Genomic DNA, 556,208 nt, shown 5'->3' on the forward strand with positions numbered 1-556,208 from the left:
CACAAATATTAGATAGAAATAAATTTTGGTTTGAGCATTAGCTTTTTTGCTTAACGGCTGGTGTCCTAACACCCCACGTCAAACACCTTTTTAAGCGACTTCTGTAGATCTAGATGAACATGCGCGCGGAAATTTTCAAGCGCGCGGAAACGCGACGGCTAAAAATGAATGCCGGGAAAACTCCGCGTGATGTCGTTCTGATTCCCGCTGCCGCAAGTGAGGTGACCTTGGGACGAGACTCTGAGCGCTGATACGATGCAGGATGCTAGCAGGTAGCTGAATACCCTTCTAGCTGGTAGCGCCTTGCTTAATTAAGGATTATTAATACCTTATCAAACGAGGAAAACTTTCCGACCCTATCCAGTTTTAAGTTATTTATACTTTAGAATATTTGAGACTAGAAAATTAAGATCACCAAGATCTTGTTTCGTTCGGAAAAAATTAAATGATACTCCAGGGACCCCCACTGCCCCACGTGATATTCAGCTTGACCCCCCCCCCCCTCCCCCTCGAAAAACGACTGACGTGATTACCGAATACCCTCCTTAGCTACAGCCGAACAATTGTGAAGGCCTGAACATCCATATATGTGGGTGTGCTTATAACTATCCTAATTGCTCCTTTAAGAGTGAAACATAAAAAAATTACTTTTAGTGAGTCAGGAAACCACCTTAATTCCAATAAATTAATCCCAGCAGACACTTAGTAGTAATTGCTTGAAATGCTTTTCCTCCGTCTGTGTTTGTCTTTTAAGGAATTCCTCCAAATCCTTCAAAAGGGTAAATGTTAACTTATTCGCCGCCTTACGGGATAAGTGGGAAATAAGAGAAGGAGGACACGAAGAAAATAAGAGATAAACGCGATGGAGATAAGCAGTTCGGTGGGCCGAATAAAAAGTTTATTCCCTGATCAAAGTTTCCCTTTGCGGGAAAGCTGCAAAATGATATCAGGATCTCACACTCAAATTTAAAAAAAAATCGGACTACATAAAAAAAAAAAAATTCAGAATCAAACGGTTATGAAGACTATTTTAAGGAAAATTCGGGACAGTGGATAATATTGAAGACAAGGATACACGTTTACAGCTTACAAAAGTGAAATTTGAAGTTTAGGGGACAAAATCTATGGCTCAAAAAATTCCTTTGAATAAACAATAAAATTATAGTATAGACCACCCGCAAAGCACAACACATAACTACCTACGTTGAGCATCGTTTCAAATATTCAAAATTGATGATCAAATGATATTTATTTTGATTTAATTCCTTTTGTTATTGAATAAGTCATCACTTTGTATGAATTTTTCCACAAAATTTAATAATGAGGTCAATTATTTTAAATTAATATCAATTGTAAAAACAAATTACATATACCAGTGGAGCTCTTTTCACCAATAAATTCAGCCAAGGGTGAGAAAGAACAGAACCTGAAAACCAGAAAATTCACTAAAAATAAGTTTCTCTCTCTCTCTCTCTGCTAGTTTCGTGAAGAAACTACCCAGAAATCATTAGTCAAATGTCTTAAAACACGATTCGTTGTTCGACGGAAAAAGGGATGCCCTTGAAATTTATTCTTCCACTATCACTCAGGGGATATATACATTTGTAAAACGATTTCTCGTTATGCATTTCTCCAGGAGAAAAATTTGAACATGACAAGGCAAACCACCTCATTTTTATAAAAATATCTTCGTCCAAACTAAGCGACGGTTTATCGGGTGTCCATCTGCAAGAGCTGGTTCCGTGACGGCCGATATTTTGTGGCCCGGATGGTTAACTAGATAAGGCGATAATTAATTGCCCTTGAATCTAATTTTGGTTTTTTCCCGGCGAACAATTGCAGTGAAGTTTTCTTGGGTTTCGCACCTGGTCAGGTCCTCCATTTCTCCTTCCAAAGTTTCGATGGTCAACTCGCCAATCGTCATAAGGGATTCAGGAATCCGATGGATTGTGTATTCCTGAATACCTGATGGCGATGGGCGAATTGTCCATCGAAACGTAGGAAGGAGAAAGGGAAGACCTGACCCGGTGCGAAACCCGAGAAAACTTCACTGCTTTGGAATCGTTCCTAGAATTTTACTTCAGATTTCCCCACGAATTGACAACAACAAAACGGATTTATTTTTAAAAATACCCTAGGCAATACAAAAGGTTTTATTCTGTGAGAAAAAAACAGCCAATTTTCAGTTTGGATGGGTAACTCAGAAGGAAACCGTTGAGTTGGAAGAAGTTATATCTTTAGGAGTGCAGTGCTCACCTTCAGTACATGTTATTTGCATTGAAAATTATGTGAGTCCTTATATTGATGTGCCATTGAATGCAGACAAGAAAGGTAAAGTTGTCGCCTTTATCGTCACAGGATTGGCTGTGGTTGAAATTTTTGGGAAAATGAATTACGAGAGAAGCACTCCCAGCAGAAAGTGGTTAGAATATAAGAGAAGAGTAATTAGACTATTAAAGACGCAGAAATAATGTGTCAACGAGTTTAATTTGAACAATTAAATGATTCACAGTGGCATCGGGAGAGAAATTGCATTAATAATTTTCCTGTTTAAATTTGTTCTGCTTCGCACAATTATTTTTACTTTATAACCGTATTTGAAGACTTCATCACGTTCTATCATGCTAAAAATAACTATTTCTCATCAACTTGGAGAGAAATTCCAATTTTGTGAAGGATTAACGGGAAAAATATCATTTGATCGTAATCAAGCGGTAGTAGCTTTAGGCAAATTTTTCGTAGAAATAATTTGACTGATTAGGTAGTGTTTTCAGTAGTTTATAGTGAAACTACAAAACTGTTATCCATATTTGTGATCTTAAATTTTGACTATTTTTATATCAATCTAATGTGAGTTAGTTCAAGCTTACAGGCATGCAGAAAAGCCATTAAATAATCTTAATGGAAACTTAGCGTGAGATTAGCCGTAGACCATCGTTCATGGGAAAAATTACCATGAATGCGGGTTTAAGAAACGGAAAAAATTACCTCATGATTTCGCCAATTTTGAAATACACGGAAAATTTTCGAGCATGAATGTCCGTAAAAATTTTACCCATGAGGCGATCAAGCGTGTTTTTATTCGAACCATGGGTGATGGGAGAATTCTTTTGCTGCGTTGCAATTAAAAGAGTAGAAAATACACTCTTCTGCAATCAGGTCTTGACTATATTTGAGACCATGAATGCACGCATCTCTAACGCAAACAGGATATACTTTTCGAATTTCCTGTTTCATTTTTGGACGGTATAAAGTCATTCAAGTCATTGAGGATGTTATATTCTAGCCCATCTTCCAAGTTCTCAACGCACTGCAACTATTTCAACTCTCGTGGCTAAACTCAGCGTCCAAAGATAAATGGAGAAGCGTTGAGGTCGTGAATGCGGATATCTCTCCATTCCCGACATCTTATCTCCCCACCACATTCACTCTGCCGTCACCTGTCTTTTGTCACTTTAGAGGAAATAACTGTCAACATATCTCTTCGCAAAGGCCGCTTTCAGGAAATGATGGGAAAAATATCCTTTGCAAGTTGAGGCCCTGAGGTATATCACCTTGAAACCGAGCGTCATCAATAGATGGCTGCCGACTGCGCTCGGCAGCGTCAACCTTGTAATCTCCGTTCTTCGCTTTTCCTTTGCTTGGCGGTCTCGAACCTTCACTAACGTCGGAAGCAGATCTTCAGGCATTTGAATTTTGCGTCAGTTCTGGTTTCAAGCTTTCTTCTGTCACCAAGGATGCCGACACACAAAAAATATAGGGGGAGTCCAATCCGGGGATCTTGCCCCAGGAAATTTTACAAATAGTGAGTTTTAAGTTTTTTTTAAGCATTGTGGAAGAGTCGTACGATCAACATTAGAACCCTGATAACTACAACCTCGATATCTGGACACTCCGGGGAAAATCGACAAGCATGACACATTTTTTCCTCACATCCATTACGACCTTTTGAGAGGGCTTGGGCCACCTCAGGTCCCATGGAGTCGGCGCCACTGTCTGCCACCGGCGTCCTCCAAAAGTTCTTACACTTTTTACGAGGTAATTTTTTCTTTATATTGTTGGTGGTTTATTAATAATTTTTATATTTCATTTTCTCAACATTTCTCCACTAATTCATTGCTAATAGTCCTCTCTTTAAAAACATATGGAAAAAATTATCAATGATATTTTTGTTTTCCTAGGGTCTCTCGGAGGGGATATTTTTGTATTGTTTACGAGATGATTATTAGTTAAAAATGTCCCTAAAGATAACTCCTTACCTCGTGAAATTAAACCTCAGGTTACTTTGATTTAAGAATGAAGTTCTCCACCCATGGCGGCAGTCTTTCATCTGCAGGCGAAAGAAGGGCATACTCAGCATACTTCGGGAATACTTTTTGATCGAAAGATTTAATATGCTCTACATATTTACTCATGTGGAGCATATAAAATCGAAAAAAAGATCGCAAGGATTGACAATTTCCCTAGAATGCTTATTTTTCAAGACGGCAAGAACCTTTATCGTCATTTAATAGATTTCGTGACTACCAACTCATGTCGCACTATCCCTAAGATCATTAAACTTTAAAAAGGTTCAGGAGATTAGGGACTCAAGTAACGCATCTACTGCTTTTGAATTTCTATCTTCTGGCACGTAGAAACTAAGCTTAAACTCATTCAGGTTTACAATAAGAGATGCCCTTACCGAAGCCCAAACAAGATGAAATTTGCCTTAATCACGGGGTTCTTCCTTATTATCAATGAATTCATGTTTTCCGAAGAATTTCGAAAGAAGGAATAAGACAGCATCGCAGACAATACTCAAAAATTTGAAAGGAGACCATTGTCACCAACTTATGCCCTGAATAACCCAGCCACTAATGGGATACTTGCGTCCAAGATAATCACTAGAGATCCCTTTCCTCCGTCATCGTAAAATTGTATCATATCGTAAAATAATTTTATTTCTATTTTTAATATATTAGAATTGAAATTGTTCTTATTTGAACTTTTTAATTATGCAGAATAATTTGGAATCCACTGTTAATAAACCTTTTATATCGTTTTACATTTCAATTTCAGGTAGTTACTAATTTTACATACGCATATTGTAAATTATTACTCCATGCTAGTATTAATCTTGCTTGAGCATTTGCTATTTATATGTAATAATATATAAGAATTACTGGGAATACTGTGAATAAGAAGGTGGAGTAGGGAGAGCAAGTGGGTGGAGCGAGTCCGTAATCTGAAATTCAACACAGAGAGGAGTTCAGGACAGTCAGAAGTCGAATTTTGGCGGCCTTAGTGGCTTTCTCACAGGCCGCAACAGTTCGGTATACAAAATTTCACCTGCAGTCTCTAAGTCTTTTCATTGTTTGGATGTGAGCACGGAATTGATGGTAAGTGTAACTTTGCCTCCTCTCAAAATCGCGACTCTTTCCCCGCATATAATGCTGGTAAAGTCTTATCGGGTTCCCCACCAGGTGAGTTCATTATAGGCCGATGTTTGAATGGCTGCCTCTGCCATCGAAACGTCGACATAAAATCATCTCACCAGGTGTAAAACCCATGAAAACCTCACCAGAAATTCTACTATCATTGAATATGTTGCACTCACCTTTATCTTCTCTCATTATGTCTACCTAATTTGTAGTTTCTTAAAACTGTCTTATGTTACCGTTATTTTACGCGTGATATTACGGTAATTTTCATAAATATTGTCTGACACATTGACCCATGGTCCTTGTATGAAGGGACTGTACGTTAAACTTCGTACAGGCAAGCCTGATATTTTTACATGGCCGGGCACTTGGCGTACTTTGACCGCGATCTATATATTTAATAAGATAAGACTCGATTTTTGTTAAAATTTATCTTTCTTTGTGGAAATTAGTTCAAGCTTGTACGTTCATAGTTGAGGCAGATATATCGGTACCGATTTGATACATGGCCGGTTACGCGCCATAATTTATAAGCCATGGGTGTTGGGTTCCTATTGTCGATCGAAAAATACCTGCTACAATACTTCCAGCTTTGAAAAATCACACTGTAGACAGTTAAAGTACAATATGTGAATATGCGAGGCCAATTTAGACCATAATGTAAAGACAATGTTTAAATCTTTGGTTTTCGAAGACTGGCGAACTTTATTCGCCAACAAGCTACATAGCTCGAGTGTTAATAGTTTGTATTTGCATCCTGCCGTATATGCAACACACAAATACCATGTTGTATCGCCGCGAAGTCTGGCGCACAGGAAAATAAAAAGTCAAAGCAGCGACCACTTTGGTTTGGTGCAGGTCGGCCAAATCTTTGATTGAATCTTTGATCTAATTGAAGAAAAATGAAAAATACTCGTTAATCCGAGCGAAAATTTCGCACTTTCAAGGTATGAATCAAGGAATTAGTAAGTTAAGGAAACGGTACAGTTGGGTTTCGAAGAGAGAAGACATTGCATCTATAAGTACTACTCTTTACTTGTTCTCTTGCAAAAATACACAATATGTATGAAAACATTGCAGACATGAGAGTTTGGTACCGTTATAATTATTAATGGCATTTCTTAATGGATAATGGCATGCAATTCACAAGTCTTCTTTAAAGATAATACTAGAAGTAACATTGTTTAACATTTTTCATACTTCTTAGGTTTTATTTTTCATATTTTTGCGTGCTTATGTTAAGTTTCTTTGGTTTAGTTATGGGTTTCTAAACTTTATTTTGAAGTTTAGAATAGAAAAATGTGTGGAGTCGATATACTTCCATATGAAGAAATCGAAACTTTCATGCTAAATTAAAAGGTAAGTAGTGCAATTTTATGATTAAGATTGCGTTTTTCAGTATGTACAGTATTAACGGAACACATGCAGAGTGACAGAAAAGACCTTTTTATAATAATACATAGAATAAGGGATTTATTTTTTGACTTAACTTAGAAAGAGACGTGAAACAACATAAATGATACTGATGGTCGTCAAGGGGATATTAAGCAAGAAGAAACGCTAAAGTTTATGCATTTATATGTTCTTTTTTCGAAACTCGCTTTGCTCGTTGGGGGGGCTCTGCCCCCGCCCAGATCCCCCGTAAAAGGCCTTCGGCCTTGTTTTGATCACTACGGAAGGTCTTATACTTTTTGCATGCCGCTTGTTACTTACGGATCTTTTACTTTTCAATATGCTAGATAAGATATAAGTAATATTTACACTTTCAAGTAAAACGAGCGTATGGTAAGTCGCTAACAATATGAAAATAAAATATTAAAGAAGAGGAACGTTTTTCTGAGGGACAAAAAAATAAAATGGATTTCCATGAGTCTGATAGAGTTTCTAAATTATTCAATTCAAATACAAAATAGCTTCGAGACTTCAACTTCGAGAGCATGTTCCCTTGTAACACTCAATTTATACCTACTTAATATCATAACATAACGAATTTACGAAATGCAATGAACTACTGTAAACTACATTTTAATTGATAAGTGGAAATCCTTAGCATGGATTGGGCCTAGTATGACGAATTTATTGAAAGATTATTCGTCATGATTGCGAATGATACCACTCCAGGAAAACCTCTATAATTTTTTTAATGAGTCGGTATACACAAACATCTCCTTACAACTTTAATATCCAATATAATTCGAAATTAAATCATCTGGTGAGTAGAAAATGACAACTTTTAATGAACGAGGCATCGTAAATGTCATGATTTAGAATATATTTAAGCTAAATAACTTTGTCACTCAATGAAACGTGATTAAAAGAACGTAAAGAAAAATAAAACGCTAAAAATAATTTTTACCTACCTATCTTTTAAGGAAAGGTTGTTTAGACATCTTTCTACTGCAATCGTGTATTGGCAACAAGAGAGGAACTATGTTATGTGCACTTGTTATCTATGGAATTAATAGCAACCAAACTTTCGATTCTATAATCGCACTTATTCTCCATATTCTATTATTCACTGCCATTGATGCACCAGCTCACGGATAACATTGCACATTAAAAAGGTTAGTAACAGAAAAAGGACGTAAAGAAAAATAATACGTTATCGCAATCACAAAGAATGAAAATAAAATCATTTTTACCTACCTATCTTTTAAGGAAGGTTTGTTTACCTTGCAGTTCTCCTCTTTTCCTTTGAATACGCTTGATGTGATCAAATTTTTGTTCATACGTAAAGAAGCCATTAAAAGATTGACTTTTCAAAAAGTACTAAGTAAATATCCTACCTCATCTTTATCATCCTTTCGTTTTAATTCCTTTATCTTCTTTCCCAGTTTAGCTCCTCTTGTTTGCATAAACAAATATGTTGCTATGATGTTTTATTTGTATCTGATCGCCGCGCCGCCATTGGAATTTGGTGGCCTTTTTTGAACTAATCCCCGTACTCAATTTTAATTGAATAGACGGATAAATAATTGGAAATTTATAGTTTTCATAATTTTTCCTGGGGTTTCAGACAATTTAAGAGGGGGTCTTCATAAGACTTTTTGTCGTATCTCGTTTCGTTTACCCCAAATATTTGTATGAGTGAGTGAATGAATGAATGAGTGGTCGTAAGTGGGGTTTATGGTATAAAGATTTCAAAATTCACCGTTATTCACTTGGGAAACGAACCTCGAACGCAAGAATAAGAACTTGTATTTATTTTTCTTTCCAATGATATACGTTTCAACTACATGCTCTCATTATCACCAATATAAATATGCAAAAGAAAGAAAGGTCTGCAGGCTTTGGTAATAAACTCTTCATGAATTTTTTATCAAAACTTTTAACTCAAATTATTAGGTAAATTGTGAAATTCAATGCTGAGTTTGTATTTCACGTTAGAAGCTGGTGAGACAAAGTTTAAAATGATACCTCGTTTTCCATTATAGGTGCAGTATTAATGGAGCACACGCGGAATTTCTGAAAAAGACCTTTTTTATACAATACATATGATTGGATGATTTACATTGACACCTAATAATCAATCTCTTAATGTAGCTCACCACTTTCGACCCATTACTGACTTCCTCATATTCCAATCCTACTTAAGACCTCAAACTCAATCCTACATTAGCTACATTAAGTTGCAAAGAGATGAATTCCCTTTCAGGTAAAAAAAAGTAGGCAAAAAGAGAAGTGAGTACAATACACATCAGAAACTATACTTGGAACAATTTCTGTTTGCAACTACTAATACTGCCAACCTATGCAAATTCCATGGGTTGACCACGAAATCTCCATGTGTTAGTCCACCAATTGCACGCTTTATTCTCATTGAGGTTGATTTTTATCAAACTTGAGGACTTGCTCCACTTCAGGGATATCATCAGTTGTGAGGGTCAGATCCAGGATTTTCTCTAGGGGTCACAGGGGTCTGACAGATCATCTCATCTATGACATTAAAAACGAAATACAACAATTACTTTAGAAAATATTCCCTTTTTTAAATGAAATTTATTAATATTAGATTAAAATGATTGAGGCTCCGTAATACACAAAAGAAAACAAACCTAAGAACTGTATTAAAAATCTAGTCTATTTCATAAGCATCTGGGAGGGGCGGCTCTCCTAAGTCCACCTATGCCAGTGGTAATGGGAAAATCTGTCTGATGACATTGAAAATTGATTGCTGATATTGTAAAAATGGAAAAAAATATTTAGGTCGCCATTCTTGGTCGATTATTTCTTCTCCAACATTGTCGGCTAATTCAACATTATCTCAAACATTTTAAATTTTCAATAATTTAATCTCCACATGCACCTTTTCAGCCGTGGAAATCCTTGGTTTTACTTGATAGCCACAATAACAGCCAGTTTTAACTTAACCTTGCATTATAAAATCCAATTTTGGGACTAAACCATTGCTATACTTTATAAATATCTAGTTTAATCAGACGTTATAGAACAGCTCTTTACCTGAAAACGCTTACGTCCCATGAAAACGCCGTAATCATGCTGATGATACATTGAAACACAATCGTTCTGTTTGATACCTGTCTCTTTCAGATGAGGCCTACATTCATAATGCACCATACTTTTCAGTCATCCATGCACAAGGAAAAATTAGTCTTTCAAATCCAAGGAACTGCAGACAAAAATGTGGAAATGATTGGAAGCCTTCCATCATGTAGAATAGCAATTGACTTTCCAGGCTAAAAACAAAGCATGTTAAGGCGAAAGGTGATTGCCCGGTAAATGCGTTTTCTAATTCAAGCTGTGATAATGAAAATATCGGAGTGAAATTTTCGCCATTGTATAAAAGTTACTGTATATGTTCTCCCTAGCTTACCCAAATTTACATAAAGTGGAAATTGCAATTTTAACACGTTGTAATTAAGTGAACGCATTGTTTTAAGCAAAAACCAATCACAACGGAAAATCCTCAGCTACGTTAATAGTAGATTTCGAGTTTTAAAACCAAGAAATACGCATGCATTAAGTCATAAATTACCGAATAATAATGACTAAAACAGGAGCCGTCATAGGGCGTCGCCTGCGGCGAGGTGAGGGTACTAGAAGAACTCGATCGCTCGGCAAGAGGAAGGGGAGGCAGCGGAAGCACGGCAGGGGGAGGGGTCGGGTAGGGGAAGGAGCGCCCTCCCTCTTTCTTCGAAGCTTTGAGGTGCTTGATGGACTTGAGGGGAGGTAACGAACGACTCAGGAGCGCACAGGATAAGAAGTAGCATCCTGCAGTCGTGTGATTTTGTCACTTCTAGACAACTCCGAGAGAGTTATCGAGTTTCGATTTCTTCGGCTGGGGATTCTGGTCGCACTTTCTTCGATCGTGCCCATGCGACGCTAATTTTTTTCATTGCTGAATTTTGGTTTTGCCTGAGTCAAAAAAGAAAGCTTATCGATTGAAACTACTAATTCTAAGAGAGACTATCGACGCAGCAAAAAGGGAGCCTTATTCCTGTCGGCAAAGAGAAAGAAGAGGTCAGCATAAAGTATCAGGAAGTGGCGAGTGAAGTGAGTATTCAGATATGGTAATACAATGCATATATTATTATCTATTTGTAGCCAATTTTTAATATTTATTAACGTTTATCCACCGACTTTTCAGGAAATTAAATACCACTGTAGATGATCAAGAATATTTAGACCCAACTCATCATTTGAATTCTGAAGGCTTAATGTAAGTGTACAACTGTTATTTCATATTTTTTCTTTTTAGTAATTGTTGAAATACGAATTTTTCTATTATTTATGAAATCATACTCCATTACAAAATCACATACCCCAATCAAAGTAAATCGACTTTGTTGCTGTAGAATGAGTACCATATCTAAGTTCCAAAGGATGTTCTTAGAATTATTCTTAGAATTCCACTTCTTTACGGTAAGCAGGCTCATATTCCGTAAAGTTCTTTAGAAATAATTTCCGTAAAATAAATTTATGTCCTGAGTAATACTTAATTTTCTATATCGCATGGTAATCGTATTCGGACTTCCTTTTGTGAAGCTTTGGAATAGACGGGATTTGGGAGGTGTATAGGGCGGACAAAAATAGATTGGTTGATAATTCTCTCTATGTTCTACGCTTCCGATATTATTGAAGGAAAAACTTAATTTTTCGCGTACCAAGTTGAAAGTAGCCTGCGCTGAGGTCTGATATTCTTCATTTAAAGTCTCATATGTATTTGGTCTTGAGACAAATTTAACTGCGCAGACGACAATTTAGCGAAAATCTATGTTTTTCCGTGGGTTGGCCTGTCAAATAAGAAGATAAAGATAAAATTTCTTTACACTCGAATTAAGTATCTTTTATTTTCATTTTAGTCCATCCCGCTGTTGTATGCTTCAAATTATAGAGACAAAGACAAATCTTCCTAACACACACACACACCGCACTTCGCACGAGCCTTGCGCGACCACACGGACCACACATCCTCCCATTTATCCGGCATGCGAGTCTCACTGCGCACATGGGCTGGCAACGGCAGCGGCCGCTCGAACTGAGAGGGGAAATAGCGAGGGCAGGGGGACTGGCGTCAGGCAGTCGACACACCTGATCCAACCTCCAGCTCATATTCCGGAGTGTGGGATCATGTTACATGAATGGCTCAGAGCGTCTTGTCATGAGGATTCGTAATACGTAATGGCTAGTCCAACTAGACAACACGATCAGAGTTAGGTTGAAATGCAAAGAGGGAAATAATTTTAACAATACACTTTACACGCTCGATGAAATACATGAATACATTTTTTTTGGGATGAATAAATTACATCGTATGCTTTTGCTAGCAAGTTTGATGCAAGTGAAACGCAATGAAGAATCCTTATTTTCTGTGTGATTAAGACTTCGTTTTTAGCGGACACAATCATGCACAAGGGACACTGCTAGAAAATAATATTTTAGCCTTGTTAATTATGGCTAAAAATTTGGCAATTAAGTACAATTCACTACTAGTTCAAACCCATCGAAGACGCCTTTACGAAGTATTGTCTTGCGCCAGATTCAATGAAAGCTTTTCCCTAGATGTTATTTGAGACGAAAATTCGTATAGTTTTGCTGCACGATGGGCAGAATACTCTCGGGATACATCACCTTCTGAAAATGAATACTTTTACCCCAGGTTAATAAATACCTTGAATCCATTCACGTTCGCTGTAGCTTTGAGCATTTGGCGTGCTGAACTCAAAGTTAATTAATTACGTTATTTCAATGATATAATTCCATCTGGGAATTGCAGCACACCCTTAGTTTATAATTTTCTAAGCTGCTTAATACGATATAATTGCTGCATATAGTACTTACTATTGCTTTAATACATATGGATTTGTTTTGTATTTCAGGGACTCATTGGACTTAAGTACAGAAGAAGTGCATAATCCGGGTCTTGATTCAGCAATCAGCCTGATTAATGGGAGATTTATCGTTGACGGACAGCATTTCTTGAGAGAAATTCGATCTCTTGAATTCCATCGAACGACGTGCCTACCAGGCAGTAATGGATATTTTAGACTATTGTCTACGTCCACAAAATCTCTTGTTTGGCGCTTGGATTTTCAGTGTCCTTTTTGTAAATTGAAAAGGACAGTATTTAGCGAACCCAGCCACCAAGATGTGGAAAATGAGGAGAAAATTGGGGAAAATGTAAATACTTACTTAAAAATTGCAGACATTGCAGTTTGGGGGTTTATGTCAACAGGAGGAGGGCATGCCAACTTAGAGGAGGCATTCTCTACCATAGGAATACATAGTATAGACAAGGCAACCTTCGGAAAATGCGAAGAAAAATTAGGATAGGTAAGGCTGATAAATGTGTGATTGGGCATCGCACTAAAAAGTTGCTTCACTTGGATGTCAGAAATAAATATTGTTCCATATGCGCCTATTTAGAAAAAAAATAGGGGAATCGACTACACGTGAGAAATGCTATTAAAATTGGAATTCCTCCTCGGGGGCTATGGAAGCCGATAAGGTTGTCAATGCATTTAGATCTAGCATGCAGCTGCATGGTTTGGAGTATCATTACCTTATTGGAGATGGCGACTCCAGTGTAATGAAAAAAGTGAGGAAATTAGTTCCATACGGTAGATATGTAAAAAAATTGGAATACGCTAATCATGCTGTGAAGTGCTACACCAAAGCATTATTTAAAATTGTTGACGAAAGGCCCGATTTAAAAGCCATTTTAACGAGACAAAAAATTCTGCGATTAAAAAAAGCAGCTCGCGGAGCCATTGCGCATAATTCTACAACAGGAAATAGCGTTGAATCCTTAATTAATGACTTGAAAAATGGACCTAAGCATGTGTTTGGGAGTCACGCACAATGCCGGGATTACTTTTGCGAAGCTGCTGACAGGCACCTGAAGACTTTCAGTGCCGAAGAAAATGCTGGCCTAGAAAAAATTGAGTTGGCTTTGAAGCCGCTTGTGCGCAAATCAGGGCAGTTAATTACCAACGACACTAGTAATCATGCGGAAAATTTTATGTCACTCGTGGCCAAATTTTCCGGTGGTAAACAAGTGAACAGGAGAAAAAGGGGGTCATACCAACACAGGGCTTATGGTTCTGGTCTCGATTTCCAGGTCGGGCCTATGTGGAGGTATTCAGCTTGGTAAGCTCTCACTGGAAAAAGTCCCCACAAGGTGTTTAAATTTACTTACCAGCGAAGATTTCGGCGTGTACAAGCAGTTCGGAGGTTTTCAGCCAAGAAAGGCGTTTATAAAAAAAAAAACTCTCAAAGAAGAATGATGGAGCTGATTATTGCGAAATGTGCCAGAAACTGGACATGGACAACGAAGAATTGCAGAGAGAAGCGGCCGCACTAATGAAATCATTGGAAGTTAATCCAGCTTCAAGAAATAGACTGGAGAAAGAAACTCAGAGTCAATCGGAGCAGGATAGATGGTGGGAAGAGAGGAAGAATCGCCTAACGTCGTCCAACTTCGGTATTATCTGCAAAAGGCGGACGACAAGTAAATGGGCCCCGATTGTGAAACGCCTTCTGTACAGCACTAAGTTCACCAATGAAGCGACTCAGTATGGGCAGATGCACGAAAAGGAAGCGATAAGGAAGTACGAGCAAATCTCAGGACGTCGAGTATCGCCTTCGGGATTATTCATTGACGTAAATCAATGCTTCCTCTCCGCTTCTCCGGATGGCATAACCGATGCCGGTGGCATTATTGAAGTGAAATGTCCCAAGTCGGCGGAAAATTTAACATTGGAAGATGCAGCAAAAACTATTAAGTGCTTTCGTCTTGACAAAAACTCTCAGTTAAAAAAAATCATAACTACCATTATCAGGTGCAAGGTCAATTGCATGTCACAGGTACGCCATTCTGTGACTTCGTGGTATGGACGAGGCAAGATTGCCGCTTTACCAGAATTTTACGGGATGACGAATTTTGGTCGGAGAAAATGGAACAAAAATTGTTTTATTTTCTACAAGGAGGCTCTTCTGCCAGAGATAATCGATCCTAGAGCTTGTAGATCAATGGATATTAGAGAACCGTTTTGGTCCCCCGCAAATGAATGAAATTTATCATGTAATTTGAGGCGAGACGTTGTTGGTGTGTCATTGATAATTGAAAATTTTTGAAGAAAATAATTAAGTGGAATATTTCAGCTTCTTTTCAATAGCTTACGTGTCCAATATATTGTATTCTAATGTTTATGCTTTACTTTGTTTTCCTGAAGCGCTTTTTGCATCACGATTTATATTTCTGTTTTTCGCTGTGCTACTGGCTTTTTCTCATTATTTCGGGATATACTAATTATAGGTACCTCAAACAACCGTACATGAATTACATCCGTCCATATTTTCTCAAGGAAAATTATTTTATTTTGTATCAGTCTGTACTTCTCTGTTTTTTTCCGTCACAATTTCAATCTGCTTTAAGTTTTCCATATGTTGGGCTAATTAAAAATTATTCCTGGCAAAAGTTTCTTGAAACTGAGCACACTGAAACAGGTATTCTAGACTTACATTAGTAGAACCTCCATTGCCATTTTATGCTTAATCTGAGCCAACCATTTGTCCATTTTCGTCGACAAATTATCTCCCTTGGCACGAGCATCACCTAGTATTGCGTGGCAACCACTCCCTTGACAAAAATATTTTCCTCCTCCTGTCCCAGCATCACGAATGCGCTCAACATTGAAAACCATTTTTTTATTGCTCCATATGGTATTTTTGGGCAGTAATAAAATAGAAAATAATATATAAAATGAAAATTCTTTTTTTGTAATCCTCGTCAATGAAATGAAGACACATTTTACCGTGAGCCTAGACTAAGCTGATACTCGCGCGTTGACACTCACACGTGCGGCAGATAGGCACAAAATGGTTGTTATTCGGATCCTTGCAAAACCTTGCAGCTGATTTTTTTTACTATCATCTTAATAATACCTTACTCTCTTGTCACCGATTTACATTTCCGCGTAAATTGACGCCAAATTGTTTATAACTCGACATTCATGAGAATTTTTGCGAAAAAAATGACGGCTATATTATTATTTTACTGAGTAACTTTTCCGGTTCAATGCGTGTGGTCCATGGGGTCGACTCCGGTTAGGGTTAGCGGCGGCGGAGAGTACGGCGACGGAGGTGTGGATGCGATATGACCACACTCACTTTTATATCTGGATAATTGATTTAATCGTGATAGAAAACAATCACCAAAAAGTAAAATTAATAAATATTGCTACGAATGACTCTTATAATGCAATCGCTGGGCACTGAAAGAGGTACACTGAGAGATTTCTTTCTTTTGAGTGCATTTCATATACTACTGCGGAGAACTGACTAACGTCGTGTGCTTTAAGTATAGTAACGGTCTCTTTTATTAACAAACAAACTCTCTATCTAGGCAAGAGCCATCTATGATCCATGGCCTCCACTTCCTAGCCTCCCATACCTATCTAAAGGTCTACCGAGTGTTCATGGGAGTGGTTTTTGGCTTAGATATTCGCAGGAATATTTTCCATTTCCTATTGAAATGAATTTTAACATTTGGTTGTTCTTATGCTACGATGCCGAACGGTTCCATTTGTTGTGTTCCTGTTGCTTTTCTTGAAAACCGAATACTTCGATTTTTTTCTGTGTTGGTTAGATCCATACATCCAACTGTAAAAGCATCTATTTTAGTCTAAGTAACGTTGATATTCTATTTTGACTGCATTGCAAATAATGGTTTCTTATTTTATTTTTGCTAACGGTCATTTTGTTCTTTTGATTGAAAACTTTAATTCACTTCACGTAATTTCGGATTTTATTAGTAACTTGACTTCTTTTCTCATTTACATTTCCTTCTTGGAACACCATCTTTTCCATTTTATTTCGTTTATATTTTTCGAAATTTCTCTCTTTAACTCCATCTAATTAAGTTACGTAAAACTTTAGGTATAAATATCTCCCAAAGAAATTTCACACTTGCAGCTGCATGATATCCTATTGAAATGTAGGAAGCAAAAATCTTATGTAAAAGCATTTATGTGGCGAAATATATTGCTACAAAATTGCATTTTGCAAAGGATAGCATTGTATCTTCATAGTGAATTCTTGAATGGATTTATTTGGAAATACGTGAGGAAGTGGAATAAACGTTCAAGAGTGAGCAATAGATTCCATAAAACGTGATGGAAAATGGCTCAAGACAGTAATTGATTTTCCGAAAAACTTTCTTGAATGCTTGCAGGTTCTCCTTATCCAGTAAGTTTATTAGGTTCATATTCTTGATTTTAAGTAATCTATAACTATTCCTTATGCAGCATAATGTACATGCTGCTCTAGTTTAGCCAGTGCAGGTGGACGTCCAGTCGTATGTTTTCAGGGAGGAAAACGAAAGGCTTTATCCTCCCATTCCGTTGAAGTTCTTTCATTTTCAGCAGATATTAATGTAAGGGATGAAGGCAATGAGGCCACCTCCAAGCTAATAAAGGAAGCTACAATGACCACACCACGGAGGCAAGAGGGACCCTTGCCAAGTTTAGAAAATGCAACCCCGAGTCTTATATGATGTCAGATGAAGAGGCCCTCTCACTAAGTAATTGCGTCCATGCAGCTCTCAAAATTTCAGTACAAGGGTATTCGAAAATCTGTGAAATGCCATGGACATAATCTTTACCTCAGTTATGAGAGAGTGAGGTGAACATAGGCGGATACAGGGGTACGGGGGCACGTGCCCCCCCCCCAGACCCTCAAAAATATGCATGATATTTAATACGGTCCCATTATCATTGCATTCGTTTTGTATTACGAGGTATCCTTGTGCCCCACCCAGAACAAAATCCTGGATACGGCCTTGCTTGTGCCCCTCCCAGAAAAAAATCCTGGATCCGCCCCTGGAGGTGAACTTAGGATTCAATTTTCCCGAGTGATATTATTGTAGGAAAGGGTATATATGAAGTTACCAAAAGTCGTCTGGAAATTGCATCTCGAATCATAACTTGCATTTTTACAGACCCAAGTCCCTCGTCGCATATAAAGTGCATTTTAATTTGCAAATACGGCTTTGACAGCAGTTAGGACATGCGCAATATAACCATATGTGGGAACGAGAGCATATGTCTCATGAATTCTTGTTCGTAAGCTCTCTTGCGCCTCTTTGTTTGGTAAAGGATAAAACAGGTACCTAAAATTCAAAAGTCATCACAATTATTCTAGATATCCTCTCAAGATAGCCATATCTGGCCCTTTAAAAACTATTATTGTATGCCACCGTCCGTACATGAAGTCTTCTTTAACGGATCTGATATTGCAAATGAGTCCTTTTTGCCCTTGGGACAACTGTCAGAGAAAGCAATGGAGGCGCGAAATGAGGACGTGGACTATTCATGAAACCACTGCACGAGGGTAAATTTGGCAATTTTCAGGAAAAATCGAGGGTGGTAGTTTCTCGCTAAATTTGTTCAACTTTGTATTTTCAGCGTTTTTCGCTTTCAGCCCAATATGCGCCTCCACGATAGGAGCCCGAGGACGCGTTCAAGGGGGGTAGCGACAGAATGGAAACATCCCGCGCCGTCATTTCGGTGACGTGTGCTACCGCTAGCGAAGCCGAATTCACAGTTCTCAAAGAAATGGCCGATCATCCAATGCACACAATAATATACAGATATGTCTATAGAATCTGTTTTCGGGCAGACACATCGTGCGGCCCGCACACCACCTTACGTATCTGAAACGACGAGAGCAGTGGGGGTTTGAGGGAGAGAACCGAGAGACCAAGAGAGAACCGGCACGGCGGCAGACCGAGTCGGGAGTTCGGGTCTTTGAGAGGGGAGGGTCGTTGTGATGGGAAGTTGTCCTGGGATGAGGGGAATAAACTTGGAGGGGGTGATCTATGATTGCACGAAGTTCCTACAGTGGTCATAGTGGGTCGCTCATGCCATTCGACGGTAGCCCCATCTCTACCTCGAGAATCTCACCACGTGCCTGTCGTGTTTAGCCTTAAGCCAGTCTATAATTCATTTTTTTTTTTTGAGGAATGAAATAACATCGACGATTTTTTTAAATAATGACGAATCCTCTGGAATAGCAAAACCTTTATGTGACGAAAACCATTGGTGTAATTTTGAACCCAGGATTTTACATTGTATTGACAAGGGGAGAAAAATGGACTTTTTAGAACAGTTTGAAATTGTGAATTGCCCCGCTCAACTTTGTAATGACCATAAGTTCCCCTCCCAGTCACCATTACTTAACGTCACTCTACTATCCCCCTACGACCCGCAGCCTTGATTCCCTCATGTCTTTTAAAACTTTTGAGAACCCCTCCTCCCTTTATCTTTTTTCCTTGTCGTTTATCCCATGCAAGCCAACCCAAGGTCCCCCCCACTCCTTTCTTCAAGAAACAGCTTTACCCGTCATCAATGTTCCTTCCCAGCCGCCCCTTTTTTTCGGTTCCCCCCCCTTTCCACCCACGAATACCTATTTAAGAGCATGCCACCCATCCAATTGTACCTGATGATAACACTAGATGTTGAAACCCGGGTCGTGCTATTTAAAATAAAGTGTGGAAGAAAAAAAGTTATCTTATGTCATTCAATGAGGTTTAAGATTTCTAAAGGATGATATCTATTTTTTGATATTAAATGAGAAGTGAAAATTTTCAAGCGTGCGATGGCTAAGTATGAATTCTGGGAAAAGCCCGTTTGACATCATTCTGGTTCCTGCTGCCGCTGTGTGAGGCCACCTTGGTGCGAGGCTATAAGCCCTGCTATGATGAAGGCTGCTAGCAGAGTCCCCTTCTGGCAGGTAGTGCTTGGCTTAAATAAACATCAATGGCTTCAATAACTATTATATTATTTTTATTATTATGAAATATTAGTTAGAAATAAATATTGGTTTGAGCATTAGCTTTTCTTAGTTAGGCTGGTGTCCTAATACCCCCTGCCAAACACCTTTTTATGCGGCTTCCAGGGGGAAGTAGATCTAGATGTAGATGTTTGCGGTGCCGACAGTAGATGTCATTTAAACATGAATTATTAGAAGATTATTGCTTTTAAATCTGCAGTTTATTCTATGATAGACTTATTTTATATATAGTTATAAAAAGTGTTTATTTCTGACGCATGCGTTCACTGAACTCAAAATCTTAATTTTCTCGACCTCTTGGCAATGCGTTAAATAATAGTATCATTCGAAATTGAGCCATGGCATTCCTAACGCGAAAAACCTATAACGCATATTTCCCTCGAAGCCATATTTATAAACTGTACTATAGGATGCTACTCACTAAAACGACTTCTTTTAACCTTAAAAGTGTTGTATTTCTTCCTTATTTTCAGTGGCTTCTGCACAGGGGGCCTTTGCTGCACCGGCTGGAAGCTAAAATCGTTAACTCCCGCATCCTAAGGGATAAGCCGTTACACTCATATGACTCAAATTAACAATGATGTTATGCATTGGATGCACTTCGGTATGATTGCACTTGCGGTTGGACACAGTCAAAGGTGGTCACGCACTAAAGATTCAACCAGGAGGAGGCGACAGAAAATATCCAGGAAAGATTATGAAGGGATGAGAGGGAGGAGGAGGATACAATGAAGATAAGTGATTAACACACGATGGAGATATGCAGAACATCGACACAGCCACGAATGATGGAATCTTCTCAAATGGGAGTCTCCAACGTCGTTATCATATTCAAAGGTGACGTTTTCGAGTCGGCAGTCTGACTGTATTGCATTTGCAGAAGTCGACTGAGAGAGTATAGTGAATTTGCATTTCTTAGAGGAAAGAGGGAAGGGAGTGTGGAAGGAAACCCGGCTTCATCATTCATACGAAAGGCACGGTTGGTATCAAGGCTTAAAGTTCCATCCGAGGGACGGAATATTATAACTGAATTGCTCCCTGGAAAGTAACCAAGTAGAGAAGTAGGAATTTCCTGATCTACTTCCGCCAGCGTTTTCTTTTGATACAGAATCTGCTGGCACGACTTCTTCATGTTTTCTACCGAAGTAACTTTTCAATTATTTTCGTATTTTCACCACGAATTTTTTCACCATCTTATTTATAAACATAGATTTTCATATACAACTTAACGAGTTTCATATTTGTCAGGCGTGGATAGGATGACAAACCAATGGTAGATTTTAGTTTTCAATGTAGACATGTTAGTCTTTCAATCCTTCAGTTACTGGTGCGATACTAATTGGTAAGTGGTACCTAGTACACTTCAGCTGATGGAATATTTATGTCTTCTTTTATTACTAAAAATATACATCACTACGATGTAGGCTGCCTATAGGGTAATGACGGCCTGAAAAACATATTTGGAAGTAGAAAGTGCGGACAAATTAAGTTTCATTTACATTAAAAAGACATGGAACCCTTAATTTTCAGCTTGATAGCATGAAAATTTATAATGCCGAATCATGCTTTAAAATTTGGACGGTATATTTACGACGATAGGGTATTTCCTATTATTTTTTTATTGCCTAAATCGAAAGATTTTTACTCCTGGAGTCCATATTTCACGCTTTTAGATTTTTAAATGACGATATCTATTTTTCGCCAATAAATGAAAAGTGAAAAATTTCAAGCGCGCGAAAACGCGACGGCTAAGTATGAATGCCGGGAAAACTCCCAGTGACGTCGTTCTGATACACGTTGCTGCAAGTGAAGTGACCTTGGGCGAGGCTTTGAGCGCTGATATGACGCAGGCTGCTAGCAGGTAGCCGAGTACCCTGCTAGCTGGTAGCACCTGGCTTAAATAAGGATTATTAATACCTTACTAAACGAAGAAAGCTTTCCGACCTTAGCCAGCTTTAATAAGTGATTGTTAAGAATGTTTCCCTGAGCTCTGTGCCTCATGCATGCATTAATAATCTCAGACGATGTATAACTCCGGTATACTCGCATAGACACTAGGTCCCCGTGACGTCAAGTGGAGTGGAATCGCATGGGCGCCAATCTGACCTTTTTCAAATGAGGATAAAAATTGACCATTGCCATTCGTCTAAACCGGTATTTCTAAAACCAAATAATTTGTATATTATGAGTACACTAATGGTGTGTAACGAATCGCAATAAATGCCTTTCGTTTTCTTTGATGACGGAAACTACCCTATTATCCCTACTACCACATTACCTTTGGATATAGGTTACATTAACTAGTCGTGGTGATGAGTTTTAAGTTAAAGTGAGATTCTAAAATTTCAATTCGCTAAAAATGGTTTGCAGTGACACTCTCTTAAGCTAACCCATAATATTTGCGCAGTTAAAATAAATTTCAAATTCCGATACTGCAAATTAAAATATTAAACCATTGAGGCTATATATCTTGGTTGTTTGCTTTCTAACGAAGAAATGCCGATTGAAACTAAAAGCTAAGATGCAATTGGATACTTTATTTAATTATTATTTGGACTAATCTAATCCCTGTCGCAGAATAATGAATGATCACCCCAAGCCAAACACCCTAGTGGTTGCTTTCTGGAACCTATGTATGCATAGAAAAAATAAGTCTTAAATCAATCGGAGGGAACACTTAACGTGTGGAAAATTAGAATGGAAACTTGTTGAAGTAATGGAAAAAGTATTCGTGGTTTTTGTAGACTATGGAATACCGGGAAAAAAATTTCAAATGCGTTAGGGTCGTGATAATTCGTTCTATCATCTGCTGTACATTAGGCCGGCCCTTTTTTTTCAGAATTGCGAAAAGTTATGTTTTCCAAGTCTCAAAATGAGGTTTACATTCACGTGTTAAAATTTGGTTACTTTAAAATAACGGCAACCCGTCCCCAAGGGCCCTAAGTACTGAGGACCCTTAATTGAGTTTTTTGGAGCAAAAAAGTGCTATTTCTATGTAAAGCGTGAAAGTAAAGACCTTCGGTGCCGATTTTCTGTTTGGTTTGACCTATCTCTAAGCGTTTAGGAGATATCGTCCGTCGTAATGCAATCCACCCCCCACGGCGCCACCCCGCACCGCCGCTGAAGTACGGCCCGCAGCACTTACTAAACTCAATTAAGGGTCCACAGTACTTAGGGCCCTTGGGGCACAGGTTGCCGTTATTTTAAAGTAACCAAATTTTAACATGTGAATATAAACCTCATTTCGATCATTTTGAGACTAGGAAAACATAACTTTTCGCAATTCCGAAAAATAAGGGCCGGCCTACTGTTCATCATTGCTGTTTTTCCATTCAAACCGCGCATCACCAAAGAGTTCTCCCAATCCTCGAATACTGTTCCATTATCTACTCCTATGCCTGTCCCTCAAACCTTAAAATTTTTGAACATAAATTCCGTCTCTCTCTCCCTCGCTCTCCCAGAGATCACTCTCTCGCAGACCCCCTACCTTTTTCAACACACTTTCGACAACTCACCCTTCCCTGGATATTTCAGTTCCCATCAGATGATTCAAGAGCCAGCTTCGAAAAGCCATCTTCTGAATCTTTGTTTTATTCTACTTGTAATTTATATTTGTGAAAGCTGAAGATTTTAAGTGTTCTATGCAATGTAAAAGCTCCGTTGGCTGTTTTTTAATAATATAATAATATAAAAAATAAAAAATTCTTTTTGATAATCGAATTTACTACAGTAAAAAAGATAGACATTGTCTTTCATGTAAGCTGAACTTATTTACTCTCATGCAAACTGAAAGTTCAACTAGAAGTCTCTATTATGTTTCTGGGCGATATGAATTGTTTGCAATGGTGTGCTTGTTATAAAATGACATGATAATTAAGTTACACTTTTATCAATTTCGGTGCCTCAAAACGTCTAAAATTCAAGTCTACCAAGAAATATTCGTGACCAAAAAAATATTTATGTAAAAATATGCAGACATCACTTGGAACAAAAAATATAGAGTGATATTTCACTTGTCAATTAAGCCAGGTGTCAAGGAAAAAGTGTTCCTTCACTGCTAAATTTGCCATGATGTCACTGAGTTTTTGTGCCATTCAATAAAAGTTTGGTGAGTCCATTGATCCGTTTCTCATTGCTCTCAAATACTTAAACATTCGCGATAAGCATCAGCATTCAAAGAAGAAATGGAGAAGCATTGAGTCCATAAAGGTGGACAGTCCGCGATATCTTATCTCCTCCTCACATTGACTCTGCCTTCACCTGCCTTTTATCACTTATGAGGAAATCATTCACAACATAACTGCATAGACCTTTTTATAGAATTGACGAAAAAATATCATCACTATTGGAATTAATATGGAAAATTGGCTCAGCTAATGGATATAAGATGACGTGTTTTCTTGGGATTCCACCATTACTATCGGCGATAATTTAAGAAACAAACCCAATGGTCACTAACATACTCATAGTACTACGGGGAGTGAAGGACCCAAAAATAATACTAGGGTCGTTCAATAGTTCCTTATAATCTCTGATAAACTGCTCTCTTAGTATCAAAATCTATGTTAAACAGAAATATGCACTCATGAATAGTCAGCTGCAAAATTTTCAGATTCCTCCATCCCATAAGAATTACAGACATAAACTAAATGATCTTAGATCATGTTGCTTTTTTATTCACTTACTTTTACATTTCTTAAACATTAAGATGAAATCCTTCTTTTGTCCCAGCAAAAATTTCTCACACAAAGACTTCAAATACATTCCAACCTGTGATAACATGAATTTTTGCTCTAGCTCTTCATTTCTCTTCTTTATGCAGTGGATTTTCACTGTTTCTTTATATTCTTCAACCTGTGTATTGTGTTCAGATTCATTGGAGCCATTAAGTGTTTCCGAGCCTTGGAATACTTCTGGGTCCATTTGGGCAACAACATTTCCAGGGACTGAGAGCTGGCCTAGAACTGCAAGGCACAAAAAGAAAGAATGTATTGGTATTAAGAATATGTAAGAATAACCCGATGATTGTTTGTTATGGATAAAATTAGCCATAAACTGTAGGAAAACGATATGTAGGTATGGTGACAGCAGTAAGCATACTTACGTCAATCTTCCAAGTCTTAAGTTATTCTATTGGTATTTTGCTCTCTGATGAGTGAGGATGGCTCTTTTCAACGAGTGGTCATCCATATTTTGAGAGACAGTTCTCGTGCCCACTGCCTGCTCACCTTCCATAGTGAACAGAGCCACCCAACACAAATTCTCCAGGACATTCTCTTCTTGCAAGGAAACCGTTTTTCACAATGCATCTCTTTCGACCCCAAAGAGAAGACCATGTCCACGACCACCCAATGCATCAGGAGTCCACGTATCCATCTGCATCTCTCGAGTCTGCATACATCTGTTAGCCTCTTCTCATATGCACATGTTTCCTTCAATTTATTGACCAAGGATGTCATACTGATCTGTTTCCGTGAGAGTGCATGATCACTCAGCTTTTCAAGCGGAAACACCGCCTCACCATGCCACAGTAATCCGTCGTTAGTCTGCCAGATATGCCACGGAAAATTTTTCACGAACATATCCATGTTATTTTTGAAAGCGACATTGCTGTCCCAGGAAAGAAGTAGTATTTCTTTATTAAACCATTTTTATACATTTCCACAGGTGAAATATGCTCTTTGAATGTATCATATAAAGCATTACATTGATTCCCTTCACTTGGGACTTATATTGCCTGTGACTGGCCTATTATTTGTTCATATCCCCGTATCTTCTTTCCTCGACCTCCTGCCTCAGCCCTTACGATGCGGAGATTGGAATCCCTCCTTACCTTACTTCCCCGAAATACCGTGCAGACAAAATATCCCATAGGGGACCATTTCATTAGTGCTACGTGAAAAATGTCTCCTGAACTACCCTCCTAGTAAACATAACAAAAGACTTAAGGAGAGCAATAACAGCAGCTTTTTTCTCATGTTAATTGCGTTTGTAAGTGGCCTACTTGTATTCATGCAGGAAGGGCTTCAGAAGATAATGGGAAGCGGTTGCATTATTATTCTGCCTAGGCTTGCCGCAGTTAAAATTCATTAGTTACAAGCACCAAATGAACAAAATGAAGACACAGAAATACACCATAGTGATAGAGCCCTGGAAGACTATTCTCTAACTTGAAACGTGGTAGCTTTCTGGCAATGAGCTGCTTAATTAAGCTACTAGCTCCCACTTGTATTTCCTAATGCAGAAGCACCGGCGAAAGAGCTAGCAGAAGCTACTCGTAGCTTATGAGGCTCCAACCCGTATTCTCTATGGGATGTGGAGCTACTACTTCCGTGGCTTCAAACTAGATACTGTAGAAGAAATTCCACGAAGGGTAGCTTCACAAAGCACACCCTTGGGATTCCGCGCTTCAGCTAGCTTCCATCAAATTACATGGAAATTCCTAGGAAACCACCGTGAGCCAAGTGGTGCATGTTGCTAATCTTATGTTCTATCCCATCAGTATTTTTCTTGGAATAACTTGCGATGGATTGGTAAACAAGAAAGTTGTTTATTATTTTTGCTGTTGTCCGTAAATATTTTCTTTGATAAGGTCACGAATGCTGCATAAATTATTTTTTAGCCTTTAACTACTGTATTCTTAACAAAGTAGAGGGAATGAGTGATAAATTCCTTGACTAAACATGTATGTTTTGGAGTGAACTATGAATCACGTTAACTAGTTGATTTCATCACTTGGAGAAGTAAAATGCTGCTTCTAATCATTTTATTTCACGTGAAGTCTTATTTTGCATGAAGTCATTACTGAAGTGGAGACAAAACTCGCATTCAGTGATTATTATATATGTTGCGATAAACAGTTTTCTAGTGGCGGTACAAATTGATGCATTGAAGTGATTACCAATGCCAATACATCCTCTGCTAAGAGATGGATGACTAATTTTTGCAAGTGTCAATGCATTTATGGTAAACTTTCCCGTAGATTTTCAGCAATGATCTTTGTTTTGAAGTGATTTTGTGAAGAGAGTTTAGAGCTGCATAGATGCAGACCATCTAAGAGAAGGCAATTATTATTTTGTATAGCAATGTAAGGTGTTTTATGATAGATATTAATACATTTCATGCTCCTCCAATGAATGAATGCATTCATGATCTCATTCTGCTCCCATTTGAGTGTCTTAGGCCTTATATACCCATTTAATTTCAGTGCTGGTTGTCAGGGTGGTGTATTTGTTTTGAATTTTGAAAAAGTGTAATCATGGGCATTCATTAAGACCACGCAGGAAGTCATCACAAGAATAATAATGGTACATGACATTAATATTGAGAGAAGGAACAATGTAGGTTGGTTCATCATTGTGATGGTCAAGTTATAATGAAATGTCCTCACTTGCAGTAGTGCAGGGTTGGCTGTTGGCATGTAATACTGATTCATAAAACCTTTTAAAAATTAAATTAGCCATTGTGAGAATGGCACGACAGAGTTTTGTGTCAATATTGTTTGAAGTATATTGTGAGTCTAAAATGAAAAAATAAAAACATTATATACATGATAAGTGATAAAAATAAAATAAAATGAAATTTAAAAAATAATACTACTTATCGTATACACCTGTAATTGCGATATTCTTTCGCAGTGCAAGAAGGAACAATCTCTGCTCAGAAACAGATGGTAATCAAAATTATTGTAGCAAAGTGTGACACATTAGTGAAAAATTCTCAGGAATTAGAACGACAATGTCCTTGCTTTGGTTTTATGTGTTTGTAGTTAACTTGTATTTTCTCTTCACGATAATTACATGATCTAGTGGTTATAATAAACATTAGTGACATTTGCTCCATTGATCGACACTATTGAATTGATATATATGCCACAGCCTAATACAATTATTTCTACATATTTCTGTAACAATGAAGATAAAGGCACTCAGCATTTCGTAATTTTCTAGTATGTTGATTTCAACTACAAGAAATGGTCAGCCGAGAACGACATTATGATTTTCCTGCAGGTAACACAATGAAACGAATGATTGCATTGTGTTACCAGATTTCATCTAAAATTAAAAACTAAGTTCACAAGAAATATTTCTCATATTCCATATCCCGTTTGAGAAAACTACCAGCAATTTTTGGTCTGAGGTAGCTACCCCCACTTAGGGTGCGATTCATAGACGACACTGAAATTGCTCACTTAACAAAGTCTCTCTTTACGGTAAAGTGAGACTTTAGCTAAAGTTCGATGCAGAGTCGTTTCAAGGATCTCACTTTATAAAGTGGCACTTTAGCTCCTAAAGTCTCGATCGTGCATTGAAATTTTGAGTGTTGGCAATGAACGCTGCGAAAAAGTGAAGAAAAAGATGACACACGATTTTAAATGCGTACTTGTTTACAATTGTTTCTAGCGACTGGGTTTTCGTGTTGTATTTTGCTAAGATTTTATTAAGCTGCATTTTCTCGTTTTCTCATATTATGTGCGAATGTAAATGAATACTGCATCATTGAAAGCTTTTCCCCACTACCTTTTTTGTACGTTAATGACTGAGTTAGCTGAATAAAAGCTCACTTTTAATTAGCTTCGTGCATTGCCCTTCGATGTTTCCAGCGATGTAAATATTCAAATGATGATATTTTCACGACATTTTCTATGATTAACTGCAAACGGTTGTTAGGACTACATGCTAGGCGAAGTTTGATGGTGTACTTTCATTGAAGGTGGGTGAAATAGTGAAATTCTCTCGCGTTAACTTGAAACAGTACCAATTATTTGAAGATATACCGATCAGTGGTTGTCTCAGTTGGACGCATATTTTGAATGAGGTATGGGTGTTTGCTGAATTCTTTTCTGCTTACCAATATTTTAATTCTTAGAATGTTGAGCTAAGGCGTTACATACTATACTAGAGAAATGGACATTCAAGAATACCCACATCATCAAAACCAATGAATGAATGGCCACACAATGAAACATTTTGAATGTGAGAATGGATTTATATCAATATATATCTCTTTGTCTGCTTCAAATGATGCCTCGACATATGTGAATACCTAACCCGAGTATCCATTCACGAATTTTATAGTAAAAAATGTCAATGAAGTCTGTGATGCTGTGTAAATGAAATTTCATAATAATCCTACATCCTCGAGAAAACATTGCTTTGCTGCAGATAATATGATTATGTAGGAAAGTATGTTTTAATTTTTTTGCTGCCTTTCATGACGAGATCTTATATCATCATTATAAATATTCAAATGCATAGTCGAAAAAGGAAACAGAAACTCGACTCAATATATTTTCAAAATCACAGAAACATGTTAAACGTGATATGGAGGCATACGGCAAGAGTACATTAAGCTAAATTTGAATAAAAACGCTTAAAATGCAATGCAAGGTATAGAAAGCTAGCATTTGGCTGACCAAACGACATGAAAATCAAGTCTTCGCGTACGAAGGCTATTGACGCCAATGTAAACAGAATTTTGCTATCATATTCAAGTATCTTAGGAAAATCATGGAACATAAACGCATAAATAACAGAAGTACTTAACAATTAGCTTGTGTACAAATGCAACATAAATTATGCCAATATGTCCAACCACTTACTGTGTTGTAATTATCACACGACCGATAGTTTAACTTCGAAACATAAGAAATGGGTCATCTCCATCAATACCGACACGATATATTTTCAGGGAAAAGACATATATTACGTGTCTGGTTATTCCTTGAAACACGCCACTCTGCTGCTGTGTTCTCACCAAAAAATTAGTTCCTATTCATTTCCGTAACCCAAATATCTTCATATTTCAACTTCAATAACAGCCGGTGCCGCCATATTTATTTATCCGTAAAGGACACTTTAGCTCTAAAGTGAGCTCCGGTTGGGCACTTTACGGTAAAGTGACGATTCGGCCATTTTTCTTCTAAAGTGGCGTTTATGAAACGGAAAAAGCAGACTTTAGCCCGGCTAAAGTATACTTTAGCCTAAAGTGCCGTCTATGAATCGCACCCTTAGGGAATACGGTAGGTAGCCAATTGTGGTAGCTAGTTCGAAGCTACCAGAACGGGAGCTTCGAGCTAGTGAATAGACCCCCTGAACCCTGCAGGGCCATTCTGTTAAATGAGGCCGTTCTATACACTGGGGCCATACATGAGGCTGGCCGTAAGTTTCTTATGGCCTGACCCAAAATTTTGGCGTACACCGATTCCACTCTCAAGAGGCCATTTCGTATGGCCCGGCAAAAGTTCTTAACGCCCTTTCTGCAGGCGAGTATGAAAACTATAATTAGTACAATAAGTTCTTTTAACTTTTTTTGAGCACTAGCCATTTTCTGAGAAGGATGTTTATTCCAACCTGGAGAAAGAATTAATGGGTTGTACGCTGACTGCGGGAAAAACATTTTTCAACGTTTGACCATTGCTCAACTACCAACACCAGTCGCTCAAATTTTTTATTGCTATCTGGGTAGAGCCCAAGAGACTTTCCCTCGATGAAGGGATTGCTAAAGTGGCTTAAGTATCCCTGGCCTTCCCTCACGGCCTCCCGCAATTTTCTTTCCTACTGCCCATTTCGTTTTGTTTCCTTCCCACTCCACGCTGTGAACGCATTTGGGCACCATGACAAGTGCCCCAATGTCGGCCCATCCTTTGGTTAAGAAAGACAGAAGGGTTTGACTGGATTTTAAGGGTCCATTCCTTATGAGACACTTGGCCATTCTAAAGGTAAGAGTATTTCTTGGTTCTATCCCGCACAGGGTGTTAGCTTAAATCAAGTAATCCCACAGCTAAGGGGTTAAACACCAGTCATTTTTTTGAGATGGAAATTTGTTCCAACCTGGAGAAACTATTATTTTTATGGTTCTTAACTGAAATGGGCTCTTATTAAAGGGTAAATTTGGCCTTTCTTTAAACACTGTTCTGGTGGCAGATGCTGGAGAACTTCAAAAAAGTGAGGAGCGAAAGTCACTTACCAGAAGAAATTTGCACCGTACAACAATTACAATATTCGTGAGTCGTACATGTAATGAATCGACTTAGAATGTGAGATCCCCTTGTAGTTCTAACCCCCTTCCTCTCCTTCCAGCGGTGTAACTATTGCCTCATGGGTGCAATCCAGCCAATGCACTAAATCTCAAGATGAAATTTAAACTAAAAGTTTGATTTATCAATTTTATTATCGGAGGCTTAAGTTAAGGTAACTGTAAAATTATAATATCAATATGAAATTATCATTTCTTTCATTGATTTGTGGACGGCATTTGTCCTTTATGCATCAACTCATGGCAGCTATTTTAGAATGATATAAGGCAAGTAAAAGTATATGTAAAGATATCTAACAATTGTTGACCATGGGTAATGGCCACGTTCATATCAACAAACAACCAGATTCATTTATTTCCTCGGAATTTATGCAAATTCATGTCATGAGGATCTCATCAACAAAGTGTTCCTAAATGCGATGAATAACCACGAAAAATCATAAGTATAGAGTGAGCGATCAATAATGGCAAAGACGTGGATGATGTAAGCTTCCTAATTCATAATCAAACCGCTGGTGCTCTGCATTCACTTAAATCTATTGACTGTCAACAAGTTAACAAACAAATGCCCTTTGAATGTAAACGAATTCCATTTCCAATTTGTGTTTCATTTGGGTTGATGATTCACAAATCACAAGTTAAGTGTTTGTGGCCTGAATCAAGAAAACTCACGTTCTTATCACGGTCAGCTTACCAATTTTTTTCTGAGAAAGAAAAGCAAGGTACAACAGAAATAAAAGGGAGTGAATTAAATATCCTTACCATATTTTTTGAAATTGGCTCATTTTAACCTCTTTTGAAATAGAAAAAGCTCAAAGAGGTCTAATAAAATTTTTTCATTGTGCCATCCTGCAATGTTTTATTTTGTCTCAGTCCCACTTTCTTCAGCAAACCATGTACTAATGATTCTAAAGTATTTATTTTTTTATTTTAATGGGCTCCTGGTTCCGCAAGTGTTCTCATTACTGAAGTGAGTCCTAGTACCTAAAACATAGGTTAAATAAATAAATTAGTGGCTCTCACAAATAAAAATACTAAATATTCAATTTAAATATGTGCTCTTGACCAGGGAACCATGCTAATCACGGAATGAACCACTAAATACTTTTTTCAAAGAAAGGGAATAAAATAATTTTAAATTGCTCAACATAATGACCTATGAGACAAAATTTAATTTCATTGTACACAAAACCCCTGAAACAGACATTAACTTGAATTATATGTACTTAGTTGACAGTCCACAGTCTCATAGCCATACTGGCCTTCATTGCAGCACCACCTTATCATTTCTCTGATGCCCCAATTCTAATCCCACACATCTAATCAAGATGGCCAATTAAAATATTGATAGAACGTATTAGCCTCTGTGGTATCTTACTGTCAAGGAATGTTCCCTCACTTTCTCGTGCATGGTGCTCATTGGCAGAAGATGCAGGTATTGGGGGCAAAGTCCTCCTCCTCTGGATCTTCTTACTGTCAGTTTCGGCTGGCATAATTCTCTTACAAAAAGGTTAATGCATTGCTTTTGATGGCTAACTTTGTTGAAAAATGAAGAAAATTCATTGCTAAAGAATGAGAACTCATCTCTGGAAGCTAAGGAGGAAAGTTTGGAGGCTAAAATAAAGGAACAAGAAGAAACTATTCAGGATGGAATGGATGGATGTGGAATTTTCTTCTCTAACTGATACCCTGACCAATTTAGAAGGAGAACTGAATGATAAAAACCAAATTATTGCTAGAATGGAGATTGAAAATCTACAAGATGAAGTCTTTGATGGCACAAACCTCTCTTCATTATCTGTCTCTTCACTGTAAGGGATATATCTTTGTGCCCTTAACTCATCTCCCCTTTCTCCCTGACTCAGCCACTGCATTTGAACAGAGTACTCTGCTTTCTTTAATTTTGTTTTCCCCTGTTGAAGCAATCTGGAATGAAGAATAGAGAGATACCATTCACTTTATAGATACTTAAGAAATTTTTCTGGTCATGAAAGCTTTCATGGGTATGTGCTCCAACAGCCTTTAGAGATAGGAATGATTGTGACCAAGGAGACGAGTAGGCTTGCAAATTTTGCAGCGAGTGGTATTCGAGTTCCAAGAATAAAGTGGATTGGATACAATGTTTGAACTGCAAAGAGTGGGCTCAGAGTCGTGTTCTAATTGTGAAGAAGATGACAATTTCTCTGTGATTGCTGTACATAAGTTAATATCCAGCCTCACATATTGTTAATTTACTATTTCATGTTTAGAAATATCACACGTTTTTAAAGTGTGTTTATAAAATTAATCTTTCAAAATTGTACAATAAAGGTTTTGTAAATGCAATTTCAATCTTTGAGGCAAAATCTACATTTTGTCAATATTTGAAAAGAATCATAAATATATGGAATCACTTTCATAAAATGCATTTCCATTAATATGCTACACCCTATATGCATAAATATTACTGTTAACCACATTTAAAAGAATATTAGCCACAGCGGGTCAAGTTTTAAATGAAAAAATGTTTACCTGTCGGTTTTGACCCACTGTCCCCTGCTTAATAGGAACACACAACAAAAAATGGACAGAGGAAACAGTAATGTAGCTGGTTCGAGAGTATTAAATAATTCCACTGAAAAATTCTACGCCGGAAAAAATCAATTTCATGTTATCATATCCAAGATGAATCAACTGATATTCTCTATCGAATTTCAATTTGATAACTAATGGAACACTTTTGAAGTTCCTACCGGTTATGTTCTCAAACATCATATTCTACTACTCACAGCAACTGATTTATTTAGTTTGGAAAAGTATATCACTACATGAATCCCTATTGGAAAAAATCAGCCGATTCCATTGAAAATTCCAATTGAAATCAATTAAAAATGCCAATTTTCAATGGAATTTCCTTGTTTTCAATGGAATATCCAAAAATTCCATTGGATTTTCAAATTTACAACTGAAAATACGAATATTCCATTGAATATTAGGAAATTCAATGGAATTCGAAGAAAAGATTGAATTTTCAAGTATTCCATTGGATTCTCAAATTTTCAATGGAATTCCCAAATATCCTATTGAAATCTCAAATACTCCATTGAAATCTCAAATACTCCATTGAAATCAAAAATACCGTTATACCGTTATTCATATGTTTACGTGCACATGGTTGACTGGGTTGTGGTCAGTTGTGGTTAATTTTTTGCTTGTGGAGAAAAGACTATTTAGTATCGTTGTTATTTAACCTGTGCGTGATCCCCACAGCGTTGTTTTAGGTCATTCGTGTGTTTCTTCCGTGATATATAGTGGAAGTCTTGATGTGATTGTTGTGCTGTAGTGTGTTCATTTAGTAATGTATCGTTTGCCTTCAGTTTTTTGACTGGTTAACCAGTCTGGTTAGTATAATTATACTAACGTTTGTGTTTAAAATGTAAGCATATTTATATAACTTAATTATGCGTACGTGCGTTACGTCGCCGACAAAAAACTACTAGCATTGTCGGAATAGTGTGTATTACGCAGGTTTGTTTGTGTGAAGTGAAATTCCCGTGTTCTTGTATAAACATGATAGTGACATGTTTCTGTTGTGAAAAACAAGTTATGTTGGCTTCATGTCAAACCAGAAGTATATTTATCAGTATTTTAAAGAAGCCTTTCTTAGATAAAGACGTGTGAGATATTTGTTGGTGAAGTTGTTATCGCTAATCGCGGAAAAACGTCTTCTTTTCGACAACTATTCAACGCGTTGTTTGAACTGGTAAAAGATGTGGCTCTCATGGTATAGTTGTTGTTCTGATAATCATAGCAAAAGTATATAGATTTTCGATAACTATTCATAATTGTGAGAAGTGATGTAAGATGTGGAAAAGCCCAATTAAAGTTTTCATGACACTGCTTCTAAAAATATTTCAACTTTAATTTTTGTTCACATGTTTTATTTATTCAGAATTCGGGATTCGTGAAATTTAGATGTTAAGTATATTCTACCTAATAATAAGTTTACCATATTGGATGCATTAATGTATTTGTAATTTTTTCAATTGAACTGTTCCATTGAAAAGTGACAAATTTCAATGGATTTTTTTTTCAATTGTAAAAATTTTCATTTGAACTGTTCCATTGAAAATTTTTCAATTGAACTGTTCCATTGAAATTTGTCACTTTTCAATGGAACATTTCAATTGAATTTTTTCCCATTGATTTTTTCCAATAGGGAATGTAATCACCTTTTTTCTTATAACTATCACAATTGATCTCACAAATTAGTTGGCATTCGTTGAGGCTTTCCAGAGGCTGGCAGAGAATTATAAGATGACGAATTAATTTACCATATCTAAATGATAATATCACCAAATTGGTATTGGATTGTTAAGTCTGGCATTTTATGTTCCAGGAAAGTATACGATTTATAGGATACTAGTTCACTGATAGAAAAGGATACTAACATAGTGAACACACGAAAACAATTATACTTCAGGTCGTAATCAATTTGCATGATGTGCAAAACAGTTTACGGATCATGTATGATTTGCTATGCACACGACGAAGGAAATCGAAATAGTTGAAAAACTGTTTGGATGGCTTAGATCGAGTAGTTGTGATGAAAATGAATTCCTTCAAAACTCAAGGGAAGTAGCAATTAGCACTCAATCCTCCGTCATCATGTGGATACGTCACAAACATCGATTCCACAATGATAAATCAATGAAGTTCATGAAATTAGTATTCTCAAATTCAGGCAACCTACGTTGCATTAAAGAGTGACCATTCTTCTTACCAAGTTTACGAAAAAGGTCCAGTCTCAACTATAAAAACATCTCTTTAAAATTCCAGACAAAAAATTGTTTCTAATGGATCCGATACACCCTTCTTTTGAAGGCTCGAGGAATTTCTATGTTCCAAAAACAACGCTAACGCCTTTAATACACCAGAATTAAACAATAACATAAGAAACCACGTACCTCAATAGGGAAATTGCATACTTTTTATAAACAGTATGTTGATATACTACAGTAAACACTTAGTACCGCGATATACTTTTTTCCGCTTAAAATTCAGTTTATACACTAGAAAATGACTCCCAAAAGTCTCCCGAGTTTCGCGGGCTAAAAAATACCGCCCCCACTAATCTTAAGCGTGACGTCATAGTTCAGTACGAGTCCAAGATCCAAGCCCAGTAACTGCAGGTTTGGAAGAGCCACGTTGCGTTTAAGGAGAACATGGCTGAAATAAGGAAAAATTACAAGTGGTGCATTGTTCCTCTGTGCAATAACACCCCAGAAAAAAATTTTCGTCTGCATTCCCACGGAGGAAATTAGAATAAAAACCTCGATGCATGCCGTCTGTCGGGATGAGCGTTACGGAAAAATAAGAGTATAATACACTGAATGATAAACCCGTGTGCTATTTGAGCGAAGATAACTTTAATATAAATAATATTTCCATATTTCATCGACTGAATTACTTGAAACTGAGATTTTTCGATAATTCGGCAGCCGTAGAATAAAAACTCAACTTCTCAACAAAAATCGAGATAGGTGTTTCTCGATGGTTACGATCACAGTCTAAACATGTTTAGACTGTGGTTACGATGGACTCAAATTATTTATGGCATTTGTTCAATTTCAGTTACGGAAGGACATAAAAAATTCCATGATGTTTAAAATCAAGGGAGGAAATATGAAAATACAGAGCAACGTTGACCCTCATGCATTCGAGTGCCAGCCAAGAAGACAGCGTTTTCTTCTACTGTCGGCGTCAAAATGATGTGCCGCTGTACTTTTCAAATTTATATCCTGGCTTCACTGCATGCTATAATAATGAAATATACGTCATTTAAAGGAAATTTTATCCTAAATTCTGATTTATTTTATTACAAAAAAATTCAAAATGTAGACACGGCCAGTGCAATAAATGACTCCGCGCACCGAAAAATTAGCCGTTTTGTCAACTTCATGAACTTTGCAACTCAACCTAAGGAAAACTACTACGTCTACAGCATTCATCTTCCACATTAATCTACACTCATCAGTGCGGATTAATAAAATGGCTTTTGGGTATTTCTAGAACTTATATTTTGTTATAAATTAATGAAAATATTCAAACATTATCTTGTCCCATAGTTTACCCCGAAAGATAAAGGAAGTTGTAGATGGAAAAAGAATGGAATCCAGAGGTGGTCTCAAAAAATGAATCGCAGCATTCTTTGATTTTATTCTACGCCGTTACTTGCTTTTCAGAAAAAGTTGAGTCACAAGAGGAATGTTCCTCGGCCCTTGATTTGGAAACTGTGGAGATAGAGGAAGACGTGTGGATCAGCAATTCCCATTTAGTTGGTTGTCAGGATAAACCAAGGATCCATTCAAAGGTTGTCAGGCCATCGTATAAATATAGGACTGATGCGCACCACAGGGGAAATGGGGTGTTTGAGGGAAAGTCAAACCCAAAGTTGCCCAAAGAATGGCCAGTTCTATGTTGCTCTATCCCCAGTTAAAACCAAATAGAAAAATGATTGGGATGATATTTTCACCACGGGTTCCAGTGATAGTGAGAGTGCAGGTGATCACGGTCATCGTCGAAGGTCATCCCTCTAGGATTTCCGATACGGAATTTTTAAGTGACAACCGATCGCAATGACGATGAGCTCGCATTTAGAGTAGGTTTCAGATATATCGTGAGAACAGCTCCCAAAATGTATTAAAGATTGTTTGGAAAATATTCACATTTTAATGCTGCTTTAGGAAGGCTTTCATTACAAAAGTAACTTCTTAACACCTGAAAACGTTGTGTTTATTATGTTGATCGAAGTGCGATTGGCCGATTCTTTCTGCAGAATAGGAAGTGGCTTCAGGGTTTTTGAGTCACAAGATGGTAGATTGTGTTGAAAGTTCGTCTATATTATCGCTACTAATTTGAAACATTAATAGTCTGGCTTCCTCAGAGCTTCCTGTCACCCTCCATGCAAGGTATTTTTAAGTTGAAAGTATCATCGACAGCTTCAATGTGGAAATAAGTTCACCATAAGACTCTCTACCGGACTGCCTAAAGAATACACATTTCACATGAGTATACGCTTTCGCCAATATTATACGCAAGTCTCACTTTGTTATGAACTATAAAACATTTCAGATGCACATCAGCTACCTTTCCATTTCTCGGCATCGACTTTCGGCGCCGACGAAGTCTACAGTTTCACTAAAATACCCTGTTATCATGATGGAATCAGTAACAGGAAGCTTGCTAAAATCAGCCTAGGAATAACCATATTCCTTCATCTTTACGCAATCTATCGCTGTCAATGGAGGAGAAATAGATCAAATAATAGCCCTGAAGTCACAATGAACAACTCCGATACGTCTGCACTTCAATAAATGAATCATAACCACGCCGTCGCTTGTATTCAAGTATGCAACCTCTACTATGACCGTGCCGCCGTGCCTCGTACTGAACTATGACGTCACTTTTCTACCAGCCAATCATCGGGCGTTTTCGATTCTCACTTGCATTTGAAAATTCTCGTGAACTTTGATGCATTAAATATCGCAAACCACGTCATAAAATAATAAAAAAACTTTCACCGAGGTATGCAAACATATATTTCTATATAATTTTGGGGCAATTTGTTATATCTGAAATGTATGCAAGTTCCCTATTCGAACCAAGCCCGAAATCATTTGTCCAAGCAAATATTCATGCCTTTCGCTCACATCAAAAATTTCGACGGGGTCATCACATTTGTGCAATCAAAGCCTACGTAGAGAATGAAATAAACAATTTGACAAATTGACTAATACTTGACCTTGACCATGAACTTGTCACGAAGCAGTTCCCTCCTCCGATCTTTAGTGACCATACATAGATCTGGCCGACTTCCGGGACGATAATGCATGATCACTCGGCTTGTGACGTCACTTTTGGGAATCCAGGTGTTTCCCAAGTTTTAATCCCTGAAAAAAAAAACTAATCAATTTCCCGATCAGCAAACTCATACATAATTACTGAAATGGCTTCTAAGATACTATGACTTTAGCATCTTGCCTCTTAGTTTTAGCGAAAGGTGAACAAAATTACTATTGTTTTCAAACCGAAGGTAACGCTATTTGAAGGCTTGATATAATATGAGTTCCTTATAGTACATTTATTGACGTCATTATAAAATGAAATATGGCTCTTGAAATCCAGTATTATTTCTTATTTCTTGCATCATGTTCTTATTTCCTGGCGCAAGGGAAAATTAAGGTGACGTAAAATATATTTTGGTCTCCTATTAAACGACATCCTTTTTAATAACAAATTGTAGCTTTTAAAAATTATTTTAATACTTTTCCGAAACTGAAGAGTATATTTCCTTCGAAAAAATATTTCAGTGTATATCACCATGTTAGCTAAATACTGCAATGTTTTATTTTACGAAATTAATTTCATTGGTGTCATCGTATTCAGTGGAACTTATAGGCTTACTTTAAGGTTGGCTATAAATTTCTCGGAATATAAAATATATTTCTTTTTAATTTAACAGCAAACTTAATTTAAAATGTATTTTAAAAACGTGATATATCATATGTAGTCGTCGCAATAGCCGCATACATGCCAGCTTAGAAACAAACTGCCGCGCGAACTGCGATTGTTTCCAATCATCATGGTAATGCGGTAATGCCGTCTCTATGCTTTGAGTCTTGACTTGCGTGGTATTATGGGTATTTTGCCACGATTGCAATGATAGCTCGTTACCTGCTGAGAGAACGGTAACGAGGAAGTAAAAGTGGTCTGGTACGTTGTTTTTAGGATTCTCTGCATTCTTTGTCGCTTTTGAGTTCATTTATCGTCCCTTAGTCCTAGGTGTTTGTAATCTGGATCCCACATTCGTGAGTTTTAATTATCAATGCCATGTAACAAGGCGTAGTGACTTGTGTTTTCAGACTTGGTACTATTCATTTCTAACGTGTTTTCTCTTACATAACCTACTTATTTGCTATTGTTTGCAGTTAGTGTTTCATTTATATGTGACTACTTTGTTAAAGCTTGCGTCACTACAGGTTATATTATGATTGCAATGCGGCCCTCGAATACATTCTGGATTTAGGTCACGTATACTACGTGTTGGCGAGTTGATATTCGTTGTCTCAATGTAACTTTGTTGTGTTCTACTAATTGGATTTTATACCACACGGTTGATTGTCCTTTGTCCATCATTTATAATCTTATGATTTTTAGGATGTGCTTGAGAGTATAACGGATAAATTAGGGTTTATATTATTGGTAATAATATGGGTAGCAGTTTACTTTAAATTATGAGCCATTCCCACATGAAAATAAGTAGAGTGTATTGTGTTAATTCGATTGCAGTCGCTGCGCTTTCTCCCGCCCGTAATATTGTTAAGAATGCGACATAAGTTTTGAATCCATAACATGGTGAAGATCTGTTGAAAATTAGTATTCGATAAAAGTATACTGTGAACGCCTTAGGCATATTAAAACTTTTGCCATTGCTGCTGTATTGTCGTGTGATCATTGTGTCTACGAATTTCTACCATTTCTATCGATATTTGCCGGTGTTGTGTCAGTATTATTGTGTAAATGTAATATGTTAAATATTGATTTGGTACCGGGATAAATGTGTTGTCACCAATGAAATTCCAGGTGGAGTGGGTAGATAGTAGGATGTGCTATGATTGGGCTATTTTTTTTCTTTTGGTCTTTTCATCTATTCTCTGATAATCGGGTAATATTTCTATTTTATTCACTGAGATAGGGCTGTAATCAGTAGGTTTCTGCATATATTATTTTTTTTGCTATTTCCTCTGGCCCTCGATATGAAAAGATGCCCATTATAGACCATAGCTATGTCATTATTTCTATTTCGTTACTTGCTAATTGTACCTTTTAATGTATTGAATGAATATTATTTCGCCCTGGTTGTATTGAAGTTGTAAGGGCCTTATTTCACCCTTTCAATGGCTTTTTCCGCCTTAAAATTACGTATCTGTAGCTGTAGCATTTGTTCATGGAATGACGAAAAAGTATTCAGCTGCCAATTTGTTAATCTTCATCTGTCCAATTTCCTTTCCAGGATTCCGGTCGGAAAACGTTCCTTCCAGAACCTCCTGAGTCTCAAAGTGAGTATTATGATCAATTTCTTATAATTCTGTCTTCTGCATTAACAGTGTATGAAACTGCTTAATTCCATTTTATGTTATGCCGTTGTTTGTTTTTAAATAAGTCGTGTCACCCAATTGGTGTCTCAGTTGTGCTTGTCTTGAAAGTTTGTGACGTCATTTTGATGGACAAGTTAACAAAAACGGTGATGATGAAATATTTTGCCTTGAAGCTTTTTTTTCGGTCGATCGTGCCAGCTATGCGTAGTATTTGTTTTGAAACTGGTTAAGGTGGTAGTTTGTCGTGTAGAGCATGTAGGTAATTATTATCAAGTTGTCTAAAGGGCAAGTCTCAATTGCGACTTTTATTGTTGTGAGTGAATTATTGTTTTGTATGTGTTTCCTCGGGTTTAGGCATTTTTTATAGCCTTAAATAGCACCATTTGATCTTAAAGTTTTAAAGTAAAATCTCTAACAGTTGCATACAGGGTTGTAACCGTGTGAATATAAAATGTGTTTATAACGCTTGAGGTGAATCATACTATTGAAAAGTTCATATTCACTGACTAAATGGCTTAGAAAATCTAAAGATTAAGATTATTCACATTTAAAGCACTAAATATTTTATTATTTTCATTAGAAAATCACCATCTCCTGAGTGGTAATAAACTTGTGTAAGATTGTATTCCAGTACACGCTCCCGAGTGCTCACGCTTCAGACGCTACAGATTCGTGGTCCACTTTCATTCCTATCACTACCTACTGGATCACGGTTTGAGCGATTGTGGCATTTTATTAGTAATTCGTTTTGCTAGTACAGTCTACATAAAGGAATAGTGTAGCCCCCTGTACTTTACTGGTCAGTAATATATATGACAGAAAGAATATGTCCCAATATTTATCCATGGGGTACACCTCAATAAACCTTAGTTATCCATGAATGCCCAGAAGATTTTTTTTTTATATTTTACTTTCCTTGCTTAAATTATGATTAGCCATCATATCTGATGAAGGAAAAAAATGTTTTGTTTTTATTAATCTCTAACATTTGCATTGTTTAATCCTATATGTATCTTAAGATACATATTGGCACTTGAGGGATCAACAATGTACAATATCATGTAATTGGGTTGATGCACGTTACCGCTAAATAATTCATTGCTTAAGTCTTCAAGTGGTTTTGTATACTTGAATTTTAATGCATAATATAACATAATTTTAAGCATTCAGTATTATAGTATTATGGTGAAAAGTATTATTACATGAACAATAGACATTAGGATTTTGAAATTTTTAGCAGTATGTCCCTGTATCTCAGTTTTCTATACCCAAGCCATCCCTGCACAATTTATACATTCAAGTCCCATCTAAAATAGGTGAACTGCCATTTTGTATTCCTCATCGTTGTCCGTGAATTTGCCAGTAATTGATGGCATAGGTCTACTCCACCATTGTGAGAATTCTGCGATCGCCACTGGCATTGCATCGTCATTTTTTCTTTTCGGTGACAGAATAATGAGCATCAGTTTTCATTTTATTATGCATACAATTAGTAATCATGGTAACTGCGTTATTACCATTCTACCTCATAATTTTTTGGAAACTGTTTCATTTAACCTGAGCAGACCTTTCTTTTGATTTTTGAAATGCAGTTTTTTTCATGAAGGTTAAACTCTTGATTCTATTTACACAAAGGGTTCCATGGCCACGCAAGTTTCTTCCTGTCAACTCTTTTAGCAGCTTTTCTGATGTGAATAAGTTGTCAACAAATATTGTTGTGTCTGGTGGTAATTTAATCTCATCCACTAGTCCTAAAACTACATCTCTTCCTTGACCTAGATCTGTTCTCTCAAGCTTGGTGTTATCTCCAGCATACGGCTCAGCATGATCAAAGTAGCCACTTGATTCGGCAATGCACCATAATTTAAACCCAATTGTTACTGGTTTCCCTCTAATACATTGCTTGCAGCCATGTATACCATAGTAGGGGTTGATTGATTAATCTACCAAACAGTATTCTTCTGCACTAAGCATGTCGAAAGTCTTGTTCAAAATCTCAAAAATGGTTGCACTTTATAAAGCCTAACATTGCCATCATTCTTCCCATTATCTGCCAGATGCTTCAATTTATATAATGTTGACCTTGAAATTTCTTCAATCCTATTCCTTCTCATTGACTGAGACCCTACTCCGATGGCGCAATCTGGAGATGAGTTCAAATAAAGCCATCGACTAGGTAGAGGGTGATTTGTTGAGAGTAGTAATATTCCAAACTATAAATATATTACTATTTGTACGTTAAAAGAGGTTATCAAATCTTTAGCAATAGGGTAGTTTCTTCATCAAAGAAAATGAAAGGCATTGATTGCAACTCGCTACCCCCCATTAGTGATTCATAATACAAAAATTATTTCGTTTTTGAAATACCGGTTTAGACGAATGGCAAGGGTCAAATTTTAACCTCATTTGAAAAAGGCCAGATTGACGCCCATGCGATTCCATTCGACATGACGTCACAGGGACCTAGTTTCTACACGAGAGGATAGGAGTTATACATCGTATGAGATTACCAATGCATGCATAAGGCACAGAGCTCAGGGAAACATGTCTTAATAATAACCTATTGAAACTGGCTAAGGTCAAAAATTTTTCTTCGTTTGATAAGGTATTAATAAACCTTTTTAAAGCCAAGAGCTACCAGCCAGCAAGGTACTCAGCTACCCGCTAGCATCCTGCGTTCTATCAGCGCTCATAGCCTCGATCAAGGTCACCTCACATGGCGGGAGGGGGAACCAGGAATACGTCACAAAGACTTTTTCCCATCATTCCTCCTTACCCGTCGCGTTTTCGCATGCTTGAAATTTTTCACTTTTCATTTAATCGCGAAAAATAGATATCGTCATTTAAAAATCTAAAAGCGTGAAATACGTACTCCAAGAGTAATAATCTTTCGATTTAGGCAATAAAAAATAAAAGGAAAAATAATAGATATTGTTCTGAAAACTTGTCTTAGTCCTTTTGAGATGGCAGAGTTTTCGTCTTAGCATGACTGTTTACTGAGCCCTGAGAGACTTCTTTCTCGTGGTATGGAGTATTTTTGGGAGACGTTCGTTAAGAAGGGTCTTGCGGAGCCTTTTTCGACCCCTCCCCGCCGGGACTCCGCATTATCTCAAACTCCGAGAGTAGTTGTGCTTCCTCCTTTCCGGGCTTAAGACCATACCTGCAGCATTGGTTCGCGGTCAACTTATGTATTGCTTACATGTAATTAGCCGTGGGTAACTGATGCTTGCACGTAAATTGCAGACTTTGAATTGAATTCCTCATTTTTTCTGACCATTTTCAAATTTTAAGCTAAAATCTAAGGTCAATATTGATGCATTTAATGCAGCAACAATTTCCATTTTGATGTTTGTACAGAACTCGAGATATAAGTTAATAATTATCATAGAATTTCGTTTAAAAATTGTATACGCAGCTCAAAAGACCAAGAATTCAATTTTTAGTTTATATTTCTTGATAGAAGAACAAATATTTATTTCGAAAACTGGCTAGATAAGCGATTGCATGGCCGCTAAGAGGGGTAGTAAATAACGAGGGGTCAGGATACCTGCTCCTGGATTCCGAGGGTAAATCCTAAACCCCGCAGTTTTGGGACCTGAAACAAAGACATCGTACACCTGCAACCGTCATAAAAGGGGGAGAGGTAGAAAACATATATGTATGGCTTTCATGCTCTTGTTCAGGAAAATCTCAGATGGAAATATACCGCTTTCATTTCCCTGGTCAAGAAATGTCCACACATATATTTATGTCTTAAGTAGGGAAAAGGTTAAATATTTGTGCTGACAGCATTGATGGTAGAGCTATTTCAGATATGTTTCACCTCTGCTCCATCACTAATGTACGCCTTTTCTTCTCAGTGTAGCTCCTTTGCTGTTTTCTTGACATGCATAGCAAGGGATGTGTCACAAAATTAACCAAAACATTACTTTCAAAAGAGACAGTTGAGAAGTTTTTAGAGCACTGATTCCTCCTAGTAAACTCTAGGTTGAATACATAGTACAAAGTTTTGGGCAACGTAGCGTAGTAGTTTTTTTTATCAATGCTCACCAAATTTTTATTTCCTACACTGATTTCTGGCTTGTAATCTGGATATCATTTCCAGCTGTAAGTTTAACTAGAAGTAAAGTAATCAATTCTGAGACAATTCCTGTTCTGCTGTATTTTCGTAATTTTTCAGTATTGTACTTCATGAAATGGCAGAAATATAAAATTGTCTTTGAATTATCACAAAATTAGGTTTACGAAATAATAGGGTGGTTTCCTACTATTTTCTTATCGTCTAAATCGAAAGATTATTACTCCTAGAGTGGGCATTTCACGCTCTTAGATTTTCAAAAAGCGATATCTATTTTTGGCAATCAAATAAAAAGTGAAAAATTTCAAGCACCCAAAAACGTGCCAGCAAAGTGGGAATGATGGGAAAAGTCTGCGTGACGTATTTCTGGTTCAAGCTGTCGGCATATGTGGTGACCTTGGGGAGAGGCTTGACTGCTGATACGACGCAGGCTGCTAGCAGGTAGCTGAGTACCCTGCTAGCAGGTGGCGCTTGGCTTAAATTAGGATTATTATTCCCCTATCAAACGAAGGAAACTTTTCGAACTTAGGTATTCTTAATGACATGATTATTATGAGATTTTTCCCTGTCCTCTGTGCCTCATGAGTGCATTGGTGATCTCAGACCATGTAAAACTCCTATCTACCGGTATAGAAACTAGGTACCTTTGACATCACGTGGAGTGGCATCGCATGGGCACCAATCTGGCCTTTTTTAAATGAGGTTAAAATTGACCGTGGCCATTCGTCTAAACTGGGATTTCTAAAACCAAATAATTTTTATATTATAAATGCACTAATTGTTGGTAAGGAATCGCAATCAATGCATTTCGTTTTCTTTGATGAAGGAAACTACCCTATTACCTATTTATTTATTAAATCAATAAGTAGAATGAAATAGCTTTGAGTTAAAAATTGAATTCTTAGTGCTACTTTTGCCCAGACATATCTTGAGATACGTCAAAACTTTACTGATTAGTTTAGCTATGAGATTGAAAGAGAAATGAATGTCTTTTAAATGATAATATTCCTCATTCTTGAAAAATAAAAAAGGGAAAAACTGAATTCAGAAAATCAATACTGAATAAGAAAATTTAAATTTCACATGACCTTACGGTGGTGATTTCTGAGTAGGTTGTAACCAGACATCTGTAAGTGAGCATAACAATTGCAAATAAAGGCTAAAATTATCTAAATTGTTTACCTTGTTATCATTAAACTTGTTTACCATTTCAAGGCTTCCTTTTGTCATAAAATGCAAAGAAATTGCGTAATCAACATACTAGAGAGCATTTGGGAATATTTAAAGTATGAGGTATCCATAGGTATGTCTGGGCTGTAATAGGTTAATGCTAGATCTGCATTGGACACCATGATGGGAATACACAACAGACCGATGCTTGTCCTGTAGAATTTACCTTCTGATTTGCAAATCTTGTAACACGAAAGGGATAATCTGTAACTATAACAGCAGATCATGATACATATAAAAGAAGATAATCCCAATCAACAACACTGCTTAAATACCTTACTAGAAAATTTTCAATGAAATCAAAAGTAAGCCTTATTCATGGCACTGGACTACTATAAAGACCTGTGTGATATATTTGGTGATATTATTTTTTTGAAATAATTAATTGTTCATAGTATAATTCTCTGCCAGCGTCTCAAATGCCTCAATGAATAGCAACTTTTTGTAGGCTCCTATGTGATACTTATAAAAAAAGTGATTACATATAGTGGTATACTATTTCAAACTATAGATATCAGCTTATGTGAGTGTTAAAATTTAATGTTTGAGAACATCACCAGCAGGAAGTTTAAAAATTGTTCCAATGGTCAGTGGTGGCTGGTGGTAATTTCTCCAGGGTGTTCAGTGGTTTAGTTGTTTCAGTGAATGTGTTTTGAATGTTATTGTCAATGATGAATCCTAGTAGGGCAACGACACTAGGGACTTTCCAGAAGTCCTTGCACATGTTAATTATTTCAAGCTCAATTTTCTGTGATCCATTGGTTGCGAAGTTTCGAAGTAATTTATTTTACATTTCAGGATTGCCACTTCCGTGCTGGGAATAGGAAAGTCAAGGAAGGAGCGATTATCTATTCCAACCAGATTGTGTAACCTGTGAGGTAAGTAGGTAGTTGCAAATACATTTAATCTATGGTTTTCCATGAATTATTCATTATTGTGTGACTACTTTGCTTGAAAGATGCATCCCTGCCAAGAACAAGATTTTATCTAATAAAATAAACAAACTGAGTTTGAATGTAATTTATGGTAAGAATTTATAGCAAAGATTTCTTGTGTTACATTCATAAAAAAATTTCCCATGGTATAGTTTGTTCTTATTCCCAAGTTTACATACTTTCTGAAAGCTTTACCGAAACTAATTAAAACGAAGTCTCCATTTTTCTATTCATCAAGAAATAGTCATATCGCAATGTTGGTATGTACAAAATAGCTTTTGGTCACTTGAGACAGTGTCAGAGGCCAGCATTTGTCAGTTCTAATGAGCTGGTTATTGTTTGCTTTTGTTTAAGATGGAGTTTTGACCCATAACCTTTGGCGTGTGGTCTGAGAGACCACTGAGTTTTTTAAATTATGAATGCTTTCAAAGTGACTTTTGTGTATGCCAATAATTCCTGTTATCTACATATTTTTTATGCTACAGATATCACAGTCTCGAAAACTAATGCTTTTATTATTTATTTCTGTAAATATCGGACTGAATTCGATTATTGGTGTGTGAGACCACACGCCACTCCTGGGAAATGCATCAAGGAAAGGAATAAACGAAATATGTTCAAATTTTTTCAATTAATTACCCATTTCAGTTTAATATATATGGCTATATTTTTAAGCCTCATATGGATTTGCTGCGCCTTAGCGGCGCTCGTGGTTTTAAAAATGGTGTAAAAATTTTCCATTCCAATGAATCATTTTGAAATTTTCAGTAGTCTACTTTTTCTGCTTTCTTCGTCTACGCATAAAATTTTGTTAGCATAGTGTTGATAGGTTACATTTTATTGGCCTCTAATGGAAAAAGTTACGTCGTTGGATTTTCGGCACAGCTGCGGCGCTCAGTATTTCCTCGTCGCTACGTCGTTCACTGCACTCTCAATGTTAATGTCAAAGCATTTATGTTTTGTATGAAATGCTATAGTATATTTATAATAATATTATTTAGATTTCTAAACATTATAAACAAAATGAAATTGTTAAACAAAAGGAAAATATTACCATACCAATTTTGCTTTGTATTTTAGCTAAGAATCAAAATATTTGCCTCGTTATGTTCATTGATAAAACTTCATCTTTTTACAAGAATTATTCATAAAAACTCATGGCTAGTCGAAGTTGTTTTTTCATGGGCCTGATTTAGTTTTGCTTGGGCCGGGAATTTCCTCGTCGCTATGTCAGGGTCTGCACTCTCAAGGCTAATGTCAAAGCAATTATGTTTCATATGAAATGCTATAATCTATCTATAAGCATATTATTTTTTTTTTAACTTATAAACCAAGTGAAATTATTTAACAAAAGAAAATATTACAATACCAATTGTGCCTCCTCTTTTAGCTAAGAATCATAATGTTTGCTTCGTTATAATGTTCATTGACAAAACTTCATCTTTTCGCAAGAATTATTCATATATACTCATGGCTAGCCAAGTTTTCCTGGTTTTTTCCGTGGCTTCCGACTTAGTTTTGCTTGGGCACCTTCTCCGCTCCGCATCCACGTACCTGCCGTGGTGATAGTCACCTTTAGGTAAATCCTAGGGTGACTCTATTTAGAATTACTCCAAGCAGCAATTCTAAGAAAAATTTAACACAATGCATAATCCAAATTTGTAGAATAATGCTTCCTCACCGTTTCGTGAATATTTCTTGCTGAATGAGCAACTGTAACTTGCCAGGAGATTCAGAAGTTTCACCTACTACATCTACATCTACATAATACCCTGCGAGCCACCTCTAGGGTGTTTGGCAGGGGGTGATCAATCACCAGCATGCAGCATGCATTTGGACTCCCACGGACTACCGTGAAGAACACATCACACAGTTATTGTTAAATGTCTTGCACCTTTCATTCGAAAAGCCCTTTGCGGCTATGATAGTCTATAAAAAATTGCAGGCGTTTATATAGTTACGGATGACGTGACAGTTTACAATTGGGGGTGAAATTAAGATAACTACCCAACTAATTGTGTGATAAAAAATAATTTCTCTTCCCTGACCATGAGTTTGGACTTTACATGGTAAAAATCGTTCCATTATGAATAGGTGAAGAGAAAGTTAACCGTGAGGTGAAAATTTGTGAATATATTTCTCGTTTCTTTGTGTACTGAAATGCACAGATGTTTTATGCATTGGGGGTGTTACCAACATAAAGGGGTGAGTGAGGAGGAGAAAGGAAAAGGAATGCCTAGAGGTTGTTTTGAGGTAAAGGAGTGGTAGTGTGTCAACTGCCAAGGATCGGGGAATACCCAGATCCTTAGGGCAGGTAGGAGTAGAAAATCCTTACGGCGAAAAAGGTTGGGAGGGCAAGGAAGCAATTAGATGCAAAAGCCTGCTTTTTCTTTATCCTTCCAAAGCTGCATGAAGGACAGGGAACAAAAGCCTTGTCAAAACGCCCCACGGTGGCCCTCCCTTCATTCCAAGAAGGTCCAGCTCGGGTGGGTCATTAGGGTGGAGAGAAGTTCAATCAAGTTTTGTGGGAGGGGGAAGAAGGTGGTGAATGACGAATAAGGGAGCTTAGTGGGAAGGTATGGACAGTCTCAATTTTTGGGTCAGTGAAACGCTAAGAAAGGAAATGTAAAGAAAATGTAAGGGAAGTCCTTCCAAAGTGAGGGTATTTTTTTCACCCCAGAGCATTCTTTCATCAGTTTCTCATGCAAGGCTGGACGAAAAAAAAGGCAGCTGCTCCTTCTCCCCTACCACCAATAACCCATACTTCTAAGAATTTTTTTTTTTTTTTATTTCCCACCAATCCAGGAGTAAAACCTAACCTTATGCACTCCCACGCAAAACATTTACCCGTCCATATCTAAGGAAACCTTTCCCTTGGGCTACACGACCCCAGTGGGGGAATAGGGCTCCGTGGTAGGAAAAGAGTATTGACTTTTCTAGCTCCAACTCCAAAGAAGCGTTGGGTTCTTTGACACTTCGCTTATCATCCCATATTATTTATATTTCAAAAGCTATAGGACTTTATTTTTTTAATGTCAGGTTATGAGCTCCCAGAATATTCGTAAGATTTGTCTTGATCGCCAGAATCATGTAAAAATCACGAAAGTAACACCCGTCTCTTCTCACTAAACCTACAGCTGTTCCATTATTAACGTTTAATAAGTTATCCTTCATACACACTGCAAAGATATAACATATGGGTGGACGCAGTAAAGCAAAATTATGTCATATGGGCATAAACGAATTTTATTCGTCATAATTTTTAGTATTTAGATACATAAAATTATAAACAATAAAAACATTAAAAAGCTGAGTTTGTTGAGCTCTGCATATCAAAAAAATATTTCAAACAACAATAACAAACGAAATTAAAACTCACTCAAAAATAACAAACAAAGGGAACTGAAATAAAGAGCATTGCGGCAAGAAATAGAAAAGAATGCAGCGTTCAAGATTTTTTGTTATAACTTCAACAATAAGGGTTTAAATCTAGCAAAACACGGTAAGAAATAAAGATAATAGATGTATTTACCATTATCAATCGGGAAACTGGTAAATTCTGGCTAACTTTGAAAGATAATCGCAAAAAATGACGCGGCGCCACTGCGGCGCCGAAAATCCAACGAAGTAACTAATTTTGTAAATCTATATGAGGGTTAGAATCTTGTCTATTTTCAAAGAATCAGGGGGGGGACCATGACCCTGTACCCCTCCCCAATATCTGCATCTGTTCTGTATAGTCTGAGCATTGTGCAACTAATGAATTTTACTCTTCAATTGATGACAGAATAGTCCTTTCTTATTTTCTGGGAAAAATGTTCAATGTCTACCGAGTTAAAGATAGGAAAGTGGTAGTCCAATATAATACATAGAATATGAGGCTGCCTCTAATATCTGTGTAGACTTCTTTTTTACTGAAGAAACTGAATGAGATCGTGCACGTGAGTAGGGTCATTATCGAGAAGAATTTAAAATACAATTTATGCCATAAAAATCAGATAAGGAGCCCTACCTTGGAATTGACAATTGGGAAGAGAATTGGGAAGACAATTGAGAACTAAGGTAATTTGCATTTATTAGAGGAGATAAGGAAGTGAGGAGGAAAACCTGTTGTAGGCATGCTTTAAATGAATGGCACCTAGGGGAAGGATACTGCGTTTCATTTGACAGACAAATTATTACATTTGAATTGACCTCCAGAAAGTAATATTTATAATTTTTTGATGTATTTCCACCCATGCCGGCATCTGCTATTATGTTGTTACTCAGGAACATTTTTTCTATTTGAATACAAGAGGGTAGCACTTTTCCACAACATTTTAATGCGTATGACACATTTCAGCTCACAGAGTCATCATCTTGCACAATAATTGTACATTAATCCATTAAAGCCCAGACGTATCTTCAGATACGTAATACCTAAAAAATTCCTAAATACTCTCTGGTTTGTTGTTTATGCAATTTCTTTACTTTATAAAACAGAAGAAAGCCTTCAAATGGTATACAAGTTATGTAGATCATTTTAGTCTATAGTTGAAATAGTTATGCTTACTTACAGATGTCTGGTCATGAGCCTCTCAAACATCGCCGTGCTATGGTCATGTGAAAATTAAATGTTCTTATTAAGCAGTGAGTTCTCTGAATCCAGTTTTTCCCTGTTTTATTTTTAATGCATGAGGAATATTATCCTTTTAAAGACATTCCTTTTTCTTTCAATCTCATAACAAAAGTAATCAGTAAAGTTTTGGCGCATCTAAAGATACATCTGGGCACTTGTGGCACTAAAAATTCAATTTTTTAACTTAAAGGTATTTCATTCTATTTATTGATTGAATAAATAAATAATTATTTTATAAACCTAATTTTGTGATAATTCAAAGATAATTTTATATCTTTTCCACTTCATGAAGTATAATAATGAACAATTAGATAAATACAGCCAAAACATATTTTCTCAGAATTGTGCTTTATGTTTCCATTTGGATTAAGTACTTTCATTGGGATCATAAAATGAATCAGTGTTGGATTTCTGGGAGCATAGGGTTTGAGATGCTCGTGATATCAAATTGCCTATCCTGGCATCAATTGTATTCTGTATCGCTGATGGTAGAATGGATTGATTACTTTCTTTCTTGATAAACTTACATCTGGCAATTCAATCCAGACTACATGCCAGAAATCAGTGCAGGAAATAAAACTTTGGTTAGCATTGATAAAAAACTAATACGCTACGTTGCTCAACACATTGTACTTTGTATTCAAGCTCAAGTCTTTGAAGGGTATACATGTCGCAAGGAGGAATCAGCACTCTAAAAACTTCTCAGCTGTCTCTTTCGTAAATGATTTTTAGTTCCTTTTGTTGCACATTCCTTTCTATGTAAGTCAAGAAAAAAAGCATAGGGGCTCCCATTTACCGCTGAGAAGATAAGACGTACCTAAGTGATGGACCATAGGTGAAATATATCTGAAATAGCTCCAGCATGAACGTTGTCAGCACAAAAATTCAAGACAAGTTTTCAGAAAAATTTTTAAAATGTAAGTACATTCTTTTAATGCACAAATCGAAGAGATTTATAAATCGCTTAGATTATTTCTACTCTCAGGTTATCACCCTTTACCGAGTCAATGGATTTATTAGAGCTCATATCCAGATTGCACCATCGAAATAGCTTCTCAGTCAATGCGAAGGAACAGGTTTGAAGAAAGTTTAAGGTTTCAGCACCTGGCAGATAATGGAAAGAATGATGGCAAGTATTGTAGGGTTCTTTTAATTATAAAACACCAACTCAGGGTTCAACAATTTATTGTCACTCCGTTACATCGAGGCTTGGCGTCGAGTTGTATACTGCCCCCGTCATGCCGGGCCACGGCCTTTTATGCCAACGGCAGGTGATGACGCACCGGCTCCGCCGCCTCCGTTAGTCAGCCGCCTCAGTTGACTCTCTCGGCCGGCACCTGGATCCCAACACCCTCCCTTCTCTGCAAGAAAGAAAAGTGTTAGCCTCTTATCTCTCACACATGCATATTGGTTTTCTCACCACCCGCCCGCTTCTTGTCATTATTTCACCCCGATGGAATTCCCCCGCTCCGGACCCGCTGCTCTGCGCCACCGATTTGGCCGCTACGAGGAATGCTCGATTTCTCCGAACAACGCCGCCGTCAACTTCCACATCGTATGACCTCGGCTCGTTGCGTCTATTGACGATTTTCCCGTAGTGTTTCCTATCAGTCACCCAAACTGGGTCTCGTGGTTTCAGCTTGGGCAGCCGTTGAGCTCGATGTCTTCTATTGTACTTCTCGGCAGCCTTTGCTTTCTTTATTCCCATCTTTTCCCGGTGCTCCCTCAGGTTCGGCCACGATGGCTGCAATGAGTATGAAGAAATGGGAAGGTTTGTGCGTAATTTTCTTCCCATTAACAGCTCTGCTGGGCAATATCCGGTTTCCAGGGGTGTTGACCTGTAGACAAGTAATCCTAAATTTGGGTCTTTCTCCTTCAGTAAAATGTTTTTAACTATTTTTACTGCTGACTCTGCTTGGCCATTGCTTCTCGCTAATAATGGACTGCTCGTTATTAGCCGGAATCCGTATTCTTTGGCGAATTCCAACATTTCTCCTCTAAACTGTGGCCCATTATCGGATCTAACAACTTCTGGGATCCCAAACCTAGCGAAAATCGCTTTGATTTTTCCGATGACTGCTGCTGCGGTAGTGCTTGTTAACCTCGCCACCTCCGGATATCTGGAAAAATAATCTACAACAACTAAAAAGCTCTGATTGCGGACGGTTAAGATATCCATTCCTACCATCATCCAGGGTCTTTCCGGAACTGCAGTTGGCATCAGGGGTTCAACGGGCTGTGGACGCCTCTCCAGACATTCTTCGCATTTTTCAACTGCATTTTGTATGTCTGCCGATATTCCTGGCCACCAAATTGCATCTCGTGCTCTTTCCCTACATTTCCCTATTCCTAGATGACCTTTATGTAACCTATCGAGCATCTCCTTCCTTAACTCCTTCGGAATAACAACTCTGTGTCCATGCATAAGCAATCCTTCTCCCTCATTGAGATATCCTCTTTCTTCATAATATCTCCGCAGCGGCAGCTCAAGGTCTTCTTTGTGTGCAGGCCAGCCATTACGAACGTATTGCTTTATCTCTTTTAAGACGTCGTCTCTTTCTTGCTTTTCTCTGACTTCTTCCAGCCTGGTGTCTGACATTGGTAGAGCCTTTATTACTTCTTTCACCATCGCTTCATCCTTTTCGGCCATAATTATGTCCTCATCCCGTGGTCTCCTGGCCAGTGGTGCTCTGGAAAGCATATCTGGGGTATAAAACAATTTACCAGGAACGTGCTCAATAGTGTACTGGTAGCCCAGAAGTCTCATGCGAAATCTTTGCAATCTCGCGGATAAATCACTTAATGGTTTGGTACTCAATAAGGGCACTAATGGTTTATGATTCGTCCTTAAAATGAAATGGGATCCTTGGATGCATGAGGTGAATTTCTCACACGCCCAAGTCAAAGCCAACGCTTCTTTTTCTATCTGCGCGTACCTTTGTTCCGTGTCCGTTAGGGATCGGGACGCAAAACTTACGGCTTTCCACACCCCGTTTTGGTTCTGCTCTAGAACGGCCCCCAAACCATACGATGACGAATCTGCCGACACTCTGCATTTTCTGTTTGGATCATAAATCCCCAATGCGGGCGCTTCAGTGAGCCTCTTCTTGATCGCTGCAAATGCCTTATCGTGAACTTCAGTCCAAGGAAGTTTCCCCTTGCAAGATAATAATTCTCGTAATGGTTGTGTCATGTCTGCTAGGTGATCCAAAAATTTTAAGTGGTAATGAACCATACCCAGAAAACGCCGCACCGCTTCTGTTGTCTTGGGTCTTTCCATCTCGCGGATAGCTTCTATCTTCTCCGGGTCAGGAAGTAATCCTTCTTCTGCCGAGATTACATGTCCTAAAAATCGACATTTGTTTACTCTCCATTTGCATTTATTATAATTCAGGGTGATTCCTGCTTCCTGAAGCCTTCTCAACACGGCTTCCAGGCGCTCGTCGTGCTGCTCCCTCGTTTCACCAAACACTAGGACATCATCGAGCAAATTGGCAACACCTTCTAAACCTGCTAATGTTTCCGACATTCGTTTCTGAAAATGTTCTCCCGATGACGCCAACCCCATTGGGACGCGGTTGAAGAAATATCTTCCGAATGGCGTGATGAATGTCGTCATTTTCTTGCTCTTTTCTTCTAACGGTATTTGAAAATACCCTCTGCAGGCGTCGAGTTTACTCATTACTTTAGCTTGACCTAGACGGGCTAAAATTTCATCCACTGCTGGTAGCATGTGTCGTTCTCGGCGTACTCCTTCATTTAACTTCGTGTAATCGACACATATCCTTACTTTTCCATCTGACTTGGGAACGACGACCATCGGTGCACACCACTCTGTTGGTTCGTCAACCGGGGATATGACGCCTTCTTCTTCCATTTGTTTCAGCTCTTCCTTTACCTTTTCCCATAGCTGAATTGGCACTCTTCTCGGAGTAGTCACTGCAAATGGTCTTGCATTATCTTCCAATCGAATTTCATACCGCTTCTCCATTTTTCCTAGTCCATTAAATAACGCAGGGAATGTTTTCTCCGGTGCCCCGTTACGTAAGGAAGTCACCCCGACCCATTTTAATATTCCTAACTTCTGAATAGCTGGCCTCCCTAGCAATACCTCTCTGCCCCCGGGAGTTACGTAAATTGTTTCATCACACAATTTTTCCTTCCACTGCAGCTTAGCCTCGAAACTTCCCTTCGCACAAAAGTTCGTCCCACCTATGCCTGCCAGTCGTTTAGACGTAGGGGTTAATTTAATTCCTTGCAATTTATCTTCAACCACGAGGGACCCTATCACTGTTACGTCTGCCCCCGTGTCTATTTTGAATTTAATATCGACACCATTCAGCGTGACTGTGACCCACCATGGCTCTACATTAGTATCTACAATTCCCAAGTAATAAATATCTTCTTCGTCGTCTTCTTCCCGGACTACGACGGTCCCCACGGATTTCCGCGATCTACACATTTTTCTCCAATGACCCTTCTTACTGCACGCGTGGCACGTTGACTGTCTCGCGGGGCAAGTTGCGAACGCGTGTTGAGGACTACGCCCGCATCTGCCGCATCTCTGGTGCTGGCTCTGTCCGCTGCATCCCCCTGGTGATGCTCGCTTGCCGCTAATTGGTTTAGTCCTCTTCTTTACTTCACTAACCTCATAGTCTGATGCCACTCCGCGTTGCGTTGACCCTTGGGTGCCTCTCAGCAGCCCCTGTTGGCGCTGCACCTCTTCCGCCTGACGTGCCTTCCGTAGAGCCACTTCCAGTGTTAGGCCCGGATCCATCTGCAACGCTTGCGACAGCTTCGCGTCGTAGACTCCGACCACAATTCGATCTCGGAGAAGATCGTCCTGGAGTGACCCATATTCGCAATATTGTATGAGGCGATACAGGTCTGAGATGAATTCATCCACAGCTTCTCCCTCCTTCTGGCAGCGTTGGTTAAATTTCGCCCTCATGTATACGACGTTTACCCGTTCCATGTAGTGATTCTTGAATTCTTCGTATACCTTCTTGTATTTCTTCTTATCCGCTGCTGACAGCTGTAGGCTAAGCAGTACGTCTTCCGCCTTTTCGCCCATCACGTACACCAGCATGTTGAGTTGCTCCTCGTCGTTCTGCTTCTTCAGCCCAGACGCAACCCAGTATCTCTCCCAACGTTGCGCCCATCGCGGCCAATCCTCCGCCACGAAAGAAAATTGGGAGGGCGCCGTCACGCCTGCTGTTAGCACGAACGTGCTGTTGCCTTCCGCCATGTGGATCTCGCCGCTGCGTTCCTGGCACCGCTGCCACCATGTAGGGTTCTTTTAATTATAAAACACCAACTCAGGGTTCAACAATTTATTGTCACTCCGTTACATCGAGGCTTGGCGTCGAGTTGTATACTGCCCCCGTCATGCCGGGCCACGGCCTTTTATGCCAACGGCAGGTGATGACGCACCGGCTCCGCCGCCTCCGTTAGTCAGCCGCCTCAGTTGACTCTCTCGGCCGGCACCTGGATCCCAACAAGTATAGACAACATAAAGTGCGACCTATGTTTGAGATTCTCAACAGGACTTTCAAAAGTTTCAGAGCTGTAAAATACTTTGCGGTGGATGACTAAATAAACCTCAACTATGGTAGATAAGTTTGCAGGCAATGTATTAGAGGGAAACCAGTAACATTTGGGTTTAAATTATGGTGCATTGCCGAATCGAATGGCTACCTTTACCATGCTGAGCCATAGACGAGCTGACACCAACCTTGAGTGAACGGATCTAGTTCCAGAAGGAGATGTAGTTTTAGGACTTGTGGATGAGTCTAAATTACCACCAGATACAAAAATATTTGTTGACAGCTTATTCACATCTTAAAAGCTGCTTAGAGAGTTGACAGGAATACGCTTGCGTAGCACTGAAACCCTTCGCGAAAATAGAATATAGAGTATAACCTTCCAAAAATAACAGCCTTTCAAAAATCAAAACGGGACTGCTCAGTTTAAATCAAATAATAGTTTCTAACACATTACGAGGTAGAATGATAATAACGTAGTTTCCATGAATACTAATTTTATGCGTAATAAAATGAAAACTACTGCTCTTTGTTCTTCCTCCGAAAAGAAAAAAAATTATGTTCCAACGCCAATGGTGATCGCAGAATTCTCACATGGTTGGAGTTGACCTGTGCTATCGATTCCTGGCAAATTACCGGATAAAGATGAGGAATAGAAAATGGTAGTTCACCTATTTTCGATGGGAGTTGGATGCACCGATTATACAGGGATAGCTATGGTATAGAAAACTAGTTTTGGGATACTGGGTCATACTGCTGTAAAATTTCAGAATGCAAATGTATATTGTTCATGTAATAATACATTATATTATTTTACTATAATAGTACTAAAAAAATATTGTATAATGCATAAAAATTCAAGTATTAAAAGCCACCTTAAGACTAAAGCAATAACTTGCATCAACACAATTAAATGATATTCTACATTTTAGACCCCTCAAGTAATCCTATACATATAGGATTTGCATAGTACTTAATCCTATACGTATCTTAAGATACGTATAGGATTGAGTACTATGCAAATGTTAGATATTTCTTGGAACATTTTTTCCTCCATAATATCTGATGTCTAATCATAATTTATGCGAGGAAAGTAAAATATTTAGAAAGAAAAATCTTCTGGGCATTAATGGGTTAAATATCGTGGAAAAGTGCTATCATCTTAAATTTTAATATTTCGAGCTTCCACTATGTAGCGCCTGCATCTATTGATTTTCTTCTATTGTTCTAACTTCTTTTTTTTTCTGTATTCTTCATTCAGCAGCCTATTTTCCCGTCTAATCATGGCACATCTGTGGCATCCCACCCCTGGCTTGCGGGATACCAAAATAGAACCGGGGTGAGATGTCGCACAAAAACAAAAGAAAATATAGAAATATGCGTGGATCCCTCCCGCATGGGACCTACGGGACAAAACTATGCCACTCTTCGTGCAATTCACATAAATTAAAAATATTCCTTCTTTGGAAATAATTGCGGGTGGGGGGTTCCCGATGCAACCTGATGGGGGACGTTCGGGCACTTATGCACTCTTCCACAACGCATTCACTGAAAGAAAAACGAATGGGGCGAAAGGAATGGCAAGAGATATTTTTCCTTAAGATGACCCGTGAAGGAATTAAAACAAAACACTTACTCAACACTTTCAGCGAAACAAAATATAATTCAAACAATAAGGTTGCATATGACAAAACAAAAGAAACCCTCTTATACACAAGTGAAGTATGAATTGGCGAGAGCAATTTATAAAACATCCGTGATAAAAAAAAACACAACAATATAACTTGATTTTCAAGATGAAAATCGGAGTAGAAAATGATAACAACAAAATATAGTTCGGTTGTGAACACGTAAATAATGATACTTTCAATTTATTTCTTGACGGGGTAGGTAAATGAAAGTCCATCCCAACGAATGTTAATTTTACTTTGATGATTAATTTCCCTTTCACTGACTAACCAGTGCGTTTTGTGACTGTCCTAACACTTCGCAGGAGACAAGAGGGGGCTTTTGGGGGGGGGATAGTTGCGATCTTACTTTATCGTTGTATGATATTAGACCAGGTTGGATCCAAAAAACTCTCATTCCATTTACTGCACTCCTTTCCCCCTTGTTGGAGGAAGCTGCATCCGGAACGGAGGTAATGCGTCCTCTTCAGCTGGTCCTTGCTCCTTCGAACAGGGGGGGGGGTCTCTTATTTCAGACCAATCAGTCTCATGATCTGTTAGGCCCCTCGTCTTCTCTGCCGTGTGTCGCACCCAAAATTCGGGCATGGGCTCCGCCCGACATTCACTTCAAAATTATCTGCTTCTTCTACGCGCACCACCTTTTTATTATCCCCCAACTTGGGGTGGGGTAACGCACAAGGAAAAGGGAGGAGGAACACACCATTCATGGGAAAATCCCCAGTTCCCCTCCTCCCACACACACACACTCTCAACCTTTCATAATCAGCATAACCACATTCACCCCCACTTACTCATTCACGCTTTCCTCCACGGGCCGTGGTCTGGGGGGGGGGGGGGGGTTTGGGAAAGTTCTGTGGAATGGAGCGGGTAAAATGGTAGAGAATAAATGCGCCGAGTAAAATGCACTTCGTAATGGGGTCTGAATCATTACACATCATAGATTTTTGTGCATATCATCTCTTATTTCATTCTACTCTCACTTCCCTCATTAATATAGGTTCCGTAATAAACGATCGGTGCTCCTGCTTGGTAGAATACTGTCCCGACATTTTTAGCATAGCTATATCTATTTTGGTCTCCAGCGGAATTGTTATTTCCTCATTATAACGATGGTTGTGAGTGAATGCATTTCAAAAATTCCATTCCAAAGCATTTTACTTATAATTTGCATTGCATAGTAAGCGAGATATTTTTTCTCTAGCCACGCTTGTGCTAGTTGTTACATTCGCACACTGTTTTTGACGTCTTTTAAGGTAATAATTTCATATCCATTCTGTTTCTTTGCAGTCAATATTTCATCCTGTCGCACCAATGCTGAGATCGTGTGATATTCCTCGCTGACCAACGTCACCACGCCTGGTTCCCATTGGAAACTCCCTGTCTGCTGAATCCAATATTTTTAAAGTAATTATTTCATTCTTTCGAAATAATGGCAAGCAACATTTCTGCTAGTGGCGCTGAGAAATTTGTTGAGGAGAGGATTCTTGCTGGATTGGTGACTGGATCATTGCTTCAGCATAAAGAGCTACTAGACACGTTGCAAGATGTGGATGTACGGCACGCGCGGCAAAGAACACTCTTGCATGTTGTAGTGGGACTTGGAAAAACTGACTGGGTGGAGGAGTTACTGGCGAGAGGGGCTGACACAGACATAACAGATGACAGTCAACAGAATGCATTGTCTTCAGCTGAGGAGATGGTGAGGCAGTTCCCTGAAGATGTGGAATGCTTAAAAGTTCTGAATTTGGTGACGTTGGTTCACAGGAGAGACCAAGTTATTTTGCATCGTCTGAAAGCATCTTCGAGTAGGAGCACTGATCATGTAACACCCGTGGCTAGACCAGAATGTGATATTGCGTCTCTCAAGTCCTCTGTGGACTCATTGAGGCGAGAGATGAAATCTCTTGTGCGACGGCTAAGCTCATCCTTGGAGGAATTCAAATCACTGGCGTGTGGACGTGACACACTGTTGCGTTGTCTGGAAGAGGTGGTGACGTCAACAGCGGAGGATGTGACATTAATCAAGCGTGGGCTTTGTGGGGAGTCATGTTTAAGTCAACCTGCATCCGATCCATCAAGAGCAAGGCGGGAGTGTGTGGATGCCATGATGCGAAAGACACGGATAGTGTATGGAAGTGGAGCTGATGGAATGCGTAGATTGTATGAGAGACTGTATGATGGAGATGAATGTACTGCTTGCATTATTAAGTTTTTAAGTGGGGATGATTGGGTGAGAGTGATGGTGGACTTTAAATCTGAGAAAATTGGAAGGATGAAGGAGAAGGTTGTGAATTTGGATGGGGCTCAGATGAATGGGACTCAGTGGTATTCATTTTGTGATTTTGAGAGAGAGACTGTATATTTGGGTGCAAAGGATTGTTCTGGTAATAGTGAGAAAGAAGTATGCTCAAAGTTAGCTTGGGCCCTCTCGCAATTATCTCTGAAACTAGTTTTTGGAAATGAGGGGAGGCCTTATAGCGAGGGAGATGTGGAATGTGAACGTGAGTGGATAAGGGCTCTAGAGGAGTTGGAGAAGAGGAAAAAGAGGGGAGAGAGATTGGATGAATGGATCAGTTTTGCATTGAAACAGAGTACCTGGTTGGCGAGGATTAATTACCTCACTGCTGCTGTCCCTTGTATTATGGCTTTTGATGGATCCACAGAAGGAAGAGCTAGACTGCAGCAGAATGCCCCTCTCCCCCTCTCTCTCTATTCTAACAATGTGATGGGAACTCTGCTATCCAAGGCAAAGGTGGGTCTTACATCTATTTCTCACGCTTTTTTCATTACATCATGGTCTTCATTAAAGCATTCAAATCATTAAATGAAGCTTTGTAAGCAAACAAATCAGTAATTAATAAATTTAAATATCCAAAGAGTTTTGAATAATTCAAAGATTTGTTCGTAATTTAATTTTCCAAGATTTCCCGAAAGTGGGACTATCATTGGAGATAAGTTTCACATGTAGAGATGAAATGAAACAAAATTGTCCCTCCCAAGTGTTCTTGATGAGTATTTTGATGTAATGATAGAGAGGTGTTGTAATTTTAACATGTGTATTTAATAGCAATTAATTTTAGTTGAAAATTCTACCTGTCCATATTCGGAATTGAAGATTTCTTTTGAAAAGATAGTGTATTTTTTAGCTGTAATATGCTCATAGATTTCATAAGTTTAAGATGGTGACTATTCAAAACCATCAAATTCTAATCTAATCTTTTGACGTTTAAAGTTAATATAATGCAAGGAAGTTGAAGATTTTCTATATTCAAATCCATTATTTATCAATCTAGTGATGCACAAGTAAACTCCAAACAGTAGTGAAAGTCTACCGATATTTTTCACTTATAAAATAAAATATGGTTATAATTATTGCCATTGCATTTTTTTAAATGGGGGTAATACTTTATCTCACTATGAATATTTACCTAATGATAACTTTGAATTTTGGTTGTGATTGCATAATTTTTTCATGGAGGCCTCCATTAATTTATATTTTTTGTTTCAGAGATGAATGTGGCCTGACATACTTCGGAGATTGTGGTGGAGCCGGTCGTAGAGAGGAATATTCTGTTTAAATTCATTTATTTTCATAGAGCCTCATATGTTTTTGTTGGGTTAACATGCACAGTCTTGTTTCGCGCAATCATTACAGTGTTTACACGCAGTCATTTTCGTTGATTTCATGTTAGGTACATGGCACTTTTTTAATTAGGTTGGCAATGAAATTTTGAGGTACATGTTGTTATAATTTTGTGGACACATAATTTAATCAGTCTTTTCTTAGTTAATCTGTGGGGATATTTGAATTTTTGATAATATTTCACTTTAGATTTAACTTACGCTAGAAATCTTAGGAAGCAACGTACCATTTTGGCTTAGCAATGTAATCTCACACTTTCTTTAGCTGAAAGCCATTGTACACATATATCTATTTGCAATATTTGCTGCTTTCTTCTCATTGTTAGAATTATATTTTTCCGGATGCACTCATGTTTGTGTTGCCCTTTAATGAACATTGGTTTGTTTTGGTTCATTGCTCTGGCCTTGTTTGACCCGTGCACTAGAAAGACCTTTCCCTGTAGTTTGCAACTATAATGATGTGGTCATAATATTTTGCAGTGCAGTATATTCGTCAAGGATTACTTATTTTAAAGATATGGTGTATAATTCAAATGAGGTGTAGAATTTAATTTTGCAATCTTTAGTCATACTTAGTGTAGATGAGATTTTTGTTCCAATTTTTTATATGTTGGAAGACATTTAAGAATAGTCGTAATTAAGTAATGTAAAATAGTTCTTAAATTCATTTTCCTATATGTTTGTGGCCTTAGTACATTTTTATTCTATTTGGTCATTCTCAAATTTTCAATGGTGAAAGAGGAGATCATTGCCTTCATTGATGCAAATATATATTTTAACATTCACTTATCCTTGGAATAGTATTCAGTTGACTGGAAATAGGCATTTGCTTATTTATTAGCAACAGTAAATATATCCTAATCCACCCAATTGCTGACTTGGTTTGCAAGGAGTAAAGCGAGTATAATGCTTAAAGATTTTACCTGTTCACTTTAGCTATTATTGTTTCATGCCTTTGTGATGCCAATCATTCTTTGGGATTCCTTGTAATCATAGGGCCTATTGTTTATTATGGCTGTTTATTCATCAAGTCTTTCATTGGACTGAACCCTTAATCCAAGGAGGATTTGGGTTTTTTTAAATTATTTATTGTTTTTTAGTTTTACAGCATCTTTTTATTTTCGGCATTATTAATTGATACATATTCATTTCTGTAATTATATTTTTTGATAAACAATATCTTTTGTCTCTCTGCTACCTGGGGGCAACAAAAATTTGGTTCTAATGATGTATAGTTTTTTTTCCGAAGGAATATATATTTATGCTGGTAATATCACACTAAGGAATATTTACTTGGTGTTCTTAGTAATTTATTTTTTAGGGTATTTCCTGAGGGATAATAATTATGCCTTACCTACACCATGTCAGTTGGTACAGCCCGATTAGCCATCCAGATTTTGTAGCTTTGTTCCATTACGTTTGAATAGAATATAATTATTTCATTATCTCATATGAAATAGTCTTATTATATCTGGATTAAAACAAAATATTTTATGATAATGTCTGGAGGTACAAATATAACATGTTAATTACTTACTGATTATAACATGTAAATAATAATATAGGATAATGAAAGCATATTTATGAGAAAAAATATTCATCTCTGAATTATTCCCATTCATATCTGTTGGTTTATCTCTGTAGTTGAATGGCAATATACCCTCACTTGAGGTATTTCTTGTTTTTTTTTTTGCATTAAATTGTCTTTGCAATTATTTGTATTTTTTTAATATGTCGATGCATGATACAATAAGGAATCAATATATTTGTTTTTTCAATAATCATGTAGTTATAAATGAATACCTATTTTTTGTATAATTCACTAGTTTTATTGAGTGGCACATGTACTCATACTGAGTGGTTCATACTATATTCTGCTACAAAGCAATTCAAGGCAAATTTGGTGAAATAGCATTTCATTGAATGTGATATGATTAAACTAGGAATGTTTTATTTGTGCAGCAAACTGTTTTGAAGCTTTATACAACATTGCATATTGTGCTCCATCAAGATCAAATTTAATTCGTTTGGCTTAAATTTCAGTGATTTTTATTGGTTTGAAATACCATATGGAGCATCAGATTCTTTTACGTATTATAATTTTCACTATCAAAGTGCAGGAGGACCTCCTGGTGTTCCCTTCCCATTTGCCATGATGCTTTTTAGTGCTGTGCTCCATAGTCCATTCCATCCTTAAAATTTGTTATCTAATCGCTTATCAAAGCCTGTGCTATATTTTTCAATTCTGTATGCATAAGATTTAAATCCATTTTAAGGGTAAAAATTAAAATAATCGAGCATAACACAATATTATTTTAATTAAAAGGCTTGTAATCCAAGGAGGATTAAACTCATTTTTAATGGCAGCGTTTAATACGCAGGACAGTATATTACATTTAGTTGTGATAGTGCATGTAAGTCTGATATGGGGAGACGACTGGCCTTATGTATTTATTTTTAAATGTTGTTACATACTGTGGTGATATACGAACCAGAAGTGAAGGAGAATCATCTTACCATTTTTTCAGCATTCCGCAGATGGGGGAGAGTGGTATTTATAGCCATTTATGGTGGCTATTAGCTTCAATAATGGAATTATAGGTCAGAAACTGAAGATGAGTGAAGCCCCAGCTATGTTTCATTGATGTCTTAATTGAATGGAAGGCAAAGGTTGGAAACAAGAGCATTCAAAGAGTAGCAACAATAAAATGGTGGGGTCTCCCCATATTGAAATAGTGTCAGTCTATGATAATGGCAAATAAGAGCCACATCTTAATGAATTTTCCCTTAAAAATCCAGAGTACGAAATGAAATGTGGAAAAGGCTAGATACCTAAGAAAGTTAATTATCACTTATTAACTGTAGCTGTGACTTCCTGAAGTAATGAATGCGTATTCCCATTTTTTATTTTTAGCAATATTTGAAATGGGTACTTTGCCATGTCAGTATTAATTTTTTAAATTAATCAACCACTGCAACTTGTAAACATGAGTTCAGCATGTATAGGGAGAATATAGCGAGACACATATCCACAGCAAATCCTGCTATTTACACCTATAAAAATAATAGGAAATTTACAAAACTGTATTTTAAAAAGTCTGACTTGGATGTAAAAAATTTTTAGCATCACTTCCAAAAGACTCTGCACTTATTGCATGTGGAAAGTATGCAATCCTGATCTTTTAAGACCGTAGATTTCATTTCCTTGGTATAAATAAGAATCTATAACACTGCAGATGAAAAAATATGTTCTATCCAAAATTCTGCTATAGACAAAGTGCTTCCTCTGCATAAGCATATATGATATACATAATGATAGAATGGTTCAGCATACTTACTTTATGGAAAACAGGGGAATTATGCTGGTCAGGGAAAAATCTAGTAACAAAGATCGGATATGACCTAGAAAATATTTCACATGAATAAGAGGTAATAGTATTCAAGTAATAAATCTGGAAAATGTGTCGGTCGATGAGAAGAACCAAATTTAAGGCAGGAAAAAATTGATTATATTTTGAAAAGCAAGGAAAAAATTCTAGATATAAAACTAATACCCACTTGGATCTGAGATTTCCTTGGCATTTATCCACATTAGTAAAATGTTACAGGTGCTCCTCCAGCTAGTGTCTAAAGGCAACGAAAATTTTCCTGCCATCCACCTATCGTCTTCATGTCAGAAGTATTTGTCTCGACTTTCTTATGAGCTGAATATCCCAGCAGGATGACTGGAGAAACCATAGATATTATGTACAGATCTATGGGAGAAACTGCCTTCGCCTTTAGATACGGCTACGAGGTGGAATGACCGAAAGCCGTTACTATGCTAATGCTCTCTTCTTTACTCTATCATGAATTTTTTCAGTGAAGTTTCTAGCCTACTAATTTAATGTCAGCAATTTAGAGATTTTCTAAAGATTTTTAAGATTCGACGATTTAAGAAGCAATGCTGCCGACGCACAGTGGGATGAAATCGAAAAAAGCTGGACAAAACCTCGAAAATGGTTTTTTTGAGTATGGAAGTTGAAACTTTGCACAGTTGTTGCCAACACATTAAAGCATTTTTTGACGGAAATTTTTTTTCATAGGTTAATTTTTTATTTAAAATACATAGCCTCAATGTTGAACAAATTTGGCGCAAATTGCCCGCTTTGAATTTTTGTCGAAATTCAGCATGTTTAAACTAATGTCACACCTTTAGTAGTGATTCAATAGCAACAAAAATTTCTTAAATTGTTAAACCGTTTGTTAGCATTGATTACAATCAACTTTCACGACTCAATTGTTTTATTTGTGACCAATACGATACAAAATGACGGACCCTGTTTTTCGTCAAATTTTTGTGTTTATGTAGGGTTTTAAAAAAAAATCACCTTGTTACCTCGAGATATTTACACCACATATAAAACAAAGTATATAGATTATGATGACCAGAAGGACAGCAGCGACCACCTGCAATGCCGAAATTAAGATCGATTTTTCGAATGTGCGGCACGGCCCGGAGCTGGCTGTTGGCCACGGGAATTGCCGTACCCCACAGATGTTGGATAGTGAATCATTTTAACCCTGGAACCGTACACCGGGGCACTCAATGCCCCTGAGAATTTTAACTTTGCCGTAAATTTTATTTGGCAACACTGGCTGCAGCCGGCTCCCGTGACTTTTACTTGACCATTACGACCTGTCAGTTACTTTGTTTGCTGTGACCGTGGCACATCGCATTCCTTTTCTGGAACGTTTTTGGGGCACTGAGTACCCCAGTGTACGGTTAGTGTGAGTTTTTATTCAAGTTTGTATATTTCGTTTTCGTAGATTTTTTGTAATTTTACCGAAGTATTTTTACACTGTATTAATAATAATAATAATAATAATAATATCGTTTATTTTCGTAGGCACTGGGGCCCATAAGAAAATATAAGTACATCTTTCTACATTTCACATTGAGATAGATAAATAAAATAAAAAGTAAATAAATATATATACATATACAGTCAAATTTGAACAGTGCATATCGCCTAGTACATGAAAGAAACAATACAATATTTTCGACAAAAAAAATAATAATAAATAATCGCACTTCGATGTAACACACTAATTAAAAAATTAAAGGTGACAAACAAAAGAGATATGAACATAAGAAAGTGAATATAAACAAGAAATATGAAAATAAGAAAGTGAATATAAACAAGAAATATGAGCATAAGAAAGTGAATGTAAACAAGAAATATGAACATAAGAAAGTGAATATAAACAAAAGAAATTTAACTTGGGGATAAGGAGGCATTCTTCAGAAACCCATATGTGCTGTGTTTGAACCTATTGACATTTGTACTGCTTCTTATTTGGGCTGGGAGAGAGTTCCATATTTGTGAGGCGGTTACTATGAATGATTTGTTCATATGTAGCGTGTGATGTTTTGGAATATGGAGGTCAATGTTATGATTTCGGGTAGGTATATCATGAACCTCAGATTTTCTAATGAATTTCTCATACAAGTATGGCGGATAACCGGTCGTTAAGATACTGAAGGCTAGAGTTATTATGTGAAGGGTGCGACGCTCTTTATACTTAAGCCAGTTGAGGTGATTGTAATAGTTACTGATATGGTCCCATTTTTTTAAATCGTAAATAAACCTTACAGCTGAATTCATGGCCAATTGGAGTTTATTATTGTTTGCGTCGTCTTGGTTAGTGAATAAGGCTGCGCAATAATCCAAGTGAGGGAAGACTAGTGTTTTAACTACCCTGTCGATTTCTGAAACAACAATGCCTGTTCGTTGTCCGTTTGAAGTCTGTTGATAGCCTGTTGGAGATTAGTGAACAGAGTATAAACAGCCAACGAACAATCTCGGGTCACTCACAAGTAGGAACAACTTACGAACAGCCTACCAACAGTTTGTACTCTGTTTGCAGCTTGTTCCTTAACAGGCAGGCAACAAGCATTTCGGGAACAATAGTGAACAAGCTTTAAACAGGCAGGGGCCGGTTGGTAGTATGTTTCACCGAACAGGGAATGAACAGACAACAGTGAACAAACACTAAACACCCTATCGATTTACGTAAAAATGATGCCTGTTCGCTGTCAGTTTGGAACCTTTTGGAGATTTTGAGAACAGATTATGAACAACGTACGAACATAATTGTTTTAAGTTTCGGAATTTGGACAACAATTTGGATTAATCCAAATTTAATTGAGTACAAGGAAGTTTGATTGAATCCAAAGAAAATATCATCTACTTAAACAGTAATTATATACGGTTGAATTCATTATCACGATTACCATCAACCACGGATGACGGTTATCATAGGCGGATCCAGGGGGGGGGCACGGGGGCACGTGCCCCCCCCAGACCCTTAAAAATATGCTAGATTTTTAATACGGTCCCATTATCATTTCGTTCGTTTTGTATGACGAAGTATCCTTGTGCCCCCCCCTGAACAAAATCCTGGATACGACCTTGCTTGTGCCCCTCCCAGAAAGAAATCCTGGATCCGCCCCTGACGGTTATTGAAGTGAGCACGCAAATTATATTAGCTATCTGCTCGGCTTACGCACGTTAAATACTTTACTTCGCCAATTACAGGCAGGGGCCGTATGTTTCAGCCAAAGAGTATGTACTCTACCCTATTGAAAATTTTCTATAGGAATTTTTTTTCCTATAGTAATTTGACAATGGGAACTCGACCATTTTCCTATAGGAAAAAAATTTCCTATGGGAAAAAAATTTCCCTATAGGAAAAATATTTTCCTATAGGAAATAAATTCCTATATGAAAGCAAAAATGTTGAACTATTAAGGATTAAGAGGGTCATCCTTGAGCAGAGAGATTGCGCAGCAACTCAGTAATGTGCTAATATCAGTATTCCAACTTCAGTTCCAGTACCACTTAAGCTAATACAATTTCTCATGCTATAGCACCAATATTTATAATTGCAAAACCGGGATTTAAGTGTCATCGAGAGCTAACTTTGGTCGATTGGTTGGAGAGAAAATAAATATTTTATACTATATATTATGTAGCCATTTCAAGGATAAAATTAATAATTACTTATGGCATTTATTATAAACACTTCTTTCTCTTATTTTGGTGATTACCTGAGGTTTTGCATTATTAGTTGTATTCAAGACGCGATACTATAGTTAGTCGAAAGCCATCCGACTAGAAAGTTACCTGCAAATGCGAGTATATAGTTTCTAAAGGAATACTGCCTCACATGTACATATAATGAATTCCCACACCTCTAGATCTCATGTATATGATCTTATCTGATCCCATTTCCTATAAACAGTGAATGGAGTCACTTTTTCCTATCACTTGGTCGTTTGTCCTATACTGCTCGAGTTGAAATGCCAAATGATTTCGCTCCCTATGAGACATGCGGTGCGCCCATTCGACCTCGAGCAAATAATTTCTTCCGCTCTGATACTCGCCGCCTGCATTTCGTATTTGTCCACCATCAATGACAGCGAGCGGGAACGCTCCCTCCGAGGTCCCTAGGAGAATAGGGAAAATTTCTCATTCCTATTGTAAACTTTCTTAGGACATACCTATAGGAAATTTATTATTCATATAGGATCAATATAGGTTCCTATAGGCTCAATATAGGTTCCTATAGGCCCAATATAGGTTCCTATAGGGACCTTAATTGTTCCTATAGGAACTGTTGTGATTCCTATAGGAAATTCTATTTCCTATACGTATTTACATAATTCCTATAGTATTTCTTAAAGCCCTATAGGAAATAGAATTTCCTATAGGAATCGCAACGGTTCCTATAGGAACAATCAAGGTTCCTATAGGAACAATCAAGGTTCCTATAGGACCAATACAGGTTCCTATAGGAACCATTGTGATTCCTATAGGAAATTCTATTTCCTATAGGAATTTACGTAGTTCCTATAGTATTTCTTAAATCCCTATAGGAAATCAATGGGACATTTTCAATAGGGTAGCTGTGGTTTCAGCGGACTGGGAACGAACATACAACAGTGAACGAACACAACAGTGAACGAACACAACAGTGAACGGACAGTCAACAGGCAAGGGCCGGTTCATAGTCCGTTTCACGGTACAGGGTACGAACAGAAAACAGTGAACAGCTAGTGAACAGGTTCTCAACAAGGACGGAAAGATAGCGTGGTGCTGCTACCTACCTATAGAAGATAGCAAACGCAAACAATGACGCCAATAACCGATACCGTTATCCGGACAGTTTACGAGCACATGGTCGACTGTGTTATGGTGAAGTTGTTGGTTGCGGAGAAAACAGTTATTTATTTGATTATTATTTAACCTGTGCTAAATGCCCGCAGTGACGAATTAAGTAATTCGTGCATCCATTCAGTGATAGTGAAAGTCGTGAAGTGATATTTGTTCTTGAGTGTGTTTATTTAATAATTTATTGTGTCTCTTAAGTTTTTGAGCAAGTACTGAGATTTGTATTGTATTTGTATCAAGAACCCTATATAGGGTTCTTGATTTGTATTATGCGTATGTGCGTTACGTCGCCAATAAGAACCAACAAACATTGTCAGAGTGTCTTTCTTGTAGGTTTGTTTGTGAGAAGTGAAATCATCGTGTTCATAAATATTCTTTAAAGGCGTGTTTCTCTTTTAAAATCACACGTATTATATTGACATAGTGCAGAATCCGAGTTGTATTAATTTAAGGAAGTACATATTTCTTTGATGAAGGCATGTGAAATATTTGTTGATGTAGTGGTTGTTCTGTTAATGATGACAAAGCTTGCTTTTCTGCAACTATTCAAGATTTTTATAACTAATGGAATATGTGGAAAAGCACAATAAAAGTTTTTCTTACAATCATTCAAATGAATTTCAACTTTTAATTCTATTTTAACATAAATTATCTCTTGTCTATTATGTCCAACTTAGCAACAGCGAACAGTTAAGGAACAAAGTATGCGCATAGGGAGAGAACAGACAAATAACCATCTTCCCACATTGTCACAGACAAGGAACAGACAAGGCGTTCCAATTTACATTCTACGAACAGTCGCCTGCCTGTTCTCTCTTGGTCAAGGAACAGGGAACAAACAACCTAAGAAAACAGGCAATGAACTGACAGCGCACAGTCCCCTGCCTGTTCATTGTCTGTGGTCCAACAGGTAAGGAACAGAGAATGCCGCTTTCTTAACAGGGAGGGAACAGACAAGTAACCCTTTTCTCACAGACAAGGAACAGACAAGGCGTTCCAATTTACATTCTACGAACAGTCGCCTGCCTGTTCTCTCTTGGTCAGGGAACAGGGAACGAACAGCCAACTGACAGACAATGAACAGACTTTATTGTTACAGAAATCGACAGGGTAATGAAATTCGTATGTCGGGTGTAAGTATTTCTCTGGCTCTGACAAGTTGATGTAGTGATCCCAAAATTTTACGCCTCGCATAGTTTGTTTGAGGCTTCCAACTAAGGGTTCGATCGAATATGACTCCAAGGTTTTTTACTGTTTCCTCATAAGGTATATTGTGGCTACCGAGTCTTATTTTAGGTAGATTTTCATGGTCTAATTGAGAAAAGAAATAATTGCTCCCTATAATTATTGCTGTTGTTTTCTTGTCATTGAGAACCAAATGATTAGCCTGCGCCCAACTGTTAATTCTCTCGATGTCCTCATTGATAAGTGCGATTGAATTAATAATATTGGACGGCGATGAATGACGATTAATTTGAAAATCGTCGGCGTAAAGGTGGTAGTCACAATGCATGAGGACATCAGGGAGGTCGTTTATAAAGAGAGAAAAAAGAAGTGGGCTAAGAACTGAGCCTTGTACCATCCCCACGGGATTAGGGATCCAGTTTGACTGTAGGTTACTACTGACCACCACTGCTTGAGTGCGACCGCTGAGGTAAGATCTAAACCAGTCAACAGCACTCTTTGAGAAATTTAGGGTACTCAGCTTGCGGAGGAGCAATTCATGGCAAACGGAGTCGAAAGCCTTGGTGAAATCGAATAATACTAAGATCGTCACCTGGCGTTTGTCCATTGCCTCACGAATGTCCTCGGTAATTTTTAAGAGTGCAGTTTGAGTGCTATGTCGACCACGGAAGCCAGACTGCAAGGGGTTTAGTAAGTTAGCAGTGGATGTATATGAGCTTAATTGCTGAAATACAATCCGCTCAAATATCTTGGCAAAAGCACATAAAATTCCTATCGGTCTGAAGTCATCAGGTGTAGAGGGCTGGGGGCATTTAGCAATTGGGTGTATAAGGGAGTGCTTCCAGGTCGCAGGATAGTGTGCCGTTTGAAGTGAGGCATCTATTATATTTAGGAGCGAGGGCAAAATGACAGGTAGAGCCTTCTTGATGCAAGAAATGGGAATTTTATCATGTCCTTTGGCATTGGAGGTGATTTTTTTGCACGCGCTAAAAACTGAGGACGATGAGACATGTGAGAAGAAGAACTGATTATGATTCGCTGGAGGTGGGATATGAGGTTCGAGGGAGATTTGCGGTTCACTTTTGACAAAGTGATTATTGAGAACATCTGGATGGATATTTAAGATATTGCTATTGGTTTTAGGTGGTAAAATTCCAAGATTACGAATGGATTTCCACATAGATTTAGGATCGCCCTTTTTTCCTAGAGTGCGTTTGAAATAATTTTTTTTTGCATTGCGTATCATACTCTTCACTTGGTTACGTATGGTTTTGTATCTAGTGAGAGTAGCCGGAACTTTATATCGCCGGAACATTGCTCGAGTAATATTTCTTTCCTTTATCTTCAGTTTAATTTCTGGTGTGAGCCATGGTGTCGGGGGATGGGTGACATGTACACTTCGGATTGGAGCATGCGAGTCCAGTGTGTTGAGTAGGAGGGAGTTTAACTCGTTAACTTTGTCGTCCACAGAAATCAGTCTACTGATGGAAGACCAGTTAATCTGGCATAGATCGGTGATGAACTTTTCCTCGTCAAAATTTTTGAAGTCTCTGAAGGTTACAATTTTTGGCGTAAATGATGGAATTAACATTTTGTAGGTAACAAAGACTTGGTCGTGGCATGAGAGTGGCGGATCCGGTGTTTGACCAGAGGACGTAATTTTATTAAGGTCATCAACACAGATAATATCTAGGAGAGAGCTGCAGCTCTTCGTATGACAGGTTGGCATAGTTGGCACAATATTCAAACCACACACTTGTAATAGGTTAAGGAAGGCATCTTTATCAGCTGTTTCTTTTAAAAGATTGATGTTGAAGTCACCCATGACAACTCGATTTACATAACTAGGAACAGTATTAACAAGAAAACTTTCGAGTTCGGGCAACCCATTTGTCTTTGGTGGTCTGTATACAACAGTCGCTAATAATTTAGAATATGGACCGCTAATTTCAAGAGAGATATACTCCAGTTGATTATCAATTACATTAGCAGATCGACCCAAATCTTTGACTTTTAATGATGAGTGTACATATATGCCGACCCCTCCTCCTCGTTTTCCTTCACGATCATTTCGGTATAGTACAAACCCAGGTAAGGAAACCATTACAGAGTCAATTGATTCGTTTAACCACGTTTCACTCACACCGATTACATGAAAAGTGTTTGTACAATAGTAATGTCTGAAATCATCGATGTGAGCAATCAATGACTGGGCGTTGACATGAGAAATTCTCATTTCCTCATGCGAGGTGGATGTTACTGGTAATTGTACTGGTACCCTTATTTGAGTATCTATAAAAAATGATCAAGATCTTCCTCTTTACAAATAACTTTTGCGGGGGATCCCGTCTCTTTCCTTGCCAGAATATTCCCACCCCTAACCCAGGCAAACTTGATTTTTCCAGCTTTCTTCAAATCTCTCGTCAACGCAAACAGCTTTTTGTTGACCATTGTGAGTGACTCATCTACGTATATTGGGCTGGAGGAGTCCATGCCAAGGTCTCGGGTATTGAGATCCCTGCGTGTTCGTCGCTTGTTTATTAACTCATCTCTAATAAGTTGTCTTGTGAAACGAACAACAATAGGAGGGATTCTGGTGAGACCTTCCGGATTGTGAGAGGGGCGCGGTCTGAAAACTTGGTCGATATCTTCAGGTTTCATTTGGACACCTAATACCGATCCTAGCTTTAGGATTGTACCGGTTAAACTGTCACCGGTGTTAACCGGGACGCCACGAATTTCAAGAACGTTTCTTTTACAGTCTTGTTCGTTTTTGTTAATTTTAACTTCAAGGTCACATATTTTCTTTTGAAGACGTCTATTCTCGGCTTCCACTGTTTCTAGTTTATTACACATCACTGATAGTTCCTTCTGAAGCGACTCTAGGCGCTTCGACTGGTCGCTTAAGGAGGCACTGTTAGCACTCACCAGATTAATTAATTCCTCTTGCTTGCCCTGCAGAGCGTTCATGCGATCGAGGACTTCTTGCAGCATCGTGCGCACAAGTTGACTATCGGAAGAGGTGCCCTCAGAAGACTCAGGTCTCGGTGCAGCTACCACAGGATGACCCGGCGTTTTGGCACGACACGCGTCGCAGAACCATTGTCGGCACTTCTCACTAAGTAACTTGAAGTCATCATCGGATATTGAGAGACAAACCGGATGATAGAAGTCACCACATTTGCCGCAAGTGAGCGATTTTTGGTCTCGCTTAATGGGTTTCACGCAAGCACTACAGTTAGGCATTTCGCAATAATGGCTCAGAGGGCGTCATACGGGAAAACAAAGTGAAAAGTACTTGCACGATTAAAAGTCCCGGGAAACGTGCCAGTTCAAGGAAAAAATCTTTTCATTGCTTTAACTGCAGAGATGCATTCGATGCCAAACATGATCTCATTAAGCACCTGAAGATTCATTTCAGTTCTGGTAATTTGGATATTGATTCAAATTTATCAATCGGAAAAGATATGTCCCGCAAAGCCTTTGTGTCCACAGGAGAAACTAATACTTATCGTCAGCCCATTTCATCCAAAAGTTTAAATAAGCTGATGTGTAAAAGCCAAGGGGTGAGACAAAAAGGGAATGGGCTTCTTAAGGATAACTTCGAAGGAACAAGGGAGAATAAAAATATGAGGGAAGTGAGGAGAAGCTTCATTGCGGATGGGAAATTGTGCGCAGATAGTCCACGCACAGCAAAGAAGTCCTATTTCTGCCGTGAATGTGAAAAGTCTTTCTCTCATAAGGGTAACATTGTCCGTCATATTCGTACTCATACAAAAGAGAAACCCTACTCTTGCAATGAATGTGATAAGTCTTTCTGTCATAAGAGTAACCTCGTTCGTCACAATCTGACTCATACGAAGGAGAAACCATATTCTTGCAATGAATGTGATAAGTCTTTCTCTCATAAGAATTCCCTTGTCAGTCATATTCGGACTCACACGAAGGAGAAACCTTATTCTTGCAGTGAATGTCTAAAGTCTTTCTCTCAAAAGAGCAACCTTGTCTGTCACATGCGGACTCATACGAAGGAGAAACCTTATTCTTGCTACGAATGTGATAAGTCTTTCTCTCAAAAGAATACTCTTGTCAGTCACGTTCGGACTCATACGAAGGAAAAACTTTATTTATGCAATGAATGTGATAAGTCTTTCTCTCAAAAGGGTACACTTGTCAGTCACATGCGAACTCATACGAAGGAGAAACCTTACTCTTGCAATGTATGTGATAAGTCTTTCTCTCACAAGAATACCCTTGTCATTCACATTCGGACTCATACAAAGGAAAAACCATATTCTTGCAGTGAATGTGATAAGTCTTTTTCTCAACAGAGTCACCTTGTCCGTCACATACCGACTCATACGAAGGAGAAACCTTATTCGTGCAATGAATGTGAAAAGTCTTATGCTACCAAACAAAACCTTGTCTTACACATGCGGGTACACCAGAAAGAAGACTTAATCTTGCAATGAATGTGAATACTCTCTCCCTGATAGATCCACCTTTTCTTTCATTTGCAAAAACTCAGGGTTAGGTCTTACTGGTCTAATTAATTGGTATTCATTAGCAATCATGGTAATTAGTTCTTAATATTACCAGTACTATTTTTTATTAAAAGATGAAATGTTCCATAATGTTGAAAATGATAAAATAATATTCAATTAGGTCTGTGACCTAATTTTATTAATGGTCAAGTAAATTTACTCTACCATATTTTCAAGGACTGAATAAATTATTCCTGTAACCTAACTGCTAATTTTTTGCCTGTTGTAAATTATTTACATTTAAATGGAACCATGCATTGCAACAATTTCAAAGAAAACTTAACGCACTTTGTCTCAAGAATAATTTTCAATGTAATGTCAATGTTATATGTGTGATTAATCAATATTTAATTGTCTGATCGATATTAGTTGATGTAATGCTTCTATGTAATTTATATGCAAATATCAAGTTCACAATAATATATGATTGATGAAGAGAGTGCTGAAGTGAATGACTGGTCTGTTTTAATTGTTGATGGACCCACATGCCTTTTAATGGTTACATCAGTATTGGGTTGTAGTTTGAATGCCTGCACCACAATCACCATGCAATTATTTGTTCAAATGACAATAATATCTCCTCTGGAAAACATTGCTAGCCATGGCTAAGGCTTAAATGATCAATGCAAGGAATTTCTTTCTCAAGTGAATGGCAATACATTTCCTCGTAACTGTGTCCCGTAGATAGGCGTGAAACAAATAACTTCCCTGCTGTGTATAAATAGATCTTTGAGGTTTTTGGTCGTAACACATACGTGGTTTTGCGTGTCGAGATGTACCAATTGAGAATTTTTTTTTCATGGACAAAATTTTTCTAGTAAAAAATGTGGTCAATATGCATGTTTTTGTCGTAGGGAATGAAACACCGGTTTTCTTAGTCCGCATAGATATTGCTATCGTGTAGATATTTTGGAAGCTAAGTCATAGAAATTTAATCATACAACCTCTCTGTCTTACATTTTGGTGTTACTCTTTTAAAATGTATGTCAACTTCATCAACAAAAATATTGAAGTGGAAGGAATTCCTTTGGCATTTACAATTGCATTTTATAATTTCAAATTCTAGAGCTCTGTTCACTTTACTTATTTAGTCACTGCAGTTTATAATTCAGTTTTCACCATACTGAAGTTTTATTTAGTATTTATAATTTGTTTTCAGTGAATTATTTAGATTAATTATTAAATCAACGCTGCATAAATAATTCTATGCACTTAAAGGGCTGTTGGTCTTTGCCCATGCAGTGTATGAAATAAATAAGGCTGCCGTGGATTTTCGTGACAAATGACGAGATTTCATGCTGACTCGATTTTTAGTGAATTTTTGTCGTGTGAAGGATCAATTGAAATAAAGTTACTAAACGCAAAGATAGCTCGGATCTTCCGCTGTTGTTGACACCAATTTTAAAAAATCCTGACAAAAAGCAAAATAATGCTTATATATACGACTTAGCAACAGCGTTGGGCAGATAACCTTTTCTTCTCCAGTCCACATATTAACCGGGAGCACTTGAGTATCGGCTGGACCTTAACCATTTCAAAAATTAGTCAGTGTTATTGCTGGTGATGCACTTTACCCCTTTTTTATTGGTGGTGTGTAGTTTACGCTCCGAATCATGTTTTCATCCACACTACCTCCTAGAAATGTCGTTGTGTTTTCCTTCGATTGATTCTATAGGTGCCATAGTAAATCAGGATTCATGTGGAGCGTTTATTGTTCCCTATGAACAGTATCACCTCATTCCTTAGGGTTAAGTTGAAGCTTCGTGGTGGTAATCCTGTTTTCGAATTAGTCTAGGTGTTCCGGGATGCAGTCCACATCCGAGGTTTGGTTGAAGGACGTGCCAGAATGGAGAAGTATTCAGTGTGGAGGCTGAATGTTCATCCGAGTGGATAGGTCATAAATGAAGACGTTTGAATTAGTTTTCCGCATATGTACATTGGGGACCGGATTTATCGCTGTGGAGCATTGCATGTGATAGGGTATACGTAAAAACATAAATGGTTTACGAGGAAGAATGGCGTTCGATCTGAAATTTAACATTGGGTGAATCTGATGAAATGAATCGGATTAGGAGAGGCGTTCACAAATTAATCCCTTTTAACCCCTCAAGCGCGGCGGGCATTTAATTAAATCCCATCTCAGCGGCCGGATGAGATATAAATGACTTCGCCTTTTTGGCATACTATCATTCAATAATTTATATTTTTCATAATATACGATCAGTATCATTGAAATTTTTTTAAACTTGCGTAATATAATGCGCTACTATATAATAATTTTTCGAGCGATTTGAAAAAATATTTATTGTTTTATGTATCTCCTTTTATGAACTAATGAATAAATTTTCAATTTCGAAAGATTTTAATTTTGTTTCGAACAAGCTACGATATCTCTAACATTCCATGCATTAAAAAATACAATTACATGATGTAATTTAGTTATTTGGGGTTGAAAATGTCATAACAGATTGGATACTTTCGATAGGATTACTCGTTTCGCCAACTTGAAAATTTAACACTCCGCTCACTTCTCTGACTTTGTTCCATTATTACCGTATCATTTCATCACATTAGGTAATCACGTGCTAATGTTTCAAACATCAATATGTGAATATTCAAATGACTTACCTTGCATAATCTGCATTTTGTGACATGATTTGAAGCAATCCAAACATTATCCCACTGCACATTTTTCACACAGTACACGCAGTCTCTTCATTTCCCATACTAGGCACAAACTGCGCACCTCCTTTGAGACTATGATTTCTTCTCAGCAGCAGGAATTGTCCTTAGCAAATGTAAATTGTGAGTCTTGATACCAAATTGTGTAAGGAATGACGGCTATGTCCAAACAGTCCGTATGAAGCTGGATATTTCAAAAATATTACCTCGACCAATGGCACGCGAAACGATAAGTCAATTTTTTATACGTGTTTTTCCTGTGAAAAACATATGAATTTAGGACTGCGGCATTCAATAGTCTCCTAAATAACTTCATACCCCACTTGCAATGGCGTTTTCTTTCCATTAGGTTTGAATGCAATAACAGATCCTTGAAATTCACCCCACCTATGAATTTATTATAACCTAACACACAAACAGACTTCCGAGTCTCTATTTTGCCTTTCAATACTATTCCCATTTCGTAGGATCCCCAATTGTAAAAATATACCACTCACAGGAAGTACACCCGATGAGAATTTCAACACACTGCCTAAAAGAACACCACGCAGCATGAATGACTGTAGTGGACTGAAGCTCGTGGTTTAGAAGCTCCCTCAAGAGACGAGAAATTATCTCGAAGGGGCCCTGGTATATGCTGACTGTTTAGATGGAATCTTATCTTCGTTGATTACTGTCCAGAAAAAAATTAATAAATGCAGAGCGAAGCACATGGCCCCTTCGCCTAGGACGCTAAGGACTAACGAGGCGGGCCAAACACACTTGGGGCTCGAGGTGACGACAAACAAGGAGAAGACGGAGAGATGGCATTGAGCTTAGAAGATACCGTATCTAAAGCTAAAGTAGCTGACCCTTCTAGACGTCTCTCAAGCAGAATAGGCGGATTTTTTCATGATAGAACAGTTGAAGGAAGGCGTTGAGTTTTTGGACCGAAGTCGTCAATGTGCTGGTTTAAAACTGAATTTTATCGAAGCATTTTAAAAACATCTTGATGGCATAAAGCCGTTATGAATATTTTATTGGAGAGGAAAAACATTTCTAAAAATGATAGAGTAATTAATTTTAATTTAACATGCAATATCTGGTGGAGAAAAAATATTATATACAGTAGGTCAGGAAGCCTGCTAGGTACGCATGACTGCGGCATACGAAATTTAAAGGGCGCGTACTGGGTACGCATGACGGCGTTGAGGGGTTAATATGATCAAACTGAATATTAGTTGAAAATTAGGCGTTTTATTCCAAAATACATGTTAGGGGTCAAATAACCCCTAGCCGTCCTTCTAGGTAGCGCGAAACTCCCGTCCTCCTAGTGTTAAGACGTGGTTATTATCCTACGACGCTGAGATTCCCCTGATGATTGCTCACCCTCTTGGGAAGAGTCACTCAATGTGAGTCGTATTTTGCCTTTCTCATTTTCCACGGTTGAAATTCTGCTATATAACCTCTGCGAGAGCTTTCAAACAAAACCGTTGATAACTAGCACAAGAATCACATGCGACAGTTCATTTGAAGAGAGAATCGGAACTCTTTCCATCTTATTCACTGGAGCAAATACTTAAAATTTTGGACCCAGGAGGGTGTTTCAGAGTATCATAGGATTAAAGGCGTCAGAAACGGATTCAGTCAGAGTCCATCAGGAACCTATCCTATGCTCTTCTTCCATGCGATTCACACATACTATCAGAAAGCGTACTGCTTTTGGTATGATGAAAACAGTCTTCCTAAACGGGAAATGATAAAACAACAGTTTTCAAGAGACTAGTGAGCAGCAAAAATAACCTTCCCCCAGGTTTGACACTTCACAAGGGAGGCGAGAGGTATATAAGGGCATACATAAGTGCTAATTGATACATTGTCACATAATTGACATTGTTGCGGGGTACAGTTATTTTAGAATTGTCTGCCTGTAATTTTTTTAATTGTAATACACTGCCGTTTTGAGAAAATTACAAAATGAAGGTGAATTTTAAACGAGTTTCTTCTTTCATTCTCATGAGAGTATAGTTGATTGTTACGTTCGTGTATCGTAAGGACTAAACTAAAGGTTGTCGCGAAACCCATCACTTTTTTCCAAAAAAAAATTGGTTTACTTAATTGTCTAACCAAATTGTCACATTTTCATTCAGTATCTCATTTATATATGAATATTGACCATCATAAAATGTTATGGCCTTCATGATATGGCATAAATATCTTATTTAATTATGTTACGGTATGTCTAAATGCTATTTAATGTAACAATTTTTCTGTACATTGGGTTAACACCCATAAGAATAAACAATTATTATTATTATCTCACAAATTTCTGTAAAATTTGAGATACACTGAATGCAGTGATTAAATTAGGTTGAATGGCATCCATTATTATTAATGGCTCAAGTTGTGTAGGTTAAAATAACGCTAAGTAATGTGGTTAGTTAGTTTCTTATTTGCTTTGCTCGCCCTCGGTTATTTTTATAACACCATTTTATTAGGCATGAAAATGACAGTTACTATTGTTGCACTTTCTAAATTATATTTCAGTGTGTGATAATTCAACAGGGGAAAAAAATAATCACTGTGATTGAGAATTGAACCCTTAAGCTTTCCTTCATGGCCTAGTGCTTCAACCTAATATGCCACCTCTGGCAAGCATGCAGAAATTTGTGAAGTATGCATGACAAGATGGAGCGAGGGTGACGCTGTATATGTAGTTGTTACTGTGGCTATTCCTGTTATACCTGAACTAATATTTCATATTAAAACAAATATTTAGAATGTACACCATGGAATCAACTCAATTACCTTCATAACCAAGTCTAATTCCTATGTAACTATGTATGATGCCGAGTCAAGCACACAATCATTTCAAACTAAACAAATTGTTATGCTTCCAAACCCATTGACACGTATTCAATGTATTATGCTACCAACATATTTGTAAGTCATTACACCATGCAATCCAACTTGTTTCACATTCTTTTTGAAAAATCACCCGTCCAACTAAAATGCAAACAAACTTGCACTGAGAATGATAGTCTGAGCATTTATTGTCAAATTTACAAGAGAATTAAAGTCACTTACACCTATATCACTCTGTCAGAACATTAACATATATCAGCACTTGGGAAATAAAGCTGTATTATTTTATTAAGAGCCAAACAATTAATAAAAAGCAGCATTATAACATATCACCATTTGTAAATGGAATGACTTTCCTGAACCTCTTCTATCCTATCCTAAAGCCATCTTTGCGTCAATAGGAATGAAGTCTGAAACTCATGGATTGCCTCGCCGATAGTAAGTGACGTAGAATCTGTGTAAAGTCTCCCGATCCGCTAGGAAAGACTCTGAAACACCCCCCAGATCCACTGTTTTCCACAACTGTGGATCGATGCATCCAATGAAGAGAAATATCCGTGGATATTTGGATCTGAGGTACCCGATCCTAGTTTTATAATAGTCGTTAGACATAATAAGTGAATAAACTACAAGTTAATAAATGGTAGAGTACCCACTTTTCACTTTAGTTAGGTAACGAGTTCATTAAAGAAGAGGCATGCGGGGAGAGGTGTGAGAAATGTAGTCCCAAGTTTCTTGCATTACTTTGTGGAACCACTATCTTCTAAATGAATTTTATTATAATTATATTCGACCATAACCATAAATATTAAATGACATTGATTGCCTCTATTCGTAATGAAAACCATCTCCTCGATCCAATAATAAAGCCAGCCCACCCTTGTTCAATCCGCTGTTTTGACTTCACTCTTGACCGCTCCGAAAAGCACTCTCGTAGCGAACGTATTGCCTGTGGACCAGTGCTCCGGAGCACTTCCATCGAGAGCACAATGTAGCGAATGTAGTGTTCTTAGACATCACCCCATGGCAATGGAGATGTCTAAATAGTCTTTATCCCTTCTCAGAATTATACTCTCAATCACCTCACCATGATGAGTAGCTCACTTAAAAAAAAATCTTTAACGTTAAAACTCAATGCAATGTTTTCAGGGTATTTGAGATTGTGCTTATTGCACTTTATGAAAGAAGACTTTGGGTGTCACACTTGCAAGCCTTCGTAATATTCAGCCAGACTTTGGAATACACCCTAATCCATTTTTGAGATAAAATTATTTCAGTTGGTATTGTTTCATTTCAGGTGTTATGAAAACTTTATTTTTCTGCTTCTCTAAAGAAACGAAATATCTCAACTAAGGCCTCGGCGGCACAGTCCAGGGCGCTAGTCCTCTAACTTGTAAATCGAGTAATCTGGGTTCGAGTCCCAGTGTTGGTAATATTTTTCTCTCTTCTAATTTTTGAAATTGCTGTTAGATTTTATCCCCATTGCTTTTATTAAGTTACATCACTATTCTCAAATTTGATATTAATTTATGTATTTTAAACGAAACTCCAAAATGTGCCTAGTACCACACAAATGCAAGTTCATTTAACACATTATTTATATCATACAAATTTTATGATTTTCCATATTGATATAAAATAATATGATTTATTTTCAGGTCTCCGAAGTCTCTGACTTTAAATAAATAATAAATAAACTAGAGGAAGAGGATGAAGAACACTGGTCAAAAACAATACATAATTATAACTGGAGCGGAGGAAGGTGCTGAGGCTATTATGGATGAAGATACTGATGAATCAGATGCTGAAGTGACTGGGGATCCAAGGCATCTACCACGACGTGTTTTCGATGCAGAGGGACAGCTTCATTCGAGGGAAACGCAGCCTAAAGAATCACAGTCAGAGCAACTGTCAACATCCAAAGGATGCAAGAGGATGGCCAAAGAATGCAAGTTAAGAGATTCGACCTAAAAATAGTCGCACGATTAGTTATATTTTAAATTACCTGAGTCTATCCCCCCTCTAACTCCAAGTAGTTTCTCAATCAATCCACCCCCCTTTGATTCCTTTAGGGTTTTCTTTTCTGAGGATTTTGTGTTGCACATAGTGGAACAAATAAATATGCATGCGAACTTGAGAGAAAATCATGGATTCAGCATAGTTAGTGAGGAGATATATGCATTTCTTGGCATATTGCTATTCTCTGAAAAATATTTCTTACCCAGAAAAGGCCTCTTTTGAAACATGATGACTGCAATGTCACTATAGTCAGAGGCACAATGAGATGGAATAGATTTGATGATTTTCTCTGCTACTTACACTTAGTAGACAGCATAAATCTTGAAACTTCTGATAGACTATATAAAATACGGCCAATATTTTAATTTTTAAACATAAATTTTAAGCAATTACCTCACAGGATGAACTGCTGTGTTATGGAAAACATGGCAAGAAGCTGTTTATAAAAGGAAAACTAATTAGGTTTGGGTTCAAGCTATGGTGCCTTGACAGAATCAAATGGCGATATAATTCTCGCAGAGCCCTGTGGTGGATTGTGAACTCAAATCCCTAAGTCTGATTTTGGGCAAGGAGGTGATGTAGTTGTGGGCATATTGGAAAAAAGTCGACTAGAAAAAGGTTGAAGGCTGTCCTTCAATAACCTTTTCACATCTGAAAAGTTACTGCACACTTTAAATCAAATTGGAGGGATGGGCACACTACGTGAAAATCGAGTGAAGCATGCGGATTATGGATTCACGGTAAAAAATATATTGAAAAAAAAAAGCTAGAGGAACTATGGAGGAATGAACCAATGGTGACATACTAGTTACTTGCTGGAACAAAAATGCAGTGGTAACAATGACGACAAATTGTATCCAGGGAAGAAATAAGGTTGTAAACCGTTACACAGGGAAAGGGAAAAAAAATGTTACATACTATGCCCATTCCTCTCACCATTACAAAATACAAAAAATTCATGGGAGGAGTAGATTTAAGCGACCATCTATTGGTCATATTCAGGGTGAACATCAGGACATAAAAGTGGTTATGGCTTTTTTTTGCCTGGGCAGAATTTGTGTCGTGTGTTCTGGGTTGGTAGTTACTGACATGTGGGGAGTACAATGGACCATTTGCAGTTTCAATGAGAATGCGCTCTTGATCTTGAAGCACTCATGAGGCATATTGGATCTCCATCAGCTGGACATGGTTCCAGACAATCACATACAGGGGCTGAGTAAATCAGGACTGATCACTAAGAACATTTGATAACTAAAGACTCATCAAAGTATTAAGTATTTGCTCAGTGTAAAAAAATACAAAGTTTATATTTGCAAAATAAGACGTACTTCTTTGCACCCAAAATGTTTTTTGCACTTCATGAGAAATGATGAAATATTTTGTCTATGGTGGAAACACCCAGTAAAAACTCTTTAAAAAAAATGTAACCCATTACATCCATGATGCATCCTAATTGAATACCGTATATCTCCGAATATAGTCCTCCCTTTTTTTCCAAAAATGTCCACGGAAAAGTAAGGGGGGGACTATAATAGAGTGTAATCCAGTTTAGCATACTAAAGGTGACCATAAAGTTATAAATAACGGCATAATGGCTAATGTTCTCATAGTCTTTCTGTTTGAGTATATTTATGAGGATTATAATCGGAAATATTAGTAGATACTGCCACGTTTTACCAGAAATTAAGACAATTTTTACCACAAATGTTGTAAAGATACGATTCTTCCGATTCAAATAGCACATCGAATATGCGTTTTCATGGAATCCATTGGGTAGCCGTTAATTTTTCTTGGAAAAGTATTGTTAGAATAATTCAATCGACACTGATCACTTAATGACACAAAACAGTAAATAATTAAAATGAAAACTAAACGCACACTATCATTACATTAATCGAGCACTAGAATTGAATCAATAATATATGTACCCGCCGCTCATTTAATAGTTACACGATTTAAATAATTGCGAAAAATAATCAGATAAAGTGAACCTTTCGTGACGATTTAGCATTTCATTGCGTCCGTAGCTACTATACATCCATGTGCACGTGCGGTTCGTGTTTACAACCACTGCCTTTACCGCCTTCATAGAACAAGAATGCGCAATAGGTGATGCATTTGTTTCTGAAAAGGTGCCATCGACGACTTTAAACCAGAAGCGCCGGCATTACTGCATTTGATCGAAATCCAGAGACTCAGAATCGAAAGTGTGATCAATTTATTGAGGAATCCATTCAATTCGCCAGGGTAAGTAGGATCGATAAATTACATCACATAACGTTTCGCAATTATTTCTGCGATATTTTCTTTATTAAAAATAATTTTACGTTCAACAGTGAGGTGATGGATCAAGTAGAAAGATGAGGATCAATCCTGCAGCAGATTAGAGGCCATCAAAGACGGAGTTTCGATGCCAATTTCAAAATAGCCGTTGCAGAATACGCTGTAAATCATAGTATTCACAGCGCTTGCAAAGCGCTAATACATCGCGGAAGTCATTTCGGGGGTCTCGATGCGGCAGATTCAAAGAATTTGAGGAAAATATCATTGAATTTGTGCGCAAATGCAGAGCAGAAGCTCTTTGTGTAACTTATGCAAGGATTTGCGACGAGGCATTGAATATTGATATCATATTTTTTTCAGTTTTAATGTTTGTTAGAAAAAGTTTATTTCTTAATTTTATTACTTTGATATTTGTAAGTCCTATAGTTTAATTATTTTGCTAAGCAGGCATTTGATGGCAATATTTTTATAATATTTATAATTTATTTAACACAATTTTATTTAGATTTCCTAAATTCTTCAGGTCACTTGGATTTGTGATGACTTGATGGGTGTGTTACACTGGATCTATGGAAGTTTCAGGGCCAAATGCAATACTGTTTATGGGCTTTAAGTTAAAGCTTATATATTGGCATTGTCTGTAGTCATTTGGAAATCAAAAATATTAATAATTTGTGAATGTTTAAAAAATACAATAGCCTTGGATGCTAAAAACGTTTTCTCATTTCTTCATTACATCTGGTTAAGGAACTATAAATTACTGATACATGCAATGGATCACAACATGTTTTACGTATAGTTATTTTGTTGTGACAGAAAATATGTGGACAGATTTGTTCTTCATCTTCACAGAAAATAATAGTTTTTATCGACTCCAGAATCTTAACTTGCTAACCACAGAAAAATTGCCTTCCTTTCCATTTTAAAATTTTTCCCAAAACTGAGGTCTCAAAATTGGGGGCGGGCTATATTCAGACGGGGACTATATTCAGAGATATATGGTATATAACAAACATAAAATGACTAACATGCAACATTCAAAAAAAGTATCTTTATCATTCCAATACTAATGAAGACCATGAATTTAGTTCACTCAAGCATCCACGAACAACTTCAGTTTCATGTAAATATCTATGGTATGAATAATGCAAAAATTTTTAAAAACGATTTTTTTGGTTCAATGAGATCATATAAAGTAATTCAGGTTAAAAAATTAAAATACTTGTAAAAAATCACTTGAGCACTAAGGGGTTAATGCCAAATTCGAACATGAAATCTCAACATTTACTTTCAGCCACATTTTACACACTCTAATAAGAAGAATATCCTCTTCAAATTGACATTTAGCACGCACTGGGTACTGCTATTAATTTTTACAGATTTACAGAAATACATAGTTCTTATCTCTGAAATGTGTCAGATCTTAATGTGTTCTTCCTCTCACTGATTACTGTTTGCAAACGTGGTCCTCAGATATTCCCTCACATATCAAATATCTTAAAAGAAACTAAATATTTCTTCATTAAAATAGTGAAACATCGTTAACCCCTCCTTAGTAACTACACCTCCAATGATCTACTCTCTCAACTTGTGACAGTTACAACTCTTACAAACAATGATGCACACTGACAAGGAGACTTTGCCTAAGTGATGTCAAGAAAGAAGATGAAATATCTTTCATTTGAAAGTAGACACCATGATAGAAATACTGTAGGGTTTTGTCCACATATGCCTGGGTTTAAGAGAAAAAAAAAAAACATTTAATAATTTAAAAATACTCACATGGAATTCAATTAAAAACTTTTGCCTATTGATTCACGGTTGATTTGGCCTAGTGGTAACGTAACGCATTTTTGTTTTGAAAGACAAGGGTTCATGCCCCCGAGTAAATTTTTTCTAGTCTTCCATTTTCTACATTCTTTTAAATTTGTTCTATCTTCTTCAGATTTCTTGATTTCCGATGTTTTACATTTATTAAACTAAATCAACATTTATGTCACTGGCTAACCCTTGCTTCGAATTTTTTTTCCTATTGATTCATCCAAGCAGGAGTGGTGAAACTGTGATGCTGTCATCAAAGTAACGGCAACTCATTTCCTAAGCAAATGATTTTAAACATACTGTCTTCCAAGAGTATTCCAGGTTCTATATGGGAGATAGATGTAAAAACAGGAGGCACAAAACTCTACAAGCTAGGAATGAGTGAACCGGTGATGACCTGGACTTTAATAGAATAGGCTATTTCAGCACATAACTCCAGGATTTGAATTCCCTGCCAGTGCTTCATGGGTTGCATGTTTCAAGAGGAGACACCTAATCATAGAATTTAAAATAATAAAATACGTGTCAGTGAGCAATCAAGTGTCAGTTGAAGAAATATTGTAATAAGCAATGACGTTTCACGAGCAAACAAAAAGCCGTATCTCCAAATATAATAGGGATTTCATAATTAAAATTGATCAGACCGGGTGTCCGTAGAGGGGGATATTAAGGGAACGCTCTCCAGAAAAAATTGTTTGGGAGGCTCTTGGGAGAGTGACCAAAGTAACACACTCATATACAGTGCAGTATGCTATTGCAGGCTCAGGACTGCAACTGCTTCCTTAAATTTTTATTGTCCATGCCAGAACCTGGAGGTGATTTTAGTCTGTTAGTGGGCAAAGAAACTGAAGGGTGAATTTTTCAGCCTATGTTGTGTACTCTAAATCAGGAAAACTAACGACAAGGCTGTATTTCAAGTTTTTAAAATATGTACTCAAGCCATATGTTTACAACAATACATTTTATTGTATATTGATTCCTGGGGTACAAACGAAAAGTTTTATTTATGATGAACTATTGATAGATGAGCAATGAGAACAAATAAGCAGCACAAAAATTATAACACCGAAGTGCACTTCTGTATGCCAGCCGTGGGATGTATATTTTTACTTGCAAGTAAGGCAGTTTATTGAACTACTCCAGAACTACATCTTCCTCCTTCAAGGGAAAAGAGACATTTCCTCACATTATGGAAGGAATAAAAATCCATTCAATCGTGCATCTCCTATTGTCCACATTAGCATCCAATGGTATGCATCAAACTTCGAAGAGAACACAATTATTCTTAAAAACTGGAGGGAAATAGGTTTCCCTAAATAAAGAAATGCAAGTATGAATGCTGAGGTAGCAATTATATAGAATGTAGCTCTTCAATTTTCTGCTTTCCTTCTTATGAAAACTTTCATTCAAATTCCTGTGAAGGGGCTAAATAATTCTACAAAAGACTTTAAAAAACAAATGCTAGTGCTAAGGTGGCATTTTTATATATGCAATGACCACGTTGCTTTACAATTTTATATAATGACCAAGTCGCTTTTCAATTTTGTGTTTTTTGCATTTTCTGACAATCTCATTCCTGTTAAGGGGCTAAATAATAAATAGAGAATGAAAAATTGTAGAAGGCAGAACCTCTTTCAGTATTATTAAATTTTATACTTTGGTGCATTATATTATGGAGGCATTTCCTCCAATCAATGATCTTTAATGCGACAACAATTTCATAAGGTCTGATGAAAGGAAGAGAAAACCGAATAATGCTGCAGCACGAAAAAGCAAAGGAAGTGGAGGAGAGTAGGAGTCTGAAGAGGCCATGGAAAAGAAAAGGGAGAAGCCGACAAACCACAGGAAAAACAGGACCATCAAACGGGCAAAGGCCTCAACCAGTGCAGGCTATGAATCAATTTAAGTTGGCCAAGTAGCATAGTACGAGTAATTGAAAGTTCACATGCATCGCCAATTAGTTCCATAGCGTATACAGCTTGTTTGAAAGCTCTTGGAACCTAGCTACGTGGAAAGAAGGAATCGCACAAAGAGAGAAGAGTAAGTTTGAGGGAGGAAAGCGTACCTCGCCTATTAGTTGGAAGAGGGAATAATGGTTGTCAGGGTAGCCGAAAATAGCTTTTTGGAGACTAAAAATTCCAACCAAGCATAAAGAAAGAACTCCAACCTCCCATCCAGGTTGTTACATTTTAAAAGAACCTCAATCTATTTGTCTAGCTCTTTAACTATTCAAGCATTGAGAACAACATTTCTTTCTTCCTTTCCAAAATCCTATTACACACAAAATCTTAGCCTTTTAACTTCGGACTCAATATCTCCGTTCTATCCAATCCACTTGAATAGGTTCTTGGCAACAACATACATGGGGTAAAACTTATTAAGCTACATAAATAAAGTTAAAGCATTTCAGAACAATTGCCAAGTTAAATAGACTACTAGACAGAAACAAATGCAAGAAGAGCAATAGCAACGTTTAGCACTTGGAATACTCAACTTGATTTCACAGGTAGATGGGTAAAAATCTTCCCTCAGGAGGAACCGGAGTAACTTTTCTAACACAGTATGTATGCTTAAAATATTTGCTTTGAAAATGAGTTCCCTATACTTTGGTGCCAGCTACACAACGTTATCACTCCGCTCGGATAAATCTTGGCAACGGGGTGAGCAATTCGAAGCAAGGGTTAACAAGAGAATGAATATTAATTTATTAAAAAAATGTAAACGGTCTGAAATCAACACATCTGAAGATGGAACAGATTACAAAAAATTGGAGAAAATGGCAGACTAGAAAAACATTACTGTCTCAAAGTCTCAAACACTGGCCTTTCAAAACAAAATTGTGATACGCTACCATGTGGGCAAATCGAACTTGAAAGCAAAATTTTTTATTGAAATGCAACATGACCATATTTTTCATTTTTTAATGCTTTTTTTCTCTCAAACCCGGGCATATATGGACAAAATCCTTCAACATATTCCTATCTAGGTGTCTACTTTCAACTAAAAAGGTTTCATCTTCTGTCTTGACATCATTTACGAAAAGTATCCCTGTCACCTACTTAACAGCCTGACACAAGCCCCATTATCCTTATGAACAAATCGCAACTATGCATCAGACTTCAAACCTCTCTCTATGGTAAAGAAGAGAAATAATATAACATTTAAACAAAGTACGATGCATTTTTTTCCATTAATAATTCAATGAACTTGGCAAAGAGATACAACGGAAGCCATTAGCATACCAAAACATACATCTGGCAACATCAGTGCACTCTAGAATTTCCATTGCCAAAAATTAAAGCAAACACGAAGCTATAAGACTTGATATTTAACCCTCCAGCGGGCGCGCTGTGGCACAAAGTGCAACATTGTGCCGTTTCGGTCTCACGTTATTAATAGTAGTTGGTCAGTGAACCAAACGCACCAATTATTCCTTCTTTGTATCACTATGAAGATTTCTGTTATTGATTCAAGCGCCTAGCTTCCCGAATTTCGAAATAAAACTAATAAGTAGATGAACTGGTCGTCTTTGTTGCACTCTGTGCAACGCGCGCCTGGTGATGTAATACTATCCCGTAGTGGCAATTATTGATCAACATTGTCTATTTCGGTACAATGTAGCGTGAGGTGAGTTGGTGGGAACACAAGAGTTTTCACCATTCCTTCTCTGAATCAGGTTGAGCTAACAGCTAAGTGAATGGTGTGTACAAGCAGCTGTTTGTGGAGAGAAATTGACCTGTGGCATTTTCTCCAACGTGAGCCCTATGATGTGAATACATTTTAGGAATAATTTCCATAGGATATTTTGCTGTCCTTTTATGGGATTTCGATGTAGAAAAATTCAAAAGCTAATTATCACACTGCTTAGGGCACGAAGATTCATTACTGAAGAAGACTATCTGAATGTACTACAAGAGCTGTCGGACGAGGAACAGGAAGTAGGCATTGAGGAAAGCGATGACACATATGAGGAGGAAAATATTTCCCCTCGTGATAACGGCAGAGACTGATGAAGCTGATTGTGGCGTGAAAGAACCTACAACTGCTGAAGATTGTGATATTGATGGTGAGAATAATCATTTTTTTGGAAAAGTTTATAAATCTTGCAAGTGAAAAAAAACTTCTTTTTGCGGTGCTACAAAGATCAAGCGCCAAAACATTATGAAAACCCTACCAAGGACAAAACTGTGCAAGAAATACTCCTGATAAGGCTGCGGCTTTTCGAAAATGTATAGAGATAGACATGATTGATGAAATTGTGATGCAAATAAACGAGTACATTCAAAATAAAATTGCTCTTGTCCACTATTCAAGGGAAAGGGATTGTAAGGAAACGACAAGAATAGAATTTATGGCTGTGCTGAAAATACTTTTTCTAATTGGCATGAAAAAAGGTTTTCATGCTAATTCTTTAGACTTGTGTATTGAAGATGGATCAGGAATGCAAATTCTAAGGGCAGCTTTGAGTTACAAGCGATTTTTGTTTATTTTATGATCAGTAAGATTTGACGACAGAGCAAGTAGGGATTTCCGAAAACAAACAGATAAATTAGCTGCAATCCGAACAATAATAAACTCATTCATAGGAAATTGTCAAAAAACATATAAAATGAGTGAATTTGTGACAATTGACGAAATGCTGCAAACATACAGATGCCGTTGAAGTTTCATTCTATATATATTGAGCAAACCCGCAAAATACGGGATAAAGTTTTATTCTATGTGTGATGCCAAAATATTCTTCACCAGTAATCTCGAAGTGTATTGCGGGAAGCAGATGAACGGTCCATATTTAGTGTCAAACACACCAGTAGACGTTGTCAAGAGGCTTGTAAGATCAATTGAGGCAACTAATCGTAATCTTACCACAGATAACTGGTATGCTAGTTACCCGCTTGCCAAGCATCTCCTCAGAAAAAACATTACTACCATTGGCACGCTGAAAAAAAATAAAAGAGATCTTCTGCCTGAATTTTTGCCAAACAAGACGCGCGCTGTAGGGTCATCTCTCTACGGGTTTCAGAAAGACATTACCCTACTGTCATATGTTACAAAGAAGAACAAGGCGGTGTTTTTGCTTTCAACAATGCATGATGAGGGGATCACAGATGAAGGTTCAAATAAACCATGTCTTATAATAGATTACGATGCAACGAAAACAGGTGTCGACACGGTTGACCACGGTTGTATGTATTCTGTGTCCAGATTTACGAAAAGGTGGCCATTAGTTTTATTTTATAGATTTTTGGACATCGCAGGAATCAATGCTCACATATTATAAAGGGCAAACAATCCTACAAATGAACATTGCAGGAGGACATTCCTGAAAACTTTATCGTACATATTGATGAACGCACACTTGAAAAACATGTCATACATATTATCTCTACCAGCTGACATTAAAATATTCTTGTCAAGTTATCAAAATGAAGACTTGCAAGTTGAGGTGAGCGAGACAGCAAGTAAGAAACGCGGAAAGTGCGTATTGTGTGGCCGTGCAAAGAACATATCAACAACAATCAAATGTGGGAGGTGTAATAATTTTTCTTTCCGAAAGCACTGTTAAACAGTTACTACCTGAAAAAAGTGTGCATAAATGACGTTAAAAACCTTAAGACATAAAAACTGAGTTTTTGGCATTGCTAAAAAAAAATGTGATAAAATTTTTTTTATTATAAAAGTGCTTAAAAATCTGTACTGTATGTCTTAACTATGTAAAGTTCTATTAGAAAACAAGGTATTGAATATACGCTTCTTAATTCGATTTTTTGTAATTAATATCAGCGGAAAACCAAGTGTTGCACTGAGTGCCACGCGCGCCCGCTAGTGTCAGAGAATATGGCGCGCCTGCTGGAGGGTTAAAAAAAACACAGCAAAACAGTGAGTGCAACAAACCAGTGCCATACACTGAAACACACAAAAAGTAATTCATAAGATATTGATAATGATATCTACTTGGACATTGTAATTGTGCAGGTAAAATAATCAATAGTCAACTATTTACACGGAACCACTTTCAAATGTAGAACTAATTTTTGCTACTTTCAAGCCCCAAATGAGTTCAAAACTAGCTACATTGGAGGACACAAAAAATCCACATCACACTTGTCACAAGGGCTTCCATTAGTCCATCAAACTTCTGAATGAACAGTATAAAGATGGGAAAAATTTACCACATTCCCACTAATTTACTGCCTGCCACAAGCACCATGATTCTTATAAACAGAATCGCAACATTGCATTGGACTTCCAACCTGCTTCTGTGATAAATTAAATCTCCGATGCGATTATGGTATTTTGATATTCTAGATTTTGGATGAATTTTTTTCCCATTATTATTGCAATGAATTTGGCAAAGAGAGAGAGAATAGAAGCCATACACAATTACACAATAACAATTAAAACAAATATTATCATTCTCTAACATTTACCCCACCGATCATAATGAATACCACACAGAAAAGACTTACTATTTAAATAAAAACCAAGACAAATAATGAGTGGTAATAAACAGTTCCATACACTATAACACAAAAACCATATTCATAATAAATTGATGATGATACTCACTTGGAGATTGTAGAGGTTCAGTCCAGGGAAGCTAAGTTAAAGCAGAATGGGATGGCTAGATAACAGCAGCTCAATCACACACGACAGAATCCTGAAAAGGAAAGAAAGCAACCATGTATTAATACAACAGAGTATATCAAAACTAACGCATTGGCAGTACCTTTCCTCACCATACAAAAACAGTGTATAGCTACAACTGTGTAACATGTTGTCATCCTATGGTGAGACAAATTGGAAAGTTAAGATGATATCTAGACAAAAATGTCATCAAGGCAGACAAATAGTCATTGCAGTAATAATTCAAAGCAAAAATGTTTGGATTATTGAGTAACAAATTTGATCTCAGCAATTCCACCCTAATCAAAAACGGGTGACACCACAGCAACAGATAATACCTAATTTTGAATCTATACAGAACACTTATAGCAAATCACTGACCAATATTGGCAAATATATTTAAAACATTTTCATATTATCACAGAAGAGTCTAATATGACCACAGAAAATCACAGCTGATTAATGCTACACATGACAACCTACTGGTGACTCCTAATATTTAATTGTGATTTGAAAACTTTTACCCCATCAAGAAGTCATCATAGCACATGGTACATTAAACTTAAGAACTGACATAAAACCAGCCAAAATCATTAAAATCCTCAATAAAAAAACTAACTGAAATGAAGGCATGACTATATAGCACAACGGCAAAGTATAATATACGATATTTGCATGAATGTAGTCCCACCTTTTTCTCCAAAAATACCCATGGTAAAAGTAAAGGGGGGACTATATTCAAACCCATCTTTTTCATTTTTCCCTTTAACTCAAGCCTCAAAATTACAGGCTGAAATTATTCAGAGAAATACGGTAAGTAGGAATATTAAATATTATGTATTATTACCTTCCAATGTTAACTATGCTGAAGTTCTGCATACCACAAGATAATACATTACAGGAAAACATGATGACCATGGTATATATAAAATATAAATCTCAGCACAGGACGAAGATCAAAGTAGACATAAAAGGAATCACTTCCCAAAAAATGCTTTTTATAAAACCGCAAGCACACAGGAACGGCTGATAATAAATTTCCATGGATCAAACTTCATAGGCTATCCTATTGTACGAAACAAACAGTTGTCTGTGCATGCAGAAGATCACATTAATTCCACTACAAAAGAGTTAAATACTCACCTTAGTATTTTCCAAAAGAAAGCTGAGAAAATATTTTTTTATACTTTTAAAAACAGATTTTTAACTCACATATAACACTAAATGACATACTTAGACTTTGTACACGCTTCCTTACACACAAATAAAACCACAAGCTCCTGAAAATCTAACATGTATTCTGATATATTAAATGTCATATCTCAATATTGAAAATTGCAGAACAGCACTTACATTTAAGTATTTAAGGAACAGAATTTTATAGCACTAATAATCCATTAGTAATGGAATTTTAATATGAACCCTTGTAGAGTATGGAATGACTGATTTCTTTGGCTTCAATAATACTGAAATTTCTGCTTTCTACATTACTAACCAAAAAATATAAGAAATGAGAGATATCTCTTAAATCAAAATAATAGGATTAAAGACTAAATATTGACAATCATATAAAACTTAGTTAATTCAATAACATCTAATTGATGTAAATTGCGATATTGCACTACAATGATCACAAACATAAATTAAATCTGTTCAAACTAAGTACATATACAGTTCTTGCCTCAACTTTAGCATTGATGAACAATAGAATTATTTTCATATTTTTCATGTCCCTACCATAAAAGACTTTGTAGCAATCTCTCTTGCCTCCGTGCATGCATTTATTTTAACCATTTTTATCCATAGCCATTATTACAATATAAAAATTAAATCAAAATGTTAGCAAACAATTTGGCATATGAACTCCAAGCCAGAATTCCAACCATCATTTAAAAGTGAGGTAAAGAATACCTATCTATTCAATTACTTACAAACTAAATAACAACTGATGTAAATCATTTATCCTCAACCACTGTAAGCATTTTAATAAACGTCTACCACTTTCACATCCAACAAATGAATTTAATTGTAACTGGTTCGATTGTGACAAAATATCTACATCAAACTTCTTCTAGGTGGCTTCGAATGGCTGATATACAGATGAGAAAAATTTCCAATGAGATCCTCAACTGTCTGTCACAAGCCACATAATACAAGAGAACACAATTGAAACTATATACTAACTTCCAACCTGCCACTCTGATAAGTGACAGCAATAATATGCTTTTTACATGTGTATAATAAAATTAGATTTTGGCTGCATTTATTCTCATTAATATATCAGTTAATATCACCAAGAGAGAGAAAAAAGAAGCAATTGACACCAAAACATTCACAAGGCAACATCAACATTTCCCCCATCAAACGTTAAGGGCACCAAGTAGGTAAGACGTTCTACTTCTACATAGAAACTAAGGCGGAAAAATCAACCTATTGCATACACCGTGACACAAAAAAAACAAATACATAAGAAATTGATAAGGATACTCACTTGGAGATTGTGGAGGTTCAGTTCAGGGAAGCTAAGTTAAAGCAGAATGGGATGGCTAGATAGCCGCAGCTCAATCACCAGGACAGAATCCTTAAAAGGAAGGAAGGCCAACGTATATTTATGAAATGGTGTATCAAAAAACATTCACAAAGGCAGTATCTCGCCTCATATCAATTTCAGATACGTCTGAGTAATGTGCTCTCGTCCAATGGTAGGACAAATTGTAACGTTGAATTAAACCATAAAGTACAATTTCATCAAGGCACAAAAAGGTTTGGATCATTATGGAACGAATTTAACTTGTGTGCAGCTATAATCAAAAATTGATTATACTCACGCCGTTGGAAAGAGATAATGCCATTTTTCGAATCTAAGTTAATTATGGCCCAATATGGAAGACAAAATTTATAGCGTTTCCATATTATCACAGAGGAGACAAAATTGCCAACATGAAATAATAGCAGATTGATGATACACACGATTGCCTACTTATAAAGTCCTATAATTTCATTATGATACTAAAACTTTTACCCCATCAATAAATCATTGTAGCACACGGTACGTTAAAACTATATTACTGTCTTAATACTGGAGGAAATCAATTGAAATAGTTGGCAAAAACAGGCGGAAAACACCTAGGTGTTGAAAACCAAAAGATTATATATTATGGAGGAAATATGGTTCACCAAGAGTTACAATGTACCGAGGGAAACAGTAACAATCATAAAAGCACTTCCTTCCCAAATACTAACATAAAATATCCACAATCCATTTTTTGGAAACCATAAAGTTGAACAATTGTCAAATATTAACTAGACAGAACTTAGAATCATCAACTGAATACGTTGGAACTACAGCAGACATCTCCTTACCACATCAAAACAACCCACCAAATACGATCATATTAGTCATTGAAGTCCAATAACAGTAGCCCACAGGGAGAAGATTGATGACTCAACACAAAATATCTAATCAATGGCAAGAATATGTTTGTTCACCACTCCTGGAAGCCTTTAAGTTCATGCACAAGCAAATAACAGAAACACTCCTTACATGGGTTACACAAACGAGCAATCTAAAAGGAATTCCTTGTCCCATTACTTATGTCACATGCCTCGAACTTACTTTGTGACTACTTACCGGCAGCTACACACAAAAAACAGATTAAAATTTAGTAACTATTCCCAGCGAGACATTTAACAAACATTTAATAAACTCCTGTATGAGTTATGGTTGATTAACACATTGAATTACGCACGACCAATTTTAAGAATTATTCATTACTAACATTAACCCGTGCGTGATAATGCACCGTATAAAGAGCCCTTATAAGACGTCGACAAATTTTAAATGCAACAATCCTTTGATGTCGCAGGAAAAGTAGTACATATAGAATCATCAGGACGTTTATCCTGCTAAATATTATATCAAACTTCTTAGATACTATGAGACTAACGTAAACAATTTTCATTATTTCGTGATTGAAATACGAATGAATAGCTGATAATACATCATCACGAACAAAAATTTAAGGGTTATACTAGCGTACGAAACAAACAGTTGTCTTGAGTATGCTAGAGATCACAATAATTGCACTAGATAAGAGCAAATTACGCACCTCGGTATTAACGCCATACCCACCCTGTTAAAAATTCCCCATTGAAAATACCCATTAAAATTCCTTATAGGGAATTGGCAATGGGGACTACCATTCCCTATAGGGACACCCATCCCCTATAGGGACAGTTATTCCCTATAGGGACTGTAATTCCCCATTGAAAATACCCATTAAAATTCCTTATAGGGAATTGGCAATGGGGACTACCATTCCCTATAGGGACACCCATTCCCTATAGGGACACCTATTCCCTATAGGGATAGATATTCCCTATAGGGACTGTAATGCCCTAATAAAACAGAATGAATAAAAACAATTGTTCCATTGATATGAATTTAATGCTAAATTAAACATTTTTACATTGTATAACATAAATTTGTTGACAGGCTTGCTACTCTTTAACAATACAAAAGGTTAAAGAGGGCAAGATTTGGGGTAAAACTGTACAAATTATGCAATTCCAGCTATGGTTATACACATAACTTTAAAATGTATGTTGGAAATGATGAAGCAAACAATATTCCTGTTAATACAAAGGTAGTATTGGATTTGATGGCCACGTATACTCTTCTAAACAAAGGATATTAATTGTATGTTGATAATTGGTATAATTCGCCAGATTTGTTTCACAAGTTACACACCTTAGGAACTAATGTACTGTACTTTGTGATCTAAATGCAAAAATATGCCTAAAGATAGAGACGAATTAAAACTCCAAAAAGGTGAAGCCATATCATATTGCAGTAATAACATTACTGCATATGGAAGGACAAGAAGGATATGTTACAATAATGAACACCAGGCATTCCTTGGAGTGTACAGATACCAAAAAAGTAAAGGTAAAAGGATGGCAAAACATGTAGTGTGCTTGGAGAAAAAGATAAGAAGAGAATCCACATGGTAGTATGATGTGTGCAAAAAGCCACTATGTTTGGAACATTTCAAACCCTAAAGAATTATCTCCAATTATGTAAAGTATTTAATTTAATTTTGAATGCTTTTATTTTTGCACACAGTAAACCATAGTTGGTAGCATATACTTCAAGCAAATGAAAGAGCAAGTAACTATTAACAAAATGTCAAAATTTGGACCGAATTGGTTAACAAATACCACTTCAAATGTCTCATACAAACCAATATTACAATTGTGTTCAAATTCTTTCAAAGTTCGTGGTGTTTGGGGTCGATCAGGGGATTGATGTGAATGGTATGCCAGTATTACAAAGGCTGACAGGGAATGAACTATCAATATCTTAGCTGGTAGCATTTGCATCCATCATCAGTCTGGATAGACATGTGAAGTATTATTTGCTACTTTTCAGTAGCTTCTTCCTTTGGTATTTAACCATGTCACAACTTTTGGTGGCAAATGCCTTTGTGATAACTTGCTTTATTCTAGTTGGTATATCCCTTTTCAGGTTGTCATCCTGACTCCAGACTCTCTCCATTGTCCCTGCAAATAAATATAGAATATTAGTAATAAAAACAAGGTTATATCATTTACTATGAACCTATCCTGCAGGAAATCTACCTATTTATTACATTTACACATGGCATCTTGTAAGCATATTTATGCACTCCCACTCTAACGCATTCATATTTATGTGCATGCATCAACGTGGCGAACAAAATGCTAGGCTCAACTTCCTAACAAGTATCTGTTCTGTGCTCAACAAACAGGTTATTTTTTTATAAATATTTATATATACCCGTTAACTGCGTAAGGAACACCGGGGTAAGTAGAACCCCTAACATAAATAGTTGACATTTCAATAGAATTGAATTGACATTCAATTTTAGTAACATTCTATAGCAATATACCTAACTCTTTAAGACTTTCATTGCAATTTAGGCATTTGTGAAAAATGTACTCAAGTACAAATCAATACCTAAATGATAATGATCGGAGAGATTTAAATTGCGATGGCAATGTTTTGAACAGCTTATTAATTACTATAATTCTTCGACATAATATCTTCCCGATGGTTATTCATTTTTCAAGAAAATACCCTTCGTATACGAGCTAATTGAGATTGATAATTTAATGCCATAACGAACTGGATGCCATAATGGACTGCTAACAAAATGGATTCTTCTGCGAGAACCCTGATATTTCAACTTAATCGGTCTTAATAGATTGTATACTATGATATACTATGGCCGAGAAAGGAAAGATCATGCTAAATTGTAATTACACTGTGAACATAGTAATTAATAATCTTAAATACTTATTGAAATGAAATTAGCGGTCCATTAATCGTATCAATACATACAAATGTTCGGTGATTTACTAACGAATAGAAAAAATGTTTCATTTACTTACATTTAGGTACATGGTCAGCTCAGCGGAGATGTGTTGATGCCTTTTTGCCAGTCTTCACTGCGAAACACGGATTATTTTCCTCTTCCATTGCGTACTTCAACGTAAATTTGCTTGTAAAAGAGGATTCTACAGCACAACTAAATTTGCAAAGTCACAAAACGGTCACAAAATACAGTAACTACGAATGTAAACAATTCATTTGCTCTTGGGTCACTGGTATGCAAGATGGCCGCCGGTCGTTGTGGCGCTAGTCTCCAAATACGATATTTAATCCGTTATATTAAAAAATAATTTCGTAATATAATGGGCAAAATATGTAACTAAGGTATTTTAAACGCCAAATATATATTTCCCATAGTTACTAAAAGTTGTGAAAATACTTGGCATTCCCCATTGAAAACACATGAGAGATTATCATTCCCCATTGAAAACCCATAAGAGATATTCATTCCCCATTGAGTACCCATAGGGACAATATATTCCCCATTAAGTACCCATAGGGACAATATATTCCCCATTGAGTACCCATAGGGACAATATATTCCCCATTGAAATTTAATGGGGAATATCATTCCCTATAGGTTTTTTCAATGGGGACTAATGGGTAATTTTTAACAGGGCAAATGACCAAATCTTATGACAATGTCGTACACTTGGAACATGGCACACAGTATTAAGGAAGGTTCCCAAGACTCCGGTAAAGTGTTACTTAGTACTCTAGCAAAAACATCGCAATCATCGCTCTCGCTGAAGAGTAGAAACAAGCTCGATTGACAAAATAAGGTGACGCCGTGTTGATAAACAAATGCAACTACATATATAGACACGGATGTTTTCCTTCAGTGGTACAGCGCACTACATAGAAATTAAATCGAGGCATTTAAGTATTACAGAAAAGCCGGCAAATAGCTAACACCAACATAAATCGACACTGAAAAGTAATAGCGACATGCGTTATTCATTTCGAGCCTTTGAATTCTATTTAAGCACCATATCCATCATTAAGTACTTACGGCTACCCACTATTGAAAATTAACCATATCACTTCTGATATTCACTAACGCAGAATTCAGGCCTTCGCCATTACTATGTACAACTAAATATCACATGAATCATGAACATTCAAATAATTAGTAAAATAATTGTGGCGTATTTCCAATGATTAGAAAACTACAAAAGGAATGATCTAGCCGAAGAAATTGTGAGTTATGTATCAAACGACAGTACCTGATCCATCTGGCTTTAAAAAAACAGAAGCACACGTTATACATTTCGTAGACTCAGGCCGTTGCAATGTAAGTGTGCATGCACAAGTTAGAATTCAAAGGTGAAATCAAGTACTCAGATAATGCACACGAAGCCATAACACAATCAAACATAAATAAAAAAAGAGATAAATTAGCAAACAAAAAGGAACTTCTCCCGTTGCGGACAAAAAATCATTGGGTGCAAGTACCCGGGCAGAGCACAATCATTCTAAATTTCCTGGAGCAGAGTAGTGGCGCCAAAAACTTAGTTCTATGACCTCTGATTAAAACTTCACTCCATCAAAACAGTAACATACATATGATTACTTGAACTTACTCAGGTTGGAATGCGCACTCCAACAAGCCCTGATTGCGGTGTGAGATGAAGAATATGGAGCACAGCGATAAGAATGCTATTAAAACTTCAGAAGAAGACGGCTCTTTCGAAGATAACAACGCGAGCGATGAGCAGGAAATGAGCTAATTTCGGCGCGCAGGGCGCTAGTCAGGACGAGTTTCCAGAAGATTCCACTAGATGGCGGGCGAATTCAAATTTCCCCCACCTCGGCTTAGCTCACCCTCCCACACTCACAGGTAGTGATGGGCAAAGTCGATCATTTTAGTGTTTCAATCATTTTGACTCGAGTCACATAAGTGATTCAATCAATTGATTCAATCATTGTGATCGAAAAGACTCAAAGGAATCAAGATCGAAAAGACTCAAAGGAGTCATGATTGAAAAGACTCAAAAGGAATCATGATCGATTAGACTCAATCAATGGATGTAATAAATCACTTTGAATCATCGAATAAATGCTGCTTCATCTGCGAAAAGCATTGGTAACGCTGATTGCTATCCATATTATCATTTCATATATTATTTTGATTGTGAATTCCTATATGAGTAAATTAGATTGCAAAAATGAAGGAAGTAGTGTCATGAAAATATTTGGGAAGGCTAAACTGCCACAGTTTCTTAACGCCAATAAAATAATTTCTAACTACATATCTTAAAAAATAACACAAAATACACACTTTATGCATGAATCTGATCTGCAGGATAATTTTATGAACGGCACAATAAAATGTAACCAGCTTTAACTTCTACTTCTTAACGTTCTTCTACAGGAGTCATCTTAATATTTTCCTTTTACGTGTATTGGTGTTATTAATACTGATAACTGCTGGAAAAAAATTTAAGAAAAAGATTACACAAGTATTCAGTTCTTCATAGCATAGTATTTAATTTTCTCACAACTATTTTTGCCCTGACGAAAAGAGATCAAGCATCTTTCGTTCCAAATTTTGAAACAAACCGGAAACCGAGATGATTGATATGAAACCGGAAGTCGGAGCGATTGATGATTGATGATCGACTTGTTTAACGAAATGAATCATGAGTCATTTGATTCACCTAGTGATTCAATCTTTTTGATCGAATCGTTCATGATCGACCCATCACTACTCACAGGCCTACGACCTCGCTTCTGCCCCCCCTCAGAAAGAAATCTTGGATCCGCCCCTGGCCATGGACGTCACCATTAATTCAGATGAGAGTTCATTCAATTTATGTTCGAAGTCCACACACAGCCAAAAACAGAGCAGTAGTTAGTGGCATCACAATATTAACGAAAGGAATTTTTTTAGACAGAATATTTTCATACAATTCCCAGCGCCATATACGTGAACTAATTCACCAAATTCGAAGCCTATTCCCACCCCTTCTTCATGAATACCTCCCCCCTCCACTCCCACAACCAAGTCCCTCTCCGTCCTCCTGGGGATGACTCAGTCAGGGTCACGATCACCTCCCCACCCCAACCCCTTCCACGCCATCCCCACTCCATTGGATAGGAGCGTGGGAACGGCGACGACGCAGTTTCTCACAAAAGCGGTCTCTTTGCTGCAAGCGGGGCCAGCAAACGCGAACCACACTTTCTCCTTACATTCTTGCCTCCCCTCTCACGAGCGTCTTCCCACCCCAACCCCCTTCATCGCCATCCCCACTCCATCCGAACTGAGCGTGGGAACTGCGACGGACACAGTTTCTCACAAAAGCGGCCTGTTTACTGCGAGCGGGGCCAGCAAATTCGAACCACTGGGAGGTGGGATTTTCGGTTCATTTCCGTGATTCGATTGTTTTGAAAATTGCACCAAAAATGTTTTTTTGACATACTCACTCCATTTCTGCAGTTATTTTTACAATAACAACATTATTTTAGAATATCTTGAGGAATTATAATTCATAATTATAATCCTCCCTGGGATACCTGGAATTAGGGTGGTGACAGTTTCCATTGGAACATATGCACCTCATTTGTTTAGGGGTGATGAGGAAGATGATGGTGTTATGGACAAGTGCTGTTCATAGAGTGCGGCTTCCATCCAGAATATTTTCGGAGTCCAAAAGTGTGTGCCCACTGATTTTCAACGAAGCCTAGGGCAATAAGTGAGTGAGTTATGATTGGGAAGAAGAATTTAATTTTTTGGATTTTTTTATGAAGGGCCTCTTGTAATCGAATTTTTGGATGATTCAAAGTTTTTAACTGGTCCCTTGCTGTTCGATTTATCCAATTTTCAAGGTTCGGTTTGGAAACAATAACATATTAAATCCAAAGATGATTTCTGTATGCGAGGTGTGGCAATGTAAATAAAACTATTTGGCTTGAAACCTTAGCCGAAAAAAAACTTCGTGTGGATTCGAAACTTCTCATCATAGGCAGATCTAGGGGGAGGCATGATCAGTTACAGCAAACCCTCCATCGTAAGAATTATCAGCTAATCCTAAAGAGAACTCGCCTGCTGCTTCCACTACTGCACTATCATGCAAATGGTTCTACATATAATTTTTATGCTGAAATAGGGTAGGGTTTGAAAACAATAACATTTGAATAATCAATGCTTTTGGACAAGACAAGGTTAGTGGTCAACAGTGGGAAAAAATAATCTTTTTTGAGGGTCCCTCGCCTTTATTTTCTAGGACACAAAATTTCTTCAGCATCTTTCTGTTGTAGATTTATTTGTCGAACTAATTAATTTTTCTGTGTTAAAATATGGTATTAATAAAAAACTGCCAACATTACACTTGGACAATGTCTGGATGGATTGCACATTACACCCAGGTACTATGTTTTTCACTAAAAATATACCAATACTCTGAATATTCTCAGGAACTTCTCCATACACTGTCTCAAAATGATAAATCCAAGTTTTCAATAGAGGCACTATCACAAACAGGCAGGGATGGGCAGAGCAACAGACTTATTTTAAACTTTGATTAGAGGAGTTGCAATCGCTCGAGAACAGCCATTTTTTTCATGTTTGCTTTTGCACTTCATTCAAGTTTTCCCTCTTTTCTGTCGAAGTGGAGGTCTCATTTGTGTTGGAAAGAATGCGCTCCTCTTGCATCAATCCATTCGAATTATGTATCTTCATCAGCCTCCTCGTTCCTGTTTCCGGGGATAGCATGCTCCATTTGCACTTCCTCAGGCTACATTCTTCATTCTCCTGCAGGAGCTCGAGAATTTTCCTCTTCCTAATCACGGGGCGATCTGGAGATAATGTAATGTCCTGATCCGTGTATTCTATTACCATTATTCTCAAAGGGTCGTGCATCATTTTCCAGCTCATGTACTGTCTGTAAAAAAGCAAGATACCCGAGTTTGAGGAGCTCTAGCGTCTAAACGAAGCAGTCAACTTCAATGTAACAAAGAGCATACGAAAGAAAATTAATTTCTGTGTCGGCGTGTCACAAAAAATTTTCGGCGTCATAGTATTTCCAGTTCTTAATATTTTTTCCCCAAAAGTATCCGTTTTATGCGCGTAAAATCAAGTTTCCCTAATTTGAGCGCTTGACATTACCGTAGTTTTCGTTCTTATAACTACAATCTTGATATAAGGAAGCCACATCTATCACTAGTAGTTAGCCGAAAACAAGCTGTTTTTACCACTAAAATTAACGGATGTGTTGTATACAACGCACACCTCTGCTAACTTCCAAACCGGGGGGTCAATTGAAAATTGATATGTACAGTTTTCTTCCGTAGAATGTTAGTAATACATATACTTATATCATACACGTTAAATATCAGCGGTAAAACAAAAGTAATAAACAGGCAGCGAACTGACAGCGCAGTCCCCCACCTTTTTACTGGCTGTGGTCCAACAAGTAAGGAGCAGAAAAAGCCGCTTCCGTAACAGGGAGAGAACAGTCCAAGTAATATTAGCCTCTTGGTGCAGCTTGGCTTCCGACTTGCCCTCAGCGCCGATTCCTCGTTCAACGATAGTTTCGCCAGCGTTGCTGCAGGCGTCTTCAGGTTTGAAATGTCGGATGCAGATGTTTTGCATTCTTATATAAGGCTTGATTATGGTAAGATGCGGCAATCTATGGCAATTGGCTGGTTTGGGGAAGAGTTTCTTCGAGGCGTTGGAGAGCGAGTAGCTGTCCTCCCTGTTGAAGCTTGGTGTTTTGGCTATTTCGATAGCATCTTTAATCAGCCGGGGAAATTATTGCTTCTGTTTGGTGGTGAGTTATCGAAGTACACGATGTGCATTGGCCTTCCCCGTACATGCTCGGCGATGGAAGATAAACGAAATTATCTATTCTTGGCAGCTCTTTGGTGTTCTTTTATTCTTCATTTCATTCAGAGGCTCGTGATGTTTGGCACATGCACGAGTCTTCGCAAGAGCACTTGACTCCGGAATGTTTCGACTTAGGGAATTCCATCGTGAGTGATAATTTAACGTTGGAGAGACGGCGACTCCTCGGGATAATAATGTGGTTGTTTCTCCTTGCCTCCCTCATCGCAGTACTACAGCCGTTTACGTAAATGTTCTCACGCCTGCAGTGAACTGAGTGTCGCTGTACTGACCACCGTGGCCCCTGCCTTTGCTCATATGAAGATGAGCCGCTGCCTTCTCCTCCAGATGATGCGAGGCATACTTAGAAGCCTCCCATCGCCAAATCACGGCATTTCCAAAGGCTTTGTGTATTATTTACTAGGCCTACCTTGCCCAGGGATAGGCTCATATCTACTCGAATCACTGCCGCATTTTCTCCATGACTGCTTATTCGACATATAAACTTGCTTTAATCGCTGCTAAATTTTATGACTAAATGTCAACACAACATCTGCATCCCCGGCGGACGCAGTCGGTGGCTGTAAACCTTTACCTGGGGGAGCGTCAAAATTTTTCCGCCACTGTGTGCGGGACATGAGCGGGGAAGATATTTTTCCATCGACCCCGGGCGTGTCTAGCAGGTGGTGGACTCTCGTAATCCGGGACGGACCACCCTACCCCCTCACGACAGACCATTAATATATTATGTCCTTGGTAATTACGCAGAGACGGAAGACCCACCACCGATAGTACAAGAAGGAGAGACCAATGCATTCAAATAAGTTTCCCCGGCTAATGTACAACAGCAAGATAAATAAATTCCTAGGAAATGCAAGGATTCGTTGGAATTATTTCGTCTTGAATGCACCTCGCAGAAATGGGAGCTCTTTCTCTCTCGGAGAAGGGATAATCCGGGCAGCGCTCCCCGTGGTGAGGGTGTCCATTCCTCGAAATACGCCTTTGTGCTCTCTGCCACTATACCCTTTTTCCCAACTGATGGCGGCTGGGTGGAAAATAGCAAGTAGCCAATCAGAAGCGCTGACCCTTCCACTTCTCCTTTCTCCTCCATCCGGCCGGCCGGCGTTGCCAGCCTTGGGAATAACGGTACTTTCGGGAGCGGTGGAAGGTTCTAGGACGAACGCTGTGCGGTTCCAACAGATTAGATTTGGCAACATTGCGAGCTGGAGAGGGATCAGCACTGCACGGAGTTCGGAGAGAGACTGCGGGCTCCTACACACTTTCTTCTGTCGCACTTCTGTAATTGGCTAGAAGAGTGGGTGGGTATCGAGCAAGCTCACGGTCAGCCGCCGTCAGTTCAGAAAAAAGGGTACACGTTCTCCCCGCTATCACAATGCAGACCATTTAAAAACGTTTCCGCGGCCTAAAGTATAACTTATTAGTGCATAGCGTCCGATTCGTCGAACCTCCGTATATAATTTCTTTCTCGGCCCCAATTGACATGCGCTAAATAGTGATACTATATTAAGTTGACATGGATGTCAGTCTTAACTGCGCAGCTAACATTTCAGCTGACTACTTGAATGTATCGACTTAAGAAGGATTTATGTAAAATATGGCATTCAAAGAACTTTCAGTCGCCCCACAGGGTAATTAAATTATTTTTTTATTGAATTTTTTCTCAATATGTTAATAACTTTTATCTTATCCGATATATCGGACGCCATGCACGGGGGTCAATTCTCGTTACTTATCTACATATGGCTGATCTAATATTTTGGCCACAAACTTTTATGTAAGTATAGTACATTTAATTTTAAAATTGCGTTAATTTTATTTTAAAGTGGAATGTAAGCATAATGTAAGTAACTTCCCATAAAAAGATTGTTGGCCTTGGCAATAAATAAATATAAACACCCAATAGCATCTGTGGAGGTGACAAATTATGCAAGGTAGCCCTCTAATGTAACATCATGTAATCTTTGTGAGTGGAGAAAGGGGAATCCTCTAGTTAACCTAAAATGCATATCTTCATTCTGAAAAGGTATTGAAATTTGAAAGTAGAATGGACGTTTTCTTTATTTGCCTCAGATAAATTGTTTAACCACATTTGTGTACAAAGTAGCAAAAATTCTAATTATAATAATGTGGACCTAGCTTCTGAGAAGAAGGAACGTGTGGCATTCCTCGGCGATGTGATAATGCCAGGATGCTCTTCATCTTTTTTGCACGTAAAAGAGGATGTCTGTTTGCTGCCTGCTATGCGTTTCCATACGGCTGAACGGATTGCGGCCAAAGTTTGTACATTGGTGAATCCCTTGCTCGCTCACTCCGTAGTACTACTTTAGGCTGCGTCCGACGTGTCATCTGAATCATTTTCTCACTAACAAACACTGCAAGTGCGCTCAGCGTCACCTAGCATCCACCTTCTGTCCTCTGCTTACTCTCCCACCCTCCGTTAACATCCCCATTTACTCTGCCAATGTTTGTACACCTTCCACCTCCATTGCTGCCTTTTCTCGCAACTTCACCGTTCTAAGGTTAATGGCCCACGATTATCCTTGCTGTCCTATTGACAATGCATTCCGACAAATCGTGACGAATCGCTCAGCCGCGAGTGAAAACAGAGAAATAGGAATAAAATTGCATATATTTTAACAATGAAAATAAATAACATGCTGAATTCATTAAATCAACATACTCGGCCATAAGCCTTTTATTGTGCACTGATATCACATTATTTACAAAATGTGGAAAAGAATAATTATTTATACAAAGAATATTCAAAAAACACATGATTAATTCTAAGAAAATTCGGAACCAATTAGAAGATGCCAATTAAGACTGGACTTAAGGCCAGAAACATTGGAGTGAATACTGTGGACGTGTTTAAACAAAAATGTGTAGTCTAGGCTGCTTCATCCTAATCTTATAGCCTGGGTGTGCCCTATTCTGCAACTACTCTCTTTCAATATTCATTATGAAAATCCAGAAACACATTACTGGGCACGCATTCATGGAAACATGTAGAGGGCTCATCATCCCTACTGGACAATACCATCATTCATTTCCCGTTGTGCAGGCGAAAATTAACGATTAAACTCCTCCGTGCAGCTTTGCATGAGGTTTAATTGGAACTTTTGTTACATTTATTTAAATTATCCTGTCCGCAAGAAAATGTTGCATGCGTAAACGTGACTTATCAGAGTGCAACCACGCAACATACACAACATGAATAGTCTCTCCATTTGGAGAGCGTGTCGAGGTTGGGATTAGAAATAACAGCGAGATACTTGGTGCAAAATACGAAATAATAATAATACATCACAATTGTACGTTTACACATGTGGTGGTCAGGGCCGCTCCTTGTAGTGATGGACTTGATGCGGACTATGCATAAACAAGGCTGTTCACACGTGTGAGCATGTATGTATTTCTGTCAAGGTACCCACTCACTGTAAAAAACTTCTAACAAATGTTACATTGACAAGGTTTATCTACTGTGTGTGTATGAATGGGTTACTAGGTCGCATCATGGCGTGACAGACTTGCTGCGGATGTTGCAGAAATAAAGCAACTCTCGGTTTTTTTGTACACATGTCTATACTAAGAGGCTGTTTCGAGATGGAAATTTAAATTCGCCGCAAGAGTAAGGTTTCTCCTACGTGTTGTTTTGCATGTGACTCTTAAGTGAACGACTCTGAGTGAAAGATTATTTTTGTGGATTCGGCGTGAAAAAAATCTCTCTTCTGCGTGCGTTTGCATGTGTCCCACCACATAGCTTCTTCTGTAAAAAGAATTATAGCAAATTCTGCACGACTAAGGCTTCTCTCTTGAGTGCATACGAAAATGTGTCACTAAGTGGTTCTCATTCGAGAGAGAATTTTCACACTCGTGTCATGACTTAAGGCCTCTCTCCCGTGTGCAAACGCATGTGAGTGTCGAGAGAACATCTCTTTGTGAAATGCTTGCAGCAAATGCTACAAGAATAAGGTTTCTCTCACGTGTGTGTTCGAATGTGTGAGGTGAGCTGACTTTTCCTAGTGAAGGACTTGCTGCACAGGTTGCAGATAAAAGGCTTCTCTCCCGAGTGTTTTCGCATGTGACTCTTAAGATGATCACTCTGAGTGAAACACATGCGGCAAATGCTACAAGAATACGGTTTATCCCCCGTATGCGTACGAATATGTCTAACTAAGTTGCTCTTATCGGAGAAAGACTTTTCACACTCATTGCATGAAAAAGGTTTCTCTCCCGTATGTGTTCGAATGTGTGAGGTGAGGTGACTTTTCCTAGCAAAAGACTTGCTGCACAGGTTGCATATAAAAGGCTTCTCTCCGGTATGTGTTCGCAAGTGATTGTCGAGAGTACTCTTCTGAGTGAAACACTTGCGGCAAATGCTACAAGAATACGGTTTATCCCCCGTGTGAGTACGAATGTGTATAACTAAGTGGCTCTTCTCCGAGAAAGACTTTTTACACAAGTTGCATGAAAAAGGCTTCTCTCCCGTATGTGTTCGAATGTGACTTTTGAGATTACTCTTCTGAGTGAAAGATTTCTTGCAGATTCTGCATGAAAAAGTTTTCTCACCCGTGTGCGTACGAATATGTCTAACTAAGTTGCTCTTATCCGAGAAAGACTTTTCACACTCATTGCAAGGAAACAGTTTCTCTCCCGTGTGCATGCACACATGTCTAACTAAGTTACTCTTATCCGAGAAAGACTTTTCACACACTTTGCATGAATAAGGCCTTTCTCCTGTGTGTTTACGTACGTGTGCGTAGAGAACGTCTTTCGTAGAGAAGGACTTGCTGCACACCTTACATATAAAAGGCTTCTCTCCCGTGTGTGTTCGGGAGTGAATATTGAGATGACCTCTACGAGTGAAAGACTTGCTGCAAGTGCTACAGGAATACGTTTTCCCTCCTGTGTGTGTAATTTTGTGTACGGTGAGATCCCTTTTCTGAGTGAAGGACTCAGTGCACTCGCTGCATGAATATAGCCTCTTTTCCTTTCTCGGACCCACGTGATTGCGTAGATTTCTAATGCTAGATGACTCTGAAGATAAACGCTGTGAAGTTGATTTCTCTTCCAGAGTGAAACTTCTCGTCAATCGTCTTATATTTTTCTCGTCCCCTTTTCCTCCACTGATTTCCTTGATGAGCACATTTTCTTTTGGCATAGGCTCTTGTCTTTTCCTATCCAGCCCACTTAAAGCCTTTGAGATGGTAGGCTTGCAAGAAATGCTGTGTCCGCTTGATGGAAGTGCTTCCAGAGACACATCTACGATTGATGATTCTGCTGCAGCATCAAAATTACGAGCAACAAAATGAATTTTCATGTGTTTGATTAGCTCCTTTTTGTTGTTGAACACATCTCTGCAGTTGAAGCAATTATATGAATCTTCGTTTGAACTGTAACTGTTCCCTGGATTTTCGATCAAGCAATTAAGTACCTCGTTGTTGCCTCCCATGATGGTCTCACAGCCACTTCTGTCATTTCTACTTATTCTGATAAACCTAAGGTTATGCGAGGTATTTGGTGCATCACAACCACTTTTCTCCCCTACAACAGCTATTGCGGCTCCACCTCTGCTGTTTTTAAGTGATTCAATATCTTTGCTAATTAATTGCCTATCATGTGAAATCGAGCAACTTGATATCTCATCAGTTTCAGAAGCACCACATTTATCCAAGTCTTTATCCATAAGATTTCTTCCTATCCCTACATGGGATACACCAGCCTTGTTTGCTTGTGTCACCAAATATGTCGGACCAATGCATTCATCGATTGAATGATTCAATACATTTCCTTTCGCAAGCAGATATGAAGTTGATGTTGTTTGAATGGGCATTTCTTCAGGAGCAAGGAGCCCTGGAAAATAATTAAAACTATCTCAGTCAAATATGAAATTTTCGACTCCTAAACCTACCATTTAAATCGATTGAATGGATTGAAGAAGCCAGAAATCAGGTGGATAAAATGCTAAATGACATGAAGTTGAACCCAGAAACTCTCGGTATAAGTTAATAGAAGGGAAAAGAGAGGGAAAGGATCACATAACATAAATACGATGAGGATAACAGGGTTGTGGTGGAATGAAAAAGACACAAATCACAAGGTAAAATGATGTATATATTACTACGTAAACACACATATATACCCTTCACACATCTGGCTTAAAATCGAAGCAGAAAGAAATCAGGTCCTTTTTATAATTGGTCCTTTGCATGACAGTTTGTGATTTAATCAATTTTGTTTTATATTAGTTCGTCCAAAAGAAGATATTTAAAAATTGGCAAATAATTTTTTTGCCATTGAATATATTATGATTGTCCAATATTTAGTTAATTAAAAATGTTCCTAACAATGACAATTTAAAATTTTGTGGCAATACCTATGAGTACATACAAAAAATATCTTGATATTTTCCTGAATTATTTCTATTTTAACCCTTGAAAGCAATTACCCACAGTTTCCATTGTGGATTCATTGGCTACTGTCAAATTCTCAATCAGTGATCTAGTCAAAAGTAAAAGTTGCTTCTAAGGGCCGTATCCAGAAACCATGCTTCAGCTTGTAGCGGCGCGCACCGCTGAATGCTGTATCCAGAAACCTCACTACTCCAAAACGCTCCAAATGGGTGGGGGCAGTGTTGCCACATTTATTTTGGGCTGGATTGATGACGTAGACGAATTTAGCAACATTTTGAGGCCCTACTACGCGGGCTTTGAGAGGAACTAAGGGCGACAATTGAATAACGAATATCGCAACGCGACTTTGTTTGTAAGCAAAATGGAAACGGGTTGGAAGAAGAATCTCGGCGTAGAAGAAGAGTTTGATTTTAAAACTAATTATTGATAGGAAAGTTGTATTGGAGTGCAAGAAAACCAATGCTGTGAGTCTTTCTTTAAAGTCTATGGCATGGAAGAAGGTGGAGGTTGAATTTTAATCGGCACGATGGCGTAACGAAGGTAAGCACATTATTAGGCCGTGATTTGTGAAATTTCAGCGGAGAATCTTTTGTCTTGTTCTTAAAATCTGAATGGAAATTATTGATATAATTTCTCTTTTTTAGTGGTGTTCGTGGAAATAAGATGTCTTAGGAGATGCGGTATCTCACACGGAATTTATTCTCGGTTCCATGGGATTTTCTTGGTTCTTCAAGTTTCTTCTGTGAATCTGGTTCCGTTCATTATGTGAAAAGTGTCCCTTTAAATCGGCAAAGTTATCATTGAGAACCAGCTGGTACATGCTGATAAATCTTCGTGTTCAGAAATCTCGCGACGTGTACCAAGTGTCTCGACTAGTGTCGATCGCCGGTGATTGCCAGCTGGCCTCGGCGGCTCTGCCGCCGGGGAAAGCCGGCCGATGCCCCAGACCCCGCACCCCGAAAATGCACCAATCTGGGCGGAAAAGAGTAACCTCATCAAGTTTTGTTCAGGACACCCTAGTTTCGGTGCTGACTTTATTGATGATTTTTTAAATAAAATGTTTCATCTGTTACAATTATTGTTGACAATGCGAAATGAAAGGAAAGTGAGCATTTTTTAAAAATAGTGCCGTTATTAAGTTGTACGGGTCGTCGCTGCCGATGTTTCGCTCTAATTACCGACTTCTTGTGTCCGCAATGTATGTGTAATTTGATTTGTGAAGTTACAGTTAGTGTATTCGCTCCCGATTTTCTTCGTGTGAACATTTCCTGGACAATTTTATTTGCAATTTGTGTTAATTAGATTTGTGAAGTAACAGTACGTGTCGTGTTGATGTTGATTTTCTTCGTGAGTACTTTTTTTTGGACAAGTGTTCTTGTAAAGTGTGATCATTTTATTTGTTGAATTGAAAGTGAGTTTTACGACGTTAATAAATACAAGTTTGTGAACTCAGTAATTCTTGTGGTGGTATTTATTGCTGAATAATCCTTGGTGTCACTTGCGCAATTCGTCATTGTGGTTGACAAATGTACTCGTACAACTGTCGATTGCATTGGTATAGTTGGATATTTTAGACTTTGAGGTAATATAATAGATATGTACATGTATTGTATTGCAACGTCCAAAGATTTACGTGACATTCATTATGAGATGAATATCATGTGCTATTGTAAACGGACTGAGAAGCAATATGCCATTTCCATCGACCCTTCCCTTAAACTTTAACTCATCATTTTTGTGACGGCATAAATCATTATAGGTAAGTTTTCACGTAATTGAACATGGTTTTCAATGGCTCGGAACTGAAATTATTCAAACTAGCAGTAACTGAGAATGGACGTAGCTGACTGGAAGACGACTTTGTCGCTTTGAGTATTTTACGCAAATTTTGGATATCAGAGAGACAAAGCTGGTGATTGCAACTTTATTTGGGCACTTATATATATATATATAATATTAATGGTTTTCAAGGAAAGCCACGGTCTATACCAAAGTTAATAGCTATTAGAATGGCAAAGTCGACGAGGTTTCAGCATAGTTGCGTTGACAATGGTTATTTTTCGTAAAAAAGTATTTCAAAAGCATCAAGGCGAGACATTCTTGTGTCCCTAATTTATTTGTATTTAATTATAAATGGTTTTCAAGGCATGACAGGGCCCGTTTAGAAGTTAATTGCAAATAAAACGGTGAATCCTAAGAGGTTTCATCACGGTATTGTTGACAGTATTTATTGGTAGTTAAATTAGGTAAAATATTTACTCATTAGGATAAAATATGGTTATTGAAGCATTCTTACTATCTTTTTAAGTAATAATAAATAATTATCATGAGCTTATAGCCCTTTAAACATCAATAATTATTAATAATAAATACGAGACGATAAGCAGACGAAACCCGGCGGCCATATTACTTGTAGCGAGTAGTGTGCCATGGGCCTCACTAGACTTTTGCAGCGGTGCCCGTAGCGGTGCTCGGCCGCTACAGCGGCTACGTCATCATCTGATGACGTATCTAGCAGTAGTGAGGTTTCTGGATACGGGCCTAATAAAGCATCAACAAATACATCATCCACAATTAGTAACATCAAGTCCTCCATATATACAGTAATTTTCAAGCCTTTTAGAGTACTCACAAAATGCCTCTGTTGTAGTCTTCTGGGGCATAGTCAAACTCTCAATTGGCTCCCTATCCTCAGGTGCAGTAGGCTAAAAGTAAGCATCCAAATAAGAATAATGTATTAACTGCAGATTTAGAACTTTTATGGATAGGATTTACTAAAACTTATTTTACACATTCATTTCCTATGGGTATGTTCTTCAGGCTATCCTGTAAGCTACCTCAAGGAAATTATGGTCTGGAATTTAAATTGCTTCAAGTTAGATTTTTTAAATTACCACTTAACTATACACTAACTATAGTGGAACCCCGATTTATCGTTCCCGCATTGATCGTTTTCCCGCATTCATCGTTCGCCGCTCCTGGTCCCAAATTAAGTTCCATAAAGACAATGTAATTTTATCCCGCATCTATCGTTCCCCGAAGTATCGTTATCCCGCATTGATCGTTTGAAGATCGCGGTCCCGTCTATTAATTTTCCCGCATTCATCGTTTGATAAAAATGAGACGAAGTATTAACAACGTGTTATTTATGGCTAATAAGGACATACACATAGTTTGAATCTTCCCCAGGAGATTGAAATACCATAGGGAGAAGCAGAGTGCCGTGGGACAGTTACATTAGCGCATTTCCAAAGATCCGGTTTCCCCCTCCATTCAGCAATCGCCCTCCCCCGGTTGAAGCTTTCCTCTTCTCCAAAATAAAAAAAGGTCCCAGCTCGAGCAGGAATCGTATTACGACGACCTTAGCTTCAAAATAAAATATCAAGTTACTCGAGAACAGAAGAAACCTTTTTCACGCCTCTCCCTTTCTCGACCGCTTTTTTTTTAGCCGACTCGCTTCAAAGATCTGGAGACTTCCTTCTTCCCTCCCTTGCTGCATGAATCACCAATTAGCCCAAAAGATGTCTAAAAATGAATTTCGGTAATTGGTATTACACTTTTATTAGACTGAGATATTAGTGATGTGCACGTAATTCAGTAAAGAATGATACCAAACACGACATGTTTCTAACATTATTTAACATTTTAAGCAAGGAAAAAGTTGGAATAATACGATGGTGATTTCTGGCAAATATCGATATCCTCGCAGCTGATAGTGAGCTTCACGGCAGTTGTTTCGATTTTTTTTTTCAAAAACAGGGCATCTGGCTACAATTTATGAGCTATGCTACAAGTCTCACTTATCTGAGTTGCTAACGAAGCGATGTCTTCTCAGGATATCTTGTTTCTCTCTACTAGTAATCTGAATTCATCTGCTCATCTAGAGCTACGCTACTTATAGTTACAAATGAGTGGGTACGTTGCCTTCTCTATAGGATAAAAAAATTTCATTGCGCAGTCATATGGTCATGCTTCACCCTCTGCAGTAAGCTCTGCTTATGCCGTACGCGATAGCATTAGTGCCGAACTTCACCTCGTACGAGTGGTTCCATACTTTCCGGGGTGGGTTGACTTAAAACTAGCGAGTGTTTTCCTTGTGGGTTCAATGGATTCCAGTTTCATTTTTATTAGTTTTATTCTTATTCGTCTTCGGACCGTGACCCTTCCGAAGACACAAGTGAGAACTCTAAAAGATGGACTGAAAATAATTGATGATGAAGAAAAGAATCTGGGCTAGAAATACGTGAATATTGCAGAACGCCTCGGTATGTCCGGTAGCACATGACGGCAGGGGTTGCGGTAGAGCGAGATCCCTGGTTAAAACAAGAAGTGGGATGAAGCCGAGGAACAGGTGTGCGTGCCGCTGACGATTAACGCCACGTTGCCTCAATCATATTAAAAATTTAATTGCACGAAAGGAGCATTTCAAATAATAAACTATTTTTGGCCTTGATTCATCTCATAACCAATCACTGTGACGGCGAAATCAGTTGTTTGAGGCATAACACGCACATTTCTCTCGTAAATACGTGTACTTGAAATGGCATTTGATGGATAAGAATTTTTACATCAGACAGAAATGCATAATAGCAGTGAAAATTCCGAGTGGAGTGCAAACATTTTTTAGCAAGGTGGCTTGTTCCTTTAGGATATTTGAAAGAGAGAAGTCGAATCAACAATATGACCTTAGTGTTTCGATAAATTAATAACATTCCCGTAATCAGCAAAAATCTTGTTTGAATCCATTAATGAATATCATAATTCGCAAAAATCCAGCGTTTCTCGGGACATAGGCAACCCGGACAAACATTCCGCATCGATCGTTTTCCCGCATTCATCGTTTTTTTCATCCATCCCCCTGAGAAACGACAGATCGAGGTTCCACTGTACCTCTTTTTTACATAGCAAAATCCATGTAATGATCCTCAGAGCATAAGCATATGGAGATGTAAAATGTCTTATTTCATCTTATTCATGATGATTTAACTCCAGATTTTATCTTCGTGACATACACTCATGGAAAATAAATAGGGTTAACAGCGGAGAATAAACTTAAGCATATTTTGGATTACTATTCAGTTTAATAACACCAAACATTTTGACAAGTATGCATAAATTAAGCAGACAAGATATAATGGAAGGCCATTCTGAGTTAGGTAATGAAAATCAGAAATATGTAGACGACCTCCTTATGGGACAAAAGGTGTATAACTCCAATGGGGAAATATGATGGTTCAATTTACTCTGCAATGACATTTGATATTTGGTGCTTTTTTTAGGTGCTGTTGCATCTATGGACTGAATACAAATTCTTTTATGTATATTTCAGTAAAACGTCATTAGTTTAGTGCTTACTTTAGGTGCTGTTATATCTATGGATTGAATACAAATTTTATTATGTTTATTTTAGTAGGACATCATCAGCTTTTCTGGTACTAGATCAACCATTCACAATTTATTTGCTAAAATGGTATAAGACACTGCTTTCTTGTATATGACATTGTTTCACGAGTAATTGCAATATACCCGTGATAAAATATAAACAACAAATGAATATTTCCACACTTAAAATATGTAACTCCACCACTGACCAAGGTTACAAAAAACTACGTCATTTTCAAGGTCTCATATTCTCACAGTCAGTTGGATATGTTAAGCAATGGGAAGCCAAGTTACAACTGATGGATCAAACAAGCAAAAATATAGTGAGTTGACTAGTACAGGCACAGAGTGCATTCCACAAAAAAAAGAATCTGATCACAAGAGAGAATAATGATACTAAAATAAGGAAACAATGCATCTGAAATTATATTTGAAGCATATTTAAAAATGGTAGCAAAGTTTCAAAATGGAAACATGCAGAAAAGTCAAAGCATTGATTGCATTGCTCCCGAAGAATGTTAAGGATAAAAGGGATTGAACGAGGAAGTACAGAGAGGAGCAGGAAATAAGAAGAGTCTTTGGTAAATCTTAACTTAAAGGTCAGGTGGAATGTGAGAGGGGAATGTGATGCTTTTGAATGTGTTTCAGAGGTCATATTATTAAGGGTTAAAAAGAGATAAATACCATATATATTAATAGGTACGCAGATAGGAGAGAGGAATGGGAGGGCTGAATGAAACCAATTCTAGGGTTGACGACTTATAATGGCAATACAGTTAATAAGCTAATCAAGGTCAACATTCAATAAATAGTTCATAAATAGTATTACCTGATTAGAAGAGTCTTGATGCATCAGGTTGCTTGTGGTGATATCAGTGCAATCATTAAGCACACATCCTTCGTCATCATTGCTACTCTGATCTTCTTTCACAGAAGAGCACTTGTATGTTACTGGATCACTCTATTGGAAAGAGGAAAACCCATTGATACACTTCCTAATGAATTGATACAAGAAGCAAAAGTGATCATAAACAAAGCTTGAATTACAGGGTTTCCATAAAAAAATAGAAGTTCCCTGATGAAAGACTATGGCTTCTCGATCAATGGGCATAAAAACAATTGATAAGGAAAATCACGTGAAAAAGTATGATTGAAATCTTCAATCATAGTATACGACTGTGATGATACAATTAAAGTTCTGGAATTAACAATATACACACAGAGCTTACAAAAATTGCGAAGGAAAAGATAGTAGCTCCACTCTTGTCTAGCAGCTCTTTTAGAGTCGACGCAATGCAGAGCAGAGAAGGCACTCTTTCTCTCATTATTTCTTCAGGTTATCAACAAGAATTTTTGCAAAGAATTAGTTTATTTCAATTAACCTAATATTAAAAGTTAGTCACAGGAATAAATTTGGAGTTCATTTTTTCATCATGCATCTACATACTACACCACAAGCTGCCTTCGCCTTTTCCTGCCTATGAGAGGAAAACGTTTTCTTTTTGGGTACTCTCCTTTCCCTTGATGAGGGTCCCTACTTAACGGGGCACCCGGCAACGGGTTTCATCAGGTGATCCCACATTTTCAAGGAAGTCGAGAATAACCGCTTGGAAACCGGTGACAGAACAAGAGATATACATAACACTGGGATTATTCATGCTCATGGGAATTGTGCAGAAGCCAACATCACGGACATACTTTTCAAGAAAGAGAGTTATATCTACCCCAGCTTTCGGAAATATAATTTCAATGGACCGATTAGAGATCATTTGTACATTTCTTCATTTCCACAATAATGAAGATAACCATCAACAGATTCCTCCACATCTAAAAAAATCTTTCCCGTTATTTCACACCTAAATGAAAAATTTCAGACATATTTTTTACCAAACTGCAACATTTCAATTGACGAATCGTTGACTCTATGGAAGGGCAGGCTAAACTTCAAGCAATACATTCCTCTGAAGGCATCAAAGTTTGGGATCAAGACCTATGAGCTTTGTGATGCAAATACCGGCTACCTGTGGTCATTTCTTGTGTATACTGGTAAAGACACAATATTTCACTCGAAAATTACTCCAGATAACTCAAACAAGACCACAGAAATAGTTTTAAACCTGGTTGAACCACTGCTAAATCAAGGACGTTGTGTTTCGATGAACAATTTTTATAATTCTCCTTCCCTTGCAAAACTGCTGAAACGTAAATACAGGACTGACTGTGTTGGAACGTTGAGGTTGACTCGAAAGGATGTCCCAAAATATGTAAAGGAGAAGAAACTGCAGAGGGACTAAATATGTGGACGCCACTCTGGGCCTGTTGTTGTTTTCAAATGGAGGGACAAAAAAATTGTGTCAATGATCTCCACATTCCACAATGATGAAATGGGAACGGTATTGAAAGGCAAAAAAGAGATTCAGAAGCCTGTTTGTGTGATAGATTACAATACATGCATGGGTGGGGTGGATCTCAAGGACCAGTTGCTGCATTCCTACCTAATAGAAAGAAAACGCCACAACAAGTGGTATATGAAGTTATTTAGGAGACAATTGAATGCCGCAGTCCTAAATTCATATATCATTCACAGGGAAAATACGGATAAAAAATTGGACCACCTATCATTTCGTGTGCACTTGGTCGAGGGATTATTTTGAAATATGCAACCCCATATGGACAGTTTGTACAAGGCTGTCACTCCTTAGACAATTAAGTGCCAAGACTCACCGAGATACATTTCCTGAGGAGAATTCCTGCAACTGGGAAGAAATCAAAGCCTCAAAAGAGGTGTGCAGTTTGTGCCAGGCATGGGAAAAGGAGAGACACCGTTTACTGGTGTGAACAATGTGCAGTGGGATTATGCTTGGATTGCTTCGAACCATATCACACTAAGCAGAAATACTAAGGTAGTCATTTAAATATTTCCACATAGTAGTTTGAAACATCAAAATGTAATTGCTTATATAAAATGACTCGGTAATGATAGAACTCAGTCGAAGAAATGCGTGAACGCATGAATTTTCATGATGGTTATCATTTTGTAAACATCCAGTCAATCGATTAGGAAATGTTTATCCCCAAATTACTTAACTAGATACTGTGATCATTTAAAATATGCATAGTATGCTAGAGATCTCGGACCTTAAACAAAACAAAATGCAAAGCGTTAAAAGCCTTAAAAAATATTCATTGTGTTTAGATTACGAGATAAAAACGACTATAAATAACTATTCAAATCATTAGAAAAATTGGCGTATGGTAACGTATTTCTTCACAAAGGTTTGCAAAAAATTTCATTGATATCGATACGGTTAGAAGAAAGCTATAAATTATTTAATGGCAGCATGCCAAAAAGACGAAATCGTTTAAATCTAATCCGGCCGCTGGGTTGGGATTTAATTAAATGCCCGCCGCGCTTGAGGGGTTAATGAGCCCAGTTGTCACGCCTAGGACCCGGGGACAAGCCACATGTTAAAATAAGATTTTCAGTAAACTAAACGCGAATATTGACTAAAAACAAGCTTTTCTAATATAAGAGTGCATTAAGAAAGTTAAAATAAATCAAATTAAAAATTTTATTCAATTCTAAGATCCAGCTTTTGGACATTCGCCTAGTCAGAATTAGTTAAAAATCTTTTCTCTGAAGAGCAATTTTCAAAACACTCACCCTCTTTCTCTATCATAGACTCCATGGCCATTGTAGGATTTTGAATCAGCTCCCTATTCTCCATAACGGTAGGCTGGAAGTAAGCAGATATAAGATTTAAAAATTACATTTCTAAAAAAAATGAAACATGAATCTTCATTTTTTGTGAATCTTATGCTTAATACAAAAACAAATTAAGTGACAACACCAACACTAACCCTAAACACTCTCCAACAATATGCTGCCCTTAATAATAAAATATAAACTCCTTTCCGGGGAAAAGGTGTGGGCCAAAAGAATAAGCAAAATGCAAGGTACAAATATTGTGGGGCAACATGTCTTCATCAGAGTTAGTTCTTCTATTCTTGACTATATAGGGGAATTTCTTCATGAATCTTCTGAACTAGAGGGGGGAGAAGTCATATGGGATAACAGTTTTACTTATCCACTCTCTGTCATGGATGGGGATGACCCCCTCGACTGTCTCCAGCAGGGGGCATTCACCATGGGCTGAGAGAATATTTAATTCAAGGTGTCGTGGGTTGACCTTATTTCTCTTGGCACGGTAAATCTACTGTTCAGTTCTCCTATTTCCTCTTCTTCACCACTCTTCACCTCACAGTCTAACCTCCACGTTTCTCTTCTCTTTCTACCTCTCCTCCACCTGACAGGCAACACACCATCAGCTGTCGGGCATAGCCTTCGGCTGCAACATGTAGCCGTGTTTGATGAGTCTCTTCCAGCTGAAATTCGTCCGTATTTTATTAAACAGTGTTAGTTTCCTGAGGTTGGGGCACCTGGAGGAAACTTAGGAAGAAGCGGGTTTTCACAGAATACTCACCACGGGGCAGGGGGATTGCCAAAGCATGTTCTCATTTTTTAGAAGGAAGGGGTGCAGGTTCTGTCACCCTCCATTCGCTGCACACGGGTGTTGTTTGCAGGGAGGGGATTGGGAAAAATGTGAACCTTTCACTGGTCGCGTACACATCACGGAAAAACCACAAAATTGGGAAAGCGGGGAATCATAGGGGGAGGGGGAAACACTCAGTAGTCCATTCAATTTTTGCTGTACACACACAACCACATAATCACGCACGATATTGAAGCAGTTCTCCTTATCTTGTGAATGTGGATTTAAAGTTACTCATGAAAAATACCAAGTGGTAACGGTTACAATATATTTGGCCCATTTTTGAAAATAATGATAAAGTTCTCACAATTTGGGCTCAAGTGCCCGTGTTTACAGTACTATAAATTCAGGATTTCCCCATACATCACTTTAATCCATTAATTTAACCCATTAATCCCAAGCGTTGCATAAACACAACATTATTGAATGGTAATTATTAGAAAAATTCTTTCTGCAGGATAATTTTTTCTCAGGTTTTCTGAATTTCTGATATATCTTTCAGCTATTTTTGTAAAAAATTTCACTCAAATAATAATTTTCATTTTACTTCAAAATTGGCCCATTTTAAAGCTTTGAAATGCTAAAAATTGTAAATGATATTTTACTAATATTTAATGAATAATTCTATTAGAGGTAATTTTTCTCTACGTTCTGTTCTTTTATTCATCATGTTTATTTTTGTCACGAACATTCGCCATTCCTGGTATAAATATGGTTGTTGTAAAAAGTGTTGCGATTCCACAACAATGGGAATTCTCTGGTAGACCAGAGGGCTGTTCTTAAAGCATAACAAAACTTATCAGTATGGCTTTTAATCGACAATGTAGTCTCTCGGAGGCAGTTCAGCTGCATTTTAAGCATTCACAGGTTGTGAGTTTATAAAGTAAAGCGAGAATAGCATTTCCAATTCCAAGATGGCCATCTGTATGAATTTCACATCAAAACCTCTGGTACTTTGTCGAGTCAAACTGTTACATGCACACATGGAACCTACACAGGGCAATGTCATTCCCATGTCATAAAGTGGAAGTATTTCTTTGTAGATTTTAAATTCAGCTTCAGATTCATTCAGTTTCAAAATGAGAGGGTGAGCACCGTGTTAGTCGAAGCAGGATTGTGATGGAAGGTGGAGCCTCTAGTAACTCTTTGGAGTTTCGTCCGTGCAATCCTCAGTTACCTCTCTTTTCTTCTAACTAACGGGGATTTCTACTATTTGTTTGACAGGTCAAAACATATTTTCTTAGTGCAATGGCATGATAACTCTGTCACCGCTGTTGCTTCAAATTACTTCAATATGGAACCCATAGTAAAGATGAGAAGGTATTCACAAAGATTCCTGAAGAAAATCGAAATGTCATCAACGATTACAATCAGGGAATGCGAGGGGTAGATTTACTCGATAATTATGTTCCATGTTATCATATCCACATTAAGGGAAAAAACATCTATTCTAAACAGGGATTGATAGTGCAGTGGTGCACCCATGGTGATTTTACACTTAAGTTATGGGAAAAGAAATTCCTTTGTTAGAATTTCGTCCAAGATCGAACAATTTTACTGAGGTAAGAAATCATTTCCAATACAATTGCTGATGACATTTAATATAAAAATCCGTGCCCAATGGCAGGACACCTTGGGAAAAATGACACACCCCAGCATGGTCATCAAGGGAGAATAGGGCATTTCATCCTCAGGCATACTCACATTTACCAGCAAAGATGTTGAGTGAGCAAATCAAAGATAAGTTATGTTGTGAAAAGATCTATGTTTAATTCCAGGAGAATGTTATTGAATGTTACATAAAAAAAGACAGTGAAAAATAAAATATGCAATCTAAATTTTGAAAAGTTCTTTTTTGTTTTCATTTTCCGGAGTTTTCCCAGCATTGTGTAAATGCAACATTATGCAAATCATATATTATGATGAATATAATCATTTTTACTGAACATTAATCTTAATTAGGTTAAAATAAACAGTAAAATACCAAGTAACCTAAGGTAATAGCCCTACATACAGTCTGGGGAATAATGGCTGAATTGAATGTGAATTTCATGCATACCTCAGTGGTATCGGTCTCCTTGGGAGATAGTTCTTCTTTGGCCAAAACCAGCATAGAGTTAAGGTCCATCTCGATGGCTCCAGTGCCTTCAGCATCCACCTCCTCACCATCGGAAGATATTGAGGTCTGTGCCTGCATATGAGTCCAAAATCAGCATCATTAACGACAGAGATGCAGATATACATACAGAAATAGCTTCATTAATTTGTCAAAAAATAATGACTCCCATATACAGCATTGATAACAATCTAGACACCACCTCAAAAAATTCACCTGTTAATATTCACATGTACACCTTGTATGTTACATTTATTTTCACTAAATTGTACTATAATTATAATGTACCACAATGCTCAAAAAAGGAAATAACTCATCTTCTCAAGAAAATGTAGGATTAGTATCCAGTAAAAAAACACAACTCATGTGTGAATAATCATTTTTCTAACGCTTGAAAGTGTGACTGAGATTTTGGTTTAATTTTAAATGCTTCAAAATTTTGTTGCCCTCATCACTTTTCACTTTGAGTTACCTTACACACATGCAAAATGCATTTTTATTCCGTGGATTCTGCTAGATGTTTTACATCATGATGAAAATTCTTAATAGTCTTTTAAAATACAGGATCACATAAAATTCAATGATGGGCAAATAGCTCAAAAGAGTACAGAAAAAAATACAAAGCATGCTTTGCTGAGAGATGGGTGAGATGTGTTCACTCACATGCCAAGAGTCCATCATGTTGTTAGCTCATCCTACTGCAATGCCTGGACTTATTACCAACCTTGAATTCCCATGGTAGCCTTTTAAAATTCTTCTGCGTTTTGTGGATGATAATCATAGTCCCTGCTTTATATGACTATTTCCCTAGCATTATTTCATCTATCAAGGTTATTATGATGATCCAAGGAGTTGTAACTCTACATGTCAGGATAAAATAGTTTGGTATTCTGTAGTGAGCCAGGCAATAAATAGCTTTGGAGTATAAAGGAGCAATTCATAGCTTGCAAACAATAACGGCAAGTTTTACTCATTCCACTGCCTATCTAAGCTTAAGTACAGTGGGTATCATACCTCCCACTTAACATACAAAAAGTAAGCCTAAAACGATCATAAACATACTATATTCATAACATTTTGATATTTGGTGCTTTTTTAAGAGTGCTTCACAGGTAGTAACTGTATTAAATGTGTATTAGTTTAAGCAAACGAATACAACTTTTAAAGGTACTTATATAATTATGTAATTTAAAAAAATTTAAGGTTTACCATTGCATGTGACTCAACAGTGTATGCAACCAGCTCCACACCAACGTATCAAAGCGATTTAACACAAGGAATATATCACTTGACACACTATATTTTAATCTTTTCTTAATATACATTCACTTTAAGATGGCTTTCTCACTAACAATCACTCATTTATCTCTCATCACCATAGCGTCCAATCAGCAAAAAAAAAAAAAAAAAAAAACCAACACGCTTACAGACAAATAAAACACAACAAATTAACTCAAAAACATAAAACAAACCAAGCACACACAAAGGTGATTTCAGCCATAAATACACATACATCAACACTAACTGATCTCTGTAAAAAATTATGTGTATTCCACAAAGTCTTAGTTCTCCATACCTGGGTGTTAAACTTGATAATAAAGTCTCCTTGGAGGAACATATTCAAAAGCTCTGCAGAAATATGATCTCTACTCGTGTTCTGATTCTATCAGATAAACTGTACACATTGATGTATTATTGTCAATTTATTATGAAAAATTCTATCTGAATGTGATGTTTAATAACCTCATCTGGGGCCCTAGACCCAATTCTAAAATAATCTTCACAATTCAAAAAAGGATACTGGAGCCCTTAGGTAAAATGTCTCCTTACACAGCATGCCACCCTCCACTTCAAAAATTAACTTTGTTTCATCACCACTTTGTGTTCATGTATACTGTGACTGTTTGTGCAAAAACCTATATTCATAATTATGACGATTTCTTCATACAAAAATTTTTTTCTTTCTTCATTAGTATTGTTTTTGTATCTTATATACTCCTTGACAGTCTTATCTTTGGCCGTGTCCCAATCCACGGTTATGCGCCCTTCGTGCCCTTGCTGACGTCACGTTCAGGAAAAGACGTCAGGTAAGGGGCGTCCCAAAACACGCAGTGCAAGGGTTTGAAGGGTGTATGGAGTGAAGGGCACGAAGGGTACGAGAAAGGTACCTACGTGCCCTTCGGCAGTCGACGCGACGGAAGGGTAGGAGATAACCACGCCGGCGGAATGGATTAACCACTTACGATTGTTCATACCTGTTTAAGTGAATGTTGTTTAAACAAATGAACGGAAGTTTTCGTGATAATTATTTGGATGAAAGCGTAATATTTGGACAAGTGTCAGTTCCACAAAGGTTGGCGTCAAGGGAATGGTTTGTTCATTCATGTCATCTTAACTATATAATGCTGTTGCATAATTTAAAGGGATAATTATAATTCGTTGCATGAGTTGCACAAATAATAAATGAAGCTATAATCCTTAAATGTGTCTTACGTCCCATGTGCTCTCGCTTTCGTACAATTGAAGGTTAGATTGATGTTTTATTTCTTCAAAGCATAGGTTAACGCCGCTGTACATAAGGTACGTATTTGGCAAAAATAAGCATTATTTATCGGCATGATGTGAAGTGCAACCACAGCATCATATTATTCACCGTTACTTATATCCCCATCTCCGAACCATGGGCTATTATATTGTAATTGTTTGTCCGACTCAATTTTGCATCAACTTCGGTATTGACATTAGGATTCTTGCATAATGGTTGCTTAGGTTACTTACGTAGGTGCAGGTAATGTTAGTTCTTCCGTATCATATGCATCCATTTTGTGTCCATCATATGCATTCACCTAATCCCTCCGTAGTGTGTATTCTCATTTTGTTCCATAACACATCAGCATGTGTCGATGCAGGGTGTGTGGTACGAGGTATTGGCATGGTGTTAGTAGGTACTTGAGTATGCCTAACTAACGATCAAGTTTTTTTTTTTTTTCAAGATTACTTTCAGCTGATCATACTATTAAAACTATTTCAATCAAGTGGAGTGGTTTCTGGAGGTAGTGGTACAACGACTGTGGTACTGGTTCATGAAAAGTTATATCATTATATCACCGAATTCCCGTCTAGCCGTAATTAAGTGGCAGTACCTGTACTCTTTACCTTCACCATGGTCCGAAAAATCATATGTATATAACCTTAACGATACCTAAACAATCTTTTTATTACACTGAGGAATTCTTTTCACGTGATAAACATAGTAAATATTTTATACATACCACTTAATCTTAAAACTAATGAAGCAGGAAATGCAGGCTTCTTGCTATTTTTATTTAATCATTATCTTCTTACTTTGATAAGAACCATTTTGTAACAGTTATTACAATAAAAACCTTTTATTATGGTTGTGTTAGCATAAAATCAGAATTTTTGGAAACCATAGCTCATTTGTTTATGATGCGCAAAATGACCAATTCCATCTTTGGCGCTGGCGTCGGTTCGAAGTGAGCAAAGGGCGCAAGATACCCCAAGGGCGGGTAGGGCATAGGGCGCAGGGTGCACCCTTCTGGATTGGGACACGGCCTTTGTCCAAACAAATCACTGGACCAATTAAAATATTGTAATTATTATTATTGTTACTATTATTATGATTACCTGATCAGAGGCTTGGGACACGAGGTCATTTGTGGCCCCATTAGTGCTTGTATTGAGTGCATATCCTCCTCCATCATCACTGAACTGATCTGCTTTTACAGAAGGAGACCCACATGTTCCCATGCCACTCTAAGAAAAAGAGAGAATTAACAATTCATCGATACAGGTTTGCACCAATTGCTATTAGAAGCAAAAAGATCACAACCAAAACAACAAATATAGGGTGTATGCATAATTGAAAAATTCCCTGAAAAGCTATTCTGACCTCAGATAGGAAGATGGGAGAAATTCATCGACTAACAAAATATGGCCCATTAAGTTACTCTGCCTTTTCAATTAGCCATAGGAAACCCTTCCTAAAAAGGAACAACAAATTTATCAGCAATCGTTTGTGAAATCATGGTCTCATGACATATTCATTGGCAAACAAGAATTTTTGTCTCCTTTTGCAGACGAAGTACGAAAAAGTTGATTTCATCCATTAAAGGTGAATTTATTTCAATCAAAGGTGAATAGATAGCAAGCTCCATTAACATCAGCTCACGGAAAAAAATTGATGCCTCTCAACAACCACCCTGGTTTGCAAACATCAAATACCCTTTCCAAAGATGGTGAAGGACAAATCCTGAGTCCCCCTTACCATTTACTCCATACAGTTCTTACTACATCCACATCTGCTACAAATAGAATATGCCTTATATAAATTCTTCTTTGGGAGCAATTCAGGTTTGGTAGGTTTGGCTAGAAACTGCATCACCTGATTATGTGGCAATACAGACAGCCAGAATAAACACTACAGGATTTATCATTCACCATAAGTAGTGTTTCTCATTTGGAACGACTTCACCAGTAGTTGACCACATAATGAGCCATGACGGCCTGATAAAAACAGCAGTAGAAGGACTGCTGGAAGAATAGTAAAAGTTATAAAAGATGTAAAAGAGAAGAAATACGTCCCGATGAAAAGGTAAGCGGACAGGAGAGTTGCTTCAAAAATATCTTAGGACTTATGATGATGATCTGTCCTTCTGTTTTGTGGTGATTGGTAGAGAGCATGGTGTTTCTATGCTGACAAAAATGGGAAATGCCATGATGTCAGAGCCCTCACTTGCTCAATGAGCAAAAATGAGTGATCAGAGCATCTGTATGCCCCCATTCTGTTAACAACAATGAACCATTCATTTCGAGTGATTTCTTCAAGAATGACACATGTCTCTGTCAGTTGAAAAAACTTTTGGGCAAATGGGACAAAACTTTTCGGAATTTTGATTCCCATGATCTCCCTTGAAAAAGAAACCAGAATCGGCCAGGAAACGATGGGGCCATCCAAAAATTTGCAAGGCAACATAGCCTAGAAGAATATCTTAAACTAACATGACTAACTGTGAAAGTTCTAATGAAGACTTATGACACAACTCAAGTTAACTTATTCACATTTCACAAAGTTAGGGTAAAAGTTATGCTTTTCTGGCAACTGCTACAGGAATATTCCGTGGAGGAAATATTCCTGTGATTATATTCCTATTCCAAATTTGATAAAGGGAGGGAAAAGGTATTGTTATTACAGTAAATTATATTGGAATAATACATAGCTGAATATGTGTAGCAGCAAAAATGTGCTTATTAAAACAAACATGAACTTACCAAGTCATCAGTTGCCAATGGGTCTAAAGCATTGCTTGAGATTCCAGCTGCATCCGGTGTGTACATCAAAGGATAATTACCTTCACTGAGAGGATCTTCTTTCTCCTCTTTCACAGTTATCTAGAAGATAATGCTGGGTGCCAATCAATTGAGGCAAAATAAAAATGTAAACAATTATAAATGATAACAATAAAACCTCTACTTTCACCTGAGACCACTCAAGCTGGCAGAAATCATGTTTACACATAATTTTAGTGAAAACCTAAAATGAAATATAATATAGCCTTACATCCTGAAGCTGCCTGTGGCCTGCCAATAGGTGGAAAGGCACAACGTAGCAAGCGGTGTGCAGCAGCCCTAGTGACTGCAGCGTTTGAAGACGTCGGCCAGGTCACACCTGAAAATGCATCTATGACTGTCGACCGGAAGAAAATCGCGCGCCAATGGAAGAAATACAGAGAGATTGCAACTGCAGAGGATATGGAATAAAACTCAGAGACTAACCGAGGGTAGCATTGTTCTTCGAGGGAAGAAAAGACAAGACAAAAATCAGGGAATTTTGCAGCAACAATTAAGTGCACATCACGACTCAACCGAAGAGCATGTAGTTATTCTTGAAGAACCTGTAGGGGTTTATTTTGGTTTAAAAATATACTTTGTAGAAATTGGGTACAAATTTGAGTGTGAACCTATTTAGAAGGTGTGCACAAATTTTTCATACAAGATATTATTTTCAGTAATAATTCAATAATTTTTTTACTCCCGTTCCCAAAGCGGTCCCAAAGCAAAATTTACACCAAAACAGGGTTCCTTTAACTGTTTAACATATTTTTTCCCAATAAATTTTAAGATACATTTTTTTAGATACCCAAGGTCAAAGGTCACATGGTGTGACCTCGGAATAAAAAAAATCGGTATCTTAAAATTTAACATTTTTTACTTAAACTGTTCCTTTAGCTTTAAAATGAGACCAACAGGCAGTTTCTATCACAATTATTAGCTAAGTCATGATTTATTTTTGTAGAGCATGTGAGGGAAAATTTTGCATTTTTTTGTCATGTTTGCATCCCTGCTGTATGAATACCGTGTATAGCCAAGGGTTAAAAAATTTTGTGTATGAGTCCAATTTCATGTGCTTTAACTTCCTACCAAATTTCAAGCAAATCTGAGTCGGTCGGGTTGGGAGCTGCGATGATTTGGCATGGAATGACCCTATAACTGTCTTGAAGAGGATTTTGTGTGCTACGTACTTGTTTAATTACGCCTGTAATGATTGTACTCTCGTGATTAGTGGTGACAAAATTATTTTTATTGGTATTGTATCAATGTACGTTCATTTTCAGCCAAGGCTTGTTTACATCATTTGCCACATTGTTCGCTGTAAGTCCACGACTTCCATAAGGGTAATTATTTAATTAGGAAACCTTTATCTCGATTAAATTCACATTTTGGGCCATTTAAAATACATTCGTTGACAAAAGCATAGATATTGTGGATGTCATAGAAGTAATCATCGCTAGTGTTGTGATCATGAACTCATGTGACATACTTTACGGGTTCTTATATCAATTTCTTGTGTGATGTTCACGGAGGTGTTAATGTTTGCATTTTGTTACCATATGCATGATACTTCAAACAACTTAGCTTTGATATGACTCGGATTAAATATACTGGATTGGTGTAAATTTGTGATATACTGCTGAGAAAATGAAGGTTTACCAGTGCTGAAATGAAATGTGAGTAGTTTTACAATGAATAATTCATTAAATGTTTCCCTGGTTCGAGCATCATTCTGCTAATTTGCTCCTTTCTTCCCTTCAAATACACGGTACGTACTCAGTGGTCTTATAACTAATAACTCTATTTTTCAGTACCATAAAGTGTTTGGTTAGTATGGTGAAGTAAATTCAGCTTTGCTTGAAACGATATTCGTGAGCACAGGTACCGGGGTCAATGAGTGAGAGGATCTTTGTGATGCCAATTGAATTCTATTTAAATGTGGTAGTAAGATGCATTCTCCATTGCAGCGGTGCTGTCTGTGCCCATGAACGAATGCTCGCAAGGGTATTTACGAATGTAGGATAGCTACTTTCATTATAAATCCTATTTTCCGCTGCTAACAAATGGCATTGAAGTTAGGTAGAGAGTGAACAAAATGTCCATGAAAATATTTCAGTAACAGTGCATCAATCCCACTTAGCAGCCCATTCGCTTTTGTTGAAAATTTGATTATATTATAATTTGATTTCGGAACCAAAGTTCAAGAGTCAATATGGACACCTATCGCCTTTGTAATAATTTAAAAGCGAAGCAATGTTACATTCGTAAAAATGACGGAATATAGATAATGTAAAATACCTAACACTATTGGGGCGCTTATTGTAATATTTGCAAAGTTAATTACTGCTCCCACTACGTAAGTTTTAAGTTTCGAGAAAGATTCGTGAACATACTCCTTAAAGGCATTAATTTATAGACCTTTGCTTCGCTGAATGAAATTCCCTCTGTCCTTTACTGTAATTGAATTGAGATCAACTATTACTCCATTTAAATGTAATCACTTAACTCGGCCATAGAAATGCCTTAAATCATAGACTCAGGTTGAAAGTGACCCACCGGACCCAACATTACATTGGGTATTTTCGTGTAAGCATCACAAATATACATGAAGATAAATATGCATTAAAATCAACACCATCAATAATCATTACATGAACCGGACCCTAAAATACGAGTTTATGGCATGAGTCACTTCGGAAATGCATCTGCCAGCCGTAGATTGATACATAGCAGTGTACTCATCCTGCACAACGAATGACTGGTAAGGTCCTTCAGCATAAAAGCAAAGTGACGTAAAATCCTTAGGCGTTAAAATGATATGGAATTATGATGACCAAAACTCTGGAATAGTGTTATATCAATTAAATTCCTCGTCGGAGAATAAAATTATCACATCGAAGTCATAGATAATGGTACGTAGACAATCTTCTACAATATATTTCGAGCACTCCTTTAGTTTCCTACGTCAATGCCGAAGATCTTGGCGATTCCCGCACAAAACCGCGTAAGCTGTCGATTAAGTCCACTGTAAGTTATTCATTCAGCCGGTATAAATGCAGGAATTACCTGTGTTTTAATAGAGATTAATTTTTCCAAAACGGAAATCTAACCTCGTGGAATCCTAAGCATCTCATATTGTCAATTCTAGCTCTCTAATTGCGAGCGCATGCAGCAACCATGCATTCATTATGATGAGCACTAAGCACTCTGCTGGCACTCGAAGGGTAATTCGAGGGGTCTCGGCCACTCGACTGTCCGCGCTCGGCTGCAGCCGTGCACGGGACAGTCGCATTCGTCTCCAAGGAGCTCGAGCATACCAAATGGTCAGAGCGCTCGGCTCCGTACCACGTGACCTGCACACGACAATGAATTTGTGCACGACTAAAATTTCGAGCATAGCCCCCCAGGTCTCCCTAGTCACACAAGCAAGGGTGACTTCCCGTAGAAATGCTTTCAGTTACACTCGGCTAAGGCAATTTTGTCTAGCAACATAGTAAATATCTATAAATTAAGGTTGTATAACAAGGGTTTCACTTTGGATGAGAATAAAACTTACCAACATACTATCTCTGAATTGATGGGAGTCTGGCACAGGAATGTATATTTCAGTCCTTTGGACTGATTGAGTGAGATGTGAGGTGCCTTGTATCTCATCTTGAATGAAGTCTTTTGTGTCAGCAGAAAACCCCAGTTCGTCATCAGTTGCCTCATCCCCTTGGATACTCTGTGGAGAAAGTAACTGTGATAAAGTCACCTCTTTCAATGTTAACAAATGAAGATTACTCGTAATATTGATGAAATAGGATTTTCAATCTGATATCCAAGCATTTGCATAAAAATTGACATGTGTCTCTTAATCAATAACTCAAAAGCTAAATAGCTGCTAATCCAAATTAGACTAGAAGATACTTCATATTCTCATTTTACATAGTGCCTGTATCACATCCTTGGGGCAACGGGAGCAGAAAATAAATGCTTTCAACAATGGTGTCTTAAAATGTGAACCTATCAAGTAGCATATGTTTTTGATTAATTTCTATTGTGATTGACCTCTTGTTTGTGTGTGATCAAAAATGAACTCTGTGATAAAAGAGGTACATCTCATATGTTGGCCACTTTCTGAGGGGGAAAAGTATGAGATCATATGTCTGATCCTGGATGGGAGTGTTATAGGAAAGTGCTAAAGAGGAGAAGAAAATGTTCAAAGTCACAAAACATCAAAGATGGGACATCAGTTAGAGATATTTGGGACCACTTTCAATGGGCAAGAGAGCAATGCCTGAACAGCCAATGTACTGAATAGTGTAGGGCACATCAAAGAACATAAAGAGGAATCTAAGAAATTCTGACAGCTCCACATGAATAGTCTGGTGGATGAAACGTTTAATAATTTAGGAGATTTTTAATTTTCAAATCACATCCCTTATAAAAGTATGTACAGTTAACATGCTATTTGAGTTCTACATATATGTGCAAAGTTCTTGGCCAAAGTAATCTGCATAAATTTGAAAGTAAAAAAAAAAAAATTACAAAACATCAAATTCATTCCATTCTGTGCTCAAGAGTTAATTTTTGACTATATAATAATAATTCATTAAACAAAATTTACTTACAAAGTGGAATAACAATCCATTCCCTGTTCAAAGAAACACTTACAAAAGGATTTTCCTGGAAAGGTAAACATCTAACAAAATTACCTATCTATAAAAATATTTGGGTTAAAAAAAACTGTCCGCAAAATTTATCATAATTACCAAAATACTCAGTGCCAATTTTACACAAAAAAACTTTCCTGAACAACCCCTAAAAATGAAGGATATGATATTGCAAGCCACCATTGGGAAGACTGTTACAAAGGTTAACCACATCAATTAATAAAATATGGTATTTCACCAAATAAGCCATCTTTAAAATCAAATAAACAGAGCACATCACATTCAGTGTATGCCGTGGTTGGTATTCATAGAAATAGAAGTTAAGAATTTGATGACACGAAAATTTGAAACAGAGAATACAATTTTAACTAATGGATTATCCAAATAACCTTTATTTTTATTCATAAAGAATATTAGTTGTAATAGCTGAAGTTACATACATCGTTCTGGCTCAACATACTGATATTAATAAAATGTTAATGCAAAAATAAAAATCTACATACCATCTTGTATCAAAGTAACTAATAAACATACTAAACATATTGATACTTAAAAGATACGTCACATCTACCTTCTGATCGTTTTTTTTTATTTTACGTCGATTGCTTACATCGTTTGTAGTGACATTTTTGCAACAGAAGCTCAAACGTAATTTTAAACACTTATGCATTCATTTTAGCTCTCCTCTTTTTCGCATTGTAAGCCGTGTAAATTGAGAAAAGTTTTTGGCCATCAGCAGGTATATATCACATTTTGTGCGTGTGCATTTGAGCCTATGATTGGACACCAACTCACAGATCCATTTCAGTTCACCCTTACAATTAGCAGGAAATGGTAAGAGATCTTTTGTTCATTTTAACATGCTTCGGTTACCCAAGTGAGTAAATATATTAAAAGGTATTGTTTCATAGCGAAGTGGGTTCATTGCCTTTTGTGAGTTGGCGAACTTGAATGCCCCACTTTGTTAGCAATGCTTGTTTTACAAACACATATTTGAATGAGACAAGAAAACCTCTTTGCATATCACCACAGAAAACATCAAGAATTCACATTTTGTGTGTGTGTAGTTGAGCCTATGATTGGACACTAACTTTAAGCTCAATTTAGGTTCACAATTACGATTAGCAGGAACCAGTACGAGATTTTTTCGTTCGTTTTAACATGCTTCGGTTACCCAAGTGAGCACATTTATTTAAAGGGATTGTTTCATTGCGTTGTGGGTGTATTCCCTTTTATGAGTTGACGAATTTGAATGCCCCACTTTGTTAGCCATAATTATTTTACGAGCACATAGCTGAATCAGACAACAAAACGTCTTTACTTATCATCACCAAAAACACCAACTGCAAGGTAAAAATCACTTTGCATGGAGATTGAGAAACAAAGCTTGCAGGACACTGGGCTAGTTTCACTACTCCGTCAACCATATACGACGGCCTTGAAAGTAGTCCAGTATTATCAATTAACAAAAATAATGATCTATTTATTTTTAATCTCTACTCAAAGCACTTTTTAAAATAAAGTTGGATTTACCACCTTCAAAAAGTCATACATCATTCTATTTCCTAAGTTGTGGCATCAAGTGAATAATCAATCACAATTTTGAGTTAATCCACAACTAATGATTCAACTGGATTTCTCACTGCTGTCGACACAAAACAAAGACTCTCACTTAACATTTTCCGAAACATTCCATGCACCAGTCTCTTAATCGACGATTTAACATATTTAAAGATTGAATGAGTGATTGAAGTTGAAACATGAATCGTACCGCCGGGATTTTCAGCACTTCATCAGGAAGGAATTCTGAGGATACCTTGTGCAGACTATGCATGAAGAATAATGATTATTTTTACAACATATTCACTTCCAACGTAGCTTGCAGAATGACTGTGAAGGATGCTTTAAATGGTTTACTCGGGTTAGAAGTAAGTGGTTCGATATCTACAACTTATTTACTTTTCTTTGTCATATTGCTTCAGTTATTCCATGTGATCAGCATCATTTCGCACTTCTCCAATGTATAGCGTGTTGATTTCTATCTTAGGTTGCTGTGGGAGATGGCCTGCCCACCACCTTGTGTCCACTATGTTTGAAAAAGCTCACGGAATTCAGTGTTTTCAAAATGACTTGTTTACAATCGGACGCAAAGCTGAGAAAACTTTCTGGGAGGAATTGCATTAGGGTGAGTACTTTCGTTTATTCTCTTTTGAAGACTGGTGCATGGAATGTTTCGGAAAATGTTAAGTGAGAGTCTTTGTTTTGTGTCGACAGCAGTGAGAAATCCAGTTGAATCATTAGTTGTGGATTAACTCAAAATTGTGATTGATTATTCACTTGATGCCACAACTTAGGAAATAGAATGATGTATGACTTTTTGAAGGTGGTAAATCCAACTTTATTTTAAAAAGTGCTTTGAGTAGAGATTAAAAATAAATAGATCATTATTTTTGTTAATTGATAATACTGGACTACTTTCAAGGCCGTCGTATATGGTTGACGGAGTAGTGAAACTAGCCCAGTGTCCTGCAAGCTTTGTTTCTCAATCTCCATGCAAAGTGATTTTTACCATGCAGTTGGTGTTTTTGGTGATGATAAGTAAAGACGTTTTGTTGTCTGATTCAGCTATGTGCTCGTAAAATAATTATGGCTAACAAAGTGGGGCATTCCAATTCGTCAACTCATAAAAGGCTATGCACCCACAACGCAATGAAACCATCTCTTTAAATATTTGTGCTAACTTGGGTAACCGAAGCATGTTAAAACGAACGAAAAAATCTCGTACTGGTTCCTGCTAATCGTAATTGTGAACTTAAATTCAGCTGAAAATTAGTGTCCAATCATAGGCTCAACTACACACACACAAAATGTGAATTCTTGAGGTTTTCTTTATTTTTTTTATAAAACGTACGTGCTGACAGTTCAAAAACTTCTCTCGATTTTTACGGCTTGTTATGCGAAAATATTAGAGGTGCAATGTATATAGAAGTGGCCCAGTATTTGAAATTAAGTTTCAGCATTGAACTTGATAGTTGCAAAAAATGTCATTACTAACGTTTTAAACTATATACATAAAATTAAACACAATGAGAAAATGGATGTGATGTATCTTTTGAGTAGCAGTTTGTTTGGTTTGTTGGACAGTTACTTTGTTACAGGGCAATGTTAACATTTTTATTTTAGCAAAAATGTATGTTGATATGAGAACATTATATTTGCTTAAACAATCTATGTCACTTCAGCTATTACAAATAATTTCGTTTTTGCATAAAAATAAAGTTGCTTTAAATAATATATTAGTTAAAATTGCATTATGCGTTTGAAATTTTGGTGTTTAAAATCCCTAGTTTTTTTCTTTGAATACCAACTAAGATGACCACTGAATCTGATATTCTGCACATGTTTGGGGTTGTTGAGGAAAAATGTTTTGTGCTAAATTTACACTGGGTATTTTGATAATTATGATAAATTTTGAGGTCTGTTTTTTTTAACTTCAATATTCTATTCAGATAAGTAATGTTGTTAGAAATTTAACTTCTTTAGTGATTCTCTGTACAGGGAATGGATTGGTGTTCCACTTTGTAAGTAAATTTTGTTTAATGAACTAGTTGTTTTAGAATTTTTTCTGATAAAATTTCAACTCAATACAGGTTTCTTTGACGAAGAAATTTTTCACCTAAATCTAGAGCTGAAAAAGCATGTAAGCTGTATTTACTTTTTACCTTACTAAGCAATGAGATTTAAAAATATAAAAATCACCTAAATTAGTAAGGTTTCGTCCACCTGATGATTGAAGTGGACTTGTCAGAATTTCCTAGATTCTCATTTGTCTTCTTCACTATGCCGTACACTACTCAGTGCATTGGCTGTTCAGGCATTGCTCTCTTGTCCGTTGAAATTGGTCCCATATATCTCTAATTGCTGTCTCTTCTATAATGTTTTGAGTCCTAGAACAATTTTTTCTCCTGTTTACCGCTTTTCTTAAGTCTCCCATCCAATATCAGGCTGATGATTTCATACCCTTCTGCCTAAGATAGAGGCCAAAATATGAGATATATCTCTTCTCTCCCTGGGTTGGTATTTGAGTACATAGAAACAGGAGTTCAATTACTATAGAAATGAATCAAAAACATATTCCACATCAAAGATTCACATTTAAAGACACATGTGTTGATAAAATTTGTGTATTTTCTTTCTTCCATGCCTCATGTATGTTGTAATATGTGCCACTATGTGAACTGATTATACCAAGTATTTTCCTGCCTAATTTGGTTTCAGCAGCATAAAAAACTTTTGAGTTTTGGATTGAGAGAAACATGTCAAGCTTTACAAAAATGCTTGGATATCACATTGAAAATCCTATTTTATCAATAGTACGAGTAAGCTTCATTTGTTGACATTGAAAGAGGTGAGTTTATCACACTTACTTTCTCCACAGAGTATCCAATGGGATGAGACAGCTGATGACAAGTTGGGGACTCCTGCTGAAACAAAAGACTTCATTCAAGATGATATAGAAGGCACCTCACATCTCACTCATTCAGCCCAAAGGACTGAAATATACATTCCTGTGGAAGACTCCCAACAACTCGGATCTAATATGTTGGTAAGTTTTATTCTCATCCACAGTGAAACCTGAGTTTAATGACCCTAAGTTTTTGACATTTCCTCGGTTGTTTTACATAAGTGGCTTTGTGCTGTGTATATGGATGCATTTCTACCGGAAGTCACCTTCGCTTGTGTGAATAGGGAGACCAGATGCCATGAGGTGAAGAATGCAGGACAGCTCCCTATTAAATAAGCAATAAGAGGAAAAGTAGGCCAATTGAAAAATAATGACAATTTTATAGTTTGGAACAATGAAATAAATTTGCAGTATGATTTTATATATTTTTCTGTGTACCTATTTTTCTCGAGGAATTTATGTATTTGTATAAGCTAGCTAGCTATTAGCACATTCATTGCGGATGCGATTTTCAAAAAGGTCGTCAGAATCGGTTGATAAAATAAGAAAGACAAAGAGGGAATTTTCCACAACATACCTTCGGATCAAACAAGGCTCTTTACATAAGGCGTGCATGGTCCCAAAAAGGGTTCCATGCTGGAGGTCATACGCACAATCAAAAAACTTGGGAATGGATATTAGTTACTTACGGAGGCGGAGAATGGCCTCCTGGCCCGACTGGCAGAGCACTTGTATTGACTAGCTAGATATATTGACTTGGACGGGACTATGTCAATTGACATGTTCCATGCAGAACGTGTTAAAAATGAGATAAGGTGAAAGTAGGCAACTTGAAAAATATTGGCAATTTCACAAATTAGAACAGTATAAATTAATTAGACCTATGATTTTGTAATATATTGTGGAAAAACTTTTCTCAAGCTATATTTGCATTTTTTACAGCTTGCTAGGTACCTGGTAACAGATTAACTATGCAAAAAATCATGATTTTCAATAAGAAGGAAAATGTCTCATTCATAAAAAATCCACCCCGATACCAGACGAATATCCCAACTCTACCCAATGGCAGATGTTTTATGAATAAAAATGCCAGTTGGCTCGGCCAGACATCTAGTGAGAAAGGATTAAAAGGAAAGGATGAATGGAGGATAAGCAGGACCCTTGAAACGTAATTGCAAATTCATATTTAGAGCAAAAGAAGTTAATTAGCATTGTGGTTATTTTTTGTTTGTGGATCTAACTTTTCAAGCAATTTTTGCATTTTTGACAGTGCAAAGTTTTTAACTTTTACTGGGGCCATGTTCCAATCCACCGTAAATGCACTTGCTCTCTACTCAGCACTTTTTGATGGTCACATTTGGGAAGTGATGTTGTCACCTATTGAGATTCCAGTCCGCTACGGTCCTGTTCTGAAGAGTGCATAATCGAAGAGCACGAGAGAGGGCAAGGATTCACCCTTACTTGCTCTTCAACACGTTGGCTATGACCGCTAGAGGTAGAAATTTCTGTTCATTATGTGAATTCGGATAGGATATGATTTGAGGTGGTGAATTGATTCTTTAAATTGTTCATAATGAATAGAGTGAATATCAAATCCAAATAAATATAGAATTTATGTGAATCTCTGTGTGTCCAGTGACTGGGAAAATTGGGAATTGTGATTGAATTTTAAGTGTCTGGAATTATGTATGAATTATTCTTGAAAATTTTCTCCAGCCTGACAGTTAAAATTGCTTTCAGGCATAATTTTTTAAGTTCAATGCCCATTTTCTGGTGTAAAAAGTGTTTGTCATAATCATGAGTGTAGTAGCTGAGTGGACTTTTTACAGCTGCATCAAAACATCGAATGTCAGACAAGACTACAGCATCGAAATTCCTAACACTCTTGTCTCAACTAAGATTCCAAAAAGTGGTGGAATAGGACAGGTGACATCAGTTAGTTATGATGTTGATGTAGCTTCTTGACTTGCATTGAATAAATTTAAATGATTAAATTAAATTTGATTATGAAGCGTATGTTAACTGATTCATTCCTTTGCCTTATAAATTTCTTATCTATCACAGTTATCATGTAACATCAACGTGAAAACTTTCACTGGAAAAAATCACAAATAACGGAAGAATTTTTCTTCTTTGGTTGGCTAGGCACCCTAAATTTTTCAACTCTCTGCATGTAAAATGTTATGATGGGTAGCTATTCACAGTGATTAATATTTTAAATTATAAGTACACATGTATTAAATTTTTTTCTGTTTTAAAACCACTTCAGTTTTTTTCTGAACATTATGCTGTACGAAATTTGTTGTCCAAAATTAATAAATTTATTGTGAAGTGTAATTTTTACAATTACATCCACTCCTTATTGCCACTGATTTATGTATGTTATCACTTCCACATTTACATTTAGTGTAGTAAATATTGCAATAATTAATGGACAACAGCAGTAACATTGCCTTAACGCCAAAATTCACTAGTTAACTTTTTTCAGTTTTTAAATCGCCACTGTACAGTGGTGGCACCACTTGCAGTCAGAGCAGGAAAGAGCAAAAGAGCCGATAAGAGTGTTAGAGCACAACAACTTAGGGTGCACCCTATGGATTGGAACACGGCCTGAGGCAATGTTTAGTTTGTTTCTCTCGGTGGTCCACTGGGTTGAAATTAGGGAAAATACCCTTTCTACAGTTGTATTTTACCGTGGTATGCTTAACCCTTGAACGGCTAGCGTGCCTGTATGGTCACAGCTGCAGTAGTCTAAAATATTTCATATAAATTTTGACCCAAACATTATAGACCATGATGTCTTCGCCAAAAATGATGACAATGTATCACTTTATTCGGTTCATGTGCTTACGGTCAGCATTCATGCCAGCAGTTGACTGTGGCATGATAGGCATTCTTACTCACTCTGTTCGAGGAGGCAAAAGAGAAAAAATGGCGAAGTGTCTTCGGTAAATGCAATATTTTTCCTTTTTATTTTTGATACTCGGCTAAGTATTTGATATTATTATTCTCATAATGAAAGTTATCAATTTCGGTTTCTTTTGCCAGCATTGTGATATCTTTCACATGAGACAAGGAATTTGAATTTATTTTTGGGTGACCCCATATGGGCACGCTAGCCGGTAGCTGGGGGTGTCTTTTTTGGCAGGTATCCTTCGCCAAAAATGTCGTTATTGGGTCTGTTATCAAATAATTTTGATCTAAAACGCTAAGTTTTTGTCAATCCTTCTTTTTTCTCATTTCACTCGATTTTAACGATTTCAATATTTTTTGCTGTATTTTTTTGTAATATTTCCATTAATTTTTAGTACAAAAATACATTTTATACTGTTCATCACTTTTATTCATGGTGCTAGTGTTATACTTTGCTCAACTATCTAGTATGAAGAATGATAGGTCTATTTTCTACTACTGGTATACATACCCAAAAATCAAGGGCATGGTAGAAGGGGAAAGGATGTTCAATAAATACAATGATGAAGTTCATTGTGAGCAGCTTTGTATCACGTATAAAACTTTGAAGCAATAAAAAGTAGATTGAACCTTGATCACATCGACCACAATGAAATCGTGGCCAAATTTTCCAAATGAGTCCAATCCCTGGTTTTAAGTCGCAAGGAGACAATCAAGGCAAAAGTTAACAAGCAACCATTACAAGCCCCCGTCAGTTTTAGTCCTGAACAGGAGCATATAGCAGGGACTGAGTGTTGAAGAAAGAAATAACTACCATAAATTCGTAGGTAAATGCTCTTCATATTTGCTTATCATGTCGGACAATTTAGTTGAGCAAGCAATAAATCTTACCTTTTCCATTTAATTTGACAGTTTGTTTACTAGCTTTCCTTTTATGAGTCAGTTAAAATCTCAAGGATATGAGGGTACTGGAACATTTCTGAGAAAAATGATACCAAAGGTATCCCATTGATCGAAAAAACAGCTAGCTAAGCAGCCCCACTGTTCCCATGCTTTCACACCGGATAAAAAAGGGAATATTGTTGTTAGATAGAATTCGGTAGTGACTGTCAAGTCACCTTGCCTATGTGTACACCCACTCACAAAGGTCACGAGATTCCCACATGTGACTTCAAAATGGTGCAAGTTAGGCAGCCTGCAGTGGTCTCTAGCTACAATATTTAGATGGGCGAAACTGATCTCACGGATCAAAATATCAACAGGTAAAGGAATGTTATTAGAGAAAAAAATGGTGATGGTCCACATGAAGCTATCTCCTTGATGCTGTCATTGTAAATGCCTGGATCTGTATGGAAAATTCTGGTTCAAATATACCGCAGTAAGCCTTTAGGTGTGAGATTGCACAAGTGTTTTTGTAACAAAGATGTACCTTTCTCGGACCTGGCGGTCGTATTTAATATTCCCTATCATGTGCAACCAATCATAGAAAGTCTGATGACATAAGGTATGATGGCAGTGATAACCAATTTGTCCTGTTTGATAGACGCTGATGTTCTTATGAAGAATATTCCTCCCACGTGGGCTCAGAATGTGATAAGTGCCTTGGCCTTGCCTTCAATGAAATTCTAACTATTATACTCGGCATTTGAAAACCCAATTTATAGCATTCAAAGACTCTAGGACAAAGCAATATAGGACTAATTTTGTTAATTAACTCATTGATAATGTCAAATTACTAAAGGTTTTGCAGCCCATGTTTGTAGATTTATAGATTTTTTGGGAATATCCCGCATCAGGTTATTAAAATGGCCGACATTTCTTCTCCTATGCCGGAGACCTCATCAGGGCAAATAACATTGAAAATGTGTTTTTTTTTCATTCCATAACTGTTTTCAAAACTGAGTTTTATACTGCTAAGTTCTTTGGACAGCCAAAAAATTGTTTAAACCAAAAAAATAATGTATGTATAATGATTTGAAATTACTTCAAAATGCCAAATAAAAGAATTATTATAGGTTAATGCAACAATATATGGTGTATCACGCAGTAAAAATGAGAATTATGATGGTTCGAGCGATTCTTCTGCAGAATGCAGACCAGTGGCCGGAACGGCTAGCGTGCCCATATGGGCACACCCCCTCTAGCAAGAACGAATCAACAGAATTTTAAAACAAAATGTTTATCTGAATGCTTGGGCAGTAATTAAGCAGTTTTTAACCGAAAAACAAAATAAAACTCCGAAAAAAAAACTCCAGTTTACTGAAAAATAAAGCATTAAGTAATTTCAGATGGTACTAAGCGTGAGATTCATGCACCAATGCTTGCCATTGTTGTTATCATTGTAAAGAGTAGGTTCTGAACTTGGCTAAATCAATATAAAAATTGGGGTGTGTTTTTTCCATTTTAATTAACGGGAGACGTGCTGCACAGGGTAAATGAAGTGAACGGTAGAGACTGAATGGACAGGTCTCCTCAGTGGTTAACTGCAGTAGATCCCTCTAGTCTAGAACTGAAAGTTTTCACTGCTGTTGAAGATCGTGTTGCTTAAATTTCCGTTTGATCACATAATGTGTATTTTTGCTCATTTCATATTCCAAAATCATTGTCTATTACACGGATTAAATTGAGGTTAGTAATTTCATTTTTGGAAATATTATTTGATGCTTTCTCAGCAGATAATGTGGGCAAACTCTTCTCAGGACTCCAATCAGGATAACTTATCCATATTAGTCTATGTTTCAAGCTACAACTTGGGGCTCATTCTCAGTGATAAATGTTTTTTTATTTGTTTGTGATAAAAGAATATTCAGCAGCCCTGAGGATAAGCCCCGACTCGAAGCCTGGAACGTTGGCCAGCATGGATAAAATGACCTGGTGGGAATCCCAAAAGTAGTTGACTCAACCTAATTTCTGACTGCTTTGCCCCTCAGTTGATGTTATTCTGAGCAGTAGAAGAAAAAATAATAAAGTAATAAGTAAAGTTATACAGATATATGAATCAATGAACGAATTCAAAGGTGACATGACTCAGTATTTAAAAAGGAATGCTTCCTACTGCATTGGAGAATTCATGCAGCCATTATTATGCTTGTAACATGCATACAGCCTGCTACAGCATCCACAGTGCAGCGACTCAACACCTATGACCGATGCAATTGCTGAAAGTACCTCAGAGAATTTTCTTTTACCAGAGGCCACTCAAGCCGGCTGCACGCATGCACCAATGTAATTGGTCACTTACGTTATCCTCTTCATTACAACTATTTACCTTCAAATAAAAAAGTGAACTTAGATGTGACTGCATTGCAACTAAGGTATACAAAAATTTCAGAACATTTCTTGGTTAACAGTAGAAACAGAACTATTAACGCTTTGCTCTTGCCCAACATGTGGCATTATGAGAAAACTCTTTTAGGCCTGCTTTCCTCGGTCACATGACCGAGCAGTAAGTTGACCATGCACATCTGTCATTTCATAACAAGACATCAGTCCTAGCTACTTGATCGGTGGGGTGATTCCTTTGCCATGCTTTCTGAAATGGCTTAAACGATGGTGCAGCGCCGATTTTCCGCTCTGGTTACATAATGGGACCTAACTATAAAACTAAGGAATGATGTGTGATAACTTTCAGGTGTATTGTCAGGGCAATGACTCAAGTTAAATAAACAATTGTTATTGTCAGCCAAGTTGTGTCGGTTCATTATTAATCGCCACATATACTTTTATATACAGCCAAAAGTAGAGCCGTAATGTCTATAATAACTTCAGAATTGGTCTGTACATGTTAGTGATAGGTACAAGGCAAATATCATCATTGATGTAAGAACTTACGTTGCATAAACAAGGTTCGTCATTTTTCGAGGTTTTTCACTTTTACCTTCTGTAGTTCAATAAATTAATTGTCTAATAGTATTGTGAAAATATGTTTTCTATGATTAAAGTAAGGGAGCAACTGGTTTCTCAAAAGCACACCTAGTGCTAAACATATAAATATTGCTATATATTAGCATAAGCAAGGAGCATGCATGCCACTTAGTATTATTTTTTTATTTCAACCAATTTGTTATTTATTTCACTTGATGGATATGATGTGGTTGTATTAATACTATTCTGCTGTGTTCCTGTACATTTTAAAACTATTTATGTGAGCTTTTCTCCCTCTATATGCAGAATAACGTAGAAAAGTAGATGACAACTAGCCACCGTGTTTTTTAGGGTGTAAGGCATGCAAGCCGTAGGAGGTGTTTAGTTAAAAATTTGGCCATATTTAGGCTTGATTATGCACATGCAGGGCAACAACAGTTTATTCTGGGGCTGATGATGTTCCAAGGGTCAGATAGCCCTACAATGTTGATGAAGTAAATGGCCCTTATTCTACATAAATATGAAGAAATAATGATAATAGCTTCATCTTTATTGATTGATAGAATTCAGGACTTGGAAGTCCTGTCTTACAATCAATCTGAGGACACGCAAATATTCCGAGGCCTGGATGCTTGAAGGCCACCCATTTGGGATTCGAACGTTTAACTTCTGAGTTGGAAGGTGTCGAATTTACCCACGTCTTCTTTGGCTAGCACATTGAGAAGCATTCCACACCAAGTTGTGGTCAGTAAACTGGTCATGTCAGCCATTTCATTTTAGGTTGTCACTAAAATCTTGTGCAAACATGATTTCAGCCAGCTTGAGTGGTCTCAGATGAAAGAGGAGGTATTATTGTTATTATTTATAATTATTTACATTTTTATTTTGCCCCCATTGATTGGCACCCAGCATTATCTTCTAGGTAACTGTGGAGGAGGAGATTGAAGACCCTCTCAATGAAGGTAATTATCCTGTGATGTACACTCTGGATCCAGCTGGAATTTCAAGTAATGCTTTGGACCCATTGGCAACTGATGACTTGGTAAGTTCACGTTTGCTTTGTTAAGCACAGTTTGCTACTATACAAATTCAGTCCTCCATGGAATAAACCAATATCATTTACCATAATAACAATACCTTTTCCCTTCCTTTGTCAAATGTGAAAAAGTAAACTTGAGGTGTGTTTCAGTTCTTCATTAGAACAGTCACAGTTACTCATCATGTTAGCTAAAGAAAAGCTTCTCCACTATGTTGACGTGCAAAGTTTTGGCTAGCTCCTACGTTTCCTGACATATTTTAGTTGCTTTTTCAAGGAATATTAAGGAAAACACAGTTCCTAAAGTTTTGGACCATAGATCCTAAAGTTTTTTTTACTAATAATGAGATGTGTCCTTCTTGACGAAATCATTCAAAATGAATAAGTCATTGCACTGAACATTATGTGGGCATACAGCTGCTCTGATTACGCACCTTTACTCACTGAGCAAGTGATGCCATCTTTGTAGAGGTATTGGATGTTGGCAAACCAGGTTGGTTGTTTACAGGCATCAATTATTTTCCATGAGCTGATTTTGATGGAGCATGTTGTACATTCAACTTGGTTGAAGTAAACTGTAATGATTACCTTTAAGGGATGAAATCAACATTTTTGTTCTCAACCTGCACATGTAGACAAAAAGTCTTGGTTGCTGTTGAATGATGTCATGAGTCCATTGTGTCTCAAAATATTGCTGATGAAGTATCTAGCAGGTTAAGATGGTGAAAAGTGCCCCCTGAGCTTTTGAAAAACTAAAAATATATACTTAACGTGCATCAAAAATTATGTTTCCCCAAAGTTTCATGCCTCAACAATGGAAAATAACCCCAGGAAAAATTGAAACGCAACATTTAGTTTTTTAAACTATATCTCCAGTGTTCGTTTGCAAAATATTTTTTGTTTAAAAATGTATATAATAGTACATCATACTATCTTGAATTTTTTAAAAACTACTTGACCGAAAACCATAATTTTACATAAGTTTGAAATTTTCAAAATTAAATTAACTATTTTAGGTTATACAGACTGTCCCAAGGGTCATGTGTCATTTTTGACCTGTGATTTTAGTAACTTTGCAGAGAGCAATGTTCATGAAAATGGGCACACTTATGGGGAATGGTCCTAAGTTTTGTTGAGTGTAAGCAAAATTTCACAATTTTGACCACTTGACCTCACAATTTGGGTCCAAACCAAAAATTTGAATTTGCCTTATGGGGTTCCAATGTTTAAAAAATCGAGATGGAAAAATGTCTGAATTTCATTGACCAAGATGACTATTCTTAGGGTTTCGGACCCGAGACACCCGAAAATAACACTTTTATTTACGAAAATTCAACCGTTGACCCAGTAAGGTCACCGTCAAAGTCATAAGGGTGGCAAAAAGAATAGCATACCGACAAAGGTGTCGATCTATGGGTTTTATAGGGTGCCCAAGTCTTAGGTATTGTCCAAATACCCGTATTATTCACTAATTGTCCTCCGAGAGTCACAATGGGGTCAAAGGTCATAGCGTTAAACGTCGTGCCAACATGGCAACCAACGTGTCAAACCATAGGTTTTGAAGAGTGTCAAAGTCGTTTAAGCAGTTCATAGATCCATATTGTTGGTTTTTTGACCTCCGAGGGTCACAATGGGGCTCAAAGGTCATTGAGTTAAACGTCGTGCCATCATGACAGCCAAAGTGTGAAACCATGGGTTTTAAAGGGTGCCCAAGTCAGTTTTGCAGTTCATAGTTCCGCATAACAGATTTTTTTGATTTCCAAAATTCATAATGGGGGTAAATATCATAGAGAAAATATGCAATGCGCTTACCCCCCCTTACTTCCAAAATTTTTACATTTCCTCGCAGTCTTTTCCGGCAGGCTTCCCATGCCCTCTTAGCTTCACGCCACAGTTGATCATTTATTTCTCTAAACATCCTTTTGATTTGCAGCTCAATCTGAAAGACAAAACTCCGTTTAAAAAGATATTGGCTATGTCCGAAACCATAAGGTAAAACATAAAAGAAATGGATAAATCCAGCTTTTATTTTGATTGTATCATGCAATGTGATAAATATTTAACCATTAAAGAGAAATATCATAAAAAGACAAAATTAATAGATTATAAACTGAAATGTGAACATGGAGATTTCATTGTGCCAGTCAAGCATGCGATTGCAGAAAAGGTTTTGAATGCCATGCCCTTCTTCTCGAAGCTGCAACATTACACTTTCTAGGGATTCAAGTTTAGAATATTTACATTTTGTTACATCGCACACCTGGAATTGTCCAGTACACGCTGCGTGGACAATAGTGCTCAGCGGCAAAAGCATCTTAATGGAAAGTCCAAGACAAAAGATAGCAATGAGACTGTTGGGTGTTCAAAAATCTCATCAAAGCAGAGAAATACCCAACCAATTTTTCAAAAGTTTGAATGTGAAGTGAGGTCCTGATAAATTTGCAGCCAGTAATGTTTGCAGGACGAGGGTCAGTCAGAAGGTTGCGGTCTTTACAGTGAAACTGGGACTTTTTCTTACCTACTTATTTAACATATTTTTAGGACTTTCATGGGAAAAACTCGCAACCCTTAACTTGAGCGTTACCAATGGAGGTCTAATACTTAAATGAAAAGCGGCATGAATGGGTTTTGCTATTTGATATTTAAAACCAATGGGATTTCAGCGTAGTTATAAAGAAAGTCCTATGTGGCATTAGACCTCCTTAGGACCTTCTTTCAAGAGAGATGTAGTGGAAGAATGTGGACACAGAGTCCGGAAAAAGGCAAATAAATAATAAAGTCTAGGCAAATAAATTATCAAGAACGGCGTGAAACTAAGAGGGTAAGGGAGGCTTGTCAGAAAAGGCAGTGGATATGTGTACTACACCACTCACTTGGTCACCCTTCAAAACCTTTAGTTGGGGAAATTAGTTTTCCTATTATTTAAAAAACATACATCTATGACCTTTGACCCTCCTTATGCCCCTCGATGGTAAAAAAATCGATAATATGCAAACTGGTACGAACTTCCACACCTACTTGGTCACCCTTTAAAACCTATGGTTCCACGCTTTGGTTGTAATGATGGCCCGAAGTTCAACTCTATGACCTTTGACCCCCATTGTGACCCTCGGAGGTAAAAACACCAACAACACGGATGTATGAACTGCCTAACCAACTTTGGCAACGTTCAAAACCGATGGTTTGACACGTTGGTTGTCATGAAGGCCCGACGTTTAACTCTATGACCTTTGACCCCCATTGTGACCCTCGGAGGTCAATTAGTGAATAATACGGGTATTTGGACAATACCAATGACTTGGGCACCCTATAAAACCCATAGATCGACACCTTTGTCGGTATGCTATTCTTTTTGCCACCCTTATGACCTTGACGGTGACCTTACTGGGTCAACGGTTGAATTTTCGTAAATAAAATTGTTATTTTCGGGTTTCTCGGGTCCGAAACAATAAGAACTAACACCTTGGTCAATGAAATTCAGACATTTTTCTATCTCGATTTTTTTAAACATTGAAACCCCATAAGGCAAATTCAAATTTTTGGTTTGGACCCAAATTGTGAGGTCAAATGGTCAAAATTTCAAAATTTTGCTTACATTCAACAGAACTTAGGACCTTTCCCCATAAGTGTGCCAACTTTCATGAACATAGCTCTACGGAAAGTTACTAAAACTACAGGTCAAAAATGACACACGACTCTTGGGACAGTCTGTATATATATGTTCCAGTATCCTGTCACTGCATTCTATAAGCTAACATGTTATTTTCAGGTTTTATTGCATCCCTCATTTAACATTTATATGCAGAAAGTAGACAAGATATCTGCCATTACCATTGGGACGACACCTAAGAAGCTGCAGGAGCAGCTATTGTTAAAATTGTTTGGGAGGGACTACATTGGAGGGCATTCTGCCAGCGGCCAAAGGAGAGGGAGAGGTGGGAACCCCGCTGCAGATGTGGAGACGATGGAGGCCCTCGATGGTAACTACTGATGATGCATGGGAAGAATCTAAATTCTAATTCTTCCCTTGGAATGATAGGACATGTTAAATATCCATGGAGTGTTGAGTAAAGGCTGTTTTACAGAATGCACGGAATTGCGCTATCTGATGTACATGCGAAGGCAGTCAAAATTTCGTCGTGTATAGCGGTGAATTGCTAGAACATGCGTGGACGCTAGACTGAGAAGTAGCCCATTTTCCAATTTCGTTTATGCATATCCGCAATGCCACGCCATTTTAGAAATTGATGCAGCTCTAACCTGCGCAACTCCGTGCACCATGTAAAACGGCCTTAAGACTTTCAACAGTCCTTGAACTCTTGTGGAACCACAATAGTCAATATTATATGTACACATTTTTGCGTCAAGTTTGATGATGATAATACTAATGTCTGTGTTACGAAAGAGCTGTTCACTGTGAAAAACACATTTAACAATACTGCTTGTTTTCCCAGCATCTAGTGTAGGTTTTTCTTTTATTTTGATTACCCTACTGTGAAATGGCGGTGTATTATTTGTAGCAAGTCCTTTGCAAATTGCATAATTTGTGATAATTTCAATTTATTATAACACTACTTACTGCAACTTATGCATATGTTGTCCAGGCTGTTGCTATATCATTTCTTTTTTATCTCAATATTAATCTTGTTCTTATGTAGTGCAGCTTATGTGAGTGAGTATTCACTGCTTAAGATTGCTTTAAATCTTTCTTGGTTACAAATGTTTTCTATCTCATTTATATAACAATGGAAGTGGGTACCTAGTTTGTTATATCGTTACATTTATTTTTTATGAATGCGACATAGCGCAGTATTTTTATGATTGTGAAATATAAATTTGTTACAGAAACAATCCCCAATTTCTCAGAACAGTCCATTTCAAATTAGTTTCATCACAACATTTTCATCTCTTTTCATAGAAAGCAATATGTCTGCCTACTCTGTAACTACTCATAGAGAACTAAAATCAGGCTTCATTTAGCAGACAAATTCTAATATTATCATTACTTTGATTTCAGCATATGTCAAGATGAAGTTTGAAGGCCAAGAGGTTCCACGGCTTTCAACAACGTATAATAAACTGGCAAAGAATGTGCGGGTATCCAAGGGTTACCAGGCCGGAAAATACCATTATGTGAAGAGGTAAATATCATTTTAAATTGGTTGATGTAGAACAGGAGCCCAATGGCTTATACTGGAAATATTTCTAACAAGTCTGTGAAGAGCTAGCATTGCAAGTACTTCGCCCATAAAATGCAAAATGTCCACAAAGAAAATTATTCATCAATCTCGAAGCGAAGCAAGAATATACCTTTGTAGAAGTGGCTAGAGTACCTAATTTTGGTGTGGGGGTCATACCACAGTCCAAGCAAACTAATTTCCCCATTTGGAGTTTTCGTTACTTACGACATACCACCGCCACACACCTCTAGTTTCTTGTCTTAGCCCCGATATGATCATCTCCACATGAATTCACTTTCATACTATTTTGATGAACTTAAATGGTGCCCTTTGGGAACTATTCAACCTTTCATTTGAAATGTTTCTAACTTACAAAAGTATGTGCTTGAAACAAACTACAAGTTCAGAGGTTAAAAAGATGTTTGTAAAATATTAAAAATTTTCTGGGTACTTGTCATTTTTCGGTAGCTGTAACCTGACATTTAAGAAATAAAATAACCTTAACTGATGGCTCATGACTGCAATGCTATAACCAGTATTGCTAAAGGGTTTTAAGACAAACAGCACAGGTAATCCTCAAAAATTTCAGTTTTGCCTTTGAGCTTTACATGTTCTAACAATTTAATGTCTGTATTCTTTGTAATTTCAGGAAGGCAGCCAAAGAGGCATGTGGAACATCATCATGAAGATTGAGTTGGAAGAGTAGAAGATTAGAGTCGGCCATTCTTATACCTGAATTACCTGTATAATTATGGATAATTGGATCCTTTAGTTTTAGAAAACTTAAAAAAAAACTCTTAAGATAGCAGCAGGATCAACTGACAAATATTGCTACGCATTCTGCGTATAGGTACGCTTGTGGTGTTTTCGCACGCTTGAAAATGTTCATTTTTAATTGAATCGCGAAAAAAATGGATATCGTCATTTAAAAATATGAAAGCTTGAATAACGTACTCCAGGAGTAATAATCTTTCGATTAAGGCTATTAACTATAATAGGTAACCACCATATTCTTATTCGTTAGTCATTCTTATTTAATATTCATGTCCATATTTTTCAAATTTAATGTCGACTATTAAAAACGAGGACCTTTTTTTTCGAGCGTTCCGGATGGACGACGTAGATTGTAGTAATTTAGGCGCGTCTACTTAACCAATTTTTAAGTATAATAAAGATTTTTGGTTGTAATTTGGTTGCAACAAAAAAGTATTCATAACCTTAAAAGTATTTTTAGAAGGTTAACACTGATACCCTTTCAGATGCGTCAATCTTTCAATAATGTGTCGCTGCTTTGCTTGCCTCCATCGTATTCATATCTTATCTTATTTGTATTCTCCTGCTGCCCACCTCTTATCTCCCACAACAACCTTTTTCTATCTTTATCGGAAATTCGCCATCGCCTCCTCTAGATGGAATTCTGCGAACGCGACAACTTACTCCTGTGCCCCACCACACGTACAAAGAAATTGAAATGGATCAGAGAGACAGCATTGATGGAAAATTGAGTCATCTGGTGATAACGGCAAAAGACGTGATTTTATTTTATTTTAAAGTATGCCGGGACGAGAAGCGATGATAACTTTTACGGGAGTCACCCGCAATGCACATTCGTGCGAAAGATCCGCAGAGAAAAAAATCATTCGCCTTGACCGGAATACGAATCCCCCGATTTCCGGTCGAGTGCTTTCGCCAGTTAAGCTACCGAGGCGTCATTCTTCCCTGTGAATATTTTCGGACACTACCGGACAAGATGTTGCTGGACTGCAGAGCATATGATGCCACTTGCAGTCCAAATCGTGCGCACAGCGCCACAGCCGGAGAGCAGGCCCAGACATAGAACACAAAGAGGTGTTCGCTCTAGACTAGTTTAAAGTATACCGGGACTAGCAGCGATGATAACTTTTACGGGAGTCACCCGCAATGCACAATCGTGCAAAAGATCCACAGAAATCTGGATCTTTCGCACGACGTGATTTTATGCACACACGTGCAAAAAGTTTAAAATCGGATCAGAGAGGTAACATTGATGGAAAATTGAGTGATCTGGTGATAACGGCAAAAGACGTCATTTTATTTCTTTAAGATCATGTCTTCAGTCACGTACATATTCATGAAATATCCAGTTTTGAATTATTCAGAAAAAATAGATTTTACAGATATAAGGGTGATATTTCCTTTTAATTAATTTAAGCAACGCAGACTGCATGAAAAGAATATTTTTTGAATGAATTTCTTCGACGCATCTGGTTCATAGACTTATCTGAGTATTCAGTTTCAATTAAATATTTGGCTTTTAAATAAACAATATAGCCGACTACGATTACGATTGTTTCGACGATTGCTGGAACAATCGTAATCTGAACGAGGCATAACCTTCTTAGTCCTACCGAGTGGGGCAGTTTCCTCCCAGTGTATGCTATGGTTTTCCTGTGCACAGTGTTCCCCATTGGCCGAATTTTCAAGATGACCAAGTCGGCGTTGATTCTCCTTCACCCTGATCTCAATGGCACTCTCCGCCCCTCCAACGCCTATCTAACGAGAGGAAAACTTTATCCCTTTTTCCAGTAGGATAACAATGTTTTAACCTTTATCGTTCCAAAACAGACCACCTAATGTTTTCGTTCATGGCCTTGCGATCCTTTAAGGGACCACTGAGACACAATGCGTTTAAAATCGTCTTATAATGAGTTTCGTCGCTGATAAAGCGTAAATTTTATTTTAAGCTCCTGGAATGACACACGCTGAGATCATAAAATAGGTTACACTTGCCATTTAAATTAAAGCCGTCCTTTAAATGTTAATTTTCTCTTAAAGGAGCTGTATTTTACGGAGATACACCGATATTCTTCTTTCAGCGACCGTTGAATCCTTGAATGTAAAGACTTTTTCACTTAGGCTGGAAAAAATCGTTGGTAAATATAGCAAAATCTCCGAAAACAGGCCATATCACAATAACTGGAGTAAGAAATTGTGTTCGCAGAGTAGGGAAATATCGTAAATATCTCACAAATCAGAGAAAAACTCTTTTTAACTTCTTCGCGGGCAGCAATTTGGCGTATTCGGAGCCTCATTTGTGTAACGCAAATAAACGAGAAATATCCGTCATCCTATCGGCACATATTGCCCTCGACAGTTCTGCGCATAGAGCTTCTCTATGGCATTGCGAATACATATGAATGGCGGCTAGGCTCGGAAACGTGTTGGCTCATGAAAATTTTCCCTAGAGTAGGTCGTCTTATGATTTCGAGTTAATCGCACAATCAGGGTTGCCGACTTACAAAAAATATGGGGGGAGGCAAACCGGCGTTCTTGCCCCGAGAAATTTTGTAAGTAGTGAGTTTTATGTTTTTTAAGCATTTTAGAAGAGTAATTTGATCAATATTAGAACCCTGATAACTAGAATCTCGATATCTGGACTCTCCGGGCAAATTAGACAAGCTTGACACATTTTTTCCTTACACGTATAACGAATTTTTGGAGGGGGATCGGGCCCCCTCAGGCCCCATGGAGTCGTCGCCACTGAGCACAATACCTACGCTCTTTTTGCATTTTAGTGCCATATCTTTCCTCAAAATTATCTTCTTAGCAGATGAATTTTTTGAATGTAAATATGGTAATAATAGAGTCATTAATCATGTATCATCAGTGATTGAATTTTCCTATGCATTATTGCGGCGATGTTTTTTTTTCCCTAAATCCAACTACATGAAAAATAGCAAATTACGTACAGACAGAGAAAACGAGTAACGTGAAATGTTATCGGAAAAATCTATTTATGATCATCATTGCTAAAATAGCTAGGCCCAGCCTTGTTATCCAAATATGTTCAACGCAATCGTAAGGGTGCAGTTATATTATATAATTTGTTATTTAAGAGACCGTAGTCACTAACAAGGAGATATCACACTGTAGGTATTCATCTGGCAATACCGATGACGGATGTGTGTTATGGTAATCCATGGCCCTATGTGATTGTAATCTAATTTTGAGTTTAACATTCGTCTTGTTTTGAGAAAATATTCGAGTTAATTTCGAATAAAAATTCAAAATAATATTGAATAATGAAACTTAAGGCAATCATCACTCCCAATTCAGCTACTCCTGCACGTCTGCATCCAGCATACCTAAGCTTCCCATAAACGACAACGAATGCGCAATCGCCTGCGCGCTGCTGCCGAAACGCAAAGGTACGCGAATACATTTTCTGCGAATGCGCAGCGAGCTAGCGAGCCGTCATCAACTTTCAAAGACGGGTTTTAATTTTTCAGTTGCCAAGCCTTCCGTGGCTCAATTGGGAAGCTCCGGCCGCCCCTGAGTGCTCAGCTCAAAATCCATTACCTTCATCTTCATCCCGTGATCCCATGCATCAAAAATTTCGCAATAGATCACAACCAATGCGAAGAAAAAACGTTAAAAATGATATTTATCCTACTTATCCACTCAGTTCAGTCGAGAGAATCGCAATTATTTTGCCCGAGCGTTGATTGGCAGTATCGCAAATTGGCAGTACCTTCACCTCTATTTTTTTAAGCACAAAAGATTAGATAGGCCCGCTCTCTCTCTCTCTTTGGGTGTAAAGGCCTCTTCCTACGTCACAGGACGAGCAGATCTCTTTTGAGTTGCATCCGAGGAACTAATCCGCCATCGCGGTGTTTAAATCCTTTTGTCTGAGATGAATTAGTCCATCATTTTGGATTGAGATTTATGTAAGTTAAAAAAGGCAGTAAAAGAAGAGGTTTGATTCGTGAGAGTAAAATAATTTTCCCATGTCAGTAAGAGAAGCTATGTGTTTTACGTATACATAGAGGGAGAATTTATTTTTGAAATTAGTTGGAAAGTTTAGGGTTTCACTCTAGATATAATATATTTTTTTGTGGATGCATGACTTTATTTGACATTGACAGCCTCACGAATACAATTAAAGTAGTAGTACATACAAATATAATAATAATATTGGCACTAATATTAGGTAACACGAGGCTCAAATAGAAAGAAATAACTATACCATGCTAAATAACATCATATTATATCACATTTAAATGTTGTTTTATCTTTTTAGTGGACAAAATAGTTATATTTTATCGTATTACAGGATTTTTATCAAGGATTGTAAATATGCCGTTATTAGACATTTAGTAGTAATATTGATTAACACGATGGACAAAGAAAAAGAAAAAATAAATTATGAGATCGAAAATTTTCTATTTTTTGGGATTTTTTTGTTGGGATATAGTACAGCTGTTATAAATGCACCTCCCTTATCTGTTTTTTCCCAGTATATTACTTATTCTTCAGTAATCAATAATTATGTGCAATAATATTCTTAGAGGCACTAATTAAAAGGCTCATGGAAATTTATAAATTAACAAATATTTATTTGGGGAAACGAGACCCTTCGGGCTTCTGGTCGGTCATGTCTGGTTTACTTTGATTTTAATTCATTGTAATGACGGGCTCATAATCCAGTCATTGATATTAAAGGACACTAGTCCCACAGAATTTTACTCGTTTTGGAGATAATTATCAGAGTATTAACACGATTTGTCATCATTAAAAATTCAATGAACAGGGAGGAGATCAATGCCAAAGTCAATTATGTCAGCGATCATTGAGATTTAAAGGTCTTGACGAATACTTAAAATTCTGCAAAATTCAAAACTAAATGATTTGATAAAAAGCGAGTGCTTACATTGTTATCTTATAAATTCGGAGGGAGTAGAGAGAAAGAAATTTTTTTAACCTAAGAGAATCATTTAATAATTTCACCGCAGAGGTAAATAATTTTTTTGTCCATGAGTGACGAGCCTCGGTTTTACTTTTACCCTGGCATCTACCGAGGAAAAAAGGAATCACTACTTTCCGTGTCTACAGTAAAAAAGGTGACACACATTGGGAACATTTACCCACCAAGATAATTTTATAAATCACTATTTTGATTGCTTAATCTTATACAAGTTGAAATTTATTAAAACCAGTGGCCATTAAAAAATCAAAATGCTTCTCGAGTCGTCAGCATTATACACGGCGAAAACGCCATTACTTTCAAGCATCAGGTCGGCCTTGCAATTTATACCATATTATTATAATATTATACATACCATATTGCCTTTCTATTGATAAATTATCTTTAAGTGCCCATTAATCCAGTCATTGATATCAATTCACACTTTTATTATAGGATTATCATCGTTTTGGGGATACTTACCATTTTGAATAAACTATTAGTTATTATCAACTTCAATCACCATATCACAGCAGTTATAAATTATTGTCAGTGGCAATGGACGTATAAATAATTTATAGATATTAAAGTTTAAAAAATTCAAAACGAAGTGAATTTATTTAATTAAAATAGGTGAGGAATTACCTATTCATAAGCATCTTATGAAACCAGCTAGTAGAGCGAGGGAGCAAAAATTTTTTAATCAGCTGAATTTATCCGAGGATATAGCTAATTTTTCTGTATCTATAACTTCCGGCGAACGCAACACTGATATTCACACTCTCCCTCCCTTATGGCGTACCGCCATGGCCGCTTGGTCCCAAAAGAAGTTCATACTTCTATTACACTTGGGAAAATTTTGTAACACATTTTCTGTTTCCTTCAATTTTCGAGCTGATTTGTGCTCTAATGGGAACGCTGATCTCAAAACCAAAGTCATTATTTTTCTGCCACGTCAATTATTTTCACTACACCTTTACTGATTGTCACCACTCTGCTAGATTGAGAATGGGGCATTATTGCTCTCCAATAGGGTAGTTTCCTTCATCAAAGAAAACGAAAGGCATTGATTAAGATTCGTTACCCACCATTACTGTATTCATAACATACAATTCCTTTGGTTTTAGAAATACCGGTTTAGACGAATGGCAATGGTCCATTTTTATCCTCATTCGAAAAGGGCGAGATTGGCGCCCATGCGATGCCACTCCACGTGACGTCACAGGGACCTAGTTTCTATACGAGAAGATAGGAGTTATACATCGTCTGAGGTTACCAATGCATGCATGAGGCGCAGAGCTCAGGGAATCATGTCTTAATAATCACTTATTGAAACTGGCTAAGGTCGGAAAGTTTTCTTCATTTGATAAGGTATTAATAATCCTTATTTAAGCCAAGCGCTACCAGCCAGCAGGGTACTCAGCTACCCGCTAGCAGCCTGCGTCGTATCAGCGCTAAGCTCGCCTCAAGGTCACTTCACAGAGCGGCAGCGGGAACCAGAAATACGTCACACGGAGAGATTCATACTTTATCTCATTTTTCGTCGCGTTTTCGCGCGCTTGAAATTTTTCACTTTTCATTTAATCGCGAAAAATAGATATCGTCATTTAAAAAACTAAAAGCGTGAAATACGTACTCCAGCAGTAATAATCTTTCGATTTAGGCAATGAAAAAATAATAGGAAACCACCCTATTGGCCCACGTAAGCCTTATCAGAATGGCGGACGACGCCACGGGGCGCAGGGAATGGGTTGGTGTGGTCAGGGGCGCAGGCTAGGGGGGGTTTTAGGCGCAACTAACATTGGGGGGCATGAGGGTGTGGAATTCCCGCGAGGCTAAGCGGGAAGGCCGGCCCTCCCCTAGAAAATTTTGCGGACAAATAGCTCAAATGGTGATTGTTACTGCTTTCTGAGGGATATTCAATTAAATATTACACTATTCTATAAGTAATATTAATCCCACTAAGTAAAATGGATTAAGCTTATAAATTTCTCTGAGCTCTGGAAGGGTTTTATCCCCCAAAACCCCTCCCCGCTGCACCACTGGGCGTGGTGGCTTCCTACTCCGTGGGCTCGGGTTCAAATCCCGGCGGTGGCATAGAATTTTCAGACACTACCCGATCCCTGCTTGAATGTTGTGTGGAGGACATTTCAGGCACAACAATCCGTCCAACGGATGGTACGTCAGCCGTGGTCCCCTGGGCGCCTTTCGTTGAGGGCAGGCTAATGCCGATGCCAGTTTCTCCTCCTACCTTCCTCCCATACCCTGCCCTAATGGCGCAAATGACCTCAGCTGTCGATCGCCTCACCCAAATACAATACTATACCACCACGGTGCGCCATAGGATCCCAGTGACATGTTCATATCAGTGAAGTTATGCAGAAGATACTATTATAAGACTTGTTTCCATGAAGTGGGTGAAGCTTTGGAATTTTGCGGGTTGCATAAAAGGATATTGGCGACTCAAATCACCACTAGCGGCGCTAGCGTCGGTGACGTAATTTTCCAAGATGGCGGACACACTGGTGATAAATTATGTTGCTAGATTAGATCGCAACGAGCTTTATATGGCTATTTTGCTCCATCTTCTGCTATATTTATCCTTAATATCTATCGATTTATTAAGTATCGTATTTGCACGTCACAGTACAGAGGATTTTCCGTATGTAGTGCTCTTTTTCATTCAATATATATCGTTTTTTGAACCGCTCTCCATTACATTGGTGCACATTTATCTATTCCGCTGGTTCATTATTAACTTCATTTTAGAGCTTTATCGTAATTTTCAACTTGTAAAGCGTCATGGAAAACACTAACAAGGCGATGGTCCCACCGAGGAAAACGACGATGAGGAGAAATTAAGCGTTTCTCAATGTTATTCGGTGGTCTTATCGAACCCTGAAATAGGAACTCCGTTCCCATACATTCCCTTCAGATTTCTTTTTTGAAACAGGTTTCTCCATAAAACTTCCTCTTATTATACCCATAGTTTAACTGTGCTATTAATGTCCTCACTTATTTTTACTACAATGGCTTTGTAATTATGAAACTGCATGCTAACTAAACATTACTTCATAAACATTTTATCATTGCTCTCTCTAACAAATCACTTGTGTTACGACTGGGCCCATGATTGAACTGTGATTCAAATGTCCTCACTTTTGTTGACTTAAATGGCTTTGTTTTTATGAACCTGCTTTCTATCTGAACCTTATTTCATAAACATTTTTCATTTCTCATCCTAAGAAATCACTAGAGTGACGACTATAGGCCCATGATTGAACTTGATATTAATGTCCTCTCTGTTGTTGACTTCAATGGCCTTGTATTTATGAACCTGCATAACAACTGAACCTTACTTCATAAATATTTTGTCATTGCTCTTCCTAAGAAATCTCTTGTTTGATGATTAGGCCCATGATTGAACTGTGACTTTAATTTCCTCGCTGTTGTTGACTTCAATGGATTTGTATTTGTGAACCTGCATGCCAACTGAACCTTACTTCATAAACATTTTATCATTGCTCCTCCTAAGAAATCACTTGTTTGATGATTATGCCCATGATTGAACTCTGATTTTAATTCCCTCACAGTTGTTGACTTCAATGGCCTTGTATTTATGAACCTGAATGCCAACTGAACCTTACTTCATAAACATTTTATCATTGCTCCTCCTAAGAAATCACTTGTTTGATGATTATGCCCATGATTGAACTATGATTTTAATTTCCTCACAGTTGTTGACTTCAATGGCCTTGTATTTATGAAACTACATGCCAACTGAACCTTACTTCATAAACATTTTATCATTGCTCCTCCTAAGAAATCACTTGTTTGATGATTATGCCCATGATTGAACTATGATTTTAATTTCCTCACAGTTGTTGACTTCAATGGCTTTGTATTTATGAACCTGCATGCCAACGGAACCTTGCTTCATAAACATTTTATCATTATTCCTCCTAACAAATCACTTGTTTGATGATTAGGCCCATGATTGAACTATGATTGTAATTTCCTCACTGTTGTTGACTTCAATGGCTTTGTATTTATGAACCAGCTTGCTAACTGAACCTATTTTATATTGACTTCAAAGTCCTTTATGTTATCCACCTGCCACTTCTCTATGTAGTGTACCACAAATGTTTTTCTTTCCTCCCAAGTTTACATCCCTGATCTGAGTGGAAAACCCATAACAAGTAATAGTCAACACTCATATAAACTTCATAACCTTGGTACTCTCTACCTACCTCTTTCTTGTATCGTGTTTTCAAAATGTCCAAAAAGTATAATAAAAAATAGAATCAGCATAAAATTTTCTTCAATTTTTCTTAAGGCCATCCTAACTTTCTGTGGTATTGCTGGTACCTTAGCTCATGGAATCTATTTTACCTAGTTACTTGTTCTTAGCTAATTTTGATGAATAATGGGGGAAAGAGTCGAGGACATTGACAGAAAGTAGTAAGTGGGCTGTGATAATGAAAAGTACATTGGAGTGGAGTGGTAAAAAAGTAGGTGTTAAGGTAAGTACTTGTAAACAAAGTGTTGCAGTATGGAGAAGAATTTAGTCCAAATTAGCAATTGCAACTGTATCGTAGATGAAAAGAAAAACTTTTTTGTATTCTTTTAATGTTAGGATAAGTTGTGATCACACAGTTTATCCTGAGTCAATCTAGTTTATTGTCTACATGTTGCACCTTAACTTTATTTAATATATCCACTCCACTATCACTTTATAAGAGTCCAGTCACACCAAGTGATAGTCATCGAGGGGTATTTGTAAATTAAACTCAATAATGCTGGCCTTGTTTTGGTGGGGCAAAGGCCTCCCAGCCAGCACAGAACAGGACGTTGCCCCTTAAATTACGGCAACTTTCCATCAACGATAAAGAAACGGCCGAATACGTTGCTATAAACATGACGGCAACGAGGCAGCAACGAAGGGGCAAAAATGCCGTTAAATGTCGCCAACGATAAAGCAACAGTTTCTTTTCGGTGACGTCACAGACACAAGGGACACCTAACGGCACTTTCGAGAACTAACTGGGCAGCATCGCGACTGTGGCGCCATCTAGCGGGATTTTTTGATACCACGTTGATACTGCTACCATGGCGGGGTATTCCAATAAATTCAAATAATAATTGATAGGTCTGGGTTTAATAGAGAAATCAATCATTGACAGAATTTTGAAAATAAACTTTTATTTTCGCTGCAAACATTAAAATCCATTAGATATTCAAGCAAACGGTATTAAGAGGTCACAACAGCAATGATATCAAAAGCACCTAACACACCACAGAGCAACTGATTTTGTAATCAGAGCAGCCCCACCTGGGGAAATGACAGTTGGAAAAAACAATGAGCTACAGGGTAGTTCATAACCGAAAATGGAAAGAAATAGGTCTCCATCAATACAAAACAAAATATAATGCTAACCAAAAGATAGCATGATCATTTTCAAGTGGAAATTATAGAATTACAGCAATATTTATGTTAAAGCCTCAAGCACAATAGATCCCCCACGAGGAACAGTACGAAAAATATCAATCTCACACATGACTCCAATATCAAAATAGGAGAATAAACAAATTAGTTTTACATCATTAATTACATAGTAAGGGTTGAGGTCTTAACAGAAACTTGCATTCAATTTTTTGGAGTCTAGATTTAATTTACTTTCAAATTTTCTGTTGCAGCAGATCCTAACAGGCAGGGGAATGTTTTGTAAAGTTATATTTGACATAACATATTGAAGTCTTATTCCGAACACGGAGGCATGAAATGCAATAGCAACACCAGTGTGCACTATTTAATGTGGCCTCTCATTTTAGTGGTCAACTACTTAATTACCATGGAACACAGCCATTTCATACAAGGACATACACATTCAAGGTTGTGGTGACAGGGAACATTAGCATGTGGTAATTAGGAAATGTTATTTTTAAAGAAGTTTTCTTCATACAATGTACACATTCAGTTGTTCACTGCCATAGCAAGCACGATGCCCTATTATGAATGCCCTATTATTAAATTGCTGTGTTCTATGACAATAAGGAAGCTGATCACCACAACCTAACACACCCTAGCGTTCCTGCAGCATTTTATGCCTCCATATATGGAATAAGACGTAAGCTTCACCACTCCATGGAGCTGTTTAAGGGTAGGGCATTCTATAGCATTTGAGCTAGGTTCACAGGAAAGAAATGAAGTAAAATTAATTTATTTCAGCTATACGAAAGGCTATTCAACCAAACTTGGACCTATTCCTAGCAGCATTTGGCATTTTGAAAAATCATAAAAAATAGGGCATTTAAGAAGGTGAAGAAACATTCCTTCTCCCTTGTCAGGCAAAAATCAAGGAGCATTAATGACATAGCTGTGTCTGTCGTAACAGTGATCAGTCGCTGACCTCACCTTATCCCACAATCATGTTATGAGACTACAAACAAAACTGCCTTTCCACACTGACAGGTTCTGAGATAGGCAAATTGGAAGAATCATGTTTCTTCGAGATCCCCTTTGAGTTGCCTTTCAGAACACTTTCTCGTTTCTTATTCCCTTCCCCTGCTCTGTATTTTGAGGCCTGGGATCATTCCCTGATGCTTCTTTTCACACTGATAGTATCAAATCAGGCTTATTTTGGCTTTTACACTCCCTGCAAGGTAATCATAATTGGATTAGATATTATGCTGAATATGAAATATGAACATATGCTGAAAAGCTCTTTTCATTCAACTGTATTCCAAGATAAGGGAAGAGTAAATCGAAAGCACCAATGATTAAAAAATACTTACCAAATGAGACATTTATAATGGAACTAAAATGCACTTCTTGTTTTCTGAGTGTCCCTTCAAACAGAAAGACACAGCTAACTCATTCTATGTTAGGGTAGAACACTTGTTTTTGACTTTTGTTAAGCCCAGTCCTCATTTGATTGTTCTGACTGCTCTTAAACATGATGTTCGAAGATCTTTCCTTCATGAAATAAAATCTGAAAAATGAGATGACCTGATAATTAATTATCTATGGTAATTGCTGAGAACCATTGAACATAGTGGCACAGCATTTTTAATTTCTAAGTACATCCCTGAGTTATCATAAAATTAAATATCAACAAGGAGGTGATGATGGTACCATAACTTAAGTTTAAGACTCAAAGTGATAATCTATACAAAGTACCATGAGCATATTAACACTTAGGAGGCTATGAAGTCAAACAGTTGACAATGTAAATGAAATACCAACCAAATACTCCTCTTTCAGGTTCTTTCCCAGCAAACTATAGCAGTGAAGATTTCTCATGATTTGCACTGGATAAGGTCCTCCAGATCTCATTCAAACGTTTCGACAAGCAACTTACCCATCGTCTTCAGGGATTCAAGAACCAAACGATTTAGGAATCCAACCTTGGATTCCAGAATCCCTGGAGACGATTGGTGAGTTGCTTGCGGAAACATTGGAAGGAGAAATGGAGGACCTTACCTGGTGCAAATCCTGAGAAATCTTCCCCGATACCTCTGACCTCATTGGGTGCACCAAGTGCTAACAATTGGACTTCACTGATTCTTCAGAAATAACACTCCAATTCTATTGAAAAGTTTAAGGCTCCTTCACTCCAACATTGTTTGAGGAATCTTTAAGTGCAACCTTTCCTTCTTAGGAGGCACTCATGCAACTGAAAACAGAATAGATAAGCTTTACACTTACATTTGCACATGATAAAGCACTCAAAAAAGCAAATTCTTATATGCAAACATTTACCAGGTGATGGTGGTTTCAGTATTCTGTCATCATCAGTCTCCATAGATGAAGAATTACTTACATCAGGATACTTTCAATTCTTTTTTGTCCTTTTCCTTTCCCAGTATTTTTTGATTTCAGTGACTAAAATGCCTCCATGTCTGTTCTCCGTCTTCACAAGTAGCCATCTCTGTTCAATAGCGACAGCTGCCACTACAGTCTCTGGAAGATGATTATTATAAAATGCCACCATTAGCCACACATTTCAAAGCATGAAGTCAATGTCAAAATTAACTAAAATAAAAATATTTAATACTTGGCTTAGAGAACTAGTTTAACATGTACAACCAAGTCAGTGCTCACACACACACACACCATGAAACAACCCCTTTGAATACATTTAAAAGGCACCCTGCCCTTGCAAGTCAAAGATGTTAACCCTCCCTTTAATCAAAACAAATGCTCACAAATATTGTTGCAAACTCACCAAATGGAGGCATGCAGAACTTCACGCCCAAGATACCCCATTCCTCACTGAGTCGAGAGCCATTTTATGACCTGTGACACTGAAGACCAGTTATAGCCTAGGGTAATATTCAATAATCTTATCTCCATCCAATTTTACCCATGACTATGCAAAAGCCTGCACTGTGAGGCCAGTAAATTTTTTTATGTGGAAGAAATATTAACACTTGCCAAGGCATCCTGAAAAAAAGAGGAAAAAAAATCATGACTATGAGGCGTTCACTCTTCAGTTACTTAAAAACATGAGATCATAAAATTCCATTGAAAGTAAAGTTAATTATTGTATATGAAGACTAGTTAATAGTGATGCATTAAATGATTGCACACTCCAGTAATTGAGGAAATATCTCTGCGATTATGCTAAATTTCACTGCTCAACTCAATATTTCAAGAGTGTTTGGTAGGGGGTGAGTTCTCACCAACGTGCAGTACTGAACGTTGCACTCCATTGAATGAAAAACTTAAGCGTTCCATCGTGCACCCACAAACTCGCAGTATGAGCACCCACCAGACATACATCGATCCATACTATAGAAACACAACAGAACAAACTCAATGGTAATTAAAACTTAAGTGTACTGTTAATGAATTCCATAATGAACGACGGTAAACAGAGTCTAGACTTACCTTTCACGAATCCTGGCGGAATACGGTGGTTGAACCCTCGAAGTGAAAATTAGGAATACAATAAGGTCAGAGTACGACGGGTGGACATGATAATCGGATATGAAGGTGAAATGAAAAGTGAAAATGGAGAAGCTGAAACCACGTTAAGTTTGACGGATGAAGTAAATGAACAATATAAGTAAAATTAAAGTTCTTGAAAAAATCTATTTACTAAAGGTTTGGTGAACGAAAACCGTCCCTCGACCATTCAAAAAGGAGAAAAGCATCACGACGAACACAAAGCATGAATTCACATATCAACAAAGCTATGTACCAAAGTTACTATGGCTACCGGCAACGGCGGATAACGGGTTCTTGTTCTTCCCAAAGTGCATTTCGCATTGAGCGCACGATGGTTTCGCATGGCCTCGCTGTCGTGAGCAGACGATATGATCGAGCATAAAATTTCATGCGAAGGAGGATATCGTAATGGTACAGCCTTTAATTATCAATGGTATTTTAGTAATTTCACTTCGCCGATAATAAATATCCAGAGAATCGTCAACCTTGAGAGACGCTTATTATATTATCTCAATCTTTTTCCATCGACACCGAGTGACTTGGAGACATATTAATTTATAAATCCACAAAATAGTCGAATAAATACCACTTATCCCATAAAACACATTATGCAAAGTTAATTGCGTAAGTCGTGAAACCTTTTATTTCTAGCAGATCGTTAATTAGAGCGAATGCATTCACATAAAATAGGATATGAAGCAGCCGTCCAAACTGAGCAACTTCACGGCAACGCGTTGCCGTCATGTTGATATCATCCACGGCGCAACGTCAAAGGATAAACTGTTGCCGCTTCGTTGTCTTGGACGTTTACATAAACGTCGGCGAGTGTGCTGGCTGGGCTCGCTTTGCAAGCTGAGGGTCATGGGTTCAAGAACTGCCTGAGATGGTTATCCTCTCCAGTGCATGGGTAGTTGTTATTGTACATAATTAATTTCTAAAATACTCAATGTCCAAATGGGTCCAAATAGGCTTTTTAGGGGTGCCATTAAGTTTTATAATTAGGAATGTATTATCAGTACAGTTGGGGTTTGTTGCATTCTAATTTACCAATTTCAGAACATCATTTTAAAAGAGGGCTTTTCCTCTGTGAAGCAGTTGTAGGAATTAGGGATAAGGATTGCCCACCAATAATCAGAAAAATTCTTTGCTTCTCAGAACCCTATCTAACAGTAAACTCTCTATAAATATTTTATTGCCATCCCCACTTGAAACTTGTATTCACCACCAATGATAGGAAGCATCAAGTCAAAATTGCTTAGTCAACATTTGAGAGTAAAATCGTTTAGGTTGAGTCTATTTTGAGTATTTTTTTTAAGGGAAAGGGGTCAGTGAGTAGGAAGTAAGAAATAATTTAGCGGGCTGGAATAGTTACTCACAAGTACAGGAACTGCATGATACCATTAGGTCGGGTCTGTTCTTAAGCATGCCAACTGGATGTTCATTTATTAATTACTGGAGAAAAACCAAAAAATCTCTAGGTGGAGAGGTAAAATAAGCTATAAGTGGAGGGAGTGATGAAGGAGAAGGTGCAATTGGGAGAAATGATTGCATTGGCTAATTCAGTCACCATATCTACAGAACAACTATCAGAGCTATATGAGTACCTATTGATACTGAGAAGCTTCTTCTAGGCAATAGGAGCATATATAAGAAGCATAGTGAACCAAATGGTACATGACGTATGGTTACAATAAGATACATTATTATCATCAAAGGTGGTGGTTTATTATTTTGCTCACATAGTAGGGAGAGTAACAAATGGAAAATATTTCAACTAAGTACTTATATAAATGATTTCTACTTCAAATATAATATACTCTGAGGAGCTCCAAAGAATATAATATGAATGCCCTAAAGGAGAGTCAACTATAGTTGATAATAATATACTATAGTAATATCACTTGGTTATTCTGTGGGAAGCTACTTCTGCAGAACTGGGATTAAAATGGAAGAAAGTTTGCATCAGTTAGAAATGGTGTTTTTTTTCAATCAATTAGCCGTAAAAATGTGATTCCCATGCACAATCTTTTTGATATTTCGATTGTTAAGTTTATTTATTTAAATGTTGTTGTCATCTGTATGTATCATACTCCAGATGGAGATATTAACCTTAATGTAGATAATTTAATGATCCTGCTTGATTAAGTGCTGAAAACTATAAGGAATCTTTGATTTTATGAGGTGAAGTTAACACTGAGTTTGCGACGGCTCACTGCACCATGTCTCCAATTAGGATATCAAAATACAATGAACGTGTTTTGGATCGCGATCCTCTCTCTTCACCTTAGCGCCAACAGGAACTATACCTACGCCTAGCTTTGACGACACATTCTCCCTAAATAATATTTCTTGAAGAAGAATTTCCACCAAAAAACGCGTCCATGACGCCGAGAGACAATCACCTTGCCGATCATTTTCCTCTTGAATGAAATATAGGATACATATGAAATGTACGGCGACAGTAAAATAAAGAAGGTGGAATGAAAGGAATTAAGCTATAAATACTTGAGACTTATTAAGAGGTTATTGCAGTTAATTTCCGAGAAGAAATAATGGAAATGACTGCAAGCGAAGTTCGAAGACGTCAGAGGCTGAGCTGTGAGAACAGAAAATTCAGTTACCTACGTTGTAGTTAAGAGTTACATAGAATATACAGTTTTGGAGGTATCACAGAAATGCAAGATAAGCGAAAGATCTATTAAAGAGGGATGATTGTCAGGAAAGAATCCATCAGGGATTACTATAAGGCACTACGCAGCCTATATTCGGCATATGAATTACACGTAAAGAGTCCACTCTCACCGCTATCATGAACATGCATGTTCATGACCGCTATCACCACCGCGCTGCTTACATTTTTCGCCGGTAGTTGGCGTATTCCGGGCTGGAATCGCGAATATTACTATTTTAAATCCACGCGCATTAGTAAACTATATCTGCTAATAAATTACCTACAAATTTCCTGAATGGACATTATAAAAGGTAAGTTTTCCCTTTAGATTCTTTTATTTGCATATTCTTAATGAGCTATAGGACAAAAGAGGTTATCTTGTACCTTAAAAAGTTCACGTGATAGACAAAAAAGAGGTATTTATCTCATTCAGTGGCCAATAGTTAGTCATAAACAAGTCTCAGATCCAAGACGACAAAATGACTGTTCCCCAGTGTTATTAAAGCTCATGTTTCGGGTCACTTAGTGTTATGGACGATGTTACATCAACATTAGCTATTTATAGATTTTTTATGACTGTGTTCTTTGGTTAGTTGTGTGGTGCTGGAATTGAGGTTCGTGAAGTTGTATCCGAACATTAATAGTATACTTTCTGCAAAACCTTTCCTTTAATTTACGCGATGTTAAATGACTGGTGGCTAGTTTATAGTTTCTAAGGCATTAACTTTGATCGGAAAACCGTATCTTTTAATAGATTACCTACAGATTTCCTTTATGAACACAACGTAAGGTTCCCTAACATAATACAACATTTCCCTATGCATTCCTTTATTGGCTAATTTTTAATGACGCATGAGTAGCATGCAGAATATTGAGGAAATCTGAATGATACTAGGATATATTTCGCGGAAGCTGTATCGGAAAATGAAGTGTATTTTATGGATAAACCTGGACACACCTGATGCAATAAATCGCCTCCAACTGTCATTTCATCGTTTTTATTTTCAAATGAGGGTTAAAGTTCGACGTTTTTGTACATCGTTTAACAGTTTCGGTACAGAATTTTCATCGTTTTGGGCTGGAAATTTTGATCATGCGCCAGTAAATCAACAGACCCGTCAGGCCTCAAGTGGGCCCAGCCATCATTCCGTATTTTACCTTGAAATCATTATTTTCTCTCGATGTCCATATAAATTCAAAAGTCCATGATGGTGATGAACAGTCGTCGTAAAGGATTTTCATCGTTTTGGAGATAATAATCGTTTTAACAAACTATTGGCCATTATCAACTTTAATCAACGTATTTAATAACTGTCCGCGGCAATAACGATATAAAAAACCTTATAAATACTGGAGTCGAAAAAAGTGAAAAAAAACGCGATAAAATTCAAGAGCGCGTTTGAAAATTCATCATGAGCATCTAATGAAACCTGAGATAGAAAAAATATTCACTATAGAAATTAGTATAACATATTAAATGACTCATTGTAATAATGTGAGCCTTAATTAAAGCCTTTAGGTGCTTTTATGAATAGAAATGATATTTTTAATTAAAATACCCAATTTCAGTGCGATTTAGGTCCTTTGGATTAAACTGAAATAGAACTCAAGCGTAGTTCAAAGAATTTATTTTATTATGCAAAAGAAAACATTAGGAGTCTTACATTCTTGTAACAAATATTACAAATTTCAATGATATGGGGCTAATTATTTTTGGCATCAGTTGACTTATTTTGTGAATACCAGAATCATACGGAAATTGAAGCGAAAAAGCAGCCATTCAATTGAGACATTTTGCTTTTGCAGTAGGGCAATGCTTAATCTCAAAAATGCTTAATCGAGGCCACATAACTGTGGTACGGAATTACCTAAAGTTAGGCAATAGGTGTTTTTAACAAGAATTCATTTTATATATCTGCGTTGAATAAATTGCATAGTCACCTACATCTGAGCTGATATTTTAAGTTATATAATTAACTTTGTAACAAGGTTATGCTAGGTAAATAGATAAATTATTTGTGGGTAAGCTGTAAAAACCATTTTAAGAACAGTTGATTAATATCTCCTTATCCCTACCATAAAAATGCATCGCTTTAAAATTGGCTTCGCAGACGGAACATGTGCGCTAGCGTGTCTTGGGACCAGAAGGGCTAGTTAGCCTGACACAGACTTGAAACTTCAGAAAGCTCAGAGTACACTGGATGTGGGAATTTGATTATGTAGAAGCTACATTTTTTCATTTTAACTTGTAATAATTTGAAACAAGAAGAAATTGGTAGTTCCGTCACGTGTTTGTTTAAGACTATGATATACATTTTATGCTGTCGATACTACAAATTATTCATTCTGCATAATTTGTAGTTTCGACAAATTGTGTTATCATAAGCAACGACTCAAACATTGTTCACAGCCTTATTAAAAGTTTTCAAATTCCGCTTAGATTCACTGAGTTTTGAAGATGTTTGTAATCACCACACATAGGAGGTTCACCTGATGGTAATTTCGTCACATATTAATTAGGAAATATTAAGAAGGTATTTCCATAATTAATTTTGTTTATGTGTACGAAAATCACCTTCATAAATATTTTTAGCCCATATCATGCACAATTAGAATTTTTGATTTTTTCGTATTTTACAATTTTATCTAAATATTAATTATTTAAATATTTTTATTTATATATTATTTAAAGTTACTCTGTCACAAATCAAATTCCCCAGTAACAATAAAACATTGTCACCACGCCACAAAACAAAATATGTAAAATCAGGAATTGAGCAAAAAATCATTTTAAAATTTCAATTCCATTATACGACTGGTGTGTAAATAACGCCATGATGTCCAGTCATGTCTAGTGATCCTGTTCGATAGTTGAGATCAATTCAGTAACGCAAAAAAAACACCAAACCAAAATCAATACAATCAAGAAGGCGACAAAAATCCATAGATATAGCCATCCTGGATAGGACATGTCTTCATCCTGAAAAGTAAAAAAGTAAGGCATTTAATTAGCTTCCCCTTGATTTTTATGATTTGGTTAACTTTTTCTTCCCCTTGACCACTATGTTTTAATGTTTATTTATCGATTAGTGTGTTTGAGTTCAAGGTCTTAAAGTATTTAAATGAGCTCTACGACCTCAAAGATGTAGAAAAGGGAGATACTCAAATGGCCGTATAATCCTCCCACAGCTCGTCCGCCTTGCGAGTAGAAATTGACAGTGTTGGTGTGTGAGAAGGGGAGACCGCAGGGGCACAACCCCAGCCTCTCAACCCGAATAGACCAAAATCACACACACACACAATACCCAGAACAAACACATAAAACAAGATCCTTTGTGAGGGCTGTATGGACCTCCACAAAGGCTTCTTGTTCCACGAAAAAATCGGGAATATTCGCAGTAAAGGCCTGCAAATGATAGCCAGTGGTTTGCGGAAACGCGTGCACTCAATAAGCAGCCGCACACACATTCAATCACCCACAGATGGATTCACACTTCCGGGAGAAAAAATAGCTCCAAAAAGAGCGTGGTCAAGGATCTCCAAGGGGACGAGGTACGAGACGTTCCTATACATATTTCGGGTATAAGGCGTGTTGAAGGAAAAGGCAAGCACTTCCAAATTAAATGTATTTTTTTACAACGTTTCAGCATGGCATAGTATTTGGATGGGGCGATCGATAGCTGAGGTCATTTGCGCCATTAGGGTAGGGTAGGTAAGGAGGAGTAGAGAGGAATGTGGCATTGGTATCCGCCTGCTCTCAACGGAAGGCGCCAAGGGGACCACGTATCCGTCGGACGGAGTGTTGTGTTTGAAATGTTCTCCTCACAACATTCAAGCAGGGAATGTTTTAGTGTCGGAAAATTCTATGCCACCACCAGGATTTGAACCCCAGCCCACGGGGCAGGAAGCCAACACTCTAGCTTAAGTCGCAAAACTACATTGAGGAAAAAATGACCCAAGTAATTTTCTGAAATTTATATTACTTTTTCAGATATTCAACACGTACATTCAGGCATTTATGCCACCTCTTCACAAGTCCTTGAAAGCGAGTAGCAAGGAAGTTCTTTGGTTGCTCTTGCAGTCGAGTTAGATTACGGCATCATCTGTACCAAAGTGACGGTCACCCAAATGATATTATAAGAGCCCAAACAGAAAAAATCACTCAATTAAGTTAGGACTGTACGTTGGATGGATCTGCTAGCAAAAGGTGGGCGCGTAATTTCTAACGGCATAAGGTGCACACTCATTTTCGACTTATTTATATTGGCTCACCCTCATAGAGTTGTAATTGGATAAAACTATACCAAATTTTTAACTCCCGTCCGGCGGTTCAAATAAGTATATACATTTTATAAATTATCTTATATTCTGCTACACGTGTATTGAGGAGAGCGAGGGAAAAATTATTTTTTTTTCATTTTTTAAAGAGGTGGACATTTGGGGTTTTAAGTAAAAATATTTGAAAATTTCGTCAAATAGAATGATTTTCTATGAATTTTGTTGCTGACCTTTTTAGTGGGCCGTTTGTTTTTCTAGAAAATTGATTTTTCTGAAAATGAAACTATTTTGTGGAAATCCAAAGTAAAACTTTCAGCAGCTGCATTATTCCTTAACCCAGCAGTGGTCGCGTGGCATGTCCCAGACAACCCAGCCTTATATAAGTGCTATTTTTTCCTGTAGTTGTGACTGAAATGACCTGTAACCTCCTCTAGCTGATTTTTTAAGCTTTCTGAGGATACATATAAAAGATTTTTATAAAATCAATGCAAGATTTTAAGAAAAATTGCTTTTGTCAAAGCTATGCAGAGTGGGGTGCCCCAGACACCCCACGCGACCGTTCTCATTACGGTTTTCCGCCTAGTATTTAAAGTCGCCTTGAATGTTTTTCATCCATTTTCATCACATTTGATAACTTCTTTTCGGAAACTGGCCATAATAGTTGTCTTTTTGCATTTACATCAATAAATATTTATTTATTGGTATATTGTTTTCCTAAATGTAGGTAAACAAATAGAAAGTTAGTAATTTCTTATAATGTTACAGTGATTTTTCTCGAAGTGAGCCACGAAAAATCGATCATGTAATACTTATAACACGTTCATTCAGTACACTATGGATTCCTTCAGTCCATCTAAAAAAAGGAAAAAGCTAATATACTTTGACTTTTGATTGAAATTTTGGATGAGGAATTATTTGTTTCTGACGTCAACTTTTGTCGAAAATGCGATTTTTAGAAGTGATTTTTTGAAGACTTCGTTCAATTACGTTAGTGCAGTAGTTATTAAAAAATTCTTTATTTACATGTTTCTGTGAATTTACCATTGTAGGTTGGCCTTGTAATACTTACTGTCATCGTTTTCAATTCATACTAGATGACAGCTACCTCTAGATTAAAAGAAAGAGTCTTTGTCTTTTGAATGAATCTTTGAGGGAAGAAGATTGATTCTATTGAAAACGAAGACGGGTGTCATATAGCTGTGCATGACACTTACACTGAACAACAGTGCAGAGATGATGAACTTTTGTAAAAGGGAAGGGAGCTTACGTACGTCGGGAAGTATGGAGTTGCAACGTGTAATACGCAGGGATCAAGACCAAACATGAGAACATAAAATTGTAGCAGTGTTACTGAGAGGAGTGGACTTATTAGCTAAATAAATTAGATTCGAAACATGAATGGTTTGTTTTTGTATGATGTTCATTGAAAGAATGGCAGAGAAAATTGTAAATTACACTAATATTCAGGTAGAGAAAGTTACTTAAAATTATTCTCGTAAAAGAGACAGTGAAACAGACAGGAAAGACTTAGTGTTCCTGAATAGTATTTTACTTTTAGCCAGGGCAAATAAAACTGAGTAACAGAATTTTTTTATCGTTCTGGAACCACAATGGATTAGAAGTGGAAATATGTTATTCCTCCATGAGCCATAACATATTTCTCTTTTCCCCTTTATCTTTTCGTTTCGGCAACGTGACTGCTAGAGTAGAGAAAATGAAAAGTGGCAAATTAGCACAAAGTAGAGATGTATTCGAGATGTTTGCTCGCAATACACGGCAACATTATAGAATTGGGCCATGAAAAAAAAGCTGATGAGCAATTGATTCCTTTTCAAAGAAGATGTTCATATAGGCAATATTTAACTTCCAAACACGCAAAATATAGCATCAAAATTTTTGCATCGGCAAATTCGATTGTATTTGAAAATGTATCTACTCAGGGTGGCAACCAGAGGGTCCATTTTTTGTAGATACCAGTCCAAAAGAGGAGTTAAAGCGAATATTTTATTTTGTAAACAGAAACGGGAGGATCATAATTTGAACTACTGGTTCAATAATATTCTGCAAGCAGATGTAATTCTAAACAATAATTTGACGGTTGCGAGAACAGAACGCAAAAAATAAAAGAGATTAGGCATCGAAAGCCATATATGTAAAAGAAAGAAGAAAATAGCAGCTTATTTTGGTTTAGGAAGAAAAAAGCTCTAGTTTCCTGCGTCGTAAAAAGGTCAAAGAATGTAATTCTTACGCCAACAATTCACATAGCTATTTCTGTCAATGAATCCAAGACGAACAGATAAAAAAGAAAAACGGAAATATTGACCTTTTATAACTGCACTGAAGGAGGTCTAGCCACATTAGACAAAATAGGCAGCACCTATCATCCAAACAGAAACATCAGGAGATGGTCCATAGCCATTTTCTTTCATTTGCCAAACACTGCTGACATCAGTGCATTTGTTATACCTTGGTATTCCAATTCACTATCACATTGCAAAGAAGTTATCTTCATGAGATAACTCGATCGTTAACTTTTCCATACAGCAAAACTAGATCGATATTGAACACGATCTCTAGAGACTTGAAAAATAAAGGAATATGCATAAAATGAGCCTGAGAAAAGGATGAGGAGAAAAAAAGAAAAATGTTGGAAGATGTGTTTTTTTCCGACAGATATAAAAACAAAATAATACTGTGAACTGTGTTAGAGACTAACGCGTGGTACACTTTTGCTGAAAATTTTGAGAAGTGATTAGAAGGAAATAAATAGTTTACATGAATTATTTTCTGCATTCTTTAGACTCAATAAAACTTTTCAACAGTGCGAAATTGAACCTCTGCTGAGGACTATATATTTGTTACTTTTTCTTTCCAATGCTGTATATAATTTGTAACAGGAGTATTTCAATAGTAATAAGTGACCGTAATATCATCGAAAAATTTTCCTCAAGAATACATTTTGGGAAATCGATTCAATATAGATAAGTAAATTAATTTAGTACATTTATTAGTATTTACGTAAGGCAAATAGAGGTCGACGCTGAAAATATGATGATATACAGTGATTGATGTGTATAAAAGTGTATGCCATGTATTTATATCTCAGCATTAAACTGTGTTCTTTGGCTGAAACAAAAACAATTGGCAATTTTTACGGAGGAACTGTGACTGCCTACTGGAAAATAGGGTATTCAAAAATATTTTCTCAAAAAAATAAAAGTTGAATTTATGATTTGAAATATATAGTATAGTCATTCCTAAATAAACAAAGGATACGTCGAGATGTGAAATTTTTAAATAATATATACTATTTGAAAGAAATTGAAGAAAATCTTTTGGGTTGACAGAGACACCCCACGCGACCGTTTATGTTCGGAAAATGGGCGCGACTACCGGGTCTAATGGGTTAATGAACCCGCAACCAGTTGAGAGCCTCACGAAATACTTTTCTTCTTAAAAGGAAATCGGGGTCTCCCACAAATAATTCTTTCCCTCTAATATTTGTAACTGTAACAGACACTCCCACTGAACACTACAGATATCATCCCAAAAAGTGCCATGGTAAGTGAGAGATGCATTTCAGACAGTAATTTAAATTCTGTGCACCATAAGATGAATTTACTGTGGCTATTTCACAGCAATGCAAATAAAATAACCTTTATCATCCTTGCAGTCCCAAAGAGGACCACCTAATGGTTTCCTTTACGACCCGCCAGTCCCTTTCGGGATCAATGAGACACACTTCATTTTTAATCGGCTAATAATGAGTTTCATCGCTCGAGAGTTCACTTGAGAGCCGCTTATATTTTAAACCAAGGTCATTTAACATTGGCCGTATAGTACAACTTAACCCTTTCGAGACAGCAGAGTTTTTGTCTTAGCACAACTGCTGTACTGAGCCCCAAGAGACTCTCCTTTTTTCGTGGTACGGAGCATTTTTGGAGGACATTCGTTAAGAAGGATCTCGCGGAACCTTTTTCGACCCCACCTCGCTGGAACTCTGCTTTATCTCAGACTCCAAGGGTAGTTGTGCACCCTCCTTACCGGGTTTACGACCATACCTGTGGCATTGGTACGTGGTCAACTTATGTATTGCTTATACGTATTTAGAATACGGATATGTTTGGAAGGAAATTTCTTAGCTTTTCTACAAAAACACACACTTTATTGCCGACTAGTTTCGGTTACACTGTACCATTTTCAAGACTAGTGATACACATCAGAATTTGCCGGTATATATACTGTGTGGTCGGGTGATTGGAGGGGAAGGGGAGAGGGGAGAGGTAAGTGACGGGAAAGGTGAAGGAAGGAGGGGATAGGGAGAAAAACCAGAATAGTTACAAAGAAGAGCATGGGTTGGCGTCACAAGGATTTTTTGGGGTGTAATAGTGGAATGTCTAAGAGGGGGGAGTGGAAAGGGAAAAGGTGGTCATTAGCAATGGGTTCTTTCCTCTTTGCAATTTTTAAAATTTCCAACTGTTCTCTGATGTCCAGCTGTGTTCCTTTTTTGACTCGGTGAAGCAATTCCGGGGTAAAATCCGCTTGGTGGCCTTCCTCCCGAAGATGGGTAGCGAATTGGGACATCCCAGTGTTGTTGTAGTAATCGCGCCGGTGTTCATCCGCTCGTACGGTCAAACTTCTTCCTGTTTGTCCTATGTATTTGGAGTCACTATGTCCTATGTATTTGGAGTCCTTTCGGTAAATGGAGAACTTACTAAGTCTACTCATACAGACCAAGTCATCCACGCAACTTCCAAGCATGCCATAACCCAAAAATTGTCAGCCTTTCATTGCATGCTGCATAGAGCTTTGTCGATCCCTTTAGAGCCCTCAGATCTCCTTTCAGAAATTACCACCATCAAAAAAATCGCGATAGCCAATGGTTACACCGAAAAATTGATCAACGATTTGTTTGAAAGCAAAAAGAGAAAATTCTCACTCAGAGGTATTTACTCTACCACGGATCAAGTCATGGCGACGCATAAAATATTTAGGCCAACCTTCTATTAAATTGGAAAAATTACTCAAAGTAATCAACATAAAACCGGCCTTTTACAATAATTCTAACCTGAAGAGCATGCTACCTTCAGTCAAGGACCCCACTGACTCAGCCCTCAAGAGCGGGGTCTACCAATTAAGGTGTGGTGATTGTGACTCCAAATACATAGGACAAACAGGAAGAAGTTTGACCGTACGAGCGGAGGAACACCGGCGCGATTACTACAACAACACTGGGATGTCCCAATTCGCTACCCATCTTCGGGAGGAAGGCCACCAAGCGGATTTTACCCCGGAATTGCTTCACCGAGTCAAAAAAGGAACGCAGCTGGACATCAGAGAACAGTTGGAAATTTTAAAAATTGTAAAGAGGAAAGAACCCATTGCTAATGACCACCTTTTCCCTTTCCACTCCCCCCTCCTAGACATTCCACTATTACACCCCAAAAAATCCTTGTGACGCCAACCCACGCTCTTCTTTGTAACTATTCTGGTTTTTCTCCCTATCCCTTCCCTCCTTCACCTTTCCCGTCACTTACCTCTCCCCTTCCCCTCCAATCACCCGACCACAGAGTATATATACCGGCAAATTCTGATGTGTATCACTAGTCTTGAAAATGGTACAAAGTAACCGAAACTAGTCGGCAATAAAGTGTGTGTTTTTGTAGAAAAGCTAAGAAATTTCCTTCCAAACATTAAATATGGAATTCTACAAAGTAAAGGCCTCAACAATTCAGTGCATAGAATACGGATAATTGTTGCTTGCACGTAAATTGCAGACTTTGAATTGAATTCCTCATTTTTTTCTGAGCATTGTCAAAATTTAAGTGAAGTTCTACGGTCAATATTAAAGCATTTAATGCAACAACAATTTCCATGTTGATGTTTATACATAACTCGAGATTTAAGATAATATTTACCATAGAATTTCGTTTAAAAATTGTAAATGCTGTTCAAAAGACCAAGAATTCAATTCTTAGTTTATTTTTCTTGAGAAATGAACAAATATTCATTTGGAAAACTGACTGGATAAACAACTGTATGACTGCTTTCCCTTACTGCTAAGAGGGGTTATAAAAGACGAGGGTCCGGGTACATGCTCCCGGATTCTGAGGCGTACTCCTAAACCCCGCAGGGTTGAGTTCCGAGACAGACAACGTAAACCCACGACCAACCTAAGTGGGGGAGAGCTAGAAAATGCACACACGGCTTTTGTTCTCCTGGCCAGGAAAATGTCACACACAAATATACGGCTGTCAACTCCCGGGTCAGGAAACGTCCACACATGTACATAAGTGTGTAGTAGGGAAAAGGTTAAATTGAATTATGAGTAAATGGATAAGCATTTTACCTTCTATCATACAACTTATGATGCAAATGATAAAGAAGACTCCCCATAGAAATGCATATACTTATGCTAGGCAAACCTATTTTCATCATACAATTGATATGTTAATAAAGCAAAAGCTAAAATAATGAATCTTTTGACACAGGTTTTACCGTGCATGAGAATAAAACTTACCAACATATTGGCTGTGGGCAGTTGGATGTCTGGCACAGGAATGAATATTTCATTTGGTTGGACTGAGCATGCTTTCTCTGAAGTGCTTACAACCGCATCTTGAACGCAGTCCTTACTATCAGTAGAAGACCTCAAATTGTCATGAACTGCCCCCTCTCCTCCAATACTCTGCAAAGAGAGTAACACTGATACAGCAACTCACCTACTTCAAAATTAACAAATAAGGAATGCTGATAATCTCGAGGAAACAGGATTTTTGCAATTTTATCAATGCCATTAAATGAAAATTGGAATGCGTCTGCAAATCAATCAGCCATAAACTACATGGCTGTTAGAATCAACATTGGGCAAGAAGATTCTTGGTGAAACTCAGGTCATACTATTATGGCTTTAAAATAGCATCACATGGGCCATGAGAAGGCCTTCAAATCGTGTCATGCACACCAAACTCATGTAACCCCTGGAATATCAAGGTCATGCAAAGTATCTTCACTCCCTCCTTTTAAAGTTGCAAGCTAGTATATAAAATAGAAATTTAGGGTGACAATTTTCACAGGTAAATTAAATTTATGTGTACATTCGTTAAAGTGTAATTTCATGGGTTCATTTATTTGGACAATAACTAGTAAGGTGAGGTGGTGTAAGTGCAACCTCACTCAAGAGAATCGTATTTCCGTTCGCGAGGCACGTGGCGGTCGTACAACATATTCCACATATTGCAATGGAACCAGAGCCGACTACTTCGAAATATTTATCCCTCGAATTCTTGTTCCTCACTCTTAGAAAATATACCCTTCAGTTCATCTCGTAGTTGCTGTTGGTTGTGAGGACAGGTAACACCACAGTTCCTTCAGCATCTACGTCTCAGAGGTGCTAGGTAAGAACTATATCTTGTTTTCTGTTCTTCATGGATTAGTTTTCTTGGTTACTTTAAATTTTAGAACTCGGATCATTACATTTAGTTTAGTTGGGGATGTCGCACATTTCCCACCATATCCAATCATTCTTTCCTTACAGGGCTACATGATTGTAGTATGGCTTAAACTTTTAGTTTCTGTCTGGCAATTCTTGAGTTAAACTTTGTTTGTATACATATTACAAATCATTGTGGACTATAGAACTAAGTTGTTTAATGGGAGTTCTCATATCAACTTTTATTTTTATGGTTGTTTTGATAAAGAAGCTTTTTTTAGTTAGTTTTCATAAAATAATTACCTCACATTTTCCTCTCACCATAACAATTGCATCTTTTTAAGTGTCATAACCTAAGTTCGATTCAGGCGAAATTGTTTATGCAAAGTTAAACTTGAGACCTTTCCTGAAGCCCTACCAAAATCAAGCTTATATTTTTAGCAGACATATTGTGTGTATTTCCTTCACTGTGTTTAAGACCTTGTAGCATATATTCAATAATTTCATGCATATTTTGGGGGTTGCTGTCATAATATGAGCAATAATTAATATTGCATGGTGAAATGGTGCACAATTACGTGAGAAAAACACAAAAGGACTGCCAAATAGCAACGATGACCTAAAGAAGGCACTTGACGAAATTATAATTGGAAGAATGGGGAGAAAATGTGCTAGTATGAATAAATATGGAATATAGTTTGTGTAATATTTCTAAACCTGCCGCGTGAACGGCGGTGAAATATACAAGAATTGCCATGAGAAAAAATTCCCCTGGACCGGGAATCGAACCACGGACCTTTGGCTTTCCGGGCCACTGCGCAGACCACTACGCTATCCAGGTTCTTTAATTCTCATGGCAATTATACCGAGGCTCATGGTACTAGGTGTTAGGCCCTCGCGGTCCATCAAGGATGGCAACGCGAGGGAGAAAGGACTTCCAAGAAGTCACAACCGGTTGAGAGCCTCAAACCTGCGCTAAAGCCGCGCAAAGCGGTATGTGTAATATTTCTAAACCTGCCGCGTGATCGGCGGTGAAATATACAAGAATTGCCATGAGAAAAAATTCCCCTGGACCGGGAATCGAACCACGGACCTTTGGCTTTCCGGGCCACTGCGCAGACCACTACGCTATCCAGGTTCTTTAATTCTCATGGCAATTATACCGAGGCTCATGGTACTAGGTGTTTGGTACCAGGATTTTGAATGGTTGCTGATCATGCTCATAAAAATAGCATAAAATACCTTTCAAAGACGACAAACATCATGAAGATTGGTTTTTTTGGTCTAATTTCATGGCACAAATTTTCAATTAAGAAACCTCAAAGGATAGAGTAGGCAAGGAAAAAAAATTCTAACCTTTTGTGATAAATGCTCAATTTGATTTGTTGCAAAAGACAATCCATGAGTAGCACGATGATAATAAACCAGAATGTATGAATAGAATCTGGACAAAACTTCATTTTCGATCTACCCAGGGAAGACAAGAGTCGTTTTCAAGAGTGCATTTCCCTCGACTCATACCATTAGTTTATTAGGTCGTTTGAGCATCATTGTTAATGGCGGAAAGTGCAAATGAGATCAAAGCCCCTCCTTTGATAGTATTCGAAGGGAAACATGCTTGGGATAGTTGGTGCACTCCCAAAAATACAGGATTGTAGTGGAGATTGGATTCTGGCTATATTCAGAGGTAAAATGTCAGATGCTCACTATATTGGGAAAATTCTGGAGATCAATGAATCAGGTGATCCTGTGGTTTGCTTTCTGAGGACATGTTGCGGGACTGAAAAAAGTTTCACCAACCCACAGATTGAGGGTTCAAGCGAAATACCTAGGGAAGAAATAAACATATTACCTAAGCCTTCAGTTGGCTGTTGAGGATAAGTTAACCATTTGCCCATCTTTCTCGGGTTAAAACCAAACTTAAAATGAACAAATCAATATTCAATGCTGAATAGTTTGAAGAAATAGTTTGAGTTGTTCCTTTCAATCTAATTTATATATGGATATCTTGTCATATAAAAACTTGATGTTATTTTATCATTAATTATTCAGCTTCTACGCTCATTAGCTATTTGTAATACGCGTAAATTAATGTATGCAATTCGAACCATCATTAGCAGAACCAATTTCACCAAAATTCCTCAGTGTAATATCTAATTAACCAGAAGATGCAATAAAAGCCATTTCAAATACCTTGGAGAAGGTATTGGAAGTCATTGGGTTTATAGTAAAAAGAAATGATATTACACTGCAATTCTAAAGTTGTTTATATAAACTAAGACCTAAAAGATTATTACTTTTGATAGAAGCTTTGAAGGCTACTTGTTAACTTAACATAAGATCTTAATTTCAATTAATAACCAACATTAGAGTAATTCGTGCTATTGAAATCAATGCTGATATGAACATAATTGATTTATTTTTGTTCTGATTTATTCAAATTGTAGATATATTGTTTATATTAAATGCACTATAAGTTATTCCTAGATAAAAATATAATGTAATTATGGTACATAGTTATGATTATGATAATAATCAATAAAGCTCTTTCAAGTACTAGACAAAAACTCCAATATTTTGGATAAGGTATTGGATGACGCGAGTTTTTCAAGAACGGTTAAACATAAGTTGGTACCATAAAGAGTAATGTAACTTAGCTGAATATCTGGGCTAATCGCACTTAGCCCATGCGCCATGTAATGTGGAAATATATTGCACATCAGCTGTGGGACTCACTTGCCCCACGCACGGGGAAAGTGTGATTCCTTGAGAAGGCTTTAAGAAAAAAATTATATAATTACCGCTTTACAGAGAGAGGAATGTAAATCCTAAACTCTTATTCGGTTATTGATACATGTATTTTACAATGAATCTCAGGATTTTAACAGGCCTAGAAAAAATTTCTAAGCTAGTTAAAGTTGATATATGCTATCTAAGGGTAGCACTTACCACACCTTTGTTACGTAAACAAAATATTATTTACCATTAAATAATTTGAATAAAGGTTTTTGTAATCAAGCAGATAAAAATTTTTATGAACCACTGAAATAGATAATTTTAGCAAATAATATTGTTATCAAATCACTCAAATATGATACATATATAAAAATGGATATATATAATATTTTAACATAACAACGGACAAGTACACTAAATAGCCATGGTGTGTTAAATCATTTTTCTTAGTATGCCTTAAATATTTAAATCTTTTTGTTGAAATATTTTATAGGATACTTTTTGAGTAGCTAATTTACTTTTAGTACTTGTATACTTATGCATTTCTCTCATCTCTTAATGCTTAATACGACTTTAAACTGGCAAATGAACTTTGAAAACGTCCGCAAATACGATTCTGTAAATGACCTCAACTTCAAGAGTTAAAATTTAAATACAAACAGGAGGTTTAAAGTAAGAGAAAGATATCGAAAACACATCCCAAAAATTATTCGCATTCATTGATATCCTTAATTCGTAGGTCATAGCTGAATTCCAATTACCCACTTTTTTTGCTTGGATTGAATTTTAAACACATAGTTGTAAGAAAAGACAAAACGTCTGCGGTCCTCACCACTGCATAACCAAAATCGGAAACACTACGTGGGAAACTGGACTAATTTCACTATTCCGTCGATGATTGGCGAGGTCCTTTCATATCATTTAATATTGCTAATGAACTAATTTAATGCTCCATTAACTTTTGTATCCTTTTCAAAGAGCTTTTTAATAAATTTTGCATGTACTAATTTGATGCAGACTTATATCTTAATACCTTGCCCGTCGTGGATTCATCAAATACACGATTACGTTACTTTTTCACGTTATTGTCTTAACCTGTTGAACCCACAAATACAAACATATTACTAAAGTTTTAAATCTCGTCGATATGAACGTGAAACTATGGGAAAAAGGCTTGGCTACACGGTAAACTAATACGAACAAGTTAATATCTACTTACGTGAATGATTTCACATTATTTGTAAGTTACACTAGAATTCCAATGAAAAAAAGATGCACTAACCCTTGAGTAATTTATACACGAAACATTTCTCAGTTCTGCGTCCGATTTATGACAAACATTTCTGAAATCATTGAATTCAATGAGCTTTTCCAAGCACAGTGCACATAAAGTGGCAGGCAGGCCATCTCCCACAGCAACCTAAGAAATCAATGAAAACGTATGCAAGAGACCTCAGACATATCGTGGAAAATAAGTTCATAGAGCGGAATAAAAAAAGAACTCAGGAAATCCATAAAATGTAAACCGTCACTTACTTTTAAGTCGACTAAATCATATAAGGCATCCTCTACAGTTATCTGGCTTGCCACAACTGAAGTGAATATGTTGTAATAATAATCATTTTTCTTCATGCAACGTCTGCACGGGGTACTCTCCGAATACTTTCCTGAAGACTCCGAGAAATCCCCAATGGTAATACTCATGCTTTCACTGCAATAACTCATTGAATCTCTAAACCAGTTCACTCCAACAAATCATCCACGTATCACTCAGTGATTTCCAAATTCCTAATACATTTAGATCATTTCCATGACGTACACCAGTGTTAAAATATTAGACTTATCAAGGAAAAGGGCGTAATAAGTTCACATTTAAATCGGACTTCAGAAAGAAATCACATAGCAGCAGAGTAAACAGCAAACGATTCACAAGAATTCAAGCTTATTGACACCTTATAACTGGCCAGGTAAGCTAGGTTTAGTTCTGATACAGAACTTTAGTTGCGTATTAAACCGCTAAAAAAACACGTATGCAACAGGCCTACAATCGAAAAATGAGGTATTTTCAACGATTAGTGGCATAATATTGGGATTTATTGAGAAATATCATTCATGAATATTTTTAAACGACTAATTCTACATCATAGAAAGTTTAAAGTAATTTTTAGATTTAAAAAGCGCAAATGGATTATGAGCGTGTGCAATCCGAAGTTGGCCTTAAATTCCGTATCTGGACAAATTATAGAATTAATAATAACAAAATACAGTTATTTTACAACAAATTGAAATAAAAATGATGAATAACAATGCATTATCTATTTATTTTATCAAATGGAAAGAAAATTGTCTTCAACCGCGTATGTTTGGCCTCTACTATAGGTCTGCTGTTGGCGGATAAAATGGCAACTAGAAACATCGACTCAATACTGAGGTGTGATTGTTTTGTCTTAGATTAACAAGTAATGTTGTGGATCAATATTTGTTGTGTATGTGTCCACGGAATTTGTAATCGTGTCCAAAATTGTTGAAAATATTCTCGGTCCATTCTATTTCGTCCTGGTTTATCTTTCAGGCGATTCATTAATTGTTGGCTTTTATATTCCTTTCGTTGAGCATTCTAAAGTATTTCATTTTCACACGTACTCTAGTGAATGCAGTTCCCTTGTGGGATTTTGTTATGTTTGTCAATGCTGAGTGGATGATTTCTTTGACGATAGACCTGTTTTAAATATTGATTGATATTTTGAAGCGAAAAGATGAGTCACACCAGTGGGATTTTCTCGGATTCTTCTGGAAGGAGTTCAGAGATTGACCATTGCAGACTCTGTATGAAGAATCATGAGTATTATTACAACATATTCTCTTCGAGTGTAGCGTGCAAATTAACTGTGAAGGATGCCCTACATGATTTAGTCGGTTTATATGTAAGTTACATGTTATTATATACACGGTACATGTTATCGATTTTCTTTAAAATGCTGCTTACTTCATTATGTTTTCCATGATAATTCCTAATGCTGTTGACGTTTAACTTGTTTATTAACCACTCAGATTGCTGTGGGAGATGGCCTGCCCGCTACCATGTGTCCACTGTGTTTGAAGAAACTGACGGAGTTCAGTGTTTTCAAAAAGACTTGTTAAGAGTCAAACGCATTTCTGAGAAAAAGTTTGACGAGAAAATGCTTCAGGGTGAGTACTTTTCGTTTTTTCTTATTTGAAGACTGGTGTAGTATAAATGTTGCACAGTGAAAAGTGACTCTCTTTGGTTTTTGTCTACAATAGTAGGAATCTAGGGAGAAAATGTTTGCTGACAGAAATAGTTACAGCATAAATTCACAAGGATTATCTCAATATGACAATAAATTAGTCGCTCGGTGACACAATTAGAGAAATATATAATGTTTTATAACTGCCGGTGACCCTTAAATCGAATAGTAACTAAAAAGGCACTTCGATTAACGATCAAAAGATAATTTAGCATACCTTTTGTTAATCTACAATTGTAGGGATATGTAAGGCCCTCAAACATGGTTTACGGAAAAGTGATAATAGTCCTATTTCCCATAAACGGTTTTTCCGCACCTGTGAATCCTTGGAAGGGTCATATTAATGTTGGAGTTGGTTTTTCAGTGGCAACTAAGGAAGACATTTTGTCTTCTGGCAAAACTGAGTGTGTGCTAAACAATGACACACAAGTCGCGTTACCTTAGCCCACAGTTTTCCCAACCCACGCATTCATACCAACCCACAAGAGCACAGTCTCTCGCCGCGACCCTGTGACGTGAACGACGGTATTTTGACAGACGGTACTAGTTTGTAATATTTATCATTACTCTGTTATGCGTCCATTCATCTGGCTCCTTTTTGGATATGTGGCAGACAAGACATCAATACTTAGTACTATACACAGATAGTCCGCGAATCGTACCTGATTTATAAGTTACAGGAACTACAATACGTAGTAATTTCTCGCCGCGAAGATGAGACTCGCCGGAAGGTATACCTGTTTAAAACTCATCATTACTCTGTTATGCGTCCATTCATCTCTTTGGTTTTTTGATATATGTCAGAGAATACATCAATACTTAGTATTCTACACAGATAGTCCGCGAATCGTCCCTGATTTATAAGTTACAGGACCTACAATACGTAGTAATTTCTCGCCGCGAAGCTGAGACTCGCCGGAAGGTATACCTGTTTAAAAATCATCATTACTCTGTTATGCGTCCATTCATCTCTTTGGTTTTTTGATATATGTCAGAGAAGACATCAATACATAGTACTCCTAACAGATATCCCGCGAATCGTCCCTGATTTACAAGTTAGAAGACCTGCAATACATAGTAATTTCTCGCCAAGAAGTTGAGACTCGCCGGAAGGTATACCTGTTTAAAACTCATCATTACTCTGTTATGCGTCCATTCATCTCTTTGGTTTTTTGATATATGTCAGAGAATACATCAATACTTAGTATTCTACACAGATAGTCCGCGAATCGTCCCTGATTTATAAGTTACAGGACCTACAATACGTAGTAATTTCTCGCCGCGAAGCTGAGACTCGCCGGAAGGTATACCTGTTTAAAAATCATCATTACTCTGTTATGCGTCCATTCATCTCTTTGGTTTTTTGATATATGTCAGAGAAGACATCAATACATAGTACTTTTAATTGATATCCCGCGAATCGTCCGTGATTTATAAGTTACAAGGCCTGCAATACGTAGTAATTTCTCGCCGCAAAGCAGAGACTCGCCGGAAGGTATACCTGTTCGAAAATCATCATTACTCTGTTATGCGTCCATTCATCTCTTTGGTTTTTTGATATATGTCAGAGAAGACATCAATACTTAGTACTATACACAGATAGTCCGCGAATCGTCCCTGATTTATAAGTTACAGGAACTACAATACGTAGTAATTTCTCGCCGCGAAGATGAGACTCGCCGGAAGGTATACCTGTTTAAAACTCATCATTACTCTGTTATGCGTCCATTCATCTCTTTGGTTTTTTGATATATGTCAGAGAAGACATCAATACTTATTACTATACACAGATAGTCCGCGAATCGTCCCTGATTTATAAGTTACAGGACCTACAATACGTAGTAATTTCTCGCCGAGAAGCTGAGACTCGCCGGAAGGTATACCTGTTTAAAAATCATCATTACTCTGTTATGCGTCCATTTATCTCTTTGGTTTTTTGATATATGTCAGAGAATACATCAATACTTAGTACTCTACACAGATAGTCCGCGAATCGTCCCTGATTTATAAGTTACAGGACCTACAATACGTAGTAATTTCTCGCCGCGAAGCTGAGACTCGCCGGAAGGTATACCTGTTTAAAAATCATCATTACTCTGTTATGCGTCCATTCATCTCTTTGGTTTTTTTGATATATGTCAGAGAAGACATCAATACTTAGTACCCCTAACAGATATCCCGCGAATCGTCCCTGATTTATAAGTTACAAGGCCTGCAATACGTAGTAATTTCTCGCCGCAAAGCAGAGACTCGCCGGAAGGTAGACCTGTTTAAAACTCATCATTACTCTGTTATGCGTCCATTCATCTCTTTGGTTTTTTGATATATGTCAGAGAAGACATCAATACTTAGTACTATACACAGATAGTCCGCGAATCGTACCTGATTTATAAGTTACAGGAACTACAATACGTAGTAATTTCTCGCCGCGAAGATGAGACTCGCCGGAAGGTATACCTGTTTAAAACTCATTATTACTCTGTTATGCGTCCATTCATCTCTTTGGTTTTTTGATATATGTCAGAGAATACATCAATACTTAGTATTCTACACAGATAGTCCGCGAATCGTCCCTGATTTATAAGTTACAGGACCTACAATACGTAGTAATTTCTCGCCGCGAAGCTGAGACTCGCCGGAAGGTTTACCTGTTTAAAAATCATCATTACTCTGTTATGCGTCCATTCATCTCTTTGATTTTTTGATATATGTCAGAGAAGACATCAATACTTAGTACTCCTAATTGATATCCCGCGAATCGTCCGTGATTTATAAGTTACAAGGCCTGCAATACGTAGTAATTTCTCGCCGCAAAGCAGAGACTCGCCGGAAGGTATACCTGTTTAAAAATCATCATTACTCTGTTATGCGTCCATTCATGTCTTTGGTTTTTTGATATATGTCAGAGAAGACATCAATACATAGTACTTTTAATTGATATCCCGCGAATCGTCCGTGATTTATAAGTTACAAGGCCTGCAATACGTAGTAATTTCTCGCCGCAAAGCAGAGACTCGCCGGAAGGTATACCTGTTTAAAAATCATCATTACTCTGTTATGCGTCCATTCATCTCGCTGGTTTTTTGATATATGTCAGAGAAGACATCAATACTTAGTATTCTACACAGATAGTCCGCGAATCGTCCCTGATTTATAAGTTACAGGACCTACAATACGTAGTAATTTCTCGCCGCGAAGCTGAGACTCGCCGGAAGGTATACCTGTTTAAAAATCATCATTACTCTGTTATGCGTCCATTCATCTCTTTGGTTTTTTTGATATATGTCAGACAAGACATCAATACTTAGTACCCCTAACAGATATCCCGCGAATCGTCCCTGATTTATAAGTTACAAGGCCTGCAATACGTAGTAATTTCTCGCCGCAAAGCAGAGACTCGCCGGAAGGTATACCTGTTTAAAACTCATCATTACTCTGTTATGCGTCCATTCATCTCTTTGGTTTTTTGATATATGTCAGAGAAGACATCAATACTTAGTACTATACACAGATAGTCCGCGAATCGTACCTGATTTATAAGTTACAGGAACTACAATACGTAGTAATTTCTCGCCGCGAAGATGAGACTCGCCGGAAGGTATACCTGTTTAAAACTCATTATTACTCTGTTATGCGTCCATTCATCTCTTTGGTTTTTTGATATATGTCAGAGAATACATCAATACTTAGTATTCTACACAGATAGTCCGCGAATCGTCCCTGATTTATAAGTTACAGGACCTACAATACGTAGTAATTTCTCGCCGCGAAGCTGAGACTCGCCGGAAGGTTTACCTGTTTAAAAATCATCATTACTCTGTTATGCGTCCATTCATCTCTTTGATTTTTTGATATATGTCAGAGAAGACATCAATACTTAGTACTCCTAATTGATATCCCGCGAATCTTCCGTGATTTATAAGTTACAAGGCCTGCAATACGTAGTAATTTCTCGCCGCAAAGCAGAGACTCGCCGGAAGGTATACCTGTTTAAAAATCATCATTACTCTGTTATGCGTCCATTCATGTCTTTGGTTTTTTGATATATGTCAGAGAAGACATCAATACATAGTACTTTTAATTGATATCCCGCGAATCGTCCGTGATTTATAAGTTACAAGGCCTGCAATACGTAGTAATTTCTCGCCGCAAAGCAGAGACTCGCCGGAAGGTATACCTGTTTAAAAATCATCATTACTCTGTTATGCGTCCATTCATCTCGCTGGTTTTTTGATATATGTCAGAGAAGACATCAATACTTAGTATTCTACACAGATAGTCCGCGAATCGTCCCTGATTTATAAGTTACAGGACCTACAATACGTAGTAATTTCTCGCCGCGAAGCTGAGACTCGCCGGAAGGTATACCTGTTTAAAAATCATCATTACTCTGTTATGCGTCCATTCATCTCTTTGGTTTTTTGATATATGTCAGAGAAGACATCAATACATAGTACTCCTAACAGATATCCCGCGAATCGTCCCTGATTTACAAGTTACCGGACCTACAATACTTAATATTTTCTCGCCGCGACGTTTTGACTTGACCGGCGGTATGAGTTTATAATATTCTTCATTACTCTGTTATGCGTCCATTCATCTCGCTGGTTTTTTGATATATGGTAGTCAAGACATCAATACTTAGTAATATATACAGATACAGATAATGAAGACAGTTGTACTTGGTACCATACACAGACATTCCGCGAATTGTCCCTTATTTCCCTTTTTTAGGTCCATTATACGATAACTTCCACTTTCTTTGGGTATTTCCGTGATCGTTATGCTATCTTAGACATGGGTTTTTTTCCTGAAAATGGTATGTTCTTTCAGGCATACTTCGTCTTTAACCATGGCCTCCGCCTAGTCTCCCATCGCTCCATGGGGCAGTAAGCGTATTTATTTTCGAAACGCTCCGTGGTGACCCTACCGTGCTTCCGTGATGGGGCGTGTACGATGGGAATATGTTCCTTTAGTTCCTCTTGCTGAAGAAGTTGGCGGCGAATGACGCACAAAAAGCTCAGAGATAAAGCTTGAAAATTGACAATGAGAGAGAACTCCTGAGGAATCCCCGCATCGTTAGGCCGCTCCTCCCCCACCTATCCCTTTCTCGAAGTGTCCTTGACCAGCATAGGAAGAAATACGTGAGGTACGGACTGGATAACGAGGGTGGGGTTGCATGAGGTGAAAGGGAGTTTTTGCTAGTGCTTAGGAACAACAGTTAATGGATCTTCTTTCGTCCTGGCATGGACGATTCGGGCGTTAGGTAATGGATTCCTGGAAATGAATCCCACTCTTCCTCAACCCCATAAGGGAGGATTTACGGTGATGTGTCTCAGTGACCATTAACCAGTGTGTGCATTAATATCTTCCTGGAATAGAGTGTTTGCAATGGTCGCATTTCCGCAGATACGAAAAATCGCGATCCATGGCAGTAATATTTTAATTTGTAACTGTTTCTTACAAAGCTTTTCTTTACTTCCTCTCAGGTTGAATGCTCTGCATATAATCGCATTTCCTGGGGAAAGTTTTTAAAAATGCTGTGTTGTAAATTTTAGACGAATGCTCGAAAAATTTATTCATAATGTAAAATACAAATCCATGCGTTGATTCAAGTAAAGCTGAGTACTTGTATAATAGACAGGATTTGACTCATCTTTAACTTTGGCGAACTATTGCGTAGATTTTGTTCGAGGGTTGAGGTTATCTCCAAAACTGCTTTTACCTGCGTAAAACCTTCGCGGATGAGGAATGGTGTAGGAGCAGTCTACGATCGCGTGCCGGAATGCAAGGAGAAATCGATTTCTAAAGAAAGGAAATGCTACTAATTAAAACTAATTTGTTTAAAAAGCTTTTTTGTTACTCTTGACACTTGAACAATATCGTCGGCATTGGAACGGCTCACTAGAAATAGGCAATCGGGTGCACGAGGCACTCAAGAAATCGACGAAAAATTGGATTTTTCTCCAACTGTGAAGACCCGTAGCGGAGGTTTTAATCGTCACATGAACAAATTTTAATTTAATTTATTAATTTAATTATTTACTTAATTTTATTCATATGATATGATCTTCCGTAGTGTAATCTTCCGTAGTATGATCTTCCGTTTTGTCCCGAGGGGCAACAACAAAATGAGGGCTACATGACTGGATTTACCTTTTCCATAAAAATTTGGCGGCCTACGCACACACACCATGCATATGTTTGAACCAACTCAAACATTTCATCATTTTGGCGTGGTCTGGACTGCGTGGAGTGCATGTGGAAGTCGACTTACATGCTGCATGACGGTTTTAATCAACCCTTGCCATAAACGGAAGAGGTGGCTTCCAGGGTATTATGTGCAAGTAGAGAACAAACATGAATAAAGATTTCTTATTGCGGTTTTCTGTTACTTGCAGATTAATCAACGGAAGGAGAGATGATCTCCATTTAAATGATCGTGGATACCGTATGTTATTAAAAATTATGGAAAATAAAATTTTTAAAATTTACGTCGTGTAAAAATTTCTCGCCGCTATGCTGAGATTCGGCGGAAGGTATTCCTGTATAAAAATCTACATACCCTGTTTTGCGTCCATTCATCTCGCTGGTTTTTTTACATATGTCAGACAAGACATCAATACTTAGTACTATATTAAGATATTCCGCGAATCGTCCCTGATATACAAGTTACAGGACCTGAAATACTTAGTAACTTCTCGCCGCTAAGCTGAGATTTGCCGGAAGGTATTCCTGTATAAAAACCTGCATTACTCTGTTATGCGTCCTTTCATCTCGCTGGTTTTTCAATAAATGTCAGACAAGACCTCAAATGTTAGTACTACATACGTATATTCTTCGAATTGTCCGTTATATTGTAGATGTAGGACCTACAATACCTAGTAATTTCTCGCCATAAATGAAGACAGTAGTACTTAGTACCATAAGCAGATATTCTGCCTATTGTCCCTTATTTTCTTGTTTTAGGTCCATTTTACGTTAACTTCCACTTTCTTTGCGTATTTCCGTGATCGTTATGCTATCTTAGACATGGGTTTTTTTCCTGAAAATGGTATGTTCTTTCAGGCATACTTCGTCTTTAACCATGGCCTCCGCCTAGTCTCCCATCGCTCCATGGGGGCAGTAAGCGTATTTATTTTCGAAACGCTCCGTGGTGACCCTACCGTGCTTCCGTGATGGGGCGTGTACGATGGGAATATGTTCCTTTAGTTCCTCTTGCTGAAGAAGTTGGCGGCGAATGACGCACAAAAAGCTCAGAGATAAAGCTTGAAAATTGACAATGAGAGAGAACTCCTGAGGAATCCCCGCATCGTTAGGCCGCTCCTCCCCCACCTATCCCTTTCTCGAAGTGTCCTTGACCAGCATAGGAAGAAATACGTGAGGTACGGACTGGATAACGAGGGTGGGGTTGCATGAGGTGAAAGGGAGTTTTTGCTAGTGCTTAGGAACAACAGTTAATGGATCTTCTTTCGTCCTGGCATGGACGATTCGGGCGTTAGGTAATGGATTCCTGGAAATGAATCCCACTCTTCCTCAACCCCATAAGGGAGGATTTACGGTGATGTGTCTCAGTGACCATTAACCAGTGTGTGCATTAATATCTTCCTGGAATAGAGTGTTTGCAATGGTCGCATTTCCGCAGATACGAAAAATCGCGATCCATGGCAGTAATATTTTAATTTGTAACTGTTTCTTACAAAGCTTTTCTTTACTTCCTCTCAGGTTGAATGCTCTGCATATAATCGCATTTCCTGGGGAAAGTTTATAAAAATGTTGTGTCGCAAATTTTAGACGAATGCTCGAAAAATTTATTCATAATGTAAAATACAAATCCATGCGTTGAAATTATGTTACTGAAAACGGAGTGGAAAATTTTAGGTTTCTTTTAAATAATTATAAAATTGTTGTCCTGGAGTACGGTTGCTGAAAATTGACTTAAATTTTAAATATTATGCTTTATTGTTATTTTAGATGCACAGTTATCGGTGATTTAGAAACTTTTTTTTTTTTAGAAATTTTCAAATAAGAGCATGAAACCCGGAACCTCTGTGAAGAAGTTTTATCATAATTCCGTTTATGTTAGAAATAAAATATAGAATAGAAATTCAGAAACATGCATTAAGTTTTACATAGGTTAGTAGGCTACACTACAAGTCATGCAATCTATTAACGAGTTCTACTGCTGCCAATGAAATCTGTTATTGATCGTGGAAAAAATGACATTCGGAATCTATCTGTTCTGCAATCTATCTCTCTTATTTTATTTATATGATCTGATCTTCCGTAGTACGTTGGCGCCCGCAAGATATGGTTAACTTCGTCAGAAAAGACACTGCTCTTGAATTTATCTAAAAGGTTTAGTCTATTTTTCAATCTACGGTCCGACAGAGATTCCCATCCGAGTTTATCTAAGAGGTCAGTAACACTAACAAGACTATCGTAACGACCTTTCACATACCTGGCAGCTCTTCATTGCACGCGTTCTAACTCTGTTATTAAGCCTTTTTCATGAGGGTCCCAAACACTGGCAGCGTATACCAAATGTGGTCTAACGAGGGAAAAGTAGCTAATTTCTCTCACTTTGTCGTCGCACTTTCCTAATATTCTTTTAACAAAACCCATTTTACGATTAGCTTGACCGGTTATTTCTCGAATATGTTTATTCCACGATAGATCATTATTGAGTCTAACCCCTAGATATTTCACGGATTCAACTGCCTTTAACTGGGTGCCCCGAATGATATAGTTACGCTGTAGGGAGTTATTCTTCTTCCAGAAAGTCATTACGACGCATTTTTCCAAATTTAATTCTAACTGCCAAGCATCGCACCAAGCTTGGATAGCAGCAAGGTCATTCGTTATAGTTCATCTATATCTTTGCTGGAACGGATTTCTCTGTAAACTACAGCGTCGTCTGCAAATAATCGTAACTTACTCTGCACTACTTCGCCAATGTCGTTTATATATAGAAGGATTAGGAGTGGGCCAATGACACCACCCTGAGGAACGCCAGAAGTGACTCTAACCTCATTGGAGACTGCACCGTCTAATACTACTCTTTGGACGCGGTCGCTCAAAAAGATGCTCTAATCCAGGAAATGACATCTTCGTCTTGGCCATAAGATTTCAGTTTTGTTATTAACTTTCCGTGGGGTACTTTATCAAATGCCTTTTTGAAATCAAGAAAAATCGCGTCTACTGGAATGTTGTCTTCCCCGGAGACTAAAATATCGTGGGCGAAAAGCGCTGAGTTTCGCACGATCTGCTTTTCCTGAATCCATGTTGAGTTCCCATTAATAAGTTTTGCGCGTCTACGTGTTTCATTGACGAGCTGACTACGATGTGTTCAAGGACTTTGCAAGAGATGGACGTTAAAGATATCGGCCTGTAATTAGATGGCTGTTCCTTGTCTCCACTTTTAAATATTGGCGTTACATTAGCGATTTTCCAGTCATTAGGTACTTCGTGTTGCTTGATGGATTTACTGAATATTAACTGCAAGTAACGGGCAATTTCTGAGGCTAGTTCTTTATATACGCGAGAAGGGATTTCGTCTGGACCGGGCGATTTATTTGGACTAAGCGATTTCAATATATTTTCTATTCCGAGCGTACTAATGTCAATAGCTGGCATCTTATGTATACAGTGATTGTCATCGGTCTCGGGTGAGTTTTCGGCAGGCTCCGTGAACACGCTCTTAAAGTAGGAATTTAATACATTGGCTTTATCGTAACTGCTTGTCAACACATCTCCATTGTCGTTTCTCAGCGAACATACGGTAGATCGTTTACCTTGAACTTCCCTGACATATGACCAAAACGCATTTTAGCATGACACGCTCTCTGTCGCCTCAATGATTTTCTCACTTCCGCGTCGTACCATCTCGGTTCGCTGCCTTCTTTTACTATTTTACAAGGGATGTAGTTATTTATTCCCGAATTTACGAGCGAAAGAAAAGCTTTCCAAGTATTCTCTACATTTAACTTTAATACTGATTCTTGAAACTCGGGGAAAGCATTTGTCAGATGACTCTTAAACCCATCAAAATCAGCTCTTTTGAAAATGAAAACTTTTCGCTCTTTTTTAAAGTTTACAGGTATTTAGAGAAAACTTTGCTGTTACTACCCTATGGTCATTTATTCCTTCGACTGTGCCAACGTTTATTACCTGATGTGGTATATTTGTCGCTAATAAATCAAGAATATTTTCTCCTCTGTTTGGTGCGGATGCTATTTGAAACGATGAATTAGATGTAAAAGTGTGTAATGAAGCCTCGCAGATCACTTCATCCCTCCCACCAGGAATGAAGCTATGAGTCTCCCAATCCATAGAAGGTACGTTGAAATCTCCACCCACAATCAAGTTTCGTTCAGTATACTTGGATGCTACGCTATTTATACTACATCTACATAATACCCTGCGAGCCACCTATAGGGTGTTTGGCAGGGGGTGACCAATCACTAACATGCAGCATGCAAGAGGACCGCCACAAAAAAAATTCAACAGAATAAAAATGAATTTATAATGACATTTGAGCGATTCATGATTAAAAATGAAATCCACCGAAAAAAAATCACGTTCATTTTCAATAAATCCGAAAACCACAATTCAGAGCATGAAATGTCACTTTCTTTCACGATCAATAAGAGATTACGAAGGCTGCGACATAACCCATAAATGAAAAAGTGTATGACATGGATGTAGATGTAGATACGCTAGGGTAGGCTAAGTTTTGCAAGATAGTAACGAAGGAAACCGCAGCGCACATTTGGCGCCGTTAAACCAGGGACGGGGGGTGGGGGGGAAAAATGTTTCCAACGGGATTGGTCGCAGGCGACCAATAGGAATTCTTCTATCACGAGCAACAAGGCTTTGGGAAACCAAAATACGTAGACACCCTGCGCGCGTAATTTCATTGTTCCACCAGCAACAGCATCAACAGCAGCAACATCATCTTCCTCTTCTTCTTGGTGTCCTGGCCTGGAGTACCTGGAGCAGAAAGTGTAAGTGACTATCTGGAATATCGTCTAAGATATTTTCCATATACGACTTACGCGAAAATCAGAGTGCAGTAATTTATAGTAATAATTTTTAGAAAATATTGCAATTTAACCGCTACTAGCATATTCACTTTCGCATATTTTTTAATCCGTCATTGCATGGTCTCTTTTTAGATGTTTCATTTCAGATAATATTTAAATGTAACTGTAATTAGAATATTCCCCTTCACAATTTCTTTTATCCGCGACTGCATGTTTTCTTTCTCACTTCCTTTTTTTTAAACATTTCCCTGCGTTTGAGGGGTAAGGAATCGTCGAAGAATTTGTGTTATATTGTCATTTGTGGTACCTCGTTTTTTCCCTGTGCAATACGCTCTCGTACGTGGCTTTGGTAATCGCAGATTAGAATCGAGAACTTATTCCGTGTGTTCATATGGAGTTGGTGAATATGTCGACAAAAGGTAGTCTTTGCGCTGCGTCTTTGGGCGAGTTTTTCCTTTCGAAGGGGTACACCTTTCCCAGTATCGAGTGCGGGGGGTATAAGGAGCAATCTGCTTTCGGTGCGGCGGCGCTAGAGTTTTACGGGGTCAACGACTACACCAACAGGCGTAAACTCTACTGTTTCTGGAGAAGAAATAAAGTGGTGCGGGATAATGTTAAGAGGGGCGGTGTTGCTGGAGTTAAGGTGTCGGACACCCAAGCTGCACCCATCAAATGGAAGCAGTTCCCTAGAAGGAAGGCGTTGCTCATAGCTTCTGGTTGGAAACTCCTCGATAGGAGTACATTGCACTGTAATGAAAGCGTTATCTTAAGAAATTCCGATGATTTCGACGAGTTCTCAGTGTTATCAAGTAACGTAGGCAGAGGGGTTGATACGCTAGAGACAGTCACGGTGGCTGAAGGGGATGTCGATGATGGTGATGCGGTAGGAGTGTCTGTATTCGACGAAGTTTCGGTGAAAAGCGTGAGAGATGGTGTCGCAGCCAGGGACGTTGATGAGGTAGCGACAGCGGTAACGGCCGAGGTTGAGGCTAATTATGAGTGCGGCGATGAAGTGGCAACTAGTTCAGGGGTTACTTATGCATTTCGTAAGCCCGTCGGTGAAATTGAGGGGGAGTTTCACTTCAAATACCAGGAATGGAGAGATATCTTTAGGGGAGGCAAATTGGTGCTTGGGAAGTGGACACACGTGCTCTGCGATCGGTTTGCGGTAGTCAACCCGTATTGCGTTCCCCTTGTGAAGGACCATCGCGTAAGTAAGCGCCAGAAAAAAATCGTCGTGAGAGCGTATTGCAAGCACCATCAGTGCAAGACATTCACTCTCATAGTTTACAATCCTTTCGCGTGTGATGAAAGTGACGTCCTGGTTCGCGTCTATAGCGTAGGCACCTTAAATCACGGTAAGGAGAAGTTATCGCGTCCGCTAAGTGGCATTAAGAGGGAGGAAACTAGGAAGAAGGTGGTAAGGAGCGGCGCATTTCAATATCGAAAAGATTCAATCCTTCGCTCAGATAATGACGTGATAAAGAGCGGTAACATGTCAGGTATTCATTCGCTCAGTGTGCTGCGAAGAGCGCGAATGGAAGAGATTGCTTCGGGGGACTACTGCGCAAACCCCATTCTAGATGTTTATCAGATGTACGTAAGTGAGAGGGAGGAGGATAGATACATACAATTTTTTGGCTTCCCTATGGTCGTTCATTGCTTTTCGCGTAGACAGATCGAGATGATAGCATCCCTCCCTTCGTATGATAAACCCATCCTTTACTTTGATGCGACGGGGTCAGTCGTTAAGCCGTTTCCGGGAAGTCGGAAGAGGGTGCTCTATTACGCAGGAGTAGTAAATATTGGGAATGTTATAGTACCGATCATGGAGATGGTAACGTCATCTCATAACACTGATTCATTGGCAAATTTCTTGTCATCGTTCAATTACCGTGCGAAGGTGGTCACAGACAAACGCAAGTCTCTCTTCAAGGCGGCGGTTTGCGATTTCAGTTTCGCGATCATTCATGCCCTTGTTCTGTCTTTCTCAAGGTGTACTTTAACGCGGTATTTAGAGGTCGCATATGAGGAGGTTAATGGCCGTACGGAAAATATTATCGAGGTTCCCGTGTATATATGTTGCGCTCATTTCATTCGAATTGTTGTCAGGAAGTTGAGCCAATCTTTCGAAAAAAAAGGAAATCGGGTATTTTTGCGAGATGTCGTAGCATTATTAGTCAGGGCTACGTCATTGAGTGTCCTCGATAGCGTAATGAAAGACATCATCACCCTTTTATGCAGTAGGAAAGCAGGTGATAATCAAGTAGAAGCCATAAATTCATTGAAACGCTTGATTTCCGAAAATCCTCCTGCGCCGTCGGAGGAATTATTGAAAAGTGACGTTGCTGAGGAATCGAAGGAGCCACGCGATAGGCTGTATAGAAGAAGTCCGTTTTTCCGTCGATATAATGAAATGCTTAAGGCATTCAGCGACATTTCACGCGGAGAAGAGAATCAGTTTTACAACCCTAGGTTTTGCAAATGGTTGTTGAAGCGACTAATCCCATTCGTACCGTTATGGTCAAATATTCTGCGCGGAGATAAAGAGGGGTCTCTAGGAGTTACTTTCAGCAACTCGTCCGTTGAACGCTGGTTTGGTTTGGTTAAGAAATCGATATTAGGATCCCAGTTGCGTTTAACGTGTGGCAGATTCGTTCGGGCAGTAAGACCCACAGTCGAGGCAACCATTAAAGAAATACAACTTGCCATCCCGCCGACAGAGAAACAGGTGTCGGTATCCAGGCGAGGGGAAGATCCGACCATGGAGAGGGAGAAATGGGGAAAGAGGCAGCGTAAGCAAAGGCGCGATAAGGGAACGTCGTTTGAGGGTAAGAAAATTTTATCTTTTGCGTTGAGTGAATCCATTCCCCGCGATCCACGTCCAAAGGTATGGCGAACGGCGGGTGTGAAGACGGAAGTACATCACCCTCCTTTATCAACAGCAACCAACGGTTTAATTTGCGATAGAAACTACTTCCAAAGCAGCGCTAACGTAAAATTACAGGGACCGTATGTTATGGGACACGTGGGTAAAAACCATTCAAGCGTTTACCTCGAAGATTTTTTGACGTTGTTAGGGAGGAGTTGGCTTGTGAATTTCATCATTGATTCATTTGCGTGCGTCGTTACGGAGAACAATGCCAACGTCGAGTACATCACATGCGAATCGTCACAGAATGCGATAGAAGGGAAATTGCCTCCTAAAAAATTTGCGCCAGATGTCAACTTAGCGAATAAAAGTCTTTTAATGCCGTATAATGAAAACGGTAACCATTGGTGTCTTTTCTACGTAAACTTCCGCGAAAAAACTATTTCATTTCTTGATCCAAGACGCCAGGCGCCCCAGTTTCAGTATTTCGAAAAGTGCTTGAAAACATTAAGGAATAGAGCCCGCGCGCTGAAGGAAGAGTTCGAACCCAACTGGAAATATAAATCGTTCAATTACCCGCAACAGAGTGACACTTACAACTGCGGCATCTACGTTTGTTATTACATTGCGAAATTAGCAAATAGTCAAGAGTTAGGATCGTACCTTGACCCAAGTAAGTACCGGGAAGAAGTTATGAAAGTTGTTGTAGAAGGCTTGAAATGCGTGAATGACATCTGCCCGTTATGCGACCGAGGCGCTTTCAAAGATGACCCTCCTTGGGTGTCCTGCGATGTTTGTTCCAGGTGGTTTCACTTGAGGTGCGTAGAAACGTCGTCCTCGGCAGCGGAAATTGAGAAAAAGACGTGGATTTGTGTACTTTGCAGCAATTGGCTAGGGAGTGTAGGCACCACACTACGAAATGACGCTCCCGTTGATAACACACGCCAACAAGGAAAATTGTAAATTGTTTGAAATCTTTTCATTTAAATACGTGATACTCATATACTTTTATGTGCCGAATCCAAAGCTGACCTTAGTCTTTTTGTATCACCCATCGTTTCCCAATAATACGTAATTTAATGTTTAGTCTAATACCCCTATAAGGTGTCTAGGGAAATCAATGATAAGCTGTGCAACATCATAGAATTGTTTGTTTTAATTTTTTGCATTTCTGCGATGAATCGCTTGATGCACTTCTCGGTGAAGTACCTACAGTAATCCCCCATTATCTCTGTCCGTGAGAGCTACTTTTTCTATTTTTTTCCAACTACAGAAAAACTGTTAAATACTATACATGTTGCTTGCTATCGTACATTCAAACGTAAAATGTGATTAAATGGTGGGTGGTACAACTTTTTAAGCATCACATTTGGATTCAGCAACTTAAAAACATTACAAATAGGTTTTTTCAGGGAAGAAGTTTCGGTAACTGTTAGCCTGTGTTATCTCTATGTCGCGTCTCTACATTTTTTCTGCCGCCTATCTGCTGCTTAATTCGGTGGATAGGCCAGCTCGAAAATCGTTCATAACCGTTAATGACAGGTCGCCGCGTTCAAGAGAGATTTCGTACGTTTTGCACCGCACAAATATTTTCTCCGTGAGGGCTATCTGCTGCTAAATTCGGTGGATAGGCCAGCTCGAAAATCGTTCATAACCGTTAATGACAGGTCGCCGCGTTCAAGAGAGATTTCGTACGTTTTGCACCGCACAAATGTTTTCTCCGTGAGGGCTATCTGCTGCTAAATTCGGTGGATAGGCCAGCTCGAAAATCGTTCATAACCGTTAATGACAGGTCGCCGCGTTCAAGAGAGATTTCGTACGTTTTGCACCGCACAAATGTTTTCTCCGTGAGGGCTATCTGCTGCTAAATTCGGTGGATAGGCCAGCTCGAAAATCGTTCATAACCGTTAATGACAGGTCGCCGCGTTCAAGAGAGATTTCGTACGTTTTGCACCGCACAAATATTTTCTCCGTGAGGGCTATCTGCTGCTAAATTCGGTGGATAGGCCAGCTCGAAAATCGTTCATAACCGTTAATGACAGGTCGCCGCGTTCAAGAGAGATTTCGTACGTTTTGCACCGCACAAATATTTTCTCCGTGAGGGCTATCTGCTGCTAAATTCGGTGGATAGGCCAGCTCGAAAATCGTTCATAACCGTTAATGACAGGTCGCCGCGTTCAAGAGAGATTTCGTACGTTTTGCACCGCACAAATATTTTCTCCGTGAGGGCTATCTGCTGCTAAATTCGGTGGATAGGCCAGCTCGAAAATCGTTCATAACCGTTAATGACAGGTCGCCGCGTTCAAGAGAGATTTCGTACGTTTTGCACCGCACAAATATTTTCTCCGTGAGGGCTATCTGCTGCTAAATTCGGTGGATAGGCCAGCTCGAAAATCGTTCATAAACATTAATGACAGGTCGCCGCGTTACGCCTATCTGCTGCGCGAAACGGTGGATGGGCAATCGATAGGTTCAATGGTGCACGGTGCATGTTCCTGTTGCATGCGGCATGTTGGTGATTGGTCACCCCCTGCCTATCACTCTAGAAGTGGCTTGCAGGGTATTATGTAGATGTCTAACGGTCAACAAGGGTTTCCGCTGTGCAGAACAGTTGTTACCCTTGCATGCATGCTGCTGTGTTTCCTAATACGCATGTTTCTTGTTTTGCATGGCCCTCTCTTACCACATAAATCACATGTTAGACCCCAGAATTACATCAGATGAATCGTAGTGTAGCCTACTGACTTATGTATAACTTGATGCAATTCTTATTATGCAGATTTGGATTTGGTAGTACACTGTTATAGTGTGCGTAACGGTTTTTTGGTTCTTGTTCTGTGCATGTGAACATTCAATAGCATGCTGGTGATTGAGCACCCCCTGCTAAACACCCTATAGGTGGACCGCGTGGTGTTACGTAGATCTAGATGAACCTGAAAGCTGCCTCAGCGCGGCGATAGGGGGCATTTCAGCAGTTATTGCACTAACATCTACATCTACAAATTACCCTGCGAGCCACCTCTAGGGTGTTTGGCAGGGGGTGATCAATCACCAGCATGCAGCATGCATTTGGACTCCCAAACCCCGCATTGCATTATCATACGCATGTTTCTTGTTTTGCATGAGCATGACCCTCTCTTACCCCAATGCTGCCTCAACGCGGCGAGAGGGTGTAACAGGCAAATGCTTCCTGAGGAACACTTGGCTGCGAAAATTTTCTCTTTAACTTTTGTGGTGAACGCAGCCCACATTTGGCTCCTCATACAAGTGACGTTTGCCAGCGTCCACTACCTTTGTGGTGACCCCGCTATCTTCATGGAAACAATTGCTTAATAATCTACCGCCGGTGGCGTGAACCCTTATGATCACAGCACAACCGCAGGATGAAACGATGAAGCATTTGCCTGGCCAAAGCATTGGGAATGTGTAAATAATATTTGACTGCCATTCCATTCACAGAGTTATGAATGTATGTCAATTGCCCGTTTTACGACCCAACTCTGCGGAACACAGGTCCCCTACCACAGACTGCGACCCTTCCAACGGATTTGCGGCTCACGTCGCGGAATGAATTTATGGTTAACTTATCGCATTGCGAGACTTGTCGCTCCATTCTTTGTTGTAATATCCTAGCGTGTAACTGCATGAGGAGAAATGGTGAGGGAAAGGTGAATATGTGTGGGCTAGATGTGATCTATACATTTCAAATCCTCTTGCCCTTCTTTTCAGATGCCGGCCTACCTCTGGGGCTATGAGTTGATGGGGGACAGCCATGCCGTCCGCCTGGGGGAGAGATTGGGATATCCCCTAGAGGGAAGTAAGTGACGATTAATTCTTTAAATTGAAAAACATATTGCGAAAGCCTTAGACAGTACTTGTATTCACGCTGCCTTTCCTACGCCCCCAGGGTTTCCCCGGCGGATTGGCCTGGCCAGGAGTGGGGCCCGCGTCCTCCATCTCCTCCAGGAGGTAGTGTCGGCGGCTGAGGTACCAGAGCGAGCTATTATAATAATCGGCTCCAATGACCTTAGGAATGTGAGTTTTTGGATACCAGTCTGTATTACTTAACTTGTGAACTTATTGATAACAACAAGTTATTCATTCCGTATTTCGCTTTTTCCACAGGGCACAAGCATACGAAAAATGAAGGCGGCGTTCTACAGCCTCATTCGGGAGCTGTTGAGGCGGGGATGCCGGGATGTAATCGTTGTAGAAGTTTTCCCGGCTCCCCGCCTCACGGAGACAATAGCCTCCCGAATGAGGCTGAATTCATACAACAGGTGGCTGCGGGGGTGGGAGCGCGGTAAGTCTACCTTCCTTTTTCCCCTCCTTTATTGCGGATTTTAAAGCTGAAAGCTGTCAAAAACAATTGAAATGGAAGAATATCCAGTAGGTAATAATGATTTCTTTTTCCGCATTACAGAACGCATCCGGGTCATAAGCACGAGATCATTATTCGAAATTGAAAATTATGAGCCGTAAGTACCAAAACAATGTAAAAATTCTCCTATGAGTCATGAGTCGAGACATTGTTAAATAACAGTATGCCGCTTCTGGGAACCGTATATGCATGTGCATCCAATAGATTTATGACAATGTTTAACCCTGCGATATACTACGCATGTGCTGTAATTACCTTAATGGCATGTAACAACAAAATGAGGGTTACATGACTGGATTTACCTTTTCCATAAAAATTAGGCGGCCTACGCAGACACACCATGCATATGTTTGAACCAAATCAAACATTTCGTCATTTTGGCGTGGTCTGGACTGCGTGGAGTGCATGTGGAAGTCGACTTGCATGCTGCATGACGGTTTTCAATCAACCTTTCCATAAACGGAAGAGGGGGCTTCCAGGGTATTATGTGAATGTAGAGAACAAACATGAATAAAGATTTCTTATTGCGGTTTTCTGTTATTTGCAGATTAATCAACGGAAGGAGAGATGATCTACATTTAAATGATCGCGGGTACCTGAAGTTATTGTCAATAATGGAAAATAAAATTTTTAAAATTTACGTTGTGTGTATACTTCCACTTCCTCTTGTCTACCATTACTTGTATATGGTGATTGATCACCCCCTGCCAAACACCCTAGAGGTGGCTAGCAGGGTATTATGTAGATGTAGATGTATATCAGGGACGACTCGCGGACTATCTGTATAAAGAACTAAGTATTGATGTCTTGTCTGCCATACATCAAAAAAGCAGCGAGATGAATGGACGCATAACAGAGTAATGATGATTTTTAAACAGGTATACCTTCCGGCGAGTCTCAGCTTCGCGGCGAGAAATTACTATGTATTGCAGGTCATGTTACTTATAAATCAGGGACGATTCGCGGAATATCAGAGTATAGTACTAAGTATTGATGTCTTCTCTGACATATATCAAAAAACCAAAGAGATGAATGGACGCATAACAGAGAAATGATGTATATTATAAAGTCATACCGTCGGTCAAATCAAAGCGTCGCGGCCAGAAAATATTAAGTATTGTAGGTCCTTCAACTTGTAAATCAGGGACGATTCGCAGAAAATCTGTATAAAGTACTAAGTATTGATGTCTTGTCTGCCATACATCAAAAAAGCAGCGAGATGAATGGACGCATAACAGAGAAATGATGAATATTATAAAGTCATACCGTCGGTCAAATCAAAGCGTCGCGGCCAGAAAATATTAAGTATTGTAGGTCCTTCAACTTGTAAATCAGGGACGATTCGCAGAAAATCTGTCTATAGTAATAAGTATTGATGTCTTGTCTGCCATACATAAAAAAAAACGGCGAGATGAATGGACGCATAACAGAGTAATGATGATTTTTAAACTGGTATACCTTCCGGCGAGTCTCAACTTCGCGGCGAGAAATTACTATGTATTGCAGGTCATGTAACTTATAAATCAGGGACGATTCGCAGAATATCAGAGTATAGTACTAAGTATTGATGTCTTGTCTGCCATATATGAAAAAAGCAGCGAGATGAATGGACGCATAACAGAGTAATGATGATTTTTAAACTGGTATACCTTCCGGCGAGTCTCAACTTCGCGGCGAGAAATTACTATGTATTGCAGGTTATGTAACTTATAAATCAGGGACGATTCGCGGAATATCAGAGTAAAGTACTAAGTATTGATGTCTTGTCTGCCATATATGAAAAAAGCAGCGAGATGAATGGACGCATAACAGAGTAATGATGATTTTTAAACAGGTATACCTTCCGGCGAGTCTCAGCTTCGCGGCGAAAAAATACTACGTATTGCAGGTCTTGTAACTTATAAATCAGGGAAGATTCGCAGAAAATCTATATATAGTACTAAGTATTGATGCCTTGTCTGCCATACATCAAAAAAGCAGCGAGATGAATGGACGCATAACAGAGTAATGATGAATATTATAAAGTCATACCGTCGGTCAAATCAAAGCGTCGCGGCCAGAAAATATTAAGTATTGTAGGTCCTTCAACTTGTAAATCAGGGAAGATTCGCAGAAAATCTATATATAGTACTAAGTATTGATGCCTTGTCTGCCATACATCAAAAAAGCAGCGAGATGAATGGACGCATAACAGAGTAATGATGAATATTATAAAGTCATACCGTCGGTCAAGTCAAAGCGTCGCGGCGAGAAAATTTTAAGTATTGTAGGTCCTTTAACTTGTAAATCAAGGACGATTCGCAGAATATCTGTATATAGTACTAAGTATTGATGTCTTGTGTACCATATATGAAAAAAGCAGCGAGATGAATGGACGCATAACAGAGTAATGATGAATATTATAAAGTCATACCGTCGGTCAAATCAAAGCGTCGCGGCGAGAAAATTTTAAGTATTGTAGGTCCTTTAACTTGTAAATCAGGGACGATTCGCAGAATATCTGTATATAGTACTAAGTATTGATGTCTTGTTTACCATATGTGAAAAAAGCAGCGACATGAATGGACGCATAACAGAGTAATGATGATTTTTAAACAGGTATACCTTCCGGCGAGTCTCAGCTTCGCGGCGAGAAATTACTATGTATTGCAGGTCATGTAACTTATAAATCAGGGACGATTCGCGGAATATCAGAGTATAGTACTAAGTATTGATGTCTTCTTTGACTTATATCAAAAAACCAAAGAGATGAATGGACGCATAACAGAGTGATGATGATTTTTAAACAGGTATACCTTCCGGCGAGTCTCAGCTTCGCGGCGAGAAATTACTATGTATTGCAGGTCATGTTACTTATAAATCAGGGACGATTCGTGGAATATCAGAGTATAGTACTAAGAATTGATGTCTTCTCTGACATATATCAAAAAACCAAAGAGATGAATGGACGCATAACAGAGTAATGATGAATATTATAAAGTCATACCGTCGGTCAAGTCAAAGCGTCGCGGCGAGAAAATTTTAAGTATTGTAGGTCCTTTTACTTGTAAATCAGGGACGATTCGCAGAATATCTGTATATAGTACTAAGAATTGATGTCTTTTCTGCCATATATGAAAAAAGCAGCGAGATGAATGGACGCATAACAGAGTAATGATGAATATTATAAAGTCATACCGTCGGTCAAATCAAAGCGTCGCGGCGAGAAATTTTTAAGTATTGTAGGTCCTTTTACTTGTAAATCAGGGACGATTCGCAGAATATCTGTATATAGTACTAAGTATTGATGTCCTGTTTACCATATGTGAAAAAAGCAGCGACATGAATGGACGCATAACAGAGTAATGATGATTTTTACACAGGTATACCTTCCGGCGAGTCTCAGCTTCGCGGCGAGAAATTACTATGTATTGCAGGTCATGTTACTTATAAATCAGGGACGATTCGCGGAATATCAGAGTATAGTACTAAGTATAAATGTCTTCTCTGACATATATCAAAAAACCAAAGAGATGAATGGACGCATAACAGAGTAATGATGATTTTTAAACAGGTATACCTTCCGGCGAGTCTCAGCTTCGCGGCGAAAAAATACTACGTATTGCAGGTCTTGTAACTTATAAGTCAGGGACGATTCGCAGAATATCTGTGTGTAGTACTGAGTATTGATGTCTTCTCTGACATATATCAAAAAAGCAGCGAGATGAATGGACGCATAACAGAGTAATGATGAATATTATAAAGTCATACCGTCGGTCAAATCAAAGCGTCGCGGCCAGAAAATATTAAGTATTGTAGGTCCTTCAACTTGTAAATCAGGGAAGATTCGCAGAAAATCTATATATAGTACTAAGTATTGATGCCTTGTCTGCCATACATCAAAAAAGCAGCGAGATGAATGGACGCATAACAGAGTAATGATGAATATTATAAAGTCATACCGTCGGTCAAGTCAAAGCGTCGCGGCGAGAAAATTTTAAGTATTGTAGGTCCTTTAACTTGTAAATCAAGGACGATTCGCAGAATATCTGTATATAGTACTAAGTATTGATGTCTTGTGTACCATATATGAAAAAAGCAGCGAGATGAATGGACGCATAACAGAGTAATGATGAATATTATAAAGTCATACCGTCGGTCAAATCAAAGCGTTGCGGCGAGAAAATTTTAAGTATTGTAGGTCCTTTAACTTGTAAATCAGGGACGATTCGCAGAATATCTGTATATAGTACTAAGTATTGATGTCTTGTTTACCATATGTGAAAAAAGCAGCGACATGAATGGACGCATAACAGAGTAATGATGATTTTTAAACAGGTATACCTTCCGGCGAGTCTCAGCTTCGCCGCGAGAAATTACTATGTATTGCAGGTCATGTAACTTATAAATCAGGGACGATTCGCGGAATATCAGAGTATAGTACTAAGTATTGATGTCTTCTCTGACATATATCAAAAAACCAAAGAGATGAATGGACGCATAACAGAGTGATGATGATTTTTAAACAGGTATACCTTCCGGCGAGTCTCAGCTTCGCGGCGAGAAATTACTATGTATTGCAGGTCATGTTACTTATAAATCAGGGACGATTCGCGGAATATCAGAGTATAGTACTAAGAATTGATGTCTTCTCTGACATATATCAAAAAACCAAAGTGATGAATGGACGCATAACAGAGTAATGATGAATATTATAAAGTCATACCGTCGGTCAAGTCAAAGCGTCGCGGCGAGAAAATTTTAAGTATTGTAGGTCCTTTTACTTGTAAATCAGGGACGATTCGCAGAATATCTGTATATAGTACTAAGAATTGATGTCTTTTCTGCCATATATGAAAAAAGCAGCGAGATGAATGGACGCATAACAGAGTAATGATGAATATTATAAAGTCATACCGTCGGTCAAATCAAAGCGTCGCGGCGAGAAATTTTTAAGTATTGTAGGTCCTTTTACTTGTAAATCAGGGACGATTCGCAGAATATCTGTATATAGTACTAAGTATTGATGTCCTGTTTACCATATGTGAAAAAAGCAGCGACATGAATGGACGCATAACAGAGTAATGATGATTTTGAAACAGGTATACCTTCCGGCGAGTCTCAGCTTCGCGGCGAGAAATTACTATGTATTGCAGGTCATGTTACTTATAAATCAGGGACGATTCGCGGAATATCAGAGTATAGTACTAAGTATAAATGTCTTCTCTGACATATATCAAAAAACCAAAGAGATGAATGGACGCATAACAGAGTAATGATGATTTTTAAACAGGTATACCTTCCGGCGAGTCTCAGCTTCGCGGCGAAAAAATACTACGTATTGCAGGTCTTGTAACTTATAAGTCAGGGACGATTCGCAGAATATCTGTGTGTAGTACTGAGTATTGATGTCTTCTCTGACATATATCAAAAAACCAAAGAGATGAATGGACGCATAACAGAGTAATGATGTATATTATGAAGTCATACCGTCGGTCAAGTCAAAGCGTCGCGGCGAGAAAATTTTAAGTATTGTAGGTCTTTTAACTTGTAAATCAGGGACGATTCGCAGAATATCTGTATATAGTACTAAGTATTGATGTCTTGTCTGCCACATATCACAAAAGGAGCGAGATGAATGGACGCATAACAGAGTAATGATGATTTTTAAACAGGTATACCTTCCGGCGAGTCTCAGCTTCGCGGCGAGAAATTACTACGTATTGCAGGTCTTGTAACTTATAAATCAGGGACGATTCGCAGAATATCTATGTGTAATACTAAGTATTGATGTCTTCTCTGACATTTATCAAAAAACCAAAGAGATGAATGGACGCATAACAGAGTAATGATGATTTTTAAACAGGTATACCTTCCGGCGAGTCTCAGCTTCGCGGCGAGAAAATACTACGTATTGCAGGTCTTGTAACTTATAAATCAGGGACGATTCGCGGACTATCTTTCTATGGTACTACGTATTGATGTCTTGTCTGCCACATATCACAAAAAGAGCGAGATGAATGGACGCATAACAGAGTAATTATGAATATTATAAAGTCATACCGTCGGTCAAGTCAAAGCGTCGCGGCGAGAAATTTTTAAGTATTGTAGGTCCTTTAACTTGTAAATCAGGGACGATTCGCAGAATATCTGTATATAGTACTAAGTATTGATGTCTTGTCTGCCATATATGAAAAAAGCAGCGAGATGAATGGACGCATAACAGAGTAATGATGAATATTATAAAGTCATACCGTCGGTCAAATCAAAGCGTCGCGGCGAGAAAATTTTAAGTATTGTAGGTCCTTTAACTTGTAAATCAAGGACGATTCGCAGAATATCTGTATATAGTACTAAGTATTGATGTCTTGTGTACCATATATGAAAAAAGCAGCGAGATGAATGGACGCATAACAGAGTAATGATGAATATTATAAAGTGTTACCGTCGGTCAAATCAAAGCGTCGCGGCGAGAAAATTTTAAGTATTGTAGGTCCTTTTACTTGTAAATCAGGGACGATTCGCAGAATATCTGTATATAGTACTAAGTATTGATGTCTTGTTTACCATATGTGAAAAAAGCAGCGACATGAATGGACGCATAACAGAGTAATGATGATTTTTAAACAGGTATACCTTCCGGCGAGTCTCAGCTTCGCGGCGAGAAATTACTATGTATTGCAGGTCATGTAACTTATAAATCAGGGACGATTCGCGGAATATCAGAGTATAGTACTAAGTATTGATGTCTTCTTTGACTTATATCAAAAAACCAAAGAGATGAATGGACGCATAACAGAGTAATGATGAATATTATAAAGTCATACCGTCGGTCAAGTCAAAGCGTCGCGGCGAGAAAATTTTAAGTATTGTAGGTCCTTTTACTTGTAAATCAGGGACGATTCGCAGAATATCTGTATATAGTACTAAGAATTGATGTCTTTTCTGCCATATATGAAAAAAGCAGCGAGATGAATGGACGCATAACAGAGTAATGATGAATATTATAAAGTCATACCGTCGGTCAAATCAAAGCGTCGCGGCGAGAAATTTTTAAGTATTGTAGGTCCTTTTACTTGTAAATCAGGGACGATTCGCAGAATATCTGTATATAGTACTAAGTATTGATGTCCTGTTTACCATATGTGAAAAAAGCAGCGACATGAATGGACGCATAACAGAGTAATGATGATTTTTACACAGGTATACCTTCCGGCGAGTCTCAGCTTCGCGGCGAGAAATTACTATGTATTGCAGGTCATGTTACTTATAAATCAGGGACGATTCGCGGAATATCAGAGTATAGTACTAAGTATAAATGTCTTCTCTGACATATATCAAAAAACCAAAGAGATGAATGGACGCATAACAGAGTAATGATGATTTTTAAACAGGTATACCTTCCGGCGAGTCTCAGCTTCGCGGCGAAAAAATACTACGTATTGCAGGTCTTGTAACTTATAAGTCAGGGACGATTCGCAGAATATCTGTGTGTAGTACTGAGTATTGATGTCTTCTCTGACATATATCAAAAAAGCAGCGAGATGAATGGACGCATAACAGAGTAATGATGAATATTATAAAGTCATACCGTCGGTCAAATCAAAGCGTCGCGGCCAGAAAATATTAAGTATTGTAGGTCCTTCAACTTGTAAATCAGGGAAGATTCGCAGAAAATCTATATATAGTACTAAGTATTGATGCCTTGTCTGCCATACATCAAAAAAGCAGCGAGATGAATGGACGCATAACAGAGTAATGATGAATATTATAAAGTCATACCGTCGGTCAAGTCAAAGCGTCGCGGCGAGAAAATTTTAAGTATTGTAGGTCCTTTAACTTGTAAATCAAGGACGATTCGCAGAATATCTGTATATAGTACTAAGTATTGATGTCTTGTCTGCCACATATCACAAAAGGAGCGAAATGAATGGACGCATAACAGAGTAATGATGATTTTTAAACAGGTATACCTTCCGGCGAGTCTCAGCTTCGCGGCGAGAAATTACTACGTATTGCAGGTCTTGTAACTTTTAAATCAGGGACGGTTCGCGGAATATCTGTATATAGTACTAAGTAATGATGTCTTGTTTGCCATATATAAAAAAACCAGCGATGTCAATGGACGCATTTGTGAGTTATGGTAAATATAGTACAGTGATACCGTGACCTGAGTTTTAAGCTAAATGTTGGCATCACTGCAGATTGTTGGGATAAAACTGTGGGCCAAGGTAACACAAGTATCCTGGTAAGTATAGCATTCAAATGCACTATTTATCGACTGAAAAAGGCAATCTACCCACTAGGCTGTACCGCACTACCTTTTTAAGTATTTGATTAGGTAATCGGAGCATGCTAAAGTGAACAAACAAATCCCTGACGATTTGCTGCTAAAAAAAAGTGTCAGAGACCCGGAAATTTTTATGCGTTGTCAAATAAAGTCTCGTATGCATGCAAACATATTTTCTTTCTTTTGCTCGGGGCCTCTTCCTCACCTTTAACTGTGATCTCATGAGGCTAAGGTTATTTATAATTAAGCATCTTTTCTACGTTTCGGAAATTCATTGTTTTTATTCAAGTCATTTCATGGTGGGTACAATGAAGGCATGATGGGCAAAGTATTGGAAATTAATTTATGTGCGCAAAAAATCCTAGAAAACATATTCATCCATGGGTGTAAAATAAAAGCAATTAGGATTTTTGATGTGATACATCTTACCCGTAATTGCTAACTCTAATTTACATAAAAATATTCCTATATTTGAATGTTATTTTTATATTTGCATTTCTGTTAGTGCCTTCATTAAAATTACTTGTATTTTTTGTTATAAAAACAGTTTCTTTAAAAAATCTCTCAGAAAAACTGTATTTTAAAAATGCATTATAAAATTTCAAAGCTTCCTTTAACATTGGTGGTTAGCAATTTTAAATATAACCTTAGTATAAAAAAGTTTAAAGGTTAACTGTATGATATTGGCCAACAACTTTAAATATGACCTTGGTATAAATAAGTTAAAAGGTTACCTGTGTTGGGAAATACATTTTTAGGTACATTTTTTCATCCCGCATAACAGCCTTCAAAATCGTGGCAAATACATGATATGCAGAAGGTTGCCCCATAATTACACATGGTCAGATTCTCCAACACAATCTTCGCTGACATTTCATTGTTCGAGTTTTCCAGGAGCTGTATTATGTATCTCCAAACCGATCAGTGAGGCACCGATCGTTGGGTGGGGCGTCACACTGACTCCCGGTTAGCAGTCGTGTGATTCTGTACGAACCCAAGAGGTACAGCACGAACAAGTAAAAGAGAGATCATCGATAGCCGTACGGACACCAAAAATGTATCAGAATGGCCACCGCGTAGGGGGTTTCATTAATCCCCCCGTGCACATTGTACATTTTATTTTGTTTTTCCCTCATCAACAAATAAATATGAGGTTTTCTGCAATGTTTAATCTTTCTCAACCTTTGAATAGGCCAGTATAATTGACTGTATCATCAACTATTGATTACCTTAACAAAAATATAAGGTATTGGTTAATAAATATGAGGTCTGCCACCATTTTATCACTTTCTCTCATTAATGATATCACTTTCACTTACTTGGAACAGGCTTTATTTCACTCTATCATAATTTATTTACTCCCTTCACATAATAAAAGAAAAAAGATAATTGGAAATAAAATGAAGAAAGAGATAAATTGTCACAATCCTCTTTAATGACTTGGTGATGAGGGGAAAACGAAATAAAACACACAATTTGCATGGGGTATTCATGAAACTGACTTGTCAGTGGCCGTATAGACACCTTTTCTTTGTTGGTATGGCTAGCGATGATCTTCTGTTTTCACGTCGGTGCTGCACCCATCAGCTTCATACAGAATCGCAGGACTACTTACGGCGAGTCTGTATGATGTCCAACCGGGCAAATCGGTGCCGCACAGATCAGTTTGGAGATACAGAATACAGCCCCTGACCCGGTGGAATTCCTGAGTAACCTTCCACTAATCTCTACGCTTGGAAAACCTGTGATAGCCCTTTATATTATATGCATGCCTGGAAGGTTATTGCATTCTTAATTTTTTAGGGCTTCCGACTTAATTAAGGTGTAATAATGTACGATCAAAGTATATAAATTCCTATAGTCTATTTTGAGGTCAACTCCTTGAAACCTTTTTTTTAATTTGTTTTGATGACATTTGTGTTGTGATTGTGTGAAAATTTGAATGGGATAGTGTTTTAGTTTGTGGATCAATTTTATTCTTTGAGTTTGAAGTGTGATGACAGAAATATTTTCTAAGTACTTATTGGAATGGTTAATGTTTTTTTGCTCATATTTTTCCAGAGTTTCTTTGAGTTTATGCGGATAACTGTTGAGAAACTTTATCATGTAACTGTAGAGTTAAAGATTTTGTTTGCTAGGTGTATGTATTTATTTTGTATTTTAATGGTTCATTTGATTAATAATTTAAAAATCTGGGTGATTAATAAGGTTCTGTCCACCCTATGATAAAAACGGAGCTATGTATCCAAATTCCTAATGGGTTACATGTAAAAGGAAGGAAGCTCTCCATCGTCAGATGCAATTTTTCTGTATAATTGTGGCAGAGCTTGAATCGTGATGGTTAAAGTGTTCATCTTTTGAGGTTATGCATGAATGAAGCCATTTTTCAATGTATTCACGTGGGTGCAAGTGCGGACCTGTCAGACCATGTACCATCGAATGGGACTACTAATAATCAGACAGTGCAATGCCTGGAGAATCTGCAAGCATTGATTGGCCCTAACATTTGATTATTTCCAGCTAGGTTCTAATGGATTTTTTAATGTGAGGTGGATCACTTATACGCTTTAGAATTACTGTTGAATCATTGGGAACTCAAGTTCCTTGCTTAATACTAAATTACCAACGCATGCAATGGCTGGGTGGGTAACTCCAAGTACAAAGCAAACTCTTCTTAAGTTTTCCATTCGTCTTCTTCAAGCAATTCCTCCATTTAAGTTTCATTGAAGGCTTTTGGTCTTCCTTCAAATGGACGGTCGTCATCATTAGAATTACTGTGTTTGAAGCAATGATACCAATCATTTAACGTTGCTTCTTGTGTAGCAGCATCTCGGGTTACTTAATGGGACTCTTGATGAACTTTATCCCCTGTTTTCTTTGAATGAAAGAAGGAAATCATTTATTTTCACAAATGATGGTTAATTGGCTCAAACTTGGACATTTTCTCACAACACAAAGTATCTATTACCGAGATGTATTCATCATGGTCATCGAGCTGTTTGTCTACCAAATGTCTTAGCTAGAGTCATGATGTTTCTGGTATTTCAAAAACAACGAGCAATCAGTTCTATAGCCATCTATTGACAGACAGCAAGAACTTTGCATAGTTCATTATACATAATTGTTGTATGACTGGTTTTGCAAGTTTTAAGGATAATAATATCAGTGTTATTTAAAAAACAGTTTCATAAAAAAGCATTTGGAAAACAAGATGACTTTGAGGTTTCTTTTCTTTCTGCATAAATATTACACCCAGTATTCTCCCCCAGAGTGTACATTTAAATATTAGCAGGAGGTCTGGAACATATTAAATGCATTGAAAACATGTTCCACATGTTTTTTCCTCGGCTGTACTGTTGAGAAAAGATTAAACAGTGATTTTGGCCTAACAAAAGCCACTACTCCAGAAATTATAATTGCAGAAGCGAATTGTGTGTGTAAGAGTATGAAACTCGAGTATTTGCTTTTTTAATAACAAAAATTTGAATCCTTAATCTGTAGTTTGATTTCTCATAATTTGAAAAATGATACATCTGAATGATGTACATTGTCTATGGTACAGTTTGCAGTGAAGGTCCAGCTACCATGGCCCAAAATAAGTTTTAAAAGGACGCTGCATGAACTCTGAATATCATGGATCGTCTTGCTAAATTTCATTTTAGTCGGTGCTGCAGCTTTTCAGTGATTGATTAAGTGGCATGCAGGCACCTTTCCTTTTATATATGAAAGCAGATACAATGTTTTTAGCATCCTTTTTTGTAATGATTTAGTGCATCCCATGTATGTGTTTTTAGGGAGATAAGTGTTTTGTCACTGTTACTTTGTCTGCAGAGTTTTGAAGGAGGAGGGGCAGTTGATGACAATTTCAGGCCTTGTGTGGAGACTAAGGACTGCATTCAAGACGTGATTGAAATCAATTCACAACCCACATGCTCAGCCCAAACAACTGAAATATATATTCCTGTTGCAGACTGCCTACTGCCCAGTGATGACAAGTTGGTGAGTTTTATTCTTATACTCTGTGAAAACTTCAGTGAACCACCTTCAGTTGTACAAATTTCTTGGTTGTTTGAAGAAAGAGGGTGTGTCTGTCATGAATATAATAAGTATTTTTTTATGGGAAGTCACTCACCATTATGCCACTGTCAGTTGTTGGACTGGTCCAGTAGTAACCTATGAGGCAAAAAGCCCGTACACACAAATCTTTTTTCATGCAAGTCAATATCAGTTGTACAACACTTCTAATCTCTTGACAAACGTGTCTCTTTTCCCATGGAGTAGACTTTTGGATACCCTTGTCAAATCTCTGTTCAAGGCATTGGTGGTGGCTATTATCAGGTTGTGTCATTCATGATTGCCCTCTTATTTGTTCAAGCCATCTTCCTGCTTAAATTCTACTAAGGAATTAGCATAGATTGTTGTAGCACCTCTTTATAAGCCTAGGTGAAGAAAAGATGAAGGCAAATCAATTTACAGTGCAACTTCGATCTATCGTTCCTGCTGTTGTGCCACTAGTGTAAATGGCCAAAACTCTCATTCAAACCTCCAAAACTATCAATAAACTGCTCTTGGTGACGTAGCTCCCCCCTCACTAGTTGGACGTTAATATTCTGGAGTTTGAATTGTGAGTTACAAGAATCTCACGATTATTTGGGCCAGCTGGAGTGTTCTCAATTAAAAGGGTAGTTTTTACTGTAAAACGAGGTTATTATTGTTTTGCTTTGAAGTGACGCCCATTTTTCTCTTCTAGTTTCATGTGAAAGAGGAGAACCAAGACCCTCTCAGTGAAGGGAATATTCCTCAGCTGTACACATCAGATCCAGCTGCAGTAACAAATGATGGCTCAGACCCATTGGCAACTGACTTGGTGAGTTAACTCTTGCCTTGTATAGTTCTTTTTTCTTAGGGCAAAATATCATTCTGTTGTGGAATATTCACAATACCTCTCAGCAGAAACCTACAGCATTTTCCTTACCTGATCAGTCATTAACAAATACGGAAGAGCCTTTATGAATAATTGTTTAAAATGAGTGATTCATTGTGACGAACGGATTTGGTGTATTTTGCCAAACTGACAGTAAACTTTGCTCATGGAGCAAGTGAGCTCTGTATCATCACGGCGCTAAGCAGTTATATTTTTTGTGATCATACGAACACAATTTTCTTTTCCATTCTCCACGAAGCAGAAGGGGGCTAGGGAATTAAGACTATTACTGAGTTCTGTTGAATTTGGTACTCTGACAGAATGACCATGACAACATGCTGCAGCTGCTATCCAGATCTGACAATAAAATGAGTCCCTAATGAGAGATTTGTTATTCACAGGAATTAGGTTGTGCTGATTGGGATTTTGTGATGAAAGTGAGCAGGCATTTATGATGGGGTATAGGGATTTGTCCTTTTTACCATTTTTGAATGGGGTGTTGGACGTTGGCAGTGCAAGTCGATTGCCAAAAGACATCAGTTGTTAGTGATGTGAACTGATTTTTATTTACTATTTATATATTCATGACGTGGGCGATTAAGTTTAGGTTCTTGTCTCATATTTGTCTTGATATTTCCATGTTACTTTGTCAAAAATTTTTACTGCCAACATTCTTCGGGAGCAACACATTTCCATAGCTTTAACTGTTGACTTTTCTGCAGCTGTAAATTTTGAAGCCTGCCTACCAATTATAAGTATTTTCCTTACCTAGTGTCTGATGCATTGTTTCCATGCTTCTCTATTTGTATTCTCAGTTGTTAGTAGGTTGTTCTTTTTTGTGGAATGCTCCCCGTGCCTTTATTATTGTAATTTATTTCTTGCTTCATCCATCATTGTTTACTGTGCTTTCTGTGGCTCAACATATTAGTCTCTTTGTGAGGTTATTAGGGGTGAAAAGGACATAATACTGAAACCGTGGTCAGATGTGGATATATACTTTAAGAATGGTGAAGTATCATTTGTTGTTTATATTTTATCATGGATATAATGCATTTACACCTGAAACAATTTCATATGCTTGAAGGCACTGTCGTATACCTTTCGAGGAAATAAGTTGTAAGAGATTTAGTCACATCCTGGCAAACTAATGATGTACTACTTAAATATGCATTTTACATTTTTGTTTAGTCCCTGGATGTAGAAACACCTCAAAAAAACACCGCTTATCAGATCCCTGTGCAGAGTAAATGAACCTTCATATTTTCCAATTGAAGTAATGCAACTTTTGACCTATAAGAAGATTTTTAAACTATTTTGAAACTATTATATATTAGTCTCTAAACTGCATAATAAACCAAAATACACTAAATTTATCCTGCGTTATTGACTCTATTTATTTTCCATGAGTGTGTGTTATTACTATGGGCCCTGGATTCTCATACAGAGTTCTCCCATAAAATAAGTGTCTGTTACAAATAAGATTATAACTGGAGTTTTGTATCTCCAGTAACCAATGCCCTGAGAGCCATCACGTGGCTTTTGCAGGGATTTTGCAGTGAAGAGTTGGTATAAAGTGGTAAATTAAAAACATAATTACAAAAATTATGAACTCCTGACATTAATTACGTTAACGCAGCTTGCAGGAAAGTATGAAAAATATATCCATATGAAACGAACTTTAATTTTATTCCTGTGACATATTTGCTGAAGTTTTTCTATTTTACTTTATTTCAATCATGAATGATGATAATTGTGGATTAAGTTGCAGCCCAATACCTTCACTGCTTCCCAAGGCGAAAAGTTGGAAGCTCTGGGCACAGGAGCAAATTTTGCAGACATGGACTGGACGCTGTTTGGGGCAAAGGGGGAACCATCTCCCGAGGAGAATGCCCAGGTATGTACAGAATCTTTGTTAAGGACTTTAATTCATGAACGAATCTAATAATAGGTTGTAAAATAAATTATTATCATTGTAGGACGTTGTATCTTCTTCCCAGGTTTAAAGGTAACCCATTGGATTCTAAGTTACTAATAACTCAAACATATTTTTACTCTCTCAAAATAAGCTTTTTTCCTTTTTATGTTCTACATTTGTGTTAAAGTTTACTTGCCTTATATTTAAGTTAATAAATCATGGGACCATTAAATTATGTCATATAAGTCCTTCAGTGGGCATGAGGGGCACCTCGGTGGCCCGTAGTATTTCATGTGTGTGCTGTTGTTCGTGTGGTGACTAAGGATTGTTACGAAGGATTTCATTAGATTATATGAGAACAAATAAGGCCTTTAATGGTGGAATATTGTTTGTTTATTAAGTTAAAATGTTTTCTAGTTGGGAAGTTTTCTTTGGAGGTAGGACTTAAGTATGTTTATGTGAAACTCATTTATTAGTATTCAACACAGGCATATCGTTTTGGAAATAATAGCGGATGTTATACAAAAAAGCAGTTTTAATGCATGAAATCTTAAATATCCTTTCCTTGTCTAATTTCCTGGATTTCACATGCATTCACTCACCATTTCGTCAGTTGTTAACTAACAAAATTCCAGTATGAGGGCAGCATTGATGTAAGCAAAGCAAATACCCATACACATTTTGTCATGACAAAGAACTTGGTATCTGGAGGTTTAAAACACCAGGGTCTTTTTCTCTGGGGATCATCTGAGAGATTTTGTATTACAAAAGTGGTGTATTAAGTATGTAGCCAAGATGCCCTAGTGTCAAACTTGCAAACCGAATTTACAAGAAAATAAAATACCTTGCACTACTTTCCTTAATCCTTTTGCACCAAATGGTGGGTGGAGCTGACGGGCATTTTTATATGCAGAAGACCTGTTGTTAGGTATAGTTGTTATGGATTTTCCAATGGAAAACGAGCAGATGTCGGCTATAGCCAATGTGAGGGAACCGCTGGGGAAGCAATTGTTGTTTGCATTCAGTCACGGCCTGAGACCCAGCTAAGCAATACGTTAGGGCCACTCTTTGGCAGTTAAGTCTGATCCTCCCTACCATTAATGATCATCCTCACAGCAATAATCCATTGTGAAGTGGTTATATTGCCATTAGTTTTTGCAGTGATATATTTTGTTGCATACTGCAATTTACTCCATACAATAAATGAATTCTTCACTTTGTTGTGTGCATAAGCAACTTTGAAACAAAATTTTAGTGTTAAAAATAACAGACTGCAGGGCTTATAGTCTTAGTGCCTTGTGTTAACTAACTTTGTTGTTATCAACGCAAGAAATCAGTGTAAAATTCCAGTGCTCAAAAAATGTTATTCTTTTAGAAGAGTTACCATATTTACTCAGAGAAACCGCACACCTTTTTTCCATTAATGCCATTGAAAAAAGGGTGTGTGTAGATTACAGGAATCCTCCAAATTTTAATGTAAGCTGCGCACCACTTTTCCACATTGGGAGCCTCCTTTTAGTTCTAGCACTGTCTTCTCCAATTCATTGTAAGCCCTACTCCCTTTCAATCTATCTATAAATCCTATTCTTTTCCTTCCCCTCCCTCGTTTCCCTAACATTCTACCCTCTAACTCCATTCTCAACATCCTCTCACCGCTAAGTGCTCCTCCCATCCATACCTTCTGTCTCCTCCGTATCTCATTTAAAAGCTGCCTCGCCTCGCCAACCATATACAGCACTTGGTCGTTCCTTTTCCTTTCTGTCCATTTCACCTTCTCCATTCTTCTCCATACCCACATCTCAAATGCCTCCAATCTTCCCTCGTCTTGTTTCCACACTGTCCACGTTTCCGCACCATAGAGAGCTCCAGATCAAACTCTTCACTATGCTTTTCTTTTTACTCTTTGATCAATTCCTATCGTTTTTTCTCCAGAGTTTAGCATTGGTAAATAATGTCAGAATTACAATTACAATTCTGACATTGTTTAACTTTAATAGCCATGGCTTCATAACTCAAATTTATCGATTGACCAATGAATTCCAAGTTTCTATAAAAAAACCACACTCCAAAACCACTGATAAGTTTTTCCTCACAAGCCAGCCCTAAAAATGGGAAAGCGCGGGAGACACGAGAGCTCGGCTTACATGACTAAATACGGTGATTATTAAATATCAAATGCAATATTTCTTTGAAAAAAACGCTAGTATTGCAATAAGTTGACCATGGATTTGTGCTGAGATAGGGTTAGAGGATCAGGTCCAGTCGTGGGGGTAAGGGCCACGTGCCCCGTTGATTAGGGACCCTCATCTAAGGAAAAGAGAGTACCCAAAAAGAAAACGTTTTCCTCTCATAGGCAGAAAAAGGCGAAGGCAGCTTGTGGTGTAGTATGTTGATGCATGATGAAAAAATGAACTCTAAATTTATTTCTGTGACTAACTTTTAATATTAGGTTAAATAAAATAGACTAATTCTTTGCAACAATTCTTGTTGATAACCTGAAGAAATTATGGGAGAAATAGTACCTTCTCTGCTCTGCATTGTGTCGACTCAAAAAGAGCTGCTAGACAAGAGTGGAGCTACTTTCTTTTCCTTCGCAATTTTTGTAAGCTCTGTGTGAATATTTTTAATTCCAGAACTTTAATTGTGTCATCACAGTCGTGTACTATGATTGAAGATTTCAATCATACTCTTTGACTTGACTTTCCTTCTCAATTGTTTTTATGCTTATTGATCAATATGCCAGAATATTTCATCAGAGGTTATTTATTTTGTACGGACACTCTGTAATTCAAGCTTTGATCATCATCTCTTTTGCTTCTTGTATCAATTCATTAAAGAGGTTATCAATGGGTTTTCCTCTTTCCAATAGAGTGATCCAGTAACATACAAGTGCTCTTCTGTGAAAGAAGATCAGAGTAGCGATTATTACGAAGGATGCGTGCTTAACGATTGCACTTATGTCACCACAAGCAACCTGATGCATCAAGACTCTTCTAATCAGGTAATACTACTAATGAACTATTTATTGAACGTTGACCTTGATTAGCTTATGAACTGTATTGTCATTATAAGTCTTCAATCCTAGAATTGGTTTCATTCAGCCCCCCCATTCCTCTCTCCTATCTGCATACCTATTATATTTATGGTATTTATCTCTTTTTAACCCTTAATAATCTGACCTCTGAAACACATTCAAAAGCATAACGTTCCCCTCTCACCTTCCACCTGACCTTTAAGTTAAGATTTACCCAATACTCTTCTTATTTCCCGCTCCTCTCTGTACTTCCTTGTTCAATCCCTTTTATCCTTAACATTCATCGGGAGCAATACATTCAAAGCTTTGACTTTTCTGCATGTTTCCATTTTGAAACTTAGCTACCATTTTTAAATATGCTTCAAATGTAATGTCAGATGCATTGTTTCCTTATTTTAGAATCAGTATCCTCACTTGTGATCAGATTTTTTTTAGTGGAATGCACTCTGTGCCTGTACTAGTCAACTCACTTTATTTTTGCTTGTTTGATCCATCAGTTGTAACTTGGCTTCCCATTGCTTAACATATCCAACTGGCTGTGAGGATATGAGACCTTGAAAATTACGTAGTTTTTTGTAACCTTGGTCAGTGGTGGAGTTACATATTTAAGTGTGGAAATATTCATTTGTTGTTTATATTTTATCACGGGTATATTGCAATTACTCGTGAAACAATGTCATATGCAAGAAAGCAGTGTCTTATACCATTTTAGCAAATAAATTGTGAATGGTTGATCTATTTCCAGAAAAACTGATGATGTCCTACTAAAATAAAAATAATAAAATTTGTATTTAGTCCATAGATATAACAGCACCTAAAGTAAGCACTAAACTAATGACGTTTTACTGAAATATACATAAAAGAATTTGTATTCAGTCCATAGATGCAGCAGCACCTAAAGAAAGCACCAAACTAATGATGTTGTACTGAAATATACATAATAGAATTTGTATTCAGTCCATAGGTGTAACAGCACTTAAAGAAAGCACCAAATATCAAATTTCATTGCAGAGTAATTTGAACCATCATATTTCCCCATTGGAGTTATGCACCTTTTGTTCCATAAGGAGGTCATCTACATATTTCTGATTTTCATTACCTTACTCAGAATGGCCCTCCATTTTATCTCGTCTGCTTAATTTATATATACTTGTCAAAATGTTTGGTGTAATTAAACTGAATAGTAATCCAAAATATGCTTAAGTTTATTCTCTGTTGTTAACCCTATTTATTTTCCATGAATGTATGTCATGAAGATAAAATCTGGAGTTAAATCATCATGAATAAGATTAAATAAGACATTTTACATCTCCATATTCTAATGCTCTGAGGATCATTACATGGATTTTGCTATGTAAAAAAAAGGTAGTTTGTGTTTAGTTAAGTGGTAATTTTAAAAATCTAACTTGAAGCAATTTAAATTCCTGACAATAATTTCCTTGAGGCAGCTTACAGGATAGCCTGAAGAACATACCCATAGGAAATGAATGTGTAAAATAAGTTTCAGTAAATCCTATCCATAAAAGTTTTAAATCTGCTGTTAATACATTATTCTTATTTGGATGCTTACTTTTAGCCTACCGGACGTGTGGATGGGGAGCCAATTGAGAGTTTGACTATGCCCCTGAAGACTACAACAGAGTCATTTTGTGAGTACTCTAAAAGGCCTGCAAATTACTGTATATATGGAGGAGTTGATGTTACTAATTGTGGGTGATGTATTTGTTGATACTTTATTAGAAGCACTTTTTACTGTGACTATAGCACTGATTGAGAATTCGACAGTAGCCCATGAATCCACAATGGAAACAGGGGGTGAGTGCTTTCAAGGGTTAAAATAGAAATAATTCAGGAAAGTATCAAGATATTTGTTGCATGTACTCATACGTAGTGCCAAAAAATTTACAATTGTCATTGTTAGTATCATTTTTATTAACAAAATATTGGACAGTCATGAAATAGTCAATGGCAAAAAAATTATTTGCCAATTTTTAAATATCTTCTTTTGGACGAACTTAAATAAAACAATATTGATTAAATCACAAACTGTCGTGCAAAGGACCAGTTTTAAAAGGGGCCTGATTTCTTTCTACTTCGATTGTAAGCCAGATCTGTGAAGAGTATGTATGTGTGTTAACGTAGTTATATATACATCATAATACCTTGTGATTTCTGTCTTTTTCATTCCTCCACAACCCTGTTATCCTCATCGTTTTTATGTAATGTGTTCCTTTCTCTCTCTTCTCCCTTCTATTAATTTATACCGAGAGTTTCTGGGTTCAAGTTCATGTCATTTAGCATTTTAGCCACCTGATTTCTGGCTTCTTCAATCAATTCAATCGATTTTAAATGGTAGGTTTAGGAGTCGAAAAGTTCATATTTGACTGAGATCATTTTAATTATTTTTCCAGGGCTCCCTGCTCCTGAAGAAATGCCCATTCAAACAACATCAACTTCATATCTGCTTGCGAAAGGAAATGTATTGAATCATTCAATCGATGAATGCATTGGTCCGACATATTTCGTGACACAAGCAAACAAGGCTGGAGCATCTCATGTAGGGATAGGAAGAAATCTTATGGATAAAGACTTGGAAAAATGTGGTGCTTCTGAAACTGATGAGATATCAAGTTTGATTCAAGATGACAGGCAATTTAATAGCAAAGATACTGAATCACTAAAAAACAGCAGAGGTGAAGCCACAATGGCTGTTGTAGCGGAGAAAAGTGGTTGTGATGCACCAAATTCCACGCATAACCTTAGGTGCATCAGAATAAGTGGAAATGACAGAAGTGGCTGTGAGACCATCATCGGAGGCAATGAGGAGATACTTAATTGCTTCATCAAAAATCCAGGGAACAGTTACAGTTCAAACGAAGATTCATATAATTGCCTCAACTGTAGAGGTGTGTTCAACAACAAAAAGGAGCTAATCAAACACATGAAAATTCATTGTGATGCTCGTAATTTTGATGCTGCAGCAGAATCATCAATCGTAGATGTGTCTCTGGAAGCACTTCCATCAAGCGGACATCGCAGTTCTTGCGAGCCTACCATCTCAAAGGCTTTAAGTAGGCTGGAAAGGAAAAGACTAAAGCCTATGCAAAAAGAAAATGCGCTTAACAAGGAAACCAGTGGAGGAAAAGGGGATGAGAAAAATATAAGACGATTGACAAGTTTCACTCTAGGAGAGAAATCAACTACACAAAGTTTATCTTCAATGTCATCTAGCATTAGAAATCTACGCAATCACGTGGGTGCGAGAAAGGGAGAGAGACCAAATTCATGCAGCGAGTGCACTGAGTCCTTCACACGTAAAAGGGACCTCACCGTACACAAACTTACACACGCAGGAGGAAAAACGTATTCTCGTAGCACTTGCTGCAAGTATTTTACTCATAGAGGTCATCTCGACATTCACTCGCGAAAACACGCAGTAGAGAAGCCTTTTATATGTAAGGTGTGCAGCAAGTCCTTCTCTACGAAAGACGTTCTCTACGCACACGTACGTACCCACACGGGAGAAAGGCCTTTTTCATGCAACGTGTGTGAAAAGTCTTTTTCGATTAAGAGCAACTTAGTTAGACATGTGCGCACGCACACGGGAGAGAAACCATTTTCTTGCGACGTGTGTGAAATGTCTTTCTCGGATAAGAGCCACTTAAATGCACACGTACGTAGGCACGCGGGAGAGAAACCGTTTTCTTGCGACGAGTGTGAAAAGTCTTTCTCGGTTAAGGGTAACTTAGTTAGACATGTACGTACGCATACGGGAGAGAAGCCTTTTTCATGCAATGAGTGTGAAAAATCTTTCTCGGAGAAGAGCCACTTAGTTAGACATATTCGTACTCACACGGGGGATAAACCGTATTCTTGTAGCATTTGCCGCAAGTGTTTCACTCAGAGATGTCATCTCGACAGTCACACGCGATCACACACGGGAGAGAAGCCTTTTTCATGCAACGTGTGTGAAAAGTCTTTCTCGGATATGAGTAGCTTAGTTAGACATATTCGTACGCATACGGGGGATAAACCGTATTCTTGTAGCATTTGCCGCAAGTGTTTCACTCAGAAGAGTACTCTCAACAATCACTTGCGACAACACTCGGGAGAGAAGCCTTTTATATGCAATGTGTGTGAAAAGTCTTTCGCTAGGAAAAGCCGCCTCACCTCACACATTCGAACACACACGGGAGAGAAACTTTATTCTTGTAGCATTTGCTGCAAGCATTTCACAAAGAGATGTTCTCTCGACAGTCACATGCGTTTGCATACGACAGAGAGAGGCATTAAATCATGACACGAGTGTGAAAACTCTTCTCGAAAAAGAACCACTTAGTGAGACATTTTCGTATACACTCGAGAGAGAAGCCTTAGTCGTGCAGTGTGTGCGAAAATTCTTTTCACAGAAGAAGCAATGTGGTGGGACACATGCAAACGCACGCACCTTTTTCACGCAGAATCCGAAAAAATAGTTTTTCACTCAGAGTCGTTCACTTAAGAGTCACATGCGAAACAACGCGTAGGAGAAACCCTTCTCGTGCGGCGAATTTGAGTGTCCCTCTCGACAAAGAGCCTCTTTGATATAGACATATGCACAAAAAACCCGAGAGTTGCTTTATTTCTGCGACGTCTGCAGCAAGTCTGTCACTCCATGATGCGACCTAGTAACCTATTCATACACACTCAGTAGATAAACCTTATCTAGTGTTTTGCAGTAAGTGGTTACCTTGACAGATATACATACATGCTCACACGTGTGAGCGCAGCCTTGTTTATGCATAGTCCGCATCACGTTCATCACTGCAAACAGTGGCCCTGACCACCACATGTGTAAACGCACAATTGTGATGTATTATTATTATTATATCGTATTTTGCACCAAGTCTTTCACTGTTATTTCTAATCCCAACTTCCACACGTGCTCCAAATTGAGAGACTATTCATGTTGTGTATGTTGCGTGGTTTCACTCGGATAAGTCACGTTTACGCATGCAACATTTTCTTGCGGACAGGATAATTTAAATAAATGTTACAAATGTTCCAATTAAACCTCATGCAAAGCTGCACGGAGGAGTGTAATCGTTAATTTTCGCCTGCACAACGAGAAATGAATGATGATATTGTGTCAATGGGCCATCTACATGTTTCTATGAAATGCGTGCCCAGTAATGTGTTTCTGGATTTTCGTAATGAATATAAAACAAGAGTAGTTGCAGAAAAGGGCACACCCAGGCTATCAGATTAGGATGAAGCAGCGTACACTACACATTTTTGTTTAAACACGTCCACAGTATTCACTCCAATGTTTCTGGCCTTAAGTCCAGTCTTAATTGGTATCTTCTAATTGGTTCCGAATTTTCTTAGACCTTATCATGTGTTCTTTGAATATTCTTTGTTAAAATAATTATTCTTGTCCACATTTTGTAATATAATGTGATATCAGTGCACAATAAAAGGCTTATGGCCGAGTTTGTTAATTTAATGAATTCAGCGTGTCTTTTATTTTCATTGTTAAAAGATATGCAATTTTATTCCTATTTCTCTGTTTTCACTCGCGGCTGAGCGATTCGTCACGATTTGTCGGAATGCACCGTCAATAGGACAGCAAGGATAATCGTGGGCCATGAACCTTAGAATGGTGAAGTTGCGAGAAAAGGCAGCAATGGAGGTGGAAGATGTCCCAACATTGGCAGAGTGCATGGGGATGATATCGGAGGGTGGGAGAGTAAGCAGAGGATGGGGAGTGGATGCTAGGTGGCGCTGAGCGCACTTGCAGGGTTTGGTAATGAGAAAATGAATCAGAGGACACGACGGACGTAGCCTAGAGTAGTACTACGGAGTGAGCGAGCAAGGGATTCATCTATTTACAAAATTTGGCCGCAATCCGTTCAGTCGTATGGAAACAGATAGCGGACAGATAAACATTTATTAAAGATTACTTATAAAAAAGATTAAGCGTATCCTGACATGATCTTATCGCCGAGGAATGTCATAAGTTCCTCCTACAAAGCTAGGTTCACATTTTTATATCTATAATTTATGATACTTTGTATACAATTGTGGTTAAACAATTTATCTGAGGAAAATAAAGAAAACGTCCAGTCTACTTTCAAATTTCAATACCTTTTCAGAATGAAGATATGCATTTTAGGTTAACTAGAGGTTTCCCCTTTCTCCACTCACAAAGATTACATGATGTTACATTAGAGGGTGACCTTGCATAATTTGTCACCTCCACAGATGCTATTGGGTGTTTATATTTATTTATTGCCAAGGCCAACAATCTTTTTATGGATAGTTACTTACATTATGCTTACATTCCACTGTGAAATAAAATAGACGTTATTTTAAAATTAAATGTATTATACTTACTTAAAAGTTTGTCGCCAAAATATTAGATCCGCCATCTTTAGATAAGCAACGATAATTTGTCACCTCCACAGTTGCTATTGGGTGTTTATATTTATTTATTGCCAAGGCCAACAATCTTTTTATGGATAGTTACTTACATTATGCTTACATTCCACTGTAAAATAAAATTAACGTTATTTTAAAATGAAATGTACTATACTTACTTAAAAGTTTGTCGCCAAAATATTAGATCAGCCATCTTTAGATAAGCAACGAGAACTGACCCCGTGCATGGCGTCTGATATATCGGATAATCGGATAAGATAAAAGTTATTAACATATTGAGAAAAAATTCAATAAAAATAATTTAATTACCCTGTGGGGCGACTGAAAGTTCTTTGAATGCCATATCTTACATAAATCCTTCTTAAGTCGATACATTCAAGTAGTCAGCTGAAATATTAGCAGCGCAGTAAAGACAGACATCCATGTCAACTTAATATAGTATCACCATGTAGCGCATATCAATTGGAGCCCAGAAAGAAATTATATATGGAGGTTCGACGAATCGGACGCTATGCACTAATAGGTTATACCTTAGGCTGCGGAAACGTTTTTAAATGGTCTGCATTGTGATTGCGGGGAGAACGTGTGTCAACATTTGACCAATTTTCTCGCCACTGGCAGCCATATCTTAAGATTTCAACGTCGTCCTGTCTGCGGTCGCTTGAACTCGGCCAAACCTATACCCTTTTTTCTGAACTGACAGCGGCTGACCGCGAGCTTGCTCGAAACCCACCCACTCTTCTAGCCAATTACAGAAGTGCGACAGAAGAAAGTGTGTAGGAGCCCGCAGTCTCTCTCCGAACTCCGTGCAGTGCTGATCCCTCTCCAGCTCGCAGTGTTGCCAAATCTAATCCGTTGGAACCGCACAGCGTTCGTCCTAGAACCTTCCGCCGCTCCCGAAAGTACCGTTATTCCCAAGGCTGGCAACGCCGGTCGACCGGATGGAGGGTAAAAGGGAAGGGGATGGAGGAGAAAGGAGAAGTGGAAGGGGCAGCGCTTCTGATGGTCTATTTTCCACCCAGCCGCCATCAGTTCGGAAAAAGGGTATAGTGGCAGAGAGCACAAAGGTGTCTTTCGGGGACTGGATACCCTCATCACGGGGAGCGCTGCCCGGATTTTCCCTTCTCCGAGAGAGAAAGAGCTCCCTACTTTCCGCGGCGCATTCACGATGAAAACAATTCCAACGATTCCTAGCATTTCCTAGGAATTAATTTATGTTGCTGTTGTACATTAGCCAGGGAAACTTATTTGAATGCATTGGTCTCTCCTTCTTGTACTATCGGCGGTGGGTCTTTCGTCCCCGCGTAATTACCAAGGACATATTACATATACGGTCTGTCGTCAGGGGGTAGGGTGGGCAGTCCCGAATTTAGAGGGTTCACCACCTGCCAGACACACACCCGGGGTCCACGAATAAATATCTTTCCCGCTCAGGTCCCGCACACAGTGGCAGAAAAATGTTGACACTTCCGCAGTTAAAGGTTTAAAGCTACCGGTTGCGTCCGCCGAAGATGAAGATGTTGTGTCAACATTTAATCATTAAGTAAAGCTGCGACATAAGCAAGTTCATATGCCGAATAAGCAGTCATGGAGAAAAGGCAGCAATAATTCGAGCAGATATGAGCCTATCCCTGGTGAAGATAGGCCAACTAAATAATACACAAAGCCTTTGGAAATGCCGCGATTTGGCGATGGGAGGCTTCTAAATATGCCTCGCATCATCTGGAGGAGAAGGCAGCGGGTCATCTTCAAATGAGTAAAGATAGAGGCCACGGCGGTCAGTACAGCGACACTCATTTCACTGCAGGCGTGAGAACAGTTACGTGAACGGCTGTAGTACTGCGACGAGGAAGGCAAGGGGAACAACCACATTATTATCCCGAGGAGTCGCCGTCTCTCAAACGTTAAATTATCACTCACGATGCAATTCCCTTGGGCAAAACATTCCGGAGGTAAAAGTAGTCCCCCATTCTGATGTCCGGGAGGAGACTGCCCGAGAGATTTTAATGGCCACCTGCGATGAAGTTTTGAAGATAGGTATAGTGGCGGAAAAATTGACGCACAGCTCATCAGCGTCTGAATGCGGCCAGTTCAGGAACCACTTGTCTCCCAAAATTTCCTAGCGTTTCCAAAGTCAATCTTGGGCGTGCTTCGCGATGGCGAATAAACGAAATTGTCTATTTTGGTGGGCCCTTAGTGCGTTTCCATTGTGCATTCCAATGATGTATGCATCCGAGACATCGGAAAAAGGTGCTAGGGTTCTGGCAAAACACGGCATAGTGACACTTTTGTGTCTTTGTCGTGTGCTGCAAGAATCCTGTGGCAAGGAGACAGACGACCCCATATGAAAGGCCAAGTTCCATTAAGATATAAAGACGAATATACCGAGTCGATTGCTTTTGCGGAGACTCGTGCATGTGCCAAACATCACGAGCCTTGAAATTCAGAATGAAAGAACACCAAAGAGCTACCAAGGATAGATTATTTTCTTTGTCCGCCATCGCCGAGCATGTATGGGGAAGGCCAATGCACAACGTGTACTTCGGAAACTGACCACCAAACAGAAGCAATAATTTCCCCGGCTGATTAAAGAGGCTATCGAAATAGCCAAAACACCAAGCCTCAACAGGGAGGACAGCTACTCGCTCTCCAACGCCTCGAAGAAACTCTTCTCCAAACCAGCCAATTGCCAAAGCTTGCCGCATCTTACCATAATCAAGCCTTATATAAGACTGCGAAACATCTGCATCCGTCATTTCAAACCTAAAGACGGCTGCAGCAACGCTGGCGAAACTATCGTTCAAAGAAGAATCGGCGCTGAGGGCAAGTCGGAAGCCAAGCTGCACCAAGAGGCTAATATTACTTGGACTGTTCTCTCCCTGTTACGGAAGCGGCTTTCTCCGCTCCTTACTTGTTGGACCACAGCCAGTAAACAGGTGGGGGACTGCGCTGTCGGTTCGCTGCCTGTTTATTACTTTTGTTTTATCGCTGACATTTAACGTGTATAATATACGTATATGTATTACTAACATTCTACGGAAGAAAACTGTACTTATAAATTTTCAATTGACCCCCCGGTTTGGAAGTTAGCAGAGGTTTGCGTTGTATACAACAAATCCGTTAATTTTAGTGGTAAAAACAGCTTGTTTTCGGCTAACTACTAGTGATAGATGTGGCTTCTTCATATCAAGATTATAGTTATAGGGACAATAACTACGGTAATGCCAAGCGCTCAAATTAGGGAAACTTGATTTTACGCGCATAAAACGGGTACTTTTGGAAAAAAATATTAAGAACAGGAAATACTATAAAGCCGAAGATTTTTTTAAGTACATGTTACAACACAGAAATGAAATCTCTTTCGTATGCTCTATGTTGCATTGAAATTGATTGCTTCGTTTAGACGCTAAGGCTCCTAAAACTCGGGTATCTTACTTTTTTACAGACAGTACATGTGCTGGAAAATGATGCAAGACCCTTTGTGAATAATGGTAATGGGATACACGGATCAGGACATTACATTCTCTCCAGATCGCCACGTGATTAGAAAGAGGAAAATTCTCGAGCTCCTGAAGGAAAATGAAGAATGTAGCCCGAGGACGTGTAAATGGAGCATGCTATTTCCGGAAACGGCAACGAGGAGGCTGATGAAGATGCATAATTCGAATTGATTGATGCAAGAGAACCGCATTCTTTCCAACACAAATGAGACTCCCACTTCTACATAAAAGAGGGAAAATTTGAATGACGTGCATGAGCAAACATGAGCAAAAAAATGGCCGTTCTCCAGCGATTGCAACTCCTCTAATCAAAGTTGAAAATAAGTCTGTTGCTTTGCCCATCCCTGCCTGATTGTGATAGTGCCTCTATTGAAAACTTGGATTTATCATTTTGAGGCAGTGTATGGAGAAATTCCCGAGAATATTCAGAGTATTGGTATATTTTTAGTGAAAAACATAGTACCTGGGTGTAATTTACAATCCATTCAGACATTGTCCAAGTGTTATGTTGCCATATAAAGAAGGTCAGTTTTTATTAATACCATATTTTAATATAGAAAAATTAATTAGTTCGATAAATAAATCTACAACAGAAAGATGCTGATGAAATGTTGTGTCCTAGAAAGTAAAGGTGATGGACCCTCAGAAAAGATTATTTTTTTCCACTGTTGACCACTAACCTTGTCTTTTCCAATAGCATTGATTATTCAAATGTTTTTGTTTTCAAACCCTACCCTATGTGAGCATAAAAATTATGTGTGGCACCATTCGGATGATAGTGCAGTAGTGGGAGCAGCAGGTGAGTTCTCTATAGGATTAGCTAATAATAGGGTGGTTTTCTATTATTTTTTTACTGTCTATATCGGAAGATTATTACTCCTGGAGTACGTATTTCACGCTTTTAGATTTTTAAATGACGATATCTATTTTTCGCGATTAAATGAAAAGTGAAAATTTTCAAGCGCGCGAAAACGCGACGGGTTGGGAAATCTCTCCGTGTGACGTATTTCTGGTTCCCCCTCCCGCCTTGTGAGGTGACCTTGATAGAGGCTCTGAGCGCTGATAGGACGCAGGATGCTATCGGGTAGCTGAGTACCTTTCTGGCAGGTGGCGCTTGGCTTAAAAAAGGTTTATTAATACCTTATCAAACGAAGAAAACTTTTCGACCTTAGCCAGTTTTAATAGGTGATTATTAAGACATGTTTCCCTGAGCTCTGAGCCTCATGCATGCATTTATAATCTCAGACGATGTATAACCTCTATCTTCTTATATAGAAACTAGGTCCCTGTGACGTCACGTGGAGTGGCATCACATGGGCGCCAATCTGGCCGTTTTCAAATGAGGATAAAAATGGACCATTGCCATTCGTCTAAACAGGTATTTCTAAAACGAAATAATTCGTATATTATGAGTAAAGTAATGGTGGGTAACAAATCGCAATCAATGCCTTTCGGTTTCTTTGATGAAGGAAACTACCCTATTCTTACGGTGGAGGGTTTGTTGTAACTGCAAATGCCTCCCCCGAGATCTGCCTATGATGAGAAGTTTCGAATCCACACGAAGTTTTATTTTCGGCTAATGTTTCAAGCCAATAGTTTTATGAACCTTGCCACACCACGCATACAGAAATCATCTTTGGATTTGATATGCTATTGTTTCCAAACCCAACCCTGAAACTTGGATAAATCGAACATCAAGGGACCAGTTAAAGACTTTGAAATATCCAAAAATTCGATTACAAGAGGTCCTTCATAAAAGAATCCAAAAAATAAAATTCTTCTTTCCAATCAAAACTCACTCACTTATTGCCCTATGCTTCCTTGAAAAATCAGTGGGCACACTTTTGAAGTCCGAAAATATCCTGATTGAGAAAAGCTATGCTTCTGGATGGAAGCCGCACTCTATGAACAGCACTTGTCCAGGACACCATCATCTTCTTCATCACCCCTAAACAAATTAGGTGCATACATTCCAATGGAAACTCTGTCACCACCCTAATTCCAGGTATCCTAAGGAGGATTATAATTCCTCAAGATTTTCTAAAATAATGTTGTAATTGCAAAAATAACTGCAGAAATGGAGTGAGTATGCCAAAAAAACATTTGTGGTGCAATTTTCAAAACAATCCTGCAAAAATCTGATTTTTTGTTCTACTTTGTCGCAATCCGGACCACTGTGCGCCGTTTCTATTACGAGGTTGGGATAGGGAAGGGTAAGTTTCCAGAAAAAAAGGATCAGGTGTTGAGGAGGTACGTGTGTGTGTGTAGCTGTACACAGGGAAGATCTATATTTCATAAAGAAAGAATGTGGAAAACATAGGGAAATGGTCGCGTTGAATTCTTTTTAAAAGAGTAATTTCTCGCTGTCCTAAAATTTCCGAAATAGTTCTCAGAAATAAAGTCTCACGTTTAAAAACTCACTTTCACAGGTAATTAGATTTAAATTATAAACCGTTTGAAGAGTTTCATCGTCCGAGATAAGCCATAAAAGTACTGAATCAATCGCAAAATATTTATCATACGAAATTGATGATAAAATTACAGATAATGTACTTCGAAAAAACATAATATTGCTTGATGTTAGAAGTAATCAAATCCGGGGAAGGGGTTTGAAATTTCACGCATAAAATACCTTTTCTGTTTGCGTATCATTTTCTTTTACATTTGAAGCAGCAAATACAGTTTCATTAACTTTTTTCGTTGTTTTAAGGAAGGACCAAAGATTCAGTATTGCGTTGTAGTTTGAATGCGTGCACCACAATCATCATGCAATTATTTGTACAAATGACAATAAAATGCGTCCTCTTGAAAACAATATATTGTCAGCCATGGTTTCTCAGGGAAACATTTCTGCTTTCCAAATGCCTTGGAACCCTTTTAAAACACCAAAATCTCTCATGGAAATGCTGTAGAACTCAATTTCCACTCATTTATACCAAAAATTGACAATATGAAGACGTTTTTAACTCATTTGTAATCACCTTTTTAACTCCTTTTTGCAAAGAGTATTCGTAAGACATCGCTTTCTACACGTTTGGAACTCCTTTTCAACGATTCGACAGGATTTCCAGACGTCATCATTCGTATTGTAACTGCTGTGTACTGAGAAGATTCATAGGTAACTGCTTTCCATGTGTTTGCAACTCTTCTTTAACGACTCCATGTGATTTATAGACGTCTTTATTTGTTTTTCAACTGTCCTCTACGCGCCAACACAACATGGGCAGGTTCAGTCTGATTCGTTTGGTCAAGAAAGCGAAAATTCTTTAATATATGCAATAGAAATGCATAAGCGATTAAAGAAATGGTAAATCAGTTAATAGAAGCAAATCTTTAATATTCACTCGAATGAGGTTAAATAATAATTATTCTATTTTCCTTGTAGCGTAAATCGTACTCTTTGGGGCAGTTTTGAAATGCGTCAAGATTATCTTCTCTACGTACGATGAATCTTGGTTGCGTAGATCAAGGTATTCAATAGCAGCTTCATGGCAAATGTCGCTAATAATGGTGTTTTTTTGGCGTTTCCAATTTGAATTTATTATTATTGTAAAAACAGCAATGCTTTTGAAGAATATTTAGCACCCAAATGTTGAATTTTATGGTACTTTTTGCAATTTTTTGTCAATGGTCTTAAATATTTTCGAAAGAGTAGTATTTTGACCGTCGGTAGTGGACCGGTCGTGAATATTGTGTTCCCCATCCCCGGGCAATGGTTTATGCCCATCTTTTGTTCCGTACTTCAGGGCTTTATTTACGCAAAAAATGAATCCCTCCTTCGAAAATCTGTTTCAATGTCGCGGAATTGAGACAAGTTCAGATACCCGGGAATGTATTTTTCCGCTTGTTGCATTGGGTTTTTGGGTTTTTAACATGACAGTTTTCAAGAAAACAATATCCAAAAATGGAGGTATTTCACTCAGAAATGAACACTGAATGATCCACGCCAGCCAAGGAAGACCGGAGTTAGGCTCTCGATTTGGACTTTCTTGACCACCAAATTAACATTCCCCCTACTTCCGTATGAGTACGTAATCTGTATTGTACGAATAAAATAGGTAAGCCATTGCGCATGCAGACGGTCGCGTGACGTAAACCGGATTTCATTTCCAAGTTGCATCTTTGGAAATCTAGTGGATCTTGTGGCGAACAACTTTGTTTATAGAAAATTGCACCCAAGGAACTGCGTTGTCTTTTTGCTCGGTTTCTTGCTGCGGCAATAGCTATCGCAAATGCAAAGGAAGCGTGAAGTTTTATCGCTTTCTCAAAGATTTCGAGAGAAGGAGACTTTGGATCGACGCTTGCCGGAGACAGGACTTAGTGTACGCAGAAACAGGTAAGGTATTAATGCAGATGGTTAAAAAAACAATTTAAAAAACTTTCATTTTCATGATGAAAATAGTTTAACTTTAACCAATATTCCGTTTTCAAGTTAAGTTATTGTAAAATTAGCATGAAAGGAACATAGTATGGTGTTCAGTCATAACGTGCACTGCGTGAGGCATGTGCCGAAGAAATAAATTTGCATCTCCCATTGTATTGTAACTATTGCAGCATTTAATGTGACCATTCAGAGGAATGATGAAAAATAGGAAGAATACATTTTTTGTGCAGCTAACGCTTGAGGTAGGATTCCACAAAAGATAATTACTTTAAGTTCATTTCCGGCAATTACATTACATTTAGCTAAACGCGCAAGTGATTCATTTGTTTGAATTCAGAAATTTCATAAAATGAAATATTTGCCTGTAGTATTTTTCCAGATTTATTGAAATGTCCTTCAAAACCGACTGTTGCCTTTAAAACGCTTTTGTGCTTCTTTGGTTATTATCTGTTGTGCAAGTGTAGTTTCTATGGTTTAGGAATTAACTACTATTTCCATATCTTTGACACTTAATTTTTATTTTCTGCCTCGATAGTATTACATAATGTATGTTAAAGAGTTTTTTATTCTCAGTACCTTTATTAAAGCTTCATTTTTGACCACATGTAAAGACGAATGTCATCAATATTTTTCCTATATAATTCTGCATTGTTTCACAATTCATTTTTCATTGATAAACGAATATGAATAGTATTAATCGCGGAGGTGACTTTAAAAATTACTGTTTTCAGCAAGTTAAAGGGAAATTTCAATTTTACTTAAACACTACTCCGAAAAAATGTCTCTTAATTGATATCATGGACAGTGATAATAGCTAAACCCACATTTTTGGTAAAAATGATTAAATATACTGCAATGTCTTCTATGATTAGGTATTTTTTTAGTTTTCTTTCTAATGAAACTACAAAAAAGATATTATCTTTCATTTGGATCTTAGAATTTAACTATTTTTTGGACTATCTTAATGTGGGATTTTGTGTATTGATTAATAGTCTGGGAGTAACAATAGTCACTACCAGCTCAATATCCAGCGGTATCTTTCTGAATCCTTGAGGTATAGGCGTAAATAAAAAGCATTAAGTAGTCGGAAAGAAATAGCGCGGGATTAACCATAGACCAACGTTCATAGGGAATATTGGCATGGAATCTGGTTTTAGTAAAGGAAACATTACCATATGATTTGGTCAATTTTTAGAAATACACCGAAAAATATCGAGCACATAGGGTCGCAATTATTCACTCCTTGAGATGATCATCCGATTTTTTTCAAGCCGAGAATGATGGAAGAATTCTTGAACTGAGATGTAATTAAAAGAGTATGAAATAGAGACTTATCCGCAAGCAGATGTTGATTACATTTGAGACGCTGATATGACGTATCCCTTAAGCAATCAGTCGAAGTTTCGATTTAGTTATTGTTTGGTATGAAGTCATTGAGGATGTTATTCAAGCCAATCTTTCAAATTCTCATCGCTGTGCAAGTACTCCAACTCTCGTGGCAAAACTCATTTTCAGCGTTCAAAGATAAATGGAGAGGCATTGAGGTCGTGAATTCGGATATATCTCCGTTTGCGATACCTTACCTCCCCACCTCATAGACTCTGCCTTCATCTGTCTTTTGTAATTAACGAGGAAAAGCCTCCAAGCACACACATGGTGCAGGAGCCACTTTATGGAAATGATGGACAATTAATCTTTTGCAAGCGGATGTACTAAGGTAGATGGGTTAACTCAAAGACAAACGGGAAATAGATTTACACGCCGCACGTATTTGAGATGACATAATTTCCTCCACATTTTTTCTACATCATTTCAAAAAATTCTGGAACTGGGAACTGAAGAAATCAACCCCATAATAATTAACTATCCCGACTCATAGTACACATTTCTTATTCTCCTTCTTAGTCGTATTGTATTATCGTGTTTTGAATGCCTTTTTTCTCATCACACCATGACTTAGCACATATTTTAGCTAATTTATGATTTAATTACGCGAGCCGTATGCATTTATAGCTCACCTTGACATTTTTTTAAAGACGGCATATTTTAGCATTTACAAACCATAAATTTCAAACACATTTGCCGTTCAGCATATATTTGGATGTAACGATCTATGATTTATAGAAGCTCTCTCTGCGCAATTCTTTACTAATTATGTGATCAGTCTACTCATATTTTACAGTCTTGAACTAAACTAAACTAGAACTAAAATCAACGGGAAGTGTTGTCCAAAAAATTATTATTTTAGGCATTTGCAAGTGCGAATTTGTGTTCTCATTTAGTTACTTCAAAAAATTATGAACTCAATTAACTGCTTTCTGATGACATTCTGTTTGACCCCAACTAGTCACGTTAGAATATTTGGGATATTTTCCAAAGATTACGTTCTACTAATATACTAAAACTATTCGGTAAATATGTCGAATGTAGAGGAACAAATATTTCGTATGTAAACAAACAATACTTACAGTTTTGAACTGAAACACAGACCAACTGCGTTTGAGTCTGAGTTCTGAGTCCTTGAGGTGTGAGCATAAAAGTGCCATTATTTATTCGTAAAGAAAATTTATCGCGGGATCAATCCCTCAAAATATCAAGGAAACTTTCACAGAAAATTGTATTACAGCAGCTTGTTTAAGTATGCGAAAAATTAGCATGACAGCTGGTTCAAGAAACGAAAAAGTTATAATACGACTCCGTCGACTTTATTGTACACCGAAAAATATAATTTCATGGGGCGATAAAAACTTGCTATTATCTTGACACAGCAGTATTAATGTTCAATAGTTATTTCATCAATTTCCCCATACTCTATAGCAGTGTGATAAGAATGAAAGTACACAGGAAGTGCAATCCTAAAAAAATTATTTAAGTTAGTTGTAAATGAAAATTTGTGGTTTGATTTAGTTACATTCAAGAATTATAAACAACCATAAGCTTCAGCGTAATCACATAATATTGCCAAGTCGCGTCTGAAAATTTGGAATGAATATTTGCGAAAATTTGCAATTTGCCAATATACTAAAACGTGCGGTAAATCTGTTTACTGGAACAAGTTTTTCGAATGTCAACGAAGAATATTTACAGTTTTGAACTCAAATTGATGTCAAATTGATTGCACATGTCTCTGGTCCGTGTTTAGCATTAAAATACTCTTGTTTTAAGCTGAAGCTGTCACGCATTGCGAAATAAATGATCGTTTTGACATACTATCATCGGATTTAAACAACGGTCATGTGTGCAGCCAAGACTCGGGACTCTAACTTAATCGGAGTGAATACACGACGGTACATTTCTTGCGGAGATCGTCCAAATCTATGTTTATGCTGTGGATACTATACGCATAAAGTCAACAGACAACGGGAAGTAGGTACCTGGGAGTATTGATAACTACGAATCTATCGTGGGGAACGTAAATATGGAATATTTGTGGCATAGCCCTGAAGAAGTTATTCAACCGTATTATGAGAACATTTTCAGATGAGAAATCAAAAGCTCGAAGCCATTTCGCCCTCTTCCGACACTACCGTGAATATTCAACGAAAGCATATTGGATTCGGTTCAAGAAGACTTAATGTGCGAACCAAATAAAATACAGACGAAAAATTCCGAGAACTGAATCCGTGAATGAAATAAAATACGTACAAAATCTGTGCGAATCGTCAAAAGTTTCTACGCGTGTACGGACAGCGTTACCCAGATGTTATGAGAATTAGGCTGGGAGCAACTGGAGACTGAGTCTGCGAGCTAGGCTTACTTAGATTGCTTGAGTAATTGTATATAGATATCTCTAAGAGTGACAAGGAGAACATCATTTATCAGCCCCAGCATATTACCAGATCAGACAGAAACGGTAAATTAAGAGAGATACTTTGCCTAACGGAGAGATAGATACAGGAATCCGTTTTTCTTCTGAACCATAAATGATTGTAATGAATGCTAGTCGTAATCTTGTTTTAACATTCGCTTTTTATGGGTAGACGGCTGATGTCCTAACATCCCCTGCCACGCGCCTTTTTAGGCGGCTTGCGGGGTAGTATGTAAACGTAGATTAGGTATTGAGAGGGAGGAGAGAATGGTATTTGTTGACACGTTGTGAAAGTTAGGCAATGTATTTTTTTATTATTACTGCATAAATATTGCAGAGAGGTTCCAGGGATGAGGGTTTTTGTTTGGATGGAATTGGCAGGATGGAAGCGCAATAGATTTCAATTGCGAAAAGTAAGGAGTCTGAAGTGCACGGAGCTCTTTTACTTCGATTGTGTATTATCGTGAATGATGGTGAATAGCGGATGAAGTAAATAATTGCGACCTGGCGAGCTCGTGAATTGGGGCAATATTTTTCATTTTTCTGTGTATTTTCTTCTTTTTCTGCCTTTTTGAAAATTTTCTTACTCTCTTTTCATCTATTTATTTCCTTGAAATTTGCAAAAAAAACTTGCAGTGAAACATGCAGTGGCTAGCATACCATTGACAAGAAAACATTACATTGTAGCTGTATAACAGTTAATTTTTTTAGCAATATTAGACAGAAGCAGCTCAGTGGACCTAGCAACGCAAGGTCTCGTCTGAAAAATATTAAATTAGCATTTTCTGCTTTAGTTGTAATAAATGAAGAAAACCACTCTCACATCTGTAAAATCTACTTTTCTTTAGCCAGAAAGAGGATAAGTGTATTATTTGTTCGGGCCGAAACAGCCTTATGTTTTTCTTTTCTTTTAAGTTGAATTTCCCTCCTTTCCTCTTTCTTCCCGCCTGCCTTGGTTTTTGTTTCTTTTGTTCCTCTTCGCCTACAGAGGACTCTAGAAGCCCACGAAGAATTTCGTGCATGTCTGGCACCAGGGCATTCCTTCGCCTGTGTCAAGGCGAAGAGGAAGGCATCGTTGTCTCGCCAAATCTCGAACGAGTAACAAGTCGTCGACGGACGCATGTGGTGCAGAGTTCGGCGGGAGCCAAGGCAAGGCGGGATTCCCTTATATAAAATGAGAACGGCTAATTAATAGGAAAAACTAAACTTATTATGTTTTTCTCTTTCCTTGATGCATTATACAGCAGTGGCGTGAGGTCTCTCAGATTACTAATCGAATTCTGTCGGATATGTACAGTAATAAATAATGTTCTATCCGTAGCATACAAAAATATGGGGATGAGGAAATTTATTAAAATTTAAAATAGCAATTTTAAAAGTATTCACATTGAAAAAAACAGCAGTCTATCAGACCGCCAGCCTCCGCCCATGGGTTAAAACTCTGTGAATCAAAATCAAAAATATTCGGCTCATAAGAACTGACTGACGTTGGCCTCCAATTGAGATAGCCAAGAGCGCTCGCAAGGTATTTTGCGCGCATTAAGACTGCAATATGATTATTTCTCGATGAATGGAAAAATCGAGATTCCAAAAGACAGTTTCGGAAGAAATGTCTAGGTCTGTAAACTTTGGAATCAGCATGAGGTATACTGTGGCACAAAAAACATTTTAAAGATATAAAACAAGAAATATTTTCCAGCCATTCTTAGCATATATTACGTTCAAATTCTGTTGATCAATTGTATTATATTAATTCTTGCCTTGATTTAAAGCAAGGCAGTCACGCAATAATGGAACAATCAAGCAATAATTATGCATATATTAAATGCATTCACAAGTAGGTACTTACCTAGGAAGTAAAGCAGTCTACTTGCAACATATATTATATCCTCCTTTGCCTTTCTTATTTCCAATAGAGAAAAGGCAACAGTAAAACGTAATATAAATTACTTCGGTTGCTGACATGAGAAAAGTATTATTCTAGTATAAAGCAAACCTCGCTCTAACAGAAATCGCTATCCAAAATGATGGAAAATACTTCTCAGATAACATGAGATGAGGAAAAAAATGGCGAATCCGTCAGATGCAACTCACACTGAGTCTGCTCGTCCTTTGGCTTAGGAAGGGGCCTTTATACCCACAGAGCTTACGGGCTTACCTTATCTTTTTTGCCATAAAAAGGGGGTTTAGAGATCCACAATTTACGATAATGCCTGCCATCGCTAGGGAAAAACTAATTGCGATTCTCTTAACTGAGTATAATGGATAACAAGGAAGAATATAACTACTTACGGTTTTAACTTGGGTTTATTTGCTATCCTAAACCGGTTCATGGGGATATGGGATCACGAAATGATGATAAAGATAATAGATTTTCATCTGACTACACAAGGGCTGTCTCTGTCTCCCAATAATGTCAGGGAAGCCGTGGCGTAAGAAATGCAATGGTAAGCAAAAGGAGACCTCCATGAAACGAATCTATCACCTATAGGATCAAGGAGGCTTCTCAGTTCGGCGTTGCGTCGACGCCACGGCTCGCGAGCCAATCGGAATCTTTCTTTGAAAATTGATGACGTCATATTGCCAGCTCGATGCATTGTCGCAGAAAAATCTGTACATGAAAAAATAGCCTTATTAGTGTTAATATTAATAAAAGTTAAAACACACATCTGTCTGCATACTATATATTTTATAAAAGGTCTTTATAAATAATCTTTAGTGGATGGGCGCGTGATTTAGTCCACGCATATGAGGAAATTAAACCACCGTTTAATCTGTTCTTACCTGATAACTAAAGTTGGAAATAAAGTCATGCTTTGGCTGTGGCTGGACTCGTCATTTACAGCAAGACATCAAATTGTAACTGTGCAATGAGATATACTGAAGAGTAATAAGTAATAGTGTATCAAATAGCTTTGCCATGCAATCTCTGTTAGCTGAAATTGATAAAAAAGGAAAGCCTACTCTTTTACCCATTAGAACTACTTTCTATAAATGATTCAAAGCTGAATATTTCATGAATGTGTACGTGACTGAAGACACGATCGTAAAGAAATAAAACAGTTTTTTTTCCGTTATCATCAGATGGCTCAATTTGCCATCAATGTTATCTCTGTGATCCATTTCAATTTCTTTGCACGTTTGGTGGGTTACAGAGGTAAGTTGTCACGTACCCAGAATTCTATCGAGAGAAGACGATCGCGAATTTCCGAGAAAGATCAAAAGCTGTTTGAGTGGGAGATAAGAGGTGGACAGCAGGAGAATACAAATAAGATAAGAGATAAACACGATGGAGATAAGCAGAGCGACGGCACATTCTTGAAAGATTGATTCTTGTGAAAGAGGTCTCCAACACTCCAAGGCAGTGGTGAAGCGACGGTGGAAGGTCGGGGGAGGGTCCGGAACCCCCCTAAATATGAGAACATAATTACTCTCCTTCACAAAAGGAAAAATATTAGGTGGTAGTGTATGAGGTGCGTGGGCAGTTCAGAGAAGGCGTGGCGGCGGACGGGTGATGCCGCAGCACCTGGATGGTATGTAGGGAGGGGAAGCAGTGGGAAAATGGGTAAAGGAATTTTGAGATCCTTCCATGACTCGTGCGTTTGAAAGAAAGAGAACTTCCGAGACGAGATTTTTGTTTGACACAGATTGAATTTGATCCCAAAATTCTTGATATACACAGAAACACATAGGATTCATACTTCTAATGTCAGCGTAAATTAATTAACGAAACTTATCAGAATAATGTGAACATTAGAGTGCAAACGAAATAAAAATTGATATTTTTTCTTTCCTATTAGTTCGTAATTGAACTTCATACAAGCTTTCCATGCACTTGTAAATTTCCATTGAATAAGTACTCATTTATTAAACATTGCATTATTTGACGATAGGAATATTTTAAAAAAATACAAAAAAGAACTCTCCCTTTTTTACAATACTACGCAAAATCGTACACACGTGTGCAGTCAAACATCACACAAAGAAGGAAAAGGGCAATGAAACGACAAAATATAAACGGAAAGAACTTTGAAGAATTATGGTTCAAAATGGTGAGTTTTACGGCTTCCTGAGGGATATTTGATTAATTCCATCACTATTCTATAAGTAGCACTGATCCAAAAAAGGAAAATGGTTGAACTTTAAAATTTCTCTTAGCTCGGGGGGGGGGGGGGGGTTATCCCCCAAAACCTCCCCTCGCTGCGCCGCTGATTGCCACAGTGGTATCATTTTATCTATTATTTATTTAGTTTTCATTTGAGTTTGTCTCAACTTGAATTATCACCAAATATTGAACTAAAAGCCTTGGGCGTCAGTGGTTCATATTATCTTATTTAGAAAAAAATGAATCCGAGACACTGATTGAATGGAAAACTTTCTCCCACAGAATAAATACGATACCGAATAAGTCATTTTTCAAGATGGCAACTTCAAAAATCAAGGAGGAATCATCTTCTGTGGATAATGATTTCATAGTTGAAGCGAACATCGTCTGCACACTCCGGAGGTAGTAGATGAAGCTGTAAATACACTGACAAGAGGCCAGAGGGCACAGGCTGAACGCCAGGAAAGCGTTTACCCTTCAGCAACCAATTGGCGAGTCTGGTTGTTTAAAATCCCGCTTTTATAAATAAAAATGTCCCCAAAATAATATTAAAGAAGTAGTATGCATTTTTTCGTTCAGAAGTATGTATTCGTGCGCTCGAAGACCTGGAAGAAGTGGTTCCAATGCGTCCAGACCCGAATCCAGAAGAGCAGGAGCCGCAGAGCCAAGACTGATGCACGCCCTCAACTGCTGATGCGTCAGAGACAAAGAGCCAGGATGACTGGTACGTAGTAATATGGCGTTGTGTTGTCAAATCTTGGCAATTGACAACGTAAGTCCTGACACATGGCACTTCTTTCGTCTGTCCCGACTAGGTGAGGGAAAAACAACACAAAATGAGAATAATTACCACCACGAGAAACAATTGTATCAAAAAAATACATCTTATGTTAATTATCAACTATTATATGATAGTGAAAAAATTTAACATAACAAGTATTTCGAATGTAGCCATCAACAGCTAATAATCTGAAAAACGAACTTCAATCAATACAAAAACTAAGTACGAAAGGCGTGTCCGTCTGCACCAAGAGTAAGTTGAGAATCGCCGTTGGAGTAGTTCGAGCGATGATTCTGCGTCTAAAGCTTATATCTACATCTACATAAGGCCCCGCAAGCCGCCTAAAAGGCGTGTGGCAGGGGATGTTAGGACACCAGCTGTATACACATAAACAATGATGTGCTCTCACGAAGTTGGGACTAGCGTTTATTAAAGTCCTTTATGGTTCGGGGAAAAAAAGAATTCCCATATTTATCCGTTGGGCAAAATATCTCTCTTAATTTATTGCTTCTATAGGATTTGGAAATATAGAGTGGCTCTAATATTATGTTTTCTGTGTCGCTCTTACAGATATTCATTCTCAATTGCTCAAGCAATCTAAGCTTAGCGTGCAGCGTCCGAGTCGCAAGCGGCTCCCAGCCTAGTTCGCTTAACATCTGAGTAACGCAGTCTGTACGCCCGTAGCGGTTTTTGACGACTTGCGCAGCCTTCCTTTGCATTTTATTCAGATCTCGTATTAAGTCTTCCTGCACAGGGTCCCATACGCTCGTTACATAATGAAGGTGCGGTCGGACGAGTGCGAGATAGACCTTTCTTTTACTTTCACATCCGAAAATATTCCCACAATGCGCTTGACAAATCCTAACTTCTTCAGGGGTATTACGAAAATATTCCCCACGAGAGGTTCGAGATTATCGTAACTCCCGATATGCGAGAGTGAGCTCGGAACGAGACACAATGCGAGAGTAGATGGGAAAATAGACCGAAGGAGGGAGACTTTTTCGAGGCTGAGGGAAACCCCCATAAATCCCGGTCGGCCCTGACAGTCCAATTTTCCCTGGAAGCGCCCGTATTGACAGGAAAACTCTGGAACAGTTCTCGTCGTCCAAGCAGGGGTAACAGCGTAGCGCCGGGTTTCCTCTCCTCTATCTTCTGGATGGAGACAAAGCCAAGTGGTGTGGTCAACAGGTCAGGCCAGCCAATGTAGTCAAGGAGTGGAAAGATAGGGTAGGATGAGGTATTGGAGGGAGAGAGAGTTTTGATAGGTGAAAAGTGGAGGACTTCTCACTCCAGGCTGCAATTTATGCCTCAGCTCCAACCTCCCATGGATATCCAGAGGTAAATAGCAGGTATTCATTAGCCATAAGTATTATATAAGTCTTGATTTCCTGGTATGGCTAGTTCGGATGGCAGGTTCGGAGAGCGGAGTTCGGAAACAGAGTTCCAAGACTGAGAGCCTCCGAGTCTTTGAGTCGAAGGCCTTTGTGCGAAAACCGTTCGAAAAAAAAAATTTATGCGTAAGTTCGGAAGATGTTTGGAGGATCTCGGCGGAATCTCAGTTCCAGAAATTTCGGAGGGGATAAACAAAAAATGTCACGTCCTCCTTCACCAGCTATCCCTCATTTTCTTAAATTGAGGTTTGCGGTGTTAAAATTCCTCCATTACTTAACTCATGAGGTGGCTGAACAACATGGTGTTCACTACAGGAAATCTATAAAACCGATATTACTAGAAAACAATTTATAATTAATAAAGTTAAAAAATATTATTTAAATAAATTAAAAAGGATAAAATGATCCTTGCCCTCCTTCTGAATATTAAACGATTCATTACCGTCAAAAATTATATAAAGCTGTTGCAGAGAATTTAAAATCGTTTGAAATCATTAAAAAAACAAAACAAGTTATGATCTGAAAATAAATTACAAATAAAATTTACCTCAAGGGGGTCTCTAACTGACACGGCCACCAATTTACCTGCACGTTTGCTCCACTAGGCCACCTCAACTTCTACCATGATTGGGATAATAAGTCGTAAAATTCCAACCAACGTTGATAAAGGCACACGAAATAATCATTTCATCCTACATAAATCGAAACAAAATGATAAATTTTCAACTGAATTCTCCTTCTGTATACACAAATCTTCGCGCGTAAACGAAGGCATTGCGGGGCGTAGCCAACATCAACAAAAGTATTAAGGGAAACTAATTTACCTCGAGAAGCAGAAGTGGTGTCACAAAGTTTGTCTTAAAACTTTTGAAAGAGACTTTACATGCGCCCTAATCTTTGGGTGGTACGGCACAACTCGGAGTTTCATTTCAGATCCATTAACTAATGTGGAAATAAAAAAAAACGAACACGGATGGGTTGCTATTGTGATACTTAACATAATAAAAATAAAGATTGGCAACAACTGAACTTGTACGGCACGAACGGAACGCACGAGGCAAAAGTCGCAGAAGGAGTGCCTCAAACCACTCGGCGATGTCTGTGATTAGGCGAAGACTCAAGAGAATTCAGGGCACGTGATATATTTAAGTGCGAATATCTCTCGGACCCGGGCCTGTGTGGAATAAAGCCGCGAAGCTTTGATCTCACTGCCTGTATAGTTTCTGAAAATATTATCGTCATTCATATCCGTAACATCACTCTCGCAATGTCTCCTTGATAGTTTTCTTTGCCTCATTTTTGATTTTGTATAATTGTCGCACATTTATAGCATTTTCTATTAGCTAAGACCAGCATTTCTCTCTTTTCTTGAGCTTGCCTGTCTCTTTGTTGCTTTAGATCTTTACGGAAGTTACCTTTGTATCATTTAGTATCGGCATTTAAACACTTAAACTTACTTGGTGTCGTATTATTCACGGCCTCTTGCATGGTGTTAACTCATTTGTTTCACGCGTCCAGCCCCAAGGTTAAGAGGGGTGACTTTGAAATTAGTGGTTATAGTATAGTAAGTGGAGGAGGTGACCGACAGCTGAGGTCATTTGCGCCATGAGGAAAGGGTATGGAAGGAAGGGTGGAGAGAAACCCGGCTTTGGCATTCAGGGGCGCAGCTAGGAATGAAGGCTAGGGGCAGTTTAGGTGCAGCTAATACCGGGGTGTGTGAGGGTATGGAATACCTACTAGGATAAGCGGTTGGTGCAAGACCCCTTTAATGGGGACCAATTTTTTAGTAGTCACCTACCTGGTGGGGGTTATTTACCTTTCGATAGAAATATTTGAAATTTTCTACAATAATACCTTTTTGCATTTAGAGTACAAATATTGAAAAAAAAAATTTTTTCAACAACAAAAAAAAGTTTAAACAATTTTTTTGTTTATAACAAATTCCTTTTTTTCATGCAATTTTTTATAGAAAAAAAATCACTTACCGACCAGGATGCTTCATATTTTTACACATTCACACTGGTTTTTAGTTTTACTATTTACACTATATATATATACACATTTTTTTTCACTCAATACTCCATTTTCGTGTGGTACGTTTGGAAACACGGCGCGGCACAGAGAGGTACATTGCAGTCCTTGCAGCTGTATATTGTTTCCCTTCTCTGCTTGTGTGACAAACACACCACACATCTCTTATGGGCATGCTTTTTCGTTGCTGTTGGGGAATTTAGGTGAGGGAAATGCCTTCCTGATAACCGTAAGGGCGGGTCAATTTTTGAGCGGCTTCCAGACGCCTTTGATGTTGCTCCTCCGTATTTGTGTAAAATCTTATGAATAAGATCTAATCTGAATTGGAGATGAGTTTCTTTTCCTCCATTCTTCCTGTATATTACATAAGAGTTGAAGACGCATAAATCAAGAAGATGTCTGAATATCTTTTGATAATATTTCTTCATTCTTTTCCGCGCTGTACTATAGTTGACCATATACTGATCTGAGAGATCAACTCCTCCCATTGACTCATTGTAACCAATAACAGCGAGAGGTTTCTGTTTTGAGTTTCCTTTCCTGTCTCGCACAGTCTTTGTACTTGCGTCGTGAACACTGCTCAATATACATACATCTCTCTTATCTTTCCACTTCAGTGCCATCAACTTATTTCTAAAAGCAGCGGCAATTTCACCCGATTTCAATTTTTTATTCATTACCGTTTTTGGCAAGTCCTTTCTATTTACTCTCACGGTTCCTACTGCGTCAGTTCCCAGCGAATTCAAAAATTCAAAGAGCTCAGGACTGCTATAATAATTGTCAAGCCCTAAGAGATAACCCTGGTTCAGTAGCCTCTCTGCAAGGGTTAGAACTACCCGTGATGGTTTCGTAAAACTACTCACATCAACTCCTCCGACATCCTTCACAAGTTCTGTGTCCTTTCCAGTGTACATCATCATGTTCCACACATACCCACTTTTTGCCTCACAAAGTTTATAGGATTCCATCCCAAAACGTGACCTTTTTTTTGGAATATATACCTTCCATCCTAGACGGCCTTTCCACAGCAGTAAACTTTCATCAATCGACAGTTCTCCCTCTGGAATATAACTTTCAGCAAATTTCCTGATGCAATGGTCAAAAAAAGGCTTGATTTTGTAGAGTTTAGGAGAAACTCGTTCGGCGTCACTGTATAGCTCATTATCTGCAAAATGCAGAAATCTCAAAAGGAGAAAAAATCTCTTCTCACTCATTATCTCATAAAAGATGGGGGTTGCTAAAAGTCGGTTGCGGGAGTAATAACTTGATAGTGTGGGCTTCTGGATAACTCCCTGCAAAAGCAACACTCCAAGAAACAACTTTATTTCCTCCTTATTGGTATCAACCCAATCCTTATCACGGCTTCTCCTTTTCATTTTCTTATGCAGAACTTTCTCATTTATCATTTGCAGGGCATACAAATTTGTCTGCTCTGCTATATAATTGCAGATCTCTTCATCAATAAAATGTTCGAAAATTTCGAGAGAGTCATCCTTGCCAATCAAGTTTCCTTTTACACCAGCCTCAAATCTAGCCGGGAACCTAGGCCGAGGAAGTCCGCTTTCAACCCACACACTAGAATGTAGCGGAAAATTTTGGTCTTCCTCATCACCTTCCTCAGCTTCACTATCTATTTCACTATCAGAATCAACATGCAGTTCTTGGATTCTGTGAGGAAACCCTGTAGATGTGCCACTAGTGCCAGCGGTCGTTCCCACTGACACATTTGAATATTCTTCCTCCGCGCTACTGTCACTCGTACTCTCTTCTTCTTCACTAAGCTCCAACATTTCATTTATGATATCTTCAGGCAGAGTAGGTGGTCTCTTAGCCATTATGGCAATAACTAAGGCAAATTACCAAAACGATTATAAACTAGACACTGATGAAATATTATATAAAAATGCCAAAAAACAAACGCCGAGAATGGGAGCACACGCAAGATGAAAAATTCCTGAGGAGGAAAGTACTCGATGGGATTGTCAAATAATAGATAAAACACGTTTGAAAGCTGTGCAAAAGAAATAAAACTGAATATAGAAACTTATGAAGCACCAAAAACACTGTAGCAAATGGTAACTGAATTACCACTCACAAAACAAGCGATATTCAAAGAAATTTCAAATGTTCAAAATTTCCTCGTAACTGCGCACGACAAAAATAAAAAAAAAACACTTCTAAATGAAACACGTCTATCCACAAAAAATATGCGTGCTAAAACTAAACTTCTCTGTAAGAAATGTGACAAGGGGTAAGTGCAATAAAAAGAACCGTTAGGGGTTCTTTGGACCCAAAAATACCATAAAACCTTTACCCAAATAAAGCATGTTTGTGCCCCTGCAGATGTGAACACCGAGTTAAAAAAAATCACGCTAGATGTCAGACCCATGCAGGGTATAGAGGAGAAAGAATTGCGTTTCTAGACGCTCTGCCCAGTGAAGGAAAATTCTTTTTCTATAGCGCGTCTCTAGACGCGCTCCCCGTTTCATGAACGTCCTCGGTGCGCGTCTAGAGACGCGCTCCCCAGTAAAGGGGTTAATAACACTGGACGGCATGAAAATCGGCCCTGACACCATTCCTGCTGATTCTATGTGTTAAATGACCTTCTAAATCCGAATATGAAATCCGTTTTTCTCCATCGCCCACCATTTTCGGGGGAGCTCCCCCTCCAATTTTTAACTATTTTCGGTCATTTGGAGGAATATAAAGGATTATTTTCGCATTAAAATTTTTTCCAGGGGTTTTGAGCGGTGAAAAATCATAAAACAGTAATTTTATTTGGTAAGTATGTAGATTTGGGGTGAATTAGTCTCCGAAAATTGTGTTAAAACGCATTAAAAATTATCAATAATGCCATTTTTCGCAAATTTCCACGTTGTTTTTTTTATTTTACTTTATTTCGCATTTTTTTAAATGTCCAGCTTCCATTTCACATCATCCCCCCGAATGATAAAAAATATGTTACAACAAGAGACAGCAGTAACATATTTCGCTGCATAGCATTGCAACAGTAAATAAAATATGTAGCAATAGCTCGGAAGATTCACTTCACTACGCGGGCCTTCGCAGTACCTCTCTCGCTCAGGCATGGACGGCAATTCTCTTGCTCTCGAAGCTAAAAAAAATGGAAAAGTAATATTTTCTAATTCCACGAAAAATATAAATTTGAGATTTTATCTTCTCAATCGAGTTAAAACGTATTATTTCTCCTCAATCATGGAATTCCACTAAGAATCAGCGTCTCAAATCAACTATGCATATTGAAGTTGTCGTCATCGTCGATATACCTCTAGCGATCGCAGAGTCAACTTTTTCGGTGTTCTGGACATGGATCCTTATTACCAAGTTGTTTAAATTGTACAAAACGGTAATAGTTGTTTTACTCCGGCTGTTTCAAGTGAATGTCAGTATGTGGGCTTGAGTTGTGATCATTACCGTGATTTAATGTGTAATTATGTTGCGCGTGTGTAAAAATCATCCTCATTGCTTTTACTAAGTTTGCGGTGAATTGATTTAAACATCCCCACAATAAACTCTTTCTTCAATTCTTAAAACTTGTTATCAATTTTACTCTGGCTGCGAAATTGGCGGTCGCGGCTATGATTAAGCTCCAAGTGTTTGTTGCACCACAGTCAACGCTGAAATTACTTTTTACGTAAGATGAAGGCTTGGTTGTTTACTTTAATCAAATGCATTGTTGATATAAATGATCCTATGTGACCAGAAAAAGGAGACTGTTTATGAATTCGTCAAGGACAAGCTTGAAAGTGGTCCTATTGGTCAATGGGAATGAGTGATCTTCTGCCCAACCTGCATACTCTGCTGATATGAAGGATACGTGCGGAAATATCAGCCGAATCCCTGAAAATACTAATTATCGTGATTATAGTTGGTAAGTTTGAGCTGATCTGAACGTTTTCGCTCTACCCAAGGGACGGCATTCAAGATAAACAAAATACTGCTGTTTTCTTTGTGAATACAACAGCCGCGCCCGAGAAAACATTATATCTTACAGAAATTTTATTTTTCTCTTTGTGGATGCGTGTGTGGTATTAAGAGCACCAGCGTAGACGCGTACCTTCTGAACTTTTGGCACACATTTCCATTATTTTTTCCATGACTTTTTATCAAGTATTTTTACTATTGCTGATATAAGCTGTTGATATATTTATGATCATTTTGGGATATTTTGGATAGGGGAAGATGAAATGGGAACTGAAATATGAAGAAAATAAGTGATGAAATTGCGAAAAAAGGGAAAGGTTGTTAATTTTTATTGTTTTTTTAATCATTAACGGAAACTTATCTCCCCAAATCCACATCCTCACCACTAATTATTATTTCTTATAACTTTTCACCTCTCAAAAGCCAAATATGAAGTATAAATGCTAATAAAATCCTTTTCCTGGAAATATTGCAAAAGTGATGAAAATTAGAGGGGGACTTCCCCCCGAAAATGGTGGGTGATGGAGGGAAAAGATGTCGTATTTGGATTCAGGAGGTCATTTTACATATGAATCAGCAGGAATGGTGTCAGTGCTCCAGAAAAAAATAATTTTTTTGCCGTCCAGTGTGACTAGCGGAATTATAAGATGAACGGTTCAAAATGGTGAGTTTTACGGCTTAGTGGGGGATATTTTACTAAGCCTTACACTATTCTATTAGTAATATCAATACAAGTAAGTAAAATGGATTAAACTTAAAAATTTCTCTGAGCTCTGGGGGGGGGGGTTTATCCCCCAAAACCCCCCTCGCTGCGCCACTGGCCACAACCTCTGTATTTTGCAATTTATTTGGTAGTTTTTCTTTTAATGGGAGGAAGTCGGGCAAGTGAAATTTATAATTGATAGATAATGGGATTAATATCACTCGGGACAGAGTTTATCAGGACGGTAATCCGGTGGAAAATAGAACAGTTAATTATTAGTAGTATGGGCATGGTTTTGTACTGACAATGAGATGTAGACTTTTCTAAATACTAGGTTTTCAAAGTCAAATGTAAAAAAATTCTGAGAAAACATGGCACACTGACAAATAATAATAACAAAGATTATGGGATAAATTTACAGGTGACGGCCGCGTTGATTCCTTTTAGCGGACAAAATGAACCAAGTGGCCTTAACCTGGAAAAAAATTATCCATTGCATCACCGTGGAAGACTCCGTGCCAATAAAGACATTTAACGGAATGAGAGTCTGTCTTTTACTATAATTTAGAATACAAACTTATTCTTTAATATTATTCCGGGGCTATTTTTATTTAAAAAAACAGGTTTTTAAACAACCAGACTCACCCATTGGTTGCTGAAGTGTAAACGCTTTCCTGGCGTTCAGCCTGTGCCCCCTGGCCTCTTGTCAGTGTATTTACAGCTGCATCCACTACCACCGGAGTGTGCAGAGGATGTTCGCTTCAACTATGAAATCATTATTCACAGAAGACGATTCCTCCTTGATTTTTGAAGTTGCCAACTTGAAAAATTACTTATTCGGGATCGCATTTACCCTGTGGGAGAAAGTTTTCCATTCAATCAGTGTCTCAGATTCATTTCTTTTCTAAATAAGATAATATGAATCACTGACGCCCAAGGCTTTTAGTTCAATATTTTGTTATAATGGAAGTGGAGACAAACTCAAATGAAAACTAAATAAATAATAGATAAAATGATACCACTGTGACATTGTGACACTGTGGCATTAACCAATAATGAGTGGAACCTTAAGAACTTAATATTTACAAAGTTCAAAATATTTTCTCTAATAATCCAGAACACTTCTTTCATGAACTAAGAGAGGCTAGTTTCCCGTACTAAAAAGTGGGATAGAAACCAATCAGATTACCATAGGTTGATAAAAGTTTAAAGCTCTGCTGGTAAGGATGATATTATGCTAGAATGAAATATTTTATAGGATGAAATAAAATGTTCGTACCGTTTCCATTCTCTTAATTAATGGCACATAAAGAAGCTCAAACGCAGGAACATTAAAATATCACAAAATTTGCTTAGATCGGAATTATACTCACAGTGATATTGGACCTCGCAAATGGAAAGGCAGGCTTAATCAGGAGTTGTCTTCCAGCTTGGTCTATTCAAGGAGTGTCTTGACGACGTCTTCTTCGCCCTGAAAGTAAGCGTAGGATTATCTCACATTCTTTTCTGATACTTCGTATTATCTGCATTTTTTTTATGTACTACAAGTACGGGCAATCGCAGATAGGTAGCATGACATTCACACGATATCAGTACGACACCAGACGAGAAATTCGTTATTGGCGTCTTTTGTGGCCGTGGGTCTAAGATTGCCGAACCGAAGGAAGATTTCTTGGAAGAGCTGTGAAGTCAGCAAACACAGATAATTGACGTCTTCTTTCGGGAGGTTTTATAGGATTAAAAATAATGAGTAAAGTTATGAAAAAATATTTGATGAAATGCAAGTTTGAGATGACTATGAGACTTCTTACGATTTGCACTCTAAGAATGCTGTGAGTGATGAAGGATAGTTCGGAATAAAAATCTTGGTGAGAAATCTTGAAAAAGATCAATTTGCAGTACTAAGAGAATCTATGGAAATCAGAAATGGGCGATAGAGAGGCTATATTCGAGGACAAGATTTTCTCTGCCAGGAAGATCAGTGTAATCGAACAAGAATAGATTCCAGATGCAATATTTAAGGGATTTTTTATAACAGCTTGCCTAAAGCGAAAGACATGTGGTCAAGGAATAGCCAGGACATGTGTCCGTACAGCCCGATTCCTCCTTGGAAAACTCGTGGAATCTATGTCCATGCCAACAACTTTGTGAAAAGTGGAGATTCATCTTTTTCCGATTATCTAAAACATTGTGAAATCACTATTCTAGCCTCTTAATCAGAGACATGGGAAGTAACTCAAAGGCGGGAAAATGAACATATTAATACGTTCACTCAGGTTTACATTTAGGCCTAGAATATATACTCACACATAAAGTGGACCTCACAAACTCAATGGCAGTGTTATGAAGAAATTGTCTTCGTACAGCGTCTGAACACTGTCGTCTTTGGTGTGACACGAACGCGTAGCTTCATCTCCCACCCATTTCGATAACTCCGTTTTATCTGCTTTTTATCTATAGGTACTGCAAAAACGGCGACCAAAGATAGCATGTGGTTCACTCGTTATCAACATGGCTATCCCCCACGAAGAAGGCCACGACTCTCTTGAATATTTCCTGTCGCGCAAACCTACGCCACATGCCCCATCCACCAGCTTCATAACCCGACTGACCGAGCTTGTCTTAACCAAGAATGCCATTCAGTGAGAAAAAAATACCTACATGAAATGCCGAGGGGCACCATATGCCTGTGGCGCAGTATCCGCCACAAAACTGTTAGACTGCCAATCGGACGGCCCGCGTTCGATTCATGGCGCCGGCCTTTTCAGAGAAAATCCAGAATGTTCCAGCGCAGCGTTCGAGGCAGTTCACCGCCAATATATAAACAAGGCAGCTTGGTCAAAAATTAGTCAGTCTGTACTTTGAAGTGGTAATAAAAGCTCCACTGCAGAAACCACACAAGTGTGTTTTCCAGCGTGGCTATCACTAAATGCCAATTTGCTCATGGGTTACCTTGACACAACTTTCCTTAATGCCTAATCACTTAAACCCATTCTCTGGTTGCAATTCATTGATGATATATTTATACTTTGGAGCCATGGACATAATATTCTGAATTCCTCCATTGACCGTCATTAACTTCTCTTTCTCAGCCTCCTTTACATCGTTTTTAAAGTATACCGGGACAAGCAACGGTGATAAATTATAAAAAATATGGTGGAGTCACCCTCCATGCACAATCATGCGAAGATCCACAGAGAAAAAATCATCCGCCTTGACAGGGATCCACCTAGAAAATATCCGCAGGGAAGAATGACGCCTCGGTAGCTTAACTGGCTAAAACTCTCGACCGGAAGTCGGGGGATCCGGGTTCGTATCCCGGTCAAGGCGGATGATTTTTTTCTCTGTGGATCTTTGCACTTCTTTACATCTATCATATCAGCCTCCTCTCTCCGATATAAAATAGTTAACCTGATATTAAAAGCAAGATTCATTGTTTGATAGGAGAAAAGGGTACCATTGAAATTTGTTCTGCCGCTATTGCTCGGGGAGAAATATGCACTGATAGATTAATTTGTCGTTGAACATTGTTCGACGAGAAAAATGTAGCCACACAAACCACGTCAAGGCAAGCCATCTCCATTTTATATTCGTCCGAATAAGTGACGGCTTATCGGTTATCCATCGATCCACACGAGCTGGTTTCGTGACCGTTGTTACCTTGTGGTTCGTATGAGGAGTAAGATAAGATGATAATTTACTACTTTGGAATCGTTCCTTGACTTTCACATCACATTTCCCCTTGAAATGACAACACTAAACAGATTTACTTTTCAAAAACCCTACGCAATGCAAAAAGGTTGTATTCTGAGAGAGAAAGACAGGCGATAAGCAAATCGGAGGGGCAAATCAGAAGAATACAGTTGAGTTGGAAGACGCTATATCTATATTAAGGGGAGTCAAGTGCTCACCTTCATTACATATTATTAGCATTGAAAAAATGTAAATCTCATCTCTCAAACGCGTATGACTGCAGACAAGAAAAAAGAAGTGGTCGCCTAAATTGTCGCAGGATTGGCTGCAGCTGAAATATCTGGGAAAATATATTCATGCAGAGGTAACGTACACGGCAAACAGAAACTGGTTAGAGTATTAAAAAAGAGTAATGAGACTATTAAATGAGAAGAAATAACATGCCATTGAGTATGAAATGAATCATTAAATAAATCAAAGGGACGCAGGAAGACAAAATGCATCAGTATTTCTCTCTCGATTTTTACTACATTTGTAACGATCCATTAAATAATTTCTTATAATATTTCTGTACCTCTTCATTTGATCGCGATAAATGTATACTTGATAACCGTATTTGAAGACTGTGCCTTACGGTTGTGACTTTGAAAACAACTCTTTATCAGCTAATTGGAGGAGATTTCAAATTCTATTAGGCATAACTCCTACAAAATGTCATTTCATTGTAATCATGGACATGGACGGATGGCTGAACGCACATTTTTTGTAACAATAACTTAAATTCTGCTGCAATGACTTCTGACGATTTGTTTGACGAGACAAATTTTATGATCCGTTCTTTCTAATGGAATTTATAAAAAAACTTTAACACTCATTTGGTTCTTAGAATTGGGGCAGTTCCATTTGTGACGGAATTACCTCTACAGAAAACTATGCAATAGGATAATTCGATTAGAAAAAGGAAAATACAAAATATTGTTAAACCTCAAACTGTGAATGATCAAAAACAATTATAAAGGTGATGTTCATATAAAGGAACAAAATTAATTATCGAAATACCTTTTGAATGTGCCCAAAATTAGCATGTGACGGAAATACAGCCAGGTCCACCAACTAAGTGCAATGATTTCAAGCATTTTCAAAACCCTTTGAATCGAAGCATAATTTATAAACTTTTATCATCATCATCATTAGTCAACAATCCTAAGATTGGTTTGACGCAGCTCTCCATTTCTCTCTCCTATCCGCTAATCTCTTCATAGCTACATATTTCTTCTCTTTTACATCCTTTATAACCTGTCCTATATAACTCATTCGGGGCCGTCCCTTGCCCTTTTTCCCTTCCACTTGTCCTTCTACGATTGTCCTCATCAGACCATCGTGCCTCAAAAATGTGGCCAACTAAATTGTCTCCTCTTCTGCTTAATGTTTTTAGGAGGCTTCTCTTTTCTCCTTCTCTCCTTAGCACTTCCTGGTTACTCACACGGTCAATCCCTTTTATCTTCATATAAACTTTTTTATACGGCTCTGAATAATGTTTCAAATACTAATTCAATAAAATTCAATCATTTTCCTTTTGATTTATCAAGATAAAATATTTCCATCTTAATATATAATTTTAGAGAAAAAGTTGACATTTTCATGGAAATGCCCGTTAAATCATTTTTTTCGACAATTTTTGGAGTTTCCTAATATATTTCGATTCTTGTTATTATTGGCTTCTAGTGATTGGTCATCACCGTCTCAATACCTACAGTCCGGCCACCGAGAGTTGTGCGATGACTTTTAGAAGGGTCTAGATCGGGGTAGGGGGCAATGTTGCCGGGTAAGAAAGGGAAACACCCACCTCGCACGTAAACAAAAGGGTTTTTAGTGAAGAAAGGAGCCGAAAGGGACGACGAGCGTGAAGGACCCAAAGGAAAATTCCTTTGTTTTGGCGATTCGCAGAAAGGGCTTGTTTTGGTGGATCAGCCTTCTTTCCCTGCTTCATATGCACGTGACAACGTTGTATGATTAGGAGAGGGTGTGAGGTACGTTTGGGGGACAGCAATTGGCTGCAAACCGTGCTCGCGGGCTGGACTGTAGCGGTTTCTTTAAGAGTCCTTTAGTTACAGGCATAAATAAAAGCCATAAATGAATCTTAAAGAAAACATAGCACGGGATTAAACATAGATAAACGTTCATAGGAAAATTGAGCATTGATGCTGGCTTAAGTAACGGAAAAATTAGCATATCTTTTGGTCGATTTAGACACACACCACAAAATTTCTGAATGAAGTCTTCGAGGGAGTTAATCTCTTCCATTAATTGAATTCTCTGCGCTCTCTAAGTATTTCAACTCTCGTGGCCAAACTCAGCGTCCAAAGATAAATGGAGAAGAATTGAGGTTGTGACTCTCTCCATTTGGGATATCTTATCTCCGCCTCACATCGACCCTGCCTTCACCTGTTTTTGTCACTTCAGAGACAAGGACTTCTGTAGTGAAAAAATCACTTTAGAGAAATTATGGAAAAATATCCTTTCGAGGTGAGGCACTATGGTAGTTGGGCTCGTTTTAGGACGATACGGGAAATAGATATACAAATTGCACAAATATAAGATGACAAAATTTCCTTCATTGTTTCTATATCATTTCAAAAAATTCTGGAACTGGAAACTGAAGAAATCAACCCCATAATAAGTAACTAACCCGAATTATAGTACGCATTTATTATTCTCCTTCTTAATCTATTGCATGTATCGTATTTTGAATGCCTTTTTTCTCATCTAATCATGTCTAAGCACATTTTTATGCGAATTTATGATTTATTTACGCGAGCCTTTTACATTCCTCGCTCACCTCGACATTTTTTTTAAGACGGCATATTTTAGCATTAAAATTCAAAAAATATCAAACACTTTTGCCTTTCAACAAATAATTGGATTCAAGAATACATGATTGATAGGAGCTGACTCCAACTGCGCAATTATTTAATTGTTATGTTATCAATTTACTAATATTTTACAGTGTTCTACTGATATTTAATATTGTCAGGAACATTTGCCCCAAAAATATTTAAAGCATTTGCAAGTGAGATTGTGTTTTGACTTAGTTACAGTTTGAAACTATAAACTCATTTCACTACAGCTTGAGCACATAATATTTGACCCCACCTAGTCCTGTTGGAATATTTGGGATATTTACCAAAGATTACGTTCTGCCAATGTATTAATTATTTAAGTTAGTTGCGAATGCGAATTTGTGGTTTGATTTAGTTACATTCTAAAATTATGAACTTCAGCTTCGTCACATAAAATTGCCGAGTTGGAATAAATATTTAAGGAAATTCGCAACCTGCCAATGTAATAAATGTGCGGTAAATTATTTGAACAGAATAAAACAAATGGTTCGAATGTCAACGAAGAATATCTATAATTTTGAACTTAAATTAGTGCCAACTGCACATGTCTATGGTCATGAATTATCAGTAAAATACTCTTATTTGTGATGACGCTGTAATCCGTCGAGAAATCAATGATTGCTCAGACTTTGAAATATTATCATCGGATGTAAACAACGATCATTTGTGCACCTGTGATTGGGGACTCGGACTTAATCGGAGTGACGGTGGTACATTTATTGCGTAGGTCGTCCAACTATTCACATGTTTATGCTGTGGATGGTATAAGCATAAATGCAACAGTGAAAGTGAAGTAGATGGGAGTATTGATAACTTCGAACCTATCGTGGAGAACGTATATATGGAATATTTATAACAGATCCCTATAGAAGTTATTCAAACGTATTATGGGAAGATATTCGGATGAAAAAGTAAAATCTCGAAGCTATTTCGCACTTTTCTGACCGCACCTTGAATATGGGGAAATAGCATGTTGGATCCGGTTCAGGAAAACTTTATCCGTGAACTAAATTAAATGCATAGGAAAACTGCGAGAACTCAATCCGTGAATTGAATAAAATACGTACGAACTGATTGCGATTCGTCAAACGGGCGTACAGATAGTGTTAATAAAATGCGAAGCGAATTCGCCTGGGAGATGGATCGCAAGGCTATGATTGCTTGATTAATTAGGAGTGACACAGAGATCCTCATCTAAGAGCAGCATTATATATCCACGTCCAATAGGAGTGATAGATTAAGAGAGATATTTTGCCGAGCGGAAGGATGTGGGAATTCGTTTTTCTCCCGAACCATAAATGATTTTAATAAAAACTAGTCGTAATCTTGTTTGAGAACTTTCTATTCATGCGTAGATCGCTGGCGTCCTAACACCCCCTGCCACGCGTCTTTTGGGGGATTGCGGGGTTGTATGTAGATATAGATTGTGAATTGAGAGGGAGCAGAGAATGGTTTTTGTTGACACGTTGCGAAAGTGAGACAATATATTTTTACGTATTACTGCAAAAACCTTGCAGAGAGGTTCCAGGGATGAGAGATTATGCTTGGATGAGATTGGCAGAATGGAAGCGCTGTGGATTAGAATTGCGAGAAGGAAAGAAGTCCAAAATGTACTGACTTCTTTTACTTCAATGACAACAATGAGGAAAGCCACGAGTGACATTTTCTTAGGGCCACTTTCACCGATGAATTACATTGCCATCGAAATCCACGCGCACGATGGATTGAGTCGTCTGCATATCAATTCGGAGAGTTTTTAGGCAGACATATACACAGTTTTGCGACTAAGGAATAAATCCAAGACTGACTTGATCTTATACATATATTAGTGGAGATGAGCTCACACGAATAAAAATCTTCTCTATCAAGCCATTTTCTTGCATGCGAAAAGTAAGAAAACCTGAAGGTTCCTGCCAATCTTTCATGAGTTGGTGACGTCACGAGGGTTTTCGTTTGCGTCAACCTAACTCATTGCATAAAAGCCTTGATAATTTAGGACTACACTACTTTAGCGTTGGCCCTGCATGATTTTTCGAACAAAAAATAAGAACTAAACTACGAGAAATTCTAAAGAAGTGAAATAGGTGAAGAAAAATCGGATCGTTTTCTGCGAAAAGTGTAGCAAGAGAACTTGTGACGTAAACGGCGATTAGCGTTGATCACAGAACTTACAGCAATCTGTTTGGACCACTATAATTTAAAATACGTTTACTCTTTTCCTGCCGCTTAGAAAATTTTTTTACTCTCTAAAAAAATGTTTTCCTTATAGCCAGCCGTTGCCAACACCACGGATATTAGGAAACAAAGCTACGATTTATGCTGTTAGGACAAGATAGCTCAAATTGCCAACGATGTTATGCGTTGCAGGGGCGCAGCTATGAATTAAGGCTAGGGGGGAGGGTATTTATGCACAACTAATACTTAGAGGTGTGGGAGTATCGCATACCCGCCAGGGTAAGCAGGAGTTGCGGGAGCCCTCCTCCAGATTTTTTTTAATAATAGTTCAAAATGGCGAGTTTTACGGCTTTCTGAGGGATTTTTGATTAACCCTAAGTAATACCGATTCAAATATGTAAAATGGATTAAACTATAAAATTTCTCTGAGCTCTGGGGGGGGGGGGTTGTATCCCTTAAAACCCCCCTCGCTGCGCCACTGCGAATAACGATCATAAAACTCCCCTGTTACAGTTTTTCCTTTTTCCACGTATTCGATGTAAATTATTCCATATGCATCAAAAACATCGTTTCCATGACCTGACCGGCCCATATCACACTCTTCGCCTGTTTTGGAGCCTTTATATTCAAAAATCCCTCGTTTTACCTGTTAATTTATCTACGTAGCATAGTGATGAATACATAGTTCATAGAAGGTAATGTTTCAACGCGGAAAATCTCCAGGACTGCGAAGTGAAAGCGCCAAAACAACCTTTGAGTTTACCACGCGATTGTCTTTACTTTCGATTGTGAGCAAACGTGGCAGTGATCTTACCGATATTTTTTTCTTGCCCAAGTTTTAGTATAAAATGAAAGCACTCATGCATTGCGATGTGCTTATGACCGCTAACTAGGTATAAATTCACGTCCGAAGTTGGGAAAACGCAACATTATTAAGAAATACAAATATGTGTTTTAATCGAATTTTATTGATAAAGAATTCACTTTTTTCGATAAATATAAGGTAAGACTGATTTATAGAGATATTATTGACATTTCATAAGTATTTCGACATTAAAAAAACACTCTAAATATCTCTATTATCAAGTCAACTGCTATGCAAGATAAATATGTTTTCTTAAGAGTAGCTATTTCCTTTATTAACCCGGCAACGCCCGACGTCACCTACAGGTGACACACTTTTGTGAACACATAAAATGCAACAATGTAATCTTAGGGGCACGGTATGTTTTCGTTACATTTCTTTGAGCCTTTCTGCACCACATACTGGATTATCATATTGTTTCGGCGACAGATGAGTCTTCAGTACGCCTTTGAATAGAAGGCAATGAGGATGTGTGTGGAATTTAGTGACAAGACCTATTGTTATGGCCTGTAAACTTCAGAAGAGGTACGTAAATTATATTATCATTTTAGTTTTGATGACTAAGTATATGTAAGTTCTTACATAAAATAAAATGCATTGAAAATTTTCATTCAAATAGCAAATGAGGTACTTCGAATTTTTGATGTCACCTACAGGTGACGTTGGGAAGTGGAGCATCTTGATAGACTGCATTTATGGGAAAGGCTTCATGGAACGTTTTCAAACTCTCCATTTCACTCATATTGAACTTTTTAAATATTCAAGCGGATTTATTCCCTACTAATAGTTAAAACTATTTACTGTTTCTCTGAGCTTGATGGAAAATTTTCATGTCAACAATTTTTAGTGGAACTATATATTTATACGGAATTATTTTATTATTTCTCTGCTTACTGTTGTTTAGTTTATTCTAAAATTCTGGATAAAATACACGGACGTTAATGGTATTTTCATAATTTAATATTATGAATTTTTATTTTATAACTGTGCTTATGGTTTTAATTTAAAAAAATTTAATCAATTTTTTATTTGCATTGATAATATTTCATGTTGCTCTTTTAGCTCACAACTGCACGAAATTTTAGAATATTGCAGTCTGATCACCACAGTGATAATTTGGATCACGCTGATATTATTTTAATTCCTGAGGAAGATGGCTATGTTACGGAAGAAGAGTGGTGATGAAACCGTGGCAGATATAAATAATTTGCCACCGAGGATACTTCGCTTACAAGTGGAAATAAGCACTCACTCGTATACTTCTGTGAATGATGTAAGATTACATTTATCTAGGGACTCTTCTGAAAAACATCGGTACTTATAAAGCAAATTTTTATGAATGACTATTTTAACTTACATTGTATCACTAATACAACAAGTAACAATAAGTATCACTAATACAGGATTCGGGAGAAACTTCAATTGAAAGTCTACCGTCCGATGTCGGTGGAACAACAGTGGAGTGAAAGCCACCAAAGAAAAAAAGTAAAGGCGCACGAGTACAGAGAAATTGGACTAGCGTAGAGAAAACTTTGTCCCAAGTGGTAGAGGAGATTCAGAGCAACAGGTGAATGAAGTTCACGAATTTGATATGTCTCCAGTTCAGTGCTTTGAATCCATGTACGGTGACGAAATCATTTCATATATTGTTCAAATGTCTAACTTGTACGCCCTGCAAAGGAACCATGCTTTAAATTTGATGTCAGAGGAATTAAAAGTATACATTGCTCTCTTACTACTAACAGGCTAGCTATCACCGAAGTACATTCCAATGCTTTGGGAAACAAAGTCTGACACCCACAATAATCTTATTGCGAAATGTACTCGGCGCGACCGGTTTTTTGAACTCCAGAAGTATTTACATCTTTGTGATAATATGAACCTGCCAACAAGAGATAAGTTCGGAAAAGTGCGTGAATATTTTAGATTTTTCAACAAAAATTTCATTGAAAATTTCAAATATGTTGCATCCTCACATATTTCTATAGACGAAACCATGGTGCTTTACTACGGACGGCATAGCACTAAACAGCACATGCATGGAAAACCGTTGCGGTTTGGCTACAAGTTGTGGTCTTGTGCAACGCGATTGGGGTATTTAGTTTCCTTTGACCCCAAGCAAGGAGCAAAAGCTGTGCAGCATCCTCTGCAACCGGAATTTGAGTTGAGCGGTGCTGTAGTTTTGGAAATGCAGAGTAGATTACCTTCAGATTTCGGACCATACAATTTGTACTTTGATAACTTTTTTTCTAGCTTTCCTCTAATATCCAGGCTAACAGAGCTCAACACAGGTGGAACTGGCACTATTAGGGAGAATAGGCTAGATAAATTCCCTCTAGAACCATCTCCTTTGCTAAAGGAAAAAAGAGAGGTTCGCTTCCACTGAAAGTCACGTGTGATCTTTCTGTCGTAAAGTGGCATGACAATAGCATTATTACTATTGCATCCAACTGCCATAGCGCAAGTCCAGTGAGTGCAGCGGACAAAGTTGGCGTTGTTCAAGGAAAAAGATGTTGAATTCAAGTATCCTGCACACATGCGGTTAGAAAATACAATAAAAATATGGGGGGAGTGGTAAGATTTGATGAAAACCTACACTCCTTTAGAGTCATCTACAGAGAAAAAAGTGGTGGTTTCCCCTGTTTCCCTTTGGGCTAGATGCGGCCTACCATGCTTGGAGAGCGGCCTACTAAAATGCTTGGAGAGTGTTCAAAGAAAACATAACTTAAGAATTTTCATATTGTGACTTCAGAAGAAGTATTGTGCAGGTACATTGTGGACTATACGGAAAACCACCTTCGCAATGTACAGCGCGAGGAGCCGTGGCCGCAATAATTCCCCTTGAAGTTCGGCTTTGTGATGATACAGATAAACATGTCAAACAGTATTGTTCTCAACGTCGTTATGCTAAATGTTACCAGAGGACAAGGATTATGTGCAAAAAGTTTAAAGTTGGCCTACATATTCATTGCTGGTATGATTTCCATCGGAGAAAATAAATTCAGGGAAAAATCACTTTTCTGGTTTTTAGGTTCAAAAGTGCCTTTTTTATTTTTTATCCACGGATTTCATGTGTGCTGCAAGGAATACATTTTAAATATTATGTAGCTTTCACGATTTCTTGTTCTAAAAATGTGTGTAAATAAAATTAATATAAATCTTGAAAATCCTCTCTTATATTGTATTCATTCAAAATTAGAAGGCTATTGCCCAACGTCACCTGAGGGTGACACCCCTCCTGTTCTAAAACCAATGCAACAAATGCTTAAAAAACAACTTTAACCACCTAATGGAGATGATTTTAGCTCAAAATGATCAAATTAACATTAATGTAATAAAAATTCTGAGCTTGGGAACTGACGGGTTAAGTTTTCTAATCGTCCTTATAAACGTCAAAATTTCAATTAATAAATGTTACAGCTTATATTTCTTCGGGAAGTCAACATTAAGAGAAAATCGGATCGGGAAAATAATGTTGCGTTTTCGCAACCTTGGGCCTATTCGGTATATATAGTCAGTTATGCAACCCGCATGTCCTTCTATTGCCGTCTCGTAGAAATATGCAGTTTTTACTGTCAGAGTATGATTACGTAGGGTAATCTACGCCTTTTTTATGCCACGTATTTGGCAGAAATCGTAATATTTGATAAGTAAAGTTCTTAGATGTTATTTTTCCAGTAAGATGTTGTATTATTTAATCTATCCAAAATATAAAATATACGCATTACGGTTTGAAAGAAAGTAAGTCATAACGAATATTTGCTCAGAAAAACATGTTATTTGCTCAGAAGAACATTTATTTCGCATGTTTAATTGACATTAATTTTATCGATGCAGATCGAATAACAAAAATTAATGTCTATTTATGAAATACATTAATGCATATTGGTGCAATGGAACACAAAATTCGTACACTCATATAAATTTTGAAAATGAGGTTGGTGACGTAAATATAGACGGAGCCTTTGAAATACAGGACGAGACATCTGGGTTAGTGCATCATGGCGGTTCTCTTTCGAAACACCCAATAAAAGGTATTAGTACTTTTTATTTAATTCATGTTCAAAAAGCGGAGTTGTGTCCTAAGTAGAGGAATACCTAAAATGTTGCATTAATATTTTCTCCTAATTCTTTCGGTGGTATTTGTGGAAAAAAATAAAAAAAAAGAATTGAGCTGATACTCTTCTATTTAAAATTTTCACGTGGTCTTTTAATGATTTTGTATGAGAAAAATTACGTATTTCTCAAATAAATATTCTATTGACGACAATAGGCATATTTTGCGTCTGTCAATAATAGATATCAGAAAAGTTCCATTTTTTTAATGTTTTAGGCTATCACTGACTTCCAAAACAAGATATTGGTCGAAAGAAGACGATAAGGCGTGGATTGTGTTAGGAAATCATTGAGCCAAAGCATATTTATATTATTGAAAAAATGAAGTTTTCAAACAGTTTCCTCTCTGGACGACAATGAGAGATTTGTTAATTAGTGCCTATATTTGACGACTTGAATTATAAATTTTTAATATTCGGTATACTTGCGCATTATTTGTCAATTGATGAGAAAATGATACCTCACTTCGCCTCAGTGCAAAAATGTTCTTTAAAAACTAGCCGTTTGGATTTGGCTTTAAACTTAGGTGATTATGTTCTTCAGACGACTCAAGGATTCAACCAGGCGATGGTAAACGACTTTGATCGAAAGTTAGGCTAGGAAGCAAGTGTTATTCTGGAATTTCTTAGGGTTATCCCTGAACCCTCTAATAATCGTATGTTTTTCAATCACTTCTTTATATCGTGCATACTATTTATTGTTTTGAAAGAAAAAGGATTTTTGACACTGGCACCATGCGTGAAAATAGATAGGGTGAGTGCCCGATATAATTTAGTGAAAACATCGGTATAAAACCGAGGGAAACGTGAAAACAAGCATTTGATGAAGCTGTAGGTCAGTATTGTTTGATGGAATGATAACTCGAATGTCACTGTAGACAGCAATACATGTTCTGTGCTTACATTGGGCAAAAGGGAAACGTTTCAGCAGACAAAAATACTATTCCACTGCCTCGAGTTATTGGGGAGGGTAGTAAATAGATAAAAGGTCTGTACATAAATGATAATGCAAATTCAAAATACCACATTAAAATTCGTAGGGAAAGGAGGTCCTAGTTTATAAACTCATGATTGGTAGTAAATGCAATGTAGTCACAATAACTGCGGGTTGAGCTGGGTAATTATTACTTTTACTCTTAAAATGGATTCATATCATATGCATAACAAAATTTAAAAAATATAATAACATCTACCTTTGATTAGCGATTATACTTAAATTTTTTAGGGATAAGGTGGGCTATGGAGCACAGCACAAAAAAGCATCATGGCAAATACGAGGTGAACATCAAGAGGTCCTTCTGCCCTTTCTTACAAAATTTGTCATCACGAATCTGATACACCTTACGGGATATACTCATTTCAGACCAAAACAAATCACTGAAACTTTGAGCATTACAAAATTTATTTTATCTGTGTGGAGCATGAAATGCAATATTGGATATAGGTCCATAACAGTTTGCAGCAAAAATAAAAAAACTGGTTTAATCATATCACATTCAATGAAATACTATTTCTACAAATGTGCCTTGAATGGCATCGTACAGAATATAGTGTGATACCACATAAGTAATTTAATTATAGAAACAATATGCACACATTTACAACTACATGATAATCCATTTGATTATTGAAAAAATAAATACATTACTTCCTCATAGTATCATGGCATTTTAAAAAAGAAAAATAAATGTGATGAAAAATAATTCAAAATAAATGAGAACAAGCAATACTTTAAGTGAGGATATCTTGCAATTCCTCTTCAGAGATAAGCCAACTGAGAAAAATTCAAAAGAGAATTATTCAGAATGCATTGTTTTTCTCATAGATATGCATTCATTATCCTAGATTATCAATTACAAATAATAATCATAAAGCAATTTACATGTAAATTATTTACCATCAGATATGATTATAAAATATTTTTTTAAATCCACATATAATGAAACTACTGCAGATTAGTTAACGAAATAAAAATATTATATTTATATCTAATGGAACATATTTATAAAATCTGGATGGTTAATCTTGCCTTACCAACTAGAGTGGTGTAGCACAGGTAAAATTATCAATTCAGAAATACCTTAGAAAAAATCAATCGTTGTAAATGGATTTTCTTTTGGAAAAAAGTACACATCATAACAACCACATTTCTGTTGTCACCAGGTAGCAGAGAGACAATAAAATAACACCAAATTATATAATTACAGACACGAATGAGCAACAAATACTAATGCAAAAAATAGAAAAAGTAAAATTGTGAAACATAAAAAGTAATAAAAAACCCCAAACCCATTTACCAAATGGAGATTGGACCAAAAAAAGAGCCATTTTAAAAAATATGCCCTAGATATACGATGAAACTCAAAGAAAGGAGGCCTCACAAAGCCATGAAATAGGAATAGCTATATTTCTTATAAAGAGAACTGGTAACATGTTTAACCATTATATTCACTTAAATACTTGAAAACCAAGCAGCAATCCTGAGGATTACGAGATATTTACTGTTTGCTTATAAATAAGCAAATGCACATATCCAGTCAACTGAATACTATACAAAGGATATGTGAATGTTGGAAATATATACGTTAATGTATGATTGCAATGATCTTCTCTAACGTCAGTGAAAGTTTGAAAAAGACCAGCAAGAATATAAATGGACTAAGGTCACAAACATGTAGGAAAATGAATTTAAGAACCTAATTACTTAATTACGACATTTCATAAATGCCTTTCAACTAGTAAAAATTGAAAAAAATCCCATCTTAACTATTGTATGTCAAATAAGACAAGATTGTAAATTGATATTCTACATCACATTTAAATTGTATAGCATATCTTTGAAATTAATAATCTTTGACGAATATAGTGTTTTGCCTACTACACAATGTTATGCCTACATCATTATAATTGCAAACTACAGGGAAATGTCTCACAAGTGAATGAGGCCAAGCAAGGTCAGAGCAATGAACCAAAACAAACTAATGTTTATCAAAGGGCTACACAAACATGAGTACATCCGGCAAAATATGATTATAAATCTGGAAAGAGCTGTATATGTTCCAAATAGATTTATGTGCACAATGGCTTTCAGATAAATTGTAGCATTAAATTGGTAAGCTAAAATGGTCCATTCCTTCCATTTACTAACAGCGCAAACGCGATGCAATATGATATATTATCAAAAATACAAATATCCCAACGGCATGACTAGGAAAAGACTGGCCAAATTAATTGATTGACTGTCCACAAGATTAAAACAACATGTATATCAAAATTTGATCACCTACCGAATGAAAAAGTGCAATGTAGCAAGCATGAAATCAACATAAATGTCTGAGTATAATCATAAAATAGGTGTTACGATTGCACTAAATACACAAGTAATGCAGTTAACCCAATAAAAAACTGAGAGGCTTAAAGAAAATAAATGATTGTGAACGGGATGTTCATCTTCAGGACTGACTCCATCTAAATCTCCTATGTACATCAGGCAAAATTCATCTCTGAAACAGAAAATATAAATTAATGGATTAAAAAGTAGTGCAATCGCAAACAAATTGCGATGTCAAAATTAGGTCAATATTCATAGTGAGATAAAATATTACTTCCATTTACAATAATGCAATGGCAGGATCCATAATCAACAATTATTAAACATCCTCGAACAAACCCATGTTCTACAAGAATCATTCATTTTATGAGTGAAAAATATTGGAAGACTTTAACTATCGTTTGGAATTTACATAAAAATCACTAGATTGATATATCATAGATTTGAATTTAGGGACTCTTCAATTTCCTTATATTATTTTATCTTTAATTTCGATATTTATCCATTAGATTAGAGTTTGTTAGTTTTGAAGCCACTTTCTTAAACTTATGACATATAAGATCTTAAAAACATGTTACCTTTTCACAAGAAATCTTCATCTTGGAATATTGAGAAGTAGAATGTTTGCCTAAAATGAATTGCATTTAAATATGCTAATACTAAAAAACCCGACACTCATTAAATCAAACTACTCATAGAACACATGAGAGGATGAACTTCAATGTACCAGAAGTTTCATTTCACCTCTACATGCCAACCAATGTACCAGAAGCTTCATTTTACCTCTACATGCTAACCAATGAGTTGCCCACTTTTGGGAAATCATGGAAAATTAAATTACGAACAAATCATTCAATTGTTCAAAAGTTTGTTTACATTTACATTTATAAATTACCGATTTAAAGCTTTTGCTAAAACAGCTTCAAATTATGATTTCAATGTTTTAATGAAGACCATGATGTAAAGAAGAAACCGTAAGAAATAGACATAGAACCCACCTTTGCACTGGCTAGAAGTGTTCCCATCACATTGTTAGAATACAGAGAAAGGAGGAGAGGGGCTTGTTGTTGCAAAATAGCTCTTCCTTCTGTGGATCCATATTCAGCAATAATAAAAGGGACAGCTGCCGCAAGCCAACATAACTTTGCATTCAGTGTCTTCCCATCCAATGCATAATTGATACACCAATGTAATCCCTCTCCCCTCTTCCTCGTCTCCTCCGCCTCCTCTAGAGCCCTCATCCACTCACGCTCTTGTTCCTCATCTCCCTTGCTATATGGCCTCCCCTCATTACCAAAAACTAATTTAAGGGAAAATAGTGAGAGGACCCAAGCTAACCTAGCACAATCGAATTTCTCATCTTCACCACCCCTCATTATCGTAAAATAATTTCAGGGATAATTGAGTGAGGGCCCAAGCTAAATTAGCACATACGTCTTTCTCCCTATTACCAGAACAATACTTTGCACCCAAATATACAGTCTCACTCTCAAAATCACAAAATAATGACCTATTTCTCCCATTCCACTGAGTCCCATCCAAATTCACAACCTTCTCCTCCATCCTTTCAATGTTATTAGAATCCCGTCCACCATCACCTTCACCCGATCATCCCCAATTAAAAACTTAATAATACACGCAGTGAATTCACCTTCATCATACAGTCTCTCATACAATCTACGTATTACATCAACTCCACTTCCATACACTATCCTCGTCCTACGCAACATGGCGTCCACGCACTCCTGCCTTGCTGTGGCCGGATCGGAAGTAGGTTGACTGAAAGATGCCTCCCCACCAAGCCAAACCTTGACTGCCATCAAATCCTCCGCTGTTGACGTCACGGCCTCTTCCAGGCAACGCAACAGTGCATCGCGTCCACACACTTGCTCCTTGAGTTCCTCCAACGATGAGTTCAGTTGTCGGACAACAAATTTCATCTCTTGCTTCAATGAGTCCACGGAGGACTTGAGAGATGCAATATCATATTCTGGGCTAGCCACGGGTGTTACATGATCAGTGCTCCTACTCGAAGATGCTTCCAGACGACGCAAAATAACTTGGTCTCTCCTGTGAACCAACGTTACCAAATTCAGAACTTTTGAGCATCCTACATCGTCGGGGAACTGCCGCACCATCTTCTCAGCTGAAGACAATGCATTCTGTTGACTGTCAACCGTAATGTCTGTGTCAGCTCCTCTTCCGAATAACTCCTGCACCCAATCAGCTTTTCCAAGTCCCACTCCAACATGCAAGAGCGTTTTCTCCCCTATCATTCTTCTATTCACATCTTCCAACTTGTCCAGTAGGTCTTTATGCTGGAGGAATGAGCCAGTCACCAATCCAGCAAGAAGCCTCTCCTCAACAAATTGCTCAGCATTGCTGTTCCAAATGTTGCTCGCCATGATTGGGGAAAAAAGAAATAATTTATTTGAGCAGAAGTGGATTCAGAAGAAGTTGGCTGTATAAAGCAGGCGTGGTGACAATGGTCACGAAGGAGTAACACACGATCTCAGTGTTGGTTCGAAAAGAATAAATGTTGACTGCAAAGAAAAAGAAGAAACATCAAATTACTATCTTAAAATTTGTCAATAGCAGTGTGGAAACATAACAACTAGCATTAGCGTGACCCGAGAAAAACTATCTCGCTTACTATGCAATGCAAATTAAAAAGGGAAATGATCTGCAATAGCATTTTTGAAATTCAATCACTCACAACCATCGATTTTATGAGGAAATAAAAATTCCGCTGGAGACGAAAATAGATATAGCTAGTGTGGCATTTTTTAAGTGTTGCCCCCCCCCAAAAATTTCTGGTACCCCTCCCCCCCCAGAAATTCCTCGAACTTCCTCCGAACTTATCCGCAGAACTTCTCCCGCCAAGAACTTTTCGCGCTAAGGTTTTTTCGCGCAAAGGATTTTTTGCGCAAAGGGTCCCTGTAGCAAAGTGCCCTGTCTCGCAAAATCCTGTCTCTGGAAAATCCTGTCTCTGGAAACAGTCTCTGAAACAGCCTCCGAAGCAGCCTCCGAACCAGCCTCCGAACCAGCCTACCTGCAATGCAAGACTTATATAGGACTACTGCGGAGAAATACTTCTCCTTGGCAAGCAAGGGGAAATCGGTGCTAAGGCCTTAGTATTGCACTTGGAGTGAGAAGTTTTACCATTGTCCTATCACAAACTCTCTCTCCCTCCAACACCTCACCCCAGTATCTCCTTCCCCTCCATGTGTTCCAATGAACGATTCCTCTGATATCTCCAACCCAGAAGTTGAGGGGAAAATTCTGGGTGCTGGCTGTTGTCTCAAAACCAGGGAATGGTGTTTTGTGGAGCGGCCGGTTCTGCAGGGGCAGCGACGCATCAGTGGCGCAGTAGTTGAATTCGCCTGGCTACCCCTCCACTCCCTGGAAGAAGCCCTCCCCTCAAATGCTGTCTCGCCTTGCATAGGCAAGCCCTCTTCTGCTCGTGGTCTGCTCGGAGTCACATGTCTCGTGAGGCATGGCAAATTTTGTGAAATATTCTGCTGGTATTTTAGCTGGTAATGTTTCCTCTGGGATCATGAATTACTATCATTGTTTTCTGTAATACTTCTGATTTTTGAATACTCTACTTTGAATAGATATCGTACGGTAATAACCCGTAAATTATTTTTGGCTACCTTTTTCTTGTGAGCTGTTTTTCTTGTTTGTGGAGTCTTTAGCTGATTCCAGCATGGGACCGACGGTTGGAGTTTTTCCCTTGTCTGGACTTACGTGAAAAATCAACCAGATTTTACGACGTAACGTTACATTTTGGTAGCAGAGTTGAGGTTCGATTTCCTGTCCTTTCGTCGAGGTCTCCGAGTGCTGGACAATGGTGACAATTTCTCCACTATTTCTCCACTTTTTGCAGTTTCTGGTTGTTTCTTCTCTTAAAAGTGAGTTATTTTATGTTCCATTAAGTGCTTTTTGGTTCGTGTGGGATTACGTGACTAGTGTTGCCGACTTTTCCTCGTGGTCATATGCCATTTGACATTAATGTTCGTAATGCTCGTAATGTTCTTGATAGTTTGGATAGCAGCTAGTTATTCTCGCACTATTTTTGGTGATTGGACTCTTCCAGCAGAGATAGATAGTTTTAAATCTCGCTCTTTCTCTCTCTTTTTCTCGTTGTCGTCACTTCACTTTTCAAAATGCCTGGAGGTATTGACAACCCGTACGAAAAAACTTATTTAACCACGGGCGAGGATCGTAAGGCCAGGGGTACGGCTAATGTGTCCGTAGGAAGTGAAGTTTCTAATAATGAACGGGAATCTTCTTTAGAAGTTGTTCCACCTCGCCCAACGCACGAGGAAAGCTGTGATGTTCACGTCTCTCACGAAATGTCTGCTTCTCAGACATTGCCAGTTTCTGAAGGGTTAGTGATTGTCAAACAATTACTCAGTGATTTTCCGCCATTTGAAGTGTCAAACAGTGAGAATTGGTTTAATTTCATGTTAAAAGTTAATGAAATCGTTTCTTTGTCCTTGGTTCCTCTGTCAACGTTATTGTACCTTGTAGTATCTAAACTACCTGCCAGCTCTCGTCATTTTTGGTTGTCTATGTTAAACTTGAATCTCGCATGGTCTCAAATCACAGAAAAAGTTTGGGCTAGAATTGTTAGTGACAGAGAGTTTGATCGTTTGATCACTACGAAAGTTAAGAGATTTCAGTTCCCTCGCGAAACGCCCCACGATTTCGTGTGTTCTGTGCGTAATGCCACTCAGGTGCTGGGTTTGCAGTATTCCGAGTCTTCTATTGTGCGACTCATTATTCAAGGGTTAAATCCTTTAACAAAATCTGCAATTATGTTCTCAAATCAGCCTAACACATTTGTAGAATTGGACTCTGTTATCACGCAGGCTTCTAAACATTTAATGGACTGTGCTGAATATTCCAACACTTTCCATCGTATCTCTAGGAATCCGTCTTCTGTTGCCTCTTCCAGTGCGCCTAGGGAAGTTTCTTTTCCTATTAATTGTTCTTACTGTCATAAACCTGGCCACAAAGTGAACGAGTGTCGCAAAAGACGACGATTTACTCAGCCTGCCGTGAGTTTGATGAGCGTCCGTGACAAGTGTTCGACTCGATTGCCAATATTATCTATTAATCTTCATTCTATGCCATGCCAGGCTTTAATTGACACTGGGTGTTCAGTTTCACTGTGTGATGAAGATTTCTTTGCTTCTCTGAAATGTTGCCGGAGAAAGGTTATTCGTAAGAATGTTGACGTCGATTTAATCACTGTGTCGGGGCAGCCTTTTCATATTAATTCCTCTGTCTCACTCAAGGTTCAAATAGGCAAGTTTTCTTGGAACCACGTGTTTTATCTAGCTAAAATCCCGTTTCCCGTGTTACTGGGTGTGGATTTCATTTGTAATTCAAAGATGATTATTCGTCCGGCGAACGTCAGTTTTGAAATTGCCCCGAATTCTCTTTTTTCTTTTACGGACAATTGCGAAGCGTTTAAATCGGCGCCAGTTAGTAACTCGTCCGAATCTCATGTTCTGTCGTCCACTGAAATCACGTTGTGTGATAAGTTGAAGGGCTTATTGTCAAAATTTCCTGATGTGATTTCTCAAGAATTGGGGGTCACATCTGTTATGACATACGAAATTGAACTGCTAGATTCAACTCCGATTCGATCCCATCCTTATTCGTTGTCACCTCCAAAGGCTAATTTAATGAAGAAGCACATCCAATCTTTACTTGATAAGAAAGTGATTGAGGTTTCCAATTCAAACTGGTGTTCGCCAGCTTTTCTAGTGCCTAAAAAGGATGGATCTGAAAGATTAGTGGTTGATTACCGTAAGTTGAACAAAGTTGTTAAATCAGACGGTTATCCAACACCTTCTGTTGAACATGCATTCCAATATCTTGCTGATGCTAAATATTTCACTGTTCTTGATCTCAATTCTGCCTTTCATCAAATACCATTATCTGAGAATTCTAAGAAATTAACTGCTTTTGTGACGCCGTTCGGAGTGTACCAGTATAATAGATTGCCATTTGGTTTTGTAAATTCTCCTCAAATATTCACTCGTCTCATTAATGAAGTATTGGGCGATTTGAAATATTCATGTGTCTATCCATATATTGATGACTTGTGTATCTATTCCAAGTCTGCTGAAGACCATGTATCTCATGTTAATGCTGTCCTCAACAAACTACGCAGTGCCGGTTTGACGGTGTGCGAGGACAAGGTTAAGCTTGGTGTGGAATCACTCACTTTTCTGGGCCATCTCATCACAAATGGAACCTTGCAAGTTGATCCTGAGAGAGTGAGACCAATTGAACAATTCCCAGTTCCCAGAAATGTGAAGGAAGTGGCCAGATTCATTGGACTTTGTGGGTTTTACTGCAAATTTATTCCAAGGTATTCTGAAATTTCTATGCCACTGAATCGCTTAAAACGTAAAAATGTTCCTTTTCAATGGACAGCTGTTGAAAATGAGGCTTTCTGCCAGTTGAAGAAAGCTCTCACCAATCCACCAGTGTTATCTTTCCCTCGATTTGACGAGGAATTTCATTTATTTGTCGATGCCAGTAATTTGGCGGTTGGTGCCGTTTTGAATCACAAAGTAAATGGTGATTTTGTCCCTGTGGCTTTCGCTAGTAAGGCACTCTTGGAACATGAACGTAAATTTTCTTCTTATGAATTGGAGTGTCACGCAATTCATTTTGGAATTCAAAAATTCAGTGTTTACTTACAAGTAAAACCATTTCACTTGTACACTGATAATGGTGCCTTGACATGGCTTTTCTCTCATCCTAAGCAGTTGGGCAAACTAGGCAGGATGGTTCTTAAATTATCCTCTTATAAATTCACTGTGCATCATGTTCGAGGATCATCTAATTCTGTCGCAGATTGTCTTTCTCGCATTGAGCCATCCTCATCTACAAATAGTCATTTAGATGTGGAATCTAACACTCATAAGGAGTCAGCTGTTCCTTATTCTTGTGTGTTACATAAATTGCCTTTGTCATTTGTCGACATTCGAAAACACCAAGAAACTGATCTCGTTCTAAAGGATATTTTCAATCAGATTAATAATAATTCCTTGAACGACAAAAACTATTTTCTGAAGGGACAGCTATTATGTTATGGGAATTCTAAAATTAAGCGAGGAAGAGCTGTTTTGCCTACGGTCTTGAGGCCTATGATTTTTCAATATTTTCACTGCTCTAGTATGTCTGCTCACTTGGGCATGGCTAAAACTTATGATAAGATTAGCAGACACTTTTGGTGGAAGGATATGAAAAGAGAGGTTTATGACATGGTCAGAAAATGCCATCTGTGTCAAACTTGTAAACCCAGAAATGCTCCACCTCCTGGCATGCTATCGTCGCACAATCCTTCTGATGTTTGGGAAAGACTTTATATTGACTTTGTGGGTCCTTTACCTCTGACTAAAGGTGGACACCAATATGTACTTTCTCTTATTGATGGATTTTCTAAGTTTTGTTTTCTTGAGCCAGTTCGCAAGGCTACGGCCGGTTCGGTTGTTTCAATACTCACTCAAAGAGTGTTTCCAAAATTCGGTTTTCCAAAATATTTGGTTTCTCATAATGCACAAGTTTTCAAATCTCATGCCGTTAAGGAGATGTGTTTGCAACTGGGGGTTAAGCAAATTTTTGTTTCTCCATACTATCCCTGTTCTAATCAGGTAGAGAGATTGCATAGAAATCTAAAATCTGCACTTGCTATTTTGTGCAATAATGCTCACCATATGTGGGACTCTATGCTTGCTGACTTAAATTTTGCCTTGAACACTGCCTCTCATGAGAGCAGTGGTTATTCTCCTGCCAAAATAATTTTCGGCAGAGAACTTAAGCATCCTTTAATTAATCAGTGGGACATTCCAAAATCTTTATTCGAGAATGATCTCAGCGATAATGACAGACAAGCCTGCCTGAATCATGTTATTGCTAATTTAAAAAAGGCCAGAAACAGGTATAAAGAATCCTATAATAAATCTCACTCCCAAATCACTTTCTGTGTGGGAGATCTTGTTCTCTGCAAAAACCATCCTGTCAGTTCTAAAGGTGAACAGAAAATGGCAAAACTGGAACCTCTGTGGAAAGGACCTTTCGTCCTTAAAAAGTATCTCTCTCCTGTAACAGTTATTCTGGAAGTTTCTCCTGGGAAAGAGAAAATTTGTCATGTTTCTCATTTAAAGGCATATCATGGTGGCATTGCTAATTCCAGTAATTAAAAGGAGAGAAATATCATTGATTTTTTTTTATTATTCTTTTTTTTTAATGAATGCTAATGTTTGCTCTCTCAAATACTATTTGATGCTTGATTTCGGTGTTGTATTTCTATTGATTCCTAATAATATTGTTTTGATTAATGAATAATAAGTCTATTTCTATGCTTGTAATTGAAATTGTTCTGAAATATTGTATTGTACTTGCTTATTCTCATCTGCTTAATTCACTCATGTAATTTAGTGTTGGTCTACTGTGATTGTGAGATGGGGTAAGGTGGAGGAATTATGGGTGCTTGGAGGGAGAGGACGGGAGATTAACTTGGGGGGAAATCCCCGAGATGGCTCGTTTCCAGATAAGCTGTGGAGGTGGCCCCAGTTATTAAGATTCAATTGTGTTTTGTGTCACCTTTTCTCCACCAAGACTTTATGGACATTCTCACAATTCTGGACAGTGATAAGTGTCGTGATTTTGCAGTGTTCAATATTCTATCGATGGCTGAGTGATTGAATTGATCAGCTGATCTTAAGACTGCCTACTGTGTTTTAGTGTGGCTTTGGCGTTGAGTTGCGACCTTCATCGCCCGACAAGTATGAACTTTCATCTTGTCGCAACCAGCATGTAGCTCTCATTTCTATTGTTAATTGAAGAGTGAAATTTAGAGTGATTTCTTTTGTTGATGCAATATGCAGTTCTCATTTTGTTAGCATCGCCTATGATTCTTTTTTGACTTGTTTAATTAATACTGAGAGATATATATACACATCTTGATTAAATTTAGTCAGTACTTGTTCAATAGCTGACATGAATACCATATGCCTTGTAAATATTAATAATTATTGGAAAATCGAGGAATTTAGTGCAATCTATTGTCATTTACGTAATCTTGTTGAATTTTGGAGGATTCTTTATTGATAATTAATTATGGACTGATAATATTTACAAACATGGAGGGTTTAAATGGGAGAAATACTAATGCCAATGTATATTAATTAAGTGAGACACATATTATGCTGAATATTTTGCTGGTATTTTGATAACTAATAATTATTTAGTGAATAACCGTATTTTTGAATAAACTTGTACTTAATGATTATATAATATGGGGTATATATTTTGTTGGTCGACCCTAACTTTCTCTTGGGTTGCAATATGAATTTTGGGTAGAAGTTAAAACCCATTTTTGTGAATCGTTGTTTTTTGATAAGGTGGTTGAACCCAACTAATGGGACAACCCAGGGTTCCCATGAACCCAACTGCTTCACCAACCCAATCTTGCCCATTTACTAAGTGGTTGGTTATTGTATTGCTTTACTTGGTTTTAAAAAAAAAAACCCACAAAATATCTCTGATGAGAGAAGGAACATTTGAGTTTGGAAAAGATATCCTGGTGTTATACCAATAAAAATCTTCCCAGTTCCTTCTAGTTGCTGATGGTAATTATTTGTAATTTTGATTCACTGTTCACCGAAACAAGTATCACTTTATGACATATTGATTATTAATTTTATTTTCTTGCTATGTAATACTAAATAATTTACTCTATATCTATCAGCAATATTTCTTGTCTCACTCTTGTAATTATGTCATGTTACTCACTTAAGAATTCTGTTGAATTCCAAACATCACTCCTGAGGTTATTATTTACAGAGTGATAAAAATGTATGTTCTTGTCAAAACTATTTTTGAGTGATATTTCTTGAATACTATTGTCTCAATCAATAACTTTTTTATATTCAGTTCAATTCTAACCACTGAATAATGGTTTTTGTGAAATTCATGGGGGTTAAACAGTGGGGGTTCATCCAGTGAAAACCAGTGGACCTGTGATGCCTCGATAAGTTTTCTAGGCATTAATCAGTTCTTGGTGGACGTGTCTTGGTCCCCAAGTTCAAGCAATTTTTGTGGTCATTTTCCCACAGAGGATGTGGCATTTTTTAAGTGTTGCCCCCCCCCAAAAATTTCTGGTACCCCTCCCCCCCCAGAAATTCCTCGAACTTCCTCCGAACTTATCCGCAGAACTTCTCCCGCCAAGAACTTTTCGCGCTAAGGTTTTTTCGCGCAAAGGATTTTTTGCGCAAAGGGTCCCTGTAGCAAAGTGCCCTGTCTCGCAAAATCCTGTCTCTGGAAAATCCTGTCTCTGGAAACAGTCTCTGAAACAGCCTCCGAAGCAGCCTCCGAACCAGCCTCCGAACCAGCCTACCTGCAATGCAAGACTTATATAGGACTACTGCGGAGAAATACTTCTCCTTGGCAAGCAAGGGGAAATCGGTGCTAAGGCCTTAGTATTGCACTTGGAGTGAGAAGTTTTACCATTGTCCTATCACAAACTCTCTCTCCCTCCAACACCTCACCCCAGTATCTCCTTCCCCTCCATGTGTTCCAATGAACGATTCCTCTGATATCTCCAACCCAGAAGTTGAGGGGAAAATTCTGGGTGCTGGCTGTTGTCTCAAAACCAGGGAATGGTGTTTTGTGGAGCGGCCGGTTCTGCAGGGGCAGCGACGCATCAGTGGCGCAGTAGTTGAATTCGCCTGGCTACCCCTCCACTCCCTGGAAGAAGCCCTCCCCTCAAATGCTGTCTCGCCTTGCATAGGCAAGCCCTCTTCTGCTCGTGGTCTGCTCGGAGTCACATGTCTCGTGAGGCATGGCAAATTTTGTGAAATATTCTGCTGGTATTTTAGCTGGTAATGTTTCCTCTGGGATCATGAATTACTATCATTGTTTTCTGTAATACTTCTGATTTTTGAATACTCTACTTTGAATAGATATCGTACGGTAATAACCCGTAAATTATTTTTGGCTACCTTTTTCTTGTGAGCTGTTTTTCTTGTTTGTGGAGTCTTTAGCTGATTCCAGCATGGGACCGACGGTTGGAGTTTTTCCCTTGTCTGGACTTACGTGAAAAATCAACCAGATTTTACGACGTAACGTTACACTAGTCTGAAAATTTTGGGACAGTTTTCTACCAAGCAGGAGTACCGATGATTTGTCACGGAACCTAGAATAATGAGGGAAGTGAGGTTAGGATGAAAATAGAGATGATATGCTTGAAAATCTATTATGTGACATGTTAAGATGGGAAAATAGGCTGCTGAAAACAACAGAAAAAATAAATAAGAACAACAGATGAAAATCAACAAAAGCAGGTGCTACATGGTGAAAGTTCGAAATAATTAAATTTGAGATGATAACACTTTTCCACAGCATTTAACGAACAGTTCTTGTACCAGATGATGACTCTGTGAGCCTAAACGGGTCATACGCATTGAATTGTTGTGGAAAAGTGCTGCCCTTTTGTATTCAAATAGAAGAAATGTTCCTGAGTAACAACTTAATAGCGGATGCTGGCATGGATGGAAATACATCAAAAAATTATAAATATATGCTCGGTTACTTTCTGGACGGCAAGTAAAGTGTAATTTTACTTTCGTCAAATGAAGCGCATACTTATTCCCCTTGGAGCCATTCATTGAAAGCATGCTTACGCCAGGTTTTCCTCCTCACTTCCTTATCTCCTCTAAGAAATGCAAGTCTTTGCTCTCAATTTTCTTCCCCGTACACACCGTCACTTATATTATGTTAATTTACTTAACCATGGGACTACCGAATTGACTGCGCAACCTTGAAATATGTTGAAAACGGACATTAGCTCCTTTCAAAAGATTCCATCTGACATGCTTAATTGGTGATCCTCTTGTCTCCATCCATCCGTCATTCCATCTTTACGCTAAAGTGAAGACGTGGCTAGGATGGAAGCATTTTCAAAAGGGTGATGAGCTTCAGAACAAAGCCAAAATTGATGGAAGTCATTAGCAGAAACATCCCATGAAGAAGGTATGGTAAATAGTGTCCGCAGGCACGACCAATTCCTCAATCACCGAGACAATTATGTCAAAAGAACACCACAAGTGTGCTCAGTATTTAGCAATTTAATAATTTATAATTAATCACTTCGTCTTCTGTTCATAACAATACGGAAGTTGAAGAAAAACTGCCTAACTACATTATTGAATTTTATGAGCTGTGATATTCCCACTTTTAACAGAACTTAATCTTACGAAATTGTTATTTTTCATGAACTTATATCCTGTTATTGAGAAGCAGAACCCTGTCAAAATCCGTTTCTTAGCTAAGGATTTCCTAAATATTCCAAGGCAGGGCACCCCGGGTAAGGAAATAAAAGATAAGATCTTGAGCCCCAGCTGATGGCCCCAATCATCCCACCCCACCCCTGTTTGTCTTCCTTACATACTTCTCCCGTCCACTTCTTATCTCCTTCTGATATCCAAATAATGTATCTTCGAAATTTCTCATCACCAGTGTCTTAGTGTACATGAATTGAAACCAAAATGGAAGCTATGTAGAACACCGTTGGAAATTTAAGTTATCTGCTTTTTATGGCACAAATTATGATTTATATTCTTCACGATATTGGCCCTACCTACGTACTCGATCTCGTCCAGTTTCTTCGGTAAAAAATAAGTCCCTATAGATATTAGAGGCGGCCTCATATTATATTGCAGAACAACTTTTCTATCTTTCACTCAGCACACGATGAATATTTTTACTTGAGAATAAGAATAAACTATTTTGTCAGCAACTAAACAGTTAAGTTTGTCAGCTAAACAACGCTCAGATGACTAGAGTACAGATGCAGATATTGGGGAGGGGTACAGGTTCACATGCCCCCCCTGATTCTTTAAAAAAAGACAAGTTTTTTAATATGGTTATCATTGCGTTTGTGTTGGTTTGAGTATTATTCATAAAATACCATATTAACAATAAAGAGAATATTTTGGTACAATAATTGTCGTATGTTGTTCATAATCCCAATTATTATAAGACCATGGCATTCACAGGCAGGATATTAATTTAAGTGTGATTTACATGAACGTAAGGCGAGCCCTATCACTCCGTGCACATTCTCTTATCTCCCCCAAAATACACTCAAATGCCTCTGGAAGCATACTTCACATACAGAAGGCAACATAATTATTAAAATGGGCATGCAGTTTAGACACTTCATCTCATGCCAAAAAAGTAAAATTTGAAGGAAAATAAAATATATAAAATAAATACAATGGATAAGTTCCTTGTTTTCCTTTATGGAACCACGAACTTCCAAATTAAGTTTATTCTAATTATATTCGACCACAACCATTAATATACAATGGCCTTGATCGCCTCTTGTCACAATTTAAACAATCTCCTCCATCTCATAATCCAGCTAGCCTGCCTTAGTTCATTCCGCCGTTTTGACTTCAATCTTGATCGCTTCGGAAAGAAATTCTCGTGGCGAACGTATCGCCTGTCGACTGGTGCTCTGGAGCACTTTCCTCGAGATCGCACTGTAGCGAATGTAGCGTTATTTGGACCTCACCCCGTGGTAACGGAGATTTCTAAATAGTCTTATCCACTTTCAGAATTATACTCCTATCACCTCACCTTGAAGAGTAGCTCACTGAAGATCAAACTCAGCGTATTGTTTTCAGGGTATTTGGGATTGTGCTTATTGCATCCCAGCTAGCACATTATAAGCCATTGAGATAAGGTGAAAGGAAGAAATACGGAAGGCGCTTATCAAGTAACTTGTTATGGGTTTCTTAGGGCCAGGCCGACAAACATCCAGAGTAATGACAAAATGGATGCCAAACTTACAGCACTTCAGTAGATTATTACATATATCGATTCCGAGTATTCATTAAGGGATTTATGTACATATAAGAATAATTTTTCCATTCCTTGCACTTCAAAAGTATGAGTGTAAATAACATCAAATGTCCGTAATTTGAAAATCATTCACATCAATGAACTGATGGCGAAACGACGGACGGAAGACAAAACACAATTTCACACGAATAGCAACGTAGATTAATATAAAAATTCCGTAAGGAATATCTAATATATACATATTGTATTCATCGCGTTATCAGGCCATAAATTAAATTTCATAAATGTAATATCTTGCGGACCTTGAATAATGTCAGTTGTTCATGCACACGCTGCAACGCACACGCGTCGCGAGAATGAATTGACGAGAAATAGGCGGTTAGGAGTGAAAAAATAACAAACAAATATGGTTGATTTCCAACAGTATTATAACATTTAATATCCAAAGTAAGCTTTAGGAGTACAATACATAAAATACTAAATTGCCTGAAGTTAATGTACTCTTGCCGTTGGGAAGATGCCGGGCACGAGAGAGTTCCTTCCTTGTCCTAGGTCAGCAATCAGAGAGCGCGAGCCAGGCGGCTTACAGCCGGCCACCGTGCTCGAAGCAGGCGTGAGAGGGGAGGTGTAGGCAGAGGAGGGGAAACAGGTCTCACAGCGTCGTTTCACCTTACAATTGGCTAGGTGGCGGAGGAAAGTAATTGAAGTTCACACATGGCATAAAGAGGCCGACACCGTTGGTGAATTCACTATAAATTGTGAGCACTTCACAGGACGCGAGGATCAGCGGCACGCGTGGATCAGGCAGGCACGACGCACTCCAGCGCTTCGCGAGAGTTGCACTCAGGCGCTCGCGAATCGGCTCCTCGTGATGAAGTCTCGGAGGGATTGAGAAAGTGCCCATTATGGCACATCCACCCACTGATGTGTTTTTGAACAATATGAACTAAAGGTGGGGGTGAGACATTTTCACCCAGAACAGATATCCCTTCCAATAAAGAGCTTCCATAGAACAATAAGCAAATAAGTGAACCATTAGTATTGAAAAACATTTATTTCTGACCACTCCAAACCCCCCGATATAGCATATTACATAATTATAGTGTTTCCTTAAGTCAATTAGCAATTATTAATTGTTCAAAAGACATTATTATTAACATTATTATCGTTGGACTCATGATAAAATGTTGGCAACATGATCATTCATTAATAGTTTTGAAAATTACCAAGAAAACCTTGTTTCGGAAGAAAGTCTCGGAGGGATTAAGTCTCGGAGGGATTCAGTCTCGGAGACATTAAGTCTAGGAGGGATTGAGATCTCGGAGCGATTGAGAAAGTGCCCATTATGGCACAATTTTTGAATACATTTGTGCGAATGCTGAATGAAAAGGTCCTTGCATTTCTTTGGGTATTCTTACGAAACCTATTTATCTACCTTCACCTGCCGCCGAGTCGTCACGCGCCTTACTACAATTTGGATCTCTTCTCCATGAAACAATCTGCGAACGGGAATCCCCCGCATTTATTGTAATGCTAAATTAAATCTTTCAATAAATCGTCCTGACTGGCAATTTAAGGTTTATCATTTATGAGTGGTTTTCATCTGGGCAACCGACGTTGAACCAATACAATATATATATGAATATTAATTATCAAATATTACGATATAAGCCATATACTTGGCAAAAAATGGCGTAGCCTTATATCCGAAAATAAAAACGGCATATTCTTACGAAAGAGCAATACATGGTAATGCGGGTGCACAATAGCCTATGAATAGCAAATTCCGCCAAAGTTGTGAAAACTCAACAATTATTTTTTACCACAAGGAATTTTATTTTGAGGGCCCATATTTTCAATTTACATTTTTTAGAATATTATTAAGTAATATGAAGAGAGAAAATTGTATATTTTAGGTATTTATTTACTCGGCGTAATGGGTTAATAACTACTGATATTTTGCCAAAAAACCATGCATTTTTGAAATTTTAATTTTTTTCAATTGTTTTAGATTATTGAATTTTGATATTTTATACTTGTTCATATATTTAGAAATATAACTTGTATTTTCATGGAAAACGTTAAGTACTATTTAATTTTCTCTGCATTTAGATCCTGGGAACTCATACATAAAATATTACAAACAAAATGCTAATTATAACTAATAACTTCAGGCTTTACTTTGTGAAACCTCTCCATATTGGAATTAAGGAAGTTTGTTTAAAAAAGATTTTCTAAGAAGAAGAAGAAAGTTTTATTTCCTTAATTCCAAAATGCTAATTAGTAATATAGGACTCGATAGTGCGAACGAAACCTTTTCGTTATTTTATAGCAAAACTCGCACTCGCGTCTTCAATTTTGAAATTTTCATAACAAAGAAATAAGCATTTAAAATAAAATTTCCTTAAAAATGTCCTTTTATTCATTAATATGACATTCACCAAGATCTACATATAAATTTGCAAATTACAGAGGCACATCATTTTGACGCTGACGGTAAGATATTTGCAAAGCGGTGAATACAGACAACCACTTGAACGTAAAACAGTATCAAAATGTAGCGCATGCAAACTTCGTTTCCAAAAAATCATTATGATAGCAATGCCTTTGCGGACTTAGAAACCGTGCTTTTCATTCCCTGCGATAAAAATATGTATTTTGTCCATTTGTTACGATAAATATTTTCTCCATGATATAATCATCTCAACTGATATATCTCAACACGCAAAACCACGCGTGTAATACCTAAACCTTATCTAAAAAATGTATTTGTACACATCTTGGAAGTTATTTGTTTCGTGCCTATAAACGGGACAGTTACCAGGAAATATATGGCCATTCACCTGAGAAAAATATTCCTTGCATATATAATTTTAGCATTAACCATGGCTAGCAATGGTTTCAAGAGGACATGTTATTGTTATTTGAACAAATAATTGGATGGTGATTGTGGTGCACCCATTCAGACTATACCCAATACTGATGTAGTAATTGAAAGGCATGTGGGTACATCATAAATTAAAACAGACCAGTCACTCAATTAAGCACTCTCTTTATCAATCGTATATTGCTATTAACATCATATTTAAATATAAATTACATAGAAGAACTATATCAATTAACATTGATGAGAAAATTAAACATTGATTAATCACACAATGATTATAGACAATATTTTGAAAATTATTCTTGAGACAAAGTGCCTCAAGTTTTTATTGAAAGTGTTGAAATGCTTATCTTACTTTTAAATAAAAATAATTTTCTACCAGTAAAAAAATTAGCAGTTAAATATATCGGAATAATTTATTAAGTCCTTGAAAATGTAGCAAAATAAATATACTTAAAATATATGAAATAAGATCACAGACCTAACTGAATATTTTATTATCATTTTCTACATCAAGGGAGATTTTTTCATTTATTACAAGCAAAACTCATAATATTAAGAATTCTTTACCTTTATTGCTAAGGAATACAAATTAATTGGACCAATTTATTGGAATACCAATGAAAGAAAAGTTGTATCTATCAGGAGAAAGTATTTTCACAATCATTGCGAGAATAAGGATTCTTTCCGGTGTACCCGCATGTGTAAGACAAGGTTTTATATGGTAGCGTAAGACTTTTCACATTCATTGCACGAATAAGGTTTCTCATTAGTATGAATCCACATGTGGCAGATAAAGCTGCTTCTTTCGGAAAAAAACTAATCACATACATTGCATGGATATGGTTTCTCCTTTATGTGAGTCCGCATGTGACGGACAAGGTAACTCTTACGAGAGAATGATTTAACGCATTTATTGCAAGATTAAGGTTTCTCCTTCGCATGAGCCCGAATGTGACGAACAAGGTGGCTACTTTGAGCGAAAGACTTATCACATTCACAGCAAGAATAAGGTTTCTCCTTTGTATGAGTCCGAATTTGACGGACAAGGTGGCTGTTTTCAGAGAAAGACTTATCACATTCATTGCAAGAAAATGGTTTCTCCTTCGTATGCGTCCGAATGTGACTAACAAGGTTGCTCTTTTTAGGGAAAGACTTATCACATTCATAGCAAGAATAGAGTTTCTCCTTCTTATGAGTCCGAATGTGACGGACAAGGCTTTCCTTATGAGAGAAAGACTTATCACATTCATTGCAAGAATATGGTTTCTCCTTCGTATGAGTCCGAATGTGACGGACAAGGTGGCTACTTTGAGCGAAAGACTTATCACATTCACAGCAAGAATAAGGTTTCTCCTTTGTATGAGTCCGAATGTGACGGACAAGGTGGCTGTTTTCAGAGAAAGACTTATCACATTCATTGCAAGACTAAGGTTTCTATTTCGTATGCGTCCGAATGTGACTAACAAGGTTGCTCTTTTTAGGGAAGACTTATCACATTCATAGCAAGAATAGAGTTTCTCCTTCGTATGAGTCCGAATGTGACGGACAAGGGTGCTATTTCGAGAGAAAGACTTATCACATTCATTGCAAGAATAAGGTTTCTCCTTCGTATGAGTCCGAATGTGACGGACAAGGGTGCTACTTTGAGTGAAAGACTTATCACATTCACAGCAAGAATAAGGTTTCTCCTTCGTATGAGTCCGCATGTGACATACAAGGCTGCTCCTAACAGAGAAAGACTTATCGCATTCATTGCAAGAATAAGGTTTCTCCTTCGTATGACTCCGAATGTGAACTATAAGGTGACTCTTTTCAGAGAAAGACTTATCACATTCATTGCAAGAATAAGGTTTCTTCTTCGTATGAGTTCGAATGTGACGGACAAGGTGGCTGTTTTCAGAGAAAGACTTATCACATTCATTGCAAGAATAAGGTTTCTCTTTTGCATGCGTCCGAATGTGACTAACAAGGTTGCTCTTATCAGAGAAAGACTTATCACATTCATTGCAAGAATAAGGTTTCTCCTTCGTATGAGTCCGAATGTGACGGACAAGGGTGCTCTTTTGAGAGAAAGACTTATCACATTCACCGCATGAATAAGGCTTCTTTGCTGTGTGTGGACTACCTGTGCATGATTTCCGATCTACAACTAAGCTTATCCTCACTTCCCTCCCATTTTTAGTCCCTGCAAACAAGGCTGAGGCTCTTTCAGGAACTGGGGACTCTAGAAAAGAAATTCACATTAAAAATAAGTAAATTCAGGGATGAAATCTATGAGTTGTTGAACTATTTTATAGGAGCCATTAGACAGATATCAAGGAAGCTACTTAAACCGATCCTTCGTTTTGATGCTATACACCTAACAAGATGTCAGTAAAGGTGGTTTCCATACATTTCTTCACATATTGAGCGGCACTGTTCCTCAGAGAAATTGAGCTAAGTATTTGCATACAAACCTCAAGTATCCACTCCAGAAAACACCTCAATGCACTTTTTTCATGCACAGAAGTAAACATAAACGGAATTTACAAATGACATGCATACACATAATGTTGAATTGAAACAATTTCCAACATTATTAAATGCAAATACTTTCTAGCAATGCAAGACCAAAAATATACAATAAACAATAAAAATGGACAATAACTATGGGGGCTAGAAGGTAACTAAAGCTCACAAAAACATCATTGCCAGCTTAATAAATCATAGAGAGGAAGATGGAGGGCCAATTATATGGCATGTTATAAGAACTTACCTTCAAGGTCTACATATATTAAAAAAAGAAATATTTGTATGAGAAACAATAGCAGTTATTGAAGATCACATTCTCTTAGGGGCATTATTCTCCATTTCTAACTAAACTTTCATAACCACAACACCTTGCTTTATTTACAAAATTATTTCAAGTATAAAGGAAGGCGGGAATTAATTATCTCATACCTTATGCCATTATACAATGTATAGGGATGGTCAGATGGGATGCATCATATCCAAATATCTGCTGTTATTGCCCTTAATCAGATATATTGGATCCAAAGTAGCGGAGTGAATCGGATCAGGATCCGAAATTTTATATTATGACTTCAGCGAATGGACCCATATGAGAAGAGTGGATAGGGTTCTAACTCTCTCTTTGAATGTACTCTCACAGTTCTGCTGATCTCTCTTTCTGCTAGTCTCAGTTTGAGTCTAGATGGCTCAAAATGGATTGGTTTCAAAAGCCATCAGAACAGACCAGTTACACAGAATGTTAAAATGATAAAAAGAGTGTCATGTTTGCACAATGAATCCAACATTTTGATAGAAGGCTTTGCATGCAAAGATGCACTGAAATGGCAGACAGCACATTTTGTAACATATCAGTAGCCTCCCCCCACACTACTTCCCAACTCCATCTTACGACCATCTATATCCGTCTGGTTTCAGTGGCTGACCCTGTATTCAGGGTTAAATTCGCCATGGCTTAATTCTAGCAAGTAATCACCATGAAGCATGATTTATGATTCTTGAGTAAGTCTTTAAGAATATCTATTTCATTTTCTCACTTTGTGGATAGAGACTTCACATGAAAAACCAGAAAATTGGCAAAGCTACCTGTTATCCAAGTTGTTCACATGTATCCATTTTACAAGTTCCTCACTCTTCCCTAAAATTCTCTAATAATTTATCTATTTTTAGAAGCTATCATCACAATAATATTTGAATTTGGAATAAGTCCTAAGTGAATTTTCACAAAACTCAAAGTAACTAAAATGTGAAGAAATGTAGAAAATACCACTAGAACATCATAATAAAAAATAAACTCAACAGTTATAAGTTAAATTAACATGCAATTAATTCAAACTTCTCATATCCATCCTCAAAGAGAGTGATGCCTTGTACTTTGCTTTACCACCTTTAACAATTTGGATGAAGCTATAAGCTTGAAATCTTAGCTTACGAGAATAAGTAAGCATGGCCTGGGCACCCTCTGTCATTACTCTGGAGAACTATAACTGCTGCACACAAGGTATTGAAATTGAGTTTAGCCTATTTTCGGCCAAATCAGTTTTTTTCCTTATCTCACGTTTTCCATGATTAACTGTTAAGCCTATTAAAGCACAATTGCCAATAGCACAAAACAGTGAATTGGTTGGGGTGTCTTTCGAAGCAAAATTTTACCATCATTTCAAAACTGAAAAAATCCACATGATCTCATTTCAACAAGTTCCACGTTAATTTTGTGTATGGACGCCACAATTGACATGGTGAATAAACGGAATCTTATTCTTATTATTCTTCACAAGTGATTTATTGGGATTTTTTTCTATTACCCAGTATTAAAGACAAAACTGTTAGGTAAAGTACACTGGAATTCCCATATGAATGCACATTACAGCATATATTGTTTAATGTCATTGAAGCATGAAAAATTTTTACTATACACATGCTGACCTGATTATATTCTCAAGCAGAACTATATATCATGAACTAAAGAATTTTTAGATAGATGACATACACAGATGCTATGTCCTTCACATGGGAAATATCAAAAAACCCGGTTCAGAATTCAATCAAATTTTCTTGAGTTATGCATAGTCCATTGGGAGCTGTCCTTGAATCAGCCCGCATATGGGGTTATATAACCAAATAGTTTAAACTGAAATGCATAGATAAAAAGTTGAGCTCTACGGCCTCAAGGTCAAATGGGGAAAGAAACACTCCAACGGCCGTAACAAGGGACCTCGTCACAGGTATAAACAAAACACTGTGTGGTATGCTGGAACGGGAAAATTCGCAGCGACCAACCCCAGCCTCTCAACCGGAAACCCTTCACTAACACACGATCAACAGTGTAGAAACCTTCGCGAGGGTTGTGGGACCTCGCTAAGGCTGCTCACGTTGAAACAATCACTCGCTTAACTATGAAGGAACCTTCGCAAGGGTTTTGGGGTGCAGTGCAGGCTGAAATGCAGTTAAACCTTTACTGGTTAAATGTATTCATGTATAAGAGCCACTCTCCGAAGAGTGAGCATTAGTCCAGTGGTTAAAAAGCCCAGTTGTCATGCCGAGAACCCGGAGACAGGCCACATGTTAAAATAAAATTTTCAAAAAACTTAATGGGAATATTGACAAAAAAACAAGCTTTTCTAATATAAGAGTACATTAAGAATGTAAGAAAAAAATCAAATTCAAAATTTTATTGAATTCTGAGACACAGCTTTTGGACATTCGCCTAGTCAGAATTAGTTAAAAATCTTTTCTCTGAAGAGTTATTTTCTAAGCACTGAAGAGCACTCACCCACAGCCTCCTTCATAGACTCCATGGCCATTGTTCGATTTTGAATCAGTTCCCCATTCTCCGTAACAGTAGGCTAAAAGTAAGCAGATTTCAGATTTACAAATGACAACTTTAGGATAATAAAAAAATGAAACAAAAATATTAAATTCTTGGGAATTTCTTGCGTGAATACAAAACCAAATGAAGTGACAACAGCAACACTAATCCTAAACACTCTCCAATAATAGACTGTCCTAAATACTAAAATATATACTTCTTTCCAGGGAAAAAGGGAGGGCCAAAAGAATAAACAAAATGCAAGGTAAAATGTTGCTCGGCAACAGGTCTTCTTCAGAGTTTGTTCTTCCATTCTTAATTATATATGGTATTTTGTCGTGAATCTTCTTAACTAAAGAGGGGGAGTCATGTGGGATAACAGTTTTACTTATCGGCTCTCTGTTATGGATGTTGATGACTTCCTTGGCTGGCTCCTGCTGCGTCTTCATTCGCCATGGGCTGAGAGAATATTTAATTCAAGGCGTCATGGGTTGACCTTATTCCTCTTAGCACAAATAATCACACAGGATATTGAATCAGTTCTCCTTACCTTGTATATGCTGATTTCAAGTTACCCATGAACCATGGCAAGCGGCATTGGTTACAATACATTGTGCCAATTTTTGAAAATAATGATAAAGGTTTCAAAATCTTGGCTCAAGTACCCAAGTTCACAGTATTTGAAATTGAGGATTTCTACCAGACATCACTTTCATCCACTAATTTTATTTAATGTGAATTTCATGCATACCTTAGTGGCATCAGTCTCCTTGGGAGATAGTTCGTTCTTGGCCAAAACCAGCAGAGTGTCAAGGTCTATCACAACGGCTCTGGTGCCTTCACCATCCACCTCTTCGCCTTGGGAAGATGTTGAGGCTTGTGCCTGCATATGAGTCCAAAATCAGCATCATCAAGGACAGAGATACAGAGATATAGAAAAAGCTTTGAGAGTTCACAAAAAAATAATGATTCCTATTTATAGCATTGATAAATATCTACACACCACCTCAAAACATACACTTCTGTAATATTCACATCTTAACCGCTTGTGTTATACATTTACATACAATAAATTGTACATTAATCTATCATAGTACTCGAAAAAGAAAAAAAACTCTCATGTTACCAAGAAAATGTAGGATTAGCCACAGTTAAAAGATCAATACTACTGTGTGAATGAATATTTGTCTAACGCCTCAACATGACTGAGATTAAGGTGTAATTTGAATTGCTTCAAGATATTGTTGCCCTTATTATTGTTTCCTTTCATAAATATTCTATGCAAGCAAAAAGTGTTTATATTCCATGGATTTTATCTACAATATATTTTTACCACTCAAAATTCTCTTTAGTCTTTAAAAATATTTATGTAACATTCAATTTCAGGAAAATCACACAAAAGAGTACAAAAAAATACAAAGCATGCTTTGCTGAGACAAGAATGAGATGCAGTTACTCAATTGACTAAAGTGCATTATATTGTTACCCAATCCTACTGCAATGCCTGGACTTACTACCAACCATGGCTTCCCATGGTAGCCCTTTCAAATTCTTCAGCATTTTGCAGATGATAATCATAGTCCCTGCTTTTTTTGACATTTACCCTACCATTTCTTCGTTTACTAAGGTTACTACGCTGATTCAAGGGGTTGTAATTCCATATCTCAGTATAGCTCAGTTTTTTATTCTATAGTAAGCCAGGCAATAAATATATAAGGAGTATAAAGGAGCCTTCGTTGCATGCAAACAATAACTGATAGTTTTACTCATTCCACTGCCTTTCTAACCTAAAGTAGGAAAGATATAAAACCCCTCTTTACATACAAAAAGTAAACATACTATTATTATAACATTTTGATTTTTGGTGCTTTTTTAGGGGTGCATCGTGGGTAGTAACTGTATTTAATGTGTATTACATTAAGCATGCAAATATTACTTTTTAAGGCAATAATCTTAATAATTTAACAAAATGTTAAGGTTTAAAAATTCATGTGACTCAACGGTGTATGCAAACAGCTTTACACAAACTGATCTCTGTAAAAGTTGATGCAAAATCCACAAAATCTCAGCTCTCCTTATCTGGGAGTAAAACATAATAATCAAGTCTCCTTGGAGCAATAAATTCAGAAGCTATACACAAAAATTACATCAACTTGTTTTTTTATTCTATCAGAGAAATTAGTTATTGATGTATTATTGTCAATTTATTATGGTGAATTCTACCTGAATGTGATGTTTAGTATCGTCATCTGGGGCCCTAGAACCAATTATAAAAAATTCTTCAAAATTCATACAAGGATACTGCAGCTCATTGTTAAAATGTCTACTTGAACAGCATGACTCACTCTACTTCAAAAATTGACTGCACAAAATACCTCATACTTGTGTGTCCATGTATGCTGAAAAGTTTTGTGCAAAAAATTATATTTATAATTATGATGAATTTCTTCGCATACGTTTTGTTTCTTTTTTAGTTTGTACTGATTTTGTATCTTACATACTCAGTGACATCTCCTATATTTGTCCAAACAAATCACTGGACCAATTTAAATATTATTATTATGATGATGATTACCTGAGCAGAGGCTTGGGCTACAAGGTCATTTGTGGCCCCATCAGTGCTATCATTGTGCACATATCCTCCTTCATCATCACTGATCTGATCTGCTTTTACACAAGGGGACCCACATGTTGCCATGCCACTCTGATAGAAACAGAATTAACACTTCATTGATATGGGTTTTCACCAATTTGTACGAGAAGCAAAAGATCACAACCAAAACATCAAATGTATGCAGAAATGAAAAATTCCCTGAATTGCTATTCTGACCTCAGAGAGGAAGGAAGGATAAATTTATTGACCAACAAAATGTGGTCCATTAAGTTACTCTGCCTTTCCAATTAGCCATAGGAAAATCGTCCGAAGAATGAAGAACAAAATTATCGGCAATATTTTGAGATATGATGGTCTCAAGACATCAGTCATCAGCAACCAAGAATTTTTGTCTGCATGTCCACAAAAATATGTTGATTTCATTTATTTAAGATAATTATTACATTTCATTTCAATAAAAGTTGACATGCTATGACATATGACATGCTCCATCAAAATCAGCTCACAGAAAATAATATATGCCTGTCAAAAAACAGACTGGTTTGCCAACATCCAATACCCTCTCCAAAGATGGTATCACTTTCTCAGTTAGCAAAGGTGTGAGATCAGAGCAGCTGTATGCCCCCATTCTGTTCAGTGCAATAACCCATCCATTTTGCATGATTTCGTCAAGAATGACACATCTCTTTGTTACAAAAAAAAGCTTTTGGGCCATTAGCACGTCAACATAGCGGAGATGTTTTTCTTTAACTAACATGATGAGTTACAGTGAAAGTTCTAATAAAGACTTATGACACATGTAACATTTACTTATTCAGATTTGAGTAAGGAAGTTAAAAGGTATTATTACTATGGTAAATGATATTGGATTATCGCATGGAGGACTACATTTTTGTAGTAAAAAAACCATGCTTAACAAAGCAAACGTTAACTTACCAATTCATCAGTTGCCAATGGATCCAAAGCAATGCTTGAAATTCCATCTGGATCCGGTGTGTTAGTCACAGGATAATTACCTTCACTGAGAGGGTCTTTGTTCTCCTCCTTCACAGTTTCCTAGAAGATAATGCTGGGTGCCAATCAATGGGGTCAAAATAAAAATGTGAATAATTATATATAATAACAATAAAACCTCCTCTTTCACCAGAGACCACTCAAGCTGGCTGAAATCATATTTGCACAAGATTTTAGAGACAACCTAAAATTAAATGGCTGACATGACCAGTTTACTGACCACAACTTGATGTGGAATGCTTCTCAATGTGCTATCCACAGTATAAGTGGGTAAATACTACACTTTCCAACTCAGAAGTTAAAGGTTCGAATCCCAAATGGGTGGCCTTCAAGCATCCAGGCCTCAGAATATTTGCGTGTCCTCAGCTTGATTGTAAGACAAGACTCTTTAAGAGCGATACAGAGAACATAATATTAGAGCCACACTATATTTCCAGGTCCAATAGAAGCGATAAATTAAGAGAGGTGTTTTGCTGAACGGATAGATATGGGAATTCGTTTTTCCCCTGAATCATGAAGGACTTTAATAAACGCTAGTACCAACCTCGTTAGAGTACTTCATTTATTTATTTTTTTAGCTCTATATGGCTGGTGTCCTAACACCACCTGCCACACGCCTTTTGGCGGCTTGCGGGGTATCATATAGATGTAGATGTAGACTTCCAAGTCCTGAATTCTATCAATCAATAAAGATGAAGCTATTATCATCATTTCTTCATGTTTACGTAGAATAAGGGCCATTTATTTCATCGACATTGCATCTGTGTAATGGACAATAATTTTGGAATATAAACTGAGAAAAAAGATACATTATGTGTTCAAAGAAGAATGACTAGTAAAATGCTTAGTAATTAACGGATGACCCTAATAGCAAACAGCAATTCCATTAAAAAATAACATTTTGAAAAATTCTGGTTACAACTTTTAATGCAATGGAAGTTTAAGCAACATGATATTCAAAAGCAGTGAAAATTTCCAGTTCTAGACTATAGAGATCAACTGCAGATCACCACTGAGGAGACCCATATATTCAGTCTATACCGTTCAGTTCCTTTACACTGGTATGTCTAAAACACTGAGCAAAACAAAAGCATACAGCACATTTCCTATTAATTGAAATGGAAAAAACACACCCCAATGTTTATGATTATTTAGCAGTGTTCAGACCTTTCTCTCCACATTGATAACAACAATGACCAGCATTGGCACATGAATCTCACACTAGGTACCATCCAAAATTAATTTGATGCTTTATTTTTCCAGTAAACTGGCCTTTTTATGGATCAAGGTGATATTGAATTTGAGTCAGACATTAATAACCAATAGGTTAACATAAAGTGCCACAACAATTGCATGATGAAATGTATCATTATTTAAAGTTTCCATAGAATGAAATAAGCATCAAATTAAGTTGTGTGAAAGACCAAAAACTAGTTTATGCCTATTGATAGAGTTAATTTCAATCTCTACACGAATTTCAAAATATATTTCAGCTTTTTTTCAAATTATGGATAAATTAGGGCTAAATATGCCTATCTAAATGAAGGGGTGATAAGTGCAGAGCTATTAGTTTCTTCCCGAATTATGAAATAGGGTTTTTAGGATAACAATAGTTAGCAATGACATGTTTTGAATTATATGGATTTTACCACCCTGTACAAAATTTTAGATAAAATGTCTATTCATTGATCAATATCTCATGAAACTTGTGTTTGTCTACCATCACTGACCCAAGTAGCAAATTTAAAAAAAACTTGTCACACACTTTGCCTGAAGCAACGACATCTGGATTCTAATAAGGCATTTGTAAGTTTCTTGCATTGTTAACATGGACAGCTTGGTTTCCCCACACACAAAATGTCATCATACCATCAAAAAGTAATGATTGCAATGTAATAACTAAAAATAGTAACTACGATTTACCAAAGGCTAATACCATGAAGGAAGTTGTAAGTACAAGGTAGGTATCAATAATAAGTACATACAGCAAGGTCTTTGTTAGGCACACATAACCATTTAACTCTTTCGCGCCGGACCTTGGTTCAGGGAAATTCTTCCTCAATACGAGTCTCTTGCAAGTTTTCTTCACTCCCTTGTACAAAGCGTTTTCGTGTCAACTGAAGGCAGTGGTTCGCTCCCTAACCATTTTTGGACTCAACTCGGAGGGCGCCGATCCCTTTCCTTGGCCTCTGTCCCAGACCCTAGAAGGATTAAAAGCCCCTTCCTAGCACGAGTTCGCGGTCAGCTGGCTAAAATGTTAATGCAAAATATATGCAAATACTTTTGTTCGCATCCATTTTTTACATTGAAAATGAATTTTGTGTTGTTTTACTGAGCATGCAGAATTTTCAAGCAAAGTTCTAACGTTGATATAGACGGATTTAGTATATTTACTAGTTGGTCTATAACTCCGTTGATATAAACGTTAGAATTTTTTTGAAATTTCCATGTGGTCAGCAAAAAAAGATGAATGCATTTCTATGATTGAATTTCAAAACTAAGCAACAAATATTTTTTTGAAACACACTGCAAATGACAGTAGTTGACCGCGTGGAGAGGATAGGAAAGGGTCGATCTGAGCGGCCGAAGATGGGACTGGGCTCGTGCTAAGGCGGATCGTGAGGGGCGACCACGTCCGTGGGTCTATTGTGTCCGTCATGGTCACTTTTTTCGACCTGTGCCGCACAGGCGTGGCATTCGTTGGTTAGGGTAAGAACATTCAGGACGCACTGGTGTGGCATTTGTTGCATATGGAAGAAAATCCTTGCCGCACAGGTGAGGCATTCGGCGCCAAAGGGTTAATGTACATAATTAGGTGGAAAATTTAAGTATCAGTGAGCCTAGGAAGAAAAGTTCACCACAATTTAAAATGATATATAATGTATCTAAATATTTTTAACTTTTTTTACCGATAAATAGTCAAGGAGTAAGCTACCCTTGAATGATTTATGGTATGTAAATATATACAGAGTGATAATGCTTGATCACATAATTAACATAGCAAATTACAATGTTATCATGGAGACACGAGATGCATGTTGGAATCAAGGCAGTGACGTTATCTGCCTTGAACTTTAATTCCTACTCAAATAATGAGAATGCAGCTTGGATGCTACCAATGGAGAGTGAAGACAGCAAAATAGTCAAAGGGATAACATAAAGGAGACACAATTCCATCCTGTAGATGTTTAATTTATAATGTTATTTGTAGTGCATTATAATTTGTTTTAAAAAATTACCACAGCAAAACAATAGGTGCAAAGATATTAGTGTTTTCCCATTATTTGCAATGGAGTTAAGTAAAATCCTCATTATCTGTGAATCCATTTCAGGATAAATAGATTTTCAAGAAGTCTATGATGACATTGTCTCCTTAAGTCAGTTATTACACAACTTCTAAACAATAATTCTAGTAATTTTTCCTTCATATGAAATCAGGACATTCCACGGAAGAAAAAATTCTTTTCATCAAATATTTGATTCTACTACAGGTATCCCTCACAAAAAACTACAGATATGTTACAAAAAACTTCATTTTAAGGAAATTTAGTGACAGAAAAGAAGCATATACCATTCCAGCAGTAAAAATTCCACATTCTGGATCATTGACTGATTTGTTTGTAGGCTGTTTTACATCTATGGGTATCGATGTAGTTGACATGGCACAATGACGGAAAAATCCAAGTGATTCAAGATTGCAAACTACAAAATCTTTGATAAGGCTGTTTTACACTCGGTACGGAATTGCTCAGGTTGGAATGGCATTTATCTCTAAAATGGCGAGGAACTGAACAAATGTATGAACGGCATGAGAACAAGAGCTATTTTGCCATCTCACAGCCATGCATTCGCGCATGTATTCTAGCATTTCCATCCTATACAAGACACAATTTTGACTGCACCTTCCGTACACTCATTAGATTGTGCTACTGAAAAGGTAAAGCGAGCTCTACAGCTTCAATCCTGAAACATGAAAATAGTCTCTAATGGCCATAACCTAAGGATCAAGTTGCAGGTCAAAACAAATACTGTGTTGGTTTGCTGGAACGGAAGAATTCATAGTAGTGACCAACACGAGCCTCTAAACCGGAAACCCATTACATGCACTCAGCTCAGAGGAAGTGTTTGCGATGGATGAGGGTGCTTTGCTAGGGTTTCTTCGGTAGAGTCACATGCACTCACACAATGCAAAGGAAACTCTTTGTGAGAGTTGATGGGACGGTGCAACAGTTTCTTTGGTTCAGAGACACACACACTCACGCAACATAAAGGAAACGTGCTTCCTCATGTTTAAATTACTATTAAAGACTATTTTTATGCTTTATCTACCTATCTTTTGTAGATTCAATTACTAAATGAATAAGTTGAATTTGGATCTTAATTATGCTTCCTTTACTTATAATAAAGCTACATGAGGGTCCTGGGTACTTCCTATGTTGATGTCAAGCAGGAAGATTGATTGAAGAAAAAGAGAGAAGTCCTGAGATTCAGCTATGCTGTAGCAAAGACAATAGGCTAGAAAGGAGAATTGAGATAGTCCACCATCAGACTCTTCCATGGGATGTGTGGCATTTGTCTCACAAGAATGGTGGTATAAGAAAGCTAAGGTCCACATACATGCCTATGTAGATTAGGGCGGTTACACTTTTTGCCTCATGTTGTGCAACTGATGGTCACACACAGGGTGACCAGATTTTCCGATTAAGCTGGACATGTCAATTAGGACATGACCTCAATTTAAAAAATTCTACGAGAACATTTTCATAACTTAACATTAATATTATTGTATCTGCCTATATATTTGGGTCATTGATGTGAAATTCTTCACTGATTTTTAAATTTGTTATTGAGTGGTTTCATTAAATGTGTGTTTAGTCTTTCCTATGGTCTATCAACTGTGATGCTATACATAAGAATATAGTTACTGGGTTATCCCAAACATAAATGAAATGAAATAATGTACTGATGATGCCTTCATACAGGGTAACCAGACATCCGGGTTGGTCCAGACATGCCATCCTTTATAGATAGGGTGCCTGGGCAGATTTTTTAAGAATGGTGAAGAGTCCTCCTTTTTGAAGATCATTATTATAAGTATATAAATGTGTTAATAGCCACTCAGAACTCTCAACAAAATTTTTGAATATTTCTTATGCTTACAACGGTAAAATACAACTGCAGAAAGGGCATTTTCCCTAATTTCAACCCAGTGGACCACCGAGAGAAACAAACTAAACATTGCCTCAGGCCGTGTTCCAATCCATAGGGTGCACCCTAAGTTGATGTGCTCTAACACTCTTATCGGCTCTTTTGCTCTTTCCTGCTCTGACTGCAAGTGGTGCCACCACTGTACAGTGGCTATTTCAAAACTGAAAAAAGTTGACTAGTGAATTTTGGCTTTAAGAGAATGTTACTGTTGTTGTCCATTAATTATTGCAATATTTTACTGCACTAAATGTATATGTGGAAGTGATAACATATAAAATACACTAGTGGCAATAAGGAGTGGGTGCAATTGTTACCATTACACTTCACAATAAATTTATTAATTTTGGACAACAAATTTCATAAAGCATAATGTTCAGACAAATTGAAGTGGTTTTAAATAAGAAAACAATTTAATAAATGTGTCCTTAATATTTAAAATATTAATCACTGTGAAAATCTACCCATCATAACATTTTACATGCAATAAGTTGAAATATTTAGGGTGTCTTGCAAACCAAAGCAGAAAAATTATTTGGTTATCTGTGATTTTCCCAGGGAAAGCTTTCACGTTGATGTTACATGATTACTGTGATAGATAAGAAATTTATAAGGCAAAGGAATGGATCAGTTAACACACACTTCATAATCAAAATTAATTTAATCAATAAAATTTATTCAATGCAAGTCAAGAAGCTACATCAACATCATAACTAACTGATGTCACCCATCCTATTCCACCACTTTTTGGAATCTTAGTTGAGACAAGAGTGTTAGGAATTTCGATGCTGTAGTCTTGTCTGAAATTCGATGTTCCGATGCAGCTGTAAAAATTCCACTCAGCTACTGCACTCATGATTATGACAAACACTTTTTACACCAGAAAATGGGCATTGAACTTAAAAAATTATGCCTGAAAGCAATTTTAACTGTCAGGGTGGAGAAAATTTTCAAGAATAATTCATGCATAATTCCAGACATTTAAAGTCGGGCCAGGAGGCCATTCTCCACCTCTGTAAGTAACTAATATCCATTCCCAAGTTTTTTGATTGTGCGTATGACCTCCAGCAAGGAAAACTTTTTCGAACCGTGCACCCCTTATGTTAATAGCCTCGTTTGAACTGAAGGTATGTTGTGGAAAACTCCCTCTTTGTCTTTCTTATTTTATCGGTCGATTCTGACGACCTTCATGAAAATCGCATCCGCATTGAATGTGTTAACAGCTAGCTAGCTTATACAAATACATAAATTGCTTAAGAAAAATAGATACACCAAAAAATACATAAAATCATACTGCAAATTAATTTTACTGTTCCAAACTATAAAATTGTCATCATTTTTCAATTGGCCTACTTTTCCTCTTATTGCTTATTTAATAGGGAGCTGTCCTGCATATTTCTCCTCATGGAATCTGGTCTCCCTATTCACACAAGTGAAGGTGACTTCCTGTTGAAATGCATCCATTTACACTGCACAAAGCCACTTACGTCAAACAACCAAGTAAATGTAAACAACTCAGGGTCATTAAACTCAGGTTTCACTGTGGATGAGAATAAAACTTACCAACATATTAGATCCGAGTTGTTGGGAGTCTTCCACAGGAATGTATATTTCAGTCCTTTGGGCTGAGCTAGTGAGATGTGAGGTGCCTTCTATCTCATCTTGAATGAAGTCTTTTGTGTCAACAGGAGTCCCCAACTCGTCATCAGCTGCCTCCCCTCCTTGGATACTCTGTGCATAGGGTGACAGTGGAATTCACTTAATTCATAGTCAACAATTGAAGCATACTCCTAATATTGATGAAATAGGATTTTCAATGTAATATCCAAGCATTTGCGTAAAGCTTGACATGTTTTTCTTTATCCAAAACTCAAAAGCTAAAAAGCTGCTGAAACCAAATTAGGCAGGAGATAACTTGGTATACTCAGTTCACATAGTGGCCATATTACGACATACATGAGGCATGAAAGAAAGAAAATACACAAATATTTTCAACAGACGTGTCTTTAAACATGAATCTTTGATGGGTAATATGTTTTTGATTCATTTCTATTGGAATTGAACTCCTGTTTCTATGCACTCAAATACCAACCCAGGAAGAGAAGAGATATATCTCATATTTTGGCCACTATCTTAGGCAGAAGGGTATGAAAGCATCAGCCTGGTATTAGATAGGAGACTCAAGAAAAGCGGTAAACAGGAGAAAAAATTGTTCTAGGACTCAAAATATCATAGAAGAGACAGCAATTAGAGAGATATGGGACCAATTTCAACAGGCAAGAGAGCAATGCCTGAATAGCCAATGCACTGAATAGTGTACGGCATAGTGGAGAAGACAAATCAGAATCTAGGGAATTCTGACAAGTCCACTTCAATAATCTGGTGGACGAAACCTTACTAATTTAGGACATTTTTATATTTTAAATCTCATCGCTTAGTAAGGTAAAAAGTAAATACAGCTAACATGCTTTTTCAACTCTAGATTTAGGTGAAAAATTTCTTTGCCAAAGAAACCTGTATAGAGTTGAAATTTTATCAGAAAAAAATCTAAAACAACTAATTCATTGAACAAAATTTACTTAGAAAGTGGAACACCAATCGATTCCCTGTACAGAGAATCACTAACAAAAAACTGTTCTGAAAAGGTAAATTTCTAAAAAAATTACCTATCTGAAAAAATATTGAAGTTAAAAAAAAACAGACCTCAAATATATCATAATTATCTGAATAACCAGGGCAAATTTAACACAAAAAATTTTTCCTCAACAACCCCAAAAAATGCAGAATATCATATTCAGTGATCATCTTAGTTGGTATTCAAAGAAAAAAAACCTAGGGGTTTTAAAACGCCAAAATTTCAAACGCAGAATGCAATTTTAACTAACATATTATTCAAAGAAACTTTATTTTTACTCAAAAACGAAATTATTTGTAATAGCTGAAGTGACATAGATTGTTTTAGCAAATATAATGTTCTCATATCAATACACATTTTTCCTAAAATAAAAATGTAAACATTACCCTATAACAAGTAACTGTCCAGCAAAATAAACAAATTGATACTTAAAAGATACATCACATCCATTTTCTCATTGTGTTTAATTTTATGTATATAGTTTAAAACGTTAGTAAAGACATTTTTTGCTACTATCAAGTTAAAAGCTGAAACTTAATTTCAAATACTGGGCCACTTCTATATACATTGCACCTCTCATCTTTTCGTATAACAAGCCGTGGAAATTGAGAGAAGTTTTTGAACTGTCAGCAGGTATGTTTTATTAAAAATAAAGAAAACCTCAAGAATTCACATTTTCTGTGTGTGTAGTTGAGCCTAAGATTGGACACTAACTTTCAGCTCAATTTAAGTTCACAATTACGATTAGCAGGAACCAGTAGTAGATTTTTCGTTCGTTTTAACATGCTTCGGTTACCCATGTGAGTACATTTATTACAAGGGATTGTTTCATTGCGTTGTGGGTTCATTGCCTTTTATGAGTTGAAGAATTTGAATGGCCCACTTTGTTAGCCATAATTATTTTACGAGCACATAGCTGAATCAGACAACAAAACGTCTTTACTTATCACCACCAAAAACACCAACTGCAGGGTAAAATACGTTGCATGGAACTTGAGAAACAAAGCTTGCGGGACTATGGCCTAGTTTCACTACTCCGTCAAACTTGTACGTCGGCCTTGAAAGTTACCCAACATTATCAAAATAATAATGCTCTATTTATTTTTAATCTTTAATCCAAGCACTTTTTCAAATAAAGTTGGATTTACCACCAGCAAGAAGTCATACAACATTCTATTTCCTAAGTTGTGGCATCAAGTGAATAATCAATCACAATTTTGAGTTAATCCAATCAAAAAACTGCTATGACAAGTTTAATCCACAACAAAGGATTCAACTGGATTTCTCACTGCTGTCGACACAAAACAAAGTCTCTCACTTGACATTTACCGAAACATACCATGCACCAGTCTTCAAAAGAGAGTAAACGAAAGTACTCACCCTAAAGCAATTCACCCCAGAAAGTTTTCTCAGCTTTGCGTCCGATTGTAAACAAGTCATTTTGAAAACACTGAACTCCGTGAGCTTTTTCAAGCATAGTGGACACAGGGTGGTGGGCAGGCCATCTCCCACAGCGACCTAAGAAAGCAATCAACACGCTATACATTGAAGAAGAGCAGAAACTACTGAAAGAGAATAACTAAAGCAATATGACAAAGAAAAATAAATAAGTATCGAACCACTTACTTCTAACCCGAGTAAACCATTTATAGCATCCTTCACAGTCATTCTGCAAGCTACGTCGGAAGTGAATATGTTGTAAAAATAATCATTATTCTTCATGCATAGTCTGCATAAGGTACCCACAGAATCCCTTTCTGATGAAGCGGTGAAAATCCCGGCGGTACGATTCATGTTTTAATTTCAGTCACTCATTCGATCTGTAAATATGTTAAATCGTCGATGAAATCATCAACACACAACAGACTGAGATCTCCAGATTCGTCGCGGGAACTACATACATTTCGATGATACAATATGTATTTAGAATGCTCATGAAAAAAGACAACTTATAATTTTAATATTTAAATAACTCATAATCACCTCAACGAAAAAATACACCCCAGCAAAATGAATATTATGATTGACCTTCCAGTTCACTGCAATAATCAACGTTAATATAAGATCATGCAATAAAGATTAGTTTGCTTTCGCTGAGTTTTAGTTTTCATTTCTACCGCTAGAGACAGGTATACATAGCAGGCCTCTAATCAAGGCGTGTTCCGGCAGAAGTTAATATTAAGTATGAGACGGAGTATGCCAATAAATTGAATATGGTTTGTATTTTTATATTTTTGGTACTTAAAGTGTTATTCTTCCTATCTTCTTTACAAAATATTCCAATCAAAAACATCACTTATTTAATTCAAATGAAAAAGTTGTTTTCTAAGGCTTTCTTTAAAAGTTAATTTTGAGTCATTAACGTAATATTCTGAATAAATATCAATTGATATATAATTTATCATTTACAGAGATAGTTTTCACGTTATCTACTCTTTGCAGACTTTTATTAATGTTGCTTCATGGAAGACTTCTTCCATGGTTACGCAGAAATTTCTTCCATGGTTGCTTTACCCATTTGCCTCTAAAAATTCTACCATTGTATAGTCGTTTAATGCGTCTCATCAACACCGTGCAACACTGCTTTGTCCCGATAGCGTTAATATTGCTTGCATAGTCTTAAATGAAAAGTCTCCTCCTTTTTCCATGCTACTGCCGGTGAATTTGGGAACGCGTCTTGATTATAGGCCTGCTATGTATTCGAGCCTCTAGCGGCAAAAATGTAAACTAAAACTAATGGAAACCAGGCAAATCATTCTTGCATGATCTTACATAAACGATGTTACTGAGAACTGCAAGGTCAACCGTCTTATCCATGTTGCTGTGGTGTATTTTTCCGTTGAGGTGCTTCTGAGTTATTTAAATTTTAAAATTTAAACTTGTCTTTCACCGTGAGCATTCTTAATATAGGTTATATCATCGAATTGCATGTAGTTCCCGTGACGAATCTGAAGATCTCATTCTGTTGTGTGTTGATAATTTCATCGACGATTTAACATATTTAAAGATTGAATGAGTGATTGAAGTTGAAACATGAATCGTGCCGCCGGGATTTTCAGCACATCATCAGAAAGGAATTCTGAGGGTACCTTGTGCAGACTATGCATGAAGAATAATGATTATTTTTACAACTTATTCACTTCCAACGTAGCTCGCAGAATGACTGTGAAGAATGCTGTAAATGGTTTACTCGGGTTAGAAGTGAGTGGTTCGATGCGTACAACTTATTTATTTTTCTTTGTCATATTGCTTTAGTTATTCTCTTTCAGTAGTTTCTGCTCTTCTTCAATGTATAGCGTGTTTATTTCTATCTGAGGTTGCTGTGGGAGATGGCCTGCCCACCACCCTGTGTCCACTATGTTTGAAAAAGCTCACGGAGTTCAGTGTTTTCAAAATGACTTGTTTACAATCGGACTCAAAGCTGAGAAAACTTTCTGGGGTGAATTGCTTTAGGGTGAGTACTTTCGTTTATTCTCTTTTGAAGACTGGTGCATGGTATGTTTCGGTAAATGTCAAGTGAGAGTCTTTCGTTTGTGTCGACAGCAGTGAGAAATCCAGTTGAATCATTATTTGTGGATTCAACTTGTCAAAGCACTGGTTTGATTGGATTTACTCAAAGTTGTAATTGATTATTCACTGGATGCCACGACTTGAGAAATAGAATATTTTATGACTTCTTGAAAGTGGTAAATCCAACTTCATTTTAAAAAGTACTTGGATTAGAGATTAAAAATAAATAGAGTGTTATTTTTGTTAATTGATAATATTGGAGAACTTAAAAGGCCATCCTACATGATGACGGAATAGTAAATCTAGCCCAGTTTCTCGCAAGCTGTGTTTATCAATCTGCATGCAACGTGATTTTTACCCTGCAGTTGCTGTTTTTGGTGGTGATAAGTAAAGACGTTTTGTTGTCTCAATCAAGTATGTGCTTGTAAAACAATCATAGATAACAAAGTGGGGCTTTCAAGTTTGCCAACTCGTAGAAGGCAATGCACCCACTACGCTATCAAATAATCCCTTTTAATGTATGTGCTCACTTGAGTAACCGAAGTATGTTAAAACGAGAAAAAAAGCTCCTACTGCCCACATAGCAACGAACCTCTCAGAGACGTCTCACTCTGGTCTTGAATGACTCGAATATCTCGTATGTCTCAGAGATGTAATCGTGAGACGTTCAGGAATTATAAAAAAAAAACGTATTTAAACGCCATCAATGCCTTCCATGTATATTTTTCGGTGCAAATCTGCAGTTTTGTTTATTAAAATCACGACATTTAATATGGGTTTCTTATTTTCAAAAGGTGATCTATCACAAAATTTGACGCTAAAAATAATCGAGAAAAGAAGGTCATTACTGTATAATTTAAATTTAATTTTTTTTGCCTAAATTTGAAGCATACCATATTACAAAGTCTAATGAGACATCTCAGAGACTTATGTGAGACGTCTCAAGAGATGTCGCATAGACCATTTTTTTCGACATAGTGACATCTCAGAGAAGTCTCAGAGATGCCTCTGAAGCTCTCAGAATGTCTCTGAGACGTAACATGTGATATTCGAGATGTCTCAGAGACGTATCCGAGATGTATTTCTGCTATGTGGGTGGTTCCTGCTAATTGTAAGTGTGAACTGAAATGGATCTGTAAGTTGGTGTCCAAGCATAGGCTCAACTGCACACACACAAAATGTGAATTATTGATGTTTTCTCTATTTTATAACAATGTATACCGGCCGATGGTTCAAAAACTTTTCTCAATTTTCACGGCTTATAATACGAAAAGAGGAGAGGTACAATGAATGCATAAGTGTTTAAAATTACCGTTGAGCTTAGGAGATGATTGTTGCAATAATGTCATTACAAACATTGTAAAGAATCGACGTAAAATAAAAAACGATCAGAAGGTAGATGTGACGTATCCTTTAAGTATTAATATGTTTAGTATGTTTGTTAGTTACTTTGATGCAAGATTGTATTTACATTTTTGCATAAATATTTTATTAATATGAGTATGTTGAGCTACAACAATGTATGTAACTTCAGCTATTACAACTAATTTTCTTTATGAGTAAAAATAAAGTTTATTTGAATAATCCATTAGTTAAAATTGCATTCTGTGTTTCAAATTTTCGTGTTATCAAATTCTTAAGTTCTATTTCTATGAATACCAACTAATATATGCACTGAATGTCATGTGTACTGTTTATTCGATTTTAAAGATGGCTTATTTGGTGAAATACCATATTGTATTTATTGATATGGTTAACCTATGTAACAGTCTTCACAATCGTGGCTTTCCATATCATATCCTTCATTTGTAGGGGTTGTTCGGGAAAGTTTTCTGCATAAAATTGGCCCTGGGTATTTAGATAATTATGATAAATTTTGAGGTAGGTTTTGTTTAACCAAAATATGTTTTCAATAGCTTATTTTGTTAGATGTTTACCTTTCCAGGAAAATGTTTTTGTAAGTGTTTCTTTGAACAGGGAATGGATTGTTATTCCACTTTGTAAGTAAATTTTGTTACATGAATTATGATTATATAGTCAGAAATTAACTCAAGAGCACAGAATGGAATGAATTCGATGTTTTGTATTTTTTTCTGTTTTACTTTCAAATTTATGCAGATTACTTTGGCCAAGAACTTTTAACATGTATCTAGAACTCAAATAGCATGTTAACTGTATATACTTTTATATAAGTGATGTATTTGAAGATTAAAAATCTCCTAAATTATTAAAGGTTTCATCCACCAGACTATTCATGTGGAGCTGTTAGACTTTCCTAGATTCTCATTTGTCTTCTTTGCTATGCCGTACACTACTCAGTGCATTGGCTGTTCAGGCATTGCTCTCTTGCCTGTTGAAATTGGTCCCACGTATCTCTAATTGCTGTCTCTTCTATGATGTTTTGTGACCTAGAACAATTTTTTCTCCTCTCTACCCCTTTTCTTAAGTCTCCCATCCAATATCAGGCTGATGATTTCATACCTTTCTGCCTAAGAAAGTGGCCAAAATATGAGACGTATGTCTTCTCTTCCTGGGTTGGTATTTGAGTACATAGAAACAGGAGTTCAATTCCAATAGAAATGAATCAAAAACATATTCCACATCAAAGATTCACATTTAAACACATGTCTGTTGAAAATATATATGTATTTTCTTTCTTTGATGCCTCATGTATGTTGTAATATGCCCACTATGTGAACTGATTATTCCAAGTACTCTCCTGCCTAATTTGGTTTCAGCATCTATTTAGCTTTTGAGTTATTGTTAAGAGACACATGTCAAATTTTATGCAAATGCTTGGATATCACAATGAAAATCCTATTTCATCATATTAGGAGTATGCTTCAATTGTTGAATATGAATTAAATGAATTCCATATCACTGTTACCCTATCCATAGAGTATCCAAGGAGGGGAGGCAGCTGATGACGAGTTGGGGACTCCTGCTGACACAAAAGACTTCATTCAAGATGAGATAGAAGGCACCTCACATCTCACTAGCTCAGCCCTAAGGACTGAAATATACATTCCTGTGGAAGACTCCCAACAACTCGGATCTAATATGTTGGTAAGTTTTATTTATCATCACAAGTGAAACCTGAGTTAAATGACCCTAAGTTGTTGACATTTACTCGGTAGTTTGACGTATGTGGCTTTGTGCAGCATAAATGGATGCATTTCTACAGGAAGTAACCTTCGCTTATGTGAATAGGGAGACCAGATGCCATGAGGTGAAAAATGCAGGACAGCTCCCTATTAAATAAGCAATGAGAGGAAAAGTAGGCCAATTGAAAAATATTGACAATTTTATAGTTTGGAACATAAAAATTAATTTGCAGTATGATTTTATATATTTTTCTGTGTATCTATTTTTCTTAAGCAATTTATGTAATTATATAAGCTAGCTAGCTGTTAACACATTCATTACGGATGCGATTTTCAAGAAGGTCGTCAGAATCGACCGATAAAATAAGAAAGACAAAGAGGGAATTTTCCACAACATACCTTCAGTTCAAACAAGGCTATTTACATAAGGCGTGCTTGGTTCGAAAAAGTTTTCCTTGCTGGAGGTCATACGCACAATCAAAAAACTTGGGAATGGATATTAGTTGCTTAAAAAGGCGGAGAATGGCCTCCTGGCCCGACTGGGAGTGCACTAGCATTGACTAAGTACATATATTGACTTGGACGGGACTACGTCAATTGACATGTTCCACACGGAATGTTAAAAATGAGGTAAGGGGAAAGTAGGCAACTTGAAAAATATTGGCAATTTCACAAGTTAGAACAGTATAAATTAATTAGACCTATGATATTGTAATATTTTGTGGAAAAATTTTTCTCGAGCTATATTTGCATTTTTGGTAACAGATTAACTATGCAAAAAATCATGATTTTCAATAAGAAGGAAAATGTCTCATTCATAAAAAAATCCACCCGGATACCAGACGAATATCCCAGCTCTACCCAATGGCAGATGTTTTATGAATAAAAATGCCTGTTGGCTCGGCCAGACATCTAGTGAGAAAGGATTAAAAGGAAAGGACGTATGGAGGATAAGCAGGACACTTGAAACGTAATTGCAAATTCATAATTTAGAGCAAAAGAAGTTAATTAGCACTGTGGTTTTGTTTTCGCTTGTGGATCTAACTTTTCAAGCAATTTTTGTGTTTTTGACAATGCTAAGTCTTTTAACTTTTACTGAGGTCATGTTCCAATCCACCGTAAATGCACTTGTGCTCTACTCAGCATTTTTTGATGGTCACATTTGGGAAGTGATATCACCTATTAAGATTCCAGTCCACTACGGTCCTGCTCTGAAGAGTGCATAATCGAAGAGCACGAGAGAGGGCAAGGATTCACCCTTACTTGCTCTTCAACACTTTGGCTACGACCGCTAGAGGTAGAAATTTCGGTTCATTATGTGAATTCAAATAGGATATGATTTGAGGTGGTGAAGTGGTTCTTTAAATTGATCATGATGAATGGAGTGGATATCAAATCGAAGTTAATCTAGAATACATGTGAATCTCTGTGTGTCCAGTGACCGGGAAAATGAGGAATTGTGATTGAATTTTAAGTTTCTGGAAATATGCATGAATTACTCTTGAAAATTTTCTCCAGCCTGACACTTAAAATTGCTTTCAGGCATAATTTTTTAAGTTCAATGCCCATTTTCTGGTGTAAAAAGTGTTAGTCATAGACATGAGTGCAGTAGCTGAGTTGAATTTTTACTGCTGCATCAAAGCATCGAATGTCAGACAAGACTACAGCATCGAAATTCCTAACACTCTTGTCTCAACTAAGATTCCAAAAAGTGGTGGAATAGGACAGGTGACATCAGTTAGTTATGATGTTGATGTAGCTTCTTGACTTGCATTGAATAAATTTAAATGATTAAATAAAATTTGATTATGAAGTGTGTTTTAAGTAATTAATTCCTTTGCCTTATAAATTTCTTATCCATCACAGAAATCACGTAACATCAAGGTGAAAAGTTTCCCTGGAAAAATCACAAATAACGGAAGAATTTTTCTGCTTTGGCTGTCTAGACACCCTAAATTTTTCAACTTACTGCATGTAAAATGTTATGATAGTAACTATTCACAGTGATTAATATTTTAAATTTTAAGGACACATTTATAAAATTGTTTTCTTATTCAAAACCACTTTAATTTGTCTGAACATTATGCTTAAAGAAATTTGTTGTCCAAAATTTATAAATTTATTCTGAAGTATAATGGTTACAATTGCATCCAGTCCTTATTGCCACTGCTGTATTTTATGTGTTACTACTTCCACCTTTGCATTTAATACAGTAAAATATTGCAATAATTAATGAACAACAACAGTTACATTCTCTTAACGCCAAAATTCACTAGTCAATTTTTTTCAGTTTTGAAATCGCCACTGTACAGTGGTGGCACCACTTGCAGTCAGAGCAGGAAAGAGCAAAAGAGCCGATAAGAGTGTTAGAGCACAACAACATAGGGTGCACCCTATGGATTGGAACACGGCCTGAGGCAATGTTTAGTTTGTTTCTCTCGGTGGTCCACTGGGTTGAAATTAGGGAAAATACCCTTTCTGCAGTTGTATTTTACCGTGGTAAGCTTAAGAAATATTCAGAAATTTTGTTGAGAGTTCTGAGTGGCTACTAACACATTTATATACTTATAATAATGATTTTCAAAAAGGAGGACTCTTCACCATTCTTAAAAAATCTGCTCAGGCACCGTATCTATAAAGGATGACATGTCTAGACCAACCCAGATGTCTGGTTACCCTATATGAAGGCGTCATCAGTACATCATTTCATTTCATTTATGTACGGGATTACCCATTAACGATATTCTTATGTATAACATCACAGATGATAGACCATAGAAAAGACGAAACACACATTTAATGAACCACTCAATAATAAATTTAAAAATGTATGAAGAATTCCACATCAATGAACCAAATATATAGGCAGATACAATAATATTAATGTTAAGATATGAAAATGTTCTCGTAGTAGAATGTTTTAAATTGAGATCATGTCCTAATTGACATGTCCAGATTAATCGGAAAATCTGGTCACCCTGTGTGTGACCATCAGTTGCACAACATGAGGCAAAAAGTGTAACCGCCCTAATCTACATGGGCATGTATGTGGATCTTAGCTTTCTTATACCACCATTCTTGTGAGAGAAATGTCACACATCCCATGGAGGAGTCTTATGGTGGACTATCTCAATTCTCCTTCCTAGCCTATTGTTTTTGCTACAGCTTAGATGAATCTCAAGATTGCTCTCTTTTTCTTCAATCAATCTTCGTGCTTGACCTCAACATAGGAAGTAGCCAGAACCCTCATGTAGCTTTATTATAAGTAAGGGAAGCGTAATTAAGATCCAAATTCAACTTATTCATTTAGTAATTGAATCTACAAAAGATAGGTAGATAAAGCATAAAAATAGTCTTTAATAGTAATTTAAACATGAGGAAGCACGTTACCTTTATGTTGCGTGAGTGTGTGTGTCTCTGAACCAAAGAAACTGTTTCAATGTCCCATCAACTCTCACAAAGAGTTTCCTTTGCATTGTGTGAGTGCTTGTGACTCTATCGAAGAAACCCTAGCAAAGCACCTTCATCCATCGCAAACACTTCCTCTGAGCTGAGTGCATGTAATGGGTTTCCGGTTTAGAGGCTCGTGTTGGTCACTACTATGAATTCTTCCGTTCCAGCAAACCAACACAGTATTTGTTTTGACCTGCAACTTGATCCTTAGGTTATGGCCATAAGAGACTATTTTCATGATTCAGGATTGAAGCTGTAGAGCTCACTTTACCTTTTCTGTAGCACAATCTGATGAGTGTACGAAAGGTGTAGTTAATATTGTGTCTTGTATAGGATGGAAATGCTAGAACACATGAGTGAATGCATGGCTGTGAGATGGCAAAATAGCTCTTGTTCTCATGCGGTTCATACATTTGTTCAGTTCCTCGCCATTTTAGAGATAAATGCCATTCTGAGCAATTCCGTGCCGAGTGTAAAACAGCCTTATCAAAGATTTTGTAGTTTGCAATCTTGCATCACTTAGATTTTTCCGTCATTGTGCCATGTCAACTACATCGATACCCATAGATATAAAACAGCCAACAAACAAATCAGTCAATGATCCAGAATGTGGAATTTTTACTGCTGGAATGGTATATGCTTCTCTCCTGTCATTAAATTTCCTTAACATGACGTTTTTTGTAACATATCTGTAGTTTTTGGTGAGGGATACCTGTAGTAGAATCAAATATTTGATGAAAAGAATTTTTTCTTCGATGGAATGTCTTGATTTGCTCATATGAAGGAAAAAGTACTAGAGTTATGTTTAGAAATTGTTTCGTAACTGTCTTTAGGAGATAATGTCATGAAAGACTTCTTGAAATTCTGAATATCTCAAAATGGATTCACAGATAATGAGGATTTTACTTAAATCCATTGCACATAATGGGAAAATACTAATCTCTCTGCATCTATTGTTTTGCTCTGGTCATTTTTTGAAACTAATAATAATGCACTACAAATGTAAATATAAATTAGGCTTCTACAGGATGGAATAGTGTCTCCTTTATGTTGTCCCTTTGACTATTTTGCAGTTTACACTCTCCATTGGTAGCATCCAAGATGCATTCTCATTACTTGAGTAAGAATTAAAGTTCAAGGCATATGACATCACTGCCTTGATTCCAACATACGTCTAGTGTCTTGATGATAACATGGTAGTTGTGATGTGAATTTCATGTGATCAGACTTAATTACTGTGTACATATTTGCGTGCCATAAATCATTCAAGAGTATCTCTTTCCTTGACCTCTCATAGGTGAAGAAAGTTAAAAAATATTTTGATACAATTTATGTCATTTTAAAGCGTGGTGAACTTTTCTTCCTAGGCTCACTGATAATTTAATTTTCCATCTAACTACCTACATATAATGTTTACGTGTGCCTAACGTAGAGCTTCCTAGCTACCTACCTTGGTATTTACTCAAAGTCCTCATTATCGATGCCTTCTTTGTACTTACAACTCCCCTCATGGCAGTAGACTTTGGTAAGTCGAAGTTACAATTTTTAGTTATTGCATTGCAATCATCACTTTCTCATGGCAATGATGATGTTTTGTTTCTGGGAAACAAAGCTGTCCACGTTAACGAAGCAAGAAACTTAGGAATGCCTAGTTAAAATACAGATGTTGTCGCTTCAGGAACAAGGTGTGACATGGGTTCACTAAATTTGCTACTGGGGCCAGTGATGGTAGACAAATATAAGTTTCAAGGGAAAATGATCGATTAATGGACATTTCATCTAAAATTTTATATAGGGTGATAAAATCCATGCAATTGAAACCATGTAAATGCTAATTAGTGATCCTAAAAACCCTATTGCATATTTCGGGAAGAAACTGATAGCTCAGCACTCATCACCCCTTCATCCAGAAAGACATATTTAGCCTTAATTTATCTATTATTTGAAAAAAAGCTGAAATATGTTTTGAAATTCGTGTAGGGCTAGAAATAAACCCTATAAATAGGGAACAGCATTATTTTTGGTCTGTTACATGACTTAATTTGCTGCTTATTTCATTCTATAAAAACTTCTTATTATTTATCCATTCCATCATACTATTGTTGTGGTACTTATGTTCACTGATTAGTTTTTAATCTCTGTCTCACATTCAATCTCACCTAACTCCACTAAAAGCCAGTTTACTGAAAAATAAAGCATTAAATAATTTCGGATGGTACTTAGCGTGAGATTCATGCACCAATGCTTGGCATTGTTGTTATCATTGTAAAGAGTAGGTTCTGAACTTGGCTAAATCAATATAAAAATTGGGGTGTGTTTTTTTCCATTTTAATTAACCGGAGACGTGCTGCACAGGGTAAATGAAGTGAACAGTGTAGACTGAATGGACAGGTCTCCTCAGTGGTTAACTGCAGTTGATCTATCTAGTCTAGAACTGAAAGTTTTCACTGCTGTTAAAGATCGTGTTGCTTTAATTTCAGTTTGATCACATAATGTGTATTTTTTTCTCATTGCATATTCCAAAATTATTGTCTACTACACGGATTAAATTGAGGTTAGCAATTTCATTTTTGGAAATATTATTTGATGCTTTCCCAGCAGATAATGTGGGCAAACTCTTCTCAGAACTCTGATCAGGATAATTTATCCATGTCAGTCTATGTTTCAAGCTACAACATGGGGCTCATTCAGAGGGATAAATGTTTTTTTATTTGTTTGTGATAAAAGAATATTCAGCAGCCCTCAGGATGAGCCCCGACTTGGAGCTTGAAATGTTGGCCAGCATGGATAAAATGACCTGGTGGGAATCCCAAAAGTAGTTGACTAAACTCAATTTCTGTCTGCTTTGCCCCTCAGTTGATGTTATTCTGAGCAGTAGAAGAAAAAATAATAAAGTAATAAGTAAAGTAATAGAGATATATGAATCAATCAATGAATTCAAAGGTGACCTGACTCAGTATTTAAAAAGGAATGCTTCCTACTGTATTGGAGAGTTCATGCAGCCATTATTAGGTTTGAACATGCATAGAGCCTGCTACAGCATCCACAGCAGCGACTCAACACCTATGACCGATGCAATTACTTAAAGTACCCCAGAGAATTTTCTTTTACCAGAGGCCACTCAAGCCGGCTGCACGTATATGCCAATGTAATTGGCCACTTACGTTATCCTCTTCATTATAATTATTTACTTTCAAATAAAAAAGTGGACTTAGATGTGACTGCATTGCAACTAAGGTATACAATGATGTCAGAACATTTCTTGGTTTACAGTAGAAACAGAACTATTAACGCTTAGCTCTTGCCCAACATGTGGCATTATGAGAAAACTCTTTTAGGCCTGCTTTCCTCGGTCACATGAAAGTCCGGTCAGTTGGCCATGCACATCTGTCATTTCATAACAAGACCTCAGTTCTTCCTACTTGGTTGGTTGGGGTGATTCCTTTGCCATGCTTTCTGAAATGACTTAAAAGATGGTGTAGCACCGATTTTCCACTCTGGTTGCATAATGGGACCTAACTAGAAAACTAAGCAATGATGTCTGATAACTTTCAGGTGTATTGTCAGGGCAATGACTCAAGTTAAATAAACAATTGTTATTGTCAACGAGGTTGTGTCGGTTCATTATTAATCGCCACAAATACTTTTATATACAGCCAAAAGTAGAGCCATAATGTCTATAATAACTTCAGAATTGGTCTGTACACGTTAGTGATAGGTACAAGGCAACTATCATCATTGACGTAGGAACTTATGTTGCATAATCAAGGTTCGTCATTTTTCAAGGGTTTTCCCTTTATACCTTCTGTAGTTCAGTAAATTACTTGACTAATAGTATTGTGAAAATATGTTTTCTAAGATTTAAAGTTTGGGAAACACTGGTTATTTAAAAGCATGCCTAGTCCTTAACATATAAATATTGTTATATATTAGCATAAGCAAGGAGCATGCATGCCACTATGTATGAATTATATTATTTCAACCAATTATTTTTCTTATTTCACTTGATGGATATGATGTGGTTATATTATTACTATTCTGCTGTGTTGCTGTACATTTTAAAATGACTTATGTGAGCTTTTCTCCCTTTTTATACAGTATAAAGTAGATTCTCAAATTGAAATGATTAGTAGATGACAATTCACTGCCATGTTTTTTAGGGTGTAAGGCATGCAAGCTTTAGGAGCTGTTTAGTTAAAAAAAAGAGCATTAGTAGGCTCGACTATGCATATGTAGGCCAAGATCAGTTTATGCTGGGGCTGATGATGTTCCAAGAGTCAGGTGGCCCCGCAATGTTGATGAAACAAATGGCCCTTACTCTAAATAAATGTGAACAAATGATGATAACAGCTCATCTTTATTGATTGATAGAATTCAGGACTTGGAAGTCCTATCCTACAATCAAGTTACAGACACGCAAATATTCCAAGGCCTGGATGGGGGAAGGCCACCCATTTCGGATTCGAACCTGTAACCTCTGAGTTGAAAGGTGTAGAATTTACCTACTTCTACTCTGAGAAACATTCCACACCAAGGTGTGCAGAGTAAACTGGTCATGTCTGCCATTTCATTTCAGGTTTTCACTCAAATCTTGTGCAAAAATGATTTCAGCCAGCTTGAGAGATCTCAGGTGAAAGAGGATGTTATATTGTTATTATTTATAATTATTTACATTTTTATTTTGCCCCCATTGATTGGCACCCAGCATTATCTTCTAGGAAAATCTGAAAGAGGAGAACGAAGATCCTCTCAGTGAAGGTAATTATCCTGAGATGTACACACCGGATCCAGCTAAAATTTCAAGTAATGTTGTAGACCCATTGGCAACTGATGACTTGGTAAGTTCACTTTTGCCTTGTTAATCATAGTTTTTTTACTACACAAATTTAGTCCTCCATGGAATAATCCAACATCATTTACCATATTATCAATACCTTTTCCATTTCTTTATCAAATCTGAATAAGTAAATGTTACATGTGTCATAAGTCTTTATTAGAACTTTCACTGTTACTCATCATGTTGGTTAAAGAAAAACATCTCTGTTATGTTGACGTGCTAACTTTGTCTACAATCCATGTCTCCTGATCTATTTTGGTTGCTTTTTCAAGGAAGTTTAAGGGAATACAGTTGCCTTAGTTTTGGCTCTTGACGAAATCATGCATAATGGATGGGTCATTGCACTGTACAGAATGGGGGCATACAGCTGCTCTGATCACACACCTTTGCTCACTGAGCAAGTGATATCATCTTTGGAGAGGGTATTGGATATTGGCAAACCAGTTTGTTTGTTGACAGGCATCAATTATTTTCTGTGAGCTGATTTTGATGGAGCATGTCATATGTCATAGCATGTCAACTTTCATTGAAATGAAATGTAATGATTATCTTTAATAAATGAAATCAACATATTTGTGTGGACATGTAGACAAAAATTCTTGGTTGCCGATGACTGATGTCTTGAGACCATCATATCTCAAAATATTGCCGATAATTTTGTTCTTCATTCTTCGGACGATTTTCCTTTGGCTAATTGGAAAGGCAGAGTAACTTAGTGGACCATATTTTGTTGATCAATGAATTTATCCTTCCTTCCTCTCTGAGGTCAGAATAGCAATTCAGGGAATTTTTCATTTGTGCATAAATTTGATGTTTTGGTTGTGATCTTTTACTTCTCATACAAATTGGTGAAAACCCATGTCAATGAAGTGTTAATTCTCTTTCTATCAGAGTGGCATGGCAACATGTGGGTCCCCTTGTGTAAAAGCTGACCAGATCAGTGATGATGGAGGAGGATATGTGCACAATGATAGCACTGATGGGGCCACAAATGACCTTGCGGCCCAAGCCTCTGCTCAGGTAATCATCATCATAGTAATAATATTTAAATTGGTCCAGTGATTTGTTTGGACAAATATAGGAGATGTCACTGAGTAGGTCAGATACAAAATCAGTACAAACTAAAAAAGAAAAAAAAGGTAAGCGAATAAATTCATCATAATTATAAATATAATTTTTTGCACAAAAATTTGCAGCATACATGAACACACAAGTATGAGGTTGTATGTGCAGTCAATTTTTGAAGTAGAGTGAGTCATGCTGTTTAAGTAGACATTTTAACAATGAGCTACAGTATCCTTGTATGAATTTTGAATTTTTTTAAATTATTGGTTCTAGGGCCCCAGATGAGGATACTAAATAACTAATTTCTCTGATAGAATAAAAAAACAAGTAGATGTCAATTTCTGCGTAGCCTCTGATTTTGTTGCTCCTAGGAGACTTGATTATCATGTTTTACACCCAGATAAGGATAACTGAGATTTTGTAGATTTTACATCAGTTTTTACAGAGATCTGGTTGTGTAAATCTGGTTGCATTCACCATTGAGTCGCATGAATTTTTAAACCTTAAAATTTTGTTAAATTATTAACATTATTGCCTTAAAAAGTTATATTCGCGTGCTTAAAGTAATACACATTTAATACAGTTACTACCCACGATGCACCCCTGAAAAAGCACCAAAAATCAAAATGTTATAATAATAGTATGTGCAGGATCGTTTTAGGCTTACTTCTTGTACGTAAAGTGGGGTTATATATTAGATATATAACCCCACTATATATAACATATCGTTAGTGGGGAAGCCAAGGTTGGTAGTTAGTCCAGGCATTGCAGTAGGATTAGGTAACAATATGATGCACTTTAGTCAATTGAGTAACTACATCTCATTTTGTCTCAGCAAAGCATGCTTTGTATTTTTTTTGTACTCGTTTGTGTGATTATCCTGGAATTGAATGTTACATATACATTTTTTTAAGACTTAAGAGAATTTTGAGTGGTAAAAATATCTTGTAGATAAAATCCACAGAATACAAACACTTTTTGCTTTCATAGAATATTTGTCAAAGTAAACAATAATAAGGGCATCAATATCTTGAAGCAATACAAATTACACCTAAATCTCAGTCACGTTGAGGCATTAGACAAATATTCTTTCACAGTAGTATTGATCTTTTAACTGTGGCTAATCCTACATTTTCTTGGTAACATGAGAGTTTTTTCTTTTTCGAGAACTATGATAGATTAATGTACAATTTATTGCATGTAAATGTATAACACAAGCGGTTAAGATGTGAATGTTACAGAAGTGTATGTTTTGAGGTGGTGTGTAGATATTTATCAATGCTATAAATAGGAATCAATTTTTTTGTGAACTCACGAAGGTATTTCTATATACCTGTATCCCTGTTTTATAATGATGCTGATTTTGGACTCATATGCAGGCACAGGCCTCAACATCTTCCCAAGGGGAAGAGGTGGATGCTGAAGGCACAGGAGCCATTGTGATAGACCTTGACACTCTGCTGATTTTGGCCAAGAACGAACTATCTCCCAAGGAGACTGATGCCACTGAGGTATGCATGAAATTCACATTCAATAAAATAAATGGATGAATGTGATGTGGGGTAGAAATCCTCTATTCCAAATACTGTGAACTTGGGCACTTGAGCCAAGATTTTGAAACCTTTATCATTATTTTCAAAAATTTGCACAATGTATTGTAACCAATGCCGCTTGCCATGGTTCATGGGTAGCTTTAAATCAGCATTCAGAAGGTAAGGAGAACTGATTCAATATCCTGTGTGAATATTTGTGCTAAGAGGAATAAGGTCAACCCATGACGCCTTGAATTAAATATTCTCTCAGCCCACGGCAAATGAAAACGCAGCAGGAGCCAGCCAAGGAAGTCATCACCATCCATAACAGAGAGCCGATATGTAAAACTGTTATCCCACATGACTCCCCCTCTTCAGTTAAGAAGATTCACAACAAAATACCATATATAATAAAGAATGGAAGAACAAACTCTGAAGAAGACCTGTTGCCGAGCAACATTTTACCTTGAATTTTGTTTATTGTTTTTGCCCACCCTTTTTCCTTGGAAAGAAGTATATATTTTAGTATTTAGGACAGTGTATTATTGGAGAGTGTTTAGGATTAGTGTTGGTGTTGTCACTTCATTTGGTTTTGTATTCACGCAAGAAATTCCCAAGAATTTAATATTTTTGTTTCATTTTTTTTATTATCCTAAAGTTGTCATTTGTAAATCTGAAATCTGCTTCCTTTTAGCCTACTGTTACGGAGAATGGGGAACTGATTCAAAATCGAACAATGGCCATGGAGTCTATGACGGAGGATGTGGGTGAGTGCTCTTCAGTGCTTAGAAAATAACTCTTCAGAGAAAAGATTTTTAACTAATTCTGACTAGGCGAATGTCCAAAAGCTGTATCTCAGAATTCCATAAAATTTTGAATTGGATTTTTTCTTGCATTCTTAATGCACTCTTATATTAGAAAAGCTTGCTTTTTGTCAATATTTCTATTAAGTTCACTGAAAATTTTATTTTAACATGTGGCTTGTCTCCGGGTCCTAGGCATAACAAGTGGGCTCTTTAAGCACTGGACTTATGCTCACTCTTCGGAGAGTGGCTCTTATACATGAATACATTTAACCAGTAAAGGTTTAACTGCATTTCAGTTTAAACTATTTGGTTATATAACCCCATATGCGGGCTGATTCAAGGACAGCTCCCAATGGACTATGTATAACACAAGAAAATTTGATTGAATTCTGAACCGGGTTTTTGGAAACTTCCCTTGTGAAGGACGTAGCATCTGTATATATCATCCATCTAAAAATTCTTTAGTTCATGATGAATAGTTCTGCTTGAAAATATAATCAGGTCAGCATGTGTGTAGTAAAATTTTCATCATGCTTCAATAACATTAAACAATGTATGCTGTAATGTGCATTCATATGGGAATTCCAGTGTACTTCACCTAACAGTTTCGTCTTTAATACTGGGTAATAGAAAAAATCCCAATAAATCACTTGTGAAGAATAATAAGAATAAGATTCCGTTTATGCACAATGTCAATTGTGGCGTCCATACACAAAATTAACATGGAACTTGTTGAAATGAGCTCATGTGGATTTTTTCAGTTTTGAAATGATGGTAAAATTTTGCTTCCAAAGACACACAAACCAATTCACTGCTTTGTGCTATTGGCAACTGTGCTTTAATAGGCTTAACAGTTAATCATGGTAAAAGTTAGATAAGGAAAAACACTGATTTGGCCGAAAATAGGCTAAACTCAATTTCAATACGTTTTGTGCAGCAGTTATAGTTCTGCAGAGTAATGACAGTGGGTGCCCAGGCCATGCTTTCTTATTCTCGTTAGCTAAGATTTCAAGCTTATAGCTTCATCCAAATTGTTAAAGGTGGTAAAGCAAAGTACAAGGCATCACCCTTTTTGAGGATGGATATGAGAAGTTTGAATTAATTGGATGTTTATTTAACTTATAACTGTTGAGTTTATTTTTATTATGATGTTCTAGTGGTATTTTCTACATTTCTTCACATTTTAATTACTTTGAGTTTTGTGAAAATTCACTTAGGACTTATTCCAAATTCAAATATTATTGTGATGATAGCTTTGAAAAATGGATAAATTATTAAAGAATTTAAGGGAAGAGAGAGGAACTTGGAAAATGGATACATGTGAACAACTTGGATAACAGGTAGCTTTGCCAATTTTCAAGTTTTTCATGTGAAGTCTCTATCCACAAAGTGAGAAAATGAAATAGATATTCTTAAATACTTACTCAAGAATCATGAATCATGCTTCATGGTGATTACTTGCTAGAATTAATCCATGGCGAATTCAACCCTGAATACTGGGACAGCCACTGAAACCAGACGATTGTATATGGTTGTAAGATGGAGTTGGGGAGTAGTGTGGGGAAGGCTACTGATATGTTACAAAATGTGCTGTCTGCCATTTCAGTGCATCTTTGCATGCAAAGCCTTTTATCAAAATGTTGGATTCATTGTGCAAACATGACACTCTTTTTATCATTTTAACATTCTGCGTAACTGGTCTGTTCTGATGGCTTTTGAAACCAATCCGTTTTGAACCATCCAGACTCTTAAACTGAGACTGGCAGAAAGAGATATCAGCAGAACTGTGGGAGCGCATTCAAAGAGAGAGTTAGAACCCTATCCACTCTTCTCATATGGGTCCATTCGCTGAAGTCATAATATAAAATTTCGGATCCAGATCTGATTCACTCCGCTACTTTGGATCCAATATATCTGATTAAGGGCAATAACAGCAGATATTTGGATATGATGCATCCCATCTGACCATCCCTATACATTATATAATGGCATAAGGTATGAGATAATTAATTCCCCCCTTCCTTTATACTTGAAATAATTTTGTAAATAAAGCAAGGTATTGTGGTTATGAAAGTTTAGTTAGAAATGGAGAATAGTGCCCCTAAGAGAATGTGATCTTCAATAACTGCTATTGTTTCTCATACAAATATTTCTTTTTTTAATATATGTAGACCTTGATGGTAAGTTCTTATAATATGCCATATAATTGGCCCTCCATCTTCCTCTCTATGATTTATTAAGCTGGCAATGATGTTTTTGTGAGCCAAAATTACCTTTTAGCCCCCATAGTTATTTTCAATTTTTATTGTATATTGTATATTTTTAGTCTTGCATTGCTAGAAAGTATTTGCATTTAATAATGTTGGAAATTGTTTCAATTCAACATTATGTGTATGCATGTCATTTGTAAATTCCGTTTATGTTTACTTCTGTGCATGAAAAAAGTGCATTGAGGTGTTTTCTGGAGTGGATACTTGAGGTTTGTATGCAAATACTTTGCTCAATTTCTCTGAGGAACAGTGCCGCTCAATACTCAATATGTGAAGAAATGTATGGAAACCACCTTTACTGACATCTTGTTAGGTGTATAGCATCAAAACGAAGGATCGGTTTAAGTAGCTTCCTTGATATCTGTCTAATGGCTCCTATAAAATAGTTCAACAAATCATAGATTTCATCCCTGAATTTACTTATTTTTAATGTGAATTTCTTTTCTAGTGTCCCAAGTTCCTGAAAGAGCCTCAGCCTTGTTTGCAGGGAATAAAAATGTGAGGGAAGTGAGGATAAGCTTAATTGTAGATCGGAAATCATGCACAGGTAGTCCACACACAGCGAAGAAGCCTTATTCATGCGGTGAATGTGATAAGTCTTTCTCTCAAAAGAGCACCCTTGTCCGTCACATTGGAACTCATACGAGGGAGAAACCTTATTCTTGCAATGAATGTGAAAAGTCTTTCACTCGAAAGAGTAACCTTGTATGTCACATTCGGACTCATACGAAGGAGAAACTCTATTCTTGCTATGAATGTGATAAGTCTTTCCCTAAAGAGAGCAACCTTGTTAGTCACATTCGGACGCATACGAAAGAGAAACCTTATTCTTGCAATGAATGTGATAAGTCTTTCTCTGAAAACAGCCACCTTGTCAGTCACATTCGGACTCATACGAAGGAGAAACCATATTCTTGCAATGAATGTGATAAGTCTTTCGCTCGAAGTAGCCACCTTGTCCGTCACATTCGGACTCATACGAAGGAGAAACCTTATTCTTGCAATGAATGTGATAAGTCTTTCTCTCAAAAATACACCCTTGTCAGTCACATTCGGACTCATACGAAGGAGAAACCATATTCTTGCAATGAATGTGATAAATATTTCTCTCTTAAGGAAAGCCTTGTCCGTCACATTCGGACTCATACGAAGGAGAAACCTTTTTCTTGCTATGAATGTGATAAGTCTTTCTCTCAAAAAAGCATCCTTGTTATTCACATTCGTACTCATACGAAGGAGAAACCTTATTCTTGCGGTGAATGTGATAAGTGTTTCTCTCATAAGAATACCCTTGTCAGTCACATTCGGACGCATACGAAGGAGAAACCTTTTTCTTGCAATAAATGCGTTAAATCATTCTCTCGTAAGAGTTACCTTGTCTGTCACATGCGGACTCACATAAAGGAGAAACCTTATCCATGCAATGAATGTGATTAGTTTTTTCCGAAAGAAGCAGCTTTATCTGCCACATGTGGATTCATACTAATGAGAAACCTTATTCGTGCAATGAATGTGAAAAGTCTTACGCTACCATATAAAACCTTGTCTTACACATGCGGGTACACCGGAAAGAATCCTTATTCTCGCAATGATTGTGAAAATACTTTCTCCTGATAGATACAACTTTTCTTTCATTGTATTCCAACAAATTGGTCCAAATAATTTTTATTCATTAGCAATAAAGGTAAAGAATACTTAATATTATGAGTTTTGCTTGTAATAAATGAAAAAATCTCCCATGATGTAGAAAATGATAATAAAATATTCAGTTAGGTCTGTATTTTATTTAATATATTTTAAGTATATTTATTTTGCTACATTTTCAAGGACTTAATAAATTATTCCCATATATTTAACTGCTAATTTTTTTACTGGTAGAAAATTATTTATATTTAAAAGTAAGACAAGCATTTCAACCTTTTCAATAAAAACTTGAGGCAATTTGTCTCAAGAAGAATTTTCAAAATATTGTCTATAATCATTCTGTGATTAATCAATGTTTGTCTCATCAATGTTAATTGATATAGTTCTTCTATGTAATTTATATTTAAATATGATGTTAATAACAATATACGATTGATAAAGAGAGTGCTTAATTGAGTGACTGGTCTGTTTTAATTGTTGATGTACCCACATGCCTTTCAATTACTACATCAGTATTGGGTTGTAGTCTGAATGGCTGCACCACAATCATCATCCAATTATTTGTTCAAATAACAATAACATGTCCTCTTGAAACCATTGCTAGCCATGGTTAATGCTAAAATGATATATGCAAGGAATGTTTTTCTCAGGTGAATGGCCATATATTCATGGTAACTGTCCCGTTTATAGACACGAAACAAATAACTTCCAAGATGTGTACAAATAAATTTTTTAGATAATGTTTAGGTATTACACGCGTGGTTTTGCGTGTTGAGATATATCAGTTGAGATGATTATATCATGGAGAAAATATTTATCGTAACAATTGGACAAAATACATATTTTTATCGCAGGGAATGAAAAGCACGGTTTCTAAGTCCGCAAAGGCATTGCTATCATATTGATGTTTTGGAAACGAAGTTTGCATGCGCTACATTGTGATACTGTTTTACGCTCAAGTGGTTGTCTCTATTCACCGCTTCGCAAATATCTTACCGTCAGCGTCAAAATGATGTGCCGCTGTAATTTGCAAATTTATATCTAGATCTTCGTGAATGCCATATTAATGAATAAAAGGACATTTTTAAGGAAATTTTATTTTAAATCCTTATTTCTTTGTTATGAAAATTTCAAAATTGAAGACACGCGAGTGTGAGTTTTGCTGTAAAATAACGAAAATGTTTCGTTCACACTATCGAGTCCTATATTACTAATTAGCATTTTGTTGTAATATTTGATGTATGAGTTCCCAGGATCTAAATGCAGAGAAAATTAAATAGTACTTAACGTTTTCCTTTAAAATACGAGTTATATTTCTAAATATATGAACAAGTATAAAATATAAAAATTCAATAATCTAAAACGGTTGAAAAAATTAAAATTTCAAAAATGCATGGTTTTTTGGCAAAATATCAGTAGTTATTAACCCATTACGCCGAGTAAATAAATACCTAAAATATACAATTTTCTCTCTTCGTATTACTTAATAATACTCTAAAAAATGTAAATTGAAAATATGGGCCTTCAAAATAAAATTCCTTGTGGTAAAAAATAATTGTTGAGTTTTCACAACTTTGGCGGAATTTGCTATTCATAGGCTGTTGTGCACCCGCATTACCATGTATTGCTCTTTCGTAAGAATATGCCGTTTTTATTTTCGGATATAAGGCTACGCCATTTTTTGCCAAGTATATGGCTTATATCGTAATATTTGATAATTAATATTCATATATATTGTATTGGTTCAACGTCGTTTGCCCAGATGAAAACCACCCATAAATAATAAACCTCCTTAAATTGCCATTCAGGACGATTTATTGAAAGATTTAATTTAGCATTACAATAAATGCGGGGGATTCCCGTTCGCAGCTTGTTTCATGGAGAAGAGATCCAAATTGTAGTAAGGCGCGTGACGACTCGGCGGCAGGTGAAGGTAGATAAATAAATAGGTTTCGTAGGAATACCCAAACAAGGACCTTTTCATTCAGCATTCGCACAAATGTATTCAAAAATTGTGCCATAATGGGCACTTTCTCAATCCCTCCGAGATCTCAATCCCTCCTAGACTTAATCCCTCCGAGACTGAATCCCTCCGAGACTTCCTTCCGAAACAAGGTTTTCTTGGTAATTTTCAAAACTATTAATGAATGATCATGTTGCCAATATTGTATCATGAGTCCAACGATAATAATGTTAATAATAATGTCTTTTGAACAATTAATAATTGCTAATTGACTTAAGGAAATACTATAATTATGTAATATGCTATATCGGGGGGTTTGGAGTGGTCAGAAATAAATGTTTTTCAATATTAATGGTTCACTTATTTGCTTATTGTTCTGGGGAAGCTCTTTATTGGAAGGGATATCTGTTCTGGGTGAAAAAGTCTCACCCCCACCTTTAGTTCATATTGCTCAAAAACACATCAGTGGGTGGATGTGCCATTATGGGCACTTTCTCAATCCCTCCGAGATGTCAATTCCTCCGAGACTTCATCACGAGGAGACGATTCGCGAGCGCCTGAGTGCAACTCTCGCGAAGCGCTGGAGTGCGTCGTGCCTGCCTGATCCACGCGTGCCGCTGATCCTCGCGTCCTGTGAAGTGCTCACAATTTATAGTGAATTCACCAACGGTGTCGGCCTCTTTATGCCAAATGTGAACTTCAATTACTTTCCGCCACCACCTAGCCAATTGTAAGGTGAAACGTCGCTGTGAAACCTGTTTCCCCTCCTCTGCATACACCTCCCCTCTCACGCCTGCTGCGAGCACGGTGGCCGACTGTAAGCCGCCTGGCTCGCGCTCTCTGATTGCTGACCTCGGACAAGGAAGGAACACTCTCGTGCCCGGCATCTTCCCAACGGCAAGAGTACATTAACTTCAGGCAATTTAGTATTTAATGTATTGTGCTCCTAAAGCTTACTTTGGATATTAAATGTTATAATACTGTTGGAAATCAACCATATTTGTTTGTTATTTTTACACACTCCTAACCGCCTATTTTTCGTCAATTCATTCTCGCGACGCGTGTGCGTTGCAGCGTGTGCATGAACAACTGACATTATTCAAGGTCCGCAAGATATTACATTTATGAAATTTAATTTATGGCCTGATAACGCGATGAATACAATATGTATAATAGATATTCCTTACGGCATTTTTATAGTAATCTACGTTACTATTCGTGTGAAATTGTGTTTTGTCTTCCGTCCGTCGTTTCGCCATCAGTTCATTGATGTGAATGATTTTCAAATTACGGACATTTGATGTTATTTACACTCATACTTTGGAAGTGCAAGGAATGGAAAAATTATTCTTATATGTACATTAATCCCTTAATGAATACTCGGAATCGATATTGTAACCCCACCGTGCGGGGCACATGCGGGGAGGGGGAGATTGGAGGGCAAAAGGGGAGGGCGGAGGTGTAGCGGGGATATTCCGTGCACCTGGGGCGAGGGAATGGGATTTTGGGAAAGGGTAGGAGGGGGGAGTTTAGGGGTGATGAGACCTGAGACAGGAGCGTTCGGATAAAGAAAGCCGTTTGACTGCGTAGTTCGCTCAACATAAATTTAATGAGTTTAAATATGATCATTTACAAATACAAGCAAATCAATAGCAAAAGTAACAATTAACTTCTTCTCCTTGAATTCAGTGAAATACAACGCATAATTCACTATGCTGCACAACATAAAAATTTCAGTCCTTAACCTGAACCCAAAAAAAAAATCACGCTACACGTTTTCACATTCATAACCCATACAAAAACCACAAGAAAAGGGGGCAAATAAAAAAAAACAAGAAACGGGTGGGAATGGAAATATGAAACAACGAAATAGATATTGCACAGAAATTCACACGGTAATAGGGGAAGGTACTGTCCTCTTTTCTATTTGTGCGAAAGGGGGAATTTTACAAACGTTTTAATGAATTCTCTTCTTGACTTGGTGAAGTGGGAATTTTCTTCTGTTCCTTGAGGTGGGGGATGGGATTTTGTGGCTTTTTCTCTTACAGTTTGTTGAATTTTTGGAGCTCTCGATCTGCTGATCGTGGCGATTCGGTTCCGCGGCGTAGGCTACTCTGCGTCAACTCCGGCAGGTTCACGAGTGGGAGATGGCCTCTCTGCGACAGTTGGGAGATCCTTTCCTCGGCACCACGAGTCTACCTACTCTACTCCTACTCGCATTGGGCACCCTCTCTCTCTCGGGATCTCTCCACCAACTTTTTTTCTCTGCCTCCCCACACTCCGCCTACTCTTGGGAGCGTTTTCTGTTGCTTGGAACCGCCGAAAAAAATAATCCTCCTCTTTCCTCCGGTGCACCACGTTATAAAGCCATTGAGGGGAGGAAACACCGGGGCAGGAGGGGTCAGGGGAAAGAAAGGGATGATGCACTTGGGGCTGGACGGTCACTTCACCAAGGACATGAGGGGGGGGAAACCACGTTCTTCTTCGTCTTAATAGTTCGACTTGCACACTTTAGGAGGGGGGGGGAGAGCATTATACATCAATGTGGGGAGGAAAATAGGGAAACATCAAATGGGGACACAATGATTCATGACACACACTCAAAAACCCTCTTACACTCACTCACACATTCATACGAACACATAACAAAAGAAAAAAAACGGCTTTCCTTCACCTCGCACTCCCATCTCATGCGTCACTATGTAAGCGGGCAGAATGCACCGGTTACAATATATGTAATAATCTACTGAAGTGCTGTAAGTTTGGCATCAATTTTGTCATTACTCTGGATGTTTGTCGGCCTGGCCCTAAGAAACCCATAACAAGTTACTTGATAAGCGCCTTCCGTATTTCTTCCTTTCACCTTATCTCAATGAGTTATAATGTGCCAGCTGGAATGCAATAAGCACAATCCCAAATACCCTGAAAACAATAAGCTGAGTTTAATCTTCAGTGAGCTACTCTTCAAGGTGAGGTGATAGGAGTATAATTCTGAAAGTGGATACGAATATTTAGAAATCTCCGTTACCATAGGGTGAGGTCCAAAGAACGCTACATTCGCTACAGTGCGATCTCGAGGAAAGTGCTCCAGAGCACCAGTCGACAGGCGATACGTTCGCCACGAGAATTTCTTTCCGAAGCGATCAAGATTGAAGTCAAAACGGCGGAATGAACTAAGGCAGGCTAGCTGGATTATGAGATGGAGGAGATTGTTTCAATTGTGACAAGAGGCGATCAAGGCCATTGTATACTAATGGTTGTGGCCGAATATAATTAGAATAAACTTTATTTGGAAGATCGTGGTTCCACAAAGTAAAACAAGGAACTTGGGGCTCATTCATTTCTCATACCTAACCCCGCATACCTCTTCCTTTATTAACTCATTACCTTACTAAAGAGAAAATTGGGGGATCTACAGTTTAATAACTTGTAATATTTCACTTATTATGACTAACGACTATTATAAAACTTTAATCCATTGTCTTTATTTCATATATCTTATTTTCCTTCAAATTTTACTTTGTGGCATGAGATGAAGTGTCTAAACTGCATGCCCCTTTTAATAATTACGTTGCCTTCTGTATGTAAAGTATGCTTCCAGAGGCATTTGAGTGTATTTTGGGGGAGATAAGAGAATGTGCACGGAGTGATAGGGCTCGCCTTACGTTCATTTAAATCACACTTAAATTAATATCCTACCTGTGAATGCCATGGTCTTATTACAATTGGGATAATGAACAACATACGACAATTATTGTACCAAAATATTCTCTTTATTGCTAATATGATATTTTATGATTAATACTCAAACCAACACAAACGCAATGATAACCATATTAAAAAACTTGTATTTTTTGAAGAATCAGGGGGGGGGCATGTGAACCTTTACCCCTCCCCAATATCTGCATCTGTACTCTAGTCGTCTGAGCGTTGTTTAGCTGACAAACTTTACTGTTTAATTGCTGACAGAATAGTTTATTCTTATTCTCAAGTAAAAATATTCATCGTGTGCTGAGTGAAAGATAGAAAAGTTGTTCTCCAATATAATATGAGGCCGCCTCTAATATCTGTAGGGACCTTTTTTTTACCGAAGAAACTAGACGAGATCGAGTACGTAGGTAGGGCCAATATCGTGAAGAATTTAAATCATAATTTATGCCATAAGAAGCAGATAACTTAAATTTCCAACGGTGTTCTACATAGCTTCCATTTTGGTTTCAATTCATGTACACTAAGACACTGGTGATGAGAAATTTCGAAGATACATTATTAGGATATCAGAAGGAGATAAGAAGTGGACGGGAGAAGTATGTAAGGGAGACAAGCAGGGGTGGGGTGGGATGATTGGGGCCATCAGCTGGGGCTCTAGATCTTATCTTTTATCTCCTTACCCGGGGTGCCCTGCCTTGGAATATTTAGGAAATCCCATGCTAAGAAATGGATTTTGACATGGTTTTGCTTCTCAATAACTGGATATAAGTTTATGAAAAATAACAGTTTCATAAGATAAAGTTCTATGAAATGTGGGAATATCGCAGCTTATAAAATTCAATAATATAGTAGGGCTGTTTTTCTTCAACTTCCGATGGGTTATGGACAGAAGACGAAGTGATAGATTAGAAATTATTCCTTTGCTAAATATTGAGCACACTTGTGGTGTTCTTTAGACATAATTGCATCGGCGATTGAGGAATTGGTCGTGCCTGCGGACACGATTTACTATGCCTTCTTCGTAGGCTGTTTCCTCCAATGACTTCCATTAATTTTGGCTTTGTCCTGAAGCTCATCGCCCTTTCGTAAATGCTTCCATCCTAGCCACGTCTTCGCTTTAGCGTAAAGATGTTATGATGGATGGATGGAGATAAGAGGATCACCAATTGTACATGACAGATGGAATCTTTTAAAAGGAGCTATTGTCCATTTTCAACATTAGGCTTAAGCCGTCGATTCGGTGGTCCCATGATTAACTTAAGTAACATAATATAAGTGATGGTGTGTATGGGGAAGGCAATTGAGAGCTATGGTAGTTAACATTTCTTAGAGGAGATAAGGAAGTGAGGAGGAAAACCTGGCGTAAGAATGCTTTCAATGTAATAATTCTCCAAAGGGAATAAGATTGCGCTTCATTTGATGAAATAAATATTACTCTTGAATTGCCCTCCAGAAAGTAACAAAGCAAATATGTATAATTTTTTTATGTATTTCCATCCATGGCATCTGCTATTAAGTTGTTACTCAGGAACTTCTTTTCTATTTGAATACAAGAGGGCAGCACTTTTCTACAGCATTTCAATGCGTATGACCCGTTTCGGCTCACAGAGTTATCATCCGGTACAAGAATTGTACATTAAATACTGTGGAAAAGACTTACCATCTGTAATTTAAACATTTCGAACTTCCACCGTGTTGCACCTGAATCTGTTGATTTTCATCTATCGTTCTTATTTCTTTTTTCTGTTTTTTCAGCAGCCTATTTTCCCATCTCATCATGTTACATAATAGATTTTCGAGCATAATATCTCTATTTTCATCCTAATCTCACTTCCCTCATTATTATAGGTTCCATAAGAAACGATCGGTACTCCTGCTTGGTAGAAAACTGTCCCGACATGCTCAGCGTAGATATGTCTGTTTTGGTCTCCAACGGAATTTTTATTTCCTCATAAAACGATGGTTGTAAGTGGTTGAATTTCAAAAATGCCATTCCAGAGCGTTTTACTTTTTAATTAACGTTGTATAGTAAGCGAGATATTTTTTCTCAAGTCACGCTGGTGCTTTAGTTGTTATGTTCCCCATCTGCTATTGACATCTTTTAAGGTAATAATTTCATATTATTTCTTTTTCTTTGCAGTCAACATTTCATCCTTTCACTGAGATCGTGTTACTCCTCGCTGACCAACGCCATCACGCCTGGTACCCATTGGAATCTTCATGTTTTCTGAATCCAACATACTCTTAAATAATTATTTCATTCTTTCGAAAGAATGGCAAGGAACATTTCTGCTAGCGGCGCCGAGCAATTTGTTGAGGAGAGGCTTTTAAATGGATTGTTTACTGGTCCATTGCTTCAGCATAAAGAGCTGTTGAACATGTTGGAAGATGTTGATGTTAGGTACATGCGGCAAAAAACACTTTTGCATGTTGGTGTGTGACTTGGAAAAACTGACTGGGTGGAGGAGTTATTAGCAAGAGGGGCTGATACAGACATTGCAGATGACAGTCAACAGAGTGCACTTTCCTCAGCCGAGGAGATGGTGCGGCAGTTCCCTGATGATGAAGAACGCTCTAGAGTTCTGAATTTGGTGACATTGGTTCACAGGAGAGATAAAGTTATTTTGCGTCGTCTGGAAGCATCTTCGAGTAGGAGCACTGATCATGTGACACCCGTGGCTAGCCCAGAATGTGATATTGCATCTCTCAAGTCCTCTGTGGACTCATTGAGGCGAGAGATGAAATCTCTTGTGCGAGAGCTGAGCTCATCGTTGGAGGAACTGAAAGAGCAAGTGCGTGGACGCGATGCACTGTTGCGTTGTCTGGAAGAGTCCGTGACGTCAACAGCAGAGGATGTGACCTGTATCAAGTGTGGTCTTATTGGGGAGGCATCTTTAAGTCAACCTGCATCCGATCCGGCCAGAGCTAGGCAGGAGTGCGTGGACGCCATGATGCGAAAGACACAGATAGTTTATGAAAGTGGAGTTGATGGAATGCGTGGATTGTATGAGAGACTGTATAATGGAGATGAATGTACTGCTTGCATTATTAAGTTTTTAAGTGGGAATGATCGGGTGAGGGTGATGGTGGACAGTGATTCTTATGACATTGGAAGGATGAAGGAAAAGGTTGTGGAAATGAATGGGACTCAGGGGAAAGGGAGTGGATTTTATGCATTTTGTGATTATGAGAGTGAGACTGTGTATTTGGGTGCAAAGGATTGTTCTGATGATAGGGAGAAAGCCGTATGTGCTTGGTTAGCTTGGGCCCTCTCACAGTTATCCCTGAAATTAGTGTTTTGTAATGAGGGGACGCCTTATAGCAAGGGAGATGTGGAACGAGAGCGTGAGTGGATGAGGGCTATAGAGGAGGCGGAGGAGAGGAGGAAGAGGGGAGAGGGATTAGATTGGAGTATCGATTATGCATTGAATGGGAAGACACTGAATGCAAAGGTATGTTGGCTTGCGGCAGCTGTCCCTAGTACCATCGCTTATGATGGATCCACAAGAGGAAGAGCTATTTTGCAGCTGCAAGCACCACTCCTCTCTCTCTATTCTAACTATGTGATGGGAACACTGCTAGCCAAGGCAAAGGTGGGTCATATATCTATTTATCAGGCATTTATAATTTAATTATAAAACAATCAAATCATTATTCGAAGCTTTATTAGCAAATAAATCGTTAATTTATAAATTAAAATATCAAAACAGTTTTGTGTAATTGAAAGATTTGTTCGTAAATTAATTTTCCAAAGTTTCCTAAAAGTGGGCTACTTATTGGAGATAAGTTTTGCTTGTAGAAGTGAAATGAAACTTCTAGTACATTGGATCCTCAACCATTCATTGGAAGTCAAAAATACTTCTTCAAATTATGAGATGCAGATTTCTTTTCAAAAGATAACATATGTTATAGATCTGATATATTCTTATATGTCATAAGTTTAAGAAGGTGACTATTCAAAACTATGAAACTCTGGATAAATATTGAAGTTAAAGAAGAAATAATGACAGGAAATTAAAGATAGTCTGTATTCAAATTTACGATATACCAATCCAGTGATTCATATGTAAATTCCAAACAATAGTCTAAGTCTTGCAATATTTTTCGCTCATAAATGATTCTTCTGGAACATGTTTGTTCGAAGATATTTGATAATTCTTTCTTATAATTACTGCCATTGCATTTTTGTAAATGGAGGTAATATTTTATCTCACTATAAATATTGACATAATATTGACGTTGCATTTTGTTTGTGATTGCACTACTTTTTATTCCATTAATTTATATTTTTTGTTTCAGAGATGAATTTGGCCTGATATACTTTGGAGATTGTGATGAAGACAGTCCTGGAGTGGGAAATTCTGTTTACATTCTTATATTTTTATATAGCCTCGCAGTTTTTGTTGGGTTACCTTAATTACTATTTGTATTTCGTGCCACCATTACACCGATCTTATGATTGTACTTGGCCACTTTTATTGATCTCATGTTTGCTAAGTGGCACTTTTTCATTAGGTTGTTAATCGCATTTTTAGATGCATGTTGTTATAATTTTGTGGACAAATAATTAAATCAGTCTTTCATTAGTTATGCTGTAGAGATTTTTTTATTTTTGATAAAAATTTAAATTACATGTCATGCCTGCTATAAGTATATGGAAGCAACGTACCATTTTGGCTTAGCAATATAATCCCTCACTTTATTTAGCTGAAGGCCATAGTGCCCAGAAATCGATTTGTAAAATATGCTGCTCTTTTCCTATTGTTAGAATTATATTTTGCCGGATATGCTCATTTTTCTGTATCCCTTTGGTGAACACTGTTTTGTTTTGGTTCATTGCTTTGATCTTGTTTGGCCCTTGTACTTGAGAAATTTTCCTGTAGTTTGCAACTATAAAGATGTGGGCATAATATTGTGTAGTGCACTATATTCGACAAAGATTTTTAATTTCAATGATATGATGGATATTTTAATTGTGACGTAGAGTTTAATTAAGCATTTTTAAGTCATACCCTAAGAAAGGTTTAGATGAGATTTCTTTTGTTTCAATTTTTTATATAATTGAAGACATTTGAGAAATGTCTTACTTGTGCAATTTAAAAAAGTTCTTAAATTCATTTTCTCATATGTTTGTAACCTTTTCCATATTTATTCTATTTGGTCGTTCTGAAATTTTCTATGGTGTTAGAGAAGATCATTGCCTTCATCCATTCATGCGCCTGTGCATTTTCAACATTCACATATTCTTTGTATAATATTCAGTTGACTCCAATTAGTAGGCATTTGTTAATTTATTAACAACATTAAATGTTACCTTATTTTCACGATTGCAGACTTGGTTTTCAAGGAGTAAAGCAAATATAATGGTTAAACAATATACTTGTTGACCCATGTCTCGTATAGCGCAAGGGATGCGTTCCTTGGGGTCTTGGCACTATACGAATTTGCGTTATACGAGAGCGTTTTAACATTGCAAAGATAGGGATGCGTTCCTGGTAGCACAGGTCTTGGATATAGAATTTCCTCTAAAACATATACTCCCATAAAAAGCCTTAGAAAACGTTATTTATATACATTATTATAGTTTAAAATATCTTTAAAGATAGTATGCAAGCTTTCAAATACTTTTATTCACGTTAAAAAAATTCTTACGTGCTTTTGAAATTCGCTCCTGTCGTGCGGGTGGGCTAACATCTGCTATATCAGGGGTTCGTAATGCATTGCCGGCAGTTGACGATTTTTCAAACCAGTCTAAAAACAACTATTGTGTGTGTCACCCAGGCCCTTTTGTCGCTCATCGAAATGATAGGGAAATGCTACTTTGAATGCTATTTCATAGCTAGCGGAGTTTATGAATGATAAATCATTTTAATTTGAAGTCCCCCGAGGCATTATCAGCTACGTGAAACACTCTTTAATTGCCTTGAAGCCTGACCCTGGTTTTCCTTCCCTTAAAATGAATGAACGAGAATGCATTCTTTTCAAAGAGAATATCGTCTCGTCAACACTAAAAACTAGTCGAGGGGGAAATGAGCCACTTTCAATCACAGCTTGGAGTTCATCAGAAAATGTTGCGGTGACTGCCCTATCAACACTTGCAGATTCACCTGATATCGCCGCACTGAAAATACCTGCTTGCCGTTTAAATTCTGGAACCAACCGGAGCTTTCACTAAATGTCTCGGAGTGATTGCCACTCTCGTCTTTCTGTACTGATTCACTATGAACTTTCCGTATGTGTAGACCGCTTGGTTAAAGTTGGTGCGGCTGAGGTCACTGATGTTTTAACTTCGTCTTTATTCAGAATAAGGCATCGTGCATTTTAACTTCCGCGCAATATCGCTTTGACGCTCTCCATTTTCAAAGCAATTGACCTCTTTCAATTTTTCTTCTAGGTTTATGGTTTTACTTGATAAATTCTTGATTTTTCTACCCGCATTCCTATTTTTTGCCATATTCTCTTTGTTTTTACTCTGTATGGCTCTATCTAAATCACCTTCCACTGCTTAACTGTATTCCTGAGACGCAGAAGGCCTACGGCTGCAGGGAGGGAACAAAGCCATGTGTTTGAGACTCTATAGCGGACCCTTTTATGTGTTGATGCCATTGATACGCAACTCGGCCACCGCTCCATTCCTCCCCCGTGAAAATCCGATGACCTTGACGGCTTTAGCGTAGACCCTCTACCGGGAAGTCAATCGCCCGATAACCTATGACGGCAAAAATTACGTCTCAAACAGTATTGCTTAAAAAAAAACTCATTTCCACTAGCCCCATGCTTAATTAATGATCTAAATTAACTATTACCACGCTGCTAAGGAGACGAGATAAATTACTTCGGTAGGCCGGCTATCTGGACCTAATGACGAGTAGGTAGTACTTTTGGCCATTGCACAGCAACGGATTTCGATTAATAATATTCAAAAAAGAAGATTTGAGGCAAGCAATAATAATATGCGTAAAATGATAGCAATTTTGTGTGTACTTAGCAAAAGTTCACGTTTTATCATGGGAGCGTTTAAGATTTGAGATTAGGCTACACTGCGTTGCAATGTTTCCCCGAGGAACGAATTTGCGCTATATCGAAATTGCGCTATGCGAGACATGGGTGTATATGAAATGTAATTATTTTTGTTTCATGCCTTTTTGATGTCATCATTCTCTGGGATTGCTTTTAAATGTGGGACCAATGTTTATTATGGATGTTTATTCATCAAGTATTTCATTGGACTGAACCCCAGTCCAAGGAAGATTTGGGTTTTTTTTTATTTTTTGTTACACGATTTTACAGCATTTTTTTATTTTCGGCATTTATAAATTTTAGTTTTAAGGTCCTCGCAGCAATTAGATGCACTATTATAATCCATTTTTGGGTGTACGTCTGCATGCTTAATATTTGTCTCAACATGTCTAGTAAGTGGAATGAAACGTTGAGACAAATATTAAGCACGCAGACGTAAACCCGCAAATGGATTATAATAGGGCATTTATAAATGCTACTTATTCAATTCTGTAATTTTGTTGTTTGATAAACAATATCTATTGTCTCTGCTACCTGGGGGCAACAAAAATTTGGTTGTAATTATGTATATTTTTTCCAAAAGAATATATATTTATGCTGCTAATATCATACTAAGAAATATTTACTTGGTGCTCATTGTAAATGACTTTTTAGCGTAGTTCTTGAGGGATAATAATTATGCCTCTGCTACAATATGTCAGTTGGTACATCCAGATTAGCCATCCAGATTTTGTAACTTTTTTCCATTACGTATGAAAATAATATAATTATTTCATTATCTCGTCTCAAATAGTCGTATTATAACTGGAATTATTATTATAGTAGTCTACCGATTAAGGTAGGTTTCCATGGAGTACTGAAGTGGTGATCTGGGAGCCTCCCTTTCCTTCCAGCACTGCCTTCTTTAATTCACTGTAAGGCCTACTCTCTTTTAATCTATCTAAAAATCCTATTCTTTTCCTTCCCCTCCCTCGTTTCCCCAACATTCTACCCTCCAACACCATTTTCAACATCCCCTCACCGCTAAGCACTAACTCCATCCAAACCTTCTGTCTCCTGCGTATCTCATCTAAAAGCTGCCTCTCCTCGCCAACCATATCCAGCACTTCGTCGTTCCTTTTCCTCTCCGTCCATTTCACCCTCTCCATTCTTCTCCATACCCACATCTCGAACACCTCCAATCTTCTCTCGTCTTCTTTCCTCAGAGTCCACGTTTCCGCACCGTAGAGAGCTACACTCCAAATCAAACTCTTCACTAACCTTTTCTTTAAACTCTTACACAACGATCCTCTCAGAAGCTCCTTCCTGCTCATGAACGCCTCCTTCGCTAATGCTATTCTCTTCCTGATGTCCTTACTACTGTATCCGTTTTCCTCTAACGTACTGCCTAAATAGTTGAATTGCTCAACCTGCTCAAGTTTTTCACCACCTACCTTTATCTTGAGTCTCACATTCCTCGCTCGTGATGCTTTACAAAACCGCATTACCTTAGTTTTCTTGTGATTAATCCTCATCCCAAACTCCTCGCAACGTTCGTATAACACATCCACTAGGGCTTGAAGCCCCCTTGCTGACTGACTGATCAACGCCTGGTCATCCGCGAATCTCACTGATTTGAACATCATTCCTCCCACTTTTATCCCAGCTTCTAACTCATCCCACGCTTCCCTTACCATCTCTTCAGCATACACGTTAAAGAGCAGTGGCGATAGAGGACATCCTTGCCTCACACCTCGGCCAATGCTTGCCCACCCAGATTCTCCGTCCGCTATCCTCACTTGCGTAGTCTGGGCCATATACAGATTACGAATCAGTCGTCTATCCCTCCAGTCTACACCTATTCTCTTGAGAATATCCATTAACTTGACCCAGTTCACCCTATCAAACGCTTTTTCAAAATCCACGAAACACACATATACGTCCTGCTCATATTCTAGGTTCCTCTCCACGAGGGCCCTCATTATTTCTATTGCATCACGAGTTGACTTCCCTTTTCTGAAACCAAACTGATCTTCGCCCAAATACTCGTTTGCCCTCGCCTCCATTCGTCTGTTCAATATCCTCAGCACTACTTTAGCCGCATGGGATATTAGGCTGATAGTCCTATAATCTCCGCATTCCACAGCTTTCTTCTTTTTCGGAAGCGGAATTAAAACCGTCTTCACGAAATCCTCCGGCCAACATCCCTCCTCATAGATCTTGCGCACTAAATCGAAAAACCTTTTCTTACCTTCCTTCCCTAGATTCTTCAGAAGCTCACACGGGATGTTGTCCACGCCTACTGCTTTCCTAGCCTTCATATCACGGAGTGCTCTCTCTATTTCTGAATCTAATATCTCCGGCCCAAGATTATCCTCCTCCACTGCACTTTCTTCCTCTAGAGTCAATCTCTCTGGTCTGTTCGTTCCGTCATACAGGTCCTCCACGTATTCCTTCCACCTACCCTGTACCTCTTCTCGCTCGGTTAGCATCCTCCCATCTTTAGCCTTAATTTTAGACATGGCTTGTCCTCTTTTGCCGCCCGATAGCGACTTAACTTTGGCGTACAACGCGCCTACTTCTCCATCCTTCTGGAACTTTTCCATTTCCTCGCACTGTCTTTTCCACCAAGCCTCCCTTGCCCTCTTAGTTTCACGTCGTAATCGATTATTCAATTCCCTATACATTCTTTTGCCCTGTTCTGTGTCCATGTTCTTCCACTTCCTCCTCTCCTCCATTTCATTTACCATTGCCTCCGTTATCCACGGCTTCTTTATCCTTCTACTGTCAACGTAACCAATTGACTTCTCCGCCGCTTTGACTATTCCCGTCTTTATATTATCCCATCCTTCCGCAACCGTCTTGGTACTTTCAATCTCCCGTATACTAATGTCCACTAGCTCCTGATATTCTCTCCTCATACTCCCCTTCAGGGCTTCTACGTTCCACTTCTTCGCCTTCCTAACTTTCATAAGTCTTTTGAATCTTACGTTGCATTTCATGAGCACTAGATTGTGGTCCGAATCCGCATCCGCTGCAGGGAAGCTGCGCGAGTTTTTCACACTGTTCCTAAACCTCTGTCTTACCATAATGTAGTCTATTTGATATCTCCCCGCACATCCTGGACTTTTCCACGTGTACCTTCGCCCTTTATGATGATTGAACCACGTGTTTGTGATGAATAATTTGTTTCTCCTACAAAATTCTGCTGCTTTCTCTCCCCTGTCGTTCCGTATTTCTAGACCAAAATCTCCTATTTCGTTTCCATCCCTCCCTTCCCCGACTGAGGCGTTCCAGTCCCCCATCACTACCAGATTTTTCTTACCCGGTGTGTCTCTAATTATTTCCTCGAGCTGTTCATACACCTCGTCTACTTCTTCCTCCCTATGATTGCTAGTGGGCATGTAAACCTGGACCACCACAAGGTTGGTGGGCCGCGCCTCAATTTCTACCACCAGAATCCTATCCCTTACCTGGTCAATACCTACCACACGCTTACCCATCTTCCCGTTTAATACTAAAGCTACCCCTCGCTGGCTTTCTTCCCCCCCACTATATATAACCCTATACCCATCACTCCAATAGTCCCCCCATCTCTCCACCTCACCTCGCATAATCCTAAGACGTCTATCCTCCCTTTATCCATTTCCCTTTTGATATTTTCTAATTTCCCCGCCCTCATCATAGTCCTCACATTCCACGTCCCTACATTTAAAGCCGACTTCTTCTTCTCCATCTTCTTGGTCTTCTTTTCTTCCTTCTTCATTGCTGCTGTTGATGGTGATGATAAGTCTCTGCAAGGATTTCGCATGTTGACGACCCCGAGGACCTTGCCGACCTCGCTGCCGTGCCCGACACCTGCCCTTTGCGGACGGGTCCCGGGCGATGAGATTCCGAGGCTCATTTGGTTGTACTCCATGTGTTCAGGGAAGAGATAGTTGGTAGGGTTTCCCACTTCCATTCCAACAGTGTTTTTCACGTGACACCATCACGTGGACTACCTTTCGTCTGGCTCCTACCCTTCGACCTATCTGGCATGGGTGGCCCTACCGGGAATAATTTAGAATTAATCCCGCCAGTGCAGCTCTAGGGGTCATAGGAGTGCGCAAGCCTTTCCACCGCGACAAGGTTGTAGCCCAAGGGAAAGGATAACTGGAATAAAAAAGATTTTATGATCATGTCTGGAGGTACAAATATAACATTTTAATTGCTTACTGATTATTACATGTAAATGATAAGATAGGATAATGAATGCATATTTATGAGAAAATATATTCATCTCTGAATTATTCCCGTTCATATCTGTTGGTGTATCTCTGTAGTTGAATGGCAATATACCCTCACTTGAGGTATTTCTTGTTCATTTCTTTTTCATTTTATTTTCTTCGCAATTATTTGTATTTTCAACACTATGCATGCCATGGACGTAATATTACGTCCTGATAATCCTTCTGAGGATTGCCATGGACGTAATATTACGTCTTTCCATTTAATTGGCTTTGCATGCGTGAAGCCGTAATATTTCGCCCGTGATTCTTTTCCAGTTCACTGCTTAGGGGTTCTGTTTTTTAAAAATCAACTGCTCAATGGAAAAAGAGTTCAATTTATGTCTTGAGGGCGAAAAGTCCTCTGTAGCTACCGGCATCCTCATCTTAGGCCACTTTGTGTGAAAATTCTTTGCGCCAATGGACTGTTCGTTGAGGGTGCATTGACCCTTTTTGTCATCCAGTATTTATAATGGTTTGCTTAGAACAATGCTTTTTTATTATTTCCATACTTAAAGTAGTTCAAACTAAGCGTATTAAAACATTATTATGCATGTTATGGCGATATATCCTATGTTGCAACTTTTTTTATTGTTCAAAAACAGTAGGTTTTCATTGTTAAATTATGTATTCAAAATTTAGCAATAAATGGTATTCAAATCATTCAAAGAAAAAGAGCAAAGTCCACATTGAAATGCACATTGACAAATCTATTTTTGATGCTTATATTTAAAAAATTGCACGAATACAGTAAAAATGGCTGGATTTTTTAGTAGGGCTTTTAATTTAGCAGCCTGCACTCAAAGTGTTAAATATGTCCGTGCATAATACAATAAGGAATCAATGTATATAAATTTTTTTCAATAATCATGTAGTTGTAAATGAATACGTTTTTTGTGTAACTCACTAGTTTTCTTGAGTGATACATGTACTCATAGTAAGTGGTTCATACAATATTCTGCTACAAAGCAATTCAAGGCACATTTGGTGAAATAGCATTTCATTGAATGTGATATGATTAAACTAGGAACTTTTTAAAGTTTTGCTGCAAACTTTTGTGGAGCTTTATCCAATATTGCATATCATGCTCCACACAGATAGAATAAAGTTCGTGTGGCTCAAATTTTCAGTGATTTATTTTGTTTTGAAACCAGTATCCCATATGGTAAATCAGATTCAATTATTATTTTCACTATCAAATTTGCCATGATGCTTTCAGTGCTGTGCTCCATTGCCCATTCCCTTTTTAAATTTGTCATCTAATCAATAATCAAAGCTTGTACTATATGTTGTAATTTTGTATGCGTAAGATATGTATCCATTTTAAGAGTAAAAATTAAAATAATCGAGCATAACACAATATTATTGTAATTAAAAGGTATTTCCTTGTAATCCAAGGAGGATTAAACTCATTTTAAATGGCTGCCTTTAAACTGCAGGACAGTATATTATACTTAGTGGTGATAGTGCATGTAAGTATGATATGGGGAGACGACTGGCCTTGTGTATTTATTTTTAGAAGTGAAGGAGCATCATCTACCCAATTTTTTCAACATTCCACAGATGGGGGAGAGTGGTATTTCTAGCCATTTATGGTGGCAATTAGCTTCAACAATGGAATTATAGGTCAGAAGGTGAATGAAGCCCCCGCTATGTTTAATTGATGTCTTAATAGAATGGAAGGCAAAGTGTGGAAACTAGAGCATTCCAAGAGTACCAACAATAAAATGGTGGGACCATATTGAAATAGTGTCAGTCTATGATAATGGCACATATGATTTTTTTCCTTAAAAATCCAGAGTACGAAATGAAATATGGAAAAGTCTAGATACCTAAGAACATTTATTATCACTTATTAACTGTAACTGTGACTTCCTGAAGTAATGAATGCGTATTCCCATTTTTAATTTTTAGCAATATTTGAAATGGGTACTTCGCCATGTCAGTATTACTTTTTTAAATTAATTAACCACTGCAACTTAAAAGCATGGGTTCATTATGCATAGGGAGAATATAGCAAAACACGTGTCAACAGCAAATCCTGCTATTTACACCTATAAAAATAATAGGAAATTTACAAAACTGTATTTTAAAAAGTCTGACTTGGATGTAAATAATTTTTAGCATCACTTCCAAAAGACTCTGCACTTATTGCACGTGGAAAATATGCATTCCTTATCTTTTAACACCGTAGATTTCATTTCCTTGGTATAAATAAGAATCTACAACATTTCAGATGAAAAAATATGTTCTATCGAAAACTCTGCTGTAGACAAAGTGCTTCCTATGCATAAGCATATATGCTATACATAATGATAGAATGGTTCAACATTCTTACTTTATGGAAAACGGGGGAATTATGCTGGTCATGGAAAAATTTAGCAACAAAGATCGGATATGACCTAGAAAATATTTTACATGAATAATAGGTAATAGTATTCAAGTAATAAATCTGGAAAATGTCGGTCGATGAGATGAACCAAATTTATGGCAGGTAAATATTGATTATATTTTGAAAAGCAAGGAAAAAATTCTAAATATAAATCAATACCCACTTGGATCTGAGATTTCCTTGGCATTTATCCAAATTAGTAAAATTTGACAGGTGCTCCTCCAGCTAGTGTCTACAGGCAACGAAAGTTTTCCTGCCATCCAGCTATCGTCTTCATGTCAGAAGTATTCGTTTCGACTTTCTTATGAGCTGAATATCCCAGCAGGATGACTGGAGAAACCATAGATATTATATACAGATCTATGGGAGAAACTGCCTTCGCCTTTAGATACGGCTACGAGATGGAATGACCGAAAGCCGTTACTATGCTAATGTTCTCTTCTTTACTCTATCATGAATTATTTTCAGTGAAGTTTCTAGCCTACTAATTTTATGTCAGCAATTTAGAGATTTTTTAAAGATTTTTAAGATTCGACGATTTAAGAAGCAATGCTGCCGACGCACAGTGGAATGAAATCGAAAAAAGCTGGACAAAACCTCGAAAATGGTTTTTTTGAGTATGGAAGTTGAAACTTTGCACAGTTGTTGCCAACACATTAAAGCATTTTTGACGGAAAAATTTTTTATAGGTTAATTTTTTATTTAAAATACATAGCCATCAATGTTGAACAAATTTGGCGCAAATTGCCCGCTTTGAATTTTTGTCGAAATTCAGCATGTTTAGTAGTGATTCAATAGGAACAAAAATGTCTTAAATTGTTAAACCGTTTGTTAGCATTGATTACAATCAACTTTCACGACTCAGTTGTTTTATTTGTGACCAATACGATACAAAATGACGGACTCTGTTTTTCGTCAAATTTTTGTGTTTATGTAGGGTTTTAAAAAAATCACCGCGTTACCTGGAGATATTTACACCACATATAAAAAGTATATAGATTATGATAACCGGAAGAACAGCAGCAACCACCTGCGTTGCCTAAATTAAGATCGATCTTTCGAACGTGCGGCACGGCCCGGAGCTGGCTGCTGGCCACGGGAATTGCCGTACCCCACGGATGTTGAATAGAGAATCATTTTAAGCAAATTTATTGTATAAAAGCTATGATATATTATTACTACATTTATTTTCCTTTTGTTGTAACCTGATTTATTTACTGTCTTGTAATATTTGTCATCGATGCAGTACAAAATGGCGGACGCTAATTTCAGTAACATTTTGACCCCTGCGTGGCTATATAAAAAGGACACCGTGTTGCTCTCAGATATTTACATCGTAATGCAGAGGGAAGGGAAGCATTAGCAGTTATAGAAAAAACTCAAGGGGGGTGGTGAGTTATCTTGAGCTATCTTTCCTTTTATCGTATTGACAAGCCACATTCCAAGCTTCAGAAAATTCTGTTAAAACTGATTATACACGCACAGTGGACAATGCCATCTTATGATAAAAAATTACAATAGGGTAGTTTCCTTCATCAAAGAAAACGAAAGTCATTGATTGCGTTTTGTTACTCTCCATTAGTGTGTGCATAATATACAAATTATTTGATTGCAGATATCCAAGTTTAGACAAATATTAATGGTCAGTTTTAACCTCATTTGAAAAAGGCCGGATTGGCGCCCACGCGATGCCACTCAACGTGACGTCACAGGGACCTAGTTTCTATACGAGTAGTTGGGAGTTTTACATCGTCTGAATTACCAATGCATGCACGAGGAATAGTGCTCACGGAAACATCTCTTAATAATCACCTATTAAAATTGCTTAAGGTCAGAAAGATTTCTTCGTTTGATAGGGTATTAATAATCCTTATTTAATCCAAGCGCTACCTGCTAGCTAGGTACTCTACGCTACCGCTTTGCTTGGCAGCAAGCAGCCTGCATCGTAGTGGCGTTCATGGCCTCGCACCCAGGTGGTCTCACACAGCAGGAGCCAGAAGTCACACGGGCTTTTCCCAGCATTCATATTTAGCCGTCGCGTTTTCGCGCGCTTGAAAATTTTCACTTTTACAACACGTCACGAAAAAAAGTTATCGTCATTTAAAAATTGGAAAGCGTGAGATATATACTCCAGGGGTAATAATCTTTCGATTTAGGCAATAAAAAATAATAGGAAACTACTCTACGCAATAAACGATTTTAATTTCTCCTGGCGAATACATTTGATGAATATTTATCGGGTTGTCAGCCAGGTCAATTCTTTAATATGAGCCGACGTTTCGAGAGATGCCTTGTCTCCCATCTTCAAGGCCGTTTAACTATTTAAAAATTCAATTTCACACTGAACCGATTCGACTAACGCCAACATACTATGGATGATCAGACCATATAAATAAAATAAGAGAGATAAATTGTAGAGCAGACAGATTCAGAATATCTTTTTTTCCACGATCAATAAGAGATTCTAACGGCAGCGATAGAATGTATGTTACTTGTTATTGGTAACTCGTTCGCCTGAAATATCTACATTATAGTCACATATCTACATAGTCACCTTCTTGTGCGGAAATCTTATGAACTTTATTTCGGTTGTAAAACTGGTGACCAAGACAAATCGAGGGCCCCTAAATTCTGTTGCAGTGGTTGTCATAGACGTATTTGTGAATGGCTAATCTGGTGAAATCGTTCCCTAAATTACGTAGTACCAATGGTTTGAGTTGAACCCACTTGCCATTTAACGAATGGCTATTTTTGCGAAACCGACACTATGTGTTGAAAAAAATCTGAATTTACCATCAGCAATTCGCCAGGTGAAGCATACTGATGTTATTTCTATCCCTAAAGCTCAAGCTACTAGCACCATCGATGATTCTGATGTCCAACTGAACGAAGCTACACCGGAAGTGGAGGCAGGTCTTACCCATCGAGGTGAGTATCACAGCCCTGATGTAGAAGAACCCTAGACTAGTCAAAAAGGGCACCTCATCCCATAACACGAGGACCTAAGTGATGTAATACAAGATTTAGACTTACCGAAGGGCAAAGCACAACTTCTTGGCTCGCATTTGCAGCAGTGGAATATTTTGTGTGATAGTGTGAATGTTTCTTACTACAGAGACAGACAGTCAACCCTCACTCAATTTTTTCAACGGATGATGAAAATGAGGATCTGATTTTCTGCACTGATATTGAAGGACTGATGAGGGAATTAGCAATTAAGAATGATGCAGACCAATGGAGGCTATTCATCGACTTGTCGAAGACAAGTTTAATGGTTGTGTTTTACTGAACAGCGGCCACGATTTACCTTTGGTTCCTATTGGTTATGCCACTGTTTTAAAGGAAACCCATATTCCAGACTTTTGTGGCAGCTCTTTATACCACCTCCCTAAACCCCCTCCTAATCTACTCGTACACCCCCTCCCCCTCTTACATTTTGTCATATTAATCCTTTAAAAAATAGAGGGGGTGAAGAGTGTATTCATCCCTTAAAAACTTTTCCATTTGCTACCATATCATATGTCATAGAAAAACGAAGAAAAGTGGATATTTTAATGTTTTTGAAAGTTTTTTTTTTCAAATTTCACCCCCTAAATCTTTTCAACCCCAGTGAAGTTTGTCTCTATCTTGACCCTGATTGCCCTTAAACGTCAGTTTTTTTTCAATCCGAAGCATATAACATTAGTAAAAGTCCCTTGAAAAGCGATAAGTTTAGATAAGGCGTTGTTTTCCCCAATTTAGGGGTTGCGTAAAAATGGAGGGCGATAGAAAAAAACGGAGGTCATTTTCGGATTCAGCGACCCAAAATTAGCCAGAAACACGCTAAATTGTAGCGAGGCAATTTTTAAACTATTTTTATGCAGAACAATGTTACAGGTCTCCGTGTATTGCGAAGATGAAAGCCGGTGTCCCGATTGAAATTTTATTGGATTGAGGCAGATCTCTAATGCTTGCTTAATTGTGTGGTCCCGGTAACGTTGTGCGTGGCAAAGGATGTTTGTGTCTCCCCATGTAAAAGCATGGTCTTCATTAATGCTTTCTTCGGGTGTTAACCCAAATGCACAGAAAAAGTGTTACATTAATAAGCATAGAGACATACTGTTTCATAATCAAGTATATACATAGAAGAAGCATATAAACATTAATAATCAATATTTAACACGCTAAAAAAAGGAAAAGGTAGCGAAATATACCATGTGATAAATATAAAAAGCAAAGCGTACAAACATTGATAACACGAGTACAGCCATGTTATCACCGCTAAAAAGATAGCAAACTGGCAAAGAAAGTTCTCAATGAGTCCGGTAACTACTCTAAAATAACAGAATAAATGCATGGATTACAATATATTGCTTGTTTTACGTAAATTATGACATTACCAGACATAAAAGTGAAATTTTGGGTTATCCGTATTTTCCGATTATTCGTTCTCTCCCCATCATCAGCACGGATAATTGGGAGAATGCTGTAGATTGGGACCACGAAATATCCAATTCGAGTGTGGTCTTTATTGGCATTCTAGTGAGGTATTTAGTTGTCTGTATGCTTTTCGGAGGTAATTAGGCCATATCGGGGGTGTCTCAGGGATATGATAAGTGGTGGTTTTACAAGATGAAGAGGTTCACCACAAAGAAGTTTGCCTATAAATTTACATGTAAATCTAACGGTACCGTTGGGGTGATATGAAGCATGCAGGTTTATGATGTAAAGAGGTTCACTACTCAGAGGTTTTACTGTAATTTCCATGAACATTTAGGGAATATTTATACCATTAAAATAAATTTGAAATTTAATGTGCAAAAAAATCTCCTGCCTGTGCCTTGGGCCATCCAGTGACCTCATCTTTGATCTCTTCATTATCATCAAAGTGCTGGTAGCCAAACCATTTCTTCATATGCATAAAACCTTTCCACAACAACTCCATCACTCATAATCTTTGGGCCATACACAGCGCAAAGTTCTGTATGAATTGCTGCTGCAAATTATTGCTTGGCTGTGAACAATCAAATAACAGCACGCCCTTCACAATTGACAGGGCATTCTAATGCAGTGCACACTTTGACAAGCTTCCTTCCAAATAACAACTAGCGCTTAGACAGCATATACTATTCTGACACGACGATACGCAGACTGACCTGCCGTGCGTGCCAACGCAACGGACACATTCTGCGCATGTTATTTTTCTTCATTATTTTGCATATTATTTACTGTTGATTGGCATTGCATGTCATTCATTACCTGTCTGATCCTTCAACTTGACAATTTTTATTTTGTACGGAATAGTTTTCAGATGCACATTCAAAGTTTCAAACTGTTGACTGATCCGATGAAACAGAATTATAGACTGGTTTAACGTCTGTTTTTTTAACCTGGAAAGTCAATTGCTATTGTACATGATGGAAGGCTTCCCATCATTTTCACATTTTTGTATGTGGTTCCTTGGATTTAAAAGATTAATTTTGCCTTGTGCATGGATGACTGAGAAATATGGTGCATTATGAATGTAGGCCTCATCTGACAGAGACGGGTATCAAACAGAGCGATTGTGTTTCAATGTATCATCAGCATGATTACGGCATTACCATGGGACGTAAGCGTTTTCAGGTAAAGAGCTGTTCTATAACGTCTGATAAAACTAGATATTTATAAAGTATAGCAATGGTTTAGTCCCAAAATTGGATTTTATAATGCATTAAGTTAAATCTGGCTGTTTTTGTGTTTATTAAGTAAAACCAAGGATTTCCATGGCTAAAAAGGTGCATGTGGAGATTAAATTATTGAAAATAGCTAATGTTTCGGTTAATGCTGAATTAGCACACAATGTTGGAGAAAAAAAATTGACCAAAAATGACGACCCCAATATTTTTCTATTTTTACAATATCAGAAATCAATTTTCATTCTCATCAGACAGATATTCCTATTACCACTGGCATTGGTGGATTTAGGAGAGCCCCCCTCCCAGATGCTGAAGAAATTGAAAAGATTTCTAATATAGTTATTAGGTTTATTTTTTTTGTGTATTACGGAGCCTCAATCATTTTAATTTAATATTAATAAATTTCATACAAAAAAGGGAATATTTTCTACAGTAATTGTTGTATTTCGTTTATAATGTCATAAATGAGAAGATCTGTCAGACCCCTGTGTCCCCCAGAAAAAATCCTGGATCTGACTCGGACAACTAGTGATATCACTGAAGTGGACCAAGTCCTCAAGTTTGATAAAAATCAACCTCATTGAGAATAAAGCGTGTAATTGGTGTACTTACAATTGGAGATTTCGTGGTCAACCCATGGAATTTGCATAGGTTGGCAGTATTAGTAGTTGCAAACATCAGAAAATGTTCCAAGAATATTTTCTGATGTGTATTGTACTCACTTCTCTTTTTGCCTACTTTTTTATACCTGAAAGGGAATTCATCTCTTTGCGACTTAATGTAGCTAATGTAGGATTGAGTTTGAGGTCTTAAGTAGGAGTGGAATATGAGGAAGTCAGTGATGGGTCGAAAGTGGTGAGCTGCATTAAGAGATTAATTATTAGTTGATAACGTAATTCATTGAATCACATGTACTGTTAAAGAAAGGTCTTTTTCAGAAGTTCCGCATGTGCTCCATTAATACTGCACCTTTAATGAAAAACGAGGTATCATTTTAAACTTTGTCTCACCAGCTTCGGACGTAAAATACAACCTCAACCCCGAATTTCACTATTCACCTATTAATTTGGCTTAAAAGTTTCGATAAGAAATGCATTGACATGTGTATTACATTTATTTATACCTGCAGACCTTTCTCCTTTTGTATATTTTAATTAGTGATAATGGTAACATATACCATTGGAAAGAAAAATAAATACATGTTTTCACTTTTGCATTCGAGGTTTGTTTCCCAAGTGATTATGAATTATGAATTTCCCAATTATGAATTTTGAAAAAAGAACATATAAATGCGTGACCTTTAGCGTTTCTTGCTTACTGTCCCCTTGACGACCATCAGTGCCATTTATGTTGTTTTACGTCTCTTTCTAAGTTAAGTCAAAAACTAAATCCTTAATTCAATGCATTATCATAGAAAGGTCTTTTCTGTCACTCTGCATGTGTTCCGTTAGTACTGCACATACAGTGATATGTGATGTATCATTTTAAACGTTGAATCACCGGGGTCAGATGAAAAACACAATCTTAATCTTAAATTGCACTATTTAACTTTTAATTTCACTTATAAGTTTCGATTTTTTTCATATGGAAGTGTATCGAATCCACACATTTTTCTATTCTAAACTTCAAAAAAAAAGTTTAAAAACCCATAACTAAACCATTGAAAAGGAACTTAACATAAGCACGCAAAATTATTAAACATGAAACCTAAGAAGCATGAAAAATGTTTAACAACAATATTACTTCTAGTATTATCTTTAAAGAAGTTTTGTGAATTGAAAGCCATTATCCATTAACAGATGCCGTTAACAATTCTTGTGGTACAAAACTCTCATGTTATGTGTAATGTATTAATATATTTTGTGTATTTTTGTAAGAGAACAAGTACAGATTAGTACTTATTGATGCAATTTCTTCTCTCTTTGAAACCCAACTTTACCGTTTCCTTAACTTACTGATTCCCTAATAACTTCAAGTGCGAAATTTTCGCTCGGATTAGCGAGTATTATTTATTTTCCTTCGATGCGATTTGGCCGATCTGCACCAAACGAAAGGGGTCGCTGCTTTGACTTTTTATTTTCCTGTGCGCCAGACTGCGCGGCGATACAACAGTGAATTTGTGTGTTGCATATACGGCAGGATGCAAACACATATTATTAACTTTCGAGCTATGAAGCTTGTTGGCGAATTAAGTTCGCCAGTCTTCGAAAACCAAGGATTTCATAATTGTAGTTACATCCTGGTTTAAATTGGCCTCGTGTATTCAATACTCAATGTATACTTTATTTGTCTACAGTGTGATTTTCAAAGCTCGAAGTATTGTATCGTAGCAGGTTGTTTTCGATCGACAATAGGAACCCAACACCCATGGCCTATGAATTACGTCGCACAACCGGCTGTGTTTCAAATCTGCACCGATATATCAGTCTCAAATATGAATGTATAAGCTTGAAGTAATTTCTACAAAGAAAGATAAATTTTAACAAAAATCAAGTTTTATCATATAAAATGTATATATCGCGGTCAAAGAACGCCAAGTGCCAGGCCATGTAAAAATATCAGGCTTGCCTGTACGTTTAACGTACAGTCCCTTCATACAAGGACCATTGGTCAATGTATGACACAATATTAATGAAAATTACCGTAATATCACACGTAAAATAATGATAGCATAAGACCGTTCTAAGAAACTACAAGTTAGGTAGACAGAATGAGAGAAGAAATGGGTAAGTCCAACATATTCACTGATAGTAGAATGGCTGGTGAGGTTTTCATGAGTTTTCCATCTGGTGAGATGATTGTATGCCGACGTTTCGATGGCAGAGGCAGCCATTCAAACATCGGCCTCCAATGAACTCTTATGTGAGGCGAGAAGATTGTCCTTACCTGGAATTTTCGTAGGATATTTCCTATTACGTCAGTCGTCCCCGTTAATGTATGGCAGGAAGGCTTTCTTCTGGTCACTGAGGTCGTTTATGGATGAGCTCGCGGCTTCTGCGGTGTTGTTTTTCATTTCGTTCTTTTTGGTGACTTAATTAAAAGTGCGAGAGATAACTCTGTCGTCGAATCCATTTCCCCGTAGAATGGCCTCTTGCTTTCGTCTCTCATCGGCAAAGTTTTTTTCTGGTCACTTATTGTGTAGGAGCGGTGAATCAAGGTGTTTACCACTCCATTTATTACATTGTTACACAATTAATGTAGAAAATTTGAGAAATTACATATTAAAAAACTGTCTTATCCTCACGCTGACAGCATAAAGAACCTTTAGTTATTATTAAACATGATAATGAAATTGAATTCTTCAAAAAGCATGATTTAATGACAATAAAAATTCCTGAATAACCAAAAAAGGCTAAAATTAAGGTTGTTGGATGTACACTAGGGTGTCTCGTTTTGCCACCTTTTTTAGGAGCGCATCGTAATACCAGGCAAAATTTGCGTACCCGGGTGGGTATTACAGATATGATTTTTTTCAAAATCGGTTCATATCCTCTGTTCAATTTTGTCTTGAATTTCGAAATTAAAAAAATAAAACCTAAAAAATGTAAATAATTCAAATTTGGTTTTATCAAGCAATCATTTTTTCCAATGGTGTATAACATTGGTATTTCCTTGATATTTTAGACCATACGTGAAAGCTCTATTTCTTCTAATTATCGAGGGGGGGAAAAAAAACTTTAGGTAGGCAGGCAACCCGCAACACAAAGTCTCATTTTTACGCTATTCACGCGATAAATGACGCGAAATAGAGATGTTTTTCAGTCAAAAACGTGTAAACCATGTCTGAAGTTGTCGAGGGTAGTCATTAGGATTAGTGTATGCTCTTTTATGTCATCACCAACTATATTGACCATATTTTTGTGTAGAAAGATATCACTGAAGTTTCTGTCGAGGCATGTGCCGTTTGGAAAAGAGCGTCTATTTTAGTAGTTACGTAAACCAGAGTACTTAAAATCATCTCACGCTATATGATGAAAACCGTATGGAAAATTAAATCCTATGCAGTAAAACGGTATTTCAGAAAACATAGGAAGACTTGTTGAAGTCTTCTACTAAAGAGGCGACGAAACAATTTGATATAGTCTTCTGCAAATGAACCAACTTTCCCAATTGTGTCTGTCATAAGAAAAAATGTTTCTATTCTAGCGTACCAGTTCCTTGTGGAACAGCGAAGTCGAAGAATAATATGAATTGGAAATATTGACATCCCTACGTCAAAAAATGCAATAAAGGGCTAAACGCAATGATATAAATGAGAGGCTTAAACTCAAATCATCTGAATCAACAGTTGTTTTGGAATGAAAGTGAAAACTTTGAGAGTACTCAAGTTGATGAGGAAAACAGTGACAAGAGGTGCGCTAAGGATGTGGCATTCACCAAACCAAGAGAATGAAAGTCCATAATCAAATTAGACTTGACTAAGACTGCCATAAATCTCCAGAGATATAGCGTAAATGGGAGCTGCAGCACACATTACATCCACTGTACTTAAAACGGCTTTAAGACGTGTGATTAGTTATTGAAATTTAATGAGTCAGTGAGAGCTTGTCTATTATTATAGCAATACTTGTAAATAAAATCATTAAAAACATTCTACAAACCTCTGAAATCAGTATTTTACCATAAGTTTAGAAGCACCTCATATTTTCTCAGGTGACTCATATTTTCATATTCACATTACTTACATTTTGCCATCCAGAATCCAACCATTCCAATTATGGAATACAGAGATAGGTTGTTAACATAGACAGTTGACTTCTGGTGAAATTTAAATGGATTAAGGTTTCAAAAGAAATTGTAAATTAAAATACATCAAAACATTTTATTGAAATAAAAGGGCTTTAATTAACAGTGGGAATACATTTTTTCTCCAGAGTTCTCTGGCCCAGTCAACCAGTGTCTTCGCTAAATTTGTATCATAATTGACAATTTTAATTTCAATTTTGGAAATGACTTCGTACTTAGGGTCAGCAACGCACTATATTCCTTTTTCCTTCCCATAAAAGAACATTTGGAGTTGCAGTTGTGCATGGCATCTACCGCCAACTTTCCCACATTTGCTAATATAATTCTTGCATGTTTCAGATGTGGGACACTTCACCTTTACCACATATTCAGAACTAATCAGGCGATGCCACAAATTCAGGGAGTTCAGCCTTCAATAAAAGTCCTGTATTTTCAAAACTAACACCCAACTCTCGTCTTAATGACTTAATGACATCACCTTCCAGGTCTTTCCCCCTCTTCATAGGCCCTGTGATTTTAAAGGGTCGAGCACCCAACAGCTGCTCTGCCAGGGTACCACCACCATCCATCTTACAGTTAGCCTCTGTATAAATCATTGAGGCACCCAATTGTGCATACCTCAACTTATGCCACAGGTGACATGATGCCTGCCAAACAGTCAATGATGATGCTTGTAAACAAAGGGGCAGGGTCATTTTTGACTTAGCAAATTGAATGAAGTCCTCATAGATCTCCTTGTGTAGGCTTTCGCGGTGTGGTGAGGATTCAGCAGACAGGTTTTCGGAGTTACTACCGCGTAGATTCATCTCTGCAGACGACGGTTTCGCCGGCATTGCAGCAGGCTTCTTGCACCGGCCTCCGACGGGGTGTTTAAGAGACGGTCGATACCACGGATCTCCACTTCATTGACCTGAAGAAGCCTGCTGTAATGCCGGTGAAACTGTCGTCTGCAGAGATGAATCTACGCGGTAGTAACTCCGAAAACCTGTCAGCTGAATCCTCATAGAGCTTATGGGTCAAATTTTGAGTTTTAAATAAAATTCCCAGATGAAATAAGTCCAACTGCTCAAGGGAGTGAGAGGGAGAGTTGTAAGCCAACAGAACACTGATCGTTATTTTCCATCTATACCCGGTCCTTGAAATCAACAATTCCAAGAATTGGGTCCACAGGCTTCAAATTTCCTAGATCAGTGGCCATAAGGAGTTGGTTTCTCACACCAGACAAAGGTGGTTTGCGCCAATAGCACTCAACTTCAGTTGGGGAAGGCTCTAGCTCTAGGAAAGCTCTTGTTGTGGAGCCACACTAGGAAAGCCAAGGAAGGCTTGCTTCCACCCCCCTTAAAACATGAAGTGGTAAACATTGCATCATTAGTCATCTTCCAGAAAAATAATTCACATTTTATTTTTTACAAATTATTATTTTACATATTACCATCGATTCTACTTGCATATTTCGTCTATGTAAACGTCGGTATACGTCTAAAATTTGATGAAATTACAATAAATTTAAGGGTTACTTGAAACCATTACAAATAAACATCATAACATAAAGGTACTTATAAAGCCATTAACTCTGGTCGCAGCTACTAATAAAGATATGCATGAATTAGTAAATAACTAGTACTAATGGATCATTACGCCGAAGCATTATAATTACCCGACGACGCTGTGCAATCGTGACAGGCAATGTTCAAAATCGTCTTCGACGCTTCGTCAAACACCATGGTGGCATTATAATTTTTGGCCGTAACTTTACGTTTCAGAAAAACACTTCACCCGGCATAAATTATTAGATCTTGGTATTGGCACACGTCAAGTCGCCCTCTCAATGTATTCTTTTCTCATAGATCTGAAATAGAGATTCATAATGTAAACATTGCGAAAAGGTCACATGTATTATCACAACTTTGCTAATAATGACGACCTACTGCAACAGAATTCACATGAAAACAATTTATATATTCATTTATCTTGTAAATAACATAAAATACTTACCGCAAAGCCTTTACATTCCGTATTTCAGCTGATGTTTACTTGTCACAGCTCAATAAGTACTCCATCATTATGGGAGAATTGACTTCGGGCAGATTTCCGGACTCCGCACGAATATATCCAGCTTCCATGCCGATAATTCTCTTAAGTGTAAAATAAAAACAGATAGCGTACTTCTTTAAACTTGTGCTACAGCGCAGGAGAGGTAAATCCACTTTCCAGCGTCTCGAACTGATAAACACTTTGTTATGCCTGGTTACCATGCCACGGAACGGCATATATGACGTCACGCGTCATTAATTCCGTAAAACGATTTCATTATTTTCAGGGCGCTATTGTTCAGTTCATATGCGTCACTCAGGTTAAAGAGATGTATACATATTAAAGATTTTTCATGTTCTATACGATGCATGAGTTAAATTGCCTGTACAAAATCCTTGCAAGTTCTCCATTGTCTCCTTGCACTCCCAACCTTTTTCGCGATAAGGATTTTCTACTCTTACCTGGCCTAACGATCTGGGTATTCCCTGATCCTTGGCAGTCGACACACTACCACCCCTTCACCTCAAAACAACCTACCTAGCATTCCTTCTCCTTTCTCCTCCTAACTCGCCCCTTCACGTTAGTAAAATCCCAATGAATAAAATACCTGTGCATTTGAGTACACAAAGAAACAAGGAATATATTTACAAATTTTCACTTCACGGTAAATTGTCTATTCTCCTATTCATCATGAAACGTTTTTTACCATGTAAATACTGAACTAATGGTCAGGAAAAAGAAATTATTTTTTATCACACAATTAGTTGGGTAGTTATCTTGATTTCACCCCAATGGTAAACTGTCGCGTCATCGGTAATTATATAAACGTCAGCAATTTTGCATTGACTATCGTAGCCGCAAAGGAATATTTTCGAATGAGAGGTACAAGACAAAGAACAGTAACCGTGCAATGTGTTCTTCACGGTAGTCGGTGAAACCTCTGAATCTCCTGGCAAGTTACAGTTGCTCATTCAACGAGAAATATTCACACGACGCGTTGGTGAGGAAGCATTATTCTACGAATTCGGACAATGCATTATGTTAAAATTTTCTTGGAATTGCTGCTTGGTGTAATTATAAACAGAGTAACACTGGGATTTACTCAAAGGTGACTATCACCGCGGCAGGTACGTGGACGCGGATCGGAGGTGCCCAAGCAAAACTAAGACGGATGCCATGGAAAAAACAACTTAGCTTAGCCATGAGTTTCTATGAATAATTCTTGCAAAAAGATGAAGTTTTAGTCGATGAACATTATATCGAGGCAAACATTATGATTCTCAGCGAAAATAGAAAGCAAAATTGGTATAGTAATATTTTCCTTTTGTTTAACAATTTCATTTTGTTTATAAAGATAAGAAAATTAAATAATTATATTATAAATAGATTATAGCATTCCATACGAAACATAATTTCTTTGACATTAACATTGAGAGCGCTGAAATCGTTGAAAAACTATCACTTCCTGAAAATACTTCGCCAAAACTGTCATTCGCCGTATATCTCCACCACATAGTGGCAGTGGAACGTACAGTAAAGCTAGTCTCCGAAGCAGCTTCCCATACATGCGGCAATAACGCCAAGGATGTCGTTATTAGATCCACTTTGATTAGACGGAAAGTTCTGCCAAAGTTTCAATCGAAATCCCAATTTTTCACAATATTTCCGGACGGCAACAATTCAAAACAAATAAGCTGGTGTGCATAACGTTGGTTGGTTGGTTGGGTAGAGGAGGCGGGGGAGCCCAAGGTGCAGGCACCTCCACGAGATGGGCTCTGGGTCACATGGCTAATTTCTCTGGATAGGTGAGCGAGGAGGTCAACATTTGCTAGATGATACTAAAATAAATCCCTTTTCTGACCGTAGGGGAGGTGAATTTGACCCTTCAGGGACAAAAAACGGTCAAGTGAATCCCGAATGATAATTTCCATCTTCAGTGATATCTTTTTACACGAAAATACGGTCAATATAGTCGGCGATGACATAAAAGAGCATACACTATTCCTAATGACTACCCTCGACAACTTCATAGGTGTTTTACATGTTTTTGACTAAAAAAAATCTCTATTTTGCGTCATTTATCGCAGGCATAGAGTAAAAATGAGACTGTGTGTTGCGGGTTGCCTACCCGCCAGTATGCTTTCGGTGTTACGATAAAAGGTAATTTTCTCGATAATTAGAAGGAAAAGAGCTGTCGCGTATGGTCTAAAATATCAAGGAAATACCAATGTTATGCACTATTGGAAAAAATTAGTGCTTGATAAAAGCAATTTTTAATTGTTCACATTTTTAACGTTTTTTGTTAAAAATTTCGAAATTTCAAGACAAAATGGTGAACAGAAGATATTAACCGATTTTGAAAAAAATCATATCTGTAATACCCACCCGGGTTCGCAACTTTTGCCAGGTATTACGATTCACTCCTAAAAAAGTGGCAAAACGAGGCACCCTAGTGTATATACTGACTTACCTTGAGGAGATGTGATCTTCAGACTTCTTGAGATACTGCTATTTGGACCAAAACGTAATATTTAAATAAGATTTTGAGAAGAGATGGGGTGGAGGTTAACTCCTACATTTTCATTAGAGCATTTTTAATGTCTTATATTCTTTAAAATAATAAATTTCAATATCAGATTCTCCTCAATCCCTCCCCTCCCTCTCCTCTTCGCAATCGCTTTTTTGAGTTCGGGTGCTCTTTCGGAGATTATTAAATACATGGATTGAAAATATGAGGACCCCAGGTCAGGACCAGTCTCCGGAAAATATCACCATTCGGGTAAAGTCGAAATATTTTTCCGGCGTGATGATCGCGCTATTTCCTTCCACCTTTAATTCGCGATTCCTCTGCCTCCTCCGACAGTTACCCAATTGGAAGAGGAGCCGACTCGATCACATCTGCACCATGCATTGTGACCTCTCGTCACGGGTCGAGGGGAAAGTGGGAGTGATTGGGGGTGGACAAGGAAAGGGGAAGGGATTTTTTTTTTTTCGGGAGAGACAGAGGATACGGGGTGCGCGAGAATGGGAAGGAACGTATGAGTGATCTCTTGGTTATAGGTGCGCTTGAAAGAACGAGAGCTTTCTATAAATCCTTCGTTTGACACAAATTTAATGAAAACAGCAGATAATCGTGAATACACAATCATACATTAGATTGCCGCTTCCTTGCGGGCATATGCGAGAATCGACTGAATATCACATCATAAGACAACTGATCAAACACAAGTGAAACAGCTAATTCTCGCCCGATTGATTTCATCACTTCATCTTGCACCGTCTGATCACAAATTTAAATGATAATATAATCAAAAGAAAAACATACCCTGTCCTTACAAAGTAATAAACTCATACGCACTCGCACACCGGAGGGGATAGGGGGAATCGGACAACAAACAATAAAGATCGGAGGGCAGGAGGGGGAAACGGCTCTTCTTCACTGAATGGGGGGAACAATTTTGGGATAGTTTGGGGTTCGTAGACGACATTTGTCCGGAATCTTCATAACTTGGGGAGGAGATAAATGTCTCAGTTCGTGCTTTGGGGCAAGAGCTGTAGTACTTATCAGATCCTGGTAGCGTCAACGCCGAGGGCTGAGTTTCTGCTATTTGCGGCTCCGGGTGTGGGCTTTTGCTTTCCGCCGTCTCCTTGATGGGGTAACGCGGGACGGCTTTACTTTGGCGACGGAAAATTACCGGTCAGTTTCCTTTCTCCTATTGCGCTTCAATTTCGCCTGTCCACCCACGCCATGTCCCGATAAACCTCCTCCGGCTACGTGTCTCGCCAACAACACTTAAAAAAACCAGGCCGACTTCTTACTTTAGTTTGGCAGCCTTACGCCCAGCGTGACCCGACTCGTTCTCCTACCGGCGGCCAAAATCGCAAGGTTTTTATCCCCAAAAGCCAGGGTGGTGTACCTGGGGTGGGGGCAGTGGGAGGGTCCGCAAATGGATGCTTTCACGAGTCATATAACCATGTCTTCATTCACTTCACAACATCTCTCGGGACTCGGGAAAGCGGGAATTGAAGTTGGGCGCGGGGGAGGGAAAAATGAATCACGCTCGCATCGTTCGGTCGCACTCAAAAACAATCCACACACACACACACACACAAAAATAAACCTGCGCTTGACCATGAGGTAATGTTCTCCCTCTCTCAAAGCGTTCATTCAACCCGTAATGTCACCGACCAAACGGCGACGGTTACGGTTCATATACTATGAATTGTGGGAGTCATGGTAGCGTCTTTAACCAGATACGCTTCTGTGTCATACCATGCCTGTCTTAACCTCATTTTTATGGCAAAAGACAACTCTGCAGGGGAATGTCCTTTAAGATGGTTTCTTTCCCTTAGCATTTAGATTTAGCGGGTAGTGTCATCGGTGAATTGTTTGCTTAGACTATCCTTAGTGTCATTGAAGTCAGCAGTTAAAAAAAGTTATCACAAACGCCCAGGGAACACTATATTACCGTCAGAGTACAAGGATAATGCAAATCTGAGGTGTTTAGAAGGTTGCGAAAGACAACATCACGGATATCAATAATTTCATTCAACCAAGTTTCATTCTTCTCTAATAAAAGAGGTTTATCGCGAAAAAGTTCGCCATCTTCTGTCATCGGAATAAAAAAATTCATAGTCACCAAGTAGCGAGTTTAATTTTTTCCTCCTCCTCTGCGATTAACTGAAACCAAATCTCTTGAAATTCGTTCATATTTAATTTTCCGTGGGTCCATGTTTTTCCCTTTTACATATATAGGATTTACCCTTTTAAATATACACTGTCCCAAGGGTCGTGTGTCATTTTTCACTTGTAATTTTAGTAACTTTGCATTGAGAAATATTCATGAAAATTGACACTCTTATGGGGAGAGGTCTTCAGTTTTGTTGAATGCAAGCAAAATTTTTGTCCAGATTACTCTTCCGAATGAAACACTCGCGGCAAATGCTACATCCGCAAATGCGGTTTATCCCCCGAATGCGTACGAATATGTCTAAGTTGCTATTACTCGAGAAAGACTTTTCACACTCATTGCATGAAAAGGGCTTCTTCTTCTCTCCCGTATGTGTTCGCGTGTGACTTTTGAGATTACTCTTCCGAGTGAAAGATTTCTTGCAGATTCTGCACGAGTGGGGTTTCTCTGCCGTGTGCGTATAAACATGTCTAACTAAGTCACTCTTATTCCAGAAAGACTTTTCACACTAGTTGCCAGAAAACAGTTTCTCTCCCGTGTGCGTGCGTACATGTCTCACTAAGTTGCTCTTAATCGAGAAAGACTTTTCACACTGGTTGCAAGAAAAAGGCCTTTCTCCCGTGTGAGTACGTACGTGAGCGTAGAGATTGTCTTTCCTAGAGAAGGACTTACTGCACACCTTACATATAAAAGGCTTCTCTCCCGAGTGTTTTTGAATGTGTGAGGTGAGGTGACTTTTCCTAGCAAATGACTTACTGCATACATTACAGATATACGGCTTCTCTCCCGTGTGCGTTCGCAAGTGACTGTCGAGAATACTCTTCTGAGTGAAACACATGCGGCAAATGCTACAAGAATACGGTTTATCCCCCGTGTGAATACGTACATGTCTAACTAAGTTGCTCTTAATCGGGAAAGACTTTTCACACTCATTGCATGAAAAAGACCTCTCTCCCGTGTGTGTTCGCGTGTGACTTTTGAGATTACTCTTCCGAGTGAAAGATTTCTTGCAGATTCTGCACGAGTGGGGTTTATCCCCCGTGTGAATACGTACATGTCTCACTAAGTTACTCTTAATCGAGAAAGACTTTTCACACAAATTGCATGAAAAAGGCTTTTCTCCCGTGTGAGTACGTACGTGAGCGTAGAGATTGTTTTTCCTAGAGAAGGACTTGCTGCACAACTTACATATAAAAGGCGTTTCTACTGAGTGTGTCAGAACGTGACTCTTGAAATGACCTCTATGAGTGAAAGACTTGCTGCAAGTGCCACAAGAATACGTTTTTCCTCCTGCGTGTGTAAGTTTGTGTACGGTGAGGTCCCTTTTCTGAGTGAAGGACTCAGTGCACTCGCTGCATGAATATGGTCTCCCTTCTTTTCTCGGACCCACGTGATTTCGTACATTTCTAATGCTAGTTGACTCTGAAGATAAACGCTGTGAAGTTGATTTCTCTCCTACTGTGAAACTTCTCGTCAATCGTCTTATGTTTTTCTCATCCCCTTTTCCTCCACTGGTTTCCTTGATGAGCATATTTTCTTTTGGCATAGGCTCTAGTATTTTCCTATCCAGCCCACTTAAAGCCTTTGAGATGGTAGGCTCGCAAGAACTGCTGTGTCCGCTTGATGGAAGTGCTTCCAGAGACACATCTACGATTGATGATTCTGCTGCAGCATCAAAATTACGAGCAACAAAATGAATTTCCATGTGTTTCATTAGCTCCTTCTTGCTGTTGAACACATCTCTGCAGTTAAAACAATTATATGAATCTTCGTTTGAACTGTAACCGTTCCCTGGATTATTGATCAAGCGATTAAGTATCTTCTCATTGCCTCCCATGATGGTCTCACAGCCACTTCTGTCATTTCTACTTATTCTGATAAAACTAAGGTTATGCGAGGTATTTGGGGCATCACAACCACTTTTCTCCCCAACAACAGCCATTGCGGCTCCACCTCTGCTGCTTTTAAGTGATTCAATGTCTTTGTTATTACATTGTCTGTCATCAAGAATTGAGCAACTTGATACATCATAAGTACCAGAAGCACCACATTTTCCCAAGTCTTCATCTATCAGATTTTTCCCTATCTCTTCATGGGATGTTCCAGCCTTGGAAATAACTTGTGTCGCCATGGGTGTGGGACCAATGCATTCATCAATTGAATGATTCTTTAGATTTCCTTCTGCAAGCACATATGAAGTTGATGTTGTTTCCTCGGGCATTGCTTCGGCAGTCGGGACCCCTAGAGAAAAGTTCAAATAGCAATTAACACAGTCAGCCATGAAATTTAAGACTACATCATCTTCTATTTAAAATCCATTGAATGGATGGTAAAATGCACAAGTCAGGTGGTACAATTGCTGCCCAACTTGGACTTGAACCAAGGGACTCGATATAAATGAATGGAGGGGAAAAGAACACATATCATAAAAATGACGAGGGCAACAAGGGTGTAGCAGAACAAAAAAGACGAAATCATGGGTTAAAATGATACGTATACAAATAATCAAGCACACACATACGCATCACACATATGACTTCCAATTGCAGGAAAAGAATAAAATTATACCCCTTTCAGAATTAGTCCTTTAAAGAGGGAAAAATATTTTCTTTTCAATCGAATATTTAATGATCGGTGAATATTTTCTAAATTAAAAAGGTTCCTAACAATGCCAATCACAATAAATTTTGTGGTACTACAGATGAGTATCTACAAAAATTATTTTGAATTTTTCCTGGATTAGTTTTCATAAAGGTAATTAAAAATTTAAAGATAAAAGCAATGAACAAACAGACAAAAGAAACTCCCTTGAGTGAAATATACCCAACTGTCATGAGATAAGCTATGGTTTGGAGCGGCACTGGGGGCAGATATTCCAAGTATGGCACGCAAGCCTGAGCTCTTATTTGTGTTGGGATAGTAGCATTTCCACTCTTTTTCATTATATGCAGTTTAATCATTTCCCAAGCTTTCTTCTGCAGAAAACCACTCCTAATAACTTGAGAAGATATTTAATGAACCTTTAAAATGCCAAGGGCAATGGAAGCAGACATTTTCAATAATTAGTTAAAAATATTACCGAAGGCTGCCATCTTGTATTACGTCCTGAAGTATAGTTTTTGCACAGAATTGGACGTCCACTACATCAACGTCAATTTTAGTTGTTGTAGGATGTAACCATATCAGATTTATTTTGGCTATCCCTTTAAGCATCAATGGCATAATCATGATGCATTTTAGAAAGAACAAGGACTAATTTATTATTTTGGGTCACTATGACAATATCGTCAATTCTTCTGGGAACTAAAGAGAGATGAATTCCCTGCTCTGCTTTTGCAAGGTAAAATTTCTCTCTGATTTCATCTCTTATTTCTTTTTTTTGCACCAACGTATAAAGACCTTTCTCTTTCAGCAATTATTTTGGTTAAGGGAACGATAGATTTTTCTTCCCTGTTGTTCATTATATACATTGATGAACTCTGCTCCCGCATTAGCAGTAAACTACGTTTACTTGCTGACAACCCTGTCATCTATCGCAAAATTAGTGATCACTCCATGACATTCTATCATTGGACTGAAACAACGTTTATTTCTGGAGCCATGAGAGGGGACTTGAACTTAATATGAGAAAATACATGACAGTACATTTCTTGCTGAATTCGTGCATCTATAACCATGTTTATGCAGTGGATGGTATTAACATAGAGGCAACATACAAAGTGAAGTACGTGGGAGAAACGATAACCTCGAACCTATTGTGGGGAACACACATAAGAAATACTTGCGGCATAGCCCTGAAGAAATTATGATTTGTCAAGCGTATTGTGGGAAGATTTTCAGATGAGAAAGTAAAAGAAAGGTGCTATTTTGCACTCATCCGACCGCACCTCGATAATGCAACGAGCGTATGGGATCCAGCAAAGAAAGACTTAATCAGCGAACTGAAAAAAATACCAAGGAAGGCTGTGTGGTTCGTCAAAAACCGCTACCTTCGTACAGAAAGCATTACCCAGATGTTATGCGAATTGGACTGGGAACCACTGGAGACTCGAAGGCTGCATGCTAGGCTTAAATTTCTTGAACAGTTGAGAATGGATTTCTTTAAAAGCGACACGGAGGACAAAATACTAGAGCCCCACTACCCCCACACCAGGTCCGATTGAAGCGATAAATTAAAAGAGTTGTTTTGTGAAACGGGTAGATATGGAAATTTTTACCCCCGAGCCGTTAAGGATTTTCATAAATGCTAAACCTAATTCCCATAGAGCATATCCTTTTTATGTAAGAACAGCGGAAGTCCTAACACCCCCTTCCACACGCCTTTCAGGGTATTATGCAGATTGAATGTAGAATTATTTGATTGATATCAAGAATTCGGCTGTTTCTTAGCCATACTGATTTCATTTATAGAGCATACCTATAAATTTAATATTATGTCAACCATATTTTCTCCTCCAAGGAAGCTTCATGCCTAGTAGTTAGTAAAACCTAACAAAGCACCATTGCTAATCCCAAGGACAAAAGGGTGAATAGAAATGCACTCATTTAAAAGATTTTCGCTAATTTTACCACGAATACAAATCGGTCCAAAAGCTAAGCCAATTTTCACCCTCATTTGACCAAGTTCCATGTTTACATTTTCAATGAACCCTGAAATTTACTTTCCATACTCAATTCTCAAACAAAATGCTCCATTCTGGCTTTTTGGGTTTATAATTTTGAGAATTCGCACATCCCCCTTTTTCACCTGCATTTCTGGAAAAAAAGTGCGTGGCTACTACGAGTAATTTTTTTTCTTTCAATAAACTAGTCTCAAAGCTTGGTTGAAGCAAGGCAGCATTCTTTTTATTCATTTAATATGACTCTTTAACTGTCAAAAATGCCAAATAGAGAAAATAAAGAAAAAATTCTTAGCCATTGCTCATTTACATACCCAACAATTTCAGTGAAACAAAAATATTTTGCTAGGGAAGACCATTAAAAACGATTCAAATGACTACAAAAAAGAAAGTTAACATAAAACTTCTTTCCTATCCAATTACCACTTAAAATAAAGACAACAGGAAATATGGATGAATGACTAATTCAGGTTCTTCATCCTTTTGAATCAGTCAAAATAAGGCCGATTTCAGAAGAGAGGACATTTCACATTCCTTCATTCTCCGCATGGCACAAGGAAATCCAGAGTTTTCTCATCTGAAAGCGTTCTGAGTTTCATGACCAGTTGACGCTGTTGATGCTGCAGTGCCTGGTCGGATAGAAATGGGCGCAGTGGAGAACACGGCATGATTTGACCGGTATGAAGGCATCGGTAGGGACATTAGATTATATTACAGCACAGCATCGTGCCATCTGAAATTGACCTAAGCCTTACTTGTATGCAACTTTTTGAGGCACTTAAAATCACTCATCTTCCATTGTGAACTTATGGGACACTGTAAAATTTTCAATAATTGCTCTAGTCACAGTAAATGTTGGCTAAATAAAAGCATTTACTTGTATATCCTCCACATTAACATCAATCCCTCCAAGGATAGAGTTATTTGCAACCCGTAAGAGTACTCACCAAATTCAGACTCATGGGCAGTAGTTGAACTCTCAAATGGGTCCCCATCCTCACTTAAAGTAGGCTGGAAGTAATCATAAAGATATTAATCATGCACGAAAAGAGATTCAGGACTTTTTTTTGAAAGGATTGATTTAAACTTTTTTATAAACCACATTACAACATGTAAACGGTCTTTGATTTATGTTCCGCCTGCACTGTAATATTATCTTCATTAGATAACTCTGCAATGGATGTAATTTAGTTCATGTGATACCATGAAATAATTAAGGTTTCTTTGGCAATGAGTAAACCAAAATAACCTAATGGAAACTAGGCATCTGTGTGAAAAAATGGGATAAAATCTGACACTGCTATATTGCAGAAAAAGATTTCCACACAGAAAACTAAATTCTTCAGTGAAAATCATGGAAATAATGATGAAAAGCAGGCTTTTGTACAACTTTGTAAAGTGAAAAGTAGAAACAAATTATTAAAAAAGTGCTGCATGCTAATGTGGAACCTAGGACCTCCAGATAGTAGCCAAACACCATAACCACCACACTACCACTGCTACTTGAAAGGAGACCATTACTAGGGGAACATATTAGGTATATAAATGCTGAAATGCATTCCACTTTTAAAACCATTGGTTATAAAACCCAATATGGGAGGATATTTGTGGACAGCTCCCAATGAACTACAACACTACAGAGTTTGATTGAAATGTGAGACTTGATTTTCTTAATGAGCTATGAATTATCAGTCCTGGGATTTCATGTTGTAAAAAAACATCTTCATGAGGCATGATTTATTGGTCGCAGGATATTTTATAGTAAAATAAATATCGTATTGATATTTGCATTATCGGTACCAAGATTTAACATAGAAAAATACAAAGCAAGAAAAATATAAGGCGAGAAAACTACAACAATTAAATACAAAATAAAGAGGAAAAAATTACTTATTTTGAGGTAAGAATAAGTACTCTTTTGAGTTATAAGTAACTTTGAATCGAATAGGTAAGACTGCCTGCAAATACTCGTGCATTAGCCTTACTAACAAGGGGAGACCACGAACCTTGCCACTCCTTTTTCAAAGCCGTATTTTTTATGGCCTTCGGAATGGTAAACACATCTCTGAACTAGTAGTGATTCCATTGTATGGGCCTTAACTTGGCTGCAATTAATTAATTTTCATACGGTACTTTTCACAAGCCGCCATAGATAGCCGCAATAGATCCATAATATCTCACCTCTTAGCAGACGGGTCAGGTGGGGTAGTGGTAGCATTTCAGGCTACCACACAGGGGACCAGGGCTTCATCATGGCTATGTATTTTCTTGTCTTCATCGTGATCATACGGCCCACCTTTTTCAATAATTTTAATAGGGGTGTTAACCTCAAACGAAATTACCCATTTAAGTAGATGCTAACGGTGAGTTTTGGCTAACAATTCATGTTGGCGAAAACATTTCTGCAATGGGTGCATTAAATTTTCTTTTGTGTACAGTTACTCTGCTGACTGCACACTTTCAGTGAACCCCATTATCCAAGCCGTGCTTGCATTTGTGGATGCCATAGTGAGAAATGCCTTCAGATTGTGGTTTAGTGAGGGCTAATTCTAATACTGTGCCCAATATGAGCTAAGTGCCCTATGCTCATTTTTCATTTTCATTTTTTTCAATAAATAGTGGTCAAGGCAAGAAAAAAATCTAAATACGCAGAAAATAAATCTAATGATGAAATTTTTAGTGCTCTGGAAATTCAAGGAGTCAAGCGTGTGAGGTTAAAGTTGATGCATATTAACTATGATAACACTGTAAAATATGTTAATGTACTTATGAGTATATTTTGTATCAAATACTTGATTTTGTTACCATTTACTTGGCCTAGACTGGCTTCCATTTTTATTTGAATTATACCCTAGTAAATGCTGAAATGGTTCTTGAGGGATACATTTCATATTATATCAACAATCCCTGTCACACAACGCTCGTTTTTTTAAGTTTGAAAGGCTTTTGCTAATTTCTAGCCTATAAAAACTATGGTGACTAAAGGGAACTAATATCGTAAAATAATCAATTATGTTCCTCTCAGATTCGTCTGCATTGTAACATATAATTGCAAAATGTTGTCAATATTTATTCTTGTGAAGATTACTGAAAGGCCTCTTGCACACACACCGATTTTGGATAGCCAGTAATATACCAGCCATCACCATGCCTTCGGCAACCAGCGTACGCTTTCGGAGCGTTTGAGCCGACCCTCGTATTCCACACTTTTCGCTTAGCCTTTTAAGGGTTAAATTTTTTAATAGAAAAGTGCTGAAACTGCTGCCAGTATCCCCTCCATGTGTACTTTTATTTAAGACCATAAAAAAATTGGTGAACAATCCTATTGCAACAAGGATAGACATGAGACTATTTTTTATCATCATAGCGGAGTTTAGGTATTTAAGTAGTGTCATTTCAAACAAGGAGATACGAGGACTATACTAGCAAGCGTTGGTGTGAGAGAATATGTTAATTTTTTCATTGCTTATACTGATCGACTTCCTCATTAAAAATTAAAATCACTCTTGTGAGAGCACATGCAATTACAAGCTCGCAGCGATCAACAACATTCGTACAGACATAATTAATAAGAACACAAAAGGATTATAAAATGCCATATTTCTCAAACACTTGTAATTCACTTTACTCTAAAGGGAGTTTACTAACACAGTACCTATGTGCTAAAAGACCCATTCCAAAATATAATTTCAACTAATAAATAGGGTAAAATAAAGCTGATGGCCCTGGGCAGGGCGTGCTGGCATATAAAATACGTCAATCCTCGAAAACCAAGGATTTCAACATTGTACGTATATTCTGGGCTAGAATGGTCTCGCATATTCCTACAATGTACTTTGACTGTCTATATTGTGAGTTTTCAAAGTTTGAGGTGTAGAAGCTAATATTTTTAGATCAGGAAGAGGAACCCATCACGCCGCGCGACCAGCCGTGTAGCACCTGTGTACCTTCATATCTGTATCACCTATAAATGTACAAGATTTAACTACTTTGTAGAAATAAAGATTAATTTAAACAAAAATCGAGTGTTATCATGTATGCATATAACGTGGGCAAAATATGCCATTTGTCCGGTTGTGCAGAAATAACAGTCGCACCCGCTAGAGGGTTAAAAGCAACAATTACACCAAATGTGTCTTGTGCTCGCCGCTTCCCAAAATCTTCTGTAGCCCTTCCATTATAATAACAACAGGTGCACCAACAAATATCATTTCTTCAAAAAAAAAGCCACTGTTTCAACTCCCCATTAATCTTTCGGTATGTTTTTGAGGAGAGTAACAAGTGGAGCCTTCACTTCTCCTCGTTAGAAATGACACTGCTTAAATACCTAAACGCCATTATGAATGATGAAAAAGTCTCATGTCTGTGTTCGTCACAATTAGAAATTAATGAAAAATTTGAGGCCATATGAGAACAATGAAGACAACAAAATATAAAGCCATGACGAAGCTCCGAAACCTGGTCCCCTGGCAGGTAGCCATAATCGCTACCACTACCCCACCTGACCCGCACGCTGAGTAGTGCGATATTATGGAAGTATACGTGGCTTGTCAAAAGTACTCCTTGAAAATTAATTAAGTACAGCCAATCTAATGCCCATTCAACAAAACCACTACTAGTTCAGGGATGTGTTCACCATTCCAAAGGCCATAAAAATACGGCATTGAAAAAGGCAGAGCAAGTTTCATGATCTCCCCTTGTAAGATGAATGGAATTTGAAGATGGGTCACTATACTTCCAATAAACAGTACCACTTGGAATCCAGGCTCCTGCATTGCAGGAATACAGCTCTTTATTATTCACCACAGGGAAAAAAGTGGAGCTTGGTCACTTGTAAAGCTACAGCATTAGGTCATTTGCATCTCACCCCCCTCCCTTGTGATGAAGGCAAACAAGTAGGCCACTTGCAGAGGTACCAATAAAAGTAGCATATACGTGCCAAACACTTCTAACTTGTGGCCCACTTTCCCACTTTATTTTGCTATTGAATGCTAACCAGTTACTAACAAGTATCTATGAAAGGCATTTGACACCAAAATAATGGTTAGCTTCTGAAAATCACAGGTATTTTATGTCATCACACGAATAACAGCACACGCATGAAACACTTTGGACCACCGAGGTACCCCACGTCCCCACTAGAGGGCTAATAAGGTTAAACTTTATCGGTCCCAGGATTATATAAAGTAATGTATAAGGCAAAAAATCTACTACACAAATGAACATAAAAAGGAAAAAACAAATTTTTTATGACGAGAAAACTTATTTGAGTAATTGGTAACTTTTAATCAAATGGGTTACCTTTAATGCTGTGAAAAATAAAAATGTCCTAACATTTTCCATGATTAACATTTTTTACCCACTATCTCCTTCAACAATTGATTAAATTCCATACATACCTGGGCACTCTCCTCAGGAGATGGTTCCTCCTTTGCCCCGACCAGCATCCAGTCCAGGTCTGCCACCATGGCTCCTGTGCCCTGAGCTTCCACCTTTTCGACTTGGGAAGCAGTTAAGGTATTGGGCTGCAACATAAACCCCAATCATCATCATTAATGATTGAGATACAGAAAGATAAAAACACTTTTCAGAATTCCTCACACGAATAAAATTAAAGTTTCAAATGGATATATTCTTCATACTACCCTGCAAGATGCCTCAATGTAATTAATGTTAGGAATTTATAATATTTACAATTATTTTGTTAAAATTACCACTTTTACCATTTGTCGACTTTCCCAGTTCCACCACTGACGTGATTGTCTATAGTCATAACACAGCTACAAGGGAAGTGTCACATAACCGAGATATATTTGGTTAAACTGTGGTACTGACCCTTTTCTAGGTTTTGAAATAAAAACCAATGTAAGTATATATTTAAACTTGTAGTTTTTGAGAAAACACCGTAATTTCTATTTGAAAGAACCAAATTTCCAATTTCAAAGTACAGGTTTTCTCCCTCTCAAACCACCGAAAAAATCCTATCCCTACTCACAAGTGGTGTTTTCTTGAGGTATTTTACATCCAGGGACTACATAAAAATTTGCATTGCAATTCAAGTAGAACATCATTAGCTTTCCCTAAAAAAAACTGAACCGTTTACAACTTATTTGCTCAAAAGGTATAAGACAGTGCTTTCAAACAGGTGAAGTTGTTTCAGGTGGAAAAGGAATATATCCATGATAAAATATAAAAAACCAAATGATAACATCACCACTTTAAAGTATAAATCCACTACTTAACATGGCTTCAATAATATGCGATTTTCATGTTTCATAACCTTTCAAACTCATATGCTAAGCTACACAAACCAGAGCAACCAGTTCATTGAAAAGCCACAGAAAGTCTAGCTACCATTGATGGAGGAAGCAAGAAAGAAAAAGACATTGGAATAGTAAAGGCACACGGAGCATTCTACAAAAAAGAATGATCTATTCACAGCTGAGAATACAAATACAGAGGAAAGGAAACAATGCATCAGATACTAAGTATGGAACATATTTATAAATGGTGGCTTCAAAAGCTTTGAGTCTAAAGCAGACCCTTTGTGTTGATGCTATTCATATACAACTCGGCCACCACTCCATTTCTACCGCGTGAATACCAATGACCTCAAAGGCTTTAGCATAGACCCACTACCTGGAAGTCAATCGCCTGATAACCTATGATGGCAAAAATTACGTCTCATGCCATATTGCTTAAAAAAAACTCATTTCCACTAACACCGCGCATAATTAATGATCTTAATTAACTATTGTCATTCTGTTAAGGAGAGGAGATATATTACTTCTGTAGGCCAACTATCTAGACCCAATGTCAAGTAATGCTTTTGGCCATTGCACAGCAATGGATTTCGATTAATATGTAAACAAAGAAGATTTGAGGAAAGCAATACTATTAAAATGCGTAAAATGATAGCACTTTTGTGTGTACTGAGCGCAAGTTCACGTGTTGTTATGAGAGCGATAAAGTTTTATGATTAGGCTACACTGCATTACTATGTTTCCCCGAGGAACGAATTTGCGCAACATCGAAATCGCACTATACGAGGCATAAGTGTATGACCATCAAAACCAAAAATTTCCTATGGCAGTGGCAAAATTCCAATTGCAATACCAGTAGAACATGAAAAATTCATTTTACTCATACTTTTTTGGACACATCACGCACAAAAAAATTGAAAGAAAACGGTGGCGAGGGGAAAAAGCAGACCTTGTGCAACCTGCACCACCTGTCTATCCCACTGTGCAGTTGACGGGAAGGAAAAAAAATGGAAGCTGCACAGGGTGATTTTGAGTTTTACATGGTCAGCATTGAAAGTGCTAGCAGCACAAACAATTAATATCTTTTGGCAATCGACTAGCATTGCCTATGCCCAACACTTAATTCAAAAATGGTAAAGAAGGTCTTAAATATCCATCATCCCCACAGTAAATTCCTCTTCACTTTCATCACCAAATCCAAATCTGCACCATTTTGATTCCTATGAACATCAGTTTCTCATAAGGAATGCGAGTTATGTAGTTGAATCTAGCTAGCAGCTACATCATGATGTCACGATCAATCTGTTTCAGTGCACCTAATTATATAAAACTCAGTTTAACTCTCAATTCCTTACATCCCCCTTCCGCTCCATAGTAAACTGAAATGAAGCTGTGTTTGTATGATCACATAACAAATGACTGCTTAGTGCCGAGATGACAGAGCTTACTTGCTCAGTGAGCAAAGCTGAGCTGTCAGTTTGGCAAAATCCAAAAATCTGTTATTTACATTTAATTTAAATGATTCAAACATGAAAGCTCTTCCGTAGTTGTTCATGACTGAACAGGCAAGGCAAAATGCAGTACGTTTCAGATGAGAAGTATTAATAAATTATGCAGAAAGGTATGACATTGTGCCGTAGAAAAATTAAATTACACTTGGCAAAAGTACACTCACCAGGTCATCAGTGGCCAATGGGTCTACGGCATCACTTGTTATTGCAGCTGGATCTGACATGCAGAGCACAGGAGAGTTCCCTTCACTCAGAGGGTCTTCATTCTCATCTTTCACACGAAACTAGAAGAGAATAAAGGGCGTCACTATATAAAGGAAGAACAACAATTCCCTCATTCGATAATGAAAACTCCTCGTTTAAGTGAGACCACTGCAGCTGGCCAAAATACTCACGAGATTCTTGCCACTAACAGATCAAACTCCAGCATATAAAAGCTCAACTAGTGAGGGGAAAGCTACACCACCAGAATCACGTGGTTAGTATGAGAGTATTGGCCACTTAGAGTAAGGGCACCACAGTGGGAACGATACATCGAGGTTCCACTGTACATTGAATTGCCTTCATCATTTCTTCACCTAGGCTTACAAAAAGGATCCACAATAATTTATGCTGGTTCCTCCACTGAAATAATGGAGGATTATGGCTTGAACAAATTGAGGGCATTCATGAAACAGCCTTGTAATAGCCACCACTAATGGCTTGAACAGAGATTTGACAAGGGCATCCAAAATAACACTCCTTGGGATAAGAGACATTTCTGTCAACATATTATCAATGCTGTACAACTGCTATTGACTAGCATGAAAATATTTGTGTGGTTCCACTTCCTGCCTTATGTGACACTACTGGAAAGAACAACATCTGAAGGTTGCATTATGCCAGTGACTTCCCACAAAAATACTAAAATTTATAACAGACAAAACCCTATTCCTCATACAACCGAGAAATTTGTAAAACTGAAGGTGATTAGACTCAGTTTTCACTGTGAATGAGAATATAACTTACCAACTTATCGTCCCTAGGCAATAAGCAGTCTGGCACAGGAATGTATACTTCAGTCCTTTGGGCTGAGCATGTACACTCTGAAGTGTTTTCAATGGCATTTTGAATGCAGTCCTTAGTCTCCACACAAGGCTCTGACTCCTCATCATCTGCCCCTCCTCCTTCAAAACACTGCAGAAAAAATAATGGATAAACCTTTATCTCTTTAAAAACACATATATGGAATACTCTAAGCATTGCAAAGAAGAATGTTAAACATATTGCCTCTGCTATTATACAAAAAAATAGCCTGGTCTATGCATGCCTGTTAATCAACTACTGAAAAACTTCAGCGCAAACTGAAAAAAAATTTGACACGAAGATCCCTGATATTGCAAGTTCACAGTGTCTTTTCTAAATATCTTGGGGACCATGGAAGCTGCCCTTTCACAGCAAAATACATGACGGAGAATGGAAATTATTCAGAAGTATCATTTTTCCATTTTTTCAAATCATGAGAAATCAAATGAGAGACTGAAGATGAAATTTTTTGCAGTTACCAAAATGAATAAATCAAGTTCCTTATTTTTGCACTCCATTTGCTTCTGCAATTGTCACTTTTGTAGTAGTGGCTGTTAACAGGCCAAATTCACTATTTATTCTTTTCTCAACAGTAGAATCATGGAAAAAACGTGTGGAACATGTTTTCCATGCATTTGTTATGTTCTCTTACCTATTGTTAATACTCAAATAAACTCCTGAAGAGAATACAGGGTGTAATATTTATGCAGAAAGAAAACAGACCTCAAAATCATCCTCTGTTCCAAAGCTATTTCATAAAATGGTTTTTTAAAATTACCCTGTTGTTATTATCCTTAAAACATGCGAAACCAATCACACAGCAATTATGTATTATGCTCGAAACAAAGTTCCTACTGCCTGTCAATAGATGGCTATAGCACTGATTGTTGGCCAATTTTGAACTACCAGAATAATCATGACTCAAGCTTAGACATTAGGTAAACAAACTGCTCAACAACCATGATGAATACGTCACGGCATTAGATACTTAGTGTTGAGAGAAGAGCACCATAAAGTTAACTGAGATGCTGCTATAACAGAAACACTGTTACACAATTGGTATCATTGCTTCAAAGCCAATCATTTCAATGATGACAACTGTCTATGTGTAGAAAGGCCAAAAACCTCCAGAGAAAATCAATTGGAGGCATTTATCAATGAAGATCAATGCCGTACTCAAGAAGAGACTGCTTTGTATTTGGAGAGGTCCCACCAAGCCATTTCCAAGGGAATGTATTGTATGGATTGGGAACTTAGTGTCAAGCAAGGAAATTGTGTTCCCAATGGTTCAACAATAATTCCAAAGCATGAAATGCTCAACCTCACATTACAAGCCTAGAACATTGAACATTAAAACCTAGCTGGAAACACTCAAATGCAGATGCGGAACGCACCCACCAAATTCCCCAGATATTGAATCATCTGATTATTATTTGTTGCATTCAATATTACATGGTCTGGCATATCAGCAGTTACACTCAAATGAATACCTTGAAAAATGGCTTCATTCATGCATAACTTCAAAAGATGAACACTGAAACCATTCCAGTATTCAAGCTCTGCCACAATGATGGGGAAAAACTCAAGCTAGCAATGGACAACATCCTTCCTTTTACACCACACCCATAAGATATTCTAATAGCTACATTTCTATCATAGGGTGGGCAGAGCCTTATTAATTAACCACAATTATAAATTATCAATCACATCATCCATTAAAATACAAAATAAATACACATCACGAAGTAAATCTTTAACTCTACAGTTAGGTGAAAAAGTTTATCACCACAGTTACCTGCATAAACTCAAAGGTACTCCAAAAAAATCAGCAAAAAACATTAATTACTCCTTATGAACTAAGAAACTATTTCTGTCAATACACTCCAAACTCATTGAGCAAAATTGATCCACAAATTAAAACAGCATCCCATTCCAAATATCACGCAATTAATACACAAAACGTCATCAAAACAAATACAAAAAAAGGTTTCAAGAGAATAGACCTCAAAATAGATTGTAAGAATTAAGCTACTCTGAGGATGAATTTATAGCCTTTATTTAAGTCGATAGCCCCAAAAAAATAAGAATGCAATAACCTTGCCAGGCATGCATATCATAAAAAGAATTATCACAGGTTTTCTCTGCGTATATAAGATCGTTATAAGTTACATGGGAATTCCACTGGGTCAGGTTCTCCAACTCTGTCTTACAATCAGCCGAAGTTTCGATGCATGAGTTGTCCATCAACATCAGGGGCCTAAGTCTGTAACTTCGTTTTCTCCCGAGTTGGGAGAAAAGAGACTCGTGAAGCTCCAGTTTCATCCAACTGAAGTCTGTAACGGTAACGGAGAAAACTTTCTCCCAGTAACGGAGACTCTGACTCTCCTGGAGAGTATCTTTCTCCCGACTGAAGTCCGTAACGCGATTTGGAGACTCTGACGCGCCCTGGACGGGAGCTTGGGAGTCACCCGCCCGGGACCCGGCGATTCATTTTCTCCATAGGAGAAACGAGGAAAATACCAATGGCGGACCGTACTGCAGTTCTAATTGTATTCTAATATGGTTTGTTACGTATTTGTGACAAAATAGAACACGAAAATGCATTCTTCAAGTTAGGCAGGCAACTTATGTAGTGTAATTTGTGACAAGAATAGAAATTTTTGTATGGCTGCATTTGCAAGGAAACTACGTGCAGTGAACTTTCATTGTGCCTCTAGTATAAGTGAACAAAATTTGTGTCCTTAGTGTACCCCTTAGTGAATTGATTGCACATAGACGATGAAGTAAAGAGTGAAGTGTGTTGTGAATGTAACATCTTCGACGAAATTATTTCGCACGTATATAATTTAGGCTACGAATCAACTGTATACATTACGATGAAAGGTATCTAACTATGTATTGCGAAGGGGATATGTTTCATATTTGAACTAGTCTTACTTTAGGGATACATCGAACGCCTGTTAATTTTCATTCGTTTGTTCGCTTCTAAGTTCTGTTTGATTTTATTACGTATTGCATCTATTTCCAATTCCCGTTGTGAGATGTGAGGTTTTGGCAATGTTTACATTTCACGCATTTCGTTGTGTTGTTGTTTGTTTTTGTTTTGGTCATGTTACGGTGAGAGTGATAGTGAAATTCGAAGTTTGTTGGTGTTACAATAACTGGTTTAGCAATTTGTTTCAACCTATTCATTTAATTGTCTTCGCAATGTTAATGTGAAATAACGTAATCTGATTCTAAGTCGTTAGTGATGAGTAGGAAGTGAGGTGTAAAGAATCCTTTCGAACTTCAAGGAGTGCAAATTCTTTTAGTGTGTGCAAAGTGATTGGAAAACCGATTATCATGTTTTATTAGTGTTACATAATGGTGTTTTATATTTATTGTGAGCCAAGATATTTATTGAAACAGTTGATTCCGAATATAATGATTATAAGTATTAAAAAGATAGAAATGTGTGCGTTGTAGTGCTATATGTGATATGATGAGCAATAAATATGTACAAGTAAGGGTAATTTTGCTTTGTTTTCTCTATATATACCTCTAGTAAACCATTTTCCCCATGTTTTCGCTATTCTACGCTGTCAGTCTTTGAAATTTTTAAAAGTAGCGAGGCAGGTTGTTGTGTTTCCTAAACTATAACATTTTGGGAGATTGTAACATATGTTACTAATTGCTGGCACGTAGGTATTTGCAAGAATAAATATGTACCATTCACACATTTATCTTAACGTTATTTTCTTTACGATTCTTTTCTGCATAGTAAAGTTTTTCAATTTTCTTTTTCCACTCCCACATTGCGTATTTCAGCTTTTCGAGGATAAATGCATGTAATACTGACGTTGATAGCTATGTTTTTCCATACTCATCATGCATTCACCAATGAAAGTAAGCATCCGAAGTGCAAAAAAATATGCCATATATATCATCAATGAATACAGCGGCCGTTTGTATACAAGATTACCTACATCTAAAACATAAAAATGCTTTGGTGTTACGCATTAGTCTCTCCTTTTTCAATGGTATAATATACTCTTTTGTGTGTACTAATGAACAAATATATCTGCGATGGATTTAAATCGATTTATCCACTATCAATTATAATTTCGATGCATCAATTTCTTTTATTTGAAAGTTTAACTTTAATGATGAACGAGTAGCCCTTATTACAGGTGAGAATCGTTTGATTTCCCTCTCGTTTTTTTATTTGAAACAAAGCTTTTCTATTGGTTCTTCACGGTATCGCCGGCTTCGGATTCAATATTTTTCATACCTACCTGCCGTTCCTGTCCGATACCGAGAATTAGAGTTTTCTCCGGTAGCGGCCAGGAACTGATGTTCTCTCCGCCAAGTTACGGACTACAGTCGGGAGAAAACTACGGGAGAGTACAGAGTCTCCGGAGAAAGGAGAATTCAAGTTACGGACTTAGGCCCCAGGGCACCTGGGCAACTCGTCGAAATAGAAATGTCGGCCATTATGGAGTAGGAGAATCTGAGAATTCTTGAGTAAGCTTCTGCATGCCATATTCTTTTCAAAGATTTTGAAGACCGTTATGAAGGATGAGCATCGCAGTACCTTTAAAATGTATTTCCTAACACAGGTAACCTTTGAACTTATTTATGCTAAGGTCATATTTAAACTTGCTTACCATAAAATTTGTAGAAAACTTTCAAATTTTACAATGTATTTTAAGAAAGAAAATAGTTTATCTAAATGATAGTGTAAAAAATCTGTTTTTATAAGAACAAATGCAAATAATTTTAATTAAGGCATTAACAGAAATGGTTCTAGTCAAATATGCTGTAATTTAAATAATCAAAGTTGATGCAAATATAAAAATTATATTCCAGTATTGGAAAATAGTTAATAAAAACAAACTTAACAAATACAGATACGATATACCACATCCAAGTTCCTATAATTTGCTTTCTAATTTTACATTTTTGATGAAAATGTTTTCTGTGTTAATTTTTCCGCACTTAAATTAATTTCTAATACTTTGCCAATATTGCCTTCATTGTAACCACCATCTATTCATACAAGATGACCTGAAAATAAACAATCAATTTCCGAAACTTCGCAAAGATATTTTTAGTTATACATAACCATAGCCTCATAAGGTCATAGTTAAAGGTAAGGAAGAGGCTCCGAGCTAAAGAAAGGTAATATATTTACGTGCAACTGTGACTTTATTTGACAACGCATAGACAAACCAATTTCTGGGTCTCTGACACTTCAATATTTAGCAGCAAATCGTCAGGGATTTTACGGTACGGTTACAGGGTCAGACCTTTAACTCTGCAATACTTATACTACACCAGTCTTCAAATAAGAAATTACGATAAGTACTCACCCTGAAGCAACTTTTTCTAAGAACTGCGTCTGATTCCAAACAAATCTTTTTGAAAACACTGAATTCCGTAAGTTTCTTCAAACACAGTGGACACATGGTAGTGGGCAGGCCATCTCCCACAGTAATCTGAGATTTTAATAAACAAGTTACACATCAATAGAGTTTGGAATCAAAACATGAAATGAAGTAAGCACCATTTTAAATAAAATCGATAACATTTAATGTGCCACTTACTTGTAAGCCAACTAAATCATGTAGGGCATCCTTCACAGTTATATTGTACGCTACATTCGAAGTGAATATGCTGTAAAACAATCATGCTTCTCCTCCCTACAAAGTCTGCAAAGGTCTATTTCCGGATTCCTATCTGAAGATTCCGTGAAAATCCCGGTGGTGCGACTCATGTCTTCGATTCAAAATCTCATTCACTGTTTGAATCAGGTTTATCGTTAAAGAAATCATGTACTCAGCATTGACATAGATCACAAAATCTAACAAGGAAACTACATTCACTTGATGATGAGTTAAATGAAATACATTAGAATTCTCAAAGAGAGGAACACAAAATCCAACACATGATGAATCGATGGAAAGATATATCACGACTCAATAGCATGGATTGAGAAAATTTTCGACAATTTATGACACGACTGTAAATTCTTCGGACAAACATCCAGGATAAGATTAATCCATAACGTTCACTTGTTATTATATGACTATGGAATCAACCTCAGTATAGAACCCAAGTTTTTTAGTTGCCATTTTATCCGCCAACAGCACACCTATAGAGCAGGCCAAACATCGGTGTGTGTGAAGAGTAATTTATTTCTATAAAAAAATGAAGGACCATTTCATTTAAAATTCATCAAATGTTCGATTAATTTTAGTGCAAAAATGTTTAGTTAAAAGTTATTCAATCATCTGGCAAGAAAAGAAATTTAAAGCCCAACATCGTCGTCCACAAGGTCACATTACATCTACAGCCTTTAAAGAAATGAGAATTTATAAGAAAGAGTTCAAAATTCTCTAATGCAGAATAAATTTTTTTAAAAATATGTGTTATTCAAATAATGCAATAAACCAGAATGATGCATCACATATTGTTGGAAATATTAGATTTTTCGATTTTAGGCCTTTTGCAAGCGCAGCCCTCTAGCGGTGCAACACGCAAATGAAGTCCGGTATGTAAACTAAACCATACATGGGACACTCAATACTAAAAAACGGGACCAGCGTTTGTAGCGCCACTGTGGGCGGAAGGGAACTATCAGCAGTAGAGCGATTTAGCCCCGCCCCCTTTCGTAGTGCAAGATGCCTACTTTATAGGATACCTCAATTGCCGCGTATTTCGAAAGGGAAAATGAGAACACAAAATAACATGTACTTGTTTTATTGCTCAAAAATCACATATCATGTAGTTACAAGCAGGATATCAGAAATAAACCACAAAACATGAAAGCAAACATCCAAATCATGTCGTAACACATGCAAAGTTTAAATGCGGTACAATGAAATCGAGTTAAATTTTAAGAATAACAGTAGTTCATTATACATCCCATAAAGCACAATACTAAGTTTTATCCTAGCGCATCATGAATTTAAGCGCTAATATGAATAAGACTTCTACACCAAATACAAGTAACAGTTAGTAACATTCTTTAGGAAAGTTACATATTACAATACCACCCATAAAATATCACGTATTAAAGTCGGTTATAATTATGGAAGGCCATAAAAGCATATGGATGTTTAAATACAAGGAGGTTTCAGTGTTGGAAAGTCACATCATAACACTCATTACCATTCATAAAAAATACTTTTGAATTAGGCTTATCATGAAAGCCATCAAAGCATGGATATTTAAATACAAGAAGATTTCAGTTTTGCAAAGTGGTATTTTGATAACACTTTAAACTTACAAGGTAAGTAGCATTCAAAGGAAGGCTTATAACAATAGCATCACAAAGTGGTTGTGAAAACACAACATGCAGGCTTCAGTGTTATCAGCACCAATACTAACTCCTAACATTATAAATCACCAAGTGAACCAGGGATGGCCAACCTATATGACAAATGTAACTGTTGTAAGCCATTTAATTACAAAAATTTAATTATAAATACTGGCAAAATCCGTCAGTACTCGTCAATTACCACGAGTAAATGGTGAATTATATTGGTTATCGATCATTTTCACCAGTAATAGGTGTATGTTTAAAGATAACTGATTATCTGTACAAGTTTTTTTTAAAATTAGTTAATTCTTCTGTATTGATCAGTTTTTAGGTTCAATTTAGTACCACCACTAAAAATAGATTTATTAATGATATTAGATTGGCCACCCATGTTCAAAATTTATAATCCTAAGGAATGTGTCGATGCCTAAAGTTATTGATTCTCGATACCGATACCAAGTATAGGAATCAATGGTATTGAGAATCGACACATCCCTAATCGTAATCCTATGAAACAATTACTTGGGGTAGGACTTGTGAACTACATCTATGACCCACTTTTTTTACATTAGAAATTTAAATTAAATGAAACACAGATATACTCATGATACAAATGATAATAGAAAACCACTATTTTATGAAAAATGAAATATATTGAAAACAAATAACCTTTCAATGAAATTGAAATCAAAGTGGAAGCAGAAGCACGACTTGGAAGCCAGTCGAGCATCATATCGAAACCCATAGCTTCGAATGCTCCCACACTTATTTTCAAGTGGATCTGGATTTAAATTCCTTGGGGTAAGGTTCTTAAATCCAATGCTGTGTAAAGTTTGCCAAAGGGCCTTAATATTACTTCCTAGTCCTACCCCAATTAATTAAAGAGGGAGTCCTACTCTCCTTCTGCCCATGAATGAACACTATTGACTGCAGGAGTTTCTAAGCCTCACCCCAAAATTGCACATGCTGAGATGAAGGAGACACTGCACACCGTAATGGCTTCCCAGCAGGTGGCTTCAGGGAATCACCATTTATGCTATCAAAAAGCCTGTCGAAGAAGTATAGGAGCTCAGCTGTCTCCCCGGCTTCGACTCCCAGATCTCCATTTGCAGCTGGAAAAATAGCATGGAAATTGCCATAAAAATAAGGGACATTGTTGTCTATCAAATAGATATGAGGAGAAAAGGTCTTATTTAGAGGCAGAGTTCAATTGCTACTTCATCATTACAATCCTGAATGCATGTGTGTGATAAAAATTTAATTTTATGGATTTTAAAACATTTTGTAATTTAGCAGGCTTCCCCACTTTTTAACACAAACTAAAAACAAAACAGACTCAATAATAAACATATGTATTCAAATATCTGAATAATACTCACGCAAGAGAGAAGGTATATATCCCACTGGAGGTGGAAGGGACTTCTTTCATTATAACCTCTCTAGCGGCATCCAATGAGGAATCTAAGAGAAAAGGCAAATGGAAATTTAGCAGGCCTTCCCACTTTTTAAAACAGACTAAAAACCAAACAGACTAAATAATTAACTGATGTATTCAAATCACTGAATAATACTCACGCCAATGCCCGAGTAATATTAAAGGTTTCTTCTTGTGAGAGCTGGGGAGTAGTTTCACTAAATCAAGCCCGATATTAAAAATTGCATTCTTCACTTGATCTTGACGACATTTTTGAAAACTGTCTGCCTTTTCGTCAATCCCATATACTCCCGGCAGCCATGTAACTGCTCCAAATCGGATGGCGAATGTGATAGTCTGAAACGGTATAATGAATAATAAAGATTTCAATGACAATATTTTAGGTTCACGCTTAGTGAAAAGTACGGCCGAATTTCAACGAACCTAACATTGAAACAATACACTGGATCACTTACCTTGTTCACAAATATCTGGCCTCCTGAGATGCTCTCCCTGCTTGAATCCGCCGGCGACCGTTAACAACCGTTAACGCCGGTTCCACCACCCTCCTTCTCGGCCTCCCAAATTTGAACTGCCTGTTTGTATTACTGCGCATGCGCGAAATTTCCTTCCAAATTCCAAGAGAGCTCATGTAGTACCCTTCCATACGTGCCTACTGCCCTGGCGCTAGCGTCGCGGGGGCAACTTCGGGAAGGGGAGTGCGCCCTGTATGAACTAAACCTTGTTACCTTGGTCAGTTAGGTTAGGAGTTAGGCCGTCAATGAGCATTGAGTCCGTGTAAAATATTTGCTGTCTTTTCTGTCGAAATGCGATTTATTTTTTAGGTACAATGTAAATTTGAGTTTTTTATGCAATTTTCCTTTATTATTTTGAAGTTTTTGCGTTGGTGTAAGTCATAGAAATGAACGTAATGTACTAGACATTTGTAAATAACTGAGTGCTGTGTGCATCCTTTGTTTGAGGAGTGAACTGGTTTAGAGATAGAATGAGTTATTGCTGTGAAAATATGAGTATTACCACTGGGAATTTCTCTGAGTCTTCAGAAAGGAATTTCGAGGGTACTCCGTGCAGACTTTGCATGAAGAAAAATGATTATTATTACAACTTATTCTTTTCAATTGCAGGGAGCCAGATAACTGGAAAGGATGCCTTAGGCGATTTTGTTGACTTACAAGTAAGTGAGGGTTTTATTGATCTCCTTAGTAATTGTTTTATTCCGTTTTATGGGCATGTTTTCTACAGCAAGTCTGAAATCTCTCGCGGATATGTTTTCATTCCTTTCGTAGGTTGCTGTTGGAGATGGCCTGCATGCCACTATATGTACACTGTGCTTGAAAAAGCTCATCGAAGTCAACGATTTCAGAAATATTTGTCATGAATCGGACGCAGAACTGACTAAATTTTCGTGTAGAAATTACCTTAGGGTGAGTGCATCTTATTTTATTTCATTGGAAGCCTCGGGTAACTTTCAAATAATGTGAAATCATTCACGTAACCAGATATTAACTTGTTCGTGTTAACTTAACATGTAGCCCGGCCTTAATAGTTAAAAGTTCATATGGACTGGAATGAAATTTTTGTCAAATGTTTGTACTTGTGGTTTCAACAGATTATAGCATTAACCTGAAAATGTAATTAATCATGTATTTGATGAATCACTTGCCAAGGCGGGCGATGTATTTGTTTGCACGGTACATTGACACGTACGGGTTAATGTCTAAATGTATGAACGCGAGAGTGAACGCCAAAATACACCGTGTAACCACCCAACTTGTGCGAATGCATTCACAGAAAATAGAACTTGTTCTAATTTGGTTCATGCATTCGTACATTACCGTTCTGGTCCGCAAAAATCATTCACGAAAACGTACAATAACTCATACCTGTTAATGCATCGTGTAAACAGGCCTTAATGCTTAGTGACTGTATCAATGTATTACATGAAAAATTAACTGAAAAGCACTTCTTATTAGAGATCAAAACTTAATGTATCATTGAATTTGTCATTTAACAATTCTGACTGTTATGAAAGGACCTCGCCAATGATCCACGGAGCGTGTAAAAAGTCCAATTTCCCGCTTAGTGTTTCCGAATCCTGACGAGGCATTAATTAACTCGCTGTTGGTAGGTACCTCAATGGTGACGACCGAAGTCGTTTTTTATTTTGGTATAACTAAGTGTTTAAAATTCATTCAGTCATAAAAGTGAATAATTTGAATTTACCAATGACCAACTCATAACACAAATCAATGAACGTGAAGAATTTTGTGGAATATGTTTTCCATGTATTTCTTTTGCTTTTTACCTCCTCTTTGTTTTACAACAGAATAATTCCCCAGCTAGCACACTCGCCGACGTTTATGTAAACGTCCAAGACAACGAAGCGGCAACAGTTTATCCTTTGACGTTGCGCCGTGGATGATATCAACATGACGGCAACGCGTTGCCGTGAAGTTGCTCAGTTTGGACGGCTGCTTCATATCCTATTTTATGTGAATGCATTCGCTCTAATTAACGATCTGCTAGAAATAAAAGGTTTCACGACTTACGCAATTAACTTTGCATAATGTGTTTTATGGGATAAGTGGTATTTATTCGACTATTTTGCGGATTTATAAATTAATATGTCTCCTAGTCACTCGGTGGCGATGGAAAAAGATTGAGATAATATAATAAGCGTCTCTGAAGGTTGACGATTCTCTGGATATTTATTATCGGCGAAGTGAAATTACTAAAATACCATTGATAATTAAAGGCTGTACCATTACGATTTCCTCCTTCGCATGAAATTTTACGCTCGGTCATATCGTCTGCTCACGACAGCGAGGCCATGCGAAACCATCGTGCGCGCAATGCGAAATGCACTTTGGGAAGAACCCGTTATCCGCCGTTGCCGGTAGCCATAGTAACTTTGGTGCATAGCTTTGTTGATATGTGAATTCATGCTTTGTGTTCGTCGTGATGCTTTTCTCCTTTTTGAATGGTCGAGGGACGGTTTTCGTTCACCAAACCTTTAGTAAATAGATTTTTTCAAGAACTTTAATTTTACTTAAATTGTTCATTTACTTCATCCGTCAAACTTAACGTGGTTTCAGCTTCTCCATTTTCACTTTTCATTTCATTTCACCTTCATATCCGATTATCATGTCCACCCGTCGTACTCTGACCTTATTGTATTCCTAATTTTCACTGACGTGAATTTTCGTTTGTAATTTTCACTAACTTAAGTTTTCGCGAGTGATTTTAACTCTTGTTATATCGTGTTCTTAGTGAGAAAAAGTGTTCAGTGGTTACAAGTTTTTTTGGCTTTGGCTAGGGCAGTGCAAGTTAGAAGCCTCTTCGAGGGTTCAACCACCGTATTCCGCCAGGATTCGTGAAAGGTAAGTCTAGACTCTGTTTACCGTCGTTCATTATGAAATTCATTAACAGTACACTTAAGTTTTCATTACCATTGAGTTAGTTCTGTTGTGTTTCTATAGTATGGATCGATGTATGTCTGGTGGGTGCTCATACTGCGAGTTTGTGGGTGCACGATGGAACGCTTAAGTTTTTCATTCAATGGAGTGCAACGTTCAGTACTGCACGTTGGTGAGAACTCACCCCCTACCAAACACTCTTGAAATATTGAGTTGAGCAGTAAAATTTAGCATAATCGCAGAGATATTTCCTCAATTACTGGAGTGTGCAATCATTTAATGCATCACTATTAACTAGTCTTCATATACAATAATTAACTTTACTTTCAATGGAATTTTATGATCTCATGTTTTTAAGTAACTGAAGAGTGAACGCCTCATAGTCATGATTTTTTTTCCTCTTTTTTCAGGATGCCTTGGCAAGTGTTAATATTTCTTCCACATAAAAAAATTTACTGGCCTCACAGTGCAGGCTTTTGCATAGTCATGGGTAAAATTGGATGGAGATAAGATTATTGAATATTACCCTAGGCTATAACTGGTCTTCAGTGTCACAGGTCATAAAATGGCTCTCGACTCAGTGAGGAATGGGGTATCTTGGGCGTGAAGTTCTGCATGCCTCCATTTGGTGAGTTTGCAACAATATTTGTGAGCATTTGTTTTGATTAAAGGGAGGGTTAACATCTTTGACTTGAAGGGCAGGGTGCCTTTTAAATGTATTCAAAGGGGTTGTTTCATGGTGTGTGTGTGTGAGAGCACTGACTTGGTTGTACATGTTAAACTAGTTCTCTAAGCCAAGTATTAAATATTTTTATTTTAGTTAATTTTGACATTGACTTCATGCTTTGAAATGTGTGGCTAATGGTGGCATTTTATAATAATCATCTTCCAGAGACTGTAGTGGCAGCTATCGCTATTGAACAGAGATGGCTACTTGTGAAGACGGAGAACAGACATGGAGGCATTTTAGTCACTGAAATCAAAAAATACTGGGAAAGGAAAAGGACAAAAAAGAATTGAAAGTATCCTGATGTAAGTAATTCTTCATCTATGGAGACTGATGATGACAGAATACTGAAACCACCATCACCTGGTAAATGTTTGCATATAAGAATTTGCTTTTTTGAGTGCTTTATCATGTGCAAATGTAAGTGTAAAGCTTATCTATTCTGTTTTTAGTTGCATGAGTGCCTCCTAAGAAGGAAAGGTTGCACTTAAAGATTCCTCAAACAATGTTGGAGTGAAGGAGCCTTAAACTTTTCTATAGAATTGGAGTTTTATTTCTGAAGAATCATTGAAGTCCAATTGTTAGCACTTGGTGCACCCAATGAGGTCAGAGGTATCGGGGAAGATTTCTCAGGATTTGCACCAGGTAAGGTCCTCCATTTCTCCTTCCAATGTTTCCGCAAGCAACTCACCAATCGTCTCCAGGGATTCTGGAATCCAAGGTTGGATTCCTAAATCGTTTGGTTCTTGAATCCCTGAAGACGATGGGTAAGTTGCTTGTCGAAACGTTTGAATGAGATCTGGAGGACCTTATCCAGTGCAAATCATGAGAAATCTTCACTGCTATTGTTTGCTGGGAAAGAACCTGAAAGAGGAGTATTTGGTTGGTATTTCATTTACATTGTCAACTGTTTGACTTCATAGCCTCCTAAGTGTTAATATGCTCATGGTACTTTGTATAGATTATCACTTTGAGTCTTAAACTTAAGTTATGGTACCATCATCACCTCCTTGTTGATATTTAATTTTATGATAACTCTGGGATGTACTTAGAAATTAAAAATGCTGTGCCACTATGTTCAATGGTTCTCAGCAATTACCATAGATAATTAATTATCTGGTCATCTCATTTTTCAGATTTTATTTCATGAAGGAAAGATCTTCGAACATCATGTTTAAGAGCAGTCAGAACAATCAAATGAGGACTGGGCTTAACAAAAGTCAAAAACAAGTGTTCTACCCTAACATAGAATGAGTTAGCTGTGTCTTTCTGTTTGAAGGGACACTCAGAAAACAAGAAGTGCATTTTAGCTCCATTATAAATGTCTCATTTGGTAAGTATTTTTTAATCATTGGTGCTTTCGATTTACTCTTCCCTTATCTTGGAATACAGTTGAATGAAAAGAGCTTTTCAGCATATGTTCATATTTCATATTCAGCATAATATCTAATCCAATTATGATTACCTTGCAGGGAGTGTAAAAGCCAAAATAAGCCTGATTTGATACTATCAGTGTGAAAAGAAGCATCAGGGAATGATCCCAGGCCTCAAAATACAGAGCAGAGAAAGGGAATAAGAAACGAGAAAGTGTTCTGAAAGGCAACTCAAAGGGGATCTCGAAGAAACATGATTCTTTCAATTTGCCTATCTCAGAACCTGTCAGTGTGGAAAGGCAGTTTCGTTTGTAGTCTCATAACATGATTGTGGGATAAGGTGAGGTCAGCGACTGATCACTGTTACGACAGACACAGCTATGTCATTAATGCTCCTTGATTTTTGCCTGACAAGGGAGAAGGAATGTTTCTTCACCTTCTTAAATGCCCTATTTTTTATGATTTTTCAAAATGCCAAATGCTGCTAGGAATAGGTCCAAGTTTGGTTGAATAGCCTTTCGTATAGCTGAAATAAATTAATTTTACTTCATTTCTTTCCTGTGAACCTAGCTCAAATGCTATAGAATGCCCTACCCTTAAACAGCTCCATGGAGTGGTGAAGCTTACGTCTTATTCCATATATGGAGGCATAAAATGCTGCAGGAACGCTAGGGTGTGTTAGCTTGTGGTGATCAGCTTCCTTATTGTCATAGAACACAGCAATTTAATAATAGGGCATTCATAATAGGGCATCGTGCTTGCTATGGCAGTGAACAACTGAATGTGTACATTGTATGAAGAAAACTTCTTTAAAAATAACATTTCCTAATTACCACATGCTAATGTTCCCTGTCACCACAACCTTGAATGTGTATGTCCTTGTATGAAATGGCTGTGTTCCATGGTAATTAAGTAGTTGACCACTAAAATGAGAGGCCACATTAAATAGTGCACACTGGTGTTGCTATTGCATTTCATGCCTCCGTGTTCGGAATAAGACTTCAATATGTTATGTCAAATATAACTTTACAAAACATTCCCCTGCCTGTTAGGATCTGCTGCAACAGAAAATTTGAAAGTAAATTAAATCTAGACTCCAAAAAATTGAATGCAAGTTTCTGTTAAGACCTCAACCCTTACTATGTAATTAATGATGTAAAACTATAATTTGTTTATTCTCCTATTTTGATATTGGAGTCATGTGTGAGATTGATATTTTTCGTACTGTTCCTCGTGGGGGATCTATTGTGCTTGAGGCTTTAACATAAATATTGCTGTAATTCTATAATTTCCACTTGAAAATGATCATGCTATCTTTTGGTTAGCATTATATTTTGTTTTGTATTGATGGAGACCTATTTCTTTCCATTTTCGGTTATGAACTACCCTGTAGCTCATTGTTTTTTCCAACTGTCATTTCCCCAGGTGGGGCTGCTCTGATTACAAAATCAGTAGCTCTGTGGTGTGTTAGGTGCTTTTGATATCATTGCTGTTGTGACCTCTTAATACCGTTTGCTTGAATATCTAATGGATTTTAATGTTTGCAGCGAAAATAAAAGTTTATTTTCAAAATTCTGTCAATGATTGATTTCTCTATTAAACCCAGACCTATCAATTATTATTTGAATTTATTGGGATACCCCGCCATGGTAGCAGTATCAACGTGGTATCAAAAAATCCCGCTAGATGGCGCCACAGTCGCGATGCTGCCCAGTTAGTTCTCGAAAGTGCCGGTAGGTGTCCCTTGTGTCTGTGACGTCACCGAAAAGAAACTGTTGCTTTATCGTTGGCGACATTTAACGGCATTTTTGCCCCTTCGTTGCTGCCTCGTTGCCGTCATGTTTATAGCAACGTATTCAGCCGTTTCTTTATCGTTGATGGAAAGTTGCCGTAATTTAAGGGGCAACGTCCTGTTCTGTGCTGGCTGGGTCAGCTGCAAAAAATATCCAATGAGGCATTTCAACAAATCGGTATAAGTATTTTAAAACAAGTTAAGAGAATTGATTTGTGGCTATTTAGTGCATTATTCATTACCATGTTACAATATTATATACGTATGCATTTTTTATATTTGATTCGTAATTGATTGATTTGATACATTTATTACTTGTTTAAATTACATCTGTCAGATGTTGGTAAAAAAATATATGCGCTTGCATAAAAAATGTTTATTCAAATAATTTTTTGTTTTATAGTATTTTGTGTACATAATATTGCTGCTGTCAAAAATGAAAGTGTGGTATACATTTATTGATCGGGAAAATGGGCTCATTCCCATAGGTGTGTTATTTCTAAGAGATATTTTTGCTGTGAAATACTATTTTTTTATGTATTTAGATGTTTTTCCCATGCAGGGGTCCTCATAATTCTCACAGGGGATATTAAACTCTGTAGTGCTTTTTAAATCAGTAGAGGTCGTTTCTTTACCGTTCTTGCTGAAAGGTCCGTTTACTCCATGCATTTACCTGTACCAGTTATTATCTAAATATGTGAACCCATGAATTTAAACAAAAATGCACCGTGTAACCACACAACTTGTGTGAATGCATGAATAGACAATAGATCCTGTTCTGATATGGTCAATGCATATGAACACATTCCATTCTGGTCTGCTAAAGTCGTTCATACATTCACTCAATAACTTGTGTATGTTAATGTGTGGTGTAAACAGGTGTTAATAATATGAGGTGATGATTTTGAATCTCGTGATTTATTTTTTTGTCTTCTTTTATGGAAACGCTTATTATTTGTACATATAAGTTTTTTTTTGTAATTAGACTCATGGATTAGAAAATGGGATGTGTTTAATTTTATTGATCCATTTTGTTTTATTAATTTTGAGCACATGGAAAATTGTTAGCTTTTTTATTTGGTTTACACTCAAAGTTAAGGTTATTTCTAGAATCATATTTGCCCCCATTTTTTATAGTTTATTTACTGATGGGATGTGGTTTTTTTTATAGATCAATTTTGTTTGTTTAATTAGGAGTACATGAAACAAATAATTGTTGGTGTACAGATTGCAATGAACTACTTGAATGGGATAGTCTTCTTTTCTAGTATATTTTGCAATTTTATTTTAATGGCTGTCTTCGTGGGCAGTTTTTAGTATAAGTGGTGAACGACTTTGCTGAAGGAACAATTTGTGATAGTTTATGTAGCAAAGTCCAAGAGGTACTTCATGGCTTGCACTTGGCCACATTTCATATTTGGTCTTTTAGTATGAAAAACAGTAAAAAATCTCATTAATGTCGAATGAAAAAAGTTTTAAAATATCTATGTTTAAAATAATGCAATGCACCTCAATAATAGACTCATCATTAGATATACCTCATTTTACGATGGTAAGCCTGTTGCATACGTAAACCTATAGTGGTGCAATAGGCAAATGAAGTCTGGTATCTAAACTAATTCTTGCTAGCCTGGTCAGTTATGAGGCCGTCAATGAGTATGGAGTTCGTGCAAAATATTTCTTGTCTTTTCTGTTGAAATTTGATTTATTTTTGAGGTCATATGTTAATGTGAAGTTTTTATGTCTGTTTTCTTAATTATTCTCAAGTTTTTTGCATTGGTGTACATCATAGAAATGAACGTAATGTATAAGAAATTTTTAAATCACTGAGTGCTTTGAGATTTGTTTGTGGAGTGAACTGGTTTACAGGTTGAATGAGTTATTGCAGTGAAAAACATAAGTATTACCATTGGGAATTTTTCCTTGTCTTTACAAAGGAATGGGGTGCTCTCCTAAAATTAAAAGCAAATTTTTGCAAGTTTAGATGAGTAAGTTAAAGTTATTAGCGTATGCAAAATAATATTTTTGCATATAAAATGTATATGCAAGATAAATAATTCATGATTCTCAGTATTCTTGTTGCTAGAGAGCTTCTAAGTTCCCAACAATTACCAAATTCTTTCATGCTACAAAAACGCCCTGTGACATCAGCGAGTAAGCAGACTCGCTCCATGGCAGTAACAAAACAGTAGCGACGATAACAAACATCTACGACGATACTGATTCATAATGTGAAGGGTGTGTGAAAACATATATGAATTGTTTAAAAATTTTTACGGTGCTTGTAGTTCACTATGGTTGACTGTGACTTCTTAAAGACGCATCCTGGGAACATTCTGAAGGTAGATTAATTCATGGCCACTTATTTCTTCTCCAGCAATGAAGATTTCTATGAGTTGAGAAGCCGCAAAATTGAAATGTAACATAAATTAAATCAATAATCTCATTCGCTAATAATCTAAAGCTTGGTTTGTGTCTCATTTAACTACTGTCATTTACTCATTGCTTTTTATGTGTACTTGGTGCAATATTGGAATATATGATGTTAACAGTTTGGAGAAATACAAAAGATCATATTTTACGCCGTTTTACTTAGCATCCCTAAGGTCTATACGAGAGACATACCGTGTTTCGGCAGTTTTTTAGGTTCAAGTGTTAATAACTTTGAGCCTTTTCACTGTTGGGGCCTAGGAGAAACCAGAACATTAAGTGACAACAATAAGCTTATACTGTGGAAATCGCCGTGGATGAGGAGGATGAGAAAGTAATAAGTGCTATTTGTTAAGATGGTGCTGCATCTTCCAGTTTGCATACACTCTTTAAACCTGTCAATTATTCAGGATAAATATTTCACGTGACTGATGATGGAATTAAGATATAAAAAAATTAACTACGTACATAGATGCATAGGTTTTACTAAAACTGGGACAAATAGTCTACTGGCACCACGTAAACCTATTGTTTACTGGCCTCAGATGTCACGCTCAGCCAACATGGCACTGGGTCATTTTGAGGGCAAGATGAATGTAAAATTTTCAAAGTGAAATTTTACGAATAATATTCAGCTTAGAGAAGAACTGCTTTAACTTTAATTTGCTGCACGAAGAATATTTTTTTATCACATAATCATTCAGTTTCAGTAGAATTCCCCATTCCGAGGGTACCCCTGTGCCGACTTTGTGTGAAGAAAAATGATTATTGTTACAACATTTTCTTTTCAATTGCAGCAAGCCAGGTAACTGTAGAGGATGAGTTATAAGATTTTGTCGACTTAAATGCAAGTTTGGGGTAACATTTTATTGATTTCCTCAGTTATTGTTTTATTCCATTCTATGGGCATGCTTTCCACGACAAGTCTGAAATCTCATGCATATGTTTTAATTCCTTTCGTAGGTTGCCTTTGGAAGTGGCCAACCTGCCAATATATGCCCTCTGTGCTTGAAAAAGCTCATCAAATTCAATGATTTCAGATATATTTGTCATATTTTTGACGCAGAATGTTGCCTAAAAAATTTTGAAAAATTTTGTGTGGAAATTTCTTCAGTGTGATTTATTCTTTTTTCATTGTAAGCCCTGTGAAATCATTCAGGCAAGCAGATATTAACTTGTTTATGTCGATGTACCATGTAGCCCGGCCTTAACCCGGCAGTGGTCGCGTGGGGTGTCCCAGTGGACTTATGGTTGTTAAGTGATTTAGTGGATTATTTTAATACTGTGTTTGACAATTGTTATTTACTTGACGTTCAGAAGTGTCGGTCTGAACGTAATTGTTTAAAATATTGTTCCAAGGAGGACAAGGACTTGTTAACTAACGTGAGTGTATCGAAATTGAATGTTTTTTATCAAAGTCATGTGTGGTGCATTAGAAGTAGTTCTTTTAAGTATAGTGATCCTTTTGTTTTTCAACACAGGAATAATTATAAGTTTTTTGAACATTTTTATAAATCGGCTAAGAAGGAGAAGATTTGTCCATTTCGGTGTTTTAAGGAATATCATTTATCGCATTGTGATTGGGCCGACCGTTGTTCGAGTTGGTGGAACTTAAAAATTAAAGGGAAAAAAAACTCCTCAATTTTATTTTCCGTGACGTACTTACTGGTGAGGTATCTTAATAAATCTAAACACCGCTGCATTACATTAGTGCTATTTTTTCTTGTAATTTTGACTGCAATGACCTGTAACCTCCTCTAGCTGATTTTTTAAGCTTTCTGAGGATACATGTAAAAGATTATTATAAAATCAATGCAAGTTTTTAAGAAAAATTACTTTTGTCAAAGCTATGCAGAGTGGGGTGCGCCAGACACCCCACGCGACCGTTCTCGTTACAGTTTTCCGCCTAGTATTTAAAGTCGCCTTGAATATTTTTCATCTATTTTCATCATATTTGATAGCTACTTTTCTGAAACTGGCCATGAAAGTTGTATTTTTACGTTTACATCAAAAATATTTATTTATTGGTATTTTTTTGTCTAAATTTTTGTAAAAATAGAAAGTTAGTAATTTTTTATAATGTTACAGTGATTTTTCTCGAAGTGAGCCACGAAAAATCGATCATGTAATACTTACAGCACGTTCATTCTGTACACTATGGATTCCTGCAGTCTTTCTAAAAAAAGGAAAAAGCTAATATACTTTGACTTTGGATTGAAAAGTTGGATGAGGAATTATTTGTTTCTGACGTCAACTTTTGTAGAAAATGCGATTTTTAGAGATGATTTTTGAAGACTTCGTTCAATTACGTTAGTGCAGTAGTTATTCAAAAAAATCATTATTTACATGTTTTTGTGAATTTACCATTGAAGGTTGGCCTTATAATACTTACATTCATCGTTTTCAATTCATACTAAATGTCAGCTACCTCTAAAGTAAAAGAAAGAGTCTTTGTCTTTTGAATGAATCTTTGAGGGAAGAAGATTGATTCTGATGAAAAAGAAGATGGGTGTCATATAGCTGCGCATAACACACTGAACATCAGTGCAGAGAGGATGAACTTTTGTAAAAGGGAAGGGAGCTTTTGAACGTTGGGAAGTATGGAGTTGCAACGTGTAATACGCAGGGATCAAGACCAAACATAAGAACATAAAATTGTAGCAGTGTTTCTGCGAGGAGTGGACTTATTAGCAAAATAAATCGGATTCAAAACACGAATGGTTTGTTTTCGTATGATGTTCATTGAAAGAATGGTAGAGAAAATTGTAAATTGCACTAATATTCAGGTAGAGAAAGTCGCTGAAAATTATTCTCGTAAAAGAGATAGTGTAACAGACAGGAAAGACTTAGTGTTCCTGAATAGTATTTTACTTTTAGCCAGGGCAAATAAAACTGAGTAACAGAATTTTTTATTGTTTTGGAACCACAATGGATTAGGAGTGGAAATATGGTATTCCTCCATGAGCCATAACATATTTCTCTTTTCCCCTTTATATTTTCTTTTCGACAACGTGACTGTTAGAGTAGAGAAAATGAGAAGTGGCAAATTAGCACAAAGTAGAGATGTATTTGAGATGTTTGCTAGCAATACACGGCAACGTTATAGAATTGGGCCATGAGAAAAAGCTGATGAACAATTGATTCCTTTTCAAAGAATATGTTCATATAGGCAATATTTACCTTGCAACCCCGCAAAATAAAGCATCAAAATTTTTGCATTGGCAAATTCGATTGTATTTGAAGATGTACCTATTCCAGGTGGCAATCAGAGGGTCCATTTTCTGTAGATAGCAGTCCAAAAGAGGAGTTAAAGCGAATGTTTTCTTTTGTAAACAGAAACGGGAGGAACTACTGGTTCAATAATATTCCGCAAGCAGATGAAATTCTAAGCAATAATTCGACGGTTGCGGGAACAGTGCGTAACAATAAGAGAGATTTAGCGCTGAAAGTCATATATGTAAAAGAGAAGAAAATAGCAGCTTATTTTGGTTTAGGAAGAAAAAAGCTCTAGTTTCCTGCGTCGTAAAATGGTCAAAGAATGTAATTCTTTCGCCAACAATTCACGCAGCTATTTCTATCAATGAATCCAAGACGAACAGATAATAAAAGAAAACCGGAAATATTGACCTTTTATAACTGGACTGAAGGAGGTCTAGCCATATTAGACAAAATAGGCAGCACCTATCATGCAAACAGAAACATCAGGAGATGGTCCATGGCCATTTTCTTTCATTTGCCAAACACTGCTGACATCAGTGAATATGTTATACCTAGGTATTCCAATTCATTATCTCATTGCAAAGAAGTTTTTTCGTGAGACAACTCGATTGTTAACTTTTCCATGCAGTAAAATTTGATCGATATTGAACACGATCTCTAGAGACTTTAAAAATTGAGGAATATGCGTAAAATGAGCCTGAGAAAAAGATGAGGAGAAAAAAAGAAAAAAGTTGGAAGATGTGTTTTTTTCTAACAGATATAAAAACAAAAATATACTGTGAATTGTTTTAAAAACTAATGTATGGTACACATTTGCTGAAAATTTGAGGAGTGATTAGAAGCAAATAAATAGTTTACATGCTTTATTTTCTACATTCCTTACATTCAATAAAAATTTTCAATAGCGCGAAATTGAGCTTCTGTTGAGGACTACATAATTGTTAGTTTACTTTTCCAATGCTGTATATAATTTGTAACAGGAGTATTTCAATAGTTATTAGTGACCGTAATATCATAGTAAATTTTTCCTCAAGAATAGATTTTGGGAAATCGATTCAATATCGATAAGTAAATTAATTTAGTACATAATTTAGCATTTAGGTAAGGCAAATAGATGTCGACGCTGAAAATATGATGAGATACAGTGATTGATGTTTATAAAAGTATATGCCGTGTATTTATATCTCAACATTTCAACTGTGTTATTTGGCTGAAACAAAAAAGAAATTGGCAATTTTTCCGGAGGAACTGGGACTGCCTACTGGAAAATAGGGTATTCAAAAATGTTTTCTTAAAAAAATAAAAGTTGAATTTATGGTTTTAAATATATAGTATAGCCATTTCTAAAAAAACAAATGATACGTCGAGATGTGAAATTTGTAAATAATATATACTATATGAAAGAAATTAAAGAAAATCTTTTGGGGTGTCAGAGACACCCCACGCGACCGTTTGTGTTCGGAAAATGGGCGCGACTACCGCCGGGTTAATAGTTTCAAGTTCATATCATCGAGAATGAAAAATTTAGAAAAATGTTTGTATTTGTGGGCTCTACAGATTATAGCAATAGAAAAAGTAACTAAATCTTGTATTTGATGAATCACTTGCCACGAAGGGCAAAGTATAATGCTTAGTGACAGCATCAAAGTATTACGTGCAAAATTTACAAAAAAGCAATTCAATTAGAGATCAAAACTTAATGGAACATTAAAGTTTTTAATGAATAATATTAAATGTCATGAAAGGACCTTTACAATTCTCGATAGAGCAGTGAAAAATGTTCAGCATTCAACAAAATACATGAATTGATTAATATTTGCAAATATAACCTGCAAATTTGATGTTTGAATTGAATGAAACAAATATCTTGAATTCTATATTCTTTGAGTTATCACAGGCAGTTCTGTCTGGTTTTAGTTTTAGCTCATTATAACGTTAATAACCTGGCGTTACTCACGCGAGATTCCCGATCGAGATTACTCAAGTGGGGTGCTCCTGACACCACATAGAACATTTAAAAAAATGTGTTAGACAACATTTTATTTGAAAAAATTGCTAATATTAATGTATTTTTAAGTATAGCATCATTGAATCTACAATAAGTCATGGCATTAAAGAGTAAACAATTTAATTATGGTTATTAGCAGTGCCCAAATGCAATGCAATAAAGATGTACAAATGGAATTAGATTTTATATTGAAGGAATCCCAGATAGCATGCAAGCTTGCAGCAAACTTGTCATAGGCTTGTCATTGGCTTGTCACGGCAAACCTTGTCGTGGCAAGTTTGCAGCAAACTTGCCGTGACAAACCTATTCTGGCTTGAAAGCTATGTACATAGCATTCAAAAAGTTATGTACAAGCTTGAATAAAGCTTACAAGTTATGTGAACACATACAAGCTGTAGAATAGTACATTACACCTGCAGAATACATGCCATATTGCACCTTTAGCAGATTTGTCATATCATTCCTGCTGCAGACTTGCCATATCAAACTTGCTGCAAACTTGCCATATCAAACCTGCAGCAAACTTGCCATATCAAACTTGCCATATCACACCTGCAGCAAACTTGCCATATCAAACTTGCCGTATCACACCTACAGCAAACTTGCCATATCAAACCTGCTACTACCCACATAGCATGTAAGCTTACGTCAAGCTTGACTTTTCCTTGCCTATGTCAAGCTACTCATATTGATTTTCCATTGCCATGTCAAGGTGGAAATATTTTCTGGTCAGAAAACTCAGTCATGAGATCACCCTCAAGCAGGGATGAGAATTGCTTAGATTTAAAAATACATTTTCTTGGATTAATATCCCACTTAAGAAACTGCCTCCAAAAGGCGCCTTGAGGGTGCCTTTCAGGTGATATGGCGAAATATGTTTTTTACACAATTTCTATACGGGATTTGAACACATTTTATGTATATTTTTAGAACCTATATAGTACTTTATACAGTGTGTACACGGTATAAAATGTACAAAAGTGAATACAGTGTGCATACAAAAATGTATGCGAAAGGGTCCATTTTAAATCTATGCTAAAAACGATTACTTCCATTATAACGATAAAACTGGAAGCTTGGTTGTAAGGTTTTAATAATATTTCCTTAATGAGAATTATAGTAATATAACAATATAATGTTATTTGATATAATTATCTTCATATTCATACAAAACTCAAGTTAAAAAAAGTTTCCCATTATATTACGAACTTATTTTAATATTTTGTATTAAAAATCGTATTTTGAACTCGCGCCAAAACGCCCGGCGGCCGTCTTCTGTACCACGTGACCTAACGGTTACTGATATTTTGTGATTGTGCATGGCTGTGCTTACAAGGTTACAAGCGTAGGCTACGTTACAAGCAAATTTACGTTGAAGTATGCTATGGAAGAAGAAAATAATCCGTGCTTCGTAGTGAATACTGGCAAAAAGGGATTGGAAGTATGCTGTTTCATGCAACAAATCAACGCCTGAATAAGTTTTTGAACTCCCGGAAACAGTGGCTTTTAGCGTCACGAAGAGATTCTCTGCTGTGCTCTCCATGTAATTGTAAGTAAATGGAACATTTTTTTCCATTCGATACTTATGTATGATTAATGAACCGCCAATTACTATCCAATAATCATTTAAGATTATTCATTATTTTATTCTCAGGGTAATTACAATTTAGCATGGTCTTTGCTTTCGCTGGCATAGTGAAAAGAATCCATTCAGACGGTTAAAGTTGAAATATCAGGGTTCTCGCAGTAGAAGCCACTTTGTTAACAGTTCTTTATGACATTAAAACATTAGTCTCAACCTCAATAAACTCATTTACGAAAGATTTTTCTTGAAAATGAGTAACTATTTGGAATATGTCGAAGAATAATAGCAATTAATAAGCTGTTCTAAACATAGCCATCAGTTGAACTCTCTCCTATCATTATAATTTAGCCATTGATTTGTGCTTTAGTACATTCTTTTGCAAATGCCCATGTATACATCGTACATTTCTGCCAGTACATTTTTAACAGACATGTTGCACTCAAGGGCATAAGTAAAACGTTTCTAAGCTGTTTCTGTGCAATAAGATTGCAATCCTTAAATTTTTTGTTATGTAATCAATTACTCGTGTTTGTTGATAGAAAAATTAGTAGTATATTAAAATCTATGGTAAGCACCTGTTTGATAGGCATGTAGACAGGATTTATGATGATTAAGTACCAAGTCTGCTAATGTAGTAAGCAAATCAATCGGTATTAGTGTATTTATAACAATTTTATATTTACAGGTTGCAGAAAAATTAAAACTACAGAATAGCCAGCTCCTCATGTGGATGGGAGAAATGGCACCTGGGTTTTCACACTTGGAGAGGAAAGTAGATGCTTTATTGGCTTGTGACCCAAAGCGAAAGGATGCTACTGTGGAGGAGATGAATTTCAGCCAATTGCCTTTGACAGCGGATGAGGATTTCATCAAACTCTGCCATAGGATAGGTGAAGATCCCTCATTTGAGCCAAAGTTGGTCAGTGAATAATGATAATTTGTGTGCTACCATCCTGATTCAAACAATGTATGATTTTTTAATGAAAGAACAATTAAGTTTTTGCAAGAAAGTTTCAAAATCCATGTGAATTTGGAGCTCGCCAGACATTCGTAGGTGTTTGGAATTCAAAGTGTTATAAAAATAGTCAAGTACAACATAATTTTGAAGTGCATATGGATTATTATCCAATGAAATATTAAACAGTTTTGGTATGATTGGATTTTTGTAATTTCATATGCACTTGTGCACACATACTACATGTGCATACTGACCATGACAATTGTGTTAATTATTTTGGTGAATATTTCTTCTGGCTGTAAACATGATTTTTGTTATTCTTGTATTAGCTGTTAACTCTTAATTGATCTGATCTTTTTTCTCTCTAGATGCAATGTTTGGTAGCAGTTGGTGGGAAAAATGAACGAGCACTGCTTCAATATATACTGCGTCGTCTCATAAGTGATGATGTGGCAGAATTGTACTCTCTAACGGGCAAACGGCTGAAGAATTCAGCAAAGAAATCTTTTTACAGCACATCTGTGTGTCCTGTTATTTTTCGTGAGTGCATTCAATAAGATATTCTAAGATTATTATAATAATTGATCATTGAAATGAACTTTTAACATATTACATTAAGTGACATTAAGTATGTTTTTTATTATTTCATAGGTGTATGCAGAAGGATCTACCCTGAGGCGTCGGATGTGTCGCTGAAGGGTTGTTTAAGTGATTGGCTGAACCAGGCTAAAGTGAGGAAAATGAGAAAGTAAGTTGTTGCTTCTCATTTCTCTGCCACATTAATTCGATCATCATCAGACATTTTCTTCATATTTTCCATTCCCTCTTATGTTAGGTATACACTAATCTATAATGTTCCATGGAAGTTGAATCATATACAGCCATTATGAGAATGTGGGGGTACAATGGACATCTTAAATATTAAATTTGATTGCTTATTCATTTTGGAATATCAGTTAATAATTTCTCAATGTATTATCATTTGCAAAAGTCTTGCAACAAATCGAGCGGCGCCACTTTTGCACCACAAAGATTGTGCCCGGAAAATGTATGGTTTTAGGGTGTGTGCAGCAATCCAACACTAGTCTTCATGGTTCAATGTATGGAGAACGGGTCATTGTGTGGGTGAGGTTTTTTTAAATCCTTTTCAGTCTCGAGATTTGATCGCTTCCATTTAAGTGAATTAATGTTCATGATATTCCCCCAAACACATTATAGCATTTTATGCAGGAGAAAAGATCGAGGGTAATTCCTCGGAGAGATTTTGAAAAGTTTGTAGCTTGGCTCTTTTTGAGTGATCTTAGCTCTTTTCAGAGAGCTGGAAATCACAAGTGGCTCACTGTGAACATGGCGGACTTTTGTTAACATTTATTGACTCGAGTTGATTTTTAAAATACTATATCTATGACATAAGATATGAGAAAGCTTTGATATTCCAAATGTTTCATCGTATAAATATCTGAGCAAACGCGAAAAATATGAAATTAGTTAAGCTAATGGGCTTTAATCGTTGCATAAATAACAACAGAGTTCTCGACCGTGACGTGCATAAATAACAACAGAGTTCTCGACCGTGACGTGCATAAATAACAACATAGTTCTCGAGAGTGACGTCCGTCAACCGGTAGAGAGGTATTCCTTTCCACGTATTCAAGATATGACGAGGAAAGCTTAATTCCTGCTAAAAGTCTCTTTTTCAATGATTTTCGGATTTCAACAGGTATTGTTTGATAATATGTTGCGCTGCTAAATAAGTGTGAATGCATATAATAATTCTAAGCTGCTATATCGTTGATGATTAAGTTATTACATTAACCTGCAATCTTTTAAATAATGCTCTGATGAATTAGGGATAATTATGATACTTACTGAGCATCATTAATTAACTTCACTACATGTATTAAGTAGGTCATATGGTATTAGGAAATGTGTTTGTTGGCAATACGTTTTATGTTTAGGGCAGGATTGAAATCGGTGGAACTGCAGCTCATTTCATAAAACCTTTCAAGTAGGACGTAAGCAAATCTTAACAGAATTTCTGCTTGAAATGAATGTATAAGCTTGTTCATTAGATTTACAAATACCGAGTTAGAAACATAATAACAAATAATAATAACTTATAAGGACAATACCATGACACCGAAGCCGCAGGCGACTCGAGCAGCAACATCATAATATTCCTATACTAACCAGCGGAAACGTAAAGTATGTGAAAGCCTCCGTATTCAGGCTATAAAGACATATACGAATGAAAGACTGAAATACTGAGAAAGTGATTATTTTGTTCAAAAATCTTTCAATTGGGAAGCATATGACAGCAGCTCATGTTACTATTAAGATAAATTATCAGAATTACCATCCTCAACAATTGAAGTCTGAATAGCGCAGTGGAAGAGTTCTCGGCTTGTAATCGGAGGAGCAGCGTTTGATTCCCTCCAATTCCCAAATTTTTTTATCCTCCTCAAAGCTGTATTTTGTTTTAAAGTTTTTTTATTTTTTACATGTGTGTTAAGAGAATACCAAATATTGAATGTGAGCATTTTTTAATTACAATTTCTAATTTAAATGATCGTTCGACAGGAATCCTACGTTGTTAGCACGGTAGGACGAATCATTGCGTTTCCCTTGAGGGAACTCCAATCAGAATCAGTGGTGAATATGATTCCCAGTGTTATAAAGTTTCCTTTACAGGTCCGTAACTGCTCATCATTATTAACGTTTGGGATGAGAACTATCGTAGTAATCTATGGTTCCATATACGTAATTTCTTAAATATTTTCACTTCTCTAATCCAGTCAAATACGAGTATAAAAATAATCTCAAACTTTCCTACGTCTCCCTCCCGTGTCACGATGACCTGTTCGTGAGTCCTTTCCGAGCTACCATTAAGGTTTATACCCAGATAGTGGTCATTCAAATTTAATAGTGGCCAGAAATCGACAATTAATAATTCAATTCGACAGGAAATAATCTCAAAAACTAATGTCACAACTTGGTTTGCCCCCCTCCCTCAAGACCATGGCTTGACCCCCACCCCCCCTCAGTTATGATCCTGAGTATGCCCTTGGCGAAGTGGGCTAGTCTCATATCCCTCGCTTCATGTTACATTTGACCTTGCTCTCGAAGCGAAGAATTATTCTGGATTCCGTACGATGTCATCATGAATAACCGCTAGCATTCACACGCGCGATTAACACGACGCATCACTATACCGGTTGTATTTGATTCATTGTTTGGAGAATAAACAAGTTGGGAGTTGCGGTCATGTAGGTACTAACTGCAGGTGTCTTTAGAGGTTCGGCATGACGTAATTCATAGTTGAAGGTGGAGAAAATTTCGGATCGGTGCGAAGCCACCATGAATATAGTTCAGTTGCTGGATAGCCCTGTGATGACAGTGTTGAATTTCATTTCCGAGAGGTGTGCCTTTTCCATTTCGTCAAGTAATATTTCTCGATATCCGATAACATGAAGGAAGTGATTTATGCATCTAAATCATATAAATTGTTCTGTGTTCATAGTGAAGAATTGCATTTGTGTATGTCGTGTAAATAATAATAATCTGAAATTGAAAATCCCTAGACCAGCGCATGTCATAGTGCTAAGTGTGTTCCATTGTGTATGTGCGGAAGAATCTTGTGCTGATTGGGTTGCATTGTGTAGCTTATTGTGTTACCATGGAATATACGGAAGATGAGTGACATATCAAATGACACTCGGATCTTAGGATTTGGCTTCAATCTTGTGGAAAGAGTCATAAGGCTCTAAATCCAATAAGATAACCATGTAACGAATGGAGCGAAAGTGGTGCCACTCGATTTGTTGCAAGACTTTTGCAAATGATAGTATGTACCTCCCTGCTTTTGTCAAATGACACATTATACCTCATTTCACGTGGAGTAATTACTATTTTCTCTTCAAGGATTGGCAGGATGAACAAACACGCCGAGGTTCAGGCTGATGAAGATATTTAATAAATCTCTAAATATGTAATTATATGTGTAAATAAACAGGAATTCAAGAAAATGATTTTTTAATTTTACATCCTCAAAGCCAATTTGCATCCTTGTTTTTTTTTTTTAATTTTATCAAAACATTAACAAGTTTGATGTGACAATATGCTGCAAGTTTGATACGACAAGTTTGAGGCAACAAGTTTGCTGCAAGTTTCATGGGACAAGTTTGCGGTAAGTTTGATGCGACAAGTTTGCCGCAAGTTTGATGCTGCAAGTTTGATGCGACAAGGTTGATGTGACAAGTTGGCTGCAAGTTTGATGCGACAAGTTTGCTGCGACAGGTTTGCTGCAAGTTTGTTGCGACAAGTTTGCTGCAAGTTTGAAAAAGCGTAACTAGGAGGTTTGATTCAAGCTTGCCGCAAGCTTGCAGGCTTGTCATGACAAGCTTGCTGCAAACTTGCAACTTTGTCGTGACAAGCTTGCAGCAAGCTTGCTGCAAGTTTAGCATGCTATCTGGGATGTAATGGAAGGGAAAAATTTAACTTTGAGTTTATCATTTAATCATCTGAAAGTAAATATTATGATTTAAATCAATTTTTACTTGCTGTTTTAATGTGAAGGGAGAGTGTCATCTTCACAGCAGAGGTGACTCACAGTTGCCCAGAAAAATGATGCTCGATTATAGTGTTGACATGTCTGTAACAATGACCATTGTGACTCGGTGTTTCATCTGAGAAATTTTTGTTCACACTTCTAATACGTACCTGATAATACTTGGATTATCCTGAGACTATACTTGGGGGTGTTGTTCCCCCAAAATTTATAGCGTAATCCTCATCTGTCTCCTACAAAATTTACTTCCTCAGAATCTTCCATATGCACAGTGAATAATGTTATCATGGCATTAGCACGGTAGTCCTTTTCTACTGCGTGCTGACTTACATTTCCGTTACTTATCAAAGTTTCGTAGTCTAGGTTCCTAATGATGATAAACACATATTGATATTTTTACACTTTATTTTCCTCATCAGTGATCCTTAGAATTTTTCTTACAGTCCTTGGAAATACAAATCATATTGCTCATGCACATCCAATTATTGCATGAGCAACAGAACAATTTTGTTTTACTTATTTATTTATTTATTTCACACACCACCAAAAACAGCTCTGTCGGCCTTTACATCGGGGTTGATAACATTTAACAATCACAAACATCTATGTTCTGTATGGGGCCCGAGACCTTCGGTTTGGCAGGCGAGGACTTTATCCCGCCGGCACCGAGGCCGGCAATGTCTTTATTCTTATTTTAATGTCTTTATTTGGCGGACATACGATGCATCTACTGCTTCTTTCTTTTCTTTGCTTCATACCACTTTCACATGTTCATAAATCAGCGAAATAAGCTGTCCTTATTTTCAGATCATTTTATTTCCGATCTTCTCCTTATAAATGACTTACAACTCCCTCAAAATTTTTCGCAGGAATTTTGATGTATACATCTTGCTTCCAAGATTTATGTTATTGTACAGACTGTCTCAACGATCGTGTGTCATTTTTTACCTCCTTCCATTTTTTAGTAACTTCCACTGCAGTAATATTCGTGAAAATTGGCATACTCATGGGGAAAGGTCCTAAGTTTTGTTGCATACAATCAAAATTTTAGAATTTTGATCTTTGACCTCACAATGTGGGCCCAAACCAAAATTTTCAATGTTAAAAAAATCTAGATAGAAAAAAGTCTGAATTTCATTGATCAGGATGTTAATTCTTAGGTTTTCGGACATGAGGAAACCGAAAATAACAATTTTGTTTATGAAAATTCAACTGTTGACCCAGTAAGGTCTCAGTCAAGGGCATAAGGGTGAAAATAGCATACCATCAAAGGTGTCGATCCATGAGTTTTAAAGTGTTCCCATGTCATTCGTATTGTCCAAATTCTTGTCTTATCCAGTATTTGACCTCCAAGGCTAATACTGAGGTCAAAGGTCATAGAGGTAAGTGTCAGGCCATCGTGACAACCAACTTGACAAACCACAGGTTTTAAAAGGTGCTTAAGTCATTTTTGCAGTTCATTTATCAGTATTGTTGATTTTTTGACCTTAGGAGGTCACAGTGGGGGTCAAGGGTCTTAGAGGTAAACGTCAAGCCATCGTGACAACCAGCGCGTCGAACCATGGGTTTTTAAGGGTTCTTACAACAGTTTTGCTGTTCATTTATCAGTATTGTTGATTTTTTGACCTCCGTAGGTCATATTAGGAGTCAAAGGTCATAAAGGCATGATTTGATTTATCAAGGAAACTAATGTCGCCAACCAAAGGGTGACCAAGTGAGTTGCGTGGTACACTTAGTACCCATTTTGTTAAGTCGTTAACCTCCTGAGGCCATAAGGTGGTCAACATTCACAGAGGTTGCACAAAAATATTCAGGAAATTAACCCACTAACCGGAAGGTGTTTTCGGTGACAACTCTTGTTGCGTAAACTGAAGCACGAGACTTACGCGGCGGAATGTTCGAAATGGCTTTGTGAACAGCAACAATGTGATTTTCGCGATCCCGTCACGGAATCTTTTGTCTTCGCGACTGCATAAACAGTTACTGAATAGCCCTGCTGATCATTTTTTACTTTTATTTCAGAGGATGTTTTGATTTATACAGGCGTTCGCAATTTTGGCATGCGGTCTAAGGGACCGCTGCATTTTTTTAATTGTGAATACTCGTAAAAAATGTAAATAATTATCGCTTTCTTCCTATTTTGGAGTAATAAGGACATAAAAGTATTAAAAATTAACTTTTTTTATTACATATTTACTAGAGGACCTGGTAAACCTCACATCACCTTCATTTATCAAGCTATGTATTGAAAAATCTATTCTTCGTTTGTCTTGCAAAAATCTGCCGGCTAAAGTGACATTCTTCTCCCAACCGTGGTATGGATTATATAATCATGATATTATAAATAATTATATCAACAAATATGTACTTACCTTTAATGTTTTTGGTTAGTGCTGTTTATGGGTTATCTCTGTTGAATGTGATTATTTAATATTATTTGCTTACGTTTGGATTTAAAATTGTTCTGATGAAGAAGCATTTGCAGTTCTTGAACAGTAGTTTGGTTAACTGTTGGCTTGTGTGCACAATGCCTACAAGCTTTCGTATCTGGATTGCCCGTGGGGGTAGAGGCTAGCCAGTGTGTTCAGTTTAGAATCCATTACCTTCACCTCGTTATCAAATTACAAGCTTTCGTATTCTTATTTCAAGATTTTGGATTGCCCGTGGGGGTACAGGCAAGTCAGTGTGTTCAGCTTGGAATCCATTGCCTTCATCTTCATTTGGTTATCCCATGTCTCAATAATCACACCATAAATCACAACCAATCCGAAGAAAAATAGTAAAATGTTATATCTGTCCTTATCCATTATGTGCAATTGAGAGTATCACAATTATTTTTGCCAGAGCGATGACTGGAATTATCGTAAATTGGCAATCTCTATACTTCCATTTTTTATAAGGCCCTAATGATTAGATAAGCCCGTTCTCTATGCGTGTAAAGCCCTCTTTTTAAGCCACAGGACGAGCAGATATCGTGCGAATTGCATCTGATGAATTGATCCACCATTATTTTCTTAAACTCCTGCTTTTTGAGAAGTGTTATTGCTTCATCTTGGATTGAGACTTCTGTGAGTTAAAAAAGGCATTAGAGAAAGGTTTGCTTCATGCGTGTATAAAAATTTTCCCATGTCAGTAACAAACTTAATTTATTTTACATTTCAGGATTGCCTTCTCTGTATTGGGAATAGGAGAGCCAAGGAAAGAGCGTTTACAGATTTCAACCAGATTGCCTAATCTATTGGGTGAGTAGTTTTGGATACATTCATTCTATGCTTTTCTTTGAATTATCCATTACTACATGATTGCCTTACTTTAAATGAGCATGCCTTTCAAGAGAAACATATTATATTATACAATCGACCAACAGAGTTTACGCGTCATGCACGTTAAGGGTGGAGAGCAAGTATTTCTTTTGTTATATCCAAAAAAAGTTTTCCACCACAGTGTACCTCTCACTTACTCCACAGTTGCAGAACATTGTTCCAAAAATTTATTTCAAATTTAATCCACCAATTTCTATTCCACGAGACGTAGTGCTATTGCAAAATGATATGTACGAAATAACTTTTTAACTGCTTCAATCAGAGGTTAGCATTAGTCAGTTTGTATGATCTGATTATTTTTGGCTTTTGTATAAAATGCTGTTAAAATCTATCATATATTCTTATCTTACTATCAAGAATATCTACCATATCATTTTTAAAACAATCGGTGTTACTTTAAATGTTTTAGAAAGGTCATATGTTACTGTAAAAATGGATAAAATGTTGAACTGGTGGTCTTGCTAATAATTTATGCATAAAAAGTATTTATTATTCTGCAAATATTGCCAGAGAAAACAGGTTAAAATAGTAAAATAAAGATAAAGTACATCCTGAAAAGGCATAATTCCCAAGTTTACTATTTCATTTTTTCAGAGAAGCAGAAAAACAAAATTTTCCTAGCAACCAAAACGAAATAGTACCAACTGAAAAAAATAAATCTCAAAAATGGATTAGCGTCAATTTCAAAATCTGGCTGAGTATGGAAAAGTCTTGCAAGTGTGACACCTGAAGTTTTATTTCATTGCATGCAATTATCACAATCCTAAATACCCAGAGAAAATTACGCTCAGTTTGAAAGTTAAATATACAATCTTCAGTGAGCTACTCTTCATGGTGAGGTGATAGAGTATAATTCTGAAAGTGGATAAGATATCGCCATTACCATTGGGAATGGTTCAAAGAACGCTACACTGTACTCTCGACGGAAGTACTCCAGAGCACCGGTATTACTTTAAATGTTTTAGAAAGGTCATATGTTACTGTAAAAATGGAGAAAATGTTGGACTGGTGGTCTTGCTAATAATTTATGCATAAAAAGTATTTATTATTCTGCAAATATTGCCAGAGAAAACAGGTTAAAATACAATACTTTCGGTAGGCAATACTTTCGCTATGAGAATTTCTTTCCGGAGCGGTCAAGTGCGAAGTCAAAATGGCAGAATGGACAAGGGCGGGATAGCTGTATGATGAGATTGAGGAGATGCTTCGTTGAATATTTATGGTTATGGTGGAATATAATTCGAATTAACTTCATTTCGAATGTCGTGGTTCCACAAAGTAAAACAAGAAACTTGGGACTACATTTCTCACACCTACCCCTGCATACCTCTTCTTAAATAAACTCAATATCTTAGTAAAGTAAAAAGTGGGTACTCTACGGTTTACACACTTGCAATATATTTACTAATTATGGCTAACGACTATCATAAAACATGTATCCATTTGAATTATTTTTCTATCCCGCTTTCCTTCAGATTTTAATTTGTGGCATGAGATGATGTGTCTAACAGGGTCCCCACTCAAGCGTGAAAGCCTTTTAACCGTGAATAAACCCTGAATTTCGTCTACCATTACAAAACCTGGAATTAGCCACGAAACCTTAGAAATCTCTCAAACTTGATTGTAGAACTAGGATTGGCGGATTAAAAGAAAAATCTCTTTTGATCATGTTTCAAAGCCGAGTCACGTGCAGACACTGTCCACACATTTATCTACACCCGTGTATTCGAAGTACAATTATTAATTGGCCCGTGTGCCAAGACAGCACATTGACCTTAACCCTGGCAAAGAAATCAGACACTACTGCTCTCCTTCCTGCCACCCTGCTCCCTCCATTTTCCCACTCACACCCTTTAGCCGAAGTTGAATTTTGCTAGCTATGAGAGACGTCATAAGAGATAGCACTTCATTGCTGCATTTGCATTGAAGGCATCTTTTGCATTTGTTAAATTTTTAGTTAATGTCTGGCTGATAATTGTTACATGATTAACATTTCTGCCTAATATGCCTGATCTACAAATGGTGAATATGATGACATTTAGACGATGAAAACCTGGAAAAAACTGTGAAAATTTGTGATGTAGTTTGAGTGGAAACCCTGGTCTAAATATGTTTTTACAATCGTTTCTACAACTAAATATCCCTTTAAATAATTATTTTGGCTTTCTGTGATTAAAGGATGTTTCCAGAGGTGTTTCAGTTTATTTTGTAGGAGATAGGAGAATGTCTAGGGAGAGATAGTGCTTGCTATATATTCATTTAAATCACAGTTAAATTAATATCCTACCTGTGAACGCCAGTGTCTTCTTATATTTGGGATTAAGAGCAACATACTGAATTAAAGTAAAAAATATTCCCTTTATTTCAATAGGAATGTTATTAATATGACATTTTATGATTGATACTCAAACCAAAACAAACAAATGATAACCATATTATAAATCTTGTCTACTTTTAAAGAATCAGGTGGAAGCGTGCACCTGTACTCCTCCCCAAAATCTGGATATGTACTCTTGTCATCTGAGCATTGTGCAACTTAGGAAATTTTACTCTTTAATAGGAAACAGAATTGTTTTTTTGTACCAAATTTTCTAGTAAAAATAGTCAACGTGTAATGAGTGAAAGATAGTAAATTTTTGCTCCAGTATAATTCATACAATATGAGGCCACGTCTAACATCTGTAAAGACTTCTATTTTACTGAAACAACTGGGCAAGATTGTGTATGTTATTAGGGCCACGAGCATGAAGAATTTAAATTGTAATATATGCCATAAAAATCAGATAAGTGGAATATCCAATGGCGTTATCCATATGATCCATATTTGTTTCAATTCATGTACACCAAGACACTGTGGTGATGAGGAATTTCTAATACAGATTAATAGGATATCAGGGGAAGATAAGAAGTGGAGTATGCAAGGAAGATAAGCAGGGGTGGTGTGGGGTGATTGGGGCCCTCGGCTGGGGCTCAAGATCTTATCTTCTTAGCTGGGGGGCCCTGCCTGCTAATATTTATTAAAATCCCAGGTGCAGAAATGGATTTTGAAGCCATTCTGCATTTAAAACTCTAGATTAACACTTAGTGTGCCATGGACGTAATATTATGTCCTCAAGATCTTTCTGAAAATTGCCATGGACGTAATGTTATGTCTTTCTATTTAATTGGCTTTGTACGCGTGAAGCTGTAATATTTCGCCCATTGTACTTTCCCACCATACTGCTTAGTGATTCTGTTATTTCAAAAATCAAATCCTCGATGGAAAAAGAGTTCTTTTAATGTCTCGAGGATGAAAAGTCCTTTGCAGCTACTGGTATCCTTATGTTAGGCCACTTGGTGTGAAAATTCTTTTGCTGAAAGAACCGTTAGTTGAGGGTGCAGGGACCCTTTTTGTCATCCAGGATTCATAACGCTTTGCTTGGAACAATGGTGTTTTATAATTTCCATGCTTTAAGTAGTTCGAATTGAGTGTTATTAAAAATTGTTATGCATGTTATGGCGGTATATCATATGTTGCAACTTTTTTATATTTCAAAAACAGGTTTTCATTGTTAAGTTATGTATTTAAAAATTAGCAATAAATAATATTCAACTCATTCATAAAGAAGAGAAACGTCATATTTTTACTGAAGTATACATCGATATAAATATTTTTTAATGCTAATGTTTTAAAAAATGTACACATTTGGTAAAAATGGCTGGATTTTTCAGTAGGGCTTTAAATTTAGCACCCGGCACTCAATGTGTTAAAATTAAGTTCTTGAAAAAAACTACTGTAAACAGTGAGAATTGCACAGCTTATAAAATTCCATTAAGTACATGGGCTGTTTTTCTCAACCCGACTCGACCCGATGGGTCATGATTAGAAGACGAAGTGATTGCTTAAAAATTATTCCATTGCCAAACGTTGAGCACACTTGTGGTGTTCTTTAGACATAATGGGGTGCTCTCATAAAATTAAAATAGCTATTTTTTTACATGTATCGATAAGTAAGTTGAAGTTACAAAGGTTTGCAAAATATGACTTTATAATTCTCAATATTCTTGTTATTACGGAGCTTCAAAGTTCGCGAAAATCACTAAATTCTTTCGTGCTACAAAAACGTCCTGTGACGTCAGAGTGATAGTAAGCAGATTCGCTCCATGGCAATAACAAACAGTAACGACCATAACAAACAGCTACGACGATACTGAGACATAACATTAAGGGAGTGTTAAAAACAGTTGCGAATGGTTTTTAAGACTTTACGATGCACGTATTACGCGATGGCTGAATCCGTCTTCATGAAGGCGCATTCTAGGAACATTTTGAAGGTACATTAATTCATGGTCGCTTATTTCTTCTCCGGCATTGGAGATTTCGCGGAGTTGAGAAGCCGGGAAATTGAAACGTAAGATAAATTAAATGAACTGTCTCGTTCGATAGTAATCAAGAGCTCGTTTTGTATATCATTTAACTGCTGTCATTTACTCATTGCTTTGAAATGCATATGCTATGAGAGATACATAGATTTTTCTAAAACTGGGGTAAACAGTCTACTGGCACCACGTTAACGTTTTGTTTACTGGACTCTGACGTCACGCTCAGCCAACATGGCGATGGGTCGTTTGAAGCGCAAGATTACTATACGATTTTCAAAGTGGAATTATGTGAATAATACGCATGTTGGAGAAGAACTGCTTTCACTGTAATTTTTAGCGTGGAGGATATTTTTTTATGGCGTAATCACCCATTTTCAGTGGAATTCCCCATTGTCTCGGTGATTGAGGGATTGGTCGTGCCTGTAGACGTGATTTGCTATACCTTCTTCATAGGATGTTTCCGCCAATTGATTACATTAATTTTGGCTTTGTCCTGAAGCTCATCACCCATTTGAAAATACTTCCATTCTAGCCACATCTTCACTTCAGCGTAAAGATGGAATGATGGAGATAAGAGGATCACCTATTGGAATCTTTTAATTTCAGTTGGAATCTTTTAAAAGGGGCTATTCTCCATTTTCAACATATTTCAAGGTTATTCAGTCGATTCGGTAGTCCCATGGTTAAATAAAGTAACATAATATAAGTGATGGTGTATAAGGGGAAGATAATTGAGAACTTAGGTAATTAGCATTTCTTAGAAGAGAAAAGGAAGTGAGGAGGAAAACCAGGCGCAATCATGCTTTCAATTAATGGCACCAAAGGGAATAAGACTGCGTATCATTTGACGAAAGAAATATTACACATGAATTCCCTTCCAGAAAGTAACCAAGCAAATATTGATAATTTTATGATGCATTTCCACCCATGCTGGCATCTCCCATTAAGAAGTTAATCGGGAACATTTGTTTTTCTATTGGTATGCAGGAGGGAAGACACACATAATTATTTACGATCTGAATTTAGGAAGGAATACACTTTCCCACAACATTTCAATGTGAATGATGCATTTCAGCTCACAGAGTCATCATCTGGTACAAGAATTGTACATTAAATATCGAGGAAAAGTGTTACCGTCTTCAATTTAAATATTTCAAACTTCCACCATGTTGCACCTGCATCTGATAAATTCCTTCTATTGTTCTAATTTCTTTCTGTTTTCCTTTTTTTCAGCAGTCTCTTTTCCCATCTTATCATGTCACATCATAGATTTTCGGGCATATCATCTCTACTTTCATTCTAACCTCACTTCCCTCATTATTATGTTCCGTAATAAATGATCGGTACTCCTGCTTGGTAGAAAACTGTCCTGACATTTTTAGCATAGTTACATCTGTTTTGGTCTCCAATGGAATTATTTCCTCATAAAAACGATGGTTGTGAGTGATTGAATTTCAAAAATGCTATTCCAGATCATTTCATTTTTAATCTGCATTGCATAGCAAGCGAGATAGTTTTTCTCGGGTCACGCTTATGCTAGTTGTTAAGTTCCCACAATGCTATTGACAAAATTTAAGATAGTAATTTGATGTTTCTTCTTTTTCTTTTCAGTCAACATTCATTCTTTTCAAACCCAGGCTGAGATCGTGTGTTACTCCTTCGTGACCATTGCCACCACACCTGCTTTATACAGCCTACTTCTGCTGAATCCACTTCTGCTCAAATAAATTATTTCTTTTTTCCCAATCATGGCGAGCAACATCTCTAACAGCAATGCTGAGCAATTTGTTGAGGAGAGGCTTCTTGCTGGATTGGTGACTGGCTCATTCCTCCGGCATAGAGAACTACTGGACATGTTGGAAGATGTGAATAGCAGAATGATAAAGGAGAAAACACTCTTGCATGTTGGAGTGGGACTTGGTAAAGCTGATTGGGTGCAGGAGTTATTGGCAAGAGGAGCTGACACAGACATTACGGTTGACAGTCAACAGAATGCATTGCCTTCAGCTGAGGAGATGGTGCGGCAGTTCCCTGACGATGTAGAACGTTCAAAAATTCTGAATTTGGTGACGTTGGTTCACAGGAGAGACCAAGTTATTTTGCGTCGTCTGGAAGCATCTTTGAGTAGGAGCACTGATCATGTAACACCTGTGGCTAGCCCAGAATGTGATATTGCATCTCTCAAGTCCTCTGTGGACTCATATAGGCGAGAGATGAAATCTCTTGTGCGACAGCTGAGCTCATCGTTGGAGGAACTGAAAGCGCAAGTGTGTGGATGCGATGCACTGTTGCATTGTCTGGAAGAGGCGGTGACGTCAACAGCAGAGGATATGACATGTATCAAGTGTGGTCTTAATGGGGAGGCATCTTTAAGTCAACCTACATCAGATCCGGCCAGAGCAAGGCAGGAGTGCGTGGACGCCATGATGCGGAAGACACGGACATTGTATGGAAATGGAGTTGATGAAATGCGTAGATTGTATGAGAGACTGTATGATGGAGATGGATGCACTGCTTGTGTTATTAAGTTTTTAAGTGGGGATGATCGGGTGAAGGTGATGGTGGACATTGATTCTTATAGCATTGGAAGGATGAAGGAGAAGGTTGTGGATTTTGATGGGACTCAGGGGAATGGGAGTGCATTGATATCATTTTGTGATTTTGAGAGTGAGACTGTATATTTGGGTGCAAAGGATTGTTCTGGTGATAAAGATAAAGCCGTATGTGCTAATTTAGCTTGGGCCCTCTCACAATTATCCCTGAAATTAGTTTTTGATAATGAGGGGAGTCCTTATAGCAAGGGAGATGTGGAACGAGAGCGTGAGTGGATGAGGGCTACAGAGGAGTTGGAGGAGATGAGGAAGAGGGGAGGGGGATTAGATGGGTGTATCAAATTAGCATTGGATGGGAAGACACCGAAGGCAAAGTTATCTTGGCTTGCGGCAGCTGTCCCTCGTCTTATCGCTTATAATGGATGCACACAAGAAAGAGCTATTTTGCAGCAGCAAGCCCCTCTCCTATTCTCTCTCTATTCTAACAATGTGATTGGAAAATTTCTAGCCAATGCAAATGTGGGTCCTATATCTATTTCTTACGGTTTTTTCTTTACATCATGGTCTTCATTTAACCATTGAAATCATTATTTGAAGCTGTTTTTGCATATAAATTGGTAGTTAATAAATCTAAATGTAAACAAAGTTTTGAATAGTTGAAATATTTGTTCTTGATTTAATTTTCCATGATTTCCCAAAAATGGGCCTCTCATTGGTTTGGCATCTAGAGGTGAAGTGAAACTTCAGGTACATTGGATCCTCAATCCTTAGCTGTTCCTCCTATGTGTTCTATAAGTAGTTTGATATAATGAGAGTGGGGTTTTTTAATATAAAAATATTTAAATACAATTTATTATAGTCAAACATTCTACTTCTCGATATTCCAAGATTCAGATTTCTCCTTAAAAGATAACATGTATTATAGATCGTATATGTCATAAGTTTAAGGAAGTACGTACAATTAGGAAAAGTCACGGCTTCAAATTCAATTTCAAGTATTTTTGACATGATTATAAACTTTCAAAACTACCAACCGGGTCCATTGGACCCAGTCCGTCGTTCAAGGGTTAAGAAAGTGACTTCAAAACTAACTAACTCTAATGGATAAATAATGAAGTTAAAGATAAATAATATAAGAAAATTGAAGAGTGCCCATATTCAAATCCATGATATATCAATCCAGTGATAAATCTGTAAATTCAAAACAATAGGGAAAGTCTTCCAATATTTTTCACTTATAAAATAAATGATTCTTCTAGAGCATGGGCTTCTCGGAAGATATTTAATAATTATTGCCTATAATTTCTGCCATTGCATTTTTATGAATGGAGGTAATATTTTATCTCACTATGAATATTGACCTAATTTTGACATTGCATTTTGTTTGTGATTGCACTACTTTTCATTCCATTAATTTATATTTTCTGTTCCAGAGATGAATTTGGCCTGATACACTTTGGAGATTGTGATGGAGCCAGTGCTGAAGAGGAACATCCCGTTTACTATCATTTATTTTCTTTAAGCCTCTCAGTTTTTATTGGGTTAACTTAATTACTAATGTGTTTAGTGTAATCATTACAAATATCTTATGATTATACTCAGACATTTATATTGATTTCATGTTTGCTAAATGGCACTTTTTCATTGGGTGATACATTACATTTTGTGATGCATGTTGTTTTAATCCTGTGGGCACACAATTTTATCAGCCTTTTCCTAGTCATGCCGCTGGGATATTTGTATTTTTGATTTTATATCACTTTGCATCTCATTTACGCTATAAGTAAAGGGAAGGAATGTACCATTTTGGCTTACCAATGTAATCCTACAATTTATCTGAAAGACATTGTGCACGTAAATCTATTTGCAACCTATGCCGCTCTTTCCTATTTGTTAGAATTATGTTATGCCGGATGTACTCATGTTTGTGTAGCCCTTTAGTGAACATTGGTTTGTTTTGGTTCATTTCTCTGGTCTCGTTTGACCCATTCACTTGAGAGGCATTTTCCTGTAATTTGCAACTATAATGATGTAGGGATAATATTGTGAAGTGCAATATATTCCTTAAAGATTATTAATTTCAGATGTATGGCACACAATTTCAATGTGATGTAGAATTTAATTTTGCAATCTTCGGTCATACCTAAAGAAAAGCTTAGATGGGATTTTTTCAATTTGCGGTCGTAAATGTATGCATATTTTTGGTGTAATTGAATTATTTTCTTTCATGGTATTATAATATATTCTGTTACAATACCATTCAAGGCACATTCAGAGAAATAACATTTCATTGAATGTGATGTGATTAAACTAAAAATTTTTAAATTTTTGCTGCAAACTGTTGTGAAGTTTTATCCAATATTGAATATCATGCTCCATAGAGATCAAATACAGTGGAACCTCGTTAAAGCGAGTACGGGCTATAGCGACACTCCCGCTATAACGAGAGATAGCCGATGCACCGTTAATTGACCCTATAATAAGCGTGTTAAAAAATTCGTTTTTACGAGACCCTTTGGGTGTTGGCTCTCGTCATAGCGAGGGTTTCACCGCCGGAAGACTTTCATCAAGACTCCTTAACCTCTGTAAATGCTAGCGATCTGTTAGAAATGAAGTTAATGGAGTGCTCAGTCTCAAATTTATTTGGTAAACTGTCGTTCGATAAATAAGTAGTTAATTTTAGTGAAAATATTGTGGCATTAGCATTCGCGAATGCTTAATCTTCTTTTGTTCCTCGGGCGGCAGAAAGCAGTCGGCAGCATACCCGCACGTCCGTGAGTTGCGTGAATAGAAAGCATTTGATGGCAGTCACCATGGCCAAAAAACGCCAAACACGTCTAAGCGAGAAAATAAAAATAAAGGAGTAATATGATAGTGTCGAAATTAATTTATCTTCCTATTCGCTCTGCAAAATTAAAAAAAAAACAAAAGCGCCCAAGGAATGCAGACGATGAAGCGTTATAAGGAGCTTTGTTCGGGTGGTTTTGCCCATTCAAATCTGCGGGAACTTCTGAGAAAGGGGCTACGCCCAAGCCTGGAGCGGAGTATTTTAGGGATAGATTGCGAATCGAGAATTTTAAGAGTGCAGAAGGTTGATTATACTAATGCGAAGCACCAAAGCGTTATCTCCCCTCACAATTGCTGGTGATGCCTGCGGTGTAAACCTGAAGTCGTAAAAGAAAGGACTCTGATCATAAGTATCTTTAGAAGTATTCCCCGCGTCATATAACATAGACGAAACGGAACTTTTTTTTACATACAACTCCCCGACAAAACCCTTGCAGTATGAGGTATTTCTTGCAATGATGCCTCTAAAGGCCGTTTTACACGGTAGACGGAATTGCGCAGTCTGACGTACGTGTGAAGGCGCAACCAAAATTGCGTCGTGTAAAGCGGTGAATTTGCATGAACACATGCGTGGATGCGAGACGGTAAAATAGCCCCTGTTCTAATTTCGTTCATGCATTCGCGCAATTCCACGCCATTTTAGAAATTAATGCAGCTCTAACCTGCGCAATTCCGTTTACCGTGTAAAACGGCCTTAAAGGTAGGTAGTGCGCCTTAGCGATGATGTACGATGTACGAAGCAATGATACTCAGCGTTAATTGTCCGGATGGACGCATTTATTCTCCGTTGTGGATTTACAAGGGTGAACTATTCGCGTCACTGGTCGGAGTCGTACTGGCGCTCTCTTTTGTCACGTGGGTAGCCGAGAATCCCCTGGTGGCCGCTGGAAAAACTCACCGAACAACTAACTCTCGTTTGCAGTGCCGTGATAAACTCGGTGTATCATTTCAAATACGTCGCGTGCGTAATACTCAAAAAGAAACTTTTTTTCAACAACGGCAATTTTAATCACGTCATTTTTCAAGCTTAGCAAACTTTTTACCGTAGATGATGAAGATATTACATTATCTGATAGAAAAAGTCTTCCAAGGCGGGAACGTTATACAACCTTCCACCGTTTTCGCCTGTAGAAACAAATGTAATGCGTTATTTCACTTCACTGCCGCTTAACGTACAGAAACAATAAACATACACCAATGGAAACCTTTGAGGCATTAAATAACCGCGATACTGTTTTATCAGTTAATTTTTGATTTTTCAGTGGAATATACCAAAATAATAGAATGATCACGTAAATGAACTAATTAAGTGCATAGAAAAATGACTTCGTCGGATGTGCATTGGCATAATGGTTGACGAAACAATGCTTTCCATGATTTTTATTCAGTGCGGCGCTTATAAATTGTTTGAATAGTTAGTCGTTGTTTGAGTAAGGAAATTTAGTGATGCAAAAAAACATCGCCTTTCGTCTGGATTTATGCTTACGTTTATCGAATAGATGTTTATCTGTCGCCGCACCACTCCTGTTCCTGTATATCTGTTCGCAACAGGTATATTGACTATTATTTGCTCCACCTCCGGTAAAGCGACAATTCGCTATAGCGGGTGTTTATTAGTGCACCTTGGGGTGTCGTTATATCGAGGTTGCACTGTAAATTTATTATGGCTTGAAGTTCCTGTGATTTATTTTGCTTTGAAATGAGTATATCCCATATGGTGCATAACATTCAATTGTGACAATTTTTCTAACAAGGTGCAGGAAGACCTCCTGATGTACACCTCCTATTTGCCATGATGCTTTTTAGTGCTGTGCTCCATAGCCCACCTCATCCTCAAAATTTGTGATCTAATCGCTAATCAAATCTAGTACTATATTTTCAATTTATTTTGCATATGATATGAATCCATTTTAAGAGTAACAATGAAAATTATCAGGGTCAACAGACAATTATTTGAATTAAATGGTATTACCTTCCAATCATGAGTTTATAAACTAGGACCTCCTTTCTCCCAAAATTCTAGTGCGGTAATTTTTACTTGCATTATTACGTATGTACAGACCTTTCATGTATTTAATGCTCTCCCCATTAACTCGAGGCAGTGGAATAGTATTTTTTTCTGCTGAAACGTTTCCCTTTGCCCAACAGAAGCACAGAACATGTATTGCTGTCTACAGTGACAACCGAGTTATCATTCCATCAAACAATACTGACCTACAGCTTCATTGAATGCTTGTTTTCCTGTTCCTCTCGATTTTATGCTAAAGGTTTTGCTATATTCTTTCAGACACGCCCTTGTTCTATTTTCATGCAGGGTTCCGGTGTCAAAAAATCCTTTTTCTTTCAAAACAATAGATATTGTGCATGGTGTAAAGACGTCATTGAAAAACATACGATTACTAGAGGGTTCGGGGATAACTTTGAAAATATCCACAATAACACTTGCTTCCAGGTCTAACTTTCAATCAAAGTCGTTTCCCATCGCCTGGTTGAATCCTAAAGCCGTCTGAAGACCACAATCACCAAAGTTTAAAGGGAAATTAAAGGCTTGTTTTTAAATAATATTTTTGAATCGTGGCGACCAAATTCAGGTACCATTTGCTCAATAATTACAAATGATGCGCACGTATTCCAAATTGTAAAAATTTCTTATTCAAGTCGTCAAATTAGAGACCAAAATGTACAAATCTGTCATTTTAGTCCCGACAGTGTACTTTTTAAAAAGTGTACTTATTATTAATCTGAATATGTTTCGGCTCAATGATTTCCTAACGAAGTCCAGTCCAGAACGTAACCAGTTTACGACTGTTTCGTTTAATGCGCATGACTCTAATTTGTATGAAAGTTCATTGTGAGGAACACTGTCGAAAGCTTTCTTAAAATCTTGAAATAATTCGTCAACTTGTCTTTTCAACCAGATTTTATAACGCCGTGAAGAAAGAGCGCGATCTGTGTTTCGCATGATCTACCTTATAAATCCTAAATATAGTGCGTGCCTAGAAGAATCGACAAATCCACCTCCCCCCACTCCTTCCCCCATTCAGTGTTAAAACATCCCGCTATATGTATTTCCATCGTACTGTAGTGTACGTGATCATGATAATAAAATAAAAGAAATAGACTGCAAAACGTAGAGATTAAAAATGCCATTCTTCCCTCGTACTGTTTAGGATAGCAAAGTTGTCTCAATTGATAGTATTAGTGGCGTCGCTTGATAGCATCATTCATTGCATGTTTTTTTCATAGTTCTAACCTTGATTATGCTTAGTAATTCCTAGAGCAGATTCATGCAAGTTTTTTTTATGAATAAGCATGTATATTTTACTAGTATGCGAAATATATCTATGACCGTGTGGTGTGCATGTGGCGGTCCTCTTGCATGCCGAATGTTGGTGATTTGTTACCCCCTGCCAAACTCCCTCGAGGTGGCTCGCAGGGTATTATGTAGATTATTGTACGACATACTGTGAACCCAACAGCCCAGCTCATAAGAACCTTTAGGTTCAGGATGACCGCTAATCCGACCGGCTGTCTGCCTCCTCCGACGGCACCACAACCGTTCATGCATGCACACCCTCCCGAAACCACACCCCCCAATTCCGCCGGAAAGGAAGACTGCCGCCACGTGGATGTCGGAATGTTTCTGATAAAAATTTTGTTGACCCCAAAAAACGCTCCATTTCCAACGTCTCCTTCCTTACCAACTCCCACCACAACTTTCTCTGTTTTTCCCAATCATCATCTTACCCCGCTCTCTATTCCGTTCTCATTCCTCTTCAAGTGTCTCCATCTCCTCTCTCCCCTTACAGTCGTTGCCAGGGTTCAGCCGAGGGGGTCGGATCATCTCGCATGGGACCCCCCGCTTAAGTAAAACACTGCGCTGTTGTCATCACCTCTCTCTCACATGGCGCGTGTATTTAGTTGCGTTCGGTTTTCTTCTGAGTGTGGTTCTTCTCACTGAGCTCATTAATGACAAATTTAGCGGCGCGTGCTTGAAATGGGATTGCGGATAAGACCAATGTCCTTACTGGAATACTATAATACGTTCCCAGTGAACAAAAAATTTGAAAGCCTTTACCGTCGTCGCCTTCTCGTCAGCGTTCTTGCCATCTTCTCGCGGTCACCTTCATCACCATTCCATTGATGATCCAAAACATTCGTAATATTTAATTAACGGAGTCATAATATACTAAATATACATTTAGAACTTTTTTCGATGTAAAAATTTCAAAATTCTCTACTTAACTGGTAACAAAACCTGAGGAAGTATTATCGCCCTAGCCGACGAAAAATCATGTTAATTATTCTAAAATCATCTCCTTCCGTAGAAGTACCACAGATAATAACTCGGGAACACACTGATCTGCCAAAATAAATCCGTTAATTATCTGCTTTGCTAGAAATTTTTCCATGAAATACTTCAGCGCTCGCCGATTCTCAAGTGTTCTTAGACTTTCAGTCATTGCCATCAGATGGCGAGGGGTCGACTTAAGCCTCTCGTTAAGAATGGGTTCGCGCAGAGCGATTAGGCTGAGCTAAGCCGGATGAGCTGATCCGAGCGTGTAGAACAGGCGTTACTTCCCCAACTCAAATAAAACAATTGTGTCAATTAAATGCACTACGCACCATTTGTACCGCGAAGATTGAAACCGAGGTCGACATAAATTATTTTATGATCGTGAAACATTGCAAGTGTTAATTTCAATATTTAAACTAATTTCAACAAATTCAGGCTTCAATAGTGTGGTTTCCTATTATTTTTTATTGCCTTAATCGAAAGATCGTTACGCCTGGAGTACGTATTTCACGATTTTAGATTTTTTTAATGACGATATCTATTTTTCGCCAATAAATGAAAAGTGAAAATTTGCAAGCGTCCGAAAACGCGACGGCTAAGTATTAACGCTGAGAAAAGTCCGTGTGACGCCGTTCTCGTTCCCGCTACCGCAAGTGAGGTGACCTTGGGGCGAGGCTTTGAGCGCTGATACGACGCAGGATGCTAGCAGGTAGCAGAGTACCCTGCCTGGTGGTAGCACTTGGCTTAAATGTGGATTGTTAATATCTACCTAATCAAACGAAGATATCTTTCCGACCTTAGGCAATTTTAATAGGTGATTATTAACCCCTCAAGCGCGGCAGGCATTTAATTAAATCCCATCTCAGCGGCCGGATGAGATTTAAAAATCTTCGCCTTTTTGGTATACTATCATTCAATAAATTATATCTTTCATAATATAAGATCAATATCGTTGAAAATTTTTGCAAACTTGCGTAATATAATGCGCTACTATATAATAATTTTTCGAGCGATTTGAAAAAATATTTATTGTTTTATGTATCTCCTTTTATGAACTAATAAATAAATTTTCAATTTTGAAAGATTTTTATTTGGTTTCGAATAAGCTACGAGATCTCTAACATTCCACGCATTTAAAAAATACAAATACGTGATGTAATTTAGTTATTTGGGGTTGAAAATTTCATAACAGCTTGGATACTTTCGATAGGATTACCCGTTTTGCCTACTTGAAAATTTACCACTCCGCCCACTTCTCTGACTTTGTTCCATTATTACCGTATCATTTCATATAGGTAATCACATGCTTATGTTTCAAACGTCGATATGCAAGTATTCAAATGATTTACCTTAGAAAATCTGCTTTGTGTGACATGATTTGAAGCAATCCAAACATAATCCCACAGCGCATTTTCATACCAGTACACGCAAACTCTTCATTTCCCATGTTACGCACAAACTGCACCTCTCCTTTGAGACTTTGATTTCTTCCCAGCTGCAGAATTGTCTTTAGGAAATCTATTTTTGTGAGTCTTGGTACTAAATTGTGTAATGAATGACGGCCAGGTCCAAACAGTTCCCATGACGTTGGATATTTCAATTATATTACCTCGCCCAATGGCACGTGAAATGATAAGTCAAATTTTTATACGTGTTTTTCCTGTGAACAACATATGAATTTAGGACTGCCTCATTCAATAGTCTCCTAAATAACTTCTTACATCACTTGTAATGGCGCTTTCTTTACATTACGTACGAATGCAATAACAGGTCCTTGAAATTCACCCCACCAATGATTTTACTATAGCCTAACACACAAACTGACTTCCGAGTCTCTTTTTTGCCTTTCAATACTATTCCCATTTCGTAGGATCCCCAATTATAAAATAATACCACACACAGGAAGTACACCCGATGAGAATTTCAACACACTGCCTGAACGAACACCACACAGCATGAATGACTCTAGTGGACTGAAGCTCGTGGTTTAGAAGCTCCCTCAAGAGACGAGAAAATATCTCGAAGGGGCCCTGGTATACGCTGACTGTTTAGATGGAATCTTATCTTCGTTGATTACTGTCCAGAAAAAAAATAAAAAAATAAATGCAGAGCGAAGCACATGGCCCCTTCGCTTAGGACGCTTAGGACTAATGAGGCGGACCAAACACATTTGGGGCTCAAGGTGACGACAAACAAGGAGAAGATGGAGAGATGGCATTGAGCTTAGAAGATACCGTATCTCAAGCTAAAGTAGCTGACCCTTCTAGACGTCTCTCAAGCAGAATAGGCAGAAGTTTTCATGATAGAACAGCTGAAAGAAGGCGTTGAGTTTTTGGACTGAAGTCTTCAAGGCGCTGGTTTAAAACGGAATTTTATCGAAGCATTTTTAAAAAATCTTGAAGGCATAAAACCGCTATGAATATTTTATTGGAAAGGAAAAACATTTCTTCAAAAGATAGAGTAATTAGTTTTAATTTAACATACAATATCTGACAGAGAAAAAATATTATAAACAGTAGGTCAGGAAGCGTACTGGGTACGCATGACGGCGGCATACGAAATTTAAAGGGCGCGTACTGGGTACGCATGACGGCGTTGAGGGGTTAAGAGATGTTTCCCTGAGCTCTGTGCCTCATGCAGGCATTGGTAATCTCAGACGATGTAAAACTCCTATCTACTCGTATAGAATCTAGGTCCGTGTGACATCACGTTGAGTGGCATCGTATGGGCACCAATCTCGGCTTTTTCAAATGAGGATAAAATTGACCATTGCCATTCGTCTAAACCGGTATTCCTAAAACGAAATAATTTGTATATTATGAATATCACTAATGGTGGGTAACGAATCGCAATCAATGCCTTTCGTTTTCTTTGATGAAGTAAACTATCCTATTGGTGGAAGTTGCGCTCCCAAATGTATGGATAAGCCTTTGCTGGTGATTAACAGTTTCTATAAGCCTTTGCTGGTGATTAATAGTTTCTTCTGTTGAGATGATACGAAAATATGTAAGTATAAACTTGCATCTGCTACGGGACAATTTTTTATTAGATTTGGATGGATTAAAATTTTTTACCATAGGAGTATATTGAAGTTTGAAAATTAAACTATTTTTCCTTCACCCGCGGCGACGTTTCTTTTGCTGTTTTTATATATCAATAATCTCGAAGCGAAGTCACACACTGGATTACTTCGGTGTTGTCATTAGCCGTGGGATATAGTTTCTGAACTATTTTCATGGCAATCATCTTCGACTTGCAAACCCTACTTAAGACCGAATGGAAGTCTGACCGCAAGTGGAAAGGGCATGATGCCTGAATCTAACAGATGCTTGAATTGAACAGAATTATCTCAACCACAGAACCAATCAATTCGCCCCACATTTTTCGAACTTCGCGCGTACTTTATTTCTTTCATTTCCAATTAGATGGGTTATTAGGTGTCTTGCTGGTTCATCTCAAAATATTTTCAACCAAAATTCCAATAGGGTGGTTTCCTTTTATTTTTTATTTATATGTTTCCGTGTAGAAACTAGGTCCCTGTGACGTCACGTGGAGTGGAATCGCATGGGCGCCAATGTGGCGCCCATGCCTAAATCGAAAGATTATTACTCCTGGAGTACGTATTTCGCGCTTTAAGATTTTTAAATGACGATATCTATTTTTCGCGATTAAATGAAAAGTGAACATTTTCAAGCGCGCAAAAACGCGACGCGTAAGTAGGAAAGTCCGTGCGACGCATTTCTGGTTCCCCCTCTCTCCTTGTGAAGTGACCTTGATCGAGGCTCTGAGCGCTGATAGGACGCAGGATGCTAACGGATAGCTGAGTACCTTGCTGAATGGTAGCGTTTGGCTTAAAAAAGGTTTATTAATACCTTATCAAACGAAGAAAACTTTCCGAACTTAGACAGTTTTATTAGGTGATTATTAAGACATGTTTCCCTGAGCTCTGTGCCTCATGCATGCATTGGTAACCTCAGACGATGTATAACTCCTTTCCTCTCGTGTAGAAACTATGTCCCTGTGACGTCACGTGGAGTGGAATCGCATGGGCGCCAATGTGGCCTTTTTCAAATGAGGATAAAATTTGACCCTTGCCATGCGTCTAAACCGGTATTTCAAAAACCAAATAATTTGTGTATTATGAGTACACTAATGGTGGGTAACGAATCGCAATCAATGCTTATCGTTTTCTTTGATGAAGGAAACTACCCTATTCTTCGCCCACTTGCGATGGAGTGATATATTTTATCACTGCGCTACTTTCAATGAAAAAAAATGTCAAAAATAGCGGAATAACTCCTTGATATTTCGGATAAATATGTATTCCCCTTTAACACTTCGGGTACCGGCTGCTAAAGTTAAAGCCCTACTGAAAAATCCAGCCATTTTTTACTATATTCGTATATTTTTTAAAACATTAGCATCAAAAATATGTTTATATCGATGTTCATTTTAATAAAAATGGACTTTGTTCTTATTTACGAATGAGTTGAATAACATGTATTGTTAATTTTTAAATATATAATTTAGCAATGATAACCTACTGTTTTTGAAAAATAAAATAGATGCAACATAATGATGTACCGCATTAACATGCATAATAATTTTTTATACAATCAATTTGAACTATTTTAAGCATGGAAATCATAAAAAAGCATTGTTCCAAGCAAAGCATTATAAATCCTGAATAACAAAAAAGGGTCAATGCACCCTCAACGAACGATTCGATTGGCCCAAAGAATTCTCACACAAAGTGGCCAAAGATGAGGATGCCGGTAGCTATACAGGGCTTTTCGTCCTCAAGACATAAAATGAACTCTTTTTCTATCGAGAAGTTGAATTAAAAAAAAACAGAACCACTAAGCGGTAAACTCGGAAAGTACCATGGGGGAAATATAACGGCTTCGCCCTTAAAAAGCCAACTTAATGGAAAGACGTAATATTACGTCCATGGCACGCAAAGTGTTAAATTGCACTATTTAACTTTTAATTTCACTTGAAATGTTCCATTATTTTCATATAAAAGCATATCGACTTCACATATTTTTCTATTCTAAACTTCAATAAAAAGTTAAAAAACCCACGAATCCCATAACTAAACCAAAGAAAGGAAACTTAACTTAAGCACGCAAAAAAATAAAAATAAAACCTAAGAAGTATGAAAAATGTTAAACAACAATATTACTTCTAGTATTATCTTTAAAAACGTTTTGTGAATTGCGTGCCAGTACCCATATTGTTAGCGACTTACCATACGCTCGTTTTACTTGAAAGTGTAAATATTACTTATATCTAATCTAGCCAATTGAAAAGTAAAAGATCCGTGCGTAACAAGCGGGATGAAAAAAGTATAAGACCTTCCATAGTGATCAAAACAAGGCCGAAGGCCTTTTACTTATCTGGGCGGGGGCAGAGCCCCCCCCAACGAGCAAAGCGAGTTTCGAAAAAAGAACATATTAATGCATAAACTTTAGCGTTTCTTGCTTACTATCCGCTTGACGGCCATCAGTATCATTTATGTTGTTTCACGTCTCTTTCTAAGTTAAGTAAAAAAATAAATCCCTTATTCTATGTTTTATTATAAAAAGGTCTTTTCTGTCACCCTGCATGTATTCCGTTAATACTGCACATACAGAAACACACAATCTTAATCTTAAAATTGCACTATTTACCTTTTAATTTAGCATGAAAGTTTCGATTTCTTCATATGGAAGTATATCGACTCCACACATTTTTCTGTTCTAAACTTCAAAATAAAGTTTAGAAACCCATAACTAAACCAAAGAAGCTTAATATAAGCACGCAAAAATATTAAAAATAAAACCTAAGAAGTATGAAAAATGTTAAACAATGTTACTTCTAGTATTATCTTTAAAGAAGACTTGTGAATTGCATGCCATTATCCATTAACAGATGCCATTAACAATTCTAGTGGTAAAAAACTCATGTCTGTAATGTATTCATATATTTTGTGTATTTTTGGAAGAGAGGAAAAGTACAGGGAAAGTACTTTATGTTACGATGTCTTCTCTCTTTGAAACCCAACTATACCGTTTCCTTAAATTACTGATTCCGTGATGCATACCTTAAAAGTGCGGAATTTTCGCTCGTATTATCGAGTATTATTTATTTTCCCTCAATGCAATATGGCCGGCTTGCACCAAACAAAAGGGGTCGCTGCTTTGACTTTTCATTTTCCTGTGCGCAAGACTGCGCGGCGATACAATAGTGAATTAGTGTGTAGCATATACGGCAGGATGCAAATACATACTATTAACACTCGAGCTATGTAGCTTGTTGGCGAATAAAGTTCACCAGTCTTCGAAAACCAAGGATTTCATCATTGTACTTACATTCTGGTATAAATTAGCCTCGTTTATTCCTATATTTTACTTTAACTGTCTAGAGTGTGATTTTTCAAAGCTCGAAGTATTGTAGCAGATTTTTTTACGATCGACCATAGGAACTCAACACCTATGGCATATAAATTATGCCGCACAACCGGCTGTGTATCAAATCTGTACCGACATATCAGTCTCAACTATGAATGTACCAGCTTGAAGTAATTTCTACAAAGAAAGATAAATTTTAACGGAAATCGAGCGCTATCATATAAAATCGTGCTTAAAGTACGCCAAGTGCCCAGCCATGTATAAATATCATGCTTGCCTGCATGAGGTTTAACGTACAGTACAGTCTCATGACCATGACACTTGGACAATATCTGGATGGATTGTACATTACACCCAGGTATTATGTTTTTCACTAAAAATATACCAATACTCTGAATATTCTCAGGAATTTCTCCATACACAGTCTCAAAAAGATAAATCCAAGTTTTCAATAGAGTCACTATCACAATCAGGCAGGGATGGGCAAAGCAACAGACTTATTTTCAACTTTGATTAGAGAAGTTGCAATCGCTCGAGCACAGACATTTTTGGCTCATGTTTGCTCTTGAACTTCATTCAAATTTTCCCCCTTTTCTGTAGAAGTGAAGGTCTCATTTGTGTTGGAAAGAATGCGGTCCTCTTGCATCAATCGATTCGAATTATGCATCTTCATCAGCCTCCTCGTTACCGTTTCCGGGGATAGCATGCTCCATTTGAACGTCCTCGGGCTACATTCTTCATTCTCCTCCAGGAGCTCCAGAATTTTCCTCTTCCTAATCACGGGGCGATCTGGAGATAATGTGATCTCCTGATCCGAGTATTCTATTAATATTATTCTCAAAGGGTCGTGCATCATTTTCCAGCTCATGTACTGTCTGTAAAAAAGCAAGATACCCGAGTTTGAGGAGCTGTAGCGTCTAAACGAATCAATCAACTTCAATGTAATAAAGATCATACGAAAGAAAATTCATTTCTGTGTCGGCTTGTTACAAAAAATCTTCGGCGTCATGGAATTTCCAGTTCTTAATATTTTTCCCCCAAAAGTACCCGTTTTATGCGCGAAAAATCAAGTTTCCCTAATTTGAGCGCTTGACATTACCGTAGTTTTCGTTCCTATAACTACAATCTTGATATGAAGAAGCCACATCTATCACTAGTAGTTAGCCGAAAAAAAGCTGTTTTTACCACTAAAATTAACAGATGTGTTGTATACAACGCAAACCTCCGCTAACTTCCACACCAATTCAATTGGTTTCACAACCCAACACAACACAAGTCAACAACCACAGGGGGGTCAATTGAAAATTGATATGTACAGTTTTCTTCCGTTGAATGTTAGTAATACATATACGTAGATCATACACGTTAAATGTCAGCGGTAAAACAAAAGTAATAAACAGGCAGCGAACCGAGAGCGCAGTCCCCCACCTGTCTACTGGCTGTGGTCCAACAAGTAAGGAGCAGAAAAAGCCGCTTCCGCAACAGGGAGAGAACAGTCCAAGTAATATTAGCCTCTTGGTGCAGCTTGGCTTCCGACTTGCCCTCAGCGCCGATTCTTCTTTGAACGATAGTTTCGCCAGCGTTGCTGCAGGCGTCTTCAGGTTTGAAATGACGGATGCAGATGTTTCGCAGTCTTATATAAGGCTTGATTATGGTAAGATGCGGCAAGCTTTGACAATTGGCTGGTTGGGGGAAGAGTTTCTTCGAGGCGTTGGAGAGCGAGTAGCTGTCCTCCCTGTTGAAACTTGGTGTTTTGGCTATTTCGATAGCCTCTTTAACACTAGAACGACGGAGTTAGCCATTTTGGCTATTTTTGAAATTCGTTCCTTCACCCTACCCGCAAATTTCTTTTAATTAATTTGCCCTTTCGTGACTTTTCATCCACTTTAATGACCTTTAGGTTAGTGCAATCAGATATCTGCCGTGTGAATCGTTTCTGGAAATAATTGATGTTTTGCCTAGAACGACGGCATGAGCCATTTTGGCTAACGTTTTTTCAGTCCAGACATAAAGTTATTCTATCCATTTCAACGTCTTTCTCTCAGTATAAGTAGACAAGAAAAAAAGGGAAAAACAAATTGAGGTGAGTAGATCACAATTAGATTTGTTATTATTATTTTTGGCATTTTCTTTGCTTATTTGCCTTTAGCAACTGAAATGACTGGCTGGCGATTTATTCTGGTCGGCAAAAGTCAAGAGATATAAGCGTGCGTTGAGTACTTCCCATTATACATGGTAAAAATCAAGCGATATGTGTGCACATTTTATACATTCAGGACTCGTAATTATGACAGCGTCCGCCGCACGTAGTGTATCGGACGTTCTCTGGGCTGACTTTGTCTAATTGTGCTGAGTGCCTCAAGGTGGCCGCCCGGCTGGCTTCTCGTCCATCCCGTACTCTATTACTTAGTCGGATTTTTCGGCCTGTCTAAACTCGCGACTTTGTGTAAGGTATTTGAACTCAACGCATGCGTGACTGAGAGTGGTAGTTTTCTCGAAGCATCAAACATGGCTGGACACAAGTGGCATACACCGGAAGAGATCTTCGCTGAGCTAAATAATATTTCCGAAGATCAGTCAGAGGCATCAGATTTAGAAGACGAGGAATTTGATCCAGACTCTAAGATATCTGAAGAAATTCCGGAATTAAAGGATAGTTCGAGTTGTGAAGAAAGCAATGCGGATAATGGTATGTTATCAAGAAATTTTTAGTTGATCTTACTAATGATTCATTGAATTGGTTATAGGGTCGTAAGACTCAAATGGAAAAGAAAATCATTGAAATAAATATATATATATATATAAAACTTCTTCTTGCCCTGGGGTGGGCACACAAAAAAACTTAGAAATTGACAGAAAAACGAAAAATAAAATAAAAGAGAGGAACTTACGGGGAAAGGTTGTTTTTACAAATTTTCGATGGGACGCAGCCCATCTTTCTCAAGTGAGAAGAGGAGGGAAAGTGAGGAAAGGGCATAAGGAAGGGTGCAAGGCAGAGGGCAAAGATGGAGGGAGGAAAAACGGTGGACGGGGATTGGTTGTTCTTTCTAATGGGCGCGGTTGATTCCTGGACCAGAAAACGCACGGAAAGCCCATATGCATGCCTGTTCCAAGTCCTTCAGCTCTAGGGGGGTGGTAGACGGGGGGAGGGAGGCTAATATTCCCACTTTGTAGCATTGGTCAAACAGAGCTGCATCTTAAAAACAACCAAACCACTGCCCAAACAAAGTATCTATATTAAACCACAGCCCTCGCCCTGCAACCGTGCAAGATGCAAAACTTGTCACATCCTCATCACCGAACCCCTTCCCGATCAATTCCTTGCCTTCCCTCTCCCCTCTGTGTCGGACATTTCTTGCACAACAAAAAACATTGTGTATATACTGTTGTGCCAGAAATGCCCCGCTTTTTATATCGGCTTATCCACCACTCCCCTTTGCATCCGAATGAACGGGCATCGCTCTTCATGCAATAGCGTTTCTTCTGTTTCTGCTTCCCTTCCAGTCGCCGTTCATGCTTCCTCCCACAAAGCTCTGTTTGACCAATGCTACAAAGTGGGAATATTAGCCTCCCTCCCCCCGTCTACCACCCCCCTAGAGCTGAAGGACTTGGAACAGGCATGCATATGGGCTTTCCGTGCGTTTTCTGGTCCAGGAATCAACCGCGCCCATTAGAAAGAACAACCAATCCCCGTCCACCGTTTTTCCTCCCTCCATCTTTGCCCTCTGCCTTGCACCCTTCCTTATGCCCTTTCCTCACTTTCCCTCCTCTTCTCACTTGAGAAAGATGGGCTGCGTCCCATCGAAAATTTGTAAAAACAACCTTTCCCCGTAAGTTCCTCTCTTTTATTTTATTTTTCGTTTTTCTGTCAATTTCTAAGTTTTTTTGTGTGCCCACCCCAGGGCAAGAAGAAGTTTTACATTATTTAAAATGCTCGTGTGAGTTTTTTTCAAACGTGTGTATATATATATATATATATATATATATATATATATATATATATATATATATATATTGTGCTTTATAAACTTATTTGAACTAAAAATGTCCATTTTTGCCATAGGCAAACGGCAGAAGCTTGCAAAATCAGCACGTAGACATCAACGTGGAGGAAAAAAAAGTACTTCAAGAGGGCGCTTTCAATTTTCCGCAAATCCGAAAAGTCAGGCATCTTATCCAAGCACGTCGGATCGGCACAATTCTCGTGAAGTTTCACCGCGAGGATCGTATACTGGTGACGGAGATATAAGCACGGATGGGAACAGCCAGGAAGTTGAAGTGATGGCCGATGAACTTGTTGCTCCTGATGGTACAACTTGGCGTAATGTGGACGTCACTGCGCACGAGCAAGCTGGCAGACGCGGTCAAGAAAATATTCTGCGAGAGGTTCCCGGGCCGACGCCTTATGCAAAAAAAAGTGAGTGAAAATAGCGTTGCTAGCGCTTGGCGCCTATTTTTTGATAAAGTGATCTTGGAGCATATAAAAAAATGCACTGAAGTAGAGGCACGCCGGCAATCCGGCAATGAGAACTGGTTTCTCGAAATTAGTGAACTTGAGGCCTAAATAGGACTGCTGTACGCTCGTGGTGTTCATGGCTTACGAAATGCCCCAATTTCCGATTTGTGGTCTAGGTCTTGGGCTTTGCCAATTTGCAAAGCCACTATGCCAAGGGACAGATTCAAGGAAATCTCACGTTTTCTGAGATTCGACGATAAGTCAAGTAGATCCGAGCGCCTGAAAGTAGACAAATTTTGCACTATTTTCTTTCGTGTGGAACAGATTCATTGAAAATAGCATATTTTTGTATAAACCTGGACCTTTCATTACTGTAGACGAGCAGTTATTTCCATCAAAAGCGAGGTGCCCTTTTACTCAGTTTATGCCAGCCAAACCTGATAAGTATGGGCAAAAATTTTGGCTTGCAGTTGATGTTGACACCAAATACATCGTAAATGGGTTTCCGTATCTTGGGAAATGTGACGAGCGTGGCTCCGGGGAAAGGTTGTCTGATTTTGTTACAATGAAACTTGTACGGCCATTGTTAGGGAAAGGTAGGAACGTGACAACCGATAGTTATTTTACGTCATTTCAGGTGGCAACAGAGCTGAAAAAGAATCAGACAACAATTGTTGGAACGGTGAATAAGGCAAGGAGGGAGATTCCGCATGCAATAAAGAGGGCTAAGTACGGACATTATGACTGCAAATTTTTCAGAAATAAGGACGCTTCTCTGACTGTGTACCAGGGAAAGAAAAATAAGCATGTTATTATCATGAGTACTATGCATTCATCGATCAATATAGACCAGAATCCTAAACGAACGCCAGAGACTGTAAAAGTGTACAATCAAACGAAGTACGGAGTGGATGTAGTTGATGCTATGGCTAAACTGTATTCTGTGAAGGCGAGCTCGAGAAGATGGCCTGTTCATAGTTTCCACAATACTCTAGACTTGAGCGCAATCAACGCCTATGTCATATACAAAAGTGTTACTGGTAGTCGGATCACGCGTAGGGAATTCCTCCGTAAACTGTCAGAGGAGCTTACTGAACCGTGCAGAGCAAAAAGTTCCAAATCGTGCCCATCAGAAAGTGACGATTCTGATTTAGATGTTAATAAGGAAAGTGCGGGAAAACGACCATTTTGCCAACTACGCAAAAACTGTAAAAATAACCACAGCATCGGAAAGTGCAAAAGATGTAAGAAACGACTGTGCGGCAAATGCACAGCCAAAACCATATTCGTTTGTGCAAAATGCTCGGAGTAATATCAAAAAGAACTCTTACGGGAGCATTACGTAGTCTATACGGTACCCACCGGTCCATAAATTTATTTTAGAGTGTTTCTTTTTAATGCTGACATTGGTCATTCCTATTCAATTTCCAATACTTATTTTTATGTATGTTTTGAAACCAAAGTTGATGTGTGAAGTGATTTGTTTGTAAATTTTGGACAAAATTATTTAATGGGTAATCAAGTTTTATTAAGGTCTTGGGCAATTCATTGGGTACTTTTCCATATATTTTGTTTTCCGTAACCAATTATGTAAAACAATTATCCCTGCTTCACCAAAAAAACAGAGAAATAAATATTATCATATCTACCGACGGAATCGGTTTTTGTGCTACCAGCCAATATATGTATATGCATACCTCCAAGCCGCTCCGTCATTAATGTGGTACAGTGCTGAACATTGCGGAAAATGCGTAAGTAACTTATTGGGATTTCTTTTTTTTTAATTCATAGTGCTAATTTCTATACGGCGACGAAGGTATCACAGAGCTGTCTTCTATCCGGTAATTTTGGTAATTACGCAGAATGTGATATAAAACAATTTCTTTAAATATCCATAAAAATGTTTAAAAGATGGCAATTCAAGCATAGAAACGATCGAATAGGAATAAATTATGTGTAATGTTATTTTGTTAATTTAAAATAAGTATGGGATCCAAAAAACTCAAAATAGCCAAAATGGCTAATTCCGTCGTTCTCGTAGGTGAAAAAGTCCCGTCCTTCTAGTGTTAATCAGCCGGGGAAATTATTGCTTCTGTTTGGTGATGAGTTATCGAAGTACACGATGTGCATTGGCCTTCCCCATACATGCTCGGCGATGGCGGATAAACGGAATAATCTATTCTTGGTAGCTCTTTGGTGATCTTTCATTCTGCATTTCAAGGCTCGTGATGTTTGGCACATGCACGAGTCTCCGCAAGAGCACTCGACTCGGTATATTCGTCTATATATCTGGATGGCACTAGGCCTTTCATATGGGGTCGTCTCTCTCCTTGCCACAGGATTCTTGCAGAACACGACGAAGTCACAAAAGTGTCACTATGCCGTGTTTTGCCAGAACCCTCGCACCTTTTTTCGATGTCTCGGATGCATAAATCCTTGAAATGCACAATGGAAACGAACTAAAGGCCCACCAAAATAGACAATTTCGTATATTCGCCATCGCGAAGCACGCCCAAGATTGACTTTGGAAACGCTAGGAAATTTTGGAAGACAAGTGTTCCTGAACTGGGCGCTTTCAGACGCTGATGAGCTGTGCGTCAATTTTTCCGCCACTATACCTATCTTCAAAACTTTATCGCAGGTGACTATTAAAACCTCTCGGGCAGTATCCTCCCGGATATCAGAATGGGGGACAACTTTTACCTCCGGAATGTTTCACCCAAGGGAATTCCATCGTGAGTGATAATTTAACGTTGGAGAGACGGCGACTCCTCGGGATAATAATGTGGTTGTTTCCCCTTGCCTTCCTCATCGCAGTACTACAGCCGCTCACGTAACTGTTCTCACGCCTGCAGTGAAATGAGTGTCGCTGTACTGAGCGCCGTGGCCTCTATCTTTACTCATTTGAAGATGACCCGCTGCCTTCTCCTCCAGATGATGCGAGACATATTTAGAAGCCTTCCATCGCCAAATCGCGGCATTTCCAAAGGCTTTGTGCATTATTTAGTTGGCCTTTCTTCACCAGGGATAGGCTCATATCTGCTCGAATTATTGCTGCCTTTTCTCCATGACTGCTTATTCGACATATAAACTTGCTTATGTCGCAGCTTAACTTAATGATTAAATGTTGACACAACATCTTCATCTTCGGCGGACGCAGCCGGCAGCTTTAAACCTTTAACTGCGGGAGCGTCAACATTTTTCTGCCACTGTGTGCGGGACCTGAGCGGGAAAGATATTTATTCGTGGACCCCGAGTGTGTGTCCAGCAGGTGATAAACCCTCTTAATTCGGGACTGCCCACCCTACCCCCTGACGACAGACCGTATATGTAATATGTCCTTGGTAATTACGCGGGGACGAAAGACCCACCGCCGAGAGTACAAGAAGGAGAGACCAATGCATTCATATATGTTTCCCTGGCTAATGTACAACAGCAAGATAAATAAATTCCTAGGAAATGCTAGGAATCGTTGGAATTGTTTTCATCGTGAATGCGCCGCGGAAAGTAGGGAGCTCTTTCCCTCTCGGAGAAGGGAAAATCCGGGCAGCGCTCCCCGTGATGAGGGTATCCAGTCCCCGAAAGACGCCTTTGTGCTCTCTGCCACTATACCCTTTTTCCGAACTGATGGCGGCTGGGTGGAAAATAGACCATCAGAAGCGCTGCCCCTTCCACTTCTCCTCCCTCCCCTTCCCTTTTCCCCTCCATCGGGCCGACTGGCGTTGCTAGCATTGGGAATAACGGTACTTTCGGGAGCGGCGGAAGGTTCTAGGACGAACGCTGTGCGGTTCCAACGGATTAGATTTGGCAACACTGCGAGCTGGAGAGGGATCAGCACTGCACGGAGCTCGGAGAGAGACTGCGGGCTCCTACACACTTTCTTCTGTCGCACTTCTGTAATTGGCTAGAAGAGTGGGTGGGTTTCGAGCAAGCTCACGGTCAGCCGCCGTCAGTTCAGAAAAAAGGGTATAGGTTTGGCCGAGTTCAAGCAACCGCAGAAAGGACGGCGTTGAAATCTTAAGATATGGCTGCCAGTGGCGAGAAAATTGGTCAAATGTTGACACACGTTCTCCCCGCTATCACAATGCAGACCGTTTAAAAACGTTTCCGTTCCCCAAGGTATGACCCATTAGTGCATAGCGTCCGATTCGTCGAACCTCCGTATATAATTTCTTTCTGGGCTCCAATTGACATGCGCTAAATAGTGATACTATATTAAGTTGACATGGATGTCTGTCTTTACTGCGCTGGTAATATTTCAGCTGACTACTTGAATGTATCGAATTAAGAAGGATTTATGTAAGATATGGCATTCAAAGAACTTTCAGTCGCCCCACAGGGTAATTAAATTATTTTTATTGAATTTTTTCTCAATATGTTAATAACTTTTATCTTATCCGATTATCCGATATATCAGACGCCATGCACGGGGGTCAGTTCTCGTTGCTTATCTAAAGATGGCTGATCTAATATTTTGGCCACATTCTTTTATTTGAGTATAGTACATTTAATTTTCAAATTACGTTAATTTTATTTTACAGTGGCATGTAAGCATAATGTAAGTAACTATCCATAAAAAGATTGTTGGTCTTGGCAATAAATAAATATAAACACCCAATAGCATCTGTGGAGGTGACAAATTATGCAAGGTAGCCCTCTAATGTAACATCATGTAATCTTTGTGAGTGGAGAAAGGGGAAACCTCTAGTTAACCTAAAATGCATATCTTCATTCTAAAAAGGTATTGAAATTAGAAAGTAGACTGGACGTTTTCTTTATTTTCCTCAGATAAATTGTTTAACCACATTTGTATACTAAGTATCATAAATTATAGATATAAAAATGTGAACCTAGCTTTGTAGGAGGAACTTATGGCATTCCTCGGCGATATGATAATGTCAGGATACGCTTAATCCTTTTTATACGTAATCTTTAATACACGTTTATCTGTCCGATATGTGTTTCCAGACGGCTGAACGGATTGCGGCCAAAGTTTGTACACAAATGAATCCCTTGCTCGCTCACTCCGTAGTACTACTTTTGGCTGCGTCCGACGTGTCCTCGGAATCATTATCTCATTACCAAACCCTGCAAGTGCGCTCAGCTCCACCTAGCATCCACTCCCCACCCTCTGCTTACTCTCCCACCCTCCGATAACATCCCCTTGCATTCTGCCAATGTTTGTACATCTTCCACCTCCATTACTGCCTTTTCTCGCAACTTCACCGTTCTAAGGTTAATGGCCCGCGATTATCCTTGCTGTCCTATTGACGGTGCATTCCGACAAATCGTGTCGAATCGCTCAGCCGCGAGTGAAAACAGAGAAATAGGAATAAAATTGCATATCTTTTAACAATGAAAATAAATGACATGCTGAATTCATTAAATTAATAAACTCGGCCATAAGCCTTTTATTGTGCACTGATATCACATTATTCACAAAATGTGGACAAGAATAATTATTTATACAAAGAATATTCAAAGAACAAATTATTAATTCTAAGAAAATTCGGAACCAATTAGAATATGACAATGAAGACTAGACTTAAAGCCAGAAACATTGGAAAAATATATTGTGGACGTCTTTAATCAAAAATGTGTAGTGTAGGCTGCTTCATCCTAATCTGATAGCCTTGGCGTGCCCTTTTCTGCAACTACTCTCTTTCAATATTCATTACGAAAATCCAGAATCACATTACTTGGCACGCATTTCATATAAACATGTAGATGGCCCATCATCCCTATTGACACAATACAATCATTCACTTCTCGTTGTGCAGGCGAAAATTAAACATTAGACTCCTCAGTGCAGCTTTGCATGAGGTTTAAGTATAACATTTGTAAGATTTATATGAATTATCCTGTTCGTGAGAAAATGTTGCATGCGCAAAGGTGACTTTTCTGACGGAAAGCACACAACATGGATAGAGTATCTCACTTTTAAGCGCATGTGGAAGTTGAGATTAAAAAATAACAGTGAAAGACTTATTGCAAAATACGCAATAATAATACAATACAATTGTACGTTTACACATGTGGTGGTCAGGGCCGCTCCTTGTAGTAATGCACTTGATGCGGACTATGCGTTAACAAGGCTGCTCACATGTGTGAGCATGTATGAATATCTGTCAAGGTAACCACTCACTGCAAAACACTTTCAACAAATGTTACATTTGATAAGGTTTTTCTTCAGTGTGTATACGAATGGGTTACTAGGTCGCATCATGGCGTGACAGACTGGCTGCAGACGTTGCAGAAATAAAGCAACTCGTTTTTTGTACAGATGTACTAAGAGGCTCTTTGTCAAGGGAGACATTCCAATTCACCGCACGAATAGGATTCTTTTACGTGTTGTTTCGCATGACTCTTAAGTGAACGACTCCTGAGTGAAAGATTATTTTTGTAGATTTTGCATTAAAAGGGTCTCTTCCCTATGTGCTTTTGCATGTGTCGTACCAGATAGCTTCTTCTTTAAAAGAATTTTCGCACATTCTGCACGACCAAGGCTTCTCTCTCGAGTGTATACGAAAATGTGGCACTAAGTGCTTCTTATTCGAGAAAGACCTTTCACACTCGTGTCATGATTTAAGGCCCCTCTTCCGTATGCAAACGCATGTGACTATCGAGAGAACATCTCTTTGTGAAATGCTTGCAGCAAATGCTACAATAATAAGGTTTCTCTCCCGTGTGTGTTCGAATGTGTGAGGTGAGCTGACTTTTCCTAGCGAAGGACTTGCTGCACATTTTGCAGATATAAGGCTCCTTTCCCGAGTGTTGTCGCATGTGACTCTTGAGATTACCCCTCTGAGTGAAACACTTGCGGCAAATGCTACAAGAATACGGTTTCTCCCCCGTATGCGTACGAATATGTCTAACTAAGTTGTCCTTTTTCGAGAAACACTTTTCACACTCGTTGCATGAAAAAGGCTTCTCTCCCGAGTGCGTACGTACATGTCTAACTAAGAGGCTCTTAATCGAGAAAGACTTTTTACACTCGTTGCATGAAAAAGGCCTTTCTCCTGTGTGGGTGCGTGTGTGGGTAACAAGTTTGTCCCTCGTGGTGAAAGACTTGCTGCACATTTTGCAGATATAGGGCTTCTCTCCCGTGTGAATTCGCACGTGACTTTTGAGAGTACTCTTCCGAGTGAAAGATTTCTTGCAGATTCTGCATGGAAAATTTTTCTCTCCCGTGTGCGTATGTACATGTTCAACTAAGCCGCTCTTATTCGAGAAAGACTTTTCACACTCGTAGCACGAAAACGGTTTCACTCCCGTGTGCGTATGTGCATGTCTAACTAAGTCGCTCTTATTTGAGAAAGACTTTTCACACCCGTTGCAAGAAAACGGTTTCTCTCCCGCGTGCCTACGTACATGTGTATTTAAGTCGCTCTTCTTCAAGAAAGACTTTTCACACTCGTTGCATGAAAAAGGCCTTTCTCCTGTGTGAATACGTACGTGCGCGTACAGAACGTCTTTTCTAGAGAAGGACTTGCTGCAAACCTTACATATAAAAGGCTTCTCTCCCGTGTGTATTCGCGAATGAATATTGAGATGACCTCTATGAGTGAAAGATTTCCTGCAAGTGCTACAAGAATACGTTTTCCCTCCTGTGTGTGTAAGTTTGTGTGCGGTGAGGTCACTTTTCTGAGTGAAGGACTCAGTGCACTCGCTGCATGAATACAGTCTCTCTTTCTTTCTCGGACCCACGTAATGGCGTATATTTCTAATCCTAGATGACTTTGAAGATAAACTTTGTGAAGTTGATTTCTCTTCCAGAGTGAAACTTCTCGTCAATCGTCTTGTATTTGTCTCACCCCCTTTTCCTCCACTAGTTTCCTTCATGAGCACATTTTCTTTTGGCATAGGCTCTAGTCTTTTCCTCTCCAGCTCTTCTAAACCCTTTGAGGTGGTAGGCTCGCAAGAACTGCTATGTCCGCTTGATGGATGTGCTTCCAGAGACATATCTACGATTGATGATGCTGCTGCAGCATCAAAATTATGAGCAACAAAATGAATTTTCATGTGTTTCATTAGCTCCTTTTTGTTGTTGAACACATCTCTGCAGTTGAAGAAATTATATGAATCTTCGTTTGAACTGTAACTATTCCATGGATTTTCGATCAAGCAATTAAGTACCTCGTTGTTGCCTCCCATGATGGTCTCACAGCCACTTCTGTCATTTCTACTTATTCTGATAAACCTTAGGTTATGCGAGGTATTTGGTACATCACAACCACTTCTCTCCCCAACAACAGCCATTGCGGGTCCACCTCTGCTGCTTTTAAGTGATTCAATGTCTTTGGTATTGCATTGTCTGTCATCAGGAATTGAGCAACTTGATATCTTATCAGAGTCAGAAGCACCACATTTTTCCAAGTCTTCATCTATCAGATTTTTCTCTCTCTCTTCATGGGAAGATCCAGCCTTGGAATCAATTTGTGTCACCAAAGGTATGGGACCAATGCATTCATTAATTGAATGATTCCTTAGATTTCCTTCTGCAAGCAGATATGAAGTGGATGTTGTTTGCTCGGCAGCCAGGACCCCTAGAAGAAAATTTCAAATAGCAACTAACACAGTCAAATATGAAATTTAAGACTACAACATCTTCCATATAAAATCCATTGAATGGACGGAAAAATGCACAAACAGGTGGTACAATAGCTGCCCAAGTTGGACTTGAATAGAGACTCGATGTAAATGAATGGAGGGGAAAAGATCACATAGCATAAAAATGACGAGGGCAACAGGGGTGTAGTAGAACAAAAAAGACTAAATCATGGATTAAAATGAAACGTATACAAATAATTAAGCACAAACATACGCACCACACATATAACTTCCAATTGCAGAAAAAGAATAAAATTAGACCCCTTTCAGAATTGGTCCTTAAAAAAGGGAAAAATATTTTTCTTTTATATCGAATATTTAATGATTGGTGAATATTTTCTAAATTAAAAAGGTTCCTAACAATGGCAATAACAATAAATTTTGTGGTATATGAGTATCAAGAAAATTTATTTTGAATTTTTCATGGATTAGTTTTCATAGAGGTAATAAAAAATTTAAAGATAAAAGCAATGAACAAACAGACAAAAGAAACTCCCTTGAGTGAAATATACCGAACTGTCATGAAATAGGCTATGGTTTGGAGCGGCACCGGGGGCAGATATTCCAAGTATGGCACGCATGCCTGAGCTATTATTTGTTGGGATTGTAGCGTTTCCACTCTTTCTCTTTATATGCAGTTTAATCATTTCCCAAGCTTTATTCAGCAGAAAACCACTCCTAATAACTTGAGAAGATATTTAATGAACCTTTAAAATGCCAAGGGCAAAGGAAGCAGAAATTTTCAATAATTAGTAAAAAAAATGACCGAAGGCTGCCATCATGTATTACGTCCTCCAGTGTAGATTTTGCACAGAATTGGACGTCCACTACATCAACGTCAATTTTAGTTGTTGTAGGATGTGAGCATATCAGATTTATTTTGGCTATCCCTTTCAGCATCAATGGCAGAATCATAAAGCATTTTATAAAGAACAAGGACTAATTTATTATTTTGGGTCAGTATTACACTATCGTCAATTATTCTGGGAACTAAAGAGAGATGAATTCCCTGCTCTGCTTTTGCAAGGTAAAATTTCTCTCCGAATTCACCACTTATTTCTTTTTTTTTGCACTAACGTGCAGGCCTTTCTCTTTCAGCAATTATTTAGGCTAAGGGAATAATAGATTTTTCCTCCCTGCTGTTCATTATATACATTGATGAACTCTGCTCCCGCATTAGCAGTATAACACGTTTACTTGCTGACGACCCTGTCATCTATCGCGAAATTAGTGATCACTCTGACTATGAAATTCTATCATTGGACTGAAACAAGGTTAATTTGTGGAGCCAAGAGAGGGGACTTGAACTTAATCTGAGAAAATATATGACGGTACATTTCTTGCTGAACTCGTGCATCTACAACCATGTTTATGCAGTGGATGGTATTAACATAGAGGCAACATTCAAAGTGAAGTACATGGGAGAAACGATAACCTGGAACCTATTGTGGGGAACACACATAAGAAATACTTGCGGCATAGCCCTGAAGAAATTATGATTTGTCAAGCGTATTGTGGGAAGATTTTCAGATGAGAAAGTAAAAGAAAGGTGCTATTTTGCACTCATCCGACCGCACCTCGATAATGCAACGAGCGTATGGGATCCAGCAAAGAAAGACTTAATCAGCGAACTGAAAAAAATACCAAGGAAGGCTGTGTGGTTCGTCAAAAACCGCTACCTTCGTACAGAAAGCATTACCCAGATGTTATGCGAATTGGACTGGGAACCACTGGAGACTCGAAGGCTGCATGCTAGGCTTAAATTTCTTGAACAGTTGAGAATGGATTTCTTTAAGAGCGACATGGAGGACAAAATACTAGAGCCCCACTATATTTCCAGGTCCGATAGAAGCGATAAATTAAAAGAGTTGTTTTGTGAAACGGGTAGATATGGGAATTTTTACCCCCGAGCCGTTAAGGATTTTCATAAATGCTAAACCTAATTCCCATAGAGCATATCCTTTTTATGTAAGAACAGCGGAAGTCCTAACACCCCCTACCACAGCTCTTTCAGGTTATTATGCAGATTGAATGTAGAATTATTTGATTGATATCAAGAATTCGGCTGTTTCTTAGCCATACTGATTTCATTTCTGGAGCATACCTCTCAATTTAATATTATGTCAACCATATTTTCTCCTCCAAGGAAGCTTCATGCCTAGTAGTCAGTAAAGCCTAACAAAGCACCATTGCTAATCCCAAGGACAAAATGGTGAATAGGAATGCACTCATTTAAAAGATTTTTGCTAATTTTCCCACGAATTCAAAATGGTCCAAAAGCAAAGCCAATTTTTGCCCTCATTTGACCAAATTCCATGCTTACATTTTCAATGAACCCTGAAATTTACTTTTCATACTCAATTCTCAAACAAAATGCTCCATTCTGGCTCTTTGGGTATATAATTTTGAGGATTCGCACCGCTTTTCACCGGCTTTTCTAGAAAAAAGGTGTGTGGCTACTACGAGTAAATTTTTTTCTTTCAATGAACTAGTCTCCAAGTTTGGTTGAAGCAAGGCAGCATTCTTTTTATTCATTTAATATGACTCTTTAACAGTCTAAAATGCCAAATAGAGAAAAAAAGAAAAAATTCTTAGCCATTGCTCATTTACATACCCAAAAATTTCAGTGAAACAAAAATATTTTGTTAGGGAAGACCATTAAAAACGATTCAAATGACTACAAAAAAGTAAGTAAATATAAAACTTCTCCCCTATCCAATTACCACTTAAAATAAAGAAAACAGGAAATATGGATGGATGACTAATTCAGGTTCTTCATCCTTCAGAATCAGTCACAATAAGGCCGATTTCAGAAGAGACCACTTTCCACATTCCTACATTCTCCGCATGGCACAAGGAAATCTAGAGTTTTCTCATCTGAAAGCGGTCTGAGTTTCACGACCAGTTGACGCTGTTGATGCTGCAGTGCCTGGCCGGTTAGAGATGGGCGCAGTGGAGAACACCGCATGATTTGACTGGTATGAAGGCATCGGTAGGGACATTACATTATATTAAAGAACAGCACCGCGCCATCTGAAAGTGACCTAAGCCTTACTTGTATGCAACTATTTGAGGCCCTTAAAAGCACTCATCCATGGCTTCCATTGTGGACTTATGGGACACTGTCAAATTTTCAATAATTGCTCTAGTCACAGTAAAAGTTGGCTAAATAAAAGCATTTACTTGTATATCCTCCACATTAACATCAATCCCACCAAGTATAGAGTTTTTTGCAACCCGTACCAGTACTCACCAAATGCAGACTCATGGGCAGTAGCTGAACTCTCAAATGGGTCCCCATCCTCACTTAAAGTATGCTGGAAGTAATCATCAAGATATTAATCATGCACGAAAAGAGATTCAGGACTTTTTTTGAAAGGATTGATTTAAACTTTTTTATACATCACATTATATCAAAATTTGGAATTCCTCACAAATTTTTCCTTACAAAATAAAAATATTTTCAACACTTCAGGAAATTAATTATTATTCCATATTTTTCAACATGTAAACGGTCTTTGATTTATGTTCCGCCTGCATTGTGATATTATCTGCATTAGATAGCTCTGCAATGGATGCAATTTAGTTCATGTGATACCATGTAATAACTAAGGTTTCTTTGGCAATGAATGAACTGAAATTACATAATGGAAACTGGGCTTCTAAATGAAAAAATGGGATAAAATCTGACACTGGATTGCAGAAAAAAGATTTCCACATAGAAAACTACGAGGGGCGTTTTTAAAGTAACTACCATTTTGACATAAAAAAACAAGAAGTAAATTTTTTTTCAAAAATAATTTATTCACTTGAAAGGCCACACTTTACTTTTCTACATAATTCCCAATGCTTTTGAGGCATTTATCGTATCTTGGGACCAGCTTTTGTATGCCATTGTTAAACACGCTTGTCGCCTGATTAGACAACCACTGCTTCACGGTCGTTTTCACTTCATCATCGGAATGGTGCTGATCCGCCAGATGCTTCTTCAAGTGCATAAACAAATGTTTGCTCAGCACTAGAATGGGACTGTAAGGAGGGTGGTTTAATTGTTCCCAGCCTAAAGAAGTGATAAGGTCTTGAGTTTGATTTGCTGTGTGTGGACGGGCATTATCATGGAGCAAAACGACATATGCACTCAGCATGCCATGCCTTTTGTATTGAACAGTGCAGTGCATTTTTTGTACAGTCGCACAGTACGCTGCTGCATTTATTGCGTCGCTGCAAGTCAAAAAATCGACTAGCAACACACCCTTAATGGCAGGACAGCACCATTCCGATGATGACGAAGTGAAAACGACCGTGAAGCAGTGGTTGTCTAATCAGGCGGCAAGCTTCTTTGACGATGGCATACAAAAGCTGGTCCCAAGATACGACAAATGCCTCAATAATAAAGGAAATCATGTAGATATGTAGAGTAATTTATGGCCTTAGAAGTGAATAAATTAATTTTGAAAAAAATAATTTACTTGTTGTTTTTTTGTGACAAAACGGTACTTACTTTAAAAACACCCCTCGTAAAATTTTTAGTGAAAATTATGGAGATAATGATGAACAGCTGACATTTGTAAAATGAAAAGTAGAAACAAATTTTGAAAAGTGCTACATGTAAACATCAAACCTAGGACATTAACACTGGGCTACCGCTCCTACTTGAAGGGAGACCATTTCTATGGGAATATATTAGGTATATAAATGTTGAACTGCATTCCACTTTTAAAACCATTGGTTATATAACCTAATATGGGAGGAGATTTGTGGACAGCTCCCAATGAACTACAACACTACAGAGTTTGATTGAAATGTGAGACCTGATTTTCTTAATGAGCAATGAATTATCAGTCCTGGGATTTCATGTTGTAAAATAAACATCTTCATGAGGCATGATTTATTGGTCGCAGGATATTTTATAGTAAAATAAATATCATATTGATATTTGCTTTATTGCTACCAAGATTTAACATAGAAAAATATGAGGCAAGAAAACAACAACAATTAAATACAAAATAAAGAGGAAAGTATGACTTACTTTCAGATAAGAATATGTACTTGTTCCAGTTATAAGTAACTTTGAATCAAATAGGTTACACTGTCTGTAAATACTTGTGCCTCAGCCTACATAAGATGAAAGGAATTTGAAGAAGGGCCACTATACTTCCAATAAACATGTACCACTGCGAATCCACACTCTTGCGTTGCAGGAGTACCGCTCTGTCACTCACCACAGGGAAAAAAGTTGAGCTAGTTCACTTGTAAAGCTAGAGCTTTAGATCGTTTGCACCTCACCCCCTTGCAATGAAGGCAAGCAAGTAGGCCACTTGTTGAGGTACCAATAAAAGTAGTATAAACATGCCAAACACTGTTAGCTCGAGGCCAATACATGCCAACTTCCTTTTGTGTGCTATTAAACGCCAACCATGTGCAGGTTAATAACAAGCATCTATGTGAGGCATTTGACACCAAAATAATGGGTAGCTCCTGACAATCACAGGTAATTTATGTCATCATGTGAAAAAGAGCAAACACATGAAACACTATGGGCCACCAAGGAGCCCCAAGTCCCCACTGGAGGGCCAATAAGGTTTAGTTTATCCGTCCCAGGATTTTATAAGGCAAGAAAACTACAATACAAATGTACAACATGAAAAGAAAAAAAAACTTTTTTAAGATAAGAAAACTTATTCGATTAATTAGCAACTTTCAATCAAACGGGTTACCTTTAAAGCTGTGTAAAAATCTAAATGTCCTAGCGTTTTCCTAGATTAACATTTCTGCCCAAAATCTCCTCCAACAATTCATCAAATTCCATAGCAATAACTCCACACATACCTGGGCACTCTCCTCGGGAGATGGTTCCTCCTTTGCCCTGACCAGCGTCCAGTCCCGGTCTGCCACCGTGGCTCCTGTGCCCTGAGCTTCCCCCTTTTCGCCTTGGGAAGCAGTTAAGGTATTGGGCTGCAACATAAACCCCAATCATCATCATTGAGATACAGAAAAATGGAAAAAATTATGAGAATTCCTCATACGAATAAAATAAAAGTTAGTTTTAAATGTATATATTCTTCATACTACCCTGCAAGCCACCTCAAGGTAATTAATGTTAGGAATTTATAACATTTATACTTATTTTGTTAAAATTATCACTTAACTTTATTCCTATTACTTCTTATTTTCATCGCAAAATCCATGCAAAAGCCACCTGATGATCCACAGGCCAATCGTTTCTGGAGATGCGGAACTCCAGATAAAATCTTATTCGTAACTGTAACTTATTTTACGAAAGAACTTTGCATAAGAATCCAGAGCTTATAGGTAATACCATACATTCATGGAAATAGGGTCAAAAATGGAGGATAAATTTAGTGTATATTTTGGTTTGTAATTCAGTTTAGAGACATCAAACATTTTGAAAGATAAATTAAACTTACTCAGACAAGATGTAACAGAAGGCCATTCTGAGTTTACAAAAAAGAGAAATCTGTAGATAAACTCTTTATAGAACAGAGCTTGCATAGCTTCAATGAGAAAATATGAAGGTTCATTTACTCTGCATGGACAACTGATAAGTAGGGATGGGAAAATTTCGCCATCATGAATTTTGCAGATTTAGACACAAAGTGTCCTGGTAGAGGTAAGACGTTACAAAGTACACCAAAGTGACTGGGCATAAGAGTTTTGAACTCAGGAAATGTCACAAATTGTGTCCCAAAATACGAATTTTTATTTTTTTGGAGAAATTTTTGAAACTATAATTTCAAACACAGGAACAAGCATTACATTACACAGAATGATTTCAATTCAATTAAAATTAACACAAGTGCGAGTATTCCTTAGGTATGTGGACGAGTACAGTTCCTAAGAGCATAACTAATGTTACGATACAATCCCGGGAGGATGGCATCGCGTGTTTTCGATTTGCTGCAATACGAGGCAGTGGCAAAATATATGGCTATCTCCCATCCTTACTCGGGAGGGAATAACCGTATATTTGCTCTCTGAGTTGAACAATAGAAGAGCAATTTATGCAATTTTTTCTTATCAACATCACCAATGGAATATTATATTAGTAGAGGAATCTGAAGCATGCCCCTAGAACTGTTGTCACTCCGTGAGCATTAAAATCAGATTTCAGTGGTAAATCCTGATTAGAACTGTCCGCTAGCCCGGCGCTAGCCTGATGAATGCACCCATGGACTGCACGTGCCTGAATACCTGTTGTTTGGATCTCTACATTTTAGCTATATCTGTCAAATAATTGTTTTTCCAGTGTCCATTGTTAAGTATTGCTGCTGGTGTGTCAGACATTCTAGTTATTTTGACAAGTTATTGTAGTGCCGCATGAAAAATTATGAAAAGGGACAGGGCTTTTCCGTATCAAATAGATGGATTTTATTGTATCGATAAAAGTATGGTACTGTTCAAATTCTGCAATTGTCAGGTAGCTTGGGAAAGGAAAGACTCGATTGAAAAACATTGGAAATCTTCGAAGCATCTAACTGCTGCAAAATTTGGTAAGTATGGATATTCTTAAGAGTTACAAACATCAATCTCTATCTGCATCAACTGCTGCCATGAAAAACCAAATTGCTCATCATTTTGGAAAGTGGGTAGTATGAAACTTTCTCAAAGCTGACATTCTTCTCTACAAATTGGAAAATGAGCACATGAAGTCATTTTTGAATAACAGGAATAGAAGGATCAACAACTTTCCTATTTCCACATGGTGATTTATTGAGACCAACCATGGTTTCGTTGCATCGTAAAATTATCAAGGTCGCTGTAACGAAATCATGGTCGGTCCCTATTAATTACCATGTGAAAATAGCAAAGTTGTTGATCCTTTTATTCCTGCGATTATGGATTTCCACAAAGTTACACCCGCTACTGTTAATTATTTTTGAATGAATTCGTTGATGGCAAGCATACCATTACAGCAGCCTTTTGTAAATTCAGTCAAGGCATTCTAATCCTTTCCATAGTAATAGGAAAACTAAACAGCTAATTCAAAAACATGCTCAAGAGCAATTTTAGACACACTGAAGAAGAATGAAATACCACCCGATAATGTAACATTATTAGTGTCCGACTCTGCTCGCTACATGACAAAATGTTTTCATACAATGGAGGATTTGTTGTCAGACAATGTTCTGATAATTCAGTCCTGGGCCCATGAACTTAATTTAGTACTGTATACTCTAGGGAAATATCTGCATATTTTGCATCAAGCAGTATCCAAAGAGAAGATGGCATTCCTAAACACATGAAAAAGGAAGCACCTTTATAGAAAACATATTTGAATACAGCCTACCCTTAAAAGCAAGTGCCACTATTTCCTCAGCCATTTTTAACCAGGTGAAGCTCCTGGTATAAATCAGTGGCATATCTCGCAACACATGCAAAAGGTCATTGTAGGGTTTATGCACAGTGAGGACATGACACGTGACAATGATGGGTTGATTTTCCTCATAGTATTTCAGAAGAAGACTAGGAATAAATCCAAATACAGGCTATGTTCATCACAGAACATGGCAAACACATTGTTGAAATGATCACATTTCTGGAGGGACACTCACAGCCAGCTGTACCTATTCTAGATGGGCAGCTAAGGGAAATTCAGCAAGCACTTGAACTCATTGTATGAGGGAGTTACGGGAGCAATATTATTAAACTGCTAGAGGATTGTGGAAGGGCAGTCAGTAGGGGCAAAGTGAGTGCAGTCCTGTCCAGTGCAGCTTCCCATGCTGTAACCAAGCTACTGGAGTTTCAGGCTATTGATCCCCCTAAACAGTTTTGTAAGTATATCTATGTATTTGACCCGGCTGATCTAGTACAAATGATTATCACTGAAGAACTTGAGCAGAAAATTAAGAGAATACGTTTGTGTTCCAAACTGGATGATATTGGTGTAATGCGATGTTACAAAGAACTGAAATCTTTTGTGAAGAATCCTGCAAGTGGAAAGCTAAAGGTAGATATTACAGCAGTATTGCTAGGGATGTCACAAACATTTCTAACATTTAGTGAAGCTTTGATGAAATCGATTCGGATTTCTTGTGTAAATGTCGAATGTGAACGGTTCTTTTCTACATACACAAGAGTGTTGGGTGATAAGCATCATCATTAAGCTGAAGAGAATCTAGAACTTTTAATTGAAGTATACTTTGAAGGCTGAAACAAACAAAATCTAGTAGATCATGTTGTGTTAGTATACAAAATGTTGAGTGGCATTGACTCTCAGTTATCCTGGTGGCTTGATTTGACTCTACAGTATTACCTATGTTATTCTAGATCCAGTGGAATTTGTAAAAGAAGTAATTTAGATTGAAATTAACATATTAGAAAGAATTAATGCTTACTAACCACACAAAACAGCATACAATATTTATACGTATCACTTTCCCCATTTCATTACAGACAGGTATTACAGCTTACTTTGCAACTTAGATGGAATTTCCCGGTTCCGCCACTGAGGTGATTGTCTGCAGTCATAACACAGCTATAAGGGAAGTGTCACATAACCGAGATATATTTGGTTAAACTATGGTACTGACCCTTTTCTAGGTTTTGAAATAAAAACTAATGTATATATATATTTAAACTTGCAGTTTTTGAGAAAACACCGAAATGTCTATTTGAAAGAACCTGATTTCCAATTTCAAAGTACTGCTTTTCTCCCTCTCAAACCACCAAAAATTCCTATCCCTACTCATAGTGGTGTTATCTTGAGGTATTTTTACATCAAGGGACTAAATAAATATTTGCAATGCAATTTAAGTAGAATATCATTAGTTGTCATGGAAATAACTGAACCATTAACAAAGTATTTGCTCAAAAAGTATAAGACAGTGCTTTCAAACACGTGAAGTTGTTTCAGGTGGAAAAGGAATATATCCGTGATAAAATATAAAATATTGATGATAACATCACCACTTTCAAGTATAAATACACTACTTACCATGGCTTCAATAATATGCGATTTTCATGTTTCATAACCTTACAGACAGACTGATATGCTAAGCTACACAAAGCAGAGTGACCAGTTCATTGATAAGCCACAGGAAGTCCAGCTACCAGTGATGGATGAAGCAAGAACGAAATAGACATTGGAATAGTAAAGGCACAGGGAGCATTCTACAAAACAGAATGTCCTACTCAAAGCTGAGAATACAAATATAGAGGTAAGGAAACAATGCATCAGATTCTAGGTATGGAACATATTTATAAATGGTGGCTTCAAAATTTACAGCTGCCGAACAGTTAGGAGATAATCGTGAGTTTGAACTTCCATGCAATATTGCTTTGATGGTCTCCATTTTCAAAGCCATTGACCTGTTTCAATTTCTCTTCTAGGTTAATGGTTTTTCTTGATAACTTCTTGATTTTTCTACATGCATTCCTATTTTTGGCCATTTTTCTCTTGGTTTTCCTTCTGTATGGCTCTATCAAAATCACCTACTGCAGCACTGTATTCCTGTGACACAGAGGGCCTACGACTGCTGGGAGGGAATGATGCCATTGTGTTTGAGACTAAAGCAGGCCCTTTATGTGTTGATAATATTCATACGCAACTCGGCCAACACTCCATTTCTCCCGTGTGAATACCGATGACCTCAAAGGCTTTAGCATAGACCCTCTACCTGGAAGTCAATCGCCTGATAACCTATGATGGCAAAAATTATGTCTCATACCGTATTGCTTAAAAAAAACTCATTTCCACTAGCTCCATGCATAACTATTGATCTAAATTAACTATTATCATTCTGTTAAGGAGAGGAGATAAATTACTTCGGTAAGCCGACTATCTAGACCCAATGTCAAGTAATGCTTTTGGACATTGCACAGCAATTGACTTCCATTAAAATGTAAACAAAGAAGATTTGAGGAAAGCAAAAGTATTAACAAAATTGAAATTTTTCACTTTCGTGTGTACTAAGCGCAAGTTCACATTTTATCATTGAAGTGATAAAGTTTTTTGATTAAGCTACACTGCATTACGATGTTTCCCCGAGTTACAAATCTGCGCTATATCGAAATTGCGCTATACAAGGCATGAGTGTATGACCATCTAAACCAAAAATTTCCTATGGCAGTGGCAAAATATCAATGGCAATACCAGTAGAACATTGCAAATTCATTTTCCTTGTATTTTTTTGGACACATCGCACACAAAAAATTGAAAGAAAACGGTGGCGTGGGGAAAAAGCAGACCCTGTGCACCTGCTTCACATGTCTATCCCGCTGTGCAGTTGACAGGAAGGAAAAAAAATGGAAGCCGCACAGGGGGATGATTTTGAGTTTTACATGGTCAGCATTGAAAGTGTTAACATCACTAATCTTTTGGCAATCGACTTGCATCACCGATGCCCAACTCTCAATTCGAAAATGATAAAGAAGGTCTAACATATCCCTCGTCCCCACAGTAAATTCCTCTTCATTTTCATCACAAAATCCAAATCTTCAACAATCAGATTCCTGTGAACATCAATCTCTCATAAGGAATGTGAGTTATGTAGTGCAATGTAGCTAGCAGCTACATCATGATGTCACGATCAATCTGTTTCAGTGCACCTAATTATATAGTACTCAGTTTAACTCTCAATTCCTAACATCCTCCCTTCCACTCCATAGTAAACTGAAATGAAACTGTGTTTGTATGATCACATAACAAATGACTGCTTAGTGCCGAGATGACAGAGAGCTTACTTGCTCAGTGAGCAGTCAGTTTGGCAAAATCCAAAAAATATGTTATTTACATTTAATTTAAATGATTCAAACATGAAAGCTCTTCTGTAGTTGTTCATGACTGAACAGGCAAGGCAAAATGCAGTACGTTTCAGATGAAAAGTATTAATAAATTATGCAGAGAGGTATGACATTGTGCTGTAGAAAAATTAAATTACACTTGGCAAAAGTACACTCACAAGGTCATCAGTGGCCAATGGGTCTACGGAATCACTTGTTATTGCAGCTGGATCTGACATGAGCGGCACAGGAGAGTTCCCTTCACTCAGAGGGTCTTCACTCTCATCTTTCACATGAAACTAGAAGAGAATAATGGGCGTCACTAAATAAAGGAAGAACAACAATTTCCTCATTCGATAATGAAAACTCCTCGTTTAAGTGAGACCACTCCAGCTGAGCAAAATACTCATGAGATTCTTGCCACTCACAGATCAAACTCCAGCATATAAACGCTCAACTAGTGAGGTACATCACCAACGTCACATGGTTAGAATGGGATTATTGGCCAATTACACTAAGGGCACAACAGTGGGAACGATACATCGAGGTTCCACTGTACATTGAATTGTCTTAATCATTTCTTCACCTAGGCTAACAAAACGGATCCACAATTGTAATAGCCACCACTAATGGCTTGAACAGAGATTTGACAAGGGTATCCTAAATAACACTCCATGGGATAAGAGACATTTCTGTCAACATAATATCAATGCTGTACAACCACTATTGAATAGCATGAAAATATTTGTGTGGTTCCACTTCCTGCCTCATGTGTCACTGCTAGAAAGAACAACACCTGAAGGTTCCATTATGCCAGTGAATTCCCACAAAATACTTAATGTTATAGCAGACACACCCTCATTCCTCATACAACCGAGAAATTTGCAAAACTGAAGGTGATTAGATTCATTTTTCACTGTGAATGAGAATATAACTTACCAACTTATCGTCCCTGGGCAATAAGCAGTCTGGCACAGGAATGTATACTTCAGTCATTTGGGCTGAGCATGTGAACTCTGAAGTGTTTTCAATGGCATCTTGAATGCAGTCCTTAGTCTCCACACAAGGCTCTGACTCCTCATCATCTGCCCCTCCTGCTTCAAAACTCTGCAGAAAAAGTAACAGGGATAAACCTTTATCTCTTTAAAAACACATATATGGAATACTCTAAGCATTGCAAAGAAGTGTGTTACACATATTGCCTCTGCTATCATATAAAATATAGCCTGGTCTCTGCATGCCTGCTAATCAAATACTGAAAAACTTCAGCGCAAACTGAAAAAAATTAAACAGGAAGATCCCTGATATTCCAAGTACAGGCAGTGTCTTTTCTAAATATCTTGGGGACCATGGAAGCTGCCCTTCCACAGCAAAATACATGACAGAGAATGGAGATTATTCAGATGTATCATTTTTCCCTTTTTTTCAAATCACGAGAAATCAAAAGAGAGACTGAAGATTCAATTTTTTGCAGCTAAGAAAATGAATCAATCAAGTTTCTTATTCTTGCACTCAATTTGCTTCTGCAATCATCATTTTTGTAGTAGTAGCTGTTTAAAGGCTAAAATCACTATTTATTCTTTTCTCAACAGTAGAATCATGGATATAATAATTGGAGTATGTTTTCAATGTATTTGTTATGTTCTCTTACCTCTAGTTAATACTCAAAGATAAACTCTGGAAGAGAATAAAGGGTGTAATATTTATGCAGAAAGAAAGCAGACCTCAATATCATCCTCTGTTCCAAAACTGTTTCATGAAACGGTTTTTTAAATTACCCTGTTATTACTATTCTTAGAACGTGCGAAACCAATCACACAGCAATTATGTTTTTATAAGTACAAATGCAAACAATTTTATTGAAGGCACTAATAGAAATGGTTCTAGCCAAATATGCTAAGATTTAAATTATCAAGGTTGATGCAAATATAAAAATGATATTCCAAAATTAGAATATAGTAAATAAAAACAAACTTAACAAATACAGAAAAGATATACCAAATCAAAATTCCTAATTTTCTTTCTAATTTTACATTATGGATGAAAACGTTTTATGGGTTAATCTTTCCGCACTAAAATTAATATCTAATACTTTGCCAATCTTACCTTCATTGTAACCACCAACTATTCATACAAGATGACTTGAAAATAAACAATCAATTTCCGATACTTAGCAAAGATATTTTTAGTCATACATAACCATAGCCTCATGAGATCATAGTTAAAGGTAAGAAAGAGGCCCCGAGCTAATGAAAGGTTATTCACGTGCAACTGTGACTTTATTTGACAACGCAATGACAAACTTCATAGTAGTTTGGCACACACTTAATTTTACCAGAAGACAAAATGTCTTCAATCGTCGCCACTGTAACACCATGTATGGGAAATTGGACTTGTTACATTTCTCCGTAAACCGTTTCGAAAAATGTGTCTTTCTTGATTCCTACCGTTGTCGACATAAACCAGAGTTTCACCTTTAACTCTGCAATACTTATACTACACCAGTCTTCAAATAAGAAAACACGATGAGTACTCACCCTGAAGCAACTTCTCGGTAAACTTTTTCTCAGAATAGAGTTTGATTCTAAACAAATCTTTTTGAAAACACTGAATTCCGTAAGTTTCTTCAAACACAGTGGACACATGGTAGTGGGCAGGCCATCTCCCACAGCAACCTGAGATGTTAATAAACAAGTTACACATCAATTAGAGTTCGGAATTAAAACATAAAATGAAGTAAGCACCATTGTAAAGAAAATCGATAACATTTAATGTGCCACTTACATGTAAACCAACTAAATCATGTAGGGCATCCCTCACAGTTATTTTGCATGCTACATTCGAAGTGAATATGCTGTAATAACAATCATGTTTCTCCCTACAAAGTCTGCAAAGCTCTATTTCTGGATTCCTATCTGAAGATTCCGTGAAAATCCCGATGGTGCGACTCATGTTTTCGATTCAAAATATTATTCACTTTTTAAATCAGGTTTATCTTCAAAGAAATCATCAACTCAGCATTGATAAAGATCACAAATTCCAACAAGGAAGCTACATTCACTAACATGATGAGTGAAAATGAAATACTTTAGAATGCTCAACGAAAGGAACACAGAAGCCAACAAATGATGAATCGATGGAAAGTTATATCACGACTCAACAGCATGAAATGAGAAAATTTTCAACGATTTATGGCACGACTGTAAATTACAACAACAGTTTCGGACAAACATCCAAAAATAGGTTAATCCGCAACGTCACTTGTTATTATATGACTATACAATCATCCTCAGTATAGAACCGATATTTTCTAGTTGACATTATCCGCCAACAGCACACCTATAGAGCAGGCCAAAAATCCGTGTTTGAAGAGTAATTTATTTCTATTTCAAAAAATAAAGGACCGTTTCATTAAAAATTGATCAAATTTTCGATTGATTGTAGTGTAAAAATGTTTGGTTAAAAAATAATCAATGACTTGGCCAGAAACGAAGTTTAAGCCCAACATCGGCATCCACAGGTCATTACATCTACAGTCTTTAAATATGAGAAAGAGTTCAAAATTCTTAAATGTAGAATTAAAAAGTTTTAAAATATTTTTTTTAAATAATGTAATAAACTAGCATAATATACCACTCATTGTTGGAAATATTTCATTTTTCGATTTTAGGCCTGTTGCATACGCAATTCACTAGCGGAGGAAAATGGAAATGAAGTCCGGTATGTAAACTAAACCTTGCTACCTTGGTCAGTTAAGAGTTAGGGCGTCAATGAGGTTGGAATTCGTGTCAAATATTTGCTGTCTTTTCTGTCGAAATGCGATTGATTTTTTAGGTCCAATGTAAATGTGAGCTTTTTATGCACCTTTCCTTGATTATTCTGAAGTTTTTGCGTTGGCGTGAGTGATAGAAATTAACGTAACGTATTAGAAATTTGTAAATAACTGAGTGGTGTGTGCATGGTTTGTTTGAGGAGTGAACTGGTTTTATAGATAGAATGAGTTATTGCTGTAAAAATATGTGTATTACCACTGGGAATTTATCTGAGTCTTCATGAAGGAATTCTGAGGGTACTCCGTGCAGACTTTGCACGAAGAAAAATGAGTATTGTTACAACATATTCTTTTCAATTGCAGGAAGTCAGATAACTGGAAAGGATGCCTTAGGCGATTTTGTTGACTTACAAGTAAGTGAGGGTTTACATTTTATTGGTTTCCTTAGTTATTGTTTTATTCCGTTGTATGGGCATGTTTTCCACAGCAAGTCTGAAATCTCTTGCATATGTTTTCATTCCTTTCGTAGGTTGCTGTTGGAGATGGCCTGCCTGCCACTATATGCCCACTGTGCTTGAAAAAGCTCATCGAAGTCAATGATTTCAGAAATATTTGTCATGAATCGGACGCAGAACTGACAAAATTTTCGTGTAGAAATTACCTCAGGGTGAGTGCATCTAATTTTTTTTCATTGGAAGCCTCGTGTAACTTTCAAATATTGTGAAATCATTCTCGTAACCAGATATTAACTTGTTCGTGTTAACTTAACGTGGTGCCCGGCCTTAATAGTTTAAAGTTCATAAAGACTGGAATGAAATTTTTAATAAATGTTTGTACTTGTGGTTTCAACAGATTATAGCAATAACTTGAAAATGTAATTAATTGTGTATACGATAACGAAGTATACGACGGGCAATGTATTTGTTTGCACGGCACATTGACACGTAATGTTTAAATGTATGAACGCGAGAATGAACGCCAAAATACACCGTGTAACCACCCAACTTGTGCGAATGCATGCAGAGAAAATAAAACTTGTTCTAATTTGGTTCATGCATTCGTACATGTACCGTTCTGGTCCACAAAAATCATTCTCGAAAACGTACATTAACTCATACCTGATAATGCATCGTGTAAACAGGCCTAAATGCTTAGTGACTGCATCAATGTATTACATGAAAAAATAACTGAAAAGCACATCTTATCAGAGAACAAAACTTAATATAGCATTAAATTTGTTAGTTAACTATATTGAATGTTATGAAAGGACCTCGCCAATGATCGACGGAGCAGTGAAAAATGTCCAATTCCCCGCTTAGTGTTTCCGAATCCTGACGAGGTATTAATTAACTCGCAGTTGGTACCTCAATTGTGACGGCCGAAGTCGCTTTTTCTTGTGGTATAACTAAGTGTTTACAATCCTAAAAAGTCATGAAAGTGAATAATTTGAATTTACCAATGACCAACTCATAACACATATCAGTGAACGTGAAGAATTTTGTGGAATATTTTTTTTATATTTTTCTTTTGCTTCTTACCTCTTTGGTTTTACAACAGAGTAATTCAGCTTGCAAAGAATATCCAATGAGGCATTTCAACAAATCGATTTAAATATTTTAAAACAAGTTCAGAGAAGTGATTCGACATACCTGGCTATTTAGTGTACTTGTTAGTTACTATGTTACAATATTATATAGGAATGCCATTTTTTATATTTGTTTCGTAATTGATTGATTTAATAACTTTTTATTTGTTAAAATTATATATGTTAGATATACTTATAAAGTTTTATATATACTTATATATAAATAAATAAATATACTTTAAAATACTAAATACTTTTATAATAAATATACTTACATAAAGTTTTATATATACTTATATATAAAACTTTATGTGCTCGCGTATAAAAATTTTACTGAAATAATTTTTTGTTTAATAATGTTTTGTGTTCATAATATTGATGCAGTCAAAAATGAAAGTGTGGTATACATTTATTTGTTGGGGAGAATGGGCTCATTCCTATAGGTGTTTTATTTCTAAGAGATATTTTTGCTGTGAAATACTATTTTTTATGTATTTAGATGTTTTTCCCATGCAGGAGTCCTCATAATTCTCGCAGGGTATATTAAACTCTGTAGTGCTTTTTAAATCAGTAGAGGTCGTTTCATTACCGTTCTTGCTTATAGGTCTGTTTATTCCATGCATTTACCTGTACTAGTTATTATCTAAATATACGAACCCATGGATGTAAACAAAAATGCACCGTGTAACCACATAACTTGTGTGAATGCATGAATAGAAAATAGAACCTGTTCTGATATGGTCAACGCATATGTACACATTCCAGTCTGGTCTGCTAAAGTTGTTCATGCATTCACTCTATAACTTGTGTATGTTAATGTGTGGTGTAAACAGGTGTTAAAAATTTGAGGTGATAATTTTGATTCTCATGATATATTTTTTTTGTCTTCTTTTGTGGAAACGCTTATTATTTGTACATATAAGTTTTTTTTGTAATTAGACTCATGGATTAGATAATGGGATGTGTTTAATTTTATTGATCAATTTTGTTTAACCCTTTCGCTACCGCATTTTGGATTTTGATCCTAAAATTTTGAAACTTATATTTTTAGAATCAGCTATTTTTTTTCAATTTTTTGAGTTGTGTCTGACCTCTGTAGCACTAATGGTTTTAAAAATACAGATCGTCCTCTAAATGGGACATTGGGAACAACAGCGCCAGTTCCGTGGTGTAATGATTTCCAAAGTCTTAAAGTATTTAATACTGTAGAGCAGCCCTGACAGTTAGAAGTAAATTTTAACCCTTCCTTTTTTTCAGTGAAGAATGTGATGTTACTGTAAAGAAATAGAGATAAATTTTTTCACTAATTTATATAGTAATAAAACCAAACTTCAATGTGCGGTGAGTAAGATAATGCTGCCTTTTTTATTATTTTCTTTCACCCTGTATTAAAACTTTTTCTTAAATTTCAATTTTTTCTGCAAACATAAGAATAGGAAAATAGGGGACGACGAAGAAGTTTTGTTTACTTGATGAGTAATTGTCACCACCTTTATAACTTTTGTTATGTGCTCTATTTCTTCTTTCATTTGTTTGCTTGTCAGCTCAAACTTTTCCAATATCATGCAAATGTTAGACCAATAAAATACCAATAAATAAAAATAATCATCCATTTATATGATGAAAACAAGTAACAACAAATTGATTAGAAATAAAAATTTAGTGCTGGTTTTATTTTTTAAACATATTTTCTCTTTTCTTACAACGGCGTGACACAATTTTTACTTTTTCACGTGATACTCATGGAAACAATTTTTCTCACGTGCACAACATAAATTAATGTTACATTTTGTGCATATTATATATGTTTTACTTTTGCATCCGGGATTTTTGCATCTGCCAGTGCTTGCGACATTCTTAAATTCAGGAAAATGTCCCACATTATCAAATCTGATGTCATCTATCGGTTTTAAAATTTGCTTCCTTCTTTTTGGAACTGTTGGTGAAATGACAGGGCAGTTGGATGGTCGACCGCGTTTCTTCCCTGCAGTCGATCCACAAAGAACAAGACTTTCCGCAACATAAAGTCGAAAAGCCAGCAAGTCTAAAATTTTATTCTTTGGCAAACCAATTGCTTCTGCATCTGATCTATAATTCAACCAAGAATTAACCACTGCAAGATCAAATGCATGGTTGGCCATCCGAAGTGTCCACTTCCTGGTTCGGATTTTTGTCTTGTGAATGGCAAGTAAAAAGTCGCATTTATCAACCCCTCCCATGCTTTCATTATAGAGTCTAATGCACTCAGGTCGATCAATTTCAATGAAGGCATTGGTAGCTCGATCCCACCGTTTACATTTGTCCATAGTCCCGATACCTTTATAGTTGGAGCCTACATTTACAGTGTTATTATCTAGCCACTTCGTGATAACCACTGACCCATCATTACTCCTGACCTCTTCGGCGTAGCCTCGTTTTTGGTTCTTCTTCACCTTTGGATCATCTGTGAGAGGAGGGTTTGAAAATCTATTGATTCTTATGGTACCAATGGCGTAGATATCTTTCTTCAGTAAATACTGGAATAAATGATAACTAGAAAAATAATTATCGAAGTAGAGGCGGCAATTCTTTTGGTCAATGCGCTCTGCGAGTTGCATGACTACTGACGGCCCGAGACCAAAATCCTTGTATTTTTCTTGAATTTCTGTACTACTACCTTGGTATAAAATGAAGTCATATACAGTCCCACTTTCCCCGCAAAGTGCGAATACTTTTATACCCCACTTAGTTGGTTTATTCTTGATAAACTGTTTCACGTTAATTTGTCCTTTGAATCCAATCATTTGTTCGTCTACACAAAGGTTTGGCTCGATGTCAAGGTTTTTACATTGAGCTCTGATAGATTCATAAATCGGTCTGATTTTCCAAAACCTGTCATTAGAATTAGCTGGTTTCTCATTCACATCTGTTACATGGAAAGCTTGCCGAATTTTATGGAAGCGATTACGACTTATGTTGTCTAAAATGAGTGGAATACTGAATTTTTGGTTCCAAAATAGATGTATCTGCGGGTAATTGAAAATACCCATAGCCAGGTTTACTCCGATAAAAACTTTCATTTCTCGCTCATTTACCGGTGGGAAATTAGCCACATTTGTTCGAGTCGCATAAAGGTTCGTTTTTTCCACCATGTCTTGCACCAAGTCATCTGTTATATAACGCTGAAAATATTCATAGGGCGATGGGAGACTTGTGACTTCTTTAGGCGGTAACTCATAAAAGTTTATGGCATGGGAGTCAAGAGGACCTTTTGTCCAAGAGATGGATTTTCTGTCAGTTAAATTGAGAGAATTAAAAATTTCCTTGCGAACTGCAGGATCAGGGTTTGGTGGCTGTCTTGGAGCCTGACTGCTCTGATGTGATTCACTGGTACCTTGACTACTTGATGCAGATCTTTCCCTGTTTTGCCGCTGACTTGTTGATCTCTTTTCTCTGGTCGAGGAGCTTGAAGCCTTTGAAGTGGACGGCCCAGGAATGTCCTCCGGTAAATTTATAATTTCGTACACATCAACATCATTATCATCTGATGGATTATCTTCATGGTCTCCACCTGATTCAATCAAAATCATTCATAAAACTCTGAGAGGAAAATAAGGTAGCTGACGTGACGTGAATCTAGGGTCTTAGTTATTGTAAGGTAACTTTATCAATTGAAAGGCACACAGGAAACAGGACGAGATATTTTCTTACCTTCTTGATCAATTACAGCTACTTCATTGACTGCGTCCTCATCATCCGAGAGATTTTCTAAATCGGAAGTATCACCATCACTGATTAAAATGTTAACTATTTGTTCATCCGACAAATTGTCATAGCTTAAAAATGACATTGTTCTCTAAATTAGAACGTTAAGTTTCATAAAATCTCCGAAAAACAAACACAAGCCGTGAGCACGCACTTCCTTTCACAGTTTGTTTACTTTGATCGCTGACCGGAAACAGGTGGCGTTGAAAATATTGTCCTCTATACGGGACGATGTTTCTATAGAGTATAGAGGCTTCAGAAATCACTTCTGATTGATCTAAAAAATCACATGCACTCTACCAACGTATCTCTATTTAAAAAAAAATAACCGAGACTTTTATCAATGTCTTAAAGGAAATAAAAAAATGCTAAATTTGTTACGTCCGGTCACGTAGTAAAACAGCCCGGATATCCCAATTGCGAGAGTTGTAAGTAGTTCTAGATACGCCGAGTAGGTGGCAGCATGATACAGACCTCATCAATGTAGTGTCCTCTATATGAGACAAAAATATTAACAGGTCCAGAATAGGTCCCTAGTCTATTTATCTCCATTTTAAGCAACGTCCTCTGTATGGGACAATAGAGCGAAAGGGTTAATTAATTTTGAGTACATGGAAAATTGTTTGTTTTTAAAAGTGTTACACTCAAAGTTAAGGTTATTTCTAGAATCATATTTGCGCCCATTTATTTACTGATGGGATGTGGTTTTTTATACATCAATTTTGTTTATTGAATTTGGATTACATGGAAAAATTAATGGCTGGTGTAGATTTCAATGAACTACTTGAATGGGAATGTCTTCTTTTCTAGTCTATTTTGTGATATTTTGAAATTTTATTTTAATGGCTGTCTTCGCAGGCAGTTCTAAGTACATATTAGCAGTGAATGACTTTGTTGAAGGAACAAGTTGTGATAGTTCATGTAGCAATTACTGAGTCCAAGAGATACTCAATGGCTTCCACTTGGTCACATTTCATCTATGGTCTTCAAATATGAAAAAGAGTCAAAAAATTCATTAATGTGGAATGAAAAAAGTTCATGTTAAATATCCATGTTTAAAATAATGCAATGCACCTCAATAATAGATCACTCATTGTTGGAAATACCTCATTTTTCGATGGTAAGCCTGTTGCATATGTAAACCTCTAGTGGTGCAATGCGCAAATGAAGTCTGGTATCTAAACTAAACCTTGCTAGCCTGGTCAGTTATGAGCTAGGGCGTCAATGAGCATGGAGTTCGTGTAAAATATTTGCTAATGTGAACTTTTTATGCCTGTTTCCTTAATTATTCTCAAGTTTTTGGCGTTGGCATACGTCATAGAAATGAGTGTAATGTATTAGAAATTTGTAAATTACTGAGTATTTGGTGGATGATTTGTTTGTGGAGTGAACTGGTTTACAGGTTGAATGAGTTATTGCAGTGAAAAACACAGGTATTAACATTGGGAATTTCTCGTAGTCTTTACAAAGGAATTGGGTGCTCTCCTCAAATTAGAAAGCTAATTTTTTTCAAGTTTAGATGAGCAAGTTAAAGTTATTAAGGTATGCAAAATAATATTTTTGCATATAAAATATATATGCAGTATAAATAATTCATGATTCTCTATATTCTTGTTGCTTGAGAGCTTCAAAGTTCGGAACAATTACCAAATTCTTTCCTGCCACAAAAACGCCCTGTGACATCAGCGAGTAAGCAGACTTGCTCCATGGCAATAACAAAACAGAAACAATGATAACAAATATCTACGACGATAATGATTCATAACTTGAAGGATGTGTCAAAAACAGTTGTGAATATTTTAAAGTTTTTATGGTGCCTGTATTGTGCAATGGTTGACTCCAACTTCGTAAAGACGCATCCTGGGAACATTCTGAAGGTAGATTAATTCATGGCCACTTATTTCTTCTCCAGTAATGAAGATTTATTTTTGCAGAGTTGTGAAGCCGCAAAATTGAAATGTGACATAAATTAAATCATTAATCTCATTCGCTAATAATCTAAAGCTTGGTTTGTGTCTCATTTAACTACTGTCATTTACTCATTGCTTTTAATGTGTACTTGGTGCAATATTGGAATATGTGATGTTAACGTTTTGGAGAAATACAACGGATCATATTTTACGCTGATTTACTTAGCATTCCTAAGGTCTGAAAGAGAGACATACTGTGCTTCTACCGTTTGTTAGGTTCAAGTGTTAATAAATTTGAACGTTTGCACTATTGAGGCTAAGGTGACACCATAACATTAAGTGACAACAATAAGCTTATACTGTGGTAGTTGCCGTGGATGAGGAGGATGAGAAAGTAATAAGCGCAATTTGTCAAGATGGTGCTGCATCTTCCAGTTTGCATACATTCTTTAAACCTATCAATTATTCAGGATAAATATTTCACATGACTGATGATGGAATTGACGTATAAAAAATTAATTGTATTGAGAGATACATAGGTTTTTCTAAAACTTGGACAAATAGTCTACTGGCACCACTTAAACCTATTGTTTACTGGCCTCTGATGACACGCTCAGCCAACATGGCAATGGGTCATTTTGAGCGCAAGATTAATGTATAATTTTCAAAGTGAAATTCTACAAAAAATACGTAGCTTAGAGAAGAACTGCTTTCACTTTAATTTACGGTACGAAGGATATTTTTTTATCGCATAATCATTCATTTTCAGTAGAATTCCCCATTCCGAGGGTACCCCTGTGCAGGCTTAGCGTGAAGAAAATGATTATTATTACAACATATTCACTTCAAATGTGGCAGGCCAGATAACTGTAGAGCTTGCCTTGTATGATTTTGTCTACTTCGGAGTAAGTGAGGGGTTACATTTTATTGATTTCCTTAGTTATTGTTTTATTCCATTCTATGGGCATGCTTTCCACGACAAGTCTGAAATGTCTTGCATATGATTTCATTCCTTTCGTAGGTTGCCTTTGGAACTGGCCAACCTGCCACTTTATGCCCACTGTGCTTGAAAAAGCCCATCAAATTCAATGATTTCAGATATATTTGTCATATTTTGGACGCAGAATGTTATCTGAAATATTTTGCAAAATTTTGTGTGGAAATTTCTTCAGCGTGATTGAATCTTTTTTCATTGTAAGCCCTGTGAAATCATTCAGGCAAGCAGATATTAACTTGTTTGTGTTGATGTACCGTATAGCCCGGCCGGCTGTAGTTTCAAGTTCATATCAACGGGAATGAAAAATTTAGCGAAATGTTTGTATTTGTGGGCTCAACAGATTATAGCAATAGAAAAAGTAACTATATCTTGTATTTGATGAATCACTTGCCACGAAGGGCAAAAAATAATGCTCAGTGACTCCAACAAAGTATTAGGTGCCAAATTCACGAAAAAGCAATTCAGTTAGAGATCAAAATTTAATGGAGCATTAAAGTTTTTAATGAATAATGTTAAATGTTATGAAAGGACCTTTAAAATTATCGACAGAGCAGTGGAAAATGTTCAGCATTCAACAAAATACATGAATTGATTAATTTTTGTAAATATAACCTGTAAATTTGATGTTTGAATTGAATGAAACAAATATCTTGAATTCAATATTCTTTGAGTTATCACAGACAGTTCCGTCTGGTTTTAGTTTTAGCTCATTATAATGTTAATAACCCAGCGTTACTCACGCGAGATTCCCGATCGAGGTTACTTGTGTGGGGTGCTCCTGACACCACATAGAACATTTTTAAAAAATGGGTTAGACAACATTTCATTTGAGAAAAATTGCTAAGATTAATGTATTTTTAAGTATAGCGTCATTGAATCTACAATGGGTCATCCTATAAAAGAATAAACAATTTAATTATTGCTATTATCAGTGCCCAAATGCAATACAATAAAGATGTACTAATGGAATTAGATTTTATAGTGAATGAATGTAATGGAAGGGAAAAATTTAACTGAGTTTATCATTTAATCATCTGAAAGTAAATATTATGATTTTAATAAAGTTTTACTTGCAGTTTTAATTTGAAGGTAGAGTGTCATCCTCACGGCAGACGTGACTCACAATTGCGCAGAAAAACGATGCTTGATTATAGTGTTGACATGTCTGAAACAATGACCACTGTGACCTGGTGTTCCATCTGAGAAATATTTGTTCACACTTCCAATACGTATCTGATAATACTTGGATTATCCTGAGACTATACTTGGGGGTGGTGTTCCCCCCAAAATTTATAGCCTAATCCTCATCTGTCTCCTACAAAAATTACTTCCTCAGAATCTTCAATATGCACAGTGAGTAATGTTATCATGGCATTAGCACGGTAGTCCTTTTCTACTGCCTGCTGACTCATATTTCGGCAACTTATTCAAGTTTCGTAGTCTAGGTTCCTAATGATGACAAACATATATTGATATTTTTGCACTTTATTTTCCTTGTCACTGATCCTTAGAATTTTTCTTACAGTCCTTGGAAATATAATTCATAAAGCTAAAGCACATCCAATTATCGCACGAGAAACAGAACAATTTTGTTTTAATGTCTTTATTCTGCGAACGTACGATACATTACTACTTCTTTATTTCTTTGCTTGATACCACTTTCACGTGTTGATAAATCAGCGAAATAAGCTGTCTTTCTTTTTTGCTCATTTGAGATTATTTTATTTCCGATCTTCTCCTTATGAATGACTACTAACTCCCTCACAAATGTTTTTGCAGGAATTTTGATCTATACATCTTGCTTCCTAGATTTATGTAATTGTACAGACTGTCCCTAGGGTCATGTGACATGCTTGACCTCTAATTTTAGTAACTTTTACTCCAGCAATATTCGTGAAAATTGGCATACTTATGGGGAGAGATCCTAAGTTTTGTTGAGTGCAAGCAATGTTTTAGAATTTTTATTTTTTTACCTTACAATGTGGGCCCAAACCAAAATTTTCAATGTTAAAAAAATTGAGATAGAAAAAAGTCTGAATTTCATTGATCAGGATGTTAATTCTTAGGTTTTCGGACACGAGGAAACCGATAATAACATTTTGTTCATGAAAATTCAACTGTTGAACCAGTAAGGTCACAGTCAAGGACATAAGGGTGGCAAAAAGAATAGCATAAAATCATAGGTGTATGTTGTGATTTAATCTAATCACTCATTAAATCAATCACAGACTTTCAACGAAGTCCAATTTATTAACACAAGACATATTAAATACTAAGTCTTACAACGTACTGTTGACGTGACATCCGGAGCGGTAACCAGGGTGACTACTACTACACACGACTCACACTGCGCAGTCCCTGTGCGCCACAGGTACTCACAACATCTCCCTTTCCTTCAATAAGTGATCGACTTCCACAATTAGTCGCTTAGGTGGTCTCACCTCTCGCCCAGATCTTTTGGTATAATCATTAACAGTGGGTTTATTTACAATAGGTTCATTGCCATCATATGTACGTTCCTTCTCTGGGTATTTCACATATAACCCAGGTACATCATCATGAGACCAATAATTCAGGGATTAATTATTCACTTTTATGTGTTGCCTGGTTCTCCTATATCTTTTCCCAAATACATCAACAATTACATACGATCTTGGAAAACCATTTTTTTTCAACAATACGACCCCTGAACCATCTTGAGCCGGGTGTTTTTTTAAACCATATTGCATCACCAATCGACAATTCCTTAAAATTTTTTGTATTTCTGTTGTAATAATACATCGGTTTTTGTGACTTCAATTCAAGTACATCTTTCATGTTTTTAACAACATTTGGTCTAAGTTCATGTTTGCTGCTCAGTAAATTTGTATTTAAAGATCTTGAAAATAACAGTTGAGCAGGTGAAGGACAACTTTCCTTTACAGTATTTCTTAAATGTAACAACGCTAAATAAGGATCCGAACCACTTACATGAGCTTTCCTAAAAAACTTTTTAATGGTTTGTACAGACCTTTCAGCTAAGCCATTTGAACGAGGGTAATTTGGACTAGACATTACATGCTCAAATTCATACTGTTTTGCAAAATTTTTAAATTCAGAGGAATCAAACTGTTTACCACCATCAGTAATCAATACAAGCGGAATTCCATGTCGCGCAAATATAGAGTTACAATGATCAATGACAGAACTGCTTTTCAGATCAGTCAACAAAGCTGTTTCAATGAACTTAGAGTAATAGTCAACAATAAGTAGATAATTTCTACCTGCATAATGAAAAATATCTGCACCTAGTTTTTGCCAAGGAAAATCAGGTACTTCATGTGGTATCATTGGTAAATTACTATTAGCATTGCTAAAACTAGCACAAGCTGTGCACTGTTTGACTTTAGCCATAATTTGAGAATTCATCCCAGGCCAATATAAAATATTTCTTACTCTATTTTTACAGAATTCAATTCCTAGGTGACCCTCGTGTATTTTTGTTAACATTTCTTTGCGTAGTGTTTCTGGAACAACTACAGCTTCATTTTTAAATATTAACCCATTTATAGTATGCAAATCATATCGCACATTCTAAAATGGTAATACCTTAACATCCAGTGACTTTTTACAATCTGGCCACCCTTCTTGTAAATATTTTTTTACAGATCTAAGCACTACACCCTTTTCAGTTTCAGTTTGGAATTGTAACAATTTCTTATGAGAAATAGGTAACATATCAAAATTTAGCTTCACTTGAGCAACCATTTCCTCATTAAGATCATCTAAATTTGAGTCTTTTTCTTGTAAAGGACTTCTGGACAATGCATCAGCAATATGCATTTCAGATCCCGGTTTATAATGAATATCCAAATCATAACAAAGTATTTCTAACATCATCCTCTGTAATCTGGGTGGGACTGATGCTAAAGGTTTTTTAAATATGGAGACTAGAGGTCGATGGTCTGATTCCACTATAACCCTCTTTTCATAAATGTACTGTCTGAAATGACAACATGCAAATACTATGGCATACATTTCTTTCTCAATAACTGCATAGTTACGTTGCGCCTCAGTTAATGACTTGGATGCATATGCTACTGTCCTTCCCTCTTGCAGTAACACTGCACCAACTCCATAAGCTGAACTGTCCACTGACAAGACAATTGGTTTGTTGATGTCAAAATATTTGAGAACGGGAGCTTCACTTATTTTATCTTTAAGCTTTTGAAAAGCTACATCATGAATTGAATCCCACATCCATAAGGAGCTAACTTTTAAGAGATCTCTTAGTGACGAAGTTAATTCAGAGTAAATAGCAATGAATTTAGACTAATAATTTGTTATGCCTAAAAATCTCTGTAACTCTTTTTTATTCTGAGGTTTTTGCATTTCTTGAATAGCTTTAGCTTTATTTGCATCAGTACTAATTCCTTCATGTGACATCCTGTGTCCTAGAAACTTGATTTCTTTCACACCAAATGAACATTTGTTCAAATTGAATTTCATCCCATTTTCTTTGGCTACTTGCATAAAATTCCTCAGTCGCGTATCATGCTCGTGCTTAGATTTTCCCCTCACAAGTATATCATCTATATAACATTCTACTCCTTCCAATCCTTCAAATAATTGTGTTATCACTCAACTAAATAATTCAGGAGCACAAGTTAGTCCCATTGCTAACCTCAAAAATCTGTATCTCCCAAAAGGAGTAGCTAATGTACAGAGTTTGGAACTTTTCTCATCCAACTGTATCATATAAAATCCTGAACTTGCATCCAATATAGAATAATAGCATGAATCACTTAGCTTTGCTGAAATTTCTTCTAATGTGGGAAATTTATATCGTGGTCATAAAATTGCCCTATTTAAATGTCTTGGATCTGAAAATATTCTCAGATTACCATCTTTTTTCTGAACTATAACAATAGGATTAACCCATTCTGTAGGTTCCACTATTTTACAAATGACACCCTGAACTTCCAGGTTTTTCAATTCCTTCTCTAATTTACCAACAATTGAAAAAGGTATTTTTCTGCAAGGACTAATACTGGGCCTTACATTTGAGTCAGTTACAATAGAGTATTTATTAGGAAGACACCCTATATCCCCATTAAAAAGCTCAGGAAACTCTTTAGTCATAGAATGTTGAACTAGCCCCAGCTCTTCAACCTTACATATTTGGCTTCTTTTAACTTCCACCACATAAGCATTTTTGGAAATCAATTTATACTTCACACAAGTAGCTATTCCTATTGTAGGAGGAATATTTTCTTTCACTACAATAGATTCCCAAGTATGACAAGAACCTTGTGGAAATACCCCTTTCAACTCACAAGTTCCCTGAATGTCAAGCAATTCACCACTAATCGCTTGAAGTCTAAGATTATTACCAAGTATTGGTTTCACATTAGCTCCAGCTCTCTTAGCAGTACTTACAGATATCACATCAGTTTCTGCACCTGTATCTAGCTTAAACTCAACAATTTCTTTACCAAATTGTACAGGTATCATCCAAATTTTGGGATCATTTCCTCTACTATTCACCTTGCATATCTGAAATGAACTTATATGAGAAGGCATGCTATCACTATGCTCATTATCAACTCGTGAATTCAGTTCAATCTCGTCTACAGATTTTACAGTTCTGCAGAATTTAGCTAAATGATTCATTTTATGAAAGATACGACACCTTACCCCAAATGCTGAACACTTGTTTGGATTTGGGTCATGATAACGTCCACATCTACCACACTTCTTCTTACAAGAAGTTCTCGGCGATGACGAGCCAGCGTTCTTCTTCCCAGCTTGCGTGGAATGTTGTCGACTGCGGAGGCTGTGGACTGCTTGCTGCGGCATCGAGACTTTATTCTCAATAATTTGGACCTGTTTGGTAGAGAGTTCAGCAGCCTTACAAATATTAAGAGCCCTAGTTAAGTCCAACTCCCCTTCTCTCAATAGACTCTGCTTAACATATGCGAAAGTCTCCGATAAACCACAGATCAAAATGTCTTTCATTAGACTATCTTTAAGATCACCAAATTCACAAGATATACTTAAATTGGTCAGATCGGGTACAAAGTCATTGATGGATTCCGATTCACCTTGAACACGTGTGAAAAATTTGTCTTTCAACCGTGAGGTTTCTCTTCGGAACAAAGTGGCGATCCAATAATTCAATTACTCTCTCCAATTTTTTGCTGTCCTTATCCGACAAATTGAAGGAGTTATATATCTCAAACCTTTATCCCCAATGAAATGAAGTAACAGGGATACTTGCCTCTTCTCTTCTTGACCATCACACCCACTCGCTTTTAAATAAAGTTTAAATTTTTGCTTCCACTTTATCTAGTTTCCAACGATGTCACCATCAAAGGACAATTCGTGAATATCATTTAACTCTTTCACGGTTTTCGCCTTTTCCCCCATGGTGCAACTGACTTATTTCGCCGATTTCTCTCGAGTCGTAACTAACAGTCGACCTTCGTAAACCTCAGACACCATGTTGTGATTTAATCTAATCACTCGTTAAATCAATCACAGACTTTCAACAAAGTCCAATTTATTAACACAAGACATATTACATACTCAGTCTTACAACGTACTGTTGAGGTGACGTCCGGGGCGGTAACCAGGGTGACTACTACTACACACGACTCACACTGCGCAGTCCCTGTGCACCACAGGCACTCACAACAGTGTCCATGCATGGGTTTGAAAGGGTGCCCAAGTCATTGGTATTGTCCAAATACTTGTCTTATCCAGTATTTGACCTCCAAGGCTAATACTGAGGTCGAATGTCATAGAGGTAAAGGTCAGGCCATCATAACAACCAAAGTGTACAACCACAGGTTTTAAAGGGTGCTGAAGGCATTTTTGCAGTTCATTTATCAGTATTGTTGATTTTTTGACCTTAGGAGGTCACAATGGCAGTCAAGGGTCTTAGAGGTAAACGTCAGGCCATTGTGACAACCAACGTGTCAAACTGTAGGTTTTTAAGGGTGCTTACAACAGTTTTGCAGTTAATTTATCAGTATTGTTGATTTTTTTACCTCCATGGTTCATAATGGTGGACAAAGGTCATAAAGGCATGCTTTGATATATCAAGGAAACTAATGTCCCCAACCAAAGGGTGACCAAGTGAGTGAATAGTGCCCATTTTGTTAAGTCGTTACCCTCCTGAGGTCATAAGGTGGCCAACATTCACTGAGGTTTGCACAAAAATATCCAGGGAATTATCCTGCTAGCCGGAAGGTTTTCTAGGTTCCCCCAAGACAATGGAGCGGTAAACACCATGCTAAATTAAAGGTTTAAAATGTGTTTCTAAAGGGTGGTGCCATTCCCATTTCAATGTTACTAAATTAGTGATTAAGAAAGGGATGTTGGGTTGAGTTGAGCTAATTTCAAACTTAACTGTGCATTAAAATGAAAGTAAAAATTTGGTTTATATTAATGAGAAAGTCTAAGTCATATTTATAAATAATAATAAAAATAAATATAGAGTACCCATTATTCAATTTTCCCTCCCTCCCATGCCAGGCATAATTGAATTCACTTGACAATCGATCTAGTAAAAATGTCCTCAAGCATAATCGGGGTAATAAACTCTGAACATCTTATTATCTCTCTTTTCAGTTCTTCAACATTATTAAATATTTTCTATACACTAACTGCTTTAAAAATCCCCATAAAAAGAAATCGCACGGAGTGAGGTTGGGGTTTCTTGGTGGCCACTCAACTTCTGTCCCCATGGACACCAGCCGATTTCCTAGCTTCTCTTTCAGTACATTGAGGACTGCCTTAGACCTGTGTGCAGGAGCTCCATCCTGCTGCAACCACACTTCCTCAGCATTTCCAAAGTTTTCACGCTCCATATCCCGGTGAAGGCTTTCCTCCAGCATAGCCTGATAGGTGTCTGTCCTCACGTTCTTTTCGAAAAAGTATGGCCCAAAAACATGGCTAGCTGTTATGGCCATGTACACCATTACACCATTTCTGTTTAACGACTGCTCACACCGTGCCTTGGGATTACTTGTTGCCCAATATCGCCTGTGGTTTGAAGACCCAGCTCCATTAAAAAAATATACTTCGTCCGAAAGCATAAGCTGAAACATAAAAGCTGAGAATGAATTTCATTTTTAATTTAGATACATCATACAAGTTGATATAATATTACCAAAAGACATTAAGAGCAAAGAAAAATAACATAAAACAACAGAATGAATAAGATACTAACCTGAAATGTGAACATAGGGTTTTCATTTAGCTTGTCACTCATCCAGTTGCTGAAATGGTTTCGATACCCATGATCTTCTTCACAAAGCTCCTCCACCATTCTCACTTTATAAGGCTCCAAGTTTAGAATTTTTAAAGCGTGTTGTAACACAGGACTGGAAAAGTCCAATGAAAGTGTGCTACGGTGGATGGATCTTGATGGAGATGCAAAGACTGAAGCCACAACTGTGTTTCTGTGCTTTGATAAGATTGTTGGGTGCCCTTTACAATTCCTCTTCTTAAGATGTTCCATGATGAAACGATTTACCTTCCTAGAGTTGTTGTATAACCTGTGGTCCACTGTTCTTCTAAGGCAAACTTCTTGCTCAAAGAAAATTTTACGAATCGTTTTCATGACTGACTTTCCGTTTAATGTGAAAGTTTGGGAAGCTCCCTTTTCTTTCACCCAAGTGTTGATTGGCAGTATCGTGAATTGGTAATCCCAATGCCTCCTTTTTTTATAAGGCGCTAAAGATTAGATAAGCCCACTGTCTGCAGGTTTAAAGGCCTCTTCCTGAGCCACAGGACGAGCATATTTCTTTCAAGTTGCATCTGAGGAACTGATGTGCCATGTTGAGGTTCAAATTCTATTATCTTAGAATTATTTGTCCATCGTTTTGGATTAAGATTTCTGGAAGTTTTAAAAAGGCATTGAAGATGTTTGTTTTGTGTTAGTATAATAATTTTCCCATGTCAGTATCAGAAGTAATTTATTTTACGTTTCAGGATTGCCTTCTCTGAATTGGGAAGAGGAGAGCCGAGGAAGGAGCAAATACCAATTTCAACTAGATTGCCTCTTCTATTGGGTAAGTACTTGCAAACGCATTTCATCTAAGCTTTCTTAGTATTATGCATAATAGAGTGATTGCCCTACATTGAATAAGCATGCCTTTCAAGTGCAAGGTTTTATCGATACACTCGACCAACAGAGTCTGAACGTAATTTATGATAAGAATGATAGCAAATATTTCTTGTGTTGTATCCATGGAAAGTTTTTTGCCACCATGTATTTCATACCTGTTCCAAAGTTCACAGACTAAAAACGATATTCCAAAACTCTATTTCAACAAAATATTCATTTTTATATTTATGGAGAAATAATCTTATTGCAACAATAGTGCGTAAAAATAGCTTGTGGGAGCTCTGAACCATGTTAGTCAGAGGCCATCTTTAGTCAAATCTCGTGAGCTGATCATTTTTGACTTTTATTCCAGAGGGTTTTGATTTACACAGGCGTTTGCAATTTTGGCATGTGGTCTGAGGGACATCTGTGTTTTTTAATTGTGAATACATTCAAAATTACTATTTAAATGTAAATAATTGTCGCTATCTTCTTATTTTGGAGTAATAAGGACGTAAAAGTCTTAAAAATTAACTTTTTTTATTACATATTTACTAGACGACCTGGTAAACCTCACATCACCTTCATTTATCAAGCTATGTATAGAAAAACTGTATTCTTCGTTCATCTTGCAAAAATCCGCTGGCTAAAGAGGCCTTCTTCTCCCAACCATGGCTCGGATTATATTATCATTATAAGTAGTTATATCAACAAATAGGCACCTACCTTTAATTTTTATGTTAGTGCTGTTTATGGGTTATCTCTATTGAATGTGATTATTTAATAATACTTGCTTACGTTTGGATTTAAAATTGTTTTAATGAAGAAGCATTTGCAGTTCTTGAACATTAGTTTGCTTCACTGTTGGCTTGTGTGCACAACACCTACAAGCTTTCGTATCTGGATTCCCCGTGGGGGTAGAGGCTAGCCAGTGTGTTCAGCTTAGAATCCTTTACCTTCATCTTCATCTCATGATCCCATGTCTCAATAATCACACCAAAAATCACAACCAATCCGAAGAAAAATAGTAATGTGTTATATCTGTCCTTATCCATTATGTTCAGTTGAGAGTATCACAATTATTTTTGCCAGAGCGATGACTGGCATTATCGTAAATTGGCAATCCCTATACTTTCATTTTTTTGTAAGGCACTTATGATTAGATAAGCCTGATCTCTGTGCGTGTAAAGGCCTCTTTTTAAGCCACAGGACGGGCTGATATCGTTCGAGTTGCATCTGACGAACTGATCCACCATTTTTACTTAAACTCCTGCTATTTGAGAAGTGTTATTACATCATTTTGGATTGAGATTTCTGTGAGTTTTAAAGGGCATTAGAGAAAAGTTTGCTTCATGTGAGTATAAAAATTTTCCCATGCCAGTGACAAACTTAATTTATTTTACGCTTCAGGATTGCCTTCTCTGAATTTGGAATAGGAGAGCCAAGGAAAGAGCGTTTACAGATTTCAACCAGATTGCCTAATCTATGGGGTAAGTAGTTTCAAATACATTTAAGCTATGCTTTCTTTGAACTATCCATTACTGCATGATTGCCTTATATGAAATGAGCATGCCTTTCAAGTGAAACATTTTATCTTATACAATCGACCAACCATTTAAACGTCATGTACGTTAAGAGTGGAGAGCAAGTATTTCTTTTTTTGCATCCAAAAAAAGGTTTTTCACCACGGTGTACCTCTTACTTACTCCACAGTTGCAGAGCATTGTTCCAAAAATTTATTTGAAATGTAATCCACCAATTTCTTTTCCACGAGATGTAGTGCTATCGCAAAATGATATGTACGAAATAACTTTAACTGCCTCAATCAGAGGTTAGCAGTAGTCAGTTCTTATGGTCTGATAATTTTTGACTTTTGGATCTTACTATGAAGAATATCTACCGTGTCATTTTTTAAACAATGGGTGTTACTTTAAATGTTTTAGAAAGGCCATATGTTACTGTAAAAATGGAGAAACTGTTGTACATGTGGTCTTGCTGATAATTTGTGCATAAAATGTATTTAATTATTCTGCAAATATTGCCAGAGAAAGTAGGTTAGAAAAATAAATAAAGATAAAGTACGTCCTGAAAAGGCATAATTCCCAATTTCACTATTTCATTTCTTCAGAGAAGCCGAAAAACAAAATTTTCCTAGCAACCAAAACGAAACGGTACCAACTGAAATAATTAAATCTCAAAAATGGATTAACATCAATTTCAAAGTCTGGCTGAACATGGAAAAGTCTTGCAAGTGTGACACCTGAAGTTTTATTTCATTATATTCAATTATTACAATCCTAAATACTCTGAGAAAATTACGCTCTGTTTGAAAGTTTAAGATACGATCTTCAGTTAGCTACTTTTCATATAATATGTGTAATTCTGAAAAAGGATAAGACTAATTAGACATCTCCATTACCATTGGGAGAAGTTCAAAGAATGCTACACTGCGCTCTCGACGGAAGTACTCCAGAGCACTTGTCCACGTGCAATACTTTCGCTACGAGAATTTCTTTTTGGAGTGGTCAAGAGCAAAGTCGAAATGGCGAAATGAACAAGGGCGGGCTGGCTGTATTATGAGATTGAGGAGATGGTTCGTTGAATATTAATGGTTATGGTCGAATATAATTCGAATAAACTTCATTTCGAATGTCGCGGTTCCACAAAGTAAAACAAGAAACTTGGGACTGCATTTCTCACACTTACCCCTGCATACCTCTTGTTAAATAAACTCAATATCTTAGTAAAGTAAAAAGTGGGTACTCTACGGTTTACACACTTGCAATATATTTACTAATATGGCTAATAACCATTGTAAAACGTCCATTTAAATTATTTTTCTATCCCGCTTTCCTTCCGATTTTAATTTGTGGCATGAGATGATGTGTCTAACAGGGTCCCCACTCAACCGTGAATAAGCCCTGAATTTCGTCTATCGTGAAAAAACCTGGAATAGCCATGAAACCTTAGAAATCTCTCAAACTTGATTGTAGAACTAGGATTGGCGGATTAAAAGAAAAATCTCTCGTTTCAAAGCCGTGTCATGTGCAGTTACTGTCCACACATTTTTCTGCATACATGTATTCCAAGCGCAATTATTAATTGGTCCATGTGCCATTACAGCACATTGACCTTAAGCCTGCGATTGGAAGACATTAACCCTGGCAAAAAATCAGGCACTTCTTCTCTCCTTCCTGCCACCCTGCTCCCTCCATTTTCCCATGCACACCCTTTAGCCAAAGTTGAATTTTGCTAGCTATAGGAGACGTCATAAGAGATAGCACATCATTGCTGCGTTTGTATGGAAGGCATCTTTTGCATTTGTTAAATTTTTAGTTAATGTCTGGCCGATACTTGTTACATGATCAGCATTTCTGCCTAATATGCCTGATCTACAAACCATGAATTTGATGACATTTAGACGGTGTGAACCTAGAAAAAACCGTTAATTTTATAATGTAGTTAGAGTGGGCACCCTTGTCTAAATATGTTCTTACAATCGTTTCTACAACTACATGTCGCTTTAAATTATTCTTTGTGGCCTATTGTGCATAAAGGATGCTTCCAGAGACATTTGAGTGTATTTCTTAGGAGATAGGAGAATGTCTATGGAGAGATAGTGCTTGCCATATATTCATTTAAATCACAGTTAAATTAATATCCTGCCTGTGACCACCAGTGTCTTCTTATATTTGGGATTATGAGCAACATACAGAATTAAAGTAAAAAATTATCTGAGCATAATCGTTATCTGAGCATTGTGCAATTAAGGAAATTTTACTCTTTAATAGGAAACAGAATTGTTTTTCTTTCTAATTTTCAAGTAAAAGTATCCAACTTAGATACAAATATATACAATATGAGGCCGCCTCTAAATTCTGTATAGACTTTTTTCTTACTGAAAAAACTGGACGAGATCGTGTATGTTAGCAAGGCCACGAGCGTGAAGAATTTGAATTATAATTTATGCCATGAAAACCAGGTAACTGAAATTTCCAATGATGTTATCGGTATGATCCATTTTTGTTTTAATTCATGTACACCAAGACACTGGCGATGAGAAATTTCCAATGCAGATTAATGGGATATCAGGGGGAGATAAGAAGTGGATGGGAGGAGTATACAAGGAAGATAAGCAGGGGTGGTGTGGGGTGATTTGGGCCCTCGGCTGGGGCTCAAGATCTTATCTTCTTAGCCGGGGGGCCCTGCCTTCTAATATTTTTTTAAATCCCATGTGCAGAAATGGATTTTGAAGCCATTCTGCATTTAAAACTCTAGATTAACACTTTGTGAGCCATGGACGTAATATTACGTCCTTTTGATCTATCTGAAAATTGCCATGGATGTAATATTATCTATCTATTTAATTGGCTTTGTACGCGTGAAGCCGTAATATTTCGCCCATGGTCCTTTTCCACCATACTGCTTAGTGATTCTGTTATTTCAAAAATGAAATCCTTGATGGAAAAAGAGTTCTTTTAATGTCTTGAGGACGAAAAGTCCTTACTGCAGATACTGGCATCCTTATCTTAGGCCACTTGGTGTGAAAATTCTTTTGCGGAAAGAACCGTTCGTTGAGGGTGCAGTGACCCTTTTTGTCATCCAGGATTCATAGCACTTTGCTTGGAACAATGCTTTTTTATAATGTCCATGCTTTAAATAGTTCGAATTGAGTGTAATTAAAAATTGTTATGCATTTTATGGCGGTATATCAGATGTTGCAACTCTTTTATATTTCAAAAACAGTAGGTTTTCATTGTTAAATTTTATATTTAAAAATTAGCAATAAATGTTTTTCAACTCATTCATAAAGAAGAGAAAAGTCTCATTTTTACTAAAGTATACATCGATATAAATATTTTTTTGATGCTAATGTTTTAAAAAATGTACAAATTTAGTAAAAATGGCTGGATTTTTCAGTAGGGCTTTAAATTTAGCACCCCACACTCAGTGATAAAATAACAATCCTGTAAAAAAAGTACTGTAAACAGTGATAATTGCACATCTTATAAAATTCCATTTGTGGTGTCCTTCTGACATTATCACCTCGGCGATTGAGAAATTGGTGGTGCCTGTAGACGTGATTTGCTATACCTTCTTCATAGGATGTTGCCACAAATGATTCCCAATGAATTTTGGCTTTGTCCTGAAGCTCATTGCACTTTTGAAAATGCTTCTCTCCAAGCAACATCTTCACTTCAGCGTAAAGATGGAATGATGGATGGATATAAGAGGATCACCAATTTCGTACTTCAGTTGGAATCTTTTAAAAGGGGCTATTGTCCATTTTCAACATATTTCAAGGTTATGCAGTCGATTCGGTAGTCCCATGGTTAAGTAAAGTAGCATAATATAAGTGACGGTGTAAACGGGGAAGACAATTGAGAGCTCAGGTTATGTGCATTTCTTAGAGGAGAGAAGGAAGTGAGGAGGAAAACCTGGCGCAAGCATGCTTTCAATGAATGGCACCAAATGGAATAAGACTGCGTATCATTTGATGAAAGAAATATTATACATGAATTGCCGTCCAGAAAGTAACCAAGCAAATATTGATAATTTTATGATGTATTTCCACCAATGCTGGCATCCGCCATTAAGCAGTTAATCAGGAACATTTTTTTCAATTTGAATTCCAAAGGGAAGACACACTTACGATTACTTACGATCTTACTTTAGGAAGGAATACACTTTTCCACAACATTTCAATGTGTATGATGCATTTCGGCTCACAAAGTCATCATCTGGTACAAGAATTGTACATTAAATATTGAGGAAAAGTGTTACCGTCTTCAATTTAAATATTTCAAACTTCCACCATGTAGCACCTGCATCTGTTGAATTTCTTCTATTGTTCTAATTTCTTTCTGTTTTTGTTTTTTTCAGCTGCCTATTTTCTCATCTTATCATGTCACATCATAGATTTTAGTGCATATTATCTCTATTTTCATTCTAACCTCACTTCCCTCATTATTACAGGTTCCGCAATAAATGATTGGTACTCTTGCATGGTAGAAAACTGCCCCAACATTTTTAGCGTAGCTATATATATATTTTGGTCTCCAGCAGGATTATTTCCTCATAAAAACGATGGTTGTGAGTGATTGAATTTCAAAAATGCCATACCAGAGCAGTTTTCTATATATTCAGGGTTGCATAGTAAGCGAGGTATTTTTTTTCTAGTCACCCTTAATCTTGTTGTTCCCACACTGCTATTGACAAATTTAAACATGTTGCGTACCGGGGTATTTAAATTCCTTTTAACCCCCTGTTCCGGCGGTTTTTAAAACATCACTCACTGAGCAAACCTTCCATCTGAAAAAATGCCATAACTTATTTAAAAATTAAAACTTTTTCATGCAATTTTAAATGTGATACTTACAGATAATTTCAGCATCTCTTTCTGGTGTGATACTCCATGAAACATTTTCCCTTGTGGAGTGAAACGCTGCAAGTTGAGCACACATACCTTGTTTCTTTTCTAATTTTTCTCGTAGCGCACACTTTGTATCTTCTAGTGTGATATTTTTTTGTCCCCTTTCCCACAATAGGAGCGAGATGGTGTTTCCTAAGGTCTCTCGATAAGTGCTGTAGGTGATCTCTTAAAGGGGCCCACCCTGTTTGGCTTATCATCGCAGTCATCGTCTGAGGATGATTCACTAGACTCCTGCCTACTCGCTATCTACTCTTTCACGATCCGGAGCAAAAAGCCTTTGAATTGAATGCCATTAGTTTTCTTTAGAGTTTTATTAACTCTGAAAGCATTGAAAAGAGCACAATTTATTAGCCACAGTACGACTTTCTTCGACCATTTCATTGTTTTTCTCATGAGGGAGTAATAGGATAAGTACATATCTACCCTGTCAACACCTTTCATGCTCTCGTTGTATTTTATAATACTAGTGGGTTTTTTGATTGCCTGTCCTGTAACCCAATCTTTTACCTTTGAGTTACCCATGCTGGCAGTATGAACAGTGCTAATCATTCTTACTTACCTCTTGTTTTTCCAAACCACTAGTAACACCGCACCTTTACGAGAGAACGTGCTCTGTCCCTTTTTCAAAGTTTTTGCCTCGCTCTTCAACGTGGCAGGGAGGAGTCCCCGATTTGGTCTTATGGTTCCAAACACTCTTACTTTGTTATCTAAGGGCAGTTCTGCAATTTTCACACCATGATAATATATAGTTGTCTTCATAGACATGATGCCAAAGATTGAGATGTGGTTTCAAAAGAGACAAGATGGTTTGTTCTAATTTTTTCCCTCCACTAAATAAATTTCTAAATTACTAATCTAATCATCAGCACACAAATCTAACACAATTTCTTCTTCATCCAATTTCTTGTCCTTCTGATGTGATGCCATAATATGGAATATTCTTATGAGTGGTTTTTAGAGCAGAAATGCGAGTAAAACTTGACACCAAATGCACTTTTTACTGGGACTCGGGGACACACCAACTGCTCTAGACACATTGGGAGAGGAAACTAACCCAGAGGCAAGAAAAAAGTAAGAGAGCATCAACTTCCTCCATGACACGGACGAAAAGAACTGGGGGCCTCATTGTGAGTCCCCCAGTTCCTTTTGTGGAGAATATTTATGTTGACGGAGCAGAGCTGTCCACTTGCTGAGAGTGCATCTCGAAGAAGAAGCAATGCGGATAAGGGTCAAACTCACCAGATAAAACAAGGCCATGTGGATAAACTCTTAGGAAATAATGAGCCAAGTCTGTGGGGTAACTCAAAGAAAAAGATAAATAAGATGCAAATGCTGGTAAGAGGAGGAATGCTGATTCTGGGTGGAGGTGTTGAGATTGGAAATATGTGCCTATTAGGGCATAATGCCTTTTGTTTAAACATGGTTAAAAAGCTAGTGTTTAGAATATAACAGTATCCAATCAAACGTTATGGTGCATCAATTCATTATGAATAGCGAACAATTGAAAACGTACAAACAAATGCGTATTGTACGCATTAAAATTGATTAGGTTGATGCGCCTAAATGAGGAGAATCTTTGTCATCTGTAGGCAACGTGTTAAGATACCTAATAATTTGATGTTTCTTCTTTTTGATTGCAGCCAATATGTAATCTTTTCAAACCAACGCTGATATTGTGAGTTACTCCTTGCTGACCATCTTCACCACGCCTGCTTCAGACAGCCAACTTCTGCTGAATCCAACGCCCGCTCAATTAAATTATTTCTTTTTTCCGAATAATGGCGAGCAACACTCCTAACAGCAACGCTGAGCAATTTATCGAGGAGAGGCTCATTGCTGGATTGCTGACTGGCTCATTCCTCCAGCATAAAGAGCTGCTGGACTTGTTGGAAGATGTCGATGTTCGGTATATGCGACAAAAAACACTCTTGCATGTTGGTGTGGGACTTGGAAAAACTGACTGGGTGGAGGAGTTATTAGCAAGAGGGGCCGACACAGACATTACAGATGACAGTCAACAGAATGCATTGTCATCAGCTGAGGAGATGGTGCGGCAGTTCCCTGATGATGTAGAACGCTCAAAAGTGCTGCAGTTGGTGACATTGGTTCACAGGAGGGACCAAGTTATTTTGCGTCCTCTGGAAGCATCTTATAATAGGAGCACTGATCATTTGACAACCGTGGCTAGCCCAGAATGTGATATTGCATCTCTCAAGTCCTCCATGGACTCATTGAGGCGAGAGATGAAATCTCTTGTGCGACAGCTGAGCTCATCGTTGGATGAACTCAAGGCACAGGTGTGTGGACGTGATGCACTGTTGCGTTGTCTGGAAGAAGCAGTGACGTCAACAGTGGAGGATGTGATGTCAGTAAAGGTTGGACTTGGTGCGGAGGCATCTTTAAGTCAACCTACATCCGATCCGGCCAGAGCAAGGCAGGAGTGTGTGGATGCCATGATGCGAAAGACTAGGATCGTGTATGGAAATCGAGTTGATGGAATGCGTAGATTGTATGAGAGACTGTATGATGAAGATGAATTCACTGCTTGTATTATTAAATGTTTGAGTTGGAAAGATCGGGTGAAAGTGATAGTGGACTTGGAATCTAATCGCATTGGAAGGATGAAGGAGGAGTTTGTGAATTTGGATGGGACTCGGGAGAATGGGAATAAATGGACCTCATACTGTGACTTGGAGAGTGAAACTCTATATTTTGGTGCAAAGGATGCTACATTTAATTATAACAAAAGCATAAATTGTCTCTTAGCTCGGGGCCTTTCTCAATTATCTCTCAAATTAGTTTTTAACAATGAGGGGAAGCCTTTTAACAAGGGAGATGTCGAACGTGAGCTTGAGTGGATAAGGGCTGTAGAGGAGGTGGAGGAGAGGAGGAAGAGGGGACAAGAATTAGAATGGAGTATCACTTATGCATTGGAACGAAGGACACAGTTGGCAAGGGTTCATTATCTCGCTGCCTCTGTCCCTCGTATTATCACTCAAAATGGATCCACAGAAGGAAGAGCTCTTCTGCAGCAGCAAGCCCCTCTCGTCTTCTCAATGTACTCTGGCCATGTGATACGAGCACTGCTCGCCAACACTAGGGTGAGTACCATTTCTATGTCTTACGCTGATACTTCCCCTGTCTCTATATACCCACAAAACCAATTCATCAACCATTCTTATCTGTTGTCCTCCCTTTTGTAACCTATTTTAATTATATTATTGTCAGGAAATGGAGTGGATTCATAGATGTCTTTGCATTACAGTCTGAAGGGTTTTTCTTCATCGCTATTTGGTAAAAGAGATTAAAATGATCAATGCAAATGTAAAATATTTGCACTTATTTGGCATTTTCAGTATTTCATGGTCGTCATAAAATTATTAAAATAATTTTTTTAATAATGAAAACAAAAGAAAGCGTTAATTCACTTATTGATATCACACCAGTTTTGTATAATGCAAGATTTATTAATAATTTATTTAGCCAAATGAAGGTTCTGGATTGGAGATATGTTTGGCATGTTGTGGTGAAATGATACGTCTGGTGTGTAATTCAATTTTCTTCTTTGTGTTCCTTGAGAAGTTTGATTTTATGGCTGTGGAGAGTTTTTCTTTTACTTAATTTACTTCCATGAAAGTTTATTAACTCATTCAACCACTCCATCCTCGCAGTCTGAAATTACTTTCATTAGATAACATGAGTTGTGGCTGTGTAAAATCTGCTCGTAAACAACATGCATTTAAGATGGCAAATATTGAAGATCATCAAACTCCAATCCAATGGATACTAATATTTTAAAGTTTAAGTTAATATAATATTGTGAGGTTTAAAAAGACCAATATTCAGATCCATGAAACATCCATTGATTCATACATTTGGAAATTCTACACAGTTCAGCTTATTGTTCCCATTTTTTGACTCATGAAAGCAATGAGTCTGTATAGAACGTGGGTTTGTTTCATGATATTTGATAACTTTGTGTAATGTTTGGCATAGCAGTTTGTAAAACTGGGGTTATATCTACTTCTGCTATCAATACAGACCTAATAATGTCATTGTATATTGATTGTGATGTTATTTTTACATCCTTTTATTTCTATTTTCTTCTTTCAGCGATGAATGTGGGGTGAATTACTTTGGAGAATAGGATGGAGCCAGTCCTGAGGACGGAAATGCCATTTATATTCATTTTATTTTCATCAAGGCCTCTCTGTTTTTTGCAAATTTTCCTTTACTCTGCTGCTGTTGCATCTCAAATAACCAATAATACCCCTATTTATTGTTTTTTTAATGGAATGTTGTGTATTTTTCTGCTTAATCTAGTTATCACAGTTACGAATTTTTTTGTGATTATTTGGTGGAAATATAATTTAATTTTTTTATATTTTATATTTTTCTCAGTTTTCAGTAGTTATGTTCAATTCCAATTTGTTGTGCTCAATATTGTGTATAATGTGTTTTCATTTTTCATCTTATTCACCTGGAGGGAATTCATAGGTAGGGAATTTTCCTTTGGTCTTCTTTGATTGATGGTAATGGAATACTTGTATTTTTGATTGTATTTCATTTTATAGCTGTAAGCCATTGTCCACACATATCCATTAGCTATATATGCTGCTTATGTGGTTATATTTTGCCTGATGTTCTCATTTTCATCTATGGTCTTAATGTAAAGTAGTTCATTGGTGTTAATTTCTACAGTGTTTGTTGACCAATGCCATTGCACGTTATTTGCCTGCTGTTGGCAACTGATGGTGGAACAATAAAATTTTTTGTGAAATATAGTATGAACATCTTCTCGCAAGAGGTGATTATGTTGTAAGAGTTGGTCTATTATTTAAATCAATGATTTTTAATATGATAAGGCATTATTTCAGTCATTTTTATCGAAGACTTGAATGAGGTCATTTTTATTGCTTCCATTAATTAGCATACTATTTGGTATTTTAGCTCTAACCTTTCAATTTCTAATTGCTTGTAATTGCTGTCCATTTTTATACAGTCTGTGCTATCTGCTCTTTCTTATACTTTCTGTTTCAAAGGTGCAAGGGAGGAGCATTGCTTTCATTCAAGAATACATATTTTAAACTACATCCATATTGTAATTACTCAGTAGACAAAAAAGGAATATGCATTTACTCTTTTTTGTAACCAACTTCATATATCTCTTAACTTTGACGTGTGCTGACTTGCTATTCAAGAGGTATTGTGATGGATTAAAGTTGATTTTATTTGCTTGCATTTATTGAAGCTATTTATACTTTTATATTTTATACTCTTGTGACAGTAGTCATCCTTTGGGAGTGGTGATCGTTGGGTCTATTGTTAATATAGGCTTTGTATTTATCAAATCTTTAAATTTGGAGGAACAGATTGTTTTTTATTTTTTCATTTACTGCTCAGTATTACTGCAATATTTAATTTTTCTCTGTAATATGACATTCATGCCGTTCTTCTTGTAATCGTATTACCATTTGAAAATCATGTCTTCTTCCTGCTACATCAGAGTACCAGAAATATGGTCCTAATGATACAATGTTCACTTTACTTGTAATTGATAACCAATGATAGTACTTACATTTGGAATACTAGAATAACTATGCTCAGCTTAAATATTCTCACTACGTAGGCCTTTTTTGCAGATGAATGATAAAAGATCCTTTCTAAAATCATTCCCTGTAATTTGTTCCTTTTGCATTATATCCTAGGAGAAAATGATAAAGGCTATAGCAGGATAGCATAGTAAAATTTGCTTGATTCATATTTGGGATTATGCTCTCGAAAGTAAATATCTAGAAACCCCTTTGGCAAAATTTTTGATGCCTAGGTGGTCCCACAATCCTCATATGGTAAAAAACATATTTTTTCGAAAAATAAATTCCCGAGTGACTCTTAGCACAAATAAATCTGAAAAAATCATGAACATATATATTTATATTCAACAATACTAACTCTTTTCGGACCTTTTGGATGGAAATTGAGGTCAGGAAATGTATTTGAAATTCTTAATGACATTTAGGTTATGTAAGTTATCTTTGACAAACTTCTACATAATTATTTTTTGCGTATCTTTTGTTGGTCTTTTGAATCACCGTGTTAGATTTGCTGTTTTCCCTTCGGAAACTCCTCAGAATTCAAAGAATCCCAATTTTTTTTATTTTCCCTATTGTTTTTAGCAGATTAACTCATCTGCATATCAATTTATAACGATTTTTATGTATTTTTGTTTTTTTCAATTCATTTTTTATGGCTGGCAGTAATCCACATTTTACATGCATTGATGGTAAATAATAACTAGCTGTGATAGCGCCTGTAAGTTCAATATGGGTATATATTAAGCTTATTAATATATTCTTTATCGAATTTCAATTTGATAACTTATGGAAAAATTTTGAAATTTCTACCGGTGATGTTTTCAAGCATTCAATTCTACTTAAACTCACGAGAAGTGATTAATAAAGTTTGAAAAAGTATATCAATACTTGAATATAATCACTTTTTTCTTATAATTGTCACATCTGAGCCCACAAATAAGTTGGCATTCATTGAGGCTTTCGAGAGGCTGGCAAAGAATTATAAGATGAAGTATTAATTAACTATATCTAAAAAATAATAACACCAAATTGGTATAGGATTGTTAAGTCTGGCATTTTATGTTCAAGGAGAGAGTACGATTTATAGGATACTAGTTCACTGATAGAAAGGGGAACAGACGAAAACAATTATACTTCAGGTCGTAATCACTTAGCCACAAGATGCATGAATGTGCAAAACAATTTACGGATCATGTATCATTTGCTATGTACACGAAGAAGGAAATCGAAATAGTTGAAAAACTGTTTGGATGGTTAAATAGTTTGAGGAGTTGTCATGAAAATGAGTTCCTTCAAAACTCAAGGGAAGTAGCAATTAGCGCTCAATCCTCCGTCATCATGTGGATACGTCACAAACATCGATTCCACAATGATAAATCAATGAAATCAAATCAAGTTTGTGAAATTATTATTCTCAAAATCAGATAACCTACAATGTAATAAAGAATGACCTTTCTTCTCTTCAAGATTATCAAAAAGGTTCAGTCTCAACCGTAAAAATATCTTTTTCAACTTTCAGACAAAAAATGTTTCTATTGGATCTGATATATCCTTCTTTTGAATGCTCGAGGAATTTATGGTATATGCATCTTTCTAATTTTTGACCTTACTATTTGATACTCCCTCAGTTCTTTTTGTAAACATCTTTTGTAGAACGATATATTTTTTCCTCTGCTACCTGGGAGTACCAATAATATTCAAATGAAATGCATGTGCAATTTTTTTTCATTTTCTGAAGAAAACTTATGTTGGTCTTATCTTAAGTAATTTTTGAAATTTTATTTGCGAAAATCTGTAATTTTCTTGCATTTGTAACTGAAAGCATATTTTCACATTATCTGACCGGTATTTTCGGGTGGTATCATACTAGATTCTCTTTCAAAGCAATTCAATGTGCATTTTATGAAATAGTATTTTATTGAGTGTCTTTGAATTTTTTATTTATGCAGAAATTTGTTGTGAGGCTGCATCAAACATAGAAAATCATTTACCACTCAGATATTTAAAATTACTCTAGCTTGAAGTGTCAGTTATTTCTTTTGGTTTCCAGATTCCATTATGATAATTTTTCTCTATCGCTAATCAAAGCTGAGACGGTACTTTTCAATTTTCTAGGCATAATACATAAATGCATTTAAGAGTGAAAATGAAAATAATCAACCTTAACACATAAATACTGTAATTAAATAGGATTTCCTCCTAATCCTAGGAGTATTAAATTCGTTTTTTATGGCTGGCAGTAATCCACATTTTACATGCATTGATGGTAAATAATAACTAGCTGTGATAGTGCCTGCAAGTTCAATATGGGTGTATATTAAGCTTTTGATTGCTTGATTTTTGTTTCCCAAAACCAAATTGATTTGGGAAGTGACTAAAGTAATATGTAGATGGTTGTGGTCCTAGCAGACAAGTATGTAGTAAATTGAATATTTTTTCGAATACATCAGATAAGGATGATTATAATCATAATGATGAAAATTATACATCTTTACCTGTCTATAGACATGTATAGATGTGTAATTTTCTGATTTGGTCAATGTCTCTTTTTTGGTGATAGGGTTAACGTTGGCTACCTATTAGGAATTTACCTGTGATTGAGAAGTTAGGCCTGAAAGGACGGAATGATAATATTATTGATGCCTGCTGCATGCCAACTTTAAAAAATCAAGCAATATCAAAAACGAAATTATTTCCCTCTCTCTTGCCATTTGCCTTATGTCCCCAACTGATGATATAATGTAGCCAATTAGGGTATATATTAAGGATACCATTTTTAGAATTTTATCATCTTTATCATGCAAAATTGGTTGTTATTCATATTTTTGAAGGACAGAACACTGCATAAATTTAATAATGATGACTTTAACCTGCCTTAACCCATTTGCGCATAGGTTCCGATATATCAGACGTGCATATTGAACTTTTTTCTGGGCTCTAGTTGACAAGCGCAACATTCTTATACTTAATTATGTCCAAATGGATATCTGTCTTCACCATGCTCTAATATTTTAGTTGCCTCCTTAATTTTATTGACTCGAGAAACATGTGAGGCATGGTATTGAAAGAATTTTTAGTCACCCACATGGGGTAAGTAAATTATTTTTTATTTAATTAAATTGCACATTATCATGGTAAATTTTATCTCATTTTTGTTATGAAGGCTGATCTTTTTATTTTATATTTTCTCAAGATATTATTATAACATTTTTTATCTCTTATCAACGTTGAAAATACTTTGGCTTATTGACATGCAGAAAATGTTTTCACGGTTGATTGGGAACGCTGATTATTGTATGTTGCGTACTCGGTGCGCATCGCGGCGTTGAGGGGTCAAATATTCGTTGAGAACCTTTTATTGGAAAATTACAAGAACAAAGCATTTTCCAGCCATGGGTGGTCATCCTTATAAAACGCAACACTCCTCATATCGTAGGCAAGGCTGGAGTGCATAACATTAACTATGTTGTATTGTGCAATTAATAAATAAATTGGGATTTTTCGTCCCTCACAGTAAGAAAAGCGTAGAAGAGACTGAACTACCTACTGCTAAATAGATTAAAATTTTGCGGGCATAATATTCCCTAACTCTTTATTGGTTGCGTGTAACCAATAAAGCTGCGCATTGAAATATACTTGACGTCCACCTGCAGTGGCTAAACTAAAGCAACTTGTACATTATGTTGCATAGAGAATAGTAATTAATTGCTTTATATCAAAGATATAAACTAAATAAACTTACTGTATAAGAATAATGTACTCTTCAAGCACCAAGACAGTACTTGATATTTCGGTAAAATCAAATACTGTCTCGAGCCATTTTCCATCACGTTTAAGGAATATATTATTTGTTATTCTAATTTAGTTTGTTTGTTAGTAAAAGAGTCCGTTGCCCTACTTTACGCACACGATTTAAGTCCATTCTCCGTAATAGTATACGGAATGCACTCAAAAAAAGAAACCTTGCAATGCACCTCTTGCAGCGCCCAGCGATTGCATATTAGGATTCATTCGTAGTAACATTGATTACTGGTGATTATTTTCTATCACTATTATAACTGTTATCCACATATAAAATGAATGAGACCATATTGCATCCACGCGCTTGCCGCGTCGACGTACTCTCCGCCGCCGCGGGCCAGAACCGGAGTCGACCGCACGCTTGAAAAAACGATTTTAAATTCGGGGTTGCAAGTTGGTGGAAGGTTTCACTTTAGATCCACTATGTAGAAGCTTTAAAGAACGACATGTTACTTACTGAAAGTAGATGATAATGCCTACTTTTTTCTACGTTTATGTAAAAGAAAGAGCTGAAAACAGGTTCCACCATTTGTTATATATCTATGGTTATTGGTGAAACAAAATCTTTAAAAACCCTTCAAATGAAAGGAAAAAAAGTGCCAATTAAAAGGTGATATTCCAAACCCACCATGTCCTGCACTTTATATCTCATCTTATCATGTTTCCATCTTTGGCACTCTTTTCATCGTCCCTTCACCTTAAAAAACTCGCTTCATCCATAACTTCGGTCTCCTACTTATCTCATTCAAAAGGTGTAATTCCTAACCCACCATGTCCTGCACTTCATACCTCATCTTATCATATTTCCATGTTTAGCACCGTTATCATCATTTCTTCTCATTTAAGCACTCGCTTCTTCCATACCCTAACTGTCCTACTTATCTCATTTAAAAGGAAAATTCCTAATCCACCATGTCCTGCATTTCATACCTCATCTTATCATATTTCCATCTTTAGCACTCTTTTCATCATCCCTTCACCTTAAAAAACTCGCTTCATCCATACCTTCGGTCTCCTACTTATCTCATTTAAAAGGTGTAATTCCTAACCCACCATGTCCTGCACTTCATAACTCATCTTATCATATTTCCATCGTTAGCACTGTTATCATCATCCATACTCCTTAAAGCACTCGCTCCATCCATACCTTTGGACTCCTACTTATCTCATTGAAAAGTTAAAATTCCTAACCCACCATGTCCTGCACTTCATACCTCATCTTATCATGTTTCCATCTTTAGCACTGTTTTCATCATTGTTCTCCATTAAGCACTCGCTCCATCCACACCTTCGGCCTCCTACTTATCTCATTTAACAGGTGCAATTCCTAACCCACCATGTCCTACACTTCATACCTCATCTTATCATATTTCCATCGTTAGCACTGTTTTCATCATTTCTTCACCTTTAAGCACTCGCTACATCCATACCTTCGGTCTCCTACTTATCTCATTCAAAAGGTGTAATTCCTAACCCACCATGTCCTGCACTTCATATTCCATTTTATCATATTTCCATTTTTAGCACTGTTTTCATCATTTCTTCTCCTTTAAGCACTCGCTCCATCCATACCTTCGGTCTCCTACTTATCGCATTTAACAGGTGCAATTCCTAACCCACCATGTCCTACACTTCATACCTCATCTTATCATATTTCCATCGTTAGCACTGATTTCTTCATTTCTTCACCTTTAAATACTCGCTCCATCCACACCTTCAGCCTTCTACTTATCTTATTTAAAAGGTGCAATTCATTTCCCACCATGTCCCGCACTTAATACCTCATCTTATCAAATTTCCTTCTTTAGCACTGTTTTCATCATTTCTTCTCATGTAAGCACTCGCCTTATCCATACCTTCGATTCCCTACTTATCTCTTTGAAACGGTGCAATTCCTAACCCACCATGTCCTGCACTTCATACCTCATCTTATCATATTTCCATCTTTAGCACTGTTATATTCATCCCTTCTCATTTAAACACTTGCTCCATCCATACCTTCGGTCTTATACTTATCTCATTTAAAAGGTGCAATTCCCAACCCTCCATGCCATGCACTTCATACCTCATCTTATCATATTTCCATCCTTAGCACTGTTTTCATCATTTCTTCACCTTTAAGCACTCGCTACATCAATACCTACGGTCTCCTACTTATCTCATTCAAAAGGTGTAATTCCTAACCCACCATGTCCTGCACTTCATACTCCATCTTATCATATTTCCATGGTTAGGACTGATTTCATCGTTTCTTCACCTTTAAGCACTCGCTACATCCACACCTTCGGTATCCTAATATTATTTAAAAGGTGCAATTCCTAACCCACCATGTCCTGCACATCATACCTCATCTTATCATACTTCCATCTTTAGCACTGGTTGCATGATTTCTTCTCCTTTAAGCATTCGCTCCATCCATACCTTTGGTCTCATACTTAACTCATTTAAAAGGTGCAATTCCTAACCCACCATGTCCTGCACTTCATACCTCATCTTATCATGTTTCCATCTTTAGCTATGTTTTCATCATTTCTTCTTATTTAAGCACTCGCTTCACCCATACCTTTGGCCACCTACGTATCTCATTTAAAAGGTGCAATTCTTAACCCATAATGTCCAGCACTTCTTTCCTCATCATATCATATTTCCATCTTTAGCACTGTTTTCATCGTCCCTTCACCTTTAAACACTCGCTCCATCCATACCTTCGGTCTCCTACTTATCTGATTTAAGAGGTGCAATTCCTAACCCACCATGTCCTGCACTTCATACCTCATCTTATCATATATCCATCATTAGCACTGTTTTCATCATTACTTCCATTTAAGCACTCGCTCCATCCATACCTTCAGTCTCCTACTTATCTCATTTAAAGGGTGAAATTCTTAACCCACCATGTCCTGCACTTCATGCCTTATCTTATCATTTTTCTATTTTCAGCACTGTTTTCATCATTTCTTTTCATTTAGGCACTCGCTTAATCCAAACCTTCGGCAACCTACGTATCTCATTTCAAAGGTGCAATTCTTAACCCACCATGTCCAGCACTTCATGCCTCATCTTATCTGATTTCCATCTATAGCACTGAATTCATCGTCCCTTCACCTTGAAACACTCGCTCCATCCATACCTTCGGTCTCCTACTTATCTCATTAAAAAGGTGCAATTCTTAACCCACCTTGTCCTTCACTTTATATCTCATCTTATCATGTTTCCATCTTTAGCACTGTTTTCATCATTTCTTCTCATTTAAGCACTCGCTCCATCCATACCTTCGGTCTCATACTTATCACATTTAAAAGGTGATATTCCAAACCCACCATGTCCTGCACTTTCTATCTCATGATATCATGTTTCTATCTTTGGCACTGTTTTCATCATTTTTTCTCATTTAAGCACTCGCTCCATCCATACCTTTGGTCTCATACTTATCTCATTAAAAAGGTGCAATTCCTAACCCACCATGTCCTGCACTTCATACCTCATATCATCATATTTCCATATTTAGCACTGTTTTCATCATTTCTTCCATTGAAGCACTCGCTTCATCCATACCTTCGGCCTTTTCCGTATCTCATTTAATAGGTGAAATTCCCAACCCACCATGTCCTGCACTTCATACCTCATCTTATCATATTTCCATTTTTAGCACTCGTTTATCGTCCCTTCACCTTAAAAAACTCGCTTCATCCATACCTTCGGTCTCCGACTTATCTCATTCAAAAGGTGTAATTCCTAACCCACCATGTCTTGCAATTCAAACCTCATCTTATCATATTTCCATGTTTAGCACTGTTATCATCATTTCTTCTCATTTAAGCACTCGCTTCATCAATACCCTCGTTGTCCTACTTATCTCATTTAAAAGGAAAATTCGTAATCCACCATGTCCTGCACTTCATACCTCATCATATCATATTTCCATCTTTAGCACTCTTTTCATCGTCCCTTCACCTTAAAAAACTCGCTTCATCCATACCTTCGGTCTCCTACTTATCTCATTTAAAAGGTGTAATTCCTAACCCACCATGTCCTGCACTTCATAACTCATCTTATCATATTTCCATCGTTAGCACTGTTATCATCATCCATACTCCTTAAAGCACTCGCTCCATCCATACCTTTGGACTCCTACTTATCTCATTGAAAAGTTGCAATTCCTAACCCACCATGTCCTGCACTTCATACCTCATCTTATCATGTTTCCATCTTTAGCACTGTTTTCATCATTTGTTCTCCTTTAAGCACTCGCTCCATCAACACCTTCGGCCTCCTACTTATCTCATTTAACATGTGCAATTCCTAACCCACCATGTCCTACACTTCATACCTCATCTTATCATATTTCCATCGTTAGCACTGTTTTCATCATTTCTTCACCATTAAGCACTCGCTACATCCATACCTTCGGTCTCCTACTAATCTCATTCAAAAGGTGTAATTCCTAACCCACCATGTCCTGCACTTCATATTCCATCTTATCATATTTCCATTTTTAGCACTGTTTTCATCATTTCTTCTCCTTTAAGCACTCGCTCCATCCATACCTTCGGTCTCCTACTTATCGCATTTAACAGGTGCAATTCCTAACCCACCATGTCCTACACTTCATACCTCATCTTATCATATTTCCATCGTTAGCACTGATTTCGTCATTACTTCACCTTTAAATACTCGCCCCATCCACACCTTCAGCCTTCTACTTATCTTATTTAAAAGGTGCAATTCATTTCCCACCATGTCCCGCACTTAATACCTCATCTTATCAAATTTCCTTCTTTAGCACTGTTTTCATCATTTCTTCTCATGTAAGCACTCGCCTTATCCATACCTTCGATTCCCTACTTATCTCTTTGTAACGGTGCAATTCCTAACCCACCATGCCATGCACTTCATACCTCATCTTATCATATTTCCATCCTTAGCACTGTTTTCATCATTTCTTCACCTTTAAGCACTCGCTACATCAATACCTTCGGTCTCCTACTTATCTCATTCAAAAGGTGTAATTCCTAACCCACCATGTCCTGCACTTCATACTCCATCTTATCATATTTCCATGGTTAGGACTGATTTCATCGTTTCTTCACCTTTAAGCACTCGCTACATCCACACCTTCGGTATCCTACTTATATTATTTAAAAGGTGCAATTCCTAACCCACCATGTCCTGCACATCATACCTCATCTTATCATACTTCCATCTTTAGCACTGGTTGCATGATTTCTTCTCCTTTAAGCATTCGCTCCATCCATACCTTTGGTCTCATACTTAACTCATTTAAAAGGTGCAATTCCTAACCCACCATGTCCTGCACTTCATACCTCATCTTATCATGTTTCCATCTTTAGCTATGTTTTCATCATTTCTTCTTATTTAAGCACTCGCTTCACCCATACCTTTGGCCACCTACGTATCTCATTTAAAAGGTGCAATTCTTAACCCATAATGTCCTGCACTTATTTCCTCATCATATCATATTTCCATCTTTAGCACTGTTTTCATCGTCCCTTCACCTTTAAACACTCGCTCCATCCATACCTTCGGTCTCCTACTTATCTGAATTAAGAGGTGCAATTCCTAACCCACCATGTCCTGCACTTCATACCTCATCTTATCATATATCTATCATTAGCACTGTTTTCATCATTACTTCCATTTAAGCACTCGCTCCATCCATACCTTCAGTCTCCTACGTATCTCATTTAAAGGGTGAAATTCTTAACCCACCATGTCCTGCACTTCATGCCTTATGTTATCATTTTTCTATTTTTAGCACTGTTTTCATCATTTCTTTTCATTTAAGCACTCGCTTAATCCAAACCTTCGGCAACCTACGTATCTCATTTCAAAGGTGCAATTCTTAACCCACCATGTCCTGCACTTCATGCCTCATCTTGTCTGATTTCCATCTATAGCACTGAATTCATCGTCCCTTCACCTTGAAACACTCGCTCCATCCATACCTTCGGTCTCATACTTATCACATTTAAAAGGTGATATTCCAAACCCACCATGTCCTGCACTTTCTATCTCATCTTATCATGTTTCTATCTTTGGCACTGTTTTCATCATTTTTTCTCATTTAAGCACTCGCTCCATCCATACCTTTGGTCTCATACTTATCTCATTAAAAAGGTGCAATTCCTAACCCACCATGTCCTGCACTTCATACCTCATATCATCATATTTGCATATTTAGCACTGTTTTCATCATTTCTTTCATTTAAGCACTCGCTTCATCCATACCTTCGGCCTTTAACGTATCTCATTTAAAAGTTGAAATTCAGAACCCACCATGTCCTGCACTTCATACCTCATCTTATCATATTTCCATTTTTAGCACTCGTTTCATCGTCCCTTCACCTTAAAAAACTCGCTTCATGCATACCTTCGGCCTTTTACGTATCTCAATGAAAAGGTGAAATTCCTAACCCACCATGTCGTGCACTTCATAACTCATCTTATCATTTTTCCATCGTTAGCACTGTTATCATCATCCCTACTCCTTTAAGCACTCGCTCCATCCATATCTTTGGTCTCCTACTTATCTCATTGAAAAGGTGCAATTCCTAACCCACCATGTCCTGCACTTCATACCTTGTCTTATCATATTTCCATCTTTAGCACTGTTTTCATCATTTTTTCTCCTTAAGGCACTCGTTCCATCCATACCTTCGGTCTCATACTTATCTCATTTAAAAGGTGGTATTCCTAACCCACCATGTCCTGCACTTTATATCTCATCTTATCATTTTTCCATCATTAGCACTGTTTTCATCATTTTTTCTATTTAAGCACTCGCTCCATTCATAGCTTCGGTCTCCTTTTTATCTCATTTAACAGGTGCAATTCCTAACCCACCATGTCCTACACTTCATACCTAATCTTATCATGTTTCCGTCCTTAGCACTGTTTTCATCATTTCTTCACCTTTAAGCACTCGCTACATCCATACCTTGGGTGTCCTACATATCTCATTCAAAAGGTGTAATTACTTACCCACCATGTCCTGCACTTCATACTCCATCTTATCATATTTTCATGGTTAGGACTGATTTCATCATTTCTTTACCTTTAAGCACTCGCTACATCCATACAATCGGTCTCCTTCTTATATCATTTAAAAGGTGCAATTCCTAACCCACCATGTCCTGCACTTCATACCTCATCTTATCATATTTCCATCTTTAGCACTGGTTGCATGATTTCTTCTCCTTTAAGCATTCGCTCCATCCATACCTTCGGTCTCATACTTATCTCATTTAAAAGGTGCAATTCCTAACCCACCATGTCCTGCACTTCATACCTCATCTTATCATGTTTCCATCTTTAGCTATGTTTTCATCATTTCTTCTCATTTAAGCACTCGCTTCATCCATACCTTCGGCCACCTTCGTATCTCATTTAAAAGGTGCAATTCTTAACCCACCATGTCCTGCACTTCTTGCCTCATCTTATCATTTTTCCATTTTTAGCACTGTTTTCATCATTTCTTTTCATTTAAGCACTCGCTTCATCCATACCTTCGGTCTCCTACTTATCTGATTTAAGAGGTGCAATTCTTAACCCACCATGTCCTGCACTTCTTGCCTTATCTTATCATTTTTCCATTTTTAGCACTGTTTTCATCATTTCTTTTCATTTAAGCACTCGCTTCATCCAAACCTTCGGCAACCTACGTATCTCATTTAAAAGGTGCAATTCTTAACCCACCATGTCCTGCACTTCTTGCCTCATCTTATCATATTTCCATCTATAGCACTGTTTTCATCGTCCCTTCACCTTGAAACACTTGCTCCATCCATACCTTCGGTCTCCTACTTATCTCATTTAAAAGGTGCAATTCCTAATCCGCCATGTCCTGCTATTCATACCTCATCTTATCATGTTTCCATCTTTAGTACTGTTTTCATCATTTCTTCTCATTTAAGCACTCGCTCCATCCATACATTCGGTCTCCTACTTATCTCATTTAAAAGGTGCAATTCCTAACCAACCATGTCCTGCACTTCATACCTCATCATTTCATGTTTCCATCTTTAGCACTGTTTTCATAATTTCTTCTCATTTAGGCACTCGCTCCATCCATACCTTCGGTCTCATACTTATCACATTTAAAAGGTGATATTCCAAACCCACCATGTCCTGCACTTTATATCTCATCTTATCATATTTCCATCTTTGGCACTGTTTTCATCTTTTTTCTCATTTAAGCACTGTCTCCATCCATACCTTCGGCCTTTTACGTATCTCAATTAAAAGGTGAAATTCCTAACCCACCATGTCCTGCACTTCATAACTCATCTTATCATAGTTCAATTTTTAGCACACTTTTTATCGTCCCTTCACCTTAAAAAACTCGCTTCATCCATACCTTCGGTCTCCTACTTATCTCATTCAAAAGGTGTAATTCCTAACCCACCATGTCCTGCACTTCATACCTCATCTTATCATATTTCCATGTTTAGCACTGTTATCATCATTTCTTCTCATTTAAGCACTCGCTCCATCCATACCTTCGGTCTCATACTTATCTCATTTAAAAGGTGGTATTCCTAACCCACCATGTCCTGCACTTTATATCTCATCTTATCATTTTTCCATCTTTAGCACTGTTTTCATCATTTTTTCTATTTAAGCACTCGCTCCATCCATACCTTCGGTCTCCTACTTATCTCATTGAAAAGGTGCAATTCCTAACCCACCATGTCGTGCACTTCATACCTCATCTTATCATTTTTCCATTTTAAGCACTATTTTCATCATTTTTTTTCATTTAAGCACTCGCTCCATTCATAGCTTCGGTCTCCTTTTTATATCATTTAACAGGTGCAATTCATAACCTACCATGTCCTACACTTCATACCTAATCTTATCATGTTTCCGTCCTTAGCACTTTTTTCATCATTTCTTCACCTTTAAGCACTCGCTACATCCATACCTTCGGTCTCCTACTTATCTCATTCAAAAGTTGATATTCCTTATCCACCATGTCCTGCACTTCATACCTCATCTTATCATATTTCCATCCTTAGCACTGTTTACTTTATTCCTTTTCATTTAAGCACTCGTTCCATCAATACCTTCGGCCTCCTACTTATCTCATTTAAAAGGTGCAATTCCTAACCCACCATGTCCTGCACTTCATACCTCATCTTATCATGTTTCCATCTTTAGCGCTGTTATCATCATTTCTTCTCATTTAAACACTCGCTTCATCCATACCTTCTATCTCCCACTATTCTCATTTAAAATGTGCAATTCCTAACCCACCATGTCCTGCACTTCATACCTCATCTTATCATGTTTCCATCTTTAGCACTGTTTTCATCATTTCTACTCATTTAAGCACTCGCTCCATCCAAATCTTCGGTCTCCTACATATCTCATTTAAAAGGTGCAATTCCTAACCCACCATGTCCTGCACTTCATACCTCATCATAATATGTTTCCATCTTTAGCACTGTTTTCATAATTTCTTCTCATAAAAGCACTCGCTTCATCCGTACCTTCGGTCTCATACTTATCTCATTAATAAGGTCCAAATCCTAATCCACCATGTCCTGCACTTCATACCTCATCTTATCATGTTTCCATCTTTACCACTGTTTTCATCATTTCTTCTCATTTAAGCACTCGCTTCATCCATACCTTCGGTCTCATACTTATCACATTTATAAGGTGCAAATCCTAACCCACCATGTCCTGCACTTCATACCTCATCTTATCATGTTACCATCGTTAGCACTGTTATCATCATTTCTTCCTTTTTAAGCACTCACTCCATCCATACCTTCTATCTCCTACTTATCTCATTTATAAGGTGCAAATCCTAATCCACCATGTCCTGCACTTCATACCTCATCTTATCATGTTACCATCTTTAGCACTGTTTTCATCATTTCTTCTCATTTAAGGAATCGCTTCATCCAAGCCTTCAGTGTCCTACTTATCTCCTTCAAATTTGAAATTCCTAATCCACCATGTCCTGCACTTCATACCTCATCTTATCATATATCCATCTTTAGCACTGTTTCATCATTTCTTTTTATTTAAGCACTCGCTTCATCCGTACCTTCGGTCTCATACTTATCTCATTAATAAGGTGCAAATCCTAATCCACCATGTCCTGCACTTCATACCTCATCTTATCATGTTTCCATCTTTAGCACTGTTTTCATCATTTCTTCTCATTTAAGCACTCGCTTCATCCATACCTTCGGTCTCATACTTATCTCATTTATAAGGTGCAATTCCTTGCCCACCATGTCATGCACTTCATACCTCATCTTATAATATTTCCATCTTTAGCACTGTTATTATCATTTCTTCCTTTTTAAGCACTCACTCCATCCATACCTTCTATCTCCTACTTTTCTCATTTAAAATGTGCAATTCCTAACCCACCATGTTCCTCACTTCATACCTCATCTTATCATGTTTCCATCTTTAGCACTGTTTTCATCATTTCTTCTTATTTAAACACTCGCTTCATCCATACCTTCGGTCTCCTACTTATCTCATTTAAAAGGTGCAATTCCTAACCCACCATGTCCTGCACTTCATACCTCATCTTATCATATTTCCATCTTTAGCACTGTTTTCATCATTTCTTCTCATTTAAACACTCGCTTCATCCATACCTTCGGTCTCATACTTATCTCATTTAAAAGGTGCAATTCCTAACCCGCCATGTCCTGCTATTCATACCTCATCTTATCATGTTTCCATCTTTAGCACTGTTTTCATCATTTCTTCTTATTTCAGCACTCGCTTCATCCATACCTTCGGTCTCCTACTCATCTCATTTAAAAGGTGCAATTCCTAACCCACCATGTCCTGCTATTCATACCTCATCTTATCATGTTTCCATCTTTAGCACTGTTTTCATCATTTCTTCTCATTTAAACACTAACTTCATCCATACCTTCGGTCTCATACTTATCTCATTTATAAGGAGCAATTCCTTGCCCACCATGTCATGCACTTCATACCTCATCTTATCATGTTTCCATCTTTAGCACTGTTTTCATCATTTCTTCTTATTTCAGCACTCGCTTCATCCATACCTTCGGTCTCCTACTTTTCTCATTTAAAAGGTGCAATTCCTAACCCACCATGTCCTGCTATTCATACCTCATCTTATCATGTTTCCATCTTTAGCACTGTTTTCATCATTTCTTCTCATTTAAACACTAACTTCATCCATACCTTCGGTCTCATACTTATCTCATTTATAAGGAGCAATTCCTTGCCCACCATGTCATGCACTTCATACCTCATCTTATCATATTTCCATCTTTAGCACTGTTTTCATCATTTCTTGTCATTTCAGCACTCGCTTCATCCATACCTTCGGTCTCCTACTTATCTCATTTAAAAGGTGCAATTCCTAATCCGCCATGTCCTGCACTTCATACCTCATCATTTCATGTTTCCATCTTTAGCACTGTTTTCATCATTTTTTCTCATTTAAACACTCGCTTCATCCATACCTTCGGTTTCCTACTTATCTCATTTAAAAGGTGCAATTCCTAACCCACCATGTCCTGCACTTCATACCTCATCTTATCATGTTTCCATCTTTAGCGCTGTAATCATCATTTCTTCTCATTTAAGCACTCGCTCCATCCATACCTTCGGTCTCATACTTATCTCATTTAAAAGGTGCAATTCCTAATCCGCCATGTCCTGCACTTCATACCTCATCTTATCATGTTTCCATCTTTAGCGCTGTAATCATCATTTCTTCTCATTTAAGCACTCGCTCCATCCATACCTTCGGTCTCCTACTTATCTCATTTAAAAGGTGCAATTCCTAACCCACCATGTCCTGCTATTCATACCTCATCTTATCATGTTTCCATCTTTAGCACTGTTTTCATCATTTCTTCTCATTTAAACACTCGCTTCATCCATACCTTCCGTTTCCTATTTATCTCATTTAACCCTAGGAAGACTGAAAAAAAATTATCGCGTAGTAGCCTGACTGGGTCCAATGGACCCTGAAACATTTTTTCCACAATATTACCAGTTTGTGATGAATTTAGGCTGAGTTAAGTGATGATTTCCATCTTATTTACATCCTCAACATATTTGTTCGTCTTTATTATTATTAAATTATTTTCTTTTAAGCTATTACTGCAGCGGAGAATAATATTATCCCCTCTACCAGAAATATCACTCCACCTTTCCCATTTTTATGAATGTTCATTAGCACAATAGCATTAACACAAATTAAAAAATGGATTTTTTGTCAATGATAAATTAGATATATAACAAATTTAATGAAACAAAAGGATGATGAATTTACTAAAGTTATTAAAAACTGCTATGCTACTACAGGCACTGATTGCAAAAAATTTCTGAATGATCTTGGCATATAATTTGTACACATTGTGAAGAGGATGTTCGTGTCTTTCTATCCCCTTTGTAGTTGCACTTACGACACTTATTTTCCTAGGTTGCTAAGGTTGTCAAGGAGTGTGCCACATTTTCTTTTTCGCGATGTAAATTCTTCCAAATGTTGAATTTCTCTTGGATTTCATGATATTTATGAGATACCACTTTGTTAGGAAATCCTGTAGGCTGTATGGCATTTACAGACGTGAGCTCGGGTGGAATCCCTCGTTTATTTTTTCCTCATGATCTCTACAATCGCTAAACCTTTGGAAAGTATTGGGCTACCTACTTATGTTTCTGGCTGATTGATCCCTCAACCATACGTGAAACTAATCTTTTCCCTTGATTGACCTCTCGACTTTTATGAGATTCTCTACCTGTGTATGAATCACTACTGCGACTTGCAGCCAAAATTTTAATTCCATACTTTCCTCGTTTTGATGATACAAACTCTCTAAAGGTACAGCGCCCACGGAACATCATTAACTGTTCGTCAACTGTCATGCAGGATTTTGGCACGATTGCATATTTCAAATATTCATTCCGCCCATCAAATATCTCTCTAATAGTCTGCAACTTGTCTTAGCCTCTGCTTTTCCTCTTTTCTGTCGCATTATCAAATCAAATAACCAGCAGTATTACTTTTGACTCCATAAACTGTTGCATATTGGTCGCCCGTCTAGTTTACTCCAAAATTGTGAAAAATTTTCATTTTTGACTAGTAAAAATGATATGTATTAGCAATGCCAGAACCTTATTTATTTCAGTCATCTTCTTCATTCAACAAAGTTTGAAAAACTATATGCCTTCCAATGGTGGTCCATTTTCTAACAACATCAAAGATGTTAGGACGCAAAATTAGCAAAAAAGCAGAAGACAATAAAAATTCCGCACGGTGCACGGGATATGACGCAAAATATTACGCCTTCGCCATCTACCCTTTTTAGTGGCATGAGGTTTTGTTTACCACTCCTCTTTCCGATTGTGTGAAATAAAAATTTTTCCCGATAGGAATTCCCTATTTTCGCATTTCTATCATCTTCTCAGAAAGACGAAGAAAAAAAAGCGGCCAAGGTTCAGTTCTTCTCCATCCTTATTCAACATTTTAGGCTTCATCTCCACCGAAGTCACTACTACCCTCCTCCTGTTTGTTGGATATGCGATCTCAATTGCTTTTGGAATCATGCTAATGCAGTGTCATTTTTGTATACGGGTTATGATTATGTTTTGTTTCCTTTTGTGACGAATAAAGTTTCGTTTTTGTTTCTTGGATATGCAACCGGAAACGATTGGAGAATGGCGTGGTTTATTTCTTTTTCCTCGCAACCGATATCCTAAATTTGGAGTGAATTTCTAATAGGTTATGGGCCCAGTGATGCAAATTTTTTGGAGTGAATACCTTTATTGAGTAAAAATGGAGGAAAATAGGTATTTTGAGAAAGGAGTTATGCTGACGGACGAAAATTATTTCGCTTGGTCGGTAAAAAGCAAGGCATTTCTAATGCACAAAGGTTGTTGGGATGCCGTTGATCCTGGCTTCTCCACGGAAGATTCCGAGGCCGGACTCGATAGTGCTCAGAGGAAGAAGAACCATTCTGCCCTTGCTCACATTCTTTTATCGGTGAGTGATAGATACGTTGATTATATTGGGGAGTGCGTGACAGCTAAGAAGGCATGGAAAGTTTTACAGAATATGCACGAAAAATTCGACGTGTATAATCAGATCGAGTTTTTGGAGGAACTAGCTACAATTAGAAAGGGAGATGATATGACAATGAGGGAATATGTGGCGAAAGTGATAGACTTGAGTCGGAAGGTAGGGAAGGCTGGTGTGACGTTTAATGATCATACCTTGGCCATATTTTTGTTAAGGGGTCTCCCAAGGGACAGATATGAAATATTTGTGCGATCAATTACCACGAACAATGCCGTGTTAACCATGGAAGAAGTGATATCCAAGATGGAAACGGAGGAAAAACGACTGAAAAGAGAAGATCGGTGCGATGATATTCACCCGAAGGCATTGAAAGGGCTAAGGAGAGAGCCACCAAAGGGTACGTTTTGGTCAAAGAAACATGACAGTTCGCGGACGGAATCTCAAATCTGCTTTATTTGTAAGGAACCAGGTCACATATCGAAATTTTGCCCTCGTGCGCTAGAAGCTAAAGGCAAAGGTACTGTGGTGTGTTTTGTGTGTCGAGAGATTGGGCATATTGCTAGTTATTGCCCACACCTTCAAAAGAAAGGCACAAACTGTTCGAAGACCAATCCGAAAATTAGGGAAGCTAAAGCGTCAGTAGAAGAGAAGGAAAATGGTGAAATAGAACTGGCAAAAACTAGTTTGGTCAAAGTGAAAGCCTTGATGGTGACAGATAGAGGGAATGAAAAGAAAGTGATGAAGTGGTTTTTGGATTCCGGTGCAAGTGAGCACATGACCCCTCATAGGGAAATTCTCACCAATTTTGATAGTAATACAAAGGGAGTAGTTGATGTGGCCAATGGGTATGGGTTAAAAATTTGTGGAAAGGGAAGTGCTGAGTTAAAATTGAGTGATGAAAATGGAGGGTGGTGTGTGAAATTGGAGAGAGTGTTGTATGTACCTGATTTGCAGGACAATTTGATGTCGTTGAGGCAGTTTGACAAGAAAGGTTGTAAGGCTGTGATGGAAAAGGGTTGTTTGAATGTTATCCATAATGGAGATGTTTTCCTGAAAGGTATTGCAAATGGTGGTATGTATGAAGTCCTATGTTCATGGTATGGTACCAATGATAATAGTGAAAGTGATGCAGAGGAAGAGTTGGTTGCAGCCAAATCTAGAGTATCTGTGTGTCGTGAGACGTGGCATAAGAGGTTTGGGCATTCTAAGTCACTGCCAGATGCTGCGATTATCCCAAAAGGTAAAGATGGAAAATGTGATTTATGTGTTATTGAATCGCGAGATGTAGAGTTTGAAGAAAATGTTTTTCCTATGCTGTCAAAGACATGTGAATGGTCAGAGGGCAAAGCTAGGAAACAGTCTAGTAATGATCAATTAGTCGGGAGGTATATGAATTCAGGGGAGGAGGCAGAAATTGTTGAAAACAGGTTTCAACTTGGAATTGATAGCAGTCCAGGAGAAAGTGACAGTCAAGCTTCTGAAGAAATGTCGGAAGTAGAGTCAATCGCAGAGGTTGAGCCCCCTCAGCCTATGCTAAACCTGGGAGATGATCAGTTGGTTGTGCCACGAAGGTCGGATAGAATACCTAAGGCCACTAGGCCATGTTCATATTGTCGTGCAGTTCATAGTCATACCTTTGATATCAAAGAAATTAATGATCCATTAGATTGTGAAGAGGCAATGAGTGGTGAGAACAAATCTAAATGGCATGAAGCTATGTCAGAGGAGATGAAAAACTTAACATGCAATTATGTATGGGAACTTGTTGATCGCCCAGTAGATCAAAAGGTAATAGGAACCAAATGGGTACTAAAGGTTAAAAGAGATGCTAATGGGAAGATTGAAAGATACAAAGCCAGATTGGTTGCGCAAGGATACCATCAAGAGTATGGTACCGATTATTTTGAATCCCACTGTCCAGTTGTTAGACGTAAGTTAGTGAGATTGTTAATTGCTTTAGGAGTAGAAAATGAATGGTACTCTAAACATATAGATGTGAGGTGTGCATTTCTCAACAGTGACATTAAGGAAATGGTTTATGTGGAGCAGCCAAAGGGTTTTGTGAATATTGAAAGAGCTGATTGTGTATACAAGCTCAACAAAAGCATGTATGGGCTTCACCAGTCTGCTAGAAATTGGTACAAATTTTTGGATGACAAATTAAAATCCTGTGGTATGCTAAGATCAGAAAATGATCCATGTTTATATTATCATTGTGAAAAGGATTTGTATTTGGTGGTTTATGTTGATGATCTTGGGATATGGGGCACCAAAATGAAAGTGGAATGGCTAGCCAAGAAATTGTCAAAGATGTTGGAAGTTAGAGATTTGGGAAAGGTTTGTAATTTCTTGTCTCTCAGAGTAACTTATTGTGACAGAAAGAATGTTTACCTAGATCAAGAAATTTATGCCAAGAGTGTTCTTGAACATTTCGGAATGGCAGATGCAAAGGGGCTTAAAACTCCCCTTGTGGTGAATGACCATGATAAGTTGGGCCTTCCAAATGAAAAGAAAATTCAGGTTGACCCAACAACTTACAGAAAGGGAATTGGTAGCCTTTTGTATTTGGGAAACTCCACTAGACCAGACATCATGTTTTCGGTTTGTAAACTGAGTCAGCATAACAGTAACCCAACAAATGAGAACTGGTGTGATGTTAAGCATTTGTTTAGGTACTTGAAGTATACTGAGCGTTTGGCATTGCACTATTCCCAGAAAAATAAACCTATTGAAGTATATGTTGATGCTGATTGGGCCAACAATAGAATCGATAGAAGATCTTTCAGTGGTTATGTTGTAATCCTGGCGGGTGGTGCTGTAAGTTGGAAAACTTCTAAACAAGCTAGAGTAGCTTTGTCCACAGTGGAAGCACAGTCAATGGCCATGATAGAGGCAACCAAGGAGGTCATTTGTCTGACTAGTTTGCTTGTAGAGATCGGACAAGATAGGTTTTTGCCTAAGCCATGTAGGATTTTTGCTGACAATACTGGTGCTATTAGTCAGACAAAACGTGAAATGGTATCTGAAAGAACCAAGCATGTACATAAGGATTGTATGTTTTTGAAAGATGCTGTGGAACAGGGAGATGTGGAATTTGTTTATTGCTCATCTGAGGATAATTTAGCTGATATCCTAACCAAAGTTTTGACTGGGCCAAGGATAAAGGAAGTAATTCCCAAATTAGGATTAAGAGAATTGCATTCTGATTAATTTGTTTTTTTTGTTTATGTCAGTGAAGTGTTCCTTTTTTTTGTATTGTAAATTAATTGTGATCGAGGGGAGGTGTTGGATATGCGATCTCAATTGCTTTTGGAATCATGCTAATGCAGTGTCATTTTTGTATACGGGTTATGATTATGTTTTGTTTCCTTTTGTGACGAATAAAGTTTCGTTTTTGTTTCTTGGATATGCAACCGGAAACGATTGGAGAATGGCGTGGTTTATTTCTTTTTCCTCGCAACCGATATCCTAAATTTGGAGTGAATTTCTAATACTGTTAGCGCTGTATATTTAGATGCTGAGCACGTCGTTCTGCAATCTTTAGATGAATGCACTCCAAATGTGTGTCACTATTAGCAAGCCTGTGAATAAAGTGACAATGAAATTTATCAAATTTCATTCCAAACTTAACTTAGATATAAATGGAAGATAATATTGTTCGTGCTACTCCTTAGTTGTAAATTCAGGTAAAAATTAGAAAAGCACTGTCTCGTATTATGTTTCTGATATCATCAAGCAATTCCAAGAGTTCAATAGTTTTGCAAGAACAGCTAATTTTTTTAATAATTATAAACAATCCTTTTTTCTTATTTCCTCAAAAATATCTTGATAGTTATTTTGACTGTAAAATCCAAATGGCGACGCCGACTTCTTAGCTCCTCAACTACGCAGTCTATCAATAGCCACTCTATGAATTCAGTCACATCAATACCTCACTGCACAAAATTTGCTACCACCAAGCATCCTGTAAAGATAGGAATAATGACATTGCTGTGTATCATAGTAGTTGAAAATCAATACACCACTTCATCTAACTAATCTGAGGAGTAAACGATTTGGTAAATGAGGTAAATACTGAAGAAGTACATTAGATTGAAGGAATATAGTATTTTATATAATCCATAAAGTTTTGTACCTACCATGCATGGCATCAAAATGTAATGATGGAATTCAAATTCTTCGAGGTTTTCAGCTAGATAGTTGGAATAACAGCAAATGTCGGCAGACAGCGAGACCACTCCAGCTTGCGAGCGTAACTTCTGACTGTCCGCCACGAAAGCACCGCAGACGCTATATGAACGGTCTCACATATAAAACTAACAGATTATGGGACTGAATGTAGATAATTCACACTGTGTGTGCGTCCAACCAGAGGAAGTTGCAAAAACTACCCATTACGAAATGGTGTGGATACATGTTTCTGACTGTGTCACTCGTCTAAATGTGACATTAGAAGAGTATATGAAAGGCTTCAAGCTAATCCATAAAAAATGCCCACTAATTGGAAATAACTATCGCCTACGACTTTGTTTATATCTCCATAAACATTAAATCTCCTAAAAATACAAAGTAAATAAGAATATTGCTGATAAGTTGAAATGAATTACCCATAGCATTGAAAATAGTCGACTGGGTCCAATGGACCCAGTCCGTCTACTATGTGACTTTGTAGTACACTATAAAATGTAATGAGCCCATTCTCGTTATTTCTTGCTATATTTTAGAGGACATATATTTAGGAAAAGCCACGGCATCAAAATCAGTTTCGTGCATTTTTGACATAATTATAAACTTTCAAAACTACCAACTGGGTCCATTGGACCCAGTCCGTCGTTCTAGGGTTAAGGGTTAAAGGTAGTAGCCGTCTCATGAATTGCATAGCCTCAATTAATTCTCCCGCCAAGTGCGTTCTGCGGAGATAAATTCAGAGAACTCGCCGAATGGCTTAAGCATTGAGAAGTGTTGAAATTTATCCCCAAAAAATATTTTTAATGCATAGTGTCTTGAGTATGAAACAGTATGAACCAGTACATCTAACTTATTCCCATCCATAACAAAAGAAGGTACTGTCAGACTTAAGAAGTGTTCTGATCCATGACAATGATTGTCACCTTATAGCTGATACAGCGCAATGGCTCCTCGAGCTATTTCAACGGGACATTCTCGATCAACCGCGGTGTTATGCCAACCTAGTGCAAAGTGGCTTCCCTCTTCAAGTAAAAATGAAGACGTCGCCAGGAGGAAAGGGTTTTTACACGACTATGAGCTTCAGGACAAAGGCGAATTTAATTGGAATAATTTGCGGCAACATCCTGTGAAGAAGGTTTGGTAAAGCCCGTCCACAGGCACGACCAATTACTCAATCGCTGATATTGGATATCTCTGATATTGAATATTGCCGACAGTATTGGATAATTCGAAGAAAGGGGTAGAATAAATGAGGTTGCAGTTCCTTACCCAATAGGTTAGTCAGTCTGGTTGTAATCGCTTTTCGCTCCGCTCATTCACAATGCAGAGAAGACAATCCTGAAACGAATAATATTACTTATGTTACAGACTTGGGAAAATCGTTATACTCGTATGAAGCAAACCCTTCTTAAATGCCTTTTTAAGCTTACATAAATCTCAATACAAATTGATTGAAAATACTTCTCACATAACAGGAGTTGAAGAAAAAAATGGCGGATCGATTCGCCAGACACAACTTGAAAGAGATCTGCTCGTACTATGGCAGAGAGTGAGGCCTGTATACCCACAGAGAGCGGTCTTATCTAATCTTTTGTGACCCATAAAGAATTGAAGTGTAGGGATTGCCAATTCACGATGCTACCAGTCAACGCTCGGGCGAAAATAGTTGCAACTCTATTAACGGAAAATAATGGATAAGAAGGATAGATATCACTGTTAACGGTTTTTCTTCGGATTGGTTGAGAGTTTTTGCGAAATTATTGAGATATAGAATCACGAGATGAAGGTAATGGATTTTTAGCTGAACACGCTGGTTAACCTCTATCCCCACGGACAATGCAGATACGAAAGCTGATAGGCGTTGTGCTCACAATCCATCACTGAAGCGAACTATTGCCAGAGAACTGCAAAACCTTTTTCATCAGAACAACGATTTAAATCCAAGCGCAAGCAAGTTTTATTAAACAACCGCATTTTATAGTAATAACCGCAAAAAACTTCAAGTTTAGATTTAAGTGATTACACATAAACTGTACCGACAGAAAAAGTAGTTATCAAGTACCTATTTGTAGATATAATTGTATTTAATATAATGAGAAGATAATCCGTGACGTGGTTGAGAGAGGGAAGCCGGTTAAGCTGTTTTCGGATTTTAGCGAGACGAACGAAGGACAATTCATTTTTGTATGCATAACTTCATAAATGAAGGTGATACGAATCTAACCGGGTCCTCTATCAAATAATAATAAAAGTTATTTTTTAAGACTTTCATGTCCTTATTACTCAAAAATATGAAGATTGCGATGATTAATGACACTTAAAAACAGTCATTATAAAAGTATTCAGCATTAAAAGAACGCATCTGTCTCTCAGATCGCATGCCGAAATTGCGAACGTCTTTATAGGTCAAAAATCTATCTGAATTTAAAAGCCAAAAATAATCAGCTGATAATAACTGACTGATGATGGCCTGTGATTAATATGGTCTAGAGATATCAAAAGCTATTTTTACGCGCGTTCTTTATGACAAGACTATTTCCAAGTAATATAAAACTAAAAATTTTGTTTGAATAGAGTTTCGGAATGTCATATTAAGTCTGTAAACTTTCGAACAATTATGTTATAGACGGTGGCGAAAAACTTTCTATGGATATAACTCAAGAAATATTTTTTCTGCATTCTTACCATACATTACGTTCAAACTCTGTTGATCAATTGTATAAGATATAATCTTGCACTTGAAAGGCATGCTTATTTTAAGTAAAGAAATCACGCTGTTATGCATAATTGAAAGAAAACTTAAATGGAATGCGTTTGCAAGTGCTTACCCAATAGAAAAGGCAATCCCGTTGAAATTCGTATTCGCTCCTTCCTCTGCTCTTCTATTCCCAATGCAGAGAAGGCAATCCTGAAACATAAAGTAAATTACTTCTCTTACTGACATGGGAATATTATTATACTCGTATGAAGTAAACCTTTCTTTAATGCCTTTTTAAACTTACATAAATCTCAATCCCAAATGCTGGACTAATTCTTCTCAGACAACAGGATTTGAACAACGAGATGGCGGATCAGTTCCTCGGATGCAACTCAAAAGAGATATCCTCGTCCTGTAACTTAGGAAGAGGCCTTTATACCCACAGAGAGCGATCGGGTTTATCTAATCTTTTGTGCTTAAAAAAATAGAGGTGAAGGGATTGCCAATTTGCAATACTGCCAATCAACGCTTGGGCAAAATAATTGCGATTCTCTCGACTGAACTGAGTGGATAAGAAGGATAAATATAATTTTTAACGTTTTTTCTTCGGATTGGTTGTGATCTTTTGCGAAATTTTTGATGCATGGGATCACATGATGAAGATGAAGGTTATGGATTTTGAGCTGACTACTCAGGGGCGGCCGGAGCTTCCCAATTGAGCCACGGAAGGCTTGGCAACTGAAAAATTAAAACCGTCTTTGAAAGTTGATGACGGTTCGCTAGCTTGCTGCGCCGTTGCAGAAAATGTATTCGCGTTTCTTTGTGTTTCGGCAGCAGTGCGCAGGCAATTTCGTATTCGATGTCGTTTATGGAAAGCTTAGGTGTGTTGGAGGCAGATGTGCAGGAGTAGCTGAATTGGGAGTGATGATTGCCATTAGTTTCATTATTCAATATTATTTTGAATCTTTATTCGTAATTAACTCGAATATTTTCTCAAAACAAGACAAATGTTAAACTCAAAATTAGATTAAAATCATAAAAGGACCTTGGATTACCATTACGCACGTCCGTCATCGGTATTACCAGATGAATACAGTGTGAGATCTCCTTACTAGTGACTATGGTCGCCTTAATACCAATTTTTATTTTATAATTGTGCCCTCATGATCGCTTTCAACCTATTTGGATAACATGGCTGGGAGTAGCTATTTTAGCAATGATGATCATAAAAACATTTTTCTGATAACATTTCACGTTACTCGTTTTCACTGTCTGTACGTCATTTGCTATTTCTCATGTAGTTGGATTTAGGAAAAAAAACATAGCCGCAATAATGCATAGGCAAGTTCAATCACTGATGATACATGATTAACGACTCGATTATTACCATATTTACATTTCAAAAAAATCATTTGCTAAGAAGATAATTTTGAGGAACGATATGGCACTAAAAAGCAAAAAGAGCGGAGGTATTGTGCGCAGTGGTGCCGACTCCATGGGGCCTGAGGGGGCCCGATCCCCCTCCAAAAATTCGCTGTAGGTGTGAGGAAAAATGTGTCAGGCTTGTCGATTTTCCCCGGAGTGTCCAGATATCGATATTCGAGTTATCAGGGTTCTAGTATTGATTATATGACTCTTCTAAAATGCTTAAAAACTTAAAACACACTACTTTTAAATTTCCCGGGGCAAGATCGCCGGTTTGCCCCCTCCCCCCAATATTTTTGTAAGTCGGCAACCCTGATTGTGCAACAAACTCGAAATAATAAGACGACCTGCTCCAGAGACTATTTTTATGAGCCGACACGTTCCGAGTCGACATGTTTCGCCATTTATATGTTTTCGCAATGCCATAGAGAACCTCTATGCGCAGAACTGTCGAGGGCAATATGTGCCAATAGGATGACGGGTATTTCTCGTTTCTTTGCATTGTACAAATCAGGCTCCGAATACGCAAAATTGGACTCGGCAGCCCGCGAAGAAATTAAAAAGAGTTTATCACTGATTTTTGAGATATTTACGATATTTACCTACTCTGCGAACACAATTTCTTATTCACGTTATTGTGATATGGCTTGTGTTCGGAGATTTTGCTGTATTTACCAACGATTTTTTTTCAGCCTAAGTAAAAAAGTCTTTATATTCAAGGATTCAACGGTCGTTGATAGAAGAAAATCATTCTATTCTCCGTAAAATACAGCTCCATAAGAGAAAATGAACATTTTAAGGACGGCTTTAAGTCAAGTGGCAAGTGTAACCTGTTTTTTTGATCAAAGCGAGTGTCATATCAGGAGCTTAAAATAATATTTACACTATCTCAGCGACGAAACTCATTATAAGACGATTTTAACCGCAATGTGTCTCAGTGGTCCCTGAAGGGATCGCAAGGCCATATAAGAAAACATTAGGTGGTCTTTTTTGGGACGATAAAGGTTAAAACATTGTTATCCTACTGGGAAGAGGGGTAATGTTTTCCTCTCGTTAGGCATTGGAAGGGCGGAGAGTGCAGTTGGGACCATGGTGAATGAGCATCGACGCCGACTCGATCACCTTGAAAATTCGGCCAATCTGGAACACTGTGCCCAGGAAAACCATAGCATACACTGGGATGAAACTGCCCAACTCGGTAGGACTTAGAGGTTATGCCTCGCTCAGATTACGATTGTTCCAGCAATCGTCGAACAATCGTGCATTCACACGGCGATGGTCAAAACCTGTGCCGCCCTCTTATGCTGACATCTAAAGTGAACGAGAAATTGACAGTTAGCAAAGCTGTTGAGATATACAGGGACAAGATATTACAGTGATCAACGTGTATTTACAGCATAATTATTCTTCCGCCCATATTGTTCATTCCTAGGAAAAATCCATGAAAAGAATAGAGCTAAGAGAGCTTCACGAGCTTTTGCTTTTCTCTTGTTGCTTCTGTTCCCGGTCTCCCATCGCCTAACCATAGTAAAGTGGCAACGTTCAGACCTACGTCAACTATTGTCAGGACATGCATTCACACGGCTAGTTCGGCCAACTATCGTTAGGACGATTGCTCGGACAATCGTAATGTGAACGATGCATTATTGGGACCGCATTACTGAAGAAGCCGTAGAGATCCGTATTCACCCAAACAACATCAATAGAGATCGAGGACTAATTTTGGAACTCAGCAATAAATAGGACGAGAAAGGAGGGAATATTTCCGAAACAGAGACCACGTGGGTGAAGGAGGAGAGTCTTAACCCTTTCGCTGCTGTTCAATCTCCGGAAACCTTCTCCTCACATGCGGCGAAAATGTTAAAATGCGTTTCCTGGGCCCATGGAGCAGGTACTTCCAGGATGGGTGTTGTACACCCTCCGAAGGGTCACTAATCCTCGACCCTTTCCTCGACGAACTCACCCTCGCAGGACCGTCTCTTCGACCCTACCAGCGGGGGCCTACCTCCCGAAAAGGGACCACTCTGACTGCAATTTGAAAATCAACCAATCAATCCGATCATCACATAAGATTGTTTTCATCGCACTCCTGCCAATCAAGCAACCAAGTACGTCTTTGAACCATGTCTCTGCGATAAAAAATAACGAATTTGTTAACTTTGCAACAAAATGTGGCTGCGGACCACCGAAAAACTGCCATTATATCAAAGTTAACAAAATCGTTATTTTTGATCGCAGAAACACGGTTCAAAGACGTACTTGGTTGCTTGATTGGCAGGAGTGCGATGAAAACAATCATTTTGTGACGTTCGGATTGATTGAATGATTTTCACATTTCAGTCAGAGCGATCACTTTTCCGGAGGTAGGGCCCCCGCTGCGCTGGTAGGGCCGATGAGACGGTCTTGCATGGGTGAGTTCGTCGTGGAAAGGGTCGCGGATTAGTGGGTCCCTTCGAAGTGCTTCGGGGAAAGTGCTGAACTTATGGCAGGGAGGAAGAAAAAGTACGTCCACCGCAGTCTGCCGTGCGGACGTACTAGGTACGTTCACAGCAGTGAAAGGGTTAAAATCGGAACACAGTAATATCGGCATCATGAGACCTGAGGATGTTGGGAAAGTCTCCCAACGAAAGGTCGGCCTACTCCATGCAGATTCTGACCCAGTTGGAAACCCGAGAAGCTTTAATTCATTCTATTCACCGGAAATAGATCAGGTTCTTCGAAAATGAAAAGGTGACGTTGTAGATTTCCACTGATTTATTTCGTCCGTACCACATGTTTTGAATCATAGAGGTCATTATCAAGTACTTGTTTATTTACTTCCACATAGTTGAGCCTTATACCATTGAACGATCTCAGTTTCATCGTTTAAATTTTTGATGTTACTTAAAAGCAACATTGTGTTATAATGGGTTAAAAAAATACATTTTTTGACGACGATCGACAAAATTTTCCCCTTCTATAAACTGAGCAGAGTACAAAATGAGAATTCTCTTCAATGGAAATGATCGTTCAACAGAATGGACTAATAGGGGACAAATGACACGAGCGAGTGTAAAGTGAACAGTTTTACATTTCATTGTAAGTTTGATAGAGAGAGAGAACGTGAGTGAATTTTGAAACTCTCACCTTGCTCAATATTAAAATGTTTTTTTTTTACATTTTCAATGAGCAATATATTTTTCTTTTTTCGTCCTAAATTGAACTTCTTTTTTTCGTTTCAGTAAAAAATTTTTCTTCTTTTTCGCTATAAAAATAATTTCTTTACATTTTTTGTTGTGCGATGTTCTTTCTTTTTCCCCTATAATCGCAGCTTTTTTCATTTTAATATTTTTTCCTCGAAATTCAATGCCAGATGCGGCTATTATTCTTTATGTAAAAGCCAAATATTTAATTGAAACTAAAAACTATGATAAGTCTAAGAATCAATAAATTTATTCAAAAATATTCTTTACATGCAGTCTGCGTTGCTTAATTAAAAGGAAATATCACCCTCATATCTGTAAAATCTATTTTTTCTGAATAATTCAAAACTGGATATTTCATGAATATGTACGTGACTGAAGACATGATCGTAAATGAATAAAATCACGTCGTGCGGAAGATCCAGATCTCTGTGGATCTTTCGCACGATTTTGCATTGCGGGTGACTCCCGTAAAAAGTTATCACCGCGGCTAGTCCCGGTATACTTAGTAACTAGTCAAGAACGAACACCTCTTTGTGTTCTATGTCCGGGCCTGCTCTCCGGCTGTGGCGCTGTGCGCACGATTTGGACTGCTAGTGGCATCATATGCTCAGCAGTCCAGCAAACACTTTGTCCGGTAGTGTCCAAAAATATCCACAATGAATGACGCCTTGGTAGCTTAACTGGCCAAAGCACTCGACCGAAAATCGGGGGACTCGGGTTCGTATCCCGGTCAAGGCGAATGATTTTTTCTCTGTGGATCTTTCGCACAATTTGTGCATTGCGAGTGACTCCCGTCAAAGTTATCACCGCGGCTAGTCCCGGTATACATTAAACTAAAACAATCACGTCTTTTGCCGTTATCACCAGATGACTAAATTTTCCATCAATGCTATCTCTCTGATCCATTTCAATTTTATTGTACGTGTGGGGGTAGACAAGTGTAAGTGGTCACGCGCACAGAATTCCGTCTAGAGAAGGCGATCGCGAATTTCCAAGAAAGATCGAAAGCGGTTGGAGTGTGTGATAAGAGGTGGACAGCAGGAGAATACAAATAAGATAAGAGATAAACATGATGGAGATAAGCCGACCAGCGACCCATTATTGAAATATTGACTCATCTGAAAGGGTATCAGTGTTAACCTTCTAAAAATATTTCTGAGATTATGATTAATTTTTTTGTGAAATTGAGGTTTATTCCGTTATCCATGTCTGAAACGAATCCAAATGCCATCCTAATCAGTACAGTCCTTCTTGAGTTATAAATGGAGCAGCTAGCACAATTTTCGACTTCGTTGTAAATGAAAGGAGCTGAGAAGCCGAGGGATACGTACTGGTGCTATTTTGTTCTAAACGGATTTAGGTGCAGATATTAGGTAAAGAAATCAAACAAGGCAAACTGGATACTAAAAAGATCAATTTACTTTCCACTCGATGTCTGCACAAAACGGAGACGCGCTTGTATCCCATGGACACCGCGCTATCGTACACGCATTCTATTAATTTCTGCACCTAACTCCGTTTAGAAAAAATCACTTGTACACCTTCCCTTCTAACTCATAATATATAAGATAAGATTAATAAATGAGGCTGGAATAAAAGGCGAGACCCACCCTTACATTTATGAAATCTATTTATTTAAAGCGGAAACAGGATTTTCCAACGATAATATACGCGTTGGATTCATTTTGGTATCATTTCAAGTGCTGTGTGACACAGCCGTAGGTGGTCACAAACACAAGATTAGATTTTGAGGAGGCGATAGAGGATTTCCAAGAAAGATAAGGGGTTGTCCATTAATTACGTGGGGCGATGTTCTGTATTAGCTGTAAAAAAAGGCGAGACACACCCTTATATCTATAAAATTTACTATTAAAGGCAGAGGCAGGATCTTTCGCGGATGAGCACGTCATTCAGGACACGTATGTAAGGTAGTAAATCTACCATGTAGGTGGTTATGACCAGATCATTCTTAATGGCAACGACTTAATGCGTTTAATCCATTACGGTTTCATAGTATGTTAGATTGAATACAGGCGTAAGTGATCACGTACACAATATTCGATTTGCGGAAGGCAAAAGAGAATATCAGAGATACGTAAGGGATTGCCCATTAATTACGTGAGATGATTTTGGCTATATTTGGAGTGTAAATACTATTTAGTCTATGCTTCATTGCGTTATTTTTGTTATTTCCTGTTTATTTATTTATACATTATAATAATTAAGACTAGAAATTAAGGACTAAGATCTTGTTTCTTTCGGAAAAAAATTAAATGATACTCTAGGGACCCACTCTCCCCCACGTGATATTTGGCTCGACTCCCCCTCCCCACCGGCTAAACGACTGGCGTGATTATCGAATGACCCCCTTAGCAACAGCCGAACAATTGCGCAGGCCTGAATATCCATATAAGTGGATGCGCTAAAAACTTTCCTAGGGCTCCTTTAAGAATGAAACATAGAAAAATTACTTGCAGTGAGTCAGGAAACCGCATTGATTCCAATAAATTAATCCCAGCAGACAATTAGTAGTAATTGCTTGGAATGCTTTTCCTCCGTCTGTGTTTGCCTTTTAAGGAATTCCTCCAAATCCCTCTAAAGTGTATATGTTGATGTCATTCGTCGCCTTACGGGATAAGTGGGAAATGAGAGAAGGAGGACACAAAGAAAATGAGAGATAAACGCGATGGAGATAAACAGTTCGGTGGGCCGAATAAAACTTTTTTCCCTGATCAAACTTTCCCGTTGCGGGAAAGCTGCAAAATAATATCAGGATCGCGTACTCAATTTAAAAAAAATCAAATTATATCAAAAACTTCTGGGTAGTTTCGTGAAGAAACTACCCGGAACTTATTAGAAAAAGTCTTAAAACACGAATCGTTGTTCGACAGGAAGAGGGATGCCATTGAAATTTGTTCTTCCACTATCGCTTAGGGACTTAACTAATAATTTAGTTTCAATTCAAAATTATTTTTATTTACAGTTTATTTAAATTTATTAGTTTATTTTACATTAATTCTAGCCATATCTGGCAATAAATTTCGAAGAAAAAATTTTTTTTCTAAAAATCAAGAAGTAGTAGCAATAAAAGGGAAAAAGGAAATAAAATTGCAAAAAAAATGTAAAAAAAATATATTTTAGAGAGCAAAAAATAATAATTCCAAAACTCACTCACGTTCTTTCATTCACAGTAAAAAAGAAAAGTAAATCTGTTCACTTTACACTAGCTTGTGACATTTGTCTCTTTTAAGTGCATTCTCTTGTGAGATCGCTGAAGAGGCGGAAAATTCTCATTTTGTACTAATGCCAGTGTAGATGAGGGCATAGGCAGATCCAGGGGGGGGCACGGGGGCACGTGCACCCCCAAGACATTCAGAAATATGCCAGAGTTTTAATACGGTCCCTTTATCATTAATGCGTTCGATTTCTATTACGAGATATTGTTGTCCCCCCAGAACAAAATCCTGGATACGTCCTCGCTTGTGACCCCCCAGAAAGGAATCCTGGGTTCCTCCCTTGGATGAAGTGAGAATTTCATCGATTGCCGTCAATATTTTTCATTTTGTTAACTGATTATAACATCAAAAATGTGTAATAAGAACCTGAAAAAAGGGAAAATAAAGAAAAAATAACTGGTGCATATGAAAAAATATAAAGAAGTTATTTTATAGCGCAGAAAAAATAATAAATCCAATATTCACTTACCTACATTTTTTCACAAAGATAAATCTGTTGACTTTACACTAGCTTGTGCCATTCGGCTACTTTGAATTTATTCTGTGGCAAGATAATTAAAGAGGGGGAAAATTCTCATTTTGCACCAAGCCCAGAGTAGAACAGGGGAGAATTTTATAGATCGTCGGCAATATGTTTTCTTTTTGTTAGCACTAGAACCGCTGAGCTTTCCAACCCCACCAAAACCGCGGCATGGAACTTTTTTGTCCCATTGACAGAATACGTTGATCCTGTCGTGTTTAAGAATAATTGACGGTTTTTTGTGGTTTGTGTGAACAAAACACGTGTTTAGGTAATGTTTAAAGCGTTTTATTAAGTATAACTAGAAATACAGTAAACTTATTTGGACGTTTTGTTTGCAAGCTCAGACCTGCAGACGCGCCGGGCAGAGGTGACGCGGCCGGCGCTGCGAGAGTAGGCGGCCGGCGCAGTGCACATATTATTCGGCGCTTCTAACTGGCAGAATAACGGTATCTGTGCATCGATCCCCTTCGTAATAAACTGTTATTATGCTAAATACAAAATAAGTGTACAAAGAAAAACTGAAATTGTATGTTTTTCCCCATTTTGGGACAAAAAAGTCTCATCCCGCGGTTCTATATAAATAGTCGTTTTTCTCGCGAACCAAACATCGTACAATATTTTCAATTTGATTATTCGAAATACCATAAAAAATGAGCAAAATTCAGTAAATTTCAAAGGGATCAAACTACTAGTACATGAATGGCAAACATTTGCAAAGGGCGATGGGAAAAAAATCCCGTCCGCGGTTCTAGTGTTAACCCATTAAAACACTATGTTGATTCCAAATAACATATAAAATGTATAAGAAGTTTCTGAGCTTTACCCAGTGAACAACATGATAGGAAACTTCTCGGGGTTTCAACCGGGTCAGAGTCTGCATGGACTAGGTCGGCGTTTCGTTAAGAGACTTTCCCATTAACCTCAGCTCTCATGATGCCGATATTACTGTGTTCCGATTTTAAGACTCTCCTCCTTCACTCACGTGGTCTCTGTTTTGGAAATATTCCCTCCTTTCTCGTCCTATTTATTGCTGGGTTCCTAAATTAGTCCTCGGTCTCTATTGATGTTATTTGAGTGAATACGGTTCTCTACGGCTTCTTCAGTAATGCGGTCCCAATAATTCATCGTTCACATTACGGTTGTCTGAGCAATCGTCCTAACGATAGTTGGCCGAACTAGCCGTGTCAATGCATGTCCTGACAATAGTTCACGTAGGTACGAACGTTGACACTTTACGATGGTTAGGCGATGGGAGACCGTAAACGGAAGCGACAAGATAAAAGCGAAAAGTTCGTGAAGCTCTCTTAGCTCTATTAATTCATGGATTTGTCCTGGGAAGGAAGAATATGGGCGGAAAAAAATTAGTCCGTGAATACTCATTGAACACAGTAATATCTTGGACATGAATATATCAACAGCTTGAATAAGAATATTTTAAGAAATAAAATTGCATAAAAAAGCATAGGCATGGTGCGTTTTGCTCGAAATCATAAGATGTTTTGCTCTCAGGCAGATTTTTAGGAGCCTAAAATTTTCGTCTATCGTTTGTTTTCGCAACGCCGAACTATGTAGGATCCTACTACTGTATGTAGCCTACGAGAGGAAAACTTTTTCCATCTTACGAGTAGGATAGAATTTGAGTCAAAACTCAACATGTGCCCGGCGCCGGTCACTAAGCTATGCATTGTGTTTTGATTTGATTATGCGTTATTGGAGGTCACTAAAATAGACCTTCTAACCCCATATTTGCGCAAATCCATGGTCAATTCTGAGTTTGATCTGAGGTTTCCGCGGCGTTTCTTCATATGAGTCTTTGCTTAAGGGCGTTCCTCCGCCTTTAGATGTCCATAAGTGACGACAGTTTCTCCAGCCATGACGGCCGAATTTTATGCATCGCTACTTCTGACCTGAAGACGCCAGTAGGATGGCTGGAGAAACTGTCGTCACTTATGGACATCTAAAGGCGGAGGAACGCCCGGAAGCCAAGACTCATACCATGGTCAATTCATTGAGTTACCAATGTTTTTGATTAAAATATTTCTTTTGAATTTCAATAATTTACTCATCTGAAAGAATTAGTTACATTTATTAAGCATTTTGGATATTTAAAATGATTTCTTGCATTGATTATAGCAATGTTGGTGAACACAGCGGAAAAACTCTAATTAAAGCTCCATAATTAGTATGCATGTACACTAGGCCGGCCCTTATTTTTCAGAATTGCGAAAAGTTATGTTTTCCTGGTCTCAAAATGATCCAAATGAGGTCTATACTCACGTGTTAAAATTTGGTTACTTTAAAATAACAGCACCCCGTGCCCCAAGGGCCCTAAGTACTAAGAACCATCAATTGAGTTTTTTAGGGTTGAAAAAGTCCTATTCCTATGTAAAACGTAAAAGTATTGACCTTTAGGAAAGATTTTCTGTTTGTTTTGACCTATCTCTAAGCATTTAGGAGATATCGCCCGTCGTAATGCAATCCCCCCCCCAGGGCGCCACCCCGCACCGCGGCACCGCTGAGGTACGTCCCGCACCACTTACAAAAGACTTCCCTCAACCCCCTCCCCTCCCTCGGCAAAGGCTTTGCTCACACTGGCAAGATCAAGCCCCTGAAGAAATGTGCTTACCTTAGAAAGAATTTAATTGCCATAGCAATACTTCCAATCCAAGAGATCAATTTATTTTCACTCTTTCCATGAATTTCAGTACATATCATTCGAAATAAAATACATTTTTAGGGTATTTCTAATATTTCACTGACACCCCATATTTGGCAATTAAAGTGTCTTTGCGCAAGTAAGGGGTTGTGCTACGATGAAAATTCACACTTATATTAATAAATTTTGAAAGCCCTCTTCCTTCAACGTGACTGCCTTCAAATCTTGAATTATTTTCACCCCTTTCGCTGCACAGTCGTTTCCCACTTGATCACCCCGAATAATTTGCAAATCGTTCTTGAATGTTCATCCCATACTCGCATGTTCACATAAAAGAATGCAATGCATATTTACAATGTATTAAATAAGCTTTCTCGAATTAGTAGTGACAAAATTTGGTATAGATACCTGAGTCATGTCTTAATGTTTATAGAATGCCTTCTTCGGTGGATCATATTTTCCTTCACATGACCTCATACGTACATATCACGTTTTTATTTTCACAATGAGAAATGGATCCGTCAAAGAATGACAGGCCTACCAGCTCCTCACCCATGTACCACAAGTGAATTGAGAACCTCTTTTGTGCTGCTATCGCTATGACAACATATGTTAACACTTTCGTAAATAACAAGTCTTTTTAGGAACTGCGGGTCACTGTTGGGAGCAAATGCAGCACAAGGAGCGGAGAACAATCTTTTCCTTTCTTCTTGAATATATTGAAACCTATTCCACCAACAATTGGATTTCATGCTCCTCTTTGTTTGCGTAAGAACTTTATTTCTTCAGCCCAAGCACATTTATCCGAGAGATTAACTGAACTTTCCTCTTCGTGCGTCAAAAATTCGGTGGTACCGCTCCTTGCAATGTCAAACAAATCATCAAGTTTTGTTTTGAAAGATTCTTTTCTCCACATCTCCACTGTAGTTCGCGCTCTCTTTACGTCGTTGCACGTTCATCCATTCTTAGCGTCATTTTTCTATCTTTTCAATCGCCTTATTTCCGTAATAACAGGAACTCTAGTTTTATACCATGGATAAAACGCATTTCTCACGGTTTTTCTCGCACTAATCTGGCACTAAGTCTTACAGATTTCGAACCTATTAGGTGATAGAGAAAACACACAGTACTTCTCTCACTGTATGTAAATTTGAGCCGAGTATTTCTTCACTTTCTTTTCCAACCAGTTCAATTCCTGGATTTAGTCTTCATTACATGCCTTTCCTTGTTGGCCTATTCTTAAAATGAACGTCACGTTCATGATAAAGTATTTATTTCACCACTTTTCTCCTTACATCCTAAAGAACTTAGCACTTCCTATCCTTTGCACACTATGCACAAGAACCATCTCTCCACAGTGATCTACATTCGTGAACTGACTGCCTCGTTTCTTCTTCCTTGAATATTTCAACCTACTGTTGGAGCCCTGGAAGCCCTGCTTATTCCCTACATTCCTTTGTAATTCATAGACACAATTGTGTCACATGCTTACAATATTTTGTAAATGAAGAGCACTTTGGAACAACGCCTGCTGGAATGGTTCGCGGCCGTATGGCGGCAAAAAATCAAGGTTTTAGGGGTCGGTACCCAGTACATAGGACGACGTTGAAGGGTTAAAATTGACATTATAGGCTTTAACAACATTAATCATGGCACAAGAGGAACAAACTATTCAATACTGCACCACTAGCATGTAAATATTGTCATCAGCAGCAAAGTCTTTGCCGATAGAGGGGAGGGGGTTGAGGGGAAGTCTTTTATAAGTAGTACGGGACGTACCTCAGCGAAGCCGCGGTGCAGGGTGGCGCCCTGGGGGGGGGGATTGCATTACGACGGGCGATATCTCCTAAATGCTTAAAGATAGGTTAAAACAAACAGAAAATCGGCCCTGTAGGGCTTTACTTTTACGTTTTACATAGAAATAGTACTATTTCAACCCCAAAAAACTCAATTGAGGGTCCTTAGTACTTAGGGCCCTTGGGGCACGGGTTGCCGTTATTTTAAAGTAACCAAATTTTAACACGTGAGTATAGACCTCATTTGGATCATTTTGAGACCAGGAAAACATAACTTTTAGCAATTCAGAAAAATAAGGGCCGGCCTAATGTACACTGTATATTGTACAGGTGATTAGGGTACATTCACAGCATTGCCTTGCGTCGACGCGACGGAAGCTCTAGCCCAATCGGCAAATATTGCCCTTGACAGCTCTGAATTGCGAAAACAAATGAAATGCGAGAGTCGTCGGCTCCCAAAAATTGGCCCGGGAACAGCTCGATTCATGATTTCGATAATCGCGCATTACAGATGTTGTTTTTAAGTTTTCGCGCCAAATCATTCCTCAAAATGTTTTTCCTAGATGTTCATTTCGTTAAAATTAATTTGGCGATTATAGAGTCGTTAATAATATATCATCAGTGATACCACTTGCCTATGCATTATTATGGCTACTTTTTATTCCCTATATCTAACTACATAAAAAATAGATAATTACGTAGAGAGAGTGAAAATGAGTAACGTGAAATGGCATCAGAAAAATTTATTTGTGATCGTCGTTGCTAAAACAGCTGTGCGCCGCCAAGTTACCCAGATAGCGTCCACTTGAGCAATCATGAGGAAACAGTTATATTATATAAATTACCATTAAAACGACCGTAGGCATTAGCAAGGAAGTCTCAAAACTCCATTTATCTGGCGATACCGATAACGGATGCGTGCTATGCTAATCCACGGTCCTCAGTGACTGTAATCTATGTTACAGTTTAACATCTGTCTTATGTTGAGAAGATGTTCGAGTTAAAAAAATACAAATTAATATTTAATAATGAAACTTATAGCATTTATCACTCTCATTTCAGCTACTCCTGCATATCTACCTCAAGTACACCCAAGCTTCCCATAATCAACAACCAATGCGAAATCGCCTGCGCACTGCTGCCTAAAAGCGGACAAAATCCAACGCGAACACATTTTTCTGCGACGGCGCAGCGAGCTGACGAAATTACGTCACCAGCCTCAAAAGATGGATATCAATTTTTTCGTTGCCAAACCGCACCTTCTTTGAGGTAATTGGGAAGCTCCGATTCCTTCATCTTCATCTCGTGATCCCATATATCAAAACTCTCGCAAGAGATCACAACCAATCCGAAGAAAAAACGCTAAAAGTGATATCTATCCTTCTTATCCACTTAGTTCAGTCGAGAGAATCGCAAATATTTTTCCCGAGCGTTGACTGTCAGTAACGTGAATTGGATATCCCACCACCTCCATTTTTTATAAGGCACTCTAGATTAGATAAGCCCGCTGTCTGTGGGTATAAAGGCCTCTTCCTGAGCCAAAGGACGAGCATATCTCGTTCATGTTGCGTTTGGGGAACTGATCCGCCATCTTGTGGTTCAAATCCTGTTATCTTAGAAGTATTTTTCCGTCGTTTTGGATTAAGATTTCTGTAAGTTTTAAAGTAAGCATTGAAGGTAGAGGTTTGCTTCATGAGAGTGAAATAATCTTCTAACGTCAGTAACAGAAGTAATTTATTTGAAGTTTCAGGATTGCCTTGTCTGCATTGGAAAAAGAAGAGCCGAGGAAGGAGCGAACACCGATATCTAACGGTTTGCCTTCTCTATTGGGTAAGTAATTGCAAACGAATTTAAGCTACGCTTTTTTATAATTATGCATAATAGCGTGATTGCCTTTTTTATATAAGAATGCCTTTAAAATGCAAGATTAATTCAAATACAATCGACCAACAGAGTTTGAACGTAATTTATGATAGGAATAGTTAGCAAAATATTTCTTGTGTTATATCTATAGAAAGGTTTTCGCCAGAAGTGCATTACGCACTTTTCCGAAGGTTTATAGACTCAATGCGATATTCCGAAATTCTTTTTTGACTTTTGATTCAGATTTAGTTTCGATTTATACTGGCGTTACCAATTTTGGCATGCGGTCTGAGGAACCGTTGCGTTTTATTATAGTGAATACTTTCAACATTACTATTTCAAATGTCAACAATCATCGCTATCTTCATATTTTTGAATAATAAGGACATGAGAGACTGAAAAATTAACTTTTATTATAACTTGCTAGAGGACCCTATAAACTTCACATCACCTTCATCAATGAAGGTGATCTGAAGTTCTACAAAAATCTATTGTTCTTCGTTCGTTTCCTTAAAATTCGAAGATGGGTAAACCGTCCTTCTTCTCTCAACCACGTCACGGATTATGTTCTCATTATGATATAAATAGTTATATCAACAAATAGGTACGTACCATTATTTTTTTGTAAGTACCGTTTATAGGTTACCAATATTAATTGCAGTTATTTAATAATACTTGCTTACGTTTTGATTTGAATCGATGATCTGATGAAGATGCGTTTGAAGTTCTTTAGTAATAAGTAATTCGCTTCACCGTTTGATTGTGAGCACAACGCCTACCCGTTTTCGTATCTGGAGCGTGTTTAGCTTAGAATCCATTTCCCTTCATCTTGTGATGTTAAATCTCAATAATCTCGCAAAAAATACCAAACAATTCAAAGATAAATAGTAAAAAGTGTTTAGTCGTATTTTAAATGTCAATAATCATCGCTATCTTCATATCCGCCCTTTTTATTTATTATGTTCGCTTGAGAGGATCGTAATAATTTTCGCCCAAAAGATGAATGGCAGTATTAAATATTTATAATCCCTTAACCTTCAGTTTCTATGCGTCACTAAAGATTAGATAAGCCCCTTCTCTGTAGGTGTAGAGGCCTCAACCTATGCCACAATACGAGCAGACCACGATCGAGTTGTACATGGGAAAACGATCCGCCATTTTTCTTCAACTCTTGTTATCTGAGAAGTATTTGTCCATCATTATATAGGACTGTAATTTCTGTAAGTTTAATAAGGCATTTAAGAAAGGTTTACTTCATGCAAGTATAATAATTTTCCCATTTCATTTACAGAAGTAATTTATTTTACATTTCAGGATTGCCTTCTCTGTATTGGAAGTAGGGGAGTCGAGGAAGGAGCGAATATCGATTTCAACCAGATTGTCTAACCTATTGGGTAAGTACATGCAAACGCATTTAATCCACGTTATTTTATAAATTACCAATTAATGCGTGATTCTCTTACTTAAAATAAGCATGCCATTCAAGTGCAAGTTTTTATCTAATACAGTCGACCAACTGAGTTTGAACGTAATGTATGGTAAGAATGGATAGTAAATACGTGTCTTGTTTTATCCTAAAAACGTTTGTTGCCACAGTTTACCTCGTAATTATTCCGTAGCTGAAAAACACTTCCACGATAATCTATTTCAAATGAAATCCACCAATTCCTTTTCCACGAGACGTAGTCCTATCACAAAATAATATGTACGAAATAGCTTTTTAACTATCTCAATCAGAGGCCGGCATAAGGCAGTTCTTATGAACTGATTATTTACTGCTTTTTGTTTAAAATGAATGGCACTCCTGGCAGAATGGAGGGAGACCATCCGGCTGGAAGCACGAATAGCCTCTTTCGAATAAATATTCTACGTTGACATTCCAAGTATATGTTCCCTTCCGTTCGACAAATTTACCGTACATTTTAAGTACATTTACAGAACATATCTTTAGGTACGCGTCTAGGTGGGGTCACATATTATGAAAATAGGCAGAAGTGAATTTAGTTTATAATATTATAATTTAAAATACACTAAAGACAAATTTGTGCCTACAAATACTTAATATTAATTTTGTAGGGACAACTCTTCCTGTGCTCTTTCATTCTCAGCACAATGCTATAAAATATGAGTAAATTGATAACTGGCATTTAAATATTTGTACAGTCAAAGTGAGCTCCTACCAAGCGTATATCGCTACATCCAATGAAATACTGAAAGACAAATTTTATGAAAATCATTGAATTTTAATGCTAAAATCCCCCTCTGAAATCTGAAATGGGTTCGATTTCTTCAGTTATCAGTACAACAATTATCTCTTAAGATAAATGAATAATCACAGGAATTAATGTTCATTGAAATGTACACGATTAGTAAATCTATTTCTCATATTGTCCAAAAGTGAACCCATGCAGCTCGGTGCTTCAACTTGCAAAGGATATTTTCTTTCGATCATTTCTCTAAAGCGGCGTTTGCAATGGATAGATGTTGGGAGTCCTTTCCTCCGAGATGACAAAAACAGGTGAAGGCAGAGTCGATGTGAAGCGCAGATAAGATATCCCAAGTGGAGAGATTAGCGACCTCAACGCTTCTCCATTTATCTTTGGACGCTGAGTTTAGCCACGAGAGTTGAAATACTTGCAGAGTGATATGAAATTGGAAGATGGGCTAGAATAAAACTTCCTCAACGACTTCTTACGATCCAATAACATTATCGAAACTTTAAGTAATATTTCCTGTTTGCTTCAGAGATACGTCCCATTAGCGTCTCAAATATAATCAATATTTGAGACGAATAAGTCTCTATTATACTCTTTTTATTACGACACAGAACAAGAATTCTTCCATCAGTCACTGCTTGGAGAAAAAATTACGGATTATCGTCTGGAGGAGTATATAATTACGACCATACGGGCTCGATATTTTTTCGGTGCATTTCTAACTCGGCAAACGCGAGCAGGAATAATTCCTTTAACAAATAGCATTTTTTCCTATGAACGTTGATATAGGGTTACTCCGGCGGTAAGCTTTTTTTAAAATTAATTTATAGCTTTTCTTCATGTCTGAACCTGAAGGATTCTGAAAGCTACCGCTATACGTTGCAACGATAGGTATTGACCAAGCGCTACATTACCCCACAGCAGGAAAGTGTAAAAAATCGTGTATTTCAAAGAACCAAATGAGTTTTAACGTTTTTTTAAAGTACCATTCGAAAGAAAAATACCGAAAAATACGTATTAAGACATGTAATTTCAGCAGAATGCAAGTTATTTATAGAAGGTAAATGCGTTTAGGTATTACCACTGTCAATGATGACAATCAAATGACATTTTGTCGGAGTTATGCGTAAAAAATAGAACTTCCCTCAAATTTCCCGATATAGTTATTTTAAACGTCACAGCCGTGAGGCACAATCTTCAAATACGGTTATTAAGTTCTATGAAGCGCGTTTAATTGAAGAGTTACACAAATATTATAATAAATTATTAAATGGAGAGTTGCAAATACAATAATAATTTAGCAAGAAATATTGAGGCATTTAGTCTTTTTGTAATCTTTGCTTTATTTAAATATTCACATCAACTCGATGACACATTAATTTTACTCATACAATGGTCTTATTACTCTTTTCCTATTTTCTAACCAGTTTCTGTTTGCAGTGTACGTTACCTCTGTATTAATTTATTTTCCCAGAAATTTTAGCCACAGCAATTCTGCGACAGTTTGACCTACTTTTCTTCATTCAATCTGAATGTGAATGCAATAGGTTGGTTTACTATCATTTTTTTGTTGCCTTAATTGAAAGAGTATTACTCCTCGAGTACGTATTTTACGCATTTATATTTTAAAATGGCATCTATTTTTCGCGATTAAATGAAAAGTGAAAATTTTTAAGCGCGCAAAAACGCGACGGGTAACTATGAATTACGGGAAAATTTCGTGTGACGTCGTTCTGGTTCCCACTGCCGCAAGTCAGCTAACTTTGGGGCTAGGCTTTGAGCGCTGATACGACGCAAGGTGCTAGCGGGTAGCAGGGTACCCTGCTAGCTGGTTGCGCTTGGCTTAAATAAGGATTATTAATACCGTATCAAACGAAGAAAACTTTCCGACCTTAGACAGTTTTAATAAGTGATTATTAAGACATGTTTCCCTGAGCTCTGTGCCTCATGCATGCATTGGTAATCTCAGACGATGTAAAACCCCTATCTACTCGTATAGAAACTAGGTCCCTGTGACGTCACGTGGAGTGGCATCGCATGGGCGCCAGTCTGGCCTTTTTCAAATGAGGAAAAAAAATTGACCATTGCCATTCGTCTAAACCGGTATTTCTAAAACCAAATAATTTTTATATTATGAATACACTAATGGTGGGTAACGAATCGCAATCAATGCCTATCGTTTTCTTTGATGAAGGAAACTACCCTATTCAATGTCTGCAGTCAATGGCATTTCAAAGAAGGGACTCAAATCCTTTTTCCAATGCAAATAATATGTACTGAAGATGAGCACTTCTCTCCAATTTATGTAGATATTATGTGCTCCAACTCAACTGTATTCTTCTGAGTTTCCCATCCAATCTGAAAATTTGCTGTCTTTTTCTCTCTGAATACAACTTTTTTGTATTGTGTAGGGTATTTTGAAAGCAATTCCGTTTGCTGTTTTCATAACGTGAAGAAATGTGAAAAGGAACTCACGGAACGATCCCAACATGCATCGCCTTATATAGTTCACTATAGTATACATAAAAGTAACGGCCGTCATGATACCAGCTCGTGAGAATAGACACCAGTATATCAGTCACTTATTCGGACGGAGATAAAATGGAGATAGTTTGTCTTGTTCAAATTTTTCCCGTCGAACCATGTTTAACGACAAATAGTTCTATAAATACATTTTTCACTTGAGCGATGTTGGCATAATAAATTTCATTGGGACCTTTTTTTCCCAATGCACAACAATTAGTACTTTAAAAACATTTTTGTCTATTTTTTAAAAAAATAACGGCACAATAGCTATTCCCAATAATAATGAAAATAATTGAGAAATATCTAAGAAATTAACCTCGATTTAAAATGTATTTCCAATGATTTTCTCTTCCGATCCATCTTCCTTAGTGCTACCATAAGCAAAGGATATTTTTCCATCACATTCCTTGAGCGGTCTTTGCAGTTAATGCAGTGATGTAGCAAGGGATATGCTACGTGGGGAATAGGAAGTGATCCCCCGAGGAAACAGGGAGTTCGGGACAATTTTAAATGTCAGGAAATATATTTCATTCAATTTTGGCAATTGAAATTTAACTTAAATCAGACGTAGGTGTTGGGGATGTGCGAGGAGCACTCGTTAATCTCGGGTCGGGAATCGAGTGGGGCTGTGCGAGACTCTCGAGACCACCAAGACGAGTCTCGAGACGCGAATTTCATGTCTCGGCGTTGACGGGACGAGTCTCGTCAAGACTCTCGACTGCCAGGCGAGACTTTCACCGCGCCGAGAGTCTCGTCCCGACAATGCAGAGAAATGAAATTCGTGTCTCGACCGCCGAGACAAGACTCTCGCACATCACTAGTATTGAGTCAAGTAGAGTGCCGAAAATGTGAACTAGGCAACGAGACAATACATTCTCCAACATATTCTCATTTTTCCCCTTGTGAATATCCAATACTCTGAATTCTTAATATGCTATAACATTGAAAAACTAATGAGGATGGTTGATGGCAATAGTGTCAGAATAGGGTAGTTTCCTTTATTTTCTTTTTCTAAAGAAAACGAAAGGCATTGATTGCGATTCCTTACCCACCACTAGTATATCCATAATGTACAAATAATTTGGTTTTAGAAATCCCAGTTTATAAGAATGTTAATGGTCAATTTTTACCTCATTCGAAAAAAGGCAAGTTTGGCGTCCATGCGATTCCACTCCATGTGACGTCACAGGGATCTAGTTTCTATACGAGTAAATAGAAGTTTTACATCGTCTCTACCGGTGCACGCATGAGGCAGAGAGCTCAGAGAAAAATCTCTTTATAATCAATTATTAAAATTTCCTAAGGTCGGAAAGTTTCCTTCGCTTGATAGGGTAATAATAATCCTTATTTAAGCCAAATGATTCCTGCTATCAGGGTACTCTGCCACCTGCTAGCAGCCTTCATAGCAGCAGCGCACATACCCTCGCCTCAATGTCACCTAACACAGTAACAGCGGGTACCTGAACGACGTCACACGGGGTTTTCCCAGCATTCATAATTACCTGTCACGTTTTCGCGCGCTTGAAAATTTCGCATTTGCTTTACCGCATTTTAAAATCTAAAAGCTTGAATTGCGTACTCTAGGAGTAATAATCTTTCGATTTAGACACTAAAAGCAAAATAGAAAATGACCCTATTGTGAACTAGGCAATAAGACAATGCATTCTCCCGCATATTCTCATTTTTTCGAATTCCCTTGTGAATATTCAATACTCTGAATGCGTAATATGATATAACAGGGAAAAAATATTGAGGATAATTGATAGTAATAGTGTCAGAATAGGAGAGTTTCCTTCATCAAAGAAAACGAAAGGCATTGATTGCGATTCCTTACCCACAATTTGTGTATTCATAATAATCATATTATTTGGTTTTAGAAATCCCAGTTTATACGTATGTTAATGGTCAGTTTTAACTTCATTTGGAAAAAGCCAGATTGGCGCCCATGCGATATCACTCCACGTGACGTCACAGGGACCTAGAATCTATACGACCAGATTATGGTTTTCATAGTTTGAGATTACCAAAGCATACATGAGGCAAAGAGCTCAGGGAAATATCTCATAGTATTCACCCATTAAAATTTCCTATGGTGTCTTCGTTTGATAAGGTATTAGTTATCCTAATAAAATAAGCCAAGCGCTTTCTGCAAGCTGGTTACTCTGCCACCTGCTAGCAGCCTTCATCGCAGCAGCGCCGGGATTTCCCACGCCCTGTCTTCTCATCTTTCACCCCTATAAATATCCATAACCATCCGACAACTGAGTCATAAACATTACCTTGGAAATGTAGGGTAGTCAGTTATTTCGTTCTGGGGCATCCAAAACAGGATTTTTTTAAACAGGCTACTAAACAGAATAGTTTCAACTAATTTTTATTTTTGAAAATAACTTCATTTTTTCAAAGAAATCTTTTTAAAATTATTGAATTTTCAATATTTGGTTTTCTTTGATGGTTGTGAGTAATTGTGTTCCCATATTTTAGGGGGGGTGTCCGGACCCCCCGGACCTCCCCTCTCGCCAGGCCACTGCCTTGGAGACCCCCTTTCACAGGATTCAATCTTTCAGGAATGCGCCGTCGCTCTGCTTATCTCCATCGTGTTTATCTCTCATCTTATTTGTATTCTCCTGCTGTCCACCGCTTATCTCCCACTCCAACCTCTTTTGATCTTTCTCGGAAATTAGCGATCGCTTTTTCTAGACAGAATTCTGTGTGCGTGACCACTTACTCTTTTCTCCCACCGAACGTGCGAAGAAATTGAAATGGATCAGAGAGATAACATTGAGTGATTTGGTGATAAAGAAAAAAAACAACATTTTACTTCTTAACGATCGTGTCTTCGGTCACGTACGCATTCGTGAAATATCGAGTTGTGAAACATCACGAAAAAGCAGTTTTTCTTGGAACAAGAGTTAATCTCCCTTAATTTTTTCACCTTTCACAGATTGTATGGCAATATTATTTTGGAATGAACTTTAAGTATTTATTGTTCGACTTTTCTCTGATTATTCAGTTTGAATTTAATATATTCTTTGAAAGAAACGATACTAGCCGCAACTGAGAAAGAATTTCGAAGAAAACATATTCACTCAAACGAAAAATTAAGTTGCATTTAATAAGAAAAGAGATAAGATTAGATAAGCCCGCTGTCTGTGGGTATAAAGGCCTCTCACTGAGACAAAGGACGAGTATATCTCGTTCGTGTGGCGTCTGGGGAACTGATCCGCCATCTTGTAGTTCAAATCCTGTTATCTTAGAAGTATTTGACCATCGTTTCGGATTAAAATTTCTGTAAGTTTAAAAAAGGCATTGAAAGAAGAGGTTTGCTTCATGAGAGTGAAATAACTTTCTCATGTCAGTAACAGAAGTCATTTATTTGACGCTTCAGGATTGCCTTCCCTGCATTGGGAATAGGAGAGCTGAGGAAGGAGCGAATATCGATTTCAACCAGATTGCTTAAACCTATTGGGTAAGTACATGCAAACGCATTTAATCCACGCTTTTTTTATGATTTACCAATTAATGCGTGATTGTCTTACTTAAAATAAGCATGCCATTCAAGTGCAAGATTTTATCTAATACAATCGACCAACTGAGTTTGAACGTAATGTGTGGTAAGAATGGATAGTAAATACGTCTCTTGTTTTATCCTAAAAACGTTTTTTGCACACACTACTACGAAAATCTTTTTTTAAATGAAATCCACCAATTCCTTTTCCACGAGACGTAGTGCTATCGAAGAATAATATGTTCAAAATAGATTTTTAACTACCTCAATCAGAGGCCGGCATAAGGCAGTTCTTATGAACCGATTATTTACTGCTTTTGTTTAAAATAAATTGTACTCCTGGCAAAATGGAGGGAGACCTCCCGGCTGGAAGCACGAATAGCCCTTTTCGAATAAATATTCTTCGTTGACATTCGAAGCATTTGTTCCCTTCCGTTCGACAAATTTACCGCACATTTTAAGTACATTGACAGAACAGATCTTAAATTACGCGACTAGGTGGGGTCACATATTATGAAAATAGGCAGAATTGAATTTAGTTTATAATATTATAAGGTAAAAAACACAAAAGACAAATTTGTGCCTACAAATACCTAAATTAATATTGTTGGGACAACTCTTCCTGTGTACTTTCATTCTCAGCACAATGCTATAAAATATGATTAAATTGATAACTGGAATTTAAATATTTGTACAGTCAAAGTGAGCTCCTACCAATCGTATATCGCTACATCCAATGAAATACTGAAAGACAAATTTAATGAAAATCATTGAATATTAATGCTGAAAATTCCCTCTGAAATCTGAAATGGGTTTGATTTCTTCAGTTATTAGTGCAACAATTATCTCTTAAGATAAAGGAATAATCAAGGGAAATAATGTTCAATTAAATGTACGCGATTTGTAAATATATTTCCCATATAGTCTAAAAGTGAACCCATACAGCTCAGTGCTTCAACTTGCGATGGATATTTTTTTCCATCGTTTCTCTAAAGCGGCGTTTGCGATAGATAGATGTTGTAGTCCTTTCCTCATAAGTGACAAAAACAGGTGAAGGCAGAGTCAATGTGAGGCGGAGATAAGATATCGAAAATGGAGAGATTCTCGAATTCAATGCTTCTCCATTTATCTTTGGACGCTGAGTTTAGCCACGAGAGTTGAAATTCTTGCAGAGCGATGAGAAATTGGAAGATAGGCTCGAATATCATCCTCAACGACTTCTTACGATCCAAAAACGCAATCAAAACTTTAATTAATGCTTCCTGTTTGCTTCAGAGATACGTCCCATTAGCTTGTCAAGTATGATCAAGATTTGATTACGGATAAGTCTCTTTTATACTCTTTTTTACTACGGCACAGAACAAGAATACTTCCATCAGTCACTGCTAGGATAAAAAATTACGGATTATAGTCTCAATGAGTATATAATCACGACCCTACGGGCTCGATATTTTTTCGGTGCATTTCTAACTTGGCAAACGCGAACGGTTATTTTTCCGTCACTAAATATCATTTTTTCCTATGAACGTTGATATATGGTTAATCCGGCGGTAAGCTTTTTTTAAGTTTAATTTATAGCTTTTCTTCATGTCTGAACCTGTAGGATTCTGAAAGCTACCTCTAGATATTGAGATGCTAGGTATTGACCAATCGCTACATTATCCCACAGCAGGAAAGTGTAAAAAATCGTGTATTTCAAGGAACCAAATGAGTCTTAACTTTTTTTATAAGTATCATTCGAAAGAAAAATACCGAAAAATACGTAATCAGAATGCCAATATTTCAGCAGAATGCATGTCATTTATTGAAAATTGTGTGCTTGGCTATTTCCACTGTCAATGATGACAATCAAATGATATTTTGTCGGAGTTATGCGTAAAAAAATGGAACTTCCCTCGAATTTCCTAATAAGGAGTTATTTTAAACGTCACAGCCGTGAGACACAATCTTCAAATACGGATATCAAGTAAACATTTAGCGCGTTTATTTGAAGAGTTACACAAATATTATACTAAATTAATAAATGGATAGTTACAAATTCAATTATAATTGGGAGAGAAATATTTTGTCTTTTGTAATCTTTGCTTTATTTAATTATTCATATCAAACTCGATGACACATTATCTTTACTCATACAATTATTTCATTACTCTTCTTCTCTTTTCTAACCAGCTTCTGTTTTCAGTGTACGTTACCTCTGTATGAATTTATTTTCCCAGAAATTTCAGCCACAGCAATTTGGCGACAATTTGAACTACTTTTCTTCATTCAATCTGAATGTGAATGTAATTCAATTTCTGCAGTCAATAGGATTTCAAAGAAAGGATATAAAACCTTTTTAATGCAAATAATATGTACTAAAGATGAGCACTTCACTCCGATTTATATCGATATTATGTCCTCCAACTCAACTGTATTCTTCTGAGTTTCCCATCCAATCTGAAATTTGGCTGTCTTTTTCTCTCTGAATTCAACCTTTTTTGTATTGCGTAGGGTATTTTGAAATCAATTCCGTTTGCTGTTTTCATAGCGTGATGAAGTTTGAATAGGAACTTACGGAATGATTCCAACATGCATCGCCCTATATTGTTCACTATAGAATAAATAAAAGTAACGGCCGTCATGATACGAGCTCGTGAGGATGGACACCAGTATATCAGTCACTTATTCGGACGGAGATAAAATGGAGATAGTTTGACTTGTTCAAATTTTTCCAGTCGTTGTGTTTACCGACAATGTTTACCGACAAATAGTTCTATAAATATATTTTTCACTTGAGCGATAGCGGCAGTACAAATTGCATTTTGATCATTTTTTTCCCGTTCTACTACAATGACTATTTTGAAAAACTTTTTTGTTTATTTTTTTTAAATAACGGCACAGTAGCCATCCCCGATAATAATGGAAAGAATTGATTAACATCAAAGAAATTAATCTCAATTTTAAATGTATTTTCAATGATTTTCTATTCCGATCCATCTTCCTTAGTGCTACCACAAGCAAAGGATATTTTTCCATCACATTCATAAAACGGTCTTTGCAGTTAATGCAGTGTTGTAACAAGGGATATGCTCCGGGGGGAATGGGAAGTGACCCCGTTTGTAAACAGGGAGTTCGGGAAAATTTTAAATGTCAGCAAATATATTTCATACCATTTTGGCAATTGAAATTTAACTTTAATCAGACGTAGGTGTTGAGGATGTGCTAGGAGAACGTGTTGGTCTCGGGTCGGGAATCGAGTGGGATTGCGCGAGACTCTCGAGACCACCAAGACGAGTCTCGAGACGCGAATTTCATGTCTCGGCGTTGTCGGGACGTGACGAGTCTCGTCAAGACTCTCGACTGCCAGGCGGGGCTTTCGCCGCGCCGAGGGAGTCTCGTCCCGACAATGCTGAGAAATGAAATTCACGTCTCGACCGCCGAGATGAGACTCTCGCACAGCATCGAGCTATCGAGTCAAGTCGAATGCGGCAGTTGTGAACTAGGCAACAAGACAATACATTCTCCAACATATTCTCATTTTTCGAATCCCCTTCTGAATATCCAACACTTTGAACGCTTAACCCATTCGCTTACAAAGACGGCGATTCGCCGTCCGCTCAAAATAGGCCCTTGGTTACAAAGACGGCGATTCGCCGGCCTCGAATAATACTATTTTTCCCACCTTTGTTTAGTCCATTATTGTCAATTATATTCATTATTTATATTCCCAATTGCTTTTATGTTCTTCTAATGCATACTTCTATGCTCTTATGATATTGTTTTCTTAATTTTATCCTTGTATATACTCAGTGGTTTAGTAGGTTTTTTTCAGGTCTTCGTTTGTCGTGAATCTAATACACATTCAGCAACGGCACGTCTTATTTCACTTTTCTCCCAACATCTAATTTGATAAAGTATTGATGGGTCACCAATTTATAGTCATTGTTAGATGAGGAAATAAATGTCTTACTTTGTATACATGATATTTGCCATCCGCCGAACGTAGACGTACTCCTTATCTTCGTCTTGGTTGAAATTGCTACTATGAAAAACATACAATGTTTTCCACAGCCCAACAGAAGCTACTCTTTATCCTCCTTTTGATATATACTGCAATATCAACAAAGTCGATGAATTGCAGGTTGAAGCCCTAGCCTTTCGATAATACGCATTAGTTCACAGCTGTCCTTCCGTCGCAGACAGAGACGCTCGCGCTCGAGACCTTGTATACTCGCGCTCCCCCCGTAGCAATGGCCGGCAAAAAGGGCAAGATTTTGACGGACGATGATTTGCAAAAGTATCTATTTGATAGTGACGTGAGTGATTGTGATATAAGTGAAGAGAGTGACATCGATAATACTGAATACTCGGGAAGTGGGAGCAGTGAAAATAGTGAAGAATTTCCTAGTGAGGATGAAAGCCGTCCGTCAGTTCCAAAAAAGGCGAAGGTGGAAAACAGGTGGCATTGGTGCTCAAAAAACAACAGTGTGACAGAATTTAGATTCTCAGGTAATTCTGGAATAAATGAAAGTGTTCTCTTGAGTTTAGGAAACAATCCTAGTGAAAGAGACTTCTTCTATCAGTTTCTTGAAAACGATTTTTGGGAAGTCATCGTAACAGAGACTAACAAATACGCAGATGCCTTTTTGAAATCTGATAAAAGAAAAAGTGAGATTACGAAAGGGTGGTTTGATACAACTGTCGATGAGATTCAGGCCTACTTTTCATTGTGTGTGCTAATGGCACAAGTGAAAAAAAATAAGCTTCAGAAATACTGGAGTCCGCGACAAGTTACGGAAACACCTTTTTTTAGAAGTGTTATGCCTTATAAACGTTTTTTGTTGCTGTCGAAATTCTTACATTTCGTTGACAACTCCATTGTGAATGAAAATGATCGGCTAAAAAAGATATCTCCAGTGATCAACTACATAAATAAAAAATTTAGTGAATTGTACATCCCTGAGAGGAATCTTGCCGTGGATGAAAGTCTCATGAAATTTCGTGGCAGGCTCTGCTATGTGCAATATAATCCAAGTAAACGTGCTCGATTTGGAATAAAATTTTACAAGATATGTGAAAGCTCGTCGGGATACTGCCTACAGTATTCAATTTACACTGGAATAAAACCGCCAGGCGCACAAGGAATACCTTTTAGTGCAGCGATAGTGTTAGAACTTTTGCATCCCTACTTTTGCAAGGGTTACACTGTGGCATTAGATAATTGGTACACATCACCTGATCTTTTTCTGAAATTGATTGATGAGAAAACTAATGCCTTAGGCACAGTTAGGGTTAATCGAAGAAATATGCCAGCAGAGTTCAAAAATGTAAAGTTGAGGAAAGGGGAGGCAAAGATAGTGTATAGCAATGGAATTGCTGCAGTGAAATGGAAGGACAAAAAAGACGTGCATGCACTGACAACACATCACAAGGACTTGGAAATGACTGATACAGGAAATAAATCAGTAAAAACTAAAGAAGCCGTGAGAAAACCAAAACTAATTCTTGATTACAATTTACAAATGAATGGTGTTGACAGGCAAGATCAGCAATTAGCTTCGTTTCCAGTAATGCGCCGTTATGCGAAAGGCTACAAAAAAATATTTTTTTATGTCATGGATATGGCTTTATTCAATGCGTATGTATTGTATAAGAAACAAACAGGCAAGAAGGTTTTATTCGACGACTATAGAGAGAACGTAGCCGAGAAAATCCTAGAAGCGGTGAGTATGCCGGACTATAAAAGACGCGGGCGACCAGCATCAGGCCCCTCACCCATGCGATTCCAGGCGGCAAACTGGGGTCATTTCCCGATTCATATCCCGCCAAATGCAGTAAAGAAAAATCCATCACGTAAATGTGTATGGTGCAAATCAAAAGGAATAAAAAGCGAAACCAGGTGGAAGTGTGAAGAATGCCGTGTCGCCCTTCACCTACCGGACTGTATCAAACTCCATCATACGAAATCAGCGTAAAGGTAAATTTTACTATTTTTTCATAAATTATTTGCAACCATAATATATTATCATATATTTTAGAATAATAATAATAATAGACGTCAAGTGAAATATAAGAAAAATGAAAAAAGCGAAAGAAAATCTTCGTTTGGCATGAATGGCAAGGAGATAAAAAAGCAACTTTTTTTTTCAGATTTGTGCCACATACAAAAACGGATATCTCCAGAAAAAATCGGTGGATTTCTACAAGAATTTCAATAATTGCTTAAGATACCGTCCTTAATGACAATACAATAAAAAAGTTTTATTCTTATGAAAATTGTGCATAAAATTTATTTGTTTATAATTTTCACATTTTTTTATAAATGTTTGAAAAAAATGTTATGGACCAATTGCAACTAAAAGTAATTAAAAAAAAGGTTAACCTAACCATGTGAAAACTTTCAATTCGATCAATAATAAACTAAAAAATTTATAAGCTTTTCATCATTAGAACGTTTTCTAAAAATAAATAGTATTTCTGACGGAGTACCGTGCCAGGGAAAAGGTAAGCTAATGGGTTAAAAGAACCATTCAGCGGCATTCAGTTTCCTTGTACATTCAGTCCACTTTCTCACCTCTTGAGTTTTAAACACAGCACACATGATTCCGAATAAATTGCACCCTAACCATCCGTAGGGACATATTTGTCCCAGACTATATCTCAAAAACTATTAGATATAAGGCTTTTATTTAAATTTTTTTGTAAAGTTATTATAAATGTTTGCTGGTGATTTCCTTGCCTTTTTGCAAGGTTGATGTTAAAAATATTGAACGTGACAATAATGTAAATTAACGAAAGGTAGTCACAAAACACCAGAAAAATGTTTCTATGGATGTTAAATAAACAGTAAATGATATAATAATACTAAAAAAATAGTTGAATATTTTTCTACCTAAAAGATCCAATTCCTAAGTTTAGCCGATTAAATCACAATGACCTTTTTCAAGCATAATGCCCTCATTTGAGGACGTCAAAATGTTTCCATTAAATGGCAAAAATGTTAATTTATAACATTCAATATTAGAGTCAATCACACGTAGAAACTTGATTTTAAAAAATGTTATCGTTTGAATTTAGTAAATCATGCATGAGAGGGCTAAAAAGATATTTTTATGCAATTTAATGGCTGCAATCCTTATGGTCATTTAAGGGTTAAGACTGTTTTACTGAAAACAATTTTATTCAATATCAGAGAATACATTCAGTAAATTTTAGGTTATACTTCAGTTTATTAACAATTAAAAGTAATTCCCATTTTCGTCATTCTGTCATTTTTTTCACAAGGTTAGGTCAATAGCATAGGGTTTCAATAGCGGAAGGACCTAGGCGTCGACGCACCCTAACAACCATTATTACTACTAAAGGCAATCAAAAAAAATGGTGAAAATGTTCTATTTCGTCACTCCAAGGAAAACGGTCAGTTTTCAAATGTTTAAAATTTGGCCAATAATTATACAAGTATGTTTAAAAATTTTTTGTCAGAAATCAATTTGTTATTACTTTCAGGAAATAGTATTAAAGATGTTCTTCAATTTGCTGGGAAAGATATGTGCACAAATTGTTTAAAAATCGGGGAATATTGCAAACTTCAACACTTATTTTAAATAATTAAATGAGATACAAGAAAAGAAGCACCTTATTATGGACTATTAACCCATAAGTGCATAAGTTTTTTTTGCCATATATTCGTTAAAAATGTGAGTTTGCGGAAAAAGTTACTCCTTGCAGCACGTAGAGATTTAAAGAAGATGCCTTGGTCAGCATCAACCCATATCTGCTGCGCTGACTTTTTTTAATGTAAGAATATGGAACATATTTTTACAAACGGTAGTAAATCAACGAACTTTTGCACCAACAATTTTAAGGATTAATGCAATTAATGAGCTAATTCTTTCAACCCAATAGTTATATTAGATTATTTATTACTATGTTTTCAATGTGGTTACAATTTATGTTGATATTTGGCTTAACTTGTATATTAAAAATACTATTCATTCAGATCGATTAAGTTGAAATATTTCAAATTACTGTTCTCGCGTTAGAAACCACATTGTTAGCAGTTTTTCATGGCATAAAAGTATTAGTCTCACTATAAATTCATTCGTGCATGAAGGGTTTTTCTTGAAATTGAATAACCATATTCGAGAATATGTGGAACAATTTTAAGTTACATTAAGCACTTATTAATTAGCTGGTTATTAAATGTTACAATTCTCATTTTCCAGGATTGATGGCGATGGACACTAAGCGTTTTCTCTTCTACGATAAATGTTAACTGTGTTACTAGTACTAGAGTATGTTTTGAGTACATCAATAAATGTTAAACTGCCTGTATGGATTTATTTTATTGCATAGAAAATCATCCACCTCCATACGAATCCAAAATTTCCTGTTGCAGGGGATATGTTATTGATGGTTTGTCAAAAGTCATATGCTAACATGTTTTATCAACTTAGAACTTTGATGGGAGTTCACAGCTGAAATGCAGTTGCCATGTGTGAGCACAATGAATATCTTACGATCGAGTTGACATATGTTAAATTCTGAATTCCATTTGCACTCACACTGGCATAATCTGGAGATATATCAACTCTGAGCTTTTGATTGTAGTAAGAATTACTTAACTTTCTTGCCCCTTACAGCTGAAGATATCCATAGAGATGCATCATCGCTTTTCAAAATGTACAATGTATTAAATTGATTATGTAAGAATGCCATTGTAACAATTGAAGATTACTGCTATCCAGTATGCCTTTATCTCCGTCATATTTGGCTGGCTGGGAAATGCCTTCAGTAAGCTTCTCAGATTTATTTGTTTAGGCTGTTCCCTTTTCTTTATTAGCAGAACTGAACCAGTCAGATCAATGAGATTGACTGATCTTATAGTTATCTTGAGTCTCAGGTTAAATAGTATAAACCAACTAGTCAACAGAATAGATTAGTTCCAGACCACATAGTCTCCCTGAGAACAGCCCAATTCCAGAGCAGTACAGACCAGTTACAGACAAAGCTATACCTGGGTCCAGACCAGTTTACCCACCCGTTGTCCAGACCAGTTGCAGACCAAACTGGTCTGGAGCAATGTTTCAATTTCTTCCCAGTTCCAGATCAGCTACAGACCTTTCCACTCATGTTCCAGACCAGCTCCACCCACGTTCCAGACCTTTTTCCAGCTCAGTTACAGACGAAATATTTTTACCTGGGAATAGTTAAAGAAGATACAAATGATAATATAATGTCATTTTTGTAGTTTAATTAGAGAGAAAACCATGAAAAATACCTAATCATAGAAGCCAGTGCAGTAAATTAAACAAATTATACAAAAAATGTGGGTTTAGCTATTTCACTGTTCAAGATTTCAAATAAGTGACATTTTTTCGGAGTTGTGTGTAAATAAAATTGAAACTTCCTTCTCAATGGCTGGAAAACCATAATTTTTATCGTCACCATCGTTATCGATACTCTTCAAATACCTTTATGGAAAATGTATAGTGAGAAAATGAAGTATTAAGGATAAGTTATTTTATACGTGAAATTTCAAACCCCTTCCCCGGATTTGATGACTTAAAACCTCATGCAATATTATGTTTTTCCGTAATACATTATTTTTAATTTTATCAACAATTTCACATAAAAAATATTTTGCGATTGATTCAGTACTTTTATGGGTTATCTCGGACAATGAAACTCTTCGAAGGGTTAACAATGTAAATCTACTTACCTGTGAAAGTGAGTTTTAAAACGTGAGACTTTATTTCTGAGTGTATCGGAAATTTTAGGACAGCGAGAAATTATTCTTTTAAAAAGAATTCAACGCGACCATTTTCCTCTGTTTTCCACATTCTTTCTCAATTAAATATAGATATTCCCTTTGTGCTGCTACACACACACACACACACACGTACTCCACCTCCTCAACACCTGATCCTTTTTTTCTGGAAACCTACCCTTCCCTATCCCAACCTCGTAATAGAAACGGCGCACAGTGGTCCGGATTGCGACAAAGTAGAACAAAAAATCAGATTTTTGAAGGATTGTTTTGAAAATTGCACCACAAATGTTTTTTTGGCATACTCACTCCATTTCTGCAGTTATTTTTGCAATTACAACATTATTTTAGAAAATCTTGAGGAATTATAATTCATAATTATAATCCTCCTTAGGATACCTGGAAATAGGGTGGTGACAGAGTTTCCATTGGAATATATGCACCTCATTTGTTTAGGGGTGATGAGGAAGATGATGGTGTCATGGACAAGTGCTGTTCATAGAGTGCGGCTTCCATCCAGAAGCATAGCTTTTCTCAATCAGGATATTTTCGGACTTCAAAAGTTTGTGCCCACTGTTTTTTCAAGGAAGCATAGGGCAATAAGTGAGTGAGTTTTGATTGGAAAGAAGAATTTTATTTTTTGGATTTTTTTATGAAGGACCTCTTGTAATCGAATTTTTGGATATTTCAAAGTCTTTAACTGGTCCCTTGATGCTCGATTTATCCAAGTTTCAGGGTTGGGTTTGGAAACAATAACATATTACATCCAAAGATGATTTCTGTATGCGAAGTGTGGCAAGGTTAATAAAACTATTGGCTTGAAACATTAGCCGAAAATAAAACTTCGTGTGGATTCGAAACTTCTCATCATAGGCAGATCAAGGGGGAGGCATGTGCAGCTACAACAAACCCTCCACCGTACGAATTATTAGCTAATCCTATAGAGAACTTACCTGCTACTCCCACTACTGCACTATCATCCAAATGGTTCCACACGTAATTTTTATGCTCAAATAGGGTTTGGGTATGAAAACAATAGCATTTGAATAACCAATGCTATTGGAAAAGACAAGGTTAGTGGTCAACAGTGGAAAAAAATAATCTTTTTAAAGGGTCCATCACCTTTATTTTCTAGGACACAACATTTCTTCAGCATCTTTCTGTTGTAGATTTATTTGTCGAACTAATTAGTTTTTCTGTATTAAAATATGGTGTTAATAAAAACTGACCTTCTTTATATGGCTACATTACACTTGGACAATGTCTGGATGGATTGCACATTACACCCAGGTACTATTTTTTTACTAAAACTATACCAATACTCTGAATATTCACAGGAATTTCTCCATACACTGTCTCAAAATGATAAATCCAAGTTTTCACTATCACAAACAGGCAGGGATGGGCAAAGCAACAGACTTATTTTCAACTTTGATTAGAGAAGTTGCAATCGCTCGAGAACAGCCATTTTTTGCTCATGTTTGCTCTTGTACTTCATTTAAGTTTTCCCCTTTTCTGTAGAAGTGGAGGTCTCATTTGTATTGGAAAGAATGCGGTCCTCTTGCATCAATCGATTCGAATTATGTATCTTCGTCAGCCTCCTCGTTACCGTTTCCGGGGATAGCATGCTCCATTTGCAGGTCCTCGGGCTACATTCGTCATTCTCCTTCAGGAGCTCGAGAATTTTCCTCTTCCTAATCACGGGGCGATCTGGAGAGAATGTAATGTCCTGATTCGTGTATTCTATTACCATTATTCTCAAAGGGTCTTGCATCATTTTCCAGCTCATGTACTGTCTGTAAAAAAGCAAGATACCCGAGTTTGAGGAGCTCCAGCGTCTAAACGAAACAATCAATTTCAATGCAACAAAGAGCATACGAAAGAGAATTCATTTCTGTGTTGTAACATGTAGTTAAAAAAATCTTCGGATTTATAGTATTTCCTGTTCTTAATGTTTTCCCCGAAAATTGTGCCCGTTTTATGCGCGTAAAATCAAGTTTCCCTAATTTGAGCGCTTGACATTACCGTAGTTTTCGTTCCTATAAATATAATCTTGATATGAACAAGCCACATCTATCACTAGTAGTTAGCCAAAATCAAGCTGTTTATGCCACTAAAATTAACGCAGTTGTTGTATACAACGCAAACCTCTGCTAACTTCCAAACCAGGGGTCAATTGAAAATTGATACGTGCTATTGTCTTCCGTAGAATGTTAGTAATACATATACGTATATCATACACGTTAAATGTCAGCAGTAAAACAAAAGTAATAAACAGGCAGCGAACCGACAGCGCAGTCCCCCACCTGTCTACTGGCTGTGGTCCAACAAGTAAGGAGCGGAGAAAGCCGCTTCCGTAAAAGGGAGAGAACAGTCCAAGTAATATTAGCCTCTTGGTGCAGCGTGGCTTCCGAGTTGCCCTCAGCTCCGATTCCTCGTTCAACGATAGTTCTCCAGCGATGCTGCAGGCGTCTTCAGGTTTGAAATGACGGATGCAGATGTTTTGCAGTCTTATATAAGGCTTGATTATGGAAAGATGCGGCAAGGTATGGCAATTGGCTGGTTTGGGGAAGTTTCTTCCAGGCGTTGGAGAGCGAGTAGCTGTCCTCCCTGTTGAAGCTTGGTGTTTTGGCTATTTCGATAGCCTCTTCAATCAGCCGGGGAAAATATTGCTTCTGTCTGGTGATGAGTTTCCGAAGTACACGTTGTGCATTGGCCTTCCTCATACATGCTTGGCGATGGTGGATACACGAAATTATCTATTCTTGGTTGCTCTTTCATTCTGCATTTCAAGGCTCGTGATGTTTGGCACATGCACGAGTCTCCGCAAGAGCACTCGACTCGGTATATTCGTCTTTATATCTGGATGGCACTAGGCCTTTCATATGGAGTCGTCTGTCTCCTTGCCACAGGATTCTTGCAGAACACGACAAAGTCACAAAAGTGTCACTATGCCGTGTTTTGCCAGAACCGTCGCACCTTTTTCCGATGTCTCGGATGCATACATCCTTAAAATGCACAATGGAAACGAACTAAAGGCCCACCAAAATAGACAATTTCGTATATTCGCCATCGCGAAGCACGCTCAAGATTGACTTTGGAAACGCTAGGAAATTTTGGAAGACAAATGGTTCCTGAACTGGCCGCTTTCAGACGCTGATGAGCTGTGCGTCAATTTTTCCGCCACTATTCCTATCTTCAAAACTTTATCGCAGGTGACTATTAAATCCTCTTGAGCAGTCTTCTCCCGGACATCAAAATGGGGGACTACTTTCACCTCCGGAATGTTTTACCCAAGGGAATTCCATCGTGAGTGATAATTTAACGTTGGAGAGACAGCGACTCCTTGGGATAATAATGAGGTTGTTTCCCCTTGCCTTCCTCATCGCAGTACTACAGCCGTTCACGTAACTGTTCTCACGCCTGCAGTGAAATGAGTGTCGCTGTACTGACCGCCGTGGCCTCTATCTTTACTCATTTGAAGATGACCCGCTGCCTTCTCCTCCAGATGATGCGAGGCATATTTAGAAGCCTTCCATCGCCAAATCACGGCATTTCCAAAGTCTTTGTGTATTATTTATTTGGCCTATCTTTCCCAGGGATAGGCTCATATCTGCTCGAATTACTGCTGCCTTTTCTCCATGACTGCTTATTCGACATATTAACTTGCTTATGTCGCAGCTTAACTTAATGATTAACCCATTATTCCCCAGACTGCACATAGGGCTTTTAACTCCGGTTATTTCGTATTTTACGGTTAGTTATGGCCTAATTAAGATTAATTTTCCGACAAAATTATTATATTCAGCATCATATATGATTTGCATAATGTTGCGTTTACGCAACGCTGGGAAAATAAAAGCAAAAAAAATTTCAAAACTTAGGATGCATATTTTATTTTTCATCGTCTTTTCTGATGTACTGTTCAATAATATGCTGCTCGGAATGAACCGTAGCGCTTTGAACAACATAATTATCCTTGATTTGCAAATTTGACATCTTCTTAGGGAATTATATGTAGCCTGCGGATAAAATGCCGTATTCTCCCTTGACGGGCATGCTGCGGTTAACCCCACATACATGTTATTTTTCCTAAGGTGTCCCGCATGGTGACACCGATTTTTATGCCAAATGTCATCAGCCATAGTATTGGAAACGATTTCTAGTCTCAGTAAAGTTTTATGATCTCGGACCGAAATTCTAACTGAGGAATTACTTTGCCCGTGACTTAGGCGTAAAATCACCACGAATTCACCACTGCACTGTCAACCCCTTTTTGGACTAGAGGCCACCTCCGTTTTTTGCTCATAAAGTGGATACGGTAGCGTACAGCATAATTATCGAGAAAATCTACGCCTCCCATTCCCTGATTGTAATCGTTGATAATATTTCGATTTTCTACGGGAATCTCCGGGAATATCTTTTCGCCCTTACTATGGGTACCATATTCCCATAATTTAAAGCAACAGCGATGACAGAGTTATCCTGCCATCGCACTAAGAGAATATTTTTTGACCTGTCAAACGAATAGAAGAAATCCCCGTTAGGTTTTTTTTTGTCAAATCTCTCGAAGATTGAGTGCGCAGTTTTCCGTTCGATTTCTTCTCTCTTTTCCCGTTGAAAAATAACAATTATCACTTAAGAGATAATAATTTGTAGACTTACCAATAGATTGTAACTGATGAAGAAATTATCAAAATACTTGGCAAGAATTTCCGGAGACTAACAAAAAAATTCAGAAAATTTATTACAGCCCTTTCTTCTAGTGAACTTACAAATCCTAGGCGCATAACTTTTAAGTTCCACCTCTCCATATGGCAAAAATTCATATAGATAGCCTGTAGATGAGGCCAGGCACCACAATGTATAACCTACTCTAAATTGTTCCCCACGAATGAAAATTTTAGCTGTGTGCCACCTAAAATATGGAACCATTTGTTAGGAAAATTCTTAACTGAATGGAATTTTGGTTAAGTCTATTGAGAAAAAATTCCAACTTTCAAAAATGTATCACTTTGTGTAGTTGAGAATTATCGGAGAGCTGTCGATATTTATTTAATTCATCAAACCAAATCCTCGTCATAAATTGCCTCGCAATTGTGACAGACATCTCCTCTTGGCTTGTCCAGTACAACTTAGTGCGTGATAATATATGATACCCCGACTACATTACCATTCCAATTATTTTTTTATATCTGCCTCACTCTGAGTAAATATATGGTTATTTATCTCCTCAGCGTAATTATTGAGTAGCTCAAAATTAATTCAATTAATTTTCCGCTGAGAAATAAGTGACGGAGCTCAATTGGTGAGTGGCCTCCATACTGAGTAATAAATGTTTCTATTCCCTTTTTCACACAGAAATTCGGGACTCCTACGGAGGTAGATTCTACGATATTTTTTTCATTTAGATGAACCGCTGTTTGTTCTTTGCATCTTTTACCTGGGCGTGCGCGTTTACTGGACGATTTTTCTTTTGATACTGCTTGAGTAAAATATGATTTACCTTGCAGCACCTCCTGCAATATTCGAAAAACTGAGAAGATGTAATCCCCATTGTAGTTCCAAAGTTAAGAAAATATTATAAATCGCCTCTCGTGTCAATTTACATTCTTCAGTTACCTTCTTGACGCTTCTTATAAAGTATACGTCTGAGGCGTGTAGAAATAACGAATAAACTTTTCTTCAATTTTAAATCTGAAGGAAACCCCTGAATAAATTAATTAGCAAAAATCCGAGCAAAAACTACTGTGGTATGATTGATATAATTACTGGATGAGAATTAAAGATGCATTTCAGAGGACAATTTCATTGATACGAACCCAACTGAAGCTAGATTATAAGCCTTACATCACCTAAGCGATAGAAGAAAAAATAGGTAACTCAGGATTGCACGGAGAAAATTCCTATGAGCGACTAGAGGAACGCTCCACCTTCCATCACAATCCTGCTTCAACTAATTGGTTTCTCACCCTCTCATTCTACCATCTCTGAAAGTGAATGCATCTGAAGCTGAATTTAACGTCTACAAAGTAAGGCTTTCACTCAACGACATGGGAATGACATTGCCCTGTATCGGTTCCACGTGTGCGCGCAACAGTTTGACTCCACGAAGTACCAGGGTGTTCGATGTAAAATTCGTACCGATGGCCATGTTGGAATTCAAGATACCATTCACCCTTTACTATGCAAACTCACAACCTGTGAGTGCCAAAAATGCATCTAAACTGCCTCCAAAAGACTACGTTGTCGATTAAAAGCCATATTGACGATTTTCGTTATGCTTTGAGACAAGCCCTCTGGTCTTCCAGAGAATTCCCATCGTTGCGTAAACGCAACATTATTTACAACAACCATATTTATACCAGTAGCGATGGAAGTTCGTGACAAAAATAAACATGATGAATAAAGAAGCTTAGAACTAAGAGAAAACATTACCTCTAGCAAGATCGCCCAATAAATCTTTGTAAAAAAATATTTACAGTTTGTAGTACTTCAGCGCTTCGAAATAGGCAAATTTCAAAGTAAAATAAAAATTATTATTTTAATGAATATTTTTCCAAAAATAACTGAAAAAGAGCGAATGATATTTCAGGAATTCAGGAACCCTGAGAAAAAATTATCCTGAAGCAAAGGTTTTTTATAATAATTTCACTTCAATAATGTTGCTTTTACGCAACGCTGGGGATTAATGGGTTAAATGTTGACACAACATCTTCATCTTAGGCGGACGCAGCCGGTAGCTTTAAACCTTTAACTGCGGGAGCGTCAACATTTTTCTGCCACTGTGTGCGGGACCTGAGCGGGAAAGATATTTATTCGTGGACCCCGGGTGTGTGTCTAGCAGGTGGTGAACCCTCTTAATTCGGGACTGCCCACCCTACCCCCTGACGACAGACCGTATACGTAATATGTTCTTTGGTTATTACGCGGGGACGAAAGACCCACCGCCGATAGTACAAGAAGGAGAGACCAATGCATTCAAATAAGTTTCCCTGGCTAATGTACAACAGCAAGATAAATAAATTCCTAGGAAATGCTAGGTTTCGTTGGAATTGTTTTCATCGTGAATGCGCCGAGGAAAGTAGGGAGCTCTTTCCATCTCGGAGAAGGGAAAATCCGGGCAGCGCTACCCGTGGTGAGGGTATCCAGTCCCCGAATGACGCCTTTGTGTTCTCTGCCACTACACCCTTTTTCCCAACTGATGGCCGCTGGGTGGAAAATAGCAAGTAGCCAATCAGAAGCGCTGCCCCTTCCACTTCTCCTTTCTCCTCCATCCCCTTTCCTTTTCCCCTCCATCCGGCCGGCCGGCGTTGCCAGCCTTGGGAATAACGGTACTTTCGGGAGCGGCGGAAGGTTCTAGGACGAACGCTCTGCGGTTCCAACGGATTAGATTTGGCAACACTGCGAGCTGGAGAGGGATCAGCACTGCACGGAGTTCGGAGAGAGACTGCGGGCTCCTACACACTTTCTTCTGTCGCACTTCTGTAATTGGCTAGAAGAGTGGGTGGGTTTCGAGCAAGCTCACGGTCAGCCGCCGTCAGTTCAGAAAAAAAGGGTATAGGTTTGGCCGAGTTCAAGCGACCGCGGGAAGCACGGCGTTGAAATCTTAAGATATGGCTGCCAGTGGCGAGAAAATTGGTTAAATGTTGACACACGTTCTCCCCGCTATCACAATGCAGACCATTTAAAAACGTTTCCGCAGCTTAAGGTATAACCCATTAGTGCATAGCGTCCAATTCGTCAAACCTCCGTATATATAATTTCTTTCTGGGCTCCAATTGACATGCGCTACATAGTGATACTATATTAAGTTGACAT

The 556,208-nt window shown here is 37.5% G+C and overlaps 13 protein-coding genes and 11 long non-coding RNA genes across 45 annotated transcripts; 10 read left to right on the top strand and 14 right to left on the bottom strand.

Annotated features, from left to right (window-relative positions):
* Positions 1–24,391: 24,391 nt before the first annotated feature.
* Positions 24,392–33,096, bottom strand: LOC124173338. Of its 2 annotated transcripts, none has more exons than XR_006868504.1 (4): positions 32,173–33,096; positions 31,536–31,757; positions 24,841–25,346; positions 24,392–24,700 (listed from the first exon to the last, which is right to left on the bottom strand). It is a non-coding gene; the product is annotated as an uncharacterized LOC124173338 (long non-coding RNA). The 2 variants fall into 2 exon arrangements; XR_006868503.1 differs by having other exon boundaries at positions 32,152–33,096.
* Positions 33,097–53,160: 20,064 nt separating this feature from the next.
* On the bottom strand, positions 53,161–57,021 carry LOC124173080 (uncharacterized protein K02A2.6-like). The gene has a single exon (XM_046552592.1). It carries the CDS (start codon positions 57,019–57,021, stop codon positions 53,161–53,163), a length of 3,861 nt encoding a protein of 1,286 aa, XP_046408548.1.
* Positions 57,022–100,121: 43,100 nt separating this feature from the next.
* On the bottom strand, positions 100,122–101,553 carry LOC124173343. Its single transcript, XR_006868510.1, has 2 exons — positions 101,310–101,553; positions 100,122–100,429 (listed from the first exon to the last, which is right to left on the bottom strand). It is a non-coding gene; the product is annotated as an uncharacterized LOC124173343 (long non-coding RNA).
* An 8,254-nt stretch (positions 101,554–109,807) lies between these two features.
* Positions 109,808–119,850, bottom strand: LOC124173314 (gastrula zinc finger protein XlCGF57.1-like). Its single transcript, XM_046552833.1, has 3 exons — positions 119,770–119,850; positions 116,191–116,263; positions 109,808–112,998 (listed from the first exon to the last, which is right to left on the bottom strand). Exons 1-3 carry the CDS (start codon positions 119,791–119,793, stop codon positions 111,125–111,127), a joined length of 1,971 nt encoding a protein of 656 aa, XP_046408789.1. The 5' UTR covers positions 119,794–119,850; the 3' UTR covers positions 109,808–111,124.
* Positions 119,819–134,540, bottom strand: LOC124173332. The gene is made up of 6 exons (XM_046552863.1): positions 134,518–134,540; positions 130,902–131,021; positions 129,258–129,386; positions 125,553–125,684; positions 122,605–122,677; positions 119,819–119,901 (listed from the first exon to the last, which is right to left on the bottom strand). Exons 1-6 carry the CDS (start codon positions 134,521–134,523, stop codon positions 119,897–119,899), a joined length of 465 nt encoding a protein of 154 aa, XP_046408819.1. The 5' UTR covers positions 134,524–134,540; the 3' UTR covers positions 119,819–119,896.
* Positions 134,541–137,332: 2,792 nt separating this feature from the next.
* Positions 137,333–328,773, top strand: LOC124173081 (zinc finger protein 2 homolog). The gene is made up of 8 exons (XM_046552593.1): positions 137,333–137,544; positions 137,664–137,801; positions 140,055–140,222; positions 147,781–147,900; positions 322,089–322,217; positions 323,642–323,773; positions 324,489–324,561; positions 327,319–328,773. The coding sequence occupies exons 1-8, from the start codon at positions 137,377–137,379 to the stop codon at positions 328,305–328,307; spliced, it is 1,917 nt and encodes a 638-aa protein (XP_046408549.1). The 5' UTR covers positions 137,333–137,376; the 3' UTR covers positions 328,308–328,773.
* On the bottom strand, positions 163,979–167,732 carry LOC124173337. 2 transcript variants are annotated; one of them, XR_006868501.1, is made up of 7 exons: positions 167,690–167,732; positions 167,482–167,590; positions 167,025–167,242; positions 166,559–166,759; positions 166,043–166,472; positions 165,592–165,788; positions 163,979–165,452 (listed from the first exon to the last, which is right to left on the bottom strand). It is a non-coding gene; the product is annotated as an uncharacterized LOC124173337 (long non-coding RNA). The 2 variants fall into 2 exon arrangements; XR_006868502.1 differs by lacking the exon at positions 167,482–167,590 and having other exon boundaries at positions 167,690–167,723.
* LOC124173329 lies at positions 181,015–186,801 on the bottom strand. The gene is made up of 3 exons (XM_046552860.1): positions 186,403–186,801; positions 186,149–186,286; positions 181,015–181,386 (listed from the first exon to the last, which is right to left on the bottom strand). Exons 1-3 carry the CDS (start codon positions 186,589–186,591, stop codon positions 181,114–181,116), a joined length of 600 nt encoding a protein of 199 aa, XP_046408816.1. The 5' UTR covers positions 186,592–186,801; the 3' UTR covers positions 181,015–181,113.
* On the top strand, positions 205,232–207,070 carry LOC124173334. Of its 2 annotated transcripts, XR_006868485.1 has the most exons (4): positions 205,232–205,866; positions 205,957–206,084; positions 206,175–206,527; positions 206,978–207,070. XR_006868485.1 is itself a non-coding variant. In XM_046552865.1 (3 exons), exons 1-3 carry the CDS (start codon positions 205,779–205,781, stop codon positions 206,394–206,396), a joined length of 438 nt encoding a protein of 145 aa, XP_046408821.1. In that variant the 5' UTR covers positions 205,232–205,778; the 3' UTR covers positions 206,397–207,070. The 2 variants fall into 2 exon arrangements, 1 of the variants encoding a protein (XP_046408821.1); XM_046552865.1 differs by having other exon boundaries at positions 206,175–207,070.
* LOC124173346 lies at positions 256,291–258,015 on the bottom strand. The gene is made up of 3 exons (XR_006868514.1): positions 257,948–258,015; positions 257,014–257,111; positions 256,291–256,494 (listed from the first exon to the last, which is right to left on the bottom strand). It is a non-coding gene; the product is annotated as an uncharacterized LOC124173346 (long non-coding RNA).
* LOC124173345 lies at positions 270,767–274,081 on the bottom strand. Its single transcript, XR_006868513.1, has 2 exons — positions 273,718–274,081; positions 270,767–272,891 (listed from the first exon to the last, which is right to left on the bottom strand). It is a non-coding gene; the product is annotated as an uncharacterized LOC124173345 (long non-coding RNA).
* Positions 328,774–335,172: 6,399 nt separating the features above from the next.
* LOC124173326 lies at positions 335,173–339,640 on the top strand. The gene is made up of 2 exons (XM_046552856.1): positions 335,173–337,781; positions 338,488–339,640. Exons 1-2 carry the CDS (start codon positions 336,729–336,731, stop codon positions 338,491–338,493), a joined length of 1,059 nt encoding a protein of 352 aa, XP_046408812.1. The 5' UTR covers positions 335,173–336,728; the 3' UTR covers positions 338,494–339,640.
* Positions 339,641–363,376: 23,736 nt separating this feature from the next.
* LOC124173082 (zinc finger protein 260-like) lies at positions 363,377–378,123 on the bottom strand. The gene is made up of 5 exons (XM_046552594.1): positions 378,058–378,123; positions 377,530–377,649; positions 374,991–375,116; positions 370,539–370,602; positions 363,377–367,213 (listed from the first exon to the last, which is right to left on the bottom strand). Exons 1-5 carry the CDS (start codon positions 378,121–378,123, stop codon positions 365,481–365,483), a joined length of 2,109 nt encoding a protein of 702 aa, XP_046408550.1. The 3' UTR covers positions 363,377–365,480.
* Positions 378,124–385,155: 7,032 nt separating this feature from the next.
* Positions 385,156–387,873, bottom strand: LOC124173339. Its single transcript, XR_006868505.1, has 4 exons — positions 387,624–387,873; positions 387,309–387,504; positions 387,113–387,194; positions 385,156–386,845 (listed from the first exon to the last, which is right to left on the bottom strand). It is a non-coding gene; the product is annotated as an uncharacterized LOC124173339 (long non-coding RNA).
* Positions 387,874–387,900: 27 nt separating this feature from the next.
* Positions 387,901–388,501, top strand: LOC124173340. Of its 2 annotated transcripts, none has more exons than XR_006868506.1 (3): positions 387,901–387,992; positions 388,293–388,342; positions 388,455–388,501. It is a non-coding gene; the product is annotated as an uncharacterized LOC124173340 (long non-coding RNA). The 2 variants fall into 2 exon arrangements; XR_006868507.1 differs by having other exon boundaries at positions 387,911–387,999.
* Positions 388,502–389,989: 1,488 nt separating this feature from the next.
* On the top strand, positions 389,990–394,259 carry LOC124173336. Of its 15 annotated transcripts, none has more exons than XR_006868499.1 (8): positions 389,990–390,082; positions 390,485–390,548; positions 390,629–390,756; positions 390,995–391,212; positions 391,477–391,677; positions 391,764–392,193; positions 392,448–392,644; positions 392,784–394,259. It is a non-coding gene; the product is annotated as an uncharacterized LOC124173336 (long non-coding RNA). The 15 variants fall into 15 exon arrangements; XR_006868495.1 differs by having other exon boundaries at positions 389,991–390,082; positions 390,648–390,756; XR_006868497.1 differs by having other exon boundaries at positions 389,995–390,082; positions 390,490–390,548; positions 390,648–390,756.
* Positions 394,260–403,422: 9,163 nt separating this feature from the next.
* On the top strand, positions 403,423–409,038 carry LOC124173331. Of its 3 annotated transcripts, XR_006868483.1 has the most exons (6): positions 403,428–403,682; positions 404,404–404,637; positions 405,045–405,216; positions 405,328–405,424; positions 408,598–408,933; positions 408,973–409,038. XR_006868483.1 is itself a non-coding variant. In XM_046552862.1 (5 exons), exons 2-5 carry the CDS (start codon positions 404,443–404,445, stop codon positions 408,647–408,649), a joined length of 516 nt encoding a protein of 171 aa, XP_046408818.1. In that variant the 5' UTR covers positions 403,428–403,682; positions 404,404–404,442; the 3' UTR covers positions 408,650–408,975. The 3 variants fall into 3 exon arrangements, 1 of the variants encoding a protein (XP_046408818.1); XR_006868484.1 differs by having other exon boundaries at positions 403,423–403,682; positions 404,404–404,608; positions 408,598–408,975; XM_046552862.1 differs by having other exon boundaries at positions 408,598–408,975.
* Positions 409,039–412,352: 3,314 nt separating this feature from the next.
* LOC124173322 lies at positions 412,353–421,322 on the top strand. The gene is made up of 3 exons (XM_046552850.1): positions 412,353–412,485; positions 418,540–419,999; positions 420,914–421,322. The coding sequence occupies exons 2-3, from the start codon at positions 418,677–418,679 to the stop codon at positions 420,917–420,919; spliced, it is 1,329 nt and encodes a 442-aa protein (XP_046408806.1). The 5' UTR covers positions 412,353–412,485; positions 418,540–418,676; the 3' UTR covers positions 420,920–421,322.
* A 21,477-nt stretch (positions 421,323–442,799) lies between these two features.
* On the bottom strand, positions 442,800–454,424 carry LOC124173083 (zinc finger protein 157-like). The gene is made up of 4 exons (XM_046552596.1): positions 454,359–454,424; positions 451,912–452,037; positions 449,336–449,399; positions 442,800–446,018 (listed from the first exon to the last, which is right to left on the bottom strand). The coding sequence occupies exons 1-4, from the start codon at positions 454,422–454,424 to the stop codon at positions 444,058–444,060; spliced, it is 2,217 nt and encodes a 738-aa protein (XP_046408552.1). The 3' UTR covers positions 442,800–444,057.
* A 7,165-nt stretch (positions 454,425–461,589) lies between these two features.
* On the top strand, positions 461,590–462,157 carry LOC124173341. Its single transcript, XR_006868508.1, has 3 exons — positions 461,590–461,671; positions 461,960–462,009; positions 462,126–462,157. It is a non-coding gene; the product is annotated as an uncharacterized LOC124173341 (long non-coding RNA).
* A 2,680-nt stretch (positions 462,158–464,837) lies between these two features.
* On the bottom strand, positions 464,838–467,387 carry LOC124173315 (piggyBac transposable element-derived protein 3-like). Its single transcript, XM_046552834.1, has 2 exons — positions 466,872–467,387; positions 464,838–466,731 (listed from the first exon to the last, which is right to left on the bottom strand). Exons 1-2 carry the CDS (start codon positions 467,008–467,010, stop codon positions 464,903–464,905), a joined length of 1,968 nt encoding a protein of 655 aa, XP_046408790.1. The 5' UTR covers positions 467,011–467,387; the 3' UTR covers positions 464,838–464,902.
* An 11,423-nt stretch (positions 467,388–478,810) lies between these two features.
* On the top strand, positions 478,811–492,598 carry LOC124173321. Its single transcript, XM_046552849.1, has 4 exons — positions 478,811–478,891; positions 480,337–480,416; positions 487,000–488,460; positions 489,473–492,598. The coding sequence occupies exons 3-4, from the start codon at positions 487,138–487,140 to the stop codon at positions 489,476–489,478; spliced, it is 1,329 nt and encodes a 442-aa protein (XP_046408805.1). The 5' UTR covers positions 478,811–478,891; positions 480,337–480,416; positions 487,000–487,137; the 3' UTR covers positions 489,479–492,598.
* A 21,569-nt stretch (positions 492,599–514,167) lies between these two features.
* LOC124173342 lies at positions 514,168–516,479 on the bottom strand. The gene is made up of 3 exons (XR_006868509.1): positions 516,007–516,479; positions 515,833–515,912; positions 514,168–514,342 (listed from the first exon to the last, which is right to left on the bottom strand). It is a non-coding gene; the product is annotated as an uncharacterized LOC124173342 (long non-coding RNA).
* A 13,463-nt stretch (positions 516,480–529,942) lies between these two features.
* On the top strand, positions 529,943–531,781 carry LOC124173344. 2 transcript variants are annotated; one of them, XR_006868511.1, is made up of 3 exons: positions 529,943–530,175; positions 530,268–530,353; positions 531,701–531,781. It is a non-coding gene; the product is annotated as an uncharacterized LOC124173344 (long non-coding RNA). The 2 variants fall into 2 exon arrangements; XR_006868512.1 differs by having other exon boundaries at positions 530,274–530,353.
* Positions 531,782–556,208: the final 24,427 nt, after the last annotated feature.

This window comes from Ischnura elegans (assembly GCF_921293095.1).
Source record: "Ischnura elegans chromosome 13 unlocalized genomic scaffold, ioIscEleg1.1 SUPER_13_unloc_4, whole genome shotgun sequence".
NCBI lineage: Eukaryota > Metazoa > Arthropoda > Insecta > Odonata > Coenagrionidae > Ischnura > Ischnura elegans.

Coding starts and splice junctions, on each gene's coding strand:
- LOC124173080 (XM_046552592.1), bottom strand. CDS start 57,021: ATGGCGGAAGGCAACAGCACGTTCGTGCTAACAGCAGGCGTGACGGCG.
- LOC124173314 (XM_046552833.1), bottom strand. CDS start 119,793: ATGCATCAAGACTCTTCTAATCAG. Junction 116,264..119,769: donor ATCAAGACTCTTCTAATCAG/GTAATACTATTT, acceptor GCTTACTTTTAG/CCTACTGCACCTGAGGATAG. Junction 112,999..116,190: donor GACTACAACAGAGGCATTTT/GTGAGTACTCTA, acceptor ATTATTTTCCAG/GGCTCCTTGCTCCTGAAGAA.
- LOC124173332 (XM_046552863.1), bottom strand. Junction 129,387..130,901: donor CATTGGCAACTGATGACTTG/GTAAGTTCATGT, acceptor TCTTTTTCTTAG/AGTGGCATGGGAACATGTGG. Junction 122,678..125,552: donor AGGAGACCGATACCACTGAG/GTATGCATGAAA, acceptor GCTTACTTCCAG/CCTACCGTTATGGAGAATAG.
- LOC124173081 (XM_046552593.1), top strand. CDS start 137,377: ATGAATCGTACCGCCGGGATTTTCAGCACTTCATCAGGAAGGAATTCT. Junction 140,223..147,780: donor AACTCGGATCTAATATGTTG/GTAAGTTTTATT, acceptor ATTATCTTCTAG/GTAACTGTGGAGGAGGAGAT. Junction 323,774..324,488: donor AGGAGACTGATGCCACTGAG/GTATGCATGAAA, acceptor GCTTCCTTTTAG/CCTACTGTTACGGAGAATGG.
- LOC124173329 (XM_046552860.1), bottom strand. CDS start 186,591: ATGAGTTATTGCAGTGAAAGCATGAGTATTACCATTGGGGATTTCTCG. Junction 186,287..186,402: donor ATGATTTAGTCGACTTAAAA/GTAAGTGACGGT, acceptor TTGATTTCTTAG/GTTGCTGTGGGAGATGGCCT. Junction 181,387..186,148: donor CGTGTATAAATTACTCAAGG/GTTAGTGCATCT, acceptor CTCTCTTTGCAG/AGTATTGGAGGAGAGGGGGC.
- LOC124173334 (XM_046552865.1), top strand. CDS start 205,779: ATGCCGGCCTACCTCTGGGGCTATGAGTTGATGGGGGACAGCCATGCC. Junction 205,867..205,956: donor GGGATATCCCCTAGAGGGAA/GTAAGTGACGAT, acceptor CTACGCCCCCAG/GGTTTCCCCGGCGGATTGGC. Junction 206,085..206,174: donor GCTCCAATGACCTTAGGAAT/GTGAGTTTTTGG, acceptor CTTTTTCCACAG/GGCACAAGCATACGAAAAAT.
- LOC124173326 (XM_046552856.1), top strand. CDS start 336,729: ATGGTGCGGCAGTTCCCTGATGATGAAGAACGCTCTAGAGTTCTGAAT.
- LOC124173082 (XM_046552594.1), bottom strand. CDS start 378,123: ATGTCTCTTATCCCAAGGAGTGTTATTTTGGATGCCCTTGTCAAATCT. Junction 377,650..378,057: donor CTCTGTTCAAGCCATTAGTG/GTGGCTATTACA, acceptor ATTCTCTTCTAG/TTTCGTGTGAAAGATGAGAA. Junction 375,117..377,529: donor CATTGGCCACTGATGACCTG/GTGAGTGTACTT, acceptor TTTATGTTGCAG/CCCAATACCTTAACTGCTTC.
- LOC124173331 (XM_046552862.1), top strand. CDS start 404,443: ATGTGGATGGGAGAAATGGCACCTGGGTTTTCACACTTGGAGAGGAAA. Junction 405,217..405,327: donor TGTGTGTCCTGTTATTTTTC/GTGAGTGCATTC, acceptor ATTATTTCATAG/GTGTATGCAGAAGGATCTAC. Junction 405,425..408,597: donor AAAGTGAGGAAAATGAGAAA/GTAAGTTGTTGC, acceptor TTTCTCTTCAAG/GATTGGCAGGATGAACAAAC.
- LOC124173322 (XM_046552850.1), top strand. CDS start 418,677: ATGGCGAGCAACATCTCTAACAGCAATGCTGAGCAATTTGTTGAGGAG.
- LOC124173083 (XM_046552596.1), bottom strand. CDS start 454,424: ATGGCTGAGGAAATAGTGGCACTTGCTTTTAAGGGTAGGCTGTATTCA. Junction 452,038..454,358: donor CAAATATGTTTTCTATAAAG/GTGCTTCCTTTT, acceptor TTTATGTTGCAG/CCCAATACCTTAACTGCTTC. Junction 449,400..451,911: donor CTCCCGAGGAGAGTGCCCAG/GTATGTGTGGAG, acceptor GATTACTTCCAG/CATACTTTAAGTGAGGATGG.
- LOC124173315 (XM_046552834.1), bottom strand. CDS start 467,010: ATGTCATTTTTAAGCTATGACAATTTGTCGGATGAACAAATAGTTAAC. Junction 466,732..466,871: donor AGCTGTAATTGATCAAGAAG/GTAAGAAAATAT, acceptor TGATTGAATCAG/GTGGAGACCATGAAGATAAT.
- LOC124173321 (XM_046552849.1), top strand. CDS start 487,138: ATGGCGAGCAACACTCCTAACAGCAACGCTGAGCAATTTATCGAGGAG.